This window comes from Pinus tabuliformis, chromosome 4_1 (genome assembly GCF_031772625.1).
Source record: "Pinus tabuliformis cultivar Carrire ecotype Pingquan chromosome 4_1, CPIR1, whole genome shotgun sequence".
In the NCBI taxonomy this organism is placed as follows: domain Eukaryota; kingdom Viridiplantae; phylum Streptophyta; class Pinopsida; order Pinales; family Pinaceae; genus Pinus; species Pinus tabuliformis.
The window spans coordinates 534105148-534681863 of NC_142303.1; the positions used below are offsets into that span (position 1 = coordinate 534105148).

Consider the following 576716-nt stretch of genomic DNA (forward strand, 5'->3'; position numbering starts at 1 on the left):
TAGCTCATTGGAAAGGACTTAATGTGATCTTTGAGTCTATGGAATTATTATCTTCATCAATTCATTGTTTGACATCTAACAAATTATTCTTCCAACAATATCCCCCTTTGTTATTGATGGAAAAAATATCCTCATATGCTACTCCCCTTGTCATCATGTTACTCTCCCTATCATGGTGTTTCTCCCCCTATCATCATGCTACTCCCCCTATCGTCATGCTACTCCCCCTATCATGATGTTTCTCCCCCTGTCATGGTGCTTCTCACCCTATCATCATGTTACTCCCCTTGTCATGATGTTGCTCCACCTATCTTCATGTTCTCCCCCTTTGAAATCAATATCAAAGGGGTGCTATATTGGGATGAAAGAGAAAATAGTCCCATCTTTTGACGAAGATATTCAAATTATTCTTGAGCTAGGGATTTTATGAAGATATATGAAATTTTTTCCTCAGTGTTGACATACTCCAATTTGATTTTTTTCTTCGCAACTTATTCTCGAATAAAGTGATTTTTTATTGGAATATGATTTGTCTTGAATGCATGAATATATTTTTTGAGAGACTGATAACACTGGTATGTCACAATAGATGGAAATAAGTTGTTTTGTTTCTATTTTGACATCACTCAATTCTTCCTTCATCCATATTATTTGTGTACAAAAATATGTTGCTACTATATACTCGAATTTCATTGTGGAGAGAGATATAAAGGATTGTTTCTTTCTTAGCTAAGATACAAGAAAATTTCCTAAGAAGAATGCATTCCCACTAGTGCTATTTATATCATCAATTCTTTCTTCCCAATATACATTAGTATATGTTGTGAAGGTAATATTTTTACTCTTAGGGTACCATATGTCAATATTAGGAGTCCCCTTTAGATATCTAAATATTCTTTTCACTGCTTGCATGTGTGATTCCATAGGGATTGAATGGAATCTTGCCACCATTCCTACTTCCTGCATGATTTTTGTCATGAAGTTGTCAGATATAAAACCCATCCAATCATTGATCTGTAGAGAGTTGCATCTATTGTAGGGGATTCATCATCCTCACTCAACTTGCAACCTGTAATCATGTGTGTGCTAACAAAAACACATTCTTCCATCCCAAATTGCTTAAGCATCTCCTTGAGGTACTTTATTTGTGTTATGAACATTCCAACATCAATTTGAATTAGTTGAAGTCTAGGAAAGAAATACAACTCTCCAATCATTGACGTTTCAAATTCTTTTGACATTTCTTGGGAAAATTTGTGACTCATCTCGTCATTGTAGTTGCCAAAAATAAGATCATCCACGTATGCTAGTGTGATCAACAAACTATATTTGTCCATATTCATGTAAATATTTCTTCCTGCAACTCTTCTTTTGAATTCTTGTTGTTGGAGATACTTATCCAGTCTAGCATATCGAACTCTTAGAGCTTATTTCAATCCATACAAGGCCTTCTTTACTTTGCAAACATAGTATTTATTTTCTGACAAGTCAAATCCTTTTGGTTGTTCCATGTATACTTCTTATTTTAGATCTACATTTATAAAGGTTGAATTCACATTCATCTAATAGAATTTGAATCCTTTAGAACAAGAAAATGCTAAAGACATTATTATAGCCTCTATTCTGGAAAAAGGAGCAAAATCTCTTCAAATTCAATTCCTTCAATTTGACTATATCCCTTGCACACCAATCTTGCCTTATTTATGATGACTTGTCCATCTTCATTCATTTTTTCCTTATATAACCACTTGGTTCGTAAGACAATTTTATCCTTTAGATGAGATATTAGTTCCCATGTTCCTTTCTTTTCAATTTGGTTCATCTCTTCGTCCATTGCCTTTATCCAAGTGGATCGTTACTTTCTTAGGTGAAATATTTTGGTTTAACTAGAGATAGTAAGTCAATATCACTTCTTTTTGGTGTGTTTTTCATATTTCTTCAAGTTTGTATTCCTCCATGAAAATATGCAATGATTTGGTCTTCTAGATGATGTTTTTGTACAAATTTTAATTTTGATGGTGTTTGAGATGGTTCCTCCTTTTGATTTCCCGACTCCTTCTCTTATTTTGAAACACCTTCCTTTGGATTTACAAGAATAGGGTCTTCATCATTGATTTGAACAACTTCTTTTTCAAGAAGAGCCCCATCAATATTTACATCAACGCTTTTGACTATATTCCACAAATGATTGTTGTAGAATTTGTGGGCCTTGCTTCTTAAAGTATCCAAGGAAAAATCCTTCATTAACACGAGAATCAAATTTTCCTAGTGAATCATCATTAATCTTCATAAATACTTTTCTTCCAAATATTCTGAAGTGTTTCATAGAGGCATGCATTCCTTTCCATAGATCATATGAAGTTCTATCATTCTTTACTCAGAGTTGCACTCTATTCATGATATAGACAGATGCCCAAAATACCTCCCTCCAAATTTAGCCTTGAAGTAAGCTTCCAAAAATATTATTCTTACAGTCTCTTGTACAAATTTATTATTTCTTCTTACTACTCCATTTTGTTGTGAACACCTAGCAATAAAAAATTCCCTCTTGATCCCATATTTTTCATAGAAATCATTGAATTCTCCTAATGAAAATTCTCCACCTCTATTTGTTCTTAGGCATTTGATATTCTTATATATTATATATATTATATATTATATACATCCTTATATATTATTTGACTTATATATTATGAAAAATTCCCACCTCATTCTAGTATAATCATCTAGAAATAAAATAAAGTACCTTCCTCCTTATATAACTGAAGTTCTAGTTGGACCACACAGATTTGCATGAATGATTTTCAAAGGCTTTGATGTTGAACATTCCTTTGATTTGACATTTGTCCTGTTTTTCTTTCCATGTTGACATTGTTCACAAATATCATTTGCTAGCTTTAAGATTCTAGGGATATCTCTTACTGCTTGAGTTTTTTTTTATATTCACCAAGTTATCAAAGCTTAGGTGTCCCAAATGGTTATTCCATAGCCAAATTTCATTTTCTTGACTCATGTAACATCTCTCATCTTGAATTTCATTGAGAATGTATACATTATCCAATTTTTTTACAAAAGAAATAGTGACCAAGGAAAATAGTTTGATACCCATTAGGATAAGTTTTCCTTGATGAGATATTCCTTTTAGGAGGTCGATGATTCTCATTCCATGGATGAACTTTGTTACCTATAAGGTTATAATAATACAATCCTTTAAGGACATTAACAAAACTTCTAGGCTTTTATTCATGATGAACATTGGTTTCTTCCTTGGAGTTGGAGGATTTTCCTGTATAACCAAGTATAGATTTTTCATGTAGTGGCATTTGCAATCTAAGAATGACATCCAAGGTATGGGAACTCTTCAAATTATTATTTGATTTATGCAACTCTCCTTTTATAGATGCAACTTATGCTGCCAATTTTCACAGATTTCTTCCTTTTCCTTTAGTTTATTTCTCAACACTTCTTCTATTCCTTTAGCTTCTTCCTTCTTGGTTTTGAGAGAGTTGATTTCTTGAGATAAATTTTCATTCTTCTTTATAAGACTCTCATTCTATGCCACAAATAAATAGTCCCTCCACATTTCCTTCTACTTCTTCCAAACTCTCTTCTTCTTTTGGATTATTTGTTTCATTTGTGAAGGCCATGAACAATACTTCACTATTTCCACCATATTATTTTTCTTCTTCAGAGTCATCACTGTCTTGTTTGGAGAAGAAATTATTTTTGTTTGAGCCTTTCCTCTTGAATGTTCTTCTCTTAGTTTCATCTTCATCATTACTGTCATATTTAAAAGGGAATTTTTCTGCATAATGTCTTATTTTACCACATCTAAAGCATATTGGAAGTAACTTACCCTTGGGTTTGGATCATTTCTCCATATTATTAACAAATTGCACCATTTTAGTATCAGAATCATTGTTGTTGTAATCATAATTCTTTCCCTTTCTTGATGTCTTGGATGCCTTAAATGCAACTTCTTTATGAGTTGAATTTCTTGACCTCATTTTGTATGGTGTGAGAATTCCATGAAGTTCATGCAATGATAGAGAGTCTAAATCTTTTAGTTCTTATATGGAACAAAACTTGGTATTAAAATGATCTAGAAGAGATCTTAGGACCTTTTGGAAAACATATTTTCTTCGACATCTTCACCTAGGCCTTTGAGACAATTGAATATATCATCTACTAGGAGAAAATAAGCAACAATATCTTCTTCATCATTCATCTTGAGACTTTCAAATTGCCTTCTATAGGTTTGAAGCTTTGTCTTTTTGACCTTTTCATCTCCTTCATGAATATGAATGAGCTTTTCCCACATATCTTTAGCTATTTTAATACCCATAAATTTATTGAATTTTGAATCAGACAAACCACTTGCTATAGAATTCAAAGCCTTTGCATTTTCCACGTATGCTTTCTTTATGTCTGGATCTTTTACAAGAGGAGATGGGACCTTGTATCCATTTGTGACAAGTTTCCAAACTTCAAATCCAAGAGACATTAAGTAGTAATCCATTATGACCTTCCAGAAGGCTAAATTTGTTCCATCAAATTGGGGGACCTTACCATCTTTACTGACCATTGTGATTCAAAATTCCTTCTTCTAAATGTTAGGTTGAACTTGAAGAAGTTGGCTCTGATACCAATTGTTAGAAATATTGAGAGGGTTGGGAATCAATATTTATTTCAATGGCTATATTATACTATTTAATATTTTTATCACAAATTAAACTAGAGCAAAAGAAATAAAACAAAAAATAATTTTATTGACGAATATAGTGAGGAATCCAATCCTATTTTGCAAAAAATTAGGCTCAACCTATACAAAAAAATCTCTAACTTCTTCAAGGATCCAACCTTGAATGAGGATGCAAATCCTCAAACACAAATCCAAGAATCATCTTGGTCAAAATTAGGACTTCAATCCTCCTAGGCTCCACCCTTCAACTAGTTCTATGACTTCAAACACTACTTCAAAACACCATCAAATAACTCCAACTCTACTACAATAAAATTCTTCACAAACTACTCTAAAGATGCTACTACAAAAATATTAAAAAAACTACTCCAAGGATTCTTAAAAAATCACTTCAAATGATACTTGAAAGGTTTCTCAAAAAATTCTCCAAGGTCTACTCCAAGATTACCCTACAAGTATGCTCAAAGAAGGTATCTAAGGACCATTCCAAAATATACAAAAGAATTGTTTCATAGGTATATTAAAAATTTTCAAGTATTTTCTCAAACTTTGCTTCAAACTTTCTCATGGATTGATTCATAAGGTTGTCTCTAAACAAGTTTAAAGTGTGCAACTATCACAGGACCAAAATCCATAGAGAGGGTCAAGTCTGGTCTTTTCACAAGGTCGAGATCTACGTATACTTCAGGGTTGAGGTATGCTTTTCCATAGGGAAAAAAATCATTGGTTGAGTCATAGGTCTAAGGTATATAATAGGGATAAAATACAGGACGAATCTCAGACTAGAAGGAGGCCAAATTTGGTATTTGTCATAGGCATGAAGTAGGATGAGTGTTGGGCCGAATTTAGTTCCACAAGGAGGCTGGAAGTAATACTCCAAAAATAGTTCCTATTTTTCCAAGAAGATGCCACAAAGGAGAACGAATTGCAACAGAAAAACCAACAAGAATCCTTAACCAAAAATAGAGATAAAATCCACGCCTTGTTCTTGCATCCAGCTCCGAGGTTCATGAGATATCAAAACCTTATACTTCTTCTCTACATATATGATTTATTATTGATCTCAAGGTAGGCTCATCTAAAGAGGGGGGCGGGGGGAATTGTTTTCTCCACTTTAAAAATTCATTTCTCCTCAATGGAGAGGAATGAGGAGGCATGATATAGCTCATTGAAAGGGTTTAATTTTCTCTTTGAGTCTATGGAATTATTATCTTCATTAATTCATCCTTTGACATCAATAACAAATTATTCTTCCAACACACTCAAATGGGCTGGTTGAGGCCGTCAACAAAATTCTCAAAAGTATGCCCCAATGTTATTTTGATAAATACTCGTCCAATTGGCATCATATGATTTTATTCATTCTATGGAACTATTGAACCACCATTAAAATAGCTATGGGTTTCACCTTTTTCATTCGGTTCATAGCAATGAAGCCACCTTCCCTATAAAATGTGGAATACATCCACTACACCTCACATTTGAGTTCCTTTTGGACATGTGCCCCACTAAGAAATGATTACTTACCTTGGAACATTTGGATGAAAATCAACACACTTTTGTACAAAAAAACGAAGCCATGAAGTGTCATTTCAAGGCTTAGTATGACTAAGAGGTTTGTCCCCACATTTTTTATGAAGGAAACCTTGTTCTTTCCTATCATAAACCAAATTCAAAGGTTAGGATTGATAAGTTTGAACATAAATGGCATGGCCCCTACATCATCCAAATGTGTCTCCCCAAGGGGTCATGTGTCCAATCCAACCATGATGGTATGTTTGATCCCCACCCATTGAACGTGTTGTATTTGAAATGTTTTTTCCCATGAAAATCACTAGATTTGACCCCCATATGTATATAGTTTCTTTCATTGCACTTTTATTTTTCAATGTTTTTTACCAGTCTTTTATCTTCTCTTATCTTTTTTCTCTTGCTTCCTGCAGATGTCATCCTACTACTTTGGATTTGCTAAAAAATTTTGTTGTGGGCTCTTTGATATAGCTTCGGCTACCTGGGCCATCTACACGTTGGAAATTTATCTTATGCATCAAGGTGGTATATGTCTAAAACCAGCTACAAATAATTATATTGAGTACAATGTTGTCATCAATTTGTTAGCCGATGCTATTCAATTCTGTATTTTTCATTTGATCATCCAATTGGATTCCCAAATACTTTTCCCTATCTCAATGGCATCTATTGTGTCTGCGATCATCATCTCTTCAGTCGATACCTTCATGTTTGATTCCTATTTCATCAATTTGATACCATTACCTTCATCCACATCTATCAAATGATTAATCAATATGTCAACTATCTGGCCAGTATAGTTATAGAGTTGCATCTCTAATTTATTGCATGGGTAATGCCATAAATCACCCTGTATTAAAAAACATATAGTACATCCTTCACTTTGATGGAGAAGGAGGGGGAGTCTCTAACCTAAATTAAAGGTAGTGCTCTGCCCCTATATCATGTCATCCTACCAATGACCTCTCATGCCTCAACTCCTCCCTATCTTGCTCGAGTGTCCACCATGCCTCAACCACCACTGCAACCTGACGAAGAATGTCTTGCCACACCGGTGGAACCCCTGTTGCCATAAAAGCACAATATTCCAACTATCTATCACCCAACAGATTCCATGCCCTAGGGGTCACATCCTCTACTAAAATCCTCCACAGAATCTCAACGAACCAATGATCTGGGTGTTAGGTCCCTATAATACTAGTATATTCCCCTTATTTTTATTATTAGTGTAGCCCCCTACTGTTATTTTTGTTCCCATGTATCCCCCATGTTGTTATTGTTGTGCCCCATAGATTTCCACTATTGTTACTGTTATGTCTTTACATTATTATTGATATGCAGGCTCTGGTTACATTGTGACCCCTTAAACCCCTATATATACCAAGGATGTCTTAACATTTGTATCATCCAAGAATTGTTCATTTATGTAGTGTAAAGGAGGTTCCCCCTAGAAGAGGATAATTTTCAAGTCGTTGATCTATCTTTTCTTCTATTTTGTGAGTTGGTTGCATAACATTTGGTATCAAAGCTTTGGATTCTAGGGTTTCGCTGCTTCAAACAAGTCATCGTGGAATTTTCTCTATACCTTTTTTCCTATGAAGCTTCAAAAGCTAAAATTGAAGCCACATGGAGACAAAATCTTGGTGAAATTTTTTCCAGAATTTCAAATATTTGTTCGCTATATTTTATGAGATATGGCCTGAAGAAGTTAGGGTTTATTCATGCTCTAGAATTTAGTCCTAAACACGTGACAGAGGGAAAATCATCATAACTTTCCCTTCAAGCATCAGATTGGATTTTGGTAAAAAGTGACCAAAAGAGAACGAAATTTAGTTTCTTTTGTATCAATTTCAGTGTTGAAGCATAAAACAATGACACGTGACATTACGTACAATTTAGCTCTACTGAACCAGTCCATAATGAGGTCATTGTGGGAGATTTGACATAAAATTATCTTGAAGAATCCAATTTTGGTCTGACTTGTGGCATTGGAAATAATACTTCAGAGGGATAACACATGAAGGAATTTCATACCTTGGAGATCCGAAATTACAGAGTTACATCCATTTAAATATCGAGCTCCTAAAAGTAAGAAAAAAGTGTGCATTTTTTTTTTAAATTGCATAACTTTTGTTTGAAAAATTAGTTTGAAGTGATTCCAAGGGAATATTGAAGCATATATATCAGTATTAGGTTCTGAAATTCCTCCCAAACAAAATAACTATACACCCATTAAGCCCTCAGAAAGCTCTACTATGATGCATGAAGAGGAATACTTGCAACATTATATATCAAAATTACGGGACCAAATGCAACAAATTTTTCTCTCACAAAGAGAAACAAAAGAGGAACTAAAAAGGGAAATGGATGGCTTAAAAGGGGACATGGATGGTTTAAAAGATGAAATAAAATATGACATGGATGGTTTAAAATGGTACATGGATGGTGTAAAAGGAAACATGGAGGTTTTCAAAGTAGACATGGATGTGATGAATGTCAAGTTGGAAGGGTTGACAAAGTTGTTGCAAGAAATGCTTCCCGGTGGGGACAAGGTAATCCATGAAAATGATGATAAGGAAAAAACGAATATGAATTATGATTTTAGAGACTCCAATGGGGGTTTAATAACCACCACATTCCAAATATATATATGAGGAACTTTGATGGCAAGGATCCGATAACATGGATACTATAGATGGAGAAATGTTTTGATCTACATGATATGCAACCCTCACAAAAGGTACGTATTGCATCTTTATATTTAGAACCCAATTAGTTTGTATGATATATATGTCTTTTTTCTCATAAAACACTTGTCACCTATTCAATTTTTATGGAGGAAATGATAGCACATTATGAAGATACAAAGAACAACACCTTCTTTAGCCAATTGGTAAATCTCTAACAAAAGGGTTCAATGGCAGAGCAAATTGAAGACTTCCAAAAATTGAATATTAGGGTAGCCAGTATTCCATAGGAGCATAGGGTTGATGTATTCATAAGGACTTTAAAATATAACATCCAACATGAGGTTCTCCTTTTGGAACCTGATTCATTGGACAAGGCATTCATGGTCGCAAGAAAATTTGAAAGAAAAATTATGGCAACAAGGAAGTCTACCACTCACAACTATAAAGGTGGAAGTGTTTTTTCTCCTAACCTTCCACAACCTACAAATTTGACACCACAATAATTGGAGGAAAAAAGAGAAAAATGGATTTTTTATAGTTGTGATAGCAAACACACTAAAGGTCATAAGTGTGTTGAGAAGAAATTATTTTACATAAATTTTGAAGAGGAGGAAGAAAAGGAACAAGAAACATCAAAAGAGGAGGATATACAGTAGAATCCAACCCTAGAGAAAGAAGAAATGAATCTGACCATATATTGTAATGAATTGGAAAGAATTACCAATCCCCAAACTCTCAATATAGAAGGATATATCAAGAAGAAAAAGGTAATAGTTCTGATTGATTCAGGTAGTACCCATAATTTTATTCATTGTAAGATAGCCAAGAAATTTAATTGCTTCCTATATCCAGCACCAGAGTGTCAAGTGATGGTTGCAAATGGAAGAACTATAAATTGCTCTAGAAAGTGCCATAATATCAATCTAACCATGGGGGAATATTTATTTAATATTCCAATGCTTTCCATTCCAATGGGTGGTGCTAATGTTGTACTAGGAGTCCAATTGTTACAATATTTGGGGATGACAGCTTTTAATTTTCAAGAACTTTTCTTGAATTTTTTTTGGGAAGGAAAGGACGTTGAATTAAGGGTATTACAGAGAAACCATTAAAGATAATTAGCTCTAATGGCATGACAAATATTCTAAATAAATAACAACAAGTTGTCATTGCATAATTATTCTCACTAGAGGTTCAACAATCAAAATCATATATTTATCCACATCTTCAAAAATTATTGGATAATCATTCTAAGGTATTTTAGACTCCCAAATGCCTCCCACCTATTCGTGATCATGATCATGCTATTCAGTTGATTCCAGGAAGTGTTCCTCCAAACATCGAAACTTACCTAATGGGAAGACACTTCAAGGTAAAAATAGATCATGATAGTCTTAAATACTTTTTGGAACAAATATTCTCTTTAGAAGAGAAACAAAAATGGGTCACAAAGATATTGGATTATGACTTTGAAATCATCTACAAAAAAGGGAAGCAAAATGTTGTTGCAGATGCACTCTAAAAAAATGATGAGGATATGGAAGCATTGCTTTGTTCCATTTGTATTATCCAACCTGATTGGATAACCAAAGAAAGGGGTGAATGGAAGAATAAAAAAGAGGTGTGGACACTCATTCAAAAGTTGCAACAAGATCCCAGTACATCAAATAGATTTAGCTGGAAAAATGATTCATTATTGTACAAAGATCACTTATATATTTATAATAACTCACAACTCAAGCAAAAGGTTCTTTTGGAATTTCACACCTCCCCCTTAGGAGGGCACTCGAGATTTTTAAAAACCTACCATAGGGTCAAGGAGGATTTTTTTTGGGATGGCGTTAAATTTGATATTCAGTAGTTTGTGGAAGAATGTTTGGTTTTCCAACAAAATAAAGTTGAGACAATTAAGACCCGGGTATGTTAGAACCTTTAGCCATTCCAAGTCAGCATTGGGAGGAGGTATCAATGGATTTTATCATAGATTTACCCAAGTATGAAGGAAAGAGTGTCATCATGGCGGTAGTTGATATAATTACCAAGTATGCATACTTTTGTGCATTATCTCATCCTTTTAGAGCTAATACAATTGCTACTGCATTTATGGAAATAGTTGAAAAGCTACACGGAAACCCAAAGATTATTGTAAGTGACAGAGATCCCATTTTCATTGGAAATTTTTGGACTAAATTATTTTCTTGTCTTGGTACTCATCTAACTCTTAGCTCATCTTATAATCCTCAATCTGACAGGAAAACTGAGATAGTGAACAAATGTTTCGAAGGATATCATTGTTTATTTGTATCTGATAAACAAACACAATGGGTCAAGTGGTTACCTCTAGCTGAATGGTGGTATACTACTTCCTTCCATACTGCAGCCAAAATGAACCCATTTATGGCACTTTAAGGATATCATCCACCATCCATCACATCAGCTTTAAGAGAAAATTCTAAGGTTCAAGCAATGGAAGATCACATCGAGCATCAAAAAGAAGTTCTACAACTCTTAAAGGATAACCTCTCTCTAGAACATAATTGAATGAAACAACAGGCATATCAACATCACAGTGAAAGAATTTTTGATGTAGATGACTTGGTATTTTTAAGGCTATAATCATACAAACAAATGTCCCTCAAGCAAGCTAAGAAGGATAATAAATTATCACCGAAGTACTACGGTCCTTACAAGGTGCTGCAAAATATTGGTACTATGGCATACAAATTAGAGTGGCCTGCATCTTCCTGAGTACAACTAGTCTTCCATGTTTCATGCTTAAATAAGGTTATCAGTGACAAGATCCCAGTTCAAATAGTGTTGCCAGAACTTGATGAAGAAGGAAAAATCATATTTGAACTTGAAGTCATCACGTAAACAAGAACCCAACATCTATGGAATCGATTAATTTCAGAGTATCTCATTAAGTGAAAGAACTTACCCATTGAAGATTCCACATGGGAGGATGATAATTTTATATAGAAGCATTCGGAAATATGCAAGGGTTGAGGACAACACTTTTTTGAAGGATAGGGGAATGTTAGGTCCCTATAATACTAGTATATTCCACTTATTGTTATTGTTAGTGTATCCCCCTATTTTTATTGTTGTGCCATTACATTATTATTGATATAGTAGGCTCTAATTATATTGTGACCCCTTAGACCTCGATATATACCAAGGAGGTCTTATCATTTGTATCATCTAAGATTTTTTCATTTATGTAATGTAAAGGAGGTTTTCCCCTTGAAGAGCATAATTTTTAAGTTGTTTTTCTATCTTTTCTTTCATTTTGTGAGTTGGTTGCATAATAGTGGGCATCCCTACCAATGAGTGTTATGATGGTCCAGCCTCATGGTCATGACATGCCTTCTTTTGTCCCTCTGCACATTCTTTATTGATCTCATTGGCTACATCTTGTGGTACTTATAGCCTTGTTGACACTAGATCTAGTGGTTTGGGACCTATATCTACACATGCACACATGGAGGAATCAGTCAACAATAATATACATAAATATGTGTGACAAAAATGAAACGCATAAAACTAACTGAGACTAAATATAGATAAACATACCTTTATCTCCTCACAACATACTTGGGATAAGCAAGAGCTCTGGATCAAAATGGAAATTCATGTGGACATACACATAGAATTCAATCAAACAAATATTTGTACATTATACCTCTATGAATCGTGCATCATAGATCCTCCCTACTATTCCAACTCCTACTTTTCACATTAGTCCTACCTATTGTTGTATCCTAAGAATCGATTACCCCAAAATCGATAGTAACAAATTCAACTAAAACAATGGAATTTTCTCCATGAAAAATGATTATAATATTGATACGAAACAAATCTTGGATCGACACCCTGCTGTGAGATTCCTAAGCTCGCTCCTGATACTCCAAAGCATGATGTCCACCAAGTTGTGGTTGACATCACCATACACCAATGGAACCATGGCCAAGTATCCCCCATTAATACAACGACGAGACATTGAACCATATATCCTCGCAACCTTCATTATTGTAACTTGTAACATCAAGAGTATGATGACCTTTATATGGATCACCCCATCATGAATTGGATCAGGTTGATCCCCACATAACTCGGTAGTTATATCCACCAAAGGTCCCTATATACCAAACCTCAAGTTTGTGACAATCCCTTAAATCGGAAGCCCTATAAAGATGTAAATATTTTTCCTAGTGAGGTCTAGGACCTCTCATCTGACCTGGAATACACGAGCATGAAGGTGCCATCTACTCACTATCTTCTTTGATAGTATAAGCACTACTCAGATAATTTCACAATAAAAAACATTCAGTAGCCCCATATGCATTAGACTATGTTGGATGTGTCCCTGATGTTTTGAACTCTTGGCTTGGACGCAATTTTTCTCATCATCCTAGGATCACTCTCACCCCCTGATCACCATAGTCAATATTTGTAAAACAACATGATATCATTAGTTTAGAATCAAAATAATATAGCCTACTATTAAAACTAAGTCCCACCCCACTGCGCAAGTTTTCTCAAAATCTTACATGTCACACATTTGTTTGCGCTTTTCCTATGTGTCACCCACGTGGGGTTCACTTGGGGAGAATACCATACCACATACATTCATATTGCGGGATATATATTGAGGAAAAAATGACATAATATATTGATCACATAATAGGGGGTAAATGATTTTTAGATGTTGTGTATAGAAAATGGATCTCAAAGTTAATGAAAAAATATAAAGGGGTATAAAAATTGTTAATGAAAAAATGGATATCTATAATATCTAGTGAAGGTAGGGTTTTCTAAATTGGGAAGGTGTATTGGGTTTATAGTGGTAGGGGGTTAAGTAAAGTTTTTTTTTAAAGGTATTTTCCAATATGTATTCAAATTAGGGATATCTTTTAGTATGCCATGAATGCACGTGCTATGTCATAGCTTCATTGAGTGAAGCCCTTATGGCATCACCACACAGAAAGTACTTGAAAAGTTGCATGGTTTGTCTTTGATCAACCATGCAACTATTCAATCTATAGTTGTGCACCATTATTCACCTATTTGACTCATAGTTTCATGCTCACCGTGCTCTTGTTTGAATCACAAGTGCACAGTTACCATGCATTTGATTGAATTTTAAGTGTGGCCTAACCACATAGCTTTCGTTCACTCACACACGCACGACACAGTTTTCTGTGGTTTTTTTCATGTGGTGTTGCATAGGTAATTGTGCCTTTCCTACATGGTTTATTAAAAATAAGGGTTATGGGATTTTTAGGGTTCGAATTCCCCTAATCCTAAAAGCTACCTGGATGAAAAAACATAGTTCAAGTCCAAGGCTTACCTAGAAAAAATGCAATTCGAATCCAGTTGTCCAAACTCTCATAATCACTCAAGGGGATCATAAAATCACTAAACTAAAATGGTAAAATTAAATAGTAAAAAAGAAGCCAACTATCTTTTATATTAATTTGACTTGAATTTTGACTAACCCATTTGAGCAATTCATTGGTCCAAATCTAGAACCGTTTGCACCATTGGATTCTTTGCAATGAACCATTCATCATGATATCTTCCTTTCCATATTTTAATGGATTCCAGTTATGAGATATTTCAGCATGTGCCTATATAGGTGCACACATCTTTGTGTACCACTTTCATATCTTCCTTTTCATGTTTATTATGATTGAGCACTCTCACTTGTAGTACTCTCATGTAATTGTACCTAGATTTTGCACATAGACACTGCATGACCTCTCACGGCATCAATGAGGATTCAATAGTATCATCAGGAATAATGAATCAAAATTGGCATAAATGTTCTTAGTGTCCCTCTTAAGATGCATTGCATTGTTTCCTTTTATCCTCTTGGAACTAAATACTTATATTTACTTTGTTTCACTGTAACTGCTCCTCTACAATGTTATCTGATTGCAAGAAATTGATCCACATTTACCTACCCAAGATGGATCTCCCATTAGAACCCCTTGATTATTTGGAATCCATGCAAAAAAAATTTGTAGGCTTGGGAATTTGTATAGTCCTTATGTGTTCCTTCCAACAACATATTCCCTCTCAGTTGTTCCTTTTCTTATCTACCTTAGACTCCCTTCCTATTAGTTTTATCAGGATTCGAATATGAAGTTTCACACAACTTTTTGTCCCCATGCGATTAGGAGCCCTTCATTTTGCTTTGATTCCTCTACCTTCCCTAGAAGACACCTCTAAGGGTCTATTACAACACCTATATATTTTGGTTGTATTACTTGTTCCTTTCTTTTCAGAAACCTTCAAGCCCCTAAAAATAACACCTTCTTCACCTTGGAACACCTTGATAACTTGATACCACCATTCTATACCAGAAAACTCTTGTGTTGCCTTTGTTTGGAGCATCTGCGTTAGGTCACCTCAGCAGGTTAGACTATAGCTTGTTGTTAAGACTATTCCATGTTGTTTTACTTTTACTATCCTCAACCTCCCTAGTACCCCTGTCACTTTTCCACTTGCGTCATCTGTCATACGATCAACTATCAATCATCGTTAATAATGGCCTCCCTTTGTATGACTATTATTATCCTTGGCACACCAATACCCCATGACACCCTTTTTCCATTTCATTGCGTCAGTTTCCTTAGTTTAAATTATGGCACCATTCCTCTCTCATCACCCAAATGGTCCTTGTGATTGCTATCAACGTTAACCATCATTGTATATATGCCGTTCAAGGGAAGTCACCCTTCTCATTAATATTACCTCATCCAAAATTTCTCAAAGTCAGCATGTCAGTACAAGTCCTTGTTACTCTTGTATTTATGGACACCCCTCATGTGATGTTAAATTTCATCATCGTCAACCTTCATTATCTGAAAGTTATAATGTGTCGAAGATCGTTTATGTCTTGGTTAGTCATTCCCTTATCATGGTTCTCCTTCGGGTGGACTAGGAGATACATTAGTGCCCCTGGATCCATCTTGATTACCCAATGTTTGACCTCAACTCAATTTATTGACATGGAAATACGTCACACCTGCCATTGGTATTTTTGTCTGGCTCCTTGCACCTTCAATGTTCAAGAAGCTTTGGGTTGTCCTAGGAGAGAAATCAATGCTCCTTAATTCGATCAACTCCACCCATGCTCAAATATAACTACACTTGTTCACATGGCCATGAGTTGGATTGATCCCATGAATATTTAAAGACCTCAGTACAACCACTACATTCATATCCCTCATCAATGAGGATGCCCCTTGTGGTTACTAATCTTTTTCACCATTAGCATGATTTTTTCAGTAATCCCAGTCCTCCACCCCTTGGGATTACTCAAATCAATAATTACAACATCATCCATTTCATCAGATTGAAATATTCATCATTGTACATGGCCTTGCATGACCATTATTGTAATTTTTACTTTACGTTAAAATGTACCATGAGCATGTGACATGCCCACCTCATTTGTATCAAGAAATTAAATATCGATATATGCCAATTGTCTGTATTGGTTCGCATAGGTGGTAGCTCACTCAAACTCTTGGATTTGAATGAGCTCTCTCACTCTCTATCTCATTGAAAACTTTAGAGGTACAAAGTCAATGATAAAAAAAAAAATTGATGCACTTTGGATGTATGTTTCCATGCACCCCCCTTTACACATAAGGGGGGAACTATTATAAAAAAATATCATACACCTTTTGTATAGACATTAGCAGAATAGTAACATGTCAAAAACATATTCAAACATAAGTAAAATAGTACTTGGTGAAATAAATTCCTGAGATATTAAAATATACATAAATAAATTGGAATTTCACTCACTACACAACTTTTTGATTAATCACACGGGGCCACACATATGCTCTTCAATAAAGTCACATGGCTGCACAAATGTCATAGAAAAAACCATGTGATAGTTGTTTCCAAATTTTTAGCTATCTAGTCGATGTATTTACTGATGCTTAGTCTCACATACTGAGATTCCCTCCCTTTGGTCAAGGGAAAATCGACCCTGGCTTTGCTTTTTCCATTAGAATGATATATAGTGGTTATGGAAGGTTTTCCAGAAAAGCTTTTCCACTAAATTCTATAAAAGAATAGCTAGGAAAAGGAATTTAGGGAGACATCCAGACTAAGGTTATGTTGACATTCTTGTGTAGAAGAAAGGAGTGAGAGAGAGAGAAAGAGACAAAGGCATACCCCTTGTGTTATCACCAAAAAATTGATCATCTAGCCTAATTTACTAGATGGATTGAAGTACACCATGTAAAGCCAATTTTACAATAGTAAAATTGCTTTTGTTGTGAGAAATTACTTAATAAACCATCTTTGTTAAGTAATTTATAGTTAAACCCATGAAGAATAATTAAATAAATCATTGTTTATTTGATTTTCTTCTAGGAATAATTAATTAAACCATTGTTCAATTATTATTCCTTTTCATATTTGACCCAATCATGAAAAATAAATAGTTAAATCATTAATTATCTTATTTTTCTCTAAGAATAATTAATTAATCACTAATTAATTATTATCCTTTGTCAAATTTGACTAAATCCCTTAAGAATAATTAAATAAATCCTTATTTGTTTATTATTCCTTAACTAATTCCTTGAGATGATAAATAATTCATTTACTTATTTATTATTTCTAAATAAAAGTTTAAATACATTTTCCCTCCTAACCAAATATAATAAAATATTCCAAGTGGTTATTCCAAGAATGGAATCAATAATATTTTATTATTGCTCATTATTTGAGGATAACTCAATATTTTGTTATAAATAGAAGGGTTTTCCATTCATTATTCACTTTTGATTATTTTCATTGTTGCACTCACTATTGTAACTCTGATTATTTTCATTGCCGCACACCATACTTTTGTTGGGTTTACACATTGTAGAGGAGAGAGACTGTACACAAGCTTAAGACGTTTGAGGATAGCCAAGAACCCATCCCATAGAGGGGGACTGATAACATTTATTTGTTCCCTTCACAAGTGTTATAATAAAAATATTCTTCGTATATCCAGTTTCCATTGGATGATTGGAGTTATTACTCTTTCTTTTTTCTATTTAACTATGATTGTGGCATAAATCATAATTTTGGCAGGTTTTGCTTCTATCAGTTGCTGCAGATCTACAACGTTTAGAAGCCATTTATATTGTTGAGATTGTTTGTCATCCACAATATTAAGTGGGTTCTTTTTGTACATGTTTGAGAAGAAAACATTACAACAAAATTGGCGACTCTGTTGGGGATTTTCTGATTGTTTCCAATCACAAAATTGGCGACTCCACTGGGTTTTATACTTCAAATCCATCTTAGGGTTTCTTCTTTTTTCAATTCTCTAAATGTTTCCTAGTTTTTTAACCCTACATCTGTTAAATTTCTAACTTCCGCAAGCTTTCTAGTCTCTTCCGCAAGTCACAGGAACTAGCCACGACAAAGACGACAGTTTTTTCCAAAATTTTCCGACCGAGATCCTCGGAGCAGAAATCACACTTTTTGGCCCAAAAAGTGCAATCCCCCTTGAAAAACAGGCCAGTACTTGCGATTTATGGGTTTTAGGGTTTTTTCTAAGATTTGTTTATGGGTTTTGCAGAGAGTTGTCCGCTGGGTTGTATAACCTCTGTATCATCCCACTTAGTCCTTGATCTACGTTGATTTACTTGTCGAAGTCGAATTTATCCCTCCTAGGGCTTCTAGTACACTTCCACCTTTATAGGAGGAGTTTAGCTGAGTAAGTAGTCTAAGTTTCTGCAGCAATTTCAGCCACATTTTCCAACTCTGTACCGTTTTGTTTTAGATCTATAAAGATAGGTTGTCACCATCCATAGTTTCATATTAAACTTGTTTGGTCATTGGCCTTAGGGTCCCATTGGTTGCCCTAGGTATTACACCCATCTCCCTATATTTTTATAGCAATCTTCCTCTTTGGTTTTTTGTTGTTACTACACCACTTTCTAGCAGCCTAGTGTCACTTGATCCCAGTCACACTGAAATTTTGATCTCTTGACTATTTTAGTGTATTTTCTGTCGATTTAGCCAACAACCAGCACAGTGTTTGCAAACCCAATTTGTGTGGGTTTAGTTAATTATTTTGCTATTCATTTTCTATTGTTAATTTCAGTTTATTTTTTCAGCAAGCATTTTTCTTTTTTACAAAGACGATCTGGGCTTAATCAATAAATACACTTGCACACAAAAGCACACCTTAAGTGAAGGCACTTGGTTTACACTGCCAAGACAAGACTTAACATAATAAATCTATCTCCCCTCATTGAGACAAAGGAATATTGTTGATCTCCCTTCACCATTTCCATGTCATGTGTGTCTTACCACCATTGCACCACCAAGGCGTTTGTCGCGAAGACTATTAGGCCTTCACCCCTAGTTCCCGCTTGGGCATATTACCCCTCCTCGTCAGGTTCGAGTTCATAGCCCTCCAAGTACCCATACCAAATCTTGTCCTGGTTCTTCTGATTCCTCATCTGATTCCAGGCCTCCTTCACCACATATCATCACTATGTCTGGACCCACAGCTAGTGTAGGAACCCAACCTGGTGTTGGATCTAGTTCTATACTGGTGGTCACATCAAGCAGAACAGTCTTAGGAAATGTTTTGACAACCCCCATGCTCCCTTTTATGGCTGGGTTAAGTCTACCGGATTTTACCAGTTGATAAATGACCCCATACACCACGATTCTGGTTGGCCTTCTATGCTGACTAATCTTCCTTCAGACATCCCAAAGTTTGAGGGTAATGCTGGAGAGGATCCCACCAACCATGTCCACTCCTTCCACATGTGGTGTTTGTCCAACTCCATTACCAATGACTCCATTCGTCTTCAACTATTCCAACACATGCTCACTGGAGATGCTGCAACATAGTATGTAGACCAGCCCGCCGCATCTCATTCCATTTTCATGACACTTTCTAAAGCGTTCCTCTCATATTTCCAGTTACCTCTCTGTTACGACACTAGTACGGAGCTATTGACCTCATTCCTTCAGTCCTCCTCCACTCGCCTATTCGACCATGTTCAAGATCGTGTCTACCTAGATTGGTTTCTTAGGAGCCTTTTATCACCCATTGCGAAAGATTTCGTGTCCCATTTTCCTCAGATTGAGGAAGAAGCTCTCTAAATCGCTCTAATATATGACCTGATTTATGCGCAATCCGGTTATGTCTATATCGTCATTCCAGACCTCCCTCATCCTAGAAGTGCCAATGCACTGGGGGCATCTCACGCTACCGAAGATATCGTTGGAACCCTTTCACACCCTTCATCATATACTCAACAAAGTTATGGTTATCCATATGGGGGAGCAAGTTCCTCCAACACTTATGCCCCTCTTGCTAGCAACATGTTTTCAGGGCCCGAGCCTATCTACCAAACTATTGCTCCTCCTTATGCACAGCCAAGCATTCTAGCCCCTCAAGCATTAGCGTCGTAGCCTCCCATGCATCCTCAGCCCCAACAACCACCGCTCCTTCAGGGTCAAGTGTTTTCATAGCAGAGTGCGACCAATCCCAAAAATTCTAAGAAAAAGAATAAGGGGAAGGGTAAAAAGCGTAACCATGGTAATCAACCTAGTGAACCCCATAGGAACCAGCCTAACACCAACAATCAACAATAGAGAACCCAGCCCAAGAAGAACAAGGATATTCATATGAATAAGCCTTGTGCATGTTGTGGTGTACATGGCCATTATACACATGAGTGTCCTCTCTTACCTCAGATGTGCCAAATGTGGGAAGATCAAGCAACTTCTAGAGGTCAACAATCGCCTTAGAATCCTGCGCCATCTCAACCGACAGTGCTTACAAATCCTTTCCTCAGTAAGGATTTGTTGCTGCTCAACCTCAACCAGGTCATGTAGCCATCCCCACCAACCTTCTGGTCCTAGTGACTACCATATCCTTATGATGAATTATGATGAGGTTAATCCCTTTGAAATCAACCTGCAAACTCGGTCGCATCAATATGACAAGCCATCAACTTTTTCCGCCACTGAGTCCAAAACCAAAGCATCTGCTCAGCCTCTTACAACACCAAATGGTCCTTTACAGATCCCTCAACCTAAAATTGAGGCCATTCCCAAGATCACAAAAGGACCATTACATTGTAATGTTGTTTCTAATCAAGCTGCACATACATACAGTGTAGTAGACGACTTGGCGCAATCACATGCTGCCATGTCGACATTGGAAGTTCTCCAGTCATGCCCATCTCAAAAGAAAGATCTACTAACTACCTTGGGTGCAGTATATCCTTCTGATTGTCATCCCAGTTGATACATCAGAACATTCCCCATTGCCTTCGTCTGTTGCTTTCCAGATACCAGTTAGAGTCTGTAATGCCATTATCTCTCGATGCGTTATTGACAAAGGTGCATCCACCTATGTAATTTCCACTGCTATTTGGAAAAAACATAAGTCACCTTAGTTGTCCCCGTCCACCATCACTTTGTGTGCTTGGGATGGACACTCCTCCGAGCCCCTTAGCATGTACAACAACTATCCAGTGACCCTTATGGGCAAGACTGTCCATGTCAACATTGAAGTCATTGATGCCCTTTTAGATTACGACATTCTCTTAGGTCGTAGTTACACATATGCCATGTCATTCGTCACGTTTGTGGTGTTCTTCAAGATGTGATTCCCCCATGAAAGAAAGATCGTTACCGTCGATCAATTGACTTACTATGAGCCGGCATTCGTGACCTCCCCTGAGTCCATTATCTCATCAATGTCCGATAAGTAGTCTTCACCTCCCCTCACCAGTGTTTCACTGAGAGTCTATAAAGACTCCTCATTTTTGGGTGCTTTCCCTGGTCCTCCCCCTCCCATATTAGAGCCTAACTCTATGATTGTTTTCATGTTACAAGCGTCACAAGTTGCTCTTAAGTAGTCTGGCACATCCAATCAACAACCAGCTCCTCAGCAGCCTGCTATTGCAATCCCATCTGAGCTCTCTGGTTCCACCCCCCCATGACCTCCTCATTTTGTGGGTGCCTCTTCTATGTTTCCACCAGGAAGTGTTCCTCAGGGTCTCAACCATCTAGGAGCTATCCCGCTAGGACATTACCCTGCAGGCTAGATACCTTTCTTATCACCCCCTTTGGGAGTGTTTTTTGTCCCTGTCATGGATTCATTGGTCCTTCCTAACATGACTCTGGCGATCCCAGTATGGTACATCGACCCCCCTACAAGCATTCCGCCTGGTCAGCTAAGACCTTATCATGCTTTGACCCCATTTCAACCGGTCCCTATGGCCTCTGCCATTGGTTCAGTTCCATCACAATCTCAATAGGAACCCACTCCTGTTGTGAAAGAATCTGGATAGGGGGGAAAAGCTAAGAGGAAATAACCTAAGGACAAGGCTCCCTAAGCTACTCTAGCCCCTAAGGCCCCAAAGTCATCACCTTTACGCACTTTGTGTAAAGGTCTTCGGCACACCACCAATAATTGTCTCGAGCTTCCTCAACTTAAACCTTTCGTTCATGAAATGTTCCCTGAGTCAAATATCCCTGAAGTCTATTTTAACTTACTGGGACCACCTAAGAAACTCAAAATGTGGCACAAAAATCACCCTTGTGCCCCTTGTGATCATCATGGTCATGATTCCCATTGTCTCGCTCATCTCGATGAATTTTGTGATTTCCTTGAAGCACTTCACAAATATGAGTCCACTCGTAGTGGAACCCCTACTCCTCTACCCATGGATTCTGGTACCCCTAGTCAACTAGAATAGGGGGACTCTAGTCCTTCCATCATGATCCCTCCCCCCGATGTCGAGATGATGGACACCACAGGCCATATCCTTTACCTGTCATCATCCTTGAGTTCCTCACAGGCAAAACTTTCTGAGGTTTCTGCGTGAGCTTCTATTGAACCTCTTTCGACTGAATCCTAGGGCTCAATATCCGTAGATCCTCCATCTACCAACTCATCCTCTACCATTCAAGATGATGCATATGTGAAACTTATTTCTCATGTTGATGCACCAGGTAATACCGTCGCATCATGTAGTTAGTCTTCCTCCCATCCACCAATCTTCCATTCTAATGAGCACACCATGGAAGGTATGTCTACCCTTGATTACCCTTGCACCTAGGCAAATGGGCATATTTTTGGAGGATTCTGAAGGCAATTTCCTTCCTAATCCTTGTAGTGCACTCTACCTTAAGAAATTTCACTCATAACATATCCCTTTCATTTGCGTGTATTTATTTCTGCCATAAGTTAGGTAGATTACATCATCTCATCCATTGTCTTTTGCACCTTTTAGATGGATCCATCATCCACACTGTATACCAATCAAACCGACAGTGCAAGTCACTTCTCCCAAAATCTAGCCTCAAGAGCTTGGGCCATTTTTACCCCCTTTCGTACGTTAGTCCTTTCGAATGACATGTGCATTGGATCTGCCACCAATAAACAGGTCGAATATGATGCAATGATAGGTTTTTTAGTCGATGCCCTTGCTCATCGCATCCTTCACCTTCATGTTTGTTTAGATACCTTGCTACTTGTCATGCAATTGAATGGTGTGTATCATGTGCATAACCAAGTCTTATTTAAAAAATATCTACGAGTTAAGCTGTTGGTACATGAATTTGAAACCATTATGTTCAGTCATGTTCCTAGAACCCAAAATACCTTTGTAGATACCATTGAAAAAAACATTCTATATTGGCATTTATCACATGTATACCACAGAAGACAACCATAAAAAAAACAAATGGCGAACCATCATCATCATATAAAAATGCATAATCATATTATGTATCACATAACACATATAAGTGTTTGGATCCCATAACTCTAAATACATCCAGTATGCCTATAGCATACTGGGGGGCACATAGGCCCCTACATCTCCTTTGGAGGATCTTGTGCCAAGTTGGGCCGAGATACTTGAATCCCTTTTTTGAGCACTTGGAACACAATGACACTCCATAAACTCCTCCTGCTAGGGGGGCATCATTCCCACCTTTGCATACCAAATCAATATCCCATGCTTGGGGGCATGATGATTTTACCCTGGCCATTTTCTCAATTGATTAACATAAGTCTCAGCCTACATCACATCGGATCTAGGTATGGTCAATTATCCTCCCATTCCTTGGATAGTTTGTCCTACCAACCTCTCCAGCGAGCCATATGCATATGACATATCGTAGATATTTGATACCATATATTCAAATACTCTTCTCTATGTCAACATAGTCCCCATGTTTGACTTAGTGGGTGAGAACAATTCTAGACCTCCTCTAATAGTTCATTCTCGTTTTCGTCTTCCCTTAATTCTTCACCAGGGACCATTGCTCCAAGAAGTATTAAGGCCATGTTTAGACAAGTCAGGCCACTTTCCTGAAATTCGTAGATCCTAATTCCAATGGTCGGTTTGTCTACTACGATCTCCATGAGATTTAGGGCCTTCACCTCCTCTCAAATTGGAGGGAAAACGCATTGTATAGGAAAACCCACAGTTTTTATATCATACATTGTGACCCAACCATAGCTTAATTTGACAAACTGTTAGCACCATTGAATATCTCTCATCGAGGTCTATAATGGGTCTTCCTTAGTTTTTGATGATTTGACACTTCACCATGAAGTCATTTTTTCAAGAAAGGTCACTTTGTCGCCTTCCAAAATCGAATTTTGTCATAAAGCGACACTTGTACTTTGAGGTCCACTTCCTCTTAATACTTGTCACATCGTATGTCTATTTTCGTCATGAGTAACCATAATTTACTCATGTTTTGATGGTCACCATTGGGCCTAGTCTGTGTGGTAGCTTCATCGAGTCACGCTTGTTCACAGCATCCATGATGAGTCACCCTTGCAGTATTGGAGTATATTTCATGTCCCATTATATCATGTCATAGTATTCCATCCATATTTGCATACTGTTTATCCCGTGTTGTCCATTTTGGCCTCCATCCATACTGTCCCCATCCCTGCCGGAGTTGAGTCAGTCGCTGCCAGGTCAACAATGCACTTTATGCTCTGACAAGGGAATTCGTCTGTTTGTCCCTCAGTCCCACATTTCCCATTATCCCTGGTGTCAGTCCATTAGTCACATTACTATTTTACCTCGTGCCTTAGTTGAGGATCCACATTGCCTCATCTATCGTAGGCCCTATTCTGTCAACATCAACTCATTTATTTCAGAAGAACGACCTAGACGGCGGTGTATCTTAGTTCCAGATTCCATTCCTGTTCGATGCCTTAGATCAAGCAGAGGGGCTCATTATTTCCCTTTGACTTGGTCATTTTATGTTCGTGATTCATACACTTGATGGTCCAGTGATGCAGCAGATTGTACTAGTGATTCCAAGGTGTGTGTGAGATGTTTCAGACCTCATGAGGGGGTGGCCCTTTAGGTATCCCCCCACATGCACAGATGCATTCCTATTATGCTACAACCTCAAATTCATTTCCACAGATTTGATGGTTTCGGTTCCTATCGATCGCAGTGTTCATAGCATGCATGTCTCCTTTAGATGATCCATTCAGTTTTGCAGAGCCCTTCCCTGTTCTACAAGGCTTCTCTGGTTGTTCTACCCTCCCTCCCACCCATTTTTTGAGGGAAGGGTCATTGTATCTCATGTACTCATATATTATTGTATTCAGTCCTGGTTCATGTTTTCCAGGTGTATTATGTATATGGGACACATTGTATTATATTTTGACTCTATTATGCCAGCATGTCATGTACCATTCAATATGTACTTCATTACTCAGTTTTATATTTCTTGGTGAACCATTATTTTTGTACTAAGTTATCTCAGTGGGTATGGGTATGCCTCCCCTGCCTCATTGAGGTCTGGTACCACAAAATAAAAGGAGACTTGCATTAGTATCACCCCCTTTGTACCTATCCTCTTTTAATTCAGCTTTATTGGTCTCTCTCTCTATCTCTCTCTAACTACCCTATGTTGTCTAGTGATTGTGTCTTTACAACGTACTTCGGTCATACATTTTTCTCCTAACACTTGTATGTTGGTGGGCAATATGTTATCACCAAAAAATTGATCATCTAGCCTAATTTACTAGATGGATTGAAGTACACCATGTAAAGCCAATTTTACAATGGTAAAATTTCTTTCACAATGATAAATTACTTAATAAACCACTTTTGTTAAGTAATTTATAGTTAAACCCATGAAGAATAATTAAATAAATCACCATTTATTTGATTTTCTTCTAGGAATAATTAATTAAACCATTGTTCAATTATTATTCCTTGTCATATTTGACCCAATCATGAAAAATAAACAGATAAATCATTAATTATCTTATTTTTCTCTAAGAATAATTAATTAATCAAGAATTAATTATTATTCTTTGTTAAATTTGATTAAATCCCTTAGGAATAATTAAATAAATCCTTATTTGTTTATTATTCCTTAACTAATTCTTTGAGATGATAAATAAATCATTGATTTATTTATTATTTCTAAATAAAAGTTTAAATACTTTTTCCCTCCTAACCAGATATAATAAAATATTACAAGTGGTTATTCCAAGAATGTGATCAATAATATTTTATTATTGTTCATTATTCGAGGATAAGTCAATATTTTGTTATAAATAGAAGGGTTTTCCATTAATTATTCATTTTTTATTATTTTCATTGTTGCACTCACTGTGTAACGCTGATTATTTTCATTGTTGCACACCATAATTTTTTTGGGTTTACACATTATAGAGGAGAGAGACTTCACACAAGATCAAGATGTTTGAGGATATCCAAGAACCCATCCCATAGAGAGGGATTGGTAACATTTATTTGTTCCCTTCGCAGGTGTTATAATAAAACTAATTTCCGTATATCTGGTTTCCATTGGATGATTGGAGTTATTACGCTTTATTTTTGTTGTTTAACTATGATTGTGGCATAGATGAGAATTTTGGCAATTTTTTTTTCTATCAGTCGCTGCAGATCTACAATGTTTAGCAACCATTTATATTGTTGAGATTGTTTGTCATCCACAATTTTAAGCGGGTTCTTTTCGTACATCTTTGAGAAGAAAACACTACAACACCTTGGGAGAGGTCAAGATGCTCCCCTTTCTTCCTTTTACATAATGAGGTAAAGTTATAGTAAATTTGATGAGTACTGAATGCACTTGCCTTTTCAATTGGGTTGCATTTATAAGATAATATCTTTGTCTATTTTCTTTACATAAAATAACTGTGTGCTTTTGTTGTCTTATGGATTATGGATCTAACCTAGTTTTTATACTAGCAATCATCCCATCGCATGTTACCATCTAACAAAGTGATTATTTCACCTTTTCATACATGCTTAGGGGAAAGAATAACCAACACACCCCATCATAAAATCCTCATGCTCAATTCTTATTAATAATCATTTCCCTCGGCACCCAAGCCCTTTTTCTTTTCAAGTGGTTTAATATTTTTTTGAGATATTATTTGAGCAGAGAAAGAGTATCCTTGAAAATATATGTGTTCCTTACTAGCTAGATGCCCCATGCCACCAAAATAATAAGATTATAAACCATTTAGCTTTCTTATGTCAAAATAAAGCTAGAAACAATTTTCCAAGCTTAGTTGTGGCCATGAAGATCCTTTAGGGATTTTGTTTTCTATTTAATTCAGACTTTATTTATGAATAGGAACTCTAAAAACAAGTGAGAATTTGTTTCTTCATATACACAAGACAAAATAATATCATTGGTCCTAATTTCCCCAATAGTTGAAGCTCGTCCCATGTGAAAACGTTTTTCTAAGAACTACCCAAAATAAAACAAATTCCTAGGTGGAACCTTAATCTTCCAAATATTATAGAACCACCACCTAACATCATCTCCCTACTCCTAAATTACTTGGTAGCCCAATTTGGCCATGTATTTTCCAACATAGTTTTGATAGATCTAAACCACCTCATTCTTGGCCTCCCTCATATCGATATGTGACTTTGTTAGCTCAATAATAAAAAGGTTCCATGCCTGAAATCATTTAACATTTAACCCTAGATGAAGAGATTAGAACCATCCTTGGAAAAATAAATTAATAATACAAGGATTTCCTATCTTACTAAAGAGTGCATCTCCCTATATCTCAAAGGTGCTAGAAAAAACCAGAGGAGAGAAATAATTACCTCCAAATCCGATGCATCCACTTTAGAATTTGTTGTCATTCTGTATTTTTGAGGTTGAGGTACTAAACACATAGGATAACATCAAAACCACTTTGGAAGCTAGGATCTAGCCCTGCCAGCTTTAGAGAGGGATCTCTCTGTAAAGTTTAGCTATGTTTTATGTGAATTTTAGGCTAGTTGTGATTATAGTGATTGTTTTGTTTGAAAAGTTTGGTTGATTTAAGTGTTATAATTCCATTGGGCCATGGAGTCTATAAATTAAACTAGATTTTGCATCAATTTTTAGAGGAGTTATCACAGGGCAAGCTAGGTTGCACTATTTGGATCTTTTCAGAAATTAAATGAATTGTGAAATAACAGAAGTGTAAGGTTCAGTAGAAATTAAGGAGAAATTAAGATTTCCTTAACTTGACTTCAGTGAAAAACATGAAAATTACCAACAACCAAAACAGGGTGTTCTAAGTAACAAATACTATTTATGACAATTTCTGTTAGGTAATTCAAATATTTAGAATAACAGGGAAAGAAAAACAATGCTTAAACAAATAAACAGAAGGAACACATCACCATTTGGTACACCACATGAATCCTGTGAAAGGTCCTTATATTATTGATGCTCCAGCACTTTGAAAAATTACAATATGCAGAGGAAATTGCATTCATAAATCAACCCTCAGTACTTCAAACAGTGAAGTATTTATACTGATTATTACAAAATCATTTACAAAATCTCTATCAAACTGACAGTATATTATTAGCCTAATTAAAAACAATACGATTCATTCCTGGAAGAAAAATAGGCCACATAGACATCTGGAAAGGAAGATGACTCTCTTTTGATGGATTCGGTTGCTTTGTCAACTTGAAATTGTGTTGCATTGATGATTTGACTGTCGTGCTAGTTGATGCATTACTACTCCCAAATTACCTTTTTAATCTAGTAAATCGATCAGTTCTTCGCATATCTTTTCATCTGGTACAGTCAATTTTATTACCCTCTGGTAAATTTCATCTACCTCTGTGTATTTGGGAAAAGTTGACTTCACTGTAAAAACTTGTTTTACCTAATTCTGTATGTAGAAATAATTTGACAAGGTTTGTAAAAATGCCCTGGCTATCATACTACCGTTATCCCACAGAATTTGATACTACTCTTGGCCATTTCCTTCATCTTTAGGACACAGTCTTCCTAAGTGATTAATTTATCATTTATCACATAAATATCGTGCAGTCCTTTCTAGATCAATGCTTCAATTCTGTTAGTAAACATGTTTACTTGCAACTCCAATGTTTCACATATTTCTTCCAACTGATCAATAAGGTTCCTCTTAGTCAAAACTTTCTTCACTTCTAAAATAGTAGCAGTTCTATCACTGATTCCTAATTCTTCAAGCTCATATTTTGACTTAGAATTCAGGAATTTGATAATGTTGGAGGCTTTTGTGGGCATCTCTCCAAGCTTCTCCCTTCCTTGCACAATGCTTTCTATTGATTTTTCTATCAGCTCCTTCTGCTCAAAGATGATTTGTATATAAGGCCAAATCTCATTCATAGAATCTAGAATATTCATCCAAATGGTTTCCTTGGCTTGGGCCAAGGTCTAACAAATTGAGGTGTCCCTTTCTACCTTCTGCAACCTCTCCAATAGTCTCTGTGATTTTTGCATTTCAGTAACATGAGAGGCTTCAAATTTGTCCCTTTGTACTTCTAAAGATTTGAGCTATTCCTGCAAAGTATTGATCTCTTTTGACTGGAGTGACATGTTCTCCAGTGTCTTAGTCACCTGTTTAGTGCTTGAAGTATGAGTGGAAGAAGTTGTTTCAGTGGTTGTTCCTGTTGCTGGAAGCTGAGAAATGGGAATGGCATCCACGGGGACAATGGCCATATTCTGACTTTTTTCTTTCTCATTTATCTTCTTCTCCATCTCTACCTCCATTTTTCTAATTTGTATGTTCTAATCTATAATCATCTTCATCATGTCAGCCTTTTGTGCTTCATTTTCTTCAATGTCCTTAGTTAAGGGGTCCTTTGTGGCTGGCACCTTAAGCTGTTTTCTCAACGCTGCAATGTCCAGATTCTTCTTTTTGATAATCTCCTATACAAAATTGACATCTTTCGGATCATATCCTATCTTTAGCACCAAGTCTTCCAAAGACTTGATCCTACTATCCTTGGCTAAGGAGGACACCTTCTCCATTTTCAACCGCGGCTGAACATTGGCAAATGAAACCTGCAACTTGGACAATGACATAGTAGTGTTAGTTAAAGTAGAAGATATCATTTCACCAGTTTGCTTGTGAATCTCCATTTGATCAATGGGATGAATGTCTTTGGTGCTGAACTAAAATGTAGTGCTCTTGTAGTCTATTGTTGGTTTTGGTTGTGGAATTTGGGCCTAAAGGAAGGCCATTTGCATCTTTCCATGCTTAGTGTCAAAAACTGACAGTGATCTACTTTGTGAGTTGGAGGTTTTCTTCCAAAACTGGTTATAGGTACTATTTTTAAGAATCTCATTTTTAAGCTTAATCTCCCTGTACCTATCAAAAACTGTCTTCTCTTTCTCTCCTTGGACATTCTGGGATTCTAGCTCTGTTTCCTTGTGACCATGTGATGATGAAGGTCCAATAGGAGATGTTGTAAACTTGCTGGTTGTAGGTGGTGAATCTATGATTATGATGGTAGGTTGTTCTTCTGTCTCTTTGTCCACATCTTTTCTGGGAGTCAATTTTGTCCTCTTCCTGTAACTGATCCTGAACTCTTTGGATTCACTTCCTGTTGTTGATGACAATCCTTCCTCCCTCTGTCTTTTTCTTGATTTCTATTAAGGAGTTGGAGTCTACAAACTAGAAGTAGAAAAGAGTTATTATTTAGCTTCCTGCAAGGTGCTTACTGTCCATTCCAACTGATTTGCATACTTCTCAATTTCATGCCTTGAAGTATGGATGTAAGGAGTACTTTTATTCTCTACTCTGAGCTTTGAAATAATTCCACAACGGGCATAAGACCATGTAAAACTAAGACCAAACTTCATTTCTTTAAGCATCTTGTCTTCTTCTTCACCTGTTGTCCTAGTATTACATACAATTGGGCCCATGCGTGTCTTTATTCAGAACTGTGATTTATTCTTGGTCACTACAAACTAGATGTCATCAAAATTTAACATCTTTCTAATATACTCCAAGGCAAAAGTCCTCATAGGGAAGTATTTAGGGAGTTTGTAGAGTACCAATTCACAACCATAAACCCTGATCTCGGTGTAGTTTTGTTATAAATACCAATCCCTAGTCTTGGCCTGATCTGTTAGATGCATAATTCTCTTGATTTCTTCATTGATTCTGGGTTGTATTGCACTATTAAGAATGTTCATGGCTGGGTGAACAAAATCCTCAATGAATTGCTTATAAGAGAACTTTTGTTGTTCTTTCATGACCAATGAGGTCCAAAAGATCACTGGCTACTGATTTTCTACATCATCAAGATTCTGCATTGCAAAATTGAACCTATATGCCTGATAGTAAAGGAACATATAGATTAAAATGGAGGTGTAATTAAACACCTGTTCTGTGGGAAACTTTATAAATTTCTCATGAATGCTCTCAACCAAGAATTGCCTGAAATTGAACACAATGGATGGTTTATTGTCTGTGGAAAATATGGAGAGGAACCCTAAAATGGGCTCATCTACCCACTGATCAGAATAATAACCCAAAATATAGGAAATAATGGATATAATTTGTTTGGCATGATCAGGGAAGATGGATATGGAGGATTCTTCTTGGGTAACTGGGCATTCTCAGGCAAGAAGATATCAAATATTTTGGCTCTAGTAGAGAAATCCAACTTCTGATAAAGATGGGTGAGGGATTCTAAGGAGAAAGGAGTACTATTTTCCACAAAGGGAGCCAACATTATTTGGTTAATGGATTGGGAAGTTATGGTAAAGAGGATGTCACCTGATTGGGGTCATGATTGCTCTTTGAGCAAGGACATAACATGTTTGATATTTTCTGGTAAACTTAGGGGCTTGGAATGTTAAGGGGAAGATGTAATGGGAAATATTGGACTCCCAGAGCCCAACTTCATCAGTTTTATCTAAATGTTTGTCTTCCAACCAATAATATAGTTCGATAAAGTCACAGTCACATTGGGCTTCACTAATCCGATAATCCCTATTGGCTAAAGGGATGTGATCTAGATCTATGGAGGGGGGAATGAAAGGATTAACAGGTCTATCCTGAGATTTGGTATTCAGAGGCATGAGTGTATCAACCAAAAGTAATAGTAAGAGGAAGGATGGCTTAATGGGAATTAGCTAAGGTTGATGGAATCGTCAGGAGAATAGAACAAAATTCTGACAATTCAGATCAGGTTTAGGTCAAGAGAATAGTGTGAAAGTGATCGTTATGTCAAGCTGTGAATATCAGAGAATTAGAAGTGAAAAGGATAATGGATATTCTTTAAATGATTTTTAAATATCGAGAAATGAAAATCGTTGTATGTGGCGTGGGATCGTTAAACTTGAATGGTTACCCGGGAAGTGAATTTAATGTGAAACGGTCATTTCGCTGGGAGAGCATCCAATTGGTTAACGGCTAGGCGACGTGGAGGAAGGTGAGAGGTGAAGATGTCGTGGTGGGGACATGGTAAAGATGGCGAGGGGACGGTTGTTTCGGAGGGGGTAGAGAGTGATATGTGCTTTTGTCTAGGGGGGTGTTAAATGCAGAGAGGGAAACACGTAGGGGATGGGGCTTGGTGGGGAAACAACCTTTTCGAACCCCCCCACATAGCGGTAAAGGTAGGATGGAGAGGGGGGCCGAAGAATAACATGGGTCGTGGATGATGAGCGGGAACAGATCTCGATGCCTTGATAGTGATGTCGATTAACCATAAACGACAAAGAAGATTTTTCCACATGCACTTTATTCTTTGCTTTTCAGACTTAGGATAAAATTTTAGGAATAAGACATGGAAAGCATTTTATCCCATCACGCATATTTTCCCTTTAGCATATGATTAAAAAATTGGATAAAAAATGACATAGGCAGATATTTATCAAACCATCTAATCTACCAACCCATAACTAACCTACCATTTTATTTTTTCTAAAGGGTGCACTTAGACTAGCAAACTCACATTATTTTATTTTATACAAAAATAAAAAACTATCTAAATTTTATCCCTTATTTCTCCTATTGATTCAGATTAAACAATTGAATCAATGTCATTTTCTACCTAACTACTGATTTACCCAGATTAAACTGTTGGGCAAATATGTATTCTCTAACCTAACTTACAGAAATTTAAAGAAGTTTAACCATGATTACACTATATGATTAAACAAGTAGCTAGACATTGCGGCATTTTGAACAAACTCCACACAATCTTTATTTAACAATGATGCAGAAAACTAACTATCAATAGTGGCATTAGACTTGCAACACTTTCAATATTATTCCTTTTTAAATTTTTCTTTCTTTTGGTGGGGTTCAATCTTTTCATTTTTTTTTCAATATTCTTGTTTTTACTCTTTTTTCTTATTTATACCATCTTTTCATTTTTTATTCTATTTTTTCTTTCATTTGGAAATCTTTGGCAGATTGACAAGTATTTACAATATAAGATTCCAGAGATACAATACTCAATTACCTTGAGATCCTATAAATTATAGGACCCTAACAGTGGCTCCAACTGGGGATGGCACTCTCCCTGTGAGGTGCCAAGAACATTTGATCAGTAGCCTTGAGTGTTCTAGTTCAGCAATATCCACGTTTGATTCCTTTTGTTGTAGTACTTATGGTAACATATCAATCAAAGCTTAGGGCCTTCTCTACGAGCTTCAACTTTTGTTAATAGGTCACCCAATCCAAATAATAAAGACAATGATAAATGCTAGAAAAATTTCTATTGCTCAAAGAAATAGTGCTTGATCATTCTACCATTGACAGTTCCACCAGGCATTTTTGTCCCATCTAAATTTCTGAGAAAGAATGCATTATGCTCTCTGAAAGCATAAATGACATAAGGCCCCATCCATAGATTGTCAAATTTTCCATGCTTTCCTTTGTCCTCTCTTCTGGAATCCCACTTTAAAACTCTATCACCCAAAGTGAAATCATCTGCTTTTGTTCTTTTATACAAAACCTTCTTCATATTATCCTAAATGACCTAAGCCTTATTATAGGCTTCTTCCCTAGATTATTGCAATTATATTGTCTGATCAATTCTCCTTTGAGTGTCATTGGGCTCAACCTCCAATTCCTGAATTATCTTCATGACTGGAACTCCCAAAGAAGATGGAAAAACAACATCCATTCCATAAACCAATTGGTATGGTGACATGCCAATTGATTTCTTAGTTGTGATTTTGTTAGCCCAAAGTGCATTTATCAGCTTGTTGTGCCATGACTTTTTGTTGTCTGCTAACAACTTCTTGATAATTTTTACTAGACTTTTATTTGAAGATTCAGCCAACCCATTAAACTGTGGGTAATAAGCATTTGAATGTCCCAAAGTAATATGGTATTTTATCTAGAAATCTATCATTTTCTTAGATCTAAAAGCTGCAGCGTTGTCTATAATAATCTTGTTTAGACAACCAAATCTAGACATGATATTGGTTTCTAAGAACTTGATGATAACAACATTCATGGCTAGTCTGGAAGGTATGGCCTCAATCGATTTGGTGAAGTAGTCAGGAGCGGTGAGGATCCATTTATGTTGGGTAGATGATGGTGGATGGATTTCTCCAATGAAATCCAATCCCCATTGTTTGAAAGGACTTTCAACAGATATGGGCTTCAAAGGTAGAGGCAATAATTTTTTTTTTCCCTTAAATATTTGACATTTATAGCAAGAGGTTACCTTCTTATGAACATCGGGGAAAAGGGTAGGCCAGTAAAAACCATCTCTAAGGATCTTATTAGCAATGGTTTTCCAGTATAGATGTCCACCACAGTCACCTTCATGGAATTCCTGCATTTTTCTTTCTGCATCATCTTTTAACAAACACTTTAGTAGAATACCACCAACATCATTCTAATATAAAACATTATCTATGATGCAAAATTTTACTGCTTTTAACTTGAGAAATCTAGCCTTTGTCTTGGTTAGACCAGGAGGAGAATTTAAATTGAATAAAACATAAATAAGGTCTGCATACTAGGGTGAGGTCATGAAAGCCTCATCTAATTGTGGAGTCGCCTGTTCCTCTTGATCATTCAATGTAGCTAAAATGTTAATATCCAAAGCATTAAAGTTAGATTCAACCATCAATTTGGCTAATCCTTGTCCTTTGATAAGCTTGGTTGGCTTGATTTCCATTTCATACTCAAGAATGATGGCAATCCATTTGCCTCTTTTTCCATTTGGTCCATTTTGTGTTAAAATATCCTTAACTACAACATTTGGGACATAATCAATTATGTGAGAATGAAGGATATATACTCTGAAATCTTTAATTTCTTTTATCAATGCAAAGGCCTATTCTTCCATTATATTATATTTGAGTGCAACATCCCTTAAAGCCTTGCTAAAGAAAGAAATGTGTTGTTCAAATCCATCATTTTTTTTTTGTAAAAGGACAGCTGCAATAGTATGTTCAGAAGAAAATGAAAAAATTATAAAATCCTTAGTAAAATTTGGACTGATTAGGACTGGTGCTTTTTTCAACACTTGTTTAACTTGATCAAATGATTGCCTAGCTTCAATGTTCATTCTGCTTTCTTAATCTATTTTTAGCATGTTTGTTATGTTTCTGAGAAGTTCTGCAAGGTTAGGGATAAATCTTCTTAGGGAATTTATTCTACCAATAAATGATTGAATTTCCTTAATGTTTCTTGGATGATTGATTTTTTGAATGACTTCAATCCTTTTAGGATCAATTTTAATACCTTCCTTAGATATTATATGACCAAGAAGATTTCCCTCTTTAAGGCCAAACATTTTTTTCTTAGGATTTAGTGAAATCCCAAACCTTCTACATTTCTCACATACTCTTCTTAGATGTAACAAATGTTCTTCACCAGTTTTATAATAAACAATGATGTCATCTAGATAGATCACAATAAACCTGCCAATTTCATTAGCAAAAGAAATACTCATTGTCTTTGAAATGTGGCTTCAATGTTCATTAACCCAAAGGGAACCTTTACATACATGAAGGTACCCCATGGAGTAGTAAAGACTATTTTATCTTGATCCTGAGGGTGAACCAAAACCTAATTATAACTTGAGAAACCATCTAATAAAGAAATTTGAGAAGCCCAACTACCTTCTATAGAATATGATCCATTTTCGGTAAAGGGTAGTTGTCCATTAGGGAGAATTTATTAAGGTTCCTAAAATATATGCACAATCTAATTTCACCCCGTTTTCTTCCTAGTTGGCACAATATTGGAAACCCATTTAGAGTACCTAAGAGGAACTATGATTTTAAAGTCATACATTCTTTTAATTTCCTTCTCCATTAAAGGCATCATAACTGGATTTATTCTTAAAAGTTTTTGTTTAAATGGTTTCTGATCCTCTTTAATTGGAATTTTGTGTTATATAATCTCTATATCATATGTTTTAAGATCTTCATAGCTCTAGGCAAAAACATCACTAAATTCCTTGAATAAAGCAATGTATTTTTGTTTTTCAGCAACTGGGAGTGATTTAGAGAGTTTTATGATTTTCAAATCTTTTTGAGTACGTAAATTACATTCTTCAACTATTGTTCCTGTGGGCTCAATCTTAGTTCTTTTTGCCACATCATTGAAATCAAATAATTCTTCTAGTGGAACTAGACCTCTAGGTAGAATGCTATCTTTTAACTGAAGTGTTTCAAACTCTTCTTTTTCTGGATCTATTTCAAGCAATTCTAATTTATTTACAACTTTATCTATGGGTGTATTTACATTTGATTTTTCTATTTTCCTTTCTATATTAGAATGTACAACTATTTGATTTTCTAATTCATATTCCAAATCAATACTATCATCTTGAAATTCATCTTTAGATTGCAGAAAACTTTCAATTTGTTTATCATTTCCAAACACCTTCTGTCGGCCGGATAAGTCGTTCTTGCGGACAAGACCGACCTCCCTAGTATCTAATGATATCTAGCGACAAGCAAACCAAACAAATTCTATCTTTCTCTAAATATGAAATTTATAAATAAAGGCAAACAAGTGTTTTAGGCCTACCTCGGGTCCAGTGCAAGTTTGTGGAAGCCACGCTCCGTTGATCCAAATGAGCTCCCTTGTAAAGAATCTGCAAACACAAACAAGCACATACATTAAATAGCACCTGAAAAGACAATATAATAAAGCATATTTATCATGATGATCAAGGAATTCATGAAACAAACCATATAAGACAATTTATTGAGAAAAATGAATCTGATTGTATTAACTTTAATCAAAGAAGAACTTTACAACCTTAGTGCCTTGATGTTGTACAAGCTCCTCCCAAGGTCCAGCAAGAATCTCCTCTACTTTTACAAGTTTCACTCTCTTCCAAATGAAGCCAAAGGTATGTGATCTCTCCTCTCAAGCTTAACTAGGAAGTCTCAATTCCAATAGCATTTACCCTAAAAAATGTTCAGCTTCTAACCTCCCTAGCAACCAGCCCAATGCCTTAATTTATAGTGCGATGGAGGGAAGTTACTAGATCCACCTTCAAAAGGATAAAGCCCTCCTTCAAAGGAATAAGCTCCTCTCATCAAGGGATTAGCTCCTTTAGTTATGGGATGCATGAACCACCTAGGAGCGAATCATCCACGTCAAGATTCCTTGTAGAAGCATCCAGAATTAACCACAAGTGAGTTTTTAAGAATAAACTTGCGCCTTTTTTACTTTCACAGGGGTCCGCACCCACTCCTTTAGAGACAGAGCCGGCAGGTCCACAGGTAACATGAAAAACGGGTGCGGGACAGCAAGTAACAGTAAGAGAAAGTGCGGAACCAAAGCTTTATTGATTTTCAAGGACTTTCTCTCATTTTTAAAGCTTGACATGAAGAGCTGAGCTTTGAGACTTGCTAAGGAGGACAGTATGAATGATGATAGACCCATACTGACTGCAAATAGTCATGGTGACAATATTTTGTGTAACAGCTTGCCCCGTAAAGTGCGAAGTCTGTAGTAGATGAGGATTTCATTTATCATCTAAGAAGAGTGAAGTACTTTATCATTTCAAGGATCATCTTGTGGAGAGCCCGGTTGGAACCTGTAAAAACATTCAATCCAAAATATATATATGAGATCTTATCATTGCTGAGGTAGGAATTCCCATACTCAGATCAAAACTGACTAGAAAAATAACTACTACTCTGATATAGGAATGATCTTGTAATACATCACAAGTATAGACACATATAGACACAGTATGGACGCAACCATCTGTTTATGAATAGTCTACTGTATAATGAATACAAAATTCCTTGCAGCCTGGATGGTGGAAACTAGATCCAGGGTCTTGATTTCTACTTCCCGAAATAGTACGATTCTATCCATGCGAATGAATATGTCGAAGTCGAACATGGTAGAAACCACTTGATTACTAGTCAATGATGTAAACTGTTAACAAGTGTGAGAGAAGCCACCAGTAATGTCAATGGCTCTCAAAGTACTCAGTACAATCCATGAGATGTGAATAGATGTGTTGATGTCGAACATGTCACGGAATCCTTTGATCGAAGGTCAATGATGCAACCTATCGTCGAAAGCGAGAAACCTGCCATTGAGGCATGTAGATCCCAAGGTACTAACGATTTCTAGATCATCTTTCTAGATAATTAGCTGAAGTTAATAGAAAGTGATCCGTTGTAGGCAAGCCCACAGCATGAAATCATAGATCAAGTTTGAAGAAATATAGTTGCAAGGACTGACTCAGGGATGGCCAAGATGGATGACATATATTTTGTAGATGAATGGTTTATTTGCATTGACCTCTTGAACACATAATGACACAGCAGATGGTTTGGTGACAATTGACCCAAAGTTAATGCCCAGAAACCGGCTGAACACTTTCAATATGGTCTAATCAACTATTAGGCAAAGGATTTCCCAACCCAGGTGAATAAAAAGTGTCGTGTTCAAGAGTGGTTAAATGTTTTTCTGAGACACAAAGTATGACAAACAGGCTCATTTTTCTCTCTTTCCCCCCACCATTTCTGGAAAGTACCTCTTTATTTTTAACAAGCTTGAGGAGGATAACATTTGCTTGATTATAAGATCATCCTTCGGATGAGTCCAACTTAGTTTAAATTCAAACCCTAAGAAGGAGTGGTCCGTTCCTGTTTTTAATTGAATAGGTCCTTTACTGTTAAATTTTAACAAGTCCATTATAGGAGAAACTCGGTGTTTTTCAATTTTAGGGATCTGAAAACACTTAAGAAAACTCCATGGTTGTCCTTTTTCATAAATTTGTGTCTCCCAAGCCCGAAAAATTATAAAATAATACTTGAGAGAACCGCTTGATCATTACAACCAAGGATTACTTTTCATAATTAGTGCCTCTGATCCGAAAAAGCAAAAAAGTGATCAATGACACGTCGTTTTATAACCAATATCGAATTTGAAACGACAAAAATCCGGCAATCTTTTCATATTTTAGGAGTCAGAAAAGAGCTTAAAGGTGACTCTAATGTTTTTTGTCGAAAATGACTAATTTTGCTTGAAAAATCCGTTATCCTGCACAAAAACTCAAACATTACTCATACCTGTTTAAAATAGATAAAAATGCTTCAAAAGTTACCTCTTTAAAGTAAAAAAATGAACAAATTAAAAACTCATTTATTCAAAAAAGCTTATAAAAAGGGCTTTTGTAAATTCATTTTTACCGTTTGACTTCAGAGTGAGAAAAGAGAGCTTTTGGTCAGAAACTTCCCGTGATGAATGCGGAAAATCCGTCCATTGCTCCAGGTAATCCACATCATCTTACTCTTTCATTTCATCCATTTGAAAGTTGTTTTTATGGCTTTATTTTGTTTTTTAGGAAATTTCTAGCTTAAAAACCCGCGCGCGGGGGTCCGCAGGCATAGCATAGGAAACCTGCGAACCCCGATTTTTCGTAAAAGGAAAAAGTCAGGGGTCCGCACCTGCCGTGAAGGCAGAGTGCAGACCTACGCACTGTCTCTAACATAGAGGGTGTGGTCCCCACAGAATAGGTTTTCAAACTTAAAATTTTCAAATTTCACCCAAAAATTTTGATTTTAAATATTCTAATCCACCTTTTTATTGAATGTAGGGTATACATCATGCTTGATTGGCAGGAACGGGAGCACGAGGATGTGGATCTCACCGTGATTAATCATCAACCTTCGATTGATGCATTGAAGGCATGCGGTTTATACAAATTATGGGCCATACTTGGCATGAGGGCCCAGGTGGACAGGTGGAATATACAGGACCAGTGTTTCTTTATTGGTGGCCACTAGCTCAAAATGGAGCCGGAATAAATTTACTTTTTGACTGGTTTGCTTAAGAGAGGTGAAGATTTGACTCTATTTGGGACTAGGCCAGGTGGCCAGTCTATCGATAGCCTCTGGCTAGAGTTTTTTAACGACCAAACTAGAAACAAAGGGATTGATATCAAAACCATCTCCCATCTTGAACTCAAAGTGATTGCGTTTACTGTTACCAGGCTTTGCAGAAGCGCAACACTACATGTGGCCACTGGATCCCAAATGCGGATGGCAGTAGACTGCTTTCGCGGTGCCATCTTCAACTGGTGCGAGGCTCTGTTGGCTAATATAAAAGGCCAACTGACTAGAGCAAAGAACGGACAACTGAAGACCTTTGGATATGGTGCTTTAGTTGTGAGCTTTGGTCTAGAGAGCGTCCCAATGTTGGTCCCACAACATCTTACCATTGGAGTTGGATTTCCCCAAGAGCCTAAACTGATGCGTTGGGTTGCAGTTACGGCCCATCATCCTGAGGAGGGAACAAAAGTCGTTCGATTTACTCTTGAGTATTTTCATTGGTTGGAGAACCAAGTATTTGCTATTCAGGATTTTCCTTATGCTGGGATAGATTATCGTGGTGACCCAGACATGGCTCTTCCACCAGGAGAGAAATGGGATGACTCAGGTAAAATCATTTTCAACATTTTCTAATTTAATTTTTTTGTTTTGTTTTTATTTCGTCCCAAAATTGACAGTAAAATTTTCAAATGCAGATGTAGGTCCACGACGACCAGCCACTCTTCGGCCTTATGAGAGGAAATAGCCAGCTGCAGTAGCACCAGCCCCACAGGATGAATCTATAGAGAACTTGGCCGAATTGGAAAGCCATCTAGAGCGTTTGACAGCAAACATCCCAGAGACCAGCATAGATGACATTCCTCTTAGGCTACAATGCTATGTGATTGGGGTCCCAAGACCTTTCAGGAGGTTACTTTGTAGGGTGGCCCGTACAGTGGTTTCTTATTGTGATCATCACCAGTGATAGGATGATCGCCTGTTGTAGACTCATATGACTTTTTTTATTTTGTATTATCATTTTTGCTGATCATAAGGTGTTTTTCAACCTATGATCGAAGACGATGTATATTTGACACACTTCTATGCTATACTATTTCACTATTACCGGCTTATCTTGTAAAACATCTTATGGAATGTTTTTAAATTTACTTGTATGATTATTGCAAATGTCTACTTAATATTCGAGAAGCAATTGCATCTACTAATGTATTTAAATATCTTGGAATATGCTGATATTCAATATAGTCAAATTCATGTTCCAAGAGAGGAACTCTCAAAAATAATCTCAATAACACTGAATTTCTAATGGCATATACTCTATTAAGCTATAACACAACGAGTTCAGAATCTAACCTCACAATCAAACTCTGAATCCCAAATGAGATGGATTCAGATAATAACTCAATCACTGCACTATACTCTGGAATGTTATTCGTTGTTTGACTGAGGCTTACCCCATGCATAGATACCAACTCGTTAGAGGGTGAATAGATGACCCAAGCTGCAGAAGAAATGTTTCGTGAATTACGACAAGTACCATCAGCAAAACCAATGTATGTTTGGAGAGGCGTCGAAATTTGCAATATCAAGAGTAAAATCAAGATATGCAAGAATAATGACAAAAAACACTCTCTAAGCTAAGCACACTTTTCAATCTAAAACACACCAGCTAGAAAGAAAAATAACCTAACTAAAAATCTCCACACCCAGATTTAAGCATAATATCTCTTCAGGTAAAGACCATTTCTGGGTTTACCTAAAGAGACCCCGTCAAAGTCTACCAATTCATAGGCCCCTTTTGCCAGCTTTCGCTTAACAACATAAGGACCATGCCACATGGGTACAAATTTTCTAGTGCCTAATTTATCATTTGCTTGATCGTACAGTAAGACTAGGTCTCCTGAAAAATTACGAGGTGTAACATTTCGATCATACTGAGCTTTAATACGTTTGGCATGAGTTTCAATTGCTAATGCAGCATCACGTCGATTCTCATCTAGCTAAGCCAAGTACAACAAATCGTTTTCCTCTTCGGAAGCGGCTGGAAGTAATTCTATGGCCATTTGTAATGACGAGATTTCGCATTCAATGGGTAACACAACTTCCAAACCATAAACTAGTTGGAAAGGAGTGAAACCGGTTGACGTTTTTACTGAGGTTCGATATGCCCAAAGCGCTGAAAATAGCATGTTATGCCAATTGGACCTACGAATCCCAATGATTCCTCGGATCATGATGACTAGAACTTTGTTGATGGCTTCAACCAGACCATTAGCCTATGGATAATATGGAGTTGAACTATCGTGATGCAAGTCAAGTTGGTCTGTAAGTTCAGTCATCATAATATTTCGAAAATGACACCCATGATCAGTGATAATCACTTGTGGAACACCAAAACTAGCAATTATATGATTGAACACAAAAATCGCAGTAGTTTTGCCGTCTGCCTCAAATGTAGGCATCGCCTCGGCCCACTTGGTAAAATAATCTACCGCAAGGATGATATATGCATGCCCCCCGGCCGAGTGAGGGTTACATGGAATAAAATCGATACTCCATTTTGCAAAAGGACCGATAGCAATTATATGGTGGACAGGAGCAGGTGAAGCACACATATTTCGATCAAAAATTTGGCAGTTGTGGCATTTTCAGACCGCGTTAATATAGTCTTTAAACAAAGACAACTAGAAATAGCCAGCGCGCAATATCTTTTGGGCTGTGGAAAACCTAGACGTATGACCGCCACACGCTCCAGAGTGATAGTCATTTAGAACCCTTTTAGCTTCCTCATGAGTTAAACAACGTTGGAAGACAGAGTCTGCCCCACGACGATAGAGTGTATCTCCAATAATTTTGAATTGTTGGGACTGGAATCGTATTTTACGACGCTCTGATATTGAAATTTCTGGCCGAAAGGATTGGGTTTGGAGATAAACTATGATATCCCCATACCATCGATCTAAAGTGCTGATTAGAAACAAGGATTCGTCCACAATGGGCTCCTCCTCCACAGTTTCCGTGTCAGCACGTGGGAAGTCACACATCAACTCCGCAAAAACTAAAGATTTCTTAGACTTTTCAAATTCCAAGTCGAACTGCTACAGGATCACAATCCATTTGGAGTACTTGCCTTCTAGAAATTGTTTGGTCAAAATATAGAGCATAGGGTTGCAATAGGAAATTACTACAGTTTTGCGTAGTAAAATGTAATGACGAAAACATTGGACAGCTTGAACAGCTGCCAATGCCAATTTCTCCACATGTGAATATTTTAGCTCAGTTGGATTTAAAGTTTGACTAAGGTAATATATCACATGTTCACTACCGAATTCATCTTCCTGAACTAACACCATTCCAATGGTGGAATGCGAGGCATCGAGATATAAGAAGTAGTCCTGGTTATAGTTGGGAGGATGCAATAACGGTGCATGGGTCAACACGTGTTTTAGTGCATCAAAAGATTTGTCAGCTATCTCATCCAAAAAGAATGGAGTATTCTGTTTCAACAACCGGGTAAAACCGTTTGTGATATCGGCGTAGTTAAGAATGAATCAATGTAAAAAGTTTGCTTTCCCTTGCAAACTTTGGAGTTGGCGAAGACTCGAAGGAGGAGGCAATTTGACAATAGATTCAACCTTCGAGGGATCGATGCGAATGCCGTCTTTCGAAAAAACAAACCCCAGTAATCGACTCATTTCTATACAGAAAACACACTTGTGTGGGTTCAACCTAATTCGATAATGCCTACACCTCATAAAGATTGTTCGTAAATGGATGAGATGATCAGCTCGATGTAATGAATGAGCAAGTAAATCATCGAGATATGGTTGCACAATGTGCTTGATATCATGAAATGCGTAAGACATGGCTCTTTGAAAAGTTGCCTCGGTGTTCTTGAGTCCAAAAGGTAATTTGCAATAAGAAAATGTCCCCCATGGACAAATGAAAGCCGTTTTTGGTTGATCGGCAGGTAGAATATTTATTTGATTGTATCCAGAAAAACCATCCATGAAGGAGAATATTTCACTGCCAGCACAATCATCAATGATTTGATCGATATAGGGAGTTGGGTAATTGTCTTTTGGACAAGCTCGATTAATATCCCTATAATCGATACATATTCTTATTGTTCTTTGCTTTTTGTTAACAGGAACAATATTCGATACCCAATCCGTTAATAGAATTGGATAAATGAAACCCGTTTTAAGAAATTTTTCAACTTCTGCCTTAATAGCAGCAGCTTTTCGCGGGTGGATCTGACGCAAACGTTGCCGGACGAGTTTAGCATCCGGGTAAGTTTTGATTTCATGAACAACAATTGTTGGGTCAATTCCTGGCATTTCCTCATATGACCAGGCAAACACGTCACAGAATTCTTGAAATAGGGCCTTATATGTTTGAATTTCATCTTCTGTACAAGAGGCACCTATATGAATGTTTTCAACAATTCTGGGCTTAACCGAAATGTCAATAGGAATAGTTCGAGAAATGTATCCCAAATTTAACTCAGAATCAGGATTTTTCATTGGATTCTGAGGTTCCTTGACATAATCAGTCGTAAAAATAGATGAAAAATCATTTTCAAAGCGATCAATATCAGGTAAAAACGAATATCTATGATGAAGATCTTCCAATGGTAAATCATCAACACATAGGATTTCACGAATTTGCTCATCAGTGTGAACAAGTTCAGAAAATGTTGTTGAATCTGAGTTTGATGTTGAAAGTGATTCTTCATGGACCACATTCCTTAAGTCAATTTCAGTTGAAGAAGGGTCAGAAAACGACTGCACGGCCTGATACGCAATTTCATATGGACTCAAAGGCATAGCATCACCAAATGAATCTATCTCAGATTCAGAAGGTATGATCCAAGGATCATCATAAACAATAGCGTCTGATGAAATCATATCAATGGTTGCAGTAGAAGACGATGTGTTTGGAGGAGGAAAGGAAAAAGTTCCTAGTAAACCAGAATCTTTAACTAATCCTACTCCAACATCCTTATAAGGGATAGTTGTTTTGCCGACATGCTGTATACTTTCAGAAGAGGCCGGGTCGAATGAAAAGTAAGTTAGTTGGTCTGTAGTTACGATCTTTCCATTATGAGGGAACTTTATAAGCCGAAACACCGATGAAACAACAACTGTCATAGCGTAAGACCAACTACGACCCAAGAGAAGGTTGTAATCTAGAGGGGCATCAACCACCTCCACATCTAGATTAACAGTTTTTCCTTCAACCCCTATAGGTAAATCCTGTAGAATGCCAAAAGGATGGAACCCACGGCCATCAAAGGCCTTTAGAATCATCGGGGATTGATTAAGTGTAGGAGAACCAAGCGATCTCCAACGTTGGATCGGCATAATACACGTTGAGGCTCCCTCATCAATCACAGTCCTATAACAAGGTCTGTTTTTGACTAACACTGGAATCTGGAAAGCCATTTGATGAGGTAAGTGAGGTGTACTATTTTCTAGATCGAAAATTATAAGGTTCGAGTCCTGAATGTCAACAGCTCCTATAGCCGACAATAGCAATTTACTCTGTGTTGGACATGATTGCAACACCTCCAAAGCCGACATTGCTAAAGGTGAAATAGCCAAATCTTCAACAATTTTATAGTTCTGAGCTGCTCTCGTATGTGGATTGAAAGCTGACTTTCGAAGTATACCCTTGGCGAGCAGTTTGATTACTAAGTCTGGGTTAGGTTTCTCGATCTGTAGTGGATCGTAACCGGGAGTTTAAGTTGATGGGTTTGAATTAGAAGATTCTGCTTCCTTACCACCAACAGGGCTTTTACTTCCATAATCTTGCAATCGTGTCGCAATCCTAACATGGGACATCATCATTATGGATTCTTCTGAGACATTTGAGGAAGAACCTATCATCTTACTGTCTTGACTAGGAAAAGGATCCTTCAAAACAACAGGTGTTTGGGAACCTTTGATGATTTTCGCAACCTTAGCACGATGAGGGCAGTCTCTTGTAAAATGTTCTTTGTCACAAATGAGACAAAGAGAACGAGGTTTGCGTTTCTCATCAGTAGATTCCGTTTTTTCTATTTTCTCTTTCGAATTTTCATCTGTTTTATTTTTCTTCTTCCCTTTCCTTTTACCGCCGGATTTTGATTTGGCTATAGATGACTCTACAACATGAATATCGGTGGAAATTTCTGCAGAAGAATCTCCTGTCGGGGAATCTGGTAAAGTTATGATAGGAGAATAATTCTTGGAAGATTTCTTCTTACTTTTGGTATTAACCGTACCAATCATACCATGAGCGGCATGAGACCCTAAAGGAGCTGCAGTTATTCGATTTTGTTTAGGAAGGTTGGGGATTTTCTCGTGTAATGTACATGACTGTGTATAAAATAAGTCAAGGTACTGAGCTTGAGCAATTACTTGCTCTTCAATAACGACTCCTGCCTTAGCTACATCCTCGATGATTTTCGGTAATAAAGATTTGACAAACCATTCTGATAAGATCTAATCCAGAATAAAAACTTTCACTAAATGTCATCAACATCTCCATTCATGAATGTGATCTGAAATGTAAGTGGACGTTGACTATTTTAATTAATTTAATAATTCCGTGCCATTGTCATATCCGACTGACAACTGAAAATGAGTTAAAAATGAAGTAGCTAACTGACTAAAGTTATAAAAAGTGGCTTGTGGTAACTCAATGTACCACTTGGCCGCAAGACCAATTAGAGTGCATTGAAAAATCCTTAAACGGATTGAATCATCTGAAATGGAGTTAGACGCACACCAGAGGTGATAAGTCATCACATGGTTTGACGGGTCCTCTCCTAATTTGCCTTCAAACTTAGGAATATCACTAGGAAAATTATTCGGCATTGGCGGCCAAAACGGAAGATAGTTAATTGGATCGTTCGTAAGGCGTGACAAGTCAGGCAAGTCCAAAGTTGCAGTGAACGGTAACTGACGATTAGGGTCCCTGAAACCCTGGTTCATGAGACCAACCCCAGGAGGAGGATATCCAGGATAACTAGGAATTGGAATTGCATTTTGGATATTATATCCTCTCGGAAAACCAAGATTAACCGGACCATACTGGGGTTGTTGAGGTTGTTGATATGTATATCCAGGGTACGGTTGATACTGATAGACTGGTTACTGCACAACAGGACCGAATTGGTACTGTCCCTGGTACGGTTGATAAGTAAATTGAGGTTGACTTTTGACAACCGTACTTGGACCAGGTTATCCTACAGGCATTTGAACCGAAGTTTGAATTGTGGGTCCATACTGAGGTAAATATGCTTGAGGAGTTGATACAGGAACAGTAGAAACCGAAGTTGTCGATACTCCAGAAGTAGGTGGGGTAGATTGAACAAATGTTGTAGCAGTTGCAGCAGTCGTTTAAGGTGAAGTTCGAGCTGAACTAGGCCCAGGCTGAGAAACTACAAAAGGTGCAGAAGTTTGAATAGTAGACTAGATCGGTTGCTGGGTTGAACCAGAAACTAAGGGTTGTCCAGATTGAGATGACAACTGCACATTTGGTTGCAAGATCTGTTATGATTGAGATGGATCCCACACTAAGTTCATTCTGGGGTATGGACCCATAGAAGGTTGAGCATATTGAGGACCATAACCGGGTTGAGGGTAGGATTGATAATTCAAAGGTACATTTCCAGCTCCTTGGATAAATGACTGACCGGAAGGTGGTTGGAAACCTTGGGTTGGGTACTGACCTTGAGGCTGATAACCTTGAGGCACGTACTGATACTGGGGTTGACCTTGAGGTACATATTGATACCAGGGTTGACCTTGAGGTACATACTGAGTCTGGGGTTGACCTTGAGGAATGTACTCTCTCGTAGGTATGTACTGTCCTTGAGGTTCCCCCCCAGGCGGTAATTGGGTACCTTGAGGTTGCCCCCAAGCGATAATTGTGGACCTTGAGTCTGACCCCCAGGTGGTAACTGGCCACCTTGAGGTTGCAGATTTGGAATGGTACCTAACATCATAAGAATATCTTCTACACTCAACAGCTTAGTTCCGTTATTACCAGTTAATAACCCTTGTTCAATAGGTTGAGGAGATGCTCCCAAAAAAGTACCAGTAAGTGACTGATACCCAGAGGGAATAGAAGGACCGCCATATAAAAAGGTTTCTGGAGATTGAGAAAACATGGACGATTGTCTCGACATATTTAACAGAGGATAATAACCCCTAAGTGTTGGATGAAAAGGAATGCGAGGTGGTGAAAAACTTAGTCCCGGGTTTTCCAAAATGTTGGTCAATGAAAGATACCAAGCATCCCTCCTAGGTGGATTATAAAAGATCGATTGATGCTCCCTAAGTTCTATAGCTGGTTGATTTTCAGGGATGGGTATACCTTCTTCCAGAGTAACAAGTTCTTCAATAACAATAAATCCAGAAGGAAGATTTTGGGTAATGACTCTTTCTACCCTGGGTGAACCAGGACCACTGGAAGTTGGAGAGGCAAATCCTGATGTTGGAGTAGCAGCAGGTTCAGTTTTAGGTTTAGATATTTCAGGTTCCTCAGCTAAATCACTAGTAGAAGAAAAACTACAAGTAACTTCGGAAAAAGAAACAGGTTCTAAAATATACTCTGGTGCTTGAACTTGGTAATCAGGATGTACAACCAAAGAAGACTCTCCTTCTTCAGGTGACCCAACTCTACTGCCACTAGGAGTTACAAGGGCTCGAAGCCCTTCAAGCTAGCTTGGTGAAAACTCAGGAGGTTGGCCCCGAAGTCTATGGGACTTCCTCGATAATTTAGCCACGATTAAATATTTTAACTACTTCACACACAAACAAAGAAAAAACTCAATGAAAACCACCTAAAGTCTCTAAAGAACCAAACAATTTTGAATCACACGCCTAAAGAATCTAGGAGATCAAGCCACACACAAACAGTAACTTTTCGTACTGAAAACACTAGTTGGTGATGAAATCCAACATCGCAGAATTCAATACAGAAATGGCAGTTGGAATAGTTACCCCGGCAACCTGCTTAATGAATAGATTGGCACAAGATTCTCCACTAAACTGTCTCGAGTGAAGAGAACCCCCCAGAAAATCCAAGTGAGTCTAGCCAACGTCTGCTCCAGGGATAGTGGGATCTTCCCTCCACCATCATCTCAGGAAAGAATCCTATAGAATATGGTCACTATGGTTACCAACGGAAACAAATATACCTGGGGGAACAGTCTATGATCCGATACACACGCAAGGGCAGAGTAGCAAGCTTAATCCCATTGAAGGCTCCTTGACATAATCCAAGGTTTACCAACAAGTGACCCCAGGCTCCTCGACAATGGTTAATCCGAGGTTTACCATTTTTAATACATGTATATCTAGTATCGTTCCCAATGAGGAAGGATTGATTACCCCACTGGTTCGGACACGATCTCGTGCTTGACTCCTATAAGAGGAGCTTCCCAGAGCATAGATGTAACAATTGGAATTTATCTCCTACCGCAAGATACAACTATTTGTTTGTTTTACTATCTTGGAGAGTTAATTACTCCCTACTCCAAGATACTAGCCTAAGCTATGTTGGTGATAAAGAGCCCTAGAAATAAAAAGATTACTAGATAGATTTTACTTTAAGCGTTATTTTTATTGGTTATTTCTTAAGTCAAAAGGTGCAGATATGAAACTTATGGTGTGAAGACTCGACTCCAAATCACCAAAAATGCACTTAAGATGAAAAGCAATCCTTTTTCTTCAATGAATTTCTAGCTAGAGAAATAGTTGAGAATGCAAATGCTTGTAAAAGCAAATCTTTCCTTAACAAACAAATAAAAAGAATAACTTTTTGTCTTTTCCAATACACTAAAAAACGAGACACTAGTTATGCTCATGAATATTTCCATTTTCTTTTCAAACACTCAAATACTACAAAAACAAACTTTTTCAAAAGAGATTTTTTTTAAATTTTATAAAACACTCAAAACTATAGAAAAATCTAATCTTGAGATCTATAAATTCTAAAAAACTATTTGAAGTAAAAGCTTACAAGATTTGTTTTCAAGGATGTTTTACTTAGTTATGAGCAAACTAAGGACTAATTTGTCCAGAATCACAAATTAGTTAAAAAACAACTAGCTTTTGTTTTCTTTTCTAAAAATGAAATCCAAAACTTTCAACACAAGTCCTTTCGAAGTTTCGCAAAGATAAAAACAAGGTGGATTCCTCAACAAAGGTAGATTTTGCAAAATGGTCAAACTCATAAGAAGGCCAGAAAAAACCAAGGTGATCTGAGGTTTCTAAGGCTTCTACACTCTGAGTTACTACAAGACCAAATGAAAATCAAGCCCGGCACACAAAACTCCTAGGAATTTCACCTAAAACCCTAATGCTAATGGAATTAACCTAAGAAAAGTTCCTGACAAGTCACGTGCAGATCTGGGCAGAGGCTAAAAACAAATAAACAAATCCTAAGCTGACTAAAAGAGAAAATTTCAAGTTTTTCAAAATTTTGACAGGGTCCGCAGGCCCTCAGTATACCTGGGTGCGGTACCGGTCTGTGTGTAAAACAAAAGTGCGGGGATGTCCGCATTGTGTTACAAGAAGAGGGTGTGGTCCTCTCCCAAAAGTACGAAAAACAAAAAATAATTCAAGATCTACTAAACCTACCCAATCCAACACACATCAAGCCAAAACCCAGAAACAAAGACAGTTTCTCAATTCAAAGTAAAAGCAAAGGAAAAAATAAAAAATTCAAGTCCCTAGTGGAGTCGCCATTTTGTCGGCCGGATAAGTCATTCTTGCGGACAAGACCAACCTCCCTAGTATCTAATGATATCTAACGACAAGCAAACCAAAAAAATTCTATCTTTCTCTAAATATGCAATTTATAAATAAAGGCAAACAAGTGTTTTAGGCCTACCTCGGGTCCAGTGCAAGTTTGTGGAAGCCACGCTCCGTTGATCCAAATGAGCTCCCTTGTAAAGAATCTGCAAACACAAACAAGCACACACTTAAATAGCACCTTAAAAGCCAATATAATAAAGCATATTTATCATGATGATCAAGGGATTCATGAAACAAACCATATAAGACAATTTATTGAGAAAAATGAATCTGATTGTATTAACTTTAGTCAAAGAAGAACTTTACGACCTTAGTGCCTTGATGCTTTACAAGCTCCTCCCAGGGTCCAACAAGAATCTCCTCTACTTTGACAAGTTTCACTCTCTTCCCAATGAAGCCAAAAGGTATGTGATCTCTCCTCTCAAGCTTAACTAGGAAGTCTCAATTCCAACAACATTTACCCTCAAAAATGTTCAGCTTCTAACCTCCCTAGCAACCAACCCAATGCCTTAATTTATAGTGTGATGGAGGGAAGTTACTAGGTCCACCTTAAAAGGGATAAAGCCCTCCTTCAAAGGGATAAGCTCCTCTCATCAAGGGATTAGCTCCTTTAGTTATGGGATGCATGAACCACCTAGGAGCGAACCATCCACATCAAGATTCCTTCTAGAAGCATCCAGAATTAACCACAAGTGAGGTTTTAAGAATAAACTTGTGCCTTTTTGACTTTCACAGGGGTCCGCACCCACTCCTTTAGAGACAGAGTGGGCAGGTCCGCAGGTAACAGCAAGAGAAAGTGCGGAACCAGAGCTTTATTGATTTTCAAAGACTTTCTCTCATTTTTAAAGCTTGACATGAAGAGCTGAGGTTTGAGACTTGCTAAGGAGGACAGTATGAATGATGATAGACCCATATTGACTGCAAATAGTCATGGTGACAATATTTTGTGTAACACCTTCCAATACCTCATATTATCTGGTACAGTTGGTTGATGTTTTACTTCCACTGTATATTCTCAATAAGGGTAAGGCATTTTATAGGAGTTGGCTGAAAAAGCTAGATTATTTGGAATGATATTTTATTTTCTAAGAATTGCAGAAAGGTCATATTTAAGAAAACTCTCTAGAAAATCAAGCACATCATTTCTATATGCTCTCATTCTAGGGTGTTTAGCTAAATATTCTCCTTTAATTTGTTTTATAATTAATTCAGCACCCTGTTGAATGGATATTCTTTTGGCACCTAATTTTTTCAACAACTGCAATCCTAATATAAGGGCTTAATACTCTGTTATGTTATTGGTACATTGAAAATTTAGCCTCTATGAGTGACCCTCAACATGATTGTTTCTTATGCTTACCACCCATATTCCTACTCCAAAACCATATTTGCTACAAAAGCCATCAAAACTCATGTTCCAAAGAGGTTTAGGAAGAGTATTGGATTCAATCGTTTGTATTTGGGTTGGGTCTGTTTTAGAAATTTAGTTTCAGTATTGATCACCTAAGTGTTGATGTCTCCATGATTATAAAGGATGAAAGAGTCTGAATCTGAGTGGACAGAATAAAGATGATAGTTGTGAGGTTTCTCTTCACTACTCATCATGAATTTCATCAAGGTTTCCCTAAATAATCTTCTTTGCTGCCCAAAAACTGATATGGTGGAAAAGGTCATATCCATCTGTAGGGTTCCTTGTAATTTTTCTCCCCATGAGCGTGACAACATTGTTCCATACTTAGGGGGAATATCTACAACCACTGTATCCATTACCACGATTTTGGCCAGAATTTTACCTAAAGTAACACACAAGTGTTTGATGAGACCTAGACATCTTACTTTACTGGAATCAAAGGAATATAGGCCTTTATAGGGTCTTGTAACGTCAAGTCCTAATTTCTCCATAATAACTTTAGGCATAGCATTATGGAGGATCTTATCAAGAATATTTAGGCTAACATAGAATGGAGGAACACCCCCTTCCTATGGTTTTCCTTCAACTTCCAGTCCAAATAAGAGTTCAGGCTAGTCATCATTCAAATTTATAGAGTCTGTGTTTTCCCTTATGTTTAGATATTTTTATTACTTGGGGTCTGTACATGTTTTTGTTCATGAACTCTGTTAGAGGAATAGGAATTTTTAGTTTTGCTAATTCATTCTCAATGTTGAACGATGGAAGTTCAGATTGATATATGATTTGTCTTGTTATAGGCTCTTTTTGTTGACTGGTGGTTGGGATATCTGTTTGAGTAGTTTTAGAAACACTATCAACTATCTTCTTGACAAGAATTTTTACTTTCTTTTTACTAGAATTATCCACAGTTTTCTTAGGAAGATTGTCTGTGGTTTTCCTAGGATCAATTTCAAAGGATTTTTTAGCAAGATTATTAGATTTTTTGGTGTTGAGAGTGTCTGAAATATTTTTGTTCCTAAGTTTATACTGCCTATGTACATCCATGATGGCATTTCCAAAACCTTGTTTATATTCATCTGATTCTTCAGAGTCTAGTTTAGTTTGAGCTAGGAGAAAAAGTTCTTACTCCTCTTGAGTGAGAAAAATTGTTTCATCATCATTGATTCCCATCAGATTTATTTGAATATCATCTAAATCATCAATAATATTACCCTCATCATCAGTGTAGTTTTCATGGAAGGGAGGTTGAACCTACCGGTCTGGACCCTTTTATTCTCGTTGTTTGATTTTGGGAACATTCCTTCTAAAATTTTGGTTTCTATTTTGAGGAGAATTTTGGTTCTCTCATATTTGAGCTTGATCATTTATATTTACTCTTAGCATCATCTTTTCCATTACCCTCACTAGGTTATAATTTTTTGATCGGAGGCAGAAGTGGAAGGCTCTTCTTTAATGGTAACCCTACGTTCATATTTTAGTTTGGCCTTCTCGGCTAAGATGTTAGCTTCAACTTTGATAGAATTAGCTTGCATTTCTTCCAAAGTTGTTGGGTCTCTCTATCTAATTTTATATTCCATGTCTACATCAAAACCATCAGGAAAATCAATCAAAGATAGACCAAGGGAGGGTTTGATGTCTTGCGGAATTTCATTGTAAATAGTGTTAAACGTTCACAATATTCTTCCACACTTTCATTTGGCTTTATTTTCAGTCTTTTATATTCATTTAGGAGTTGAAGTGGATTTTTCTTGATTTCCCATCTAGCTAAGAAAGTTTGATGGAAAGCATCAAGGTTAGCTATACTTCCTAAACCATTTCTTCACATTGCCTCCTAAACTTTGAGCAAACAATCTCATTTTTACATCAGCTTCATCTACTTCTTGAAGGTCAAACACATCATTCATTCTATCCACATGATGCTGAGAGGTATGAGAACCAGTGTTATCAAAGGTTACAATTTTAGATTGGTAATCTCTGGGCATAACATTTAGCTAGAATGGTAATACCAAAGGTGCATACCTACCTTCCATAACTGGTCTGGAAGATTGACTATAAAATGGACCTGTGGTAGGTGTAGTTGTGATAACTACAGGGATAGTAGGAATAACAGTTTGAGATATCATAGGTGAAAATGTAGAGACTATAGAATGAGTATTACTGGGAGGTTGTAGATGAACAAACTGGGAAGATTGGGTGGACAAAGAAGTTGTTGCAACTGTTAAAGAAAAAATTCAACAGATTGTTGAATATAGGCTTCTCCAATAGCTTGGTCCAAAACTAAAACTAGACCTTGTAATTTATCAAATTGATGTAGGGATTGAAGATCAAGATCTATTTCAAGAAGCTTGGTTTGGGGTATGTATGGTTGCAGTACAGCTTTATCAATGATAGTCTGATCTACAAATGTCTTAGATTTTGATCTAAACAAACTATGATGGAAAGGAAAGTCAAACTCTATATCCTGAATAGTTTCAAATTTCTCTAGAAGAGAGTTAGACCTAGACAAAGTGCTATTCTGAGGAAGTGAATTAAAACTAGACAAAGGACTATTACTACTCTGAATTTCTGTAATAATTTTCTTTCTCAACAATTTCTCTGGATTATCTACAAATTCAGCAGGGTTGGGATCAGGGTGAGCTCTAGTGAAAATTATTTTGGGAGCCAAGTCTATCAAAATTCATCACACAACTTCATAAAATAAAAATCAAGAAAAAACTAAAATATATACAAAATAACAACCTCAGATCATGTATTTCATTATGATATATAAGCTTCAATTTATAGAAATATCAGTTGAATACCAGGGAATAATGATTTTTCAATATAAAGAGTTTTCCTTCCCTAGTATGGTCACCATTATGTTGTTGTTCTGTTTTTTTGAGGTTGAGGGTGTCAACGCATAGGACAACATCAAAACCACTTTGGAAGCTGGGATCTAGCCCTGCCAGCTTCAGAGAGGGATCTCTCTGTAAAATTTAGCTATGTTTTATGTGAATTTTAGGCTAGTTATGATTGTAGTGATTGTTTTGTTTGAAAGGTTTGGTTGCTTTAAGTGTTATAATTCCATTGGGCCATGGAATCTATAAATTAAATTGGATTTTGCATTAATTTTTAGAGGATTTATAGGGCAAGTCAGGTTGCACTATTTGGGTCTTTTCAAAAATTTAATGAATTGTGAAATAACAGAAGTGTAAGGTTCAGTAGAAATTAAGGTGAAATTAAGAATTCCTTAACTTGACTTCAGTGGAAAACATGAAAATTACCAACAAAAAAAATAGGGTGCTCTAAGTAACAAATCCTATTTATCACAGTTTCTGTTAGGTAATTCAGATATTTAGAATAACATAGAAAGAAAAACAATTCCTAAACAAATAAACAGAAGGAACACATCACCATTTGGTACACCACATGAATCCTATGAAAGGTCCTTGTATTATTGATGCTCCAGCACTTAGGAAAAATTACAATATGCAGAGGAAATTACATTCATAGATCAACCCTTAATACTTAAAACAGTGAAGTATTTATACTGATTATTACAAAATCATTTACAAACTCGCTGTCAAACCGACAGTATATTATTAGCCTAATTACAAACAATACGATTTATTCTTGGCAGAAAAATAGGCCACGTAGACATTTGGAAAGAAAGGTGGCTCTATTTTGATGGATTTGGTTGCTGAGTCAACTTGAAATTGTGCTGCGTTGATGAATTGACTGTCGTGATGGACGATGTATTACTACTCCCGAATTACCTTTTTAATCTAGTAAATCGATCAGTTCTTCCCATCTCTTTTCATCTGATACAGTCAATTTTATTACCCTCTAGTAAATTTCATCTACCTCTATGTATTTGGCAAAAGTTGGCTTCACTGTAAAAACGTGTTTTACCTCATTCTGTATGTAGAAATAATTTGACATGGTTTGTAAAATGCCATGGCTGTCACACTACCCTTTATCCCATTGAATTTGATACTGCTCTTGGCCATTTCCTTCATCTTCAGGACACAATCTTCCTGAGTGATCAATTTATCATTTATCACATAAATACTGGGAAGTCCTTTCTAGATCAATGCTTCAATTCTATTAGTAAACCTGTTTACTTGCAGCTCTAATGTTTCACATCTTTCTTCCAACTGATCAATAAGGTTCCTCTTAGTCAAAACTTTCTTCACTTCTAAAATAGTAGCAGTTCTGTGACTGATTCCTAATTCTTCAAGCTCATATTTTGACTTAGAATTCAAGAATCTGATAATGTTGGAGGTTTCTGTGGGCATCTCTCCAAGATTCTCCCTTCCCTGCACAATGGTTTTTGTATATTTTTCTATCATCTCCTTCTGCTCAAGATGAGTTCGATATAAGGCCAAATATCATTCATAGAATCTAGAATATTCATCCAAATGGTTTCCTTGGATTGGGCCAAGGTCTGACCAATTGAGGTATGCCTTTCTACCTTCTACAACTTCTTCAAGAATCTCTATGATTTCTGAATTTTAGTAACACGCGAGGCTTCATCTTTATCCTTTTGTACTTCTAAAGCTTTGAGCTGATCCTACAAAGTCTTGATCTCTTTTTACTAGAGTGACATGTTATCCAGTGCCTTGGTCACCTATTCAGCACTTGCAATATGAGTGGAAGAAGTGGTTGCAGTGGTTGTTCCTATTACTAGAAGCTGAGAAATGGGAATGGCATCCAAGGGGACAGTGATCATCTTCTGACTTTGTACTTCCTCCTTTATCATCTTCTCCATTTCTACCTCAATTTGTCTAATCTCTATGTTCTACTCTATAATCATCTTCATCATGTCAGCCTTCTGTGCTTTATTTTCTTCAATGTCATTGGTTAAGGGGTCCTTTGTGGCTGGCAACTTAAGATGTTTTCTCAACACTGCAATGTCCAGATTCTTCTTTTTGATAATCTCCTCTACAACATTGACATCTTTCGGATCATATCCTATCTTTAGCACCAAGTCTTCCAAAGACTTGATCCTATTATCCTTGGCTAAGGAGGACACCTTCTCCATTTTCAACTATGACTGAACTTTGGCAAATGAAACCTGCAACTTGGAAAATGAAATAGCAATGTTAGTTAAAGTAGAAGATATCATTTCACCAGTTTTCTTGTGCATCTCCATTTGATCAATGGGATGAATGTCTTTGGTGCTGAACTCAAATGTAGTGCTCTTGTAGTCTGTTGTTGTTTTTGGCTATGGAATTTGGGCCTCAAGGAAGGCCATCTGCATCTTTCCATGCTCTGTGTCAAAAATTGACAATAATCTACTTTGTGAGCTGGAGGTTTGCTTGCAAAACTGGTTATAAGTACTATTTTTAAGAATCTCATTTTTAAGCTTAATCTCCCTATACCTATTAAAAATTGTCTTCTCTTTCTCTCCTTGGACATTCTGGGATTCTAGTTCTGTTTCCTTGTGACCTTGTGATGATGAAGGTCCATTATGAGATGTTGTAAATTTGCTGGTTGCAGGTGGTGAATCTATGATTATGATGGCAACCTGCTCTTCTATCTCTTTGTCCACATCTTTCCTGGGAGTCAATTTTGTCCTCTTCCTGTAACTGATCCTAAACTCTTTGAATTTACTTCTTGTTGTCGATGACAATTCTTCCTCCCTCTGTCTTTTGCTTGATTGCTATTGAGGAGTTGGAGTATGCAAACTGGAAGTAGAAAAGAGTTGTTCTTCAGCTTCCTGCAAGGTGTTTTCTGTCCTTTCCAACTGATTTGCATACTTCTCAATTTCAGGCCTTGAAGTATGGATGTAAGGAGTATTTTTATTCTCTACTCTAAGCTTTGAAATAATGCCACAATGATCATAAGACCATGTAAAACTAAGACTAAACTTGATCCAGGTGGATGTTGGTGGCCACCCACCTATCCCATTTGGGCCTCCACAACTGTCTCTTTCAGTTTTTCGGTTTCCTTAATTATAGCACAATTTACTATTTTTAGTAGTTTTTCGGGTCCTAAACTTCCGGAGCCATTTTGAGGCCCTAAACGACGTTTTTTGGGAAATCCACTGCCAACAATTTTTCTGATAAAAATCATCTTTTCCGTCGTAGTCCTCGGAGAGATCTTTCCAACGAGCTATCATGCGCGTCAAACGGAGATAATATGGCCAATTCGCGACCCTGGGAAGTTGGCTGTCCAACTCACCCCAAAACAGGGCCCACAATTTGGCGTTTCATCTTCTAGGGTTAGGTTTTGGAATGTGAAGGGTTTTCCATTGTTTCTCAATAATAAATAGGCCTTTGAGCCTCATTGTAAACATAGTTTGAAACGGTTCAGAGGCATGTAGATGACACATCTCTTCTCAGAGATAAGCTACCATCGCCCTAGCCGGGTTATTTCTATTTGTAAGCATATTTCAGTATTCTCAATTAATGAAATGAAATATTATTTCCACTGCATCTCTATTTTTATGGTTATCACATCTCGGTATTTATGGTTACCTCTGTAATCTATTGCGTTCCTGTTTAAATCCAGATCAGTGGTATCAGAGCGGTCTGCTTTTTCTCTGTTTTTCTTTGCATGTCCCCAACGAGGTCGGGATATAAGGATTTAGGGCTTGAATTGGTCGAACCTTTGCAAGACCAGCCTCACAAATCTCGACGACCTCCCATGGCGGATGAGAAGAAAGATGAGGGGGCAGGAGATCCTATAAGAATCTTGCTCGAAGAAGCCCTCGAGCGGCAAAGGAACGCGATGATGGATAGCTTTGTGCAGATCCTTCAGCGGCTACCCAGAGGTGACGCATCAGCTTCCGACAGCTACTCTAGAAACGTCACACCATTTAAGGTACAAGTTAATTTTGAAATCCCCATCTTCGAGGGTCAAATAGACGCAGATGCCGTAGATAAATGGTTAAATCTGCTAGATGGGTATTTTTCTGTTCATGAATTTTCAAGTCGGGAAAAGATTGTTTTCGCTCTTCTCAAAGCAACCCCCCACGTCAAGGACTGGTGGGAAACATACTGCAAGCAGAAGGATGAAAGTACAGGCTCACTGTTTTCAGCCGCACCCACTTGGAATGACTTCCGGGATGCCATCAAGGAGCAGTACTACCCTGTCGGAAGCTATGAGGACAAATACATCAAATGGACCACACTGCGGCAGGGACGAGACCAAGATGTGCCAGAGTTCACAAATATTTTCCATACCCTTCGCACACAGTTGGGTATCAAAGATTCTGAGCTGCATCTGGTACTCAAATACCGTGGCTGCCTACACAGATACATCCAGGAAGAGATGGAGTTCTTGAACATCTCGTCACTCGGCACAACATACCGATACGGTGTTAAAATCGAGCAAAAGTTCAAACAGAAGAAGCGAGATTTTGGATCTGCAAATCCGAAGCCCAAAGGACAAAGCCAATGTGAGGTGACCCAAGACAACTCGTCGAAGCCGCAAGAAAAGAACACCACCACGAAGCCGAGGAAGGACATGGGAAAGTGGTGTGAGTTCCACAAGAGTCCCACTCATAACACAAGTGAGTGTCGGACCAAGCAGTCGCTAGTGGCCGAGTTGAAGGCTTCTGAATCAGATGCATGTTCCGACTCTGAGTCAGAACCCGACAAGGGGAATGACAAAGGGAAGCAGATCATTGATGCGGATCCCAACGCCACTGTTGCTACTGCCAAGATCCAGAAAAATGAGCCCGAAGATCCAGAGGAGGGGGAACTTCTTTTCCACTCACAGATGTGGGTGAAGGGTTCACCGCTGCAATTCATTGTCAACAGTGGCAGCCAAAAGAACCTCATTTCAGCAGAGGTCGTGAAGCGGTTGGGCCTATCAACTACACCACACCCACAGTCGTACAGTATCGGTTGGCTTCACGAAGGACGAGATCTCAAAGTTCACCAGCAGTGCCGCCTTCCCTACAGCATCAAGCCCTTCACAGACGAGGTATTGTGTGATGTTACACCTTTGGATGTTTGCGATGTACTATTAGGCCAACCATACTTGTGGAGGCGACATGCTGTGTATGAGTCAAGGCCTCACGCTGTCATTATTTCTTTGGATAATTCATTATACAGGATACCGGAGGTAGCCCCACCTACCGCCACCTCTTTAATCACTGCCAAGAAAGGAAGCAAGCTCATCTCCCAGACTAGGAAATTCATTTTCTGTCTGGTTCGCTCCCAAAGTAAGGGGAAGATCGTTGCCACATCCATGACCCCCGCAAAGGGTTCCTCCACACAGCAGCAGCAGAAAAGGGATACGGTCATGACAGAACACAGGAACAACTTCTCCTCACCCACAGGGGTACCACACAAGTTTCAGGTGGGCAACAAAGTTTGGTTACATTTGCAGAAAGAACGCCTTACCAGAACCCATCAGAAACTCAGACCACTCCGACATGGTTCTTACACCAGTAACAAGGCTACGGGCAATAATGCTTTGAAGCACAACATTCCTCCATTCCTTCGCTTGCACCGAGTGTTCAATGTGGATCGTCACCGACCATGCTCCCCACCATTTCTAGACACTTCAGAGATTGTAGAACAGCTCACCAGAGACCCAGCTCAGCAGAAGCTTCCTCGTCTCAGGGAGGAACTCAACGCAATGGGGACCATTGCTTCCTAAGGGGGGAGGAATGATCCAGGTGGATGTTGGTGGCCACCCACCTATCCCATTTGGGCCCCCACAACTGTCTCTTTCAGTTTTTCAGTTTCCTTAATTATAGCACAGTTTACTATTTTTAGCAGTTTTTCGGGTCCTAAACTCCCGGAGCCGTTTTGAGGCCCTAAACGATGTTTTTTGGGAAATCCACCGCTAAGCAATTTTTTTGATAAAAATTGTCTTTTTCGTCATATTCCTCAGAGAGATCTTTCCAACGGGCTATCATGCGCGTCAAACGGAGATAATATGACCAATTCGCGACCCTGGGAAGTTGGCTGTCCAACTCACCCCAAAACGGGGCCCACAATTTGGCGTTTCATCTTCTAGGGTTAGGTTTTGGAATGTGAAGGGTTTTCCATTGTTTCTCAATAATAAATAGGCCTTCGAGCCTCATTGTAAACATAGTTCGAAACGGTTCAGAGGCATGTAGCCGACACATCTCTTCTCAGAGATAAGCTACCATCGCCCTAGCTGGGTTATTTCTATTTGTAAGCATATTTCAGTATTCTCCATTAATGAAATGAAATATTATTTCCGCTGCATCTCTGTTTTTATGGTTATCGCATCTCGGTATTTATGGTTACCTCTGTAGTCTATTGCGTTCCTGTTTAAATCCGGATCAAAACTTCATTTCTTTAAGAATCTTGTCTTCTTATTCACCTACTGTCCTGGTATTACATACAAATGGGCCCACCTGTGTCTTTATTCGGAACTGTGATTTCTTCTTGGCCACTACAAAATGGATGTCGTCAGAATTTAACATCTGTCTAATATACTCCAGGGAAAAAATCCTCATAGGTAGGTATTTAGGGAGTTTGTAGGGTGTTAATTCATAACCATAAACCCTAATCTCGGTGTTGTTTTGGTATAAATACCAATCCCCAGTCTTGGCTAGAACTGTTAGATGCATAATTCTCTTGATTTATTCACTGATTTTGAGTTGTATTGCACTGTTAAGAATGTTCATTGTTGGGTGAACAAAATCCTCAATGAACTGCTTGTAAGAGAACTCCTATTGTTCTTTCATGACAATTAGGTCCAAAAGATCTGTGGCTGCTGATTTCCTACATCATCAAGCTTCTGCATTGCAAAATTGAACTTGTCTTCTAACCAATAGTATAGTTCGAGAAATTCACAGTCACATTGGTTTTCACTAATCTGATAATCCCTATTAGCTAAAGGGATGTGATATAGATCTATGGAGGGGGAATGAAAGAGTTAACATGTTTATCCTAAGATTTGGTCTTTGGAGGCATGAGTGTATCAACCGAAAGTAACAGTGAGAGGAAGGATGTCTTACCCAGAATTAGCTGAGGTTGAATGAATTGTCAAGAGAATAGAATAAAATACTAACAATTCGGATCAGGTTGAGGTCAAGAGAATAGTGTGAAAGCGATCGTGGTGTCAAGTTGTGAATATCAGAGAATTAGCAGTGAAAAGGATACTGGAGATGCTTCAAACGTTTTTAAAGACCTAGAAGTGAAAATCGTTGATGGTGGCACAGGACCGTTAAATTTGAACGGTTACCCGGGAAGCGAATTTAATGTGAAACGATCATTTCTCTGGGAGAGCATTCAATTGGTTCACAATTACGTGACGTGACAGAAGGTGAGAGGCGAAGGTGTCATGGTGGGGACGCAATAAAGAGGGTGAGGGGATGGTGGTTTCGAAGGGGGTAGAGAGTGGTATGTGGTTTCGGTAGAGGGGTTTTAAATGCAGAGAGGATGACATGTAGGGGATAGGGCCTAGTGGGGAAACGACCTTTTCAGACCACCCCCCCCCCCCCCACACCCCCTGCGGCGGTAAAGGTAGGATGGAAAGGGGGGGCCGAAGAACAACACAGGTCATGGATGATGAGCAGGAACTGATCCCAATGCCTTGACAGTGTTGTCAATTAACCATAAATGACAAAGAAGATTTGTCCACATGCGATTTATTATTTGCTTTTCGAACTTAGGATAAAAGTTTAGGAATAAGACATGCAAATAATTTTATCCCATCACGCATATTTTCCCTTTAGCATATGATTAAAACTTTGGATAAAAGATGACATAGGAAAATATTTATCAAACCATCTAATCTACGTACCCATAACTAAACTAACATTTTATTTTTTCTAGAGGGTGCACTTAGACTAGCAAACCCACATTATTTTATTTTATACAAAAGTAAAAAACTATCTAAATTAGATTCAAATTAAACAATTGAATCAATGTCATTTTCTACCTAACCACTGATTTACCCAAATTAAATTGTTGGGAAAATCTTTATTCTCTAACGTAACTTACAGAAATTTAAAGAAGTTTAACCATGATTATACTATATGATTAAACAAGTAGCGAGACATTGTGGCATTTTGAACAAGCTGCACACAATCTTTATTTAACAATGATGAAGAAAACTAACTATTAGTAGTGGCATTTAGACTTGAAACACTTTCATTATTATTCCTTTTTTTATTTTTCTTTCTTTTTGCGGGGTTCAATCTTTTCATTCTTTTTTCAATATTCTTGTTTTTTCTCTTTCTCTTATTTATACCCTCTTTTCATTTTTAATTCTATTTTTTCTTTTATTTGGAAATCATTGGCAGATTGACAAGTATTTACAATATAAGATTCCTGAGAAACAATGCTCAATTACCTTGAAATCTTATAAATTATAGGACCCTAACAGAAATCAATGTGTAGATTCAAAACTTTTCACAAAATTTACTAAACACAATACTTGAAACTACTCTACTCATCTACGGAATTTAATTCACCATCTAAAACAAGAATCATAGACATGTAAAAGGAAACATCAAACATGCACAGAGATTTTCTAAGGGAAAGAAACTGCTCAAAATCATTACTATCTATATTACATTAATTAGAAAATAAAGAAGAAATACAGTGCTTGCTCAAGCTTGAGCACACCCTACAAGTGTATACTTTATCGCTCTGGCTGACTGGCTGACTCTGTCCAACACTTAGCTAATTTTCAATCCCTCCAAGCTCCTAATTCATTGTGTTGTTCCTCTCAAAAATTGGCCCCTATTATTTATGAATTTCCCCTTATTTTCTTGCACAATTCCTCTGGGTTGATCACCTAACCAATACAATAGTTATACACTCAATCTAGTATATAATTAATTGTATAGTTCCTTGGAAACTCCATCTCAACTGGGTAACTCGAATTCTCTGCATGCATGAGATAATTTATGTTGATTGATTAGTTATCTGGATGATCACTGAGTGTGGTTGAAGTTCCACTTCCAATAACTTGACCTTCCATTGGTTCCTCCATCATTTACAACTATTTTAAGTTACCATAACTCAATTTAACTGAATTAAATTGCTACAACTGAAATTAACTCAACCTAGGCTTTTAAAATTAGGAACCCACTACGCAAAACTTAACTTCATGTCCCTAACTCGAATTAACTGATATAGAATACTATTTTTTTAGGAATCAACTCAAGTAAATTGAACTTCAACTCATTAACTCGAATTGAGTGTTCTTAACTGAGTAACACTGAGCCATTTCACCTCAGATAACTCCTCCAAGTTGTATGCTAATGTGGAATTTCGAATTTCCTCAATTTGATTAAGGAAAAATCAAAATTGAGACTTTCTTCTTTCATTTTCAACACTCACTCTAAGCAAGAAAGGGATTCTCAACTACCTTGATCCAAAACTTTTGGAATGTATTGCATGCAAAACTTCTCTCTGTGGTTGTTTCTACTACAACATATACAACTGAGAAGAATCCAAAACATACTGAATCGACTGTGTCTGAAATTGTCTACTGGGAAAATTGTGTTTCTGATGAATTTTCTACTGAGCATCTTGTTCTACTTTCAACACTCATCTGCACTCCTCAGTATCTAATTTACATTAATTCTTCTGGTACTGAATATTACAGGCCCCTGTAGTAAGGTAATGATCGATGAGGAGAATTCCTCAATGGACCCTACCCAAATTTTTCCAAATCTTGGACTAAGGATCTACATCACACCACCCGACTCTTGGAGGTATGGTTGCATGCATGGAAAAAACTAATCTAATCATATTGTTGCTACTACTACTATGTTGTTGCTTCTGCACTGATGCTACAACTACTACAATAATGAGTCTGATCTCCCCAGATCCTAAAGTATTAGCTTCCATAGGGTTTCTCCCACTGAAACTAGACTCCCTCTGAGTCTCGATCTCCTTGTGGGAAATATCTTTGTCCCTCAATCTGTTAATATCAATGATCCTAACTCCTTTTTGTGACACTAAACATTGTCTCACTGATCTTCCCAATAGTAGCCTCCTTGCTCCATTAAGAAGTCTCCACATAGGGTCTTCTGAATCTACCCTAAACTAGGGCTCCATTAACTCTACCTCCTAACGACTCATTATTTCTTCAACGATCACTATACATGAGGACTTCAATGATTGGTTACTAATGTGAATCAAGCTCTGATACCATGTATAACTTAATGTGTAGATTCAAAACTGCTCATGAAATTTACTAAATCATAAGACTTGAAGCTACTCTACTCATCTGCGGAAGTTAATTCAACCTCTAATATAAGCATCATAGACATGCAAAAGGAAACATCACACATGCACAAATATTTATCTATGGGAAAGAAACTGATAAAAACCCCTTACTATCTACATTGCATTAACCAGAGAATAGAGAAGAAATCCAACGCTTGCTCAAGCTTGATCACACCCTACAAGTGTATAGTTTATCCCTCTGGCTAGCTGACTGACTCTGTCCAACACCTAGCCAATTTTCAAGCCATCCAAGATTCTAATTCCTTGCATTGTTCCTCTGGGAAATTGGACCCTATTCTTTAGAAATTTCCCCCTATTTTCTTACGCAATTCGTCTAGGTTGATTACCTAACTAGTACAATAGCTATACACTCAATCTATTATATAATTAATTGTACAGTTCCTTGGAAACTCCATCTCAACTAGGTAACTCAAATTATCTGCATGCATGAGCTAATTTAGGTTGATTGATTAGTTATTTAGATGATCACTGAGTGTGGTTGAAGTTCCATTTCCACAACTTGACCTTCCACTAGTTCCTCCATCAGTTAGAACTAGTTTAACTAACCATAACTCAATTTAACTGAATTAAATTGCTACAACTGAAATTAACTCAACCTAGGATCCTAAAATTTAGGAACCACTACACACAACTGAACTTCATGTCCCTAAATCGAAATAAGCGATATAGACTCCTATCTTTTACGAATTAACTCAAGTAAACTGAAATTCAACTCAAAACTCGAATTGAGTGTTCTTAACTGAGTGACAAGAGCCATGTCACCTCAGTTAACTCCTCCAAGTTGTATGTTGATGTGGAATTTAGAATTTCCTCAATTTGATTGAGGCAAAATAAAAATTGAGACTTTCTTGCCGCATTTTCAACATCCACACCCATTCTTACTTGGCTTCTTAAGCCCACCTTCCAATCCAACCAATTACCTATTGTAGGAAATGTGAGGGTTTTCCACGATTTTGAGGAATTTTGGAAACTCTTTTGACCTTGATGAATACATTCTATGATAAGTTGGGAGCTATATATTTTGTGATGGGAACTCAATTCCAAATGTTGTTTCAAGTCTGGAAAATCCATAAAGTCTTCACTGCCAGGGATTTATTGATTAAGAATGTTGGAAATAATACTGAGGGGTGAGTGAATTAGTATTATCAGATCAATTAATTTATTTCCCAAACAGATTGATATACGCTACTTCAGTGAAGTGAACTAGCATGTACACGCAACTGTGATTAAAGAAACCAGTGTATATCCAGAGAACTTGTGATTTAGACAATTTATCATGTGTGATCTTAAATCAATACATCATAAACTTATTAGACAGTGCAGTAAAAGCAGAATAAAGCATCACACATAAGCAACACACATGAACACCAAGATTTAAGGTGGAAACCCAATGTGGGTGAAAACCACCTGCTGCTGTCGTCTCTGCCTTCTTTTAATAATAAGAAAATCTATTTACAATCTTTTACTGGTGCAGACTCATACCAGTACATAGGCACCCACCTGCAGAAGGCTACAACCTTCTCTCATTTTCTAGCTTCTACTGGAAGGGAGCTGCAACTCCCTAGCTCTTGTACTAGCTAATATGTTTACTAGTACGTAGGCACCAACCTCCAGAAGGCTACGACCTTCTTTCTTCTTCCAGGGACCACATTTCATGAATTTTCAGACTGGATACTCCTAGATCACAACATCAAACTCTGAAGGCCACGTTTCATCCAATTTTCATACTGGACCCATCAAAAACTTTTTAAACATAAACTGCATCAACCAACATTCAATTAATTTGAATAATCAGATCAATGACACCAGAACACTGTGCTGAACCTAGAACCCTGCATCATCATTCAGAACCAGCTGTAACCTCAAAAACCATGCATTAGAGTGTATACACTACTTGGCTGAACCCAAACTGCGTGTATACTTTACTTCCATTAATCAAACCTACGTATACCTTCAAAACTACTGCAAACATAAACTTTTGAATCAAGTCTGTACCAACCAGCAATATACTGAATATCTACTATCAACTTACAGAGCTTTACACAAGCAGGGACAGAGATCACTTCTTCTCACTTATACAATCAATCAATCAAATGCCAGCCTCCTTATGCATTCAGTTTTACATTCAGACCTAAGAAGAATTCATTGATAGACAGCAGTAAAACAACAGAATTTGATCAGATAGATCAGTCAGATCTGAAAAAGAAGATTTTCTTTTGTATATGCTACTTGAAATAACAAAACCTACATGGATACATTCTTTGGCTGAGACGAACCTGTGTACAGATCAATAAATATTTACTCAGAACTTTGCTGCAAATCTAGACTTCAGACAAACCTAGACCATGATAGATTACGAATAAAACAGGCGCAAAACATTAGATCTAGTCTCCACCAATATCAGATCATTCAAGAATAAGTCATTTCAGGTCTCATGATCCTGATCCAATATTGAACTCAAGGTGCACATGAATATTTCAGATCTAGTCCCAAACATAACCCTGCAACATAAAATATACTTCAGATAGAAGTATTCCTTAGAATCTTATTGCTTGCACACTTGGCCTTATGATCTTATCCTCTTTATATAGATTTAGGCCCTTTGTCAATACCTTAGACCAAAACCACTTAGGACCAATACCTTGGACCAAAACCACTTAGGGCCAATACCTTGGACCAAATACCTAGGGTCAATACCATGGACCAAATACCTTGGACCAATACCTTGGACCAAAACCTTGATTTTCCATCCCATACATGCTTTTCCTTCTGTGAAAGTGCGTGTATAAGTATACACTCTTTTTTATCTGTGTTCCTGCGTGTATACGCTACTTTGACAAAGTGAACCAGTGTATACCTCTCTTTCTTCAATCTCTGGAGTCTGATCTATAATCCTTTGTTGTTAACATGCTTCACTATGAATTGTCATCTGTGTGAGTTTCCATCAAGGATAACACCTGTATCATAATGCCAACAATCTCCCCCTTTGGACTTGATGACAACAAAAACACCAAGACGCAACAACAACACCAAGACACTCTCCCCCTTTGACATCAAGGGCAAATGGTGGACCAAGATATTCTCCCCTTTTGATATACATTATGCTCTCCATGCTCCCCCTGAGTACATGTTGAATTCTCTAATTAAGCTCCCCCTTTGTACATGCTAAGACACACTAAACCGTCCATGTGAGGTCCATGCTCCCCCTGAGCATATGAAGAGTCTATAAAAAAAATATTTTTCAAAAGAATAACATGACTCTATAACTTGACTAACTGAGTATGACCTTCCTATCACCAATGACTCATACATACATCAACCTCCCAACCAAGTGGGGATACACCAAATTTGACTCATCCACCCAACAAAGTGGGGATATACCAATTGTTTGTACATGACAGAAATACAATAAATATTACATCATCCATCCCATGCAAAGTAGGGATACAAATTACATCATTTGTCGAATAAGACTCATTCAAATGTATGAGAAGTCATATCACACCCTAGACTTTTACATGACTTAAGCAACAAATGGTATAAATATCTGAATCCATAGCTGGACTCAACAACCATAATGCCAACAATACAGAATACGAGTGAAGGCTAATGCTCCCCCTAAACCTGTGCTACTATTTTTCTTGTCAGAAAAACATATATGCTTCTTCAGCCACCGAAACCTGTGTGTATACGCGACTATACTTCATGAAACACGCGTATAATAACCTTCTTCTGAAAAACTAGATTTAACAGCAGGATGATGCAGCAACTACTCCTAGCTTTTGTCTGAGATATTCAAATGTTTCTCTGGGCAGTGGTTTAGTGAATATATCAACAACCTATTCTTTGGAGGGAACATACTCCAATTTGACCTTTTGTTCAAGCACTTGTTCTCGTAGAAAATGGTACTTGATGGGTATGTGCTTGGTCTTAGAGTGCATGACTGGATTCTTTGAAATACCAATGGCACTTGTATTATCACACAGAATGGATATGGGTGGAGGACATGTGATCTGAATGTCTTGAAAAGTTTGCGTCATCCAAAGTAGTTGTGTGCAACAAGATGCGGCAGCCACATATTTTGCTTCAGCTGTAGATAAAGCAATTGAACTTTGTTTCTTTCTGAACCAAGACACTAACTTGGAACCCATATAGAATGCACCACCACTAGTGCTTTTTCTATCATCAACACTTCCTTCTCAATCTGCATCTGTATATGCATGCAGAGTAAGATTTGCATATCTAGGATACCATAGTCCAAATTCCTAAGTTCCTTGAAGATATTTGAAAATTCTTTTCACTGCATGAAGGTGTGATTCCTTTGGATTTTCTCGGAATCTTCCAACTATTCCTACTGCATGCATGATGTCAGGTCGGGTACCTGTTAGATAAAGCAGACTGCCAATCATGGATCTATAAGTTGGTTGATGTACTACTGTTGATTCATCATTTGAGCTGAGACTGCATCCTCTTACCATTGGGATACATATAGGTTTAGAATCTTCCATTCCATACATTTTCAAGATCTATTTGAGATATTTGGTTTGTTGAACTTGTAGACCAAGAAAATAGGTAAGTTCACCAAGCAAGGACATTTCAAATTCTTGCTGCATTACTGAAGCAAAATTCTGACTCATGGATTCTTCATTGCTACCAAAAATGATATCATCAACATAAACAATAATAATTAGCAATTTATCAGTTTCAATCTTTGTATATAGATTGCTATCTGTAGAACCTTTTGTAAAACCTTGTTGGTGAAGATATTTGTCAAGGTGGTAATACTAGGACCTTGGATCTTATTTCAAACCATAGAGAGCCTTTTTGAGTCTCCATACAAGTTTTTCATCATTTCCAAGAATGAATCCTTCTCGCTGTTCAATATAAACTTTCTTCTAAATCTCCATTAAGGAAGGATGATTTTACATCCTTTTGGTACAGTTTGAATTTCTGAAAGCTAGAAAGAGCAAGAAACATCCTTATGGATTCAAGTCTGGCAACAGGTGCAAACGTTACTTCAAAATCTATACCTTATTGTTGAGAATACCCTTTACAAACAAGTCTGGCCTTGTTTCTAATGAATTCTCCATTTTCATTCAGCTTGTTCTTGAATATCCATTTAGTTCCTATAATATTTTTATCATGAGGTCTAGGAACTAATTCCCAAGTATCATTCTTTTCAATTTGCTCAAGTTCTTCATCCATGGCCTTGATCCAACATTCATCTTTGCATGCTTCATTTACATTTTGAGGTTCAGTGGAGGATAGTAGAGCTAGATAGCTTGAGGTCCCTGTAATAGTTCTTCTTGTCTATACACCTGCCTCCTTTTCCCCTAAAATTTGAGTTTCTAGATGATTTTTCTAAACATACCTGGACAGAGTCTTTTCTTCCACCATTATATCTTCTTTTGGTGCTTCATTGGTTTCTTCTTCAATATAATTTTGATTTGTTGTGGGAAAGTAATCCCCATCTTCCTCATTGTCATAATATTTTGTTGATTTTATCTATTTTGGATTTCTTCATGCTTCATCCACTACAACATCAATGCTTTCAACAATTTTCCCAAGTCTTTTATTATAACATTTATATCCTTTACTTCTGGAAGAATAACCAAGAAGAATACCTTCATCTGCTCTGGGTTCAAACTTACCAAGTTTTTCATCAGTCCTTTTGATAAAACAATTGCTTCCATAAACTTTAAAGTATTTTAAAATAGGAGTCTTACCATACCAAAGTTCATGTGAAGTTTGAGTGATATTTACCCGAACATTTGCTTTGTTGAGAATAGTCACGGCAGTGAATGCAACTTCACCCCAGAAGGTTGCAAGAGTTCCAGATTCATCTAGCATAGCTCGAGCCATTTGTTGAACTGTTCTATTCATCCTTTCTACCACACCATTTTGCTGAGGAGTTCTTGCGGTGGAGAATTTCCTTTTTATTCCATGTTGTTCACAAAAGTCAAAGAATTCATCCGATATAAATTCCCCTCCTCGATCAGATCTGAGGCATTTGATTTTTCGATCTGATTCATTTTCAACCAAAGCTTTGAAGGCTTGGAACTTTTCAAATGCTTCATCTTTATGCTTTAGAAGACCTATCCAACACATTGTGGAAAAATCATCAATGAACAAAATAAAGTATTCTTCTCCACGAGGTGACTTTTTCCTTGTTGGTCCACATAAATCAGTATGGACAAGTTTAAGAGGCTTACTAGCTGACCCTTCTTTTTCCATGAATTGAACTCTGGTTTTCTTACTGATTTGACATGGTTTGCATATTGTATTTTCTGGGATGCTGATATCTGGAAGATCACAAACAACCTTGAGTCTGCATGCTTTTCTTATTTGAGAAAATCTTAGATGTCCCAATATTCTATGCCACAGCCAGTTTTCATCATTTTTGCTTAGATAGCACTATTTTTGTCCTCCTTTGAGTATGTATAAGTTGTTTGGATTTCTTGTACCTTTGATCACGGTCTCTCTTGTATCAAGCTCACGAACAACACATCCGTTTGATCAAAACATGACTTCATTTCCTTGATCACACATTTGACTGACACTCAACAGGTTATGCTTTAAACCATCTATATACATAACATTTCCAGCTTTAACCTTTTCTTTCAAGAAAATAGAACCTTTACCTTTTATGACAACTAGAGTGTCATTTCCAAATGAGACATTCTTTTCCTTTTCTATGGCATTATATCAGTGAAGTTTCTCTTTGTCATCTGTCATGTGTTTGGAGCATCCACTGTTGATGTACCACTGATTTTCTTGTCCTTCTGCATACAAGGCTATACCTCATATTTCTATTTGAGATTTTTTCCTTCTCCATATCTTGGGATTTAATGGCGTTTTCTCCTTTTGAGGTGTTTTCCGAAATTTTCTCCTGCATTCAGATTCTTCATGACCAAAGTTGTTATAGATTAAGCATTCTATTTCATTTTCAATAGGAGAAAAGTTATTATAGGAACTTCTCTTGATCCCTATTATATTCCTTTGATTTTGTGCCTCTCTAGTCATGATGGTTTTGTAAGCAACACATTGAGCAGCTTTGTGCCCAAAATTGCGACATGAAAAACATTGCCCATTAAAGAAGTTTCTACGACTATCGAATCTATTTACCTGTTGATTGTAGTTTCTATTGATATTCATCTTTGGAGAAAATTGAGTATGATTTTCCTAAGGTTGGTTGTGGCTTCTATTGATATTCATCCATGGAGCAAATTGAGTATGATTTACCTGGTGATCGGCCTTATGCCTTTGCTGACGATTGTCATACTGATCACTGGTCTTTGCTACATCAAGATAGCTTTTGGTGGAGGTTGACGACTTCTGTGATTGAGATGCTTCTTCAATATATCCAAGACCCATCTTTATCAGAGGAGAACGTTGAAATTTGATAATTTCATTTAAAGTTTCTGATCCTTTAGCAAATCTAAGATTGAGAGATTTTGTTTTCTCAAGATCTTTTCTTAGACGCACAATTTCACATTCTAGTTTTTCATTGTATTTTTATTTTTCAGCAAGTTGGTATGTCAAGGTATCTATGATCATATTCTTTTCTTCTAAACAGATTTTGAGTTTAGAGATTTCTTCATGAATTTTTTCCTCTTCTAAAGCATCCCAAAAATCATCATCATTATCATAAGCCATGAGAAGTACGTAATCTTGTCCAATTTCATCTTCATCACTATTAGATAAACCATCACTATTTTCATGAGTATAGTAACTCCTTCTATTCACAACTTGCTTCTTATTCCCTTTTTCATATTTATATTTATGAGGACATCTGGCAGCATAATGACCGACTCTTCCACAAGCAAAGCATTTGAAAGGTAGCTTACCTCTGAACCTTCCAGAACCCCGTTGAAGCTTCTTGACAAAATTTACCTCATCTTCTTCTTCTGAAATGTGTCCTAATTCATTGTGTTCTTCCTTTTCTTTTACTTTTTCTAAAGCTTTAAATGTGGCTTCTCTCATATCTGATGGACCTCCTTCTCTCATCTCAAAAGCGGTTAGGGTTTCGTGAACCTGTGCTATAGTGATATTCTGTAGATCCTATTTTTCTTCTATGGCAGACATTTTTGATTCAAATTTAGCAGACAAGGATCTCAAAATTTTCTCAACTAAGTTAACTTCATTTATTTCTTCACCCAGATTCTTCATACAATTAACAACCTCATCTATTTGTAAGAAGTCATTAGCTATACTCTCATCACTATTCATCTTAAGAGTTTCATACTGAATTATGAGAGTTTGAAGCTTGGCACATTTTACCTAAGAGTCTCCTTCGTAGCTCTGAACGATTTTGTCCCATATCTCTTTGGCTGATTTTAACTGCATGACTTTGACAAACTCTGATTGTGACAAACTTCCCAATAAAGTATTGACATCTTTGGCATTGGTTTCATATTGATTTTTACCTGCCATGTCTGTAGGAATTGTTGTTGGAAATGTATATTCTCCTTCCACAATTTCCCAGACATCTATTCCAAGAGATTGTAGATAGGCTATGATTCTTATTTTCTAATAAACAAAGTTTCTCCCATCGAATATTGGCGGTTTGATGGATCCCATGCTTTCGTGATTATTCATCTTGATGGATCTCCCTTCAAGCGATCAAGCTTCTTCTGAAGGACCTGCTCTAATACCAATTTTTGGAAATAATACTGAGAGGGGGTGAATCAGTATTATCAATCAATAAATTTATTTCCCAAACATATTGATATACACTACTTCAGTGAAGTGAACTAGCATGTACACACAACTGTGATTAAAGAAACCAACGTATATCCAGAGAACTTGTGATTTAGATAATTTATCACGTGTTGATCTTAAATCAGTACATCAATAACTTATTAGATAGTGTAGTAGAAGAAGAATAAAGCATCACCCATAAGCAACACACATGAACACCAAGATTTAAGGTCGAAACCCAATGTGGGTGAAAACCACCTGTTGTTGTCGTCTATGTCTTCTTTTAATAATAAGAAAATCAATTTACAATCTTGTACTGGTGCAGACTCATACCAGTACGTAGGCACCCGCCTACAAAAGGCTACAACCTTCTCTCATTTTCCAGCTTCTACTGGAAGGGAGCTACAACCCCCTAGCTCTTGTAATATCTAATATGTTTACTAGTACATAGGCACTAACCTACAAAATTCCTACGACCTTCTTTCTTCTTCTAGGGACCACGTTTCATCAATTTCCAGACTAGATACTCCTAGATCACAACACCAAAATCTGAAGGCCACGTTTCATCTAATTTTCATACTAGACCCATCAAAAACTTTTTAAACATAAACTGCATCAACCAACATTCAGTTAATCTGAACAATCAGATCACTGACTCCATAACACTGTGCTGAACCTAGAACCCTACATCATCATTCAGAACCCGCTGTAACCTCAAAAACCATGCATTAGAGTGTATATGCTACTTGGCTGAACCCAAACTATGTGTATACATTACTTCTGTTAATCAAAACTACGTATACCTTCAAAACTACTGCAAACATAAACTTTTGAATCAAGTCTGTACCAACCAACAATATATTGAATATATATTTTCAACTTACAGAGATTTACACAGGTAGGGATAGAGATCACTTCTTCTCACTTATACAATCAATCAATCAAATGCCAACCTCCTTATGCATTCAGTTTTACATTCAGATCTAAGAAGACTTCATTGACAGATAACAATAAAACAACAGAATTTGATCAGATAGATTAGTCAGATCTAAAAAAGAAGCTTTTATTTTTTATACTCTACTTGAAAGAACAAAACCTGCATGTATACACTCTTTGGCTGAGACAAACTTGCGTACAAATATGCAAATATTTACTCAGAACTTTGCTGCAAATCTAGACTTCAAGCAAACCCAGATCATGATAGATAACAAATAAAATAGGCACAAAACATCAGATCTACTCTCCACCAATATCAGATCATTCAAGAATAATTCATTTCAGGTCTCATGATCCTGATCCAATATTGAACTCAAGGTGCACATGAATATTTCAGATCTAGTCCCAAACATAACCCTGCAACATAAAATATACTTCAGATATAAGTATTCCTTAGAATATTATTACTTGCACACTTGGCCTTATGATCTTCTCCTCTTTGTATAGCTTTAGGCCCTGTGTCAATACCTTGGACCAAAACCACTTAGGACCAATAACTTGGACCAAATACCTAGGGTCAATACCACAAACCAAATACATTAGACCAATACCTTGGACCAAAACCTTGATTTTCCATCCCATGCGTGCTTTTCCGTCTGTGAAAGTGCATGTATACGTGTACGCTCTTTTTGATTTGTGTTCCCGCGTGTATACGCTACTTTGACAAAGTGAACCAGTGTATACCTCTCTTTCTTCAATCTCTGGAGTCTGATCTGTAATCCTTTGTTGTTAACATGTTGCATTGTGAACTGTCATCTGTGTGAGTTTCCATCAGGGACAACACTTGTATCATAATTCCAACAAAGGATACACCTTTAAGGCCATGCTCTCATTTATTATCTGGTTTCACAATCTCCTTCCAACTGAGGAGATGTGAGCCTAGCTATTCATGAGAAACTTTACAAATATAATTGAAATAAATATTTTTTATTTTATCTTGCACACCTTTAGATATATGACCCAACATGTTCCAAACATTACAATAACCTCTACGATTGATTTTATGAGAACTGAATAACCTCTTCTTGAAATCCAATGGCTCCACTAGAAATTATTTTCTTTTCAATTTTAGTCACCATCCACCTCCAATTCCCAACCCCATAATGTCTAGTTTCAAATTATACCCAAAAAAATTGAACCCTTCATTCAAACGAAATGTAGGAAATGAAAAGGTGTTAGTTATGTTAGCACAAAGCTACTCATCAACCATGGGGAAATAATATCATATTTATTTAAAGTCTTCTATATTCCTATTGCATACAAAACAAACCTAAGACCTGTTTATATTGAACACACTCATACTCATAGTAGAAACAAAGAATAATGATGTCATCAATGAAATCACTCTTGTGGAAAAGATTGATCTCCCTAGACTCAATGATCAAATCTAGAACAAACAGGACAATGCATACTATCTTTCTCTAGTAAAGTTTGAACAATACTTACTTGTTTAATGAAATAGGTCTTCACTTTATTTCCTACTCCACTTCGATCTCTAAAGACTGGAGCCTACAATGACATAAAAAAAAAAAAAAAGGATCAAAGCATACTGTGGATGAATAAGTTCAAACAAATACTAATTAGAAGATCAAGGATCTCTAATCTAATGATTGCAAGAAATAGGAAAATCATGTGAGAAAAGCAATATATTGTATTAACAAATAAGAGGGAGAGACTACAACCCATGTCTTGATGTTATAAGCCTCCACTTAAATATATCCAATACTTCATTTTCATACAAGAATTCAACCTCAATTGGACAGCATAAGCGTACTTCAAAATCCAACCTCTTCTCCTTTGATTTGCACTATATTTAAAGGAGAGGACAATAGGTTGCAAATCCATTTCCAATTGGATGAGACACACAAAAATGGAGAATGGATTCCACAATGAGTGGGATTGAATTCATTAATCTTGGGATGAGGCCCAAACATTTAGGGGCTCGAGTCCATGTTTTTGAGATGAGCTCCTCAATAATGCTTCTAGAGTTTAATTTTTATTTTTACCCATGTAAAAAGAGTGTTGCACTTTTTAGTGGAGAATAATGCAGTAGGGTTTGTAGTTTATAATGAAGAAACATGTGGTCTCACACTTTATGAACGTGACAAGTGCGACACTAACTAAAATTATGTTTTTTTTTCTGTTGAGAAATATAAGTCATGAATAGTTAAAATATTTCTCTGCTTGATAATTGCTTGTGATATAATTTTACTTCTTAGCTTATAGTATTTTCTTCGTTATGTTATTATTGTGTTATTTTCATCAAGACAATTACCAATACAAACCATAAAAGACAAGTGACATAGTATGTAGGCTTGTCAGCTAGGGCCAAAACCTCTCACCTCTTGAGAGGAAAACTTGATCAAAATTATTCTTCTATATCTTTAATTGATGAGTACCAAGACCATGAAAAAGACCCTTGACTCTAGTATCCTCCAAATAACCTTGTCACTAACCTTGATGATCTGCCTCTTCCATTTCTAGACTTTCTTCTTGATCTCGAACTGCTCTCCTCAGATCCTTCTAGAGAAACTTGGTCTCTATACTTCACACTGCTTCTTCTCGACTTCTCCTATAGAAACTCGATCTCTATAATCTCACTAGCTTCCTCTAGAGAATCTCGGTCCCTAGATCTCTATCTTGGTTAACCAAAATAAATATCCTAAAGAATCCTTCCTTTTATGCTTGAGAAGAAACTTCCTTCACTTCCCCAGAAGAAACCTCCTCTTCGCTTCCCTAGAAGAAACTTCCTTCACTGCCCTAGAGGATGCCTTCTCTTCGCTATCCTAGAAGAAACCTCCTCTTTTCTCCCCTAGAAGAAACCTTCTTTGGTATACCTAGAAGAATCCTCCTTCTCTTGCCCAGAAGAAACTTCCTTTGCTTGCCTAGAAGAGACTTTCCTTATCACTTCTTTACACTTATTCACCAAATGTATGTTGATTTTCTTGCCTCTATGCGAGGCCGAGTGTGGCTATATATACGCTTCTTCTCATGTCCATTAGGCTGACATGATATCAGGATTTAGGTCGACTTCCTCTAGCATGTTCTTCCATTGTTGTAGGCCGACTTGAAGAGGATAAGTGACAAGGTCTTGGAGTATATTTTACATAGACAAGTTAGACTCTATACAAAGTGTAACATGACTTAATTACATGAAAATGACTCTATCATTTTATGACTAGATGAAAAATAATTCCTAAAGACTCTCAATGGGAGTCTTGATTCAAAAACAAAATATCTTGCTCATGAAACCCATGAAGTAAGTCAATACAATAATTTTATTTTTATTCTTTACATATCATTACATAAAATCATAATTACATGTCATTAGGAAGACTGAACCTACTTACACTTTTCAACACTCCCTCTTAGCTAGGGAGGTATTCATAATGCTATGTGGACTTTCTCAATCTGGATAATTTCTCATAAGAAGAATTCATACTGGTAACTCATTTGTATAACATCATATCAACCAACATTGTTACATAGAAAGGTCTTGACTAACAACTCCTTATCTCCACAAGATATGAGCTCAATGTTGGCAAGACAAATGATTTATAGACACTCTCATCATTGTCTCTCTCGAAACATCCCCTACCCAGGTACTTAGGGTGTGTTCCATGATGAATATTCTTATATTGGACTCCCCAACCCTCAAAGAATATCGGTCCTCCATGACTACTCTTCTTTTGGATGCCCTATCTCATCCTCAAAGAGTATGAGATTCCAAATGATTACCTGTTGAGGGCCCCGAAATCGGGTCAACAACAAAGGGGATACCCACCCGGTCGGGAACCTGGTTGGCGGCTCCTTGCCCGTTTGGTGTAGCGGGTCCGACTGGGGATGATGGGACCCGCTTCCCAATCTAAAAGATGTGTGTGTGTGTGTAGATTTTGAAGATACTAATCAAAAGGTAATTTTAAACTAATTTAATTCTAGACTCTAAACTGACTCTATGCTACTGTAATCTAACAAAAATAGCACATCTAATATATACTAACCCGGGGTAAAATTCTTTCATTATGCGATCTAAAAAGATTTCATACAACAGCTGGTAATAAAGATCATTCAACTATCATAAGAATATAAATCAATTAAGATGAACCATTCTGCATAAGAAGTTAGGCAAAACAGTTGTGAATAGCATATCGCATAATCAGTTGTTCATATGTCAAGCACAAACAAATGATTCCATCGTACAAAAGTGCCAAATGGTAATCCAGACATTCATACATTAACATATAAACAAATCAGCTGTATATCACTCTAAGAATATGAGCAGAAATTAATCAAGAGATAAAAGTACCATTTATGACTGATTTCACTCACAAACTTCAAGCAATAACAATTTATCTCTACTTACTTCTAACATCTACTAAGAGTACAGAAGTGCAACATCAGTAGCAGACATTAAAATTCAAACATAAATAAATCTCGATCCATCCATTCATCAAAAACCCCCTCCGAGGGTGCAAAAGTGCACGTTCTAAGGACAAGTTTTTTGACAAATTTCCGGACCCTTCTCCAAATGCCATGAGAAGGGTTAAATACTACTAACTAACTAATCTTAATTACACAAATTTAGGGAACGGCTTCAAATGACCGCCCTTTCACTAAAGCAAATTTATTTCTAAAAATTGAATCTAATTTCTAATCGTTTCTGTATCTGCTCCTTAGTGTTGTAAGCAATGTGAGGTTCGCCTGGAAAGAGTCGGCTGGTTGTCTTTTCCCTTTGCTCGGGCGATGGAAGTAGAAATAACAAAAGTTGGAATCTCTTTCTGACAACTTAGAAGATATTTTTGAAAATCTCCCTCTGACTAGGTGTTTTTTGCTGTGTGTATACTTAGTATAACCCAGATTTCTTTCAAACTGATTATGTTGTTGCTATTTCGGTTTCCGGCCGTGTGAATGACTCAATGAGTTAGGGATTTCGTTGCCTGAACAATCTTACGTATTGAAAATTGCTTCCATTCTTTGTTCCAGGATTTTCTGAAGCATCATCCCTTTTCAGCGTTTTTCTTTTTGCTTTAGCCAATCTGAGCTTCAGGATCTTTTGCAAACATTCTGCTTTTGTGCGCCTTTGACTCTGAGTCTTGGATAGTCTATTTTCATCAGTGTCTGTGGAGTGATACTCTAGACTCCGAGGCTCTGCTGCGTGCGGCATTCATTTGCGAAGGCATCTCCTCTCTGTTCTTCAAGTATTGGCGCCTTCCCCTTTTCCTTGGATGTTTCCTGCATATGGATTTATATTAGTTGCTGCCTTACAGTTTACGCAAAGGAAAAGAGACATGATGAAAAGATTGACATGAAAGCTTTAAACTCTAATGAATGCATAATCATGACATTCATAATGACTTGACTCTTTGAAAAACGCAACATGATCATCTTTGGATACTCAGGCGTGCAATCATTAATTTCCCTTAGGGTGAGCGCTCGATTTTGGGTTTACAGATCATGCCGAAGGAACTTTGCGATGAGTGGTTTCTGCGATTCGTATCGCAGCAATTAATAGTTTCATTCGTCGCAGGTCGCAAATCGCAAAATCGCAGTTTGTAGGATCGCAGATCGCAAATCGCAATATCGCAACATTCATTTGCTCGTTGTGTGCTGCTTTTGCGACATTTGCGATATGAGACGTCGCATATCGGCCGTCGGCGATTCCTTTTTATTTTCCTTTAAGGGCGCTTTCAAAGTATGCGATGCAATGAATTTCGCATCGCTTCTTTACAGCTTATTTACGCGCATAGGAAAACTCTTCACTCTCTCTCTGCGATGCGATGAATTTCGCATCGCTTCTTTACAGCTTATTTACGCGCATAGGAAAACTCTTCACTCTCTCTCTGCGATGCGATATAGATTTTAGGGAGTTAAATACAAAAATTTGGATAAAAATATTTTTGGGATTTTTTGTTAAGGGTCCCCCTTTGCTTGATATTATTGCTAATACTAAACAAAGACGAGGTTGTTGGTGACCACAACAATGGCGATTCACTGTGAAGAACCAGTTATCTCTGCTTTTCTATTGACATTTCCACTTCCGAAACAGAAAAATTTTCATATGTCTAATTTTGTTATGGACAGATAGAGTAGATTACCCCTCATCCTGTCAATGATACTTTGCTTCAACCCTTCTTTTATTCCAATTGTCTGCTTCCCTAGGCTTAGTTCTTGCCTTCATACCAGACATTACTCGGCCCTTTTTAAAAGATAAAATAAGGTCTTCTCTGCGTGCTGGCTTTAAAATATACTCATTTGTCGTAGGTAGAGCCTCTGCTGCCCGAAAGCGTCCATAGCCCCGACAGGGTTACCATGTTATCCAGCAATGATCCTTTTTCCTGCTTGAGGTTATTTACAATATTCCAGAGAAAAATCCTTATTGGCACTTTTTCCTTTTTTACTCTCTAAAGAACAATGTCTTGGTTTGGTGGCCAAATTATGACACAGTCATTCACTTGATTTACACTTTTGCTGAACAAGCTGGCTCGTGATGAGACCCCTCGTCTTTTGATTGCAACAATCTTGAGTCGTTGCCCTGTTTTGATAGACAGTATTGGCAAAGTCAGCAAGTTATAATATCTGTGATCATGATAAGCCGGCTCGTGATGAGACCTCTTATTCTTTGAGATATAGTGCTTTCTCGGATTGTTTCTCTGAATGTTGCAGTTTCCTTTGGCAGGAAGGAAGTCATTGTTTTTCCTTAAGAAAGCTCTGGACGACAATAATAAAGCTTGAAAACAATAGCTTTCCAGAGAATATTTATTTTATTATTGATGATACCTTTCATTGTGCTGACACAAAACAATTTTTTACCAAAGGTTGCTTTCATCAAAGTCTTTTGAAAGGTTGAAACTAATATCATTATTCAAGATAAAGTTAACTCTATTTGTCAATAATAAAAATCAGATTTTTCGAAAAGCTTTGCTATTTGTACAAGTGAAATCAAAATCTGATAGAGAGTTAGTGTGCTCTTTCATGAATCCTTTTAAATGATCATTTACAACCGGTTTTATTTATAAGAAAAACAAAAATAAAAGAAACTAAAACTATCCTACAAAAAATAGAAGAGTGATCTTCTATGGAAAATACATTTTAAGAATCTGTCCATTCACAGGAAAAGAATCTCTTCTACCTGCCAAGTCCTACAACACAAACGTCGATGGGCCTATGACTTCTACAATCTGAAAAGGACCAAGCCACAGCTTCTGAAATTTCGTATGTTTGCCCTTTTCTTCATGAGCCTTATCCCATTTCAAAACTAAATCTCCCATCTGAAAGTTCTTTCTGGTTATGATGGCTGAGTCAAAAGAGGATTTTATTAGAGCTTGGTGGTGAGCATGGGTTTTCTTAGCTTTCTCTCGGCATTCTTCTAGTTTGATTATTTCCATTTGTCTTAATTGTAAAGAGGAAGTAGATACCTCATCGATGTGTTGTACAAGAGACAAAGAGGGAATGACTAAGTGAGTTGGAAGAACCACTTCTTTCCCATAAACTAAATTAAAGGGAGAAGTGCCGATTGAAGCTTTCTTTGTGATTCTATCTGCCCATAAAGCATTTACCAGCGCTTTGTGCCAATTCTTTTGGTTTTGGTCGACTGCTCTTTTGATAATCCTGATTAGGTTTTTGTTTGTTGATTCAGCCAACCCATTACCTTGCGGATAGTAATTAGCAGAATATTTCAATTTGAACCCTCTTTTTAATGCAAACTCAGTGATTGCATTTCCAGAAAAGTATGATGCATTATCAAACATTAAGGCCATTGGCAATCCAAACCTAGTGATGATAAATTGATCTATGAATTCAATAATGTTTTCAGAATTAACTGTCTTGAGAGGAACTGCTTCTACCCATTTAGTAAAATAATCTGTTGCCATGAGGATATACCTATGCTGCTTAGAAGAGTGAGGAACGATCTCACCTATTATGTCCAAGCCCCATTGGTTGAATGGTTGCTCGATGTTGACCGGCTTTAGTGGCATGGACGATTTCCTTTGTTTCCCTGCAGCAGTCTGGCAGATTTGGCATTTCCTTATGTAATCGTATGAGTCTTTGAATAGTGTGGGCCAATAATATCCTGCACGTAAGATCTTATGCGTAGTAGTCTCTCCAGCATAGTGTCCACCTGCTGGTCCATCGTGGAGTTCCTGCAAAACCTTTTCGGCTTCAGTTTTCTCAAGACACCTAAGAAGTACAGAATCGTAATTCTTTTTAAACAGAACATCATTTATGAGCTGGTATTGTTTAGCTTTCAATCTTAGAGCTCTTTTCTTGGTGTGATCCAAATGCGATGGAGCATACCCGTTCTTAAGATAATAAATGGTGTCCACATATAATTATTCTGCGTCGTTTAGGCTTACCTCATACGTGTGTACCTCTTCAGATGAGTTCTCAGGAATTTTCGATGCTCCAGCTAACATCTTGCAAAAGCCTTGACCTCTTACGATGTTTGTTGGTTTGATCTCAAGATCGTATTCTTGTAGAGCGGTAATCCAATTTGCTCTCTTTTCGCCCACATCCTTCTGTACCAAAAGGTTTCTTACCGCTGGAAACGGTACTACGACTTTGGTATGGGCTTTAAGTAAGAAAGGTCTGAAATATTTGATCGCTTTGAAAACAGCATAAGACTGTTTCTCCACGTCTGAGTAATTGATTTCAGCACCTTGTAAGTTCGAGCTAAAGAATGCGATTGGAGCTTCCGCCTTTTCTTGATTTACTTGAGTCAAAATCGCGGCATAAGATTTCTCTGAGGCAAAAGTGTATAAGATGAAAGATTCTGAAAAATTTGGGGTAGCTAAAGATGGAGCGTTGATGATAGCTTGTTTGATCAAGTTGAATGCTTCGTGCTCATCTATGCCCCATTTCAAATTTGAATTCTTTTTTATCATATTTTGTAAAGGAGAAATAATACATGAAAAATCGGGGACAAACCTTTTTACAAAATTGATTTTTCCAAGGAAAGATTGCATGGCCTTTTTGTTATGGGGTATGGATATTTCGGAAATTTCTTTGATTCTGTCAGGTTCAATGTGAATACCAGATTTCGACACTATGAATCCGAGCAATTTCCCTTCACTTAATGCGAAAAAAGATTTCTTTGGGTTAAGTGAAATTCCATACCTTAAGCATCTTTGAAAGATCTGTTTCAAATCTTTGAGATGGTCGCTTCGCTTCTTGGAGTACACTGTTATATCATCTAGGTAAATCACTACCGATTTATTGACCAAACCTTTAAACGCGATGTCCATGGCTCTCTGAAAGATAGCGCCGGCATTGATCAGACCAAATGGCATCTTCCGATATGCGTATGTGCCCCACTTGGTTCGGAATGTGGTTTTCAACTGATCATCGGGATGTACCAGCACTTGATTGTATCCTGAAAATCCATCCAGGAAAGACATTAATTTTGAGCCCGCTACTGCCTGTAGTATTTGCTCCATAGGTGGGAGGGGAAAATTGTCTTTCTGACAGGCTTTGTTGAGATTCCGGAAATCAATACAGATTCTAATATCTCCGTTTTTCTTCCTAACAGGCACCATATTGGATACCCATTTGGAGTGTCTGACGGGGAAAATTATTCTGGCTCTCAACAATTTATTTAGCTCAGTCTTTATCTGATTTTCTAAGTTGGGGTGGATTTTTCTGAGCTTCTGCTGGACAGGTTTTTCATTGTCAATCATAGGGATAGTGTGTTGAATGATAGAAGTGTTGTATGTTTTCAGCTCATCGTAATTCCACGCAAAAACGTTTTTGAATTGTCTCAGAAGACGGATATATGCTGATTTTTCTTCAGGGGCCAGGCCGTGGCCTAGATTAACGTTTTGCGGCTTCTGATCGGTTCCTAGGTTCACTAATTCATAGTTCAGAGTTGAACTGTAGAGTTTAGAATTGGCAGACCTTTTAAACCGACTTTTCAAATCATATAAATCTTCTAACTTAACCACCGATTTAGGTATAGCGTTATCAGTGCTATTTTTCTGAATTTGGTGATCATGATGGTCTTCGTCAATTATTTGATTTCAATAGGATCCTTCAGAAGTGAGGAAATTTACGATTTCTGGATCGTCATTGAATACTCTCCAGTTGGTGATGTTGTCAGGGATGGATGGTTTAAAGATTAATTCTATTGAAAACCTATCGGGACTAAAATCTTTGGAGGGAATCAGTCTAGAGGCTGCGTTAGCTAACAGGTCTGCGCTCGCATTTTGGAGTCTTGGGATTGACGAAATATTGAATGCTATGAAATGTGAAGTCAGATCTTGTACTAAAGATTGATAGTGCTTTAAATGACTTGACAGGCAATGTATGGTGTTACGTACCTGTTTGATAACAATTTCAGAATCTCCAAAGACTTGAAGATACTTAACATTCAAGCTGATTGCTTTGTATAGGCCTTGCACCAAGGCTTCGTATTCCACTGTATTGTTTGTGCAATTGAACTCAAGTCTGCATATAAGCATGGTCTTGTTCCCATTTGGGTTAATCAGAACGCATCCTGCTCCTGCTCCCTCGTTAGATTTAGAGCCATCAAAATATAATTTCCAAAATAAAGATGTATTTACAGAACTATCTAAAAAATTAAAACACCTTGAATCATCAGTTTGGGAAAAGTTTTCAACTTGGGACACAACTGAATTTTCTAAGTAAGGTGAAGTGTGAGCATTGAAATTGCCGAGGAAAGAATCTACCGAGTAGTTGCCTATGATACTGCTGTTGTATGCTATTGCTTCGTTCTCTCCTTCCAATTCTGTCACTATGTACTTTTGGTGCAATTCTCGTTCAACCTTTATTTGATTGGGTTTGTCGTTGTAGGGTAACCACATGTGTGACCAGTCGGTTGAGAAATATCCGTGGAGTTTCTCAGACCAATCCCTGCTAAGAATTAAACCATAGAATTCAGGGATATCAGCCACTAGAATGTCGATAACCTGACATACTTTCGGGTTAGACGACAATCTTATGGTCACCTGGTTAAGTTCACCAATCACTTCGACTTGAGATCGATCAAGTTGAACTATGCGCACTGCAGATTTCTGAGGCTGAACATTCAATTTGGCACATATTGATCTGGGTAGAATATTCGTTGAAGCACTAGAATCAATCAGGCAATTGTGCACGTTTTTATTGAAAATTTCATAAGTGAGGAGAAAAGGAGGAGTATGGGGTCTTGACCTTCCTCCAATCAAGGCAATTCCATTCGGATCAATCTTATTGATCATGTTGGTCAGAGGTCTTCCCATGTTGTGGGAAGCTACAGCTGTAGGTAAAGATGTAGTAGGCACGGCATGTAATTCTTTCATCATTATTTTCTGTTGATGTTTCAATTTGCTCAATTCGTAAAGAGTGATATTAGCCCTAGTCTTTTTCATGTCATCGATAATGTTATACTCCATTTCATCCGACACTATCAGTGTTCTTGATGGAGGTGTTTGATCTGATTGGATTGGGCTAAATTGGGTCGCTCTAGCGATTGTTTTCTTTGTTGCGACCTTATCTTTTGTTGCAGGGCTTGCGCCCTTCTGTTTAGGGGTAGTTTGGGGAGGATCAAGTTGATTTTTGCTTCGTGTGCTAACCGTCAATGCTTCTTGATCCTCTTCTTGTGGGAGGATGAAATCCCACATTCCTTGTAGTTCCACAACTTCTTCATCATCGGTCTGCCCTTCAGTGGTATTCTCTTCTTCTTCTTCCTCTTCAGATTCGACGTTTGAGACAGCATTGGGTGGTTTCACCTCCATGGGAAGGTTTCTTTTAAAAGATCTGTAGGGCTTTTTTGAAGAAGTTTCTGCTACTTGTTTTCTTATGTCAATCATCTCGTTGGACATGGCCTTTAACACCTTTTGTAATCCTTCCATATCGAAAGGATCTTTCGTTTGCTTCTTCTTGGTGTCTTCTTTGAAAGAGATCTTCTTAGATTTGCGTTCTTCTATTGCAGATCTCTTTTCTAGGGTGACTACGCGTTTTTCTACTGCTAACACCTCAGTTAAGTTTTCAACTAAAGTCGTCTTGTTTTCCCTATCTACGAAGATAGCCAAGTTAGACAGTAAGGCCGTGATGTACCATTCAAATCTTACTTCCTCGCTGGGTTGAGAAGCAGCGGGAATCTTGTTGAGGATCTTGTTGAACCGTAAATTGAAATCTTTAATGGGTTCTCTAGCCTCAGCTTTAAGATTAGATAGGTCATTGATTAATGTCGTTGTTGATCTGTCATTGCCAAACTTGGTGAGGAATTGACTTTGAAAAATGTCCCAACTTGTGATGGACCCGGAAGGTAACGAAAAGTACCATGACCCGGCTGTTCCTTGCATTGTGTAAGGAAAAAGTCGGATGACAACATCTTCGTTGGTAACTCCGTTGAGATTAACAAAAAGAATGAAATTATTGATATGCTCTTCAGCTAGCATGCCTGTTTCTGGATTGAATTTAGGTAGCCACTTCTCAGGATGGGCCGGTATTGGGCTCAGGGGTGGAGGCATTAAAACCGCCCCAGGATTATTCCATGGAGACTGGGCCATCGTTGAGCCGCTAGTTAATGAGAGTGCAGAAGACGGTCCCTGATGCTGAGAAGATGAAGGTATTATGATCGTTGATGATTGAAAAGGAAGTGTGGAAGATGGATGAGTGATTTGGGATGAGAATGTGGGTGGTTGACTTCGTGGTGAGGGTGTTGAAATGGACGAAGTGGATGAAAGAGTCTCATGGTCAGACTCTGGTGGTGCTTTCCTTGCTCTTTTCCTAGTAGGAAGAGGGAGTTCACTTGGTTGAATACCAAATTTTTCACTCTTCAATCTGGTCAGAGGGTGAGCAGGATCGTACTGCGAAGTCACGCTGCTGTTAGATTTATCAGACCTATGAGAAAAAATAGAGAATCCCTGGAGTTTACGAATCAAAGTTTGAATTTCAGGGGGTTCAATAATGAGTTGGTCTGATATATTGGGGTAGGTAGCAGCGGTGGATACTCGATCGACTTGTAACTCCGGGTTTAACCGTAGTGGAGAAGTCGGGGGAGTTGATGAGGGTGATTTACTCTCAGAATGGCATTTAGATTTTGACTTAGTTGCCATTCATAGTTCGTGCCCTCCTTCTAGCGCCAAATATGTTGAGGGCCCCGAAATCGGGTCAACAACAAGGGGGATACCCACCCGGTCGGGAACCTGGTTGGCGGCTCCTTGCCCGTTTGGTGTAGCGGGTCTGACTGGGGATGATGGGACCAGCTTCCCAATCTAAAAGATGTGTGTGTGCGTGTGTAGATTTTGAAGATACTAATCAAAAGGTAATTTTAAACTAATTTAATTCTAGACTCTAAACTGACTCTATGCTACTGTAATCTAACAAAAACAACACATCTAATCTATACTAACCCGGGGTAAAATTCTTTCATTATGCGATCTAAAAAGATTTCATACAACAACTGGTAATAAAGATCATTCAGCTATCATAAGAATATAAATCAATTAAGATGAACCATTCTGCATAAGAAGTTAGGCAAAACAGTTGTGAACAGCATATCGCATAATCAGTTTTTCATATGTCAAGCACAAACAAATGATTCCACTGTACAAAAGTGCCAAATGGTAATCCAGACATTCATACATTAACATATAAACAAATCAGTTGTATATCACTCTAAGAATATGAGCAGAAATTAATCAAGAGATAAAAGTACCATTTATGACTGATTTCACTCACAAACTTCAAGCAATAACGATTTATCTCTACTTACTTCTAACATCTACTAAGAGTACAGAAGTGCAACATCAGTAGCAGACATTAAAATGCAAACATAAATAAATCTCGATCCATCCATTCATCAAAAACCCCCTCCGAGGGTGCAAAAGTGCATGTTCTGAGGACAAGTTTTTTGACAAATTTCCGGACCCTTCTCCAAATGCCATGAGAAGGGTTAAATACTACTAACTAACTAATCTTAATTACACAAATTTAGGGAACGGCTTCAAATGACCGCCCTTTCACTAAAGCAAATTTATTTCTAAAAATTGAATCTAATTTCTAACCATTTCTGTATCTGCTCCTTAGTGCTATAAGCAATGTGAGGTTCACCTGGAAAGAGTCGGCTGGTTGTCTTTTCCTTTTGCTCGGGCGATGAAAGTAGAAATAAAAAAATCTGGCACCTCTTTCTGACAACTTAGAAGATATTTTTGAAAATCTCCCTCTGACTGGGTGTTTTTTGCTGTGTGTATACTTAATATAACCTAGATTTCTTTCAAACTGATTGTGTTGTTGCTATTTCGGTTTCCGGCCGTGTGAATGACTCAATGAGTTAGGGATTTCGTTGCCTGAACAATCTTACGTATTGAAAATTGCTTCCATTCTTTGTTCCAGGCTTTTCTGAAGCATCATCCCTTTTCAGCGTTTTTCTTTTTGCTTTAGCCAATTTGAGCTTCAGGATCTTTTGCAAACATGCTGCTTTTGTGCGCCTTTGACTCTGAGTCTTGGATAGTCTATTTTCATCAGTGTCTGTGGAGTGATACTCTGGACTCCGCGGCTCTGTTGCATGCGGCATTCATTTGCGAAGGCATCTCCTCTCTGTTCTTCAAGTATTGGCGCTTTCCCCTTTTCCTTGGATTTTTCCTGCATATGGATTTATATTAGTTGTTGCCTTACAGTTTACACAAAGGAAAAGAGACATGACAAAAAGATTGACATGAAAGCTTTAAACTCTAATGAATGCATAATCATGACATTCATAATGACTTGACTCTTCGAAAAACGTAACATGATCATCTTTGGATACTCAGGCGTGCAATCATTAATTTCCCTTAGGGTGAGTGCTCGATTTTGGGTTTACAGATCATGCCGAAGGAACTTTGCGATGAGTGGTTTCTGCGATTCGTATCGCAGCAATTAATAGTTTCATTCGTCGCAGGTCGCAAATCGCAAAATCACAGTTTGTAGGATCACAGATCGCAAATCGCAATATCGCAACATTCATTTGCTCGTTGTGTGCTGCTTTTGCGACGTTTGCGATATGCGACGTCGCATATCGGCCGTCGGCGATTCCTTTTTATTTTCCTTTAAGGGTGCTTTCAAAGTATGCGATGCGATGAATTTCACATCGCTTCTTTGCAGCTTATTTACGCGCATAGGAAAACTCTTCACTCTCTCTCTGCGATGCGATATAGCTTTTAGGGAGTTAAATACAAAAATTTGGATAAAAATATTTTTGGGATTTTTTGTTCAAGGTCCCCCTTTGCTTGATATTATTGCTAATACTAAACAAAGAGGGGGGTTGTTGGTGACCACAACATTACCCAGTCCTTCATTTTGTCTTCCCAAGTGAAGACCAGAATGAGATGTCTATCTCTCCCTCTCAAATAGGGAGGAGATATTCCAATAAAGAAATTTACTCATTCATACATAAGGAATGTACTTAAGCTCCCCATTGGCTTAAGAATTTTCAAGTTTCTTCCAAGTAAGAATTTTTTTTTCAGGCTCCCTCTTAACTAGGGACCCACAACATTTCCTCATGTGGAACAACCAGCTGGGTGAAGAACTCCTCTCTTCTTCAATGTCATAAATTTATTTGATCATGGAGTCTTCATCTTTCGGGGACTTCTTCATAGGTCACAAATGATCCATCATTTTCATCCATGTGTTAGTCATGTTCTCATATAATCATAAAGTGCTCCATTAGTTCTCCATATGACATTTCTTCACGTCATTCTACTTTCATGCTGTATTTTCCGAAAGGATATTACATCCTTCAATATGGTCCTTTTGGAAGTCATCCATAGATCTTCCCTTTGGCAGTCCTACATAAGCCCATCTAGATATTAGTTCAAAAATAATAGATGAACACTTAAATAAAATTACCTTTATGATGGTTTTTCATCATGACATATTTTTGTAGGTATCAGCATCTTGCACGCAGATTGACACATCTCCTAAAGATATCCATTGTCAAGGGTCTCCATCTTTTTCTAACTTGCATCAGAGTCTTCATATCTTTCCTAGAGATATTCTAGTCAAATATTCTTGGACTTCGGATGTTGAATGCCTTCTACCTTTGTTTTATATTTTCATTCTCTTCCTTTCTTTTGACACTCCATTCCTAGGAGCTTCTAATTAGAGTTTACTCAATTGTAGTCAGCTTCCTCATGATTCATATGAGAACATGTTATGCTGATTTCATCTAGTGCGACTTATCCGTTTCTGCAATATTTTAGAGGAGGAGATCCTTTTTTCTTTTGATCATGTTTTCCCAAGGTGGATAGTGATCCATATTATCTGCAACCATATGACATGACTTTCATAATAATCTATGTAAGCATACATACCTCATCTTTCCTTTCGGTCATCCAAACTTCATGTAGAAGCTTCATTTGAATGAAAGAACTTTATCCTTTAGATGTACTTTCCTATTAAGTCATCATACCATGATCCCTTGAATCCCATGAGTTGGAGTTATTGATGAAACTTTTGATTCCTTTTAGATCGGTGAATCCTTCGATGATGATTCTATCAGGGAAACTTGAGGATCTTTCATATACTCATAGAATATACGTTTCCTTATTGACTTTTGTATGATGATCCCAGTTGATGATGAACTATACTCATTTCTATAAGTATTACTTGAGGTTTTAATGAGGTTGCCATGAGCTCCAATTATTTGTAATTAATAGAACTTGTTCCAGACATCCTTTCTACTTCCCATGTCAAGATCTCTTACTTCTAATGCTTCTATCACGATGTTATTTTCTAATCTGATGCATCCTATTTTATTTACATTTCTTCCTATCCATAAATTACAAGTGAAAAATACCTTCTAGTGAATAATGTCATCTCATTCATAGTATAGATCCTTTACTTCTTCATTCTTAAGCTTCTTTATCTCATGCTCTTTCATTTCTTCAGTAACGTGGGCCTCTTCGCTATCCCTCTTGTCCTTATTATGTTTATGAAAATCTCTTCTATAGTGACCAAGTTCTTGACATCCATAGCATCTTACCTTAGCCATGTTCTTCCTTTTCTTTTGAGGACCAAACTTTCCAAATTTCTGTTTTCTTCCTGCCATAGAAGCATATGCTTAATTATGCTCATTTGGTCCAACATCAAACTTTGCCTTCCTTCTGGTTTCTTTGATATTATAGAGTGACCATAGATGTTTAAATGCAGTAGTCTCTTTCTTACCATATAAAATTTAAGTGAAGTTACCCCATTCTTCTGGTAGTGCATTCAATACCACTATGGTCATCTCTCTATCAGACATGACTCCTCCCAACTCTAGTAGTTGATCTCAAACTTTTGATATCCTCGTAAAGTATGAGGCTATTCCATCTTCTTTGGATATCTTCAGTTTGTAGATTTCCTGCCTTAATGAGATTACTTATGGAAAATAACTCTACCAATTTGTCATATATAGCTTTTGCTGTCTCCAATTTTGATACATATGGGATTAGAGAGTCTTTATAGATTCTATAAGAATCCTATGGGCTATCACTTCTCCCTTCATGAATCTAGCATGTGCTTTAGTATCTTCCTTTGGATGTTGGGTTATCGATGCCTTGATGTGATCCATGACCTCATTCTCAATAAGGTTTAGGTCTGTCCTTTTCTTCCATGCAAGGAAATTTGCAGACCCAACCAATTTATTGTTTTCCTTGCAACAAAATATTTTGTTATTATCAAATATATTCATAGACTTATTTGAGAGATTGATGCTTTCTTCCTCCTTAATCTTGAAGTTAATAGAGGATTTCCTTCTTGAGAGATTGATAAGAGAGAGCATGATTTACAATCCTTCTTGAATGATTTAGTCTTCCTTCTTTCTTGAAGATGGTTTCAAGACTCTTGCTAGTGTTCTTTGACTTGCTTTGATCCTCCTTTGAAGCTTGATTCTTGTGTCTACTTGCTCGCATGCCCCTTCTTGACTTCAACACCTAAGCTTTGATACCATGTTGAGAAATCTAGGGCATGAATAGTTAAAAGATTTCTCTGCTTGATAATTTCTTGTGATATACTTTTACTTCTTAGCTTATAGTATTTTCTTCATTATGGTATTATTGTGTTCTTTTCATCAAGACAATTACCAATATGCACAATAAAATACAAGTGACACAGTATGTAGGCTTATCATCTAGGGCCAAAACCTCTCACCTCTTTAGAGGAAAACCCGATCAAAATTATTCTTCTAGATCTTCAATTGATGAGTACCAAGACCATGACAAATACCCTTGACTCTAGTATCCTCCCAAGAACCTTGTCACTAACCTTGATGCTTTGCCTCTTCCATTTCTTGAATTTCTTCTTCATCTCAAACTGCTCTCCTCGGCTCCTTCTAGAGAAACTGAAACACACAAGTTTAATAATTGAAAGCCATGATAAATATTTTATTAATAATTAATAGATGATGTTTACATTTTGGTGAGAGGCCCTGGCTTATACTGCCTTGGGTGCCTCTTGGTGAATGGGCATGATCTTTGATCATGCCCTTTGCCTAATAAACTATAAACTAAATGATTTTTTATATAACATTTCCTTCCTATGAAAAGAATGATTTTTCCATAAATCATACGTAACAACAGATGTTTTTGACAAAACGCTTCAGTCTCCCAAGAATCTTCTTCTTCTGGTAAGTCCTTCCACTTGATCAAGTATTCCTTGATTGCGCGAGATCGAAGCTTCCTTTCTCTGGTAGATAAGATACCTTCTGGTTCTAAAATGATCGTTCCTTCATCATCTAGTGATGGAAGCATTGTTTGCACTGATTGATGGTTGCTCAGTGCCCTTTTAAGGCAGGATACATGGAAGACGTTGTGAACACAACTTTTCTTTGGAAGGCTTAAACTATATGCAACTTGGCTGCTCTTTTTATTGATCTGATATGGTCCATAGAACTTCAGCGCCAATTTATTTTTTCCTTTTTGTTTCAAGGACAACTATTTGTATGGATGGAGCTTCAAAAATACCTAATCTCGGACTTCAAATTCTCTTTCGGTTCCTTTTCAGTCTGCTTGTTGCTTCATACGGTTCCTTGCATTATTCAAGTTTTCTTTTAGGGTTTTGACAATTTTTTGGGGTTTCTTCTAGTTGGTTTTTAATAGCAGGTATATTTGTCTGGACAGTAGCTAGATCCTTCCATTTTGGGGATTCATGTCCATACAAAGCTTGGAATGGCATCATTTTTTTTGACGTATGATAAGTCAAATTATACCACCACTCAGCGAGATGCAACCATTGAGCCCACTTATTTTGTTTTTTTGTAGCGTAACAATGTAGGTAGGCTTCCAAACATTTATTGACAACCTCTTTTTGTCCATCTATTTGAGGATGATAAGTAGAACTCATATTTAGGTAGGTTCCTATGTGGTTGAACAATTCCTTCCAGAAATTACCCTTGAATTTGGCATCTCTATCACTCACAATGACTTTCGAAAACTGTGTAATTTATATATATTTTTGCAAAATATTTCAGTGATTTGTTTAGCTGAGCCTGATTTCTTTATTGCCATAAAGTGAGCATATTTTGTGAGTCTGTCGACCACTACGAAAATCTTGTCCTTTCCTTCAGATACGAGTAATCCCTCAATAAAGTCCATTGATATTTCTTCCCATTTCTGATTCAGAATGTTTAAGGGGTGAAGTAATCCAGGTGTCATAATATTTTCACTTTTATTTCTTTGACATGTGTCACATTCCGCTACATACTTTTGAATATCGCGACTCATCCCCTTCCAAAAGAATGATTGATGTGCATTGTAGTAAGTTTTAAAGAATCCTACATGTCCAGCTGACAGTGAATCATGTGACTCCTTGAGTATCTTGGATTTAAACTTGGAGTTTGCATTCAGATAGATTCTTCCTTTTTACCATAGAATATCATTCTTCCATTCAAATTTCGAGTTGTCTGGAAGGTTATTGATTATTGCAGTTATTTCTGGATCCTTGGCATACTCACTTCGAATCTCATTAAGCCATTAAGGAACAACAACCGAGACTGCAAGTAGTGTTGGTTCTTCTTCTTTCCTAGATAGGGCATCTGCTACTACATTGTCTTTTCCCCTTTTATGTAGTATTTCCATGTCAAAGATGGAAATTTTTTCAATCCATTTTTTTTGTTCTTCAGAAATTGTTTTTTGTTGAAGGAGGTGCTGGAGAGTGTTATGGTCTGTTTGTATGGAGAACTTACTTCCCAAAAGATATTGTCTCCACTTAGCCAGTGTGTGCATAATTGTTGGGTCCCTATAATACTAGTGATTATCCCATTACTATTGTAGTTATACCCCTTATTAATATTGTTGTGCCCCTATTGCCCCCATATTTTTATTACTGTGCCCCATAGAATCCCTCTATTATTATTTTTGTGGCTTTATATTATTATTGTTAGGTCGACTGGGTTATATTGGGACTCCTTAGACTCCTATATATAGAAAGGAGGTTTTGTCGTTTGTATCATCCGAGAATTGTTCATTTATGTAAGGTAAAGGAGGTTGCCCCCTCGAAGAGGCTGAATTCTAAGGCGTTGATCTATATTTTCTATCTTTTCTTGAGCTAGTTTCATAACATTTGGTATCAGAGCTTTGGATTCTAGGGTTTCGCTGCTCCAAACAGGTTATCGTGGAATTTTCACTATAAATTTTTTTCTACGATGTTTTAGAAGCTAAAAAAAAAACCCATTTGAGAAGACATCGCTTTGAATCTCTGGTCCGAATTTCAAAGCTTTTTGTGCTATATTTGTGGAGATATGATCTGAGGAAGTTGGTCTTCTTGCAAACTCCTGAATTACATGCCAAACAGGTGACCTAGGGAAAATCATCATAACGTTTTCCCTGAGCATTAGATTGAAATTTCGTAAGAAGGTCCAGAAAGAGGACGGACTGTAGTTTCTTGTATACATATTTTAGAGCCAAAGAATGAAACAGTGACTCGTGGCACATCGTACAAGTTCGCTCTACTGAACTAGTCTATAATCAGGTCACTGCGGGAGATTTCACATACCTCTTCCTTGGAGAATCCAAGTTGGATCAGACTGGTGGCATTCGAAACAGGACACAGAGGGATACCACAGGTTGCAATTTCAAAATGGGATGTTCTGAAAGTACAGAGATACATCAGAGGCAATATCAAGCTCCTACAAAATGAAAAAAAAAGGTGTGTAGATTCTTTTAAATTTTTGCTTAAGAGTGGTTTGAAAATTTATTTTTCAAAGGGCTAGTAGAGAATTATTATTGGTAACTAATGACCCATGGAAAGAAAATGCAAACACCTAGTAAGGAACCTGAAATCTCTAGCATGACTCATGAAGAAGAAGAAGAAATGTTATATGATATATCAAAATTACAAGAACAAGTGCAACAAGTGTCACTTGCACAAAAAGCAACAGAATCTAAGATGGATGGTTTAAGTAAAGATGTAGAAGCTAAGATGGATGGTTTAAAGAAAGGTGTAGAAGCTAAGATGGATTGTTTAAAGAAAGGTGTAGAAGCTAAGATGGATGGCTTGGAAGCTAAGGTGAATGGCATGGACGCTAAAATTAATGGCTTGGATGATAAGATGGAAGAATTGAAGATAAATATGAATAAGTTTCTACAAGAAATGGTAACTAATGGTGAAAGGGTACTAAAGGAAACTCATGATGAGAACAAAAGAAATGTTAATCATGATTCCATAGACTCTAATGTTGGATCGAAAACTCACCATATTCCAAAAATCGATATGAGGAAGTTTGATGGCAAGGATCCTGCCACATGGATATTACAGATGGAGCAATTCTTCGATCTCAATAATGTGCAAAACACACAAAAGGTACGTATGGAAACTTTATATTTGGAACCAAATCAGTTTGTATGGTATCAATGGCTTTGCTCTCGTAAAAAATTTATCACTTGGGCAATTTTTACGGAAGAATTGATAGCACATTATGAGGATACAAAAAGCAACACTTTTTTTAGCCAATTGATAAGTCTCAAACAAAAGGGTTCAATAATGGAGCACATTGAGGAGTTCCAAAAATTGAACATAAGGGTAAAAGATATTCCAGAGGAGCATAGGATTGATGTGTTCATAGGGTCTTTAAAGGATAATATCCAACATGATGTTCACCTTTGGGAACCTGATTCATTAGAGAAGGCATTCAGGTTAGCAAGAAAAATGGAAAGCAAAATTATGGCAACCAGGAAGCATACCACTCACAACTATAAAGACGGAAGTGTTGTTGCCCTTAGTCTTCCACAACCTATAAGGTTGACACCACAACAATTGGAAGAAAAAAGAGAAAAAGGGCTTTGTTACAGTTGTGATAGCAAATACACTAAAGGTCATAAGTGTGCTGAGAAGAAATTATTCTACATAGATTGTGAAGAGGAAGAAGAAAAGGAGCAAGAAAGGTCAAAAGAAGAGGATATACTCCAGGAACAAAGCCTAGATGAAGAACAAATAAATCCAACCATATCTTGTAATGCATTGGCGGGAATTACCACTCCTCAAACCATCAAGATAGAAGGACAAATCAAGAAGAAAAAGGTAATAGTGTTGATTGATTCAGGAAGCACCCACAATTTTATTCATTGTAAGGTAGCAAAAGAATTGAATTGCTTCTTATATCCAGCACCAGAGTGTCAAGTGATGATTGCAAATGGAGGAACAATAAATTGCTCTGGAAAGTGCCATAATATCAAGCTATCCATGGGAGAATATGTATTGACTAGCCCAATGCTTTCCATTCCAATGGGAGGTGCTGATGTTGTACTAGGAGTCCAATGGCTACAATCCTTGGGTACAATAGCTTTTAATTTTCAAGAACTTTTCATCAAATTTTCTACGGAAGGAAAGGAAGTTGAATTAAGGGGTATTGCAGGGAATTCAAGAAATATAATCAGCTCTAATGGTATGACAAAGCTTCTAAAAAAGGAACAAAGAGGTGTAATTGCACAATTATGTTCGCTAGATGTTTCCACATCGGAATCATCTATTTCTCCAGATCTCCAAAAAGTCCTGGACAATCATTCCAAGGTATTTGAGACTCCTAAAGGTCTCCCACCTATGTGTGATCATGATCATGCTATTCATCTGATTCCAGGAAGTGTTCCTCCAAACATCAAGCTGTACAGATATCCCTATGTCCAAAAGAGTGAAATTGAACGTATGGTTGCAGAAATGCTAGAGGCTGGTATAATTCAACTGAGTCAAAGTTCTTTCTCTGCTCCAGTAGTATTGGTGCACAAGAAGGATGGATCATGGCGCATGTGTCCGGATTATAGGGAGCTCAACAAGCTCACTATTAAAGATAAGTTCCCCATTCCTGTCATTGATGAATTACTGGATGAATTGCATTGATCAATTTACTTCACCAAGTTGGATCTTCGTTCAGGATATCATCAAATTAGAATGAAGACTGAAGACATTCTGAAAACAACATTTAGAACTCATGAGGGTCATTATGAATTTTTGGTCATGCCTTTTGGCCTTACCAATGCACCTTCAACATTTCAAGGTTTGATGAATTCAATTTTCAAACCATTTCTTAGAAAATTGTGTTAGTATTTTTTGATGATATACTAATCTACAACAAGTCTTGGAAGGATCATGTTGAACATGTTGACAGGGTGCTACAACTATTGGAGGAGAAACAATTATATACAAAAAGATCCAAATGTTTCTTTGGAGTCCAGGAGGTGGAATATCTGGGTCATATTGTATCTCATGAAGGAGTTAAGGTAGACCCTAGCAAAATTAAGCCATTAAGGAATGGAAAATCCCCACATCCATAAAGCATCTGCGAGGATTTCTTGGGTTGACAGGGTATTATCGCAAGTTTGTTAAGAATTATGGGAGAATAGTAGCACCTCTAACAACATTATTGAAGAAAGATGCATTTTCATGGACTTCGGAAGCAACAAAGGCCTTTGAACATCTTAAAGAGGCAATGTGCCAAGCACCGGTCTTAGCTACACCAGACTTCACAAAAACCTTTATTGTGGAATGTGATGCTTCAGGAAATGGAATTGGTGTTGTTCTAATGCAAGATGAAAGACCCATTTCTTTTGAAAGTCGTCCAATCAAGGGAAAGTTTTTAAGCAAAGCTATTTATGAGAAGGAAATGTTGGCAATACTCCATGCACTTAAGAAATGGCGACCCTACCTAATGGGAAGACACTTCAAGGTAAAAACAGATCATGATAGCCTTAAATACTTTTTAGAACAAAGATTATCCTTTGAAGAGAAACAAAAGTGGGTCACAAAGATGTTGGGTTATGACTTTGAAATCATCTACAAAAAAGGGAAGCAAAATGTGGTGGCAGATGCACTCTCAAGAAAGGATGAGGATGTGGAAGCATTGTTGTGCGCCATTTCTATTATCCAACCAGATTGGATAAACGAAGCAAGGGAGGAATCGGAGAATGATGAAGAAGTGTGGGCACTTATTCGAAAGTTACAACAAGATTCCAGTACGTCTGATACATTTAGCTGGCAAAATGATTGGTTATGGTACAAAGATTGCTTATACCTCTGTAAGAATTCCCAGCTAAAACAAAATATTCTTATGGAATTGCACACTTCTCCCTTAGGAGGGCACTCAGGATTTTTAAAAACTTACCACAGGGTTAAGAAGGAATTTTTTTGGGATGGCCTTAAATCAGACATTCAAAATTTTGTGGCGGAATGTTTGGTTTGCCAAAAACATAAAGTTGAAAAAATTAAGACACCGGGTCTATTACAACCTTTATCCATTCCAAGCCAATGTTGGGAGGAGGTTTCAATGGATTTATCCACAGGTTTACCCATGTCTGAGGGAAAGAGTGTCATCATGGTGTTAGTTGACAGATTTACCAAGTATGCACACTTTTGTGCATTATCACATCCATTTAAGGCCAGTACAGTTTCTACTGCATTTATGGAAATAATTGAAAAGCTACATGGAAACCCAAAGATTATTGTAAGTGACAGAGATCCCATTTTCACTGGAAATTTTTGGATAGAATTATTTTCTTGTCTTGGTACTCAGTTAGCTCATAGCTCATCTTATCATCCTCAATCTGATGGGAAAACTGAGATAGTAAACAAATGTTTGGAAGGATATCTTCGTTGCTTTGTATCTGATAAACAAACACAATGGGTCAAATGGTTTCCTCTGGCTGAATGGTGGTATAACACTTCCTTCTATACAGCAACAAAAATGACCCCATTTATGGCACTTTATGGGTATCAATCACCATCCATCACATCATATTTAAGAGAAAATTCTAAGGTTCAGGTAGTGGAACATCACATTGAACATCAACAACAAGTCCTCCAACTCTTAAAGGATAACCTCATGTTGGCACATAATAGAATGAAACAACAGGCAGATCAACATCGCAGTGAAAGAAGTTTTGATGTAGGTGATTGGGTATTCCTACGGCTACAACCATATAAGCAAATGTCCCTCAAGCAAGCTAAGAAGGATAATAAATTATCACCAAAGTATTATGGTCCGTACAAGGTGTTGCAAAAGATTGGTAATGTGGCATACAAATTGGAGCTTCCTGTAGCTTCTCGATTACACCCAGTTTTCCATGTATCATGTTTGAAGAAGGTTATTGGCGACAAGCTCCCAGTTCAAACAATATTGCTAGAACTTGATGAGGAAGGAAAAATTATATAGGAACCGGAAGCAGTCATAGAAACAAGAACTCGACAGCTACGAAATCGATCAATTTCGGAGTATTTTATCAAGTGGAAGAACTTATCTATTGAAGATTCCACATGGGAGGATGAGAATTTTATACAGAAGTATCCAAAATTACTCAAGCATTGAGGACAACACTTTTTTGAAGGAGAGGGGCATGTTGGGTCCCTATAATACTAGTGATTACCCCATTACTATTGTAGTTATACCCCTTATTAATATTGTTGTGCCCCTATTTCCCCCATATTGTTATTACCGTGCCCCATAGAATCCATCTATTGTTATTTTTGTGGCTTTATATTATTATTGTTAGGTCGGCTGGGTTATATTGTGACTCCTTAGACTCCTCTATATAGAAAGGAGGTTTTTTCATTTGTATCATCCAAGAATTGTTCATTTATGTAATGTAAAGGAGGTTTCCCCCTTGAAGAGGCTGAATTCTAAGGTGTTGATCTATCTTTTCTATCTTTTCTTGAGCTGGTTTCATAACAATAATAGCGAGTGTTTCCTTGTTGTATGTGGACTTAAGACGTTCTCTTTTATTGAGCTTCCTACTTTCAAAAGCTATTGGATGCTCTTCTTGCATTAACACTGCACCTATACCGAATCCAGAAGCATCACACTCGATGGTAAATGGTTTAGAAAAATATGCAGTGCCAATACCGGGGCTTTAGACATAACTTCCTTTAGTTATTCAAAACACCTTCCTTCTTCCTCATCCCATTGAAATGAATTCTTCTTTAAAAGGTTTGTCAGAGGTGCAATTATATGTGCATAGTTTTTAATAAATCTTTGGTAATATCCAGTTAATCCTAAGAACCCTCTTAGCTTGGATATATTAACTAGTTTGGTCCATTCCTTTATAGCTTTGATTTTATTAGGGTCCACTTTTACGCCTTCATGGGATATAATGTGTTCGAGGTATTCTACTTCTTCCTTTCCAAAGGTGCATTTGGATTTTTTTGCAGAGAACTGATGCTCTTTCAGTAGTGTATGAACTTTATCCAAATGTCGTAAGTGCTCCTTCCAAGTTTTACTGTAAATTAAAATATTGTTAAATAATACTAATATAAACTTCCTAAGATATGGATGAAATAATTCGTTCATAGTGGCTTGGAACATTGTTGGCACATTGGTTAACCCAAATGGCATTACTTTAAATTCATAATGACCTTCGTGTGTTTGGAAATGTCATTTTTTGTATGTCTTCCAACCTGATTCTAATTTGGTAATGGCCTGACCTTAAGTCTAATTTTGAGAAGTATTTTGTGCCATGTAGCTCATTCAACATTTCATTGATAAAGGGGATTGGGAATTTGTTTTTAATCGTTATTTTGTTTAATCCTCTATAGTTAATGCATAGCCTGAATGAACCATCCTTCTTCTTTACCAATACCACTAGAGCAGCATACGAACTTTTACTTTTCGAGATGATCTCACACTTTAAAAGGTCTTGGATTAATCTCTCAATTTTCGTATCTTGGTGATGTGGATATTGATGTAGCTTGATGTGGACAGTGTCTGACCCTTCTTTAACTTATCTTGTATGCTCAATTTCCCTGTTTGGAGGCATTTTCATAGGCAGGTCTTGAAATACCTTTTCATGCTTCTGAATTAGATCTTGTACCTTTGGTGACTCTTCCCTGATCATATTTGCAAATAACATTTCTAATTGGTGACGTTGTACTACATAAGCTGATGCTCCTTTTCAAATCATCTTCATCATCTGAGATGACGATACGATTTGATTCTCTGGTGCTTGGAATCCATATAATTTGTACCTCTGCCCTCCCCAATTAAATTTTATGAACTATACTTGATGGTTGGTAGCATAAGTGCCTAGACTCTATAGTCATTGGATACCTAAGACCACATCTACTCCACCTAATGGTACAGTGAAGAACGAGGCTTCTAAATTAAAGTCTTGAATTTGCAATTTGAACATATGGCATTTCCCTACCTTTTCAATCTTCTTACCGTCAGCTACCATCACCTTCATGTTCAATAAGGGAAATGAGAAAATGTTGAGTCTCTTTGCCATGGTTGCATATAAAAAATTGTGGGTGCTACCAGAGTCGATGAGAACCACTACGTTGTTCTTCTTTATATGTCCTTTCAATTTTAGAGTCTGAGGTTGTGATATACCTATCATAGCTGATAGTGACACTTGTGGAATAGTTCCGTCATCTAATTCTGGAGAGAATTCTAGGGAATCTTCTGTTTCTTCTATGTCGGAATCATCACTGTTTGAATCATTAGTTGCTTCATAGTTATATAGGTTCTTTGATTCATTTCCTTTAGCGCACCTATGTTTAGGGTCCTGCTTCTCGCCACAACATTTGCATTTTCCTTCCTTTATCCTTTGTATTTCCATGTTAGATTTTTTGCTTTCACAACGATGTGGTGGAACATATCTTGTATTATTCATATCCACAAACAGGGGCATTCTTCATCTCAAATATACTTTTTCTGGTTTTGACCACAGTATATGTTCAAATTTCTTTTCCACAGTTTTTGCTTTTCGTCTTGCTACTTCTAATGATGTAATGTCATGAAGCTCAAATTATACCTGTGGATGAGTTTTAAGTCTGGAGATGTATGATTGAATTAGACGAGATTCTGATAACCCAGGTACTCATGTTGCTAAGGTATCCCATTCTCGAGTGTACTCATCCACACTTCCTTTTTGTCGCAATCTGATGAGTGTTGAAAAGAACTATTCTTCCTTTACACCTTGGAATCTTTTAAAGAATGCATCCTTAAATTTTCTCCAACTGATGGTGATTGTCATCTTCTTCCACCACATATACCAATTATATGCCTTTCCTTCCATTTTCATGGAAGTGTGCCTAATATTTTCATCACCATTGTCGATGTCGTAAATCTCGAAGTATTCTTCTGCTTTATTCAACCATGCAACGCTGCATTTTTCGTTCCCATTGAATTTAGGCCTTTCGATTTTTTCCTTTCGTTGATATGTTGCTAATGGTGGAGTGAAAAGAGGGTGTTGATTGGTGAATGTATCCCAGAGTTGCTTATTTGAAAAAGTTTCATTATTATTTCCTTGATGGGGTGTGGCTAATTTTTTTGGAGATTCAGCTTTTTCATGAGAATCTGCTGACTTTTTTGAATCTAATGAATTATGCTCTTGATTACCTCCATCATCTTGGAATAGTTGTTCGGGTGTACCCTTCAGCCTTCCACACAAGGTGTTCAATAATGCTAATGTCTGATTATGATTCATTTGAGATTGGATCTGGTTCTGCCTAAGCTGTTGTTCTAACCAATTTGTCGTATCGTGAAGCTTCTTGATATCATTGGAATGGCCGATAAATTTACTCTCGAGATCGGCTAATTTTTTTTAAATCATCGGAGTGGCTAGTAATCCTATTCTCCAAGTCAATCAATTTTTTACTGAAATCGACCATTAACATCAACGACATTGAACGAGTTTGTGGGGGTGTATATTTGTCCACCAGCTTTAATTTTTTTAATTTTTTTTTAAATAATTAAATTAAGTTAATTAATTTAATTATATAACATATAGTTTTTTTTCTTCAAATAATATATATAATTATTAAATAAGTTATATATATATATATATATATATATATATATATATATATATATATATATATATATATATATATATATATATATATATATATCTATATATATATATATATATATATATATATATATATATATATATATATATATATAGATATATATATATCTATATATATATATATATATATATATATAGATATATATATATCTATATATATATATATAGATATATATATATATATATATATATATATATATCTATATATATATATATATATATATATATATATATATATATATATATATATATATATATAGATATATATCTATATATATATACGACGAAGCAACAAAGTCCACGGCTGGGTGTGTGAGGGTCATCGAGAGGCGGCATAGCAACCGTAGGCAGACAAGGGACCAAGCATGGAAGATGGCAGGGTTGAGGAGCGGCACAGGGTACACAACAGATGTCGGAAGATAGAGGTCAAGAAGCAGATGCAATGATGTGGTTGTGGTAGGGTGGTGGTAATCGTCGGCAAGAATGGCGAATAGTGAGACAGCAGCGGCACAATGGTGGAACAACGAGCGCACAGGAACGATGGTAATGTGGTCGAGTAGAAGGTTTGATGGCAGAGAGGGGTGAGGAACTGGTGTGGTTCGATAGCGAAAAAAAAAAAAAAGTGGGGAAACAAGAGACTATGTGTGCACTAGGTAAAACAGTAACCGAATCAAAGGAGCGTCTAGCTCTAATACCAAATGAAACACATGAGTTTAATAATTGAAAGCCATCATAAATATTTTATTAATAATTGATAGATGATGTTTACATTTTTGTGAGAGGCCCTGGCTATATACTGCCTTAGGTGCCTCTTGGTGAACGGGCATGATCTTTGATCATGCCCTTTGCCTAATAAACTATAAACTAACTAATTTTTTGTATAACAGAAACTTGGTCTCTATACCTCACACTACTTCTTCTCGAATTCTCCTAGAAAAACTCGGTCTCTATAATCTCACTGGCTTCCTCTAGAGAATATCAATCTCTAGATATCTATCTTGGTTACCTAGAAAAACTATCCAGAAGGATCCTTCCTTTGCTGCATTAGAAGAAACATCCTTCGTTGTCCCAAAAGAGACCTCATCTTTGTTTCCCCAGAAGAAACTTCCTTCACCGCCATACAAGAAACCTCCTCTTCACTGCCCCAGAAGAAACTTCCTCTTCGCTCCCCTAGAAGAAACCTTCTTCACTATACCCAGAAGAATCCTCCTTCGCTTGCCCAAAAGAAACTTCCTTTGCTTTCCTGGAAGAGACTCTCTTTATCACTTCATCACCCTTCTCTTTGTATCCCTTCTTCTTCGCACTTCTTCACCGAATGTATGTTGAGTTGCTTACCTCTAAGTGAGGCTGAGTGTGGCTATATATATGCTTCTTCTCATGTCCTTTAGTCTGACATGATCTCAAGAGTTAGATCGACTTCTTCTAGCATGTTCTTCCATCATTGTAGGCCAACTTGAAGAGGATAAGTGACAAGGTCTTGGAGGATACTTTACATAGACAAGTTGGACTCTGTACAAAGTGTAATATGACTTCATTACATGACAATGACTCTATCATTATATGACTAGATCTAAAGACTCTCAATAGGAGTCTTGACTCAAAAGCAAAATATCTTGCTCATGAAAGCCGTGAAGCAAGTCTATACAATAAGTTTATTTTTCTCTTTACATCTCATTACATAAAATCACAATTACATGTCATTATGAAGACTGAACCTAGTTACAGTTTTAAACATTTTGATAATGTAATCCAGGATTCTTGTACTTATAAGAATGGTTTTTCTTTTGGTCTTTTAGGGGATTACTGAAAAGGGTTCATCATATAGTGAGTGATCCGTATTTGTGGTAATTTTCCTAATGGTGAGAAAATAACATGTAACAAATTGCCCCCCTAAAGTGCAAAGTCAGAAATTTATCATGTGAATGTCCAGATCAGAGATAATGGGTTGGAGACATGAAAATAAACAATCAAGGGTTATAGTACAATATAATCATGAAATCATCTCTGAGGTGGGAATTCCCATACTCAGTATAGGATATCAATAAATTTAGACCTATGTATTAAAATATGCAAAAATTCATTTGAAGAAATCAAGTCATGTCCACTAGACATACATTGCGTATCCATGCTCAGATAGACTCTATATGAATATAGGTGTTATCTCAATGTGGATCAATATATTAGTGACGAAAACTCCTTACATCTTGGATGGATGAAACTAGATATGGGGTCTTCGTCACTACCACTCGATAGTATGAGTCTAACCATGTGAATGAATGTGTTGAAGTTGAACATGGAAGACACCATCTAATTATCGTTCAATGATGAGGACCATTAATAGATGCAAGAGGATCCACCGATAATCTAAATGATCCTGAAAATAATCTAGTACAATATATAAGGTGTGAATACATGTCTTGAATTCGAACACACATAGAGTCATTTGATTGAGGGCCAATGATGAGAACATATCATCGAAAGAGAGAAACTTTCCATTGAGGCATGCAAGCTTAAAGGTATTAAAAGAGGTTTCTAAATCAAATTCCTAGATAATGAACTGAATTCGATAGGAAGTGACCCTTTGTAGGAGGGCCTATGACGTGAAACACATGCCAAGTTTTGAGAAATAAATTTGGAGTCATTCAAGACTGACTTAGGGATGACCAATGAGATTGAATGCTTTGAAGTTTGCAAAGTAACTTTAACTGAGGTTAAACTTCTCTTGAAAATATTGGTGACACTATATGAAGGTGGTAGCATTGACTCAATATGGGATCAAAAACTAGTATGAAGAATTTCAGGGAGGTGTGATCAACAAATAGGTAAGTGGATTTCCCAACCCAATCAGACATGAAAGTGAAGGAGTGTCATGTTCAAGAGTGACTTACTTCTAAGCACTAACTTTATACATTGTTTTCCCAATTTTCTCCCACCATTTCTGTCAAGTACCTCTTTATACGCAATCTTGAGGAGGATAACATATGCTTGTAATATAAGCTTATCCTTCACATAATTCCTTCAAAGTATTTTAACGAAACCTAGGAAGGTGTGGTTCAGTCTCATCATAATTGATGATTCCTACACTATTTACATTTTACGAGTCCAATGAAGGGGTAACTTGACTTCTTTTTCACATTTAGAGTTTGAAAAATATATAAAAAGAAAACTCCATAGTGTTAGGTGAAAAGTTTGTTAGGCACACAAATGGCTTCTGTGGAAAAGAGAGATACCCCTAAAGTCAATGATCAAATCTAGAACAAATAGGACAATGCATACTATCTTTCTCTAGTAAGTTTGAACATGACTTACTTGCTTAATAAAATAGGTCTCCATTTCAATCCTTTTCCTACTTTATTTCTTGCTCCACTTTGATGTCTGAAGACTGGAACCTACAACGAAAGAGACAAAAAAAAGGATCAAAACATACCATGGATGAATAATTTCAAAAAAACACTAATTAGAATATCAACAAGCTCTAATACATTGAATGCAAGCAATAGGACAATCATATGGGAAAAAAATATATATTGTATTAACAAATAAGAGGGAGATGTTACAACCCATGCCTTGATGTCATAAGCCTCCACTCAAAGATATCCAATCCCTCCTTTATAGACAAGCCTTAAACTTCAATTGGATAGCATAAGGGTAATTCAAAAGCCAACTTCTTCTCCTTTGATCTGCATTGAGAGGATAAGAGGTTGGAGATCAATTTTTCATGGGATGAGATCCACAAAAATGGGGAATGGGTTCCATAATGAGTGGGATTGAATCCATTAATATTGGGATGAGGCCCAGATAGTTAAGGGCTGAAGTCCATGTTGTTGAGATGAGATTCCTCAATAATGCTTCTAGAATTTACTTTTTATTTTTACCCATGTAGAAAGAGCGTCAGACTTTTTAGTGGAGAACAATGCAACAGGGTTCACAATTATTAATGAAGAAACATGTGGTGTCACATTTTATGAACTTGAAAAGTGTGACACTGACTAAACTTAGGGTTTTTTCATAATGTAATCTATGTTTCTTGTACTTCTCAGAATGGTTTTTCTTCCATCTTTGTAGGGGATTACTGAAAAGGGTTCATTGGATAGCGAGTGATATTTATTTGTGGTCATTTGTGTAATGGTGAAGAAATGAGATGTAAAAATTATCCTTTTTGAAAGTGACAATAAAAAACATAAGCTCGTCTCTAAATATGAGACTATAAAGAGAAACATTTTCCTATTCTTTAACTGGATTTTAAAAAAGGCCCACCATTTTCAATAACTTCTCCATGTCAACAAGGTATATTTCTTTTATATTTTCTCTAAGGTGATTTACTCATAGGATTTATATATTATTAAATCCATACACCTTATAACCACCTTTGTCACATAGTAACTAGATAGTTTTCTATTTCTTCCTATGATTTAAAAAATATTGAAGTTGGTGTTTTGGTGTAGCCACCCCTCAACATTTCCCAAATTCATAAGCTTGCAAGGGTAACCATGAGACGAGTTTTACTATGATATGACCCAACCTCTAAGCCCTAGTTATGGAAGTGGGGCCAACATACCAACAACTTACAGACATCCCTCGGGGACTACAAACCACTCATGAACCTACAAACCACCCCAGGTGATCAATCCCTGGGCTGGAATTCTTTTCACAAGAGAAACTCCCCAGCCGCACACACAACACAACATCAGTGCAATTATTAAGTCCCAACCACACACATAAGCCTACTTCCATGTGGTTATGACCCAAAAACTATTGTTTTGTGCCAACAGTTTTGAGATTTGAACCACTTTTTTAGACTAGCCTCTAGACCACTACTCATAACTTCCTGTAAATTTCCAGAAACATAAACAAGCTAATGACAAGACCAGCCAATTAAAATTCAAGCAAGAAATTTACCTACACATGCCTAATCCATGATAGGCGTTTCGTCAAACATATAGTAAACATGAAAGACACAGGTCATGAATGCTTATATAATCATAGACTTCCAAATTTCATCTGAGAATCACCTAGAAGGCTCCAAGCCCTCTCTATCTAGCTAAAATAACACTTGTTAGACCATGCATTCATCAACCATTCAGTGACTTATCAAAACATGTCAAGATCCATAGATAGAATACATCATATAACGAACATACAAACACAATGTAACCCATGGAAAATCAACCATAAAATCACCAGCATAATCACTACAAATGATCATAGATCACAATAGGACAATATCTCATATTAACATATGAAAATTCCAACCAAGTCAGGGACTTCCACGAACCACTCCACCATTTATTGGGCTGAACCAAATATTTCTTTCAACTAATCACTCTTGTGCGATATTCCAAGCATGAATGTGGGATCATAAGGGTTAAACCAAAACAAAAACAACCAGGGATTCTAGAGGCCAAACCACCTTAGCCCTCAAGCACAATGATCTCACCTATATGGTCCATAAATTACTAACATCAACCAGACTGATATATACCCAATATTTCCAAGGCTCCAGGAACTAGTAACTCAACCCACAACTAATCAAGGCTCCAGAGCATTTGTTCCAATCTATGGCACCAAGGACTAGTAACTCAACCCAAAAGGCTCCAAAGAATTTGTCCCAACCTGTGGGCTCTAGGAACTAGTAACTTAATGCAAGATATTCTAGGGCTCTAGAGTGTTTGTCCTAACCCATAACCACAGGGAATCTAAGAACCAATAAAAAAAAGTGGAAAACCCACAATAGCATGGCTATACAGGAAATGGAAAGGCAAGGCTGAAACCACTATCAATTCAGGAAAATATCCATGCCAATGACAACACATAACGAAGGAACCACATGCATATTCCTTGCATCCAAAAATTAGTAAGGAAAGTATCCCTATTGTAGCTACTGATCCAACTTTTCCCTTGCGCTCCCTTGCTTTCCTGTACTTTATTTCTCCAATCCAAGTGAATGCTAGAGTGCTCCAAGCATGCTACAAGAATGATCTAAGTGTGGAAGAGTGTATGAGAGAGAGAATGAAAAGAGAGTTCAACTCAAAATTGTTAAAAGACTAGCAATTGATACTCTAATGCCCCTTTATTACTAATGTCTCCTTTTTCCTTCATTTTCCTTCATTTTTCCTCTATATTCCCTTGAATGCAAATTTGTGTCTCTTTACCTTCTTTTTCTCCTATTTTCCTTTATTTCCATAATTAAAATCCAATTATTGCCAATTTTCTTTTTCTAATGCCTTTTCCAATTTCCATATCCATCCACAAGTGATTCCCACTTAAGTGTTTTCCCAACATTCAAATTGGAATATGTGTCCCATGACCTTGGTTTTATTTTTATTTACATGGGAAATCAATCTAAGGTTGTTACAAACCCCTCCCTCATGGGGGAACACTATCCTTGGTGTTCAATGGAGCTTATAACCAACAAAAAATGCCGCCCATGGAGCTCTATAACACAATGTAATGCAACATTTACATCATACCAAATTGCTAGAAACATAAACACCATTATGCTTATTTGAGCTTTATAACATAGCTCAGTATAGTATTTACAACATGCCTCTTATTGGAGATTTATAGCACAACTCATTGCAGTATATAAAATACACATATGCGTATATAAATATAAACCAAAACACATAAACTAACACATCCACTAAACCAACAAATAAAGAAGGATACAAAGCTTGCATTTGATCAACCATCTCTCGTGTAGCTTCATCAAGACCAAAGTGCTTCCACTACACTTTAACTTGCTCGATTGCTTGGTTACATAGCATGAGTTATTTATTATGCAAAATGCATTGGGGTTATGGCTAGAATTATCCCTTTGGTTGCACATGCTATACAAACCAATCAATCACATGAACAACATACTAGACATATCTCTTAAGCAATGAAACATGGAAAACATCATGGACTTTCACTTTTGGTGGTAGTGAAAGTAAGTAGGCCATTGGTCCAAGCCTCTCAAGGATCTCAAAGGGATCACAATATCGAGGTTCCAACTTAGTCCATGATCTAATCCTCAATAAGCTCCTCTTGGGCTTGATGCATAAGTATACATGCTCCCCAACCTGAAACTCATTGAATGCTCTATGCTGATATGCATAACTCTTCTGCATGTCCTGCGCTACCTTCAAATTCATTTTAATAACCTACATTTCCTATTCCATCTTAGCCAACATATTTGGTCCAATCAATATCATTCTCAGTAGATCACTCCAGCTGATAAGAACATTACAACTCCGCCCATAGAGAGCCTTAAATGGAATCATCGTCAAGGACTCCTGATACCCATTGTTATATGCAAACTCTGCTAATGGAATATACTCCTCCCACTTCCTATGTCGATGCATGACATACATCCTCAACATATCCTCAAGAATCCTATTAACCCTCTCTATATCTCCATTTGTTTGTGGATGATAATTTATATTAAAATATAACTCTATCCCCAAGACTACAAACAACTCCTTCCGAAAATTGGAATTGAACTTGGCATCTATGTCTGATATCATATTCTTGGGAACACCATGCAACTTCATTATCTCCCCAATGAAGATCTAAGCCACCTCACTAGCTGAATTAGTAGACTTCACTATAATGAAGTGAGCTACCTTAACCACTTAACCACAACCATGATGGAATCATACTGCCCTGACGTCCTCGACAAACCTATAATGAAGTCCATGGAAATTACCTCCCATTTCCATTCTGGAATCGGAATAGGCTACAACAACTCAAATGGATGCTTACACTCTACTTTCACCTTCTGACAATCCAAACACCTCACAAAAAACACAACCACATCTTTCTTCAAGTATGTCTAATGATAGAAATTATTAACTATTGTCAAAGTCTTTTGATATCATGGGTGACTTGAATATGGCTTGACATGAAACTCCCTCATGATAATATTCTTGAGCTCACTGCTATCTAGTACATAAATTTTGTTCCTAAATCTCACCAAAGCCATCTACCATGAGTTGATACTTCTCATTCCTATCACCTTTACCCTACTATTGCAATCTCTACTTCAACTGCTGGTACCTATCTTCATCCTACCCTGCATGTAAGATATTCTCTTGTAAATATGTCCCATAAGAGCTCACATCTGAAATGTGATTCACTTGCACTCTACTACTAAGAGCATCTACAACCTTGCTCTCCTTGCCCTTGATGTATCCAATCTCAAAGTCAAACTCACTAAGGGTAGCCAACCATCTATCTTTCCCAGTATTAGGATTGGGTTGGTCAAACAAGTATCTCATCTCACTGTGATCACTCATCAAGACGAACGTCCTACCAAGAAGATAATGTCTCCACATATTCAATGCATGAATGATAGCATCCAAATCAAGATCATGAGTCACATAGTTCTTCTCATGCTCATTCAACTTCCTTGACTCATAGCATACCATGTTTCCTTCCTGCATAAGGACTCCACCAAGTCCTTCCTTGCAAGCATCTGTAAAAACCATAAACTCCTTATCAGGATCACAAACTTCAAGATTGGAGCATTTGTAAGAACATTCTTCAACTACTCAAAGCTAGATGCACACTCCTCAGTCAATTCAAATTTCTTCTGTTTTCTCTGTAAGGATGTAATAGGACAACCAATATGTGAGAAGTTCTTGATGAACCACCTATAATAACCTACTAGTCCCATGAATGATATGACCTCATCCAGATTCCTAGGAGTTGGCCGCTCCATGATAACCTTGATGTTTTCTAATTCCACTGCAATCCATTCTTTAGAGAAAACATGTCCCAAGTAATGAATCTGAGTTTGAAAGAAACTGCACTTGTTGAGATTGGCATACAATTGATGCTCTCTCAAAAAACTCACATTTCTTCCAAGTGCTTTGCATGATCCTCCTCATTCTTAGAATATATGAATATATCATCAATAAAAACTATCACAAACTTGTCCAGGTAAGGACACAACACATTGTTCATCAAACACATGAAGGTAGCTAGAGCATTAGTAATACCAAAAGGAACCACCACAAACTCATAATGTCCATACCTCGTATGAAATGCGGTCTTGTAAATGTATTCTTATTTGATGCACACTTGATGATATCTTAATCTCAAATAAATCTTTGAAAACATTGTTTCTCCCTTCATCTGATCAAAAAAATCATCAACCCTCAAAAAAGGATACTTGTTCTTGATTGTCACCATGTTGAGTTTCATGTAGTCAATGCACAATATGAGAGTACCATCCTTATTGTTCACAAACAATACTAGTGCACCCCAAGATGACACACTTGGACTTATGTATCCCTTATCAAGCATTTCCTTAAGTTACAAATTCAATTCCACCAACTCCGAAGTACTCATATTGTAAGGTACTTTAGATGTTGGTGTTGCTCCCAGCATCAACTCAATAGAAAATTCCACCTCTATATGAGGAGGAAACCTTGAAATATTTGCAGGAAACACATCCTGAAACTAGTGCAAAACATGATACTCCTTCAATACTTCATCATCCTCAACATCCTTCCCTTTGTCACTCGAAATATGCACTCAAACAATACACATCCCTTCTAGAAACTATGTTTTGTGTGCATAGTTGTAACCATTCTCACTGATGTAGGCTTCTTCTTTCCCTAAAATATTATCCTTTCTCCATTATCATCAAGACATTCAATAGCATTGTCATAGAAATGTACCTTATTCTTGTGAATGAATAGATATTCCATTCCAAAAATAACACTATATGATATCAAAGGAACCAAATTTAATTGTGCTGATGTAGGAATACCATTCAAATCAATTGATGAACTCTTCTCTTAGTACCTATAGCCAATTAAACCAACCATTATTCTACATGCACTTATTTATTCAAGCAACACTAATCCACCAGGCCAAGACTTATATAACTATAGTTAGATCCAGGATCAATCAAAATGGAAACAACTTAATCAAAAAGCTTATCTTCCATCTCGGTAATGGATGCCTGATGATCAGCCTACCTATTATCCAATACTGCATAAATATGAGGAATACTATTTCTAACATCTCCAACTATTTGTGCCTCCTGAGCACTATAAATCTGAGGTCGGTTTCCCTAGTGTGATGGATGATCTCTCTTCTGATTCTCTCCACCACAAATTAAACATTGCAAAAGCTTATTGCCATCACCCTTATTCTACTCCTCAAACTCGAATTCATGTCCTATGTTAACTGCATTGAACTTCTTATATGGCCCTACATTCTCCTTGTCACCTACATCCTAATGCCTTCCTCGCTTCTTAGCCCACTTTCCTTTATTCTTATAATTACCTTTCCAAAACCGCTTAGGCTCAGACTTACGCTTAGACTTCTCATAAAAATGCTTCAACTTCTGGATGACTTCCTCCAATGACTGAGGCTCATCATAATCAATCTGATATTTAAATTCTAAAGGAAACCCACTGATGAACCTTTGGACCTTTGTCTTCTCAACATTAAGATATGGCACATACCTCAATAGCTTCATAAACTTGGTCCTATACTCTTCATTTGTCATAGAAACCACCTTAAGCTCATAGAATTCCTTAGCCTTTCCATCATAATACCTCCCAAAAAATTACTTCTTCCTAAAGAGTCTTTTAAACTCATTCCAATTCAATGCTTCTACCTTGATTCCTATGACACGCTTCACATCTTCCCACCAAATATCTTATTTTCCCTCAAGACTAAATATCACTATCCTAGCTTTCATATTCTTTGAATAATCATGTAATTTGAAGAACTTCTTCATCCCATCTAGCTATGATTCTACATATTCTTGTTTCTTCACATCCCCATCGAAAGTAGGAGGCTTGGCTTCTTGAAATTCTTCGGGAAGTATTGCTTCTCACTCCTCTAATAAGGATGTTGGCAATAATGATGATGATGTCTCTAGGAACTAGAGCTAGAATAAAATCCATGAACACTACCTCTCCTATTAGGTGTATCTAAGTATCTTCCAACTCTGAGTATATCTTCCTTGTCCAACGTATATCATGATCGAGACCTACTACCATATGCCTAATTAGTCATTTCTTCATATCCATGACTAATCCTTAGCTGTCCTTGCTTCTGCAAATGTGAAAGACTCTGAAGGATGGTTGCATTGACTTCTTCTTTCATTTCCTGATCATTGGAAAGTATTTCTTGTGACTAAATCAACTTGTTATTGTCTGCCTTGCAACTTCTGATTGCTTCCTTAAAACTTCTCAATGTATCTTCTATATCAAGAGAACACTCATCTCCTTACTGCTCAATTTATAAGGAGAGTCACGTGAGCTATAATCCACCATTATACTCATCATCTCTGATATTCTATCTTATGGAAACATGTCATGTTAGATAAACCAAATATAGACATAATCAAATCATACCTCGGTGTTTTTCAAGGGAGGTTATCTCTTCTACACACAATAAATTCCAGATTAGCACAATATATATACATAATGACACCAACATATCAACATCTCAACCTCATAACAAACCAACACCATCATGATGACACAAACTACAATAATGACCACCATGATGCATGTTTGAACTATTATGAATGATAACCATAACAATCATAGTGCATGCACAACAAACACATTTAAAACTGACATGGATGCATAACAATTCACATCTAGCCCATCCAGTCCAAGTGTTTGAACCTAGAACATCTTATACAACCCTGTAGCCACCCCTCCCACATTTACCCAAATTCAAAAGCTTGCTCCACACCATCAAAATTTTAAGTCACTATTACCATTCTATGTATAGAAGATTCTTTAATTCTTTCTACTCTAGGATGCACAACCTTTCCAATAACTCATGGAAAGAAAACATAATCCTTACTAAGAATAAATCTCCATGTATTATTTATTATTCCAAAGACTAAAACATTTGTTTTTATGTTGTTCCCTTTCCCAATGGGAAACATTTTCCTTTAAAATACCTTAGTGATGTCACAAATTCTACAAAAATGGAGTCATCAAAGCATTCTCAACTTGTTTACAATTTTATTTGTTTAAAGCATAAAAATATTCCTCCCTCTACCAATGATGTTTATATTTTAATGGATCCCATGGCTTCATGATGCTCCTAGCTAATTCCAAGAAATTGACTTATGCATGGTGACGAATCTAGAATACAACTTCCACATGACTGTCTCGAGAGATGATACTTCATCCAGTATCGCTCTCCTCAACTCTGCTCTGGCGGATGTTGTAACCTATTCTCCTCCTTGCTTGGTCTCCTGTAATTCCTTAGCCATGTGCTCGTTCTCTGCTATCAAGAATATAACGCTCGAGCTTGTGGCTTCGACATATGCTTTGGTAGCATCAGCCAATGCAGCTGGATGCTTGCGCACATCGGACACGATCACTCATTCTTCAAATTGTGTAGGAGATACATGGACATCCGAAGTAGGCACTCTGCGCGACTGCACAACTCTGTGTTGTGACTCATCAAAATATATGTTGTGCATCTACACTTCTGGATTGTCTTCAAGGATTTATGTGTATCCTTGATCACTTGGGACTTGCTCTTGTTCCATATCTATTGAAGCCAGTGGGGTGACCTCTTATTGGTATGGATTCCCCTGGGTTAGTTTTGGGGCAAAAGCCCAAGTTTTGATGTAAAAAGATGTAAAGTCTCCATGAATTTTGGACACGAAGCGTGTAGTTAGTTAAGAGTCGAAAAGGGTTTTTACCCTCATATATGTAAACTTGAGTCGATTTTGGAAGATCTACCCATGGTCCGCAAACCATGGAATTGTATAAATAGGTGTGTCTTAGAGAGTCTAAGGCAGATCTATGTCTTTGTCTATTGGTACGACGGAAGGAGTCTAGAGAGTTAGCGCAGGGAAGTGAGTCTTAGATGGGGAAAAGGTTCTATAGTTGAGTGCACAAAGGCCTAGAGTAGTGCCCACAACTGAGTGCGCGAACCCTTATAGCTGAGTGCGCAAGGAAGTTTTGAGTCTGTAAAATTATAATGAAGATCAATAAAGAAGGTTGTTTCATAAATTCCTGTGTTTCATCTCCGTACTTCTATTATTTATGATTGTGATATATGTTGTAATGAATAATGTCTTTATGAAATAATGATGTATTGATGCACGAATTTACTAGATCCGTCTTATTAACTGAATGCAATTAATGTTAAGTGATTACGCAAAGATCATAACACTTTCGGTTAGGTTTATTGAACATTTGGGTAGATATGAGTACATACTAGTCTAAGAGTAATATAAGGTGCACACAAGTAGCTAATTCATCTGTTCAGGGTCCAAAAAATCCAGTCGTAGACCTTCGCAAAGGTTTAAAGTCCATTTGAAGGGAATTGCAGTACCAAGCCCTAAGGGCTTATAGATCTGTACAGAGGCAGATCTAGGGCATAAAAAGACATCACACTAATCTCTTGATGCGGAAACTTGGTTCCAACATCCCCCCATACTGGTTCGGGTGAGACTTCAGTCCGCGCTATGTGGATTGATGCCGAAAGGGCCAGTAGTGTAGGTTTTTTTTGGCACAACTAACTTTGAACCTGGGTCAGTACCCATTAAGCGAACACCTCTTGGTTTTGAGGCATGAGGTCAATATCTTGATCTAACTTTGGCTGAACCATATCTATGTCCATATGCTCTAGCATTTATTCAATCTCTTGAGCCAAGTCCCGCTCCTGCAACTTCTCACCCTGTCTGCTCTGTGCCAGCTGCTCGGATGAGTCTATAACCTGTATCGACACAATTTCATCAATCTATGCATGATGTGCCTCCTGTTGTATCTGTTCCTATTGTGCTTCCTTCTCTCTTCTATGCAGCGCCTATTCTTCCATGAGTTGTTGCTTCAACGCCTACAAATCCTTTTCTATTTCCTCCATCCTCTATTTCTCTCTTTTCCTTTCTGTGATTCTTTATCGCGTTGTCACCTCTTAGCCTCAATCTCCAAAGCTTCTTTCAACACAAGTGGATCTAATTTGTACTTGCATCTTTACTCTGCCTCTGCATTATCAACAACCTTTCTCTTTCCTTTCTCACGCACAGGTCTGCTACCCTCTGCTGTTGCTGATGATGCTTCTCTCTGAGATGTTTCTTCCTTCTACTTTGCTAACCACCCTACAACTATGTTGACTAGTTCATTGAGCATTGAGAAGTAATAACAATATCTCCATGGGTCTTCCTCAGGCCAATGACATGACCCATGGATCCAAGGATGTTGCACTCTCGCATAGTGGTCCTTTACTAACTAATGCGGGTCATACATATTGAAACTTCTAGTGTTGAAGGAGAATATTTTGAATTCCTCCATATCGGCCTCAACATGCTTGAGATTCTGAATCTCATACAACCCAATCCGCAAAGGAAGAGTGGGCCAAGGTGCCTTCTTCTTCCTGTGCAGTCTCACTGAAAACCCTGTTGAGATGTGATATGACACTTCTTGCATGATGAGCTTGTCCATGGAAAACGTCGGTAAAAAATGCAGAGCCTTCTCCACATTGTACATCCCTATGGAGGTGCCAAGGGGTGAGGCATACCAATTTTCTATGTCGATCAATGCCTCCATCACTACCTGCGACATGCAAGGTGGATCCTGCTCGGAGATCATCTTGTACACCAAGGTGACAAAGTGGTTTGACAACTATATGATAACTCCACAGAAGCTGCATGCGGAGACCAATTTGCAATAAGTGTGCACAGAGGTTTTTGAAGGTGTCTATGCCCAACCCAAGCTTGGGAACTGCTCATGGGCACAAACTGCATCCAGCATGAAGAGGGAATGTATATCTTCGCGTGTTAACCCTTGGGTAGATGTCGAGCTTCTGTTACCTGTTCCTTCAACTTGAGATCCAACATGTCAAACCAAGGTCTTCCTTCGCTGGCTAGTTGATCCAACATGATCACCCGACTCTGTGGAAAGGTTTTTGTTCTCTCTTGGCCATATAAGCAGCATGAAAAGATGACCAAGAGCTGATATGCCTTCCAAAGTATATTCCTCTTGTAGACCTGGTTGGGTGTTGTCCTGAACTTGGTTGGCTCTTTCACCCAACTCTTCAAGATATCTATTTCGTTTTCACTACTGTTGGGTCTATTGAAGGGTTTATCCATCGTGATCACCGGCGGTTGAAAGTGGTACATCTCCTGAAATTCCTTTGCCCTGAAGGTAGAAAGTTGTGTTCCACTGATACTGCTCAATACCATTGTCTCTGGATCAGTATGCGAGACAATCCAATGGATCACATTCGTGCATAGAAACACAGGACACTTGCATGAAATCCGGTAAAGGCCAGACTTGTGAATGTTGACATAGACCTTATGGTCTTCCAGATGTTCCTCAAATGTGCCTGAGAAGGTTTCATTGATGTCCTGCCATTTCATCTTGATATCATTGTCTATGAACAACTTGGTGTCTTCATAGATAGGCAAGCTCATAGACACTTGCTCAACTGCATCTCCAGTTGCACTCTCAACGGTGTCCTTTGACCCTACTCTCTTGGAGGCCATTGTACTTGTATTGCTAAGAGACAGACGAACACCTGTGATACCTAGAGAAAAATCAACACTCATGGAAAGAAATATGTCAGTTGAAAACCAAAACAACTAGAGGACTGACATGCAACATACTTGAGTGACTAACTAGGAAGATTGCGCAATTTTCACTGGGAGGTTGGGAGACTGACTGCCAAAACTGTGCAAAGCATAGTCTGGGTTGTCATGAGGCTGAATGGCTGCTGGAACTACGCAATGCAAATTCCATCTTGGCCTGTTGAGGATTGAAACATCATAATGTGCAGTTTTAGTCAGCAAGTACTACAAACCAGCAACTGCATTTGCGCAATTTATGGGGCCAGTAAGGCACTACCTCCCAGAATTGCACTGAGCAAGCTTGGCAATCAGTGATGGGCTAGCTTTGTACAATTTATGGGAGGAAGGCAGAGCCTTCACTCTCAAAAATGTGCATTTCCAGACAAGAAAAGCAAGGTCTGGAACAAGGCATCCTAGAGTCATTGACGGGTGACTGAAAACATGAAAAGTCTGAATGCATGGCGAAGCTAAGTGAAACAAGAGTGATTGATCATGCATGCAAACAGTGAGTGCAGGATTCAGAAAATGGGAAAATAAGCATGTGTGTGATGTGAGTCGCCACAACGGTGACCATTAGTGCAGAAACAATTTCATGCATGCGACAATAGTGAGATGTAATGAAAAAATTGAAACATTGCTTCTACAAGATAACATGAATTAAAATAACAACAAGTGTTCAACAAAACCAAGTTATCTAGGAGGATCTTGTCAGATTAGTTGCATAGGTCCAGTTTCGTCGTCATCATTCAATGTTCGTTGTCTTCAGCTTCAACAGTGATGTTTATGGTTCTGGTTGTCTGGTGATGTCAATAGTTGATATGGTTTTGTACCTAGTTTTCGACATGTGGTTGTCATCAATTCTGCCAGGATTTGGTTGTCGACATGGGTTTGTCGTCCTTCTCATTGAATTTTGTTGTACATGGGTTTTAGAATTAAAATCAAAGTGATGTGAGTCTAACTCTAAATCATTACTAAAACCTATGCTACAAAACCTAATGTAAAACCCTAACACATTAAACCTAGAACCTAAATCTATGCATTAAAAACCAAATACATTAACCAAACACTAAATTCTAATTCTAAAGACCTCTCGGGCCATATAAATACATTACCAATGAAAACAATATAAAACACAGTCCCTAACCGCAGGGTTAACCTCAATGGGACCATGAAAATGGGGCATGTGATCAGTTGGGGAATAAGTCATTGGGGTTTACAAACAATAGAGCCTAACCGTGTGGATAATCCACATAACCTCAACATGTGAATGGTGCAAAATCAACTGTCGTCGTCTAACCACGTCTGAACTGCGCAGTGGGGAGGAAGTTAGACTAACCTCGGAAAAACTGTCACATGTAGGGATGGAAAATCACGCTAGTAGCCGGAACCGCCAGGCCTAAACTGCAATCATGTACCTTTGTGGATTGACCGTGGAATATTCACATGGGTAGCTAACAACTCCACACAGTCAACCTAACCGCCAATAGATTGTTGTTATTATAAAGTCATTTTTGGGTTTTTAAATAAATTATGATGCTAGTTTAATGCAAGACCTTGTAACTAATGCCTAAGGTGAGTTTATGTCATAAGTTCGAACCCTACTTTCAGTGTTCATGCCAATCTTGTCTTGGGAGGCTTCGAATGTACCTATAGCCTTATAAGAACATTATTTTTCTCATGTAAAAGGGAGGAGAGTGGTTTTGAGTTTTGTGTGCAGATTCTGGAGGTTATAGGCAGTTTTTGTTTTCAGCGTAATAGGAGCATCGGGAGTCAGAATTGGGAATCATGATAGGTGTTGGAAAGCTATTTCAGAGAGATTTCTTGTGACAATGACCAGAAGTGCCTGCGTGCACAATCAGTCTGGTTAATTTTATGTGTAATCAACCTCCTCAGATTTCAATCCTTATAAAGCAGACACCCATCTTGAAAGCGGACCCGGAGACATATTCCATCAGGGACAAACTTTGTAATCAATATTATTGTCTGGTATCACTATGTTTTTTATGCTTTTCACTTATGTTTGCATCTTTCTTATGTTTCAATTATGTCGTCAATTCATTCCTTGTCAAGTAGTTCTCACGGTTAAAGCACTTTAGGTTAACATTCAGTTCACCAATGGCAATAATCAATTCTACTTCAGTTTAACATATGATCATTTCAGATCATATAATTTGGTAACAGAACTGGTTGCGTTTGTAGAATTTTTCTAGTGAATGTTAACTAGGTCAAAGTAGCAACATGGAGAAGGAATCCTCAAGGATATTGATCTAGAGATTGTAAAGAAAAGAGTCGTTCATAAGTCGACCATGACAGGATCTGATGTAGGTGAAAATCCTGAAACTAAGATGAGTGAGGAATACTTTCAACAAGAATTCTTGAGTATGCAACACATGTTGGGAGAACTATACAAAGATAAGAAGGCAAGAGATGCAAATTCTTCTTCAAAGACATCAAAGAAGGAAAAAGGTAAAGGCAAGGCTGATAAAACTCCTTCACCTCCATCATATCCATCATCATCTTCTTATTATTATTCTTATTCCAGTGCAGAGTATGAAACAGAAAAGAAACCTAAGAAAACATCTCTTTCGAAACTTGATGTAAAATTTGAGTTACCTATTTATGATGGTGAAATGAATCCTGAAAAGCTAGATAACTAGTTTAAGCAATTAGAAGTGTATTTTCGTATTCAGAGCATTTCTGACGACAAAATGAAAAATCAGTTAGCTACTCTTAGAATGGGGGGAAAAATTTTAATCCGGTGGGAAAGTAAAACTCAGATAGATGTAAATCGAAAAGGCAAAGTCATCTCTTCATGGTCTAAGTTTTTAAAATCTCTTAGAAAACAATTCTATCCTTTAAGATACATGCATTAAGCTGTTATTTATTGGTAGCACTTGAGGCAACATAAAGGGCAGAGTGTTCAGGAGTTTACTCAGGAGTTCAAAAAGAAAGCATTGGCACTTGGAATTTCATTGGATGCACGTGAAACTTTATTAAAATACATCGGCAGTTTACATTCATATTTGGAGCATACATTATTGATGTTTAATCCTGATGATTTTGATGAAGTGTGTGTTCAAGACATACATATTGAATAAGGTGGCAGACCATTCAAGTTTTCACCACAATCATCCAAAGAGTTAATAAAGGATTCCAATGACAGTAAGGGGAAGAACAATTCAAAGAGAAAGAAATCAGTGACAACTCAGAAGGAAATAACTACTTGTTCTCATTACCAGAGAATCAGTCACAATGAATCTGTGTGTTGGAAACTTCATCCCGAACTTAAGCCCAAAAAGTTCCTTAAAGAGAAGGATGAAAAGAAAGCAATTGCAGCAGTCCAACAAGATCTAGGTTTCGATTCAGGTGATGAAAGGAGGATAGCTGCCATAGTTTCGACAAGTAAAACTTCTGACACTGGTTCAAGTTCAAATACTATTGCATCTTCATCAAACATAAATCCTTCAATTGAGGATAAAAGAGTTGAATTATTTAACATAATGATAACTTCTAAGCACACAAAGATAGATACAATGTTTGACAAGGGATCACAGGAAAATTTAATATCTGAATATTTAGTTAAGAAATTGGGTTTGGAGACATGAAATCATCCAAGACCTTACCCATTAGGATGGCTAAATAAATCAACTCAGATAAAAGTCACAAAACAGTGTCGGTTAAGATTGTCCATTACATCTAATTACATTGATGAAGTGGAATTAGCTGTGGTTCTAGTAGACATATGTGGAGTTGTATTAGGAAGTCCTAATCTTTATGAACGTGATGCAGTATTTTATAGGAGAGAGCATAAATATCACCTTAAGAAAGATGGGGTTGAATTTATTATCAAGGCACATAAAAGTAAAACTCACTTGTATTTAGTTGTTGCTAATCAGATGAAGCAATTAATAAGTTCCAATAAGAGATTTGTACTCATGTGTGTAAAAGAACAACATAAGAGTCGACATGATGTTTGTTCAAGTTATGAGTCTTAGTTTAAAGATATTTTGATCAAGAAGGTAGAAACTTTTCGAGTTCTATTTAAAAAAACCAAACATCTTACTCATAAGCAGGGAATACAACATGAATTACAGTTGATGCCTAAAGTTCCTCTTCCTAATGTCATAGTGAATCAATTCAATCCAAGTTTGGAAGTTATCAGTTACAGGGATGCAATTCAGTATTGGGGAAGTCAATGTTAAATTTCTCTTGTATTGTATCACCATTTCATGTTTCAAACAGTTTAGAAGCCTCTTTTCAAATGGAGAGGAAGCCCTTTCTTTTCATATCAAAGCCTTTTCTAAAGAAGTGTCAAAGTATCCAATACATCCAAGGGAAAATTATGCATCAGGGGAAAGTGCTAATCAATGGAAACATCATTTAATGAATGAAGAGACAATGATTCAAATAAATCATCCGAAATTTCAATACTTTCAAAATCAAACTAAGTTGCACCAGTTTTCACCTTACAGTTTGATGAGTTTATTGCAACAAACTCACGTAGTACTCAGGAATCAAGCAAGTATAGCAAATCAAGTAGCTGGTTTGATGTCAAAAATGTCTTTGATTGTCTTTGTCATTCCGCAATATAGATTGTTAATACATGTCAATAGTATTGAACAATATTCTACAGAGACTGTTTGCAAAGATGTTTATGAATCACTAATTCATGGTACTGCATGGAAAGAAGTCAATTGCCATGTTCATAACAGATTGTTTAAGCATCTTCGCAAGTTTTGCATACTGCAGATGGATGGAACAGTTCACAGATTCAAAATGTGCCATGATCAACATCATCAGGGTCATCACTTTCAGGTGGTTGGTCAAATGCATTGGTACATCATCAGGGAAAGATGGAGAGTGAGGGAGCTCTACCCTCATTTACTATCTGTCTAGTCAAACTTTTGTGGTCCAAAAGCTTTCAAGTGGAGAGGATTGATCTAGGAGGATCTTGTCAGATCAGTTGCATAGGTTCAGTTTCATCGTTAGCATTCAGTGTCCAATGCCTTCAGGTTTGACAGTGATGCTTATGGTTCTGGTTGTCCGTTAGTGTCAATAGTTGATATGGTTTTCATGGTGATAGGGTTTTGTACCTGGTTTTCGACATGTTTTTGTCATCAGTTCCGCCAGGATTTGGTCGTTGACATGGGTTTGTCATCCTTCTCACAGGATTTTGTTGTACATGGGTTTTAGAATTAAAATCAAAGTGATGTGAGTCTAACTCTAAATCATTACTAAAACCTATGCTGCAAAACCTAATGTAAAACCTTAACACATTAAACCTAGAACCTAAATCTATGCATTAAAAATCAAATGCATTAACCAAACACTAAATCCTAAGTCTAAAGACCTCTTGGGCCATATAAATACATTACAAATGAAAACAATATAAAACACAGTCCCTAACTGTAGGGTTAACTGTAGTAGTACCATGATAATGGGGCATGTGATCAGTTGGGTAATAAGTCATCGGGGTGTATAAACAATAGAGCCTAACTGCACAGAGAATCCACATAACCTTGGCATGTGAATAGTGCAAACTCAACCGCCATCGGCTAACCATGTCGGAACCATGCAGTGGGGAGGCAGTTAGACTAACTGCGGAACAATTGTCACATGTAGGGATGGAAAAGCACGTCGATAGTCGGAACCGTCGGGCCTAAACTGCAATCGTGTACCTTTGTGGCTTGACCATGGACTATTCACGTGGGTGGCTAACAACTCCATGCAGTCCACCTGATCGCCAATGGATTGTTGCTATTATAAAGTCATTTTTTGGTTTTGAAATAAATTATGTTGCTAGTTTAATGCAAGACCTTGTAAGTAATGCCTAAGGTGGCTTTATTTCATAAGACCGAACCCTACTTTCAGTGTTCATGCCGATCTTGGCCTGGGAGGCTTTGAATGTACTTACAGCCTTATAAGAACATTATTTTTCTTATGTAAAAGGGAGGAGAGTGGCTTTGAGTTTTGTGTGCAGATTCTGGAGGTTATAGGCAGTTTTTGTTTTCTGTGTAACAGGAGAATCGGGAGTTAGAATTGGGAACCGTGATAGGAATTGGAAAGCTATTTCAGAGTGTTTTCTTGTGATAGTGACCAAAAGTTCCTGTGTGCATAATCATTCTAGTTAATTTGTTGTGTAATCAACCTCCTCGGATTTCAATCCTAATAAAGCAGACACCCATCTTGAAAGCAGACCTGGAGACATAGTCCATCAGGGACAAACTCCGTAATCAATCTTGTTGTCTGGTATCGCTGTGTTTTTTCTACTTTTCACTTTTGTTTGCATATTGATTATGTTTCAATTCTATCGTCAATTCATTCCTCTTCAAGCAGTTCCCACAGTTAAAGCACTTTAAGTTAACATTCAGTTCACCAATGGCAGTAATTAATTCTACTTTAGTTTAACATATGATCATTTCAAATCACCAAGCAAACGACACTCACACAAAGAGAAATACAAAAAGTGACAGAAAAGAAGCTAAAGACATGAAAATCGGACTTACCCAGAAAATGCTGAGCTGAATGTGCCGAATGCTCCTAGATGTGAGGTGGTATGTCATAGCTCCAAGATCGATGTGAGGAATGTGCTCTGCAGCTTCGAATACATAAGTTTTGATAAATGAGGCTTATGATGTGCATGCCACAAATCTAGGAAAAGGCAACACTAGGTGGGAGCTTTCTAAAACGGCTTTTGCATGTAACCTCCAGCTGCTAAAAATGGATCCCTAAAATCTTGGGATTTTTTTTTGCTTTTTGCTTTTTACTTTTTCAGGAAAAATTAGCCTATGCATGCAAATCAAGATTGCTCAGTCTTGGTGGGGGTCGCTCAACCTCGGAGCATATGCAACAGTCTGCAAGCCTGGAATTAACAACTGTGTAGTTTCTAGGCTAAGCAATTTTGGTTGTCCCTCTTGCATTACACAATTTCTGGACGGAAGCCCTGGTTGTCAGTCAGAATTGCACAATTTTTTAGATGAAGCCCAATGTTGGGCTACATTGCGTAGTTTCTAGAAGGAAGGTTGCCTGGATGGATTACACATTTCTCAAGCCTAGGAGGCAGCCCAGATGGATTGCGCAATTTCTAGAGGGAAGGTTGACTCCCCTGCAGAATGGCACAATTTCCTATGTGAGCATCACAACTAGAAAATTACTAAGTCCTGTACTATCAGCCTGCGGGTGGGAGGCAAAGAAGTTGAAAACCACAGGCTGGTAAGCCACTTAAACTCAACCAAAGCATTTGTATTTGGATATTGCAAGACATGCTGCTAAGGATGGTTGGTAGGGAGGCTCCAAAACTGTTGGGTTGTGTTATATTCTTTCCACGACTAGCCCTCACAATTAATCAGGGGGTTAGAGGGGGGGTGGAGCCCCCCCTTTGGTGCACTGATTACGTAGCGGGGGGGTCATAGGGTGTTTGAGGGGTGCAGGTAACCCCCCTCTATGCGCTGCCTCGGAAAATTTTGGTTTTGGACCCTATATTAGGTTGGGTAGACCTACCTATGGTTTTTTGCATGATTTTCACACATGGTTTTGGATGCGATGGTTTTTGGTCCATGGTATTTGATGCTTCGGCATGTATAAATATGTATTGTCACATTGAAAGGAACATAATGAAAAATCAAGCTGGTAGTCCCAGTTTTGGGATCCAGGGGAAAATCTCTGTGTATATGTGTTTTATGTGTTATGCTCTCACATTGTTTATTTTCTGTGTTTTAGAATTCATATGTAGGTAATTTCTGTACAAGGTTAAAACCTACAAAAACGAAGGTAAGAAAAATTTTGGAGGGTAGTTATAGCCGCTACAACACCTACATTATCACACACAAGGATTTGTGCATTACATTGGTTTCCATTTGAAACCAATGGTGGATTTCTCACCTATGTTATTAATTTTCATTATTGGTTGGTTCAAAGGGTGTTGGATGTGTGGGGCTTGACCCAAGTTCAGTGTTAGTTAGGCAAACAAGTCCATACACTACTGGCCCTTTTGGCATCAGCTCACAGAGCACGGACCGAAGTCTCACCTGAAGCAGTATGGGGGGATTCTAGAACCACGTTTCCTCACCCTGATATGGTCATGATGTCGGTTTATACCCTCTGTTCCTACTTTCGCATAGGTCACTAGCTTTAGGGCTCTATCAGTCTAGCCCTTTATTCTATCCTTCAGTACCTCCACGAAGGAGTACAATCGACCTTCGCGCAACCTCAACCTGTGATCCAGCTACTTTCACGTTGCTATGGCAGCATATTGTATAGGTTCCCAAGTTATCTTAAGTGTTTTACTTATCTTATTAAACAATCACAATTAGCGCCGCGTAAACTAATATTCTTACTTGCGTTCAATTAACCAATATAATCACACATATTCGCGCATCATATAAACATTGTAGATTAAACCCAAAACGCAATATAACCAGATGCATTAACATGAAATAAATACAAAGAATTTGTAGAATACTTCTCTTTATTGATATCTTCAATTTGATACAGACTCTATCCACCCTGCGCACACAGCTACAGGGGTCCGCGCACTCAGCTACGGACCTCTACCTATGCTAAGACCCGAAACACTTAGACTTTGCTACCAAGACTCTTCACTCCATACTTCGCTTAAGACTTCTGACTACCTAGAGCTTACTTACTTAGCTCCTTTTTATACAATCCCATGCTCCACGGACCATGGGTGGATCTTTACAACCGACTTTACACTTTACATAATTAGGGCGGAAAACCCTTTATGACTCATGACACCTTCATGCTCTGTGACCACAAAATGCAGAGACTTTACAATTTTATTACAAAACTGACCCAAAACATGGGTTTTTAGCCCCAAAACTATCCTTGGGGGATCCCGTTCGCAACAAGCCCCCAACACAAACATGGTGAATCGTCCTCGAGTCACTCTGCAGGTGGAGATATCTTGGCGTGAAGACCTCCCAACTCTACATGTATGACCGCAACCTTGGCAGTGCACTGTGCGGTCGCCTACTTTGCTTCTTCAACCAGCTGCTCGATCACTGGTCTTGAATTGTCGGCCTAAAGCTTCTACTGAGTTACTTATAGGTTTGCGATCTTTCCTTCAATAGATTCCATGACCACATAAGCCTCATCCAACCAGGGCTTCAAGCACGCCTTTAGCACTACTCCTTGCGTTGCGCTGCATCTACCTGTTCTTTCAACTGCTTGGCCTCCTGCAGCTTCGCCAGTCTTTGCGTGAGAGCAATGGTTCGCATTGTACCTTTTACTTCATCATAGTGCTACTGCAGCTCTCACGCTTCTGTCTCCAGCCGATGTACATTAGGGTCCTCCTGTAGGCTCATCAGGACCTCGAACGACTATTCAAAATGTTGCTTGTAGTCTTCTACTGCACTATATACCACCATTATCGCCTCTGTGACAGTGGTTGCATGTTGCTCCTTTACTTCTTGCAGAGTTGAAGGCTGGGCCTTCAACTATAATTCTGTAATCTATAGGTTCAGCTCCAGTTGAATCCTGGCCATCTCTGTGCGAGTGTCGCACACCTCGACCAGTTCTTCCTCAGGAATGGCCAACTCCTGGACCATTCGGCATGCCTCCTCCATGACCTAAATTATACGCTTGTTTTGGTTGGTTACCTCAGTCATGGCAGCAATGGAAGAGTCTCGCTATAGGGCCATCTATTTATTATTAATCCTCTGCTCATTGATCACCTGTAGAGCGTAGTGTTCGCAGGCCCTCAGCTCTGCGATCACTCCATCGTCCAATAGGTGGAGTGCCTCGCCAGGGAGCGCTGCCAAGTTCAACCCCACTCCCTTGAGGGCGCTGGCAGTGGGCTTCTTATCTTCATTCTTTGTGGTCAGTGCTCCATCTAGCACCACTATCGCGCTGGAGACCTTCGCATGTAGCATTTCGGCAGCTTCTAAAGTGCCAATAGTGAGGCTAGTGGACACTGTGCCAGCCTGTGATGCACATGTCTACAGCTCCTATAGGCCTTTCTGGATCGCTCCCAATAGTAGTTGTTGTTGCTGTTAAAACTATTGTAGTGCCTCTGGGGTGACATCCCGCACCGTGTCTCCAATGTCATGTAAATCACCCTCTGTGAGGGTGATTGGGTCCAGTGATGCCTTAGTGGCCTTGACTTCTTCCTCGCCCCTCCTTTCTCTTATTCCCTTGGAAACTTGATGCAGGTGGACGTCACCTATGGGTTTGTGCTGTGATGATCTATTTTCTCATCTGTTTCCTCCTCTGTGTCGGGCGAAGGTGACCTCGTACCTTTGTCAGAACCCTACTCTGTTCTGCCTATCTACTTTTCTGTCTGCTGGGCGACATCACACTCTGCCTGGGCCTTGTTAGTAGCCTCCTTCTTCCTCTTCTCGGACAACTATGCCATATTGAGCATGGCCTCCTCCTTTTTGCACTGCATAGTGGACTTGCTCACCCTGACCACCAAGTCTGAGGTAGTGCACCACTTTTCCGGTCAGTAATCAAGTACTACATCAATTGCGTCATCCATTGCCAAGTAAGGCAAGTCATACCATGTTTGCGCAGGGTCCTTCCATGCCCTGATAGACACATGGTGAAAGTCTTCCTTGAACTCCTCGTATCCCTTCAGGTTGGCAAAAAAAGTAGGTGACAATCGCGGTTTGTGATTGATAGCCATGCGAATATTCATCTCCATCAAGATCCAGAAGATCTTGTTGTCCTTGATGCATTGTGCCTCCTTTATCTCCAACAATGAACCATACTTTGCTGCTTCTGGTAGGTCTGACATGACCGAGGGGAATTGACTATCTTTCGGCAACTCCCATGCTACCAACCCAATAAATAGCAAGAGCCATGCATAGTGGAAAGAATTTCTGAGCTCCTCTGCCTCGTGACAGTTCACAAGGAACTCACCACAGAGATAGTGTACCCAATTGAACTGGACTCCTTCAGCGCATAGAGCTGCTAGAGCAATGACTAGTGTCGACACTTCATCTACGTGCCACTTCCTAATAACTTTTCTTACCAAAATCTGTGTGGCCACCTTGACTCAAGGGTCGCTGATACTTGAGATGGCATAGCCGCGCGACTTCTTGACGAGCTTGAATTTCTCCTTCATGGCCTCCGTGAGGGCCTGCTCACCACCTTTTCCACCAAACATCATGGCCTTATTTTCCCCTATGTAGGGTAGCCACATGATCCTATGGATCAATCTATCAGTGATGGGTATTGGCTCCTCCAGCCACAGAAACCCATTGTGCACAAAGCATAACAGTTTCTTGATGACCAATACTATTATGGGGGTGCGATTATAGTGCGGAACCCATAACAGGTTGAGTAGACCCACCTTGTCTACTCCTCTAAGCCACTTTCATGGTTCCAATGCAGTCATCTTGGTGGTTGTATCAATAATGCAGAGAATTAGCTGCTCTATCGCTAAGTGCAGGAACTTTTCATGGTTAGCTAAGTCCCAATCTTCTAGTTTTAATAGAGGAACCCACCCCAAGCGCGATCCTTCAAAGACAATCTCGCTTGGTAGCAGAGGGGTTTGCAAGGGGACCTTTCTCTCGTCAATGTCCTTTGGCACCTTGGTCTTGCCCTTGTGCAGAGGGATGTACTCAGGCAACCGAGTGATAGGGTCAGCACCCTCGACTTCCACCTCCTCCACTTCTACCCCCAAGTCCTCATCATCCATCGAAATGTCCTCAATTTCTTCCTCCTCCAGCTCTAGGATGATGGCTTTGCCCTTTTCCTATGTGGCAGGCTTTTCCTTTGGTGGGTTTCTTCTTGGCGATGCATGCACCGGTGTTGCAAGTTGCTCGCCCTTTTTATCCTTCACACTCTCCATGGTTGGGGTCAGCTTCGGTCAAGGTGTTCGTTGTGATTTGGGAACTTCAGCTAATACTTCTACAACCTCCGAGGCAGCTTCCTCTACCTCCCTAAAAACCTCCGACACAACCTCCTCGACTGTCACTGCTTCTGTGTCCATAGCTTTTGTGGGTGTCAACATGACGCTATGCAACAACTCATGTGTCTCCTTGGGCTATGTCTCAAATACTGAACTGGCTAGCAATGCTTTGAAGTTCTTGTGGTTCATGTGTGCTTGAGAGCTCAACAACTCAATTCTTAAAATGCCAAGTGTTTTTCGTTGGGTAGCCACCTGTAATTTATAGGTCATTTTGAATTCAAATCCGACCATTCCCCCCACATTTGATTCATTAATGCTGGATTTGCGGTAGATTTCTAAGGATCTTATCCATAAATTTCGTCTTAAATGCCGGCTTCCCACTCCATTTGGCCATATTTCTACCATCAAATCATGAACAATGAGTTTAACAATCACTTTCCAGCTGACCTGCACGATATCTCCGTAGGTAGCGCAACTCCTTTCGCGTTGTCGTGAACCCTGTGACATTTCCTCGCTTCGCACAATCCTCCAATTGCGTAGCTCCCCAACCCGGGCAGTGTAGTTTATAGTCCCCGCCTCCTTTCAGCTACCTGGAGTGCTAAGACTGTGCTACCCTCACATAGTCACATGGTCGGACCACCGGTGTATGGATTCAATCGGCTATCATTCACCTTTCCTGGGAAGGGATCTCCATTCAATTTAACCAACTGAAATGCTCGACCGTTGGTAATATCCTTAATGACATAGGGCCCTAACCAGTGCATTCTAAACTTCCCTGGAAATTTATCAAACTTACTGTCATATAACAAAACCATATCATTTACCTTAAAGGTGTGTAACATATTGTGCTGATCATGCCATTCTTTTTTGCATTGCTTTTGGACCTGTTGGTGAAATCCAGCTAGAAAACTCTCTTCCTCAAGCTCAGCCAGTTGTGCAAGCCTCTCTTCCAGTGTTTCGTGATCCGTCATACCCGTAAGTGCCACTATGTGCAGACTAGGCACAATGTATTCCATGGGCATCACTGCTTCAATACCATATACAAGCCTAAAGGGTGTTTGTCCCGTCAACTTTTTGCATGCCGTTTGATAGGCCCATAGTACTACGGGTATGCGTAGGTACCAATCACTTTGTTGAGCATTAAAAACCTTGGTCAGCGCGTTCTCTAGCACCTTATTGAATGCTTCCACCATCCCATTAGCTTGTGGGTGATAAGGCATGCTTTTCTGGTGATATAGCTGAAATTCCTCCCTCAACGCACTGATCATCTCATTCAGAAAGTGTGTACCGCAATCACTCATCAAAATCTTTGGAAACCCAAATTGCATTAGTACATACTTAAAGAGAAACTTTGCAGCAGCCGCGTCTGTGCAGCCCTTCATAGGATGTGCCTTCGCCCATCGAGTCAAATACTCAATCACGGTGATAATGTACGGTGCTCTCATTTTCTTCCCTTAGGGCTGAATGGGTCCCACAAAATCTATCGCCCATTTCTCAAAGGGTTGTAACGTCATATGTGGATTCAGAGGAAGCTCATCCCTTCGTGATGGCCTACCAGTCCTTTGACACACATCACACGCCTTGCAGTAAGCTTTCGAATCCTGATGGAGGGTTGGCCACCATAATCCTGTGTGTAGAATCTTTTTCATGGTCACTCTTCCTGCATAATGGCCTCTCTCAGCGCCCTCATGAGCATCCATGAGGATAATTATCCTTTCAAACTTTTGTACATATCGTACCCCATTTTGTACAGATGTCCAGCAATGACAGAAAAGTCTGTCACGCTTACCACTAACTCCTTCTTCTGTTTGACGATGTAACCTTCCAGGGCAATTCCTGTCATTAGGAAGTGTATGATGTCTTCAAAGTGACCATCCATGATGCACACTATAAATAGCTGCATGTCAGGAAATCCCTCCTCCAAATTAGTGGGCTCTTCCCCTGTTTCGATGCACGACAGATGGTCTGGTCCCGCATTCAGTCATCCAGGCTTCACAATAACCTCAAAATCAGACTCCTGGAACAATAAAAACCACCTACAGATTCTCCCCCCCCAACACAGGCTTATTGACCAGGTATTTCAACGTGGAATGATATGTATACATCTTAAAATGTCCACCCAGCAAATAGTGTCTAAACTTCTGGAGCACGTATACCATGGCTAACCCTTCACGCTCGGTGGTGGAATAGTTCTTCTCAGCCTTGGATAACCTCCTGCTTGCGAAAGCTATAGGATGGTCCAATTCTCCTCCGTCAGCCTGTGTCAGTACTGTTCCTAGTGCTATACATGATGCGTTGACATGTACATGAAACTCCTTCTTTCAATCCGGGAAGACTAAAATTAGCGCGGTAACCATTTTTTCTTTCAATACATCCAAGATTTTCTTACAGTCCTCATTCCAACAGAACATGACATCCTTTTCCAACAAATTCTCCATAGGCGTGATGATCTGGGCATAGCCCTTGATAAAATTCATGTAATACCCAGTATGTCCTAAGGTTGGGTGCAGCTGTTTCACACTCCTCACCGCCTCCAAGTTAAGTATCATTGCGATCTTCGCAAGATCTACCATTAGTCCCTGTCTACAAACCACATGACCCAGCGGGGTCCCAAAAGGAACACAAAACAGGCATTTCTTCAAATTGAGCGCAATATGGTACCTTCAACAAGTATCTAGCATCAGGCACAAACTTGTTACATGGTGTTTTACCAGCTCAAACACAGTCCAGTCATCAAAGTACACTTCCAAAAACTTATGAATGAATTCTTTGAATGCAGCAATCACTACACGTGAAAAAATCGCAGGCGCATTCTTCAACGCGAAAGGCATTACAGTGTACTAAAAACATCCCCATTCAGTTGCGAAGGTCGTCTTGCTTCTATTCTCTAGTGCAATTTTGATATGATGGTACCCAGAGAACCCATCAGTGAAGGAGTATGCTTCCTGGCCACCTACATTATCCAATACCTCGTCGTGAACGGAGTCGAGAAAGGATCATGTATGCAAGTGTCATTCAACGTCTTGAGATCTACACATATCCTTATTTCATCCTTCTGCTTCTTTTCATGTACCACCATTGGGCTTACCCAATCAGATTCTTCTACGGGCTCAATGATGCCTGCCATAAGCATCTTGTCTAGCTCTAAGTGGACTTTCTCCTTATACTTTGGATTGAGACGGTAAGTTCATTGTTTAACTGGCTTCGCATCGGGTTTTAACGTGATCTTCATAACACTCAGGTCTCTTATTATCCCCTTTAGCTCTGTAAACTTAGTAGGGAAAAAATCTTGGTATTCACGGAGCAATTCGGTGACCTTATCTACCATCGCATCATCCCAGTAATCTCTAATATTCAAGAATTTGGGCTCCGCCTCTGTACCAATATTTACCTATTTCGTTTTCAATGGCGCGGTTATATCAGGGTTCTCGATCTGTGGTCCCTCAACCTTGCGATGACCCTCTGTTTTAGGGATATTAATCTTTTGTGGATCCTCGTCTTCTTCTTCAGCAGTCACATTATAGCATTCTAGCATGTGGCTCAGCTGAGTAGTCCAATCGGGTTGGATTAGATCCAAAGGATCCTACGGTATCCTAAAGATTGTTGCTTTAACTTCTTGTAGCACTTTTTCAATACAATGAAACCCATCTTTGAAGCTAAACGTCATCATGAATCCTTCGCGCAGAATATCCCATTCTCCTATACCATGGCGTAGATCTATCTCCAAGTACTAGTTCATCAAGATGACATCCAAGGTGTGACAGAACAAGTGCACCCATTCAGGTTGGGGCTGTGCTTCATAAGCCTTAGCCCACTTGGCCAAGTGTGCACACGGGTCATCCTTCCCGTCATTCGTACCTTCAACTTCCCAAAGTGTGTCCTCATCATCCTCCTACACTCGCGTCAATCATCAAATCTACCCTTGTGCGTACCCCACCATCTTGCGAGTATAGCATGCAGTGCCCAGTCCAAAGCCTGGAAGTGTTGCTTTTCTGGTACCTCCCTTTCAAATGCATCTAGAAATACATCTACATCATTCAGGCCATCATAAGTGGGTAGATTTCTTACCTATGATGATACACAACGTAGTGACCGGGTCATCATGTTACAGCTCAGCGTGGTTACTTCATGTAGTCAATTTTTCCAGCGCTCTAATTCTTCATCAGAGTCCGAGGTGAAGGAACTCTCACGATCCCATGTAATTCATCCATCCGCTGTCGGATTCACCCAACCTTGGTCTCGCACGATTATCTTATATATGCAGTCCAAATCATCATTGCTCTCGTAATCCCAGACTGGTTCAATATAGCCCGATCCTTCAGTGGGATCTAGGGGTACTATTACGTGGAGCGATTTCTTCTAAAATATCATCTTTCGCTCCTTTAGGTTTATTACCATTTTCATGTCAGTAGCCCAATCAATGCCAAGGAGTGCAGGGTAGGGGTTGTTGTCATCCACAATTTCTATCACTTCAAAGTCAGCCAACGTGCTCGTGCCTTCAATATCTACAGTTACTCCTTGTAGTCATCCCATGGGGATGATCTTCTGCTGATTTTCCATCCTTAACTAAATTGGAGACCACTGCAGTGCGGGTCTTCCCATCCACTCCCAAGTCTGCTTTGGTAAAACGTTCACGTCTGACCCCAGATCCAAAATAACCTGATCCATTTCATATTCTCCTATCTGCGCGGTCAGTCTCATCTCTCGTCCTATCCTTGCTTTATGCTTACCAATCTTCCGTACCATGCACGGTTCACCTGGAGTGTTTCTGGCGCATCTATTTATAAGCTCCTGTAACCCCTTCACAACCTTGCTATTGCGCACGAACTTCATGTAGGTCTCTAGAAAGGTTGTAAGCATAGAAGGGTCCATTTCCTGATCAGGCTTATCCTTGCTCCCCGAGGTAGAGGCCTCTACGAATCTCTTCTTTTCTTCCATGAACATTTCATGTGTGCGCTCCAAATCAACTTCAGCCTCCTTCGCCGAAGATTTACGAACCCATGCATTGTCTTCAGGTTATTTCCCCTTATCATCACCCGTTGCAATTCCACTTTGGAGCATTATATTCACATTCGAATCCTCCTCACCAGGCTCATCCCTCATCATCTGCAGGTTTTGAGTCAGCTGAGGTGGTAGTGCCCCTTTGTCATGTATCCTTGCTATTAGTGTAGGACAGTTTTCTGTCTCATGATCAAACTGAGTACAATATTTTTACGATGGTCACGTTGGGTTAATGCATTCATGGGCATAGTGTCCTGGTCCTCCACAGTTGTAGCAGATTAGTTGTTCCCGACCTCTGTCAGGTCCTCCTTCACCTAGGCCTCGTCCACACCCATGAAAGCCTGTTAGCACCATCCCAGTGCTCTGGTTAGGAGGTCGTGTTTCCTCCTAAAACCTATAGGAGGGAGTTCTATCTATCATCAATTTATAACTTGTGCAATTGTGCTCATCATGCCCTACCAACCTACAGAAGTTGCAGAACAGTTGCTGCGGTGTTTGTACAAACTTTTGCAGCAAATGAAAGTTATACGTCGTATGTTTTCCTGCTACCTGACATATAACACACCACAACACAGGCCCCACTCTTGGTCCCGCCTAGGCCTCTGGCCTTAAAGGCATCGATCCTCCTCCTATAATATAGTTTGCAAAGACCGGTTAATGGTTTTTGTCGTGCCCCTGACCCTTACATTTCAGGCACCATATTTCTTCGCACACCTCCAATCGAACTGTTCTTTCTTGCTTCAAACTTTGCATTTCAAGGAAAAGATTTTGCAACTGTGCATGGATCTGTGAACCCACAGATTCAGATCTTGCATCGATGTTTCATGCAGTCTCATTGAAATCTCCAAGGCCTCTGCCTGAGTTGTAATCTTCTGTTGTGATAGTGAAACCCTTAGGTGTGGCAAGAGCGAAGCCATGAACCACTCTCATTGCTCTCCATCTTTTAAGTTCATATTAGCTTCACAGATTTTACACTTCAACCTCTGACCCAATTCCCAAGGTGTCTCGCCTAGTTTCATTGTGATTTCCTTGAACCCCACAATCATTTGTGCCTCGAATTTAGGCCCACTGAACTCTTTGTTCAGTGCAATTTGGATGTCTGCCATTCCAGCATTTGGGTAATCATTATAGTACTTGATGTCCCAGGTTAGCGCGTGATCTTGCAAAGCACTAACCAATGTCGCCTTCTTCATGTGGTCATCTGTGACGCCCTGAGCTTCCCACTCAGCTTTCACAACGAACCAAAACTGGTCTGGGTCCTCATTTCCCAAACCTTTAAACAAAGGCAGATTCACTAAATTTTCCATGTTGAACTGCAGTGGAGGTGGTGGTGGTATGGGTGAAGTCGCAGGTGACGGTGGTGAAGTTGGAGGTGGTGTAGGTAGAGGTGGTAGTCGCAGGAATCCCTGTTTTATTAATTGGATTGCACTTCGCGGAGAAGCCTGCGCTACTCCCTCTTAGTCACCTAGTGGAGGTGAAATCAGTGGACTATATTCAGGACCCTTTCTTCCTTTATTTCTGTAAGTCTTTCCACTTCGTGTAGCTCCGAACATCAAGGTAGCTGCATAACCCGTTTTTCGCACAATATCATCTTAATCCAGGTATTCAAGGACTTCAAGTACTTATCTTGCGGACCTTTGAAAAAGCGTCACTCCACCTCGTTGTAACTAACTGAGGAATCGACCGCAAATTCAATCACAAATCCTCCTATGATACGATCAAGCCAATGATTGATAGAACGAGCGATCTTATCCTCATAGGCCAGACAATAGGACCATCAAGTCTCCACCTTCCTTGGCTGTCCTCTAGCTTCGTAATCCACTCATATAGCTCAACCAGAAAGGAACAGAAAAATATCTCATGGATTTCTGTATATAGGTACCTGTCTAGCCACTGTTCCTTTGTCAGTCGTGGATTTTTGTTCTCTCGCCCTGCGAATTTGTGGATCTTCCTATCCAACCAGTCTTTGACCTCTTTCTTAGTTGGATTCCAGTGATATGACATCACACATCTCTTATGCAGATTCTAATCCTGGCAACAGAACCATTTGTTGGTTGTGTGGAGCTTGACCCAGGTTTAGCGTTAGTTAGCCAAACAAATCCATACACTACTGGCCTTTTCGGCATAAACCCGCGGAGTGCAGACAGAAGTCTCACCCGAGGCAGTATGGGGGGATGCTGGAACCACATTTCTGCACCCTGAGATGGTTGTGATGTCGATTTATACCCTTTGTTCCTACTTTCGTGTAGGTCACTAGCTTTAGGGCTCTATCTGTCTAGCCCTTTATTCCATCCTTCAGTACCTCTGCAAAAGAGTACGATTGACCTTCGCGTAGCCTCAACCTATGATCTGGGTACTTTCGTGCTGCTATGGCAACGTATTGTATAAGTTCCCAAGTTAGCTTAAGTGTTTTACTTATCTTATTAAACAATCAAAATTAGCGCTGTGTAAACTGATATTCTTAGTTGCATTCAATTAACCAATGTAATCACACATATTCGTGCATCACATAAACATTGTAGATTAAACCCAAAATGCAATATAACCAGATGCATTAATAGGAAATAAATACACAGAATTTGTAGAATACTTCTCTTTATTGATATCTTTGGTTTTATATAGACTCTATCCACCCTGCACACACAGCTGAAGGGGTCCGCGCACTCAGCTGCAGAATTCTACCCTAGGCTTCTGCACACTCAGATACATTGTCTCTACCTACGCTAAGACCCGAAACACTTAGACTTTGCTACCAAGACTCTTCACTCCATACTTTTCTTAAGACTTCTGACTACCTAGAGCTTACTTAATTAGCTCCTTTTTATACAATCCGACTTTACACTTTACAAAATAAGGGTGGACAACCCTTTATGACTCATGACACCTTTGCACTTCGCGACCACAAAATGCGGAGACTTTACAATTTTATTACAAAAATGACCCAAAACATGGGTTTTTAGCCCCAAAACTGTCCTTGTGGGATCCCATTCCCAACAAAGGGTTTCTTCCATGCGTTATTCCATTTGACGCATGAAAGAGACATACTTGGTGATGGTTTCTTCATTCTTATTCATTTGAGTTCTTCCAAATTATTGGCTTGTTGGTTACACTTGTGCTGGTTGATATGGGATGCCCTAATTTCTTCTTTCTAGTGGATCTTTTCCCATTGACTTCAACTCAAGGTCTAGAGTTATTTTCTAGTACCTTGTATTTTGAGGTCATTAGTGGTAGATTCTCTTGGTATTGATAGTGGGAATACATCAATGTCCCCTACTTGATACATTCTTTCAAGTGTTCGACTTCAATTCATTTATTCACACTTATTATACTGTACTAAATACCTTGATTACCATTATCATTATCGGTGGGTTGACTCACATTTGTTAATGGTATGCATCAATGACCAGTAATCAAATAATTTCTCACATGGTGGACTTCAATTTGTCTATTTCCATAGTGTAGAAATGTACCATCGATAATTAATGAAGACCTCAGGATGTGTTAGCATTCATTATCACTTGACAATTCCTCTAGCTTTCTGCTAGTGAAATCTAGTCCTATACATTGCACTCATTATTAGAAACATCTTATATGCTGGCACCCAAGTTTTTCACATTAGCACTACTTTATATATTTCTCTAGTACTTCAGAGGGGGATTAGTTCTACATCATAATTTGTACATATATCCTGCTATATGTTATTGAGACATAGCTCCCGTGTGTCTTGTTCATGGCTATGATACACTAATCCACTATGTATTTTCATGACCAATAGCATACTTCTATATAATTAATCATGGATCCACATTTTACGTAACTTGTGGCCATTCTTTTCTTCCATTGAATATGGATATGGCTGCCTCAAATATGAGTTTTCTTTCTAACTCCTTCTATAGGTATTGATGGCACTTGAATCTACTGATATCCTCTTGGGTTATTTTGACGACCCCTCCTTTATATATTATGTATTTCAGCCATCATACCCCTTCTTGACCTCATATGTTAGGGGGCATATATTATGGCATCTTTTCCCACTCCTTTCCACCATATGCTCATGATTGGCATGGGAAGATCCCTTTTCCCTTGTAGACTTGTCTTTATCTCAAAAAATATTTTTTCATAAAATACTCTTGACTCTGCCCATGTAAAAATGCATATGTATGCGGTTCCTCTGTAAGATTCCTTTGTACATATTTTTAAACTTGAAAAATATATATAATTTAGCTATAATTTAGGCAGGATTTATGGGTTAGACCAGAAACCCACCTACAGGAGCTCATGGAATAAGCTATTCAACTATTTTTTTGTTGGTATACATACACCTTATGGGTTTGGCCTCATAAGGATCCTAATGGTTGACATATTTCCTTTTCCAAATTCCCCCTAGACCAGGAATGCATTATCTTATGCTCTCTACACTCCCTTATCTCAAGGAAACCCTAGTTTTCTTGCAATGGCTTTCAACTCCTTTATCTCACATCTCATTGCCACTATTGGAGAAGAGGTTCTCGTTGGCTCATGTAGGAGAGAGGAACATTCTATCAGTTCTAATAGTTTAGATTAAGTTGTATCTTAACTACCTCTTGTTGCTTCTATTTCAATAAAGAGATTCATATTTTGTTCCTATTTGCATTGTTTATTTCCTATGAATATGAATGTATAGTGGATTTTTTTATAGAATAATTTGATTATATGCATATATGCTTTGAATATTATGACTTGTGTCTATTTTCTCATTCATCTTGCAGGTCTGCAACTTCAGTAGGAGAAGTTATGGTTTGGACCCCGTGGGAACATCATCAAACATAGGACCTATGGGTACATCGTAGCTACTTTGTCAATTCAAGTTGTATGCATTCTTGTTTAAGTTTGTTTTTTGAATTTTATGTTTTTCTCTGTTGAGAATGTCAACCCTAGCCTTAGGGAATGTTCCCACAAACAGATATGTGGGGCGGGGCTTAAAATAGAAAAGGTTTATATGCAAGAATAAGAAAGATTCAAACACATATAAAAATTTAAAAAATGAGTGAAGATAAATGATAGGATACAAAGAAAACCCATTGATGAATTTGGTGGATTATGGGTGTCCAATATTGGCTAGTTCATAACTATCTTCTTGATTAAAGTTATTAGGGTTTTTATTAATTGTTAGGGCTTCTCTAATGGTGAAATTTGAGTAATGGGTGGTAGATGCTAAAATTTTAGTTTGGTCGAAGAAAATCAAGTGCTTATATTTATGAGGGTGCTTGACAATGATAGACTTGTATATGTGGTTATGAAAGGTGTTAGTGATATGTTATTTGAGACAAGTGTAAATGCAATGAATAATTTGACTAACGTAAGGTTTACCATAGGATTGGAGAATTTGATACACTCCTTGCAATAGAAAAATGGTTATACTAATCATTGAAACTTCACAATATTTGTTTGTGAGGGTCTTATGAGGTTGAAAGAAGGTTTTAAAGTTGTTTCCAAATATGATTTCGAATAACTCGACAAAGACTACATGAATGGAAGTGATCAAAATTTCACCTAGGGTAGGAAACATGGATTGGGTGTTCTTGGTTTTAGGATGAAGGATATATTAGAAGGATTGGATAATTTGGGAAAGAGAGTAGCCCTTTGATTGAAGGGATTTAGTGAAGTAGATACATTCTTTCGTGATGGGGGTTAGAAATTTGACTAGCTTTAGTTATCAAAGTCTTGATGATAATGATTTTTTTAGAATGGTAAGGAGGATTCATCATAGATGTATTTATCAATGTTAGTATTTTTTCAGAAAAGTTGATGGGATATGGAATCGTTATGTGGATGTGATACTAGAACATCTAAACGGGCCAAATAATTCTCTTATTCAATTTCCATCATATATTGGATATGAGGCAATATGTTGTGGACAGAGACTTGAAGTAAGTTTAGAGTGGAATGGACACGGGGTAGATGATGAAGGTGTCATCCAAAACCTAAAACAATACTTAGGCTTTAGAGGATATCTATTAAAGTCTAAAGCTTAAAAGTGTTCCATGAAGATGTTGGCCACTACAAAGGATAATGGGGATTCCATTACAATGCCCTCTATCTGTTCAAATATTTTTTTTTCAAATATAAATAAGGTATAGGTAAGGTAAATAATAATAAGTTTTATGGTATTAGATTCAACAGGTTTCAAAATGATGTCAAGAGGTCTAGGGATAGGGATACTGGTGAAAAGGAGAAAATATCAAAATTTATCAAGAGGTATTGGTGGTCAAGGTTAAAGTCTTTGAATTTTTGATATTCATAACAATATTTTATAGATTAGGGGTTTGGCCTATCAATGGTTGAATTCTTTCTATATAAATACTTCATAATGGCATGGGTAGGGGCATTAATGGCATTACCAATGGGTCAAAGAGGGATATCTATTTTATGGATTTCTAGTTGTCCATAAATCCTATGAATTTGAGGGTTGTGAGGGAGGAGATGATTTTTTATGATAGGATCTATGGAGGAGAAATTAGTGGATTTAGTCATTGGGTTATAAATTTGGTTAAGAGGATTCCTTCAAATATTTGTATATGTGAAGAAATGGATAAAATGTCAAGGAGTTTAGTTTCATATTTAGAATTCTTGATTATAAATATAATCCATTTATTGTATTTATGGATGACAATGTCAAGGTTACCATTCAAGAATTGAGTGGATTGAAATCCATTATTAGTGAGGTATGGAGAAGGAATTTTAACATCATGAAGAATTTGGATGCAATCTTTTTTTATTTCTTCAACTTTGTGAACGAGAATTTTAGAGGTGTTCAATTCAATCAAGAAAAAAATTTCTTCAGTAGGAGGAATATGATGAGGGGAAATAACATAAATAAAGCTTTCCTTGATAAAATGAATCATTTGGATGTCTAATCCTAAGGTAGATAAATTAATAACTTTTTTTTTTAGAAAATGAATCATTTGGGTATCTAACTCAAAGGTAGATAAATTAGTAATGATTGAAGAAATAAAGGACAAAAGGGTCGATTTGAAAGAGATAAGTTTAGGAGGGTACAAAAGGTAGCATTTCAATTGGTATAATATTTAAAACATCACTTGAGTTGGAAAACACTAAATTTAAATGGTGTTGAGATTATAACTTTGGTGTGAATGAGTTACTTAGATCATAAGAATAAATATTTTGGACATGATGCATCAAATCCAAAATAAAATAAATACAAATCCATGAAACAAGGGGCATTCAAAGCATATGCTCATAATCCCTAGTAGGGAACTTTTTAATTAATTATTTTATCCCGTGTGTTGCACTATTGTATAAACAATCACATTATATAATCATAGATAAAAATAACAAATATATCATAGTTGGAAAATTTGTTCAAACATCACCATAACTATCTCCTAAAATACTTCCATGAATCTCTCAACTAATCTTCATCCCTAATATCTTCCTTGTCCTCATCTACCACTCATACATATTTTTCTATAATGAGTCTACCTCATTATAAACCATATGATTTATTCATTAAACATTAAAAGTATGAGTATTCATTAATAATTACAAATAGAATTATTTCTCATACTCCCCCTTTCTTTCTTATTGGTCCTTGGAACATGTTCCTTCATCTTCGTATTTTCTCACATCTTTTGCCTTTTGTAATATTTGGTCTTCTTCCTTCTTTGTCCTCAATCTTCTTCATCTTGTAATTTCAAATACAAATATTGTTGAAGTACATATAAAAATATTACCATCCACTGGAATATATGGGTTTCCCACCATGATATCCACTAACTCTCTAGAAAACCTTTTCTTATACATAGTTCATCAATTTTTCCTCCATCACAAGTTTTTAAAGAACTATATATTTTATTCCAATTACATCATCAGTCATCATCTTGGGTTCTATTTGTTTTTATGTATATTTTAATTTTTTAATAAGATAACGAATATACCTTTTTTTTTCTCGAAAATAAAGTAAAATAAAAATAAAAATATTTACACCGACGAAATTAAAATCTTTCGAAGTGGACATAAAATCTTAGATATTGCATTTCATAGCGTCAGACTTTACTTTCACAAAAATCGATATATGTCACGCTGATTATGGCGTTTGCTCAGTCCAGTTCAAATTGGAAAAAATGGGACTAATTTCCCTTTATAAAAGTCGATATATGTCACGCTGATTATGGCGTTTGCTCAGTCCAGTCCAAATTGGAAAAAATGGGACTAATTTCCCTTTATAAAAGTCGATATATGTCACGCTGATTATGGCGTTTGCTCAGTCCAGTCCAAATTGGAAAAAATGGGACTAATTTCCCTTTATAAAAGTCCCTTCACCATGTTAACTTTAAAGTAGGGAATATAATATTAAAAGAAAAAAAGTGGGGTCAATTAAATTGAATATAAAATGTACGAGCCATTCCTAGAGTCTTTGATAAGTTCAAGCCAACTACCGAGTGTCCTAAAATTTCTCGCTTCGAGATTAATAAAGTCTAATTACAATAGAATATATTACATTATTTCATACTCTTTTTTTTTTTAATAAAGTGAAAAGCAAAGTATGAGAGAGGACGTTAGTCATGATAAAATTATTGTTTTCATAGGGAATGTTACTTGTGCATTACTAGGAGTAAACTCATGGTTTAGCATCCTTTCTTGAAAATGGCAAGATGCCTTAGTTGTACTTTTTGATTATTTTTCATAAAGTTTTATACCCATCCATATGCTTATGGTCATGTGGGCCATCCATTATTCCAAGTATAATCAAGAAGGGTTATTGACCAATAATAGTTTATTGATAATTGTCATGGTTGATCCATTCATTAACTTTTCCTTCCATTTGAATTTGAATTATTGAGAATTCATAATATTCTTTATTTGTTTCTTTGTTCAAAATAAATTTCAATAATGGTACGTACCATGTGCCAATGATGCATTTAATGAATACTATCTGAAGTCTTTAAAGTAATCCAACGACTACAAAGGTCTAAGATGTGGTAGAAAAGTGATGCTCATTGGTTTTTGGTTTCATAATTTGCCTAGATGCTACTAGAATGTTGTTGGGATAGAATAAGAACATGCACATTAAAGTTGCCATCATGAGTAAATTCACATTGATAAAGTTTACAAGAAAGGAATAATTTTTGGTAAAGTGATTGCAATAAAAATCTTTTAATTGGTTTATAATAGATGTTTACAGAGTTTTGTGAAGGAACAAAAGATTTTGGGTAGTTTCAACATTATAACCTAGTGAAATTTGGTCATTCTTTGATTCCAAAACAAAAATTCTATTGCTCTATTTTATGCTCAATGGAAGACTTGAAAACCATTTTTGTTATTTTGACCAAGTTTGTTAATTTACATAGGAAGCAAAGTACAAATTGCTACTAGCATAGCTCAAGTATTTCCTACTTGCATAATGACATAATCGTGGGGTAGATTGTTCGTAGTGGTCTCCCACCAATGTTCTCATTAATAAATACATGGATACCATGTGTGCGATATTGTAATTGCAAGGCTATTGATTCACAAATAACTAGAATAGCTACACCATCCACCACCTTGAGCACTTCCAATGGTTATATCTCTCCATATTAATCTAAAATTGATAACTATAAATGATTATATGTTTTTCCAAGTGCATCTAAACAACTTAACCTAGTATTTATTTATTTGATTATTAGTGAATGTAGGCATAGTTTTTCATAATTGGAGAAATAATATATGCAAAAGTAGATGTGTACAACCATGGCATGACACTTTTGGAAATCGTGATTAAAACATTTCTGATATGTCAATTTCCAAAGGTATTTAATTCACTCGCAAAATGGGTGAGATGGAGTTGAAAAACGTAACCTTCTATAGTGAATATACTGGAATTTATTATCCTTGAATTTTACACATCATCCATGTAGGTGAGGTTTCTTTTTCTACATATCCATATTCAATAGGTAAAAAAGTTATAGCAATGATGAGAGTAAGAGTTGCGTGCTTCTAGAACAAGCCAAAATGAACAAAGGAGAGGTGTCATAGACCTCTAGTCATGCCCAATTTTTTTCACTTTAGGAACCTTAGGTTATGTGGTACTACAATTCCTTAGCCACGGGGCCATCACCAATCTATGCATATTACATCAAAACTCTATGTCATAGTCCTATAGATTGTGTATTTTTTTCTTTGCAAACACGAATTGCTCCCAAGTCTATTTTGGCACATGAGGTCATGTAGCACACCCTTGCATTCACTTTAGGGGCTCGACTAACCAATACCTACTAGAACTAGACTATGCCTCCTCATTTTAGCTCAACTCATAGCTTCATCTTAAGTTACTCTCTACAAAATTACAACTAATTCTCAACCAAGTTCATTCAAAAATAGGCACATGGCCATTGTGGCCTTTAAAACTTTCCAAAAATACTTTAACCCTTACCTAAATTACAATACTTAACCAATGTAAACAAAGTAATAAATAGTAAGATCTAACATTGGGCCTTAGTTTTGGTCTTATTTTTGCTCAAAGAAACTTACTTATCCATCTATTTTCCGTCCATTTTCCCTTCATTTATCCCATTTTGATGTATATTTGATATCCATTCAGGTATTTAATTTTAATTTTTCAATTTCTAAAGTTTTTATGAAAATTTGGTTTTTTAGTGCAAAATTGGCAGATTCAGAAATTCCCGTAATAGCTCTATGGTTGATATGGTTGCAGGACACTTGGGCACGAATGGAATGCATGGATGAACAGCCTGGGAACTAGGACTAAGCCAGCAATGCTTAGTTTGAATAGAACAAGCTTTATTAGGCCCATTTGGTGCTAGTCAATCATGACTAGTCATTCAAAAATCCCATAGAAATAAGGCAGTTTTGAGATTCTATAGGATTGGTGATCTTTCTTGGGATGGGAGTAATTAATTTGATTTAGATAGGTGGATGAGAGTAGATGGGTTTGTTTGAGTGAATATAGATCAGTTTGTTTCATGAGACTTCTTATTTAAAGCCAAAACTTTGATGGCTTATGTATTGACTTATTACATACTTTTATGCTGTGACATCTTTGGATTGAGGAGTTAATTTGAAGACTTGTGTTATTATTATTTTGTTGTTCAATGCTATGGATGTGTGACTGAATTTAAGCTTCTGATATCACCTCTCAAGTGTGCAAGGCAAGGGTGGAGGGCCCCCATTCCAAGCTAAGTACACTTCCTTGTTAACTAGTTTTATTTTCTTGTAATTTGGTTATTGTAGAACTGGTTTTTCAAAGCTTTATTTCAGATTGATTTATGGTTCATGCATAGTGATTGATTTCATTAGTTAATAGCTTATTCATCACTTTATTGAGTTGGAAAAACAGGTGTTCAAGTTGAGCATCCCTTCTACTAAAATGATGAATTAAAACTAGTTTCCTTTGTTTGCATGCAAGTAGTTTCTTATTGAGATTTTGATATTGAGATGAATGAATTATGATGGAATACCTTATGTGTCTCTTAAGTTAAGAGCTTCTTTCATTTATAATTTATCCATCTTAAGTTCTTGGTTTTAATCTCTGATTCATTAAGTGGTAATTGAGGTGAAAGTGGACTTCTTGAGTCAAGAACCATTTCAATGTTTTTCCTCTGTTTAAAATGATTGAATTAGAGTTATAGAATGTATTACATTTAGCTTTTGAATAACTTATATTTCAAGGTTTGATTACATCTGATCTTCACATATAGTGAACTTGCCTCAAAGCATAAACAACTCAGATTGATAAGAAATAATTGTGTTAATTTAGGTACACAAATTAGCTCAACATTTTGGCGTCGTTGTCGGGGAGGCAAATATCGGCATAGTCAATAGAAAGATAAATTTCAAAACAACAAAAATATTAGTTACATTCCTTTTTAGTTATGTTTCTTTATGCCTAGATATAGAGATCCTCAAGGTAGATTTATCAAAAACCCCCCACAAATAGAGATAGGATCATCAAACACCCCAGTTACTGGTAATCCAATAATTGAGGAATTGGCAGAAAAACAAAGAATTAGACAAAGATTAACTTTGATTGAGAGGCAAACTTTGTTAGCTTGGGAAGCAAAGCAAAAAAAATCTTCAACTTCCGGAAAACAAAAAGAAATTATCAAAGGAAAACAACCTGTCTTTCCATCCATAAATCCTCCTATCTTCCAACAACCTGAAACTCCACTCAAAATTGAAACAAATCAACCAATGGCAGAAGAGGGACATGGATCTGTTATTTTCACTCCTGAACAAAGAGCTGAATATGAAAGAAAACAAAGAGAATGGAGAAGAAAGAGAGAGGAGGAGGCAAAACAAGAAAATGATAGAAAGATAGAAAACGATCGAAAAAGACAAGAATATGGTAATGATCAAGAGACTACCTTTGGCTTTCCAATAGTAGACACAAGTGCAATATTAGGAGAAGAAGTGAAAATGAAAAATATTCCACCTTCTGTATTGCCAAACTTTTATGGAATGTCCACAGAAGATCCTGATGCATTTATGTTTGAATTTGATATTCTATGTAGAACATATGGATATACTGATGACATTCATAAACTCCGTCTTTTCCCTGCAACATTAAAAGCAACAGCTTTGAAATGGTTTATGGGTTTAGGAGAACAAACAATAGCTTCTTGGGATGATATGAGATCCATCTTCCTTAAGAAATATCAAGCTTATTGTAGATCTAGAGATTCAAAGGAAGATGTTTTCAGAATGACACAACAAGAAGATGAAAGTTTAGAAGAATATTTGGAAATATTTGCATATAATCTACAGAAATCTAAACAACACTCTCTAAATCAAGAAACCATTCGAACAATCTTTCTCAAGGGTGTAAGGGATGAATACCTTGACATCTTGAATGTGATGGGTAAAGGAGACATTTCAAACCTACCATTCGATGAAATTGTTGAGTTATGTCGAAACTATTCTAGAGGAAGATCAAAAACAGGAAGAAGAGAAGCAAGTTCAAAAGCAGCAAAGTCGGCTGCAGGAGGGATAACAAGAGCTGAAATAGGAAGTTTATTGGAAAACTTCAAAACAGATCTCTTGAGTACATTAGGGACACAAGTAGATGTGCTAAAGGCAAACAAGAAGAAAGAAGAGCAAGAACAAGCTCTAGCAATCTTTTGTTCCAAATGTAGAAAGAAACATCCATTGAGAGAATGTCCTTTGGATAGTGTTCAGGTTTGTGGTCTTTGTACAGAAAATCATTCCACAGAAAATTGTCTAAGATTGAAAGAATTACAAATGAACTCAATGGAAGAAGTGCCAGGAATAGAAGGTTTCTATTATGTAGCACCACGAAGACCATGGCAACCTAGGATGCCTCAACAAAATCAGCAACAATTCCCTCAACAAAATCATCCCTATCCACCTCAAAATCCTTGGACCCCTCCAATGCCATGGCAAGCTTGGCCTCCAAAACAATATTCACAACAACCTGTACAAGGTTGGAGAGGATATGGTTATGGAAACCAGCCACCTCAACAGTATCAACAACAATACCAGCAACAATACCAACAACCATTTGCATATCCACAATATCCACAATCCATACCATTTCAACAACAACATTCTGCATATCCGCAATCCATCCCATTTCCACAGCAAAATCCACCATCGTTGTTGACCCAACCACAACAGTTACAGCTACCCACAAATCAACCCAGACCAACTCAATTACCAGCCCAACCAATGGCAAATCCAAATAATAAAGTGGACAAATCTACATACACTGTAGAGGAAGTAGCATGTTTTCCCACATATTTGATTCTTCCTCTTAATGATGTCCATCTAAGGTCTGGAAAAGTGCTTAAAAAGGATTCTCCTCCAATCATAGAAGAACCAACTGAACAAGGAGAATCACCTGAAACATCACAAACTGTTATACAAATTCAGAAAGGAACAAACATTACAACACTGTTAAACACACATGGGCAACCAGAAAATATGAAAGATAAAACATGCAGTACAATTTTTATTAACAACTGATATACATTTATAGTACATTGTTGTGACCGTTGGGTTTCACTTCCCAAGGTCTCTTGGACTGCTTTGGTCTATTCGGCTTCCACACTAACCCATTAAGGATTAGGTGTCCAACATTCCCCCCCTTAATCAGAAGGGTTATGTATGAGTCCAAGAAGAGAGTTGTAATACAAAATGTGCAAAAAATGCATCGTAGCACTAGGCTGAATGTGCTCTATGAAATGTTGGTATAAAGGGCGGTGGTTTAAGGATGACCACCAACACTGGAACGCTTAGTGCAGTTCCCGGAACTCTTCCAAAACTGGCAAGAAACTGAAGTTTTCTGCTAGAGGAAGTGATCTTATTGTTTTAAAGAGGGAAACCTTCAACCATGAAAGGGAGGTCTCACCCCGCATAAAAGGGAGAACTTCAACCTGAAAAGGGAAGTCTCAACTTGTGATGGTTTAAGGATGACCAACAACTCTGGAATGCTTAATGCAATTCCTGGAACTCTTCCAAAACTGGCAAGAAGTTGGTGTCTTCTGCTAGAGGAAGTGTCCTCAATTTTGTTACTGGAATTATTCCAAAGCTAGCAAGAAGCTGAAGTGTTCTGCTAGAGGAAGTGTCCCAGATTGCGAACTGAAGGCATGTTCATGGGCATCTTTGTCTCTGACTACAACTCTGAAACTGGTGTGGCAGGTTGTGGCTCAGTTTCGCTTGATGTGACTTTGATGCTTGTAGATGACCATCATTTCCCCCCCTGTCAGATACAAGGTGAGATAATGGAGGAAACTCAACTGTAAGACTGTTCAATATTCTGGAACAAGTTCTAACATGTGTTTGGAATATCTTCTTGGTTGTTGATGCCCATTGCCAAGAAGCGATCCATCCAAGATGAATCTTTGTTCTTGCAGGACGTTTGTTTCTGAAGCATCTGTGTGAAGAATGACTGGTTTTATGATAGTGCTTACATGGATGAAGATCAAAATAGTGATCTTTCAAATGGCCAACTCGGTCACAGTGTTGGCATTTTACAATCTGCTGTTGTTGTTGATGTTGTCGTTGTGGAAGAAGGGCAGAGTCTGGAATAGCTGAAGTTGAACTGTCATGAGGAGCAGGTGAACTCTCATGAATGAATCCAACACTTTGAAATTGAATGGGCTTGGCGTAGTCTGGACTATGAAAGGACAAGTCCTTGTCATATCCAAGACCAGTTCTGTGCGTGTTGTGGGCAAGCTGTTCCCAAGGTCTGATGATGGGCTTGGGAAGCGCAGAATGAGTTTCTGCATCTTCATGTACAATTGCTGCTTTATTGGGCACTGGATCTGAATGGACTTCAACAATATTGTCTTGCTATTTATGGGAGTCTGTTTCATTGTTCTGAATAGAAACAAGTTCAGAATGATGACTCCTCTGTTTTAATTCTTCTTGTTGTAGCTTTGTCTCAAGCTGCAAAAACTCAATATTCTCCTGTGCATTTTGTAGACATACTTTAATATTGAATAGAGAGGTTTTGTTGATCTTAACCATCTCATCAACAGTGGAATGTATCAGAGTATTTAACAACTCTAATGCATTATCAAGTCTGGTCATTTTCTTCATGTTAAAGAAACTGATCACAACTATCAACCAGTGAGGAAGAAGCAACAATCGCTCACAATTCAATGTCACTGGAATATCCTTTATAAATGTCAGCAAATGATCAGTGTGCAACAAAAAATATTACAATCAGCTCACCAGACTCTTTATGCAGCAGTGGAATCAAGGAATCAATGCACTATAATGAGTTTTAAATACAATGCTACACTGGAGCAGCAGCAACTGTAAACTTGCTTGGATCCTTTAAATACTCGTTCACTCTTCAACGTATATCAACACTTCAGTATCAGCTAGTGAGAAGAATATACAACCACACAAACAGCCTCTAAATGGCATCCAAATTGTGACAAACTCATTCTGGTATGGTAGAAACTGACCCAAAATACCAACAGACCAACCAGCACAGAATCTTTTGAACAATTGTAAGTACACAACAACAATCATACAAAAAATTATACATCTATTAAACGTCATAAAAAGCCTCTTGTTCTGTCGAGAGGATAGCAAATATCCTTGCTGGCTAAAACTGTAGTACAAGAACTAGTGATTAAAGGAAGAGCTAAGCTGAAAGCAAGCTTCAAGTAGAGCAGTGTAGCAAAAGGCCCATGCTTCAACAATCAAAAGCTGGCAGGCTTTGTCTCGGCTACATTCACTCTTATTTGCCTCTTTTCCATAACGCCTTTTCCTCTATGTCTCAACGAAAGCAATTTGCATGCACCATGTCACGATGCACCCACTTGATCAAACCTACTATGGACAAGATCTATTATCAAACTGATTGGATCTATACCCCGCTGATAGAATCACTCATGTAGCTTCACATTTCATATTATCTCTCTTTGTAAGATTGAATTCGAATGCAATGCTATTTTTCATGCCTAAAACCCATAAAGGCATCTTTCTGGGACAAGAGTTTTGGATCCAAATATAACCAGATCCATTAAAAGATGTTACTTATCTTCAGGCACAATAGCATATATTATACGATCATAATGAGCTTAAAAGAGAACCGCACTTCCTTCTGATTTGTTTAGCCAGCTTGCCATATTCATGCAATGACTGTCAATCTAGATAAACCGACATTCTCTGAGCGAGTACCAGGAACAACTTCTGGACTTTTGAGCTCAGCTTCTGGACTGTATATATGTTAATAGAGACCTGGGCTCATCACGCTTCCGCTGCGTTCACACACCATTCATTTATGAACATAAACAGTAACCGAGCTTACAAAATGGCAAACCCCTTCATCTTCGGCTTCTTTACACTAGCAATCATTGGATCGTATACCATTCAGGCATGTCAAACCTCATTCAAAATTTAAGAACAACAGCTTCAAAACTTATTCAGGGCGCACACACCATTTCGCTGAGACCACTGAGCGCAACACGAATACGCCTTTTAAATCCAACAGCTTCAAAATGTAATGGCAGCATTTAAAACGGTTGTGACACCATTCACCATCTGAATTCCATTCGAACTTGGGAAACACACCATATGATGTTGTCGAGAGAATACAATTTTTAAAAATTACGGACAGACAAAATTGAAATGACCAGCACCGACTTGAGTCTATCAATTCGAAAATTTAAGGTGCCTGTCGTAGCTGGATTTTCACTGTGGAAGTCCGTGGCAAACAGTGGCCATTAACGAAGAGATCAATCATACTTCAAAGGAGCACACGTGCTATCCAACATATAGCATCGCACTTCAGAATTAACTCACGAACTTCAACATAAATCGCGTCCAATCTTAGTTTTTCACATCAAAATTTCCGCTGCGGCCACGTTCGTTGTTCGATTCTAGCGCAAAATTCGAATTCTTCTGCAGATTAACCCCGGAACAAGACTTTATTTGTCAGAATAGCCAAATATAACTGTGATTCGTCCCAATTTGGACAATTTTAGTGTTTTTTTTATCACTCTGGCTCGGGAATCGATTATCCGTCCGAAATAATACCGAATTTCTGGAAAGAAGCGGTCGCATATGGTCTTTGGAAAAGAGAAAGCGTTTGGATATCATGCAGTAAGGCCTCGTATTTCTGTGTTCTATGATCAACGGTACTTGAAAATTGCTCTTCACCTCCACAGAAGCAATGGAAAGCCTGGTCTTAGATCAACCCCCGCAGACATATATATCGAATAGCGATTACAGGAGCGTAATGTCATCTTATGCTGAAACGCATTCATTGCCTCCTTCAGAAGACCCCTTGCAGTCGTCCTTTAAAGATTCACACCATAAGAGCTTCAAAGATGACTTCCCAGATGATTCTTTTGTGGAGCCTCCTTCATATGCAGATGTTGTGTTTACTCCCTTTGGGGAAGAATCCATTGTTGGAAATGGTAACGGCACGGCAAGGGAGACGGGGAACTCATTTTCGTCGCAATCGGCCTCATCAAGTTCAGAATATTTGAATATTGCAGTAGTCCAACCTCAGAAGGAGCAAGAAATTGCAAACTCTCTTGTTCCAGGGGGAAACTCATATGTGACATATCTTATTGTTACTCATACAAACATGCCTGAGTTTGGCGGTTCAGAGTTCGGTGTGAGGCGAAGATTTCGAGATGTGGTAACTTTGGCTGATAGGCTTGCAGAATCTTATCGGGGATTCTTTATTCCTCCCCGCCCGGACAAAAGTGTTGTTGAAAGCCAGGTTATGCATAAACAGGAGTTCATTGAGCAGCGAAGAATAGCACTGGAGAAATATCTTTGCAGATTGGCTGGTCATCCAGTGATTAGGAAGAGCCTTGAATTGAGATTATTTCTTTAGGCTCAAGGAAAGCTACCCTTACCAAGCACGACAGACATGGCTTCACGAATGCTTGATGGTGCTGTGAAACTACCTAAGCAACTATTTGGAGAGGGCAGTCCATAGAGTTACAAATGAAAGGAATTCGAGAATGAATCATTGAGTTATGGGGTAGAGCAAGAGTTTCCATGCACGAGTATGCTACAAAACAGAAAATATGGCGAGTGTTAAACAGACAAGCTCAAGCGTTTCAATGTTAGGCGAATGTCAGAGGAAACAGAGAGCACAGGTATAAAACATCTATGACACTGATGCAGTGAGACAACATTTGCAACTGGTCTCTTGACAGAGGGTGCAAGCTTGACAGAAGGTGCAGACAATATAAAAAACGTATATGACAGACAGACATGTCAGAACAACTTGGACAACACTGGCAGTGTCAGGCAGAGGAATCGTTTAAGTGAATACGTCAGACAGGGCGCAGGTCTGTATAAAGGAATATGGCAGAAATAAACTGCACAGATAGGCCATAAAACAAATGGCTCACATTAATTATGCAGGGCAGGAATACGCCTGCTCTGATACCATGTTAAACACACATGGGCAACCAAAAAATATGAAAGATAAAACATGCAGTACAATTTTTATCAACAACTGATATACATTTATAGTACACCGTTGTGACCGTTGGGTTTCACTTCCCAAGGTCTCTTGGAATGCTTTGGTCTATTCGGCTTCCACACTAACCCATTAAGGATTAGGTGTCCAACAAACACAAACACCACCTTATCCTGAAAGGTTAGTGGAACAACAAAACAAAATAACCCTTCCTGAATTTGATATTTTAGATGAGTTAAAAAATGCTTATGTAAAAATTCCTTTGTTAAAGGCAATTAAAGAAATACCAATATATGCTAAAACAATAAAGGAATTGTGCATTAGGAAATCAGAGAAAAAGAAGAAGGATCCTACTACAATCCAAGTCATTGGTAAACTAGCAAGCCTCATGTCTACACAAACCATAGTAGAGAAATATATTGATCCTAGTATCCCTATGGTTACTATATCAATAAATAATTTCTCAGTACCAAACACATTAATAGACTTGGGAGTAGCTATAAATGTAATGACAATGGAGACAATGAAAACTTTGCATTTAAACAACATTAGATCAACTTCTACAATCTTAGAACTAGCAGATAGATCTAAAGTTGTTCCTGAAGGAATATTAGAAGATATCATAGTCTCTTTGGATTCATGGGAGTATCATGTTGACTTCCTTATCTTGCAACCAAAAACAAATTTGGGAAGACATCCTCTAATCTTAGGCAGACCATGGTTAGCTACCACTGATGCCTTCATAGGATGCATATCAGGAAGCATGATTATTTCACATGGAGATGAAAGGAAACACATTGCTCTTTATTCACCTGCACAATCAACTTCTTTAGAATCAATACTTGAAACTCAAGAAAAACAGCAAACTAAATCAGTTTTAAGTATAAATCAATTCTTTGATTTTAGAGAAGAAGAAGAGAATGAAGACTTAATGGATCTTTTCATTTCAGAACCAAGTATTTCAGAGCAGCTTAGAGAAGTTCAATATGAAGCTGCAAGTAACCTTTTGAATCAATGCTTTCAGGAAACTTGTACTATTCAAACTCTGCGAAATCTTTTATAGACATCTTTCCTGTAAACACAATCTCCAATCCAACAATAAAAACAATTGAGGTATATCCTAGAAAACATCTAAACATTGCAAACGAATTGCAATCAGCACAAGAGCAAGAGGTAATTGCATTATTACAGAAATATTCAAAAGCTTTTGCTTGGGATTATACTGACTTGCAAGGAATCCATCCTAGCACATGTATCCACCACATCTATATAGATGATCAAATTAAACCTGTAAGACAACCTCAAAGACGAATGAATCCCATGATGAAAGAAATAGTGAAAGAGGAACTGCAAAAATTGTTAAATGTTGGATTCATCTATCCTAAGATAGTCAATGGGTTTCTCCACTGGTTATTGTACCAAAGAAAAATGGAAAGTGGAGGGTATGTGTGGACTATCGGGAACTAAACAAGGCTACACTAAAAGATCATTTTCCTCTACCATTCATTGATCAAGTGTTAGACTCATTAGCTGGAAAGAAATTTTTCTCCTTCTTGGATGGGTTTAGCGGAAACAACCAGATAAGAATAGCAACAGAAGACCAAGACAAGACAACATTCACTTGCCCATGGGGAACCTATGCATATAATGTTTTGCCATTTGGGTTATGTAATGCACCTGCAACTTTCCAACGAGCAGTGCTTGCAATATTTGCTGATCTAATTCATGAATGTGTAGAGGTTTATATGGATGACTTCACAGTTTATGGAAACACATATAATGATTTCCTAAACAACCTTGAGAAAGTTGTGAAACGATGCATTGAAACAAATCTGTCATTAAGCAATGAAAAATGTTATATGATGTTGACAGAATGAATAGTTCTGGGACACCATATTTCTGCTTCAGGAATTAAGGTGGATCCAACAAAAATCCAAGTCCTAGTAAACTTAATGCCTCCTACAACATAGAAAGAGGCAAGAAGCTTCTTAGGCTATGCAGGCTATTATAGACAATTCATTGAAAAATTCAGTAAAATAGCCCAACCTCTGTTCAAACTATTAGCGAAAGATATTGAATTTCACTAGACAAATGATTGTCAAAATGCATTTCAAATTCTGAAAGAGAAATTATCAGTTGCACCCATTCTTCGTGGGCCAAACTGGTCTTTTCCATTTCATATATCAACTGATGCATCTGATACCGCGATAGGTGCCTCTCTTGGACAAAAAGAGAACTTATTCACTTATGCAATATACTTTATAAGCAAGAATCTAACACCTGCAGAATTGAACTACACAGTCACAGAGAAAGAGATGTTAGCCGTTATACATGAAGTAAACAAATTCAGGAATTATATAACAGGATATCAAGTTTTCATTCATATAGATCATTCAACAATCAAATACTTGATGAATAAACCCATCACCAATGGAAGAATAACAAGATGGTTACTGTTATTGCAAGAATTTAATATCACAATACAAGACCGGCCAGACAAGGAAAATCAAGTGGCTGACTTTATATCCCACATACATTCACCCAACGATCCAAATACGGTTGCAGATAACTTTCCAGATGAACACCTGTTTGCCATCACAGTAAAAACACCATGGTTTGCGGACATTGCAAACTATTTATCTTCTGGAAAGTTTCCAACTCAATTCACTAAAAAGCAAAAACACAAAATTGTTAGAGAAAGCTCTAGGTATAGTTGGGTAAATAGTGATTTATTTTATACTGGTTCAGACTTGATAATTAGAAAATGTGTGTGAGAAGATGAAATATTAGACATTCTAAGAGCATGTCACGATGAACCATGTGGTGGCCATTTTGTAGATAAACGAACAACATATAAGGTGCTGCAACTGGGCTATTACTGGCCATCCATCTTCAGAGACTCTAAGAAATATGTCAAGAAATGTGACAGCTGCCAGAGAACAGGGAGACCAATCACAACAGATGAGATGCCGCTGAAGCCACAGGTCCTCATAGAACCATTTGAGCAATGGGCACTTGACTTTGTTGGACCTATCAATCCACCATCAAATGGGAAAAGGTATATCTTAGTATGTACAGATTATGTAACCAAATGGGCAGAGGCTAAAGCAGTCAACAGAGCAACAGAAGATACAGTGGTCACCTTTCTTTTTGAAGAAATCATTGTCAAATATGGAGTACCTAGACAAATTGTAACAGATCAAGGAACACAGTTCACATCAAAGCTGGTACGAGATCTAACGGAGAAATACAAGATCAAACACAGGAAATCTACACTATATCATCCTCAAGCAAATGGGCAGGTTGAATCAACAAATAAAGTCCTAGAGAATATCATGAAAAAAATAGTATAGATGAACATAAAAGATTGATCTAAAAAAAGATGCACTATGGGCCTACAGAATCACATGGAAAACTACAACTGGTTTTATTCCATACCAGTTAGTATATGGGAAAGAGGCCTTATTGCCTATAGAGTTTCAGATACATACATACAGACTAGCAGCTGAACTAGGACTATACTTGATAGAAGCACAACAGCAACGGATCATGGAACTGAATCAGTTGGATGAGCATCGTCAACAAGCCATGGAACATACTACACTGGTGCAACAACAAAGAATGAAGTGGCACGACAGATATATCAAAACAAAGACATTTCGCAAGGGAGACTGGGCATTGCTTTTTGACTCCAAATTCAAAGACTTCAAAGAAAAGTTCACAACACACTGGCTAGGCCCATATGAAATTGACGAAATCTTTGACAATGGAGCAGTCAAGATCAGGACAATCGACCAGGACTCCACCTCATTTATAGTGAATGGACATAGGCTCAAAGTTTACAATAGGCCTATCAGTAAAGAAGCATTTATGAAACAACTGATCGAAGATACAGAACTGGAACTCATGGCACACCAGGATCAGCCATCTTCCAGTCTTGTAGTTGAATAATAAAAAAAAAAACATAATTAAAAAAAAAACATAAAAAAAACATAATAAAAAAAAACATATAAAAAAAACAAATAATTTGTTTGCAAGTGAAAACCAGGCAACTGGCACTTAGCAAACACGAATTCATAGGGGAAAACCAGGGCAACTTGGACTCTATGAATTCCTTATTCTTGTTCTATTGTTCTCAAATCATTTCAATGCAGGCACTCTCAACCAACAACTGACTTGAGGACAAGTCACATCTTCAACAAGGGGGAGACTTGCATAAGATCTTTAGCTGGAAAGCTGAAGTATAGAAGGAACTTGTATTGTCAACAGAGGGACCTGAAATAAGGAATCATTGCCGAGGGACCTGAAAGACCTGCCAATGTCAAAACAACATGTGCATATTTTGTAAGCAGTGCAGAGGGACCTGAAACAAAGAATCATTACAGAGGGACCTGACTAACAATTCAAGAACCAGAGCATGAAGAACAAGGAGCAGCAATAAAGTTTACTTTTTGATCCATCTACAACATCTGATCAATTGATTTCATCCCACTTGTACAGCCATCATCCAGGGGAGTATATGTATAGTCATTTTGTGCTTGAAAATTCAAATTTTTCTTAGAAATTTTTAGTTTTTGTTAAGTTGAAATTAGTACCTGAGGATATTCATTATCATTCATATCCTATATTCCCTATACATATCCTATAACCCTTATACATCATAACCCTATTCCCTTTCATTTCCATACATATTCCCTATTTTCATTAACCCTATTACCCCTAAGTATTTTTCTTTAAGAGCTTAGAAAGACCAAACTGGGACAACTTTCAACCTGCACATACAACTCAAGCATTAGTGATGGTGATAATTTTAAATATGACCCAAGATGGTCATTTTAAAATTATAAAGATATGCTATACAATTCAAACAAAACTCATGCGCTATATGGAAATCAAAGTTATTATATATCATATCAAACTATATACCATAGTTCAAATAATGTGAATGCGCTATAGTCATATATATAACCCAAAGCGCATATGATATAAGGTTAATACATATGGTATATGAAACAATGGTGCATAACATATGGTATATAATATAAGTTATAAGTGAAGGCATATAAAAAAGCGCATATGATATGATATATGGTGGATGGCCGCGCGCAAACCATATGGCACGACTGTGCATATAAACATTGCGGCGGGGTGTTGAAATGTAATTGCATACATATCATTGCAATACAAGCAATGCTTGAATATCATTGCAAGCACACGACGGTGGCAATAATGGTAAACACAGCAGCAATGAATAAAATGTTATACCCAAAACGACAAACGGCCAGCACACAGGTACGAGCTCAACACGGTGGCATGGCAACCGGTTGTCATTGGGCAATACACTGTGCAAGGGTTATGCGCATGCCATTCAAATGAAACGATGATTTGGCCATCCTCATGACACAGTCGGGCGACTGGTCAAACAGGACGGCCATACCAACCACGCATTGTAAACACCAATGAATAAGAAGCGCAGTACACCCATGAAACGGTCATGAACCGACTGAGCTCTTGCGCTGTTTAAACCATATTCCTCATTGCCGAATAGCTCAGAGAGATGGTGTTTGGAGCTGCAGACTAGTGAAAAGGAGGGTGAAGTGAGTTTAGGCGAATTTAAAGAAGGAAATCATCCCGGTTCTAACGTTCAGAGATCACCGATTTTCGGGATTCAATCAGGTAATGGAATAGTTGTTTAAGCTCGGCACACAGTGGAGTAGAAATTATGAATTATCTGTTATTAATGGTTACGTTACTCTGCCCTTGCCACCAGTCAATTGAACGGTTGAACAGGGATTTGGAGCGCCGGATATTCCTCAAGCGCTCATTGATAACAGGTAACGCCGAAACCACAGCATCAAATCAGTTGATTCACTGCGTAAATCTTGGCATAAACTACTAGTGAATCGCGCTGCACTTAAATGAGAATGCATTGCATGGTTAACACGTTAGGGTCTGGCATTTTATGTGGAGTTTTAACGGCGTGCCGTGTTCACAACAAAATCTATGAACAGAGGAGGCACAAAATTTGACTGTTATGGCGTGTTTATGTTGCATGGCGGTGATTGTTGATTGAATTGTGTGCGCTGTTGAATGCGCACTGCGCCTTGTTTTGCTTCCACACCTTGTTTTGTTGCGCGCCGTTCCATTAAACCTCAAACAACAGTCAATCCAATATATCATATGCATGAAACAACATGAGTTTTTGTTATGAACCCTTGCTGTCTACGCGTTGTTGTTTTCATTTGAACCGAAACAGGGGATTGAAATGTCTAAGGACTGAACGAACCATGCCATGTGAAATTTTTGGTTGCCAAAGGGAGTTTGATTGCCGAGCCATTTAGAACTAAATGCGCTGTGTTTTTGTTTTATCATCTGTGTTTTGAGGCCGAGAGTATGTGTATAATCCTCAACCTTTCATGCTGAGGCCGAGAGCCTTTTTGCAAATTTTTATGATATAGCCAAGCGCATTTTTGTAATTTTTTTTTTATGATGAGGCCGCAAGCATGTTTACAATTTCCAAAATTTTGTGATACAGTCGAGAGCATTTTTGCAAATGTTTTTGATTAGGCCGAGAGCATTTTGGAAATTTTAAAAACTTTGATGATGAGGCCGAGAGCCATATGCATGCGAAACACTCCTTAGTTTTCTTGGTTGTACATACACAGTAAAACGATGGTTTGATTTTGGCAACAATATAAGGCGATGAGCATACATGGACATTGTTTGCATATGTATTTTGTTTTCAAGAACAGAGATTAGCATATTGACAGGGGTATACAGGTGTTTGCTTGCATTGAACAGGGAACTAAAACAGTGTTGTTGCAGAGAGAAGAGTAAACAGAGGTTAAGGAAATCAGAATTAAGTTGATTGAGAGGAGGAAGGTAAGCTTCTTTGCTTTCAAAATTTCATTTTGAAAACAAACAATAGTTATATTTTTATTGTCAAGATGAAATTAGTAACAACAGAGGAATTCATTCACTGGTTTTCAGAAACAATGTCAGTCAGAGTAGAGCCAAAATTTCAGATAGAGAGTTGGGGGAAGGAAACTATAGAAAAACTTTACCAAGCGGGGATGATAAGCTTTTTACAAAAATTTGATGGCCACTTTGAATAGATAACCAGGGACTTTATAAATAACTTCAGTCAAGACCAGACACGGGTAGGAGATGTCATTATTCCTGTAACCCAGGAATATCTTTCCCAAGCTTTAGATCTACCCATGATAGGTGAGAAGTATTACAAAGGCCTGCACTTCAAGGAGAAAGCTTGGAATTTCTTTCTTGAGAAGAACTAGAAAGGGACATTTGATAGAACAAAAGGGATACCCAGGGAATGGTTCAATGAACCATGGAGTGAGTTGGTTTTGGTCATTCAGAAGTTTTTGACTTGTGATAGAGGATATAGTGTTGCCCACTTGTATCATGTCAGACTTCTGCAGCATATTAAGGGAGAGGATAGGATTAACTTGCCTTATTTCCTATATAGGAGCCTCTTGAGAATGATTGAAACAGTAAAACATGAACACAGGCCTAAAGCAGGACAGATTTACCACCAAGGATTGATCAAAATCCTAGTTGAGTATCAGGTGAGGTCACAGGGCATAGTGTGGCGAGAGTTCATGTCTAAAAATCAATTCATTGAACAGGTTAATGAAGTACATGATAAAATAGAGCAGGAAAACAGAGGATTGATGAACTCACCCTTGTATCCCAGAACAAGAGCTAAACAACAGAATAACATGGCCATGCAGGAAAATGAAACATCTGTTATGTCTATTCCTAGAAGATTTAGGAATAAAAGTCCCATTGATTTAGACAAGGAAGTAGAAACATATTCCCCAAGACAACAAGAAGAAAATGATATTGCACAAGAAGTATTTGAGAAGGATTCTTCATATGATGATGCAGCAGCAGCATCACTAATGAAAACAACACAAGATTTTGAGAGAGAAATCAATTTGGGAAGAATCAGGGACTTAACTGACCAATTGGAAATTAGCAAAATCTTGGAGAAACAATTAAAAGAGGAAAACAAGGCAAATAAGAAAGATAATGCTAGATTGGTTAAGGAAAATGAAAAATTAAATGGAGAATTGGGGAGACTGAAAAGGAATAATGATCTACTTTCTAAGCAAGCATTTAAATGGCTAAAGGAAAAGAACATGTGGCAGGCAAAGTATGAAAAACAGAAGGTCAAAGAAGCTTTGTTCAGGGAGAGACATGACACAGGTTTGGATTGTTTGGTCAGGGAAGCAAAACAGGAAGCATCTACAGGTACAACATCTACTACAGAGAGAAGAAGGTCAAAGAGGAGTAAGCAAGCATGGGGACATGCTTGATGATAAGCAAGGGAGAGATGTTGGGCCTTAGTTTTGGTCTTATTTTTGCTCAAAGAAACTTACTTATCCATCTATTTTCCATCCATTTTCCCTTCATTTATCCCATTTTGATGTATATTTGATATCCATTCAGGTATTTAATTTTAATTTTTCAATTTCTAAAGTTTTTATGAAAATTTGGTTTTTTAGTGCAAAATTGGCAGATTCAGAAATTCCCGTAATAGCTCTATGGTTGATATGGTTGCAGGACAGTTGGGCACGAATGGAATGCATGGATGAACATCCTGGGAACTAGGACTAAGCCATCAATTCTTAGTTCGAACAAAACAAGCTTTATTAGGCCCATTTGGTGCTAGTCAATCATGACTAGTCATTCAGAAATCCCATAGAAATAGGGCAGTTTGAGATTCTATAGCATTGGTGATCTCTCTTGGGATGGGAGTAATTAATTCGACTTAGGTAGGTGGATGAGAGTAGATGGGTTTGTTTGAGTGAATATAGATCAGTTTGTTTCATGAGACTTCTTATTTAAAGCCAAAACCTTGATGGCTTATGTATTGACTTATTACATACTTTTATGCTGTGACATCTTTGGATTGAGGAGTTAATTTGAAGACTTGTGTTATTATTATTTTGCTGTTCAATGCTATGGATGTGTGACTGAATTTAAGCTTCTGATATCACCTCTCAAGTGTGCAAGGCAAGGGCGGAGGGCCCCCATTCCAAGCTAAGTACACTTCCTTGTTAACTAGTTTTATTTTCTTGTAATTTGGTTATTGTAGCACTGGTTTTTCAAAGCTTTATTTCAGATTTCTTTATGGTTCATGCATAGTGATTGATTTCATTAGTTAATAGCTTATTCATCACTTTATTGAGTTGGAAAAACAGATGTTCAAGTTGAGCATCCCTTCTACTAAAATGATGAATTAAAACTAGTTTCCTTTGTTTGCATGCAAGTAGTTTCTTATTGAGATTTTGATATTGAGATGAATGAATTATGATGGAATACCTTATGTGTCTCTTAAGTTAAGAGCTTCTTTCATTAATAATTTATCCATCTTAAGTTCTTGGTTTTAATCTCTGACTCATTAAGTGGTAATTGAGGTGAAAGTGGACTTCTTGAGTCAAGAACCATTTCAATGTTTGTCCTCTGTTTAAATTGATTGAATTAGAGTTATAGAATGTATTACTTTTAGCTTTTGAATAACTTATCTTTCAAGGTTTGATTACATCTGATCTTCACATATAGTGAACTTTCCTCAAAGCATAAACAACCCGGATTGATAAGAAATAATTGTGTTAATTTAGGTACACAAATTAGCTCAACAATACCATGTGTGCGATATTGTAATTGCAAGGCTATTGATTCACAAACAACTAGAATAGCTACACCATCCACCACCTTGAGCAGTTCCAATGGTTATATCTCTCCATATTAATCTAAAATTGATAACTATAAATGATTATATGTTTTTCCAAGTGCATCTGAACAACTTAACCTAGTATTTATTTATTTGATTATTAGTGAATGTAGGTATAGTTTTTCATAATTGGAGAAATAATATATGCAAAAGTAGATGTGTACAACCATGGCATGACACTTTTGGAAATCGTGATTAAAACATTTCTGATATGTCAATTTCCAAAGGTATTTAATTCACTCGCAAAATGGGTGAGATGGAGTTGAAAAACGTAACCTTCTATAGTGAATATACTGGAATTTATTATCCTTGAATTTTACACATCATCCATGTAGGTGAGGTTGCTCTTTCTACATATCCATATTCAATAGGTAAAAGAGTTATAGCAATGATGAGAGTAAGAGTTGCGTGCTTCTAGAACAAGCCAAAATGAACAAAGGAGAGGTGTCATAGACCTCTAGTCATGCCCAATTTTTTTCACTTTAGGAACCTTAGGTTATATGGTACTACAATTCCTTAGCCACGGGGCCATCACCAATCTATGCATATTACATCAAAACTCTATGTCATAGTCCTATAGATTGTGTATTTTTTTCTTTGCAAACAAAAATTGCTCCCAAGTCTATTTTGGCACATGAGGTCATGTAGCACACCCTTGCGTTCACTTTAGGGGCTCGACTAACCAATACCTACTAGAACTAGACTATGCCTCCTCATTTTAGGTCAACTCATAGCTTCATCTTAAGTTACTCTCTACAAAAATACAACTAATTCTCAACCAAGTTCATTCAAAAATAGGCACATGGCCATTTGTGGCCTTTAAAACTTTCTAAAAATACTTTAACCCTTACCTAAATTACAATACTTAACCAATGTAAACAAAGTAATAAATAGTAATATCTAACATATGAAAGGTCAACACACATGTATAGGTGGCATAGAAGGTGAATTTCATAGATTTATTATATGAATAATGTTACAAATATATAACAAGCGAGTTGTAGCCTCCTACCTACAACTCTATTACAGATGTGCAATGAGTCTAAGGTAATATTATCTTTTACCTAATACCTAATAGACTTTCATATCCAACCCTTGAAGCAACCATAGAGCTAGCTCCTACAAGTCCTATCTTCTTCTTCCTCTCACTTAGTAAGTGCAATTAACCCTATTGTGCTAACCCTAAACTTAAGATAAACCATAAATCTCCTTTACATACTTGGTGAATAGCAATGAATGATTTATTGATGCCTTGGTAGATTTGATATGTACAATATTTATTCAAGGCTAGTCTTGTGTTAGCAAGCCCCTCCAAGCCTATGTGAATCCATTTGCCCACATTTCCAACTTCCACTATTCCCTATGAATCCTTGCCCCCTTTATGACTCGTTTATTGACCACCCAACATCTAATGGTGTTGTGCCCAAATTGGAATGTACCCAAAGTAAATGCATCAAAGTTTGTGAGGAAAGAGTGTGCCCATCAAGTGCATTTGAAGGATGTGTCCCTAATGAGTGAATCCCACAATTGTAATTTGCAAAATTCTTGTGCTCTAAGGCACTTACCCCTACGTATGGACTACCCGACTCCTTAGGTTTTCATGTGGCATAAGCACCTAATTCCATAAAATACAATCAAGTTCACTATTCCAATCTCTCCTATCATGCATCCCACTTTAAAATCTAATGGGGTCATATGTTATAACCCTACTTTACATTTCCTTTCCAAGTTATATTCTAAGCTTCTCTTGGTGCATACAACTAGTTCAAGTTTCTAAGAAAGTTTGTGGTGTGTTCAATTTGAATAAGGGTGCTTGACATGTCCATCGTATGTCTTACCATCATGTAATGACACAAAAAATGACTCTTTTAGCCATTAACCTTCCATCATGTCCATCAATTCTATTTAGTGACCATGAAAGTGATCATGTATCATAGAATCCATTCAAGGTTAGGACCTTACATCCTCCCCCATTGATACTCATTTCCATCCTTGGCAACATCATCAAGAAATTGCAATCCTCCAAGTCTACTAAGTTTACTACTAAGACCCATGCATTCATCTACAATTGAGTTCTTCATTTTCTCCAAAATATCTTTTTTTTTGTAAGCTTTGGTAGGACTCTCCGATTTTCATGTCCATTACACACCCCACTACAAGGGAAGAGTATCCCAAGATTTGAACCCAAGACTTCCGGTTCGGTGAGACTTCATTTCCATGGCCACTGCCACTTGAGCTACCCCATGCGGACCATTTTCTCCAAAATACCAATGTTAGAACTGTTATGCAATTCCCATCCAATTCTTCCCTTGAATAAAGTTCATTTTCCCAAATTCTACCAACAATGCCTCTTGGATGTATGTGTTTCTACTACTATCTTCTATTGCTACTAAAATCTAAATCCAACATTATTGCAACCTTCAATTGCTGCTATAATCCAACCTTCATCAAAATATAAAAACAAATGTCCATGTGTTTCACCATTTATACCCACTATGCATTAGTACTCTTGAACCATTCTGTCGTGTATACCCAAGCCATAGGAATGGACATATTCATGCCTAGGATGATTGCATAATTTTTTACTTCAATTTGTCTATACAACTCTACTAGACCACAACAAAATTGACATCTTTACCTATAAATTGTCAAGTCATCTCCTACGACCCAACACTCCAACTTCTTCATTCAACTTGGACCCTTTTCTTTTTGAAAATAGGCTCAAATTAAAAATCCTAGGAAACAGATCATGTTAAATTCTATAGCCAAGAAGAGGGTGGTAGGCGAACACCATAGTGACTACCCTCAACAGCTCGAAGAATTGTTCCAAAGTCTTGTAAGTCACATGTGTTAACAAAAATATTCCATACCTATTGCTTAAATAAGGCGCATATACACTAATTCTTTCATCACCTTCAACCAATGATCTCATAATCATTGGATCATCCTAACAATCATCCTCAAATTTCCCAAGGATTTCTCTATCTTAGACTAAGCTCCCATAGGTGGGTGGGTGAGCATCTTCCTTGCTAACATGGTTTTCATTCTTATCTAAACAATCTAGGTTGAATGTGTTGGGTATCTGTTATATTCCTTCCATGACTAGCCCCACATGTAATATATTACACCATACATAGTGGGGGGATAGAGCCACCCTTTCCAATGGGAAATATCCCCTATATAGAGGCCCAAAGGGCCTTGTGTAGGGCCCTAAAGGTGCTTGTAAAGTGGAAATCATCGATATCTTTTTATCGATAAGATTTCATCGAGAGGTTTTTCTTGGTATGATTTTGGACTTTGCAAAATTTATGGTTTATTTATAAGATTTCAATGAGATGTTTTTACTAAGTGGTTTCTCTAGGTATGGTTTTTTCCTTTGGTAGTTTTATGGCACACAATTTTATAGTCTATGGAAATGTAATTCTAGTTAAGAAACTATGATAGTAGTTTGATCCAAGGTTAATGGATTGGGGGCTTAAATATGATTTGATATATATATATATATATATATATATATATATATATATATATATATATATCATATTGTAATATAGTAAATATATAATATACTATTTTTTTTGTTTTCTTGATTTGGTTTTCTAGTGAAAAATATCTATTTTAAATGTAAGTGTGTGTAAGATACCATGAATACTATGTGTGTGTGGTATGTAAGATACAAATACCAAAAATCTATTGTTTTAGAGGGGAATCTTGTTTCTTGTCATGAAAAGCCAACAACAACCAAGTTAATGTTTGAGGTCAGTTGCACTAAAATCAACCAACTTCATTGATAGGTTGTAATGAGATGGGATTGGGCATTGTGGGCATAAGGTCATGCCCATCCTAGTCCCCCTTGAGGATTGAGTATAGGGAACATAGCCTCAGAAAAAATATAGAGTGAAAATCCAAGAGGCAGAAGTGGATGAAGGGGGGAAGATGAGATGAGGAGAGAAATAGTTAATGCAGATGAGAAAGCAACAAAGAAAAAGAATGTTGCTAAAGGAAAGAGTGCACAATGAGAGGGATCATGTGCTCTCTATTTTACTTTCTCATTGTTTCATTTACCTCTCTTGGGAACATGGAGAGGTTACTAGTTACTGGAAATAGAGTGCAAGGAGCTACTCGAGCTAAAAAAATAATAATGAGCAATGTTGGAGTTTGTTTTTGAGTCTTGTGCTTTATGATTTTGGGTGTTATTCCCTATGATGTTTTGTTTGAGGCCAATGGAATGTGTTTATATGTCTACGTAGTTGGTGGGAGGTTTAGTAGATGATCAAATCACGGTGGTGCTTGTCATATAGTTAATAAACCACTAGGACAAGGCAGTCCGAGTGTTTGTGGTTCTTGTTGGAGAGATGATAAACCACCTAGATAGTGGAATACGAACCCCTATGGTGCTTGCTATAAAAAGATAGATAATAAACCACTAAGAAAGTGGATTCAACCTCTTCAACTCATGGGGATTCATTGGGGGAGAAATACCATACCACATGCATTCATATTGGGGGATATATATTGAGGAAAAAATGACATAATTGTTATAGACATTTTTGTGCCTTACAACTCCAAGCATGAAATGTCCATAAACCAAGGGCTCCTAAGTCCCTAAAAGTGTTGTTATAACCCCTAAAGGAACAAGGTCAACAGATTACAGCTTCTCCCAGAAGTTCTCCACCTGAAACTGCTCAGAATAAGTCAAAACGGGATCATTTCAGCTGCTCCACTGGCTAGGTGCGTTGCATTGCACCTAAATACACTGGCTAGGTGCGTTGCAATGCACCTAAATACATTGTGAGGGTGTGTTGGGCGAGAAATGACAAATGGCAGTGTCATTCCACGAGGTGGAGAGACAATGGAAGCTTCCAGAATCTTCTCCTGTGACACTTGCCTCACTAAATTCGACCAAGGATGAGTAAGAGGCCTTCAGTCTCCAAGTGGAAGCAAGAACTGACAGAGAGAGGACACTAATCAAATGACAAGCTGACTCATCCTCCTTACACATATCTATATATGGATCCCTCATCCCAGAGATCCAGAGGCAGGAATTTTGCATATGGTAAGGAATTGTTGTTGGTTTTGAGACAAACATCAGAGTATTGGGTGATCTATGCTTTGTTGGAGGTGAAGAGGGGCTTCTTTGCTGGGAGGTTGATGCTGGGTCAGGAACCATCGGTTGTAAATCCTCCTGGATCTTTTCTTGTTTATCAATAAAAACTATTTGAGTTTTTCCTCCATGCTTTTGTATCATTGATGCTTGTTACATTTGTATGGTTAACTGAAATCTGATCCTAAGTTGTTTATGAATATAGATCCATATCTTTTTATAGTGTTCTTCTTCTGTGATCTTACAGGTACTTGGTGAAGCTGGGCAAGTAAGGGAGCAGGTAGCTGGAGACTGTCAAAGAAGAGAGGGATTGGATCAAAGGATTAATGCAAGACACAGGTTGGTTCTTTATTTTCCTCTCTATCTATATTTCATAAAGGAAATACAAAAGTAGTTTTTCTCTGTTTGTTTCTAAGGCAGCTGTCACACCTTAGTGGGATAGAGCAGTTCTAAATAGACACTTTTCCTGGTAACAAAATGGCGACTCCACTGGGGAAGTCTAATTAGTTTCTTTGTGTATCATTCTTTGTTGTTTGTTTCATAAACTTATAAGTGGCGTTCGAATTGCATTTGCCATAACAAATGCAAAGTAGACATCTGCTGCTTCAATCCATTCACTGGATCTGTTTATGATTTGAACAGCTGATTCACAAACTATCTGATTGCCCTTGTGATAGCTCTTAGACCCTCCTTAGATCTACCCCTGATTGTGCATTACTGGTTACTTTTACTCGGCCAAAAACCAAAGTTTGAACTGCAAACTGTCACCCAAAACCCGGACAGATTCTCGTTTCTGGCCCAGCGCAGGTACTGTTAAGAGATCCTGAATTTCAGCGCACTTCTCGAAAGGGCAACCTGCGCTGCAATGCAGTTTCTCTGTGTTACAGGTGCATTGATCAGACTAGCCCTGTGCAGCTGAGGTTCTTGTGCTTCATTCTCTCCAGTTCTATCTCTGAATTTTGCTGCGTGTGATCAGTATATGTCTGTTTAAAGCCCCTTTTCCTTGCTGTTATTCCGCCTCCTTTGTACAAAAGAACTGTAGATGTCTTTGTGTGTTTGTTGAGTCGTTTACAGTTTTCCATTGAAAAAGTAGAATAGTCGTACTGTCATCCTTTGATTTGGATCTGTCGCAAGTGTCGATTTTGATCATAGGAGAAAGTTTGATTGCTGTTGATGGTCGATTATACTGTTACTATTGCCTTTGGTCTGAATTTGTGATTTTCTAGTGTCAAAACGAGTATTCATTTCAAAATAGTAAAGTGTCGTAATTGTCTCTATCTTTTGATTTCGAAAAGAAGCTTGTTTGTGTTTGTCGCTTGAAAGCAAATTCAGATTTGTACATCAACTTTTTTTTTAGCATCAATACTAAGAAAGTCGAAAACAAATACATGCATGTGCATTTGCATATAAACAGTCTGTTTGGCTTGATTTAGGAAAGTGCATTTACAGTGTGCTCTTTGCTCTTTGTGAAAAGATTGTGTCTTTCTTTTCCTCTAGTAGCTAGGATTTTCATTGCACAAAAGAGATAAAAGTTTGTTTATCATCTTTAGATTGCATTTTAGGAATTACATCTACATCTCGTGGTGAACCCAAAAGGCAAACTTCATAAGAAAGATCAACTTAAAATAAATTCAATGAATCTAACAACGCTTTGGAACTTAACGCACAACATTTAGAGGTCTAGGCTAGAGACATATTCTGGCGTCGTAAAGCCTGGTAACTGTTGTCCTCACTGATGGTTGGGTGATTCCTCCACTTTGAGACGATAAGTGCCAGTACAGACTTGTGCTCCCACGTACCGTCGAGTATATTTTGGGAGACCCCTATAGGCTTAAATCCTTTATCCATAGGAAGTCGTGTCTGCCACCCTATCGATCGCAATGCACTGAACACAGCATTCGGGAAGGTTGCCTGCCATACTGTAAAAAGTATTCTGCAGTTTTGCGATTGGTTTGGTACTCCCTCTACCTAGATCTCCAGAGCAGTCCCTTTCGTTCCTTTTTAGACTCCTTAACGGAAAAGGTCCATCTGAGCACTTGTCACTTCAGGCTCATTAAAAATCGAAGGAGACTAGAGTCATCTTTTGTTTTTTCTCGACTCTTAAAAACTGAAAAAACAAGTTGTGTCAAAGCGTATAAAAATTTATTTTAAATGGAATATTCATTACCCTTTCCTACGTTGATATTGGGTTGAGAAAATGGAGTCTACCAACCAAGGAATTCCCCTTGGAGGAAATCCTAGTCCCTTCTCCTCTTGGGGAGATGTTGGTGCGCCCCATATGGCCACATTGTCGCTTCTAGGGCTGACAATTGGTTTGCCTGTATGGCTCTTCTCAACCTCTGTCGTTCAGAACACCACTATTCCTGAACAATCGAATCAGCAATTAGACGAGTCCAGAGTTGCCCACCAACCTTCTACTTCCTCTAATTCTTCCTCTCCTCCTTCCTCTTCGCTTGATGGGGCTGGTAAAGCCAAAATTCAAGTTCCTAAGGAGAAGAAGGAAAAGAAGAAGAAAGAGAAGAAGAAGAAGGAGCCAAAGGCGAATGGGGGAAAACGAGTGTCATCTAACGAAAATCCACATACTGCACTGACCAGGCCTAAATCGCCATGTGTCATTTGCAAAGGAGGCCACTTTCACAGAGATTGTCCTTGCATCCCTCGGATCTTAAGGGACTGGTCTCCTTGTTTGCACAACCCGGTGTCGTCAACCTCTGATGATCATGTTGAAAGCACACCATCAACTAGTGAAAGTGAAGCCCCAGGACAAAAAGGGAAATGTAGATTTCCTTGTAAACTGTGCGAAGGTGATCATGCCATCCACCATTGTCCCTTCTTAGACGAAGCTAAAAGAGTTTTGGATGATTGTCCGGTTTCACTGTTACGACTTCCTCCTGGATATTAAAAACTCTTGCCGAGTCCGTCAATAGTTGAAAATCCGGCTGGCCCGCTCAGGTGGTTGGTTGAAGCACCTATCATTGAAGATAAACCATCTGGATCCATACCAGACGAAAGTCAAAAGGTCGAGGCGGCAGTTGACCCGGTCTTGCCTTCAGAGGTTTTATCTTCAGATGATACAGTCACTAAAGAGAACAAGGATGACACCATCCAAATTCTCTTCATAAACACGGACTCCGACGAACAAGGGGGAAATTTACCCATTCCTTTACTGCAGGAAGGAAGTTCGTCAGAGCCATACCCGACCGTCTATTCGGTCCCACCTCCAAGCAACCTAGTTGTCTCCTTCGACTGGAATCAACTAGGTAGACCCCATTTACCAGCAAGCGTACCATTCCGAATTATCGTTCAAATATATAGAATGGTTATGGCTGGTACCATCATAGATGAGGGGGCTTCTGTGAGTATCCTTTCCTCAACTGCTTGGAAAGCACTTGGTTCACCATCGCTTTTGCCTGAGATGAGAAATCTGACAGGCTTTGATAAAGGAACCAGTCGACCTTTAGGGATCCTTCCCGATGTGCCCATAACATTGAGAAGGAAAACAGTTCGCATGGAAGTAATGGTAGTTCAAGGACCCCTGGATTACAATCTACTCCTTGGACGAGACTATATTTATTGCATGGGAGCAATTGTCTCCTCACTCTTTAAAGTAATGTGTTTTCCGCATGAAGGAAGAGTGGTCAAGCTCGTGGACCAGCTTTCATTTCCCGGATCATACAGAGCAAATAGTCATATACCATCCCTGAATGGTCTTTTCACACAAGAAATGTCTCAATCTCCAGTCTGTCCTCCCGATGAGTGCGAGTAATTTGGAGGGATATGACTGAAACCCAGGGGGCATGCACCCTGGTCTGCTTCGACAGAAAAACTCCGGGTATAGGGTAGGTTTCCGCGAGGGAATATGACTAGTCTGTACTCCCGTCTATAATTGGAAGAGGGGGTTATTCTAGAACAAGATTCTCTTGTCAAAGTTATGTGAGTGGATTGTCTCACCTTTGTCTATTTCGGTAGACATCGCCAGAGAAATGTTTTGTTTGGGCTGTGAATAGAACAATCTTTGGTAACCTGTAAGAGGTAGGCCTCTCTCGGTAAAACAAATGTTTTGGCAGAGAGAAGTAGAGGTAACCTTGAAACTCTGTTTTATACTTGGGGGCATGCAAACCTTTTGGAGTGCGAGCAAAGAGCGATTACTTATCTGTTTTTTTGGATTAGTCGTTTCCTAACTTGCATAAAGAAAGGATGTGGGGAAAAACTCTAAAAGTTGCCGTTTTTATATGAGACATTCTTATCATACGAATGGATTAATCGAGCAGTGTTACCGCAAGGTTCAAGCTCATTAAAATTTAAACCCGCATCAAGTAAATGTTTCCACCCGCGTTTAAGCTTGTTAAAAAATGAACTATTCCCCGGTAAATAACCACTGTGAATGTAGTACTTCAGCCATTAAAGCCTTGGTCGTGTTTGCACCATCACCTCCACTTTTTCATTGGCCGATCATTCACCTCCATTTGATTGTTTACCCATTTTGAGGAACAGCTGCGAAGAGTGATTTCACTAGCCACCCTTGTGACCTTACCTGGAATCAGCTGCTACCCGTTTTATCACTCGTTCCTCAAAAGATGAGTCTTCTTTAAGCTCTTTTCAACTGACTCGTAAAATATGAAAAGATTTCCGAGTCCTTGGCCTTCCAGCTCGTTAAAGGGACAGGAAGTGCTATCCCTCATCTAGATTTTAATCTTTTTGGACCTGAGGGATTATTGCACAAAAAGATCGAGCGCTTGTTTTGTTCGGCTCGTTAAAACTATCGAAAATTCATCCCTTCTGTATTGTTTTATACTTTTTCAGACTTAAGGGATTAGATGACAAAAAAGGAATTTTGGAGTTACCTTTACGTACCTTTTCAGACTCTCTAAAATTGAAAAGGACCGAGTTATCTTTGTCATTAAACTCATTAAAAAGATTAATAGCGACAAACTTGTCTTTAGACGAGAATGAGTTTCACTATCGCTAGGCTCGTTAAAACATAGCGATGGGTTTGCCTGAAGGGAAAATTATAGAACAAGCATATGTTATCTTCCTCAAGCTTGACAAAAATAAAGAGGTACTGGTCAACAATGACTGGGGGAAAAATTGGGAAGAAAACTCAAAGAATCTTTATTGGTAGCAAGTCGCTCTTGAACATGACACTTCCACTCCGTGTCCGAGTCGGGTTGGGTTGTTTCATTCACTGGTCACATCACCATGGTCACACCATACCATCCACATTTGGGGTTAATGCTACCAATCCATCACATCAGTGTCGCCGACATTTTCAAGAGAAGTAATCCAGAGAAGCCACCTGTGTCTCACCCACTACCATACATTATACTCCATTCTTTCATGACTGCCACCCTGAACCATATATCATCAGATCGTTTTCACCTCCATCAAAATCATTTGCTCCGTTCCGTGTCATTGATGTGGGATTCATTAAGGCCCTCCTTTGACAGATCACTTCTTGTCGACATCAGCTCATTATCCAAGAAGTTGGTCTAGGAACACCCCATTCAGTACTTTGAAGCTTGCATGCCTCAATGGCAAGTTTCTCACTTCCGACGACAGGTTTACATCAATGACCTTTGACCGAAAGATTTTGCGTGGTGTTCGACGCTAAGTCCTTTATTCACACAACGTGAATTGTACTGCAGTACCTTGAGGATCATTATCATTATCGGTGATTCCTCTCGCGCTTGTTAACAGTTCACATCATTGACTGGTAATCAAGCGATGTCTTTCCATGTTCGACTTCAGAACATTTCTCACATGGATCGACTTGTACTTCGAGTGAAGATCGGACGAGATTGAAGACCCCGGATCTAGTTTCATCCATCCGGGCTGCGATATATATCCAGGGAAATAAAGACATTAAATGTACAGCATTGCAGCACAGATAATCATCCTACCAAAAGGATGATGGCTCTATCAGAATCATCAGTCTACACTCAGACGATTGTCTGTCCTATGTACATGAAAATGAATTTATAAAGCTGAGCATGGGAATGCCCGCCTCAGCTAGATCATGAAAACAGTATGAAGATAATGTATTGTATTGTATCTTATTACAGGTCTCCTCCCAGCATTGAAAGAACTTCGGATCCTCATAATAAAGCATTTCACCCGACACCAAAAGGTTAACGGCCTCATACTTTAGGGGGCAACTGTTATAGACATTTTTGTGCCTTACAACTCCAAGCATGAAATGTCCATAAACCAAGGGCTCCTAAGTCCCTAAAAGTGTTGTTCTAACCCCTAAAGGAACAAGGTCAACAGATTACAGCTTCTCCCAGAAGTTCTCCACCTGAAACTGCTCAGAATAAGTCAAAACGGGATCATTTCAGCTGCTCCACTGCTAGGTGCGTTGCATTGCACCTAAATACACTGGCTAGGTGCGTTGCAATGCACCTAAATACACTGTGAGGGTGCGTTGGGCAAGAAATGACAAATGGCAGTGTCATTCCGCGAGGTGGAGAGACAATGGAAGCTTCCAGAATCTTCTCCTGTGACACTTGCCTCACTGAATTCGACCAAGGATGAGTAAGAGGCCTTCAGTCTCCAAGTGGAAGCAAGAACTGACAGAGAGAGGACACTAATCAAATCACAAGCTGACTCATCCTCCTTACACATATCTATATATGGATCCCTCATCCCAGAGATCCAGAGGCTGGAATTTTGCATATGGTAAGGAATTGTTGTTGGTTTTGAGACAAACATCAGAGTATTGGGTGATCTATGCTTTGTTGGAGGTGAAGAGGGGCTTCTTTGCTGGGAGGTTGATGCTGGGTCAGGAACCATCGGTTGTAACTCCTCCTGGATCTTTTCTTATTTATCAATAAAAACTATTTGAGTTTTTCCTCCATGCTTTTGTATCATTGATGCTTGTTACATTTGTATGGTTAACTTAAATCTGATCCTAAGTTGTTTATGAATATAGATCCATATCTTTGTATAGTGTTCTTCTTCTGTGATCTTACAGGTACTTGGTGAAGCTGGGCAAGTAAGCGAGCAGGTAGCTGGAGACTGTCAAAGAAGAGAGGGATTGGATCAAAGGATTAACGCAAGACACAAGTTGGTTCTTTCTTTTCCTCTCTATCTATAGTTCATAAAGGAAATACAAAAGTAGTTTTTCTCTGTTTGTTTCTAAGGCAGCTGTCACACCTTAGTGGGGTAGAGCAGTTCTAAATAGACACTTTTCCCGGTAACAAAAATATATTGAGCATATAATAGGGGGTAAATGGTATTTATATGTTGTGTATAAAACATGGAGCTCAAATTTATTGAACAAATATAAATGGGTATAAAAAATGTTAATGAAAAAATGGATACCTACAATATCTAGTGAATGTAGAGGTTTTTTAAATTGGGAATGTGTATTGGTTTCGTATTGGTAGGGGGTTAAATAAAGTTATTTTTAGAGGTATTTTTCAATATCTAGTCAAATTAAGGGTATTGTTTGGTAGGTCATGAATGCACGTGCTATGTTAGAGGTTCATTGAGTGAAGCCCCGCTGCTTGAAGATCGGGTCATGTGCCAAGTTGACACCACATTTTTGTGGGCCTTTTGAGATACTTGAAAGAATAGGGTTGGTGGCCTATAGATTGGCCTTACCTCCATCAATAAAATTCCATGATGTTTTCCTTGTTTCATTGCTTAAAATATATGCATAAGACACTAATCATGTTATTTATTGGACTTTGTTACAGGTGGAACCAGAGGGAGAGTTCCAACCAGAACCTCTATGCATCCTAGAGTGGAGGAAGCTCATGCTCTGGAATCAAGCAATTGAGTTAGTCAAAGTGTAGTGGAAACACTTTGGGCCAGAAGAAGCCATGTGGTAAATGGATAAACAAATGACAATAACATATCCTTATTTTTTGAGTAAAGAAAATTGTAAACTCCATATAAGCTATATTTGATTATGGTTATAGAAAATAAAGGACAATGTTCCACCAAGAGGGGGGGGATTTAATAACCCATGTTTGAACTTCTCATTACTGTAAATAATTGTAATTTTCCAAAGACTAAGAGAAGGGACATAGATTCCAGTTGCTTGGGGAGGGAGATTGCTAGAGGAATTAGAAAAATTAAATACATCAGCCATGGGTTGGCTAAGAATATTAAATGAGTTGATTGTGAATTAAATTTAACTGATGAGACAAGGATGGACCCATGTTTCCTTTAGATCCAACCATAAACAAGAAAAGGACAACAAATTTAAAGACAATAATGGATTGCATTGTCCAACAATTGAGTCTGTGGAGACTTGGAAAAGTAAAAATGGTTTATATGTTAGGGGGAACAAAAAATAGTTGACAAGGAGAGGAACACACTCTGATTATTCAATGGATTCCTTATCAAATATATGTGCAGTGGAAGAGAAAAAAAATGGATCACTTTGAAATTTTTTCCAGGGGTAGGAGGTGTCATAAAACAACATAAGAATCAAATTCTGGAAAAAGAACATTAGCTGAGGAATCCTTTGAGAGAGGCTTGTTGGGTGAAATATTGTAGAGAGTGAAGGCTTGTCTGAGGTTTGAAGAACCCACCAGAAGTTTGGGATTGAAGAACCTATTATATTAGGAAGAATCACTTAGGTGCTTGTGAGGTTGATGAACCACCAAGAGTAGCCTTGGGGGGTGAAGCTCTGGTGTTTGCCTCACTAATGAACCAATTTGAGGGGTGATTTCTTCCACCTATAAGTAGCTTATCCACTAAAAAGCTTCATTTAGTGTGGATTCTCTTCTCTTGAAAGTGAGCTGAGAATTCTTTGTTGTATGGTATCCTGGAATGGATGTTAGTCCTATTTGTAAATCTAGAAGACTGGGTGGAACTTGTGTAGCTGGTGGATGAAGCTATTGCGACCTTGTGAAATCATGTTTCAACTAAAGACACTATTTATTTTCCATTCCAAAAGCACTCCACCTCAAGTACTGGAATCTGTCTCAGGGGTGATAGCTGCGAGTAAGACTTGGTTGCAGTTATCTATGGTTAGGTGGAGAGTGATATTCATGATATCAGTTGCCAAACCCTTTAGACTATAAGATAACTGATACTTCCATTCCTTGTATTAAATGTTTAAAGCGGATTCACTGTGTTGGCTACAGGCCTATAATGATATTGATTTAATGCTTCAATGTGTTGGTTTATACCTGTGAATCATATATAGGATGAGATTTCTTGCCTACTTTTGGAACATAGATTTTAGGTAAGAATTTTGGGCTTTTTCAAGGTATCTTGTTTACTTCCACGAGATTATTATATATTTATATTTATTCCAAGGGACCGATCGATATTTGAGCTAAAATGCCAAGTATTATTAATCTAAGAGGCCTATAGACCTTTGAGCTATTATGAGCTTGGGAAAAAAAATGTCCAATTGGCCTTAGTGAAAATGAATGGGAAAATCTTTGTCCTATTGTTGTGTCATATGATGAATTGGAACTTAAAGTATCATTCATTATTTATAAGTCCAGGAAGGAAAATACGATGTATAATTATAGTTTCCCTTGAAATCACTATCTAGGTAGTGGTATACCCACAATGTTAAATTACAAGATTTTATGCGAGTTACCCTTTGGGCTAGGCCAATGAAAAATATAACTAGAGATTATAACTAAGGGTGGAAGTTGGTCTCACAATGGATGGTGGGGATCTATTGCACGATAAATGGTCATGATGATAGCGGGAACTCCCCCCTGTGATGTAGGCAAAGGGGGGTGAGAGCCCTGATTAAATATTTGTGATTGATTGAGGCAGAAAAGATCAATAGTCGACAAGACGATGGGGCCTTCACCCTATGATGTCAATGAGGGAACCCCCGCTTTAATCCTAGCCATCGAATGAATCATGGGAAATTGACAATCGACAATGTAGTAGGGCCTTTCCCTTGTGACGTTAGTGAAGGGAGGAGGAGGTATCGCTAATTGTTGGATCAGTTGAACCAGAATGAACCATTAAATGGTAGAGGTCCATCAATATATATATATATATATATATATATATATATATATATATATATATATATATATATATATATATATATATATATATATATATATATATATGGTGGATGGGTAATGCCTTTGCAGGGAATCAAGGTACTCCACATGGCTAAGTGTCACTAGACCCATAAAACCTAGCCATCACGTGGTAGAGTAGATGTCATGTGGGAACCACATGGGTGCCACATGGCTAAAAAAGAGAGGGAACACTTTTAAATTCATTAAAATTTAAAAGATAATAATTTGGAATATTAAAGCCCAAGTTGGGAAAAATTTATATCACTCGAAAGGTCTCATCAAGATGAGTACGATGATGTCATCAAAATTGAGTTCTAGAAACTCCGAAGAAAGTAAAAAAAATAGAAAATAAAAAAAACACCACTTCTCTGGTTAGAACGTCATGTCAAGAAATTCGAGTTACCTGGTATCCACTCGACGTCAAAATCAAATTGCTGAAACCACATTTGCCAAGCTAGAATCCTGCCCTTTGCAAGTTGTCTTGAAATTTTTGATGTCAAAAAATATTTAAAATTTTTGGAGTCTGTTCTGATTAAAAACCTGACCGGGGTTAGATACACCTCAAACTGCTGAATCCCGTTGAAGATAGCCAATGTTTCCTTTTCAGCTATGAAGTAGTTTTTCTGACTTGGTGTGAATTCCCCGGAAGCATATCCACACAGATTTTCTTCAATCTCTCCTTTACTATTTCTTCTTTGTTCTAACAATACAACTGACCAAAAATTAAGAGAAGCATCAGTTTGCAAAATTAATAAACAATCACCAGGTGGTTGAAGGTTTGGTAAACGCTGACATTCTTCTTTAAGCTTCTTTACTGCTTCAGTCGCTTCTTCTGACCATCCTCCGTCGCTGTGTCTTCTTATAGCAGCTGTCTTTTCTGAGAGTTTTGGAATGTATTTGTGCAAGTAATTCAGAACTCCAATAAACCTTTGGATTGCCTTTTTGTCCTTCAGTTCATCAGGAAACTGTGTCAATTTTGTTAACACATGGGGCTGCATTTGAATAGAACCATTTGCAACATTTATCCCCAAAAAATCAATACTATCCTGAAATAAGGACATCTTAGTATTTGACAACACTATGCCATGATTTTTAACTTCTTCAAGAAAAATCTCTAAGTGTTTCAAATGAGTATGTACATCTGGACTATGGATCAAAATATCATCTATATATGTAACTATAAAATCATATTTAGCAAAAATATAATCCATCCTTCTTTGGAAGAAGGCTGGAGCGTTCTTCAATCCAAATGGAACAACTTTCCACTGATAAAATCCTGCTGGGCATATGAAAGTTGTTTTGTGTCTGTCTTCTGGCTGAATCTGTATCTGGTAGTAACCTGACTTCATGTCAAATTTACTGAACACCTTACTGTGTTGAATCTTCTGCATAATTACTTCTGGTCTTGGCAATGGGTAATTAAAATTCTGAGTAATTGCATTAAGAGGTTTGTAATTGATAACCATCCATGGTTTACCTCTTACTATCTCAGAATGGTTTCTTACTAGAAATGCAGAACATGCATAATGAGATTCACTGATTTCTATTAACTGCATCTTTAGTAGTTCTTGAATTTGATTCTTCATTTCTTGTTCATCAGATGGTGTGCAAGGAATTACTTTACCTTTTACTCCATTGTCATGTAAGGTGACTATCTCCTGCATCGGACTTTTAGTTTCCCAAAACTGTTGTGGGTTGTCTGAACAGCTTTTCAGAAGTCTCTGGTAAATATCTCTCTGTTCTATAGACAAATTTTCTTCAATGCATGCTGATTGTTTATTTATCTTTTCTACCCTGGCTTCGTAAATTTGTAGGACCTCTTGCCAGTCATTTGAATCTTTATTAGGCCTTCTAGTTTCTACTTTCTTTTGACTATTTTCGCGCCTAGCTTCAGAGTTTGCAATACTTAGCCTAGGCACAGATATAGCTTTTTTCTTCAGATTTATTATCAACTTATCTTGGCTGATAGTTACTGGAAGCACAGAATTTATAAATGGCATGCCTAACATCAAACTTGCTGAAGGGTCATAGTGTTGAATTGCTGAGATTTTTATAATACTCCCTCCAACTTTTAAAGAAATATTGTCCACATAATGTGTGAGCTGTACAGATCCTCCAATTGTTTCTGAAACTAGTATATTCTTTAATGGTTTCCAGAGAGTTTTTAACAAAGATGGTCGAGCTAGATTATTTGATCCTCTAGTATCTACAAATGCATCTACTGAAATCCATTCATTTCTGACTTGAACTTCTACTGGAATATAAATCAAGCTCTCTGTTTTCACAATCTTTTTTAACAAAGTATTTTGTTCATTTCTTGTAATCTCTGGCATAGGTATACTAGTTGATGGTGCAATTTTCTTTTCAAATGGACATAAAGAATTGAATTGAGGTAAAGATGATGCAATTTGTTTACCTCTATTTGTCTTCTCTGATACTTCTGTTTCTTCTGATCCTTCTTCTTCACTGGATTCTGGGTCTGAATCATCTTCTGTCTCACTTGATGACTCAATAGTTGAAGAAATTTCTATATCACTATAGTGCTGTTCACTATAAAAATCATCATCATAACAATTTGTACAAATATTCATTTTCTGTACAGGTTCTTCATCTTCATTATCTGAAACTTCTGTAAGAATATATACATCAGAAATTTGTTCATCTGATTCTACTACAGACCAATCATCTTGAAATTCTTCAATATCTATACAAGCTTTAAGTTTACTAGATGATTTCTGAGGACACTTTCTGGCAAAATGTCCTTCCTTTTTACAAATGAAACAACAGTTGTTGTTTCTTGGAGCTGTTCTCTTTTTCAAATATCTGAATTTTCTGAAAGGTCTCTTCGGGTTCGATACTCTTTTGGGTTTGTATCTACCATACCTTTTGTATTTCTTCTTTTTTGATTTAAAAGGTGTCCATGGTAATACAGTTTTGCAGACATCTGAACTCGGGGTGATGTCATGCGCCTTCTTCTACCAACACAAATATTTAACTTTTTCTGATACTCTAAACAGAAGATCAACCCAATAGACTTGTTCTAAACTTTTCGTTTGAACCTCAAGATCTTTCATAATCAGATCTCTTAAGTTTCCTCGCAACTTTGACAAAAAAGAAACTTTTTGAGCAATATCATTAAACATATTAGCTTTAAAGACTTTAGCCATAAATTCTTTACTGAATTGATCTAAATATTTTAGATCTTTTAATTCCGTGCGGCTAAGGTCAGTCAATAGTTGTTTCTTTTCATCTTTTGGTTCTGGCATAAACTGGGTTTTTAACAGCATTTCAAATGTAGCTAAACCTGCTTCCATGACTGCTATTCTCTCTGCTTCTGTTCCTCCCATCCACCAATCAAATACTATTCCTGCCATCCTCTTTTCTGCTAAAATCATGATAGACACGTTGTCTAATCTTGTTGTGACCTGCATTTGATATAAGGCTCCTATCCAGATTCTAATAGACTCACCGGGATTGGATGAGTTATCTAAATCTAGAATGTAACCACTAGAATTTGTAGCAAACAGATCTTCTTCAACTCTAGGATACTTAGCTTCTCTCAGGATGTGAGCTTTGTTTTGATTCTTTATTGATGGCATAATAAAGGATGGAAACTTTATTGCAGCTTGTTCTAAAGACATGACTTCCTTCTTAGATTCAAAAGGTTTTTCTGCTTTAAACGTTCTAGAAGATCCACTGGTTAATTTTCCAGTGTCTCTGGAAGTCCCTTCTCCATCACTTGTTTCTGGTACTTCTTCTTCTAAATCCCAGTAATTTGGGGCTGTCATGTCTACATGAAATTTTGGGATTTTCTTACCCTTCTTCTTCATTTTTCTTTTTCTTCTCTCCTCTCTTTCTCTCTTTTCTTCCTGTTGCTCTTCATACAACAATTTTAAATTTTCATTTATCAAATCTGCTTGTTGTCCTAAATTGTCTAGAACATTTTCAGCATGAGAACACCAAGTAGTCAAATAATTTCCTACTTGATATACTTGTTCCAGATCATTGGGCTCTTGTGATTCATGTTCTAGGAGAGGTGCACAATCTGCTCTTGTAGTGGGCTGTTTAGACATTGATGAGGAGACACAAAATTTTGTTTTTGGTGGCCATTTTCCTCCTCTGACAAATCTTTTATTTGCATATCTATATTCTTCCACAGGTGGATAATTCTGTACATGAGTTCTAAACATTTTATTTACAGCTAGAAAGGGTTTTTCTTCAGGTATATACAATTGTTTTTCAGACCGGGGGGTACTTGTGGAAGTAGACGGCTGTTCTTCTGGTATAGATAACTGTCTGTAAAAGGACCTTCTTCCACTTTGGACTGGACTTTCTACTGGTAATAAATGTTTCTCTGGCAAGAATATTGGCCTGGGAATTCTAGGGTAAATAGATTGATTTGGAATGATTTCTACCCTTCCATCTTCAAGAGCCAATCTTTTAATTTTGTTGCTTGTATTATCTGAAGCCAAAGACTTATATTGTATGTACCAGTGATCGGGTAATGTTTCTTTGTCATAATGCACACCTTCAATCTGTGCATTTCCGATCCCTACAGTCACACAGTCTTTCAACACTCGCTGTTTTAGTTTAGGATGTACTGTATTTGTTAATTGAAAGGAAGTTTGCACGATTACAGACAAGAATTCACTCTCATCTGCCATAGACAGTCCTTGCACTCCTATCAAGGCTTTCCAACATTCTTTAAGATGCATGTCTGTCAGACTGATAGCATAATCAGGATAAATTGTTCCATATTGACAACCAGACATCAAATTTCCCAGTATTGTTCCTATTCTGGCATGATCATATTCATTGTGCCTTGAATCAAACAATTTTGCTATGCAGGGAGTATTTAAACCATGTCTAAATAGAGGAGCCAAACCAATCCTTATAGCTCCGAAATGTAAATAATAAAATCTTCCTTCCTTATCATACTTCCTAAACTTTTTTATTTCATCTTCTGAGAATATGTTAAGTCCTATTATCTGCACATGTGGACCTTTAATTCTGATCTTAACTTCAACTTCTTTGAAGTAATATTTCTTAGAAAGCTTAAACATCATTGGAACCGGATAGACTTCTTTAGTATCTAATGCAGGGGGGTTCCAGCTTTCTGGATCTTCTACTTGTTCATGTTCATTTACTTCTGATTCAACAGATCTATTTTCTACTTCAGATATGGATCTTTTATCAATGGTAGAGAAAGATCTTAAAAATTTGGCCATCTTGGAAAGGTATAATTCTATTCCAGAAATTGACTGATAAAGCTTTTATTTACTCAGCACAATGTAAAACAAAGATGCCTTTCAAATGCTCCTGGCTCTTCTCAGGTTCTGTCTATAGAATTATATAGGGTCGTTTTCAGGGCTTTGATACCAAATTGTGGGGGACCGTTCAAACAGAGCAATTCAAACAAAATATAAACTAGATGAAGCTATTGGTATCCTGGGGGACCGTTCAAACAGAGCAATTCAAACAGAATATAAACCAGATGAAGCTATTGGTATCCGGGACTTACTTTTATCTTTCGCAACTTTCTGGAAATAAGAGTCTGACTCTCTAGTTCTTCTCCTCAGGGAACACGCATGAGTCTTTCGCGACCTCTCTCCTCGGGTCTTCACTCCAGCGCCTTACAGTTCAACCTCTTTCGGAAAATAGAAACTATCCTCAGACGTGCAGAACTATCCTCAGACAGACGGCCCAGAAGGCTTCGATATTAATCAAAAGCAAGAACAAAATACAAAACTTATTACAACAGAAGTGTCTCAGAGTTCATTACAACACGCATGCTCTCAATCGAACGATGCCTGAACTCATGAAGACCCTTTCTTAAATAGACCTAAAACAAATCTAAACTTAGCTAAGACATGACATAAGATAGAAATAATTGAGGGTCCTGTCGGTATCTTTTTCCACCGACGGTGTCTACTCAATCTTTCTTTTGTACAAAAGATTCCTGTCACAACATGTAACCAACATTATTACATTGCTGACAAGAGATTCTTACGCTACGATCTTCTTTTACCAAGGTCCTGTGGGACTCCTTGTCTCCCACAAATCTTCTTCGGACGATCCGGCAGATGGCTCGTACTCATCGATGAGTTGTCGATGGTATCTATTCATAAGTCAGTTATACTGTTATTCGATTCCTTCGTTTGGATCTTGTGCATCTATCATTTCTCCTTTTTCTTTTGGCGATCTTGTCATACGGTGAGATGCTGAAGATGACGATTCTCCCTTTATGATCTTTGTCTTTATTTTGTGAAGTCCTGGTTGTAGTGGTGTATGCATCAATTCTTGTTTTTCCCACTTGTTCAGAAAAGGAAGAGCACTTATTTCAATATCCAGAAAAGAGTCTTTAAATGCATTTCATACTGCTGGTGATCTTTGTACTGCCAATTCTATACCATCTAATGATTCCCATTTAAATATCTGAAACATATTGGTGGAGCTTTCAATGGAGTGCTATACCCATAACCTGCAGTTTTCACTCAAACAGTCTCTATGCTGCCATCCTAACTCAAAAATTACTGACGTGCATATTCTTTTAGAGATCATCAAGCTAATGATGTGGATGACATTATTGTTCCAATTTGGAGATATAATTGAGATGGTAATCAATTCCTTTTGATTAATTGCAAATTTTAAAGCTTTTGGTTGTCCTTGCAGGCTATCCATTTTATTAATGATTTGAATTTTTTCGTCCAATCTCAAATTTCCAAACTTATGAAACCATTCAGCATGCTGTTTTATTAACTCTTGATTGTTACCAGTATCAGAATTACCAATCCTTTCATGACTGAAAATCTGAGAAAAAGGATTTGGTTCTATGCTGTCTCTCATTCTCAAACTATGAAAATCCCACTGATAAGCATATGTCTTCAAATACTGGAGGGATCTTTGTATGCATTGAGATACTCTGGTAACTTGAATTTTTCTGCATTTTCCTTCTTGGATTCTCCAGTCTGCAAATTTCTCAAAAATTTCATACTGAGGGAAAGTATCAGTATTTGCATAATTGTCATCAATCCTTTGAAGGAAAGAGGATTCTAGTTCCTCAAATATATCTGGAATTCTTAGAGAAAGCAGATATTTTACCATCTCTTCTTTTATGGGAATTTCTTCTAGATCCAAAATTTTGGCACCTGTGAAAATACTAAGGGCAAAGTCAACACTGCCTATGATCTGATAGTAATTTAAGATTTTGAGTGTCCAGATGATTTCGTCTGTGTAGATGCTAGACCATAAATCAGATAAGCTTCTGAAGAAAAGATTAACCTTCATATTTGGTAAAGAAAATACTCTTACCAAGTTTTCATCAAGGCCTAGAGATATACCCAGACTTTTTGACTGCCATGCTTGGCATTTTCTGATCCACCAATTCCTTCTTAATCTAAAACCAACCAATTTTTTGATTTCATTTGTCACAAAACTAGCATAATTTTCTAAGATTCGAAATCTATCTACAAAGGTGGCAAAACTAGCATCTGAAGGGCCTTTACCTAGAATCTCAAAAACTGAATATTTACAAGTTATGAACATCTTGCTCATGTCTCTGGTCAGAACATCTGTCAAGAAATTCGAGTTACCTGGTATCCACTCGACGTCAAAATCAAATTGCTGAAACCAGATTCGCCAGGCTAAAATCCTGCCCTTTGCAAGTTGTCTTGAAATTTTTGCTGTCAAAAAATATTTAAAATTTTTGGAGTCTGTTCTGATTAAAAACCTGACCGGGGTTAGATACACCTCAAACCGCTGAATCCCATTGAAGATAGCCAATGTTTCCTTTTCAGCTATGAAGTAGTTTTTCTGACTTGCTGTGAATTCCCCGGAAGCATATCCACACAGATTTTCTTCAATCTCTCCTTTACTATTTCTTCTTTGTTCTAACAATACAGCTGACCAAAAATTAAGAGAAGCATCAGTTTGCAAAATTAATAAACCATCACCTGGTGGTTGAAGCTTTGGTAAACGCTGACATTCTTCTTTAAGTTTCTTCACTGCTTCAGTCGCTTCTTCTGACCATCCTCCGTCGCTGTGTCTTCTTATAGCAGCTGTCTTTTCTGAGAGTTTTGGAATGTATTTGTGCAAGTAATTCAGAACTCCAATAAACCTTTGGATTGCCTTTTTGTCCTTTAGTTCATCAGGAAACTGTGTCAATTTTTTTAACAGATGGGGCTACATTTGAATAGAACCGTTTGCAACATTTATCCCCAAAAAATCAATACTATCCTGAAATAAGGACATCTTAGTATTTGACAACACTATGCCATGATTTTTAACTTCTTCAAGAAAAATCTCTAAGTGTTTCAAATGAGTATGTACATCTGGACTATGGATCAAAATATCATCTATATATGTAACTATAAAATCATATTTAGCAAAAATATAATCCATCCTTCTTTGGAAGAAGGCTGGAGCGTTCTTCAATCCAAATGGAACAACTTTCCACTGATAAAATCCTGCTGGGCATATGAAAGCTGTTTTGTGTCTGTCTTCTGGCTGAATCTGTATCTGGTAGTAACCTGACTTCATGTCAAATTTACTGAACAACTTACTGTGTTGAATCTTCTACATAATTACTTCTGGTCTTGGCAATGGGTAATTAAAATTCTGAGTAATTGCATTAAGAGGTTTGTAATTGATAACCATTCGTGGTTTACCTCTTACTATCTCAGAATGGTTTCTTACTAGAAATGCAGAACAGGCATAATGAGATTCACTGATTTCTATTAACTGCATCTTTAGTAGTTCTTGAATTTGATTCTTCATTTCTTGTTCATCAGATGGTGTGCAAGGAATTACTTTACCTTTTACTCCATTGTCATGTAAGGTGACTATCTCCTGCATCGGACTTTTAGTTTCCCAAAACTATTGTGGGTTGTCCAAACAGCTTTTCAGAAGTCTCTGGTAAATATCTCTCTGTTCTATAGACCAATTTTCTTCAATGCATGCTGATTGTTTATTTATCTTTTCTACTCTGGCTTCATAAATTTGTAGGACCTCTTGCCAGTCATTTGAATCTTTATTAGGCCTTCTAGTTTCTACTTTCTTTTGACTATTTTCGCGCCTAGCTTCAGAGTTTGCAATACTTAGCCTAGGCACAGATATAGCTTTTTTCTTCAGATTTATTATCAGCTTATCTTGGCTGATAGTTACTGGAAGCACAGAATTTATAAATGGCATGCCTAACATCAAACTTGCTGAAGGGTCATAGTGCTGAATTGCTGAGATTTTTACAATACTCCCTCCAACTTTTAAAGAAATATTGTCCACATAATGTGTGAGCTGGACAGATCCTCCAATTGTTTCTGAAACTAGTATATTCTTTAATGGTTTCCAGAGAGTTTTGAACAAAGATGGTCGAGCTAGATTATTTGATCCTCCAGTATCTACAAATGCATCTACTGAAATCCATTCATTTCTGACTTGAACTTCTACTGGAATATAAATCAAGCTCTCTATTTTCACAGTCTTTTTTAACAAAGTATTTTGTTCATTTCTTGTAATCTCTGGCATAGGTATACTAGTTGATGGTGCAATTTTCTTTTCAAATGGACATAAAGAATTGAATTGAGGTAAAGATGATGCAATTTGTTTACCTCTATTTGTCCTCTCTGATACTTCTGTTTCTTCTGATCCTTCTTCTTCACTGGATTCTGGGTCTGAATCATCTTCTGTCTCACTTGATGACTCAATAGTTGAAGAACTTTCTATATCACTATAGTGCTATTCACTATAAAAATCATCATAATAACAATTTGTACAAATATTCATTTTCTGTACAGGTTCTTCATCTTCATTATCTGAAACTTCTGTAAGAATATATACATCAGAAATTTCTTCATCTGATTCTACTACAGACCAATCATCTTGAAATTCTTCAATATCTATACAAGCTTTAAGTTTACTAGATGATTTCTGAGGACACTTTCTGGCAAAATGTCCTTCCTTTTTACAAATGAAACAACAATTGTTGTTTCTTGGAGCTGTTCTCTTTTTCAAATATCTGAATTTTCTGAAAGGTCTCTTCGGGTTCGATACTCTTTTGGGTTTGTATCTACCATACCTTTTGTATTTCTTCTTTGATTTAAAAGGTGTCCATGGTAATACAGTTTTGCAGACATCTGAACTCGGGGTGATGTCATGCGCCTTCTTCTGCCAACACAAATATTTGACTTTTTCTGACACTCTAAACAGAAGATCAACCCAATAGACTTGTTCTAAACTTTTCATTTGAACCTCAAGATCTTTCATAATCAGATCTCCTAAGTTTCCTGGCAACTTTGACAAAAAAGAAACTTTTTGAGCAATATCATTAAACAGATTAGCTTTAAAGACTTTAGCCATAAATTCTTTACCGAATTGATCTAAATATTTTAGATCTTTTAATTCCATGCGGCTAAGGTCAGTCAATAGCTGTTTCTTTTCATCTTTTGGTTCTGGCATAAACTGGGTTTTTAACAGCATTTCAAATGTAGCTAAACCTGCTTCCATGACTGCTATTCTCTCTGCTTCTGTTCCTCCCATCCACCAATCAAATACTATTCCTGCCATCCTCTTTTCTGCTAAAATCATGATAGACACGTTGTCTAATCTTGTTGTGACCTTCATTTGATATAAGGCTCCTATCCAGATTCTAATAGACTCACTGGGATTGGATGAGTTATCTAAATCTAGAATGTAACCACTAGAATTTGTAGCAAACAGATCTTCTTCAACTCTAGGATACTTAGCTTCTCTCAGGATGTGAGCTTTATTTTGATTCTTTATTGATGGCATAATAAAGGATGGAAACTTTATTGCAGCTTGTTCTAAAGACATGACTTCCTTCTTAGATTCAAAAGGCTTTTCTGCTTTAAACGTTCTAGAAGATCCACTGGTTAATTTTCCAGTGTCTTTGGAAGTCCCTTCTCCATCACTTGTTTCTGGTACTTCTTCTTATAAATCCCAGTAATTTGGGGCTGTCATGTCTACATGAAATTTTGGGATTTTCTTACCCTTCTTCTTCATTTTTCTTTTTCTTCTCTCCTCTCTTTCTCTCTTTTCTTCCTGTTGCTCTTCATACAACAATTTTAAATTTTCATTTATCAAATCTGCTTGTTGTCCTAAATTGTCTAGAACATTTTCAGCATGAGAACACCAAGTAGTCAAATAATTTCCTACTTGATATACTTGTTCCAGATCATTGGGCTCTTGTGATTCATGTTCTAGGAGAGGTGCACAATCTGCTCTTGTAGTGGGCTATTTAGACATTGATGAGGAGACACAAAATTTTGTTTTTGGTGGCCATTTTCCTCCTCTGACAAATCTTTTATTTGCATATCTATATTCTTCCATAGGTGGATAATTCTGTACATGAGTTCTAAACATTTTATTTACAGCTAGAAAAGGTTTTTCTTCAGGTATATACAATTGTTTTTCAGACCGGGGGGTACTTGTGGAAGTAGACGGCTGTTCTTCTGGTATAGATAACTGTCTGTAAAAGGACCTTCTTCCACTTTGGACTGGACTTTCTACTGGTAATACATGTTTCTCTGGCAAGACTATTGGCCTGGGAATTCTAGGGTAAATAGATTGATTTGGAATGATTTCTACCCTTCCATCTTCAAGAGCCAATCTTTTAATTTTGTTGCTTGCATTATCTGAAGCCAAAGACTTATATTGTATGTACCAGTGATCGGGTAATGTTTCTTTGTCATAATGCACACCTTCAATCTGTGCATTTCCGATCCCTACAGTCACACAGTCTTTCAACACCGGCTGTTTTAGTTTAGGATGTACTGTATTTGTTAATTGAAAGGAAGTTTGAACAATTACAGACAAGAATTCACTCTCATCTGCCATAGACAGTCCTTGCACTCCTATCAAGGCTTTCCAGCATTCTTTAAGATGCATGTCTGTCAGACTGATAGCATAATCAGGATAAATTGTTCCATACTGACAACCAGACATCAAATTTCCCAGTATTGTTCCTATTCTGGCATGATCATATTCATTGTGCCTTGAATCAAACAATTCTGCTATGCAGGGAGTATTTAAACCATGTCTAAATAGAGGAGCCAAACCAATCCTTATAGCTCCGAAATGTAAATAATAAAATCTTCCTTCCTTAGCATACTTCCTAAACTTTTTTATTTCATCTTCTAAGAATATGTTAAGTCCTATTATCTGCACATGTGGACCTTTAATTCTGATCTTAACTTCAACTTCTTTGAAGTAATATTTCTTAGAAAGCTTAAACATCATTGGAACCGGATAGACTTCTTTAGTATCTAATGCAGGGGGGTTCCAGCTTTCTGGATCTTCTACTTGTTCATGTTCATTTACTTCTGATTCAACAGATCTATTTTCTACTTCAGATATGGATCTTTTATCAATGGTAGAGAAAGATCTTAAAAATTTGGCCATCTTGGAAAGGTATAATTCTATTCCAGAAATTGACTGATAAAGCTTTTATTTACTCAGCACAATGTAAACCAAAGATGCCTTTCAAATGCTCCTGGCTCTTCTCAGGTTCTGTCTATAGAATTATACAGGGTCGTTTTCAGGGCTCTGATACCAAATTGTGGGGGACCGTTCAAACAGAGCAATTCAACAGAATATAAACCAGATGAAGCTATTGGTATCCGGGACTTACTTTTATCTTTCGCTCTTGTGGGGGACCGTTCAAACAGAGCAATTCAAACAGAATATAAACTAGATGAAGCTATTGTAGAACAAGCTGCAATAAAGTTTCCATCCTTTATTATGCCATCAATAAAGAATCAAAATAAAGCTCACATCCTGAGAGAAGCTAAGTATCCTAGAGTTGAAGAAGATCTGTTTGCTACAAATTCTAGTGGTTACATTCTAGATTTAGATAACTCATCCAATCCCGGTGGGTCTATTAGAATCTGGATAGGAGCCTTATATCAAATGCAGGTCACAACAAGATTAGACAACGTGTCTATCATGATTTTAGCAGAAAAGAGGATGGCAGGAATAGTATTTGATTGGTGGATGGGAGGAACAGAAGCAGAGAGAATAGCAGTCATGGAAGCAGGTTTAGCTACATTTGAAATGCTGTTAAAAACCCAGTTTATGCCAGAACCAAAAGATGAAAAGAAACAGCTATTGACTGACCTTAGCCGCATGGAATTAAAAGATCTAAAATATTTAGATCAATTACAGTTCAACCTCTTTCGGAAAATAGAAACTATCCTCAGACATGCAGAACTGTCCTCAGACAAACGACCCAGAAGGCTTCGATATTAATCAAAAGCAAGAACAGAATACAAAACTTATTACAACAGAAGTGTCTCAGAGTTCATTACAACACGCATGCTCTCAATCGAACGATGCCTGAACTCATGAAGACCCTTTCTTAAATAGACCTAAAACGAATCTAAACTTAGCTAAGACATGACATAAGATAGAAATAATTGAGGGTCCTGTCGGTATCTTTTTCCACCGACGGTGTCTATTCAATCTTTCTTTTGTACAAAAGATTCCTGTCACAACATGTAACCAACATTATTACATTGTTGACAAGAGATTCTTACGCTACGATCCTCTTTTACCAAGGTCCTATGGGACTCCTTGTCTCCCACAAATCTTCTTCGGACGATCCGGCAGATGGCTCGTACTCATCGATGAGTTGTCGATGGTATCTATTCATAAGTCGGTTATACTGTTCTTCGATTCCTTCGTTTGGATCTTGTGCATCTGTCATTTCTCCTTTTTCTTTTGGCGATCTTGTCATACGGTGAGATACTGAAGATGACGATTCTCCCTTTATGATCTTTGTCTTTATTTTGTGAAGTCCTGGTTGTAGTGGTGTATGCATCAGTTCTTGTTTTTCCCACTTGTTCAGAAAAGGAAGAGCACTTATTTCAATATCCAGAAAAGAGTCTTTAAACACATTTCGTACTGCTGGTGATCTTTGTACTGCCAATTCTATACCATATAATGATTCCCATTTAAATCTCTGAAACATATTGGTGGAGCTTTCAATGGAGTGCTGTACCCATAACCTGCAGTTTTCGCTCAAACAGTCTCTATGCTGCCATCCTAACTCAAAAATTACTGACGTGCATATTATTTTAGAGATCATCAAGCTAATGATGTGGATGACATTATTGTTCCAATTTGGAGATATAATTGAGATGGTAATCAATGCCTTTTGATTAATTGCAAATTTTAAAGCTTTTGGTTGTCCTTGCAGGCTATCCATTTTATTAATGATTTGAATTTTTTCATCCAATCTCAAATTTCCAAACTCATGAAACCATTCAGCATGCTGTTTTATTAACTCTTGATTGTTACCAGTATCAGAATTACCAACCCTTTCATGACTGAAAATCTGAGAAAAAGGATTTGGTTCTATGCTGTCTCTCATTCTCAAGCTATGAAAATCCCACTGATAGGCATATGTCTTCAAATACTGGAGGGATCTTTGTATGCATTGAGATACTCTAGTAACTTGAATTTTTCTACATTTTCCTTCTTGGATTCTCCAGTCTGCAAATTTCTCAAAAATTTCATACTGAGGGAATGTATCAGTATTTGCATAATTTTCATCAATCCTTTGAAGGAAAGAAGATTCTAGTTCCTCAAATATATCTGGAATTCTTAGAGAAAGCAGATATTTTACCATCTCTTCTTTTATGGGAATTTCTTCTAGGCACCTGTGAAAATACTAAGGGAAAAGTCAACGCTGCCTATGATCTGATAGTAATTTAAGATTTTGAGTGTCCAGATCATTTCGTCTGTGTAGATGCTAGACCATAAATCAAATAAGCTTCTGAAGAAAAGCTTAACCTTCATATTTGGTAAAGAAAATACTTTTACCAAGTTTTCATCAAGGCCTAGAGATATACCCAGATTTTTTGACTGCCATGCTTGGCATTTTCTGATCCACCAATTCCTTCTTAATCTAAAACCAACCAATTTTTTGATTTCATCTATCACAAAACTTGCATAATTTTCTAAGATTCGAAATCTATCTACAAAGGTGGCAAAACTATCATCTGAAGGGCCTTTACCTGGAATCTCAAAAACTGAATATTTACAAGTTATGAACATCTTGCTCATGTCTCTGGTCAGAACGTCTGTCAAGAAATTCGAGTTACCTGGTATCCACTCGACGTCAAAATCAAATTGCTGAAACCAGATTTGCCAGGCTAAAATCCTGCCCTTTGCAAGTTGTCTTGAAATTTTTGCTGTCAAAAAATATTTAAAATTTTTGGAGTCTGTTCTGATTAAAAACCTGACCGGGGTTAGATATACCTCAAACCGCTGAATCCCGTTGAAGATAGCCAATGTTTCTTTTTCAGCTATGAAGTAGTTTTTCTGACTTGCTGTGAATTCCCCGGAAGCATATCCACACAGATTTTCTTCAATCTCTCCTTTACTATTTCTTCTTTGTTCTAACAATACAGCTGACCAAAAATTAAGAGAAGCATCAGTTTGCAAAATTAATAAACCATCACCTGGTGGTTGAAGCTTTGGTAAACGCTGACATTCGTCTTTAAGCTTCTTTACTGCTTCAGTCGCTTCTTCTGACCATCCTCCGTCACTATGTCTTCTTATAGCAGCTGTCTTTTCTGAGAGTTTTGGAATGTATTTGTGCAAGTAATTTAGAACTCCAATAAACCTTTGGATTGCCTTTTTGTCCTTTAGTTCATCAGGAAACTGTGTCAATTTTGTTAACAGATGGGGCTGCATTTGAATAGAACCGTTTGCAACATTTATCCCCAAAAAATCAATACTATCCTGAAATAAGGACATCTTAGTATTTGACAACACTATGCCATGATTTTTAACTTCTTCAAGAAAAATCTCTAAGTGTTTCAAATGAGTATGTACATCTGGACTATGGATTAAAATATCATCAATATATGTGACTATAAAATCATATTTAGCAAAAATATAATCCATCCTTCTTTGGAAGAAGGCTGGAGCGTTCTTGAATCCAAATGGAACAACTTTCCACTGATAAAATCCTGCTGGGCATATGAAAGCTGTTTTGTGTCTGTCTTCTGGCTGAATCTGTATCTGGTAGTAACCTGACTTCATGTCAAATTTACTAAACACCTTACTGTGTTGAATCTTCTGCATAATTACTTCTGGTCTTGGAAATGGGTAATTAAAATTCTGAGTAATTGCATTAAGAGGTTTGTAATTGATAACCATCCGTGGTTTACCTCTTACTATCTCAGAATGGTTTCTTACTAGAAATGCAGAACAGGCATAATGAGATTCACTGATTTCTATTAACTGCATCTTTAGTAGTTCTTGAATTTGATTCTTCATTTCTTGTTCATCAGATGGTGTGCAAGGAATTACTTTACCTTTTACTCCATTGTCATGTAAGGTGACTATCTCCTGCATCGAACTTTTAGTTTCCCAAAACTGTTGTGGGTTGTCCGAACAGCTTTTCAGAAGTCTCTGGTAAATATCTCTCTGTTCTATAGACCAATTTTCTTCAATGCATGCTGATTGTTTATTTATCTTTTCTACTCTGGCTTTGTAAATTTGTAGGACCTCTTGCCAGTCATTTGAATCTTTATTAGGCCTTCTAGTTTCTACTTTATTTTGACTATTTTCGCGCCTAGCTTCAGAGTTTGCAATACTTAGCCTAGGCACAGATATAGCTTTTTTCTTCAGATTTATTATCAACTTATCTTGGCTGATAGTTACTGGAAGCACAGAATTTATAAATGGCATGCCTAACATCAAACTTGCTGAAGGGTCATAGTGCTGAGTTGCTGAGATTTTTACAATACTCCCTCCAACTTTTAAAGAAATATTGTCCACATAATGTGTGAGCTGTACAGATCCTCCAATTGTTTCTGAAACTAGTATATTCTTTAATGGTTTCCAGAGAGTTTTGAACAAAGATGTTCGAGCTAGATTATTTGATCCTCTAGTATCTACAAATGCATCTACTGAAATCCATTCATTTCTGACTTGAACTTCTACTGGAATATAAATCAAGCTCTCTGTTTTCGCAATCTTTTTTAACAAAGTATTTTGTTCATTTCTTGTAATCTCTCGCATAGGTATACTAGTTGATGGTGCAATTTTCTTTTCAAATGGACATAAAGAATTGAATTGAGGTAAAGATGATGCAATTTTTTTACCTCTATTTGTCCTCTCTGATACTTCTGTTTTTTCTGATCCTTCTTCTTCACTGGATTCTGGGTCTGAATCATCCTCTGTCTCACTTGATGACTCAATAGTTGAAGAACTTTCTATATCACTATAGTGCTGTTCACTATAAAAATCATCATCAGAACAATTTGTACAAATATTCATTTTCTGTACAGGTTCTTCATCTTCATTATCTGAAACTTCTGTAAGAATATATACATCAGAAATTTCTTCATCTGATTCTACTATAGACCAATCATCTTGAAATTCTTCAATATCGATACAATTGTTGTTTCTTGGAGCTGTTCTCTTTTTCAAATATCTGAATTTTCTGAAAGGTCTCTTTGGGTTCGATACTCTTTTGGGTTTGTATCTACCATACCTTTTGTATTTCTTCTTTTTTGATTTAAAAGGTGTCCATGGTAATACAGTTTTGCAGACATCTGAACTCGGGGTGATGTCATGCGCCTTCTTCTACCAACACAAATATTTAACTTTTTCTGATACTCTAAACAGAAGATCAACCCAATAGACTTGTTCTAAACTTTTCATTTGAACCTCAAGATGTTTCATAATCAGATCTCCTAAGTTTCCTGGCAACTTTGACAAAAAAGAAACCTTTTGAGCAATATCATTAAACAGATTAGCTTTAAAGACTTTACCCATAAATTCTTTACCGAATTGATCTAAATATTTTAGATCTTTTAATTCCATGCGGCTAAGGTCAGTCAATAGCTGTTTCTTTTCATCTTTTGGTTCTGGTTCTAAAGACATGACTTCCTTCTTAGATTCAAAAGGCTTTTCTGCTTTAAACGTTCTAGAAGATCCACTGGTTATTTTTCCAGTGTCTCTGGAAGTCCCTTCTCCATCACTTGTTTCTGGTACTTCTTCTTCTAAATCCCAGTAATTTGGGGCTGTCATGTCTACATGAAATTTTGGGATTTTCTTACCCTTCTTCTTCATTTTTCTTTTTCTTCTCTCCTCTCTTTCTCTCTTTTCTTCCTGTTGCTCTTCATACAACAATTTTAAATTTTCATTTATCAAATCTGCTTGTTGTCCTAAATTGTCTAGAACATTTTCAGCATGAGAACACCAAGTAGTCAAATAATTTCCTACTTGATATACTTGTTCCAGATCATTGGGCTCTTGTGATTCATGTTCTAGGAGAGGTGCACAATCTGCTCTTGTAGCGGGCTGTTTAGACATTGATGAGGAGACACAAAATTTTGTTTTTTGTGGCCATTTTCCTCCTCTGACAAATCTTTTATTTGCATATCTATATTCTTCCATAGGTGGATAATTTTGTACATGAGTTCTAAACATTTTATTTACAGCTAGAAAAGGTTTTTCTTCAGGTATATACAATTGTTTTTCAGACCGGGGGGTAGTTGTGGAAGTAGACGGCTGTTCTTCTGGTATAGATAACTATCTGTAAAAGGACCTTCTTCCACTTTGGACTGGACTTTCTACTGGTAATACATGTTTCTTTGGAAAGACTATTGGCCTGTGAATTCTAGGGTAAATAGATTGATTTGGAATGATTTCTACCCTTCCATCTTCAAGAGCCAATCTTTTAATTTTGTTGCTTGTATTATCTGAAGCCAAAGACTTATATTGTATGTACCAGTGATCGGGTAATGTTTCTTTGTCATAATGCACACCTTCAATCTGTGCATTTCCGATCCCTACAGTCACACAGTCTTTCAACACCGGCTGTTTTAGTTTAGGATGTACTGTATTTGTTAATTGAAAGGAAGTTTGCACGATTACAGACAAGAATTCACTCTCATCTGCCATAGACAGTCCTTGCACTCCTATCAAGGCTTTCCAGCGTTCTTTAAGATGCATGTCTGTCAGACTGATAGCATAATCAGGATAAATTGTTCCATACTGACAACCAGACATCAAATTTCCCAGTATTGTTCCTATTCTGGCATGATCATATTCATTGTGCCTTGAATCAAACAATTCTGCTATGCAGGGAGTATTTAAACCATGTCTAAATAAAGGAGCCAAACCAATCCTTATAGCTCCGAAATGTAAATAATAAAATCTTCCTTCCTTAGCATACTTCCTAAACTTTTTTATTTCATCTTCTGAGAATATGTTAAGTCCTATTATCTGCACATGTGGACCTTTAATTCTGATCTTAACTTCAACTTCTTTGAAGTAATATTTCTTAGAAAGCTTAAACATCATTGGAACCGGATAGACTTCTTTAGTATCTAATGCAGGGGGGTTCCAGCTTTCTGGATCTTCTACTTGTTCATGTTCATTTACTTCTGATTCAACAGATCTATTTTCTACTTCAGATATGGATCTTTTATCAATGGTAGAGAAATATCTTAAAAATTTGGCCATCTTGGAAAGGTATAATTCTATTCCAGAAATTGACTGATAAAGCTTTTATTTACTCAGCACAATGTAAAACAAAGATGCCTTTCAAATGCTCCTGGCTCTTCTCAGGTTCTGTCTATAGAATTATACAGGGTCGTTTTCAGGGCTCTGATACCAAATTGTGGGGGACCGTTCAAACAGAGCAATTCAAACAGAATATAAACCAGATGAAGCTATTGAACTCTTTCTCTAATGGGAAAGGCTCTAAAATAACACAAGTCATCTTTCACACAAATGATGGTATTTATAGAAAATAACCTGTGCCCCTCCACATTACTCACCTTGGTAGGGCGGTTTTCCCAACTCAGTTCTCATGCAAGGAAACAAAATATAGAAAGCAAACATGCGCTCTTCATGCATTTTTCCTTCCAAAAATCTCAGCCTTACATGATTTTTTTTTTTAAATGCCACAAGTAAGGAAGGCACACACTTAAAATATTTTATCAGTCATAATTATAGTTTGCACGGTAAAGAAATTTGAAAAATCTAGGTGTAGTGTTGCTACTTCTAATCATATTAAATGATATGTTCAATATGCACAAAGTATCTCTTTACAGGTGCTTATGCAATAACATATGATCATATGTTTATACAATTTCAAAATCGAAACTAGATGCAAAACAATTCTCACCTCATTTGGGCAAAGGCACTCCATATTCTTAGATTTTATAGTTGAATGAAGCCATTGATAGCATCCACATTAACAGGACAAATTGTGGGGACATAATATCTCATCACTAGTGAACACAAGTGGAATCTGCTAATCGACCCCAAACCTTGTGGCACCTCGCTAGTAATCCAATCGATATACCAATGCTCATTTTTGTAAAGATCAAGATGAATTGAAAATCCCTTATTGTGAATTATTCTGAGAAGCCTTCATCCACATGAATACAGAATGCGACACACCCTTCGATTTGTGCCAATAAAATTCACACAAAGCGCTAATGAATATATTTGGATCCCTTTTCTATAACATGTGAACAAAAACTTGTCTTCATGTTTGAAATTAGGATCATAACTGTAGGTTTTAACCCTGTACAAAAATTACCTGTAGACAAATTCTAGAAAAAGAAATAAACATTGACGAGAATATAAAAAAATACACAAAGATTTTTCCCTGGATCCAAAAACTGGGACTACCAGATTTATTTTTCATTATGTTTCTTTCAATGTTACAATACATATATATACATGTCGAAGCATTTGTAGACCCCAATCCATTAACCCTGGATTAGAACATAACCTATCTCCCTTAACCATATCTACAAAATACCATGGGTAGAAAACCATCATGCCCAAAACCATGTGAAAAACCCATGCACAAAACCATAGGTAGGTCTGCCCACCTAATATAGGGTCTAAAAAGAAATTCCTGGGGCACTGCCCTGGACCACGTGTAGGGGGGCTACCGCCTCCCTAAAACCCCCCGACATGGGGGTTGTTCCCCCCGTATTGCGCCTGACGCAACGAACATGGGGGGCTATCGCCCCCCCTGTGACCCTCTCACGCATGCGACTAGTTGTGGAAAGAATATAACACACACCAAACAATAACATCTCCATTTTATTACTTATAATCATTTACAAAATAACAATGTAGCATGTAAACAATTTTCCAAATGTGCAAGCCTCATGGGAGAAACAAAATCCTCTATCGCCAATAGTAAATGTATTCAACACTAGTGGTTTCAGGAAATTTTATGCACAATACTCATATCAGATGCATAGAAAATATTTCATTGCAGGCACCCTTAATATGTCAAATCAACAAAAAGTTAATTCAGACCTTTAGTAGTCTCTCTTTCAATTTTACAAAAAAAAGAGAGAAACTATAAATAAAATGTTTTACTTATGCTCATATGCACTACTTTTGATTAGTGCCATCATTCCAAAACCTTCTTGTTAGAAAAACAAAGGAGGTCGAAGAAAGGTCACCGAATTCTCCTTAATCCATAAAATTGACCTTCCATGCTCATTGCTTATGCTCAAATTCAACAAGGCTTGGAGGTGTAGTTCCACTATGTCAATTGCAAAATGTTTCTTTCAATACAGGATTCAACCATGACCATATATTTCTTAACAGAATAGATGATGTAACATGAGGGATTATTCTTAGTACAAAAACTTGGACTACTGTCATCCAAAAAAGGTTTATACATTTTTTCTTATATTTCTTCAACAATGGTGAGGTTTGTAGCCCTTTTGAGGATTGATGTCGAAAGAGATCCATTTGTAGGGAGCATTATCAATGCAAAAATTCCATTGAAATAAAGAACACTATACCGATAAGGTGTTGTAAGTATGAACCTAGTGATTACAAATATTGGAAAAAAAAATATGATCTATCACAGTCATAGAAACTTTGGATGTGTTGTAGCTTTGAACTTCTTCTCATGTCAAACTATTGCCCCAAATACAATCCATGAAAGTGCTTGAACTAGTATATACATTAACTCATGTATTGTCCTTTTTTCTCAAGGTCTAGTCTTCCAGATCCAAAAAGTTTCAATTCTAGAAACCGATGTTGATAAGGATGACAACTTTGTATTGAAGACATGGAGCCACCAACACATATCTCAGCTACCCCATAATCCTAAAGAATAATAATAATTGTTGGCTAATTGATAACAAGATTCTGAGTTGCCATTAAATATGATGAAATAAGCTTTCTGATATGCTTGTTTCCCTATACCATCATCTTCATATGATAAATGTAACAACCCCTGGTTGAATTTTCATGTAAAAAAAATAAGACCAAGGTCATGGGACACGTATTCCAAGATGAATGTTGGGAAAAAAACATCCTAGTGGGTGTTAATTTCGGTTTATTATGGATAAGGAAATTGGAAAAGTCATTGGCAAAGGCGAAGAGGAATTAATTGGCATTTATCTATGAAAATAAAGGAAAATATGAGAAAAGGAAGGTGAAAGGTCACAAATTTGCATGAGAAGGAAATTGAAGGAAAATGAAGAAAATAGAGGCCTCAATAATAAAAGTCTTATGAGGACCAGTTCATGGATTTTTTCATCTCTATGGTGGAGCTCTCTCTTTTTATTCTCTCTCTCATACTCTTGCACACTTAGAGTATTCTTGGAGCACTCTAGTATTCACTTGGATTGAAGAAGGAAAGCAAAGGAAAGGAGGAAAGTGCAAGAGAAAAGGTGGATCAATGGCTACAATTGGATTGATTTGCAGATATTGAGTTGCATGTATGGTTTCCTTGCTAGTTTTGGCATGCATGGTACATGCATTGGGTTTCTTGGTTATGAGTTGTCATTGGCATGGAGGATTGCCTAGATTGAAAGTGGTTTTTCCTAGCCTTGCAATTTCCTAGATAGCCATGGTGTTGTGAGTTTTCCCATTTGTTTTCTAATTGGGGATCATGTTCCTTATGGATGTGGATTGAGTTATTAGTTCCTGGAGCCTTGGTTGGACAAATGCTCTGGAAGCCTTAGAACAGCTTGGGTTGAGTTACTAGTCCTGGAAGCCTTGGTTGCACAAATGCTCTAGATCCCTTGGTGGGTTTAGTTACTAGTCCTAGAGCCTTGGTTTGAAAAACTCTCTGGAGCCCTTTGAAATTTATGGGTTGAGTTACTAGTCCTCGAGCTGGGTTGGAACAAATGCTCCAGATCCTTGGAAAACTTGGGTAGATACCAATCTAGTGATGGTTAGTGATGTTCGACTGTGAGGTGGAGTCACTAGTTGAGGTTTGAGGTGGTTTGGCCTATGGAACCCCTGGTTTGGTTTTGTTTTGGTTACTCCATGAGATCCCACATTCATGCTTCCAATATGGCATGGGGGTGACTAGTTAAAAGAAAGATTTGGTTCCGCCCAATCTATGGTCAGGTGGTACATGGAAGTCCCTGACTTGGTTGGCATTTTCATATGTTAATAATAGGAATTTTCTATTGTGATCTATGAACATATGTATTGATTATGATGGTGATATTATGGCTGAGTTTCCATGGTTTATATGTTGGTTATTGATGATTTATATGTTGGTTATATATTGATTATATGGTGTATATTGTCTATGGATCTTGACATTTTTTATGAATATATGAATGGTTGATGAATGCATGGACTGAAAAATGTTATTTCGGCTATTATGAGAGAGCATTAGACCTTCTTATTGAATCTCAGATAAGTTTCAGACCCCTATGTTCAGATGTGCATTCATGACCTGTAGATTACATGTTTGACATATGTTTGAAGAAATTTTTGTCATGGTTAGACTTGGTGAGGTCAAGTCCTTGATCGAGTTTTGTGTTAGAATATTTGTATTTATGTCATTTATTGTTTTGGAAAGTTTCATCAAGTTCTAAGCAGTGATCTAGAGACTAGCCCTGAAAAGATGGCTCAGATTCTGCGATCGCAGGAACATAACTGGGAAAATAATTCTACAATCACTCCCTTGTAGGCTTATGCATGATACAGGAGGCATAAATTCGCATGGATGTAGGCTTGTGCATGCAACTGGGAGTTCAGGTAAGTGAAAAAGAAAGTTAAGTGAGATTTTGGGCACCTAGAGGGGTGGTTTAGCTCCTGTGGATCCTGTATCTCCCGAGGAAGGTCAGTAAGGTTTCGGTTTGTCGATTCCACTTCCTTAATTGTACTTAGGAGTTTGATTCATATCATAGTATCTCCTCCTCTCATGTTTACCTCGGCAAGCCGGTGAAAGTGGGTATATTTGGGAGGTGGGTGTTACAGAGTGGTATCAGAGCTCCCAGGTTCAACACTTGGACTGGATGGGCTGAATGTGTTTTTCATGCATGCATGTTAGTTATCTATGTGATTGTTATACATGCATTGTGATAGTAAATGTTGCAGTTTGTGTATTCATGATGCTGATATGTTGGCTGAGATAGAGCAGGAGGAGCATATTATTAGAGTGAGGTTGCATCACTAGACCTCGAGGTAAGAGCAGATCGTCAAATACATATTGTATGTTTAGCATGCAAGTATGTTGGTTAATGTTTGTTATATGCATTATGGTGATGTACATTCCTGTCATTCTATTATTGTTGTGGTTACATACATGATAAAGTCTAGTTAATCAACAAGGTCATATGCATGTGTGTCAGATAATCATGAATGATAGTAACTTGTTTTTATATGCATTGCGGTCATACGCATGATGATTATGGTCATTGAAGCTAAGGTCTTGATGTTATAAGTATCATTCTAATATGCATTGGCCTGTGTAGATGGTTATGGTTATGATATTCAGGTATGAGTTGATATATTTGTGATATTGTGCCGTAATAATTTGGACTGACTTGTGCATATGTGATAGCCTCCCCTGAGAGACATTGAGGTATGAGTTTGATTATGTCATCTATTTGGTTTATCTAATATGGTATGCTTACATATTGTTTGAATGTTTGAATAATTTCATTATATGAGTACGTGTCTATAATATTGCGTAAAGAATGGTCTTGTTTTAAGATGGTTGTACTAACATGAAATGTGCAAAGATAACTGATATGTAATTGAGTGAAAGTAGGTGCTAGTTCTAGTATTATGATTGACGGATGTGAGTTGATTGTTGATTATGTCATGATTGTTAGTCTTAGTAAAGGTTGATTCAAAATTAATAGACATGATGTCTTGATCTTTGGAACATGTGATTAACATGTGTGAACAGTTGTAGGGAAACATGCTTGTTATTAACATGACAAGGTAATAGTTGATTTGTTTATATAACTAACATTTAGGTGATGTGATAACACATAATAAGACTCAATTGAAGCTATGTAAAAGTTAAAATAAAGGATTTTGGTAAGAATTCATTTGGCTATGTTTGGAAACCGCAATTCCAAACGAATGAGTGTTTTACATGAATAGAGGAAGTCTTCTTAACCTTGATTTTGTTTGACATTATGTAGATATATTCTATATTCCTGAATAGGTATTTGATAGGTATATTAGCTAGCTTCTAGTTATAGTTGGATTTGTCAAGGGAATTGGATTCCGTTGAGAGATGATATATGTACATGTTCAGTTACAAGGAAACATGCTTGGCACAACAAGGTAAGATAATTGGTATATTGTTATGCTTATTTATGCACTGATAGTTATGTGTTTATGGTAATAAGTGCAGGGGATTGCATGGATAAAGGGATTTCCATGAAATCTTGAAGGAGGGTAGGGTTGAGCTTTCCCTTGGAAGAATTGGGAACCAATGGGGTTGAGTCATGGTGTTTATTGCTATTTTTGTGCTTCTGGTATTTTGTGACTTGTTTACGCTTGATTTTCAGTTTTTTTTTTTTTTTTTTTTTTATGTTTGGTGCATGGTCATGCCACTTTGGTTGTGGTGTCATATTGTTATTTGTTTTCATGGAGTTTTCTTCTTGTTTTCTTTTGTTATTACCTTTTTGTGATTTTTGGGTCTTGACAATTGGTTGGAGAAAGAGGAGCGTTAATGGAGCTTAGGAGGAGATGAATGAAACCCATTAAGTAATATGAGACTCAGATGAAGGTTGGTGTGTGAGTAAAGCGAAGATGAAGGTAAAAATATGACAACCAGTTGGGCTGGTTGGGTCCATTGGTATGAATGGACGATGGCAGGATAGTCATGAGAAAGGCAATATGAAAGGTAAAATAAATGGATTTGAGGCATTAGATGCCTTGGCCATGTTGTGAATTGCTTTTATAGATGTTGTGCATGGATAAAGGGAGTTCTCTTAACCTTGATCTTATGATATCTAGTAATTATGTTGTGATCATGATTATATTGATGCATATATATGTATATATGTATGTATGTATGTCGTTGTCTAACAGGGTCGTCAGGGATCATGATTGCTTTATGCTAATGTATATATATGTCTATATGTATGTATGTATGTCATGTTCTAACAGGGTCATCAAGGATCAATAATGTTTTATGATAATGTTTATGTGTATATATGTATGTATGTATGTCATTTTTTGACATGGTCATCAAGGATCATGGTTGTTAAGGAATGATTTCTTATGCAGGTGAATGACATGAAGAGGTTCATGGTTTATGATGAATCAAGTGGAGGAGTAGCCCTAACAGATCTATGAGTTCAATATCATGTGGATATGAATTGATATTATGTGATTATGCTATGTCTATGTTTATGCTATGGTAGGTAATGCTGAGGGATACATCAACGGAATAGAAGTAGTGTGATCTACGACATGATGGGACAAGCATGGATAGTGGAAAGACACTAGAAGCATGGTTTCTTGGTAAAGACATTATGGTCTCTGGATGTGCAAAACTGGTGTTGTGTACATGTTGCATATGCGATGCTGTGAACATAAGGTGCTATGAATATGTTGGATATTCAATGTTGTGTACATATGGTGTTGTACGCATGTTGGATATGTGGTGCTTTGTACATATGGTGTTTTGGGCATGTTGGATATGCAGTGTTGTGTAAAGATGGTGGTGTGTACAGATGGTGCTATGTACATGTATATGTGGTGCTATTTACATATGGTGTTGTGTGCATGTTGTACAGGTGGTGTTATGTAGATATGGTGTTGTGTGCATGATTGTACATGTGTTTTTGTGTGCATGTGGTGTTGTGTACATGTGGTGCTATGTACAGGTGGTGTTGTGTATGTATCGTGCATGTTGTGTTGTGTACATGTTGTGCATGTGGTGTTGTGTACACCTTGTACAGGTGGTGTTGTGTACATGTGGTGTTGTTTACATTTTGTGTAGGTGGTGTTGTGTACACATTGTGTAGGTGATGCTATGTACATGTGGTATTGTGTACACATTGTGCAGGTGGTGAGGTGTACATGTGGTGTTGTGTACACAACATACACATTGTGTTGTGCACATGTGGTACTTTGTTATGTGTATTATGTAGTCATTGTATCATGACATGAGTATTCGTTGTGTTGTACTCTTTATACGTATATGTGTGGTGTTGTACATCGGGTATAGGTTAGGAAGATTTGTGTTTGTGATATTGTTTTGTACAAATCTGGACTGACTTGTGCATATGTGATAGCCTCCCCTGAGTTACATTGAGGTATGAGTTTGATTACATCATTTATTTGGTTTATGTAACATGGTATGATTACATATTATTTGAATGTTTGATTAATTACATGATATGATTATGTGTCTATAAGATTGCGTAAAGAATGGTATTGTTTTAAGATGGTTGTACTAACATGATATGTGTTGAGAAAACTGATATGTACTTGAGTGCAAGTAGGTAGTAGTTGTAGTATTATGATTGATCATTGTGAGTTGATTGTTGATTATGTCATGATTGTTAGTCTTAGTAAAGGTTGATTTCAAATTAATATACATTATGTCTTGATCTTTGGAACATGTGACTGAATTTTGTGAACAATTGCAGGGCAATATGCTTGTTATTAGCATGACAAGGTAATAGTTGATTTGTTTATATAACCAATAGTTGGGTGATGTGATTGAACATAACAAGACTCGATTGTAACTAGGTAAAAATTAAAAGAAAGGAATTGGATGAGAATTCCTTTGGCTGTTTGGAAACTACAATTCCAAATGAATGAGTGCTTTACATGAATACAGGAAGTCTTATTAACCTTGATTTTGTCTGACATTATGTGGATATATTCTATATTCCTGAAAATGTATTTGACAGGTATATTAGCTAGTTTCTAGTTATAACTGGATTCGTCAAGGGAATTGGAGTCCCTTGAGAGATGATATGTGTAATTGTTCAGTTACAAGGAAATGCACTTGGAAAAAAAAGGAAAGGTAACTGGTATATTGTTATGTTTATTTATTCACTCACAATTGTTTGTTTATGGAAGTATGATGCAGGGGATTGCATGGAAAAAGAGATTGCCATGAAATCTTGAAGAAGGATTGAGTTGAGCTTTCCCTTGGAAGAATTGGGAACCCATTGGGTTGAGTCATGGTGTTTGTTGCTATTTTTGTGCTTTCAGTCATTTGTGATTTGTTTGTGCTTGATTTGTAGTTTTTTTCTTTATGTCTAGTGCATAGCCATGCCACTTTGGTTGTGGTGTCATATAGTTATTGGTGTTCATGGTTTTTATTCTTGCTTGCTTTTTTTCTTGCCTTTTTGTACTTTGGGTGTGGAAATTAATGCGTATATCTAAAATTGTTCATGAAATTTACTAAAACACAAGACTCAAATCTACTCTACTATTCCGCGAAATTCAATTCACAATCAAGAACACAAATCATAAACATGCAAGAAGAATTTTCACACATGCACAGAGATGTATCTAGGTGAAAGCAACTACTCAAAACCCCTTCCTATCTATATTGCATTAATCAGAGAATAGAGATGAAATACATATGTTGCTTAAGCTGGAGCACAACCTACAAGTGTATAGTCTATCCCTCTGCCTGACTGACTGACTCTGGAAAACACTTATCCAATTTTCAAGCCTTCCCAACTCTTATTTCCTTGCACCATTCCTTAAGGAATTAGGACCCTGTTAATTAAGAAATTCCCTCAATTGGATTGCACAATTCCTTTAGGGTTTTCCTCTCACTGCATGCACCACTTGTACAGATTGGAATAGTCTACAACTGATAGTACATTGCCTTGGAATCTCCATCTCAACTGGGTAACTCGAATTCTCTACACGCATGAGCTAATTTAGGCTGATTGATGAGTTATCTAGATGATCACTAAGTTTGGTTGAAGTCACACTTCAATAACTTGACCTTTCACTAGTTCCTCCAATAGTTAGAACTAGTTTAATTGACCATAACTCAATTTAACTGAATTAAATTACTACAACTGAAATTAACTCAACCTAGGGTCCTAAAATTTAGGAATCACTGCACACACCTCAAATTCGTTCTGCTAACTCAAATTAACTGAGCTAATCGAGTGAAAAGAGCCATGTCACCTCAGTTAACTCCTCCAAGTTGTTTGTTGATGTGGAATTTCTTACTACATTTTTCAACACTCCCTCTCAGCAAGAAAGGGATTATCAACTACCCCAATCCTTCATCTATGGAATGTACTGTATGAAACACCTCTCATTTTTTTGTTGCTACTGCAACATCTGCAACTGATAAGCATAAAAAAAAACTGAATTAGATGTGTCTGCAACTATGTACTAGGAAAACTGTGATGTTGCTGACTCTGATACTGAGCCTCATGCTCTACTATCAACACTCCTATGTACTCCTCATTATCTGACTAAAAATGATCCTCCTGCTACTGTATATTGTGGGCCCCCGTAGAAAGGTAATGATCCATGAGGAGAATGCCTCAATAGACCCTGCCCAAATTTCTACAAATCTGGGACTAAGGATCTACATCGCCCCACCTCACTCTTGGAGGTATAGTTGCATGCATGGAGAAATATTATCTACTCATATTGTTGTTGCTACTTCTCTTCTCCTACTTTCACACTACTTCTACAACCACTGAAATAATGAGTTTGATCTCCCCAAATCCTCAAGTACTAGCTTCCATAGGGCTTCTCCCTCTGAAACTAGATTCCCTCTAAGTTTTGATCTCCCTGTGAGAAATGTCGCGTCTCCTCAATCTACCAATATCAATGATCACAAATCCTTTTTGGGTCACTAAAATTTGGCCCACTGATCTTCCCACTAGCAGCCTTCTAACTCCATTAAGAAGTCTCCATATAGGTTCTTCTGGATCTGCCCTTAATTAGAGCTCCATAATGCTGCGTCCTAACAACTCATTAGTTCTTGAATGATCAATGTACATGAGGACTTCAATGACTAGTTTCTATTGCGAATCTAGCTCTGATACCATGTAGAAATTAGGTTGTAGATCTGAAACTTCTCAAAATTTACTAAAACACAAGACTCAAATCTACTCTACTATTATGAAAAATTCAATTCACGATCAAGAACACAAATCATAAACATGCAAGAAGAATTTTCACACATGCACAAAGATTTATCTAGGGGAAAGCAACTGCTCAAAACCCCTTCCTATCTATATCACATTAATAAAAGAATAGAGATGAAATACATAGGCTTCTCAAGCTTGGGCACAACCTACAAGTGTATAGTCTCTCCCTCTACCCGACTGACTGACTTTGGCAAAAAATTAGCCAATTTTTAAGCGCTCCAAGATCCTATTTCCTTGTGTTTTTCATTGAGGAATTAGGTCCCTATTAATTAGGAAATTCCCTCAATTGGATTGTGTAATTCCTTTAGGTTCTTCCTTTGACTTCATGCACCAACTATACACATTGGAATAGTAAAAAACTAATAGTACACTACCTTGGAATCTCCATCTCAAATGGGTAACTCAAATTCTCTGCATGCATGAGCTAATTTAGGTTGATTGATCAGTTACCTGGATGATTACTGAATGTGGCTGAAGTCACACTTCCACAACTTGACCTTCCACTAGTTCCTCCAATAGATAGAACTAGTTTAATTGACCATAACTCAATTTAACTGAATTAAATTGCTACAACTAAAATTAACTCAACCTAGTCTCCTAAAATTTAAGAGTCACTACACACAACTGAACTTCATTCTACTAACTCGAATTAACTGAGATAACTAAGTGACAAGAGCCATGCCACCTCAGTTAACTCCAATTTGTTTGTTGATGTGGAAATTTATTTTTTCTCAATTTAATCAAGGAAAAATCAAATTGAAATTTTTTGCTACATTTTTCAACATTGAGGGTCTTGGTAATTGGTTGGGGAAAGAGGAAATTTAATGGAGCTCTGAAGGAGATGAATAAAACCCATCAGGTAATATGAGACTTGAATGAGGATCGATGCATGAGTAAAGGGTAACTGAAGGTAAGAATATGACAACCAGTTGGACTAGTTGGGTCTGTTGGGATGAATGGACAGTGGCAGGATAGTCATGAGAAAGGTAATAAGAAAGGTAAAGTAAATGTATTTGAGGCATCATATGCTTTGACCGTGATGGGAGTTTTTGTTCTCTATTGGGGCTTGGTTTTTCCTGATTTTGACACCTTTTTCCATACTTTACCTCTCCCATTTTGAACTATCTTTAACCCCTACTATGTGTTGGCATTATGATGCATGTGTTGTACCTGATGGCAACCCACTCATAGAAGAACATCTCACTTATATACAATCAAGTGAATCCAGAGAAGAAATATTAGATGTGACATAATACATGGGATGCAGGATAGCTCAAAGGAATCAAATGACAAGTCCTTAGTATGAAAAGTAAGCTTTGCCATCAAGTCCAAAGGGGGGGATTGTTGGCATTATGGCTAAAGTATTGTCCTTGATGGCAACTCATACAGGTGATAGATCACAGTACAACAGGTCAGTAGCAGAGATTGATGATCAGCCCACAAAGAATGAAGAAAATAAGAAGTTCGCAGGTGTGCCGTGCAATAGGTGCGGTCATAGGCTGGGTCCGCAGGTACTCCGTTCAGAAGGTGCGGACATATTCGCAGGTTAATAGAACGAAAGGTTAATTAGAAAGGAAGTTTCTAATTAAAAGAAGATTGAGACGAATTACAGCAGGTGGTTTTCTCCCACATTGGGTTTCCACCTTATATCATGGTGTTCATGTGTGTGGCTTATGTGTGATGATCTGTTCTATTTTACTGCACCTGTTTACTAAAAATATGATTGATAATGTTGTAATGCACTCATTAAGGATCAACTAACTGAATCATAAGAAGTTGTGGAAGTAGCATATATGAATCTGAATATGGAAATGAAAAAGTTTTATTGATGTGATAATACTGATTCACCCCCCCCTCTCAGTATTATTTCCAACAATTGGTATCAGAGCAGGTCCTTTGGTAGAAGCTTGATCGCTTGAAGGAGATCCGTGGAACAATGGGAAAGAAGCTTAAGAAGAAAGCACCTAAGAAGAAGAAGACATCTCAGAAGAACTATGACAGTGGGAGAATCGATTGGGGATTAGGTGTAAGAAGCTCTTCAGATTCAGAATCATTTCAGAATGAAGATGAACTATCAGGTATGAATTTGCTATCCTCTGATGTTCCAGCTATCTATCCATTTGGAAAAGATGAAAGTGATAGCGAAACAACTGAATTTGCTCTTATGGGTGAACAAGAAAGATATCAAATAGAGGCAGAATTTAAAAGGCTTTCAGATAAAATCAAGGATCAACAAGATCTATTGAACAAAAGGGAATGTGACTTCAAAGAAGAAGCTACCAAACTAAAGGCCCAACTAGAAGAAGGAAATAAGGTAAGGAAGTTACTCAAGGACAAATATCAAAAGTTGCAGGATGAAGTAACATCACTAAGAGATGAAGTCAATGAAATAAGCACAACCATCAAGAAACTCAGAGATAGATCGAGTTACTATGGAAGTCTTGAAGCCACGATCCGCTCACTAAAGGAAGATCTTGAAGAATCAAAGAAGCGGAATAAAGATCTACTCCAAGCTATTGAAAAACAGGTAAATGAAGTTATCAACTTAAAATCTCAGCTGGAATATGCCTTCAGAATTCGTCAAATGTAGCAGGATCTGAATGAAGAACAAGAAAAGGAGATTCTCAAACTAAGGCATCAGTTGGAAGAAGGAAGGAAAGCTGAAGAAGACATGAAGAAGAAATGTCTAGAAAAGGAAGAACAACTTCAAGTTGAGATAAATATCTTGAAAGGCAAATTAGAAGAAAAGGATAAACTGTTATGATTTCAAGATAGTACTAAAGCCTTGGATGATATTCTTAGTAGTCAAAGGTCTCCTGCTATCAAGACTGGTCTTGGTTTTCATGAATCTATTGAAGGTGAATCTAGTTCACAAGGTGAGGCAAGGAACTCTAAAGATAAATCTAAAATGATCAACAAGGAGATAAGAGAGATGAGAGGTCATCCCCATCAACAATCAAGGAAAGAGATTCTTCAAAGAAAATCTTTTACTCCTATCTATGGAAGTAATAGTCGGCCATTTACTCAGATGAATAATATTGAATGTTATGAATGTCATAATCTTGGACATGTTGCAGCTAGATGTAGAAGAAGAATGGTTCAAGATCATCACATAGAAAGATCATCACATTCCAAGTACTTTAATGGATATTGTTTTTCTTGCAATATGTTTGGTCACAAAGCTGCTGATTTCTACAGGAGGAATATGAAACATGTAAGATGTTATGCATGTAACAAGCTTGGACATATAGCAAAGGAATGCAGGAACAAAGGACGGACATCACACCAAAAGGAGAAAACATCATCACACTTGAAGATATCGTAGAAGAAGGAAGTACAGTCAGAAAGATGTGGCACAGCACAATGTACTGAGGCACAGCACATCACGGACATAACAGACTCAGGGGGAGCTGTAAGTGTAAAACTTCAGTGTCCTGAATCTCATACGCAAGTTTCTTAAAGGGAAGTTGCGTATATATGCGAGTTAGACACTGCAAATTCACGTATATCTCAGTCTGAGGAAAAGCAGTGGGGACAGGCTTAGAAAAAGGATCTAATTGGTTAATAGTTACAGTTTGCTGAGGACATGTAGAAATGTTTTGATACTTGTAAGATGTTTAGAAGTGTTTTGATCCTAACTTGATGATGATGATGTCTTGATTCTTATTGCTGATATATGCATGATCAGATCTAACATATGGCACAGGTTTAGGGGGAGCATATGCTTTTAATGCATTGTTGGCATTATGGTTAATAGTCCTTGGTGATGATGCTGATATGGATAAATGATTCATCTTGCTATGATATGGTTATGAGTTGTTTAGATGATTCTTGGGGTTACATAGTTGATATTTAGATTAGATTTGTGGATGATTCCCTAATGGTGCTTACATGGTGATCTTCATAAGGATAAGGAGAAGTACATAGCTTGAATTCACATCTTCTTTACTTGATGATGAGTCACTCATATGCTGTTATCATCATATGCATAAAGATCATATATTACAGTTATGATGCATGATTCCTATTGCTTTTGGCACATATATGGATGAGGATTGTTGGCTGGATACATGGATGATTATTCAAAGTTGCATTGTTGGAGACATGATGATGATGAGTTCTTACCTATATGATGTTAGGTTGTTTCGTACATGTGTTGATTGATGCAGATATTCCCAATTGATGATACTTGGTCCATGCAGATCTGTATGGCTATGGTGTTTCTCACATATGATAGAATGTGAATGATTCGATGTTATGGAGCTGATCATATAGTGTCATTGCTAATGTTTATCATGATCTTATTTAGGTGATTGGTCTCTGTAAAGGTCATATCAAGACTCATGATGTAATAGTGTGTCTCTATCTATTGTAGTCATTTGATGAGATCTCTTCAGGTCATGTAACGGCCTATGTTGGTTTCCCCACTATGCCTGGGATGAATGATGTTATTCTCTTATGTTATCATATGTAAACTCTTGGTATATCACCATTGTGATGGGAGATAGATGTATGTATGAATCTTTGGTGATAGGAAGGTCATTTATGATGTATAGAGTCATGTTCTTCTTGTAGAACATCTTTTTGCAGACCTTGCTTACAGTCAGGGGGAGCATGAACAACACACGTCAGCAAAGCAAAGATTTCAGCATGTAGCATGGACAGATTGGTACACCTTGGCATATACAAAGGGGAAGCTCATTCAGAGATTTCAGTAGGTACTCAAGGGGAGTATGGACAGCAAAGGAAGAGAATATCTTGGTCCGCCCTTTGCCCTTTATGTCAAAGGGGGAGAGTGATTTGGTGTTGTTGCCATCAAGTCCAAAGGGGGAGATTTTTGGCATTATGATGCATGTGTTGTACTTGATGGCAACCCACTCATAGAAGAACATCTGACTTATATACAACCAAGTGAATCCATAGAAGAAATATCAGATGTGACATAATACATGGGATGCAGGATAGCTCAAAGGAATCAAATGACAAGTCCTTAGTATGACAAGTAAGCTTTGCCATCAAGTCCAAAGGGGGAGATTGTTGGCATTATGGCTAAAGTGTTGTCCTTGATGGAAACTCATACAGGTGATAGATCACAGTACAACAGGTTAGTAGCAGAGATTGATGATCAGCCCACAAAGAATGAAGAAAATAAGAAGTTCGCAGGTGCGCCGTGCAATAGGTGCGGTCATAGGCTGGGTCTGTAGGTACTCTGTTCAGAAGGTGTGGACATATTCGCAGGTTAACAGAACAAAAGGTGCGGTCCTAAAAGTTCACACACTTTCATGCAGAGAAAAGCGCACGTGTGGGAATCTTATGGTTGTCGGGTCCGTGGTATTGTGTTATTATGGTTTTGGACCGTGGTATTGTGAAAGGCCTAAGGCTATAAAAGAGGAAGGAGATCATTTGGCTAGAGCATGCTTATGGGTTGAATATCTTAAGGAGAGCAAGATCTGAAATTCTGGTTGGTGAGTGATATCTAGATCTACATCAAGGAGAAACCTGAGCTTTATAGGGCAAATCTACTGATGGGTCGAGATCTCCTTTGCGCATGATCAGATCTGTAGATCTGATAGTCTGTGGCATATTTGAAGACTGGATCGTAGGTAGATCGAGGAAAAAGCGCGAAGATCCACAGGTATATCGAGGAAAAGGTGCGGAGGTTCGCAGGCCAGAGATCGGTGTAGGTGCGGAGGATTGCAGGAGGATCGCAGGCCAGAGACGGGTACAGTGTGGAGGTGCGCAGGCAACCCGCAGCCGTAGGTGTAGATGCCCACAGAGAAGAAGACTGTAAGTTGTGGATACTCACAGGTTAGAATCCTATTCAGGTGCAGATACCCACGGATCAGTAGATGGTGCAGGAGCGGATACCCGCAGGTTTCCATTGAAGAAGCTACGTACTTTTCTTAAAATATGTTTTAGCTGCTTCTGTTGTTTACTGAAGTGTTTTGGGTTTTGAAGTGATGTCTGGTTACTGGTATTATGTTCTGATAACAACATTCTGAGAAGTGATTAATTGAATGATTATGATTAGCTTCAGTATTGATGGATGAATGGATCAGGTTCATAATGACTTATCCTTATATGATCTGATGGACTAGATCTGATTGCTAACATGCATACTATCCTTGTATATGTGTTGATCTAGTGATTGGGTGATTCAAAAGATTGATTGATTATGTGCTTCAATGATATTTATGGGTCCAATATGAAAATTGGATGAAACGTGGCCTTTCAGATTATGTGTTGTGCTTCAGGTGTATCCAGTCTGAAAATGTATGACATGTGGTACCCGGAGGAGAGAATATTGTAGGCTGGTGCCTACGTACTAGTATCTTAGCTAGTACAAGAGCTAAGGGGGTGGTAGCTCCCTTCTAGTAGCAGTTGAAAACTTTGGAGCATTGTAGCAAGTAGAAGCCTACATACTAGTTAATGGATCGGCTAGTACAAGATCTATGGGAGTTGTAGCTCTCTGCAGGTAGAAGCCTGCGTACTGGAATAAGACTGCACTAGTACAGAAATATTGTAAAAGGATTTTCTTATTAAGAAGAATATTGAGATGACTTGCAGCAGGTGGTTTTCTCCCACATTAGGTTTCCACCTTATATCATGGTGTTCATGTGTGTGGCTTATGTGTGATGATCTGTTCTATTTTACTACACCTGTTTAATATTAATATGATTGATAATGTTGTAATGCACTCATTAAGGATCAACAAACTGAATCATAAGAAGTTGTGGATGTAGCATATATGAATCTGAATATGGAAATGAAAAAGTTTTATTGATGTGATAATACTGATTCACCCCCCCCCTCTCAGTATTATTTCCAACACTATGCCTATTTCGTTTTGATACTTATGTTTTTGCCAAAAGGGTGTCGTAGGCTAAAGGTATGTAAATTAACACTAAAAAGCATCTTTTACGTTAACTTTGAGTATTCCTTAGCTAGTTGTTCTTTATTCAATTAACATGCCAACTAATCTCGAGTTCTTGTGCATATTTGTTTTGATTCAGAAACAGGCCCATAATTCCTGCAGACAACTGTACAATTCTATTTCCTGCAAACACTCTAGATTTCCTGTAGTCATGGATTTCCTGTAATCGCCTGGATTTACTAAAGTAACATCAGCGGTTAGCCATGTTCCACAAATATCTAAGTCAAACGGGAACATGGGTTTTGTGGGGAATATATCACATATGGTTTCTATCCTATTGGCCATTTCAGATCTGCCAACAACACCGCTCAGATTCAAAAGCCTTCTCTCATTGGCCATTTAGGGGAAAGCTACATCCATGTAACGAATTTCATCTTATCCATGCTTTTAGTCATGGATTAGACCTAGTATGGCTAAAATCGATATTTTGTAATAGTTTTGTTAGCTGATGGCTTAGATTAGTAGTCTCCTTTATTTCGAGCTATATGTGGGCTTTGTAAATGTATAAATTTTGTCCTAGTTTTTATGATAGGGGGTTGTTAGATTGCTGGGTTGGTTTTCAGCACAGACTGCATATCAGATTGTACTCGAATGTATCTTTTTTAGATTAATACAAATATATATGTTCTGTCCATTTCAGTGAGAAAGCTCTTCTAATTCGAAGGGGTTGTGAGTAAGGGAGGGCCCCCTTTGCTCACAACTTCCATAGTTTAGTATTTATGCAATTTATTTATGTTATGTAAAAATAGTTTATTTTTATAGCTAATGCACTCTTTCTGATATATCAGTAGCACTGGGTTAAATGAACTAGTTTTCTATTGATGTGTGGAATTCAGTTAATGAAGATTTGATTTCTGATGTTGATTGAATTTCTGAATTTGCTGTAAGTTTATTTCTATATCTTTTCCTAATCATCATCGACAATCTTAAGAGTTGTAGAGGGAAGTTTGATCCACTTTATAGCCTTTGCTGCTAAGTGATTGATGTAGGAAATAGTCATTGGTTATGTGTGATTGGCTAGTTAGATTAATCAGCACTTACAGTGTTAAGCCTGCATATACTTTGCATGCATCTCACAAGCTTACCTGCCTGGGTTGATGATTTATGTTAATCAAATTATAAGGCTATAATTTGACTCAACATTTTGGCGCCATTGCCGGGGAGGTGCTAAAGGGATAATACTGAAGTGTTTTTGTATTACATGCATTGTTTGGAATTTTTCAAGGCTGGGGGAGTCGAAGTGCTAAGACAAAGGGAAAATCCCACTCACCGGAGGAGGTCAGAAATTCGCCAAGGTCGTGTCTTGATTTTGTGGTAAGTAGTTTTTTTTCAATTTGTTTTCATAGTAGATGATTGGGTCCAACATCTACAAATTTATTTTGTGGTGGTGTGAGCACCACTTCATTTACTAATACAATGGCAAGGAAAAATAAGTCTGCAAGATATAAGGCAGTAAGAGAAGAAGAGTCTGATCAGGAGATCTGTGGTCTTGAAAAGAGCCCAGAACATATTCCCGCTTCTACAGTAGCAGCTTCTGCAGGAAAATCTTATGTTGCTGCCCACTTTGAATTTCCTATCACAAGGAAAACAACATCTTTTCTTAGTGGTCATCCTGAAAAGGAATTCCTTGGAAATCATGTTCAAGAACCAGAATTCCAAACCATTGATTCTGTAGAATTTGTAGTTTATAAAGGCCCCGCTTCCTTTTGGTCCATAATGGATCATGAAGAGGGGACTAGTCACACAGATGGATACGATGAGAAGGAAGAAGAACTAGTCACATTTGAATTCCCTATCAGGGAGGCTGGTGGAGCTACTCAGATGAAGAATATTCCTCCTTCACCCTTGCCTAACTTTCGTGGGGTTCCCAGTGAAGATCCTAATGCCTTTCTATTCAAGTTCGATGTGTTATGCAGGAGCTATGACTATTCTTCCAATACTCAGAAGCTAAATTTGTTTCCTGCAACATTAAAGGATGCAACTCTTAGGTGGTTTATGGTGTTGGCTTCAAACTCCATTACAACTTGGGAGGAAATGAAAAAGGTTTTCTTAAGAAAGTATCATGATTATTGCAAGACTAGGGACCTCAGAGAATAAATTTTTGGCATGACTCAGAAGGAACAGTAGAGTCTTGAGGACTTGGTGGAGAGATTTCAGTATAATCTGCAGAGATCCAAAATGAATCAATTAAGCAAGGATACTAAAAGAACAATTTTTCTCATAGAAATCATATAAGAATCTCTAGATATTTTGAATATGATGGGAGGAGGTGTCATATCGAAGTTGGGCTATGATGAAGTATGTGAGATATGTCATTGATATTCAAGAGGAAATTCTAAAGTTGGAGGAAGAGCAAGAGATACTACTTCCAAGCTTGTCAAGTCAGTTGCTGGAGCTGGAGTAACCAGATATGAAATGGGTAATTTATTTGAAAATTTTAAGATTGATATTCTTAGCACATTATCTTCTCAATTGGATGTTTTGCAGGTTAAGAAGAAACAAGAAAAATAGGAGGAACTGGAAAAAGCCCTGGCCGTGTTCTGTTTGAAATGCAGGAAGAAGCATGCCTTGAGGGAATGCCCTGTAGATAACATAGAGATATGCTGAATCTGTGAAGCAGAGCACTCCACTGATCAATGCCCTTCACTTCCTGAAATCAAAGCAGCATATCTAGCAGATCAAGGAGTTGTCAATGCACTTTATGCAATGGCACCTCAAAGACCATGGCAACCACGTGCTGCAAGGATGGCTCAGTCGCATTTTCAAGTTCATTATAATCAAAATCAGATGTGGAATATTCCAATGCCCTGGAAGACTTGGCCTCCACAAGAGCCTTGGCAGGGGAACTTTTCTTACCCTACCACTCAAAAGTTTCCTTCTCAAAACTTTTATCCTTCGCAGCCCACACAAAAAAAAATGATTCAACCTCCACAGCAGCAACTTCAGTTGCCTGCCCCACCAAATCAACCTCGTCCTACGCAACTTCCTGCTTAGCCAATGTCTAACCCCAATAATAAAACCACCCAATTCGCTCACAACATTGGATTGGTCATCTATCCTGCTTTTCCTACCTATTGTATTGAACCACAATCGCTACAAGAAATTTCTGTTCCTGTGTCACTGCAGGAAATCTAGCCGAGGTTAGGAAAAGTGGTTAATCAACCCAAAAGAATTGAAGAGATTATAGAGGAAGATACTCTAGAAATTCCTGAAGTTGAAACCACACCTGAACTAGTAGAACAACCTACTTCAAGCCCACAAGAACCTTCCTCATCCCATACAATCCAGTCTCCTTTTCCAAATAGGTTGGAAATGAGACTAAAATAGCCTGAGTTTGATTTTGTGTCTGAATTGAGAAATGTATGCATTAAGATCCCATTGCTGCAAGAAATTAAAGATATCCCAATCTATGCTAAAATAGTAAGGGAGCTATGTACCAAGAGACCTGGAAGACAAAATAGAGAACTCTCTACAATTTAAGTAGGTGGAAAGCTTGCAAGTTTAATGTCTACTAGATTTGTTACTGAAAAATATGTAGACCCTCGAATCCCTATGGTTACCACCTTTATCAATGGATAGCCTATAAAAATACTTTAATTGATTTGGGTGCAGCCATTAATGTGATGACTATGGAGGCCTTATCAAGAATAAGAACCTTTGGCTTATTGCCTACTCCTACCATGTTAGAATTAGCAGAAAAGTCTAAGGTAAAGCCAGAGGGGGTATTAGAAGACATTGTCATCTCATTAGATTCCTGGAAGTACCCTACATATTTTTATGTTCTTCAACCCAAAACTAACTTAGGAGGCCATCCTTTGATCTTGGGGAGACTGTGGTTAGCCACAGAAGATGCTTATATAGGGTGTAGGTCCAAAAATATGACCATCACTCATGGGACTTAAATAAAGCACATTAATTTGTATCCCCCTGCTCAACCTCTCTTAAGATCAGAAAATACACATTGGGTTGAAGAAGAAGAGCATGATTCAGAATGTGCTCGACTAGTTTTGACAATCGCCCAAGCCATGAGCCTTAAAGAAAATTCAGAAGAAAATTTGATAAATTGTTGTATTTCTAATCCTGATTTTTTGCAGCAAGAAGAAGGGCAGTCTAGTGATAATTTAGATTTCATTACTAATATGCAGGATTTTCATGAGTATAGTATAGCAACCGAACTACATTCAGCCTTATTATCTGCATTTCCTACATATTCCATGACTGAATGGGGGAGTAAGGTGGTTGAAATTTTTCTTGAAAAACCTTTGAATATTAATTTTGGCTTAACCCATGAATAAGAAAAGTAGTTAATTCAAGCATTGAAAAAATTTTCAGATACTTTGCTTGGGAATATACAGATATGAGAGGCATTCAAATAGACACATGTATTCATCATATTTATATAGAAGAGAAAGTTAGGCCCATGAGACAACCACAAAGGAGGATGAACCCTGCTTTAAGGGAAATTATGAAAGATGAATTGCAAAAATTGTTAAATGTAGGGTTCATCTATCCTATCTCAGATAGCCAGTGGGTATCTTCGTTGGTTATCATCACCAAAAATAATGGTAAATGGCGATTATGTGTGGATTACAGGGAACTAAACAAGGCTACATTGAAAGATCACTTTCCCTTGCCTTTTATAGACCAAGTGTTGGACACTTTAGTAGGAAAAAAGTATTTTTCCTTCCTAGATGGGTTTAGCGGGTATAATCAGATTAGGATAGCTTTAGAAGACTAGGAAAAGACTACATTCACATGTCCCTAGGGCACCTATGCATATAGGGTTACCATTTGGTCTATGCAATGCACCAGCCACATTCCAGCGGGCGGTCCTTGTATTTTCTCTAATATTTTGCATGATTGCATAGATGTTTATATGGATGACTTTATAGTCATGGGTGATACTTTTGAAGAAGATTTACATAATCTTGAGAAATTTTTGCAGATATGTAGAGAAACTAACCTCTCATTAAGTAATGAAAAATGTTTTATGATTATGAATGAAGGTATTGTTTTGGGTCATCATGTTTCTGTTGCAGGAATTAAAGTTGATCCCGCGAAGATTGAAGTCATTGCAAAGTGACCCCCACCAACCAATCAGAAAGGAGTTTGAAGTTTCCTTGGACATGCAAGCTACTATAGAAGGTTTGTTGAAAATTTTACAAAGGTAGCCTCTCCATTATTTAAATTATTGGCTAAAGAAGCTGAATTTCATTGGGATGGTGAGTGTCAAGCTGCATTTGATACACTCAAGGAAAAAATTTCTTCAGCACTGGTCTTGAGAGGCCCAAATTGGAAATTTCCTTTTCATATTTCCACTGATGCCTCTGATTCATCCATAGGAGCAGTATTGGGATAAAAGGAGGATCCTGTAACCCATGCTATTTATTATGTTAGTAAAAACTTAACTCCTGCAGAACTGAATTACACAGTAACTGAAAAAGAATTCCTTGTTGTGATTTATTCTATTAATAAGTTTAGACATTACATCACAGGCTATGAAGTTTTTGTACACACCGATCACTCTGCCATTCGATATCTCATGAATAAACCAATTACTAATGGTAGGATTACTGGGTGGCTTTTGTTGCTGCAAGAATTTGACATCACGGTATTGGATAGGCTTGGAAAGGAAAATCAGGAAGTTGATTTCTTATCTAGACTTAACCATGTAGGTGAGGATGTTCTTGTTAATGATAGCTTTCCTGATGAAAAATTGTTTGCTATTTCTGTTAAAACATTGTGGTTTGTAGACATGGCCAATTACTTTGCTACAGGAAAGTTGCCTCCTTATCTTTCATCTAATAAAAAAAAGAGAATTATTAGAAAAGGTGTTGATTACTATTGGATTAGGGGAGATTTTTTTTTCACTAGACTTGATTTGATTATCCGTAGGTGTGTCCAGGAATACAAGATCTATGACATTTTGAGACCCTGTCACCATGAATCGTGTGGAGGACATTTTGCAGACAAGCAGACAACTTATAAGATCCTTTGCTCAGGTTACTATTGGCCAAGTCTTTTCAAATATGCAAGGGAATATGTCCGGAAGTGTGACAACTGCTAGAGAATGGGGTGGCTTGTACAATAAGACAAGATGCCTTTTCAGCCACAAGTGCTCATATAACCTTTTGAGAGGTGGGATCTTGATTTTGTAGGTCCCATCAACCCTATGTCCAAAGGTAAGAAGTATATTTTAGTTTGTACTGATTATGTTACGAAGTGGGTGGAGGTAAGAGCACTACCTAGAGAAACAGAGAAAACAGTGGTAGATTTATTTATTTATTTTATTTTATTTATTTATTTTTTCTGATATTTTTGTAAGATTTGGGGTACCCAGGAAAATAGTCACTGATCAAGGTACTCAGTTTGTACCAAATCTTATGCAGGGAATTGTGCAGAAATATCAGATTACTCGCTGGAAGTCCACCCCTTATCATCCACAGGCCAATGGGTAGGTGGAATCAACAAATAAGGTTTTGGAGACAATCCTTACCAAGACAATGCAATTACATAAGAAGGATTGGTCTGACAACCTTCTTGAATCATTGTGGGCCTACAAGATTACATGGAGAAATACCACTGGCTTTTGTCTGTATGAATTGGTGTATGGAAAGAAATTTTTATTGCCCATTGAATTTCAGATCAAAACTTTCAAAATGGCAACAGATTTGGGTATAGGTCTTGATGAAGTTCAACAACAAAGAATCCTATAGCTCAATGAGTTGTATGAAATTAGGCAGCATGCTTTTCATCATACTAACTTGATTCAACAACAATGTGCTAAATGGAACGACAGATACATTAAAAATAATAAGTTCAAAGAGGGAGACTGGGCATTGTTTTATGATTCGAAATTCAAAAACTTTAAAGGAAAATTTAACACACATTGCCTGGGCCCCTATGAAATTGAGAAAGTGTTTGATAATGGATCTGTTCGTGTTAAAACCATTGATGATGGGAATGTTACCTTCTTGGTGAATGGGAACAGACTCAAGTTATATAAAAAACCCCAATCTAAGGAGGAATTTGTGGAAGAAATTGTGAAGAAAAGAGAGTTGGAGATGGTGAGGGAAGGGATCATTCCTTCCACTATCTCTTCCTGATTTCCTATTGACACAATGAGCTCACTCTGTTCCTCCTCATGCTTGGTAAAACATGAGAGGAATGTCTATTGGGTATAGGTTTATTCCTTTTTCCGGGCCCAATGGACTAATTACAGAAAAAGACCCCCCTTGGAGTCTTCTTTTCCAAATATTTTAGACTCTCTAATAATGAAATCTAGTGAGCATGGACTACCCTCGGCTCACTAAAATTATAGGTCAGTAGGTTCTCTCAATAAATTTTATTTTCAGTTAAATCTGGATTGCTTGTGTTGGACTGGTGTGGGATTTCTTAAGGCCCTCCTTCCAACAATCTTGGTCCATCGACATCAACAAGTTATCTGGGTGCAAGATCAAAGTCTTATGATTCCTTGAAGCTTATATGCCCTAATGATTGATTATCTCGCCAGAAACAATGGGGAATCAATATGACACCTTGGCTGCTATATCCTACAGGGGGGTTCGACATTAGCACATTAATTCACACCCGATAGGATGCATAAGGGTACCTTGGTCCTTGCTCTCATTAAAGGTGATGGGCTTCGCATTGGTTAAAAACTGACCTCAATGGCTGGTAATTCAATGAGCTCATTGCACATTCGACATTAACACCTTTATTCATGTGCAGTGAGCTATACACAAATGAGGGAGAAGTGTTGATTGATGGTTTGATTTCCTACAGAAGCTCCACAAGTCATGGTCTGATTTCCTACAGAAGTTTCAAAAGTCACGGTTCGATTTTCTAGAAGACTCAGTAGTCGCAGTTCCATTTCCTATAGAAAGCTCAATAGTTCCGTTTCCATTTCTTGCCGTGACACCCTGGTTTTCTGAAAAACAAAAAGCATAGACAGAGCATTAATTTAAAATTATTTAAAAAGTACTGACATATTTTAATTACTAGTCGAGGCCATGAATTATGAAATCATATATCTAATTTAACTATTAGGAGGGTTATCATCTCAAGGACTTGCACACATCATCCCAAGTACTAGACTGTTGGAAGGTAGAAAGGTAAAGTACAACCGGTGATGGGACACTTGAGGTAAAGGGTAATTAATGCTTTAATTTTTAATATATTTGTATGACTTTTCAGGTATGGTCACCCTTGCAGAAAAACACGGCCGTAATCCAGTGCATTATGACTCCACCTCCTCGCCCAATCGCCATGATTCTAACAGGACAAGTAAACATACTCCCCATATCTTCCTACAATTCAGATCATGATGACAATCATGATTAGGACCTGTCTTTCAAAAATCTCGTGCTTTGTGATAACTTTCTATAATAATCCCTACCTTGTCGTGTGAGTCCATTACAAAGCTTAAGCCAATATTTCCAAAGAAGTGCATACACCCTATCTTCCAGTATTTGAGCCCCTATCTGCTTTGAGCCACAAGGGCCTAAGTTGTTGGAGGCCAACCCTCGCAGTAAGGAAGGATTGGAAAAAGCAGGGTGGCTTCCATTTTTCCAGTGATTCAGTGGCCACAACTCGAAAGTGACAAAATCTTTCACCTTGAACCTGAATGATGATAAGATCAAGTTGGGGATGTTCAATTCAGGTTAACCAAGGGTTTGGTAGCGCGACCATACGTGATTTCACAGTTGGGAGAATGTTGGTTCAAGAACCAACGTTTCAACAAGGGCTTGTGCGCATCCTTCCTCCGTAAAGAGCATTTGGACCCTGATTGGAGTAAGGGAATTTCACAAGATTTATTGAAGAGTAACTACCTGAACTTATTGTTTTTCCTGCAGAAATACGTAACGTATGAAGGTCACTTTGGGCTTGCATTCCTATTTCATATTCGACTGCTTGCCCATTTTCATGAAAAGTCGTTAAATTTTCCCTATTACTTGAGGATGTCGCTGATGAAGATGTCTATTGAGGAAAATTAATTACCTATCATTTAATTGTCAACCTAGGGGTTTCGTAAAACTTGCGAAGCATGCGTGCACTATATATGCTATAAATTAACTTCCAATTTAGATCAATCTAACAACGAAATCTTAATCTATCACACTTGCAGGAATTGAAATCTTGATCTATCACACTTGCAGGAATTGAAATCTTAATCTACCACACTTGCAGGAATTGAAGTGTTAATCTACCACACTTGCAAGAATTGAAATTTTAATCTACCACACTTGCAGGAATTGAAATTTTAATCTACCACACTTTTAGAAATGAAATTGCATGAAATGAAATCTACTCTAAGGGATCATGTGTGCATTATCAAATCAGGATCCTATGAAATGAATAATCAAAACCACATGATATGAAATGAAAGCAAAAGCAATCACTCTTAATTTCTAGATATGAAAGCAAATAAAAACAATCACTCTTAACCTCTCACACAAGAAAAGATATGAAATAAATAAATTTTAATCTATGAAAGCAATAAACCTTAATCTATGAAAAACAATAAATTTCACACATTATAGGTGGAAAATCCAAAAGAATGAGGGATGGAAAGTAGAGAAGCTCCAAATGCAAGCATAACCAAATCAAAGTGAACATCACTCATGAGCATGGTGCCAAATCCAAATTCTATATTCAAAACAAGAGCATTTCCCCAACTTTTCACATCCAAAATGATAGGAGAAAACTTCCCCTATTTATACAAAAAGATGAGAAGATATCTCATTAATGAGAGTCCATGAATCTCTCCCTATATCTATAGAGTTACAATCAAAATAGGAAATGATAAGTGTTATAGACATTTTTGGACACTTTAACCCCAATCATACATGTCCATAAAACAAGGGCTCCTAAGTCCCTAAAAGTGTTGTTTAATACCCTAAAGGAACAAGGTCAGCTGATTACATCATCTCCCAGAAGTTCTCCACAGAAAATTGCTCAGGACTGGTCAAAACTAGACCATACAGACTGCTTAGTGCAGAAGGTGCGATGCATCCCACCTGCCCAGAGTAAAAGGAGCGATGCATACTGGGTAGCCCTTGTGTAGGGCGCGATGAGCGAGAGTGGACAAATGGCAGAGACAGTTTGCAAAGTGGATCGACATGGAATATTCTAGAAACTTCTCCTATGACACTTGCCTCTCTGAATTCACCCAGGGATGAGTAAGAGATCATCAATCTCCAAGTGGAATCAAGAACTATCAGAGAGAGGACACTAATCACAAACCCAGCAGCTGACTCACCCCCCTACAAACATCTATCTATGGATCCCTCATCCCAGAGATCCAGAGGCTGGAATTTTGTATCTTGTAAGGAGGTGCTGTTGGTTTCTTGTTGGAGCATCATAGTGTTGGGTGATCTAAGCTTTTCATGAGGTGAAATAAGGGCTTTCATGCTGGAGGATGACGCTGGGTCAGAACAATTGGTTGTAATCCTCTTTGCTACTCTTGATATTAATAAAGCTATTCCAGTTTTCCTCCACATTCTTGTATGTTTGATGATATATGCATTTGTGTGGTCAATATATATCTGGTCCTATATTGTTTATGATTGTAGATCTCTGTTCTTTGACAGTATTATGCTGCTTTGATTCCACAGGTGATATTTGAAGCTGTGTTGATGAGAGAGGAGCAGCAAGGATCTGTCAGAAGAAGGGAGAGGAACCGAGCTAGGAACCAAGCGCAAGACTGATGTTGGTGTCCTTCATTCCGCTCTTATCTATTTATCATAAAGGAAAACGAAAGTAGTTTTAGTTTGTTTTTTTCTAAGACAGCTACCAGTCTTAGTGGGACTAGCAGTTCTGAGTAGACACTAGATTTCCTGATAACAAAATGGCGACTTCACTGGGGATCGAATAGTTTGTTTGCTTGTCTATATTTTTTTGCTTTATAAACTTACAGATGAAGCCTGAAGTAAAGCCAGCTAGCCTTCGAACTGCATTTGCTATGCAAGTGCAAAGTAGATCAATGTTGCTTCAGTCTATCTCTGGGTTTTGTTTATAAACTGAACGATCGATTTGCAAACTTTCTAATTGCTGTAGTGGTGGCTCTAGTAACTTCTTTAGATCAGCCCCTATGATTTGTATTTACTAATTATCACTTGCTCGGCCTAAATCCCTGAAATGTGCTACAAACTGTGATCAATAACTGGATCAAAAGTCTCGCACTGTACCAGCGCACCCTCTCTTCAAGGATATCAGTATGCATCGTACTTCCCGTGTGTAGTAGGTGGGATGCATACTGAATTCCCTGTGTTACAGGTGCGCTGATCAGAAAAGGCTAATTATGCCTCCAGACTTTGGTTTTTCTTCTCTATTTTTAGCTCTATTCAAGAGTTTTGCTGTCTGTAGTCAGCATACCTCTATGTAAACCCCCTTCCTGTCCATTATTCCGCCTCTATTGTGCAAAGAACTATGAATTTTTTTGTGTATTTTCCGCCATTTTCAGTTCTCTTTTACAAAGTAGTAGCATAACTGAACTGTCGTTTCTTGATTTGTAAGTGTCGCAAGTGTCATTTTCAGTCAAAGAAAAGAATTCTATTGTTCTTGATGGTCGATTATATAGTTACTCTTGTATTTGATTTGAATTAGTAGTTTTTCAAGTGTTGAAAGCATTTTTCGATTCAAAATAGCAAAGTTTCGTCATTACCATCCTTACGTTTTTGAAGAGAGATTCGTTAGTACTGTTGCTTTGAAAAGATAATTCAGATTTGTACTTGGCATTCTTCTTGTCATTCACACATTAAGAAGGCTGAAAACAAATACATGCATGTGCATTTGCATTTAGACTGCTTGTTGGTTTGATTTAGGATAGTGCATCTAGTGTGTGCTATGTGCTCTATGTTGAGAGAACGTCGTCTCTCTTTCTTTAGTAGCTAGGATTTTCATTGCAAAAAGAAGATTAAACAATTGTTTATCATCTTAGACTGCATTTTAGGAATTGTATATCTACATCACGCTGTGAACCTGAAAGGAAAATTTCTTAAGAAAGATCAACTGTAAAATAAATTTAATGAACCTAAAAATTCTTTGGAACCTAATGCACAACATCTAGAAGTCTAGGCTAGAGACGTATTCTGGCGTCGTAAAGCCTGGTAACTGTCGCTTTCACTGTTGGTTGGGTGATTCCTCCTCTTTGAGACGACAAGTGTCAGTATGGACTTGTGCTCCCACGTACCGTCGATTATATATTGGGAGACCACAATAGGCTATATCCTTTATCCATAGGAAGCCATGTATGTTGTCCTATCGATCGTAATGCACTGAACACAACATTCAGGAAGATTGACTGCCATACTGTAAAAATTATTCTGCAATTTTGCGATTGGTTTGGCAATCCCTCTGTCTAGATTTTTGGAGTAGTCTCTTTCGTTCCTTTTCAGACTCCTTAAAGGAAAAGGTCCATCTGAGCACTTGTCACTTCAGGCTCATTAAAAATAGAAGGCGACTAGAGTCATGTTCTGTTTTTCTCGACTCTTAAAAATTGAAAAAACAAGTTGTGTCAAAGCGTCTAAAATTCATTTAATTCGGAAACATTGTCCCCTTTATTTTTAGTTCATCGATTAATCCGCAATCGTGGAAGAAAGTCAATTGAAACCCCATCATTCAGGGAGGCTTACGAGTCAACCGTCTTTGTCTCCAGAATCGAAACTATTTCGGACAAAGCGAACTCATTTAACCAGTTCAAAGTCCCCTGGTAAAGTTAGAACAAGTGTTCCGATGCCTCAGAGACTTCGGTTACTCCAAACATTTCTGGTACCCCTGCCTTTACAAAAGAAGTTCCGCAGCCACCAGAGGACAGTAGAACTGATCCTAGTGTGAAGGTCAACACTTCTATTCCTGAACCGGCTCCATCTATAGCTAATTCAGAAGGTGTTATCCCCCAAGCATCAGGCGCTGTAGAATCTATACCTTCTTCGGCACCGGAAATATTTTATGGACCTGACAGTCTACCTCTTCCACCTGGATTGATTGCTACCTGACAGTCTACCTCTTCCCCTGTCTAGTACTCCATCGCATTCTGGAGTTGGGGTCACCCTATATCCCTCTTCAACATAAATTAGCCTACCACTATCGGAAGCTCCTATAGAATCGCCAGGAAATCTTTTGGATAGACTAGATATGTCTGGACAACCGTCAACATCTAGGACTGTGTCATCTGACACAACGGTGGCAGAACTTCCTGCCGTCACTCCAGCGATGTTCGTCGGCATACCATCTATCCCAACTAGATCTCAATCGCTGGATGGGTCCCATCCAGGGGCTGTTTCGACAGTATGGTCTGTTCCCGTTTGTTCAGTCGGAATGATATCTGGAATCTCTTATGTTGAGTCTCATCAAATTGATCATCTGTGGTGTCAATTTGGGCAATCCGGTCCTCAAGGGCAAGTCATTCCTTTAAGTACCGGATTACCGTCGTATGGGGGCCAATATACCCTTTCATTGTCTCCTCCGGGGGAACAAACATACGAGAGTTCACAACAGAATTCAGGTTACGTGGTTGGATGCCAATACTACCTCAACAACCAAGAGTTGTATACTCAATGCAACAAAATCTTCCTATGTCGAATATCCCCACTACACCGGCTATTGTGACAATATCGCAAGTACAAGCATTGCCTTTTGTATGCCAACCTTCTCAGGTCACAATCCAATAACCCCTTGTCCCTGCGACGCCACCACAATCATCGATTAGTGGCTCCTTAACTAGAGTGACCCAGGCTCAAACAGGTATCATTACCCCTCATCTTGGTCAAACAACCAGTATTGGACAACAACAAATGGTTTCACAATCATGGCTAGTGCAATATCAACAACCACAATTCCAACAAGTTTACCAAGGATCTGAGCACCAAATCTTTGCAAGTAATGGGCAGTCGTATATTCAAAATGGTAAACAACCTTACCATAATGGTTATGCCCATCAACCTTACCAAAGTTATCAGCATCAAATGCATTCTGCTGGTATGCAAAGACCCACTCCTCAGGAAATACCATCTTATCCAGGGTATGCTTTGCCGAACCTGAATCAACAGTTGCCCTTCGTGGCAACTTTAGAGTTACCAAATCTAAATAGGCTATCAAATGATCCAATCACTTATGCCCCATGGTGGCCAGCAATTCCTCATAAACTTCCGTCAGATATCCCTAAATTTAATGGAAATCTGGGCGAAGACCCGTCGAATCATGTGATGACTTTTCATCTGTGGTGTTCATCCAACACCCTAAATGATGATTCGATTAGGCTTCGCCTTTTTCAGTGAACGTTAATTGGTCCAATAGCAAACTGGTATATCGAATTGCCTAGAGCTTCATTTGATAACTTCAACACCCTAGCCACAACGTTTTTAACCCATTTTCAGTTACCCATAAGGTACGAAATGGGAACAGAACTTCTTACCAATTTCAAGCAAACGACCGCCACTCACATATCCGATCATATTCATGAGTTGCAACGATGGCGTAGAATGGTAAAAACATATGTTCCTGATCAGCTGTTAGCTGAATGGTTTATTAACTCATTATTACCTTCCATTACAGAAGATGTGGCAAAGGGAGGAGTCGTCACTGAAGAGCAAGTCATTGCTTGTGTGCAATATCTATACTTGATTTATACTCAGTCTGTCACGCTCTACGATAAAATCCTAGACGCTCCCAGACTGGAATTTTCCATTCCTTCCCCTCCTAAATCAAACAAAGACTCTCATTCTGGTGATGGCGTGATTGGTGCAACAAGCACGAAATCGACAAAGGCCACATCTAAAAAAGCCCCTAAGATTTCTGGTCAAAATACAAGTGAAGAAATTCTTGCCTCGGAAGTAAATGCCGTATCGACTAACAAAGGCAAAGAAACCAAGCAACCAGGAGGCAAGAAGAAAAACAAACGGAAGAAGAAGAAACAGGAAGACTTATCCCCTAAAAAATCTTCTGCAAAACCTTATGGAGATAAGAAACCAAATCGTCCATGTCTTATATGTGATGAGGATCATTGGACAAGAGAGTGTCCATATAAAGATGAGCTTAAAAAATTCTTCAAGAATTCGAAAACCTCAGCGGTATTGATCGATCCATTTCCAAATCCAGGAACAAATCTGGTTGCTAGTGACAATGCTTCCCCGTCCCAAGTGCTAATGCTGTCAGTGTCAAAGCAACAAAATGATGCTTTGATATCGACAAGGAATAAAGATTACAGAATCCACAGATGTCGAACAACAAGAATGATCAACCTAGTAGTTCGACAACAACTTCGACCGAAGTTGTGCCACCTGTCATTCCTGAACCAACGATAAAGCCGCCAAAGGGAGTAGTACACAAATTGACATTTAATCCTCATGCCAGAGCAACACAACATTATAATATAGTGGAGGATCTGGCCCAATTTCCATCCGCCATGTCGACTCTTGAGGTACTGCAAAATTGCCCCTCCCAAAAGCAAGCTTTATTATCAGAAATAGGTGGGATTGACCCAACGGATTCCAATCTTGTGTCCTTTAATCACAAAGGATATGACCCTTAGTTACCAACTCAACTAGCTTTCCTCATTCAAGTGAAAGCCCTCAAAAAAACTGTTCATCGAACAATTATTGATGAGGGGGCATCTACATGTATTATGTTGATGAGTTACTGGAAAAATTTAGGATCTCCACCCTTGTCACAATCTTCGATGACATTAAAAGCATTTGATGGACGAACATACACCCCATATGGGATTTTAAGTAACTTGCAAGTCGAACTAGGGGGAAAAATAGTAGAAATAGATGTCGAAGTAATCGACGGAAACGTCGATTATAATATCCTACTGGGAAGGCCCTAGATATATGCTATGGCTGCTGTTGTGTCGACCTACTTCAGGAAGATTGCATTTCCCTTTCAAGGAGGAATTACAATCTTTGACCAACAAACATTTCTCCCCAACAGTTCCCAAGTTACGGGAAGCATTCCGATGATCCATGGAAGCACTCATTTGCTTCAAAATATGGGAGTAGGCCTACTAAAAGATCCTATATTAATGGGGACTTTTGCCCTCCCACCGCCAATCAATCTGGCGGAAGTGGAAACGGTGGGAACCTACAATATGATATCTTTTATTCCAAAGATCTCTGAAAACAATATTAACATGGATCATCTGCAGGTATTGCCTCCAAGCCCAATAGAAATATTGTAGCAATCAATGTTTTCAGCATGGGAGGAAAACCCAATTCAATGCTCATCAAGCGTTTGGATAGATAGGTCTAAGGAATATGGTACCCCTTCATATCCTTGGTCGCAAGTACATTCTACCGATGAAGGAATTGTTTAGTCAATGATGATCGACGGGGCACCATGGGAACACTACCACCATCGTTCCCATCTTTCAGATTGCCAAGAAGATACTCCTAGTGACCTTCATCATCCCTCAGTTTTTGATTTCCTATCAAATACTGTAAACACGGTGGATTCTGAGCGAAACTTGTCCAATATTGAAGAGACTATCGCCATAAATATCTTGACCAAAACAAATGTTGTAGAGAATATTCATGTCGGCAAATGTTGTTCTCCTTCAGAAATGGAAATATACAACACTCCTTTTCGCAAGTTCAGAGATGTCTTTGCTTGGCCATATGATGAAATGTCAGGCATTGGCTCAAGCATAGTTGAACATGAAATTAAGATGTATCCAAATGTAAAACCGGTAAGACAACGGCTACAATAGGTGCACCCCAAGAAAGCCACTGCCATCAAGGCAAAAGTTGGAAAACTTCTCCATGCTGGTTTTATTTACCCAGTTCCTCTAATCGATTGGGTATCGAATATTGTTCCTGTAATGAAAAAACAAGGAACGATTAGAGTGTGCGTTGATTATAGGGATGTAAATCAAGCTTGTCTGAAAGACAACTACCCTACACCCTTCATCAAACAGATAATTGATGAATGTGCCGGATGTGAAATATTTTCATTTATGGATGGATTTTTCGGGTATAATCAAATGAATATTTGCCCACAGGACCAGTCAAATACTGCATTTATTTGTCCGTGGGGCACATTTGCATATCGCAAGCTACCCTTTGGTTTAAAGAACGCAGGGGAAACATTTCAGAGGGCAACAAATTATGCCTTCCATGACATCAAAAAACATCATTCAACCATATCTCGACGATCTTCTGGCTCATTCGCGAAAGCGGACCGATCATCCTTAGCATTTGAGAGCAATATTTCTACATTGCCGACACTACAAGATACGACTCAATCCACACAAATGTGTGTTCTGTGTCAGTTCTGGTCATTTACTTGGCTTTGTGGTCTCAAAGGACAGGATTCATCTCGACCCATGTAAGGTTCAGGCAATCATTAATTTTCCTCCACCTTCAAATTTGCTTCAGATTCAGAAACTCCAAGGGAAAGCAAACTTTCTGAGGAGGTTCATTCCAAATTACGCAGAACTTGCTAAAGGTTATACTCGTCTATTGAAAAAAGAAGTACCCTTCATCTGGGATCAGGTCGCACAAGCTTCCTTTGATGCTTTAAAGGAATCCCTAATAAAAGCATCATTAATGTATGCTCTTGATTATCAAAAAGACTTTAACCTATATCTGGATGCAGCGGATACAACCATCGCAATGGTTTTACTTCAAGAAGATAATGGAATTGAACATCCTATATATTATTTGAGTAGAAACTTAAATGATATAGAAAGCAAGTAATCCTACGTTGAAAAGCTGGCACTCGCAGCTGTTCAAGCGATACAAATATTTCGACACTATGTCCTCTTTTGAAAAACTACCATTTTGTCTAATTGTAACCCCATGAATTATATATTGTCGCGATAGTTTCTGGGGGGGGAAATATTCAAAATGGATAGCAATTCTACAAGAGTTTGATCTAGAATTTGTAAAATCCAAATCAAAGAAATCCCTGGTTTTCGCGGAATTATTATGCGATCTTCCATCGTCGTCCAATGATGCAACATCCGAAGAAGCAATCGTGGACGAATCTTTGTTTCTGATATCCTCAAGCAATCCATGGTACAGAGACATAATCATTTATCTCCAAACCCAAACATATAGGTCTAATACCTCTCGCTCAGAACAACGACACATTTGATACCAAGCAAAATATTACGTGATCATTGGTGATACACTTTACCGTCGCAGTGTCGATACAGTTCTGAGGAGGTGCCTCACCCACGAGGAGGGCGAAAAAGTCCTGAATGATTGCCATTCAGGCGCACATGGGGGGCATGAATCGGGTTACGCTATGGCACAAAAGATTTTACGAGTAGGATACTTCTGGCCAACAATGTTCAAATATTGCATAACCACAGTCAGAAGTTGCCATGCATGTCAAATCTTTGATCAAAAAGCCAGAATACCACCCGCACCTCTGCCGCCAGTAGTTGCTATTGGGCCATTTTCCAAATGGGTCATATATTTCATGACATGTAACTCCACCTCAGTCGGGGGGAATGGGTATATAATAGTTGCAGTATATTATTTTACCAAATGGGCCGAGGCAATGCCTACATTAAACAACAATAGCGAAACAGTTGCCCTTTTCTTTTTCAATCATGTAGTCTCCAGATTCGACGTCCCACAGGCCATAGTCACAGATCATGGATCACATTTTCGCAATCACATGATGGTTGAATTGGCTGCCAAATTAGGACTGTCCCATGACAGCTCTACTCCATATTATCTGCAGGCCAACGGACAAGTTGAGGTAATCAACAAGGTCTTGAAGCGGATGCTGCAAAGGATGATTGGAGCCCACAAAAGAAGTTGGAACCTAATCCTGTACTCATCCTTGTGGGCATACCGGATATCGGTGAGGAATGCAACCAGGTTTACACCCTTTCAATTGGTGTATGGCCTGGAAGCAATCTTATCGGTTCAGTGTGAAATCTCATCCCTCAAACTCACGGTCGACCTTCTCCCCGGAACTTCGGAAGAGGAGGCTCGTTTCTTGGAACTAATCCAATTGGATGAACCCATTGTGATGCCACTTTGGCTAACAAAGCTGATAAGAAACGAGTCAAGGCGCAATTCGACAAGAATGTCAAACCCCATTTCTTCTCAGAAGGTGACCTGGTCTTACTTAAAGACCAAGAATCCGATAAATTGGGAGAAGGTAAATTCAAGTCCTTATGGATGGGCCCGTATATTTTTAAACATGTATTAGCAAAAGGAGCCTACGAGCTAGTAGATTATGATGGGATTCCACTGGCACAACCTCGCAATGGGTTGTACCTTAAGTGTTACTATGCTTAACTCAAGATAGTAACCCCTATGCTTTTTCTACATTTTTGTTTTCGCTGAGGGTAATTGTTTTGGTTAAGTGATCCACTTTTACATTTGTTGTAGATGTCAGACCTATTGGAATCATTTGTTGGATATGCCGACGAAGCAAGTCGTAGTTCGCAAAACCTATCTTCTGCGGCCTGGGCCATCTTCAACCCAAGCAGTAAATTAGTGAGTTTCAGAGGGGTATGTATTGGGCGGTCAACGAACAATATCGCTGAATAAAACACGTTAATAGAGCTCCTCTCTGATGCCATTACGCGTGGCATACGTCGACTCGTCGTCAGGCTAGACTCACAACTCATCATACTGCAGCTCACCGGTATCTACTCTGTATGGAATCCAACTATCTACTGCAAGTTCCTAAGGGTCAAAATTTAGGAAAGACAGTTTGATTCTATTCGATATCAGCATATTTCCATAAACTTAAACACATTAACACATTCATTGGCAAATTATGTGTTAGATAGACATTTGCAACATTTATAAAAGAAGCATTTCATCAATATTTTCATCAAGATCACGTAACTCAACCAAAATAAAACTCTGAAAATCAAAAATATATATATATATATCTGTTTATGGTTCATACATAATGTTCTATAACCAGGAGAAAATCGGTCAAATGACCCAAAACTCAAAATTCTAGGGGGCACCCTAGTCTAATGATGTTGGCGACAACAAGTCACCACTTGTGCAATCATGCGCAAAAGCCTAGTCCATCGACTCGGCACACCAGTAGTATGTTGCTGCAACCTCAGAGGCAGCTCGTTGGTCCTCATGTTCGTAATACCAAGAGTGAGACCCTCGACCTGATCCTATAGTGCTGAAAGAGTCTCGGCCACATCAAGGTCGTGAAGGATAGCCCTTCCCACAGCCTCTCCTACTGGGGCGGCCACTGGTACTCTCAAACATACTACTGGCTGAACTGGTCCAACATCTGCATGAGCACATGAGTTTTGATTAGTCCTAATAGAAGAAATCACAAGAACATTATAAAAAATAAATGATAAACGGAGATATGGTCAGAAAACTTACCAATAACACCCCACTGCTCTCCAGCTGGTAGCACCAAATCCAGGTCACCCCGGAAATGCATACTAGCATATGGATACTCGGAAAAAACCATCTCCTGACGGTTGAACCGCTCGAAGAAGGTATTAGAAAAGGAAACCTAGGACTGACTAGCATGTCGGGCCATAAGGTCAACCCATCTCTGCATTCGTGGCTCAGTCGGTGAGGTAACCCAAGTGAGATGTACTGCGGCTGCATCAGTGGGATCTTTTCCAAGGCGAAAGCGGTCAAAATAGAACCATAGCCGAAGTTCTTCAATTTCCCGTTTTTCACCTTGGTCAGTTGTTCTTTCATCACAGGAAGTATTGCGTCACACCAGTTGAACACCTTTGGTTCAAGGCATTCCAAGGCATATTGCATATAAGACCTGTTAGCCACGTGAAGATCCGCACTACTAGCCAGTCTAGAAAAAGTAAATAGAATGGTCCTCAAGGACCGGTTAGTGACATCTCAGATGTTGATCTTTCTGTCCCTACTCAACTGAGATCCCTCTCTGTAATACCGGCGAATATAATCTCTCACAGATTCACCCCCACAGACAGAACCTGATAATTAAAGAGGGGCGCCACACCTCGACAAGCCGGTCAAAAAATAGATGTCCACGATAGTCAAGGGGATATATTTGCCTCTGATTTGAAACACCTGGTTGGTAGGATCCCATGCATCGAGAAGATATTGCAACAAGTTGATTTGTTGCCTCATGCTAGAGATGCAGAAAAACTTGAACAGGCCACAGTTCTACAATGCAGTTACCGTAACCGGATCATGTAAAGCAAGCATGTCCTCTTCTTCATGTTCTTGTTCTCGCCATGTAACAGGCATTTTGCTCCGATGAATCTTTGAAAATAAACAAGAGAAGAGTCAGGATCTTGATTTGGCAAAAAATAGGCAAAAATTCGATGAGAAAACAGTGCATGAATTTCCCTTTTTGCGCCCTTCGCACCCCCAACAGTGTACTGGGTGGGATGCATACTGCCTGGCCAATGGCCAAGCCAGTATGCATCACACTTTTCGATGTAAGAAAGGTGCGATGGGGCCAGGGCGAATTTTTCAAACCCCAGAGGCTCAGAAAAATAGAGAAACATGCACAGAATTCAAAAAGGAAAGAATGTAACTGAAGAGCTCGGGTTTAGCTCCTACCTGGTCCAGACGGCGCCAAGAATTGTCCACAGAATCTCCCATAATCAGCTAGTGAAAATCAAGGGGGAAAAGCACCTCCAGAGCTCCAACAAACCAAAGTTCAAATGAAATGGTAAAATGAGGGGTAAAAAACGACTTTTAAATTACTTTTCATAATTCAAGTAAAATATTAGTGTTTTAACTCATTTTTGAAACATATATTGTTCGTTTCTAATCGGTTTGATGAAGTAATTGAACAAGCAGTACAACCTTTGAAGGAACAAAGTGATTATCGATAAGATTAAATCAATGACCATTATCACGAGCAGTTTTTATGTGGAGTTCAAGCTTGTTAAAAATTAAACATAAGCAATGAGCAAATGTTTCCCCCAGAGTTTAAGCTCATTAAAAAATGAACCGATTTCCGGTAAATAACCATTGTGAATGCATTATCATCAGCTTTTAAGACTTGGTTGCGTTCTCATCATCACCTCCACTCTGTTTTGGCTGATCATTCACCTGCAATTGATTGTTTACCCCTTTTGAGGAACAACGGCGAAAAGTGATACAGTTAGCCATCCTTGTGACACTGCCGTGATTGGAAAATTCCAAACCTTACCTGGAATTAGCTGCTACCCGAAATTATCACTCGTTCCTCAAAAAACAAGTCTCCTTTAAGCTCTTTTCACCTGACTCGTAAAATATGAAAATATTGCCGAGTGATTGGCCTCTCCAGCTTGTTAAAGTGACCAGAAGTGCTATCCCTCCTCTAGATTTTAATCTTTTTGGACCTGAGGGATTATTACACAAAAAGATCGAGTGCTTGTTTTGTTCGGCTCGTTAAAATTACCGAAAATTCATCCCTTTCATATTATTTTATACTTTTTCGGACTTAAGGGATTATATGACAAAAAAGGATTATTGGATTTTCCTTTACGTCCCTTTCAGACTCTCTAAAATTGAAAAGGACCGAGTTATCTTTGTCATTAAACTTGTTAAAACCGAATAGTGACAAACTTGTCCATACAGACAAGAACGAGTTTCACTGTTGCTAGGCTCGTTAAAATATAGCGATGGGTTTGCCCGAAGGGAAAATTATAGAACAAGCATATGTTATCCTCCTCAAGCTTAACAAAAATAAAGAGGTACTAGTCAGCAATGACTGCAAAAAAATTGGGAAGAAAACTTGAAGAAACTTTGTTGGTAGCAAGGTCGCTCTTGAACATGACAATTTCACTCCGCATCCGAGTCGGGTTGGGTTGTTTCGTTCACCGGTCATATCACCATTGGTCCATCACACCATCCATATTTGGGGTTAACGCTACCAATCCATGTCAGTGTCGCCGGTATGTTCAAGAGAAGTCGCTCAGAGAATTCACTTGTGTCTCATCCACTACAGTACATTCACGCTCCATTTTTAATGACCGCCACCTTGAACTTTGTATCACCAGATTGTTTTCACCTCCACCAAATCATTTTCTCCGTTCAGTGTCGTAGATGTGGGATTCATTAAGGCCCTCCTACGACATGTCACTTCTTGTCGACATCAGCTCATTATCCAAGAAGTTGACCTAGGGACAACCCTTTCAGTACTTTGAAGCTTGCATGCCTCAATGGCAAGTTTCTCACTTCCAGCGACAAGTTTACATCAATGGCCTTCGACCGAGAGATTTTACGTGGTGTTTGACGCCAATTCCCTTTTCACACCACGTGAATTGTACTGTTGTACCTTGAGGGTCATCATCATTATCGGTGATTTCTCTCGCGCCTGTTAACAGCTTGCATCATTGGCTGGTAATCAGGGGATGTCTTTCCATGTTCAACTCCAGAACATTTTTCACATGGATCGACTTGTACTTCGAGTAAGGATTGGATGAGTTTGAAGACCTCGGATCTAGTTTCATCTATCCAGGCTGCGATATACATTCAGGAAAATAAAGACATAAAATGTACATCATTACCAAACAGATGATCATCCAAATCAAGGGATGATGGCTCTACCAGATCATCAGTCTGCACACAGACGATCGTCTGTCTTATGTACATGAAAATGAATTTATAAAGTTGAGCATGGGAATGCCCGCCTCAACTAGATCATGAAAATATTATGAAGATAATGTATTGTATTGTATCTTGTTACAGGTCGCCTTCTAGCTCGAAAAAACTTTGGATCCTCATGATAAAGCATTTCACCCGACATCAAAATATTAACAACCTCATGCTTTAGGGGGCAACTGTTATAGACATTTTTGGGCACTGCAACCCCAATCATACATGTCCATAAAACAAGGGATCCTAAGTCCCTAAAAGTGTTGTTTAATACCCTAAAGGAACAAGGTCAGCTGATTACATCATCTCCCAGAAGTTCTCCACAGAAAATTGCTCAGAACTGGTCAAAACTGGACCATACAGACTGCCCAGTGTAGAAGGTGTGATGCATCCCACCTGCCCAGTGTAAAAGGTGCGATGCATACTGGGTAGCCCTTCTGTAGGGTGTGATGAGTAAGAGTGGACAAATGGCAGAAACAGTTTGCAAAGTGGATCGACATGGAATCTTCTAGAAACTTCTCTTATGACACTTGCCTCTCTTAATTCACCCAGGGATGAGTAAGAGATCATCAATCTCCAAGTGGAATCAAGAACTATCAGAGATAGGACACTAATCACAAACCTAGCAGCTGACTCACCCCCTACAAACATCTATCTATGGATCCCTCATCCCAAAGATCCAGAGGCTGGAATTTTGTATCTTGTAAGGAAGTGTTGTTGGTTTCTTATTGGAGCATCATAGTGTTGGGTGATCTAAGCTTTTCATGAGGTGAAAGAAGGGCTTTCATGCTGGAGGATGATGCTGGGTCAGAACAATTGGTTGTAATCCTCTTTGCTACTCTTGATATTAATAAAGCTATTCAAGTTTTCCTCCACATTCTTGTATGTTTGATGATATATGCATTTGTGTGGTCAATATATATCTTGTCCTATATTGTTTATGATTGTAGATCTTTGTTCTTCGATAGTATTATGTTGCTTTGATTCCACAGGTGATATTTGAAGCTGTGTTGACGAGAGAGGAGCGTCAAGGATCTGTCAGAAGAAGGGAGAGGAACCAAGCTAGGAACCAAGCGCAAGACTAAGGTTGGTGTCCTTCATTCCACTCTTATCTATTTATCATAAAGGAAAACGAAAGTAGTTTTAGTTTGTTTGTTTCTAAGACAGCTACCAGTCTTAGTGGGAATAGCAGTTCTGAGTAGACACTAGATTTCCTAATAACAATAAGGCACATGTCTTCTTAGAGTTTCAATACAAATAGGAAATGATAAGACACATATCCTCATGATCCCATGATCTTCTCCACTCAAATTCGAATTTTGTTTTGGGAGGCCACATAAGGGTCTTTTAGAAGCATCCTTTTGACCTATACATGTCAACAATCTTATCCCACTTGTTAGGTATAAACATATGCACATTATTTTCTAATTTTTGACCATAAATTCACTTAAAAATGCTAAGAATTAATAAAGTTCATAAAAACATAAATGTGACCCAATAAAGATAATGGTAAGGTAAATGTAATGAAATGGAGGTAAATGTAATGAAATAGAGGTGGAGTGAAGGTGACAATATGGAAATATAAGTGAAATTGTAATGGAAGTGAATGACAATTTCAAGGCCCAACATACCCCCCAACTGAAGCTATTGCATGTCCTCATGCAATCTATTACATTAATTCTTTTTTATCCTTGAGCTTTGGCTTAACATTACATGATATCATTTGATAACTTCATACTTCTGTAAAAAAATTTAGTTGAATTGCAACATGGTTAGTTCTTGTGTTACAACCATATTTTGTTGATGCATTCATTTTTTATCTTTGAACTTTTCATAATGATAATTTGATTATTGTTGCAAACCATATCTTTATTGGATTGCATCATAGTTGGTTCTTGTGTGACAACCATGATTGTGTTTGTATCCAATTATCTTTTTAGTACTTTTGACAAGCCTTTGTATGCTCATAACAATAATGTAATAGTTAATATCTTTTGAAAGTATGTGGGCTTTTGAATGTGATATGAATATGGAAAAATATGAATATGAATGTATCCCCCCCCAACTGATGATATTGGCAATTTTATGAGATGAGGAAGAGAATTTTTTTTTTCCAAAAATTATCATTCTAGCTTTTCAAGGAATTTTATGGTAAAAAGTTAGAAAATGACATACCTTAACTTACCCTTTAGAAATGGATGAGCTGCATGTGTGGTGGCTACAAAATTCTGATCATAATCTTCTTCAAGTGGCTGGACAAGTCATGGAGAAAAGAGTCAAGATGACTTTTTATTTGCTTTTATTAAAACTTGCTGAATCTGCTGCAGAATAGTGTTGATTCTACTACTGCCATTTGATTCTGCAGCTATTATTTGATTCTGTAGCTGTCATCTGATTCTGTAGCTGCTGTCTGATTCTGTAGCTGCTGTCTGATTCTGTAGCTGCTGTCTGATTCTGTAGCTGCTATCTGGTTCTACAACTATTGTCTGATTCTGCAGCTGCCATCTAGTTTTGTAGCTGCATATCTTCTACATTTGCTCCAAAATGTTGAAAATGATAGTCTTCATGTCTTCAAAACTCATTGGCACAATTCCTGCTATGTGAATAGATGTTTTGATGTCAAACATAGCAGGAAATTGTTGACTTAGTGGCCATTAATGGATGCCACTATTCAACACGAGAACTCTCACCATTGATACAATGAGAGTCAAGATGCCCAAACACATCTTGCTAAGTACAAATAATTTTGTTGTTGTCAAGTACCTAGAAGATCCAATGAACAAGGGACATTGATGTATTCCCATTGTTCGTCGGCATGAGGACTTTCCATTAATGCATGCAAGCCTCAAGGTGTTTTCGCAAGGATTTTAGACTCAAAGGACTATGGACTCAATAATTTTCATTGAAGCAGGGTTTATTTGTGAAATGAAAAATGATAGGAAAGGAAAAGTGAAAATGGAAGATGACAATGGAAAATAATAATGACAATAGGCAATAAGAATGTCAGTGAGATTCTTTCTTTTATTTGTGGGTCAGGCGGAAAGTGTATGTGAATAAAGGAAAATGAACAACTGACTCTTGTTGGGAAAAATGACTGTGGATTGCTTTGAATTGCTTGGTTGGATTTATAATTCAAAAGGGAGGAAAGGTAATTGTTTTGATGGATATGGAGATGGAATTTTTCTTATGTTTCTCATGGAATCGGTTCTTTGAAGACCAATTGTGCACACAATTAGTTTTTTTCAATGATCACTCAATCATCCCAAACCTGCAAAAAACTTGACATAAAGAACATAAGTGTGTTCAAAAAGAAATGATCAGTTCCTTTTTGATTCTTACACCAAATGTCAAATGACACAAACTAAGGAAAATCAAAAGTGTTATATTAAGTTCAATTCATGATATCGATAACAATCCATTTTTAAGAAATAACCATGAAAAATAAATTAACTCCCTGTTGTCGGATGACTTCGTGCACTGTGCTTAGTAAAACGATTGGCATCACAAAGATTCACTGTGTCTTGCAAGTTAAAACTTCATTAAAAAAAATACACAGCAACAATATTAATGCCAAATGTTCAGAAATCATTTAAATAATTTTCCAATTGTTCTGCAAGCCATTATTGAATCGTCATCTGTGCTGCAAAAATAACATGTTGAACAACAAATTTAACTTTCTTTAACTTGTCTCCACTCGCACCTTTTAGAAAAATCTCGTAACTATGTGGCACCATAACTATCTGATCTGAATGGGAGCTGATCAAGAGGTATCTGAGGCAGCATGGATCAAATGCCGTGCAGAAATGTAGAGATCATATGTGCATCTGCTGGTTGTTTATATGTGAAAAGAAATGGTCCAATGATGTTTATATACGAGGTAAAGTAGCTCTTCTTTCTAGGAATAGTAGAAGAAAAATATATAATCGGATTTTGCAGTGATAAAGTCAGATTTAGGGTGACATATGATGAACCAAACACAAAATTTTAGAAACCAAGTGCGTAAAAGTAGCTATGATTAGCACAATACAAAATAAATAAACAAATTGCTCATTCAAATTGTATATTCAACCTGCAACCCAGAATTACAGCAATGATTTTTGTGCACGTGATGACCTGTGAGTCTATGGTGTCCGCCTGTCTGAGTTGAGTGATCAAAAAGCTTTTGAAAAGGAAGACGCTTTGTTCTTGTCAGGTCTGTGGAAGACATGATAGTTGATGCAGCCTCTGCTTTATCAAACATAATTTACAGATACCAACGTCGTTATTCAGGCCGTTTTGCTGTCGTACCAAACTCAAAGTGTTTTCTCCAAATGTCTCAAGCTAGAATTTAGCCAGGGAAATCGGATTTGGGCGGATATTTCTCCTGAAGATCAGAGAAATCGGATCATGGCCGCAACTGTGCATTAAATCCGAAAATCCATTTTTCTCATGTAATATGGAAATTAAGGCTCTGAAGAACCATAAAATTCGCTCAAACGGTTGTGAAATTCGGAAAACCATTTTTGGGTTACCTAATTCAACTTGTTCTTGAAAAACCCCATGTCTTCGATTTTTCTAATTCGCCTATATTTTCTCAGAAAATTCATTTCAGAATCGTGTATCAAAACAGTTACGTTTTTTGTGATGCTCCGACAACAAAAATCGATTGCTGTGGTTTGATTTTTTTTTTTATTTGTAGGTTTTGAAGGTTGGGCTTGTGGCTGCATGGATGTCTTCTAGCAAAGGAAAATGGAAGATCTAACTATATCAATCGTCCTATGGACAGTTCTGGGGGACTTGAAATCTAGAATGAGATAAAAGATGGGACAACGCTTCTGAAGAAATCAAACCAGTGAGTCTTAATCACGAAGTTACTCATCCAAAGATATGCCCAAGGAATCTAACCACACCATTTTTGTGTCCCCGCAGAAAAATCATGCATTACAAAGGTAAGGATCATCATTTTTGCACATGGATTTGTAAGTCTTGCAACATTCTTCAGAGGTTTTGACTTTCAAATCATAACCCCCAATTGACCGCCTTTCCCAGAACTCTTGGTGTTTAACGCTGCTACAACATTTTTTAGGCACAAATTAAATTGGAGTCTATCAGCAGATTTGCAGTCACCATACATGCAGATGGTATTGAAGGATTTGAAGAGCTGCGTGGTTGTTGTTTACGTTTGGTTGTTTTTGTTTTTAATAAAGAAAATAAAGAAAATGCATTTGGATTTTTTTTAATATATCTATATATCTATATATATATATATATATATATATATATATATATATATATATATATATATATATATAACTTTAAAGTTGATTGAAAAATCAAATTGAATTAAATCAAATCATGAAAACAGAAATTAGTTGCAGAATTGCATTTTGTAGCTAAATAATTTTTATGATATACTAACAAAACAATTTCTTTTTTTGATCCTCCAGGTCACACGAAGTGTAGAAGGAGAGCATACTTGAGATTTTTTTTATTTTTATTTTGTTAGCATAGTCAAGATTTTATCAATCATTTTCTTTTTATTTTTCCTATCTATCTAAAACATATGTATATATATATATATATATATATATTAAAGTATATTCATGCTTCTAATGAAGCCATTTATGGATTAGAATTTTTGAAATGCTCATATCCAAACTTGAAAAATGTACCTGATTGTTTGTAAGGATATGCAAAATCGATTTGACTTTTCAATTTTCCGCAAGGATCTCTTGAAGAATTGATGAATATTGTGGTGTAATCACTTTTTGATACCATTCCTCAATGTAGTCTTTGGGCTGCATTCTAGACCCTTTGTCCATAAATGGTTAGTAAAAACAAAAACAAATAAAATACACTCTAAACTGAAAGCTAGTTCCTATGCACACTTCCCCGACAACGGCGCCAAAATGTTGAGGCAAATTAATTACCTATCATTTAATTGTCAACTCGGGGGTTTCGTAAAACTTGCGAAGCATGCGTGCACTATATATGCTAGAAATTAACTTCCAATTTAGATCAATCTAACTACGAAATCTTAATCTATCACACTTGCAGGAATTGAAATCTTGATCTACCACACTTGTAGAAATTGAAATCTCGATCTATCACACTTGCAGGAATTGAAATCTTAATCTACCACACTTGCAGGAATTGAAGTGTTAATCTACCACACTTTCAGAAATGAAATTGCATGAAATGAAATCTACTCTAAGGGATCATGTGTGCATTATCAAATCAGGATCCTATGAAATGAATAATCAAAACCACATGATATGAAATGAAAGCAAAAAAAATCACTCTTAATTTATAGATATGAAAGAAAATAAAAAGAATCACTCTTAACCTATCACACATAAAAAGATATGAAAGAAATAATTCTTAATCTATGAAAACAATAAATCTTAATCTATGAAAAACAATAAATCTCACACATTATAGGTGGCCAATCCAAAAGCATGAGGGATGGAAAGTTGAGAAGCTCCAAATGCAAGCATAACCAAATCAGAGTGAACATCACTCATAAGCATGGTGTCAAATCCAAATTCTATATTCAAAACAAGAGCATTTCCCCAACTTTTCACATTCAAAATGATAGGAGAAAACTTCCCCTATTCATACAGAAAAATGAGAAGCTATCTCATTAATGAAAGTCCATGAATCTCTCTGTATATCTATAGAGTTACAATCAAAATAGGAAATGATAAGACATATGTCTTCTTAGAGTTTCAATACAAATAGGAAATGATAAGACACATCCTCATGATCCCATGATCTTCTCCACTCAAATTCGAATTTGGTTTTGGGAGGCCACATAAGGGTCTTTTATAAGCTTCCTTTTGACCTAGACATGTCAATAGTCTCATCCCACTTGTTAGGTATAAGCATATGCACATTATTTTCTAAATTTTAACCATAAATTCACTTAAAAATGCTAAGAATTAATAAAGTTTGGAAAAACATAAATGTGACCCAATAAAGATAATGGTAAGGTAAATGTAATGAAATGGAGGCAAATGTAATGAAATAGAGGTGGAGTGAAGGTGACAATATGGAAATATAAGTGAAAATGTAATGGAAGCGAATGACAATTTCAAGGTCCAACATACCCCCCAACTGAGGCTATTGCATTTCCTCATGCAATCTATTACATTAATTCTTTTTTATCCTTGAGCTTTGGCTTAGATTTGCATGATATAATTTGATAACTTTATACTTCTGCAAAATATTTTAGTTGAATTTCAACATGGTTGGTTCTTGTGTTACAACCATATTTTGTTGTTGCATTCATTTTTTATCTTTGAGCTTTGCATAATGATAATTTGATTATTGTTGCAAAGTATATCTTTATTGGATTGCATCATAGTTGGTTCTTGTGTGACAACCATGATTGTGTTTGTATCCAATTATATTTTTAGTACTTTTGACAAGCCTATGTATGCTCATAACAATAATGTAATAGTTAATATCTTTTGAAATTATGTGGGATTTTGAATGTGATATGAATATGGAAAAATATGAATATGAATGTATCCCCCCCCCCCTTCAACTGATGATATTGACAATTTTATGAGATGAGGAAGAGAAATGTTTTTTTCCAAAAATTATCATTCTAGCTTTTCAAGGAATTTTATGATAAAAGGTCAGAAAATGGCATACCTTAACTTACCCTTTAGAAATGGATGAGCTACATGTGTGGTGGCTGCAAAATTCTGATCCTAATCTTCTTCAAGTGGTTGGACAAGTCATGGAGAAAAGAGTCAAGATGACTTTTTATTTGCTTTTATTAAAACTTGCTGAATCTGCTGCAGAATAGTGCTGATTATGTTGCTGCCATTTGATTCCGCATCTGTTATTTGATTATGCAGCTGTCATCTGATTCTGCAGCTACTGTCTGATTCCGCAGCTACTATCTGGTTCTACAACTACTGTCTAATTCTGTAGCTACCATCTGGTTTTGTAGCTGTATATCTTCTACATTTGCTCCAAAATGCTGAAAATGATAGTCTTCATGTCTTCAAAACTCATTGGCACAATTCTTGATATCTGAATAGATGTTCTAATGTCGATAATAGCAGGAAATAGTTGACTTAGTGGCCATTGATGGATGCCACTAGTCAACATGAGAACTCTCACCATTGATGACAATGAGATTCAAGATGCCCAAACACATCTTACAAAGTACGAATAATTTTGTTGTTGTCGAGTACCTAGAAGATCCGATGAACAAGGGACATTGATGTATTCCCATTATTCATCGGCATGAAGACTTGCCATTAAGGCATGCAAGCCTCAATGTGTTTTTGCAAGGATTTTAGATTCAAAGGACTATGGACTCAATAGTTTTCATTGAAGCAGAGTTTATTTGCGAAATGAAAAAGGATAGGAAAGGAAAAATGAAAATGGAAGATGACAATGGAAAATAATAATGACAATGTGCAATAAGCATGTCAGTGAGCTTCTTGCTTTTATTTGTGGGCCAGGCGGAAAGTGTATGTGAATAAAGGAAAATTAACAACTGACTCTTGCTGGGAAAAATGACAAGGGAGACTGTGGGTAAACAACCTAAGTAGAAGAATGGCACTTCCACCTCTGCAAAAAGATTTACTAGAAGCCAGGCTATTCAGTTGGCTATAAAAAATACTGCGGATGAAGAAGTATTGCCCGAGACACCAGATTAGAAGAAGAATAAACACCACGACCCACCCAAAGGTAAAGAGAAGATTGAGTCAGCTGAGTTTATCGGTGAAGAAGCGATGCCCTTTTAGGACTCCCCGCTGCATGGATGCGAGAATAACATAGAAGGGGAACAACAACCAGAGGAAGACCTTGGGTCCCCTCAATCTCTCCAAGGACATCAAGAAGGGGAAGTAACCCCTCAGAAGAGACGGTCTCTGCAGGAATTGGAAGAAATAATCACCGAGCTCACCATTTCTGAGAGAGCCTTGAAAAAGGAAAGCGAGACACTGAAGGAGAACAACCTGCGTATACAAAAAGAGCATGAAGATTGGGTCTAGAAAGCAGCCCGAATTATGAAAAATAAGCAGGCTAGGATTGACCATCTGAAAAAGAAGAATGAACTATACAAGGGTCAAATTCCTGCAGAATCCAGTGGTAACCAGTTGGACCAGTTGGCAGAGGTAGTAGATCAGTTGGCTGCAGCTCAGGATAAGGAATGATTTCCTTTTTCTTTTTGGGGAAGACGCAACAGTTTTTCTTGCATAAGGGGCATGCAAGGAGCTAGGTGTGGGGGAGATGTTGGGGCTTGGTTTTTCCCGATTTTTACACCTTTTTCCATACTTTACCTCTCCCATTTTGAACTATGTTTAACCCCTACTATGCCTATTTCAATTATAATACTTATGTTTTTTTCGAAAGGGTGTCACAGGCTGAAGGTATGCAAATTAACATTAAAAAGTGTCTTTTACCTTAACTTTGAGTATTCCTTAGCTAGCTATTCTTTATTTTATTACCATGCCAACTAATCTTGAGTTCTTGTGCATATTTGTTTTTATTCAGAAATAGGCCCATAATTCCTGCAAACAGCTGTGCGATTCTATTTCCTGCAAACACTCCGAATTTCCTGCAGTCGTGGATTTCCTATAACCACCCGATTTCCTGCAGCAACATCGGCGGTTAGCCATGTTCCACGAATATCTAACTCAAACAGGAAGATGGGTTTTGTGGGGAATATATCACATATGGTTTCTATCCTATTGGCCATTTCAGATTTGCCAACAACACCGCCCATATTCAGAAGCCTTCTCTCGTTGGCTATTTGGGGGAAAGCTACAACCATGTAACAAATTTCGTCTAATCCATGCTTTCAGTCATGGATTAGACCCACTATGGCTAAAATCGATATTTTGTAACAGTTATGTTAGCCAATAGCTTAGATTAGTAGTCTCCTTTATTTCGAGCCATATGTGGGCTTTGTAAATGTATAAATTATGTCCTAGTTTTTATGATAGGGGGTTGTTATATTGTTGGGTTGGTTTTCAGCATAGACTGTGTATCAGATTGTACTCAACTGTATCTTTTTCAGGTTAATACAAAGATATATGTTCTTTCCATTTCAGTGAGCAAGCTCTTCTAATTTGAAGGGGTTGTGAGTAAGGGAGGGCTCCCTTTGCTCACAACTCCCGTAGTTTAGTATTTATGCATTTTATTTCTGTTAGGTAACAATAGTTTATTTTTACATCTAATGCACTCTTTCTAATATATCAGCATCACTGGATTAAATGAATTAGTTTTCTGTTCATGTGTGGAATTCAGTTAATGAAGATTTGATTTCTAATGTTGATTGAATTTCTGAATTTGGTGTAAGTTGATTTCTATATCTTTTCCTAATCATCATTAACAATCTTAAGAGTTGTAGAGGGAAGTTTGATGCACTCTATATCCTTTGCTACTAAGTGATTGATGCAAGAAAGAGTCATTGGTTTTGTGTGATTGGCTAGTTAGATTAATCAACACTTACAGTGTTAAGCCTATATATACTTTGCATGCATCTCACAAGCTTACCTACCTAGGTTGATGATTTATGTTAATCAAATTATAAGGATATAATTTGATTCAACATTCCCGATGTTGTGCATGCATTACATTTATAAAGGGAGTTCTCTTAACCCTGATCTTACGATATCTAGTAATTATGTTGTGACATGCTTATGTTGATGACTATATGTATATATGTATGTACATATGTCGTTAGGGATCATCATTTCTTTATGTTGATGTCTATATATGTATGTATGTATGTTGTTGTCTAACAAGGTCGTTAGGGATCAAGATTGTTTTATGATAATTATGTGTATATATGTATGTATGTATGTCATTGTTTGACAGGGTCGTCAAGGATCATGCTTGTGGAGGAATGATTTCTTATGTAGGTGAATGCCATGAAGAGGTTCATGTTTTATGAGGAGTCAAGTGGAGGAGTAGCCCTAATAGATCTATGAGGTAAGTATCATGTGGATATGAATTTATATTATGTGATTATACTCTGTCTATGTTTATGCCATGGTAGGTAATGCTGAGGGATACATCAGGGGAATAAAAGCGGTGTGATCTGCAACATGCTGGGACAAGTATGGATAGTGGAAAGACACTAGAAGAAGGATTTCTTGGTAAAGATAGTGTGGTATCTAGATGTGCAACGTTGATGTTGTATACATGTTGCATATGTGATACTGTGAATATAAGGTGCTATGTATATGTTGGACAGGCGATGTTGTATACATATGTTGTTGTGCACATGTTGGATATGCAGTGTTGTGTACATATGGTGTTGTGCACATATTGGATATGTGGTGTTGTGTACATATGGTTTTATGCGCACATTGGATATGCGGTTTTGTGTACATATTGTGCTATGTACATGTTGTATATGCTGTTCTATGTATATATGGTGTTGTATGCATGTTGTAATTGTGGTGCTATGTACATATGGCTTTGTGTGCATGATTGTACATGTCGTGTTGTGTTCATGTGGTGTTGTGTACATGTTGTACATGTAGTGATATGTGTAGGTCGTGCTATGTGCATGTCCTGTATGTATCGTGCATGTGGTGTTGTGTACACATTTTACATGTTGTACATGTGGTGTTGTGTGTAGGTCATGCTATGTACATGTCCTTCATGTTGTGTTGCACACATGTGGTGCTATGTACATGTAGTACATGTGGTGTTGTGCACACATTGTACAGGTGGTGTTGTGTACATGTGGTGTTGTGTAGACATTGTGCAGGTGATGTCTGTCACATGTGGTGTTGTGTACATGTTGTGCATGTGGTGTTATGTACATGTGACATTGTGTACCCATCATACATGTTGTGTTGAGCACATGTGGTATTGTGTTATGTGTATTATGCAGTTGTTTTATCATGACATGTGTATTCATTGTGTTGTACTTTGTATACGTATATGCGTAGTGTTGTACACCAGGTATAGGTGTATGTATTGTGTAGTGTTTTACGCCATGTTTAGGTGTATGTGTTGTGTTGTACACTGGGTATAGGTGTATGTGTTGTTTTTTCCACTGGGTTTAGGTGTATTATTTTTGTTTTACACTGGGTGTAGGTGGATGTATTGTGTGGTGCTGTAAGTCGTGTGTGGGTGTATGTGTGTGATGTACATTGTATGTATGTGTGCATGATTGAAGAAAAGATAAGGTATTGGGTGCTTTCCAAGTTTGGAAACTGATTTAGTGTGTGTACAAAAAGGACAAGCATACAGGAAGAAGAAATGGACCGATTGAAGGATAAATATCAATATTTTATTTTAGTTTTATTATGTATATGATCTATGGATCTGAATTATGATGGTTGCATGTGATCTATGACTATGGTTTATGATGGTGACATGTGATCTATAATTTTGATTATGATGGTTGCATTTTGAGCTAACCAGTTGTGATATGTTTATACATGATGCTTTGATCAAACTACAAGTTTGACTTGTTGTGACAGGAAGTAAAAAAAATTGCAAGTGTACCTTATTGATGGGCCACCAATGAGGTATGATTTGAATTTAATGGAAATTATGTGCTTGGTATAGGAAATCATGGAAAATGCTCGGGTTGGTTGGTTGAAACTGACTACAAGCATTATCAGCAGTAGCGAAAGGAATTGGAATAGGTAGCAGTATGATGGTAAAAAACTTAGGGATCCAGGCAATTGTGGGACACTGGTACCCAATAGTGTTCATTGATTTCCATGAGCATGATATGACTGGTATGATGGTTGTAAGACTGGGATATGCCTTGGTTTTTGGACCTTCCGTTGCGTGGAAACCTTTCCAAGGGAGGGGTCACCTGAGGGACTGTGTATTAGAGAAGGGGATGCCCGTGAAACTTGGAAGGTATGTGTCTGTATAGAAGGGGGTGACCAGATTTCCCGAGGGGATGTATAGCAAAGAAGGGAAGGTTGGGGGATGAATTTGTTTTGGTTATTAGCATTACTAGATGGAATTAGAAGCACATTGGAAGTGTTCCCTGGAACAATGAGCCGGTAATAGTTCGTTGAGAGGGAAAGTGGCACAAGATTGTGGTGCTAGATATTGCATGTAGGTTTGACTTTGGTAGTGGATTCTGGACTTCTTAAGAAGGAGGTGAATCTTGGTACTAATTTTGAGGTTGTAGGCGTTAGCCTCTGGATTCCCTTATTTCTTGTTGGCATTATGATGCATGTGTTGTACTTGATGGCAAACCACTTTCAGTAGAACAACTCACTTGTATATGGTAACTAGATGAATCTACATAACTAGATGAATCTATATGAGAGATATCAGATGTGATAGAATGCATGGAAGTTGTGTTTACAGATGTGACAAAATGCAAGCCAGTTCAAAGGAATCATTTTAGAAGTAATATGGAAAATTACAGTGTAACAAGTCTATTCAAAGGTAACAGGGCACTGGTACAGAAGAACATGAAGATGGAACTAAGGTCTACTGATCGGAATAAAGAAGGTAAAGGAAAAGGTTGATGTAAAGTAGTTTAAGAAGTATACACAAATCCACTAATTCAAAACAACGTATACACATTGGTCCACAAAACAAAAAGAACGTATACATATACACGCACTCCCACAGGAGGAAAAGCACGTACATGTTGGAAAACCTAGGTTTTGGTCCAAGGTATTTTGGTCTAAGGTATTGGTCCAAGGTATTTGGTCCGAGGTATTGACCCTAGGTATTTGGTCCAAGGTATTGGTCCTAAGTGGTTTTGGTCCGAGGTATTGACAAAGGATCTAAGTATATAAGGAGGAGAAGATCAAAGGGCTAAGTGCACAAGTAATGAATATCTTATGAAGTGTTAGATCAAAGGAAACTATGCATGTTATGGGTTTTTGATGCTTTGTTTGATCTAGACTAAATATGCACTTGAGAATTTGATGATGGATGATATCTAGTGATGGATCAGGATCATAATGACTTATCATTATGTGATATGATAATGGATGGGCTAGATCTGATTGCTAACACATGTTTTATCCTTTATATGTGATGATCTGGGTATGTCTGAAGTTGGGAATTGTAGCGAAGTTATAAGTAAGTATTTGCAGATCTATACGCTGATTCTCTTTGGTAAAGGTGCGTATACATGCTGGTTCGGCTCTTCCAAGTAGCGTATGCAAAAGAAAAGCTTGATGTTCAAGGATGACTAATCTATCAGATTAGTGCTGCTATTTTACTATTGTCTATCAATGAAGTCTTCTTAGATCTGTACGTAAAACTGAATGCATAAAGAGTTTGTGTCTCATTGAAGAATTGATTGAGAAAGAAGGGTGATCCTCGTTGCTATCTATTTATAACTCTGTAATATGATAGTAGATCTTCAGAATGTCACTAGTTGGTACAGTTTGTGGTTCAGAGCTTTTATGATTCAGTATTTTTAGAAGTATACGTAGGTTGGGAAAAAGGAAGTAGCTTATACATGCAGGTTTTCCTCATTAAAGGAGTGTATACATTATGACACATGCCTTTTGAGGTTACAGTTAGTTCTGGTTGTTGATGCAGTGTTTTGGGTTCAAACCAATGTACTGGTTACAGTGATTTGTCTGTTCCAGTTGATTGGTTGAATTTGAATAAGTTTGAATGAATGGTTGATTCAGTTGTGTCAAAGTTTCAGTGATTGTTTGATTCATTTGTGTTAGAGGTTCATAGGTTTCATCGATTGATTGTTTCAGTTATATCAGAGATTGATTGGGTTTCAATGATTGGTTGATGCAGATGTATTTGATGGTTGTATTGATTGTGAGCTTCAATGTTACTAATGGTCCAATATGAAAATTTGATGAAATGGGACCTTCATGTGTATTGTTGTGTACTAGGAGCATCCAGTCTAAAAATTTATGAAACGTGGTCCTTGGAGGATATTGAGGGTTGGAGCATTCAGTGAGTAAGTCAAAGCTTCCTACCAGTAGTGGTGGTGATTTGATCAGGGGGTTGGAGCTCCCTTCCAGTAGCAGCTGGAGAACGAGTGAAGGTTGTAGCCTTCTATAGGTCGGAGCCTACGTACTAGTAAATATATCGGCTATTACAAGAATTAGGGGGTTGTAGCTCTCTTCCAGAAGAAGCTGGAGAAAGAGAGAAGGTTGTAGCCTTCTGTAGGTGGGTGCCTACGTACTGGTATGAGTATGCACCAGTACAATATTGTAAACATATTTTCTTATTATTTAAAGAAGACAGAGATGACAGCAACAGGTGGTTTTCACCCACATTGGGTTTCCACCTTAAATCTTGGTGTTCATGTGTGTTGCTTATGTGTGATGGTTTATTCTGTTATTACTGCACATGGTTACTGTTTAATGTTTAATGAAGTACTGATGCACTGATTAAAGATCAACATATGATGAATTAACTGAATCATAAGTTCACTAGATATACGATGGTTTCCTTAAGAACAGTTGCGTGCACACATAAGTTCCCTTCTCTGAAATAGCGTATATAAATCTGATTATGGAAATGAAAAAGATATTGATTTGTAAATACTAATTCACCCCCCCTCTCAGTGTTATTTACAACATTTCTAATGTAGGCATCATATCCTTTTATTTGCTGGTTGAGCAATTGTGCATATATGTATTGTTGGACAGTTGGCATTGTCTAGATGGCTAGTGACTTAATGAAGATGTGTTGCAAGTATTGGAATTGATGTCAAAAATCATGCTGGGAGATGTGTTTGGAAGTTGGAATTATCTAACTATTTGCAGGAGTGTTGGCATTGATGTCAACCAGACTAGCACGGATGCTTTTCACAGCAAATGTTGGCAGTGATAACCTAAGAGGAATCCCATGGTTGCTGCAGTTCTCTATAGGAAAACATCACAGTAGAAGGATTATTAGAAAAGCCATAAGATAATGAGTAAAGTGATGGCCCAGGAGGAATCCCCCACTGTTGCAATGCTCTATAGAGAATCATCATAGTAGCAGTATTACTGGAGAAGCCATAAAATGATGATTATGGTGGTTGGGAGTTGAGGATTCCAGGCACAAGAAGAAGAGTCAAGGAGAAAATAGTGGTAGAGATTTTACATCCATTTTAGAGGTAGTATATGGGATCAAAGTCTACGTTAGACCCTCTTGGTTGGAAAGTTCTCTGAAAGATGTTTCCAACGGTGTGTGGAAGTATAAAAATGGCATCTCAAATATAAAGTTATGGTCTTTCGAAGTTCAGGGACTTGAAGTCCTAAGAAGATTGAAATATCGAAGGTCAGCACATCGGAGAAGGCTGTATCGGAGCTCAACACATCAAAGTAGGCTATATTGGATGTCAGCATATCGGAGCATGCTATATCATAGGTCGGATCACCTCGAGACCCAATATTGGAACCCTAGAGACTAGAATATCGGAGCATTAGAGCATGACATATTGGGATATCAAAGGATGGAGGACATCAGAATTGGAGGTCTGGGATATCAGAATATCTTAACTTCTTAACAATGGTATTTTAAGAAGTTACGTCATCTAGCAGGGCCGATATTTCTAAAAGCGTTGAGGAATGATGAGCAAGTTAACAAAGGAATTGATGCAAAACCAAGACTAATCAGGACTATTTCTCTCTCCTCCTGTAGGACACATGGTAGCATGTAAGTGGGACCAAGAAACTAAAGTGGCTAGTGGCGTCAGCATGATGTGACAGTATGGTGGACACATGGCATCCTGTTTTAGCATTTTCAGTGGCCCAATGGGACAAATCAGCGTGACATGTGTCACCTCCCAAGAGTTTCCAAGTGTGGAAGTGACGTCAACATATCAAAGGTTAGAATATCGGAGGATAAGAACATCATGACACTTGTGCAAATGATGGTTTAGAATTTACGATAAAGGGGCCTCTGATATTACCCAACACATGGTCATATGGAGCTTAAAGGGACTAAGGGCTGAACAAAGGGAGCTAAGGATATTGGGACTGAGTAATATTGTAACATATTTCTTGTTGAAGTTATGATATAGAGGGGCTCAAATATAGGTCTAATCTGATAGTCACTGGTCTCGGTCCTATGAGAAAGCAAATGCCAAAGGAGCTAAGTGCCAAGGGGCTAAGGGTATGAGAACTCAGTGATATCATAACATCCATCTTGTATGAGTTATGATATGTTATGGCTCTGATATGAAAGTACAAAGGTGTATGGCAGATGGATGAGTCAACACAAGGAACAAAGTCATGCAGAGGAGTCGGTAGAAGGAGTAATAGCAACTGTCAAATATCATTGGGTCAAGGTAGCAAGGAACATGATCTACAGAAAAGAGTGTTGGGTCTGCTTTGAGGTGAGACAAGCCATATTTGTGCTATGATGCACGCCATAGTGAGTTAAATGGATGAATGGGTTGGAAACTGAAGAACAAATGTAGATCAATGAATTTGGTTTATGGAGTCAGATGGATCTGCAGAAAGCACTAAGACAAGGTAAGAAGGATAACAGTTCACAAAGAATCCATACCAAAGTTCAACCACGTTGTGTGAAACCATGAATAAGAATGGGGAGCCTTAGTGATGGGAGATTTTTCCACATAAAAGACAGTGCTTGGTTGAAGAGTGCAGTCGGACTGAGAATTGATTCTCAGTATGGAGAAATAGTCAGGTGGCCATTCTCATGTTTAATGTCGTGGCAGATGATGGGCATCCAAATTAGACATAAATTAAGGCCCATCTCACCATCCTTAAGCACATTAAACCTCTATTTTTGCATTAGATAATGTATTTTTAACTTTAATATGTTCATTATGAAGGTTTATGAATAATTTCATATTTGTGCCTAATATTATTTATTTTTGTAGAATAATGTGAGAATATTGGGCAGATTATGAAGATTTGGAGGAGGAGATAATTTAGGGACTTGCTCCCTACTACAGGAGGATCAATTTAAAATAATAAATCAAGAATATATTATGAAATTATTGCATAGATTATGGCGCTCCAATGATTGAGAAAATCTAGGAATGTGTTCCCTGTCATTTAATGCAGATTCCTAGTATTGGGAACCAGATCCACTATTTGAGGGATTTTAGTGGGTAAATCTTCTTCTTTTAATGGGGAATGCTTCCTAATCATTTTGTATAAGTACCAAGTCGAATTTACAACTAGGGGTTTATTTTTCTTAGTCTTCTTGTGGAGAGAACTCATATTTTTGCAGCTCCACTGTCATTTCTTGCGGGATGTAATTGTATTGATGGAAATAATGAAGATTGGTGCCATGTTCAGCTTCTAAATCTTGGTCTCCTTCATAGGACTCTGATTTTTCTTGGGCTTGGCCATCCCAGAAGCCTCAGAGCCCTTTTGTATCCTTTATTTTTCTTCTTTTCACTTCTTATTCACATGCATCTCTTGTTCTTGTCTTTTTCCTATTTCTGCATTTAGTATTAATGATTTCTCTTTGTAGGATTGGGTAAAATGGTTTAAGTAAGTTATTTTTCAGGATCACAAGCATCACTTCATCATTGGAACAACTTTGGAAGGTGATAATAATCATTGATATACTTGGATTAGTTTTCTTATTCCCAAATCTAAATTTCTGGAAGTCCCTTGTGGCAAATAACAATAAATTTCTGCTATTTTTTAGAGCATGCTAACGAGCTCCAATCAAGTTCATCCCACTTTCATTAGATCAAAAAATAATTCTAGTTAATAACAAAATTTACCTCATTTCATTTGCACTTAATTAGGTTAGGCATTTGATAGATTTACTAGCTCAATAGTTCTCGAATTTATATATTTTAGACTAGTAATTTTCTGCTATTTTTTATCATGGATTAACAGAGGCCTTTTTGAGTTATTCCACTTGGAATGGAGATGTAACACATCCTAGTCAATAAAAAATTTGTCCCATCCAATTTGGATTTGATTTTCTTGGTCATTCGGTGAATTATAACTTCCTGTAGAAAATCTGTAACATCCTGTAGTAGCTATAGGATCTCCTATAACAACCTTCCAACATGTATATATTTTCCCAGATTCCCTGAAGAAGCTTGGTTTTGGTCCCTTAGGGTTGAATCATGACCTATAGGCTCTAAATAAATGGTTGAGGAATAATAAACACCACTTAGGACTTGCCTTTTTACCCATGCAAAACATCTCAGCGATTTGGGTTAATGGACAAATTTATGAATTGGATAATACAATGATGATTTTCTTGATTGCCACATCCAATGAACTCTGTTAATGGATCTAAAATATTTGAAATGTAATGGTTGACATTTAGTTCATGGTCTTTACTTGATGAAATTAGAATATGTTTCTTTCCTTGTATTTTCTTTATTGCAATAGGTTAAGGTTTCCATTTCGATGATTTCATTTTCTACAATTAGTTTAGGATTTGATTTCATTACATGCACTCCATTACATCATGACAACAAAGGAAGGATGCATTTTATGCTGCACAGATAGTGCTGATACCTCTTAAGTTTGTACAATCCCCAGGTTGGTAATTAAAGTTGGTAGTCTTGGGAGTTGCAACATTATTGTTGCAATAGTGAGGCTCATCACTTTTTGGTGTCGTTGCTATGGAGGTGTCAAAGTATGCATTGTTTTCTTCCCTAGTTGATTAATTTCTTTTACTATCTACATAAACAAAAAATTTGCATTAGGCATATTTCATTTCAAAAACAGAAAATTGCATTGCATTAGCATTCTTATTCCAAAAAAAAGTACTTCTCCAACACCAAACCCCCCCATTTGATCACGTGGTGCAGTAAGAGCCACATCACCAAAAGAAGAAGAGGTGGTAGAGAAGGAAGAATAAATGAATGGAGATGATGACAATGAGGAAGATCCTCTGGGATTTCCTATTCAAGATACTGATGTTAGTGCGCACATGATAAACATCCTACGTATTTTATTCCAAAATTTCATGGTCTAAGGTCAGATGATTTGGAAACCTTTCTCTTTGAATTTGAAATTGTTTGTAGATCTTATGGTTACTTACTAAACACTCAAAATTTGAGATTATTTTCGGCAACATTGAAGGATAGAGCTCTTAAATGGTTCATGAGTTTACAGACTAATTCAATAAGATTAAAAAATCATATGAAGAAAATATATTTATAGAAAAATATAAAGATCATGATATTAAAGAAGAAATATTCAGAATGAATAAAAAGAATATGAGAGCCTTGAGGATCTAATAGAGAGGTTCATGTAAAATGTTAAGAGGGAAAAAATACATCATTTAGGATCTAGCACACTAAAAACCCTGTTACATGGAACAACTAGGGATGAGTGGATTGATCTCCTTGATCTCATGAGTAGAGGTGATGTATACAAATTATCATTTGAAAAAATTTGTGAAACATTCAAACACATATCAAGAGGAAATGCAAGAGTAAGTAAATCAGCATCAAGACCAGTAAGTCAAGTTAAACTTGGAAATTTGTTTGATGACTTTAAAACATAAATGCTTAGCAATCTAACCAAACAAGTAGAAATGTTAAGAATGCAAGATGAGGAAAAAGAAGATGTTGATTTGTTTTGTCCATGTAGAATCACATGCTATTAAATATTTCCCCTCATTACCAAGGTTGAAGGAATTTTACCAAGAGGACAATGGAGCAAGTAAATTTCCAATGCAACTATGTTATGTAGCTCCAAGAGGACCATGGAAGCCTATTCAACCTTATATGATGCAAGAGCCTAATTCAAAATTTCAAGCTTATGCACATCCATCTCAAAGTAATTGGAACATACCCTTTCCTTAGAAACCTTGGCCATCTCAACCCCAAAACCAATCTTGGCAACAAGTTTGGCAAGGAACTTATCGGAGCCATCCAAAATATGCTCAATATTTTCCTCAATATCTTCCATACACAACTCCATGTTATCCCTACCATTCACCTCCACCACAACCACAACCCCAACCACATCCATCTCAAATATCCACTCCCACTCAACTACCTGTACCACCATTTCTGAACCCACACAAAGAAGTAGCTCAGTCCACTTACAATGCTGAGGTACAACACTTCCAAACATCTCCCCTTGATCTAAATGGTATTCATATTATCTCATGAAGAGTATCACAAAAAATAGATTCTCTTGATATCATTGAAGGACAACATGCAGAAAAATAATATTCAAATGAGAAGACCAAAGAATCATGGGTTGTGCTTGACGAAGAGAAGACATCAGAATCATAGATTGGGAAAGTGCCCTCATGTTTACCATCATATCCTCTATGTGTTCAAGAGAATAATAAGCAAAAAGAAGAAGATCTGAATTTCATGGAAGAATAAGACATCAAAGATGATCGAAATTAGCAAGTGGACTAGGGGCATCAAAACTATATTGAAATATGATTCCAGGCAATAACTAAGTTGCAGCAATACTCTCTTCTTCAACTGTGCTTGATATCATCAAAGTCAAAGCATTTGATCTCTTACATTCAGGTACATATCAAAGAATATGTTTTGAGCCTACACATGATTTTATTTGTCATCCAGTTATGCAAGTGGCTCCATTGGAAGTATTCCTACAATTGAAAATGATTTTGTTTTTTCAAGTAGAGTAGGATAGGAAAAGAAATAAAAATGAAAAATAAGAAAAAAAATAAAATCTCAAGTGAAAACCTCCTTTGAGGCACCTAAGGTTGGCTCATTGATTGAAAAAACTCCATGAGGGAGTCAATGGGTTGGAAAAAAAAAAGAGAAAAAGAAAATATCCTAGGTGAAAACCTCCTTTGAGGCACCTAGGCAGACCTACTAGTTGAAAACCTCATTGAGGCAGCTAGTAGGCCTAGAAGGAAAAAAAGAAGAAAAAAATAAAAATCTTTGCTCCATGTATCTCTCTCTCATGAATGAAGATGTTTTCCAACCTCTGCAAGCAAAAAAATCAAGCTAGCCACCAAAATAAAAGTTGATCAAAAGCCTAGTCAAACTTGGAATTTCTCCTCCTTTGCTTCGATGCTCCAGAAAGACCAAGGCCGTGACAATCCATCACCCTCATCTATTTCCACCATCCACTCATCATTCCCAAGCCTTTACCACTAATGTTTTATGTTGTCCTAAAATGCTACAAGAATATCCTGTAGTTACTACAAGAAACAAAAATACATAAAGCAAAAAATTATTTCTGTCATATCTTGAAAACCATGCATTCGTTTTCCAAGTTGTTTCAGGGGGAGATGCATATGGATGATAGTAACATGGCCAAGCAATTTCAGTGAATTCTGGTGCACACTTTTCGAGAAATTGACCTCCATCACCTACAACCATTTTTAAATTTTCTCGATATTCGTGCATCCATTGGAAAATCTATTTCATAGGGAGATACATATGGATGATGGTAACATGCCCAAGCAATGTTAGCAAATTCCAGTGCACAGTTTTCAACAAATCAACCTCCATCACCTACAACCATTTTTTTTCTCAAGATTCGTGCAACCATTGGCCAAGGTTGTTTATGGGGAGGTGCATAAGAATGATGGAAACATGCTTAGAAAAATTCAGGTTAATCCATTCTATTGTTTGGGAGATATGGAAAAAACAAGTCTACTACAGGAGGTTGTCCTGAATTACTATAGGAAGATCCTATAGTACTACAAGATGGCTGAGAAGAAGCTACATAAGGAAATCTGATTGGAGAAAGGGGTCAAAAGGTAATGTATTATTTAGGTAAGGTTGATATAGGTCCCCCAACACCACTTTCATCACTCATCCACTCCATATAACCAAAATCCATCTTCACTTACATGAAGAAAATCAGAAAAAAAATTGTCATCAACTTTTCCACCACCTACACCACCTCTTGATGATTTTAACCCTGTCCTTATACCTATTATGACTTTCCATCAATACCACATGCATCAATGAGGTCTCGAAGAGGAATTAAATGACTACTACAGGAAGAGGATTCCTCCTGTAAGCAGCCTGCACAGTTACAACAGAACTCAACATCAATTCTTTTTTCACTCACACAACAGAAGATCTAGCCACCTTGAGCAGCATGAAGCCATTTCTGAATATTAAAAAGGGGGCACACCCTCCTTAGGAAGTAATCCATCCAATCCATGAGTAAAAAATTTAACATTGAAAAGAAAATTGCACACAACAACCTTATCAGTAAAATAATCAGCAAGCTATGAAGACCTGTGCAGAAGCAAGCAAAGAAAATTAGAACCTCTAGGGAAGCATGGATCGATCATCAACTCAACAGCATCATGCATGCCTCTCCAACAACCATCAGGTAGGTACATGTATGCAATATTCTTGACCTCTTCTTTTGAGCATATTATAGTTAGAAATTTTTTGTTAATACATGAGAGGTGAGGTTTTATAAAGCTAAGGATGGGTCAACAGTCTCAACCACCCTCAACTAGTTAATTACAATTAACTCTCCCACTCATGCAATGTGGAAAATCGAAATTAGGAAGGGTGATGATTTTGAGGATTGGGGACAACAATTAAAAGAGGAAATTTGTGCAAAGTCCAAGTCACCAAAGTACTCCAAGTCCTCCATCCACTTCATACCCACTATCTATCCATCATTCATCCATCCCATTTCATAAGAAAAAATTAACATTTTTCAAGAACAAACCCTACACTCTATCTCACCCTAAAAATTTCTTGAAAAAAACACACAGAGCACATCCTCTCGATTTTCACAAACCTACATTACTCCCTTTGAGCCCTAGCATCATCCTCCAAACCCTCTACATCATTTCTCATCACTCCCATATAGTTAGAAGACCCCGAAAGAGAAGGAATGACTACTACAAGAAGGCACAATGTTGCTACAAGAGGGAAGAAATGAACATATTGTGCTAAAAACCAAAATGGAAGTTCTTAAGAGAGACCTAATCAAAATAAGGAAATCCAAAGGCCATTAGGTAATCATCTAGGCCACAAAAGAGAAGAAAAAGACAACAAAAGGCAAGAAGGCATTCACCATCAAAAAAGAACTCAACTTGCAGTGATGAAAAGAGGCTTTCCAAGGGGTCTCTAATCTTTTTCTAGCTTTTGTCCAAGGCCTAAAAGATGTTATATAAAGGGGAGAAAGGCATAGAAAATCTGATCCAAAATGGCATTGAGGGGCATAGAAGTCAAGTTGAGGTTCTACTATTGGGACAAGGTCCCCTAGGGTCAATTTGGGGGCAAGAGCCCCAGTTTTGGGGGCAGAAAGCCCAAGTTTTTGTATGTAAAGTGTAAATTCTCCACAAGTTTTGGTTGTGGAGCACGTAGAAGGTAAAGTTTCATAAAGGGTTTTACCCTTCGTTTATGTAAATTGTGTTAGCTTTATTAGATCTACCCATGGTCTATGGACAATGGGATTGTATAACAAGGAGAGTCTTAGAGAGTCTAAGGAAACTAAGTAGTTTTGGATGAGGACAAATGTAATGGGTTAGTAGAAGTAAAGAACGAAGAGTCTTAAAGTAGAAGGGAGGCTTTGCAGCTGAGTGCATAGAGGCCTAGAGTAGAGTCTGCAGCTGAGTGCACAGGGAAGTACCGTTTCTGTAAGAAGAACTAAAGCATCAATAAAGAGATTATTTTGGAAATATTTGTTTTTTATCTATTCTACTTCTGTTATGAATGAATGCAATTATGTTATGACGAATAATGGGTGTATGATTTAATATTGTATTGATGCACGATTCTACATGATTTACATTGTTATACGAACACAAGTAATAATATCTGTTTACGCGAAGAATATCTTAATGCATGTTGAATTTATCATAGACTTAAGCCAATATGGGTAAACACTGAAGTAGGAACAATCGCAGAGGCACGTAGGGGACGATCCACCTGTTTAGGGTCCGCGAAAGATAGTTTTAGACCTTCGCGAAGGTTTAGAGGTCGATTAAGAGAAGTATATTGATAAGCCCTGTAGGGCTTATCGATCTACACGAAGGTAGAATTAGAGCATAAAACGACATTACACTAATCTCTGGGTGCGGAAACTTGGTTCCAGCATGATCTAAAATGGGGAACTAAAGGCTTCTTCTCATGCTTACAAGAACCTCTCCCACTCCAAAGCTTATATATTCCCAGATCTATGCTTATAATTGACAATTGCGGAATTAAAAGTGCTTGAAAGAGGTGTATGCTTATGTTTGTTTTTAGACTATTTATGTGCTTTGTGTTCTTTTCTTATGTTGATATTTAAATACATGCAATAGTAAATAATGCAATAAATAAGCAAACACAAAAGACAACAATGTGATATGGAGTTCACCCTGATATCTTGGGCTACGTCTCCTTGAGCACTAATCAACTCGACTAGGCTCTTTGGGATTATGGTAATGCTTCTTTTACAAGTTTCACACTTAACTCCATAGGTTTAGAACTGTACCTATGGGCTTAGAATACCATCTTACCCCTGGTTGTCCTTGCTCTACAGACAGATCTAGGCTTCTCTGGACTAGACTCCTTCAACCAACGCTCTGAGCTATCTTGAGCTCTAGCTTGCACCAACTCCCTCAGAATTCTTTTACTGTCTCTAGAATTCCTTCTTCTGTCTTTAGCACACTTTGGACATCAGCGATAGCTTGATCATTTGATATCTTTCCTGTTCTGAAACTTCATTACCGCTCCATGGCTCTTAAAAGTCTTTAGGATTTTCTGAACTCCATCTCAATGAATTCAACAGTCCCCTACAGTCACCTTGACTATTGGAACCTTGAGAATGAATGCTAGCTCTATTCTTTGCAACTGCCTCCAACCTCTAGCAGCCTCTGCTTCTGCTCTCGGATCTGGCTCTTAGCTCTGGCTCTTAGCTTTGGCTCTCATGAGCTTCTGGGTTTGATTGACCTCCAAGTGACTCTCCATCAATTGAGCTCTCTGGTTTCGCTCGAACTCCAAGCGACTCCAAAACTCCCCTTGTCAATTGTGCTCTTTGGGTTTTGTGAGGCATCCTTCCAGCTCTGTAACTTCCTATTCGTTTCTCTGTGTGTAATCATTCCTCTGCCTTTGTGTTTCTTCGACTAGCCCTCTGGCTCTGTGGCTCTCTGGCTCTGTGACTGGCCATATGGTTCACTGTCTCTATGGCTCTACATACTGCATAACGCATCATTATCACAAAAACACCCCATTACAACGTGGAACCAAATGTTGTGGGAATAGGGACCATTTCACAATGAAAAGAAACAGGCGACCTTTCTTTGGACAAATTCCCAAAAATGGAACAAAATTCCAATACACAGAGATAACGCGAAAATACATTGAAAATCCGAAAATCCAGATTTCAAAATTTATAAAATCACATTTATAAACCCGTTGGGTCCGTCCTGTCATCGTAAATCGCAATCGCACAGGCGGGAGGTCGAAAAACCCAAATACATTGAAATACAAAGAAATCCGCATAACCCGGATTTCAAATTATATGAAATCACATTCATAAACTCATCAAGTCCATGCCTTGATTGCTAATCGCAATTGCACATTGCATATGTCAATGGCCCTTTGCATTGTTGCGATCCGATCGCCGATCGCGCTATCGGCGCATCGCATATCGCATATTGCAATGTCCTCTCGCCAAGCCTTCATCCATTCAATGCTTCGATCTAATACATCTTACAGATCTAATAAGGGTTTAGGCTACGGAATATAATATTTTGGGTCCACTTCCATATCGCTCCATCGCCGATCACTTTATCACGCATTGCAATATCAAGACATCAAAATTCAGCTTACCCAGGGTTCCGATGTCGCACGAAGGCCTTCCTCTGATGCGATATATCGGAGATCGCTATCGGGGAGTCCTTCCGCCTTCATTTAAGTCCTCCCTTTGATCCTTTCTGATGCAATTTTCTCTAAGGAACATGTATTTCCCTTAAGTCCCATTTAATGAGAAATTGCCTCCTTTTCTAAGGACATTGGGCAAATTTCTTTTTACAATAAATTCTTCATCCGAAGTCCATTTTCACCCATTCAAATTGCATTAGATTTAGAATGAAGAGATCTATCCAATGAGACTATTTCCAAGAGCATCCTTTGACTTTCATTTTCCTCTGTGAGGAAAATTCATAGACTTAGAAGTGTATGTTAGATCCATTTTGGATCATGCCTTACCACTAAAAAGCTTTTGGACTCCAAAAGACTGATATGATGATCTGAACACTAAATGAGAGTACCTCACCCTCTTATTTCAGCCTCCGTACGCTTTCCTTGCATAGTACCTCTAAACCAAAGCCTTTGAACACTCCCTTCCTAGATGTGCTTGTCCTCCTGGGAAGAATTGTCTTCTTCCTTGACTTCCTAAGGCTTCTTTGGCAAAAAGAAGTTGTGTCTCCAACTCATTCATCCTTTTCAGGTTCATATTTGCAATATGAAGTTTCCTCTCCATTTCCTGCAATTTGTCAGAAAGCAACTGCTTCTCTTCCTTCATGGAATCCAACTGCTCTCTAAGTATGATTCTCTTCCTTCCATCCTCATACATTTCTCTCACCATATCCATCATGGTGAACAAGTCTTGCTTCTTGTCTTCATGAAAGACTCTTGTGAAGAAGAAGAATTTGAGGACTCACTTGTAGAAGTTGTCATTATCAGAATGAACAAAAGAACTTCAAACAAGATTAACAAACAGCTTATTCAAGCAACCTTTTGCAACAAACCTGTTGTGCTTCAAGAATTGCCTTGAGGTCCTTTGGGATAAGAAGAATGCCTTCAACGCTTCTTCCTTCTTGTCCTCTCTTGGACTTAGCTAACAGCATCTTTCCCTTCACCTCTGTAAACTCGATCAATAGTCAGTTTACAAACAATAAAACAGTCTGAATTCTTTCTACTGTTTGAACACCTTTCAAGTCAAACAAGCATATAGATTGCTCTGTCAATCAAGCATTCTTCTCCGATAACACCTGCATCATGATATAACCTGCTCTGGTATAACTTAATGTAATATAACCTTCTTTGAAGGCAGGGTTAATCAACTTGATGCTCTCATACCACCTGATCTGAAATGGGGCACTAAAGGTTTCTTGTCATGCTTACAAGAACCTCTCCCACTCCAAAGCTTATATATTCCCATATCTATGCTTATAATTGACAATTGAGGAATTAAAAGTGCTTGAAAGAGGTGTATGGTTATGTTTGTCTTTAGACTGTTTATGTTCTTTGTGTTCTCTGCTTATGTTGATATTTAAATACATGCAATAGTAAATAATGCAGCAAATAAGAAAACACAAAAGACAACAATGTAATATGGAGTCCACCCTGATATCTTAGGCTACGTCTCCTTGAGAACTAATCAACTTGACTAGGCTCTTTGGGATTATGGTAATGATTCTTTTACGAGTTCCACACTTAACTCCATAGGTTTACAACTGTACCTATGGGCTTACAATACCATCTTACCCCTGGCTGTCCTTACTCTACAGACAGATCTAGGCTTCTTTGGACTAGACCCCTTCAATCAGTGCTCTGAGCTATCTTGAGCTCTAACTTGCACCAACTCCCTCAGAATTCTTTTACTGTCTCTGGAATTCCATCTTCTATCTTCAGCACACTTTAGACATCAGCAATAGCTTGATCATTTGATCTCTTTGTTGTTCTGTAACTTCATTACTGCTCCATGGCTCTTAGAAGTCTTCAGGATTTTCTGAACTCCATCTCAATGGATTCAGCGGTCCCCTACAGTCACCTCGACTATTGGAACCTTTAGAATGAATGCTAGCTCTATTCTCTGCAACTGCCTCCAACCTCTGGTGGCCTTTGCTTCTCCTCTCGGCTGTGGCGCTTGGCTCTGGCTCTTGGCTCTAGCTCTCATGAGCTTCTGGGTTCGATCGACCCCCAAGCGACTCTCCGTCAATTGAACTCTTTGGTTTTGCTCGACCTACAAGCGACTCCAAAACTCCCCCTATCAATTGTGCTCTCTGGCTTTTGTGAGGCATCCTTCTAGCTCTGCCACTTCCTCCATTTCTCTATGTGTAAGCATTCCTCTACCTTTGCATTCTTCGACTGGCCCTCTAGCTCTCTAGCTCTGTGGCTCTGCGACTGGCCATCTGGCTCGCTGTCTCTGTGGCTCTGCGACTGGCCATCTGGCTCGTTGTCTCTGTGGCTCTGTGACTGGCCATTTGGCTCGCTGTCTCTATGGCTCTACATATTACATAACACATCATTGTTACAGAAACGCCCCATTACAATGTGGAACCAAATGCTGTGGGAATAGGGACCGTTTCACAATGAAAAGAAACAGGCGGCCTTTCTTCGGATAAATTCCCGAAAACGAAACAAAATTCCAATACACAAAGATAACGTGAAAATACATTGAAAATCTGAAAATACGGATTTCAAAATTTATAAAATCACATTTATAAATGGTCAGGTCCGTCCTCTCATCGCAAATCGCAATCGCATAGGCGGGAGATCGAAAAACCCAAATACACCGAAATACAAAGAAATCTGCATAACCTGGATTTCAAATGATATGAAATCACATTCATAAACTCATTTGGTCCGTGCCTTGATCGCTAATCACAATCGCACATCACATATGTCAACAGCCCTTTGCATTGTTGCGATCCGATTGCCGATCACGCTATCAGCACATCGCATATCCCAATGTCCTCCCGCTAGGTCTTCATCCTTTCAAAGCTCCGATCTGATACATCTTATGGATCTGATAAGGGTTTAGGCTACAAAATATAATATTTTGGGTTCGCTTCCATATCGCTGCAGTCCGCGCTCTGCAGATTGATGCCGAAAGGGCCAGTAGTGTAGGGATTTGTTTGGCTAAAATTAACTCTGAACCTAGGTTAGGACCCACTAAGCCAACAAATGCTTCCATTTCTGGGACCAGGATCTACATAAAGAGATGTGTGATGTCGCATCATTGGAATCCAACTAAGAAGGAAATTGAAGATTGGTTGGACAGAAAGATCCATGAATTCATAGCACAAGAAAATAGAAATCCATGATTGATGAAAGAACAGTGGTTGGACAGATATATGTACACAGAGATACACAAAATATTCTTATGTTCCTTACCAATCGAATTATACGAGTGGATCGCTAAATTGGCAGACGACCAAGGAAGGTAGAGGCTTGACAGTCCAATAGTGTGGACCCCGGAGTTAGTGCGGATATTGGAAGCCTCTGAAGACAATATCACATGCGTTGTCGATCACTAGATTGATCACAACATAGGAGGGTTTGTGAAAAAATTCGTGGTCGATAGCTTGGTCAACTACAACAAAGAAGAGAGACACGTCTTGAAGGGACCGCAAGGTAAGTATTTAAGATCTTTGAATACCTGGATTAAGATTCTCTTGAGTAAAAAGTGGGTTATACAATTACCTTGATGTTTGGAGCTACATGAAGCAGAAAGATCTTCAGGGATAGAGGGAGAACATGCACTAAATATAGCCTACTGATTGAACCAACTCTGAGTGACGACGAAGGAGAAACACAAGCTTCATCGTAAAGCACTGTCCAGTTAATAACGCGAGGGTTACCATGAATACCCCATCCACCCACATCACCTCCATCTTTACATCCACAATATACACCTTCACCCACACTGCCACCACCTTCGCCATCGTTCAATATGGAGAATACAGTGAAGTTTCCCATTTTCAAGGGCTTGGGAAATGAGGACCCAAACTGGTTCTGGTTCATTGCAAAGGTTATGTGGCAAGCCCAGAATATTATAGATGATCAGATGAAGAAAGAAACGTTTGTTACTTCATTACAGGATCACACGCTAACATGGTACATTAAGTACTATAACGATAACCCAACGGCTGTGTTGGCAAACATTCAGACAGTGCTGAATAAGCAATTTAGTAGGCCCAAGTCTAAAGCACAATCGGTGGTTGGATTCAAGGAAATCATGATGAGGCCTGGTGAAATGCACTAGGAGCTAGATCAGAGATTGACATGATAGATCCGCAAAGCTAACATGAATCTTACAGATGGGAAACACCACGAATGGTTTGTAGCTTCTCTCTTGCCTCACCTAAGGGTTGCGTTATCACAACAGAAGATTGGGACCCTGACGGAAGCCCTGGAGATTGCGATGAGATTGCATCAGATGCTAATTCAAGATGCTACTTTGGGAGTTCAGCAAATTCATGCAAAGTTGCAGAACCTTTGCCTAGAGTTTCAATGTTTGAAAAGGATAGAGTGGCTCAGCTAGAGGTGCACAAAGAAGTTTGGTGCCTGAAATGCAAGAGTTAGGGGCATGACAAAGATCACTACCCAGTCTTCACGAATTATGTTACAGGAGGAGGATTGAGTATAGGGCCTGCGCTGTGGTGCGTTATCTATCAGGTAGCTAGAAATCATGTGACAAACAATTGTCACCTGCTGTAGAAATTTGTACAGACTTCGCAACAACTCTTCTACAACTTTTGTAAGTCGATGGGTCATGAAGAGCATAGCTAATGTAGCTATGAGATAATGATGGACAGAACGCCCACATACCAAGTGCAGGTAGAAACTCGACCTCTGGATCAAGGTGCTGGGGGAGCATGAGGAGGATATCAGGGAGGCGGACGAGGCCGAGGTGGAGGAGGACCTGGTAGAGGTTGGGGACAAGTTATTTGTTACAATTGGGGAGTGCCAAGACACTACGTGTGAGAGTGTATGAACTCGACGTGACTATCATGCAAATACTATACTCATTTTGATCACGCGATTGAAGACTGTCCTGTATTAATAGATAAGATGCGGGAAAAGGGGACACAGCCTCAACATCTGACTCAAAACTTGCAGATGATGAGGGTTGAACCCTGTGAAGAAGATCCTAATGTGAATATTGTGCTGCGAAATGGAATGATGACTGGTGAAGATAAAGGAAAGCAGCCTGAAGAAAGTGAGTGGGTCTGCAAAGCTCCAGAAAAAGAGGTGGGGTTTGATCTGGAGTGCGTGAAGGAAATGTTCATGGAAACGAAGAAAAGCTTCACTGAGGCTTCTACCTCAGGAAGTCAGGATAAGCTATTCGATGAAATGGACCCCTCTATGCTTACTACCTTCTTAGAGACCTGTATGAAGATGTTGCCTGATAGCAAGGCCGTAAAAGGATTACAAGAGCTGATAGATAAGTGTGCCGAAAAATAAAACGCTCATGAGGGACCATGCATATTCAGAAAAATTAACAAGCATAAGGCAAGAACAGGGCGTGAGATGAGGCTCTCTACATAGATAGGAAGTATGAGATGGATCAAGTTATTCTAGATCTGGCGTCAGATGTGAATGTTTTTCCTAAACAGACGTGGGAGAGAATGGGGAGTCCTACGTTGCAGTGGTCTCCAATTCAATTAAGGATGACAAATCAACAAAATATTATCCCCATGGGAAGACTGCAGGGGGTAACAGTGGATATTGAAGGCGCGAGCGTGTTGGATGATTTTGAAGTGATAAAGATTGTGAATGACAACAATCCCTACCCTACGCTCTTTGGGATCGATTAGGCCATTGACATGAATGGGGTAATCAATTTGAAGAAGCAGACGATGTCATTTGAAAGGAAATCACTCCACGTAGTAGTACCTTTGGATGCTGCAGAAGGACCACGCTATACTCAACCGATCCACGAGTATGAAAGTGACAATGATTTGGACCAGATTTATAAAATAATGGCACAAGATCAAGATTGGGTGAATCTGATAGTTGATGGACGTATTGCATGGGACCGTGAAAGTTCTTGCACATCAGATTCAGACGAGGAGTTGGAACACTGGCAGAATCAGTTGCACGAAGTGTCTATGTTGTGCTGTGTATCCTTGGAGGTACAAAGTTTTCCTTGTTATGATGGTCTAACTGATGTTGATAAGTTTTTGGATGCATATGAAAGGGAAGTTCCAGAAACACATCGCTTCCAGGCCTTGGATTTGGCACTATGTGCTACGCCCACAAGATGGTGGGGTATGCACAAAGATAGTTTTTATGAATGGCACATGTATAGAAAAATGATGAGATTATGGTTTGGTCGCCCAAAAGTCCGGTTAACAGAGACATATGATGGGAGGAATGATCCACGTGATCATTTGGCAAAATGGACTGAAGTCTATGGAGCGGAGCCACAACTTGAGTGAGTGCATTTGTTCTATCATACTCTGGATGTAATACCAATGAATTGGTACTTGAAAACAAAGCTCTAGCATGGCACTAAAGAGTGGGACATTTTGCGATAGGGATTCTTGATGACATTCAACTTTGAGGATGGATTTCAATGTATTGATGAGGACTTGTAGGAAGTCAAGGCAATGATATTTAGGATACCACATGATCCCTTGGATTTGATTCAACTCGATTGGACCACCCAACTGCACCATGCACTGGAGTGCTACCACAGCTGCAGTGCGCTTGTTTTGCTCCTGAACCTTTTTCCATGCTGTTATCGCCGATGTTTTTTCCACGAACATCTGTTCGTTGTTGATTTTCTTCTTGTTGATCAAGCTCAGCGCATGCTATTCTTGGGCCCTAGTCTCTGCAATCACACCTGCTTGAAGTGTGTGAAGGAATTGGCTAGGGAGCACGGCCAAGTTCAGAGCAATGTTCCTCAAAGCGTTGATAGTTTGCTTATTCCCAAATCTAGATTTTTGGAAGTCCCTTGTGGAAAATAACAATGAATTTCTGCTATTTTTTAGAGCATGCTACTGAGATTCAATTGATTTGATTCCACTTACATTATATCACAAAAACATTCTATTTAAAAAAAATCTACCCCATTTAATTTTCACTTTATTAGGTTAGGCATTTGATAGATTTAATAGTTCACTAGTTCTCGAATTTCTAGATTTTAGACTAGTAATTTTCTGCTATTTTTACCATGGGTTAACAAAGGTCGTTTTGAGTGATTCCACTTGGAATGGAGACCTAAGACATCCTAGTCAATAAAAAAAAATTCCCATCCAATTTGGATTTTATTTTCTTGGTCATTCGGTGAATTATAACTTCCAGTAGCAAATCTGTAACATCCTGTAGTAGCTACAAGATCTCCTATAACATCATTCCAACATGTATATACTTGCCTAGATTCTCTCAAGAAGCTTGGTTTTGGTCCCTTAGGGGTGAATCATGACCCCTAGGCTCTAAATAAATGGTTGAGGGAGAATAAACACCACTTAAGGCATGCCTTTTTATCCATGCAAAACATCTCAACGATTTGGGTTAATGGACAAATTTATGAATTAGATAATACAATGATGATTTTCTTGATTGCCACATCCAATCAACTCTCTTAATGGATCTAAAATATTTGAAATGTAATGGTTGAAATTTATTTCATGATATTTACTTTATGTAGTTAGAATAGGTTTATTTCCTTGCATTATCTTTCTTACAATAGGTTAAGGTTTCCATTTTGAGCATTTCATTGTTATGAAACCAACCCACAAAAAGATAGAAAAGAAAGATCAACACCTTATAAATCAACCTCTTCGAGGAGGAAACCTCCATTACATTACAAAAATGAACAATTCTTGGATGATACAAATGACCAAAACCTCCTTTCTATATATAGGAGTCTAAGGGGTCACAATATAATCAAATCTGACATAACAATAATAATATAAGGGCACAACAATAACAATAGGCTATAATGACAATAGTAATGGGGGAATCACTAGTATTATAGGGACCTAACATGCCCCTCCCCTTCAAAGAAGTGTTGTCCTCAACTCTTGAGTAGTTTTGGATGATTCTGTATAAAATTCTCATCCTCCCGTGTGGAATCTTCAGTGGGTAAGTTCTTCCACTTGACAAGATACTGCAGAATTGATCGATTTTGCAACTGTTGAGTTCTTGTTTCTGTGACTACTTCAGGTTCCAATATGATTTTCCTTCCTCTTCAAGTTCTGGAAATATTGTTTGAACTGGGAGATTTTCACCAATAACCTTCTTTAAGCATGAAATCTGGAAAACTTGGTGCAATCGGGAAGCTACAGGAAGCTCCAATTTGTATGCCATAGTACCAATCTTTTGCAACACCTTGTACAGACCATAATACTTTGGTGATAATTTATTATCCTTCTTAGCTTTCTTGAGGGACATTTGTTTATATGGTTATATCCGTATAAATACCCAGTCACCTATATCAAAACTTCTTTCGCTATGATGTTGATTTGCCTATTGTTTCATTCCATTATGTGCCAAAGTTAGGTTATCCTTTAAGACTTGGAGAACTTGTTGTTGATGCTCGATGTGATCTTCCACTACTTGAACCTAAGGGTTTTCTCTTAAATATGATGTGATGGACGGTGGGTGATATCCATAAAGTGCCATAAATGGGTTCATTTTTTCTGTAGTATGGAAGGAAGTGTTATACCACCATTCAGCTAAAGGCAACCAATTGACCCATTGTGTCTGTTTATCAGATATAAAGCAATGAAGATATCCTTCCAAACATTTGTTTACTATATCAGTTTGCCCATCAAATTGAGGATGATAAGATGAGCTATGAGCTAACTGAGTACCGAGACAAGAAAATAATTATGTCCAAAAATTTCTAGTGAAAATAGGATCTTTTTCGCATACAATAATCTTTGGGTTTCCATGTAGCTTTTGAATTGTTTCCATAAATGCAGTAGAAACTATATTGGCTTTAAATGGATGAGATAATGCACAAAAGTGTGCATACTTGGTAATTCTATCAACTACCACCATGATGACACTCTTTCCTTCGGACTTGGGTAAGCTTATGATAAAATCCATTGAAACCTCCTCCCAACGTTGACTTGGAATGGATAAAGGTTGCAATAGAATCAGGGTCTTAATTGTTTCAACTTTATTTTGTTGCAAAACCAAACATTGCACCACAAACTTTTGAATATGATATTTAAGGCCATCCTAAAATAATTCCTTCTTAACCCTGTGGTAAGTTTTTAAAAATACTGAGTGCCCTCCTAAGGGAGAGGCATGCAATTCCATAAGAATCTTTTGTTTGAGTTGGGAATTCTGACATAGGTATAAGAAATATTTGTACCATAACGAATCATTTTTCCAGTAAATGTACCAGATGTACTGGGATCTCGTTGTAACTTTTGAATGAGTTCCCACACTTCTTCATCATTTTTCCATTCATCCCTTACTTCATTTATCCAATCTGCTTGGATAATAGAAATGACACAAAGAAATGCATCCACATCCTCATCCTTTCTTGAGAGTGCATCTGCCACAACATTTTTCTTCCCTTTTTTGTATATAATTTCAAAGTCATAAACCAGCATCTATGTGATCCATTTTTGCTGCTCTTCTGAAGATAATCTTTGTTCTAAAAAGTATTTAAGACTATCATGATCCATTTTTACCTTGAAGTGTGTTCCCATAAGGTAGGGTTGCCATTTCTTAAGTGCATGTAGTATTGCCAACATTTCCTTCTCATAAATAGCTTTGTGTAAATACTTTCCTTTTATTGGACAACTTTCGAAAGCAATGGGTCTTTCTTATTGCATTAAAACAACACCAATTCCATTTCCTGAGGCATCACAATCCACAATAAAGGCTTTTGTGAAGTCTGTTGTAGCTAAGACCGATGCCTGGCACATTTCCTCTTTAAGATGTTCAAAGGCCTTCGTTGCTTCTGCAGTACATAAAAATGCATCTTTCTTCAATAATGTTGTTAGAGGTGTTGTTATTCTCCCATAATTCTTAAAAAACTTGAGATAATACCATGTCAACCCAAGAAATCCTCACAGATTCTTTATGGATGTGGGGATTTTCCATTCCTTAATGGATTTAATTTTGCTAGGGTCTACCTTAACACCTTCATGAGATACAATTTGCCCTAGATATTCCACCTCTTGTACTCCAAAGAAACCTTTGGAGATTTTTTCATATAATTTTTTCTCCTCCAATAGTTTGAGCATCTTGTCAACATGTTGAACATGATCCTTCCAAGACTTGCTATAGAATAGTATATCATCAAAAAATATTAACACAAATTTTCTAAGGAAGGGTTTGAAAATGGAATTCATCAAACCTTGAAATGTAGAAGGTGCATTGGTAAGGCCAAAAGGCATGACCAAAAATTCATAATGACCCTCATGAGTTCTAAATGCAGTTTTTGGAATGTATTCAGTCTTCGTTATGATTTGGTGATATCCTGAACAAAGATCCAACTTAGTGAAGTAAATTGATGCATGCAATTCATCCAATAGTTCATCAATGACATCAATGGGAAATTTATCTTTAATAGTGAGCTTGTTGAGCTCCCTATAATCCGGACACATGCACCATGACCCATCCTTATTGTGAACCAATACTACTGGAGTAGAGAAAGAACTTTGACTAGGTTGAATTATACCAGCCTATAGCATTTCTACCACCATACGTTCAATTTCACTCTTTTGGGCATAGGGATATCTGTAAGGATTGATGTTTGGAGGAATGCTTCCTGGAATCAAATGAATAGAATTATCATGATCACAAATAGGTGGGAGACATTTGGGAGTCTGAAATACCTTGGAATGATTTTCCAAGACTTTTTGGAGATCTGGAGAAATAGATGATTTCGATGCAGGAACCTTTAGCGAACATACTTGTGCAATTACACCTCATTGTTCTTTCTTTAGAAGCTTTGTCATTCCATTAGAGCTGATTATCTTTCTTGGTTTCCCCACGATACCTCTTAATTCAACTTCCTTTCCTTCCAAATAAAATTTCATGAAAATTTCATGAAAATTAAAAGCTATTGTACCCAAGGATTGTAGCCATTGGACTCCTAGTACAACATCAGCACAACCCATTGGAAATGAAAGCATTGGGCTATTCAATACATATTCTCCCATCGATAGCTTGATATTATGGCACTTTCCAGAGCAATTTATGGTTCCTCCACTTGCAACCATCGCTTGACACTCTGGTGCTGGATATAGGAAGCAATTCAATTCCTTGGCTATCTTACAATGACTACAATTATGGGTACTACCCGAATCAATCAACACTATTACCTTTTTATTCTTGATATCTCCTTCTATCTTGATTGTTTGAGGAGTGGTAATTCCTTCCAATGAATTACAAGATATGGTCGGATTCATTTCTTATTTCTATTGGGTTTGTTCATGGTGTTTATCCTCTTCTTTTAACATTTCTTGTTCCTTTTCTTCATCCTCTTCACAATCTATGTAAAATAATTTCTTCTCAACACACTTATGGCCTTTAGTGTATTTTCTATCACAACTATAACAAATCTCTTTTGCTATTTTTTCTTCCAATTCTTGAGGTGTCAACCTCGTAGGTTGTGGAAGCTTAGGGGAAACAACACTTCCATCCTTATAGTTATGAGTGGTAGGCTTCCTTGTTGCCATAATTTTTCTTTCCAACCTGAATTCCTTCTCCAATGAGTCAGGTTCCCAAAGGTGAACCTCATGTTGGATGTTATCCTTTAAAGTCCCTATGAACACATCAATCCTATGCTCCTCTGGAATATATTTTACCCTTATATTCAATTTTTGGAAGTCCTCAATGTGCTCCATCATTGAACCCTTTTGTTTGAGGTTTATCAATTGGCTAAAAAAGGTGTTTCTTTTTGTATCCTCATAATGTGCTATCATTTCTTCCATAAAAATTGCCCAAGTGACAATTTGTTTGTGAGAGAAAATCCATTGATACCATACAAACTAATTTGGTTCCAAATATAAAGTTGCAATGCGTACCTTTTGTGTGTTTTTCACATTATGTAGATCAAAAAATTGCTCCATATGTAGTATCCATGTTGCGGGATCCTTGCCATCCGCATATCGATCTTTAGAACATTGTGGGTCTTCAACCCAACGTTAGAGTCTATGAAATCATGATTAAAATTTCTTTTGTTCTCCTCATGAGTTTCCTTTACTACTCTTTCACCATTAGTAAGCATTTCTTGTAGAAACTTATTCAAATCTATCTTCAAATCTTCCATGCTGCCTTTGATTTTTTCTTCTATACCATCCATCTTACGTCCACGCCATTCATCTTAGCTTCCATGCCATCCATCTTATCTTCCATGCCATCCATATTAACTTGCACGCCATTCATATTAGCTTCCACCCCATTCATCTTAGCTTCCACGCCTTTCTTTAGACCATCAATATTAGCTTCTGTTACCTTTTGTTAGCATGAAATTTGTTGCACTTGGTATCGTAATTTAGATATATCATGTTGCATTTCTTCCTCTTCTTCATGAGTCATGCTAGAGCTTTCTGGTTGCTTACTAGGTGTTTCCATTTTCTTTCTTTGGGGCATCAATTAATTATAATTATGATTCACTATGCCCTTTTGTTATAGACATTTTTGTGCCTTACAGCTCTAAGCATGAAATGTCCATAAACCAAGGGCTCCTAAGTCCCTAAAAGTGTTGTTCTAACTCCTAAAGAAACAAGGTCAACAAAATACAGCTTCTCCCAGAAGTTCTCCACCAGAAACTGCTCAGAATAAGTCAAATCAGGATCATTTCAGCTGCTCCACTAGCCAAGTGTGTTGCATAGCACCTAAGTCCACTAGCTAGGTGCGTTGCAATGCACCTAAATGCACTACCAGGGTGAGTTGAGCAGGAAATGACAAGTGGCAGAGTCATTCCACGAGGTGGAGAGACAATGGAAGCTTCCAGAATCTTCTCCAATGACACTTGCCTCACTGAATTCGACCAAGGATGAGTAAGAGGCTCTCAGTCTCCAAGTGGAAGCAAGAACTGACAGAGAGAAGCCACTAATCAATTCATGAGCTGACTCATCCTCCTTGCATACATCTATATATGGATCCCTCATCCCAGAGATCCAGAGGCTGGAATTTTGCACATTGTAAGGAATTGTTGTTGGTTTTGAGATACATATCAGAGAATTGGGTGATCTATGCTTTGTTGGGGTTGAAGAAGGGACTTCTTTGCTGGGAGGTTGATGCTGGGTCAGGAATCATCGATTGTAACTCCTCCTGGATCTTCTTGTATATCAATAAAACTATTTTAGTTTCTTCTCCATGCTTATGTTTCATTGATGCTTGTTACATTTGTATGGTTAACTTAAATCTGATCCTAAGTTATTTGTGAATATAAACCCATGTATTTGTATAGTTTCCTTCTTTTGTGATCTTACAGGTACTTGGTGAAGTTGGGCAAGTGAGAAAGCAGGTAGCTGGAAGCTGTCAAAGAGGATAGAGATCAGATCAAAGGACTAGCGCAAGACACAGGTTGGTTCATCCTATTCCTCTTTGTTTATAGTTCATAAAGAAGAATATAAAAGTAGTTTTCTCTGTTTGTTTCTAAGGTAGCTGTCACACCTTAGTGGGATAGAGTAGATCTAAATGGACACTTTTCCCGATAACAAAATGGCGACTCCGCTGGGGAACGTGTCTAGTTAGTTTGTTTGTGTTTCTCTTGTTGTTTGTTTCATAAACTTAGAAGTAGCAATCGAACTACATTTGCCATTAACAAATGCAAAGTAGACATCTGCTGCTTCAATCCACTCACTGGATCTGTTTATGATTTGAACAGCTGATTCATAGACCAGCTGATTTCCCTTGTGATAGCTCTTAGAACCCCTCTTAGATCTACCTTTGATTGTGTATTACTGATTGCTTTTACTCAGCCAAAAACCAAAGATTAAACTGCAAACCGTGACCCAGAACCTGGATAGAATTCTCGTTTCTGCCCCAGCGCAGGCTCTGTGAAGAGGTTCTGCATTTCAACGCACTTCCCGAGAGGGCTACCTACGCTGCAATGCAGTTTCTCTGTGTAACAGGTGCGCTGATCAGCCTAGCCTTGTGCAGCTGAGGTTCTTTGCTTCATTTTTTCCAGTTTTGTCTCTGATTTTTGCAGCCTATGATCAGTATTTCACTGTTTCAAACCCCTTTTTCTTACTGATATTCCGCCTCAGTTGTACAAAAGAAACTGTAGATTTTTTTATGTGTGTGTTGCGTCGTTTACAGTTTTCCATTGCGAAAGTAGAATAGTCGTATTGTCGTCCTTTGATTTAGATCTGTCGCAAGTGTCGATTTTGATCATAGGAGTAAGTTTATTTGCTGTTGATAGTTGATTATGCTTTTACTTTTGCCTTTGGCTTGAATTTGTGACTTTCTAGTGTCGAAACGAGTATTTATTTCAAAATCATAAAGTGTCGTAATCATTTCTACCTTTTGATTTCGAAAAGAAGCTTGTTTGTGTTCGTCACTTGAAAGCAAATTCAGATTTGTACAACAACTTTCTTTTTAGGCATCAATATTAAGAAAGTGAAAAACAAAACACATGCATGTGCATTTGCATATTGGCAGTCTGTTTGGCTTGATTTAGGAAAGTGCATTTACAGTGTGCTCTTTGCGAAAAGATTGTGTCATTCTTTTCCCTTAGTAGCTAGGATTTTCATTGCTGAAAAGAGATAAAAGTTTGTTTATCATCTTTAGATTGCATTTTAGGAATTACATATACATCTCGTGGTGATCCCAAAAGGAAAACTTCATAAGAAATATCAACTTAAAATAAATTCGATGAACTTAACAACGCTTTGGAACTTAACGCACAACATTTAGAGGTCTAGGCTAGAGACGTATTCCGGCATCGTAAAGCCTGGTAACTGTTGTTCTCACTGATGGTTGGGTGATTCCTCCACTTTGAGACGATAAGTGCCAGTACAGACTTGTGCTCCCACGTACCGTCGAGTATATTTTGGGAGACCCCTATAGGCTTAAATCCTTTATCCATAGGAAGCCGTGTCGGCCGCCCTACTGATCGCAATGCACCGAACACAGCATTCGGGAAGATTGACTGCCGTACCGTAAAAAGTATTCTTCAATTTTGCGATTGGTTTGGTACTCCCTCTATCTAGACCTCCAGAGCAGTCCCTTTCGTTCCTTTTCAGACTCCTTAACGGAAAAGGTCCATCTGAGCACTTGTCACTTCAGGCTCATTAAAAATCGAAGGAGACTAGAGTCATCTTTTGTTTTTTTGTCGACTCTTAAAAACTGAAAAAACAAGTTGTGTCAAAGCGTGTTAAAATTTATTTTAAACGGAATATTCGTACCCTTTTCCTACGTTGATCTTGGGTTGAGAAAATGGAGCCTACCAACCAAGGAATTCCCCTTGGTGGAAATCCTAGTCCCTTCTCCTCTTAGGGAGATGTTGGTGCGCCCCATATGGCCACATTGTTGCTTCCAGGACTGACAATTGGCTTGCCAGTATGGCTATTCTCAACCAATGTCGTTCAGAACACCACCATTCCTGAACAATCGAATCAGCAATTAGACGAGTCCAGAGTTGCCCACCAGCCTTCTACTTCCTCTAATTCTTCCTCTCCTCCTTCCTCTTCGCTTGATGGAACTGGTAAAGCTAAAAGCCAAGTTCCTAAGGAGAAGAAGGAAAAGAAGAAGAAAGAGAAAAAGAAGAAGGAGCCAAAGGCGAATGGGGGAAAATGAGTGTCGTCTAACGAAAATCTACACACTGCACCGACCGGGCCTAAATCGCCATGTGTCATTTGCAAAGGAGACCACTTTCACAGATATTGTCCTTACATCCCCCGGATACTAAGGGACTGGTCTCCTCATTTGCACAACCCGGTGTCATCAACCTCTGGTGATCATGTTGAAAGCACACCGTCAACTAGTGAAAGTGAAGCCCCAAGACAAAAAGGGAAAGATAGATTTCCTTGTAAACTGTGCGAAGGCAACCATGCCCTTCACCGTTGTCCCTTCTTAGACGAAGCTAAAAGAGTTTTGGATGATCGTCCGGTTTCATCGTTATGACTCCCTCCTAGATATAAAAAACTCTTGCCGAGCCCGTCACTAGTTGAGAATCCAGCTGGCCCGCTCAGGTGGTCGGCTAAAGCGCCTATCATTGAAGATAAACCAACTGAATCCATACCAGACGAAAGTCAAAAGGTCGAGGCGGCAGTTGACCCGGTCTTGCCTTCAGAGGTTTTATCTTCAGATGATACAGTCACTGAAGAGAACAAGGATGACACCGTCCAAATTCTCTTCATCAACACAGACTCCGACGAACATGGGGGAAATCTACCCATTCCTTTACCGCAGGAAGGAAGTTCGTCAGAGCCATACCCGGCCGTCTACTCGGTCCCACCTCCAAGCAACCTAGTTGTCTCCTTCGACTAGAATCAACTAGGCAGATCCCGTTTACCAGCAAGCATACCATTTTGAATTATCGTTCAAATATATAGAATGGTCATGGCTGGTACCATCATAGATGAGGGGGCTTCTATGAGTATCCTTTCCTCTACTGCTTGGAAAGTGCTTGGTTCACCATCGCTTTTGCCTGAGATGAGAAATCTAACAGGCTTTGATAAAGGAACCAGTCGATCTTTAGGGATCCTTCCCGATGTGCCCATAACATTGAGAGGGAAGACAGTTCGTATGAATGTAATGGTAGTTCAAGGACCCTTGGATTATAACCTACTCCTTGGACGAGACTATATTTATTGCATGGGAGCCATCGTCTCCTCACTCTTTAGAGTAATGTGTTTTCCGCACGAAGGAAGAGTGGTCAAGCTCGTGGACCAGCTTTCATTTCCCGGATCACACATAGAAAATAGTCATATACCGTCCCTAAATGGTCTCTTCTCGCAAGAAATGTCTCAATCCCCAGTCCGTCCTCCCGATGAGCACGAGTAATTCGGAGGGATATGACTGAAACCCAGGGGGCATGCATCCTGGTCTGCTTCGGCAGGAAAACTTCGGGTATAGGGTAGGTTTCTGCGGGAGAATATGACTAGTCTATACCCCGTCCGTCAGTGGAAGAGGGGTTATTCTAGAATAAGATTCTCTTGTCAAATTTATGTGAGTTGGCGGGCATCATCGCTCACCTTTGTTTATATCGGTAGACATCGCCGAAGAAGTGTTTTGTTTACGCCATAAATAGAACAATCTTTGGGTAACCTGTAAGAGGTAGGCCTCTCTCGGTAAAACAAATGTTTTAACGAACTAAAGTAGAGGTAACTTTGAAACTCTGTTTTATACCTAGGGGCATGCAAACCTTTTGGAGTGCAAGCGATGGGCGGCTATTTATTTTTTAAATTTTTAGGACCTCTAACCCTTTAAACTCGTAGGATTAGTCGTCACCTAACTTGCATTAAAAAAGGATGTGGGGCAAAAATCTAAAAGTTGCCGTTTTTATATGAGACATTCTTATCATATGACTGGATTAATCGAGCAGTTTTAGCACATAGTTCAAGCTCGTTAAAAAATAAACATAAGACATGAGCAAATGTTTCCACCCGCGTTTAAGCTCGTTAAAAAATGAACTATTCCCCAGTAAATAACCACCGTGAATGTAGCATTTTAGCCATTAAAGCCTTGGTCGTGTTTGCACCATCACCTCCACTTTTCCATTGGCCGATCATTCACCTCCATTTGATTGTTTACCCATTTTGAGGAATAGCTGCGAAGAGTGATTTCACTAGCCATCCTTGTGACACTGCCGTGATTGGAAAATTCCAAACCTTACCTGGAATTAGCTGCTACCCATTTTATCACTCGTTCCTCAAAAGACGAGTCTTCTTTAAGCTCTTTTCAACTGACTCGTAAAATATGAAAAGATTGCCGAGTTTTGGCCTTCCAGCTCGTTAAAGCGACAGGAAGTTCTATCCCTCCTCTAGATTTTAATCTTTTTGGACCTGAGGGATTATTGCACAAAAAGATCGAGCGCTTGTTTTGTTCGGCTCGTTAAAGCGATCGAAAATTCATCCCTTATGTATTGTTTTATACTTTTTCAGACTTAATGGATTAGATGACGAAAAAGGAATTTTGGAGTTACCTTTACGTACCTTTTCAGACTCTCTAAAAATGAAAAGGACCGAGTCGTCTTTGTTGTTAGACTCGTTAAAAAGATTAATAGCGACAAACTTGTCTTTAGACGAGAACGAGTTTCACTATCGCTAGGCTCGTTAAAACATAGCGATGGGTTTGCCCGAAGGGCAAATTATAGAACAAGCATATGTTATCCTCCTCAAGCTTGACAAAAATAAAGAGGTACTGGTCAGCAATGACTGGGGAAAAATTGGGAAGAAAACTCAAAGGATCTTTATTGGTAGCAAGTCGCTCTTGAACATGACACTTCCACTCCGTGCCCGAGTCGGGTTGGGTTGTTTCATTCACTGGTCACATCGCCATGGTCTCACCATACCATCCACATTTGGGGTTAATGCTACCAATCCATCACATTAAGTGTCACCGACATGTTCAAGAGAAGTCATCCAGAAAGGCCACCTGTGTCCCGCCCACTACCATACATTATACTCCATTCTTTCATGACCGACACCCTGAACCATATATCATCAGATCATTTTCACCTCCATCAAAATCATTTGCTCTGTTCCATGTCATTTATGTGGGATTCATTAAGGCCCTCCTATGACGGATCACTTCTTGTCGACATCAGCTCATTATCCAAGAAGTTGATCTAGGAACACCCCATTCAGTACTTTGAAGCTTGCATGCCTCAATGGCAAGTTTCTCACTTTCGGCAACAGGTATACATCAATGACCTTCGACTGAAAGATTTTACGTGGTGTTCGATGCCAAGTCCTTTATTCACACCACGTGAATTGTACTGCAGTACCTTGAGGGTCATTATCATTATCGGTGATTCCTCTCGCGCTTGTTAATAGTTTACGTCATTGACTGGTAATCAAGCGATGTCTTTCCATGTTCGACTTCAAAACATTTCTCACGTGGATCGACTTGTACTTCGAGTGAATATCGGACGCGATTGAAGACCCAGGATCTAGTTTCATCCATCCGGGCTGCGATATATATTTAGGAAAATAAAGACATTGAAATGTACAACATTGCAGCACAGATAATCATCCTACCAAAAGGATGATGGCTCTATCAGAATCATCAGTCTACCATCAGACGATTGTCTGTCCTATGTACATGAAAATGAATTTATAAAGCTAAGCATGGGAATGCCCGCCTCAGCTAGATCATGAAATTAGTATGAAGATAATGTATTGTATTGTATCTTATTATAGGTCTCCTCCCAGCATTGAAAGAACTTCGGATCCTCCTAATAAAGCATTTCACCCGATAAACGGCCTCATACTTTAGGGGGCAACTGTTATAGACATTTTTGTGCCTTACAGCTCTAAGCATGAAATTTCCATAAACCAAGGGCTCCTAAGTCCCTAAAAGTGTTGTTCTAACTCCTAAAGGAACAAGGTCAACAAAATACAGCTTCTCCCAGAAGTTCTCCACCAGAAATTGCTTAGAATAAGTCAAATCAGGATCATTTCAGCTGCTCCACTAGACAAGTGCATTGCATAGCACCTAATTCCACTAGCTAGGTGCGTTGCATGCACTACCAGGGTGCATTGAGCGGGAAATGACAAGTGGCAGAGTCATTCCACGAGGTGGAGAGACAATGGAAGCTTCCAGAATCTTCTCCAATGACACTTGCCTCACTGAATTCGACCAAGGATGAGTAAGAGGCTCTCAGTCTCCAAGTGGAAGCAAGAAATGACAGAGAGAAGCCACTAATCAATTCATGAGCTGACTCTTCCTCCTTGCATACATCTATATATGGATCCCTCATCCCAGAGATCCAGAGGTTGGAATTTTGCACATTGTAAGGAATTGTTGTTGGTTTTGAGATACATATCAGAGAATTGGGTGATCTATGCTTTGTTGGGGTTGAAGAAGGGACTTCTTTGCTGGGAGGTTGATGTTGGGTCAGGAATCATCGGTTGTAACTCCTCCTGGATCTTCTTGTATATCAATAAAACTATTTGAGTTTCTTCTCCATGCTTGTGTTTCATTGATGCTTGTTACATTTGTATGGTTAACTTAAATCTGATCCTAAGTTATTTGTGAATATAAACCCATGTCTTTGTATAGTTTCCTTCTTCTGTGATCTTACAGGTACTTGGTGAAGTTGGGCAAGTGAGAAAGCAGGTAGCTGGAAGCTGTCAAAGAGGAGAGAGATCGGATCAAAGGACTAGCACAAGACATAGGTTGGTTCATCCTATTCCTCTTTGTTTATAGTTCATAAAGAAGAATACAAAAGTATTTTTCTCTGTTTGTTTCTAAGGTAGCTGTCACACCTTAGTGGGATAGAGTAGATCTAAATGGACACTTTTCCCGATAACACCTTTGGACTTCAAACTAATTTTTCAACCCAAACTTATGCAAAATTTTAAAAAGACTACACACCTTTTTTCACTTTGTAGAAGCTTGATATTCAATCTTTTTTATCTCTGTAATTGTGGATCTCCAAGATCTGAAATTTCTTCCTACAGTATCCCTCTAAATCCTCTTTCCAATGCCACCGGTCTGATCAAAATCAGATTTTCCAAGAAAGAGTTATGCCCAATCTCCTAAGATGACCTGATTATACAATATTTTAGTAGAGATAACGTGTACGATGTTCCACATGTCACTGTTTCGACCTTCGGACCTGAAAAATATACACAGAAAACTAAAGTACGTCCTCTTTCTGTAACTTCTTACAAAATTTCAATCTGATCTTCAGAGAGAAAGTTATGACGATTTTCCCAAGGTCACCTGTTTTGAATGTAATTCGGGAGTCTGCAAAAACCCTAATTTCCTCAAATCATATCTCTGAAAATATAGCGAGACAATATCTGAAATTTGGACCCGATGTTCAGAACGATTTCAGCGCAAATGGGTTTTTGGTTTTAGTTTCTGAAACGTCGTAGGAAAATGTTATAGCGAAAATTCCACAATGACTAGTTTGGAGTAGTGAAACCCTAGAATCCAAAGCTCTAATACCAAATGTTATGAAACCAGCTCACAAAAAGATAGAAAATAAAGATCAATGCCTTAGAAATCAACCTCTTTGAGGGGGAAACCTCCTTTACATTACACAAATGAAGAATTCTTGGATGATACGAATGACCAAAACCTCCTTTCTATATATAGGAGTCTAAGGGGTCACAATATAATCAAAGCCGACATAACAATAATAATATAAGGGAACAATAATAACAATAGGGCTATAATGACAATAGTAATGGGGGAATCGCTAGTATTAGGGACCTAACATTCATTTTCTGCAATTAGTTTATGATTTGATTTAATTACATGCACTCCATTACATCATGACAACAAAGGAAGGACACAATGTATGATGCATAGATAGTGCCTGAACCTCATAGAAATCTCATCATAGTCATCCAACCCATCAGGGGTAGATTTTTTAATAATATTAACAATGCCTATACCTCTTAAGTTTGTACAAACCTCGGGTTGATAATTAAAGTTGGTAGCCTTGGGAGTTGCAACATCCTCGTAGCAATACTGAGGCTCATCAGTAGAGACCAAGTCAGACGCAAAAATAGAATGGAAAATCCATGTCAAGGTACACTCGACCAGTGTGAATACAGGACAAGAGTGGCAACATTGATCAACGTGTAGCAGAGGAATAACATAGAGAAGCCCAATTGAGAAAAAAGGGGGAATACAACATTGTAGAGGGATTCATGTTGAGAGCTCGTTGTTGTGAGTGCACTACTGTGCATGAGGCAAAGTGAGCCTTTTCTTCTATGGTTCTACTGTGAAAGGCTAAGAGTGTCGAAGCAGAAGTAAGAGACCCTGAAAGAATTATTATTGTAGTGAGAAAAGCCGAAAGTGCTTGTGTTGTGTGAAGAATTCCGAGAAAGTTAGTGCTACGGTGTGTAAGGCTGAGAGGGCCTGATGAATAAAAGAGGTCGAGAGATAATTGTATGCAGTAGAAGAGTAGAGTGTAAAGAGGACTACATGGTTTGTGTGTGTAGGTGAATGTGTGAGTGGAACAGTGAGTTGTTGCAAATCGTGCAGAGGGATGGGAACAATAGAGTGTTGCGAGGAGTTATGATGAGTGGCTGTTGTTGAGAAGATCAGTGGGTTGTTGTAGAATGATCTGAGTGAGTAGGGTTGTGAAGAGAACAGAGCTGATATCAGGCAGAGTGGCTACCAATTACAGAGAAGATTGAGTTCCCCATTGAGTGTGGGTTGGAGCCTACATACAGGAATTTGGTGCTTCCGTCTCTAGTGGGTGCTTGGGAAGACTTGGGGTTTGTGCCTCCTACAAGTTGGTGCTTCACATGGTTCTTCTGGTAAGCTAGATAGGAGTCTACAAAAGGAGGGAGTTAGTGCTTCCTGCTAGTGGGTGCTAGCAAACACTCAAAGGGAGTTGGTGCTTCCTATGAGTAGTAGCTCACAAAATAGATTGATGTAATAGAGTAGGTGCTCTTATTTTACATCAATAACAACAACAAGATTTGGTGGTTTTTTCCCAAAAATATTTCTGCGTAAAACCTTGTGTCTCATATATATGATGCTCATGGTGTGTGCTTGTATGTTGTTTTCATATTGCTGCCATATGATATGTTGTTGTTGATTATATGGATGGTTGCCAAGTTTGAATAAGAAAATAAATTGGCATAAAGAGTTAAAAGTTAGCCTTAATACTAATTCACCCCCCTCTCAGTATTAACATTGTTTCCAACAATTGGTATCAGAATGAGGTTCCTTCAGGGATAACTTAACCGCTAGAAGGTAGATCAAAGGGAAACTATGGCTAACCAATCTCAGCTTACATATGAAGGAGTACCATTCTTAAGTGAATCAAAGTATGTATTCCGGAAAGTCATAATGGAAGCCTATTTAATGGCCTTGGATGTTGACATATGGCACTCTTACTTGAATGGACAAAAGAGTGAGTAGAATGAAGAAGCCAAGGAGGTTATCATGAAAGGGTTGTCTAAGCCAATATGTTGATAAAGTAAGGAATTGTGAGATAGCAAAGGAAATGATGGATAGAATTCAATGTTTGTATGGAAGAGTTATCCATGTGGCTCAAGAAGAGGTAGAGGAGCCCTGCTACTCTAGCAATGAATCAGAACATGCAGAAGTCTCTTCTCATCACACTCATGTTGAGGACCAAGAAGACTCAGAAGAGATATCATGCTACTCAGAAGGTAAGGTATTGCTTTGTGATGAATGTAAAGAGATAATTCGTTCATTATCTAGATGTTCATTTGAATCACTTGAATATAGAGATAGCCATGCATCTAGTAGTTGTAATGAAGGAAAACCTATTTTAGTATCAATAGAAAATGAGGGATCCTCTAAAGGAGAAGAGAGTATATCCCGTGAAGAGAATAGGGGTATCACTGAAAGTGATGAAGATGGAACATCCCTTAGGCCTTTGGAAGACTCCATTGACACATTGATGATTCTAGATCTCTGTGGTGACTCATCTAAGCATCTCTGATAGTGAAGATAAGGATCTATATGAAATGATGTTTTTTAGAAAGAAGTTGATCTTTGCTCTAAAGGAGAGAAAGGACCTATCAGATGAAAATATCAAGCAAGAGGAGAAAGTAAAAATTTATGAGCTTGAGAATGAAAGGTTGAGAAAAACATTAGTTGATCTAAATTCTCAACAAGAAGAGGCTAGCAGACTGAATGGAAAGTTAACCAATCAACTGAGTGAGAAAGAAGCTTATTGTGTGAGACTACAAAATGAAGTAGTCTCATTGAGACATGGCTTAGAAAAATGAAATAAAGGGTTGTTTAGTATAATAAGCTTGAGGAGAGAAAGTAATTATTGGATGAGATTATTGGAAAGAAAATATCCCCTCTCATCAAGGTTTGTTTGGGTTTCAAGGAAAAATCTAGCTCCAATAAGGAAAATGTTGAAGGGTCAACTTCCCAAGGAAAGGGAGTTTGAGGTTCCAACAACAACAAAGGAAAAGGGGTTTTTGAACAATAGAATTGACAAGGAAAGCATAAGAAACACGAGAATAAAATAGCAACAACAAAAGCATAAGGAGCAACAACAAGTAGTGCAGTAGAATAAATCTAGGAAATTGTAAGAAAGAGTACAAGGCAGTAATGCAAGCTATTTTGGAAGGCACATGAAGAACTAACAGAGGTCCCTTAGATAGAGCCTTCAAAGAAAAGGTAATCTATGTCATCACAAGCCTTTTTATGGTATTGTTTTTCTTGCAATAACTTTGGACATAAAGCCATAGACTGTAGATGGAATGCAAGAAAACAAGATGTGTTGTGTAGTAGCAACCCAAGGATGAATAAAAAGGCTAGGAGAAGGCATGTTAGCCACAATAGGAGTTTTGAAAAAAGAATTGTCAAGAGGAAGATGTGATGCATCGGAACTGTGGAATGATAGCAAGCAACAGTCATGTGAGGTCCACAACATCAGTCCCCATGCATATGCAAGAAAGTAGTTGTAGGATATTAGAGATCATTGGCTCAGGGGGAGATGATTTGATAAGTAGTAGCAGGAAACAATTGTCAGCCTCAAAAAGGAATATTGTTGAGCAAATGAAATGTTTTCATCTTGGTTGAAATACCTTTATTTTATTTAAGTTGTGAGTTTGATTATGCCTAACAATATTATGTTTATGAAACAAATTTGGTGTAATCTTTCAATGTCCTTTAGTATTTCAATTGGTATCACTATGGGAATTGATAGTTTGGGCTCATGTGGAGTAACCTTGTGTGCAAAAGGACATTTATTTCTGAGAGGAAGAATTAGAGTTTTCCTAGTACATTGTTCCATTTCTATCCTTTTTTTTTAACAAATGGTATTTTTTAAGCAGTGGCCCATATTTTTGAGGCTTGAACTTAGGGGCAGTAGTGTTGACTTTAAAGATTCTCAGGAGAAGTGAGCATAGATATGAAGTAGTAGATCGAAGAAGAGCAAGATGAAATGCATCATCATTGATTAGTATTTGTAACAATAGAAATATCATGAGCAGTTTAATTGGTATCATTTTTTGTTTTTAACCGATACAAGAGGTGCATTAGTATGAGACATATTCAACCAGCAACCATAAGGTTTCCGAGACTAGAAGCACAAAGAAGAGGTAGTATATGTTCAAGGGAAGCATATCACATATGACTAGTGTATGGAGTAGAAATAGCAGTAGTCCTTGAAGAGATGTCTACAAAGCAGAATGGACATCTCAACAACTAGACCTTCATCTTCATGGCTAGTGATTGCATGGGGAGAAAAAGGAATTGTGTAGCCCCTTTCCATTGATGTCAAAGGGGGAGATAAATTATGGAGAAGATATGATGGCCTGTGCAGAAGAGAGAAGGTCCTTGGTGGCTCATGCTAGGAGAAGTTTGGAAGCAACATGTGGAGTGGCCATCCAAGTGAATATAAGGATGAGGTGTTTCCATTAATGCCAAAGGGGGAAATTGTTGGACAATTGGCATTGTCAGGATGGCTAGTTTCTTAGTAAAGATGTGTTGAAATTATTGGAATTGATGTCAACAGTCATGCTCGGAGATGTGTTGGGAATATGGCATTCTCTAACTATTGGCAAGAGTGTTGGAATTGATGTCAACTAGACTAAAATGGATGCTTGTTGCAGCAGATGTTGCCAGTGATGGCCCATGAGGAATCCCATGGTTGTTGCAGTGATCTGTAGAAAATCATCATAGTAGCAATCTTATTGGAAAATCCATAAGATGATTACTACAGTGATCACCCAGGAGGAATCCCTGGTTGATGTAGTGCTCTGTAGAGAATCATCATAGTAGCAGGCGTACAAGAGAATCCATAAAATGATGAATATGGTGGTTGGGAGTTAAGGATTCCAGGCACAAGAAGAAGAGTCAAGGAAAAAAGAGTGGCAGAGAGTTTGCAACCATTTTAGAGTTAGAATATGGGATCAAAGTCTACATTGGACCCTCTTCGTTGGAAAGTTCTCTGAAAGGGCTTTCCAACGATGTGTGGAAGTCTAAAAATGGCCTCTCAGATATAAAGTTATGGTCTGCCGAAGTTTAGGGACTTGAAGTCCTAAGAATATTGAAGTATCGGAGGTCATCACATAGGTGAAGGTTATATCGGAGGTTAGCACATCAGAGCAGGCTATATCAAATGTCATCACATCGGAGAAGGCTATATCAGAGGTTGGAGCACCTCGAAACCCGATATTAGAACCCTACAGACTAGAATATTGGAGCATCGGAGCATGACATATTGGGATATCAGAGGATGGAGGACATCGGAATATCGGAGGTCTAGGATATCAGAATATCTTAACTTCTTAACAGTGGTATTTTAAGAAGTTACAATATCCAACAGGGCCGATATTGCTAAAAGCATCGAGGAATGCCAAGAAAGTTAACAAAGTAATTGATGCAAAACCAAGACTAATCGGGACTCTTTCTCTCTCCTCCTGTAAGACACATGGTGACATGTCAGTGGGCCCAAGAAACTGAAGTGGCTAGTGAGGTTAACATGACATGACAGTATGGTGGACACGTAGCATCCTGTTTTAGCATTTTCAGTGGCCCAATGGGACAAATCAGCGTGACATGTGTTGCCTCCTAGGAGTCGCCAAGTGTGGAAGCGACGTCAACATGTCGGAGGTTGGAATGTCAGAGGATAAGAACATTGTGACTACTGTGAAAATGAAGGTTGAGAATTTACGATAAAGGGGGCTCCGATATTACATGACACATGGTCGTATGGAGCTTAAAGGGAAGAAGGGTTGAACAAAAAGAGCTAAGGATATCGGGACTGCGTAATATCGTAACATCTTGCTTGTTGAAGTTACGATATAGAGGGGATCTGATATAGCTCTAAGATGATGGGCACTGGTCTCAGTCCTATGAGAAAGAAAATACCAAAGGAGCTAAGTGCCAAGGGGCTAAGGGTATTGAACTCAGTGATATAGTAACATTCTCTTGTATGAGTTAAGATATGTTGTGGTTCCGATATGATTTTAAAAAGATGTATGGAAAATGGATTAGTCAGCAGCAAGGACCATGGTCATGCAGAGGAGTTGGTAGTAGGAGTAATAACGATTGTCAAAGATCGATGGGTTAAGGCTGCAAGGACCATGATAAAAAAAAATATTGTTGGATCTGCTTTGAAGTGAGACAAGCCATCTCTGTGCTCTGATGCATGCCTTAGTGAGTTAAATGGATGAATGGGTCAGAAGCTAAAGAACAAATACAAATAGGTGAAGTTGGTTTATGGAGTAAGATGTATCTACAAAAAGCATTGGGACAAGGTAACAAGGACAAAGGTCCATAGAGAATCCATGCCGAATTTCAGCCAAGCTGTGTGAAACCATGAATAAGAATGGAGGGCCTCAGTGATAGGAGATTTGTCCACAAAAAAGACAATTACTGGTTGAAGTGTGCAAGTGGACTGATAATTAAATCTCAGTATGGAGAAATAGTCAGGTGGCCATTCTCATGTTTAATATCATGGCAGAGACCAAGTCAGATGCAACAGTAGAATGGAAAAGCCATGCCGAGGTACACTCGGGAAATGTGAATACAAGACAAGAGTGGCAACATCGATCAATGAATAATAGAGGAATAAAATAGAGAAGCCCAATTGAGAAAAAAGGGGGAATAGAAAATTGTAGAGAGATCCATGTTGAGACCTCGTTGCTCTGAGTGCGCTGTTGTGCATGAGGTGAAGTGAGACTGTTTTGCTGTGAAAGGTTGAGAGTGCAAAAGCAGAAGTAAGAGACCTCGAGAGAATCAGTCTATAGTAAGAAAGGCCAAAAGTGTCTGTGCTATGTGAATAAGGTCGATCAAGTCAGTGCTACAGTGTGTAAGGCTGAGAGGTCCTGATGAATAAAAGAGGTTGAGAGCTAACTCTATGCAATCGAAGAGTAGAGTGTAGAGAGGAATGTGTGGACTGTGTGTGTTGCTGAGTGTAGTGAGTGGAACAATGAGTTGTTGTAGATCATGCAAAGGATTGAGAACAATAGAGTGTTGCGAGGAGATGTGATGAGTGATTGTTGTTGAGTAGATCAATGGGTTGTTACAGAATGAGTAGAGTGAGCAGGGTTGTGAAGAGAACAAAGCTGATATCAGGAAGAGTGGTTGCCAATTACAGAGAACATTGAGTTTCCTATTGACTGTGCATTGGAGCCTGCATACTAGAAGTTGGTGCTTCCATCTCTAGTGGATGCTTGGGAAGGCTTGGGGGTTGGTGCCTCCTGAAATTTTGTGCTTGCATACATCCAAGGAGAAGAAAGTTGGTGCTTGCAACAAATCCATGAAGCTGGTGCTTCACATGGTTCTTTTGGTATGTCTACAAAAGGAGGGAGTTGGTGCTTCTTGCTAGTAGGTGTTAGCAAACAATCAAAGGGATTTGGTGCTTCTTGTAAGTGGTGGCTCACAAAACAGATTGATGTAATAGAGTAGGCACTCTTATTTTACATCAATAACAACAACAAGCTTTGGTGGTTTTTTCACGAAAGGGTTTCCATGGAAAACCTTATGTCTCATATGTATGATGCTCATGGTGTGTGCTTGTATCTTTTTTTTCATATTGCTGCCATATGATATGTTTTTGTTGATTATATGGATGGTTTCCAAGTTTGAATAAGAAAAGAAATTGGCATAAAGAGTTAAAAATTAGCCTTAATATTGATTCAGCCCCCTCTCAGTATTAACATTTTTCCAACATGTATATGATTGGAAATATTGTATCAAGCTAAGTTTATAAAGCTCCATAGACAATATGATTATTTGTTGGTTGAAGAAAATGTGCACGAGTATATGTGGATGTTATTGTAAATACCGTAATGATTTGGGTTATATATCTCCAGTAAACAGTATGTTTGTCATGTTTTCATTAGTAGTCATTAGAAATACTACAACGAGCTATGTTATAAAGCTCCATACGAAGTATGTTTTTACTGGTATATAAGTGTCATTGAACACTGAGGGCGGTGTTTCCCCAAGGGGGAGGGTTCTATAGCAACCCCCGGTTGAATTTCCATGTAAAAACAAATAATACGAAGGTCATGGGACATGTATTCCAAGTTGAATGTTGGTAAAAATATCCTAGTGTGTGTTCATTTTAGTTTATTATGGCAAAGGCATTGGCAAATGCAAATAGGCATTAATTAGCATTTATTTATGAAAATAAAGGAAAATATAAGAAAAGGAAGGTGAAAGGTCACAAATTTGCATGAGAAGGAAATTGAAGGAAAAATGAAGGAAAATGAAGAAAGCAGAGGCTCTCTCTTTCTATTCTTTCTCTATCATACACTTGCACACTTAGACTATTCTTGGAGCATGCTTGGAGAACTCTAGTATCCACTTGGATTGGAGAAGGAAGGAAATGGAAAGCAAGAAAGTGCAAGGGAATAGGCCCGGATCAACGGCTACAACTAGATTGCTTTGCAAGTATTGAGTTGCATGTATGGTTTCCTTGCTAGTACATGCTTTTGGTTTCTTGGTTATGAGTTTTCATTGGCATGGAGGATTGCTTGGATTGAAAGTGGTTTTTCCTAACCTTTCCATTTCCTATATATCCATGGTGTTGTGAGTTTTCCCATCTGTTTTCTGATTGGCGCTCATGTTCCTTATGGATGTGGGTTGAGTTATTAGTTCCTAGAGCCTTGGTTGGACAAATGCTATGGAAGCCTTGGAAAAACTTGGGTTGAATTACTAGTCCTGGAAGCCTTGTCTAGACAAATGCTCTGGAGCCCTTTGTGGGTTTAGTTACTAGTCTTAGATCCTTGGTTGGACACATGCTTTGGAACCCTGCGGGAGATGTGGGTTGGGTTACTAATCTTGGAGCTGGGTTGGAATAAATGCTTTGGAGCCCTAGACAACTTAGGTAGAGACCAATCTAGTGATAGTTAGTGATGCCTAACCATGAGGTGGAATCACCGGTTGAGGGCTGACGTGGTTTCACCTCTGGAAGCCCTAGTTTGGTTTTTTTTTGGTTACTCCATGAGACACACATTCATGCTTGGAATATGGCACCGGGGTGACTAGCTAAAATAAATATTTGGTTCAGCCCAATCTTTGATCGGGTGGAACGTGAAATTCCCTAACTTGTTTGAAATTTCATGTTAATAAGAGATATTTTATATTGTGATATATGAGCATATATATTGATTATGATGGTGATATTATGGATGAGTTGCCATGGTTTATATGCTGGTTATTGTTGGTTTATATGTTGGTTATATGTTGATTATATGATGTATATTGTCTTTGTCTCTTGGCATATTTGATGAATATATGAATGCTTGATGAATGCATGGACTAAAAAATGTTATTGCAGCTATTATGAGAGGCCATTCGACCTTCTTAGTGAATCTAAGATAATTTTTCACATTCCTATTTTCAGATGTGCATTCATGACCTTTAGATTACATGTCTGCCATATGTTTAACAAATTTTTTGTGATGGTTAGGGTTGGTTTTGTCAAGTCCTTGATCACATTTTGTGTTATAATCTTTATCTTTATGTAATTTATTGTTTTGGAAAGTTTCATCAAGTTCTGGGAAGTGGTCTAGAGACTAGCCCTGAAAAGGTGGCTCAGATTCTAAGGTCATGGGCACAAAATAGGGAAAATACGACTACAATTTCTTCCTTGTAGGCTTATGCATGTGACTAGAGGTCTATAGTCACATTGATGTAGGATTGTGTATCCAATTGGGAGTTTAGGTCAGTGAAAAAGAAAGTTAACTCGGGATTTCAGAATCTAGAGGGGTGATTTAGCTCCTGTGGGTCTTGTAGCTTTCAAGGAAGGTCAATAAGGTTTCAGTTTGTTGATTCCACTTCCTTAATTGTACTTATGAGGTTGAGTCATATTATAGTACCTCCTCCTCTCATGTTTACCTTGGAAGGCCAATGAAGATGAGAGGTTTTGAAGGACAATAATGGTGAGATGAAGTGTTGGAAGGGTGCATGACAGTTGTGGAAGGTGTAGGGAAGGTGAACATCACCCAAGGCCAAGCCCATCAGTCCTAGAAGGAAATATTTTCCTAAGACAACTTTCTCAAGTTGGCTAGAAAAAAGAGGTTTGGAATATGGTTGGTGTGCATCAACAGAAGGCGGAGGAGACCTAGGTGGAGTTGGTTAGAGGTGTCCCTTCCTGCAGATCAACAATCCCTACAATAAAACCTGTCTCTCTTTAATTTACAAATTATTACATGTCAACATGGAAAAAATGATTTGAATTTAGAAAGTCTGATCTAACTGTTGTTAAGGACTAGATCTTTGGAATAGACTACCTTCTAAGCTACAACAAACTTAAGAAGCAAACTAACAACTGCAATTATTTCCAAGGAATCATAAACAATTATCTAGCTAAGAATGAAACTTAACCTAGGAAATGAATAAAGGAAAACTCTATTTTTGGGCTGTGAGAGTGGGGTCCCCTAATCATGATCCGATAAGGGAGATGGAATAGGGGTCACTGTCACAAGCTTTTCTGGTATATTTTCCTTCATTAGATTGCAACACTAATATACTCTTTAAGCTAATGAAAGCATGGATAAGAAACAACTTTGATCAACTTTCTAAGCTAAACAGAAAACATAAATAAAATTCAGCAATAAATCAACATTCTAAGCTAAGAATACAAATACAAAAGAGAGGAACTTCTACTGCTAGGGTTGGGCCCTAACCCAAGAGCTTCAACCCTCTGAGTCAACTCAGTGTTGGATCAAAACGGAATTTCTCATTATCATAAAAATGTCAAATACATCATAACAATAATAGTCAAATGTGCTTCAGTTTAATGGCCTCTTGGCTACAAATTTTTTTCAAATCCTAATGAGTCCCTTAGCTATCTTATTTATACAAAACGGGAGCTACCAAAATCCCCCTAGAAAATAGGGATACTAGGCTCCCTAACTCAAGAATAACTCTTCCTTGACTAGCACGGGCTTGGCTGCCAATGAACTTGGCTTGCTTGGCTACCAATGACACCGAGCTGATGAGATAGAGTGGGAGAATCTTTGAATGATTTGAGGAGTTAAGGAGGGAGACCAGTTCCTATAATCTATCTTTCTTGTCTACTCTGAGTCCATGCACTCAAGTCAACTCAAAACTGCTGCAATTTCTTTCATTTAACACACATTAGGCCATAGGACATAGTAAATCACTTTTACTCTTCTCACTAAGAAAAATATAATAAAATCTGTAAACAAATGTGAGAAAAGACAATTTAATAAGTTGGAGAGTGGCATTGTGACCCATGTAGTTTACCTATTGATGAGCCTCATCATAACCACCTTACTGAAATTTTTTCTCATCCTTTGGGAAACCTAATCATCTATATCCATATCCTTCATAGCTCTCGTGGCCTCCCTGATATCCAAAGCTTCTGTGGATGGCATCTCTTCCTAAGGATAGAACACTACATTTTTATATATCTATTAACATTGTTTTATTTCCTCTTCTTCCTTCCTACCTTCTAGTAAACTCAAAATCAAAGGTGGACTGAGCTTAAGTCTAATCTAATTGATCTTCAGTCTTTGCATGGCCTTTTTATACAGGGGTGTTCTCTCTAATGCATTCCTCAATCTCTCAAGAGAGTGATACTCCGTGATCATGAGATTGTGTGGCATGTTATTCCATCTCCTTTGGCATGCTTGTTGGCTCTCAGTCCCCAATCATCTTAGAGTGTCCTCAAAATGGGATATGGCCTGTTCTTAGGTAGCCAGGTATCTTGGTTCAAGTTGAGAATAATTGGAAATGATGTCTTGGTTATTGATTACAACACTTGAATTTATTTGCTTTGCCCTAATGTAGAGGGGTTCCTTTTCTTCTTTTTCTACTATTCTCTTCACCTCCTCATCCCTGACTTCCTCATGACTCATCCATGATGCAAGGGCCATCAGAGGCAAGTCTCCCAATTTTGCATTAGGGTCACAAATATTCAGGTCTGCTAAGGCAAGGTTGTACAGGTAGAATTCAGATACCTTGGCCTTGTCCTCAAGGGTACTCTTGTCACACCAATCAATGAATTTCCTGTAATCCTGGAATGGCATGGTCCCCTGTTGTGCCAATGTCTTAATTTGGAATTGCATCCATTGGTCCTTGAGGTAAAGTGCATAGGATTTGGATGGCACTTTGCATTGAAGTGCCTCCATGGAAAGGCTTTCCATGATGGCCAATTGGGTCACCTTTTCTTGCAATTTCCTCGTCATCCATGTGTTTTTTGCGTGAAGCTGTGTTTTGATGGTGTGTTCTCTATCTCTAAATTCACTCAACTCCTTGCCCATCTCTAGGATTTTTTCTTCCATAAGGCCCACATCTTTTACTTTCTTTGATTTAGCAATCTGCATCCATTGATGCATCCTTTGTTGGGAATGAGTTCCCCCAAGAGTAGTTTTGGGGCTAAAAGCCCATATTTTGGGAAAATTTTGTAATAAAGTTGTCAAGTCTCTACATTTTGTGGTCGCAGAGCGTGAAGGTGTGAAGAGTCATAAATGGTTGTCCGCCCTTATTTTGTAAAGTATCAAGTCGGCTGTAAAGATCTACTTATGGTCCGCAGACCATGGGATTGTATAAAAAAGAGCTAAGTAAGTAAGCTCTAGGCAGTAAGAAAAGGAGAAGAAAGAAGCATTGGAGTTTTGGTAGAGAAGTCTAAGTGTTTTAGGTCTTAGCATAGGTAGAGGCTCTGCAGCTGAGTGCGCAGAGGCCTAGGGTGGAAGTCCGCAGCTGAGTGCGCGGACCCCTGCAGTTGTGTGCGTAGGGTGGATAGAGTCTGTATTAAACTGGAAGATATTAATAAAGAGAAGTATTATGCAATTACTATGTATTTAAGTCTCTGTTAAAGCATCTGATTATATTGCATTACGATCTGGGTTTATATTACAATGCTTATTTGATGTGCAAATTTATGTGGTTATATTTGTTAATTGAACGCAAGTAAGAATATCAGTTTACACGACGATAACTGTAATTGATTGGTAGAATAAGTAAAAAACTTTAGATAACTTGGGAACCTATACAATACATTGTCATAGTTGCACGAAGTACCTGGACCACAAGTTAGGGCTGTGCGAAGGTCAATCGTACACCTTCGTGGAGGTACTCAAGGGTGGAATAAAGGGTAGACTGATAGAGCCCTAAGGCTTAGTGACTTGCACGAAAGTAGGGGTAGAGGGTATAAACCAACATCACGACCATCTTAGGGTGCAGAAACTTGGTTCCAGCATCCCCCCATACTGCTTCGGGTGAGACTTCAGTCCACACTCCGCGGGCTGATGCCGAAAGGGCCAATAGTGTAGGGATTTGTTTGGCTAACTAACGTTGAACCTGGGTCAGGGCCCACAAAGCCAACAAATGGCTCCGTTATTGGGACCAGAATTTTCATGAGAGATGTGTGATGTCATATCACTGGAATCCAACTAAGAAAGAGATCGAAGACTGGTTGGATAGAAAGATCCACAAATTCGTGACACAGGAGAACATAAATCTGCAACTGACAAAGGAATAGTGGCTAGACATGTACCTGTATACAGAAAGCCATGAGATCTTTTTATGTTCCTTTCCAATTGAGCTATACGAGTGGATCATGAAGCTAGCGGATAGCCAAGGAAGGTGGAGGATTGACGGTCATATTGTCTAGACCCTGGAGTTAGTACAAAGACTAGAAGATTTTGAGGATAAGATTGCCCGCGCTGTCAATCATTGGATCAATCATATCATAGGAGGATTTGTGACTGAATTTGTGGTCGATATGTCAGTCAGTCACATTGAGGCGGAGCAACGCTTTTTTAAAGTTCCACGAGGTAAGTACTTGAAGTCTTTAAATACTTGGATTAAGATGTTATTGTGCGAAAAACGGGTTATGCAGCTACCTTGATGTTCAGAGCTACGCAAAGTGGAATGACTTAAAGGAACGAAGGAAGAAAGGGTCCTGAATATAACCCACTAATTTCACCTCCTTTGAGTGACAAAGAGGGAGTAGCACAGGCTTCTCTGCGAAGTGCAGTTCAGTTGATAAAACAAGGGTTCCCGCAACTACCACCTCTGCCCACACCACCTCCACCTTCACCACCATCGCCACCTACGGCTTCGCCCACACCACCCCCACCTCCACCCCAATTCAACATGGTGAATTCAGTGAAGCTGCCTTTGTTTAAGGGCTTGGGAAATGAGGACCCAGACCAGTTTTGGTTCATTGTAAATGTTGTATGGGAAGCTCAGGGCGTCACATACGATCACATGAAGAAGGCAACATTGGTTAGTGATTTACAGGATCGAGCACTAACTTGGTACATCAAGTACTCTATTGATAACCCAAACATTGGGTTGGTAGAGATCCAGAACGCGCTGAATAAAGAGTTCAATAGGCCTAAATCCGAGGTGCAGTCGATTGTGGGGTTCAAGGAAATCGCGATGAAACCAGGTGAGACACCTTGGGAATTGGATCAGAGATTGAAGTGTAAAATCCACGAAGCTAATATGAACTTAACAGATGGACAACATCACGAGTGGTTTGTGGCTTTGCTCCTGCCTCACCTAAGGGTTGCATTGTCACAACATAAGATTATGACTCAGGCAGAGGCCTTGGAGATTGCAATAAGACTGCATGAAACACCGATGCAATATCCGAGTTTGGGAGTTCAGCAGATCCATGTGCAATTACAAAATCTTTGCCTCAAAATGAAAATTTTGAAGCAGGATAGAACAGTTTGACCGGAGGCGCGCGAAGAGATATGGTGCCTGAAATGTAAAGGTCAGGGGCATGACAAAGACCACTGCCCTGTCTTTGCAAACTATATTCCAAGAGGAGGACCAATGCCTTTGAGACTAGAAGCCCAAGCAGGACCGAGCGTAGGGCCTACGTTGTGGTACGCTATATGTCAGGTAGCAGGGAAACATGCGACTGATAATTGTCATTTGCTGCAAAAGTTTGTACAAACATCGCAACAACTGTTTTGCAACTTCTGCAGGTCAGTAGGGCATGATGACCGCAACTGCCGAAGTTATGAATTGATGATGGACAAAACACCCGCCTATATAGTTCAAGTAGAAATGCGGCCTCTTGACTAGAGCACTGGGATGGCGTGAACAGGCTTTCAGGGGCACGGATGAGGCGAAGGTAGAGAAAGACCTGGCAAAGGTTGGGGACAGTTGATCTGTTACAATTGTGGAGGACTAGGACACTATGCCCGTGAATGCACTAACCCAACACGCCCGTCGTGCAAATATTATACTCAGTTTGATCATGAGACGGAGGACTGTCCTACACTAATAGAGAGGGTACACGACAAAGGAGTGCTACCACTGTAGCTAACTCAGAACCTGCATATGATGAGGGTTGAGCTTTGCGAAGAGGATCCGAATGTGAATATAGTTCTCTGAAGTGGAATTGAAACGGGCGATGATAAGGGGAAACAACCCGAAGACATCGCATGGGTTCACAAAGCTCCGGCGAAGGAGGCTGAATTTGATTTGGAGCGCGCACATGAAACATTCATGGAAGCAAACAAGAGCTTCGATGAGGCCTCTACATCAGGGAGCCAGGATAAACCTATTAAGGAAATGGACCCTTCTATGCTTACGACCTTTCTAGAGACCTGCACAAACCTGTTGCGCGATAGCAAGGCTGTTGGCTTGTTGGGGCCTGACCCAGGTTCGGTGATCCGAATTGGATCCTAAAGCACTCTCTAAGTTTTCATAACTCTGAAAAGTTCATGCCAAAGTTTCAAAGACTTACAAAGGTCAAGCTTATCAGAAATATCTTCGGAACAATTGTAATTTGTGAGTAGCGCAGAGCAACGAGGACCCTCGGTCAAGCGCGCAGACCGTTGGCCCATGGTAACACGCGCTGTCACGAATTGGCAACACAAGAGGTCTTTTTGAGAAACAGGGGTGGTTTCTAATATGCGATTAGCGACATATCGTCGGGAAAACCCCTCAGTGAAGGAAAAGCCCTGAGCGTCCTGGACCTGAAAAGTCATAAAACCATACAGATATCATGCTGATTCCGTCAGAGGCGGGTCCCACACAAAAACTGGCAGGATATCGAAAGGGCTTCAAGCAGTAAGCGGTTTCAACTGAGTCTCACCCGATGCCACACACTAGGTGCCATGCGTCCGGTAAAAGAGAGAGAAAACCGCTCACATTGGATGGGTAAAGGTCATGCTACTTACCCACCTGATATGGATGGAGATCATAGAATCTTGGGGCTCCAGATCGACGGTGGAAATGCGATGCGATGGATGACCGGATTCAACGGGGTAAACATGCCGAATTGTATAAGGTTTGAAGTCTGGCATGAATGATGAGTTGGCAAAGATTTGTGTTTCGTGGGAAAATCTTGGAGCAAACGGAAATAACGACCATTCAAACATTTCCAAGAGAACTGGCACTCAGTTTGTTATGATGATGATGACGCAGAACAAAGGAATTCAAACAAACGTAGGCAGGAGAACCAGAAAGTCGGGAAGCAAAATGAACAATCAGAAAGTAGATTGTCTTTAAAGCCACGAACTAACAGAGAGAGAAAAAAGCAGTAAAATAGGAAGCAAGTTAAGAAAGCTAAGAGCAGAGAACAGAGAAGAAGTCGAGCTAGCTTGTAAGAGAAAAGGCAGCATCAAGACAGAGACAAAGAGAGAGACAGAGAGTCTGTGTACTCCAGAAAGGGCTTGAGAGGTTCAAGCGAGCTCCTCTGTATATGCCTGTCATGTATTGAGTCTCAGATTGGACTCATACCATTGTGACCAATAGAGGTCAAAATTCAGTAAGGAGAGTCTGTGTACTCCAGAGACTTGGGGGATCCAAGTTTAGTCTTGCTGATTTATATATGTTGAGTGAGACTCAAATTGAGCTCACTGTTGTAAAAACTCTGCTTTGAAAACATAATAGAGAGGCCACCACTGAAGGCTGGACCAGGAGACGTAGCCCAGGAGTATTGGGTGAACTCCTTATTAAACTTGTTGCATTTATATGTTTTCCTATTGTGTTTTCTTTAATTGCTTCAGTGTCTGTGTATTTCACAATCTTATTGATCTGTTGCATAAAATAACATAGACACATCCATGCACATGAGTCTGTAATACCTTATTGTTTGTCTTCGATCAATTTCAGATCATTCGGAGTTAATTAGCCAAACAAATCCCTGTACTACTGGCCCTTTCGGCAATAGTCCGTGGAGCGCAGACTGAGGTCTCACCCAAAGTAGTATGGGAGGGTGCTAGAACTAGGTTTCCGCACCCTTGAGATGTCTGAGAGGTTCGACTGGTCCACTATTTGTTCCTGCGTGGAAGTTGTTTTGCGCACTTTCCCATTCCTCACAGCCTGATACATTGCCTTCACCCAACCCTAACCAGGGGTTCTGGAGCTCCTGAGCCACACTCTGCGTTATTACCTGAGATCTTACTTATCTTCCAGTATTAGTTAATTACCTTCGCCTACTTGAATGTCTTAAGTTATAATTAGTTATACAAAACATTCATACAGGTTCGCACAGTAAATAAATAGTGTACTTGCAAATTATATCCAATCATGCATTAAACTAGGAAAAGATACATAGAAATATAGTAAAACTTCTCTTTATTGATTCTCCCAATGGTTAAAATTAGAGGAAAAATGTAGGGAAGTTCTGGTTAAAGGCCTAAGGAGAAGGAAAGAGATTCTACCACAAGTAGAGGTGAAACCCAACAGATGTTCAACATAGCTTATGAAGGTCGACGTGCTTAGGATGAATAAGAGGATGGGTCCTAAAAGAAGCCCATAGTATGGTGGAAATGCAAGGAGAACCACCTACGTAGAGACTACCCCTAGATACAGAGAAATCAATCAAGATTTCATATTTTGCAAGAAGCACAGACGGTGGAGGGCGTAGCTCGAAACGTGCCTGGGACCTACTCAGTTGTAGAATATAGGCACGCTATCCAACTAGAATCAAGGGTCAAGATGGATGATTAGATACGTATTATGTATCCATTTCATTGTTATTGAAGCAATATAATTAATTGTAAATAAATTGTGCAGTTGTTGAGTTAATTATTGTGGTTGGTTGTAGTAGAAGATACTTCATGAAATCATGCAAAGGGCATGAGTTGGGCCTTACTATTGAAGTATTGAGGGACACTAGAACTCATGATAATTGAGTTGTTATGTTGTTAAATATTTTATGTTTGTGCTCTCGATTGATTTATGTTTCAATTTCCCTTTTTACTATTGGATTGCACATGACCATGCTATTTTTGTTGTGTTATTTTATGATTGTTATCATGGGTTCCTTTCTTTTGTAGTTACCCACTTTTCCTTTGAATTTTTCCTTTTGTACTTCATGATTTTTGGCCCTTTGGAACATTGGTAGGGTGGAAGGAAATCCATGGAGATCTGGTAAGAAGGCTAAGTAGGACCAACAGAAACATGACCTAAAAGAGGTCGTGCGAATAATTAAAGAAAATGGACCAAAAATAATGATGAGAAAGGTTTGGTTTGGGCGAGGGATTAGGAAATACCATCACCAGTGTATGTTGGGGAATTTCTCCTAAATATGAAAACAGGCAGAAAGGAAGTTAAGTGCAGGCTGAAAATTGTTGTGTGAATAACAACATCAATATAGGGAGTTATCTAAAACTATGGTTTTATCTTATATGTGTTAATGTATGATATGTCCTTAACTGAGTGGACACCAATATTATAGCCAATAAGGTTGGTTTAGTCCATGGGGATAATGGAAAACACAATGACAACCATGAGAATGGCTCAAAGGAGGTTCTCTCAACCCCAACTATAAGTACATATACAATTGTGTGTTCATAGTCATGCTAATATATACATATATATGTGTAAACACAATTATGTATAACAAGGTCTTGTCAGGAGTCATTCTTGTCAAAGAATGATTGTATAAATTTAATTCATACAAATATAGATGGATATATGGGATGACATGATATGTTTTCCAACGAGATTCTTGGTTGAAAGAGGAATTGATGGGGAAGGGAAGCCCAAGCTTACCAATGATTTTAAACAAGAATATGATTGTATATGCTCATGTTGTGTCATGTGGATGAAAAGGAAATGATGATGGTTATGAAAACATTTATATTAACTAATAAGAAAAATTCTTGATTGCAGGATTGGATATGTACTCCACTAAGCATTGTGTTGATGCCAAAAGAGAGTTTGTTGGAGTAGAGTAAATTTTATGATAACATAGTTGATAAACCCATGAGGCTTATTGGTTGATAATCATGGAGCATAACTATGATGATAACATAGATGAGAAACCTAAAAGGCTTGTTGGCTGATAATAATAGAGGAGCTTTGATGATAACACAACTAAGAAACCAATTAGGCTTATTACCTGACAATCATAGAGCAAGCTTAGATGATAGATCAACTAAGAAACCAAAAGGGTTTGTTGGCTGATAAAAACTAAGTAGTGGTTGTTCTATACAAGCTGAAAAACCCACTAGAGACTATGCTAGTTAATAAATCCTAGGAGGATGATGCACCTAGGACTAGTGGGTTGATAACACCTTATGGTAGTTTGAGGAGGTTCGGTTGATAACAGAGGTGGTAGTTCCACTGAAAAGTGTAGACAGGTGCACTTTCATTACTTCGAGAGTAATGATGCTAATAAAACCTCCTTTTTATTAACTATATCTCTCACTCCAAGGTTGAATTGATACTCTATATGCTCGGCATGAACCTTTGTGTTGAATTGTGGCCATTGTGGTGTAACGACAAGGAGTTGTTGAAAACACCTAAGAAGTGGGCTTTGTTAAAGATATGGGTGTAAATAGTTGAGAAACCATTCAAATTACAAGTCAAGAGGTATAATTTAATTTTTTGAATTTTTTTTATGATAAATATCATGAGATATTATATGTTGTGTTGCAATAAAGCATGGGAATTTTCCAGAAGGGGTGAATGAAGATGACTAAAAACAGGGCTACAATAGCTTGAAGATATCCCAATGCGTAGTAAAGGCACCAAGAAGACTGCAAAGAGCCATTGAAGGATGGCCGATTTGGTGGATATATATATATATATATATATATATATATATATATATATCTATATATATATCTATATATATATATATATATATATATATATATATATATATATATATATATATATATATATATATGTATATATATATATATATATATATATATGTATATATATATATATATATATATATATGTATATATATATATATATATATATATATGTATATATATATATATATATATATATATATATATATATATCTATGGAATTTTCTACTGAGGCAACAAATTTTCCTGGAAAGTTATTTTTCGCCAGAATCCAATGATTTTTTTTTTAAATATAATCATAGGAGTGTTTGAACTATTTTTTTTATTATGGAAATGGATTTAGCACCATGAAAAACCCTTCAGGAACCCAAAATCCTGAAGTTTAATAGCTATAACCCATATTTCCCAAAATTTCTACTGAATTTTGGCAAAAATCATGCCGGAATTTCCACAATTTTCCGGGTGAATTTGTGGCCTCAGTAGACTACTCTTTATATATGTGTGTGTGTGTGTGTGCGTGTTGGGCAAGCAATTGTATATGTGAATTGTAATTATATAAAGTTGCATATGTAAAGATCCATAATTAGTTATGCTTGATTTAAAGCATGTTTTGTTGTATATGGTTATTGAACATCGAGGATGGTGTTCCCCCTTGAGAGGGAGGGTATTTTGACATCCCTTGGTTAATATTTCTCTCTTGTAAATAATTGTAATTGTTTTAAAAAATGGTTGAGAGAGGACACATATTCCATTTCTTGAGGTGGGAGAACACTTGAGGGAATTGTTGTTTTAATTATCGGTCCTAGTTCGTTGAGTGGGTTGACCAACCCATAAATTGACTAAAATAAGAAGGGACAAGGGAAGGAGAACTTTGGCTCTAATATCAAGTAAATAATAGGAAAAAACATTAAGGCAACATGGGTTGTGCTTTCCACGTGGTTGATTGTTGCAAAATGATGGAGAAAGAGGAAACTCAGTTTGTTGTAAAAGGGGGAGGAGGACCTTGATATTATACACCCATGAATACATGTGCATCTCAATCTCTCTCTCAATGACACATACACACATGAATATGCAGAGGGAATGAACTCCTAGGCACACAAAAGGTGTGGAAGAGCATAGGAAGGGAGCATATAGAAATGCCTGTGAAAGAATGCAAAGAAGGGAGCATATAGAATTGATGGTGTTAAGATGTTGGGGATACATTCTGATGATAGCCAACTTAAAAACCCATGGGATTGCTAATTGATAATCACTGAGAATAAATCTAATGATAACCAACTGAGAAACCCAAAAATTTTATTGACTGATACTCACAAAGTAATGGTTGTGTCTTATAGGGATGATAAATCCATTGGAGACTTTGCTGGTTGACAACCTATGAGAGGTGGATACACACAAGGCTACTGGGGTTGATAACACTTGATGGTAGTTCCATAAGGTTTGGGCTGAGAACACAGGTGAAAGATACCATTGAATTGATGGAAAGTGCACTCTTATTTCTTCAGAGGTAACATAGCCGATAAAACCTCCATGTCATTAACTATGTATCTCTCTCCACATCTGAAATGAGACTCTCTGTGTCCAAATCCTTGGAGATGTTGGGATGTTGTTTTATAAGTCCATATGACTAAAGGGAAGTGTTCCCTTCCTGATGTGAAATATTTAAATAGCTAGTGGGCGAAGGTAGTGTGCCCTTGAGATACCATGTTTTAGTTGATGATACTTATTTAATCCCTTGAGTAGAAGATGTATATGTGTCAATGACATGGTTCATTATATTTACTTTAATTTGATAGCTAGTGGGTGGATATGAGGTAGTATTGAGACTCCATATTTCAACTAATAATATTGGTTAACTCTACTGAAAGGACTCTAACTCAAGCATTGGAATCTGGCTTGTGGGTAACAGATACAGGAAATAATTGGTTGCAGCTTACCTATGGTTGGGTGGAGAGTTGAAGTCCATCTCTCAGTTGGAAAATAAGATAAGTGTTTCTCTAGCCCTTGTTTTTAAATTTATAAAATGTGTTCACTGTGTTGGATCTAGGGCTATGATGATGTCAATTTGATGCTCAAATGTGTGGTTATGTCCTAAGCCAAATCTAGAATGAGTTTTACTATTTACCTATGCAATGTGGATGGAATGTCGATTTCCTGTAGGACTTTGGGTACTGTATGGATTCCCGTGTGCTTGCATGGGTTTATTACATGTTATTTATTTTCATAAGAGATCAGGAGATCTTTGAGATAATATGTGTTTGGTATTTGTCAATTATTATCAACCTAAGAGGCAGGTATACCTCTAAGTGTTTATGGGTTGATAATTGTTTAATGGTCTCATTGAAATTGAATGCACAAGTCCCTATCCTATTTATTATGTCGTCAAAAGGAATTGGCAATTATTCTTGTTTGATTGTTTCAAAGCTCACCAAGGATAGCTTAACAATATATATAAGGTCAAACGGGTCAGTCAGAGCACTGTTGCAAGCTTAGGAGAGATAGCTCTATTGTGGGCCATATAACAACTTTAAGAGCAACAAGTCAAGCCTTGAAGTAGGCTCAAACATTCATAGAACCACCACAGTCAAGGCGTAGGCCAATTCACTGTAAATGTAGTGTATAACTGAGTATAGTCACACCCCTATTCTTAACAACCCTCAACGCTTTTTAAAAATTCCAAATCATACAATCTTATGCTTGTAGCTGAGATCTCAGAATCTTGGATCTTGCAAGTTAATGCAATGTAGCTCCTACCAATCTTCTGAGATTATTTTCTCTGAGGTTTTACTCTAAGATGGGTAATGGTTCCTACCATCTGTTTCACTTCATATTGATTCATCGCACTTGACTTGTCGAATCTCTGGGACAAAAAGTACTTCCCATTATCCAATAGATGAAACTTCCACACTTCTAGTGAAGTCTCAATGAACTGGAGCATGATCTCTCAAAGAAATGTTCGAGATGAGGTTTCTCCAAGAAATGATTATTGTCGAGATGAGTTTTCTCTAAGAAAGGGTTCTTGCCAAGATGATTTTTCTTCAAGAAAAGGTTTTAACAAAGAAAGATTTTCACCAAGAATGGAGTTTCCTTTGAGGTTTAGTTTCCTTTGAGCTTAAGTTTCCTCTAAGGTTTAGTTTTCTTCGAGGTTAATTTTTCCTCCGAGATGGAGTTCTTCCTGAGAAAAGTTTCCTCTAAGGTTGGAGTTTTTCCCAAGGAGAAGATTGTTATAATATGCATATCTTCAAATGACATGGCTTCAAGGGGCCCACACTTGTTTACCCATTAGATTGTGCATAGGCTTGAATGGATGTCTAAGATCTAATTGTGAGATCGGAATCCAATACATAGAAGGGCTTCCTCTTGGTGTTTCTAGAAATGTAGGGGGAACTCGTGCTTTAATCTCATTCGTTGATAGGGTCGTGAAGAACAAATGGATACGATGCTACCGGGGACTTTTCCCTGTGATTTCAGCGCGGAAGGGATGAGGTCTTGTTAACTGTTAATTTCATGGATTAGTCTCAGTTATCGATGTTGAAAATGTAATTAGTTTCGGTTTTCATAATTGTTGTACTCATTTCAATATGTATCCTATGTAACAAACAAAAGAAGAAAATAAAAAGTTATTATTTTAAAAGCATGGGTTTCATGCTCATTTTTTATGGTATTCTAGGTAAAATAATGTTCTTCATGCTTTCAGGGTTTGTTAGGTCTTAGGATTTATTGTCATGAGTAAAAGGAGTCAACATCATGTTTATAACACCCTTCTGGGCAAAAATGTAATTTGGAAAAGAATTATTTTTTAGTCTAGAAAGTTTTGGAAACTCCAAAAGTACAAGTCATCCTTGACATCTTCAAGTCAACCTAAGGAGGTAATTCGACCCCTTGGAAAGGCTATATAAAGGAGTAGTTCAACCTCATTTGTCACTCACTCATAAAGAAGTTTGATCCCAAGAAGGAAGTTTGATCTATAGCTAGGAAGCAGAAGAATAAGAGAGTGAAGGAATAGAAGAAGAAATGAAGGTTGAAAATATTTTTTGGGCTCAATATTTCTCACACATGTGAATAATTAGGGTTTCTACAGCTTCCAAGAAGGGTCGAAGTTGCAGGACGAAAATTGTAGATTGAGTTGCAATATTAAAGTTGGCAAGTCAAAATTGCAGGTTGAAGATGGTTGGTGTAGAATTAGAGAAGAACTTGTTGGAGGGTTGACTTAGTACTTGGAGGAGGGCTTGATCTAGGGTTTGGGTCTTTGTGTCTCATTTGAAGCATATTGTATAAGAAGAGAATAATTTTTCGGGTTTTCCCCATGGAGGGATTTTTCCCTTGATGAGAGCCTATTTTTTATGTCCTCTATTATTACTATTTCATTCTTGATATTTGTTTGATGAAAATTTCTAACTAAAGAACATAAGAAGATTAAAAAAGTTCATGAGAAAGTATTAAGGTAAAGGAAAATTGATATAATAAGTTTCCACTTTGAATTTTCCAACATGGTATCAGAGCTAAGGTGAATAAGTGGGTAGTTGGAAGGATTTTCTCATGGACACAAATAAGGGTTTTCTTGTCAAGGGGAATCATTTGTGGAAGGAAATAAGTAGAATACCTATTGATCTGGAAGGAGGGTTTCTACATTGAAGAAGATCAAGACTACATCAAGCTCTCATTAAAGGAAGGCTTGAGAGGAAGACTACAAGGAAGGTTATCTCTTGAGAGAGAGATCTATTTAAAGGCTCATTGAAAGGCATATTTGAAGGAAGAAACATAAATATATTGGCATCATTCATCACTATTGAAAGTTGTTGTTGAAAGTATCCTAGGAAACATCTTTCAAGGACATTGTTGAAGTTTCTTCAAAGGTCTTGAGTGCATCAAGAAAGGTTGAAGAATTCATCAAGGAAGAGGAGAATATTAGTTATCAAGTAAGTAATATAATATTACTCAATTTTTTAATCTATAGGTCATATGGGTTCTTTCTGCAAGGAGAACAATAAGTTAGTCGAGGAATCAAATTAACTTGAATGAAGAAAAGGATTGACTTGGCACTAATAGAACATGAGGTAATGGAATATGTAACTGGGGAAATTACTGAACCTATGAAAGACAAGACTCAAGAACTAGTAAAGTACATGAAAGGGGAATTAAAGGCACAAAGGATCATATTTGAATAAATCATGGATCCTCTTGTTCCATTTGCTGCAAATTTGAAAAATTAGAAGGCTATGTATGGAAAGCTAGTGAAATGTACTCTCTAAGTACATCAAGACAAAATATGTCATTGATGAATTAACTATACAAGATGAAGAAATAAAAGGACGAGTACATGGCATCCATTCTAATGAATATCTCTCATTTGAGAGATCACTTATAGGGTCTTGGAGAGAGAATTTCTTATTCAAAAATGACCATCTTTGTATTAAATGCACTTCCACCTAAATGGAGCAACTTTGCAACAAGAATCTATTCTAAGAAAGTTTCAACTCCCTTTGATGAGTTATGGGAAAAAATTATTTTGGAAGAATCAAGGATCAAGGTAAAAGATGACATTGGATCGAATGAGAAGTCTCAAGCCTTTCTAGCTTGAGTTAAGAAGTTGAACAAAGGAAAGTTTGGGAAGTCCAAGAAGAAAGATATGTCCAAGGTTCAATTCTTTAAGTGAAATTAACATGGACATTATAAAAGGGATTGTACAAGTGAACAAAACAACAAAATAAAGGAAAAAAGTGAGGCTCACATAGTTAAGGAAGTAGGAGAACCCTAGAAGAAGCCAAAGAAAGAAGAAGTGAAAGATATTTACTATTAAAGAGGGCATCTTGTTTTTCAAGTTCTTGGTAAAATTGGCCTTTCCTTTAAAATAACATGAATTTTTCTTTACTTTAGAAGAGTCTTGATTTTACATAAAATCATAGAGAGAAGCATGTAATAGTAGAATATGTAGAGTCTACTTGGTTAAGTTGTTTTTCAAGAATCATCTAGTCTTTAAGAAGATGGATAGACCATTTTGAATATTGTTTATCCAGACATTATCTAAGATTATGTTAGAAGGCAATCATCTTGCTTAGATGGATCATCATGATCCTAGAAGGACCATTATTTTGGCTGGTTCTTGGGAGAAGCATTATGACAAGGTTAGTATACATTCCATGTAACTTGGGAACAATATTGTTAAAGGGATGAAGGAATGCAATGGTGTTATAGACATATTTGGGCACTGCAATCCCAATCACATATGTCCATAAACCAAGGGCTTCTAAACCCCTAAAAGTGTTGTTTCATACCCTAAAGGAACAAGGTCAGTTGATTACATCATTTCCCAGAAGTTCTCCCTGAAAAACTACTCAGAACTGGTCAAAACTAGACCATACAGACTGCTCCATGCATAGGGTGCGATGCATCTCACCTATTACACACAGGGGGGTGATGCATACTGGAAAACCATTCTGTAGGATGCAATGAATGAGAGCAGACAAATGGCAGAAGCAGTTGCTAGGTAGAAACTCAATGAATCTTCCAGAAACTGCTCATATAACACTTGCCTCTCTGAATTCGCCCAGGGATGAGTAAGAGATCATGAAATCTCCAAGTGGAACCAAGAACTATCAGTGAAATGACACTAATCAAAATCCCAGAAGCTGGCTCACTCTCCTGCAAACATCTATATATGGATCCCTCATCCTAGAGATCCAGAGGCTGGAATTTTGTAATTTTGCAAGGAAGTGCTGTTGGTTTCTATTTAAAGACGTTGTTGGGTGATCTTGATTCGTATGAGGTGAAGAGGGCTTTCATGCTGGGAGGATGATGCTGGATCAGACAACTTGGTTGTAATCCTCTCTTCTACTACTTCTATCAATAAATCTATTTGATTTTTCCTCCATATGCTTGTATATCTTTGAATCTTGTATTTGTATATGCATTTATATGGTTCATGTACATCTTATCCTACATTGTTTATGGTTATAGATCCCTATGCTTTGATGTTATTTTTTTTCTTTGACTCTACAGGTGTTCTTTGAAGTGGGACAAGTGAGAAAGGAGTGGCGAAATCTCTATCAAAGGAGAGAGGAAACAAGCAAGGAGACTAGCAAAAGACTGAGCTTGGTACTCTCAGCTTCTCTCTCATCTATCTCTCATAAAGGAAAACACAAGTAACTTTAGTTTGTTTGTTTCTAAGATAGCTACCTGTCTTAGTGGGACTAGCAACTCTGAATGGACACTAGTTTTCCTAATAAAAAAATGGCGACTCTGCTGGGGAGCGAATAATTTGTTTTTTTTGTTACTGTTGTTTGCCTTATAAACCATAGAAGGAGCCTGAAGTTAAGCCAGCTAGCCTTCGAACTGCTTTTGCTATGAAAATGCAAAGTAGATCAACGCTGCTTCAATCAATCTCCCGGTTCGTTTATGAACTGAACATCTAGCTTGAAAAGATCCTAAGTGCCCTAGTGGTAGCTCAAATAACCTCATTAGATTAGCCCCTATACTTTGTGTTTACTAACTATCATTAGCTCAGCGTAAATCCCTGAACTTAGCTGCAAACTATGAGTGAAAACCAAGCTCAGTCTCATCCTTGGACCATTGCACTGTCTCTTCTTGGAAATCTAGATGTATCGCACCTCCCATGCGTTGCAGGTGAGATGCATCCCTGTTTCCCTGTGTTACAGGTGCGATGATTGAATGAGACTATTTCTGCCTCCAGATTTTGGTTTTTTCTTCATTGTCATTAGCTTTATTCAGTAGTTTTGCTGTCTATGATCAGCATATCTCTGTTGAAACCATCTTCCTTTGCATTATTCAGCCTCCATCAGAAGGAATTGTGAATTTTTTTAATGTATTTTTCATCATTTATAATTCTCCCTTGCAGATAGTAGCTTAATCGAACTATCGTCTTTTGATTTGAAAGTGTTGCAAGTGTCGTTTTTAGTCAAGAAAAAGAGTGTCACAAAGCATTCCTCTTTTAGATAGTCGATTACACTTTTTCCATTGTATTTGATTTGAATCATTAGTATTTCAAGTGTCGAAAGCAGTTTTAAATTCAAAATCGCAAAGTGTCGTCTTAGCCTTCCTTTTGTTTTTTGAAGAGAAAATTGTTAGTACTGTCACTTTGAAAGAAGATAGTTCAGATCTATACTTAGTTTTCCTTTGTCATTCTCACATTAAGGAAACTGAAAAACAATACATGCATGTGCATTTGCATTTAGACTGCATGCTGGAATTGATTTAGGAAAAGTGCATCTAGTGTGTGCTCTCTGCTCTATGTTGAAAGAATTTCATTTCTCTTTCCTTAGTAGCTAGGATTTTCATTGCAAAAAGAAAGTAAACGACTTTTTATCATCTTAGATTGCATATTTAGGAATTGTATATCTACATCACGCGGTGAACCTTAAAGGAAAACTTCTTAAGAAAGATCAACTGTAAAATAAACTTCAATGAACATAAAAATGCTTTGGAACCTAATGCACAACATTTAGAAGTCTAGGCTAGAGACGTATTCTGGCGTCGTAAAGCCTGGTAACTATCGCTTTCATCGTAGGTTGGGTGATTCCTCCTCTTTGAGATGACAAGTGCCAGTATGGACTTGTGCTCCCATGTACCGTCGAGTATATATTGGGAGACCACAATAGGCTACATCCTTTATCCTTAGGAAGCCGTGTCTGCCGCCCTATCAATCGCAATGCATTGAACACAACATTCAGGAAGATTGACTGCTATACCGTAAAAAGTATTCTGTAGTTTTTTGATTGGTTTGGTAATCCCTCTGTCTAGATTTCCAGAGTATTCACTTTCATTCCTTTTCAGACTCCTTAAAAGAAAAGGTCCATCTAAGAACTTATCACTTCAGGCTCATTAAAAATCGAAGGCGACTAGAGTCATCTTTAGCTTTTTCTCGACTCTTAAAAATTGAAAAATCAAGTTGTGCCAAAGCGTCATAAAATTTATTTTAATTGGAATAACATCACTGTTCCCTCGTTGGTCTTTGGGTTGAGAAAAATGGACTCTACCAATCAAGGATTTCCCCTTGGAGGAAATCCTAGTCCCTTCTCCTCTTGGGGGGATGTCAGTGCTCCACACATGGCCACATTGTCCTTCCAGGACTCACAATTGGCCTGCCAGTATGGCTTTTCTCAACCTCTATCGTTCAAAACACCACAATTCCTCAGCAATAAAATCAGCAACCAGATGATACTGAAGTTGCTCCCTGTTGTGCTCTACAACAACCCCCCATTTCATATCATTTTTATTCACAAAAATTATCATATGAAATGGGTCCCTTTTAGTTTTGATTGGTATCAACATTGTATTATTCAAAAAAGGTTCGAAAACAAAATGAAAACATTATAAAAAACCTTTTTGACAAACCAATTTTGGTCTTATAATATAAATAATCAATCTTTTATCATTGCGATAAAGCGATCGCAAGATTGCATATCGCAATGACATAGGAGGCATACTTTAAAGGCCCATTGGTCTTCTCCGGCACGACAACACGCAATAGGCTATCGGATATCGGCAATGATAAAAGATTGCATAACAAAAGCCCTTTTACTCCCGATGCAATGCGATAAAGTTCCTTTCGCTCCGATGTGATGCGGTATCGCTATCGGTGATCGGCGATACACTATGCATGCTTTTTAAAGTGTCTTTCAATCCGATGCGATGCGATATTGCTATCGGTGATCGGTAATATACCATGCATGCTTTTTAAAGAGCCCATACTCCCAATGCGATGCGATGCGATATCACTATTGGTGATTGGGGATTTCAAAAGGTGTCAATATAATGATTTAAGTTTTTCCCCGACGCCCGATTGCGATAAAGCCAAAAGTGCAAACTTCAAAAAACCGTTAAAGCAGAGGGATATTACAATTTATTCATATTAAAGGCCTTATCTTTCGAACAGTGATTTACCTGCGCTCAACCACCAAAACATCCAAGGCACACTTAAACAAATCATTCGGCCAATTAATGATATGATGGGCATTTAAAGGATTGGCAGGTTTTAACGGCCATTTAATGAAATAGTAAGTCTTAAAATCTTCTCATAGATTGTATCCACGGCCACTTTAAAGTTAATCCCTCATCACGCATTGATCAATATATTTCACTCGTATTTGGTTTTCGTTACCAATTCTCTGTGTTACGCTTATTTTCACTCCTGTGCAGAATTCTTCCGAAGTAATAGATTCAAGCAGAATGGGGAAGAAGTCTAAGAAAACCACAGTCGCTTCCACTGCACCAGCCACAGGACAAGCCGTCACTGATCCAACAAATAAAAAGAAAGGATTAATATGTGATACTACATGCTTAGGACTCGCCAAGACCACTTGGCAAAGTACCTATAATTTGATCGAAGCCGAAGAACCAAAGGTAACGGGAGTACAAGCTACAGCGGGTTCCAGTAGAAAATCTGATGGCACTTTGAAAGACTTGGTTGATTCTTTCCTTCATCGGATAGCGGCTCGGGAGCAAATTCTCCCATATACGGATGTAGTAAAGTGGGCAATTGAGGAAATACCAATTACAGATAGAACTTTCTGCACCAAAGACGGGAGAATCTTCGGTTCATTCAAGGCTGATGATTTAAGGCAAATGTATCATTTTCCTGAGCCAAAGAAGAAATACAACAAGGCATTTCTGGAGAAATTCCGAAATGAGAACGAAACTGAATCCGAACCCATTCAAGAATGGAGGCAAAATCCGGTGAAACACAAGCATGAAACTTCCGGTAAGTACTCTGTGGATTCTCTTTGTTCTCCGTATTGTTATGCTGGGATAATGATGTGTAGATTGTGGGGGTTGCATGATTCTGCTAATTTTACTATAGAAATGGTTCCGTTGATGGAAGCAACATGTAATAGCGAGATAATGGATTGGGCAACCATACTGTCAAATAAGCTAGCGAAATCAGTTCTTAGTTTTAGAACTAAAACTTCCATCTCAGAAAGGATTATTCCCCCATTCTACTACAGTGCCTATATTCTAGATACCCTGTGTTTTAATTCTGAGTTTCCTATACTCGGCTGGAGGTGGACTCCACAAGACCCCACGCCTATTCACATATACCACCAGAAATTGTGGAAGACTTCCTACAAGCACCATTTGTACCAAGTCTGTAACGGCTTCATGTTACCCATTCATTATTCTATTTTTAATAAACCTGCTCCCAAAATTTCTTATCAAGCAGGGATTGATTTAACATCAATAGGAAGATGGTTCGGAGAGGAGAAATTTACTTATGTAAGAATTTTCGGCAGCCAAGCTGAACCTCATGTCCTTCCTTTGTACATACCTGAAAAACTGTTGGCAAGGGAGATAGCCTATCAGATCATTACCGACGGAGTTACACAGACTCTCAAGAAAAATAAGAAGCAAGTTTAGCCCTCCTTTCCTCTGAGATGTGGTGTCTACACTTTGCATGATTTCAAACAAGCAGAAAAAGAAGCTGCAAAACTCAAATCATTAACTCTGGAAACTCTCCCAAGTAGGCGATTTGATCCCAACAAAGTCGCCTATAATGCACTTGAACAGGCCAAATTAACAAAGTTTGATCATGTAGAAGACCAGTTTGACGACCTGTTCTCTTCAGCTGAATCAATGTATAAAGTTAGATCGCTGGCCATAGTGCAATACAAAGATGAAGGGTTAACTGAATTCAACAGACGTAGAGAACAGAGGTTGCAAACTCTACCTCTAGATCTATTAGCAACAACCCCAGCAACAAAACCAAGCGAGCCTAAACAACAACATTCAAAGGAACCTACGGTTACAACAAAAGAACAAGAGAAAGCGCAGGAGGAAACCCAGACTAAAGCGCAGGAGGAAGTGCGGGAGGAGACCCAGACTAAAGAGCAGAAACAGAGCAACATAGAAGTAAATGTGGATACTCATATTGATCCAAAACTGCTTCAGGAATGGCAGCAATTTGATTCTATTATTAGTAGTCTGGAATGTTCAAAGGACACTGAGACTTCAAAAGCAGCAGACACACACGAAACCACTTCACAACAGGTTCCAAGTGGAACCAGCGGCCCACCTAGTTCAAAGGAAGTAGAAATAGTACCAAAGGACCCCTCCGATCAAATCATTTTGCAGATAGAAGAGATTCCTCCCTTGGATGTCTTCTATAGCCCAAGGCATAAAGCTGTAGTAAAACGACAGAGGAAGAGAAGAAGGATTGATCAACCTTCCCTTTTCCCATAACAGACGGTCACGGGCAATGTGGTTTGGAAGGAGGAGTTTGACCCCTCTGATGACCTAACAAAACTATCACAATATGCTGGAGCCTATTCGGCAGCAACAATAGACAAGGCATCAGAGGTGAGTCTTTTATTAAAAACAAAAGACCATGAAATATTTTTATTGCAGGCACAGCTAACAGAAGCACAACAGAAAGCGGAGCAAGCAGAACAGCAATTGTTAACACAACAGCAAATAAATAATCAATTAACTCAACAATTGCAGGCAGAGAAACAAAGGATTGATCACAGTGCAATCCAGAAGCAGAAAGAGTTGTCTGAAGCCTTGGCACAACTGAGGGCAACAAATGAACAAATGCTGAAAACAAAAGATGAGCAGATTGCTCAACTATCAGCACAACTTGAGAAGACAAAGGGCGTTCCATAGATAACTGAATTCAGAGTAGAGGCATTACAGATAAATAAGGCGTTAATAGCACAGATTAAGCTTTTATGTCGACAAATCGCCCAGGCGGAACCACTATGCGAATTGATGACATCAATAAGTGAAAAAACAGAAAAGGCTAGAACAAAATTAGATCAAGCTGAAGAAACGATAGCTCAATTTCTTGACTGGCAAGATACTGATCAGGGACAAGCGGCGAATTTACCAAGAATTTTAGAGTCGCATAAAGATATATTGTTTACAGAATGGCAGTCCCAGTTAATGAAAGCAAAGAGGGCAATTTGAAGGTGCAAATCAACTACAAGTAATTTGGTTGAATTGGTTAATAATACTCTCTACTTGTCAAAAATGATTTCCCAATGCACTCCAGGTAAATTGACAGCGATGAAAACATTGGAGCAGTGATGTTATCCAGATCTAGAGGAAAAGGGGAGATTAATTGCTGGAATTAACAGTTTAACATGGGACACCTATTAGTTTTTCTTGGTAAAACCACACAGTCAAAGATCTGCCCTCAAATGCCTTACAGATGCAATCGAGTATATTATCCCCGATATTCAGGATGCCACCTATGCCGCCCAGCTTAACTCTCGCCTCAACAGACTGCCCGAAGTGGAGCCGATGCTTGCGATAAGTCAGCTCAGGTTTAAAGGCAAACAACCTACTTGATGATTCATGCCGCCGACTGCCAGGTTGCTGAGAAGAATATGTTCAAAATCAATTGATACCAATTAAGTAGGATTTCAGTTTCATAGATAGTTAGCTTAATTAAGTATTTATAGACCCTTTCATTGTTTTGGAAAGGGTCGTAAAGTTTTGTACTTGACTTAAAACCTGAAGTTGCACTACTGTACTTCAGGCATATTCTTTTATAAAACTGGACCAATCATTCTGATTTTGGCAAAGAAGCTTTTATGCAAATGTGCACTACTGTCTTTGTTTGAAAGTATTTCTGCGTTAGAGGAAGAATTTCAAATAGCGATTGATGTTGGAGAGTGACTCGCAGCTCATATGGTACTATTATCTATGTCTAAATTCATTCTTTTCATATGAATTGTTATTTGATCGCCTTTGCTATTATCGAATATATGTATGTGTTTTAACAACATTTCTTTATTCCCTCCACTGTTGGATGTTTATGGGATGTTTTTATTTTGATCATATATGTATCGATCATATATAAGTGTAGAAATATTGCGCTAATCACTTTGTTTAACGATTTAAGCAAAGTAATCCTTGAATGAGTAAATTTCCATGTTTATTAGATGGAGTCATCTACATACCTGTTAATAAACATAGATCATCAAGCGCTACACTTCAAAGTACAATAGTTCCCGGGATTAGTAGTAGTTCTTTTTATTTCGCTAATAAATTAAGTAATTCACCTATCATTAGATTAGTCAATCAATTCATTCATTCCGTTTATTCATTGCTGGGAAACTGGTCCCATTATCCCCAGTCGAAGCCACCATTCCAAACGGAAAAGGAGATGTATTAAGGTCCGGACCGGGTGGTTATCCCCCAATGTTGATACAACGATTTTCGGGGCATCAACACTCCACTATCTTCTACTTCATTTGTTTCTCCCTCTCCTTCTTCCTCTTCGCTTGGTGAAGCTAGTAACGCTAAAAACCAAGTAACTGAGAAGAAGAAGAAAGGGAAGGAGAAGAAGAAGAAGAATCCAACGGCAAAAGGGGGCAATCATGCATTGTCTAGTGAAAATCCACACACTGCACCTTCTAAACCTAAATCTCCATGTGTCATTTGCAAGGGAGACCACTATCATCGAGATTTTCCCTGCATCTCATGGATCCTGAGGGACTGGTCTCCCCGCTTGCACAATCTGGTGTCTTCAGCCTTTGATGATCATGTTGAGAGCACAACATCAACTAGTGAAAACGAAGCCAATGGAAAGAAAGGAATATCTAAATTTTCTTATAGACTGTGTGAAGGCGATCATGTCCTCCACCGTTGTCCTTTCCTAGACGAAGCTAAAAGAGTCTTGGATAACCATCCTACGTCACTACAGCGATTTCCTCCTGGATACAAGAAACTCTTGCCTAGTCCATCGCTAGTTGAAAATCTGACTGACACACCGTTGTTGTCGATCGAAGTACCTATCATTGAAGATAAACCCTTTGAGTCCACACCGGACCAAAGTCAATAGGTCGAGACGACAATCGACCCAATCTTGTCTTCAGAGAGTCCACCTTCAGATGATACTGTCACTAAAGAGAATGAGAATGACATCATTCAAATTCTTTTCATAAACACAGAATCCGATGAACATGGGGGAAATCTACCTGTTCCTTTACCGCAGGAAGGAACTTCGTTAGAGATTTATCCGGTCTTTTATTCGGTCCCTCCTCCAAGCAATCTAGTCATTTCCTTCTATTGGAATCTACTAGGGGGACCCCGCCTACCATCTAATGTACCATTCTGAATCATAGTACAAGCTTACAGAATGATCATGGTTGGTACTATCATAGATGAAGGGGCTTCTACAAGTATCCTTTCCTCAACTACTTGGAAAGCGCTGGGTTCGCCATCGCTTCTGCCTAAGATTCGGAATTTGACAGGCTTCAATAAAGGAACCAGTTGACCATTGAGGATCCTTCCGAATTTGCCTATAACTTTGAGAAGGAAAACCATTCATCTAAACGTGATGGTAGCCCAGGGGCCTTTAGATTACAATCTACTCCTCGGACGTGACTACATTTATAGCATGGGAGCTATTGTTTCCTCACTCTTCCGAGTGATGTGCTTTCCACATGAAGGCAGAGTGGTCCAACTCGTAGACCATCTTTCATTCCTTGGTTCAAATAGAGCTATTAGTCAAATTCCATCCCTAACTGGTCTTTTTACGCAAGGAATGTCTCATCAATATCCAGTCTGCCCACCTGATGATCGCGAGTGATTCGGTGATTATGACTAAAACCCAGGAGGCATGCACCCTGGTCTGCTTCGGCAGAAAAAACCCTAGATATAAGGTAGGTTTCTGCGTAGGAATATGACTAGTCTGACTATCCTGTCCGTTTAGGAAAATGGATTAGATTAGAAAAGGATTCCCCCGTCAAAGGTTATCTGATTGGCACTGAAAACAGTCACCTTTGTCTGTTTCGCTGGACATCACCAAGGAAGTGTTTTTTCTGCTACGTGGATGGAACAATCTTGCTAATGCAAGAACTTTCGTATGGTAACCTAGAAGCTCTATTTCGTTATACCTGGGGGCATGCAAACCTTTTCGCATGCAAGTGAAAAGTGACCATTTATTTTCTTAGTTTGTAGGCTCTTAACCCTTTAAACTCGTAGGTTGGTAGTTCCTAGCTTGCATAACAAAAGGCTTCGAAGAAAAATTGCGCATGGGGAAATCTCCCTAAAAAATGAACCTACTGATGAGAGATATCCTTATTATACGACTGACATGAGAAATTTTACACGAAGTTCAAGCTCGTTAAAAAATAAACCTAGCAATGAGCAAATGTTCCCCTAGAGTTCAAGCTCATTAAAAAATGAACCCACCTTTGGTAAATAACCATTGTGATCACTTAATTATTAGCTTTTGAACCTTGGTCATGTTCTTACCATCACCTCCACTCTTTTTTAGCCGATCATACGCCTCCATTTGATTGTTTACCCTTTTGAGGAACAACTGCGATGAGTGATTCTATTAGCCACCTTCTTTACACTGTTGTGATTGAAAAGTTCCAAACATTACCTGGAACCTGTTGCTATCCAAAAACATCACTTGTTCCTCAAAAAACGAGTCTCCTTTAAGCTATTTTCATCTGACTCGTAAGATATGAAAAGATTTCCAAGAAATTGGCCTCTCCAGCTCGTTAAAACGATCAAAAGGGCCATCCCTCCTCTAGATTTTAATCTTTTTGGACCTAAGGGATCATTACACAAAAAGATCGAGTGCTTGTCTTGTTCGGCTCATTAAAACTATCGAAAATTCATCCCTTTTGTATTATTTTATGCTTTTTCGAACTTAAGGGATTATATTACAAAAAAGAACTACTGGAGTTGCCTTTCTGTCCCTTTTTATACTCTCTAAAATTGAAAAGGGTCGAGTTATCTTTGTCGTTAAACTCATTAAAACAATAGCGACAAACTTGTCCATATAGACAAGAGCGAGTTTCACTCTCACTAGGCTCGTTAAAAAATAACGACAGGTTTGCCCGAAGGGAAAATTATAGAACAAGCATATGTTATCCTCCTCAAGCTTGACAAAAATAAAGAGGTACTGGTCAGCAATGACTGGGGAAAAAGGGAAGAAAACTTGAATAACTTCATTGGTAGCAGGTCGCTCTTCAACATGACATTTTCACTCCGTCACCATGATTAAGTCAGGTTGGGTTATTTCGTTCACCGGTCATATCACCATTGGTCCGCCATACCATCCATTTTGGGTTTAACACTACCAATCCATTTCAGTGTCACTGATATGTTCAAGAGAAGTCGCTTAGAGAATTCACCAACCTAGCTAACGCCTCATCCGCTACAGTACCTTCACTCTCCTTTTTTCATGACCGCCACCTTGAACCTTATATCATTAGATAATTTTCACCTCCACAAAATCATTTGCTCCATTCCGTGTTGTAGATGTGGGATTCATTAAGGCCCTCCTACGACGGGTCACTTCTTGTCGACATCAGCTCATTATCCAAGAAGTTGAATTAGGAACAACCCTTTTAGTACTTTGAAGCTTGCATGCCTCAATGGCAAGTTTCTCACTTTCGGTGACAGGTTTACATCAATGTCCTTCGACCGAAAGATTTTACGTGGTGTTCGACATCAACTCATGTATTCACACCACGTGAATTGTACTGTAGTACCTTAAGGGTCATTATCATTATTGGTGATTCCTCTCATGCCCGTTAATAGCTTACATCATTGGCTGGTAATCAGACGATGTCTTTCCATGTTCGACATTAGAACATCTTCTCACATGGATCGACTTGTACTTCGGGCGAAGATTGAACGAGTTTGAAGACCCTGGATCTAGTCTCATCCATTCGGGCTACGATATATTCAAGAAAATAAAGACTTCAAATGTACATCATTGCTGCGCAGATAATCATCCAAGCTAAGGGATGATGGCTCTACTAGAATCATCATTCTGCCACACAGACGATTGTCTATCTTATGTACATGAAAATGAATTTATAAAGCTAAGCATGGGAATGCCCACCTCAGCTAGATCATGAAAATATTATGAAGACAATGTATTGTATTGTATCTTATTACAGGTCACATTCCAGTTCGAGAAACCTCGGATCCTCATTATAAAGTATTTCACCCGACATCAAAAGATTTACGACCTCATGCTTTAGGGGGCAACTGTTATAGACATATTTTGGCACTACAACCCCAATCACATATGTCCATAAACCAAGGGCTTCTAAACCCCTAAAAGTGTTGTTTCATACCCTAAAGGAACAAGGTCAGTTGATTACATCATTTCCCAGAAGTTCTCCCTGAAAAACTACTCAGAACTGGTCAAAACTGGACCATACAGATTGCTCCATGCATAGGGTGCGATGCATCTCACCTATTACACATGGGGGGTGTGATGCATACTGGAAAGCCCTTCTGTAGGGTGCGATGAGTGACAGTAGACAAATGGCAGAAGCAGTTGCTAGGTGGAAACTCAAAGAATCTTTTAGAAACTGCTCATATGGCACTTGCCTCTTTGAATTCACCCAGGGATGAGTAAGAGATCATGAAATCTCCAAGTGGAACCAAGAACTATCAATGAAATGACACTAATCAAAATCCCAGAAGCTGACTCACTCTCCTGCAAACATCTATATATGGATCCCTCATCCTAGAGATCCAGAGGCTGGAATTTTGTAATTTGCAAGGAAGTGTTGTTGGTTTCTCTTTAAAGACATTGTTGGGTGATCTTGCTTTGTATGAGGTGAAGAGGGCTTTCATGCTGGGAGGATGATGCTGGATCAGACAACTTGGTTATAATCCTCTCTTCTACTACTTCTATCAATAAAGCTATTTGAGTTTTCCTCCATATGCTTGTATATCTTTGAATCTTGTATTTGTATATGCATTTATATGGTTAATGTACATCTGATCCTACATTGTTTATGGTTATATATCCCTATGCTTTGATATTATTTTGTTGCTTTGACTCTACAGGTGTTCTTTGAAGCAGGACAAGTGAGAAAGGAGTGGCGAAAGCTCTATCAAAGGAGAGAGGAAACAAGCAAGGAGACTAGCGAAAGACTGAGTTTGGTACTCTCTGCTTCTCCCTCATCTATCTCTCATAAAGGAAAACACAAGTAACTTTAGTTTGTTTGTTTCTAAGATAGCTTCCCATCTTAGTGGGACTAGCAGCTCTGAATGGACACTAGTTTTCCTGATAACAAATGGGTCAGGATGCAAGCTCATTATGAGACATATAGCTAGATGATGGACTAAGAGGCATGAGGATATTCATTGGAAGTGACTCTTGAATAAGATTCATATAGATAGAATCTTGTAACATGCTTATTTTAATTATATGATGTTTAAAAAGAAGAATTTGACTTACTCAAGGATGTATAAAAGATTAAGACTTTCTCTAGAATATGTAAAATAATGATTAAACATCCAATATAATCTCGAGAAGAAAAACTTGGTAATCAAGTTCAATCCTTAGGAACTCTGATGCATGAAGGAAGATTCATATGGAGATGGATCATGAGGATGTTGACAGAACGAGAAGGTCATCATGATGAAGTAGTTTTGATCTTAATTATTGTTGGTTATCTAGTCAACATATTATTTTTCTACTTGGAAGAATGTTGGAGGAATACATGATGATAGTTGAGGCAAGTTCAATTGTATGAATGTAATGTATGAAGAATGATTAGGGAAGCTCAATATATGGTACCTAACAACTGTGAAGTCAAGATTTATCCACCTTGGGATTGAAAGGTAGAAGTGCAAGAAGATAACCTGAAGGTCAAAGGAGATCACTTTCATAAGGAAGCTTTGATAAGCTTGAAGTTTTCAAAGTCTCAATACAATTCCTTCATCGATGATGTTGAAGATGAAAGTGATGATTAAGAAAAATGACCTAGATCATGTCACAATATTGAAGAGTGAAGATGGCTCCATGATACATAGAAAGGAAGAAAGCTCTATACAATGAGATGTGGAGAAAAGATGGAGCTAGGAAACTATGGGGAAATGGTAGCTGATACTCTTATGAAGGAAAAATGTAAGGCTTATGGTGTTGACTTCCCAAATAGAAAGGAAGTATGGAATCTCCTCTACATTTGAGAGGGAGTATAGGAGTCTCCTTGAATAGGAGCAAGGATCTATTCAATGGACAGGAGGGAGTAGGGTTATCCTCTCTAGTTGAGAGGGAGTGATGTTGGACATCACATGTGCATTCCAATATTTAGGTAATGAAGAGAGAATGGTGGAGGATTGGATAAGCATCTATGGTTTCCTTGAGGATATATAATCCAAGAAAGGAAAGGTATTTATACTCTTTGAGGATAGGACATATATCCAAGAGAAGAGTGGTCGAAGAGGATCGATATTCTTTGAGGGCTGAGATTGGAGATCCAAGATAAGAATATTCCTATAAGGAAATAACTTGTAGACATCCTGATGGGGTATGTGCCTTGTAGAGGTAGTGTGGTGTCATAGTAAAGCCTCCCAGCATAATTCTCTCGAATGAAGTTGATCTTGTCAAGTTAGGCCTCAATGACAATGTTGGTAATAATGATGATGCTTACAGTTTAAATTACCAATTTGACTCTTCTTATGAGAACCCTTCCATTTGAGAATGACGTTGTACTGGTTGTACACTTATGAATACCTCCCTTGTTAAGAGGGTGTGTTGAAAATGTAACTAGTTTCATTCTTCATAATTGTTGTACTCATTTCAATATGTATCATATGTAACAAACAAAAGAAAAAAAGAAAATGTTATTATTTTAAAAGTATGGGTTTCATGACCATTTTTATGGTCTTCTAGTTAAAATCACGTTCTTCGTGCTTCTAGGGTTTGTTAGATATTAGGATCCATTGTCATGAGTTAAAGGAGTCAACATCATGTTTATATGACCCTTCCGGGGAAAAATGTAATTGGAAAAAGAATATTTTTTTAGTCTAGAAAGTCTTCGAAACTCCAAAAGTACAAGTCAGCCCTAGCAGCTTCTAGTCGGCCTAAAGGAGGGAATTCAACCCCTTGGAAAGGCTATATAAAGAAGTAGTTCAACCTCATAGAAGTTCGATCTCAAGAAGTAAGTTTGATCTATAGCTAGGAAACAAAAGAATAAGAGAGCGAAGGTATAGAAGAAGAAAGGAAGGATGAAAATCTTGTTTTTGGGCTCTATCTATCTCACATGTGCAAAGGATTAGGGTTTCTGCAACTTCCAAGAAGGGTCAAAGTTGCAGGATGAAAATTGTAGATCGAGTTGCAGTATTGAAGCTGGCAGGTCAAAATCGTAGGTTGAAGCTAGTTGGTTCAGAATCAAAGAAGAACTTGTTGTATGACTGACTTGGTACTTGGAGGAGGACTTGATCTAGGGTTTGGGTCTTTGTGTCTCATTTGAAGTAGATTCTACAAGAAGAGAAGATTTTTCTAGGTTTTTCCCTGGATGAGAGCCTATTTTCTGTGTCCTCTATTATTACTATTTCTTTCTTGATATTTGTTTGATGAAAATATCTAACTAAAGAGCATAAGAAGATTAACAAAGTTCACAAGCAAGTATTAAGGTAAAGGAAAATTGATATAATAGGCTTCCACTTAGAATTTTCTAAGAGTCAAATGGCGGCGGACCATACATACACACACATAAAGATATATATATATATATATATATATATATATATATATATAGAGAGAGAGAGAGAGAGAGAGAGAGAGAGAGAGAGAGTTGTATGTGTAACCATTTATATAAATAATTGTTGATGGACTATACCACATGTAATAGTAGCATGTGGCACATGGTACACCACGTGTGTAGGTTTTAACCCCGTACATAAATTACCTGCATATGAATTCTAAAAATAGAAAATAAACAATGGCGAGAGCATAAAACATAAAACAAATATACACAAAAATTTTCCTCTAGATCCCAAAACCGGGACTACCAGATTTATTTTTCATTATGTTCCTTTCAATGTTACAATACATATATATACATGCCGAAGCATCCATAAACCCCAATCCATTAACCCTGGATTAGAACATAACTGTAGTTCCCTTGACCGGATCTACAAAATACCATGGACCAAAAACCATTGTGCCCAAAACCATGTGCAAAATCCATGCACAAAACCATAGTCAGGTCCATCCACCTAATATAGGGTCCAAGAAAAATTTCCCGGGCCGCTGCCCCAGACCCCGTGTAGGGGGGATACCACCCCCCTGCATACCCCCTGGCAGTGCCCCTCACATGGACTAGTCATGGAAAGAATAAAACACAACCCAACAACATGGCTAGGAGACATGGAAGGGTAGAGATATGTCACATGGGGACCACGTGAGCGTCGTGTGGCAGAAAAAGAAAGGTGACTCATTTAAATTAATGAGGCTTTAATGGATCACAACTTGTAATTCTAAAGTCCAAATTGAACAAAAATTATATTGCCAGAATCGTCTTGATGATATGAGCACAACAATTTCATCCAATAGAAGTTTTGAGGAAGTTGAAAAAGATCAATTTTTTTAGACCCCATTTCCATAACGCTACCTTGGATCTCGGGCCATCAAAGTAACCACCTCCTTCTAACCTATGTTGTGGGCTGGAATTAGGAGGGGGTGATGTTACAATTCCTAAGACAACAAGCTTTCAAATTGGTAGGAATCCTACTAGCTAAGGTGAAGATCTTAATTAATTTTTACCTTTTTATTTACTAGACAGAACCAACTACAAGCATTTAAGTCATGAGAATTAATAACCAGTTCTACATATTTACGTAGAGCTACTAATAGATAAATCATTTCAAGTATTGTATCAATGTCTTTATGTAAGTAATAAGACAATGGGAAGGTAAAATAATTCTAAAGCTAAATGTGATTTATTTAGGTACTTATGCCTCTGTAGGATATATTTATGGATCAATGTTTGGTTCAAATAAGCACTAGAATCTACTAAATAAATCATAGCTACCTTTGCTTCTTCTACTTGTGCGTAATAATTTGGAGATTGTGTATCATTCCAAGCTATGTATGTTGCTGACCATGGCTTTAATCTATGATTGATGCTTGATATTTATCTAGACTTGGTCCAGAAGTTGGATTTTCTCTTCTTTTGCAACCATATTTCACTCCTACAACTTAATCTTGAAAGAGATGGACACTACGGTGGATCCATAAGTTGTTATGGGTATTGATCTCCAGTAGTTGCTAGTGTAGGTGTTAATGGTATTGGATCAATTGAATAATTAGGTGTTGTTGGTGGATCTACCAATGGTACATAAGCCATATCCACTAGTTCAAATAAGTAAATGCATGGTTAGATACAAAGAATAATAGGTTATATTGATTCAACCATTGATAATGAATAGAAGATTGATTTCCTTGGCCTTTACTGACACATGAAATGTATCTATATATTCCAACTTTTTCAAACATTTCTTTTTGAAATAGATAAACAATTTCACTCAATTAGATGCATTAATGGATCTATAAATGTACCTAAACTCGAACATTGGTATAGGTCTCATGGTTTTCCATTTAGAGTAAATTCTTTTGAACTATTCGTGGAAACTCTTGTTATTATTTCTCAGTTCAAGACATAGACAATATTGCTATTCCACCAACCTCTTGTGAATGCAGACAAGGTCAAAATTTTCAATAAAATTAGGTTCATTAGCCGACTTTATGTGGAATTGACACACTCCATTCTTGGAAGCAAATACAAATACAAGTATAAAAACATTTTCACTTACATAAAGCTATAATTACATAGTTGAGAAGATATTAATCATAGTGGTGTTGGTAGGTGGTGTTGACAGACATTCTAGAGTAGGGGATGCAAGGAAATGAAAATGAAAGCACATTAAAACACCCTAGAAAATCAAACAAAGACAATGCAAGGTGGTGTAGTGTCAACTAAAGTGGAAATGTGCATTCATAATAGTGCAATGTTAATTAGGACATCTACATGCAATGATACACATGTATTAAAATTATGGACTGAAAATCCTACTAATGTTGTATATAATACTTGATTTGTATACTATCTAATTAATGCTTTAGTATTACTTGACTTCATATTTATATTGTTAAATATTTCAATACTTTTGAACATGCCTTGCTTTGGGATGAGGTCAAATAAAATCTAAAATTCTTTATATGATGATAATGATGATGATTAACATCCACTAAAACTTAAAATAAAAAATTCATCAAAATTATTTATATTTTTATGTTAAAAATTAAAATAAAAAAGTTAATAAAAGTTCCTTATATTTTTTATTTTTTTATTTAAATAATTAACACACAGATCGATTTACATGTAATTGAATGATAAAAAGAGAAAAGCAAGTTAATGGAGTCCCTACAACCTAATTGACAAGGACTAATAACTTAAATATATGCAATGACCCAAACTATGGTTACAATGAAATAATGATGTCTTTGTATATTATATGCAAAATTCTAACAAAAAATTTTGGGCATCCCTAATTACAATCAATCAACTAGAATCACAAATTTAAATTATACCCTAATATCAATTCAACAATGTTTATAATTTAATACATTTAAACAATTGTTCTAATATTTAAATAAACAATCGTGAAATAAAGATCTCATCGTACACCCACACTCTAACGAGGGTCTCCGCTTTCCATCACATTATTACGTAACATGGCCTATACTCACTCCCATGGTTTATAACAATACATATAATAAGTCAAATTTATAATAGTATGTGTTTTGGGTTATGTTTTACCAGCTTAGATCCATCTAACACCGGATCTATCATGCAGCTCGAGGGATTTGATCCCTCTCGATGCATGATAGATCCGGTGTTAGATGGATCTAAGTTGGTTCCAATTGAGGGCAACAATGCCACATTTTTAGATTATCATTATTATGTATATGTTTGAGATAAAATTCAAAATTCACATTAGGTTTTCTTTGCTTGGCATGACCATATCATTCTCTTCTTTAATTTAATTTGTGTTGCTTGCCTTGAATGGTTTATACGTCTGTACTTAGATGCATTGAGTGGTTTGTGTGTTTATGTGTTTGGATTTGGATGGTATGTTTGTGAATGTTACAGTTGTTGTGTTATATTTTTATTTGTATGTAATTGTTTATTAGTAATTAGTTGGTGACTAAGAAGGGAGACAATCTTGTCAATAGTTTGCAGGAGGATTGATACTACACATCTATTTCATTTAATTTTAGGCATCACAACTTTTGACAACCAATTAATTCTAAATAGTGTTGCTCCAAGTATTACAAAATATATCTTGAAGAGCAGTTTTAATAATTTACTACATCAAGATTACTCTTCAAATAATTTATTTCTTTGCTAATGTTTGAAATAATTTATTTCCTTCAAGAATATTTTGATGTTTTTTTTTATCTACAATTTATTTTGCAAAGTCAAGAAATAATGTATTTTTTAATTTTTTTAGTGAGCGGCCAGATTTATAAAATATTTAGATTATTTGTTTCTCCAAACAATTATCACATCTCCTTCAAGAATACTTTGATTTGTTTTCATGTCTATAAATATATATTTCCCTCTTATAAATATTTTTAATACATTGTTGTATGCAATTATTTATTAGTAATTTTGAATATATGTAATTGTCTATTAGTAATTAGTTGGTGATGAAAAAGGGAGACAATCTTGTCAAGGATTAATTTACACTTTGTAGGAGGATTGATTCTACACATCTTTTTCATTTTAATTCTAAGAATCACAACTTTTGACAACTAATTAATTATTAATAGTGTCCCTCTACGTATTACTAAATATATCTTGAAAAACATTTTTTTCAATAATCTACAACCTCGGGTTTAACAACATCTAATGCATCTAATGCAAACAATCAAATAAGATTAGAAACATCTACACTGAAATCAATGCATCTAGTGAAAGCCATCAAATAGGATTAGAAATCCACATCACTAAAATCCATGCATCTAGTGCAAGCAATCAAATAGGATTAGAAATCCAAATCTACACTGAAATCAATGCATCTAGTGCATGCAATAAAATATAATTAGAAATCAACACCTACACTGAAATCAATGCATCTAGTGCAAACAATCAAATAGGATTAGAAATCATCGGCTACACTAAAATCAATGCATCTCGTGCAAGAAATATTTTTCCCTCTCTCCCCCCTCCATCCAATCTTGAAAAATATTTTTATAATTTACAGTCTCAAGATTAACAACATCTAATCCATATAATGCAAGCAATCAAATAGTATTAGAAAAGAACATCTACATAAAATAAATGCTTATAATGCAAGCAATAAAATAAGATTAGAAACCAACATCTACACTTAAATCAATGCATCTAGTGCAAGCAATCAAATATAATTAGAAATCAACATCTACATTAAAACCAATGCATCTAGTGCAAGCAATCAAATAGATTTAGAAATCACCATCGACGTTGAAATAAATGCAACTAGAGCAAGCATTGAAATAAGATTAGAAATCAACATCTAAACTGAAATCAATGCATCTAGTGCAAACAGTCAAATATAATTAGAAATCAACATCTACAATGAAATAAATGCATCTAGTGCAAGCAATCAAATAGGATTAGAAATATGTGCAAGAAATCTTCTTCCCTCTCTCCCCCCTCCATCTATATCTATATCTCACTCCATCTATCCTTTGTCTCTCTATCTCACCCCCCCGCCTCCGCAAATACACATACACAATCTCTCTCCATATCTATCTATCTCTCCCTCCCTCTCTCTATCTCTCTCTCCACCTCCCATCTATATCCATATCTCCCTTTTCCTCTCCCTTATCTCTCTATATCACCCCTAAAACATACAACCTCTTTCTCCATATCTATATATCTCTCCCTCTCTCTTCCCTGTTGCTCTCCTCTTTCCCTCTCTCTCTATCTCCCTTATCACTCCCTCTCTCTCACCACCTTTCTCTCTCAATGTCTTTCTTCTTACCTCCCTCTCTCTTTCCCTCCAACTCCATCTATCTCTCCATCCCTCTCTCCTTCTGTCTCACACATTCTCTCTCTCTTCCTTCCTCTCTCACCTCCCTCTGTCTCTCCCACCCCTCTCTCTCTCCACCTTCCAACTATGTCACTATCTCCCTCCCTCTCTCCTTCTCTTCCCCATTCATTCCATCTCTCTTTCTTTGTCTCTCTATCTCACCCAAAAACATTCACACTCTCTCTCCATCACTCCCTTGTCACTCCCTCTCTCTCTCTCTCTCTCTCCACTTTTCTCTTTCTATGTCTTTCTTCTTCACTCCCTCTCTCCCCCTCCAACTCCATCTCTGTCCTTACCTCTCTCCCTCTCTCTCTCAAGTCCTCTCTCTAGTCCTTCCCCTATCTCCTTTTCTCTCCTACCTCCCTCTCCCCCCCCCATCTCTCTCTCACTCTCTCTACGCTCCAACCTTGTCCCTCTCTCCCCCCTCCATCTCTCTCTCTCTCTCTCTCTCTCTCTCTCTTCATTCCTCCTCTCCCCTCTCCTTCATTTCATCTCCATCTCTCTCTTGTCACTCCCTCTATCTGTCCACCTCTATCACTTTATGTCTTTGTTCTTCCCTCCATATATATCTAGAGTTAATATATATCATGATATATTAATATATATTATAATGTAACAAATTGAATGTCATATTAAATATAATATCACATTAATCCAAATTTATTAAATTTAATAATATTAATATTAGTTTTAATGATGTTTTCTACATGGCTTGATAGCAAAATTTATAATAAAACTACATCAAATTAATATTTTCAAATATTAAAACTTTGATGTGGAAATATTTATGTCTTTAAAGATTTTAATATCTTCATAGGATATGATTTTTCCCTTTAAAGATTCATTTTACAATATTTAATTAAAAGAAATATTAAAAGATTTTGGACTGGGATTTTGGATCCTTTGTGTTGAATTAACCTTTTTCTATTGATTTAAGAAATGGTATTGGCTTTAGTAAAGAGTAAAGATGTTTAAATATTTTTCTAATTTGGAATTTTAATTTGGTAAATCTTTTTGTTTAAGGTGAATTTATGATCTATTCAAATTGACGTATATGAGATAATTTATTCTCTATTCAAATTATATATAATCATACATAATTATATATAATCTAAAGATTCAAGTTATATATAAATTAAGATTCAAATTATTGTTTTAACTAACATTAATAAAAATTTATTTTATTATTTTTTTGAAAATTTATTTTATTATTTTTTGAAAAAACGTACTTACAGATTAAAATCATACTAAACTATAAAATACACCTCTAGGCGCAATAAATCTTATATATTTATTCTAATTTTGGAAAAAAAAATTATTTTCCACGCGTGGAAGAATGCGAAAGGGAAAATGAATTATTTATTTTCATCACCCGAAAGTAACATATCATTTTTTTATCTTCCTATATTACTTTTAAAAGGAAGATTTTACATGTCAATCTTTCTTTTCATTTTACTTTAAAAAAGAAAGGTTGTAATTTCGGCGTCATGGGCGATTATTTAAAATCAAACGAAAGGAAAAATTTTAAAAATGAATGGTCACGCTAAAGTAACACACATTTAATTCCCCCATTTAATTTTTCCCTTAATAGTGTTTTCGACTAAAAGTCCAACCTAGTTATTTTAACCCCTTCTTTAATTTCTGGATTATTATAAATTTTATATTTTATATTTTAATATTTTTGATATTTAAATAAATTAAAATGACATGTATATTTTAATAATAAAACATTTTATATTTTTAATAATAATAGAGATGGCTGTCCTCACTGTTGGTTTGAAACCTGAGTTTGATAGGTTTTGCCACCTTCGGAAAAAAAATAATGACGACGTTGATTTAAAATATTAAATATTCTCAATATTTTATATTTTTCATTTTAAAAAAATAATATCGTATTTAAATATAGTAGTTCAGTTATAGAAATTATTATTAAAAAAATTGTTATTAATAAATTTATTTCTTATTTATATATAATTAATTTTAATTATTTAATATTTTATTTAACATTTAAAATTATATTTTCAAATTTTTAAATTAAATATTTTTGTATGATAAGGATTTTTAGAGAACTGCGTGTCATAAGTGTATGTTTGCTCAATGTTTTGGGTGAACTTTTCATCTATTTTCAGGGGTTTGAAGCTTACTGATGTGAAGAGTGCTAGTCTCCTATATATACAGGATTAAAATATAACCGTCAAGATAAAGAGGGGATTAAATAAACAAGACAAGAAGGAAAAATCTATAGTAAAATTAAATAATTTTATTAAAATTATGTAATCTAAATACCATAAATGCAAAATAAATTATTAAATCAACAAAATATGAATAAAATATATATATATAAAAACTAACAAAATATGAATCAAAAGTATACTCACAAAAATGAAATTTGATTAATTTTGATAATAAGTATATTCATATATGATCTAAAATTTTGACTAATGTTGATAATCTATTTATTAAGAAATATAATTTAAAGGTTTATGTTCTCAAATTTTAATTTTTTATTAGGTATTTTTTCTTTTCCTATTTTCATGTTTTATTTATTATTTTATTATAAAAGAGTGGGTACTAAAATCTAGGGTAAATTATATATATAATTTATCTAATATCTTTTCCCACCTCCATTTCATATGAGCAATATTTTGGGGTACCCTAGGGGCTGGTATATTGGGTAAATTAGGTAGGAATGAGAGGGGAATATTGGGTTCCCTATATATAATCCAGTAATATTTCTCTCATCTCTACGGGTATAATTTAATATATAGTCATCCATAGCCTATTTGAAGGGGGAAAGACTAGCCTAGATCTATCTTGACTCTGGATCTATGAGGCCATAAGAAGGATCAAATCTCTTTTCACTCTAGAAAGGATTTACACTTTAAAAGATTTGATCTCTTGATAAATCATAATTATATCTCATACCAAATAAACCATATAACAAAATGTTGTTTAAATGAATTACAAAGAAAGAAAAAGTCATAAATAAATACATTTATATCCCTTAAGAAAGGAAAATTTCATTAAAGACGAGGAAAAACAAAAAAGCAAAAACATAAAAAGGACTCAAGGTTGAAGGATGAGGATTTAGAGTAGAAATAAGAAAAAGGGCACATGGGTATATTGATAAGTGTACGGGTAACAAAGATAAGAAAAATGAATATTTTCCCATTCAATAATATGAAAGTGAGAATGAAGGAGAATATTGTTTAAATTATATATTACATATAACTTCTTTCTTTTTTAACCATGTTGAAATGATAAAAATGGGGATGGAGGAGAATATTGCTTAAATTATATATTATATATAACCCTTTTTTTCACCATTTTTTTTTTTCCTTTTTTTTAATCATAGTGAATTAATAACTTGTTGGACTAATCTAGGCAATGCCCAGATCAAATCTACCCAATATTCAATATGAGAGTGAAGGGATATTAGATCCCTAACCCCATAATTTACCCCATATTTCCTCCCACTTAATTATAATTACATAATTAGAATATTTTGTATAGAGTGGGGGAATATTAGGTCCTCCAACCTTATAATTTACCCTATATTCCCCCCCACTCCACCTCATAAGTTTGTGTTTTCAACTTATAGCGCACCTTAGTTATTTTTAAGTGTTATTTTATTTTTTCTTTAATTTATTAAACACTTTAGTGTTAAAAAAATATTAGAAATTCTGGTGTTAAAAAAAATAATTATATACTCCACTCATCATCAAGGACTAGAAATCAAAGTGATTACAAATTTATTACACAAAATATTCCGAAAACTAATTCAAAATGTTACTAGTATTTATTATCAAATTTCCATTTTTTTTTTTTAATTCCTCATTTCAAAAATTTAACTAATTCAAAATTTTTATTTTGAGATTTTTAGCTTGAAATTTATAATATTTAACCACTTAAATTAATCCATTTAGGCATTGACTAAAAAGTACATAAATCACTCCATTTCTAGTGACCCCTTATGTTTAGGTGATTCCAAGTTCCATATGTTTTGATAAATTTCCCAAAAAAATGATGATCTAGGTTATTTTAAAATTAGTGAAAACTTTTTTGAGAACAGTTCCATAAACAAATTTCCCATCATATAAATGGAATTCTAACTTCTAACTTAGTTGCAACTAAATTTACGGTCAAATTTAACCAAAAATAAGACAATTTTGGTGCTTTCCTTCACAATTCTATCATCACTATATTTATTTTAACCCATAACCTATGCATACAAGCATGCACACATAGACATTAACAATATTATAGACATTAATATTTTATCGTGTTGAGAAAACTTACGTGCATTTTACACTCTAGCGTTAAAATATATTGTAACGTTTTATCCAATTATAATGTTTGTTAACCCAATATAATAATTTATTTTCCAAGGAGAAAAACATAGATCCTATATTAGTAAAAAATAAAATTACATTATTTAGGTGCCAAGTGCACACATATGAAATATTCAACTAGCAAGATATTGACATCCTATTATAACTACTTAAACAACCCTAAAGAAAGGTCAATAAAAACTAGTCTAATAATATGCCTCGAATTAAACATTGCTAAAGCTAGTTTCACCAACACTCAAAGACACAAAAACATTGTTTGCAATCTTAGAGATTGACTCACCTTAAAAAAAAATTAGACACAAATACAATAGTTTCAAATCGGAACACTTTTTTGGAGAGAGAATGTGCCAAAACCATATGATTCTTGAAATACATGTGAAAAAAGGTGATTTAATGGAATAGATGTGGAGTATCATTTCGTTGCTAAGTTATGTACAATAAATCTATATTGATCACGACCTTAGGCTTATCATTCACCCAATCAATTGGTAATGTTAATTCATTGAACACTTTCAATTGAGCCACATTTCTTTCCAAAGAATTCTTCAAACGAAAAAAAATAAATTAAATTCACTTTAGATGTTCCAACCATGCCCCAAGTTTGTTTCACGAGTAACAAAATGAGTCTGTGAGAAGTAGTGAATGAATCTCTTGCTACAAATAGTATCATCTTCTTAACACACTAGTATCCAAATTTGGTACACCTTTTGTACAAATGATTGCAGAACAATAGCATGTCAAAAATATGTTCAAACATCATAAAAGTAGTCCTTAGTGAAAGAACTTCCAGAGATATGAAAATAGACAGGAATGGAATTTCACTCATCATGCAACTTTCTGACTAATCGCGTAGGACAAAGTATGTGAGTACCATCCATATGACACGCTTGAGACCCCCATAGGTGGTGTCTTGCTAAAAAGTTCCAGTGACCAATATTGAGTGAATAGGAACTGTAGGTTTCTAGGAACACTTTATTTTCTTGTTGCGTAGAAGTTTGAATTTGAAGTACCTCACACTTCTTTATAACATCTTTATTGAATTTGTTGCTTTATTTTCATTTAAATAGACACATGTATTAATTTGGAAACTGAACTACATCTTCTTGAAATATCCATGCATTTAATTTAATTGTCACCATTCTGGACCTTGGCCCAAAACGCTGGTCTCGAAGACTTCAAATTTTTCCTCGTATTAAAGGGGGATTTTCTCCCCTTCCAACCCATAAAAAAATAATAAAAGAGATTCCATATAGAGCATTAGTAGTCAAATCCTCTTTATAGCAGCTTCACTACTTTGATCCAAGGGACTCCCCCTTAGTCACCTTCTGTTAGGATATTCCGACACATAGGAAATAGTTAAGTATAACTTGGTCTAGTATAGAGTTAGGTAAAGTGTGTTTCTTTACTATGTACATTTTGTAACTTACAATCCGACGATCACGATATGTAGTGATCCGACAGTTCAATCTCTCCTCGGTATTACCGACACTTGATCCATGGCTTAACACCCAATTGGTCCATGATCTCTATTTAAAGAGCATGGAGGGTCATTTGTAGGTTAACCGTGCATGAGAGAAGCTTATGTAAATTTTCATTATTTTATTAATAAATTGCCTGAAGTGGTCGCGTTGGCTCAGGCTGTGGATTGTTTCCCTCTTTGAGGTTTTTAACCACGTCAAAAGTACTGGTGTATTGATCTGCGATCTGTTTGTGAGTGGTGTCCTTTGGTGTTTTGTCTGAGGAACTTACCCTGTAAATTCCTACATGGTATCAGAGCTATTTGAGGGCCGCGTCCGTTGGTGATCCAAATCTGAAGCCGGTAGAACTGCATCCGACTACCGTTTCCTAGATCTATTGTTTCTGACTGCTTTCAGGCCAAGAGGAATGCTTTGTTGTGTTGGGAGCATCTGTTCCAGTGAGGAACCCCTTTCGTTTCACACGAAAAGGTTTCTGGCAGCCCTAGCTACGTCATTTTTAAGATCTGGAGGTATAGAGTGTTTATTTGCAGTTTACAGTTATCTTCTCTCTGTTTATTTCGGTTTCGGTTTATTTAGCTTTTTTTATTACCGGATTCAGTTTCGGTTTATTTATCTTTTTTTATTATCGGATCTATACCTTTCATTTCTGCGTATGCTCTTTGCCTCACGACTTTGTGCTATCTGGGCAAATCAGAAACAGAAAGGAAGGATTTTTCTCATGCGTATGCTCTTTTCTGCTGCGCCTTAGTGTGATCTCAGAAAATCAGAAACATTGAGGAAAATATTTAGTTTCTAGCTAAAACTAACTTCGAGCCGCAAGGTTCGCTTTTTTTTTGTATGTCCGTGTTGGGTTTTGTGTTTTCTGTTTTGTAGGGAAAAAGAGCTTTCTCAAAGCAAGCACGCAACCCAAAGCTTCAACCTCTCTCTCTCTCTCTCTCTCTCTCTAGAGGTCTTGAGTTCAAGTCTCCTTTTTGTGGGGGCAAATTTTTCATTTCCGCACATTCCCGCACTTCGTTGGTGACTTCATCAATGTTTCTTCAAAAAGCCATAACTTCTTCATCCGGAAGCCATTTTCAGAACCGTTTTTTTTAAACAGCCTAATTTTTCGAGATCTTTCCATTGGAACACTTAGTTTCAGCATCTATAGCTTCAGTTTCTATTAAAATGGAAATTCCATGCCAAGTTATTCTTGATAGCACCAACTACTTCCAATGGTGGTCCTAAATTGTCGATTTACTTAGAAGTAAAGGTCTCTACAGAATAACCATAGGTCAAGAAACCAAACCGAAAGATGAAGATAAGGTAGCTAAATGGGAAAACAGGCAAGATCAAGCACGTGGGTTGATAGGGATGTCTATTTCTCCAGATCTTAGATTCCATATTGCAAAACTTGATGCTCCTGATGAAGCAATGAAACAGATTACTAAAGTCTTTGGAATTAAAAATGAACTTAGAGCCCATCAACTTGAAAATGAGTTACTTACATTGGACCCCAATAACTTTTCTTGCATTGAAGATTTTTTGTCCAAATTCAAGACCCTTAGACTTCTCTTGGAAGGTGTTAAGGTTAAGAAAGAAGATAGTAACCTTATCTATTCCATTCTTACTAAGTTGGGACCAGCCTACTCTGTGTTTGTTTCCACCTTCCATTCTACAAGAGAAGCCTTTATTTCTCAAGGACCAGACTACAAGTCCCCTTCCTTTGATTCTTTTTTTGATTCTTTAATAAGAGAACAAGAAAAACTCTTACACCTTGGTCTTCTTAATCTTGAAAACTCTTCTAAGAAAGCGTTAGCCGCCCAGCAGCAACCAAATCCAAAGAATCCTAAGAAGTTGTATCCTAAAAGGAATCGTCCTAAACCAAACAAGGGTCCTAAGCAATTTCAGCCTCGAAATGAAAAATCATTTCATCAAAATGATAAGACAAATAAAAACAAAGGGAAGAAGACTGATAGACATTGCAACTTTTGTAATCGAGATGGCCACTTAGAATCCAAATGCTTTAAGAAGATCGAAGCCTTGGAAGCAGCAATGAAGAAGCATAACATCCATTTGGAGCACTCTTCAACTTCAACTTCATCTTCAGGAATGGCACTTTCTACATGTGGTTGTCAAGCATCTCGATCTAGCTATGCACTAAATGTATCTTCTTCTTCTCATTCTCATGAGTGGCTCATTGATTCTGGAGCTTCTTATCACATGGCCAAAAACAAAGCCATGTTTTCTTCTTTAAATGATTGTAACACCAAAAATATATATGTTGGTGATGATAGATCTCTTAGTGTTGTAGGGACTGGAACTGTTCATATAGACAATGACCAGTTTAATGATGTATTATGTGTTCCAACCTTATCCTGCAACCTTCTATCTGTATATTAGATAACTCATTCAGGTGAAGGTAAAATCGTTGAATTTTCAACTCACGATGTTGTAATTAATGACCTAAGAGATCCTAGACAGATTTTAGCTACTGGCATTGCTGATGATTCTACAAGGTTGTATAAGTTTCACAACTTTGGGTCATCAAATCTTCCCTCAGTATTTGTTACTCATAATGATGAAGTGAGCAAACTTTGGCATGAGCGATTTGGTCACTTAAACTATCGCTCTCTTCAGAATCTATGTAAAGAAAATATGGTGACAGGTCTTCCAATGGTATCTTGTAGAGATGGTATTTGTTCTGGATGTGTACTCGGAAAACATCATCAGGATAGTTTTGAAAAACGTGCCTCTTGGCACGCCTTAGCCCCTTTACAGCTTGTGCATAGTGATTTATGTGGTCCACTTCCAGTTGTTTCCTTCTCTGGCTACAAGTATTTCTTAACCTTCATTGATGATTTCTCCAGACGCACTTGGGTATACTTCTTAAAACTCAAGAGTGAAGTATTTAACATGTTCTTGGCCTTTAAGGCCTTTGTTGAAAAACAATCTGGACATCAAATTCTTAAGCTAAGATCTGATAATGGCAGAGAATATGTTAAAAACAACTTCATCAAATTTTGCACTGAGCATGGAATTCAAATGCAACATACTGTTCCATATACTCCACAACAAAATGGTGTAGCTGAAAGGAAGAATCGCACCTTAAAGGAAATGGCTAATTTTATGCTTCAATCTAAAGGACTTAGTCTTAATTATTGGGAAAAAGCAATTAACTGTGAAATTACATAATAAATCGCACTCCTACTAAGGCTTTAAAGAATATCACTCCAGAAGAAGCATGGAGCTCAATTAAACCAGATGTGAGTCACTTTCGTGTTTTTGGAAGTGAAGCATGGGCCCATATTCCCGATGAGAAACATAAAGCTTTAGAACCTAAGAGTGAAAAATGTATTTTTGTTGGATATTCTGGAGATGTCAAAGGATATAGACTTATTCCACTTAAGTCCAAAAATGTTATCATTAGAAGAGATGTAAAGTTTGCTGAAAATATATCGGCCTACGAGCCTAGTTCGGCGGATGTGCCACCTCTCCCTATCTCTTCTACTTTTGAAAATATTTCTTCTTCAGATGATGAAAGCGAGGATGAAAATCCTCCCCCACCTTCTCAGGATCCTCCTTCAGCTCCTCAGCTTCCAAAATGGGTCCGTGCTACTCGGGATGCAGCAGGTGATCTTACCGGTGATCCTACAGATCAACGACGTTCACGTTCTCAGTTTGATAGAGCCTCTTCTTTACTGGCTCAAGCTTCAGTGAATTATGATCCTGACACCTTTGCAGAAGCTTCAGGCCATCCAGATTGGGAAGCAGCTATGAATGAAGAATATCATTCATTATTGGCAAATGATACATGGGATCTTGTTCCTCTACCAAAGGGATGAAAACTTGTTAAATGCAAATGGGTTTACAGAACCAAGTATGGACCAGATGGGAAAGTTGATAAACATAAAGCTCGTCTTGTTGCTAAGGGTTTTTCACAAGTTGAAGGCATTGACTATACTAAAACCTTCTCCCCTGTTGCCAAAATGAACTCTATCCCCCTTGTTCTTTCCCTTGCTGCCTCTTTCAAATGGGAAGTCCATCAGATGGATGTTAAATCCACCTTCTTGCATGGGGACTTGCATGAAGAAATCTATATGGAACAACCCATTGGCTTTCTACAAACAGACTCCAGCCTTGTATGTCGACTTAAGAAATCCCTTTATGGTCTCAAGCAAGCTCCTCGAGCTTGGTATGCCAAAATGGATAACTTTCTTTTAGAATTTGGCTTTTCTAGGTGTCATTCTGACAATACTGTCTACACCAAGAAAGTGGGTAAGTCTCTTATCATCCTTTTTCTTTATGTTGATGATCTTATCTTGACTGGTAGTGATCCCAACCTTATAAACCATGTGAAGTCTAGCCTTAAAAGGAAGTTTGAAATGACAGACTTAGGACACTTACATTATTTTCTTGGTCTTCAAGTCTTGCAATCCAAGGAAGGTATTTCCCTTTCCCAGTCCAAGTATGCCTGTGATATTCTACGCCATTTTCACATGGAAGACTGTAAGCCAGCCCCTTCTCCCTTTCAGTCTGGAGTCAAACTTTCAGTCACTTTTACTTCTCCTGAAGTTGATGCTACCTTATACCGTCAACTTGTAGGAAAACTTTTGTATCTAACCCATACTCGTCCTGACCTTTCCTTTGCTGTTGGCCTTGTTGATCGGTTTATCCAAAACCCACGTGAAAGTCATTGGAAAGCAACGAAAATAATACTTTGTTATGTTCGAGGTACATTTTAGTTTGGGATTCATTACAGTGCCGAAGCATCTCCTCTATTGGTTGGTTTCACTGATTCCGATTGGGCTGGTGACCCTAATGATCGGAAGTCTAGTGTAGGTTATGTGTTCACTCTTGTTTCAGGACCTATTACATGGGCTTGCAAGAAACAAGGTGCCATTTCTCTTTCTTTAGCAGAAGCAGAATATCGTGGTGTTGTAGAAGCTAGTAAGGAATCCTTGTGGCTTCGTCAGATCCTGTTAGAGTTTGGCTTTCAGCAGCAACATCCGACTACACTTTGGTGTGATAATCAGAGTGCCATTCAACTATGCAAAGATCCAGTCAAACATCAGCGCAGCAAACACATTGAACTGCACATGCACTTCATCAGAAAGCTCATCCACGACCATGTTCTTGAAGTGCAATATTGTTCAACAGATGATCAAGTTGCAGACATATTTATAAAGGCTCTCACAGAGGCGAAGTTCACTAAACTTCGATTTATGGTTGGAGTTCAAGAAGTTGTCACTAAGGGGGGATAGGCTCTAGTGCCTCCTTCCTTCTCCTATTGTGTCATATTTGTAAATCCTTCAATCCTATCCCAAGTTGTTCTTAAGGGGGGATGTTAGGATATTCCGACACATAGAAAATAGTTAAGTATAACTTGGTCTAGTATAGAGTTAGGTAAAGTGTGTTTCTTTACTATGTACATTTTGTAACTTACAATTTGGCGGTCACGATATGTAGTGATCTGACGATTCAATCTCTCCTCGGTATTACCAACACTTGATCCGTGGCTTAACACCCGATTGGTCCATGATCTCTATTTAAAGAGCATGGAGGGTCATTTTTAGGTTAACCGTGCATGAGAGAAGCTTATGTAAATTTTCATTCTTTTGTTAATAAATTTCCTGAAGTGGCCGCGTTGGCTCAGGCCGTGGATTGTTTCCCTCTTTGAGGGTTTTAACCACGTCAAAAGTACTAGTGTATTGATCTGCGATCTGTTTGTGAGCGGTTTCCTTTGGTGTTCTGTTTGAGGAACTTACCCTGTAAATTCCTACACCTTCTACCTTAGCGTCGACTCCTTTAGGAGCACCCCCACTCACCAACATTGTTGGACAACAACAAAACCCTCTTGTTCCCACCATTTTACATTTTATGGCACTTCTGAACCTTTCATACTTGACCAAACTCATCAATGATCCTACACATCATGATGCAACTTGTCCCTCCATGTCGGCTAAGATTCCCATGGAAATCCCAAAATTTGAGGCTAAACACCAGGAAGACCCAACAAATCATGTGATGTCCTTTCATCTGTGGTGTTCATCCAACACCTACATAGAATATTATATTCAACTTCGTTTATTTCAACGAACCTTAATTGATGATTCAACCAAATGGTATGTTGATCAACCTAATGTGACACACTCCACTTTCCATTTATTGGCATTAGAGTTTCTGAACTGCTACCAATCACCTATTCACCATAATATTGGGATAAAAAATCTTTTGAATTTCCATTGGAATACGACTATCCACATTTTGGACCACATTCACAAATTTAAGAGACGTTGTAACCTCTGTAAAATAAAACTCAATGACTCATTTTTCCTCGATTGGTTTTTGAAATCCCTCCTCCCTCTGATTGCCAAATATGTCACTTCGACCATGCCTGCTACTAAAGACGATTCCATCATCAAAGCCCAATAGTATGACCTGATTTACTCTTAGTTAGGGTATTTATATATTGTTATTCTTGATGCACCTTGACATCATATCCTTGAATCAACCAAACTCAAAACATCTCATGCATTTTATGGCCTCATTGGCCTAGTCACCAACCCCGTAGCTCAGGTTGTTCCACAGAGACAGAATTTCGTAGCACTCCAATCTTGTGCTCCACCCCAACAACCTCCTTTTCCTTCCACCACAACTTCTCTGCATACTCATGGAGTGACATGCACTGGCCAAACTTTCCCTAGCATTTTGAACCCATATTATCCTTTGTTAGGACTTCCTCAACCTCTTGAAAAACCCCATATAGGGGTTAATTTTGTTCAATGAAATCCCCAAGCATGTTCAATCCTTCGAGCAACTTAATTTTGTGAACCCATCTAACCCTTAGAATGAAGGGTGCAATCACAATAGAAACTGAGGAGGCAATCAGACTCCATCCCTAGAAGGAAGTCTTCAGCGCCAATCGAACGCAGATAACCAACAACCCACAAAAGACCCTGATCCTCTCGTGATTAACAATCGTTGCGGACAAGAACGACGACATTGTCAGTCATGATGTAGGACCAATTTTCCTTGTGCCATTTGTGGGTCAACGGAACATTATACTCACCATTTCGCTCAACTATTAGAAATATGTCAACAACAAGAAGCCAAGTAGCATCAAGTTGCTCCCACTCAGGGTCAACCACAACCCTCAATTGTTGTCTTACATAGTCCATTTACTTCTTAGGGTGTGGTTCAACAACAATATGCACCATTTGTATATCAATATATGGATCCATCCTACCAAAATATTTTTATGCGGTTGGATTAGGTTTTTTTACAAACCTAAAATTGGAATTACCTGCCCTCACCTCCTCTTCCTAAGAAAGAGGATTTTTTTCCTGAAATGAATGTCCCACTGCAAATCTTGTGCCTAGAAACTACACCTCAAATTCCTATAATTCTTATTCAATGAAATTTGCATTACCCTCATGCCAGGTCTGCTTAGCTATATAACATCATCAATGACTTGGCACAGTCACCTTTGGCCATGTCTTTCCTCGAAGTTCTCCAATCTTGCCCCACCTAGTGCAAGGCATTGTTGAACACTTTGGGCGTGATTGAACCCTATGATTCACGCCTTATGACATTCGATATGGATAATTCCAAACCATGAATACCATCCAAAATTACTCTTCAGTTTCCAGTTACTATTCACAATCTTATCATCCACTGTTTCATCATAGATGAAGATGCATCTGTATGCATCATGTCCACACATTTTTGGAAGAAATTAGGTTCTCCTAAACTCAATTCTTCCAAAATTCCATTATGAGCATACAATGGAAGACCATATAAACCCTACGAGGTATACCAAAATGTGTTAGTTGAACTAGCAGGGAAGAAATTCCTAGTAGACATTGAGGTAATCGATGCCCCTTTAGATTACAATATATTACTAGGATGAAGTTTCATGTAGGCAATGAAAGCAGGGACTTCTTTTATATTTTGTGTCGTGATGCTTCCCCCTAATGGACATGTTATCACTATTTATCAACTCACTTATTATTAGCCTCATTCCTCCATCAATGCTGACAATACATTATCCACAGTTGGGAAACACTCGACTACTTTTCTGATGTAGGATGTTGGACCTCAATTTTTTAAAGAGTCTGCTTTACTTGGAGTCCATCCTAATGCTCCTGCCTGTATACCAACAAATGCTCAAAGTCTATGCGCAGGGTCTGGGTATCTAATCATCCTGAAAACATTGAATATATTCCCTCTGTTTCAGAACCTTCTATGAGAATTCGTACTCCTATAGCAAGTCCTTCATATGATACCACAGACAATCCTTCAAACATTGAAGTGACTCCCTTGGTTCTGGAATATCCTATGATGGTTCCCACTTCCATGAATGTTCCTTCATGCACCAAATGGGATCCATTTGTTTTGAAGCCTTCTACAACCCCCCCATAGTGAGTACTTATTTCGGCACTCGTGATCCTCCCGTCTATCAACTTCCTTTTCTATGTCCTATTCTAGGTCAATATGAGCACCCTGTAATGGCTAGTCTTCCACTCCTTGGTATCACTCTTGGAATTCCCAATTGGTACATGTCACTATCGAAAAATCCTCTTAAACCATATGTGCATATGGTTCTTAATTATACCAAGATACCACCATCCACTTAACAACCTTCGAGTCCTTCCCCACTTGAATCTCCTTCCCCAACTCCTGTAGTGACTTGATGAAGGGATTGAGGAAAGGCTCCCCAAAACCCAAAACCACTTATAAATAATGGTAGTACCCAAGAATCATCATGCCCATCTATAAATAGTCCTCATTCATGCACCATTTGTGGTGTTATTGAACACAACACAAATCTCTGCCCTGAGCTACTAGTAATATGGGAGACCCTTAATTTACCTCCCACGCCATCTGGTCCTCTCCCAAAAGGTTGCTCACGACTTTTTGGGTTGCATACTAGCCATCCATGTAGCATATGTGGTGTGTATGGTCACCACACTCATCATTGTCTAGATTTACCTCATTATTAAGCCACTTTCCTCACTCTCACTTGACCTACAATGTCCATTCCTCAAGGATACACTTGTCTATAGGAAAAAAAACCATGTTAATCAAATCCTTTAGCTTTCTTCTAGCTTGGAAGATGAACTAGTTCCTAAGAATGATGGATTATACTCCTCCATCTTCCATCCTTTGAGTACTCCACTTCTTCCATCGTCAGAACTACCTAAATAACCAATTTCAACCTAGATTCCCTCCCATACTACTGGAACCATGATCACACCCTCTAGTAGTGAAAAATCATGATCCAAGAAGAATCAGAAGAAACCAACCATAGGGATTCCCTGCATACATGCACCCTTCCTCCTTAGTGTATTATCTCGCTTTGTTCTAGATGCCATCAAGATGAACATACACTAAAGCAGTGCCCTTTACAACACACCATAAGCATCAGTCCCTGCTCACCTTATCTAGAGATACCACAAGGATTCCATCCTCTTTCATGCCCCCCATGAGGGTGAGGACATACATCATGTCCCCCACAAGGTCATGCACCCATACCATGTAATTGAGGAAACTACCACAACCTACCTTTGCCACCTGTAAGCCCTCGTAGACAAACCTACCTTATCTACAACTACCTACACCATCCCATGTTCATGTGTGAACCTCTAACTCAACAAGATCATGAATTCCAATATTTTAACTCGTTTTGACATGGAAGAATGCAACACCTTTAATTCTTTGACGATGAGCCTGACAAAGATGAAGTTCCCCCCCATGATGATCTCTTTTATGTCTCTTCCAATTGATCTAAATAAATATACCACTTTGAGTAGCTTAATATCTCGCCCGAGGATGACTCTCCCCCTCATTCTCTGCAACATATTGGACCATGTTGGGGGGCATGCAATTACTTCATCTTCATCTTTACTTATTGAAAATTCTACACCATCAAAACTCGATCATGGGAAAGCTCCCATGGAACATTGTTCCCCATTATATTCAAGTGACAATGATGATCGCTCTATCTTTTTCTTATCAACAGTTGATTTTCCATAATTATTATTAGAAAAGGTCATCATCCCAAATATCCCTCTTGAAATACCTCCATAAACAACGATCTTTACATCTAATAAAGTTATTTTGGAGGCCCTTACTGGACCTGATTATCCTTGAGATGATGTGCATCATCGTTCCATGTTTTTACCAAACCTAATCACCCCTATAGACCCTTCCATGGAAACTAAGGATTTTCTTCCACACAGTCATGTTGATTGCTTCAAAAATCCAATACGAACTCCTGATGCTTCTAAAGAGGGGAATTCTACTAACATATCCCCTACTATTCAAGTGGATATTTCATAAAATATGGGTGTCATGGAAAACATTCTCCTCAGAGGATATTTCTCCCTCAAAGAGGTGAGTTATTACAAAGCACTCTTTTAGGAATTACGTGACATCCTCACCTAGAAGTATTTAGAGATTCTAGGACTTAATCCATCCATAATGGAGAATCACATTGATATTTCAGCAAACGTCGAACTCATATTATGAAAGAAACAAGACATTCACCTCACAAAATATTCATCCATTAAAGGCGAATTCAAGAAGTTGTATTTAGCCAGTTTTATTTACCCCAATGAGTACATTTTGCGAGATTGTAATCCTCTCCTCGTTAATAAAATACAAGGCACTATACATGTCTATGTTGATTTTTGGGATCTCAATGTAGCATGTCCCAAAGACAATTACCCCACACCATTCACCAACCAAGTCGTTGATACATGTGTATGTAATGAAGTCCTCTCCCTCATGGACGAATACTCTAGATACAACCAAATTCATATGCCTTCTAGAGACTAATATAAAATGGCCTTTACCACATCTTTGGACACCTTTGCCTATCACATTATGCCCTTTGGGCTCAAAACCATTGGCACTACTTTTCAACACTCTATGTCTTATGTATTTCGTGATATATCCATTATTAGGTTGGATTCCTTGATGACCTTACTACTCAATAAAAGCATCATTATGCTCATCTAGAATATCTTCCAATTATGTTCCTCCAGTGCCACTAATACAATATCCATTTAAATCCCATTAAATGCATATTTTGTGTTCCTACCAGTCATTTACTGGGATTTACTATTTCCCAACATGGTATTAAGGTTGAAATTTTAGGTTTACCCATTAAAATTTCAAGCCATTCTTGAACGATCCCCACATCAAACTCACCAGCAGTTACAGGGCCTCCAGGGAAAGGCCAATTTCCTTCATCGATTTATTCCAGTTTATGTAACCAAAGCACATGGATTTATTTGTTTGTTTCACCAAAACATCCCCTTCCATTGGGATGATATTTCCCAATGATATTTTGACACTCTTAAATAAGCCCTTGTGTTTTCCCCCTTAATCTCTCCTCCTAATTTAAATCACAATTTCATTTTGTATGTGCTTGCCTCAGATTTGGCCATTGTGAGCATTTTTAGTTCAATATGATGATGAAAAGAAGGAACATGTCATTTACTATATCATTAGAACATTATCCATACTTTAATTATGATATAGCCAAGTTGATAAACTTGTCATGGTTTTTGTATTATCTATTCAAAAGCTACACCACTATATGCTTCTACACACCATAAAAGTCGTCGCTAATTCCAATCATATGTAGTACATCTTAAGATGATGAATCCTTAGTGGCAAGTCCACTCTATGGGTTGTTATCCTCCATGAGTATGATTTAGATTTTACAACCCCCAAGAGTAAGAAATCTCTTACTATTGCTAAGCTCATCACCACACTACCAAGTAGCAGTATGTCCCCCTCATTGAATGACCAATTTACTGATGAAAATATTTTTCAAATATCATCAGATGATCTGCGACATGGGGATATCTTGACATATTTTCACTCCTAGAAGTTTGCACCCCATCTTACATGCAATGATCATCATAGAACTCATTGCCACACCGCCTAAATTTCACGTTATTGGAGATACCTTATACCATCGAGGAGGGGATAACATATTACGGTGTTGACCTCCCATAAAGAGGTTGAACGGGTTATTACCAATTTTCATAGCGACACTTGTGGTGGCCATGTATCTGGCATGGACACCACCTAGAAAATTATTCATGCAAGTTACTTATGGCCCACCTTATTCAAATATTGCATTGAAGTAGTCAAACATTACGCAAGCAGTCAAACCCTTACATGCAAAATGTGTTCACCACTCCACCCTGTTATTACCACTAGACCATTTGTAAATGGGGGATTGATTTTATGGAGTTCAATCCCACATCCATTGGCGGCCATGAGTATATCATTGTGTTTGTTGATTACTTTACTAGATGGGTTGAAGCCATGCCCACATTGAATTGTTCCAGTAACACAAAAACCTAATATTTCTTCAACCATGTCATTGCATGTTTCGATGTTCCTAAAGTACTTGTTTCCAAAAATAGTAAACACTTTGAGAATGAATTCTTTGAGAAAATTTCAGTAGTACTCAACTTCAAGCATAAGTTCACTCCCTTTTACCCACAGTCTGTTGGAAATACTAAGAGGGGGGTGAATCAATATTTATTTAAATTATTATATCTCATACTTTTGTGATCCATATTGTGAATAATAGTGTCTTTCGGATTAATCACAACATTAGGATTTGGTAGACGTTTCGAACCAACTAATGTGGTTCATCCTCGGGACAAAGGTGAAAAAATCAATCGATCTTAAGGAATAAATAACAACGATGCATCAGGGTCCAGAGATAGTCGTTAGGAATTAGTTGTTAGTAAATTAGTTAATTAGTTATAAAATTAATTAAAATAATATTTATTTATAAATTAGTTGTTAGGGATTAATTATTAAAATAATTAAAAACTAGCTATTCTTTATTTATTTTAATATATATTAAAAATAATTGAAATAAAATTGCAAGGGTACACAATTCAGAATTAGTCGTTGGTAAATAAATTACTAGATTAATTAAAATGATATTTATTTATAATTATATAAATCTTAATTGATTAAAAGATATTAAAATAAATCAATAAAATAATTAAATAAAATAATAAAATGGCAAGGGCAAGAATTAGAATATTTAAAAGAAAAAGTTTAATAATTATATTAAAAATAATCATAATATTTTAATTAAAGATAATTCCAATATATGAAAACATTAAAATAAGCCATAATTCTTAAAAAAGAAGAAGGAAAAAGTAGGGGATTAGAATTAAGAAGAGAGGGTCAGAATCCAACTCTTACTTAATTTCCAACCATCATCCTTGTTGATATCGTTTGCATGCTTCTTAATATTGATAGCCTATTTGAGCTTCCTATGGTGGAAGTGATCAACCCTACCAATGACTTTGGAATCCTAGATGCAGACATGTTGCTTTGATTTCTCCACATGTTCAGCTAGATCTTATGAGAGGGAATGATTGTGCCTAATATCTATTTCAAGGTCTTCGATTTTATGGTTAACGGAGCAATGCGTTTCTCCAATGTAGGGAACCCCACAGGAACAAGGGATCGAGTAGACCCCTTTCATGTCTTTAGGGTCTACAGTGTCCTTAACAAATATAAGAGAAATTTAAATTATTATATTATGCCACTTAATATTTTTATCACAAGTTAAACTAGAACACAAGAAATATAACAAAAACTAAATTTCTTGATGAAGATAGTGAGGAATCCAATCCTCTTTTACAAAAGTTCAAGCACAAACCCATACAACAGATTCTTTGACTTCTTCAAGGCTCCAACCATGAATGAGGACTCCAATACTAGAACACAAATCCAAGCACCAACTTGGTCAAAATGAGGACTCCAATACTCTTAACAAATCCTAGCACCAACTTAGTCAAAATGAAGACTCCAATCCTCTTAGGATCCACTTCAAGTACTTCTAATACTTCAAACATTGCTTCAGAATATCATCAAATAACTTTAACTCTACTACAACAAAATTCTTCACAGAGTGCTCCAAACATGTTTCTATAAAAGTATTCAAAAAACTACTCTAAGGATTCTTAAAAAATCACTTCAAATGATACTTCAAAGGTTTCACCAAAAAATCTCTAAGGTATGCTCAAAAATTGCTCCACAAGTCTACCCAAAGAAGGTATTTAAGGACTGCTCCAAAAGATACAAAAAAACTACTTCATTTTTCTCTCAAAACTTGTCAAGTATTCGCTCAAAGTTTGCTTCAAAATGGCTCCTGGATTACTTCATAAGGTTGCCTCTAAACAAGTTTCAAGTATGCAACTATCACAAGGTTGAAATCCATAGAGAGGAGCCAAGTCTGATATTTGCATAGGTCAAAGATATACTTCTCCTTTAGGGTCGAGGTATGCTACTCCATATGGCCAAAATTCATTGGTTGAGTCACAGGTTTTAGGTTTGCAATAGGGCTAAACTATAGGATGAATCCCATACTATTAAGCGACTGAATTTGGTCTTTGTCATAGGTTTGAAGTAGGATGAGTTTTAGGCCGAATTTAGTGCCACAATGAGGCCAAATTGATACTCCAAAAATTGTTCCTATATTTCTCACAAAATTCCACAAAGGAGAATGAATTCCAATAGAAAAACCACCAATAATCCTTAACAAAAAATGGAGATAGAATCCACATATTATTCCTGCAACTAACTCCTAGGCTCATGAGATATGAACATATATTTCTTCTCCACATATATGAATTCTTCTTGTCTCCTTGGCTGAGTTGGATGAGAAAATGAGGGGTATTGGCTCTTATTTATACACATTTGATCCCACACTAAATCATCATGTTTATAGGGGGTCCAACTTGATCTCAAGGTAGGCCGACGTAAAGAGGGGAACAAAAACTAGTTTCTCTGCTAAAAAAAATCATTTCTCCTCATTGGAGAGGATTGAGGAGGCATGCTATAGCTCATTGGAAAGGACTTAATGTGATCTTTGAGTCTATGGAATTCTTATCTTCATCAATTCATTGTTTGACATCAATAACAAATTATTCTTCCAACAATATCCCCCTTTGTTATTGATGGAAAAAATATCCTCATATGCTACTCCCCTTGTCATCATGTTGCTCCCCCTATCATGGTGTTGCTGCCCCTATCATCATGCTACTCCCCCTATCGTCATGCTACTCCCCCTATCATGATGTTTCTCCCCGTGTCATGGTGCTTCTCACCCTATCATCATGTTACTCCCCTTGTCATGATGTTGCTCCACCTATCTTCATGTTCTCCCCCTTTGAAATCAATAGCAAAGGGGTGCTATATTGGGATGAAAGAGAAAATAGTCCCATATTTTGACGAAGATATTAAAATTATTCTTGAGCTAGGGATTTTATGAAGATATATGAAATTTTTTCCTCAGTGTTGACATACTCCAATTTGATTTTTTTCTTCGCAACTTATTCTCAAATAAAGTGATTTTTGTTGGAATATGATTTGTCTTGAATGCATGAATATATTTTTTGAGCGACTGATAACAGTGGTATGTCACAATAGATGGAAATAAGTTGTTTTGTTTCTATTTTGACATCGCTCAATTCTTCCTTCATCCATATTATTTGTGTACAACAATATGTTGCTACTATATACTCGAATTTCATTGTGGAGAGAGATATAAATGATTGTTTCTTTCTTAGCTAAGATACAAGACAATCTCCTAAGAAGAATGCATTCCCACTAGTGCTATTTCTATCATCAATGCTTTCTTCCCAATCTACATTAGTATATGTTGTGAAGGAAATATTTTTACTCTTAGGCACCATATGTCAATATTAGGAGTCCCTTTAGATATCTAAATATTCTTTTCACTGCTTGCATGTGTGATTCCATAGGGATTGAATGGAATCTTGCCACCATTCCTACTTCCTGCATGATGTTTTGTCATGAAGTTGTCAGATATAAAAGCCATCCAATCATTGATCTGTAGAGAGTTGCATCTATTGTAGGGGATTCATCATCCTCACTCAACTTGCAACCTGTAATCATGTGTGTGCTAACAAAAACACATTCTTCCATCCCAAATTTCTTAAGCATCTCCTTGAGGTACTTTATTTGTGTTATGAACATTCCAACATCAATTTGAATTAGTTGAAGTCTAGGAAAGAAACACAACTCTCCAATCATTGACGTTTCAAATTCTTTTGACATTTCTTGGGAAAATATGTGACTCATCTCGTCATTGTAGTTGCCAAAAATAATATCATCCACGTATGCTAGTGTGATCAACAAACTATATTTGTCCATATTCATGTAAATATTTTTTCCTGCAACTCTTCTTTTGAATTCTTGTTGTTGGAGATACTTATCCAGTCTAACATATCGAACTCTTGGAGCTTCTTTCAATCCATACAAGGCCTTCTTTACTTTGCAAACATAATATTTATTTTCTGACGAGTTAAATCATTTTGGTTGTTCCATGTATACTTCTTATTTTAGATATAAATTTAGAAAGGTTGAATTCACATTCATCTGATAGAATTTGAATCCTTTAGAACAAGAAAATGCTAAAGACATTATTATAGCCTCTATTTTGGAAAAAGGAGCAAAATCTCTTCAAATTCAATTCCTTCAATTTGACTATATCCCTTGCACGCCAATCTTACCTTATTTATGATGACTTGTCCATCTTCATTCATTTTTTCCTTATACAACCACTTGGTTCGTAAGACATTTTTATCCTTTAGATGAGATATTAGTTCCCATGTTCCTTTATTTTCAATTTGGTTCATCTCTTCGTCCATTGCCTTTATCCAAGTGGACCGTTACTTTCTTAGGTGAAATATTTTGGTTCAACTAGAGATAGTAAGTCAATATCACTTCTTTTTGGTGTGTTTTTCATATTTCTTCAAGTTTGTATTCCTCCATGAAAATATGCAATGATTTGGTCTTCTAGATGATGTTTTTGTACAAATTTTAATTTTGATGGTGTTTGAGATGGTTCCTCCTTTTGATTTCCCGACTCCTTCTCTTATTTTGCAACACCTTCCTTTGGATTTACAAGAATAGGGTCTTCATCATTGATTTGAACAACTTCTTTTTCAAGAAGAGCCCCATCAATATTTACATCAACGCTTTTGACTATATTCCACAAATGATTGTTGTAACATTTGTAGGCCTTGCTTCTTAAAGAATATCCAAGGAAAAATCCTTCATTAACACAAGAATCAAATTTTCCTAGTGAATCATCATTAATCTTCATAAATACTTTTCTTCCAAATATTCTGAAGTGTTTCATAGAGGCATGCATTCCTTTCCATAGATCATATGAAGTTCTATCATTCTTTACTCAGAGTTGTGCTCTATTGATGATATAGAAAGATGCCCAAAATACCTCCCTCCAAATTTAGCCTTGAAGTAAGCTTCCAAAAATATTATTCTTACAGTCTCTTGTACAGATTTATTATTTCTTCTTACTACTCCATTTTGTTGTGAACACCTAGCAATAAAAAATTCCCTCTTGATCCCATATTTTTCATAGAAATCATTGAATTCTCCTAATGAAAATTCTCCACCTCTATTTGTTCTTAGGCATTTGATATTCTTATATATTATATATTTTATATATTATATACATCCTTATATATTATTTGAATTATATACTATGAAAAATTCCCACATCATTCTAGTATAATCATCTAGAAATAAAATAAAGTACCTTCCTCCTTATATAACTGAAGTTCTAGCTGGACCACACAGATTTGCATGAATGATTTTCAAAGGCTTTGATGTTGAACATTCCTTTGATTTGACATTTGTCCTATTTTTCTTTCCATGTTGACATTGTTCACAAATATCATTTGCTAGCTTTAAGATTCTAGGGATATCTCTTACTACTTGAGTTTTTTTTATATTCACCAAGTTATCAAAGCTTAGGTGTCCCAGATGGTTATTCCATAGCCAACTTTCATTTTCTTGACTCATGTAACGTCTCTCATCTTGAATTTCATTGAGAATGTATACATTATCCAAATTTTTTACAAAAGAAATAGTGACCAAGGAAAATAGTTGGATACCTATTAGGATAAGTTTTCCTTGATGAGATATTCCTTTTAGGAGGTCGATGATTCTCATTCCATGGATGAACTTTTTTTCCTATAAGGTTATAATAATACAATCCTTTAAGGACATTAACAAAACTTCTAGGCTTTTATTCATGATGAACATTGGTTTCTTCCTTGGAGTTGGAGGATTTTTCTGTATAACCAAGTATAGATTTTTCATGTAGTGGCATTTGCAATCTAAGAATGACATCCAAGGTATGGGAACTCTTCAAATTATTATTTGATTTATGCAACTCTCCTTTTATAGATGTAACTTATGCTGCCAATTTTCAAAGATTTCTTCCTTTTCCTTTAGTTTATTTCTCAACACTTCTTCTATTCCTTTAGCTTCTTCCTTCTTGGTTTTGAGAGAGTTGATTTCTTGAGATAAATTTTCATTCTTCTTTATAAGACTCTCATTCTATGCCACTAATAAATAGTCCCTCCACATTTCCTTCTAGTTCTTCCAAACTCTTTTCTTCTCTTGGATTATTTGTTTCATTTGTGAAGGCCCTGAACAATACTTCACTATTTCCACCATATTATTTTTCTTCTTCAGAGTCATCACTGTCTTGTTTCCACCATATTATTTTTCTTCTTCAGAGTCATCACTGTCTTGTTTGGACAAGAAATTATTTTTGTTTGAGCCTTTCCTCTTGAAGGTTCTTTTCTTAGTTTCATCTTCATCATTACTGTCATATTTAAAAGGAAAGTTTTCTGCATAATGTCTTATTTTACCACATTTAAAGCATATTGGAAGTAACTTACCCTTGAGTTTGGATCATTTCTCCATATTATTAAAAAATTGCACCATTTTAGTGTCAGAATCATTGTTGTTGTAATCATAATTCTTTCCCTTTCTTGATGTCTTGGATGCCTTGAATGCAACTTCTTTATGAGTTGAATTTCTTGACCTCATTTTGTATGATGTGAGAATTCCATGAAGTTCATGCAATGATAGAGAGTCTAAATATTTTAGTTCTTCTATGGAACAAAACTTGGTATTAAAATGATCTAGAAGAGATCTTAGGACCTTTTGGAAAATCATATTTTCTTTGACATCTTCACCTAGGCCTTTGAGACAATTGAATATATCATCTACTAGGAGAAAATAAGCAACAATATCTTCTTCATCATTCATCCTGAGACTTTCAAACTTCCTTCTATAGGTTTGAAGCTTTGTCTTTTTGACCTTGTCATCTCCTTCATAAATATGAATGAGCTTGTCCCACATATCTTTAGCGATTTTAATAACCATAAATTTATTGAATTTTGAATCAGACAAACCACTTGCTATAGAATTCAAAGCCTTTGCATTTTCCACGTATGCTTTCTTTATGTCTGGATCTTTTGCAAGAGGAGATGGGACCTTGTATCCATTTGTGACAAGTTTCCAAACTTCGAATCCAAGAGACATTAAGTAGTAATCCATTATGACCTTCCAGAAGGCTAAATTTGTTCCATCAAATTGGGGGACCTTACCATCTTTACTGAACATTGTGATTCAAAATTCCTTCTTCTAGATGTTAGGTTGAACTTGAAGAAGTTGGCTCTGATACCAATTTTTGGAAATATTGAGAGGGTTGGGGAATCAATATTTATTTCAATTGTTATATTATACTAGTTAATATTTTTATCACAAATTAAACTAGAATAGAAGAAATAAAACAAAAAATAATTTTATTGACGAATATAGTGAGGAATCCAATCCTATTTTGCAAAAAATTAGGCTCAACCTATACAACAAAATCTCTAACTTCTTCAAGGATCCAACCTTGAATGAGGACGCAAATCCTCAAACACAAATCCAAGAATCATCTTGGTCAAATTTAGGACTTCAATCCTCCTAGGCTCCACCCTTCAACTAGTTCTATGACTTCAAACACTACTTCAAAACACCATCAAATAACTCCAACTCTACTACAATAAAATTCTTCACAAACTACTCTAAAGATGGTACTACAAAAATATTAAAAAAACTACTCCAAGGATTAATCACTTCAAATGATACTTGAAAGGTTTCTCAAAAAATTGGCCAAGGTCTACTCCAAGATTACCCTACAAGTATGCTTAAAGAAGGTCTTTAAGGACCATTCCAAAATATACAAAAAAATTGTTTCATAGGTATATTAAAAATTTTCAAGTATTTTCTCAAACTTTGCTTCAAACTTTCTCATGGATTGATTCATAAGGTTGTCTCTAAACAAGTTTAAAGTCTGCAACTATCACAGGGCCAAAATCCATAGAGAGGGTCAAGTCTGGTCTTTGCACAAGGTCGAGATCTACTTATACTTCAGGGTTGAGGTATGCTTTTCCATAGGGAAAAAAATCATTGGTTGAGCCATAGGTCTAGGGTATGTAATAGGGATAAAATACAGGACGAATCTTAGACTAGAAGGAGACCAAATTTAGTATTTATCATAGGCATGAAGTAGGATGAGTGTTGGGCCGAATTTAGTTCCACACGGAGGCTAGAAGTAATACTCCAAAAATAGTTCCTATTTTTCCAAGAAGATGCCACTAAGGAGAACAAATTGCAACAGAAAAACCAACCAGAATCCTTAAACCAAAAATAGAGATAAAATCGACGCCTTGTTCTTGCATCCAGCACCTAGGTTCATGAGATATCAAAACCTTATACTTCTTCTCTACATATATGATTTATTATTGATCTCAAGGTAGGCTCATCTAAAAGGGGGGGGGGGGGGGGGGGGGGGAATTGTTTTCTCCACTTTAAAAATTCATTTCTCCTCAATGGAGAGGATTGAGGAGGCATGATATAGCTCATTGAAAGGGTTTAATTTTCTCTTTGAGTCTATGGAATTATTATCTTCATTAATTCATCCTTTGACATCAATAAAAATTATTTTTCCAACACAATCAAATGGGCTGGTTGAGGCCGTCAAAAAAATTCTCAAAAGTATGCCCCAATGTTATTTTGATAAATACTAGTCCAATTGGCATCATATGATTTTATTCATTCTATGGAACTATTGAACCACCATTAAAATAGCTATGGGTTTCACCTTTTTCATTCGGTTCATAGCAATGAAGCCACCTTGCCTATAAAATGCGGAATACATCCACTACACCTCACATTTGAGTTCCTTTTGGACATGTGCCCCACTAAGAAATGATTACTTACCTTGGAACATTTGGATGAAAATCGACACACTTTTCTACAACAAAACGAAGCCATGAAGTGTCATTTCAAGGCTTAGTATGACCAAGAGGTTTGTCCCCACATTTTTTATGAAGGAAACCTTGTTCTTTCCTATCATAAACCAAATTCAAAGGTTGGGATTGATAAGTTTGAACATAAATGGCATGGCCCCTACATCGTCCAAATGTGTCTCCCCAAGGGGTCATGTGTCCAATCCAACCATGATGGTACGTTTGATCCCCACCCATTAAACGTGTTGTATTTGAAATGTTTCTTCCCATGAAACTCACTAGATTTGACCCCCATATGTATATAGTTTCTTTCATTGCACTTTTATTTTTCAATGTTTTTTACTAGTCTTTTATCTTCTCTTATCTTTTTTCTCTTGTTTCCTGCAGATGTCATCCTACTATTTTGGATTTGCTAAATTTTTTTGTTGTGGGCTCTTTGATATAGCTTCGGCTGCCTGGGCCATCTACACGTCAGAAATTTATCTTATGCATCAAGGTGGTATATGTCTAAAACCAGCTACAAATAATTATATCGAGTACAATGTTGTCATCAATTTGTTAGCCGATGCTATTCAATTCTGTATTTGTCATTTGATCATCCAATTGGATTCCCAAATACTTTTCCCTATCTCAATGGCATCTATTGTGTCTGCGATCATCATCTCTTCAGTCGATACCTTCATGTTTGATTCCTATTTCATCAATTTGATACCATTACCTTCATCCACATCTATCAAATGATTAATCAATATGTCAACTATCTGGCTAGTATAGTTATAGATTTGCATCTCTAATTTATTGCATGGGTAATGCCATAAATCTACAAGTTTTCCAAGTCTCTCTCTCTATATATATTTCTCTCTCTCTCTCTCTCTCTATATATAATCCTAGGATGGAGACTCCACACAAATGAAGCTCCATTACTGGTACAAAAAATACAAGGAACTATCACCCTATATTAAAACAAATATAGTACATCCTTCACTCTAATGGAGAAGGAGGGGGAGTCTATAACCTAAATTAAAGGTAGTGCTCTGCCCCTATATCATGTCATCCTACCAATGATCTCTCATGCCTCAACTCCTCCCTATCTTGCTCGAGTGTCCAACACTGCAACCTGACGAAGAATGTCCTGCCACACCGGTGGAACCCCTGTTGCCATAAAAGAACAATATTCCAACTATCTATTACCCAATAGATTCCATGCCCTAGGGGTCACATCCTCTACTAAAATCCATAGTCTCCACAAAATCTCAACGAACCAATCATCTGGGTGTTAGGTCCCTATAATACTAGTATATTCCCCTTATTTTTATTATTAGTGTAGCCCCCTACTGTTATTTTTGTTCCCATGTATCCCCCATGTTGTTATTGTTGTGCCCCATAGATGTCCACTATTGTTACGGTTATGTCCTTACATTATTATTGATATGCAGGCTCTGGTTATATTTTGACCCCTTAAACCCCTATATATACCAAGGATGTCTTAACATTTGTATCATCCAAGAATTGTTCATTTATGTAGTGTAAAGGAGGTTCCCACTAGAAGAGGATAATTTTCAAGTCGTTGATCTATCTTTTCTTCTATTTTGTGAGTTGGTTGCATAACATTTGGTATCAAAGCTTTGGATTCTAGGGTTTCGCTACTTCAAACAAGTCATCATGGAATTTTCTCTATACCTTTTTTTCTATGAAGCTTCAAAAGCTGGAATTGAAGCCACATGGAGCCAAAATCTTGGTGAACATTTTTCCAGAATTTCAAATATTTGTTCGCTATATTTTATGAGATATGGCCTGAAGAAGTTAGGGTTTATTCATGCTCTAGAATTTAGTCCTAAACACGTGATAGAGGGAAAATCATCATAACTTTCCCTTAAAGCATCAGATTGGATTTTGGTAAAAAGTGACCAAAAGAGAACGAAAATTAGTTTCTTTTGTATCAATTTTAGTGTTGAAGCATAAAACAGTGACATATGACATTACATACAATTTAGCTCTACTGAACCAGTCCATAATGAGGTCATTGTGGGAGATTTGACATAAGATTATCTTGAAGAATCCAATTTTGGTCTGACTTGTGGCATTGGAAACAATACTTCAGAGGGCTAACACATGAAGAATTTCATACCTTGGAGATCCGAAATTACAGAGTTACATCCATTTAAATATCGAGCTCCTAAAAGAAAGAAAAAAGTGTGTATTTTTTTTTTAAATTGCATAACTTTTGTTTGAAAAATTAGTTTGAAGTGATTCCAAGGGAATATTGAAGCATATATATCAGTATTAGGTTTTGAAATTCCTCCCAAAAAAAATAACTATACACCCATTAAGCCCTCAGAAAGCTCTACTATGATGCATGAAGAGGAATACTTGCAACATTATATATCAAAATTACGGGACCAAATGCAACAAATTTCGCTCTCACAAAGAGCAACAAAAGAGGAACTAAAAAGGGAAATGGATGGCTTAAAAGGGGACATGGATGGTTTAAAAGCTGAAATAAAATATGACATGGATGGTTTAAAATGGTACATGGATGGTGTAAAAGGGAACATGGAGGTTTTCAAAGTAGACATGGATGCGATGAATGTCAAGTTGGAAGGGTTGACAAATTTATTGCAAGAAATGCTTCCCGGTGGGGACAAGGTAATCCATGAAAATGATGATAAGGAAAAAACAAATATGAATTATGATTTTAGAGACTCCAATGGGGGGTTTAATAACCACCACATTCCAAATATATATATGAGGAATTTTGATGGCAAGGATCCGGTAACATGGATACTATAGATGGAGAAATGTTTTGATCTACATGATATGCAACCCTCACAAAAGGTACGTATTGCATCTCTATATTTAGAACCCAATTAGTTTGTATGATATATATGTATTTTTTCTCATAAAACACTTGTCACCTATTCAATTTTTACGGAGGAAATGATAGCACATTATGAAGATACAAAGAACAACACCTTCTTTAGCCAATTGGTAAATCTCTAACAAAAGGGTTCAATGGCAGAGCAAATTGAAGACTTCCGAAAATTGAATATTAGGGTAGCCAGTATTCCATAGGAGCATAGGGTTGATGTATTCATAGGGACTTTAAAATATAACATCCAACATGAGGTTCTCCTTTGGGAACCTAATTCATTGGACAAGGCATTCATGGTCGCAAGAAAATTTGAAAGAAAAATTATGGCAACAAGGAAGTCTACCACTCACAACTACAAAGATGGAAGTGTTTTTTCTCCTAACCTTCCACAACCTACAAATTTGACACCACAATAATTGGAGGAAAAAAGAGAAAAATGGATTTTTTATAGTTGTGATAGCAAACACACTAAAGTTCATAAGTGTGTTGAGAAGAAATTATTTTACATAAATTTTGAAGAGGAGGAAGAAAAGGAACAAGAAACATAAAAAGAGGAGGATATACACCAGAATCCAACCCTAGAGAAAGAAGAAATGAATCTGACCATATATTGTAATGCATTGGAAGGAATTACCAATCACCAAACTCTCAATATAGAAGGATATATCAAGAAGAAAAAGGTAATAGTTCTGATTGATTTAGGTAGTACCCATAATTTTACTCATTGTAAGATAGCCAAGGAATTTAATTGCTTCCTATATCCAACACCAAAGTGTCAAGTGATGGTTGCAAATGGAGGAACTATAAATTTCTCTAGAAAGTGCCATAATATCAATCTAACCATGGGGGATATTTATTTAATATTCCAATGCTTTCCATTCCAATGGGTGGTGCTAATGTTCTACTAGGATTCCAATTGTTACAATATTTGGGGATGATAGCTTTTAATTTTCAAGAACTTTTCTTGAATTTTTTTTGGGAAGGAAAGGAAGTTGAATTAAGGGTATTACAGAGAAACCATTAAATATAATTAGCTCTAATGGCATGACAAATATTTTGAATAAAGAACAACAAGTTGTCATTGCATAATTATTCTCAATAGAGGTTCAACAATCAAAATCATATATTTATCCACATCTTCAAAAATTATTGGATAATCATTCTAAGGTATTTTAGACTCCCAAAGGCCTCCCACCTATTCGTGATCATGATCATGCTATTCAGTTGATTCCAGGAAGTGTTCCTCCAAACATCATAACTTACCTAATGGGAAGACACTTCAAGGTAAAAATAGATCATGATAGTCTTAAATACTTTTTGGAACAAATATTCTCATTAGAAGAGAAACAAAAATGGGTCACAAAGATATTGGATTATGACTTTGAAATCATCTACAAAAAAGGGAAGCAAAATGTTGTTGCAAATGCACTCTAAGAAAATGATGAGGATATGGAAGCATTGCTTTGTTCCATTTATATTATCCAACCTGATTGGATAACCAAAGAAAGGGGTGAATGGAAGAATAAAAAAGAGGTGTGGACACTCATTCAAAAGTTGCAACAAGATCCCAGTACATCAAATACATTTAGCTGGCAAAATGATTCATTATTGTACAAAGATCGCTTAGATATTTATAATAACTCACAACTCAAGCAAAAGGTTCATGGAATTTCACACCTCCCCCTCAGGAGGGCACTCGAGATTTTTAAAAGCCTACCATAGGGTCAAGGAGGAATTTTTTTGGGATGGCCTTAAATTTGATATTCAGTAGTTTGTGGAAGAATGTTTGGTTTTCCAACAAAATAAAGTTGAGACAATTAAGACCCCGGGTATGTTAGAACCTTTAGCCATTCCAAGTCAGCATTGGGAGGAGGTATCAATGGATTTTATCATAGATTTACCCAAGTATGAAGGAAAGAGTGTCATCATGGCAGTAGTTGATATAATTACCAAGTATGCATACTTTTGTGCATTATCTCATCCTTTTAGAGCTAATACAATTGCTACTGCATTTATGGAAATAGTTCAAAAGCTACATGGAAACCCAAAGATTATTGTAAGTGACAGAGATCCCATTTTCACTGGAAATTTTTGGACTAAATTATTTTCTTGTCTTGGTACTCAATTAACTCTTAGCTCATCTTATAATCCTCAATCTGACAGGAAAACTGAGATAGTCAACAAATGTTTCGAAGGATATCATTGTTTCTTTGTATCTGATAAACAAACACAATGGGTCAAGTGGTTACCTCTAGCTGAATGGTGGTATACTACTTCCTTCCATACTCAGCCAAAATGACCCCATTTATGGCACTTTAAGGATATCATCCACCATCCATCACAGCAGCTTTAAGGATATCATCCACCATCCATCACATTAGCTTTAAGGATATCATCCACCATCCATCACATCAGCTTTAAGAGAAAATTCTAAGGTTCAAGCAATGGAAGATCACATCGAGCATCAAAAACAAGTTCTACAACTCTTAAAGGATAACCTCTCTCTAGAAAATAATCGAATGAAACAATAGGCATATCAACATCACAGTGAAAGAATTTTTGATGTAGATGACTTGGTATTTTTAAGGCTATAACCATACAAACAAATGTCCCTCAAGCAAGCTAAGAAGGATAATAAATTATCACCAAAGTACTATGGTCCTTACAAGGTGCTGCAAAATATTGGTACTATGGCATACAAATTAGAGTGGCCTGCATCTTCCTGAGTACAAATAGTCTTCCATGTTTCATGCTTAAATAAGGTTATCAATGACAAGATCCTAGTTCAAATAATGTTGCCAGAACTTGATGAAGAAGGAAAAATCATATTTGAACTTGAAGTCATCACGTAAACAAGAACCCAACATCTATGGAATCGATTAATTTCAGAGTATCTCATTAAGTGAAAGAACTTACCCATTGAAGATTCCACATGGGAGGATGATAATTTTATATAGAAGCATCCAGAAATATGCAAGGGTTGAGGATAACACTTTTTTGAAGGATAGGGGCATGTTAGGTCCCTATAATACTAGTATATTCCACTTATTGTTATTGTTAGTGTATCCCCCTATTTTTATTGTTGTGCCCATGTATCCCCCGTGTTGTTATTGTTGTGCCCCATAGAAGCCCACTATTGTTATTGTTGTGGCATTACATTATTATTGATATGTAGGCTCTGATTATATTGTGACCCCTTAGACCCCGATATATACCAAGGAGGTCTTATCATTTGTATCTTCTAAGATTTTTTCATTTATGTAATGTAAAGGAGGTTTCCCCCTTGAAGAGCATAATTTTTAAGTTGTTTTTCTATCTTTTCTTTCATTTTGTGATTTGGTTGCATAATAGTGGGCATCCCTACCAACGAGTGTTATGATGGTCCAGCCTCATGGTCATGACATGCCTTCTTTTGTCCCTCTTCACATGCTTTATTGATCTCATTGGCTACATCTTGTGGTACTTATAGCCTTGTTGACACTAGATCTAGTGGTTTGGGACCTATATCTACACATGCACACATGGAGGAATCAGTCCACAATAATATACATAAATATGTGTGACAAAAATAAAACACATAAAACTAACTGAGACTAAATATAGATAAACATACCTTTATCTCTTCACAACATACTTGGGATAAGCGAGAGCTCCGGATCAAAATGGAAATTCATGTCGACATACACATAGAATTCAATCAAACCAATATTTGTACATTATACCTCTATGAATCGTGCATCATAGATCCTCCCTACTATTCCAACTCCTACTTTTCACATTAGTCCTACCTATTGTTGTATCCTAAGAATTGATTACCCCAAAATCGATAGTAACAAATTCAACTAAAACAATGGAATTTTCTCCATGAAAAATGATTATAATATTGATACGAAACAAATCTTGGATCGACACCCTACTGTGAGATTCCTAAGCTCGCTCCTGATACTCCAAAGCATGATGTCCACCAAGTTGTGGTGGACATCACCATACACCAATGGAACCATGGCCAATTATCCCCCATTAATACAATGACGAGACATTGAACCATATATCCTCGCAACCTTCATTATTGTAACTTGTAACATCAAGAGTATGATGACCTTTATATGGATCACCCCATCATGAATTGGATCAGGTTGATCCCCACATAACTCGGTAGTTATATCCACCAAAGGTCCCTATATACCAAACCTCAAATTTGTGACAATCCCTTAAATCAGAAGCCCTATAAAGATGTAAATATTTGTCCTAGTGAGGTCTAGGACCTCTCATCTGACCTGGAATACATGAGCATGAAGGTGCCATCTACTCACTATCTTCTTTGATAGTATAGGCACCGCTCAGAGAATTCCACAATAAAAAACATTCAGTAGCCCCATATGCACTAGACTATGTTGGATGTGTCCCTGATGTTTTGAACTCTTGGCCTAGACGAAATTTTTCTCATCATCCTAGGATCACTCTCACCCCCTGATCACCATAGTCAATATTTGTAAAACAACATGATATCATTAGTTTAGAATCAAAATAATATAGCCTACTATTAAAACTAAGTCCCACCCCACTGCGCAAGTTTTCTCAAAATCTTACACGTCACACATTTGTTTGCGCTTTTCCTATGTGTCACCCACGTGGGGTTCACTTGGGGAGAATACCATACCACATACATTCATATTGGGGGATATATATTGAGGAAAAAATGACATAATATATTGATCATATAATAGGGGGTAAATGGTTTTTAGATGTTGTGTATAGAAAATGGATCTCAAAGTTAATGAAAAAATATAAAGGGGTATAAAAATTGTTAATGAAAAAATGGATATCTATAATATCTAGTGAAGGTAGGGTTTTTTAAATTGGGAAGGTGTATTGGGTTTATAGTGGTAGGGGGTTAAGTAAAGTGTTTTTTTAAAGGTATTTTCCAATATGTATTCAAATTAGGGATATCTTTTAGTATGCCATGAATGCACGTGCTATGTCATAGCTTCATTGAGTGAAGCCCTTGTGGCGTCACCACACAGAAAATACTTGAAAAGTTGCATGGTTTGTCTTTGATCAACCATGCAACTATTAACTCTATAGCTGTGCACCATTATTCACCTATTTGACTCATAGTTTCATGCTCACCGTGCCCTTGTTTGACTCACAAGTGCACAATTACCATGCATTTGATTGAATTTTAAGTGTGGCCTAACCACATAGCTTTCGTTCACACACACACGCATGACACAATTTTCCGCGGTTTTTTTCATGTGGTGTTGCGTAGGTAATTGTGCCTTTCCTACATGGTTTATTAAAAGTAAGTGTTATGGGATTTTTAAGGTTTGAATTCCCCTAATCCTAAAAGCTACCCGGATGAAAAACCATAGTTCAAGTCCAAGGCTTACCTAGAAAAAATGCAATTCGAATCCAGTTGTCCAAACTCTCAGAATCACTCAAGGGGATCATAAAATCACTAAACTAAAATGGTAAAATTAAATAGTAAAAAACAAGCCAACTATCTTTTATATTAATTTGACCTGAATTTTGACTAACCCATTTGAGAAATTCATTGGTCCAAATCTAGAACCGTTTACACCATTGGATTCTTTGCAATGAACCGTTCATCACAATATCTTACTTTCCATATTTTAATGGATTCCATTCATGAGATATTTCAGCATGTGCCTATACAGGTGCACACATCTTTGTGTACCACTTTCATATCTTCCTTTTCAAGTTTATTATGATTGAGCACTCTCACTTGTGGTACTCTCACGTAATTGTACCTAGATTTTGCACATAGACACTGCATGACCTCTCACGCCATCAATGAGGATTCAATAGTATCATCAGGAATAATGAATCAAAATTGGCATAAATGTTCTTAGTGTCCCTCTTAAGATGCATTGCATTGTTTCCTTTTATCCTCTTGGAACTAAATACTCATATTTACTTTGGTTCACTGCAACTGCTCCTCTACAATGTTATCTGATTGCAAGAAATTGCTCCACATTTACCTACCCAACATGGATCTCCCATTAGAACCCCTTGATTATTTGGAATCCATGCCAAAATTTTTTGTAGGCTTGGGAATTTGTATAGTCCTTATGTGTTCCTTCCAACAACATATTCCCTCTCAGTTGTTCCTTTTCTTATCTACCTTAGACTCCCTTCCTATTAGTTTTATCAGGATTTGAATATGAAGTTTCACACAACTTTCTATCCCCATGTGATTATGAGCCCTTCATTTTCCTTTGATTCCTCTACCTTCCCTAGAAGACACCTCCAAGGGTCTATTCCCGCACCTATATATTTTGGTTGTATTACTTGTTCATTTCTTTTCAGAAACCTTCAAGCCCCTAAAAATAACACCTTCTTCACCTTGTAACACCTTGATAACTTGATACCACCATTCTATACCAGAAAACTCTTGTGTTGCCTTTGTTTGGAGCATCTATGTTAGGTCACCTCAACAGGTTAGACTATAGCTTGTTGTTAAGACTATTCCATGTTGTTTTACTTTTACTATCCTCAACCTCCCTAGTACCCCTTGTCACTTTTCCACTTGCATCATCTGTCATACGATCAACTATCAACCATCGTTAATAATGGCCTCCCTTTGTATGACTATTATTATCCTTGGCACACCAATACCCCCATGACACCCTTTTTCCATTTCATTGCGTCAGTTTCCTTAGTTTAAATTATGGCACCATTCCTCTCTCATCACCCAAATGGTCCTTGTCATTGCTATCAACGTTAGCCATCATTGTATATTTGTCGTTCAAGGGAAGTCACCCTTCTCATTAATATGGCCTCATCCAAAATTTCTCAAAGTCAGCATGTCAGTACAAGTCCTTGTTACTCTTGTATTTATGGACATCCCTCATGTGATGTTAAATTTCATCGTCGTCAACCTTCATTATCTGAAAGTTATAATATGTCGAAGATCATTTATGTCTTGGTTAGTCATTCCCTTATCATGGTTCTCCTTGGGGTGGACTAGGAGATACATTAGTGCCCCTGGATCCATCTTGATTACCCAATGTTTGACCTCAACTCAATTTATTGACATGGAAATACGTCACACCTGCCATTGGTCTTTTTTATCTGGCTCCTTTCACCTTCAATGTTCAAGAAGCTTTAGGTCGTCCTAGGAGAGAAATCAATGCTCCTTAATTCGATCAACTCCACCCATGCTCAACTGTAACTACACTTGTTCACATGGCCATGAGTTGGATTGATCCCATGAATATTTAAAGACCTCAGTACAACCACTACATTCATATCCCCCATCAATGGGGATGCCCCTTGTGGTTACTGATCTTTTTCACCATTAGCATGATTTTTTCAGTAATCCCAGTCCTCCACCCCTTGGGATTACTCAAATCAATAATTACAACATCATCCATTTCATCAGATTCAAATATTCATCATTGTACATGGCCTTGCATGACCATTATTGTAATTTGTACTTTACGTTAAAATTTACCATGAGCATGTGACATGCCCACCTCGTTTGTATCAAGAAATTAAATATCGATATATGTCAATTGTCTGTATTGGTTCACATAGGTGGTAGCTCACTCAAACTCTTGGATTTGAATGAGCTCTCTCATTCTCTATCTCATTGACAACTTTAGAGGTACAAAGTCAATGATAAAAAAAATTTGATGCACTTTGGATGTATGTTTCCATGCACCCCCCTTTACACATAAGGGGAAAACTATTATACAAAAATATCATACACCTTTTGTATAGACATTAGCAGAATAGTAACATGTCAAAAACATATTCAAACATAAGTAAAATAGTCCATGGTGAAACAAATTCCTGAGATATTAAAATAGACATAAATAAATTGGAATTTCACTCACTGCACAACTTTTTGATTAATCGCATGGGGCCACACGTATGCTCTTCAATAAAGTCACATGGCTGCACAAATATCGTAGAAAAAACCATGTGATAGTTGTTTCCAAATTTTTAGCTATCTAGTCGATGTATTTACTGATGCTCAGTCTCACATACTGAGATTCCCTCCTTTTGGTCAAGGAAAAATCGACCCCAGCTTTGCTTTTTCCATTAGAATGATCTATAGTGGTTATGGAAGGTTTTCCAGAAAAGCTTATCCACTCAATTCTATAAAAGAATAGCTAGGAAAAGGAATTTAGGGAGACATCCAGACTAAGGTTATGTTGACATTCTTGTGTAGAAGAAAGGAGGAGTGAGAGAGAGAGAAAGAGACAAAGGCGTACCCCTTGTGTTATCACCAAAAAATTGATCATCTAGCCTAATTTACTAGATGGATTGAAGTACACCATGTAAAGCCAATTTTACAATAGTAAAATTTCTTTTGTTGTGAGAAATTACTTAATAAACCACCTTTGTTAAGTAATTTATAGTTAAACCCATGAAGAATAATTAAATAAATCATTGTTTATTTGATTTTCTTCTAGGAATAAATAATTAAACCATTGTTCAATTATTATTCCTTTTCATATTTGACCCAATCATGAAAAATAAACAGTTAAATCATTAATTATCTTATTTTTTTCTAACAATAATTAATTAATCACTAATTAATTATTATTCTTTGTCAAATTTGACTAAATCCCTTAAGAATAATTAAATAAATCCTTATTTGTTTATTATTCCTTAACTAATTCCTTGAGATGATAAATAAATCATTTATTTATTTATTATTTCTAAATAAAAGTTTAAATACTTTTTCCCTCCTAACCAAATATAATAAAATATTCCAAGTGGTTATTCCAAGAATGGGATCAATAATATTTTATTATTGCTCATTATTTGAGGATAACTCAATATTTTGTTATAAATAGAAGGGTTTTCCATTCATTATTCACTTTTGATTATTTTCATTGTTGCACTCACTATTGTAACTCTGATTATTTTCATTGTCGCACACCATATTTTTGTTGGGTTTACACATTATAGAGGAGAGAGACTCTACACAAGCTGAAGACGTTTGAGGATAGCCAAGAACCCATCCCATAGAGGGGGACTGATAACATTTATTTGTTCCCTTCACAAGTGTTATAATAAAAATATTCTTCGTATATCTAGTTTCCATTGGATGATTGGAGTTATTACTCTTTCTTTTTTCTATTTAACTATGATTGTGGCATAGATCATAATTTTGGCAGGTTTTGCTTCTATCAGTTGCTACAGATCTACAATGTTTAGAAGCCATTTATATTGTTGAGATTGTTTGTCATCCACAATCTTAAGTGGGTTCTTTTCATACATCTTTGAGAAGAAAACATTACAACAAAATTAGTGACTTCGCTGGGTTTTATACTTCAAATCCATCTTAGGGTTTCTTCTTTTTTCAATTCTCTAAATGTTTCCTAGTTTTTTAACCCTACATCTGTTAAATTTCTAACTTCAGCAAGCTTTCTAGTCTCTTCCGCAAGTCACAGGAACCAGCCACGACAAAGATGACAGTTTTTTCCAAAATTTGCCGACCGAGATCCTCAGAGCAGAAATCACACTTTTTGGCCCAAAAAGTGCAATCCCCCCTAAAAAACAGGTCAGTACTTGCGATTTCTGGGTTTTAGGGTTTTTCTCAGATTTGTTTATGGGTTTTGCAGAGAGTTGTCTGTTGGGTTGTCTGACCTCTGTATCATCCCACTTAGTCCTTGATCTACGCTGATTTACTTGTCGAAGTCGAATTTATCCCCCTTAGGGCTTCTAGTACACTTCCACCTTTATAGGAGGAGTTTAGCTGAGTAAGTAGTCTAAGTTTCTGCAGCACTTTCAGCCACATTTTCCAGATCTGTACCCTTTTGTTTTAGATCTATAAAGATAGGTTGTCACCATCCATAGTTTCATATTAAAACTTGTTTGGTCATTGGCCTTAGGGTCCCATTGGTTGCCCTAGGTATTACACCCATCTCCCTATATTTTTATAGCGATCTTCCTCTTTGGTTTTTTGTTGTTGCTACACCACTTTCTAGCAGCCTAGTGTCACTTGATCCCAGTCACACTGAAATTTTGATCTCTTGACTATTTTAGTGTATTTTTTGTCGATTTAGCCAACAACCAGCACAGTGTTTGCAAACCCAATTTGGGTGGGTTTAGTTAATTGTTTTGCTATTCATTTTCTATTGTTAATTTCAGTTTATTTTTTCAGCAAGCATTTTTCTTTTTTACAAACACGATCTGGGCTTAATCAATAAATACACTTGCACACAAAAGAACACCTTAAGCGAAGGCACTTGGTTTACACTCCTAAGACAAGACTTAACATAATAAATCTATCTCCCCTCATTGAGACAAAGGAATATTGTTGATCTCCCTTCACCATTTCCATGTCATGTGTGTCTTACCACCATTGCACCACCAAGGCGTTTTTCACGAAGACTATTAGGCCTTCACCCCTAGTTTCCGCTTGGGCATATTACCCCTCCCCGTCAAGTTCGAGTTCATAGCCCTCCAAGTCCCCATACCAAATCTTGTCCTGGTTCTTTTGATTCCTCATCTGATTCTGAACCTCCTTCACCACATATCATCACCATGTCTGGACCCACAGTTGGTGTAGGAACCCAACCTGGTGTTGGATCCAGTTCTATCCCGGTGGTCACATCAAGCAGAACAGTCTCAGGAAATGTTTTGACAACCCCCATGCTGCCCTTTATGGTTGGGTTAAGTCTACCGGATTTTAACCAGTTGATAAATGACCCCATACACCACGATTCTGGTTGGCCTTCTATGCCAACTAATCTTCCTTCAGACATCCCAAAGTTTGAGGGTAATGCTGGAGAGGATCCCACCAACCATGTCCACTCCTTCCACATGTGGTGTTTGTCCAACTCCAACGCACACTCACTGGAGATGCTGCAAAATAGTATGTAGACCAGCCCGCCGCATCTCATTCCGTTTTCGTGACACTTGCTAAAGCGTTCCTCTCATATTTCCAGTTACCTCTCTGTTACGACACTAGTACGGAGCTATTGACCTCATTTCGTCAGTCCTCCGCCACTCGCCTATTCGACCATGTTCAAGAGTGGCGTCGAAGGAGGAGCACATACCGTGCTCCACCCTTCGAAGATCGTGTCTACCTAGATTGGTTTCTTAGGAGCCTTTTATCACCCATTGGGAAAGATGTCGTGTCCCATTTTCCTCAGACCGAGGAAGAAGCTCTCTAAACCACTCTAATATATGACCTGATTTATGCGCAATCCAGTTATGTCTATACCGTCATTCCAGACCTCCCTCATCCTAGAAGTGCCAATGCACTGGGGGCATCTCACGCCGCCGAAGATATCGTTGGAACCCTTTCACACCCTTCATCATATACTCAACAAAGTTATGGCTATCCATAGGGGGGAACAAGTTCCTCCAACACTTATGCCCCTCTTGCTAGCAACATGTTTTCAGGGCCCGAGCCTGTCTACCAAACTATTGCTCCTCCTTATGCACAGCCAAGAATTCCAGCCCCTCAAGCATTAGCGTCGTAGCCTCCCATGCATCCTCAGCCCCAATAGCCACCGCCCCTTCAGGGTCAAGTGTTTTCATAGCAGAGTGCAACCAATCCCAAAAATTCTAAGAAAAAGAATAAGGGGAAGGGTAAAAAGGGTAACCATGGTAATCAACCTAGTGAACCCCACAGGAACCAGCCTAACACCAACAATCAACAATAGAGCACCAGCCCAAGTAGAAAAAGGATATTCGTATGAAAAAGCCTTGTGCATGTTGTGGTGTACATGGCCATTATACACATGAGTGTCCTCTCTTACCTCAGATGTGCCAAATGTGGGAAGCTCAAGCAGCTTCTAGAGGTCAACAATCGCCTCAGAATCCTGTGCCATCTCAATCGACAATGCTTACAAATCCTTTCCTCAGTAAGGATTTGTTGTTGCTCAACCTTAGCTAGGTCAAGTAGCCATCCCCACCAACCTTCTGGTCCTGGTGACTACCAGATCCTTATGATGAATTTTGATGAGGTTAATCCCTCCGAAATCAACCTGCAAACTCGGTCGCATCAATATGACAAGCCATCAACTTTTTCTGCCACTGAGTCCAAAACCAAAGCATCTGCTAAGCCTCTTACGACACCAAATGGTCCGTTACAAATCCCTCAACCTAAATTGAGGCCATTCCCAAGATCCCAAAAGGACCATTACACTGTAATGTTGTTTCTAATCGCGCTGCACATACATACAGTGTAGTAGATGACTTGGCGCAATCACCTGCTGCCATGTCGACATTGGAAGTCCTCTAGTCATGCCCATCTCAAAAGAAAGATCTACTAACTACCTTGGGTGCAGTATATCCTTCTGATTGTCTTCCCAGTTGATACATCAGAACATCCCCCATTGCCTTTGTCTGTTGCTTTCCAGATACTAGTTAGAGTCCGTAATGCCATAATCTCCTGATGCGTTATTGACAAAGGTGCATCCACCTGTGTAATGTCCACTGCTATTTGGAAAAACCATAAGTCACCTTAGTTGTTCCCATCCACCATCACTTTGTGTGCTTGGGACGGACACTCCTCCCAGCCCCTTAGCATGTACCACAACTATCCAGTGACCCTTACAGGCAAGATTGTCCATGTCGACATTGAAGTCATTGATGCCCCTTTAGATTACGACATTCTCTTAGGTCGTAGTTACACATATGCCATGTCATTCATCACGTTTGTGGTGTTCTGCAAGATGTGCTTCCCCCATGAAAGGAAGATCGTTACCATCGATCAGTTGACTTACTATGAGCCGGCATTCGTGACCTCCCCGAGTCCATTATCTCATCAATGTCCGATAAGTAGTCTTCACCTCCCCTCACCAGCGTTTCACCCAGAGTCTATAAAGACTCCTCATTTTTGGGTGCTTTCCCTGGTCCTCCCCCTCCCATATTAGAGCCTAACTCTATGATTGTTTTCATGTTACAAGCGTCACAGGTTGCTCTTAAGTAGTCTGGCACATCCAATCAACAACTAGCTCCTCAGCACCCTACTATTGCAATCCCAGTTGAGCCCTCTGGATCCACCCCCCATGACCTCCTCAGTTTGTGGGTGCCTCTCCTATGTTTCCACCAGGAAGTGTTCCTCGAGGTCTCAACCATCTAGGAGCTATTCCGCTATGACATTACCCTGCAGGCTAGATACCTTTCTTATTCCCCCCTTTGGGAGTGTTTTTTGTCCCTGTCATGGATTCACTGGTCCTTCCTAACATGACTCTGGCGATCCCAGTATGGTACATCGACCCCCCTACAAGCATTCCGCCTGGTCAGCTAAGACCTTATCATGCTTTGACCCCATTTCAACCGGTTCCTACGACCTCTGCCATTGGTTCAGTTCCATCACAATCTCAATAGGAACCCACTCCTGCTATTAAAGAATATGGATAGGGGGAAAAAGCTAAGAGGAAATAACCTAAGGACAAGGCTCCCTAAGCTACTCTAGCCCCTAAGGCCCCAAAGTCGTCACCTTTGCGCACTTTGTGTAAAGGTCTTGGGCACACCACCAATAATTATCTCGAGCTTCCTCAACTTAAACCTTTGGTTCATGAAATGTTCCCTGAGTCAAATATCCCTGAAGTCTATTTTAACTTACTGGGACCACCTAAGAAACTCAAAACGTGGCACACAAATCACCCTTGTGCCCTTTGTGATCATCATGGTCATGATTCCCATTGTTTCACTCATCTCGATGAATTTTGTGATTTCCTTGAAGCACTTCACAAATACGAGTCCACTCGTAGTGGAACCCCTACTCCTCTACCGGTGGATTCTAGTACCCCTAGTCAACTAGAATAGGGGGACTTTGGTCCCACCATCATGATCCCTCCCCCCGATGTCGAGATGACAGACACCACAGGCCATATCCTTTACCTGTCATCATCCTTGAGTTCCTCACAGGCAAACCTTTCTAAGGTTTCTGCGCGAGCTTCTATTGAACCTCTTTCGACTGAATCCTAGGTCTCAACATCTGTAGATCCTCCATCTACCAACTCGTCCTCTACCATTCAAGATGATGCATATGTGAAACTTCTTTCTCATGTTGATGCACCACGTAATACCGTCGCATCATGTAGTTAGTCTTCCTCCCATCCACCAATCTTCCATTCTAATGAGCACACCATGGAAGCTATGTCTACCCTTGATTACCCTTGCACCTAGGCAAGGGGGCATATTTTTGGAGGATTCTGAAGGCAATTTCCTTCCTAATCCTCGTAGTGCACTCTACCTTAAGAAATTTCACTCATAACATATCCCTTTAATTTGCGTGTCTTTATTTCTGCCATAAGTTAGGTAGATTGCATCATCTCATCCATTGTCTTTTGCACCTTTTAGATGGATCCATCATCCACACCGTATACCAGTCAAGCCGACAGTGCAAGTCACTTCTCCCAAAATCTAGCCTCATGAGCTTGGGCCATTTTTACCCCCTTTCATACGTTAGTCCTTTCGAACGACATGTGCATTGGATCTACCACCAATAACCAGGCCGAATATGATGCAATGATAGGTTTGTTAGTCGATGCCCTTGCTCATCGCATCCTTCATCTTCATGTTTGTTTAGATTCCTTGCTACTTGTCATGCAATTGAATGGTGTGTATCATGTGCATAACCAAGTCTTATTTAAAAAATATCTACGAGTTAAGCTGTTGGTACGTGAATTTGAAACCATTATGTTCAGTAATGTTCCTAGAACCCAAAATACCTTTGTAGATACCATTGCAAACAACATTCTATATTGGCATTTATCACATGTATACCACAAAAGACAACCATAAAAAAAACAAATGGCGAACCATCATCATCATATAAAAATGCATAATCATATTATGTATCACATAAAACATATAAGTGTTTGGAGCCCATAACTCTAAATACATCCAATACGCCTATAGCATACTGGGGGTCACATAGGCCCCTACATCTCCTTTGGAGGATCTCGTGCCAAGTTGGGCTAAGATACTTGAATCCCTTTTTCGAGCACTTGGAACACAATGGCACTCCATAAACTCCTCCTGCTAGGGGGGCATCATTCCCACCTTTGCATACCAAATCAACATCCCATGCTTGGGGGCATAATGATTTTACCCTAGCCATTTTCTCAATTGATTAACATAAGTCTCAGACTACATCACACCGGATCTAGAAATGGTCAATTATCCTCCCATTCCTTGGATAGTTTGTCCTACTAGCCTCTCCGGTGAGCCATATGCACATGACATATCGTAGATGTTTGATACCATATATTCAAATATTCTTCTCTATGTCCACATAGTCCCCATGTTTGACTTAGTGGGTGAGAACGATTCTAGACCTCCTCTAGTAGTTCATTCTCGTTTTCATCTTCCCTTAATTCTTCACCAGGGACCATCACTCCAAGAAGTATTAAGGCCATCTTTAGACAAGTTAGGCCACTTTCATGAAATTCGTAGATCCTAATTCCAATGGTTGGTTTGTCTGCTACGATCTCCATGAGATTTAGGGCCTTCCCCTCCTCTCAAATTGGAGGGAAAACGCCCTTGTATAAGAAAACCCACAGTTTTTATATCATACATTGCGACCCAACCATAGCTTAATTTGACGAAGTGTCAGCACCATTGAAAATCTCTCATCGAGATCTATAATGGGTCTTCCTTAGTTTTTGATCATTTGACACTTCACCATGAAGTCATTTTTCAAGAAATGTCACTTCGTCGCCTTTCAAAATCAAATTTCATCATAAAGCGACACTTGTACTTTGAGGTCCACTTCCTCTCAATACTTGTCACACTGTATGTCTATTTTCGTCATGAGTAACCATAATTTACTCATGTTTTGATGGTCACCATTAGGCCTAGTCTGTGTGGTGGCTTCATCGAGTCATGCTTGTTCAGAGCATCCGCGATGAGTCACCCTTGTAGTATCGTAGTATATTTCATGTCCCATTATATCATGTCATAGTATTCCATCCATATTTTCATACCGTTTATCCCGTGTTGCCCATTTTGGCCTTCATCCATAATGTCCCCATCCCCTCTGGAGTTGAGTCAGTCGCTGCCAGGTCAACCATGCACTTTATACTCTGACAAGGGAAGTTGTCTGTTTGTCCCTCAGTCCCACATTTCCCATTATCCCTGGTGTCAGTCCATCAGTCACATTACTATTTTACCTCGTGCCTTAGTTGAGGATCCTCATTGCCTCATCTATCACAGGCCCTATTCTGTCAACATCAACTCATTTATTTCAGAAGAACGACCTAGAGGGCGGTGTATCTTGGTTCCAGATTCCATTCCTGTTCGATGCCTTAGATCAAGCAGAGGGACTCATTATTTCCCTTTGACTTGGTCGTTTTATGTTCGTGATTCATACACTTGATGGTCCAGTGATGTAGTAGATTGTACTAGTGATTCCAAGGTGCGTGTGAGATGTTTCAGACCTCATGAGGGGGTGGCCCTTTAGGTAGCCCCCCACATGCCCAGATGTATTCCTATTATGCTATAGCCTCAAATGAATTTCCACAGATTTGATGGTTTCGGTTCCTATTGATTGCAGTGTTCATAGCATGCATGTCTCCTTTAGATGATCCATTCAGTTTTGCAGAGCCTTTCCCTGTTCTTCAAGGCTTCTCTGGTTGTTCTACCCTCCCTCCCACCCATTTTTGGAGGGAAGGGTCATTGTATCTCATGTACTCATATATTATTGTATTTAGTCTTGGCTCATGTTTTCCAGGTGTATTATGTATATGGGACACATTGTATTATTTTTTGGCTCTATTATTCTAGCATGTCATGTACCATTCAACATGTACTTCATTACTCAGTCTTATATTTCTGGGTGAACCATTATTTTTGTACTAAGTTATCTCAGTGGGTCTGGGTATGCCTCCCCTGCCTCATTCAGGTCCGTACCACAAAATAAAAGGAGACTTGCATTAGTCTCACCCCCTTGTCCCTATCCTCTTTTAATTCAGCTTTATTGGTCTCTCTCTCTATCTCTCTCTAACTACCCTATGTTGTCTAGTGATTGTGTCTTTACAACGTACTTCGGTCATACATTTTGCTCCTAACACTTGTACATTGGCGGGAAATCTGTTATCACCAAAAAATTGATCATCTAGCCTAATTTACTAGATGGATTGAAGTACACCATGTAAAGCCAAGTTTACAATGGTAAAATTGCTTTCACAGTGAGAAATTACTTAATAAACCACCTTTGTTAAGTAATATATAGTTAAACCCATGAAGAATAATTAAATAAATCACTATTTATTTGATTTTCTTCTAGTAATAATTAATTAAACCATTGTTCAATTATTATTCCTTGTCATATTTGACCCAATCATGAAAAATAAACTGATAAATCATTAATTATCTTATTTTTCTCTAAGAATAATTAATTATTATTCTTTGTTAAATTTGATTAAATCCCTTAGGAATAATTAAATAAATCTTTATTTGTTTATTATTCCTTAACTAATTCTTTGAGATGATAAATAAATCATTGATTTATTTATTATTTCTAAATAAAAGTTTAAATACTTTTTCCCTCCTAACCAGATATAATAAAATATTCCAAGTGGTTATTCCAAGAATGTGATCAATAATATTTTATTATTGTTCATTATTCGAGGATAAGTCAATATTTTGTTATAAATAGAAGGGTTTTCCATTCATTATTCATTTTTTATTATTTTCATTGTTGCACTCACTGTTGTAACTCTGATTATTTTCATTGTCGCACACCATAATTTTTTTGGGTTTACACATTATAGAGGAGAGAGACTTCACACAAGATCAAGATGTTTTAGGATATCCAAGAACCCATCCCGTAGAGAGGGATTGGTAACATTTATTTGTTCCCTTCACAGGTGTTATAATAAAACTATTTTTCGTATATCTGGTTTCCATTGGATGATTGGAGTTATTACTCTTTCTTTTTGCTGTTTAACTATGATTGTGGCATAGATGAGAATTTTGGCAATTTTTGTTTCTATCAGTTGCTGCAGATCTACAATGTTTAGTAGCCATTTATATTGTTGAGATTGTTTGTCATCCACAATTTTAAGCGGGTTCTTTTCGTACATCTTTGAGAAGAAAACACTACAACACCTTGGGAGAGATCAAGATGCTCCCCTTTCTTCCTTTTACATAATGAGGTGAAGTTATAGTAAATTTGATGAGTATTGAATGCACTTGCCTTTTCAATTGGGTTGCATTTATAAGATAATATCTTTGTCTATTTTCTTTACATAAAATAACTGTGTGCTTTTGTTGTCTTATGGATTATGGATCTAACCTACTTTTTATACTAACAATCATCCCATCGCATGTTACCATCTAACAAAGTGATTATTTCACCTTTTCATACATGCTTAAGGGAAAGAATAACCAACACACCCCATCATAAAATCCCCATGCTCAATTCTTATTAATAATCATTTCCCTTGGCACCCAAGCCTTTTTTCTTTTCAAGTGGTTTAAGATTTTTTTGAGATATTATTTGAGCAGAAAAAGAGTATCCTTGAAAATATATTTGTTCCTTACTAGCTAGATGCCCCATGCCACCAAGATAATAAGATTCTAAACCATTTATCTTTCTTATGTCAAAATAAAGCTAGAAACAATTTTCCAAGCTTGGTTGTGGCCATGGAGATCCTTTAGGGATTTTGTTTTCTATTTAATTCAGACTTTATTTATGAATAGGAACTCTAAAAACAAGTGAGAATTTGTTTCTTCATATACACAAGACAAAATAATATCATTGGTCCTAATTTCCCCAATAGTTGAAGCTCGTCCCATGTGAAAATGTTTTTTCTAAGAACTACCCAAAATAAAACAAATTCCTAGGTGGAACCTTAATCTTCCAAATATTATAGAACCACCACCTAACATCATCTCCCTACTCCTAAATTACTTGGTAGCCCAATTTGGCCATGTATTTTCCAACATAGTTTTGATAGATCTAAACCACCTCATTCTTGGCCTCCCTGATATTGATATGTGCCTTTGTTAGCTGAATAATAAAAAGGTTCCACGCCTGAAATCATTTAACATTTAACCCTAGATGAGGAGATTAGAACCATCCTTGGAAAAATAAATTAATAATACAAGGATTTCCTATCTTACTAAAGAGTGCATCTCCCTATATCCCAAAGGTGCTAGAAAAAAACCAGAGGAGAGAAATAATTACCTCCAAATCCCATGCATCCACTGTAGAATTTTTTGTCATTCTGTATTTTTGAGGTTGAGGTACTAAACACATAGGATAACATCAAAACCACTTTGGAAGCTAGGATCTAGCCTTGCCAGCTTCAGAGAGGGATCTCTCTGTAAAGTTTAGCTATGTTTTATGTGAATTTTAGGCTAGTTATGATTGTAGTGATTGTTTTGTTTGAAAGGTTTGGTTGATTTAAGTGTTATAATTCCATTGGGCCATGGAGTCTATAAATTAAACTAGATTTTGCATCAATTTTTAGAGGAGTTATCACAGGGCAAGCTAGGTTGCACTATTTGGATCTTTTCAGAAATTAAATGAATTGTGAAATAGCAGAAGTGTAAGGTTCAGTAGAAATTAAGGAGAAATTAAGATTTCCTTAACTTGACTTCAATGAAAAACATGAAAATTACCAACAACCAAAACAGGGTGTTCTAAGTAACAAATCCTATTTATCACAATATCTGTTAGGTAATTCAAATATTTAGAATAACAGAGAAATAAAAAAAATGCTTAAACAAATAAACAGAAGGAACACATCACCATTTGGTACACCACATGAATCCTGTGAAAGGTCCTTATATTATTGATGCTCCAAAACTTTGAAAAATTACAATATGCAGAGGAAATTGCATTCATAAATCAACCCTTAATACTTCAAATAGTGATGTATTTATACTGATTATTACAAAATCACTATCAAACTGACAGTATATTATTAGCCTAATTACAAACAATATGATTCATTCTTGGCAGAAAAATAGGCCACGTAGACATCTGGAAAGGAAGGTGGCTCTCTTTTGATGGATTCGGTTGCTTTTTCAACTTGAAATTGTGTTGCATTGATGATTTGACTGTCGTGCTGGCCGATGCATTACTACTCCCGAATTACCTTTTTAATCTAGTAAATCGATCAGTTCTTCGCATCTCTTTTCATTTGGTACGGTCAATTTTATTACCCTCTGGTAAATTTCATCTACCTCTGTGTATTTGGAAAAAGTTGACCTCACTGTAAAAACTTGTTTTACCTAATTCTGTATGTAGAAATAATTTGACAAGGTTTGTAAAAATTCCCTGGCTATCATACTACCCTTTATCCCACAGAATTTGATACTACTCTTGGAAATTTCCTTCATCTTCAGGACATAGTCTTCCTAAGTGATCAATTTATCATTTATCACATAAATATCGTGCAGTCCTTTCTGGATCAATGCTTGAATTCTGTTAGTAAACATGTTTACTTGAAACTCCAATGTTTCACATATTTCTTCCAACTGATCAATAAGGTTCCTCTTAGTCAAAACTTTCTTCACTTCTAAAATAGTAGCAGTTCTATCACTGATTCCTAATTCTTCAAGCTCATATTTTGACTTAGAATTGAGGAATCTGATAATGTTGGAGGCTTTTGTGGGCATCTCTCCAAGCTTCTCCCTTCCTTGCACAATGCTTTCTGTCGATTTTTCTATCAGCTCCTTCTACTCAAAGATGATTTGGATATAAGGCCAAATCTCATTCATAGAATCTAGAATATTCATTGAAATGGTTTCCTTGGCTTGGGCCAAGGTCTAACAAATTGAGGTGTCCCTTTCTACCTTCTACAACCTCTCCAATAGTCTCTGTGATTTTTGCATTTCAGTAACATGAGAGGCTTCAACTTTGTCGCTTTGTACTTCTAAAGATTTGAGCTGATCCTGCAAAGTCTTGATCTCTTTTGACTGGAGTGACATGTTCTCCAGTGTCTTGGTCTTCTGTTTAGCGCTTGAAGTATGAGTGGAAGAAGTTGTTGCAGTGGTTGTTCCTGTTGCTGGAAGCTGAGAAACGGGAATGGCATCCATGGGGACAATGGCCATCTTCTGACTTTGTTCTTTCTCCTTTATCATCTTCTCCATCTCTGCCTCCATTTTTCTAATTTGTATGTTCTACTCTATAATCATCTTCATCATGTCAGCCTTTTGTGCTTCATTTTCTTCAATGTCCTTGGTTAAGGGGTCCTTTGTGGCTGGCATCTTAAGCTGTTTTCTCAACGCTGCAATGTCCAGATTCTTCTTTTTGATAATCTCCTCTAAAACATTGACATCTTTGGGATCATATCGTATCTTTAGCACCAAGTCTTCCAAAGACTTGATCCTACTATCCTTGGCTAAGGAGGACACCTTCTCCATTTTCAACCACGACTGAACATTAGCAAATGAAACCTGCAACTTGGAAAATGACATAGTAGTGTTAGTTAAAGTAGAAGATATCATTTCACCAGTTTGCTTGTGAATCTCCATTTGATCAATGGGATGAATGTATTTGGTGCTGAACTCAAATGTAGTGCTCTTGTAGTCTGTTGTTGGTTTTGGTTGTGGAATTTGGGCCTCAAGGAAGGCCATTTGCATCTTTCCATGCTCAGTGTCAAAAACTGACAATGATCTACTTTGTGAGTTGGAGGTTTGCTTCCAAAACTGGTTATAGGTACTATTTTTAAGAATCTCATTTTTAAGCTTAATCTCCCTGTACCTATCAAAAACTGTCTTCTCTTTCTCTCCTTGGACATTCTGGGATTCTAGTTCTGTTTCCTTGTGACCATGTGATGATGAAGGTCCAGTAGGAGATGTTTTAACTTGCTGGTTGTAGGTGGTGAATCTATGATTATGATGGTAGGTTGTTCTTCTATATCTTTGCCCACATCTTTCCTGGGATTCAATTTTTTCCTCTTCCTGTAACTGATCCTGAACTCTTTGGATTCACTTCCTGTTGTCGATGACAATCCTTTTTCCCTCTGTCTTTTTCTTGATTTCTATTGAGGAGTTGGAGTCTACAAACTGGAAGTAGAAAAGAGTTATTATTCAGCTTCCTGCAAGGTGCTTACTGTCCATTCCAACTGATTTGCATACTTCTCAATTTCAGGCCTTGAAGTATGGATGTAAGGAGTACTTTTATTCTCTACTCTGAGCTTTGAAATAATTCCACAACGGGCATAAGACCATGTAAAACTAAGACTGAACTTCATTTCTTTAAGCATCTTGTCTTCTTCTTCACCTGTTGTCCTAGTATTACATACAATTGGGCCCATGTGTGTCTTTATTCGGAACTGTGATTTATTCTTGGCCACTACAAACTGGATGTCATCAAAATTTAACATCTTTCTAATATACTCCAAGGCAAAAATCCTCATAGGGAGGTATTTAGGGAGTTTGTAGGGTGCCAATTCACAACCATAAACCCTGATCTCGGTGTAGTTTTGTTATAAATACCAATCCCCAGTCTTGGCCTGATCTGTTAGATGCATAATTCTCTTGATTTCTTCATTGATTCTGGGTTGTATTGCACTATTAATAATGTTCATGGCTGGGTGAACAAAATCCTCAATGAACTACTTATAAGAGAACTCTTGTTTTTCTTTCATAACCAATAAGGTCCAAAAGATCACTGGCTACTGATTTTCCGCATCATCAAGCTTCTGCATTGCAAAATTGAACTTATCTCCCTAATAGTAAAGGAACATATAGATTAAAATGGAGGTGTAATTAAACACCTATTCTGTGGGAAACTTTATAAATTTCTCATGAATGATGTCAACCAAGAATTGCCTGAAATTGAACACAATGGATGGTTTACTGTCTGTGGAAAATATGGAGAGGAATCCTAAAATGGGCTCATCTACCCACTGATCAGAATAATAACCCAAAATATAGGAAATCATGGATATAATTTGTTTTTCTTGATCAGGGAAGATGGATATGGAGGATTCTTCTTGGGTAACTGGGCATTCTCAGGCAAGAAGATCTCAAATATTTTGGCTCTAGTAGCGAAATCCAACTTCTGATAAAGCTGGGTGAGGGCTTCTAAGGAGAAAGGAGTACTATTTTCCATAAAGGGAGCCAACATTATTTGGTCAATGGATTGGGAAGTTATGGTAAAGAGGATGTCACCTGATTGGGGCCATGATTGCTCTTTGAGCAAGGACATAACATGCTTGATATTTTCTGGTAAACTCAGGGGCTTGGAAGGTTAAGGGGAAGATGTAATCGGAAATATTGGACTCCCAGAGCCCAACTTCATCAGTTTTATCTACATGTTTGTCTTCTAACCAATAGTATAGTTCAAGAAAGTCACAGTCACATTGGGCTTCACTAATCCGATAATCCCTATTGGCTAAAGGGATGTGATCTAGATCTATGGAGGGGGGAATCAAAGGATTAACAGGTCTATCCTGAGATTTGGTATTCAGAGGCATGAGTGTATCAACCAAAAGTAATAGTAAGAGGAAGGATGGCTTAATGGGAATTAGCTGAGGTTGACGGAATCGTCAGGAGAATAGAACAAAATTATGACAATTCAGATCAGGTTCAGGTCAAGAGAATAGTGTGAAAGCGATCGTTATGTCAAGCTATGAATATCAGAGAATTAGAAGTGAAAAGGATAATGGAGATTCTTTAAATGATTTTTAAATACTAAGAAATGAAAATCATTATAGGTGGCATGGGATCATTAAACTTGAATGGTTACCCGGGAAGTGAATTTAATGTGAAACGGTCATTTCGCTGGGAGAGCATCCAATTGGTTAACGGCTAGGCGACGTGGTGGAAGGTGAGAGGTGAAGATGTCGTGGTGGGGACATGGTAAAGAGGGCGAGGGGACGGTTGTTTTGGAGGGCGTAGAGAGTGGTATGTGATTTTGTCTAGGGGGGGTGTTAAATGCAGAGAGGGTGACATGTAGGGGATGGGGCTCGGCAGGGAAACAACCTTTTTGGAACCCCCCCCCCCCCCCCCCAACAGCGGTAAAGGCAGGATGGAGAGGGGGGCCGAAGAATAACATGGGTCGTGGATGATGAGCGGGAACAGATCTCGATGCCTTGATAGTGATGTCGATTAACCATAAACGCCTGAGAAGATTTTTCCACATGCACTTTATTCTTTGCTTTTCAGACTTAGGATAAAATTTTAGGAATAAGACATGGAAAGCATTTTATCCCATCACGCATATTTTCCCTTTAGCATATGATTAAAAATTTGGATAAAAAATGACATAGGAAAATATTTATCAAACCATCTAATCTACCAACCCATAACTAAATTACCATTTTATTTTTTCTAAAGGGTTCACTTAGACTAGCAAACCCACATTATTTTCTTTTATACAAAAACAAAAACTATCTAAATTTTATCCCTTATTTCTCCTATTGATTCAGATTAAACAATTGAATCAATGTCATTTTCTACCTAACTACTGATTTACCCAGATTAAATTGTTGGTCAAATATGTATTCTCTAACCTAACTTACAGAAATTTAAAGAAGTTTAACCATGATTATACTATATGATTAAACACGTAGCTAGACATTGCAGCACTTTGAACAAACTCCACACAATCTTTATTTAACAATGATGCAAAAAAAGTAACTATCAGTAGTGGCATTAGACTTGCAACACTTTCAATATTATTCCTTTTTTAATTTTTCTTTCTTTTGGTGGGGTTCAATCTTTTCATTTTTTTTCAATATTCTTGTTTTTTCTCTTTTTTCTTATTATACCCTCTTTTCATTTTTTATTATATTTTTTCTTTCATTTGGAAATCTTTGGCAAATTGACAAGTATTTACAATATAAGATTCTAGAGATACAATACTCAATTACCTTGAGATCCTATAAATTATAGGACCCTAATAGTGGCTCCAACTGGGGATGGCACTCTCCCTGTGAGGTGCCAAGAACATTTGATCAGTAGCCTTGAGTGTTCTATTTCAGCAATATCCATGTTTGATTCCTTTTGTTGTAGTACTTATGGTAACATATCAATGGAAGCTTAGGGCCTTCTCTGCGGGCTTCAACTTCTGTTAATAGGTCACCCAATCCAAATAATAAAGACAATGATAAATGCTAGAAAAATTTCTATTGCTAAGAGAAATAGTGCTTGATCGTTATACCATTGACAGGTCCACCAGGAATTTCTGTCCCATCTAAATTTTTGAGAAAGAATGCATTATGCTCTCTGAAAGCATAAATGACATAAGGCCCCATCCATAGATTGTCAAATTTTCCATGCTTTCCTTTGTCCTCTCTTCTGGAATCCCACTTTAGAACTCTATCACCCAAAGTGAAATCATATGCTTTTGTTCTTTTATCCAAAAACTTCTTCATATTATCCTAAATGACCTAAGCCTTATTATAGGCTTCTTCCCTGGATTGTTGCAATTAGATTCTCTGATCAATTCTCCTTTGAGTGTCATTGGGCTCAACCTACAATTCCTGAATTATCTTCATGACTGAAACTCCCAAAGAAGATGGAAAAAAACATCCATTCCATAAACCAATTGGTATGGTGACATGCCAATTGATTTCTTAGTTGTGATTTTGTCAGCCCAAAGTGCATTTATTAGCTTGTTGTGCCATGACTTTTTGTTGTCTGCTAACAGCTTCTTAATAATTTTTACTAGACTTTTATTTGAAGATTCAGCCAACCCATTACACTGTGGGTAATAAGCATTTGAATGTCCCAAAGTAATATGGTATTTTTTGTAGAAATCTATCATTTTCTTAGATCTAAAAGCTGCAGCATTGTCTGTAATAATCTTGTTTAGACAACCAAATCTAGACAAGATATTGGTTTCTAAGAACTTGATGATAACAACATTCGTGGCTAGTCTGGAAGGTGTGGCCTCAATCCATTTGGTGAAGTAGTCAGGAGCGGTGAGGATCCATTTATGTTGGGAAGATGATGGTGGATGGATTTCTCCAATGAAATCCAATCCCCATTGTTTGAAAGGACTTTCAACAGATATGGGCTTCAAAGGCAGAGGCAATAATTTTTTTTTTCCCTCAAATATTTGACATTTATGGCAAGAGGTTACCTTCTTATGAACATCGGGGAAAAGGGTAGGCCAGTAAAAACCATCTCTAAGGATCTTATTAGCAGTGGTTTTCCAGTATAGATGTCCACCACAATCACATTCCTGCATTTTTCTTTCTGCATCATATTTTAACAAACACTTTAATAGAATACCACCAACATCATTCTAATATAAAACATTATCTATGATGCAAAATTTTACTGCTTTTAACTTGAGAAATATAGCCTTTGTCTTGGCTAGGCAAGGAGGAGAATTTAAGTTGAATAAAACATAAATAAGGTCTGCATACCAGGGTGAGGTCATGAAAGCCTCATCTAATTGTGGAGTCGCCTGTTCCTCTTGATCATCCAATGCAGCTACAATGTTAATATCCAAAGCATTAAAGTTAGATTCAACCATCAATTTGGCTAATCCTTGTCCTTTGATAAGCTTGGTTGGCTGGATTTCCATTTCATACTCAAGAATGATGGCAATCCATTTGCATCTTTTTCCATTTGGTTCATTTTGTGTTAAAATATCCTTAACTACAACATTTGGGACATAATCAATTATGTGATAATGAAGGATATATACTCTGAAATCTTTAATTTCTTTTATCAATGCAAAGGCCTATTTTTCCATTATATTATATTTGAGTGCAACATCCCTTAAAGCCTTGCTAAAGAAAGAAATGGGTTGTTCAAATCCATCATCATTTTTTTGTAAAAGGACAGCTGCAATAATATGTTCAGAAGAAAATGAAAAAATTATAAAATCCTTAGTAAAATCTGGACTGATTAGGACTGGTGCTTTTTTCAACGCTTGTTTAACTTGATCAAATGATTGCCTAGCTTCAATGTTCCTTCTGATTTATTAATCTATTTTTAGCATGTTTGTTATGTTTATGAGAAGTTCTGCAAGGTTAGGGATAAATCTTCTTAGGAATTTTATTCTACCAATAAATGATTGAATTTCCTTAATGTTTCTTGGATGATTGATTTTTGGAATGACTTCAATCCTTTTAGGATCAATTTTAATACCTTCCTTAGATATTATATGACCAAGAAGCTTTCCCTCTTCAAGGCCAAACATTGTTTTCTTAGGATTTAGTGAAATCCCAAACCTTCTACATTTCTCAAATACTCTTCTCAGATGTAACAAATGTTCTTCATTAGTTTTAGAATAAACAATGATGTCATCTAGATAGATCACAATAAACCTGCGAATTTCATCAACAAAAGCAATACCCATTTCTCTTTGAAATGTGGCTTCAGTGTTCATTAACCCAAAGGGAACCTTTACATACATGAAGGTACCCTATGGAGTAGTAAAGACTGTTTTATCTTGATCCTGAGGGTGAACTAAAACCTAATTATAACCTGAGAAACCATCTAATAAAGAAATTTGAGAAGCCCAACTACCTTCTACAAAATATGATCCATTTTCGGTAAAGGGTAGTTTTCCATTAGGGAGAGTTTATTAAGGTTCCTAAAATATATGCACAATCTAATTTCACCTGTTTTCTTCCTAGTTGCACAATATTGGAAACCCATTTAGAGTACCTAAGAGGAACTATGATTTTAGAGTCATACATTCTTTTAATTTCCTTCTCAATTAAAGGCATCATAACTAGATTTATTCTTAAAAGTTTTTGTTTAAATGGTTTTTGATCCTCTTTAATTGGAATTTTGTGTTATATAATCTGTATATCATATGTTTTAATATCTTCATAGCTCTAGGCAAAAACATCACTAAATTCCTTGAATAAAGCAATGTATTTTTGTTTTTCAGCAACTGGGAGTGATTTAGAGAGTTTTATGATTTTCGGATCTTTTTGAGTACCTAAATTACATTCTTCAACTATTGTTCCTGTGGGTTCAATCTTAGTTTTTTTTGCCACATCATTGAAATCAAATAATTCTTCTAGTGGAACTAGACCGCTAGGTAGAATTCTATCTTTTAACTAAAGTGCTTCAAACTCTTCTTTTTTTGGATCTATTTCAAGCAATTCTAATTTATTTACAACTTTATCTATGGGTGTATTTACATCTGATTTTTCTATTTTCCTTTCTATATTAGAATGTACAACTATTTTATTTTCTACTTCATATTCCAAATCAATACTATCATCTTGAAATTCATCTTTAGATTGCAGAAAACTTTCAATTTGTTTATCATTTCCAAACACCTTCCAATACCTCATATTATCTGGTACAATTGGTTGATGTTTTACTTCCACTGTATATTCTCGATAAGCGTAAGGCATTTTATAGGAGTTGGTTGAAAAAGCTAGATTATTTGGAATGATATTTTATTTTCTAGGAATTGCAGAAAGGTCATATTTAAGAAAACTATCTAGAAAATCAAGCACATCATTTATGTATGCTCTCATTCTAGGGTGTTTAGCTGAATATTCTCCTTTAATTTGTTTTATAATTAATTCAGCACCCCCTTGAATGGATATTCTTTTGGCACCTAATTTTTTCAACAACTACAATCCTAATATAAGGGCTTCATACTCTGTTATGTTATTGGTACATTGAAAATTTAGCCTCTATGAGTGACCGTCAACATGATTGCTTCCTTTTTTTACCACCCATATTCCTACTCCAAAACCATATTTTCTACAAAAGCCATCAAAAATCATGTTCCAAAGAGGTTTAGGAAGAGTATTGGATTCAATTGTTTGTATTTGGGTTGGGTCTGTTTTAGAAATTTAGTTTCAGTATTGATCACCTGAGTGTTGATGTCTCCATCATTATAAAGGATGAAAGAGTCTAAATCTGAGTGGACAGAATAAAGACGATAGTTGTGAGGTTTCTCTTCACTACTCATCATGAATTTCATCAAGGTTTCCCTAAATAATCTTCTTTGCTACCCAAAAACTGATATGGTGGAAAAGGTCATATCCATCTGTAGGGTTCCTTGTAATTTTTCTCCCCATGAGCGTGACAACATCGTTCCATACTTAGGGGGAATATTTGCAACCACTGTATCCATTACCAGGCTTTTGGCAAGGATTTGACCTAAAGTAACACACAAGTCTTTGATGAGACCTAGACATCTTACTTTACTGGAATCAAAGGAATATAGGTCTTTATAGGGTCTCGTAATGTCAAGTCCTAATTTCTCCATAACAACTTTAGGCATAGCATTATGGAGGATCTTATCAAGAATATTTAGGCTAACATAGAATGGAGGAACACCCCCTTCCTGTGGTTTTCCTTCAACTTCCAGTCCAAATAAGAGTTTAGGCTGGTCATCATTCAAATTTATAGATTCTGTGTTTTCCCTTATGTTTAGATATTTTTATTACTTGGGGCTTGTACATGTTTTTGTTCATTAACTCTGTTAGAGGAATATGAATTTTTCGTTTTGCTAATTCATTCTCAATGTTGAACGATGGAAGTTTAGATTGATCTATGATTTGTCTTGTTATAGAATCTTTTGTTGACTGGTGGTTGGGATATATGTTTGAGTAGTTTTAGAAACACTATCAACTATCTTGTTGACAAGAATTTTTACTTTCTTTTTACTAGAATTATCCACAGTTTTCTTACGAAGATTGTCTGTGGTTTTCCAAGGATCAATTTCAAAGGATTTTTTAGAATGATTATTAGATTTTTTGGTGTTGAGAGTGTCTGAAATATTTTTGTTCCTAAGGTTATACTGCCTATGTACATCCATGATGGCATTTCCAAAACCTTGTTTATATTCATCTGATTCTTCAGAGTCTAGTTTAGTTTGAGCTAGGAGAAAAAGTTCTTACTCCTCTTGAGTGAGAAAAATTGTTTCATCATCATTGATTCCCATCAGATTTATTTGACTATCATCTAAATCATCAATAATATTACCCTCATCATCAGTGTAGTTTTCATGAAAGGGATGTTGAACCTACTGGTCTGGACCCTTTTATTCTCGTTGTTTGATTTTGGGAACATTCCTTCTAAAGTTTGGTTTCTATTTGAGGAGAATTTTGGTTCTCCCTTATTTGAGCTTGATCATTTATGTTTACTCTATGCATCATCTTTTCCATTACCCTCACTAGGTTATAAATTTTTTGATCGGAGGCAGAAGTGGAAGGCTCTTCTTTAATGGTAACCCTGCGTTCATATCTTAGTTTGGCCTTCTTGGCTAAGATGTTAGCTTCAAATTTGATAGAATTAGCTTGAATTTCATCCAAAGTTGTCGGGTCTCTCTATCTAAGTTTATATTCCATGTCTACATCAAAACCATCAGGAAAATCAATCAAAGATAGACCAGGGGAGGGTTTGATGTCTTGTGGAATTTCATTGTAAATAGTGTTAAACCGTTCATAGTATTCTTCCACACTTTCATTTGGATTTCTTTTCAGTCTTTTATATTCATTTAGGAGTTGAAGTGGATTTTTCTTGATTTCCCATCTAGCTAAGAAAGTTTGATGGAAAGCATCAAGGTTAGCTATACTTCCTAAACCATTTCTTCACATTGTCTCCTAAAATTTGAGAAAACAATCTCATTTTTACATCGGCTTCGTCTACTTCTTGAAGGTCAAACACATCATTCATTTTATCCACATGATGCTGAGAGGTATGAGAACCAGTGTTATCAAAGGTCACAATTTTAGATTGGTAATCTCTAGGCATAACATTAGATAGACTGGTAATACCAAAGGTGCATACCTACCTTCCATAACTGGTTTGGAAGATTGACTATAAAATGGACTTGTGGTAGGTGTAGTTGTTATAACTACAGGGACAGTAGTTTTCATGAAATGGAGGCTGAACCTACTGGTTTGGACCCTTTTATTCTCGTTGTTTTATTTTGGGAACATTCCTTCTAAAGTTTTGGTTTCTATTTTGAGGAGAATTTTGGTTCTCTCTTATTTGAGCTTGATCATTTATGTTTACTCTTTGCATCATCTTTTCCATTACCCTCACTAGGTTATAAATTTTCTGATCGGAACAGTAGTTATCACAACTACACCTACCATAGGTCCATTTTATAGTCAATCTTCCAGACCAGTTATGGAAGGTAGGTATGCACCTTTGGTATTACCAGTCTAGCTAAATGTTATGCCTAGAGATTACCAATCTAAAATTGTGACCTTTGATAACACTGGTTCTCATACCTCTCAGCATCATGTGGATAAAATGAATGATGTGTTTGACCTTGAAGAAGTAGATGAAGCCGATGTAAAAATGATATTGTTTTCTCAAAGTTTAGGAGACAATGTGAAGAAATGGTTTAGGAAGTATAGCTAACCTTGATGCTTTCCATCAAACTTTCTTAGCTAGATGGGAAATGAAGAAAAATCCACTTCAACTCCTAAATGAATATAAAGGACTGAAAAGAAATCCAAATGAAAGTGTGGAAGAATACTATGAACGGTTTAACACTATTTACAATGAAATTCCACAAGACATCAAACCCTCCCCTGGTTTATCTTTGATTGATTTTCCTGATGGTTTTGATGTAGACATGGAATATAAACTTAGATAGAGAGACCCGACAACTTTGGATGAAATTCAAGCTAATTCTATCGAAGTTGAAGCTAACATCTTAGCCAAGAAGGCCAAACTAAAATATGAACGCAGGGTTACCATTAAAGAAGAGCCTTCCACTTCTGCCTCCGATCAAAAAATTTATAACCTAGTGAGGGTAATGGAAAAGATGATGCAAAGAGTAAACATAAATGATCAAGCTCAAATAAGAGAGAACCAAAATTCTCCTCAAAATAGAAACCAAAACTTTAGAAGGAATGTTCCCAAAATCAAACAACGAGAATAAAAGGGTCTAGACCAGTAGGTTCAGCCTCCCTTTCATGAAAACTACACTGATGATGAGGGTAATATTATTGATGATTTGGATGATAGTCAAATAAATATGATGGGAATCAATGATGATGAAACAATTTTTCTCACTCAAGAGGAGTAATAACCTTTTCTCCTAGCTCAAACTAAACTAGACTCTGAAGAATCAGATGAATATAAACAAGGTTTTGGAAATGCCATCATGGATGTACATAGGCAGTATAACCTTAGGAACAAAAATATTTCAGACACTCTCAACACCAAAAAATCTAATAATCCTTCTAAAAAATCCTTTGAAATTGATCCTTGGAAAACCACAGACAATCTTCGTAAGAAAACTATGGATAATTCTAGTAAAAAGAAAGTAAAAATTCTTGTCAAGAAGATAGTTGATAGTGTTTCTAAAACTACTCAAACATATATCCCAACCACAAGTCAACAAAAAGAGCCTATAACAAGACAAATCATAGATCAATCTAAACTTCCATCGTTCAACATTGAGAATGAATTAGCAAAACTAAAAATTCATATTCCTCTAACAGAGTTAATGAACAAAAACATGTACAAGCCCCAAGTAATAAAAATATATAAACATAAGGGAAAATGGACCTGTGTTATGAAAATAGCTCAGGAAAAGATAGAAAAGATAGATCAACGCCTTATAATTGAGCCTCTTCGAGGGGGCAACCTCCTTTACATTACATAAATGAACAATTCTTCCATGATTCAAATGACAAAACCTCCTTTCTATATATAGGAGTCTAAGGAGTCACAATATAATCCAGCCGACCTAACAATAATAATATAAAGCCACAAAAATAACAATAGAGGGATTCTATGGGGCACAGAAATAACAATATGGGGGTAATAGGGGCACAACAATATAAATAAGGGGTATAACTACAATAGTAATGGGGTAATCACTAGTATTATAGGGACCCAACATGCCCCTCTCCTTCAAAAAAGTGTTGTCCTCAACGCTTGAGTAGTTCTGGATACTTCTGCATAAAATTCTCATCCTCCCATGTGGAATCTTCAGCGGATAAGTTCTTCCACTTGATAAGATACTCTGAAATTGATCGATTTCGTAGCTGTCGAGTTCTTGTTTCTGTGACTGCTTCCGGTTCCAATATAATTTTTCCTTCCTCGTCAAGTTCTGGCAATATTGTTTGAACTGGGAGCTTGTCACCTATAACCTTCTTTAAACATGAAACATGGAAAACTGGGTGCAATCGAGAAGCTGCAGGAAGCTCCAATTTGTATGCCATAGTACCAATCTTTTGCAACACCTTGTACGGACCATAATACTTTGGTGATAATTTATTATCCTTCTTAGCTTGCTTTAGGGACATTTGCTTATATGGTTGTAGCCGTAGGAATACCCAATCACCTACATCAAAACTTCTTTCACTGCGATGTTGATCTGCCTGTTGTTTCATTCTATTTTGTGCCAACACGAGGTTATCCTTTAAGAGTTGGAGGACTTGTTGTTGATGTTCGATGTGATGTTCCACTGCCTGAACCTTAGAATTTTCTCTTAAATATGATGTGATGGATGGTGGTTGATACCCATAAAGTGCCATAAATGGGGTCATTTTTGTTGTTGTATGGAAGGAAGTGTTATACCACCATTCAGCCAGAGGCAACCATTTGACCCATTGTGTCTGTTTATCAGATACAAAGCAACGAAGATATCCTTCCAAACATTTGTTTACTATCTCAGTTTTCCCATCAGATTGAGGATGATAAGATGAGCTATGAGCTAACTGAGTACCAAGACAAGAAAATAATTCTGTCCAAAAATTTCCAGTGAAAATGGGATCTCTGTCACTTACAATAATCTTTGGGTTTCCATGTAGCTTTTGAATTGTTTCCATAAATGCAGTAGAAACTGTACTGGCTTTAAATGGATGTGATAATGCACAAAAGTGTGCATACTTGGTAAGTCTGTCAACTACCACCATGATGACACTCTTTCCCTCAGACTTGGGTAAACCTGTGATAAAATCCATTGAAACCTCCTCCCAACGTTGGCTTGGAATGGATAAAGGTTGTAATAGACCCGGTGTCTTAATTGTTTCAACTTTATTTTGTTGGCAAACCAAACATTCCGCCACAAACTTTTGAATATCTGATTTAAGGCCATCCCAAAAAAATTCCTTCTTAACCCTGTGGTAAGTTTTTAAAAATCCTGAGTGCCCTCCTAAGGGAGAAGTGTGCAATTCCATAAGAATCTTTTGTTTTAGCTGGGAATTCTTACAGAGGTATAAGCGATCTTTGTACCATAACGAATCATTTTCCAGCTAAATGTATCAGACGTACTGGAATCTTGTTGTAGCTTTCGAATAAGTGCCCACACTTCTTCGTCATTCTTCCATTCCTCCCTTGCTTCGTTTATCCAATCTGGTTGGATAATAGAAATGGCGCACAACAATGCTTCCACATCCTCATCCTTTCTTGAGAGTGCATCTGCCACCACATTTTGCTTCCCTTTTTTGTAGATGATTTCAAAGTCATAACCCAACATCTTTGTGACCCACTTTTGTTGCTCTTCAGAGGATAATCTTTGTTCTAAAAAGTATTTAAGGCTATCATGATCCGTTTTTACCTTGAAGTGTCTTCCCATTAGGTAGGGTCGCCATTTCTTAAGTGCATGGAGTATTGCCAACATTTCCTTCTCATAAATAGCTTTGCTTAAAAACTTTCCCTTGATTGGACGACTTTCAAAAGCAATGGGTCTTTCATCTTGCATTAGAACAGCACCAATTCCATTTCCTGAAGCATCACATTCCACAATAAAGGTTTTTGTGAAGTCCGGTGTAGCTAAGACCGGTGCTTGGCACATTGCCTCTTTAAGATGTTCAAAGGCCTTTGTTGCTTCTGGAGTCCATGAAAATGCATCTTTCTTCAATAATGTTGTTAGAGGTGCTGCTATTCTCCCATAATTCTTAACAAACTTGCGATAATACCCTGTCAACCCAAGAAATCCTCGCAGATGCTTTATGGATGTGGGGATTTTCCATTCCTTAATGGCTTTAATTTTGCTAGGGTCTACCTTAACTCCTTCATGAGATACAATATGACCCAAATATTCCACCTCCTGGACTCCAAAGAAACATTTGGATCTTTTTGCATATAATTGTTTCTCCTCCAATAGTTGTAGCACCCTCTCAACATGTTCAACATGATCCTTCCAATACTTGCTGTAGATTAGTATATGATAAAAAAATACTAACACAAATTTTCTAAGGAATGGTTTGAAAATTGAATTCATCAAACCTTGAAATGTTGAAGGTGCATTGGTAAGGCTAAAAGGAATGACCAAAAATTCATAATGACCCTCATGAGTTCTAAATGCCGTTTTCTGAATGTCTATCTTCATTATGATTTGATGATATCTGAACGAAGATCCAACTTGGTGAAGTAAATTGATCCATGCAATTCATCCAGTAATTCATCAATGACAGGAATGGGGAACTTATCTTTAATAGTGAGCTTGTTGAGCTCCCTATAATCCGGACACATGCGCCATGATCCATCCTTCTTGTGCACCAATACTACTGGAGCAGAGAAAGAACTTTGACTTGGTTGAATTATACCAGCCTCTAGCATTTCTGCAACCATACGTTCAATTTCACTTTTTTGGACATAGGGATATCTGTACGGCCTGATGTTTGGAGGAACACTTCCTGGAATCAGATGAATAGCATGATCATGATCACGCATAGGTGGGAGACCTTTGGGAGTCTCAAATACCTTGGAATGATTGTCCAAGACTTTTTGGAGATCTGGAGAAATAGATGATTCCAATGTGGAAACATCTAGCGAACATAATTGTGCAATTACACCTCTTTGCTCCTTTTTTAGAAGCTTTGTCATACCATTAGAGCTGATTATCTTTCCTGGTTTCCCTGCAATACCCCTTAATTCAACTTCCTTTCCTTCCATAGAAAATTTGATGAAAAGTTCTTGAAAATTAAAAGCTATTGTACCCAAGGATTGTAGCCATTGGACTCCTAGTACAACATCAGCACCTCCCATTGGAATGGAAAGCATTGGGCTAGTCAATACATATTCTCCCATGGATAGCTTGATATTATGGCACTTTCCAGAGAAATTTATTGTTCCTCCATTTGCAATCATCACTTGACACTCTGGTGCTGGATATAGGAAGCAATTCAATTCTTTTGCTACCCTACAATGAATAAAATTGTGGGTGCTTCCTGAATCAATCAACACTATTACCTTTTTCTTCTTGATTTGTCCTTCTATCTTGATGGTTTGAGGAGTGGTAATTCCCGCCAATGCATTACAAGATATGGTCGGATTTATTTTTTCTTCATCTAGGCTTTGTTCCTGGAGTATATCCTCTTCTTTTGACCTTTCTTGCTCCTTTTCTTCTTCCTCTTCACAATCTATGTAGAATAATTTCTTCTCAGCACACTTATGACCTTTAGTGTATTTGCTATCACAATTGTAACAAAGCCCTTTTGCTCTTTTTTCTTCCAATTGTTGTGGTGTCAACCTTATAGGTTGTGGAAGACTAGGGGCAACAACACTTCCATCTTTATAGTTGTGAGTGGTATGCTTCCTGGTTGCCATAATTTTGCTTTCCATTTTTCTTGCTAACCTGAATGCCTTCTCTAATGAATCAGGTTCCCAAAGGCGAACATCATGTTGGATATTATCCTTTAAAGACCCTATGAACACATCAATCCTATGCTCCTCTGGAATATCTTTTACCCTTATGTTCAATTTTTGGAACTCCTCAATGTGCTCCATTATTGAACCCTTTTGTTTGAGACTTATCAATTGGCTAAAAAAAGTGTTGCTTTTTGTATCCTCATAATGTGCTATCAATTCTTCCGTAAAAATTGCCCAAGTGATAAATTTTTACGAGAGCAAAGCCATTGATACCATACAAACTGATTTGGTTCCAAATATAAAGTTGCCATACGTACCTTTTGTGTGTTTTGCACATTATTGAGATCGAAGAATTGCTCCATCTGTAATATCCATGTGGCGGGATCCTTGCCATCAAACTTCCTCATATCGATTTTTGGAATATGGTGAGTCTTCGATCCAACATTAGCATCTATGGAATCATGATTAACATTTCTTTTGTTCTCATCATGAGTTTCCTTTAGTACCCTTTCACCCTTAGGGACCATTTCTTGTAGCAACTTATTCATATTTATCTTCAATTCGTCCATGTCTATCTTCAAATCTATCTTCAAATCATCCATCTTAGCTTCCACGTCAATCATCTTAGCTTCTATGCCTTTCTTTAAACAGTCCATATTAGCTTCTACACCTTTCTTTAAACCATCCATCTTAGCTTCTACATCTTTCTTTAAACCATCCATCTTAGATTCTGTTCCTTTTTGTGCAAGGGACAGTTGTTGCACTTGGTCTTGTAATTTTGATATATCATGTTGCATTTCTTCCTCTTCTTCATGAGTCATGCTAGAGCTTTCAGGTTCCTTACTAGGTGTTTGCATTTTCTTTCCTCGGGGCATCAGTTACCGATAATAATGCTCTACTATGCCCTTTGAATTCATTCAAAATAAATTTTCAAACCAAGCTTAAAAAATTTAAGAAAATCTACACACCTTTTTTCACTTTGTAGGAGCTCGATATTGCCTCTGATGTATCTCTGTACTTTCCAATCATCTACTTCTGAATTTGTGAGTTGTAGTAGCCCTTTGTGTCCTCTTTCCAATGCCACAAGTCTGACCCAAATTGGATTCTCCAAGGAAGAGTTATGTGAAATCTCCCACAGTGACTTGCTTATAGACTAGTTCAGTAGAGCGAACTTGTACGACGTGCCACAAGTCACTGTTTCAACCTATGGATCTAAAACATGCATACAAGAAACTACAGTCCATCCTCTTTCTATACCTTCTTACAAAATTTCAATCCAATCCCCAGAGAGAAAGTTATGATGATTTTCCCTAGGTCACCTGTTTTGAATGTAATTCAGGAGTCTGCAAAAATACCAACTTCCTCGGATCATATCTCCGCAAATATCGCACGAAAAGATCGGAAATTTGCACCCAAGTTTCAGCATGATTTCTTCTCAAATGGATTTTTTTTGCAACTTCTGAAACGTCACTGAAAAAACGTTATAACGAAAATTCGATGATGACCTGTTTGGAGCAGCGAAACCCTATAATCCAAAGCTCTGATACCAAATGTTATGAAACCAGCTCAGTAAAAGATAGAAAAGATAGATCAACACCTTAGAATTCAGCCTCTTCGAGGGGGAAACCTCCTTTACATTACATAAATGAACAATTCTTCCATGATTCAAATGAAAAAACCTCCTTTCTATATATAGGAGTCTAAGGAGTCACAATATAATCCAGCCGACCTAACAATAATAATATAAAGCCACAAAAATAACAATAGAGGGATTCCATGGGGCATAGAAATAACAACATGGGGGTAATAGGGGCACAACAGTATAAATAAGGGGTATAACTACAATAGTAATGGGGTAATCACTAGTATTATAGGGACCCAACATTTTTTTTCATTAACTCTGTTAGAGGAATATGAATTTTTAGTTTTGCTAATTCATTCTCAATGTTGAACGATGGAAGTTTAGATTGATCTATGATTTGTCTTGTTATAGGCTCTTTTTGTTGACTGGTGGTTGGGATATATGTTTGAGTAGTTTTAGAAACACTATCAACTATCTTCTTGACAAGAATTTTTACTTTCTTTTTACTAGAATTATCCACAGTTTTCTTACGAAGATTGTCTATGGTTTTCCAAGGATCAATTTCAAAGGATTTTTTAGAAGGATTATTAGATTTTTTTGGTGCTGAGAGTATCTGAAATATTTTTGTTCCTAAGGTTATACTGCCTATGTACATCCATGATGGCATTTCCAAAACCTTGTTTATATTCATCTTATTCTTCAGAGTCTAGTTTAGTTTGAGCTAGGAGAAAAAGTTCTTACTCCTCTTGAGTGAGAAAAATTATTTCATCATCATTGATTCCCATCAGATTTATTTGACTATCATCCAAATCATCAATAATATTACCCTCATCATCAGTGTAGTTTTCATGAAAGGGAGGCTGAACCTACTGGTCTGGACCCTTTTATTCTCGTTGTTTGATTTTGGGAACATTCCTTCTAAATTTTTGGTTTCTATTTTGAGGAGAATTTTGGTTCTCTCTTATTTGAGCTTCATCATTTATGTTTACTCTTTGCATCATCTTTTCCATTACCCTCACTAGGTTATAAATTTTTTGATCGGAGGCAGAAGTGGAAGGCTCTTCTTTAATGGTAACCTTGCTTTCATATTTTAGTTTGGCCTTCTTGGCTAAGATGTTAGCTTCAACTTTGATAGAATTAGCTTGAATTTCATCCAAAGTTTTCGGGTCTCTCTATCTAAGTTTATATTCCATTTCTACATCAAAACCATCAGGAAAATCAATCAAAGATAGACCAGGGGAGGGTTTGATGTCTTGTGGAACTTCATTGTAAATAGTGTTAAACCGTTCATAGTATTCTTCCACACTTTCATTTGGATTTCTTTTCAGTCCTTTATATTCATTTAGGAGTTGAAGTGGATTTTTCTTGATTTCCCATCTAGCTAAGAAAGTTTGATGGAAAGCATCAAGGTTAGCTATACTTCCTAAACCATTTCTTCACATTGTCTCCTAAACTTTGAGAAAACAATCTCATTTTTACATCGGCTTCATCTACTTCTTGAAGGCCAAACACATCATTCATTTTATCCACATGATGCTGAGAGGTATGAGAACGAGTGTTATCAAAGGTCACAATTTTAGATTGGTAATCTATAGGCATAACATTTAGCTAGACTGGTAATACCAAAGGAGTATACCTACCTTCCATAACTGGTCTGGAAGATTGACTATAAAATGGACCTGTGGTAGGTGTAGTTGTGATAACTACAGGGACAGTAGGAATAACAGTTTGAGATATCATAGGTGAAAAGGTAGAGACTATAGAATGAGTAGGACTGGGAGGTTGTAGATGAACAGACTGGGAAGATTGGGTCGACAAAGAAGTTGCTGCAACTGTTAAAGAAAAAAATTCAACAGATTGTTGAATATAGGCTTCTTCAATAGCTTGGTCCAAAACTGAAACTAGACCTTGTAATTTATCAAATTGCTGTAGGGATTGAAGATCAGGATCTATTTCAAGAAGCTTGGTTTGGGGTATGTATGGTTGCAGTACGGCTTTATCAATGATAGTCTGATCTACAAAAGTCTCAGATTTTGATCTAAACAAACTATGCTGGAAAGGCAAATCAAACTCTATATCCTGAATAGTTTCAAATTTCTCTAGAAGAGAGTTAGACCTAGACAAAGGGCTATTCTCAGAAAGTGAATTAAAACTAGACAAAGGACTATTACTACTCTGAAGTTCTGTAAGACTTTTCTTTCTCAACAATTTCTCTGGATTATCTACAAATTCAACAGGGTTGGGATCAAGGTGAGCTCTAGTGAAAATTATTTTGGGAGCCAAGTCTATTAAAATTCATCACACAACTTCATAAAATCAAAATCAAGAACAAACTAAAATATATACAAAATAACAACCTCAGATCATGTATTTCATTATGATATATAAGCTTCAATTTATAGAAATATCGGTTGAATACCAGGGAATAATGATTTTTCAATATAAAGAGTTTTCCTTCCCTAGTATGGTCGCCACTATGTTTTTGTTCTGGTTTTTTGAGGTTGAGGGTGTAAACACATAGGACAACATCAAAACCACTTTGGAAGCTGGGATCTAGCCCTGCCAGCTTCAGAGAGGGATCTCTCTGTAAAATTTAGCTATGTTTTATGTGAATTTTAGGCTAGTTATGATTGTAGTGATTGTTTTGTTTGAAAGGTTTGGTTGCTTTAAGTGTTATAATTCCATTGGGCCATGGAGTCTATAAATTAAACTTGATTTTGCATCAATTTTTAGAGGATTTATAGGGCAAGTCAGGTTGCACTATTTGGGTATTTTCAGAAATTTAATGAATTGTGAAATAGCAGAAGTGTAAGGTTCAGTAGAAATTAAGGAGCAATTAAGAATTCCTTAACTTGACTTCAGTGGAAAACATGAAAATTACCAACAAAAAAATAGGGTGCTCTAAGTAACAAATCCTATTTATCACAGTTTCTGTTAGGTAATTCAGATATTCAGAATAACATAGAAAGAAAAACAATTCTTAAACAAATAAATAGAAGGAACACATCACCATTTGGTACACCACATGAATCCTGTGAAAGGTCCTTGTATTATTGATGCTCCAGCACTTTGAAAAATTACAATATGCAGAGGAAATTACATTCATAGATCAACCCTTAATACTTCAAACAGTGAAGTATTTATACTGATTATTACAAAATCATTTACAAACTCGCAGTCAAACTGACAGTATATTATTAGCCTAATTATAAACAATACGATTTATTCCTGGCAGAAAAATAGACCACGTAGACATTTGGAAAGAAAGGTCTCTCTATTTTGATGGATTTGGTTGCTGAGTCAACTTGAAACTATGCTGTGTTGATGAATTGACTGTCGTAATGGCCGATGTATTACTACTCTCAAATTACCTTTTTAATCTAGTAAATCGATCAGTTCTTCCCATATCTTTTCATCTGATACAGTCAATTTTATTACCCTCTAGTAAATTTTATCTACCTCTATGTATTTGGCAAAAGTTGGCTTCACTGTAAAATCGTGTTTTACCTCATTCTGTATGTAGAAATCATTTGACATGGTTTGTAAAATGCCATGGTTGTCACACTACCCTTTATCCCATTGCATTTGATACTGCACTTGGCCATTTCTTTCATCTTCAGGACACAGTCTTCCTGAGCGATCAATTTATCATTTATCACATAAATACTGGGAAGTCCTTTCTAGATCAATGCTTCAATTCTATTAGTAAACCTGTTTACTTGCAACTCCAATGTTTCACATCTTTCTTCCAATTGATCAATAAGGTTCCTCTTAGTCAAAACTTTCTTCACTTCTAAAATAGTAGCAGTTCTATCACTGATTCCTAATTCTTCAAGCTCATATTTTGACTTAGAATTCAAGAATCTGATAATGTTGGAGGCTTCTATGGGCATCTCTCCAAGCTTCTCCCTTCCTTGCACAATGGTTTCTGTAGATTTTTCTATCATCTCCTTCTGCTCAAAGATGATTTGGATAGAAGGCCAAATATCATTCATAGAATCTAGAATATTCATCCAAATGGTTTCCTTGGATTGGACCAAGGTCTGACCAATTGAGGTATGCCTTTCTACCTTCTACAACTTCTTGAAGAATCTCTATGATTTCTGCATTTTAGTAACACGCGAGGCTTCATCTTTATCCTTTTGTACTTCTAAAGCTTTGAGATGATCCTACAATGTCTTGATATCTTTTGACTAGAGTGACATGTTATCTAGTGCCTTGGTCACCTGTTCAGCACTTGCAATATGAGTGGAAGAAGTGGTTGCAGTGGTTGTTCCTATTCCTGGAAGCTGAGAAATGGGAATGGCATCCAAGGGGACAATGATCATCTTCTGACTTTGTACTTACTCCTTTATCATCTTCTCCATTTCTGCCTCAATTTGTCTAATCTGTATGTTCTACTCTATAATCATCTTCATCATGTCAGCCCTCTGTGCTTTATTTTCTTCAATGTCATTGGTTAAGGGGTCCTTTGTGGCTGGCAACTTAAGATGTTTTCTCAACACTGCAATGTCTAGATTCTTCTTTTTTATAATCTCCTCTACAACATTGACATCTTTCGGATCATATCCTATCTTTAGCACCAGGTCTTCCAAAGACTTGATCCTATTATCCTTGGCTAAGGAGGGCACCTTCTCCATTTTCAACTACAGCTGAACTTTGGAAAATGAAACATGCAACTTGGAAAATGAAATAGAAATGTTAGTTAAAGTAGAAGATATCATTTCACTAGTTTTCTTGTGCATCTCCATTTGATCAATGGGATGGATGTCTTTGGTGCTGAACTCAAATGTACTGCTCTTGTAGACTGTTGTTGTTTTTGGCTGTGGAATTTGGGCCTCAAGGAAGGCCATCTGCATCTTTCTATGCTCTATGTCAAAAATTGACAATAATCTACTTTGTGAGCTGGAGGTTTGCTTGCCAAACTGATTATAGGTACTATTTTTAAGAATCACATTTTTAAGCTTAATCTCCCTGTACCTATTAAACATTGTCTTCTCTTTCTCTCCTTGGACATTCTAGGATTCTAGTTCTGTTTCCTTGTCACCTTGTGATGATGAAGGTCCATTATGAGATGTTGTAAATTTGCTGGTTGCAGGTGGTGAATCTATGATTATGATGGCAACCTGCTCTTCTGTCTCTTTGTCCACATCTTTCCTGGGAGTCAATTTTGTCCTCTTCCTGTAACTGATCCCAAACTCTTTGAATTTACTTCTTGTTGTTGATGATAATTATTCCTCCCTCTATATTTTGCTTGATTTCTATTGAGGAGTTGGAGTATGCAAACTGGAAGTAGAAAATAGTTGTTCTTCAGCTTCCTGCAAGGTGTTTTCTATCCATTCCAACTGATTTGCATACTTCTCAATTTCAGGCCTTGAAGTATGGATGTAAGGAGTACTTTTATTCTCTACTCTAAGATTTGAAATAATGCCACAACGATCATAAGACCATGTAAAACTAAGACTAAACTTCATTTCTTTAAGCATCTTGTCTTCTTATTCACCTGCTGTCCTGGTATTACATACAAATGGGCCCACCTGTGTCTTTATTCGGAACTGTGATTTCTTCTTGGCCACTACAAAATGGATGTCATCAGAATTTAACATCTGTCTAATATACTCCAGGGAAAAAATCCTCATAGGGAGGTATTTAGGGAGTTTGTAGGGTGCCAATTCACAACCATAAACCCTGATCTCGGTGTAGTTTTGGTATAAATACCAATCCCCAGTCTTGGCCTGATCTGTTAGATGCATAATTCTCTTGATTTATTCACTAATTCTGAGCTGTATTGCACTGTTAAGAATGTTCATGGTTGGGTGAACAAAATCCTCAATGAACTGCTTGTAAGAGAACTCCTGCTGTTCTTTCATGACCAATTAGGTCCAAAAGATCTGTGGCTACTGATTTCCTGCATGATCAAGCTTCTGCATTGCAAAATTGAACTTGTCTTCTAACCAATAGTATAGTTTGAGAAAGTCACAGTCACATTGGTTTTCACTAATCTGATAATCCCTATTAGCTAAAGGGATGTGATATAGATCTATGGAGGGGGGAATCAAAGGGTTAACATGTTTATCCTAAGCTTTGGTCTTTGGAGGCATGAGTGTATCAACCGAAAGTAACAGTAAGTGGAAGGATGTCTTACCCGAAATTAGCTAAGGTTGAATGAATTGTCAAGAGAATATAACAAAACACTAAAAATTCGGATTAGGTTGAGGTAAAGAGAATAGTGTGAAAGTGATCATGGTGTCAAGCTGTGAATATCAGAGAATTAGCATTGAAAATGATAGTGGAGATGCTTCAAATGATTTTTAAATACCTAGAAGTGAAAATCATTGAAGGTGGCACAGGACCGTTAAATTTGAACGGTTACCCGGGAAGCGAATTTAATGTGAAACGATCATTTCTCCGGGAGAGCATTAAATTGGTTCACAATTAGGTGACGTGACGGAAGGTGAGAGGCGAAGGTGTCGTGGTGGGGACACGATAAAGAGGGTGAAGGGACGATGGTTTTGAAGGGGGTAGAGAGTGGTATGTGGTTTCGGCAGGGGGGTTTTAAATGTAGAGAGGGTGACATGTAGGGGATGGGGCCCAGTGGGGAAACAACCTTTTCAGACCACCCCTCCCCACCCCCCGTGTGGCAGTAAAGGCAATATGGAGAGGGGGGGCCGAAGAACGACACGGGTCGTGGATGATGAGCAGGAACTGATCCCAATGCCTTGATAGTGTTGTCGATTAACCATAAAAGACAAAGAAGATTTGTCCACATGCACTTTATTCTTTGCTTTTTGGACTTAGGATAAAAGTTTAGGAATAAGACATGCAAAGAATTTTATCCCATCACACATATTTTCCCTTTAGCATATGATTAAAACTTTGGATAAAAAATGACATAGGAAAATATTTATCAAACCATCTAATCTACCTACCCATAACTAAACTAACATTTTATTTTTTCTAAAGGGTGCACTTAGACTAGCAAACCCACATTATTTTATTTTATACAAAAATAAAAAACTATCTAAATTAGATTCAGATTAAACAATTGAATCAATGTCATTTTCTACCTAACTACTGATTTACCCAAATTAAATTGTTGGGAAAATATTTATTCTCTAACATAACTTACAGAAATTTAAAGAAGTTTAACCATGATTACACTGTATGATTAAACAAGTAGCGAGACATTGTGGCATTTTGAACAAGATGCACACAATCTTTATTTAACAATGATGAAGAAAACTAACTATTAGTAGTGCCATTTAGACTTGCAACACTTTCATTATTATTCCTTTTTTTATTTTTCTTTCTTTTTGTGGGGTTCAATCTTTTCATTCTTTTTTCAATATTCTTGTTTTTTCTCTTTCTCTTATTTATACCCTCTTTTCATTTTTTATTCTATTTTTTCTTTTATTTGGAAATCATTGGTAGATTGACAAGTATTTACAATATAAGATTCTTGAGATACAATACTCAATTACCTTGAAATCCTATAAATTATAGGACCCTAACAGAAATCAATGTGTAGATTCAAAACTTTTCACAAAATTTACTAAATCACAATACTTGAAGCTACTCTACTCATCTACAGAAGTTAATTCACCATCTAAAACAAGAATCATAGACGTGTAAAAGAAAACATCAAACATGCACAAAGATTTATCTAAGGGAAAGAAACTGCTCATTATAGGACCCTAACAGAAATCAATGTGTAGATTCAAAACTTTTCACAAAATTTACTAAATCACAATACTTGAAGCTACTCTACTCATCTACAGAAGTTAATTCACCATCTAAAACAAGAATCATAGACGTGTAAAAGGAAACATCAAACATGCACAGAGATTTATCTAAGGGAAAGAAACTGCTCAAAATCATTACTATCTATATTACATTAATTAGAAAATAAAGAAGAAATACAGTGCTTGCTCAAGCTTGAGCATGCCCTACAAGTGTATAGTTTATCACTCTAGCTGACTGGCTGACTCTGGCCAACACTTAGCCAATTTTCAATCCCTCCAAGCTCCTAATTCATTGTGTTGTTCCTCTCAGAAATTGGCCCCTATTATTTATGAATTTCCCCTTATTTTCTTGCACAATTCCTCTGGGTTGATCACCTAACCAATACAATAGTTATAAACTCAATCTAGTATATAATTAATTGTATAGTTCCTTGGGAACTCCATCTCAATTGGGTAACTCAAATTCTCTGCATGCATGAGATAATTTATGTTGATTGATTAGTTATCTGGATGATCACTGAGTGTGGTTGAAGTTCCACTTCCACAACTTGACCTTCCACTAGTTCCTCCATCAATTAGAACTATTTTAAGTTACCATAACTCAATTTAACTGAATTAAATTGCTACAACTGAAATTAACTCAACCTAGGATTTTAAAATTAGGAACCCACTACACACAACTTAACTTCATGTCCCTAACTCGAATTAACTGATATAGACTCCTATTTTTTTAGGAATCAACTCAAGTAAATTGAACTTCAACTCATTAACTTGAATTGAGTGTTCTTAACTGAGTAACACTGAGCCATGTCACCTCAGATAACTACTCCAAGTTGTATGCTAATGTGGAATTTCGAATTTCCTCAATTTGATTAAGGAAAAATCAAAATTGAGACTTTCTTCTTGCATTTTCAACACTCACTCTAAGCAAGAAAGGGATTCTCAACTACCTTGATCCAAAACCTTTAGAATGTATTGCATGAAAAACTTCTCTCTGTGGTTGTTTCTACTGCAACATCTACAACTGAGAAGAATCCAAAACATACTGAATCGACTGTGTCTGCAATTGTCTACTAGGAAAATTGTGTTGCTGTTGAATTTTCTACTGAGCATCTTGCTCTGCTTTCAACACTCATCTGCACTCCTCAGTATCTAATTGACATTGATTCTTCTGCTACTGAATATTACAGGCCCCTGTAGTAAGGTAATGATCGATGAGGAGAATTCCTCAATGGACCCTACCCAAATTTTTCCATCTCTTGGACTAAGGATCTACATCACACCACTTGACTCTTGGAGGTATGGTTGCATGCATGGAAAAAAATAAACTACTCATATTGTTGCTACTACTACTATGTTGTTGCTTCCACACTGATGCTACAACTACTGCAATAATGAGTCTGATCTCCCCAGATCCTAAAGTAATAACTTCCATAGGGTTTCTCCCATTGAAAATAGACTCCCTCTGAGTCTCGATCTCCTTGTGGGAAATATCTTTGTCCCTCACTCTGTTAATATCAATTATCCCAACTCCTTTTTGTGACACTAAAAATTGTCTCACTGATCTTCCCAATAGTAGCCTCCTTGCTCCATTAAGAAGTCTCCACATAGGGTCTTCTGAATCTACCCTAAACTAGGGCTCCATTAACTCTACCTCCTAACGACTCATTATTTCTTCAATGATCACTATACATGAGGACTTCAATGATTAGTTACTAATGTGAATTGAGCTCTAATACCATGTATAAATTAATGTGTAAATTCAAAACTGTTCATGAAATTTACTAAATCATAAGACTTGAAGCTACTCTACTCATCTGCGGAAGTTAATTCACCATCTAATATAAGCATCATAGACATGCAAAAGGAAACATCACACATGCACAAATATTTATCTAGGGGAAAGAAACTAATAAAAACCCCTTACTATCTACATTGCATTAACCAGAGAATAAGGAAGAAATCCAGTGCTTGCTCAAGCTTGAGCACACCCTACAAGTGTATAGTTTATCACAATAGCTAGCTGACTGACTCTGTCCAACACCTAGTCAATTTTCAAGCCATCCAAGCTTCTAATTCCTTGCATTGTTCCTCTAGGAAATTGGACCCTATTCTTTAGAAATTTCCCCCTATTTTCTTATGCAATTCGTCTAGGTTGATTACCTAACTAGTACAATAGCTATACACTCAATCTATTATATAATTAATTGTACAGTGCCTTGGAAACTCCATCTCAACTAGGTAACTCGAATTATCTGCATGCATGAGCTAATTTAGTCTGATTGATTAGTTATTTAGATGATCACTAAGTGTGGTTGACGTTCCATTTCCACCACTTGACCTTCCACTAGTTCCTCCATCAGTTAGAACTAGTTTAACTAACCATAACTCAATTTAACTGAATTAAATTGCTACAACTGAAATTAACTCAACCTAGGATCCTAAAATTTAGGAACCACTACACACAACTGAACTTCATGTCCCTAAATCGAAATAAGTGATCTAGACTCCTATTTTTTAGGAATCAACTCAGGTAAACTGAACTTCAACTCATTAACTCGAATTGAGTGTTCTTAACTTAGTGACAAGAGCCATGTCACCTCAGTTAACTCCTCCAAGTTGTATGTTGATGTGGAATTTAGAATTTCCTCAATTTGATTGAGGCAAAATCAAAATTGAGACTTTCTTGCCACATTTTCAACATCCACACCCACTCTTACTTGGCTTCTTGAGCCCACCTTCCAATCCAACCAATTACCTATTGTAGGAAATGTGAGCGTTTTCCACGATTTTGAGGAATTTTGGAAACTCTTTTGACCTTGCTGAATACATTCTATGATAAGTTGGGAGCTATATATTTTGTGATGGGAACTCAATTCCAAATGTTGTTTCAAGTCTGGAAAATCCATAAAGTCTTCACTGCCAGGGATTTATTGATTAAGAATGTTGGAAATAATACTGAGAGGGGAGTGAATCAGTATTATCAGATCAATAAATTTATTTCCCAAACAAATTGATATACGCTACTTCAGTGAAGTGAACTAGCATGTACACGCAACTGTGATTAAAGAATCAACGTATATCCAAAGAACTTGTGATTTAGACAATTTGTCATGTGTTGATCTTAAATCAATACATCATTAACTTATTAGATAGTGCAATAAAAGCAGAATAAAGCATCACACATAAGCAACACACATGAACACCAAGATTTAAGGTGGAAACCTAATGTGGGTGAAAACCACCTGCTGCTGTTGTCTCTGTCTTCTTTTAATAATAAGAAAATCTGTTTACAATCTTGTACTGGTGCAGACTCATACCAGTACGCAGGCACCCACCTGCAGAAGGCTACAACCTTCTCTCGTTTTCTAGCTTCTACTAGAAGGGAGCTGCAACTCCCTAGCTCTTGTACTAGCTAATATGTTTACTAGTACGTAGGCACCAACCTATATAAGGCTACGACCTTCTTTCTTCTTCCAAGGACTACATTTCATGAATTTTCAGATTGGATACTCCTGGATCACAACACCAAAATCTGAAGGCCACGTTTCATCCAATTTTCATACTGGACCCATAAAAAACTTTTTAAACTTAAACTGCATCAACCAACATTCAATTAATCTGAATAATAGGATCACTGACACCAGAACACTGTGTTGAACCTAGAACCCTGCATCATTATTCAGAACTAGCTGTAACCTCAAAAACCATGCATTAGAGTGTATACACTACTTGGCTGAACCCAAACTGCGTGTATACTTTACTTCTGTTAATCAAACCTACATATACCTTCAAAACTACTGCAAACATAAACTTTTGAATCAAGTTTATACCAACCAAAAATATACTGAATATCTACTATCAACTTATAGAGCTTTACACAAGCAGGGACAGAGATCACTTCTTCTCACTTATACAATCAATCAATCAAATTCCAACCTCCTTATGCATTCAGTTTTACATTCAGACCTAAGAAGAATTCATTGATAGACAGCAGTAAAACAATAGAATTTGATCAGATAGATCAGTCAGATATGAAAAAGAAGATTTTCTTTTGTATACGCTACTTGAAAGAAGAGAACCTACATGGATATATTCTTTGGCTGAGACGAACCTGTGTATAGATCTGCAAATATTTACTCAGAACTTTGCTGCAAATCTAGACTTCAGACAAACCTAGACCATGATAGATTACGAATAAAACAGGCGCAAAACATTAGATCTAGTTTCCACCAATATCAGATCATTCAAGAATAAGTCATTTCAGGTCTCATGATCCTGATCCAATACTGAACTCAAGGTGCACATGAATATTTCAGATCTAGTCCCAAACATAACCCTGCAACATAAGATATACTTCAGATAGAAGTATTCCTTATAATCTTATTGCTTGCACACTTGGCCTTGTGATCTTATCCTCTTTATATAGATTTAGGCCCTTTGTCAAGACCTTGGACCAAATACCTAGGGTCAATACCATGGACCAAATACCTTGGATCAATACCTTGGACCAAAACCTTGATTTTCAATCCCATACATGCTTTTCCTTCTGTGAAAGTTTGTGTATAAGTATACGCTACTTTGACAAAGTGAACCAGTGTATGCCTCTCTTTCTTCAATCTCTGGAGTCTGATCTATAATCCTTTGTTGTTCACATGTTTCACTATGAATTGTAATCTATGTGAATTTCCATCAAGGATAACACCTGTATCATAATGCCAATAATCTCCCCCTTTGGACTTGATGACAACAAAAACACCAAGATGAAACAACAACACCAAGACACTCTCCCCCTTTGACATCAAAGGCAAATGGTGGACCAAGATATTCTCCCCTTTTGATATACATTATGCTGTCCATGCTCCCCCTGAGTACATGCTGAATTCTCTAATTAAGCTCCCCATTTGTACATGCTGAGACGCACTAAACCGTCCATGTGAGGTCCATGCTCCCCCTGAGCATATGAAGAGTCTACAAAAAAAATATTTTTCAAAAGAATAACATGACTCTATAACTCGACTAAGTGAGTATGACCTTCCTATCACCAATGACTCATACATACATCAACCTCCCAACCAAGTGGGGATACACCAAATTTGACTCATCCACCCAACCAAGTGGGGATATACCAATTGTTTGTACATGACAGAAATACAATAAATATTACATCATCCATCCCATGCAAATTAGGGATACAAATTACATCATTTGTCGAATAGGACTCATTCAAATGTATGAGAAGTCATATCACACCGTAGACTTTTACATGACTTAAGCAACAAATGGTATAAATATTTGAAGCCATAGCTGGACTCAAGGACCATAATGCCAACAATACAGAATACGAGTGAAGGCTAATGCTCCCCCTAAACCTGTGCTACTATTTTTCTTGTCAGAAAAACATATACGCTTCTTCAGCCACCGAAACCTGTGTGTATACGCTACTATACTTCATGAAACACACATATAATAACCTTCTTCTGAAAAACTAGATTTAACAGCAAGATGATGCAGCAACTACTCCCAGCTTTTGTTTGAGATATTCAAATGTTTCTTTCGGCAGTGGTTTAGTGAATATATCAGCAACCTGTTCTTTGGAGGGAACATACTCCAATTTGACCTTTTGTTCAAGCACTCGTTCTCATAGAAAATGGTACTTGATGGGTATGTGCTTGGTCTTGGAGTGCATGAATGGATTCTTTGAAATACTGATGGCACTTGTATTATCACATAGAATGGATATGGATGGAGCACATGTGATCTAAATGTCTTGAAAAGTTTGCATCATCCAAAGTAGTTGTGTGCAGCAAGATGCAGCAACCACATATTCTGCTTCAGCTATAGATAAAGAAATTGAACTTTGTTTCTTGCTGAACCAAGACACTAACTTGGAACCCATATAGAATGTGCCACCACTAGTGCTTTTTCTATCATCAACACTTCCTGCTCAATTTTCATCTGTATATGCATGAAGAGTAAGATCTGCATATCTAGGATACCATAGTCCAAAGTCCTGAGTTCCTTGAAGATATTTGAAAATTCTTTTGACTGCCTGAAGGTGTGATTCCTTTGGATTTTCTTAGAATCTTCCAACTATTCCTACTGCATGCATGATGTCAGGTCGGGTACCTGTTAGATAAAGCAGACTGCCAATCATGGATCTGTAAGTTGGTTGATGTACTGCTGCTGATTCATCATTTGAACTGAGACTGCATCCTCTTACCATTGGGGTACATACAGGTTTAGAATCTTCCATTCCATACCTTTTCATGATCTATTTTAGATATTTGGTTTGTTGAACTTGTAGACCAAGAAAATAGGTAAGTTCACCAAGCAAGGACATTTCAAATTCTTGCTGCATTACTGAAGCAAAATTCTGACTCATGGATTCTTCATTGCTACCAAAAATGATATCATCAACATAAACAATAATAATTAGAAATTTATCAGTTTCAATATTTGTATATAGATTGCTATCTGCAGAACCTTTTGTAAAACCTTGTTGGTGAAGATATTTGTCAAGGCGGTAATACCAGGACCTGTTGTGCCCTACAACAACCCCCCATTTCATATCATTTATATTTACAAAATTATTATATGAAATGGGTCCCTTTAGAAATTAATTGCTATCAATAGCGCATTATTTTTAAGAGGTCCGCAAACTAAATGAAGACATTATTTAAAACCTTTTGAAAAACCCATTTTTGATCAAATAAAACAATCTTTTATCATTGCGATAAAGCGATCGCAAGATCGCATATTGCAATGACATAAAAAAACACAAATAGGTGGCACATTGGTCTTCGCCGATGTGATTTCGCTATCGGCTATCGGCAATACTCTATGCACGTTTTAAACGCCTCCATGCCATTAGCCCCGATGCGATGCGCAATCTGCGATTGGCTGTTGGCGACACTTTATATGCAATCTAAGCGCCTTAAGTCATTCATCCCGACGCGATGCGATTTCGCAATCGGCAATATCCTATGCATAATAATAAGGCGCCCAGGTCATACCCCCGATGCGATGTGATTTCGGCAATCGGGCAATCGGCGATACACTATCTATGCACATTGCTATGCCCATTCATTCCGATGTGATGCAATTTCGCTATCGGCGGTCGGGGGTATGCTATCGATATGTTTATATAACACCTACTCTCCCGATGCGATGTGATATTGCTATCGGCGATCGGCGTTTCAAAATTGTCAACATAAGGATTTAAAGTGTTCCCGATGCCCGATTATGATATAGCGCGGATTTCAAAAAAGCCGTTAAATGGAGGGATATTATGATCCATTCTTATTTAAAGTTTGATCTCTTAAATAATCGATCACCTGCACTCAACTGCCAAAATATCCATAGCACACTTAAGCGAGCCATTCGGCCGAATAATGGTGTAATGAGCATTTAAGGGGTGGCAGGCCTTAAATGGCCATTTAATGTATCTGTAAGATCTTCCCATGGATTGGATCCGCAGCCATTTTTAAGAGTTAATCTCTCAGCACGCTTTGATCAATATATCTTTCCCGTATTGGATTTTCATTAACATATCTCTGTGTTATGTTTATTTTCGCCGCTGTGCAGAATTCATCCATAGAAGGAAGCTCAAACAAGATGGGGAAGAAATCCAAGAAGACCGCGGGCGCTTCCGCTACACCACTTGCAGGACAAGCTGTCGTGGACAGAAAGAAGGGCTTGATATCTGATACTACATGTACAGGTCTCACCAGAGTTACTTGGCAAGGAACTTACAACCTGATTGAAGCTGAAGAACCAGTAAAGACAGTAGTAGAAGCTAGTGTGGATTTACTTCAGAAGTCTGAGAGTACTCTCAAGGATTTAGCCGACTCTTTCCTTCACAGGATAGCGGCCAGGGAGCAAATTCTCCCATACACAGACGTCGTGCGATGGGCGATTGAAGAAATCCCAATCTTGGATAGAACTTTCAGCACCAGAGATGGGAGAATTTTCGGATCATTCAGGGCGGATGATTTAAGGCAAATGTATCATTTGCCCGAGCCGGAGAAGATATATAATAAAGCGTTCCTAGAGAAGTTTTCAAATGAAAATGAAGTTGAATCCGAACCCATCCGGGATTGGAGAAAAAATCCAGCCAAACACAAACACGAATCTTCCGGTAAGTACTCGGTTGATTCTCTAGCTTCTCCTTATTGCTATGCGGGAATAATGATGTGTAGATTATGGGGATTGCATGACTCTGCTAATTTTACCATAGAAATGGTTCCTCTAATGGAAGCAACAGTGAATAGTATAATTATGGATTGGGCCACTATCCTTTCTGACAAATTAGCACAAGTTGTGCTCGAGTTTAGAAACAAGACCCAGATTTCTGAAAGAGTAATTCCCCCATTTTACTACAGTGCCTATATTCTAGATACCCTCTGTTTTAACTCTGAATTCTCCTTACTCGGCTGGAGGTGGACTGCACAAGACCCCTCGCCCATTCATATATATCACCAGAAATTGTGGAAATCTTCTTATAAACATCATCTATACCAAGTCTGTAATGGCTTTATGTTTCCTATTCATTATTCCATTTTTGATAGACCTGCTCCCAAGATTTCTTATCAAGCCGAAATTGATTTAACCAGAATAGGTAGATGGTTTGGAGAGGAAAGGTTTACCTACATAAGAGTTTTCGGCAGCCAATCCAGACCCCATATCCTCCCTCTGTACATACCAGATAAACTTCTATCGAGGGAAATTTCTTACCAAATCATTTCCGAGAGTGTTACACAAACGCTCAAGAAGAATAAGAAGCAAGGCTGGCCCTCTTTTCCTTTGAGGTGTGGTGTATATACCCTGCATGACCTCAAACATGCAGAAAATGAAGCCACAAAAATTCAATCCTTGACTCTAGCGACTCTCCCAAATAGGCATTTCGATCCAAATAAAGTGCCTAGAATGCATTAGAACAGGCCAAACTGACAAGATTTGATCATAAGGAAGATATCTTTGATGACCTGTTCTCCTCAGCTGAGTCAATAAGTCAGGTTAGACAATTCGCCCTAGCAAAGTATAATGATGAAGGGTTGACTGAATTTAATAAACTTGGAGAATAGAGGTTGCAAACTCTGCCTCTAGATTTACTAGCAACAACCCCAGCGACATCATCAAGCGAGCCTGGTCGGCAACAGTCAAGGGAACCTCTTGTTATAACAAAAGATCATAAGAAGGAACAGGAGGAAAGGTAGAGGAAAGAACAAGAAGAAAAGCAGAAGAGAGCACAAGAGGAAAGATAGAGGAAAGAGATAGAGGAACAACAAATGAAAGAGCAAGAGCAAAGAAAAAGGAAAGAACAAGAAGAGCAATAGAAGAAACAGTAGGAAGAAGTGCAGAAGGAGTCTGAAGCCGAAAAGCAGAAACAAACCACCATTGATGTCAATATAGATACTCATATTGACCCCAAATTGCTCCAGGAATGGAAGCAATTTGACTCTATCATCAGTGGGTTGGAATGTTCCAAAGATACAGACACTTCCAAGACAAACGATACACAGGACATCACTTCACCTTAGGTTCTAAGTGGAACCAGCGGCCCACCCATTTCTAAGGATGTTGAAGTAATACCAAAAGACCCCTCCAACCAAATCATTCTACAGGTAGAAGATATTCCTCCCCTGGATGTTTTCTACAGCCTGAGGCATAGAGTAGTGGTAAAACGACAAAGGAAAAGAAGGAAGATTGATCAACCTTCCCTTTTCCCAGAACAAACTGTTACGGGAAGCGTGGTTTGGAAGGAGGAATTCGACCCCTCCGATGACCTAACAAAACTGTCGTAGTATGTGGGAGCCTATTCGACAGCGACAATCGATAAGGCATCGGAGGTAAGTCTTCTACTGAAAACTAAGGACCAAGAAATTTTTGCATTACAGGCAGAGTTGGCTGAATCAAAGCAGAAGACAGAGCAGGCGGAGCAGCAATTGTTGACACAACAACAAGTGAACAGTCAATTAACTCAGCAATTGCAGGCAGACAAGCAAAGGATCGACCAAAGCGCGATCCAGACACAGAAGGAATTATCGGAGGCATTGGCACAATTGAGGGCAGCAAACGAGCAAATGATGAAAACAAAAGATGAGAAAATCGCTCAATTGTCATCGCATCTCGAAATAATAAAGGGCGCTCCACAAGTGGATGAATTCAGAGCAGAAGAATTGCAAATAAACACTGCATTAATATCCCAAATTAGGCTCCTGTGTCAACAAATCGCTCAGGTAGAGCCATTGTGTGAGCTAACGACGTCCATAAATCAGCAGGTAGAGAAGGCCAGGAATGAGTTAGACCAAGCCGAAGAGATCATAACCACATATCTTGACTGGCAAGATTCTGATCAAGGGAGAGCAGCAAATTTGCCCAGGATCCTAGAAACACATAAAGATATACTCTTCACAGAATGGCAGACTGAGGTGATGAAAGCAGAGAGGGCGGCTTCAAGATGTAAATCAACTTCCAGCAATCTAGTTGATCTAGTTAACAACACTCTCTACTTAGCAAATATGATTTCCCAATGTACACCAGGAAAGATGACAACAACAAACATATTGGAGCAATCATGTTATCCTGATTTAGAGGAAAAGGGGAGATTAATCGTTGGGATTAACAATTTAACCTTCGATGCATATTGGCTCTTTCTGATTAAGCCGCACACACAGAGAACCGCCCTTAAGTGTCTAACAGATGCAATCGGGTATATAATTCCCGATATTCAGGATGCCACCTATGCCGCCCAGCTCAGTTCGCGCCTCAACAAACCGCCTGAAGTAGAGCCAATGCTTGCGATAAGTCAGCTTAGATTTAAAGGCAAGCAACCTACTTGATGAATCATGCCGCCGATTGCCAGATCGCTGAGGGAAATAGGATCAAGATTTATTGATACCAATTTAGTAGGATTTCAGTTTAATAGATATTTAGATTAATTTAGTATTTATAGACCCTTTCATGTTTTTGGAAAGGGTCGTAAAGTTTTGTACCAGACTTAAAAGACTGAAGTTTGCACTTTTGTGCTTCAGTCAATATTCTTTTATAAAACTGGACCAGTTGTTCTTAATTCAACAAGGAAGCTTTTTTATGCAATTGTGCACTATTGTCTTTGTTGAGAATGTTTTTGCGTTGAAGGAAGAACTACAAGTAGCGATTGATATTAGGAGTGTCAAGCAGCTCATATGGTATTTCTATCTATGTCTGAATTCATTCCTTTCATATGAATTTCTATGTGATTATTCTTGCTATTATTGATTATATGCATGCGTTGTAACAGCAGATTTATATTCATTCCACTATTGGATGTTTTATGATGTGTTTCTTTTTAATCATGTATATGTCAATGATATAAATGATAAGTGTGGTAATATCGCTTTAATCGCTTTGCTTAACTACTTAAGCATAGTAGTCATGAATGAAAGAATGTCTATGTCTGTTAAATAGAGTCATCTATATGCCTGTTTATAGACACAGATCATCAAGCACTGCACTTTAAAGCTCAAATAAGTTCTCGGGATAGATTATAGTTTATGTATTCTTGTTGATAATTTAGTTATTCGCTCCCCGTTAGCTTAGATTATAAATCAATCATTCATCCCGTTTATTCACTTTTGGGAAACTGGTCCCATTATCCCCAGTCGGAGCCACTATTCCAAACGGAAAAGGAGCTGTACTAAGGTCTGGACCGGGTGGTTATCCCCGATGTTGTTGCAGCGATTTTCGAGGCCTCAACATTTTTGGCGCTAGAAGGAGGGCCTGACTGTGAATGGCAAACAAACCCAAATCTGCAAGCCATTCTAAGAGTAATTCTCCCTCCAAATCCCCTCGAACTTCTCATTCGAATGATGGTTCGCCAATATCCAAACAAGAAGAAGAGGAATCAACTACCACTGCTCAAACCCATCATACTCCAGAACAATTAAGTCTTGAATCACCTGAAGTTCAGTCTCTTATCCACAAACTTCAGAGCTTCTCGATTTCGCCACAGAAATCTGAGGTATCACAAAGCAGTGCAACTTCGCAGTTCAATTTACCTCATCCTCTCACCAGACTTCAGAGCGAAAAGCTTGGTATTGAACCCACTGAGTTCCCTTTACCTAAAAGGAAAAAGGCGAAGAAAAATACTGAAGGATCTGACAGTGAAGAGCTTTCATCCACATCCTCCATTTCAACTTCTTATCTGCAAAGTCAACCACCCACTCCCCCATTACATATTGTCATTCACCAGGGATTAGAAGCTTCAGCATCCCAACCTGCTCATTCCTCAACATTATTTCCTTCCCAGACATCCAGAGTTCCAGCGGTAGTATCAAACACTACTGCTATTATAATGGCAGATCCATGGACCAGACCTGGTGTAGTCAATATGCCTGCACCATTGCATCCATTACCAGATCTTCCTGAAAAATGGTTACCTAAGTTTAATCCAGATAATGGGACCCAGGCTGAGGAACACATCAATAATTTCATGTTGGCAGTCAACTTGAAAGGAGTAACAGAAGAACATGTTGTTGTTAGGCTTTTCCCTTATACTTTGCAAGGATCAGCAGGATCCTGGTATTTTTCCCTACCACCTGGTTCCATTACCAGTTGGAACACTTGCCAAGAGCAGTGTCTTACCAAATATGGAGATGATAGGTCTTTGGCTACCCTAATAAATGACCTCTCCAATTTGAGAATAGAGCATAGGGAACCAATTAAGGAATTTAATGCCCGTTTCAATAAACTCCTAAATAAAATCCCCACAGCCTCCAATCCAAGTGAACAAATTCGGAGCGAATGGTATATAACAGCTCTGCCTACCAATATAGCCATCTTTGTAGACAGGGCTGGGAAACCTACCTTAGCCGAAAACATGAAAGAAGCACTTGCTGTGGAGAAACACATTAATGCCCTGGAAAAGAAAGCTGCCCTGGAAGACAGAAAAGCCAAAAAGGTCTCTTTTAAAGATGACTCAAGAAAGAAAACCTCAAAAGACCCCTATGACATGGAAGGTTTGCAAAAAGTTCTAAAAACTTTATCAAATGAAATGGTTGAAATAAAGAAACAGGTAGCTGAGACATCAACCAAAAGGCCCTTTAGAACTTTTAAGAAAAATGAATCAAAGCCACCAAATGTCATATCTAATGCTGATTCAAAACAAGAAGAAGAGGAAAAGGAATCGATTTCACAAACTAGCGATGAAGAAGAAGTAGTAGAATGTCATGGAATGTGGGATTTTATACTCCCCAACTCTGATACCGAAAACGAAGAAGAAGCATTCCCGGTCACTACTAGAAGCAAAAGTACTTCCGAACCTGTTCAGGTAACGTCAAAGAAAAGGAGTGCTGGTGCTGCTACAACCAAAGAAAAAACACCTGCAAAGAAATCACCTGTGGCAGTTCCCCAAAACCAGCCTTCAACTTCTAATACTCCTTCAACATCTAAAACAATGGAGTATAATATTGTTGATGACATGAAGAAAACTAAAGCAAATATTACTATGTTTGAACTTAGTAAATTAAAGCATCAACAGAAATTACTTCTTAAAGAATTGAATGATGCTCCTTCTACACCTCTTCCCAGTGTAAAAGCCGCTAATGATTCAAGCCAACCTCCTCCAGGAATGGTTGAAGCTACCGATTCAGTTCTGATTGGAGATAGATCAAATTCTCATACTCCACCCTTTCTTTTAACCTATGAGATTTACAACAGAAACTTGCACAACTGTTTAATTGACTCAGGGGCATCATCTAACATAATGCCAGCTTCAGTTTGTTCTAAACTGAACATAGAACCCCAAAAGTCTGCTATTCATATTGTACAGTTGGACAAGACCAAAGTACAGGTGTTAGGAGAAATTAACTCTGTAACCATTAGGTTATCTGCTGATCCAAGAATAGTACAGAGGATTGATATCCTAATAGCTGATATACCTGAGTTTTACGGTTTAATTTTGAGTAGGGATTGGTCTGAGAAATTGCATGGGTATATTTCCACTGATTGGTCACATATGTGGCTTCCCTACAAGGGCAAGCCAAATCAAATAAGGATCGATTGAGAGAAACATATGACCCATATGGTTACTGAATTCGAACAAGAAAACCAGCCGGTAGCATTCAACAACAACATTTTGGGGAATTATTCATCAGAGTCATTTTTTGGTAACTTTGTTGCCCAACCATCCCCTTTCTCTGTTAATCATTTTACATCTCAGATTGAGAATTTTTCACAAACAGATAGGTCTAGATGTTTCAATGATGCTGAGAAAACTGTAAATACATTTGTTAATACCTCTTTATTTTGGTCTTTATATTTCGATGGGTCCAAGTCTAGCGAGGGCTCAGGAGCAGGATGTATTTTGGTTAGCCCACAAGGAGAAAAGACAATGCTTTCCTGCAGGTTAGAATTTGAATGCACTAATAATACAGCTGAATATGAAGCTCTAGTCCAGGGATTATATAAAGCAATCGGCCTTAAAGTGCAATATCTAAAAGTATTTGGCGATTCTGAAATTATTGTGAAACAGGTGAGGAATGCAATTCATTGTCTTTCGAATCACCTCAAGCATTATCAATCGCTAGTACAGGAACTTACCTCGCACTTTTCTACATTCAACATTTCTTCCATTCCCAGGTCTCAAAACTCGGCAGCCGATCTCCTAGCTAATGTAGCTTCCAAGCTCTTACCTTCTGAAGACTACAACCCAGATAGATTTTCTGTAGAATTGCTTTTTAGGCCTTCAATGCCTAACAATGTCACTAATTGGAGAGTATTCAACCATAATGAGGATGTTTTACAATTCTTAATTTTCGAAAAGTCCTATGATAATCAAATCGTTGAGGAAGATGAACATGACTCCCAAATGAGAGAAACACCTCAGGAAAATGCAATTCCTAAGCCTGTGGTAAAGCTGGAAGATATTTATGATATTAAAGACAGGTTTAAACCTGTAACTAATGCAAAGCTCCAAAGCTCTACCCTTAGGTTTGAATTGATAAATCTAGGTACTGAACAAGCTCCTCAAAATATTAATTTAGGATTAGGACTTTCCTTTGAAGAGAAAGAGGCATTCATTAGACTGTTAAGAAAAAACAAACAGGTCTTTGCTTGGAAGTATGATGATTTGAAGACTTATGACACATCCATTATCCAGCACACCATTCCAATGCTGCCCGACCAGAAACCGATTCAGCAGAAGTTAAGAAAAATACATCCAAATTTGGAAAGCCAGATAAAATCAGAACTTAACAAACTCCTGAAAGCCAAGATTATTTTTCCTGTCTGACACTCAAACTGGGTCTCTAATATGGTGCCAGTCAGAAAGAAAAATGGCGACATTCGAATTTGTATTGATTTCAGAAATTTGAACAAAGCGAGCTTGAAAATATATTTCCCATTACCTACTATGGAGCAAATACTTCAATCGGTAGCTGGCTCCGAATTAATGTCCTTTCTAGATGGTTTCTGAGGATATAACCAAGTACTGGTTCATCCTGATGACCAGCTTAAAACTACATTCAGAACAAAATGGGGAACATATGCATATCAGAAAATGCCTTTCGGACTTATAAATGCAGGAGCGACATTCCAAAGAGCTATGGATATAGCTTTTAGAGGGTTGATTAATAGAACAGTAGTCATCTATTTAGATGATATTATTGTATTCTCTAAAGAAAGATATAATCATTTGCATGATCTAAATCAAATTTTTCAGCGTTGCAAAAGATATGGTATTTCTCTTAACCCTAAAAAGTCTTTCTTTGCTCTTGATCAAGGAAAGCTCTTGGGATTTATTGTGTCCAAAGATGCCATTTATATTGATCCTGATCGGATCAAAGAAATCTCTGAAATCCCTTTCCCACACAATAAAAAATCGATGCAGTCATTTTTAGGCCAGATCAATTTTGTTAAAAGATTTGTTCCAGATTTTTCTCAAATTATTTTTCCACTTCAAACAATCATTAAGAAAAATTCGGTCTTTAAGTGGGGATCAGCAGAAAAGGAAGCTTTTGATCTAATCAAGCAATCAATAATCAATGCCCCAGCCTTGAATACTCCAAATTTTTCTAATCATTTTACATTGTATACCATTGCATCCGACTTGTCTTATGCCGCAGTACTCACGCAACTAAATGATCACAATTTGGAAGCACCCATTTCGTTTTTTAGCTCAAATCTTCAAGGTGCTGAATTGAATTACTCCGATGTAGAAAAACAAGCCTTTGCTGTATTTAAAGCAGTCAAGCATTATAGACCCTTCCTTTTGAAAACCCACACAAAAGTTTCAGTTCCTTTCCCGGCAGTTAGGCAACTATTAATCCAAAAAGAACTGGGTGAAAAAAGGGCAAATTGGGTCACAGCACTTCAAGAATATGACTTAGAAATTAAACCAGCAAAGATTGTTAGGGGTCAAGGTTTTTGCAGGATATTGGTAGGAGCATCCAACATTCCAGAATCAGGCGATACAAATCAAACTGAAGAAATCAACCAGATAAGTGTCACTGATTCTCAATCTCAATATGAAGATTTAATCTTTTATTTAGAGAATGGTTACGTGCCTCCAAACCTGTCTTATAAGAACAAAAGGGCCATTAGGTTAAAAGCAAAGAATTTCACAATTATTGATGATGTGCTTTTTAAGCAGAATTATGATTCTATTTTGTTAAGATGCCTTGAGAAACCTGAAGCCCAAAAGGTTTTGCAGGAGTTACATGATGGACCAGCAGGAGGACATTTTGGAGCTGACACAACAGCTCACAAAATTATTCATGCTGGATACTATTGGCCTACTCTGTTTAGAGATGCCCACGAATATGTAAGGAAATGCTTCAATTGCCAGACTTCTAGTGGAAGACAACGTAAATCAGCTTTCCCTCTGCAACCAGTCAACATTGAACAACCATTTGAGCAATGGGGATTGGATATCATTGGGGAGATTACTCCACCATCTTCCAAACAACATAAGTATATCCTTACTGCTACCGATTATTTTACTAAGTGGGTGGAGGCCATTCCTTTGAAGACAGCAAATTCTGAAGCAATCATTGAGTTTATAGACCAATTCATCATTACCAAGTTTGGTGTCCCGAATGCTCTTGTTTTTGATAATGCATCTTATTTCTCAGGCAATGCTATGTTTGATTTCACTATTAAAAGAGGGTTTAAATTGAAGTATTCTGCTAATTACTATCCCCAGGGTAATGGCTTAGCAGAATCTACTAACAAGAATATGATCAAAATCATTAAGTGAACTATAGAGCAAAATCATAAAAACTGGCACAAATCTTTAATGTTTGCATTATGGGCTGATAGGATAACATAAAAAGCTTCTATAGGATCTTCCCCATTCAATCTTGTGTATGGAAAAGAAGCAGTATTGCCCACAAATCTTGTTCTTCCTTCTTTATCCCTAGTACAGTACATTGAGGAAACTCCTTCCTCTTCTATTCAGCTTAGACATGATCAAATTCTAAAATTAGAAGAGGAAACAGAAAAATCTAGGGTTACTCATGCCAAACATCAACAAATCATCAAAGCAGCTTTTGATTCAGTCTCATCCAGTTCAAAACAATTTCAAGTCGGTGACTTAGTTCTGAAATGGGACAAAGCCCATGAGGATAAGGGAAAACACACCAAGTTCCAGAAGATGTGGCTTGGACCATTTCAGATCTGTGAAAAGGTGGGCCATTCGACCTTTATATTGCAAGACTTATCAGGGTTGAGAGATTCTCTCCCTGTTAATGGTCTTATCTTGAAGAAATTCTTTAATTGAGGAGGTAACCCCTTCTCCTTTTAGTTTGATAAATTTTTGTAGTTTGTAGGATTTGTAGAAAATAATGTTGTAAGGTATCTACTATTGACCTTTTCTGTGTTTGAAAATTTGATCTACAGAAGTACTATGATATTGACTTTTAAAATAATAGAAATCTTAACCAAAAGGGATAATTTCTAGGAAATAAGGTATCATTGTATTCTGAAACCACATTTCAAGTTTTGTGAACTCCTCTCAGAAGTTTAAAAGTATTGTAAATCATTTTATGTTTTCAAATTGGTCTCAAAAGGTTATCAATATTAAGATAGAAGCTAATCCAATTTCAGCATCTTCAACTCTTAACCTGTCATCCATTTACTCTTAAGGAGAAGATTGTTCATCCCATTCACTAAAGTTTATGATTACTCAGAGTGTAATTCTAAAATATCTGATATTAAAGATAAGAGGTCTTATTACAAGCCTGCTTACCATGTTCATAGGGAAGTAGTTTAACCGACATTACCAATACTGCATACCAAAACAGGGCAATGGCTTGAAATTATAAGACAAGGGGTCTCATCACGAGCCAGCTTGTTCGGTTAGATTACTACCAGTGAATGGCATTGTCAATAGCTGGCCACCAAACCAGGACAATGGCTTTTTATCTTATCAATAACAGAAAAAGGAAATGAAATACAAAATATGAAAACATGTTTTGAATTCATTCTGTTAATCACACTCTTAATTGAATGGAACAATGGACAATAGCATGGTTAAAAGGTATCCCTGTCGAAACTACAAATGTTTGCTGGCAGCAGAGGCTCTACCTATGACAGAGGAGTTCATTTTAAAAGATGATTTGGAAAAGTATTCTATTTTATCATTATAAACCCATAGAGGCCTATTTAAAACTTAGAATGTATCTATTTTCTTAAAAAAGAGAGGAAATTAGCAAAAATAGATTCATTTTGGAATACATATATACCTAGTTATATTAGAATTTTCCCCTTTGGTTAGAATTCTATTTTGTGAAAGTTTAAGTATTTCTGTACTTTTCAGAGATAACTGGTTCTTCCAGCGAATCGCCAATTGTTGTGCCCTACAACAACCCCCCATTTCATATCATTTATATTTACAAAATTATTATATGAAATAGGTCCCTTTAGAAATTAATTGGTATCAATAGCGCATTATTTTTAAGAGGTCCGCAAACTAAATGAAGACATTATTTAAAACCTTTTGAAAAACCCATTTTTGATCAAATAAAACAATCTTTTATCATTGCGATAAAGCGATCGCAAGATCGCATATCGCAATGACATAAAAAAAAACAAATAGGTGGCACATTGGTCTCCGCCGATGCGATTTCGCTATCGGCTATCGGCAATACTCTATGCACGTTTTAAAACGCCTCCATGCCATTAGCCCCGATGCGATGCGCAATCTGCGATCGGCTGTTGGCGACACTTTATATGCAATCTAAGCGCCTTAAGTCATTCATCCCGACGCGATGCGATTTCGCAATCGGCTATCGGTAATATCCTATGCATAATAATAAGGCGCCCAGGTTTTACCCCCGATGCGATGCGATTTCGGCAATCAGGCAATCGGCGATACACTATCTATGCACATTGCTATGCCCATTCATTCCGATGCGATGCGATTTCGCTATCGGCAGTCGGGGGTATGCTATCCATATGTTTATATAACACCTATTCTCCCGATGCGATGCGATATCGCTATCGGCGATCAGCGTTTCAAAATTGTCAACATAAAGATTTAAAGTGTTCCCGATGCCCGATTATGATATAGCGCGGATTTCGAAAAAGCCGTTAAATGGAGGGATATTATGATCCATTCGTATTTAAAGTTTGATCTCTTAAATAATCGATCACCTGCACTCAACCGCCAAAATATCCATAGCACGCTTAAGCGAGCCATTCGGCCGAATAATGGTGTAATGAGCATTTAAGGGGTGGCAGGCCTTAAATGGCCATTTAATGTATCTGTAAGATCTTCCCATGGATTGGATCCGCAGCCATTTTTAAGAGTTAATCTCTCAGCACGCTTTGATCAATATATCTTTCCCGTATTGGATTTTCATTAGCATATCTCTGTGTTACGTTTATTTTCGCCGCTGTGCAGAATTCATCCATAGAAGGAAGCTCAAACAAGATGGGGAAGAAATCCAAGAAGACCGCGGGCGCTTCTGCTACACCAGTTGCAGGACAAGCTGTCGTGGACAAAAAGAAGGGCTTGATATCTGATACTACATGTACAGGTCTCACCAGAATTACTTGGCAAGGCACTTACAACCTGATTGAAGTCGAAGAACCAGTAAAGACAGTAGTAGAAGCTAGTGTGGATTTACTTCGGAAGTCTGAGAGTACTCTCAAGGATTTAGCCGACTCTTTCCATCATAGGATAGCAGCCAGGGAGCAAATTCTCCCATACACAGACGTCGTGCAATGGGTGATTGAAGAAATCCCAATCTTGGATAGAACTTTCAGCACCAGAGATGGGAGAATTTTCGGATCATTAAGGGCGGATGATTTAAGGCAAATGTATCATTTTCCTGAGCCGGAGAAGATATATAATAAAGCATTCCTGGAGAAGTTTTCAAATGAAAATGAAGTTGAATCCGAACCCATCCGAGATTGGAGACAAAATCCAGCCAAACACAAACACAAATCTTCCGGTAAGTACTCGGTTGATTCTCTAGCTTCTCCTTATTGCCATGCGGGAATAATGATGTGTAGATTATGGGGATTGCATGACTCTGCTAATTTTACCATAGAAATGGTTCCTCTAATGGAAGCAACAGTGAACAGTATAATTATGGATTGGGCCACTATCCTTTTTGACAAATTAGCACAAGCTGTGCTCGAGTTTAGAAACAAGACCCAGATTTCTGAAAGAGTAATTCCCCCATTTTACTATAGTGCCTATATTCTAGATACCCTCTGTTTTAACTCTGAATTCCCCGTACTCGGCTGGAGGTGGACTGCACAAGACCCCTCGCCCATTCATATATATCACCAGAAATTGTGGAAATCTTCTTATAAACATCATCTATACCAAGTCTGTAATGGCTTTATGTTGCCTATTCATTATTCCATTTTTGATAGACCTGCTCCCAAGATTTCTTATCAAGCCTGAATTGATTTAACCGGAATAGGTAGATGGTTTGGAGAGGAAAGGTTTACCTACATAAGAGTTTTCGGCAGCCAAGCCAGACCCCATGTCCTCCCTCTGTACATACCAGATAAACTTCTAGCGAGGGAAATTTCTTACCAAATCATTTCCAAGAGTGTTACACAAACGCTCAAGAAGAATAAGAAGCAAGGCTGGCCCTCTTTTCCTTGGAGGTATGGTGTATATACCCTGCATGACCTCAAACATGCAGAAAAGGAAGCCACAAAAATTCAATCCTTGACTCTAGTGACTCTCCCAAATAGGCATTTCGATCCAAATAAAGTGCCTATAATGCATTAGAACAGGCCAAACTGACAAGATTTGATCATAAGGAAGATATCTTTGATGACCTGTTCTCCTCAGCTGAGTCAATAAGTCAGGTTAGACAATTCGCCCTAGCAAAGTATAATGATGAAGGGTTGACTGAATTTAATAAACTTAGAGAACAGAGGTTGCAAACTCTGCCTCTAGATTTACTAGCAACAATGCCAGCGACATCATCAAGCGAGCCTGGTCGGCAACAGTCAAGGGAACCTCCTGTTATAACAAAAGATCATAAGAAGGAACAGGAGGAAAGGCAGAGGAAAGAACAGGAAGAAAAGCAGAAGAGAGCACAAGAGGAAAGACAGAGGAAAGAGATAGAGGAACAACAAATGAAAGAGCAAGAGGAAAGACAAAGGAAAGAACAAGAAGAGCAACAGAAGAAACAGCAGGAAGAAGTGCAGAAGGAGTCTGAAGCCGAAAAGCAGAAACAAACCACCATTGATGTCAATATAGATACTTGTATTGACCCCAAATTGCTCCAGGAATGGAAGCAATTTGACTCTATCATCAGTGGGTTGGAATGTTCCAAAGATACAGACACTTCCAAGACAAACGATACACAAGACATCACTTCACCTCAGGTTCTAAGTGGAACCAGTGGCCCACCCATTTCTAAGGATGTTGAAGTAATACCAAAAGACCCCTCCGACCAAATCATTCTACAAGTAGAAGATATTCCTCCCCTGGATGTTTTCTACAGCCCAAGGCATAGAGCAGTGGTAAAACGACAAAGGAAAAGAAGGAAGATTGATCAACCTTCCCTTTTCCCAGAACAAACTGTTACGGGCAGCGTGGTTTGGAAGGAGGAATTTGACCCCTCCGATGACCTAACAAAACTGTCGCAGTATGCGGGAGCCTATTCGGCAGCAACAATCGATAAGGCATCAGAGGTAAGTCTTCTACTGAAAACTAAGGACCAAGAAATTTTCGCATTACAGGCAGAGTTGGCTGAATCAAAGCAGAAGGTAGAGCAGGCGGAGCAGCAATTGTTGACACAACAACAAGTGAACAGTCAATTAACTCAGCAATTGCAGGTAGAAAAGCAAAGGATCGACCAAAGCACGATCCAGAAACAAAAGGAATTATCGGAGGCATTGGCACAATTGAGGGCAGCAAACGAGCAAATGATGAAAACAAAAGATGAGCAAATCGCTCAATTGTCATCGCAGCTCGAAATAATAAAGGGCGCTCCACAAGTGGATGAATTCAGAGCAGAAGCATTGCAAATAAACACTGCATTAATATCCCAAATTAGGCTCCTGTGTCAACAAATCGCTTAGGCAGAGCCATTGTGTGAGCTAACGACATCCAAAAATCAGCAGGTAGAGAAGGCCAGGAATGAGTTAGACCAAGCCGAAGAGATCATAACCACATATCTTGACTGGCAAGATTCTGATCAAGGGAGAGCAGCAAATTTTCCCAGGATCCTAGAAACACATAAAGATATACTCTTCACAGAATGGCAGACTCAGGTGATGAAAGTAGAGAGGGCGGCTTCAAGATGTAAATCAACTTCCAGCAATCTAGTTGATCTAGTTAACAACACTCTCTACTTAGCAAATATGATTTCCCAATGTACACCAGGAAAGATGACAACAACAAACATATTGGAGCAATCATGTTATCCTAATTTAGAGGAAAAGGGGAGATTAATCGCCGGGATTAACAGTTTAACCTTCGATGCATATTGGCTCTTCCTGATTAAGCCGCACACACAGAGAGCCGCCCTTAAGTGTCTAACAGATGCAATCGGGTATATAATTCCTGATATTCAGGATGCCACCTATGCCGCCCAACTCAGTTCGCGCCTCAACAAACCGCCTGAAGTAGAGCCAATGCTTGCGATAAGTCAGCTCAAATTTAAAGGCAAGCAGCCTACTTGATGAATCATGCCGCCGATTGCCAGATCGCTGAGGGAAATAGGATCAAGATTTATTGATACGAATTTAGTAGGATTTCAGTTTAATAGATATTTAGATTAATTTAGTATTTATAGACCCTTTCATGTTTTTGGAAAGGATCGTAAAGTTATGTACCAGACTTAAAAGACTGAAGTTTGCACTTTTGTGCTTCAGTCAATATTCTTTTATAAAACTAGACCAGTTGTTCTTAATTCGACAAGGAAGATTTTTTATGCAATTGTGCACTATTGTCTTTGTTGAGAATGTTTTTGCGTTGAAGGAAGAACTACAAGTAGCGATTGATATTGGGAGTGTCAAGCAGCTCATATGGTATTTCTATCTATGTCTGAATTCATTCCTTTCATATGAATTGCTATGTGATTATTATTGCTATTATTGATTATATGCATGCGTTGTAACAGCAAATCTATATTCATTCCACTATTGGATGTTTTATGATGTGTTTCTTTTTAATCATGTATATGTCAATGATATAAATGATAAGTGTGGTAATATCGCTTTAATCGCTTTGCTTAACTACTTAAGCATAGTAGTCATGAATGAAAGAATGTCTATGTCTGTTAAATAGAGTCATCTATATGCCTGTTTATAGACACAGATCATCAAGCGTTGCACTTTAAAGCTCAAATAAGTTCCCGGGATAGATTATAGTTTATGTATTCTTGTTGATAATTTAGTTATTCGATCCCCGTTAGCTTAGATTATAAATCATCCATTCATCCCATTTATTCACTTTTGGGAAACTGGTCCCATTATCCCTAGTCGGAGCCACTATTCCAAACGGAAAAGGAGCTGTACTAAGGTCCGGACTGGGTGGTTATCCCCGATGTTGTTGCAGCGATTTTCGAGGCCTCAACAGGACCTTGGATCCTATTTCAGACCATAGAGAGCCTTTTTGAGTCTGCATACAAGTTTTTCATCATTTCCAAGAATGAATTCTTCTGGCTGTTCAATATAAACTTCTTCTTCTAAATCTCCATTAAGGAAGGATGATTTTACATCCTTTTGGTATACTTTGAATTTCTGAAAGCTGGAAAGAGAAAGAAACATCCTTATGGCTTCAAGTCTGGCAACAAGTGCAAAAGTTTCTTCAAAATCTATACCTTATTGTTGAGCATACCCTTTACAAACAAGTCTGGCCTTGTTTCTAATGAATTCTCCATTTTCATTCAGCTTGTTCTTGAATATCCATTTAGTTCCTATAATATTTTTATCATGAGGTCTAGGAACTAATTCCAATGTATCATTCTTTTCAATTTGCTCAAGTTCTTCATCCATGGCCTTGATCCAACATTCATCTTTGCATGCTTCATTTACATTTTGAGGTTCAGTGGAGGATAGTAGAGCTAGATAGCTTGAGGTCCATGTAATAGTTCTTCTTGTCTATACACCTGCCTCCTTTTCCCCTAAAATTTGATTTTCTAGATGATTTTTCTGAACATACCTGGACAGAGTCTTTTCTTCCACCATTATATCTTCATTTGGTGCTTCATTGGTTTCTTCTCCATTATAATTTTGATTTGATGTGGGAAAGTAATCCCCATCTTCCTCATTGTCATAATCTTCTGTTGATTTTATCTATTTTGGATTTCTGCATGCTTCATCCACTACAACATCAATGCTTTCAACAATTTCCCAAGTATTTTATTATAGCATTCATATCCTTTAATTCTGGAAGAATAACCAAGAAGAATACCTTCATCTGCTCTGGGTTCAAACTTACTAAGTTTTTCATCAGTCCTTTTGATAAAACAATTGCTTCCAAAAACTTTAAACTATTTTACAATAGGAGTCTTACCATACCAAAGTTCATGTGGAGTTTGAGTGCTATTTACCCGAACATTTGCTTTGTTGAGAATAGTCACGGCAGAGAATGTAGCTTCACCCTAGAAGGTTGCAAGAGTTCCAGATTCATCTAGCATAGCTCGAGCCATTTTTTGAATTGTTCTATTCATCCTTTCTACCACACCATTTTGCTGAGGAGTTCTTGCGGTGGAGAATTGCCTTTTTATTCCATGTTGTTCACAAAAGTCAAATAATTCATCCAATATAAATTCCCCTCCTCAATCAGATCTGAGGCATTTGATTTTTCGATCTGATTCATTTTCAACCAAAGCTTTGAAGGCTTGGAACTTTTCAAATGCTTCATCTTTATGCTTTCGAAGACCCATCCAACACATTGTGGAAAAATCATCAATGAACAAAATAAAGTATTCTTCTCCACGAGGTGACTTTTCCTTGTTGGTCCACATAAATCAGTATGGACAAGTTCAAGAGGCTTACTAGATGACCCTTCTTTTTCCATGAATTGAACTTTGGTTTTCTTACTAATTTGACATGGTTTACATATTGTATTTCCTGGGATGCTGATATCTGGAAGATCACAAACAACCTTGAGTCTGCATGCTTTTCTTATTTGAGAAAAGCTTAGATGTCCCAATATTCTATGCCATAGCTAGTTTTCATCATTTTTGCTTAGATAGCACTATTGTTGTCCTCCTTTGAGTATGTATAAGTTGTTTGGATTTCTTGTACCTTTGATCACGGTCTCTCCTGTATCAAGCTCACGAACAACACATCCGTTTGATCGAAACACCACTTCATTTCCTTGATCACACATTTGACTGACACTCAACAGGTTATGCTTTAAACCATCTACATACATAACATTTCCAGCTTTAACCTTTTCTTTCAAGAAAACAGAACCTTTACCTTTTATGACAACTGGAGTGTCATTTCCAAATGAGACATTCTTTTCCTTTTCTATGGCATTATATGAGTGAAGTTTCTCTTTGTCATCTGTCATGTGTTTGGAGCATCCACTGTCGATGTACCACTGATTTTCTTTCCCTTCTGCATACAAGGCTATACCTCATATTTCTGTTTGAGATTCTTTCCTTCTCCATATCTTGGGATTTAATGGCGTTTTCTCCTTTTGAGGTGTTTTCCGAAATTTTCTCCTGCATTCAGATTCTTCATGACCAAATTTGTTACAGATTGAGCATTCTATTTCATTTTCAAGAGGAGAAAAGTTATTACAGGAAATTCTCTTGATCCCTATTATATTCCTTTGATTTCGTGCTTCTCTAGTCATGATGGTTTTGTAAGCAACGCATTGAGTAGCTTTGCGCCCAAAATTGTGACATGAAAAACATTGCCCATTAAAGAAGTTTCTACGACTATCGAATCTATTTACCTGTTGATTGTAGTTTCTATTGATATTCATCTTTGGAGCAAATTGAGTATGATTTTCCTGAGGTTGGTTTTGGCTTCTATTGATATTCATCCTTGGAGCAAATTGAGTATGATTTACCTGGTGATCAGCCTTATGCCTTTGTTGACGATTGTCATACTGATCACTGGTCTTTGCTGCATCAAGATAGCTTTTGGTGGAGGTTGACGACTTCTATGATTGAGATGCTTCTTCAGTATATCCAAGACCCATGTTTATCAGAGGAGAACATTGAACTTTGATAATTTCATTTAAAGTTTCTGATCCTTTAGCAAATCTAAGATTGAGAGATTTTGTTTTCTCAAGATCTTTTCTTAGACACACAATTTCACATTCTAGTTTTTCATTGTGTTTTTCTTTTTCAGCAAGTTGGTATGTCAAGGTATCTATGATCATATTCTTTTCTTCTAAACAGATTTTGAGTTTAGAGATTTCTTCATGAAAGTTTTCCTCTTCTAAAGCATTGCAAAAATAATCATCGTTATCATAAGCCATGAGAAGTCTGTAATCTTGTCCAATTTCATCTTCATCACTATTAGATAAACCATCGCTATCTTCAGGAGTATAGTAACTCCTTCTATTCACAACTTGCTTCTTATTCCCTTTTTCATATTCCTTTCCTTTTTCATATTTATATTTATGAGGACATCTGGCAGCATAATGATCAACTCTTCCACAAGCAAAGCATTTGAAAGGTAGCTTACCTCTGAACCTTCCAGAACCCATTGAAGCTTCTTGACAAAATTTACCTCATCTTCTTCTTCTGAAATGTGTCCTAATTCATTGTGTTCTTCCTTTTCTTTTACTTTTTCTAAAGCTTTAAATGCGGCTTCTCTCATATCTGATGGACCTCCTTTTCTCATCTCAAAAGCGGTTAGGGTTCCGTGAAGCTGTGCCATAGTGATATTCTGCAGATCCTATTTTTCTTCTATGGCAGACACTTTTGATTCAAATTTAGCAGACAAGGATCTCAAAATTTTCTCAACTAAGGTAACTTCATTTATTTCTTCACCCAGATTCTTCATACAATTAACAACCTCATATATTCATAAGAAGTCACTAGCTATACTCTCATCACTATGCATCTTAAGAGTTTCATACTGAATTATGAGAGTTTGAAGCTTGGCACGTTTTACCTGAGAGTATCCTTCATAGCTCTGAACGATTTTGTCCCATATCTCTTTGGCTGATTTGAGCTGCATGACTTTGACAAAATCTGATTGTGACAAACTTCCCAATAAAGTATTGACAGCTTTGGCATTGGTTTCATATTGATTTTTACCTACCGTGTCTGTAGGAATTGTTGTTGGAAATGTATATTCTCCTTCCACAATTTCCTAGACATTTGTTCCAAGAGATTGTAGATAGGCTATGGTTCTTATTTTCCAATAAACAAAGTTTCTCCCATCGAATATTGGCCATCTAATGGATCCCATGCTTTCGTGATTATTCATCTTGATGGATCTCCCTTCAAGCGATCAAGCTTCTTCTGAAGGACCTGCTCTGATACCAATTGTTGGAAATAATACTGAGAGGGGGTGAATCAATATTATCAGATCAATAAATTTATTTCCCAAACAGATTGATATACACTACTTCAGTGAAGTGAACTAGCGTGTACACGCAACTGTGATTAAAGAAACCAACGTATATCTAGAGAACTTGTGATTTAGATAATTTATCATGTGTTGATCTTAAATCAATACATCAATAACTTATTAGAAAGTGCAATAAAAGAAGAATAAAGCATCACACATAAGCAACACATATGAACACCAAGATTTAAGGTGGAAACCCAATGTGGGTGAAAACCACCTGCTGTTGTCATCTATGTCTTCTTTTAATAATAAGAAAATCTATTTACAATCTTGTACTAGTGCAGACTCATACTAGTACGCAGGCACCCGCCTGCAGAAGGCTACAACATTCTCTCATTTTCCAGCTTCTAATGGAAGGGAGCTACAAGCCCCTAGCTCTTGTACTATCTAATATTTTTACTAGTACATAGGCACTGACCTACAGAAGGCTACGACCTTATTTCTTCTTCCAGGGACCATGTTTCATCAATTTTCAGACTATATACTCTTGGATCACAACACCAAAATTTGAAGGCCACGTTTAATCCAATTTTCATACTGGACCCATCAAAAACTTTTTAAACATAAACTGCATCAACCAACATTCAGTTAATCTGAACAATCAGATCACTGACTCCAGAACACTGTGCTGAACCTAGAACCCTGCATCATCATTCAAAACCAACTGTAACCTAAAAAACCATGCATTAGGGCGTATATGCTACTTGGTTGAACCCAAACTGCGTGTATACATTACTTCCGTTAATCAAACCTACGTATACCTTCAAAACTACTGCGAACATAAACTTTTGAATCAAGTCTGTACCAACCAGCAATATATTGAATATATATTGTCAACTTACAGAGATTTACACAGGCAGGGACAGAGATCACTTCTTCTCACTTATACAATCAATCAATCAAATGCCAGCCTCCTTATGCATTCAGTTTTACATTCAGATCTAAGAAGACTTCACTGACAGATAGCAGTAAAACAACATAATTTGATCAGATAGACTAGTCATATCTAAAAAAGAAGCTTTTCTTTTGTATACTCTACTTGAAAGAACAAAACCTGTGTGTATACACTCTTTGGCTGAGACAAACCTACGTACAGATCTGAAAATATTTACTCAGAACTTTGGTGCAAATCCAGACTTCAGACAAACCTAGATCATGATAGATAATGAATAAAACAGGCGCAAAACATCAGATCTAGTCTCCACCAATATCAGATCATTCAAGAATAAGTCATTTCAGGTCTCATGATCGTGATCTAATATTGAACTCAAGGTGCACATGAATATTTCAGATCTAGTCCCAAACATAACCCTGCAACATAAAATATACTTCAGATAGAAGTATTCCTTAGAATCTTATTACTTGCACACTTGGCCTTATGATCTTCTCCTCTTATATAGCTTTAGGCCCTGTGTCAATACCTTGGACCAAAACCACTTAGGACCAATAACTTGGACCAAATACCTAGGGTCAATACCACTGACCAAATACATTGGACCAATACCTTGGACCAAAACCTTGATTTTCCATCCCATACGTGCTTTTCCTTCTGTGAAAGTGCGTGTATACATATACGCTCTTTTTTATCTGTGTTCCTGCATGTATACGCTACTTTGACAAAATGAACCAGCGTATACCTCTCTTTCTTCAATCTCTGGAGTTTGATCTGTAATCCTTTGTTGTTAACATGTTGCACTGTGAACTGTCATCTGTGTGAGTTTCCATCAAGGACAACACTTGTATCATAATGCCAACAAAGAATACATTTTTAAGGCCATGCTCTTATTTATTATCTGGTTTCACAATCTCCTTCCAACTGAGGAGATGTGAGCCTAGCTATTCATGAGAAACTTTACAAATATAATTGAAATAAATATTTTTTATTTTATCTTGCACACCTTTAGATATATGAGCCAACATGTTCCAAACATTACAATAACCTCTATGATTGATTTTATGAGAACTGAATAACCTCTTCTTGAAATCCAATGGCTCCACTAGAAATTATTTTCTTTTCAATTTTAGTCACCATCCACCTGCAATTCCCGACCCCATAATTGTCTAGTTTCAAATTATACCCAAAAAAATTGAACCCTTCATTCAAACCAAATGTAGGAAATGAAAAGGTGTTAGTTATGTTGGCACAAAGCTACTCATCAACCATGGGGAAATAATAGCATATTTATTTAAAGTCTCCTATATTCCTATTGCATACAAAACAAACCTAAGACCTGTTTATATTGAACACACTCATACTCATAGTAGAAACAAAGAATAATGATGTCATCAATGAAATCACTCTTGTGGAAAATATTGATCTCCCTAGACTCAATGATCAAATCTAGAACAAACAGGACAATGCATACTATCTTTCTCTAGTAAAGTTTGAACAATACTTGTTTAATGAAATAGGTCTTCACTTCAATCCTTTTCCTACTTTATTTCCTACTCCACTTCGATCTCTGAAGACTGGAGCCTACAACAACAGATAAAAAAAAAAAAAGGGATCAAAGCATATTGTGGATGAATAAGTTCAAACAAATACTAATTATAAGATCAAGGATCTCTAATCTAATGATTGCAAGAAATAGGAAAATCATGTGAGAAAAGCAATATATTGTATTAACAAATAAAAGTGAGAGACTACAACCCATGCCTGGATGTTATAAGCCTCCACTTAAATATATCCAATACTTCATTTGCATACAAGAATTCAACCTCAATTGGACAGCATAAGCGTACTTCAAAATCCAACCTCTTCTCCTTTGATTTGCACTATATTTAAAGGAGAGGACAATAGGTTGCAAATCCATTTTCAATTGGATGAGATGCACAAAAATGGGGAATGGGTTCCATAATTAGTGAGATTGAATTCATTGATCTTGTGATGAGGCCCAAACATTTAGGGGCTCGAGTCCATGTTTTTGAGATGAGATTCCTCAATAATGCTTCTAGAGTTTAATTTTTATTTTTACCCATGTAAAAAGAGTGTTGCACTTTTTAGTGGAGAATAATATGGTAGGGTTCGTAGTTTATAATGAAGAAACATGTGGTCTCGCACTTTATGAACGTGACAAGTGAGACACTAACTAAAATTATGTTTTGTTATTTTTTATTTATTTTATTTATTTTTTATTTATTTATTTATTTATTTTTTTATTTTTTTATTTTTTTTATTTTTTTTTCTGTTGAGAAATATAAGTCATGAATAGTTAAAATATTTCTCTACTTGATAATTGCTTGTGATATAATTTTACTTCTTAGCTTATAGTATTTTCTTTGTTATGTTATTATTGTGCTATTTTCATCAAGACAATTACCAATACGAACAATAAAAGAGAAGTGACACAGTATGTAGGCTTGTCAGCTAGGGCCAAAACCTCTCACCTCTTGAGAGGAAAACTTGATCAAAATTATTCTTCTATATCTTTAATTGATGAGTACCAAGACCATGAAAAAGACCCTTGAGTCTAGTATCCTCCAAATAACCTTGTCACTAACCTTGATGATCTGCCTCTTCCATTTCTAGACTTTCTTCTTGATCTCGAACTGCTCTCCTCGGATCCTTCTAGAGAAACTTGGTCTCTATACTTCGCACCGCTTCTTCTCGACTTCTCCTATAAAAACTCGATCTCTATAATCTCACTAGCTTCCTCTAGAGAATCTCGGTCCCTAGATCTCTATCTTGGTTAACAAAAATAAATATCCAGAAGAATCCTTCCTTTTTTGCTTGAGAAGAAACTTCCTTCACTTCCCCAGAAGAAACCTCCTCTTCACTGCCCTAGAATAAACTTCCTTCACTACCCTAGAGGATGCCTTCTCTTCACTGCCCTAGAAGAAACCTCCTCTTCACTCCCCTAGAAGAAACCTTCTTCGGTATACCCAGAAGAATCCTCCTTCTCTTGCCCAGAAGAAACTTCCTCTGCTTGCCTAGAAGAGACTTTCCTTATCACTTCTTCACACTTATTCACCAAATGTATGTTGATTTTCTTGCCTCTAAGCGAGGCCGAGTGTGGCTATATATATGCTTCTTCTCATGTCCATTAGGCTGACATGATATCAGGATTTAGGCCGACTTCCTCTAGCATGTTCTTCCATCGTTGTAGGCCGACTTGAAGAGGATAAGTGACAAGGTCTTGGAGTATATTTTACATAGACAAGTTAGACCTTATACAAAGTGTAACATGACTTAATTACATGAAAATGACACTATAATTTTATGACTAGATGAAAAATAATTCCTAAAGACTCTCAATGGGAGTCTTGATTTAAAAACAAAATATCTTGCTCATGAAACCCATGAAGAAATTCAATACAATAATTTTATTTTTATTCTTTACATATCATTACATAAAATCATAATTACATGTCATTAGGAAGACCGAACCTACTTACGCTTTTCAACACTCCCTCTTAGCTAGGGAGGTATTCATAATGCTACATGGACTTTCTCAATCTGGATAATTTCTCATAAGAAGAATTCTTACTGGTAACTCATTTGTATAGCATCATATCAACCAACATTGTTACACAGAAAGGCCTTGACTAACAACTCCTTATCTCCACAAGATATGAGCTCAATGTTGGCAAGACCAATGATTTATATACACTCTCATCATTGTCTCTCTCGGAACATCCCCTACCCAGGTACTTAGGGTGTGTTCCATGATGAATATTCTTATATTGGACTCCCCAACCCTCAAATAATATCGGTCCTCCATGACTACTCTTCTTTTGGATGCCCTATCTCATCCTCAAAGAGTATGAGATTCCAAATGATTACCCAGTCCTCCATTCTGTCTTCCCAAGTGAAGACCAGAATGAGATGTCTATCTCTCCCTCTCAAATAGGGAGGAGATATTCCAATAAAGGAATTTACTCATTCATACATAAGGCATATACTTAAGCTCCCCCTTGGCTTAGGAATTTTCAAGTTTCTTCCAAGTAAGAAACTTCTTTTCAGGCTCCCTCTTAACTAGGGACCTACAACATTTCCTCATGTGGAACAATCAACTGGTTGAAGAACTCCTCTCTTCTTCGATGTCATAAATTTATTTTGTCATGGAGTCTTCATCTTTCGGGGACTTCTTCATAGGTCACAAATGATCCATCATTTTCATCCATGTGTTAGTCATGTTCTCATATAATCAGAAAGTGCTCCATCAGTTCTCCATCCGACATTGCTTCATGTCATTCTACTTTCATGTCGTATTTTCCGGAAGGATATTACATCCTTCAATATGGTCCTTTTGGAAGTCATCCATAGATCTTCCCTTTGGCAGTCCTACATAAGCCCATCTAGATATTAGTTCAAAAATAATAGATGAACACTTAAATCAAAATTACCTTTATGATGGTCTTTCATCATGACATCTTTTTGTAGGTATCAACATCTTGCACGCAGATTGACACATCTCCTAAAGATATCCATTTTCAAGGGTCTCCATCTTTTTCTGACTTCCATCAGAGTCTTCATATCTTTCCTGGAGATATTCTAGTCAAATATTCTTGGACTTCGGATGTTGAATGCCTTCTACCTTTGTTTCATATTTTCATGATCTCTTCCTTTCTTTCGACACTCCATTCCTAGGAGCTTCTAATTAGAGTTACTCAATTGTAGTCAGCTTCCTCATGATTCATATGAGAACATGTTATGCTAATTTCATCTAGTTCGACTTATCCTTTTCTGCAATATTTTAGAGGAGGAGATTCTTTCTTCTTTTGATCATGTTTTCCCAGGGTGGATAGTGATCCATATTATCTGCAACCATATGACATGACTTTCATAATAATGTATGTAAGCATACATACCTCATCTTTCCTTTCGGTCATCCAAACTTCATGTAGAAGCTTCATTTGAATGAAAGAACTTTATCCTTTAGACCTACTTTCCTATTAAGTCATCATACCATGATCCCTTGAATCCCACGAGTTGGAGTTATTGATGAAACTTTTGATTTCCTTTTAGATCGGTGAATCCTTCGATGATGATTCTATCAGGGAAACTTGAGGATCTTTCATATCCTCACACAATATATGTTTCCTTATTGAATTTTGTATGATGATCCCAGTTGATGATGACCTCTACTCATTTCTATAAGTATTACTTGAGGTTTTAATGAGGTTGCCATGAGCTCCAATTATTTGTAATTAATAGAACTTATTCCACACATCCTTTCTACTTCCCATGTCAAGATATCCTACTTCTAATGCTTCTATCACGATGTTATTTTCTAATCTGATGCATCCTATTTTATTTACATTTCTTCCTATCCATAAATTACAAGTGAAAAATACCTTCTAGTGAAGAATATCATCTCATTCATAGTATAGATCCTTTACTTCTTCATTCTTAAACTTCTTTATCTCAGGCTCTTTCATTTCTTCAGTAATGTGGGCCTCTTCGCTATCCCTCTTGTCCTTATTATGTTTATGAAAATATCTTCTATAGTGACCAAGTTCTTGACATCCATAGCATCTTACCTTAGCCATGTTCTTCCTTTTCTTTTGAGGACCAAAGTTTCCAAATTTCTGTTTTCTTCCTGCCATAGAAGCATATGCTTCATTATGCTCATTTGGTCCAACATCAACCTTTTCCTTCCTTCTGGTTTCTTCGATATTATAGAGTGACCATAGATATTGAAATGCAGTAGTCTCTTTCTTACCATATAAAATTTAAGTGAAGTTACCCCATTCTTCTGGTAGTGCATTCAGTACCACTATGGTCATCTCTCTATCAGACATGACTTCTCCCAACTCTAGTAGTTGATCTCGAATTTTTGATATCCTCGTAAAGTATGAGGCTATTCCATCTTCTTTGGATATCTTCAGTTTGTAGATTTCCTACCTTAATGAGATTACTTATGGAAAATAACTCTACCAATTTGTCATATATAGCTTTTTCTGTCTCCAATTTTGATACATATGGGATTAGAGTCTTTATAGATTCTATAAGAATCCTATGGGCTATCACTTCTCCCTTCATGAATCTAGCATGTGCTTTAGTATCTTCCTTTGGACGTTGGGTTATCAATGCCTTGATGTGATCCATGACCTCATTCTCAATAAGGTTTAGGTCTGTCCTTTTTTTCCATGCAAGGAAATTTGCATACCCAACCAATTTATTGTTTTCCTTGCAACAAAACATTTTGTTATTATTAGATATATTCATAGAATTATTTGAGATATTGATGCTTTCTTCCTCCTTAATCTTGAAGTTGATAGAGGATTTCCTTCTTGAGAGATTGATAAGAGATAGCATGAATTACAATCCTTCTTGAATGATTTAGTCTTCCTTCTTTCTTGAAGATGGTTTCAAGACTCTTGTTGGTGATCTTTGACTTGCTTTGATCCTCCTTTCAAGCTCGATTCTTGTGTGCACTTTCTTGCATGCCCCTTCTTGACTTCAACACCTAAGCTTTGATACCATGTTGAGAAATCTAGGGCATGAATAGTTAAAAGATTTCTCTGCTTGATAATTTCTTGTGATATACTTTTACTTCTTAGCTTATACTATTTTCTTTGTTATGGTATTATTGTGTTATTTTCATCAAGACAATTACCAATATGCACAATAAAATACAAGTGACACAGTATGTAGGCTTATCATCCAGGGCCAAAACCTCTCGCCTCTTCAGAGGAAAACCCGATCAAAATTATTCTTCTAGATCTTCAACTGATGAGTACCAAGACCATGAAAAATACCCTTGACTCTAGTATCCTCCCAAGAACCTTGTCACTAACCTTGATGCTCTGCCTCTTCCCTTTCTTGAATTTCTTCTTCATCTCGAACTGCTCTCCTCGGCTCCTTCTAGAGAAACTAAAACACACGAGTTTAATAATTGAAAGCCATGATAAATATTTTATTAATAATTAATAGATGATGTTTACATTTTGGTGAGAGGCCCTGGCTATATACTGCCTTGGGTGCCTCTTGGTGAATGGGCATGATCTTTGATCATGCCCTTTGCCTAATAAACTATAAACTAACTAATTTTTTATATAACATTTCCTTCCTCTCAAAAGAATGATTTTTCCACAAATCATACGTAACGACAGATGTTTCTGACGAAACGCTTCAGTCTCCCAAGAAGCTTCTTCTTCTGGTAAGTCCTTCCACTTGATCAAGTATTCCTTGATTGCACAAGATCAAAGCTTCCTTTCTCTGGTAGATAAGATACCTTCTGGTCCTAAAATGACCATTCCTTCATCATCTAGTGATGGAAGCATTGTTTGTGCTGATTGATGGTCGCCCATTGCCCTTTTAAGGCAGGATACATGGAAGACGTTGTGAACACAACTTTTCTTTAGAAGGCTTAAACTATATGCAACTTGGCTGATCTTTTTATTGATCTAATATGGCCCATAGAACTTCAGTGCCAATTTATTTTTTCCTTTTTGTTTCAAGGACAACTGTTTGTATGGCTAGATCTTGACAAATACCTATTCTCGGACTTCAAATTCTCTTTCGGTTCTTTTTCGATATGCTTTTTGGTTCATATGGTTCCTTGCATTATTCAAGTTTTCTTTTAGGGGTTGGACAATTTTTTGGGGTTTCTTCTAGCTGGTTTTTAACAAAAGGTATATTTGTCTGGACGGTAGCTAGATCCTTCCATTTTTGGGGTTCATATCCATACAAAGCTTGGAATGGCATCATTTTTTTTTACGTATGATAAGTCGAATTATACCACCACTCAGCGAGATGCAACCATTGAGCCCACTTATTTTGTTTTTCTGTAGCGTAACAACTTAGGTAGGCTTCCAAACATTTATTGACAACCTATTTTTGTCCATCTATTTGAGGATGATAAGCAGAACTCATATTTAAGTAGGTTCCTATGTGGTTGAACAATTCCTTCCAGAAATTACCCTTGAATTTGGCATCTCTATCACTCACAATGACTTTCGAAAAACCGTGTAATTTATATATATTTTTGCAAAATATTTCAGCGATTTGTTTAGCTGAGTCTGATTTCTTTATTGCCATAAAGTTAGCATATTTTGTGAGTCTGTCGACCACTACGAAAATATTGTCCTTGCCTTCAGATACGAGTAATCCCTCAATAAAGTCCATTGATATTTCTTCCCATTTATGATTCAGAATGTCTAAGGGGTGAAGTAATCTAGGTGTCATAATATTTTCACTTTTATTTCTTTGACACGTGTCACATTCCGCTACATACTTTTGAATATCGCAACTCATCCCCTTCCAAAAGAATTATTGATGTACATTGTAGTAAGTTTTAAAGAATCCTACATGTCCAGCTGACAGTGATTCAAATGACTCCTTGAGTATCTTGGATTTAAAGTTGGAGTTTGCATTCAGATAGATTCTTCCTTTGTACCATAGAATATCATTCTTCCATTCAAATTTTGAGTTGTCTGGAAGGTTATTGATTATTGCAGTTATTTCTAGATCCTTGGCATACTCACTTCGAATCTCATTAAGCCGTTAAGGAACAACAACCAAGACTGCAAGTAGTGTTGGTTCTTCTTCTTTCCTAGATAGGGCATCTGCTACTACATTGTCTTTTCCCCTTTTATGTAGTATTTCCATGTCAAAGGCGGAAATTTTTTCAATCCATTTTTGTTGTTCTTCAGAAATTGTTTTTTGTTGAAGGAGGTGTTAGAGAGTGTTATGGTCTATTCGTATGGAGAACTTACTTCCCAAAAGATATTGTCTCCACTTAGCCAGTGCGTGCATAATAGTGAGCATTTCCTTGTTGTATGTGGACTTAAGACGTTCTCTTTTATTGAGCTTCCTACTTTCAAAAGCTATTGGATGCCCTTCTTGCATTAACACTGCACCTATACCGAATCCAGAAGCATCACACTCGATGGTAAATGGTTTAGAAAAATATGGAGTTGCCAATACCGGGGCTTTAGACATAACTTCCTTCAGTTCTTCAAAACACCTTCCTTCTTCCTCATCCCATTGAAATGAATTCTTCTTTAAAAGGTTTGTCAGAGGTACAATTATATGTGCATAGTTTTTAATAAATCTTCGGTAATATCCAATTAATCCTAAGAACCCTCTTAGCTTGGATATATTAACTGGTTTGGTCCATTCCTTTATAGCTTTGATTTTATTAGGGTCCACTTTTATGCCTTCATGGGATATAATGTGTTCGAGGTATTCTACTTCTTCCTTTCCAAAGGTGCATTTGGATTTTTTTGCATAGAACTGATGCTCTTTCAATAGTGTATGAACTTTATCCAAATTTCGTAAGTGCTCCTTCCAAGTTTTACTGTAAATTAAAATATCGTCAAAGAATACTAATACAAACTTCCTAAGATATGGACGAAATAATTCGTTCATAGTGGCTTGGAACGTTGCTGGCACATTGGTTAACCCAAACGGCATTACTTTAAATTCATAGTGACCTTCGTGTGTTCGGAATGTCATTTTTGGTATGTCTTCCAACTTGATTCTGATTTGGTAATAGCTCTACCTTAAGTCTAATTTTGAGAAGTATTTTGCGCCATGTAGCTCATCCAACATTTCATTGATAAAGGGGATTGGGAATTTGTTTTTAATCGTTATTTTGTTTAATCCACTATAGTCAATGCATAGCTTGAATGAACCATCCTTCTTCCTTACCAATACCACTAGAGCAACATACGAACTTTTACTTTTCGAGATGATCCCACACTTTAAAAGGTCTTGGATTAATCTCTCAATTTCTGTATTTTGGTGATGTGGATATCGATGCGGCTTGATGTGGACGGGGTCTGACCCTTCTTTGACTTCTCTTGTATGCTCAATTTCCCTGTTTGGAGGCATTTTCATAGGTAGGTCTTGAAATACCTTTTCATGCTTCTGAATTAGATCTTGTACCTTTGGTGACTCTTCGCTGATCATATTTGTAGATAACATTTCTAATTGGTGACATTGTACTACATAAGATGGTGCTCCTTTTTGAATCATCTTCATCATCTGAGATGACGATATGATTTGATTCTTTGGTGCTTGGAATCCATATAGTTTGTACCTCTGCCCTCCCCAGTTAAATTTTATGAACTATACTTGATGGTTGGCAGCATAAGTGCCTAGAGTTTGTAGCCATTGGATACCCAAGACCACATCTACTCCAGCTAATGGTACAATGAAGAACGGGGCTTCTAAATTAAAGTCTTGAATCTGCAATTTGAACTTATGGCATTTCCCTACCTTTTCAATCTTCTTACCATCAGCTACCATCACCTTCATGTTCGGTAAGGGAAATGAGAAAATGTTGAGTCTCTTTGCCATGGTTGCATATAAAAAATTGTGGGTGCTACCAAAGTCAATGAGAACCACTATGTTGTTCTTCTTTATATGTCCTTTCAATTTTAGAGTCTGAGGTTTTGATATACTTATCATAGCTGATAGTGACACTTGTCGAATAGTTTCGTCATCTAATTCTAGAGAGAATTCTGGGGCATCTTCTATTTCTTCTATGTTGGAATCATCGCTGTTTGAATCATTAGTTTCTTCATAGTTATATAGGTTTTTTGATTCGTTTCCTTTAGCGCACCTATGTTTAGGGTCCTGCTTCTCGCCACAACGTTTGTATTTGACTTCCTTTATCCTTTGTATTTCCACGTTAGATTTTTTGCCTTCACGATGATGTGGTGGAATATATCTTGTATTATTCATATCCACAGACTGGGGCATTCTTCATTTCGAATATACTTTTTCTGGTTTTGACCACAGTATATGTTCAAATTTCTTTTCCACAGTTTTTGCTTTTCGTCTTGCTACTTCTACTGACGTAATGTCATGAAGCTCAAATTATACCTGTAGATGAGTTTTAAGTCTGGAGATGTATGATTGAATTAGATGACATTCTGATAACCCAGGTACTCATGTTGCTAAGGTATCCCATTCTCAAGTGTAATCATCCACACTTCCTTTTTGTCGCAATCTGATGAGTGTTGAAAAGAACTCTTCTTCCTTTACACCTTGGAATCTTTTAAAGAATGCATCCTTAAATTTTCTCCAACTAATGGCGATTGTCATCTTCTTCCACCACATATACCAATTATATGCTTCTCCTTCCATTTTCATGGAAGCGTGCCTAATATTTTCATCATCATTGTCGATGTCGTAAATCTCAAAGTATTCTTCTGCTTTATTCAACCATGCAACGCTGCATTTTTTGTTCCCATCGAATTTAGGCCTCTCGATTTTTGCCTTTTGCTGATATGTTGCTAATGGTGGAGTGAAAAGAGGGTGTTGATTGGTGAATGTATCCAAGAGTTGCTTATTTGAAAAAGTTGCATTACTATTTCCTTGATGGGGTGTGGCTAATTTTTTTGGAGATTCAACTTTTTCATGAGAATCTGCTGACTTTTTTGAATCTGATGAATTGTGCTCTTGATTACCTCCATCATCTTGGAATATTTGTTCGGGTGTACCCTTCGGCCTTCCACACAAGGTGTTTAGCAATGCTAATGTCTGATTATGATTCATTTCGGATTGGATCTGGTTCTGCCCAAGCTGTAGTTCTATGCGATTTGTCGTATCGTGAAGCTTCTTGATATCATTGGAATGCCCAATAAATTTACTCTCAAGATCGACTAATTTTTTTTTGAATTCATGAGATTGGCTAGTAATCCTATTCTCCAAGTCAATCAATTTTTTACTGAAATCGACCATTAACATTGATGACATTAAACGAGTTTGTGGAGGTGTATATTTGTCTGCCAGCTTCAATTTTTTTAATTTTTTTTTGAAATAATTAAATTAAATTAATTAATTTAATTATATAACATATAGTTTTTTTTTTCAAATAATATATATAATTATTAAATAAGTTTAATATATATATATATATATATATATATATATATATATATATATATATATATATATATATATATATATATATATATATATATATATATATAGATATATATATATATCGTTATACTATATACGGCGGAACAACAAAGTCCACGGCTGGGTGTGTGAGGGTTATCGAGAGGCAGCATAGCAACCGCAGGCGGACAAGGGACAGAGCATGGCAAATGGCAGGGTCGAGGAGCGGCACAGGGTACACAATAGACGTCAGAAGACAGAGGTCAAGAAGCGGATGCAATGATGTGGTTGTGGCAAGGAGGTGGCGATCGTCGGCAAGAATGGCGAATAGTGAGACAGCAACGACACGATGGTGGAACAACGAGCGCACAGGAACGATGGCAATGGGGTTGAGTAGAAGGTTTGACGGTAGAGAGGGGCGAGGAACCGGTGTGGTTCAATAGTGAAAAAAAAAAGCGGGGAAACAAGCGACTGTGTGTGCACTAGGTAAAACAGTAACCGAATCAGAGGAGCGTCTAGCTCTAATACCAAATGAAACACACGAGTTTAATAATTGAAAGCCATCATAAATATTTTATCAATAATTGATAGATGATGTTTACATTTTTGTGAGAGGCCCTGGCTATATACTGCCTTAGGTGCCTCTTGGTGAACGGGCATGATCTTTGATCATGCCCTTTGCCTAATAAACTATAAACTAACTAATTTTTTATATAACAGAAACTTGGTCTCTATACCTCACACTACTTCTTCTCGAATTCTCCTAGAGAAACTCGGTCTCTATAATCTCACTGGCTTCCTCTAGAGAATATCAATCTCTAGATATCTATCTTGGTTACCTGGAAAAAATATCCAGAAGGATCCTTCCTTTGCTGCCTCAGAAGAAACATCCTTCGTTGTCCCAAAAGAGACCCCGTCTTTGTTGCCCCAGAAGAAAATTCCTTCACTGCCATAGAAGAAACCTCCTATTCACTACCCCAGAATGTTATGAAACCAGCTCAAGAAGAGATAGAAAAGATAGATCAATGCCTTAGAATTCAGCCTCTTCGAGGGGGCAACCTCCTTTACATTACATAAATGAACAATTCTTGGATGATACAAATGAAAAGACCTCCTTTCTATATATAGGAGTCTAAGGGGTCATAACATAATCAGAGCCGACATAACAATAATAATGTAAGGGCACAATAATAACAATAGTGGGATTCTATGTGGCACAATAGTAACAATATGGGCACTACATGGGTACATCAATATAATAAGTGGGTTGTACTAATAACAATAAGAGGTTACACTAGTAGTATAGGGGCCTAACATGCCCCTCTCCTTCAAAAAGCGTTGTCCTTAACACTTGAGTAGTTCTTGATGCTTCTGTATAAAATTCTTGTCCTCCCATGTGGAATCTTCAGTGGGTAAGTTCTTCCACTTAATGAGATACTCTGAAATTGATCGATTTCGTAGCTGTCAGGTTCTTGTTTCTGTGACTGCTCCCAGGTTCCAATATGATTTTTCCTTCCTCCTCAATTTCTGGCAATATTGTTTGAATTGGGATCTTTTGCAACTTTTGAATAAGTGGCCATAATTCTTCATCCTTCTTCCATTCATCCCTTGCTTCATTTATCCAATCTGGTTGGATAATAGAAATAGCAAAAAACAATGCTTCCACATCCTCATCCTTGAAGAGTCTTCCCATTCGATAAGGTCGCCATTTTTTAAGTGCATGTAGTATTGCCAACATTTCCTCCTCATAAATAGCTTGCTTGAGATGTAGCAGTAAAAATACCCAATCACCTACATCAAAACATTTTTCACTACGATGTTGATCTACCTGTTGTTTCGTTTGATTTTGCACTAAAGTGGCGTTATCCTTTAAAAGTTGGAGAACTTGTTGTTGATGCTCAATGTGATCTTTCTCTGCTTGAACCTTTTTCTTCTTGATATGTCCTTCTATCTCTAGAGTTTGAGGAGTGGTAATTTCTTCCAATCCTTTACAAGATATGGTCGGATTCATTTCTTGATGCTCGATGTGATCTTTCACTTCTTGAACATTTTTCTTCTTGATATGTCCTTCTATCTTGATAATTTGAGGAGTGGTAATTCCGGCCAATGCATTACAAGATATGGTTGGATTCATTTCTTCTTTCTCGATGTGATCTTTCACTTCTTGAACTTTTTTCTTCTTGCTATGTCCTTCTATCTTGAGAGTTTGAGGAGTGGTAATTCTTGCCAATGCTTCACAAGATATGGTCAGATTCATTTCTTCTTTCTCTGGGGTTGGTTCCTGGTGTATATACTCTTCTTTTGATGTTTCTTGATCCTTTTCTTCCTCCTCTTCATAATCTATGTAAAATAATTTCTTCTCATCACAATTATGACCTTTAGCGCATTTGCTATCACAATTGTAACAAAGCCCTTTTTCTCTTTTCTCTTCCAATTGTTGTGGTGTAACCCTTGTAGGTTGTGGAAGGCTAGGAGAAACAACACTTCCATTATTATAGTTGTGAGGGGTAGCCATAATTTTACTTTCCAGTATGTAACAAAGCTCTTTTACTCTTTCCAATTGTTGTGGTGTTGCTCTAAAGAAGGTGTTGCTCTTTGTATCCTCATAATGTGCTATCATTTCCTCCGTGAAAATTGACCATGTAACAAGTTGTTTACGAGAACAAAGCCCTTTATACCATAAAAATTGATCCGGTTCTAAATATGAAGATGCAATACATACCTTTTGTAACAATGGTACACCATGTAGATCAAAATATTGCTCCATTTGATGTATCCAATTTACCGGATCCTTGCCATCAAACTTCCTCATATCGCCTTTTCTTGATTTTAGGAGCTCAATCTTGAAACGACTATAACTCTGTAACTTCAGTTCTTACAGTTCTGAAATTGTGACCTGTAGTAGCCCTTTGTGTCTTCTTTCCAATGCCACCAGTCTGATCCAAATTGGATTCTCCAAGGAAGAGTTATGCCAAATCTCCCACAGTGACCTGATTATAGACTAGTTCAGTAGTGCGAACTTGTACGATGTGCCACAAGTCACTGTTTCGACCTTTGGATCTAAAAAAGATATACAAGAAACTACAGTCCGTCCTCTTTCTTTAGCTTCTTACGCGATTTCAATCCGATGCTCAGAGAGAAAGTTATTATGATTTTCCCCAGGTCACCTGTTTGGAATGTAATTCAGGAGTCTGTAAAAAGACCAACTTCCTCAGATCATAACTCCTAAAATATTGCACGAAAAGCTCTGAAATTCGGACCCAAGGTTCAGCGCGATTTCTTCTCAAATGGGTTTTTTTGGAAACTTCTGAAACGTCACATAAAACAAGTTATAGTGAAAATTCCACGATGACCTGTTTGGAGCAACGAAACCCTAGAATCCAAAGCTCCGATACCAAATGTTATGAAACCAGCTCAAGAAAATATAGAAAAGATAGATCAACGCCTTAGAATTCAGCCTCTTCGAGGGGGAAACCTCCTTTACATTACATAAATGAACAATTCTTGGATGATACAAATGAAAAGACCTCCTTTCTATATATAGGAGTCTAAGGGGTCATAACATAATCAGAGCCGACATAACAATAATAATGTAAGGGCACAATAATAACAATAGTGGGCTTCTATGTGGCACAATAGTAACAATATGGGCACTACATGGGTACATCAATATAATAAGTGGGTTGTACTAATAACAATAAGGGGTTGCACTAGTAGTATAGGGGCCTAACACAGAAGAAACCTCCTCTTCGCTCCCCCAGAAGAAACCTTCTTCACTATACCCAGAAGAATCCTCCTTCGCTTGCGCAAAAGAAACTTCCTTTGCTTTCCTGGAAGAGACTCTCTTTATCACTTCATCACACTTCTATTTGTACCCTTCTTCTTCACACTTCTTCACCGAATGTATGTTGAGTTGCTTACCTCTAAGTGAGGCTGAGTGTGGCTATATATATGCTTCTTCTCATGTCCTTTAGTCTGACATGATCTCAAGAGTTAGACCAACTTCTTCTAGCATGTTCTTCCATCATTGTAGGCCAACTTGAAGAGGATAAGTGACAATGTCTTGGAGGATACTTTACATAGACAAGTTGGACTCTGTACAAAGTGTAATATGACTACATTACATGACAATGACTCTATCATTATATGACTAGATCTAAAGACTCTCAATAGGAGTCTTGACTCAAAAACAAAATATCTTGCTCATGAAAGCCGTGAAGCAAGTCTATACAATAAGTTTATTTTTCTCTTTACATCTCATTACATAAAATCATAATTACATGTCATTATGAAGACTGAACCTAGTTACACTTTTAAACATTTTGATAATGTAATCCAGGATTCTTGTACTTATAAGAATGGATTTTATTTTGGTTTTTTAGGGGATTACTGAAAAGGGTTCATCATATAGTGAGTGATTAGTATTTGTGGTAATTTTCCTAATGGTGAGAAAATAACATGTAACAAATTGCCCCCCTAAAGTGCAAAGTCAGAAACTGTGTATGAGGACTAAAGAAATTTATCATGTGAATGTCCAGATTAGAGATAATGGGTTGGAGACATGAAAATAAACAATCAAGGGTTATAGTACAATATAATCATGAAATCATCTCTGAGGTGGGAATTCCCATACTCAATATAGCATATCAATAAATTTAGACCTAAGTATTGAAATATGCAAAAATTCATTTGAAGAAATCAAGTCATGTCCACTAGACATACATTGCGTATCCATGCTCAGATAGACTCAATATGAATATAGGTGTTATCTCAATGTGGATCAATATATCCGTGATGAAAACTCCTTACATCTTGGATGGATGAAACTAGATCCGGGGTCTTCGTCACTACCACTTGATAGTATGAGTATAACCATGTGAATGAATGTGTTGAAGTTGAACATGGAAGACACCATCTAATTATCGGTCAATGATGAGGACCATTAATAGATGCAAGAGGATCCACCGATAATGTCAATGACCCTGAAAATAATCTAGTACAATATATAAGGTGTGAATACATGTCTTGAATTCGAACACCCATAGAGTCATTTGATTGAGGGCCAATGATGAGAACATATCATCGAAAGAGAGAAACTTTCCATTGAGGCATGCAAGCTTAAAGGTATTAAAAGAGGTTTCTAAATCAAATTCCTAGATAATGAATTGAATTCGATAGGAAGTGACCCTTTGTAGGAGGGCCTACGACATGAAACACATGTCAAGTTTTGAGAAACAAATTTGGAGTCATTCAAGACTGACTTAGGGATTACCAATGAGATTGAATGCTTTGAAGTTTTCAAAGTAACTTTAACCGAGGTTAAACTTCTCTTGAAAATATTGGTGACACTATATGAAGCTGGTAGCATTGACTCAATATGGGATCAAAAACTAGTATGAAGAATTTCAGGGAGGTGTGATCAACAAATAGGTAAGTGGATTTCCCAACCTAATCAGACACGAAAGTGGAGTGTCATGTTCAAGAGTGACTTACTTCTAAGCACTGACTTTATACATTGTTTTCCCAATTTTCTCCCACCATTTATGTCAAGTACCTCTTTATTTTTATGCAAGCTTGAGGAGGATAACATATGCTTGTAATATAAGCTTATCCTTCAGATAAGTCCTTCAAAGTATTTTTAACGAAACCTGGGAAGGTGTGGTTCAGTCTCATCATAATTGATGATTCCTACACTGTTTACATTTTACGAGTCCAATGAAGGGGTAACTTGACTTCTTTTTCACATTTAGAGTTTGAAAAATATATAAAAAGAAAACTCCATAGCGTTAGGTGAAAAGTTTTTTAGGCACACAAATGGCTTCTGTGGAAAAGAGAGATACCCCTAAAGTCAATGATCAAATCTAGAACAAATAGGACAATGCATACTATCTTTCTCTAGTAAGTTTGAACATGACTTACTTGTTTAATAAAATAGGTCTCCATTTCAATCCTTTTCCTACTTTATTTCTTGCTACACTTTGATGTCTGAAGATTGGAACCTACAACGAAAGAGACAAAAAAAAGGATCAAAACATACTATGGATGAATAATTTCAAAAAAACACTAATTATAATATCAACAAGCTCTAATACATTGAATGCAAGCAATAGGACAATCATATGGGAAAAACAATATATATTGTATTAACAAATAAGAGGGACATGTTACAACCCATGCCTTGATGTCATAAGCCTCCACTCAAAGATATCCAATCCCTCCTTTATAGGCAAGCCTTCAACTTCAATTGGATAGCATAAGGGTAATTCAAAAGCCAACTTCTTCTCCTTTGATCTGCATTGAGAGGATAAGAGGTTGGAGATCAATTTTTCATGGGATGAGATCCACAAAAATGGGGAATGGGTTCCATAATGAGTGGGATTGAATCCATTAATCTTTGGATGAGGCCCATATAGTTAAGGGCTGAAGTCCATATTGTTGAGATGAGATTCCTCAATAATGCTTCTAGAATTTACTTTTTATTTTTACCCATGTAGAAAGAGTGTCAGACTTTTTAGTGGAGAACAATGCAACAGGGTTCACAATTATTAATGAAGAAACATGTGGTGTCACATTTTATGAACTTGAAAAGTGTGACATTGACTAAAATTAGGGTTTTTTCATAATGTAATCTATGTTTCTTGTACTTCTCAGAATGGTTTTTCTTCCATCTTTGTAGGGGATTACTGAAAAGGGTTCATTGGATAGCGAGTGATATTTATTTGTGGTCATTTGTGTAATGGTGAAGAGATGAGATATAAAAAATATACTTTTTGAAAGTGACAATAAAAAACATAAGCTCGTCTCTAAATATGAGACTATAAAGAGAAACATTTTCCTATTCTTTAACTGGATTTTAAAAAAGGCCCACCATTTTCAATAACTTCTCCATGTCAACAAGGTATATTTCTTTTATATTTTCTCTAAAGTGATTTACTCATAGGATTTATATATTATTAAATCCACACACCTTATAACCACCTTTGTCACATAGTAACTAGATAGTTTTTTGTTTCTTCCTATGATTTAAAAAATATTGAATTTGGTGTTTTGGTGTAGCCACCCCTCAACATTTACCCAAATTCATAAGCTTGCAAGGGTAACCATGAGACGAGTTTTACTATGATATGACCCAACCTCTAAGCCCTAGTTATGGAAGTGGGGCCAACATACCAACAACTTACAGACATCCCTCGGGGACTACAAACCACTCATGAACCTACAAACCACCCTAGGTGATCAATCCCTGGGCTGGAATTCTTTTCACAAGAGAAACTCCCCAACCGCACACACAACACAACATCAGTGCAATTATTAAGTCCCAACCACACACATAAGCCTACTTCCATGTGGTTATGACCCAAAAACTCTTGTTTTGTGCCAACAGTTTTGAGATTTGAGCCACCTTTTTAGGCTAGCCTCTAGACCACTACTCATAACTTCCTGTAAATTTCTAGAAACATAAACAAGCTAATGACAAGACCAACCAATTAAAATTCAAGCAAGAAATTGACCTACACATGCCTAATCCATGATAGGCGTTTCATCAAACATATAGTAAACGTGAAAGATACAGGTCATGAATGCATATATAATCATAGACTTCCAAATTTCATCTGAGAATCACCTAGAAGGCTCCAAGCCCTCTCTATCTAGCTAAAATAACACTTGTTAGACCATGCATTCATCAACCATTCAATGACTTATCAAAACATGTCAAGATCCATAGATAGAATACATCATATAACGAACATACAAAGACAATGTAACCCATGGAAAATCACCAGCATAATCACTACAAATGATCATAGATCACAATAGGAAAATATCTCATATTAACATATGAAAATTCCAGCCAAGTCAGGGACTTCCACGAACCACTCCACCATATATTGGGCTGAACCAAATATTTCTTTCAACCAATCACTCCTGTGCCATATTCCAAGCATGAATGTGGGATCATAAGGGTTAAACCAAAACAAAAACAACCAGGGATTCTAGAGGCAAAACCACCTTAACCCTCAAGCACAATGATCTCACCTATATGGTCCATAAATTACTAACATCAACCAGACTGATATATACCCAATATTTCCAAGGCTCCAGGAACTAGTAACTCAACCCACAACTAATCAAGGCTCCAGAGCATTTGTTCCAATCTGTGGCTCCAAGGACTAGTAACTCAACCCACAAGGCTCCAAAGAATTTGTCCCAACCTGTGGGCTCCAGGAACTAGTAACTTAATGCAAGATATTCTAGGGCTCTAGAGTGTTTTTCCTAACCCATAACCACAGGGAACCTAAGAACCAATAAAAAAACAAGTGGAAAACCCACAATAGCATGGCTATACAGGAAATGGAAAGGCAAGGCTGAAACCACTATCAATTCAGGAAAATATCCATGCCAATGACAACACATAACCAAGGAACCACATGCATATTCCTTCCATCCAAAAATTAGTAAGGAAAGTATCCCTATTGTAGCTACTGATCCAACTTTTCCCTTGTGCTCCCTTGCTTTCCTTTACTTTATTTCTCCAATCCAAGTGAATGCTAGAGTGCTCCAAGCATGCTACAAGAATGATCTAAGTGTGGAAGAGTGTATGAGAGACATAATGAAAAGAGATTCCAACTCAAAATTGTTAAAAGACTAGCAATTGATACTCTAATGCCCCTTTATTACTGATGTCTCCTTTTTCCTTCATTTTCCTTCATTTTTCCTGTATATTCCCTTGCATGCAGATTTGTGTCTCTTTACCTTCCTTTTCTCCTATTTTCCTTTATTTCCATAATTAAAATCCAATTATTGCCAATTTTCCTTTTCTAATGCCTTTTCCAATTTCCATATCCATCCACAAGTGATTCCCACTTAAGTGTTTTCCCAACATTCAAATTGGAATATGTGTCCCATGACCTTGGTTTTATTTTTATTTACATGGGAAATCAATCAGAGGTTGTTACAAACCCCTCCCCCATGGGGGAACACTATCCTTGGTGTTCAATGGAGCTTATAACCAACAAAAAAGGCTACCCATGGAGCTCTATAACACAACGTAATGCAACATTTACATCATACAAAATTGCTAGAAACATAAACACCATTATGCTTATTTGAGCTTTATAACATAGCTCGGTATAGTATCTACAACATGCCTCTCATTGGAGATTTATAGCACAACTCATTGCAGTATATAAAATACACATATGTGTATATAAATATAAACCAAAACACATAAACTAACACATCCACTAAACCAACAAATAAAGAAGGATACAAAGCCTGCATCTGATCAACCATCTCTCGTGTAGCTTCATTGAGACCAAAGTGCTTCCACTACACTTTAACTTGATTGATTGCTTGGTTCCATAGCATGAGTTATTTCTTATGCAAAATGCATTGGGGTTCCGGCTAGAATTATCCCTCTGGTTGCACATGCTATACAAACCAATCAATCACATGAACAACATACTAGACATATCTCTTAAGCAATGAAACATGGAAAACATCATGGAATTTCACTTTTGGTGGCAGTGAAAGTAAGTAGGCCATTGGTCCAAGCCTCTCAAGGATCTCAAAGGGATCACAATATCGAGGTTCCAACTTAGCACATGATCTAATCCTCAATAAGCTCCTCTTGGGCTTGATGCGTAAGTATACATGCTCCCCAACCTGAAACTCATTGAATGCTCTATGCTGATATGCATAACTCTTCTACATGTCCTATGCTACCTTCAAATTCATTTTAATAACATACATTTCCTATTCCATCTTAGCCAACATATTTGGTCCAATCAGTACCATTCTCAGTAGATCACTCCAGCTGATAGGAACATTACAACTCTGCCCATAGAGAGCCTTAAATGGAATCATCCTCAAGGACTCCTGATACCCATTGTTATATGCAAACTTTGCTAATGGAAGATACTCCTCCCACTTCCTATGTCGATGCATGACATACATCCTCAACATATCCTCAAGAATCCTATTAACCCTCTCTATATCTCCATTTGTTTGTGGATGATAAGTTATATTAAAATATAACTCTATCCCAAAGCCTACAAACAACTCCTTCCGAAAATTGGAATTGAACTTGGCATCTATGTCTGATATCATATTCTTGGGAACACCATGCAACTTCATTATCTCCCCGATGAAGATCTAAGCTACCTCACTAGCTGAATTAGTAGACTTCACTGTAATGAAGTGAGCTACCTTAACCACTCAACCACAACCATGATGGAATCATACTGCCTTGACGTCCTCGACAAACCTATAATGAAGTCCATGGAAATTACCTCCCATTTCCATTCTGGAATCGGAATAGGCTGCAACAACTCAACTGGATGCTTACACTCTACTTTCACCTTCTGACAATCCAAACACCTCACAAAAAACACAACCACATCTTTCTTCAAGTATGTCTAATGATAGAACTTCTTAACTATTGTCAAAGTCTTTTGATATCATGGGTGACTTGAATATGGCTTGACATGAAACTCCCTCACGATAATATTCTTGAGCTCACTGCTATCTAGTACATAAACTTTGTTCCTAAATCTCACCAAGCCATCTACCATGAGTTGATACTTCTCATTCCTATCACCTTTACCCTACTATTGCAATCTCTACTTCAACTGCTGGTACCTATCTTCATCCTACCCTGCATGTAAGATATTCTCTTGTAAATATGTCCCATAAGAGCTCACATCTGAAATGTGATTCACTTGCACTCTACTACTAAGAGCATCTACAACCCTGTTCTCCTTGCCCTTGATGTATCCGATCTCAAAGTCAAACTCACTAAGGGTAGCCAACCATCTATCTTTCCCAGTATTAGGATTGGGTTGGCCAAACAAGTATCTCATCTCACTGTGATCACTCATCAAGACGAATGTCCTACCAAGAAGATAATGTCTCCACATATTCAATGCATGAATGATAGCATCCAAATCAAGATCATGAGTCACATAGTTCTTTTCATGCTCATTCAATTTCCTTGACTCATAGCATACCATGTTTCCTTCCTGCATCAGGACTCCACCAAGTCCTTCCTTGCAAGCATCTGTAAAAACCACAAACTCCTTATCAGGATCACAAACTTCAATACTGGAGCATTTGTAAGAAAATGCTTCAACTACTCAAAGCTAGATGCACACTCCTCAGTCAATTCAAATTTCTTCCGTTTTCTCTGTAAGGATGTAATAGGACAACCAATATGTGAGAAGTTCTTGATGAACCACCTATAATAACCTACTAGTCCCATGAATGATATGACCTCATCCAGATTCCTAGGAGTTGGCCACTCCATGATAACCTTGATGTTTTCTAAGTCCACTACAATCCATTCTTTAGAGAAAACATGTCCCAAGTAATGAATCTGAGTTTGAAAGAAACTGCACTTGTTGAGCTTGGCATACAACTGATGCTCTCTCAAAAATCTCACACTGCTTCCAAGTGCTTTGCATGATCCTCCTCATTCTTAGAATATATGAATATATCATCAATAAAAACTATCACAAACTTGTCCAGGTAAGGACACAACACATTGTTCATCAAACACATGAAAGTAGCTAGAGCATTAGTAATACCAAAAGGAACCACCACAAACTCATAATGTCCATACCTCGTATGAAATGTGGTCTTGTAAATGTATTCTTATTTGATGCACACTTGATGACATCTTAATCTCAGATAAATCTTTGAAAACATTGTTCCTCCCTTCATCTGATCAAAAAAATCATCAATCCTCAGCAAAGGATACTTGTTCTTGATAGTACCATGTTGAGTTTCATGTAGTCAATGCACAATATGAGAGTACCATCCTTATTGTTTACAAACAATACTGGTGCACCCCAAGATGACACACTTGGACTTATGTATCCCTTATCAAGCATTTCCTTAAGTTACAAATTCAATTCCACCAACTCCGAAGTACTCATCTTGTAAGGTGCCTTAGATGTTGGTGTTGCTCCCAGCATCAACTCAATAGAAAATTCCACCTCTATATGAGGAGGAAACTTTGAAATATTTGCAGGAAACACATCCTGAAACGGTGCAAAACATGATACTTCTTCAATACTTCATCATCCTCAACATCCTTCCCTTTGTCACTCGAAATATGCACTCAAACAATACACATCCCTTCTAGAAACTGTGTTTTGTGTGCATAGTTGTAACCATTCTCACTGATGTAGGCTTCTTCTTTCCCTAAAATATTATCCTTTCTCCATTATCATCAAGACATTCAATAGCCTTGTCATAGTAATGTACCTTAGTCTTGTGAATGAATAGCTATTCCATTCCCAAAATAATACTATATGATATCAAAGGAAGAAAATTTAATTGTGTTGATGTAGGAATACCATTCAAATCAATTGATGAACTCTTCTCTTAGTAACTATAGCCAATCAAACCAACCAATATTCTACATGCACTTATTTATTCAAGCAACACTAATCCACCAGGCCAAGACTGATATAACTATAGCTAGATCCAGGATCAATCAAAATGGAAACAACTTGATCAAAAAGCTTATCTTCCATCTCGGTAATGGATGCCTGATGATCAGCCTACCTATTATCCAATACTGCATAAATATGAGGAATACTCTTTCTAACATCTCCAACTATTTGTGCCTCCTGAGCACTATAAATCTGAGGTCTGCTGCCCTAGTGTGATGGATGATCTCTCTTCTGATTCTCTCCACCACAAATTAAACATTGCAAAAGCTTCCTGTCATCACCCTTATTCTACTCCTCAAACTCGAATTCATGTCCTATGTTAACTGCATTGAACTTCTTATATGGCCCTACATTCTCCTTGTCACCTACATCCTAATGCCTTCCTCGCTTCTTAGCCCACTTTCCTTTATTCTTATAATTACCTTTCCAATCCCGCTTAGGCTCAGACTTACGCTTAGACTTCTCATAAAAATTCTTCACCTTCCCGATGACTTCCTCCAATGACTGAGGCTCATCATAATCAATCTGATATTTAAATTCTAAAGGAAACCCACTGATGAACCTTTGGACCTTTGTCTTCTCAACATTAAGATATGGCACATACCTCAATAGCTTCATAAACTTGGTCCTATACTCTTCATTTGTCATAGAACCCATCTTAAGCTCATAGAATTCCTTAGCCTTTCCATCATAATACCTCCCAGACAAGTACTTCTTCCTAAAGAGTCTTTTAAACTCATTCCAATTCAACGCTTCTACCTTGATTCCTATGACACGCTTCACATCTTCCCACCAAATATCTTATTTTCCCTCAAGAATAAATATCACTATCCTAGCTTTCATATTCTCTAAATAATCATGTAATTTGAAGAACTTCTTCATCCCATCTAGCTATGATTCTACATATTCTTGTTTCTTCACATCCCCATCGAAAGTAGGAGGCTTGGCTTCTTGAAATTCTCCGGGAAGTATTGCTTCTCACTCCTCTAATAAGGATGTTGGCAATAATGATGATGATATCTCTAGGAACTAGAGCTAGAATAAAATCCATGAACACTACCTCTCATGTTAGGTGTATCTAAGTATCTTCCAACTCTGAGTATATCGTCCTTGTCCAACGTATATCATGATCGAGACCTGCTACCATATGCCTAATTAGTCATTTCTTCATATCCATGACTAATCCTTAGGTGTCCCTGCTTCTGCAAATGTGAAAGACTCTGAAGGATGGTTGCATTGACTTCTTCTTTCTTTTCCTGATCGTTGGAAAGTATTTCCTGTGACTAAATCAACTTGTTATTGTCTGCCTTGCAACTTCTGATTGCTTCCTTAAAACTTCTCAATGTATCTTCTATATCAAGAGAACACTCATCTCCTTACTGCTCAACTGATCTATAAGGAGAGTCACATGAGCTATAATCCACCATTATACTCATCATCTCTGATCTTCTATCTCATGAAAACATGTCATGTTAGATAAACCAAATATAGACATAATCAAATCATACCTCGGTGTTTTTCAAGGGAGGCTATCTCTTCTACACACAATAAATTCCAGATTAGCACAATATATATACATAATGACACCAACATATCAACATCTCAACCTCATAACACACCAACACCATCATGATGACACAAATTGCAATAATGACCACCATGATGCATGTTTGAACTATTATGAATGATAACCATAACAATCATAATGCATGCACAACAAACACATTGAAAACTAACATGCATGCATAACAATTCACATCTAGCCCATCCAGTCCAAGTGTTTGAACCTAGAACCTCTTATACCACCCTGTAGCCACCCCTCCCACATTTACCCAAATTCAAAAGCTCACTCCACACCATCGAAATTTTAAGTCACTATTACCATTCTATGTATAGAAGATTCTTTAATTCTTTCTACTCTAGGATGCACAACCTTTCCAATAACTCATGGAAAAGAAAACATAATCCTTACTAAGAATAAATCTCCATGTATTATTTATTATTCCTAAGAATAAAAAATTTGTTTTTATGTTGTTCCCTTTCCCAATGGGAAACATTTTCCTTTAAAAGACCTTAGTGATGTCACAAATTCTACAAAAAATGGAGTCATCAAAGCATTCTCAACTTGTTCCCAATTTTATTTGTTTAAAGCATAAAAATATTCCTCCCTCTACCAATGATGTTTATATTTTAATGGATCCCATGGCTTCATGATGCTCCTACCCAATTCCAAGAAATTGACTTATGCATGGTGACGAATCTAGAATACAACTTCCACATGACTATCTCGAGAGACGCTACTACATCCAATATCGCTCTCCTCAACTCTGCTCTGGCGGATGTTGTAACCTATTCTCCTCTCTGCTTGGTCTCCTGTAATTCCTTAGCCATGTGCTCGTTCTCCGCTATCAAGAATATAACACTCGAGCTGGTGGCTTCGACATATTATTTTTTAGCATCAACCAATGCAGCTGGATGCTTGCGCACATCGGACACGATCACTCATTATTCAAATTGTGTAGGAGATACATGGACATCCAGAGTAGGCACTCTGCGCAACTACACAACTTTGTGTTGTGACTCATCAAAAGATATGTTGTGCATCTCCACTTCTGGATTGTCTTCAAGGATTTATGTGTATCCTTGATCGCTTGGGACTTGCTCTTGTTCCATATCTAGTGAAGCCGGTGGGGTGACCTCTTATTGGTATGGATTCCCCTGGGTCAGTTTTTGGGCAAAAGCCCAAGTTTTGATGTAAAAAGATGTAAAGTCTCCATGAATTTTGGACACAGAGCGCGTAGGTAGTTAAGAGTCGAAAAGGGTTTTTACCCTCATATATGTAAACTTGAGTCGATTTTGGAAGATCTACCCATGGTCCGCAAACCATGGAATTGTATAAATAGGTGTGTCTTAGAGAGTCTAAGGTAGATCTATGTCTTTGTCTATCGGTACGACGGAAGGAGTCTAGAGAGTTAGCGCAGGGAAGTAAGTCTTAGAGGGGGAAAAGGCTCTGTAGCTGAGTGCACAGAGGCCTAGAGTAGTGTCCGCAGCTGAGTGCGCGGACCCCTACAGTTGAGTGCGCAAGGAAGTTTTGAGTCTGTAAAATTATAATGAAGATCAATAAAGAAGGTTGTTTCATAAATTCCTGTGTTTCATCTCCATACTTCTATTATTTATGATTGTGATATATGCTGTAATGAATAATGTCTTTATGAAATAATGATGTATTGATGCACGAATTTACTGGATCCGTCTTATTAACTGAATGCAATTAATGTTAAGTGATTACGCAAAGATCATAACACTTTTGGTTAGGTTTATTGAACACTTTTCTAGATATGAGTACCTAATGATCTAAGAGTAATCTAAGGTGCACGTAAGTAGCTAATTCATCTGTTCAGGGTTCGAAAAATCCAGTCGTCGACCTTCGCAAAGGTTTAAAGTCTGTTTGAAGGAAATTGCAGTACCAAGCCCTAAGGGCTTATAGATCTGTACAGAGGCAGATCTAGGGCATAAAAAGACATCACACTGATCTCTTGATGTGGAAACTTGGTTCCAACATCCCCCCATACTGCTTCGGGTGAGACTTCAGTCCGCGCTATGTGGATTGATGCCGAAAGGGCTAGTAGTGTAGGTTTTTTTTGGCGCAACTAACTTTGAACCTGGGTCAGTACCCATTAAGCCAACACCTCTTGGTTTTGAGGCATGAGGTCAATATCTTGATCTAACTTTGGCTGAACCATATCTATGTCCATATGCTCTAGCATATATTCAATCTCTTGAGCCAAGTCTTGCTCCTGCAACTGCTCACCCTATCTACTCTGTGCCAGCTGCTTGGATGAGTCTATAACCTATATGGGCACAATTTCATCAATCTGTGCATGATGTGCCTCCTGTTGTATCTGTTCCTATTGTGCTTCCTTCTCTCTTCTATGCAGCTCCTATTCTTCCATGAGTTGTCGCTTCAACGCCTGCAAATCCTTTTCTATTTCCTCCATCCTCTATTTCTCTCTTTTCCTTTGTGTGATTCTTTGTCGCGCTGTCGCCTCTTAGCCTCAATCTCCAAAGCTTCTTTCAACACAAGTGGATCTAATTTGTACTTGCAGCTTTACTCTGCCTTTGCGTTGTCAACAACCTTTCTCTTTCCTTTCTCACGCGCGAGTCTGCTACCCTTTGCTATTGCTGATGATGCTTCTCTCTGAGATGTTTCTTCCTTCTACTTTGCTAACCATCCTACAACTATGCTGACTAGTTCATTGAGCCTTGAGAAGTGATAACAATATCTCCATGGGTCTTCCTCAGACCAATGACATGACCCATGGATCCAAGGATGTTGCACTCTCGCATAGTGGTTCTTTGCTAACCAATGCGGTTCATACATATTGAAACTTCTAGTGTTGAAGGAGAATATCTTGAATTCCTCCATATCGGCCTCAGCATGCTTGAGATTCTGAATCTCATACAACCCAATCCGAAAAAGAAGAGTGGGCCAAGGTGCCTTCTTCTTCCTGTGCAGTCTCGCTGAAAACCCTGTTGAGATGTGATATGACACTTCTTGCATGACGAGCTTGTCCATGGAAAATGTCGGTAAAAAATGCAGAGCCTTCTCCACATTGTACATCCCTCTGGAGGTGCCAAGGGGTGAGGCATACCAATTTGCTATGTTGATCAATGCCTCCATCACTACCTGCGACATGCAAGGTGGATCCTGCTCGAAGATCATCTTGTACACCAAGGTGACAAAGTGGTTTGACAACTATATGATAACTCCACGGAAGCTGCATGCGGAGACCAATTTGCAATAAGTGTGCATAGAGGTTTTTGAAGGTGTCTATGCCCAACCCAAGCTTGGGAACTGCTCATGGGCACATACTGCATCCAGTATGTAAGAGGACATGTATATCTTCGCTTGTTAACCCTTGGGTAGATGCCGAGCTTCTGTTACTTGTTCCTTCAACTTGAGATCCAACATGTCAGACCAAGGTCTTCCTTCGCTGGCTAGTTGATCCAACATGATCACTCGACTCTGTGGGAAGGTTTTTGTTCTCTCTTGGCCATATAAGCGGCATGAAAAGATGACCAAGAGTTGATATGCCTTCCAAAGTATATTCCTCTTGTAGACCTGGTTGGGTGTTGTCCTGAACTTGGCTGGCTCTTTCAACCAACTCTTCAAGATATCTATTGAGTTTTCACTACTGTTGGGTCTATTGAAGGGTTTATCCATCGTCATCACTGGCGATTGAAAGTGGTACATCTCCTGAAATTCCTTTGCCCTAAAGGTAGAAAGTTTTGTTCCACTGATACTACTCAATACCATTGTCTCTAGATCAGTATGCGAGACAATCCAATGGATCATATTCGTGCACAGAAACATAGGATACTTGCATGAAATCTAGTAAAGGCCAGACTTGTGAATGTTGACATAGACCTTATGGTCTTCCAGATGTTCCTCAAATGTGCCTAAGAAGGTTTCATTGATGTCCTGCCATTTCATCTTGATATCATTGTCTATGAACAACTTGGTGTCTTCATAGATAGGCAAGCTCATAGACACTTGCTCAACTGCATCTCCAATTGCACTCTCAACGGTGTCCTTTGACCCTACTCTCTTGGAGGCCATTGTACTTGTATTGCTAAGAGATAGACAAACACCTGTGATACTTAGAGAAAAATCAACACTTATGGAAAGCAATCTGTCATTTGAAAACCAAAACAACTTGAGGACTGACATGCAACATACTTGAGTGACTAACTGGGAAGATTACGCAATTTTCACTGGGAGGCTGGGAGACTGATTGCCAAAACTATGCAAAGCATAGTCTGGGTTGTCAGGAGGCTGAATGGCTGTTGGAACTGTGCAATGCAAAGTCCATCTTGGCCTGTTGAGGATTGAAACATCATAATGTGCAGTTTTAGTCAGCAAGGACTACAAACCAGCAACTGCATTTGCGCAATTTATGGGGCCAGTAAGGCACTACCTCCCAGAATTGCACTGAGCAAGCCTGGCGGTCAGTGATGGGCTAGCTTTGTACAATTTCTGGGAGGAAGGCAGAGCCTTCACTCTCAGAAATGCGCATTGCCAGACAAGAAAGGAAAGGTCTGGAACAAGGCATCCCAGAGTCGTCGACGGGCGACTGAAAACATGAAAAGTCTGAATGCATAGCGAAGCTAAGTGCAACAAGAGTGATTGATCATGCATGCAAACAGTGAGTGCAGGATTCAGAAAATGGGAAAATAAGCATGTGTGTGATGCGAGTCGCCGCAACAGTGACCGTTAGTGCAGAAACAATGTCATGCATGCGACAACAGTGAGATGTAATGAAAAAATTGAAACATTGCTTCTACAAGATAACATGAATTAAAACAACAACAAGTGTTCAACAAAACCAAGTTATCTAGGAGGATCTTGTCAAATCAGTTGCATAGGTTCAATTTCATCGTCAGCATTCAATGTCCATTGTCTTCAACTTCGACAGTGATGTTTATGGTTCTGGTTGTCCGGTAATGTCAATAGTTGATATGGTTTTGTACCTAGTTTTCGACATGTGGTTGTCATCAATTCCGCCAGGATTTGGTCGTCGACATGGGTTTGTCGTCCTTCTCGCAGAATTTTGTTGTACATGGGTTTTAGAATTAAAATCAAAGTGATGTGAGTCTAACTCTAAATCATTACTAAAACCTATGCTACAAAACCTAATGTAAAACCCTAACACATTAAACCTAGAACCTAAATCTATGCATTAAAAACCAAATACATTAACCAAACACTAAATTCTAAGTACTAAATTCTAAGTCTAAAGACCTCTCGGGCCATATAAATACATTACCAATGAAAACAATATAAAACACAGTCCCTAACCGCAGGGTTAACCGCAATGGGACCATGAAAATGGGGCATGTGATCAGTTGGGGAATAAGTCATCGGGGTTTACAAACAACAGAGCCTAACCGCGCGGAGAATCCACATAACCTCGGCATGTGAATGGTGCAAAATCAACCGTCGTCAGCTAACCACGTCTGAACCGTGCAGTGGGGAGGCAGTTAGACTAACCGCGGAACAATTGTCACATGTAGGGATGGAAAATCACGCTGGTAGCCGGAACCGCCAGGCCTAAACTGCAATCATGTACCTTTGTGGATTGACCGCGGACTATTCACATGGGTAGCTAACAACTCCACGCAGTCAACCTAACCGCCAATGGATTATTGTTATTATAAAGTCATTTTTGGGTTTTTAAATAAATTATGATGCTAGTTTAATGCAAGACCTTGTAACTAATGCCTAAGGTGACTTTATGTCATAAGACCGAACCCTACTTTCAGTGTTCATGCCAATATTGTCTTGGGAGGCTTTGAATGTACCTACAGCCTTATAAGAACATTATTTTTCTCATGTAAAAGGGAGGAGAGTGGTTTTGAGTTTTGTGTGCAGATTCTGGAGTTTATAGGCAGTTTTTGTTTTCATTGTAACAAGAGCATCGGAAGTCAGAATCGGGAATCATGACAGGTGTTGGAAAGCTATTTCAAAGAGATTTCTTGTGACAATGACCCGAAGTGCATGTGTGCACAATCAGTCTGGTTAATTTTACGTTTAATCGGCCTCCTCATATTTCAATCCTTATAAAGTGGACACCCATCTTGAAAGCAAACCTGGAGACATAGTCCATCAGGGACAAACTTAGTAATCAATATTGTTGTCTGGTATCACTATGTTTTTTATGATTTTCACTTATGTTTGCATCTTTCTTATGTTTCAATTATGTCGTCAATTCATTCCTTGTCAAGTAGTTCTCACGGTTAAAGCACTTTAGGTTAACATTCAGTTTACCAATGGAAATAATCAATTCTACTTCAGTTTAACATATGATCATTTCAGATCATATAATTTGGTAACAGAACTGGTTGCGTTTGTAGAATTTTTCTAGTGAATGTTAACTAGGTCAAAGTCGCAACATGGAGAAGGAATCCTCAAGGAGATTGATCTAAAGATTGTAAAGAAAAGAGTCATTCATAAGTCGACCATGACAGGATCTGATGCAGGTGAAAATCCTGAAACTAAGATGAGTGAGGAATAGTTTCAACAAGCATTCTTGAGTATGTAGCAGATGTTGGGAGAACTATACAAAGATAAGAAGGCGAGAGATGCAGCTTCTTCTTCAAAGACATCAAAGAAGGAAAAAGGTAAAGGCAAGGCTGATAAACCTCCTTCACCTCCATCATATCCATCATCATCTTCTTCTTCTTCTTATTCCAGTGTAGAATCTGAAACAGAAAAGAAACCTAAGAAAACATCTCTTTTGAAACTTGATGTAAAATTTGAGTTACCTATTTATGATGGTGAAATGAATCCTGAAAAGCTAGATAACTGGTTTAAGCAATTAGAAGTGTATTTTCATATTTAGAACATTTCTGATGACAAAACGAAAATTCAGTTAGCTACACTTAGAATGGGGGGAACAACTTTAATCCGGTGGGAAAGTAAAACTCAGATAGATGTAAATCGAAAAGGTAAAGTCATCTCTTCATGGTCTAAGTTTTTAAAATCTCTTAGAAAACAATTCTATCCTTTAAGATACATGCATTAAGCTATTATTGATTGGTAGCACTTGAGGCAATGTAAAGGGCAGAGTGTTCAGGAGTTTACTCAGGAGTTCAGAAAGAAAGCATTGACACTTGGTATTTCATTGGATGCACGTGAAACTTTATTAAAATACATCGACAGTTTACATTCATATTTGGAACATACATTATTGATGTTTAATCCTGATGATTTTGATGAAGTGTGTGTTCAAGCCATACATATTGAATAAGGTGGCAGACCATTCAAGTTTTCACCACAATCATCCAAAGAGTTGGAAATAAAGGATTCTAATGACAATAAGGGGAAGAACAATTTGAAGAGAAAGAAATCAGTGACAACTCAGAAGGAAAGACCTACTTGTTCTCATTGCCAGAGAATCGGTCATGATGAATCTAGGTGTTGGAAACTTCATCCCGAACTTAAGCCCAAAAAGTTCCTTAAAGAGAAGGATGAAAAGAAAGCAATTGCAGCAGTCCAGCAAGATCTAGGTTCTGATTCAGGTGATGAAAGGAGGATAACTGCCATAGTTTCGACAGGTAAAACTTCTGACACTGGTTCAAGTTCAAATACTATTGCATCTTCATCAAACATAAATCCTTCAAATGAGGATAAAAGAGTTGAATTATTTAACATAAGGATAACTTCTAAGCACACAAAGATAGATACAATGTTTGACAGTGGATCACAGGAAAATTTAATATCTAAATATTTAGTTAAGAACTTGGGTTTGGAGACACGAAATCATCCAAGACCTTACCCATTAGGATGGCTAAATAAATCAACTCAGATAAAAGTCACAAAACAGTGTCGGTTAAGATTGTCCATTACATCTAATTACATTGATGAAGTGGAATTAGCTGTGGTTCCAGTAGACATATGTGGAGTTGTATTAGGAAGTCCTTATCTTTATGATCGTGATGCAGTATTTTATAGGAGAGAGCATAAATATCACCTTAAGAAAGATGGGGTTGAATTTATTATCAAGGCACATAAAAGTAAAACTCACTTGAATTTAGTTGTTGCTAATTAGATGAAGTGATTGATAAGTTCAAATAAGAGATTTGTACTCATGTGTGTAAAAGAACAACATAAGATTCGACATGATGTTTGTTCAAGTTATGAGTCTCAGTTTAAAGATAGTTTGATCAAGAAGGTAGAAATTTTTCCAGTTCTATTTAAAGAAACCAAACATCTTACTCATAAGCAGGGAATACAACATGAATTATAGTTGATGCCTAAAGTTCCTCTTCCTAATGTCATAATGAATCAATTCAATCCAAGTTTGGAAGTTATCAGTTACAGGGATGCAGGTCAGTATTGGGGAAGTCAATGTTAAATTTCTCTTGTATTGTATCACCATTTCATGTTTCAAATAGTTTGGAAGCCTCTTTTCAAGTGGAGAGGAAGCCCTTTTTTTTCATATCAAAGCCTTTTCTAAAGCAGTGTCAAAGTATCCAATACATCTAAGGGAAACTTATGCATCAGGGGAAAGTGCTAATCAATGGAAACATCATTTAATGAATGAAGAGACAATGATTCAAATAAATCATCCGACATTCCAATACTTTCAAAATCAAACTAAGTTGCACCAATTTTCACCTTACAGTTTGATGAGTTTATTGCAACAAGCTTACGTAGTACTCAGGAATCAAGCAAGTATAGAAAATCAAGTAGCTGGTTTGATGTCAAAAATGTCTTTGATTGTCTTTGTCATTCTGCAATATAGATTGTTAATACATGTCAATAGTATTGAAAAATATTCTGCAGAGACTGTTTGCAAAGATGTTTATGAATCACTAATTCATGGTACTGCATGGAAAGAAGTCAATTGCCATGTTCATAACAGATTGTTTGACCATCTTCGCAAGTTGTGCATACTGCAGATGGATGGAACAGTTCACAGATTCAAAATGTGCCATGATCAACATCATCAGGGTCATCACTTTCAAGTTGTTGGTCGAATGTATTGGTACATCATCAGGGAAAGATGGAGAGTGAGGGAGCTCTACCCTCATTTACTATCTGTCTAGTCAAACTTTTGTGGTCCAAAAGATTTCAAGTGGAGAGGATTGATCTAGGAGGATCTTGTCAGATCAGTTGCATAGGTTTAGTTTCATCATCAGCATCCAGTGTCCAATGCCTTTAGGTTTGACAGTGATGCTTATGGTTCTGGCTGTCCGCTAGTGTCAATAGTTGATATGGTTTTCATGATGATAGGGTTTTGTACCTGGTTTTTGACATGTTGTTGTCGTCAGTTCCGCCAGGATTTGGTCGTCGACATGGGTTTGTCATCCTTCTCACAAGATTTTTTTGTACATGGGTTTTAGAATTAAAATCAAAGTGATGTGAGTCTAACTCTAAATCATTACTAAAGCCTATGCTACAAAACCTAATGTAAAACCATAACACATTAAACCTAGAACCTAAATCTATGCATTAAAAATCAAATGCATTAACCAAACACTAAATCCTAAGTCTAAAGACCTCTCGGGCCATATAAATATATTAAAAATGAAAACAATATAAAACACAGTCCCTAACCGCAGGGTTAACCGTAGTAGGACCATGATAATGGGGCATGTGATCAGTTGGGTAATAAGTCATCGGGGTTTACAAACAACAGAGCCTAACTACACAAAGAATCCACATAATCTCGGCATGTGAATAGTGCAAACTCAACCGCCATCAGCTAACCATGTCGGAACCACGCAGTGGGGAGGTAGTTAGACTAACCGCGGAACAACTGTCACATGTAGGGATGGAAAAGCACGCCGATAGCCGGAACCATCGGGCCTAAACTGCAATTGTGTACCTTTGTGGCTTGAACATGGACTATTTGGTGGGCTCCAGTATTGCAGCAATAATGCTGCAACTCCTGGGACTCCCTTCTTTACTTATATCAACCCGGTAGTTCGTAACAAACTTGGAAGCGACGGTGCTATATGCACAAGTACTAGCTCTTGTTGTAGCTGTCACTTGGTCAGTTGGCACAAGTCCTGCTAGGGGCTTAAGCCAACTTCTATGAGCTCTTAGAAGAAGCTTTTTAACTGATGGACGAAAGCTAACTCAAAGGAAGCTAATCTACTTGCGAAAAGAACTTAAAGCCAAAAAGTAACGAAAACCCTAGCAAACCCTAATTCTACCAGCTAGTCCTACTGATGCAAAGGAGAGAATGAAAACTACTGGAAGACATGCCATTACTTCTATGAAGGTAAAATACATATGTCTAGACTACCTCTATTTGAAGAAAACATATTTTTGTATTTTTGATTAAGTCGTCAGTTTCATCATGCATATGCTTTCACTGTTCTTTGACTGTGCAGGGGTGGATCAAGGAGGAGAAATGCTTGAAAGAGGTCGGGAAGGTTCAGAGAGGGTCTAAGGAGTCCCTAACACCCCTCTAGAGAGTTTCACAAAGTTTGGCTATCAAGAAACCTCATTTGTGAGCTTCTACAGAAAGTCTGCAGGGGTTCTACAAGATGTTCAGGAATTTCTACAGGATGTTTAAAAATTGGATTTTGGAGGATGGGTGAGTGAGGGAAGATGCATGAATGGATATGGAGGTAGGATAGGGGTCTGGTAGTGGCCCAGGGACTGGTGGATGGAGTGGTGAGAAGGTGTAGATGGATAAATTGGCTCAAAGAAGGCTGAAACAATGATTGAACAAGAAGGTAGGGTTACGTGGGCAAGAGGACAGATGTGAGAGGAGGAACCTAGCCAAGAGATGGAACAGTTGGCTCTGATGAAGCTTAGGCGGATGAGAGAGTGTTAGAGATTCCCTACACAATGTACATTTAACCGAATCAACGACGTCTTACAAATAATCACAGTCCTAGCTAATCTAATCTAACTGTCAATAAAACGAATGAACAGCAGCTTTATTGGGAAATAAAACCATGTACATCAATCATGAAAAGAAAAATTTCAGAGATCTAAACCCATAACTAACTTCTACAAATTAAAATAGTACACTAAGGATTGCATGGTCAAGCAAACTAGTGCTTTTGTTGGGGCAGCACTGTTTCTTCAGTTCTAGCCCCTGATCCAATAAGGATGAGGCGAAACATAGAGTGTTGTTGACCCTTCTTTGGAGCTTCTTCCTGTTATTATCCTACCAATCCATTTTAAACATCTAAAGCAATTCTATTCATAAACTGTGACCTATTTAACCAACACAACTAAATCTGCCCGACAGAAATACGTTTCAAATGCATAAAAGGAGAACAATGATGCATAAAGGAAAGGTAACAGTACAAAAAGGAAGCCCTAGGCTCTCAGGTTGGGCCCAACCCTAAGAGCTATGGCTCCTATAGAAAACTCAGAGTTGATATAAAATCGGAATGCTTCTCATTATCAAAAAATATTCATAAGTCAAGAGTTATGCCCAAAATGGCTACAAGAGAACAAAATAGAGCTAACAGCACTGTAGTGCAAAATATGCAATGGTTTCCAAAAGTCCCTCACGAAGGCTGAGGCCTTAACATTTATACACCACGAGGGCCCTAGCTGGCCTCCTAAATCTATGGGACTTGGCTGCCCAAATTGTGAGTAGACATCTCCTTCCAAAATTTGCTTGGTTGCCTTCTAGATCCGGTTTTGGTGGCCTTTGGAGCTCGGAGTTGGGGGTGAAGATCCCGAGGAAGGCTATCTAATGCCATAGACAACCCCCCTACGAATCCTCACCCCAAGCTTGGCTGTCTTCTAGCCCATTATTTCTCGGTTTTGCTCCAACACGTGTCAAAAAAACTTGAAATGAGCACGTGTTAGCCACCTAGGAAGAGTGACTACCCTTATTCGTACAAATGACATAAACATACTTAAAAATAATGCATAAGCTATGAAAAATGAAGGATTGAACAAGGATAATTAGGCCAAATGAGCCCAACAAGTTACCAAATTTGGGGCTCACCATCACCCCCCTGCTAAAAGGGTTGCTCATCCTCTGAGCAACTAGTCCAGCTCCTCGTATTTCATTGCTTTAATCGCCACCCTCACATCCCAGGCTTCTGAAGTAGTATCCTCCTCACTGTCATGGAATATGGCTTTCCTTTCCACCTCTTCCCACTGCTTATGCTCTTCTTCTTCTGTGCTTCCTTCTAACAATCCCAAAAGCAAAGGTGGACTTAGCTTGAGGCCGATCCAGCTGGCCTGGAGGTTCTGCATAGACTTCTTGCAGGGAGGCACTCATGCCAAGGCCTCACTCATTCTAGTTGGATTGTGATATTCCCTGATTTTGAGGCTGTGGGACAATGTGTTCCACCTACAGGTGCAAGCATGAACACAATTGGCCCCTAATAATCGCTCCATATCCTCGAAGTGTGCTATGGCCTGAGCGTGCCGATCCATGTACTCTAATAAAGCCTGAGAGTTGGTTGCTAGGTGCTGGTGGGCTGATATCAATGCTGTGGGGTCCCCTGGCTCTGCTCTAATCAGTAGTGGTTCATGTAGTTCTCAGTTCATGACATTTCTAACCTCTGCCACTCTCTTTTCTTCGTGGTTTAACCATGAGGTCATTGCCATCAGCTGCATATCCCCTACTACTGTGTTGGGGTCCCATGAGGTTACATTTGGAAGGGCCAAATTATGAAGGTAGAACTCTGATAGCTTGGCCTTGTCTTCTAATGAACTTCTGTTACATGAATCCATGAACTGTTGGGGGTTTTGGATTTGGGAGATACCCCTCTGTGCCAATGTGTTAATTTGTAATTGCAGCCACTGATCCCTTAAGTATAGGACATAGGATTTGGCTGGCTGCCTACATTGTAGAGCGTCCATTGCCCAACTGGCCATGTAGGCCAGTTGTGCCTCCTTTTCTTGCATCTGTTGTTTCAGAGATTGCATCTCTATGCCTGCGTCCAATTCCCTTTCCTGTAGTTGCCAATTTAGTTCCTCAAGATCATCTTGCATTCCTTCTTTTTCTTGAGGTTCTGCTGTGGTTTCCTTGGCTGTTGTGTCCTCTTCTTTCCTCTGCCCCTGTAGCTGTAGCTACTGTCTAAGCAGCTCATTCTTCTCTCTTAACTTGGCCTATTGGGAGCTTTCCACATGCCGTACTCTTGCCAACTCCCTTTTTGTTTCCTTGAACCTTTCCTCTAGAGGCCCTATATCTGCTACCCCCTTGGATTTAGTGATCCTCATCCAAGTGTGGGTTCGTACTCTTTCTTCCTCTAGTGCTAGAAACAGTGGCACTATGAATTTCTGAGGAATAATTTTTCCGGCCTCCAAAAAGTTATAATAAGAGCCCAGGTTGGGCTGGGGGCTTGGTTCCACGATGACCTCGGTCTTCTCCTCCTCCTGTGGTGACTTAGCTATTGTTTCCTCCATCTGCTCAGTTTCCTTCAGCCTAGCCAAAGTTTCCTGTAGAACCGCCTCAGCATCCTGTAGAGAGGCTTCAGGTTTCAATTTCTCCATCCTTTCCCTCCATGAGGATGTTTTCGGGCTCCCCCACTCATAAGTAATGGATGCCTTGGAGCGGGACCTATCCCTTGGTGTGGTAGGGGTATCCACAATTGTGATTGGCTCTTTTGATGGAGGCTGGGGTCTGCCAGTCTTAATTCTCACACTCCTTCTTGCTTTAAAATACAGAGGAGTCTCCCTCTTTCATTTTTCTTTTGGCTTGGGAGAGGTACCTAGGGTGGCCAGCACAGCTGCTGCCTCCCTAGCTAAAATTTTGGCCAATTTCTCCTTCTTCTGTCTTTTTTCTGGACTTCCTGTAGAAAGTCCTGTAGTGGCTGGTTTCTCGCTTCCTATAGAAGCTGTTTTTAAACTTCCTGTAGAAATAGCCTTCTGATTTCCTGTAGAAGCGGATGGCACCATTTTAGCCTGCTTGGCTGAGGGTGCTTTTTCTTTTAGCTTGGTTGAGGCTGCCTTAAGGATGCCCTCACTGGCTTGGACTTTCTCAGTCCTTTCTACCCTGCTCTGTAGTCTATTCTCCTTGGGTGTTGGTGTAATTTTACCACCCCCTGTCTTGGCAGTTTGGCATTTTTCTTGTGTTCCTCTCTGTTCTTTCTTTGGTGTTTTGCCCGGGGTTTCTTGTCCTTTAGCTTTATTCTTTGCCTGAGTGTGCTCCTTCTCCTCGCTGCTGGAGGAAGTGAGCTCCTCGGCCAAAATTCGGATGTCATCATCTTTAAACATATTCCGAAAAATTTCCCAAGAGAGAGGGATAGTGTAAGTGTGGATTGCATCTTCCATGAGGAGCTTGATAAGCCCATGATGGGCTAGCTAGTCTGGTGTCCCCTCTCTCAGTTTGGTGGCACACTCAATCATGGATTGGAGGAGGAAGTAAGGAATGCTCAATTTTTGTTCGGAGGGTAGGTCCATTTGGTGCCTGAGTTCTGTGAGCAGCCGGAAATGATAGCCATACACGATGCTAAATCGCCCCTCACGCGTAATATACTTCATAATTTGGAGGCTGACCTCACTCCAGAACGGTTGTAGGCTAGTTCTTCGAACTCCATTCTTGTCCTCTGAAAATTATTCCTCTGGCAAGAAGAACTCTTTTTTAGCTTTCTGACCCAATTTTCTCTCCTCCTTATCCCAGGGTACCCCCATCGGTAGATCAGTTACTCTGCTAATGAGCTGTGGGGTGAGTCTGAGGGTCAATCCTCTGAAGTTGACAACGACCAATGTCTTTAACTTCGGCTTCAAGGACCTTAGGAATTCTTCTGTAATTTCATCATCGTGACCTTGAAGCTTGTCACAGAATGACATCCAGTGTGCACGGGAAAACAAGTCCACCACCTCAGGGGTTTCCCGTAATTTCTTGGAGTCTGAAGGCTCTTTTCTAATGAACCCTCCCGGCATGATAAAAAACCTGTTTTTGTTGTTATGAACTTGCCTACTTGTGTACAGAAGGAGAGCTTCGAGATTTTTCTACACAAAGCATAGAGCTATGTCTCTGTTATGCACACAGTCATATAAAATTCACAATTTCCCACCGGTGAACCTTGACAGTGGCTCAATTTGGATTCAAAACCCTGGAGAAAATCTCGCATGCAGACTACGACGACAATTTCATGCAGCGATAAGAAAACGGCTTTTGAATTCATAAACAGACTTTATTCACATTTTCCCTACCCTCTCAACACGTCAAATTCACCACCTTTTGAATTATTTGCATGGGAAAGTTATGTTCAGGCCTACCTCACTAAGAATTTCCACCCTCGACGTGAACAGTCCAAGCTTCTCCGTAATGCCGGGCTCCCTGTAGCACAGCTTCTTGTAGAAATCGTGCACGGCTTCTGGAGAACGTTACAATGGTTCTGGACTTTCCGAGCAGCAACAGGATGTTGGAACAGGCCAAGAACTTGGGCTAACAACCTTCAAAGTATTGAGGACGCGTACTCGGCTGCAAAACGGTTGTGAGTAAATGACTGCAGTGCATCATAAGTGATTCAGCTGGCCGATTTTGAAATGCTGCGGAATTCATGGTGCGGGGGTGAGTTGTCCCAGTCGATCCATTGGCCGAAGTCACAGCCATCATTCCGCGGCATGTCCTTGACCGCCGAATCGCCATTCCTATTATACTGCCGCTTCTCTCTGACATGACGCTTCCCACGTGTCAACTTCCCGTCTTTTCGACATAACCAAGCCCATTCGAATCCTACGAGGCCGTCAGACTGGTTGTGGTGGCCAGTTGAATGGCTACCCGACTTGTTCAATCCATTTATTCTCACAGTCATGCACATTTAGAGTATAGCTTATGTAATTTGACAAAATAAGGTTAGGCACTTACCTATGCACCCGTGGACATGGGTTTTTTCAGGCTTCAGGACGAGGAATGATGGATCTGCTTGCTGCTGCTTCGTGTACGGGTGCTGGAGCTCCTCTTCAATGACTACTGCTAGCTACAAGACCTTGAGACCCAATTTCCTAGTGGTTTATGCTGCATGCACCGGCTTCGTGAGCTGCTGGTGTCTCCATGGTATGTGCTCCAGCCGGATCAACTGCTACAGGATTCCTGTAGGACATCCTGTAGTCGTTTCTCCTCCTGGGGTGCATGCCAAAATAATTGAGTCGCGTTCATAGGTGCAGCGTCCTAAGATCACCTTGACAGGTAAAGTGTGCGAGCTTCTGCATGCTTTATTTCCTTCTTAAAAACAACATTTTTTTTATCTGAGAAAACAAAGTTCTGGTATGACTGTGCAGGTATATTCGGCCATATGGCAGCAATGGACGTGAAAGGAGGTGAAGCAAGTGGAGGATGGAAGAAAAGAGTGGTTGCATGCCTCCTCAATGGACTTCAAGCTTCAAATTCTTTTTCATAATCGGTCCTGGCCCGCCCAAACGCTCTATAGGATGTTTCCTGTAGAAATACAGAACTTCCTGTAAAAAGTCCTATAGCTTCCTATAGAAGGCTAAACCATGACTAGATTGTGTCCAAACCTTGGAAAAAATGAGTGTTCATGGAGGGAGTGTATGTGAGGTTGCTTGGTAGCTTGGTAGGGACCCTTTTCCTTGAGTTGAGAGGCCTCTTTTTTGCATTGTGTTCCTGCAACCTGTAACAATTTCTAGAGATTAAACTTGTTTTTTTTTGTGTTTCTTCCTTCTTTTTTCTTTTCCTTTCTTTTTGCTTTTTTTTTAAGAGATAGCAGGGGTGCCTCAATGGGGTTTTCACCCCTACTATCTGCCTTGGGCGCCTTAAAGAGGTCTTCACCCAAGGATCTTTTTATTCCAATTCTTTTTTAGAGAGACAGCAGGGGCACCTCAATGAGGTTTTCACCCCTACCATCTGCCTTGGGCGCCTCAGAAAGGTTTTCGCCCAAGGATCTTTTTTATTGCATTTTTTCTTTTCCTTTTTTTTTTATGTGTATAATGATGCTCAGGGTGTGCCCAAAATAGAGGTAGAACCCTTCTCTGTGACTAGCACTGATTTTTCCACAGTTTTGATGAACTCTTGCCTCAAAAGAGGTTTCCTGTAGATCTTTAGTCGATGCCCATTGACGAGCATGGGAAGGGCTTCTTCATCAATGGTCCGGATGAGGACAGAACCATTATCATTACACTTCTCCACTACATATGGTCCTAACCATCTTGTCCTCAGCTTCCCCTTGAAATCCTTATGTCTGGAATCATACAGCAATGCCCAATCTCCCAGCTGGAATTGTTTGTCATTGAGGTGCCGGTCATGCCATATCTTCCTCTGAAGCTGAACCACTTCTGAGTGGAGGAGGGCTTGCATTCGGTGCTCATCTAACCCATTCAGCTGCAATAACCTTTCTTATTGAGCATGGCTGAGATCTAGGTCCAGCTGAGCTGCCATCCTCAATGTGTTTTACTCAAACTCGATTGACAGCAAAGCTCTCTTCCCATAGACCAGCTCATAATGTGTGAAACTGGTTGTGGTCTTCCAAGTGGTGTTGTAGGCCCAAGTGGCCTCAACCAGGTGGTATGCCCAATCCTTTCTGCTGCTGCTCACCACCTTAGTCAAAATCCCTTCTAATGCTCTATTGGTGACTTCCACTTGCCCATTTGCTTGAGGATGATATGGGGTGGAAGTCCGATGCTTGATCTTGTGATGAGCGAGCAAGTCTTCAATTAAGTTGGAGGTGAACTGGCTTCCTTGATCAGTGACTAACTCTCTTGGGTAGCCAAATTTGTAGAAGATGTTTTCTCTTAAAAATTCTGCCACCTTTTCTTCTGTTGCTGTTTTGATTGCCTTGGTTTCCGCCCACTTTGTTAGATAGTCTGTGCACACAATGACGTAAGACCTTTGCCTTGAAGGAGGGTTGATAGGACCCACAAAATCCATACCCAACTTCTCAAATGGCTCAAGAGTCACTTGAGGCTGGAGAGGCATTTCGTCCCTTGGAGTCAGTTTCCCCATCCTTTGGCATTGGTCACATTGGCTGATATATCTTTTGACATCTTGATGAAGAGTGGGCTAGTAGTAGCCTGCCTGTAGAATTTTTAAGGCAGTCCTCTTGGTTGCAAAATGTCCACCACACGGCCCATCGTGACAGGTTAGGAGGATGTCAAAGAATTCCTCCTCCCTTACACAATGCCTTAAGATCTGATTGGGGCCAAGTTTAAACAAGTTGCCCCCGATCCAAGTGAATGAGGCACTCTTCCTCACGATTCTGCTCTTCCCCTTTGAGGATAGATGCGGAGGGAATTGTACTGAGACCAGGTAGTTTGCTATATCAGCAAACTAGGGAGAGAGTACTGAGATAGCAAATAGATGTTCATCTGGCATCTATTCATCCACTATTCCTTCTTCACCTGCAATTAAACCCAATATAGACAAGAAGTCAGCAACAAAATTTTCTTTACCTGCTTTGTCAACGATAGTCAAATCAAACTGCTGCAACAAAGTAACCATCTAATAATACGAGCATTCACATCAGGTTTATTCATTAAATATCTAATTTCAGCATGATCAGTATGTACAAATGTTTGATAGCCAGTGATGTAGTGTCAGAACTTGTTCAGGGAATGGACCACGGCCAGGAACTCCTTCTCAGTTACAGTATAATTCGATTCTGCCTTGGATAAGTTTTTGCTGACAAAGTATATGGCATATGGAAGTTTTTCCTCAACTTGTCCTAAGGCTACCCTTATGGCTTTGTTCGAGGCATCAATATGGATGTGGAAAGGTAGGGCCCAATTTGGACCTCTTAAGATCGAGGCGGACACCAACTTATCCTTTAATTCATTCAAAGCCCTCTGACAGTCGTCAGTCCATTTAAACTCAACATCTTTTGCTAAGAGGCCAAACAATGGCAAGGCTAGCTTACTGAAGTCTTTAATGAATCTTCTATAATATCCTGCTAAGCCTAAGAAACTCCGAACATCTCTTACCTTCTGAGGAGGTGGAACCATTTTGATGAGAGCAATTTTGTTAGGATCCACCTGTAATCCTTGGCGAGAAATGGTATGACCTAACACAGTCCCTTCAGTCATCAGGAATTCACATTTTTCAGGACTGAGGGACAGGTTCATCTCAATGCATTTGCTTAAAACTTTTCCCAGATTAGTCAATGCTTCTTGGAAGTTGGACCCATAAGGAGTAAAGTCGTCCATATAGATTTCCACCGAATCATGAACCAACTCGGCAAAGATGCTCAATACAGCTCTCTGGAAAGTGGCAGGGGCATTGCATAACCCAAAGGGAAGGGCTCGGTAGGTAAAGGTACCCCATGGACAAGTGAAGGTGGTATTACCCTGGTCCTCTGGGCTGATTTGGATCTGACTATACCTGCTGAACCCATCTAGGAAAGAGAAAAACTTCTTTCCTACCAGTCCATCCAACACTTGATCTATGAAAGGCAAAGGGAAATGGTCTTTCTTGGTGGCTTTGTTAAGCTCTCGGTAATCTACATAGCTTCTCCACTTCCCATTCCTCTTGGGCACAAGCACTAGAGGTTGAAACCCACTCACTATCGGAGATAGGGTAGATGAATCCTGCATCCAATAAGTTTTGCAACTCTTCTTTGACAATGTCTTTAAGGGCTGGATTCATTCTCCTCTGGGGCTGCCTGACTGGTTTACAATCATCTTTGATGTAGATGTGATGGGTACAGACTGAAGGATGGACTCCCTTCATCTCCTTATAGATCCAAGTGAAAGCATCTAAGTGATTGTTTAGCAAGCTACATAGCTCCTTCTCCTGGGAAGGAGATAGGGAGGAGCCGATCTTTAGAGTTCTATCGGGACCAAACTCCACATTCTTAACTCTGGGAGAGGTTGGATCAGTCACACAGAGGTCCACTAAGGTGCTGGCTTGGGTATCTTCCACCAATTCTTCTAAGGAGAGAGCACTGGGAGGTGGATTTTGAATTAATGTCGCAATCAAATCATCCTTGGTTTGAGGACCTCCCCTAGTGGTTTCTATCGTGCACAAGGGTGCATAGTAGACCTCATCCTCATCTCCTTCTTCCAACCAAAGCGGTAAGTCATGCTCTAATAGAGGTTGGGCAGGAGGGTATAGGACTAGCTGCTTGGACATAGGACCATTTTTGATGGTCATGTTTCCCACTTGGCAGCTTATGTAAGCATCCGCAGTGGCTAACCAAGGCCTTCCCAAAATGAGGGGGTATCCTGTAAGCTTTTCCTTGGGCTGAAGGACCAAGAAGTCCGCAGGATACTCCCAAGAGTCAACAGAGACCAATACATCCTCCACAATCCCTTCGGGAGTCGCGGTGGAGCGATCTGCCAACTGTAGGACTGTCGACGTCTTTCTTAAGGAACTCTGAAGGTTGAGTTTAAGCATGGTGTCCCTGGTCATCACATTAATGGCAGCCCCTAGATCAATCAAGGTATGGGGGATAATGTTTCCATTGATGTGGACATCAACTACAGGACTCCCAGGATCCAAATACTTTGGATAGATCACTTGCCCCAACATAAGATCGGACAATTGTCCTATGACATTGATAGTTGAGGCATCTCTCTTTCGCCTGCCTGGGTGCCTGAAAAACTTTTCCTTAACCAATTTGTTGTATATCGGTACATCTTTGATGGCTTGGAGAAGTGGTATTTTCACACACAACTGTTTCAGTTCCCCTAGAAGTTCAGCCTCCTCCGGGTTTGGTTGTGTGGTTACTATTAGTCTCTCAGGAAAGGGTGGAATGGCTTTGGGTTCACTTTCCTGTTTGTCTTCCTCGTCCTCTAGGGGAGGAGGTTGGCGATCTGGAAGAGTCTTCCCGGATCGCAGGTTGATCTCCTGGATCTCCACAGCATAGGTAGGACATGTTGTCTCCCCAATATATACATGTTGGGCCTGTCTCTTGTTGGGGTTCGGGTTCGGTTGAGCAGGCATTTGGGGTTGTCTTGGAGGAGCAGGAGGTAATGGTTGTGGTTGATCCGGTGGTGGAGGAAAAATGGCGGCAGGAGTGTTGTACTAGGGCCTCCACCCCGGTTGAGGTGCATTCCACTGAGGCTGTGGCTGGACATGTGAGTGAAACGAATGAGCACTGGGTTGAGCATGGTATTGAGGGGGATAAGACCACGGAGGAGGTGCAGACTAGGCAGGATGAGCAGGGGGACCCCATGAAGGCATGTGAGCAGACTGGCTGGGGTTATAATAAGCTTGGGATGTCCCTTGCATCCCTTGCTGGTAAGGTCTAGGTCCATGCGGCCTCCTTTGGTTGAGGAAGTAGAGAGGTTCAGTGGGTGCCTCAGTCCCTTGGTATATGGCTTTAAATCCTAGTAAGGTCGGGCATTGGTTTGTGGGGTGGTCCTTCTCACAAACGAAACATACCTCTACTGAGTGCAATGGACACTCGTTCATCGGGTGCTTCCTCATACACCTGGGACAGAAGATGGCCAAAGCCCTCTCAGCTTCCTCTTTCTTTTGCTGAATTCAGAAGGTATCAAGTTGCATGGCAATAGTCTGTCTCATCTCACTCTTGAGGTCTTCCATCTGGTTAGCAAACTCATGCTTGGAGAAGGTGGTACTAGCTGAAAGTGGGTTTCTCCTACCTCTTTTCTGGGCTGCCCTAGAGTGGTTTCTAGACACAATCTTTATGTCCTCATAAGGCAGTTGGTAGATGTCTCCCACAGCTAGCATGTGAAGGGTATCTAGAAGGACGTCAGGGACTCCTCGGAGCAGAACTAGCTTTAGGGATTGAGGGTCAAGTGTGCACCTAGCCCGTTTATAGCTAAGTTGGAACCTTTCCTCGTAATCTTCTAAAGATTCATCGATTCCCATGGTCATCTGAAAGATTTCTCCCTTGGTTTCCTTGGACCTACATTAGTCCCGGTATTTGGTATTGAAAGCTTGTTGCATCTGAGCCCAAGTGGTGATACTGTTTCCAGGTAACCCCATGAACCAGCGTAATGCTGCATCCTTGAGAGTAGAGGGAAAGAGTTTCAATTTTTGCTCATCTTCTGTATAATCGTAGGTTCGACAAAGGACAACAAACTCAAACAGGAAGGTATCAGGGTCTTCAGTGGTCAATCCATGGAAATGAGGTAAGGCCGAGGGACTTATGTTCTTCATTTTCATGTCCCCGTTAGTCTCTCGGATGGGGAAGGTACCTTCTATTCTCTAGTCATCGTTTCCACCATTTCTATTGTTAGCCATGGTTTCAATAGGAATGTTTTCTTGCTCTTCTTCTATTATAGGATCTTTGTATATCTCAGGAGGTTCACCTATAGGTTCTTCTGGATCACTGCCACCAAAGAAGAGAGAAGGGTGACTCAGTGAAGTGGTGGGGGTGTTGGGTAGGAGCTTTCCGGTATTATCTCTGTTCCTACGAGGCATGAAAGGATTTTTGGCTGTTTTTGCTTTTTCTCTGCTTGTACCTGCAAAATTGAAACAGATGGAATTGCAACTAACTAGAATCTATCTTGCAGGAATGAAAATGCGGAATTGAAATGAAAGCAGGAAAGGACTAATCTACTCTGCTGAAATCAAATTGCGAGAAAGAGATACTAGACTACGCTTGAAAAATTGAAATTCTATTTTATGCTTGCAAAATCGAAATTCTATGTTACGCTTGCAGGATTGAAAGTCTAATCTATGAAAGCAGGAAGTGTCTACTTTACTTTTGCAGAAATGAAATTGCAGAATGGAAATGAAATAAACTATTTAGCAGAAGGCGAGAACAGGAAAATAGAAGAAAAGCAGCAATCACAAATACTCTGACGCTTCCCCGGCAACGGTGCCAAAAATATGGTGGGCTCTAGTATTGCAGCAATAATGCTACAACTCCTGGGACTCCCTCCTTTACTTATATCAACCCGGTAGTTCGTAACAAACTTGGAAGCGACGGTGCTATATGCACAAGTACTAGCTCTTGCCACAGCTGTCACTTGGTCAGCTGGCACAAGTCATGCTAGGGGCTTAAGCCAACTTCTATGAGCTCTTAGAAGAAGCTTTTTAACTGATGGATCAAAGCTAACTCAAAGGAAGCTAATCTACTTGCGGAAGAACTGAAAGCCAAAAAGTAACGCAAACCCTAGCAAACCCTAATTCTACCAGCTAGTCCTACTGATGCAAAGGAGAGAATGCAAACTACTGGAAGAGATGCCATTACTTCTATGAAGGTAAAATACATGTGTCTAGACTACCTCTATTTGAAGAAAACATCTTTTTGTATTTTTGATTAAGTCGTCAGTTTCATCATGCATATGCTTTCACTGTACTTCGACTATGCAGGGGTGGATCAAGGAGGAGAAATGCTTGGAAGAGGTCGGGAAGGTTTAGATAAGGTCTAAGGAGTCCCTAACACCCTTCTAGAGAGCTTCACAAAGTTTGGCTATCAAGAAACCTCATTTGTGAGCTTCTACAGGAAGTCTGCAGGGGTTCTACAAGATGTTCAGGAATTTCTATAGGATGTTCAGAAATTTCTACAGGATGTTTAAAAATTGGATTTTGGAGGATGGGTGAGTGAGGGAAGATGCATGAATGGATATGGAGGTAGGATAGGGGTCTGGTAGTGGCCTAGGGACTGGTGGATGGAGTGGTGAGAAGGTGTAGATGGCTAAATTGGCTCAAAGAAGGCTGAAACAATGATTGCACAAGAAGGTAGGGTTACGTGGGCAAGAGGATAGATGTGAGATGAGGAACCTAGCTAGGAGATGGAACAGCTGGCTCTGATGAAGCATAGGTGGATGAGAGAGTGGTAGAGATGCCCTGCACAATGTACATTTAACCGAATCAACAACGTCTTACAAATAATCATAGTCCTAGATAATCTAATCTAATTGTCAATAAAACGAATGAACAACAGCTTTATTCGGAAAGAAAACCATGTACATCAATCATGCAAAGAAACATTTCAGAGATCTGAACCCATAACTAACTTTTGCAAATGAAAACAGTACACTAAGGATTTCATGGTCAAGCAAACTAGTGTTTTTTTTGGGGCAGCATTGTTTCTTCAGTTCCAACCCCTGATCCAATAAGGATGAGGCGAAATAGAGAGTGTTGTTGACCCTTCTTTGGAGCTTCTTCCTGTTATTATCCTACCAATCCATTTTAAACATCTGAAGCAATTCTATTCATAAACAGTGACCTATTTAACCAACACAACTAAATCTGCCCAACAGAAATACATTTCAAATGCATAAAAGGAGAACAATGATGCATAAAGGAAAGGTAACAGTACAAAAAGGAAGCCCTAGGCTCTCAGGTTGGGCCCAACCCTGAGAACTATGGCTCCTATAGAAAACTCAGAGTTGATATGAAATCAGACTGCTTCTCATTATCAAAAAATAGTCATAATTCAAGAGTTATGCCCAAAATGGCTACAAGAGAACAAAATAGAGCTAACAGAACTGTAGTGAAAAATATGCAATGGTTTCCAAAATTCCCTCATGAAGGCTGAGGCCTTAACATTTATACACCACAAGGGCCCTAGCTGGCCTCCTAAATCTATGGGACTTGGTTGCCCAAACTGTGAGTAGACAGCTCCTTCCAAAATCTGCTTGGCTGCCTTCTAGATCCGGTTTTGGTGGCCTTTGGAGCTCGGAGTTGGGGGTGAAGATCCCGAGGAAGGCTATTTAATGCCATAGAAAACCCCCGTACGAATCCTCACCCCAAGCTTGGCTGTCTTCTAGCCCATGATTGCTCGGTTTTGCTCCAACATGTGTCAAAAAGAACCTGAAATGAGCACGTGTTAGCCACCTAGGAAGAGTGACTACCCTTATTCGTACAAATGACATAAACATAATGAAAAATAATGCATAAGCTATGAAAAATGAAGGATTGAACAAGGATAATTAGGCCAAATGAGCCCAACAAGTTACCAAATTTGGGGCTCATCACTATTCACATGGGCGGCTAACAACTCCACGTAGTCAACCTGATCGCCAATGGATTGTTGTTGTTATAAAGTCATTTTTGGGTTTTGAAATAAATTATGTTGCTAGTTTAATGCAAGACCTTGTAACTAATGCCTAAGGTGGCTTTATGTCATAAGACCGAACCCTACTTTCAGTGTTCATGCCAATCTTGGCCTGGGAGGCTTTGAATGTACTTGCAGCCTTATAAGAACATTATTTTTCTTATGTAAAAGGGAGGAGAGTGGCTTTGAGTTTTGTGTGTAGATTCTGGAGGTTATAGGCAGTTTTTGTTTTTTGTGTAACAGGAGAACCGGGAGTTAGAATTGGGAACTGTGATAGGAATTGGAAAGTTATTTCAGAGTGTTTTCTTGTTACAATGACCAGAAGTTCCTGTGTGCATAATCAGTCTAGTTAATTTGTTGTGTAATCGACCTCCTCGAATTTCAATCCTAATAAAGCAGATGCCCATCTTGAAAGCAGACCTGGAGACATAGTCCATTAGAGACAAACTCCGTAATCAATATTTTTGTCTGGTATCGTTGTGTTTTTTCTACTTTTCACTTTTGTTTGCATATTGATTATGTTTCAATTCTATTGTCAATTCATTCCTTTTCAAGCAGTTCTCATAGTTAAAGCACTTTAAGTTAACATTCAGTTCACCAATGGCAATAATCAATTCTACTTTAGTTTAACATATGATCATTTCAAATCACCAAGAAAATGACACTCACACAAAGAGAAATACAAAAAGTGACAGAAAATAAGCTAAAGACATGAAAATCGGACTTACCCAGAAAATGCTGAGCTGAATGTGCCGAATGCTCCTGGATGTGATGTGGTATGTCATAGCTCAAAGATCTATGTGAGGAATGTGCTCTGCAGCTTCGAATACATAATTTTTTATAAATGAGGCTTATGACATGCATGCCACAAATCTAGGAAAAGGTGACACTTGGCGGGAGGTTTCTAAAACAACTTTTGCATGTAACCTCCAGCTGCTAAAAGTGGATCCCTAAAATCTAGGGATTTTTTTTGCTTTTTGCTTTTTACATTTTTTAGGAAAAATTAGCCTATGCATGCAAATCAAGATTGTTTAGTCTTGGTGGGGGTCGCTCAACCTCGGAGCATATGCAACAGTCTGCAAGCCTGGAATTAACAATTGTGCAGTTTCTGGGCTAAGAAATTTTGGTTGTCCCTCTTGCATTACACAATTTCTGGACTGAAGCCCTGGTTGTCAGTCAGAATTGCACAATTTTTGAGATGAAGCCCAATGTTGGGCTACATTGCGTAGTTTTTAGAAGGAAGGTTGCCTAGCTGGATGCACATTTCTCGAGCCTAGGAGGTAGCCCAAATGGATTGCGCAATTTCTAGAGGGAAGGTTGGCTCCCCTCCAGAATTGCACAATTTCCTATGTGAGCATCACAACTAGAAAATTACTAAGTCCTGTAGTGTCAGCCTGCAGTTGGGAGGCAAAGAAGTTGACAAGCACAGGCTGGTAATCCACTAAAACTCAACTAAAGCATTTGTACTTGGATAGTGCAAGACATGATGCTAAGGATGGTTGGTAGGGAGGCTCCAAAATTGTTGGTTTGTGTTATATTCTTTCCACGACTAGCCATCGTAGTTAATCAGGGGGTTAGAGGGCGGGCAGAGCCCCCCCTTCGGTGCACCGATTACGTAGCGGGGGGGTCACAGGGTGTTTGAGGGGTGCAGGTAACCCCCCTCTATGTGCTGCCTCAGAAAATTTTGGTTTTGGACCCTATATTAGGTTGGGCGGACCTACCTATGGTTTTGTGCATGATTTTCGCACATGGTTTTGGATCCGATGGTTTTCGGTCCATGGTTTTGGATGCGATGGTTTTTGGTCCATGGTATTTGATGCTTTGGCATGTATAAACATGTATTGTCACATTGAAGGGAACATAATGAAAAATCAAGCTGGTAGTCCCAGTTTTGGGATCCAGGGGAAAATCTCTGTGTATATGTGTTTTATGTGTTATGCTCTCACATTGCTTATTTTCTGTGTTTTAGAATTCATATGTAGGTAATTTCTGTACAGGGTTAAAACCTACAAAAATGAAGGTAAGAAAAATTTTGGAGGGTGGTTATAGCCGCTACAACACCTACATTATCACACACAGGGATTTGTGCATTAAATTGGTTTCCATTTGAAACCAATGGTGGATTTCTCACCTATGTTATTAATTTTCATTATTGGTTGGTTCAAAGGCTGTTGGACGTGTGGGGATTGACCCAAGTTCAGCGTTAGTTAGGCAAACAAGTCCCTACACGACTGGCCCTTTTTGCATCAACCCATGGAGCACAGACCGAAGTCTCACCTAAAGCAGTATGGGGGGATTCTAGAACCACGTTTCCTCACCCTGATATGGTCGTGATGTCGGTTTATACCCTCTGTTCCTACTTTCGCGTAGGTCACTAGATTTAGGGCTTTATCAGTATAGACCTTTATTCTGTCCTTCAGTACCTTCGCGAAGGAGTACAATTGACCTTCGTGCAACCTCAACCCATGATCCAGGTACTTTTGCGTTGCTGTGGAAGCGTATTGTATAGGTTCCCAAGTTATCTTAAGTGTTTTACTTATCTTATTAAACAATCACAATTAGCACCACGTAAACTAATATTCTTACTTGCGTTCAATTAACCAATATAATCACACATATTCACGCATCACATAAACATTGTAGATTAAACCCAAAATGCAATATAACCAGATGCATTAACATGAAATAAATACAGAGAATTTGTAGAATACTTCTCTTTATTGATATCTTTGGTTTGATAAAGAATCTATCCACCCTGCGCACACAGCTGCAGGGGTCCGCACACTCAGTTGCGGACCTCTACCTACGCCAAGACCCGAAACACTTAGACTTTGCTACCAAGACTCTTCACTCCATACTTCGCTTAAGACTTCTGACTACCTAGAGCTTACGTACTTAGCTCCTTTTTATACAATCCCATGCTCCGCGACCATGGGTGGATCTTTACAGCTGAATTTACACTTTACATAATTAGGGTGGACAACCCTTTATGACTCATGACACCTTCATGCTCCGCAACCACAAAATGTGGAGACTTTACAATTTTATTACAAAACTGACCCAAAACATGGGTTTTTAGCCCCAAAACTGTCCTTGGGGGATCCCGTTCGCAACAGGCCCCCAACACAAACATGGTGAATTGTCCTCAAGTCACTCTGCAGGTGCGGATATCTTGGCGCGAAGACCTCCCAACTCGACATGTATGACTGCAACCTTGGCAGTGCACTGTGCGGTCGCCTACTTTACTTCTTCAACCAACTGCTCGATCGCTGGTCTTGAACTGTCGGCCTAAAGCTTCTACTGAGTTACTTACAGGTTTGTGATCTTTCCTTCAATAGAGTCCATCACCGCATAAGCCTCATCCAACCAGGGCTTCAAGCACACCTTTAGCACTACTCCTCGTGTTGCGCTGCATCTACCTGTTCTTTCAACTGCTTGGCCTCCTACAACTTCGCCAGTCTCTGCGTGAGAGCGACGGTTCGCATTGTAACTTTTACTTCATCATATCACTACTACAACTCTCACGCTTCTGTCTCCATCCGTTGTACATTAGGGTCCTCCTGCAGGCTCATCAGGACCTCGAACGACTGTTCAAAACGTTGCATGTAGTCTTCTACCGCACTATATACCACCATTATCGGCTCTGTGACAGTGGTTGCATGTTTCTCCTTTACTTCTGGCAGAGTTGAAGGCTGGGCCTTCAACTGTAATTCTGTAATCTATAGGTTCAGCTCCAGCTGAATCCTGGCAATCTCTGTGCGAGTGTCGCACACCCCGACCTCCTCAAGAATGGCCAACTCCGGGACCATTCAGCATGCCTCCTCCATGACCTAAATTATACGCTTGTTTTGGTTGGTTACCTTAGTCATGGAGGCGATGGAAGAGTCTCGCTATAGGGCCATCTGTTCATTATTAATCCTCTGCTCACTGATCACCTGTAGAGCATGGTGTTCGCAGGCCCTCAGCTCCGCGATCACTCCATCCTCCAATAGGTGGAGCGCCTCGCCAGGGAGCGCTGCCAAGTTCAACCCCACTCCCTTGAGGGCGCTGACAGTGGGCTTGTTATCTTCATTCTCTGTGGTCAGTGCTCCATCTGGTAGCACTATCGCACTGGAGACCTTCACATGCAACATTTCAGCAGCTTCTAAAGTGCCAATAGTGAGGCTAGTGGACACTGTGCCAGCCTGTGATGTGTGGGTCTGCAGCTCCTACAGACCTGTCTGGATGGCTCCCAATAGTAGTTGTTGCTACTGTTCAAACTATTGTAGTGCCTCTGCGGTGACATCCCGCACCGTGTCTCCAATGTCATGTAAATCGCCCTCTGTGAGGGTGATTGGGTCCAGCGATGCCTTAGTGGCCTTGACTTCTTCCTTGCCCCTCCTTTCTCTTATTCCCTTGGACACTTGATGTAGGTGGACGTCACCTATGGGTCCACGCTGTGATGTTCTATTTTCTCATCTGTTTCCTCCTATGTGTCGGGCGAAGGCGACCTCGTACCTTTGTCAGAACCCTACTCTGTTCCGCTTGTCTACTTTTTTGCCTGCTGGGCGGCTTCACGCTCTGCCTGGGCCTTGTCAGCAGCCTCCTTCTTCCTCTTCTCGGACAACTATGCCATATTGAGCTTGGCCTCCTCCTTTTTGCGCTGCATAGTGGACTTGCTCACCCCCACCACCAAGTCTGAGGTAGTGCACCACTTTGCCGGTCAACAATCAAGTACTGCATCAATTGTGCCATTCGTTTCCAAGTAAGGCAAGTCATACCATGTTTGCGTAGGGTCCTTCCATGCCCTGATAGACACATGGTGAAAGTCTTCGTTGAACTCCTCATATCCCTTCAGGTTGGCAAACAAAGTAGGCGAAAATTGCAGTTTGTGATTGATAGCCATGCGAATATTCATCTCAATCAAGATCCAGAAGATCTTGTTATCCTTGATGCTTTTTGCATCCTTTGTCTCCCACAACGAACCATACTTCGCTGCTTCTGGTAGGTCCGGCGCAACCGATGGAAATTGACTATCTTTCGGCAACTCCCATGCTACCAACCCAATAGATAGCAAGAGCCATGCATAGTGGAAAGTAATGCTGAGCTCCTCTGCCTCGCGACAGTTCACAAGGAACTCACCACAGAGATAGTGTGCCCAATTGAACTGGACTCCTTCAGCACATTGAGCTGCTAGAGCAACGACTAGTGTCGGCACTTCATCTGCGTGCCACTTCCTAATAACCTTTCCTGCCAAAATCTGTGTGGCCACCTTGACTCAAGGGTCACTAATACTTGAGATGGCATAGCCGCACAACTTCTTAACGAGCTTGAATTTCTCCTTCATGGCCTCCGTGAGGGCTTGCTCGCCACCATTTCCGCCAAACATCATGGCCGGATTTTCCCCTGTGTAGGGCAGCCACATGATCCTATGGATCAATCTGTCAGTGATGGGTATTGGCTCCTCCAGCCACAAACATCCATCGTGCACAAAGCATAACAGTTGCTTGATGACCAATATTGTTATGGGGATGCGATTATAGTGCGGAACCCATAGCAGGTTGAGTAGACCTACCTTGTCTACTCCTCTAAACCACTTTCATGGTTCCAATGCAGTCAACCCGGTGGTTGCATCAATAATGCGAAGAATTAGCTGCTCTATCGGTAAGTGCAGGAACTTTTCATGGTCAGCTAAGTCTCAATCTTCTAGTTTTAACAGAGGAGCCCACCCCAAGCGCCATCCTTCAAAGACAATATCGCTCGATAGTAGAGGGGTTTGCAAGGGGACCTTTCTCTCGTCAATGTCCTTTGGTACCTTGGTCTTGCCCTTGTGCGGAGGGATTTACTCAAGCAACTGAGTGATAGGGTTAGCACCCTCGACTTCCACTTCCTCCACTTCTACCCCCAAGTCCTCATCATCCATCAGAATGTCCTCAATTTCTTCCTCCTCCAGCTCCAGGATGATGTCTTTGCCCTTTTCCTGTGTGGCGGGCTTTTCCTTTGGTGGGTTTCTTCTCGGCGATGCATGCACTGGTATTGCAGGTTGCTCGCCCTTTTTATCCTTCACACTCTCCATGGTTGGGGTCAGCTTCGGTCTAGGTGTCTGTGGTCATTTGGGAACTTCAGCTAATACTTTTACAACCTCCGAGGCAGCTTCCTCTACCTCCCTAACAACCTCCGACACAACCTCCTTGACTGTCACTGCTTCTGTGTCCATAGCTTTTGTGGGTGTCAACATGACGCTATGCAACAACTCATGTGTCTCCTTGGGCTGTGTCTCAAATACTGAACTGGCTAGCAAAGCTTCAAAGTTCTCACAATTCATGTGCTCCTGAGAGACCAACAACTGAATTCTTAAAATGCCAAGTGTTTTTCGTTGGGTAGCCACCTGTAATTTATAGGTCATTTTGAATTCAAATCCGACCATTACCCCCACATTCAATTCATTAATGCTGGATTGGCGGTAGATTTCTAAGGATCTTATCCATAAATTTCATCTTAAATGCCGGCTGCCCGCTCCATTTGGCCATATTTCTACCGTCAAATCATGAACAATGACTTTAACAGTCACTTTCCAGCTGACCTGCACGATTTCTCCCTAGGTAGCGCAACTCCCTTCGCGTTGTCGTGAACCCTGTGACATTTCCTCGCTTCGCACAATCCTCCAATCGCGCAGCTCCCCAACCCGGGCAGTGTAGTTTATAGTCCCGTGCCTCCTTTCAGCTGCCTGGAGCACTAAGACTGTGCTACCCTCATATAGTCACATGGCCGGACCACCGGTGTATGGCTTCAATTGGCTATCATTCACCTTTCCTGGGAAGGGATCTCCATTCAATTTAACCAACTGAACTGCTCCACCGTTGGTAATATCCTTAATGACATAGGGCCCTAACCAGTGCATTCTGAACTTCCCTGGAAATTTATCAAACTTACTGTCATATAACAAAACCATATCATTTACCTTAAAGGTGTGTAGCATAATTTGCTGATCATGCCATTCTTTTTTGCGCTACTTTTGGACCTGTTGGTGAAATCCAGCTAGAAATCTCTCTTCCTCAAGCTCAGCCAGTTGTGCAAGCCTCTCTTCCAGGGTTTCGTGATCCATCATACCCATGAGTACCACTATGCGTAGACTAGGCACAATGTATTCCATGGGCATCACTGCTCCAATACCATATACAAGCTTAAAGGGTGTTTGTCCCATCAAATTTTTGCATGTCGTTTGATAGGCCCATAGTACTACGGTTATGCGTAGGTCCCAATCACTTTGTTGAGCATTAAAAACCTTGGTCAGCGCATTCTCCAACACCTTATTGAATGCTTCCACCATCCCATTAGCTTGTGGGTGATAAGGCGTGCTCTTTTGGTGATATACCTGAAATTCCTCCGTTAGAGCACTAATTGTCTCAATCAGAAAGTGTGTACCGCACTCACTCATCAAAATATTTGGAAACCAGAATCGCATTAGTACATACTTAAAGAGAAACTTTGCAGCAGCCATGCCTGTGCAGTCCTTCATAGGATGTGCCTCCACCCATCGAGTCAAATACTCAGTCACGGTGATAATGTACGGTGCTCCCGTTTTCTTCCCTTAGCACTGAATGGGTCCCACAAAATCTATCACCCATTTCTCAAAGGGTTGTAATGTCATATGTGGATTCAGAGGAAGCTCATCCCTTCGTGATGGCTTGCCAGTCCTTTGACACACATCACATGCCTTGCAGTAAGTTTTCGAATCCTGAGGGAGGGTTGGCCACCATAACCCTGCATGTAGAATCTTTTGCACAGTCACTCTTCCTGCATAATGGCCTCCTGTGGCGCCCCCATTAGCGTCCATGAGGATAATTCTCCTTTCAAACTTTGGTACATATCGTCGCAATATTTCATCAGACCCCATTTTGTACAAATGTCCAGCAATGACAGAAAAGTCTGTCACGCTTACCACTAACTCCTTCTTCTGTTTGACGATGTAACCTTCCGGGGCAGTTCCTGTCATTAGGAAGTGTATGATGTCTTCAAAGTGACCATCCGCGACGCGCACTGCAAATAGCTACATGTCAGGAAATCCCTCCTCCAAATTAGTGGGCTCTTCCCCTGTTTCGATGCACGACAGATGGTCTAGTCCTGCATTTAGTCATCCAGGCTTCACAATAACCTCAAAATCAGACTCCTGGAACAATAACAACCACCTACAGATTCTCCCCCCCAACACAGGCTTATTGACCAGGTATTTCAACATGGAATGATATGTATACATCTTAAAATGTCCACCCAGCAAATAGTGTCTAAACTTCTAGAGCATGTATACCATGGCTAACCCTTCACGCTCAGTGGTGGAATAGTTCTTCTCAGCCTTGGATAACCTCCTGCTTGCGAAAGCTATAGGATGGTCCAATTCTCCTTCGTCAGCTTGTGTCAGTACTATTCCCAGTGCTATACATGACGCATTGACATGTACATGAAACTCCTTCTTTCAATCCGGGAAGACTAAAATCGGCGCAATAACCATTTTTTCTTTCAATACATCCAAGATTTTCTTACAATCCTCATTCCAACAGAACATGACATCCTTTTCCAACAACTTCTCCATAGGCGCGATGATTTGGGAATAGCCCTTGATAAAATTCTTGTAATACCCAGTACGTCTTAAGGTTGCGCGCAGCTGTTTCACACTCCTCGCTGCCTCCAAGTTAGGTATCACTGCGATCTTCACGGGATCTACCATTAGTCCCTGTCTACAAACCACATGACCCAGCGGGGTCCCAAAAGGAACACGAAACATGCATTTCTTAAAATTGAGTGCAATATGGTGCCTTTGACAAGTATCTAGCATCAAGCACAAAATTGTTACATGGCGTTTTACCAGCTCAAACACAGTCCAGTCATCAAAGTACACTTCCAAAAACTTATGAATGAATTCTTTGAATGCAGCAATCACTACACGTGAAAAAATCACAGGCGCATTGTTCAATGTGAAAGGCACAACAGTGTACTAAAAACATCCCCATTCGGTTGTGAAGGTCGTCTTGCTTCTATCCTCCGGCGCAATTTTGATCTGATGGTATCTAGAGAACCCATCAGTGAAGGAGTATGCTTCCTGGCCACCTACATTATCCAATACCTCGTCGTGAAAGGAGTCGGGAAAGGATCATGTACGCAAGCGTCATTCAACTTCCTGAGATCTACGCATATCCTTATTTCATCCTTCTACTGCTTTTCATGTACCACCATTGGGCGTACCCAATCAGATTCTTCTATGGGCTCAATGATGCCTACCACAAGCATCTTGTCTAGCTCTAAGTGGACTTTCTCCTTATACTTTGGATTGAGACGGTAAGTTCGTTTTTTAACTGGCTTCGCGTTGGGTTTTAACGTGATCTTCATAAAACTCAGGTCTCTTACTATCCCCTTTAGCTTTGTAAAATTAGTAGGGAACAAATCCTGGTATTCACGGAGCAATTCAGCGACCTTATCTACCACCACAACATCCCAGTAATCTCTAATCTTCAAGAATTTGGGCTCCGCCTCTGTACCAATATTTACCTGTTTTGTTTTCAATGGCACGGTTATATCAGGGTTCTCGATCTACGGTCCCTCAACCTCGCAATGACCCTGTGTTTTAGGGATATTAATCTTTCGTGGATCCTTGTCTTCTTCTTCAGCAGTCACGTTATAACATTCTAGCACGTGGCTCAGATGAGTAGTCCAATCAGGTTGGATTAGATCCAAAGGATCCTGCAGTATCCTAAATATTGTTGCTTTAACTTCTTGTAGCAATTTGTCAATACAATCAAACCCATATTTGAAGCTAAACGTCATCCTGAATCCTTCGCGCAGAATATCCCATTCACCTATACCATGGCGGAGATCTGTCTCCAAGTACCAGTTCATCAAGATGACATCCAAGGTGTGACAGAACAAGTGGACCCATTCAGGTTGGGGCCGCGCTTCATAAGCCTTAGCCCACTTGGCCAAGTGTGCACATGGGTCATCCTTCCTGTCATTCATACCTTTAGCTTCCCAAAGTGTGTCCTCATCATCCTCCTACACTCATGCCAATCATCAAATCTACCCTTGTGCGTACCCCACCATCTTGCGGGCGTAGCATGCAGTGCCCAGTCCAAAGCCTAGAAGTGCTGCTTTTCTGGTACCTCCCTTCCAAATGCATGTCGAAATACATCTACATCATTCAGGCCATCGTAAGTGGGTAGATTTCTTACCTCTGATGATACACAGCGCAGTGACTGGGTCATCATGTTACAGCTCAACGTGGTTACTTCATGTAGTCAATTCTGCCAGCGCTCTAATTCTTCATCAGAGTCCGAGGTGTAGGAACTCTCGCGATCCCATGTAATTCGTCCATCCGCTGTCGGATTCACCCAACCTTGGTCTCGCGCGGTTATCTTATATATGCAGTCCAAATCGTCATTGCTCTCGTAATCCCAGACTGGTTCAGTATAGCCCGATCCTTCAGCGAGATCTAGGGGTACTATTACGCGGAGCGATTTCTTCTCAAATATCGTCTTTCGCTCCTTTAGGTTGATTACCATTTTCATGTCAGTAGCCCAATCAATGCCAAGGAGCGTAGGGTAGGGGTTTTTGTCATCCACAATTTCTATCACTTCAAAGTCAGCCAATGTGCTCATGCCTTCAATATCTACAGTTACTCCTTACAGTCGTCCCATGGGGATGATCTTCTGCTGATTTTCCATCCTTAACTAAATTGGAGACCACTGCAGTGCGGGTCTTCCCATCCACTCCCAAGTCTGCTTTGGTAAAACGTTCGTGTCTGACCCCAAATCCAAAATAACCTGATCCATTTCATATTCTCCTATCTGCGTGGTCAGTCTCATCTCTCGTCCTATCCTTGCTTTATGCTTACCAATCTTCCGTACCATGCACGGTTCACCTGGAGTGTTTCTGGCGCATCTATTTATAAGCTCCTGTAACCCCTTCACAACCTTGCTATTGCGTACCAACTTCATGCAAGTCTCTAGAAAGGTCATAAGCATAGAAGGGTCCATTTCTTGATCAGGCTTATCCTTGCTCCCCGAGGTAGAGGCCTCAACGAAGCTCTTCTTTGCTTCCATGAACATTTCATGTGCGTGCTCCAAATCAAATTCAGCCTCCTTCGTCGAAGCTTTACAAACCCATGCACTGTCTTCAGGTTGTTTCCCCTTATCATCACCCATTGCAATTCCACTTCGGAGCACTATATTCACATTCGAATCCTCCTCACGAGGCTCATCCCTCATCATCTACAGGTTTTGAGTCGGCTAAGGTGGTAGCGCCCCTTTGTTGCGTATCCTTGCTATTAGTGTAGGAAAGTCTTCTGTCTCATGATCAAACTGAGTACAATATTTTCACGATGGTCACGTTGGGTTAGTGCATTCATGGGCATAGTGTCCTGGTCCTCCACAGTTGTAGCAGATTAGCTGTCCCCGACCTCTGTCAGGTCCTCCTTCACCTCAGCCTCGTCCACACCCATGAAAGCCTGTTAGCACCATCCCAGTGCTCTGGTCAGGGGGCCGTGTTTCTTCCTGAAACCTATAGGAGGGAGTTCTATCCATCATCAATTCATAACTTCTGCAGTTGTGCTCATCATGCCCTACCAACCTGCAGAAGTTGCAGAACAGTTGCTGCGGTGTTTGTACAAACTTCTGCAGCAAATGACAGTTATTCGTCGTATGTTTTCCTGCTACCTGACATATAGCACACCACAACACAGGCCCCGCGCTCGGTCCTGCTTGGGCCTCCGGCCTTAAAGGCATCAATCCTCCTCCTGTAATATAGTTTGCAAAGCTAGTTAATGGTTTTTGTCGTGCCCCTGACCCTTACATTTTAGGCACCATATCTCTTCACACACCTCCGGTCGAACTGTTCTTTCTTGCTTCAAACTTTGCATTTCAAGGCAAAGATTTTGCAACTGCGCATGGATCTACTGAACCCCTAGATTCAGATCTTGCATCGATGTTTCATGTGGTCTCATTGAAATCTCCAAGGCCTCTGCCTGAGTTGTAATCTTCTGTTGTGACAGTGAAACCCTTAGGTGTGGCAAGAGCGAAGCCATGAACCACTCGCATTGCTTTCCATCTGTTAAGTTCATATTAGCTTCACAGATTTTACACTTCAACCTTTGATCCAATTCCCAAGGTGTCTCGCCTAGTTTCATCGTGATTTCCTTGAACCCCACAATTGTTTGTGCCTCAGATTTAGGCCCACTGAACTCTTTGTTCAGCGTGGTTTGGATGTCTGCCATTCTAGCATTTGGGTTATCATTAGAGTACTTGATGTACCAGGTTAGCGCGTGATCTTGCAAAGCACTAACCAATGTTGCCTTCTTCATGTGGTCATCTGTGACGCCCTGAGCTTCCCACACAACTTTCACAATGAACCAAAACTGGTCTGGGTCCTCATTTCCCAAGCCTTTAAACAAAGGCAGCTTCACTGAATTTTCCATGTTGAACTGCAGTGGAGGTGGTGGTGGTATGGGTGAAGTTGCAGGTGATGGTGGTGAAGTTGGAGGTGGTGTAGGCAGAGGTGATAGTCACGGGAATCCCTGTTTTATTAACTGGACTGTACTTCGCGGAGAAGCCTGCACTACTCCCTCTTAGTCACCCAGTGGAGGTGAAATTAGTGGACTATATTCAGGACCCTTTCTTCCTTTATTTTTGTAAGTCTTTCCACTTCGTGTAGCTCCGAACATCAAGGTAGCTGCATAACCCGTTTTTCGCACAATAACATCTTAATCCAGGTATTCAAGTAATTCAAGTACTTACCTCGTGGACCTTTGAAAAAGCGTCACTCCACCTCATTGTAACTAACTGAGGTATCGACCGCGAATTCAGTCACAAATCCTCCTATGATGCGATCGAGCCAATGATCGACAGAACGAGCGATCTTATCCTCATAGGCCAGACAATAGGACCATCAAGTCTCCACCTTCCTTGGCTGTCCTCTAGCTTCGTAATCCACTCATATAGCTCAATCGGAAAGGAACAGAAAAATATCTCATCGATTTCTGTATATAGGTACCTGTCCATCCACTGTTCCTTTGTCAGTCATGGATTTTTGTTCTCCTGCTCTGCGAATTCGTGGATTTTCCTATCCAACCAGTCTTCGACCTCTTTCTTAGTTGGATTCCAGTGATATGACATCACACATCTGTTATGCAGATTCTAATCCTGGCAACAGAACCATTTGTTGGCTGTGTGGAGCTTGACCCAGGTTTAGCGTTAGTTAGCCAAACAAATCCCTACACTACTGGCCTTTTCGGCATCAGCCCGCAGAGTGCAGACAGAAGTCTCACCCGAGGCAGTATGGGGGGATGCTGGAACCACATTTCTGCACCATGAGATGGTCATGATGTCGGTTTATACCCTTTGTTCCTACTTTCGCGTAGGTCACTAGCTTTAGGGCTCTATCAGTCTAGCCCTTTATTCCATCCTTCAGTACCTCTGTGAAAGAGTACGATTAACCTTCGTGCAGCCTCAACCTGTGATCTAGGTACTTTCGTGCTACTATGGAAATGTATTGTACAGGTTCCCAAGTTATCTTAAGTGTTTTACTTATCTTATTAAACAATCAAAATTAGCGCTGCGTAAACTGATATTCTTACTTGCGTTCAATTAACCAATGTAATCACACATATTCGCGAATCACATAAACATTGTAGATTAAACCCAAAACGCAATATAACCAGATGCATTAATAGGAAATAAATACACAGAATTTGTAGAATACTTCTCTTTATTGATATCTTCGGTTTGATATAGACTCTATCCACCCTGTGCACACAGCTGAAGGGGTCCGCACACTCAGCTGCAGACTTCTACCCTAGGCTTCTGCGCACTCAGCTACATTGCCTCTACCTACGCTAAGACCCGAAACACTTAGACTTCGCTACCAAGACTCTTCACTCCATACTTCGCTTAAGACTTCTGACTACCTAGAGCTTACTTAATTAGCTCCTTTTTATACAATCCCATGGTCCGTGGACCATGGGTGGATCTTTACAGCCGACTTTACACTTTACAAAATAAGGGCGGACAACCCTTTATGACTCATGACACCTTTGCGCTTTGCGACCACAAAATGCAGAGACTTTACAATTTTATTACAAAAATGACCCAAAACATGGGTTTTTAGCCCCAAAACTATCCTTGGGGGATCCCATTCCCAATAGAGGGTTTCTTCCATGCGTTATTCCATTTGGCGCATGAAAGAGACATACTTGGTGATGGTTTCTTCATTATTATTCATTTGAGTTCTTCCAAATTATTGGCTTGTGGGTTACACTTGTGCTGGTTGATATGGGATGCCCTAATTTCTTCCTTCTAGTGGATCTTTTCCCATTGACTCCAACTCAAGGTCTAGAGTTATTTTCTAGTACCTTGGATTTTGAGGTCATTAGTGGTATATTCTCTTGGTATTGATAGTGAGAATACATCAATGTCCCCTACTTGATACATTCTTTCAAGTGTTTGACTTCAATTCATTTATTCACACTTATTAGACTATACCAAATACCTTGATTCCCATTATCATTATCGGTGGGTTGTCTCACATTTTTAATGGTATGCATCAATGACCAGTAATCAAATAATTTCTCACATGGTGGACTTCAATTTGTCTATTTCCATAGTGTAGAAATGTACCATCGATAATTAATGAAGACCTTAGGATGTGTTAGCATTCATTATCACTTAACAATTCCTCTAGCTTTTTGCTAGTGAAATCCAGTCCTATACATTGCACTCATTATTAGAAACATCTTATATGTTGGCACCCAAGTTTTTCACATTAGCACTACTTTATATATTTCTCTGGTACTTCAGAGGGGGATCAGTTCTACATCATAATTTGTACATATATCCTACTATATGTTATTGAGACATAGCTCCCGTGTGTCTTGTTCAAAGCTATGATATACTAATCCACTATGTATTTTCATGATCAATATCATACTTCTATATAATTAATCATGGATCCACATTTTACGTAACTTGTGGCCATTCTTTTCTTCCATTGAATATGGATATGGCTGCCTCAAATATGAGTTTTCTTTCTGACTCCTTCTATAGGTATTGATGGCGCTTGAATCTACTGATATCCTCTTGGGTTATTTTGACGACCCCTCCTTTATATATTATGTATTTCAGCCATCATACCCCTTCTTGACCTCATATATTAGGGGGCATATATTATGGCATCTTTTTCCACTCCTTTCCATCATATGCTCATGATTGGCATGGGAAGATCCCTTTTCCCTTGTAAACTTGTCTTTATCTCAAAAAATATTTTTTCATAAAATACTCTTGACTCTGCCCATGTCAAAATGCATATGTATGCGGTTCCTCTGAAAGATTCCTTTGTACATATTTTTAAACTTGAAAAATATATATAATTTAGCTATATTTTAGGCAGGATTTATGGGTTAGACCAGAAACCCACCTACAGGAGCTCATGGAATAAGCTATTCAACTATTTTTTTGTTGGTATACATACACCTTATGGGTTTGGCCTCATAAGGATCCTAATGGTTGACATCTTTCCTTTGCCAAATTCCCCCTAGACCAGGAATGCATTATCTTATGCTCTCTACACTCCCTTATCTCAAGGAAACCCTAGTTTCCTTGAAATGGCTTTCAACTCCTTTATCTCACATCTCATTGCCACTATTGGAGAAGAGGTTCTCGTTGGCCCATGTAGGAGAGATCTAGAGGAACATTCTATCAGTTCTAATAGTTTAGATTAAGTTGTATCTTAACTACCTCTTGTTGCTTCTATTTCAATAAAGAGATTCACATTTTCTTCCTATTTGCATTGTTTATTTCCTATGAATATGAATGTATAGTGGATGTTTTTATAGAATAATTTGATTATATGCATATATGCTTTGAATATTATGACTTGTGTCTATTTTCTCATTCATCTTGCAGGTCTGCAACTTCAGTAGGAGAAGTTATGGTTTGGACCCTGTGGGAACATCATCAAACATAGGACCTATGGGTACATCGTAGCTACTTTGTCAATTCAAGTTGTATGCATTCTTGTTTAAGTTTGTTTTTTGAATTTTATGTTTTTCTCTATTGAGAATGTCAACCCTAGCCTTAGGGAATGTTCCCACAAACAGATATGTGGGGCAGGGCTTAAAATAGAAAAGGTTTATATGCAAGAATAAGAAAGATTCAAACACATATAAAAATTTAAAAAATGAGTGAAGATAAATGACAGGATACAAAGAAAATCCATTGATGAATTTGGTGGATTATGGGTGTCCAATATTGGCTAGTTCATAGCTATCTTCTTGATTAAAGTTATTAGGGTTTTTATTAATTGTTAGGGCTTCTCTAATGGTGAAATTTGAGTAATGGGTGATAGATGCTAAAATTTTAGTTTGGTCGAAGAAAATCAAGTGCTTATATTTATGAGGGTGCTTGACAATGATAGACTTGTATATGTGGTTATGAAAGGTGTTAGTGATATGTTATTTGAGACAAGTGTAAATGCAATGAATAATTTGACTAATGTAAGGTTTACCATAGGATTGGAGAATTTGATACACTCCTTGCAATAGAAAAATGGTTATACTAATCATTGAAACTTCACAATAGTTGTTTGTGAAGGTCTTATGAGGTCGAAAGAAGGTTTTAAAGTTGTTTCCAACTATGATTTCAAATAACTTGACAAAGACTCCATGAATGGAAGTGATAAAAATTTCGCCTAGGGTAGGAAACATGGATTGGGTGTTCTTGGTTTTAGGATGAAGGATATATTAGAAGGATTGGATAATTTGGGAAAGAGAGTAGTCCTTTGATTGAAGAGATTTAGTGATTAGATACATTCTTTCGTGATTGGGGTTAGAAATTTGACTAGCTTTAGTTATCAAAGTCTTGATGATAATGATTTTTTTAGAATGGTAAGGAGGATTCATCATAGATGTATTTATCAATGTTAGTATTTTTTCAGAAAAGTTGATGAGATATGGAATCGTTATGTGGATGTGATACTAGAACATCTAAATGGGCCAAATAATTGTCTTATTCAATTTTCATCATATATTGGATATGAGGCAATATGTTGTTGACAGGGACTTGAAGTAAGTTTAGAGTGGAATGGACACGGGGTAGATGATGAAGGTGTCATCCAAAACCTGAAACAATACTTAGGCTTGAGAGGATATCTATTAGAGTCTAAAGCTTCAAAGTGTTCCATGAAGATGTTGGCCACTACAAAGGATAATGGGGATTCCATTACAATGCCTTCTATCTGTTCAAATATTTTTTCTTCAAATATAAATAAGGTATAGGTAAGGTAAATAGTAATACGTTTTATGGTATTAGATTCAACAGGTTTCAAAATGATGTCAAGAGGTCTAGGGATAGGAATATTGGTGAAAAGGAGAGAATATCAAAATTTATCAAGAGGTCTTGGTGGTCAAGGTTAAAGTCTTTGAATTTTTTGATAGTCATAACAATATTTTATAGATTAAGGGGTTTGGCCTATCAATGGTTGAATTCTTTTTATATAAATACTTCATAATGGCATGGGTAGGGGCATTAATGGCATTACCAATGGGTCAAAGAGCGATATCTATTTTATGGATTTCTAGTTGTCCATAAATCCTATGAATTTGAGGGTTGTGAGGGAGGAGATGATTTTTTATGATAGGATCTATGGAGGAGAAATTAGTGGATTTAGTCATTGAGTTATAAATTTGGTTAAGAGGATTCCTTCAAATATTTGTATATGTGAAGAAATGGATAAAATGTCAAGGAGTTTAGTTTCATATTTAGAATTCTTGATTATAAATATAATCCATTTATTGTATTTATGGATGACAATGTCAAGGTTATCATTCAAGAATTGAGTGGATTGAAATCCATTATTAGTGAGGTTTGGAGAAGGAATTTTAACATCATGAAGAATTTGGATGCAATATTTTTTTATTTCTTCAACTTTGTGAACGAGAATTTTAGAGGTGTTCAATTCAATCAAGAAAAAAATTTCTTCAGTAGGAGGAATATGATGAGGGGAAATAACATAAATAAAGCTTTCCTTGACAAAATGAATCATTTGGATGTCTAATCCTAAGGTAGATAAATTAATAATTTTTTTTTAGAAAATGAATCATTTGGGTATCTAACTCAAAGTTAGATAAATTAGTAATGATTGAAGAAATAAAGGACAAAAGGGTCGATTTGAAAGAGAGAAGTTTAGGAGGGTACAAAAGGTAGCATTTCAATTGGTATAATATTTAAAACATCACAAGAGTTGGAAAACACTAAATTTAAATGGTGTTGAGATTATAACTTTTGTGTGAATGAGTTACTTAGATCATAAGAATAAATATTTTGGACATGATGCATCAAATCCAAAATAAAATAAATACAAATCCATGAAACAAGGGGCATTCAAAGCATATGCTCATAATCCCTAGTAGGGGACTTTTTAATTAATTATTTTATCCCGTGTGTTGCACTATTGTATAAATAATCACATTATATAATCATAGATGAAAATAACAAATATATCATAGTTGGAAAATTTGTTCAAACATCACCATAACTATCTCCTAAAATACTTCCATGAATCTCTCAACTAATCTTCATCCCTAATATCTTCCTTGTCCTCATCTTCCACTCATACATATTTTTCTATAATGAGTCTACCTCATTATAAACCATATGATTTATTCATTAAACATTAAAAGTATGAGTATTCATTAATAATTACAAATAGGAATTATTTCTCACACTCCCCCTTTCTTTCTTATTGGTCCTTGGAACGTGTTCCTTCATCTTCGTATTTTCTCACATCTTTTGCCTTTTGTAATATTTGGTCTTCTTCCTTCTTTGTCCTCAATCTTCTTCATCTTGTAGTTTCAAATACAAATATTGTTGAAGTACATATAAAAATATTACCATCCACTGGAATATATGGGTTTCCCACCATGATATCCACTGGTTCTCTAGGAAACCTTTTCTCACACATAGTTCATCAATTTTTCCTCCATCACAAGTTTTTAAAGAACTATATATTTTATTCCTCCTACATCATCATTAGTCATCATCTTGGGTTCTATTTGTCTTACCTATAACCACACTCGTGATTCTTCTATATTAGACAAGCACTAAGGTTGAAAGGGTTAGACTCTAAGGGAGAAAATTTTAAAAGTAGGTGAGGGAGTTTGCATGTGAGGGGGGCTTGGTATATGATTCATATTATAGGAGGTTGTTGATTCATTAAATTGGACAACTACTTGTTTTAAACATAAGGCCTAAGAATGGTTATGTGCAAAGTCAATGGGATTGAAGGAGGCCACAAGTGTTGGTGAGGTGTTGTGGTCTCTAGCATGAGGCAACACGGCTTTAAGAACCTTGAGACTAAACAAACATCTATAGGAGCAACATTGAGGGTTCTATTATAAATAACCAAGATAGGTGAAGAGAGGTTTAATCACATGGTTTCTAGGAAATTTGATGTGGTAGTTTTGGGATCCAACAATAAGGGAATAATGAGTTGGGTTTTACTTGGATCATAACTAATGTTAGAGTTGATTTGGATTCATGAATCATAAATATCAAGAGAAGTCTTTTAGAGAAGAATGAAATTTAGATTAGTAAATTGATACAAGGATAAAAATATAATATAATATGAAGAAATGTAATTATATATATATATATATATATATATATATATATATATATATATATACATATATACATTGCATTAATTGGTATGGTCATGGAACAAAGCTATCATTTCTCTCATAGCAAAGTTAGTTTACAGAGCTCTTTCTCTTGGGATTTTGATAAGTGAGAACAATTAGTGGTGGTCATTGGTTTGGAAATGGAAATGCCCTTTGAAGATATAGATATTCATGTGGTTAATGTTGGCAAACAAAATTTTGATCTATAACCATGGATAAAAGCATGATTGGCAACGTCCTAACAACTACATCCTTTGTCAAATTAATAACGACTATGGATAAAGTGTTATTAAGTTAATCTTAAAAATTAAAATATACATAAAATACACTTGATAAAATGCAAGTTTCTTTTTTTTCTCGAAAATAAAGTAAAATAAAAATAAAAATATGTACACCAACGAAATTAAAATCTTTCGAAGTGGACATAAGATCTTAGATATTGCATTTCATAGCGTCAGACTTTACTTTCACAAAAATCGATATATGTCACGCTGATTATGGCGTTTGCTCAGTCCAGTCCAAATTGGAAAAAATGGGACTAATTTCCCTTTATAAAAGTCGATATATGTCATGCTGATTATGGCGTTTGCTCAGTCCAGGCCAAATTGGAAAAAATGCGACTAATTTCCCTTCATAAAAGTCCCTTCACCATGTTAACTTTAAAGTAGGGAATATAATATTAAAAGAAAAAAAGTGGGGTCAATTAAATTGAATATAAAATGTACGAGCCATTCCTAGAGTCTTTGATAAGTTCAAGCCAACTACCGAGTGTCCTAAAATTTCTCGCTTCGAGATTAATAAAGTCTAATTACAATAGAATATATTGCATTATTTCATACTCTTTTTTTTTTTTTTTTTTTTAATAAAGTGAAAAGCAAAGTATGTGAGAGGACGTTAGTCATGATAAAATTATTGTTTTCATAGGGAATGTTACTTGTGCTTTACTAGGAGTAAACTCATGGTTTAGCATCCTAAAATGGCAAGATGCCTTAGTTGTACTTTTTGATTATTTTTCATAAAGTTTTATACCCATCCATATGCTTATGGTTATCTGGGCCATCCATTATTCCAAGTATAATCAAGAAGGGTTATTGACCAATAATAGTTTATTGATAATTGTCATGGTTGATCCATTCATTAACTTTTCCTTCCATTTGAATTTGAATTATTGAGAATTCATAATATTCTTTATTTGTTTCTTTGTTTAAAATAAATTTCAATAATGGTACTTACCATGCGGCAATGATGCATTTAATGAATACTATCTTAAGTCTTTAAAGTAATCCAACTACTACCTACCATGTGGCAATGATGCATTTAATGAATACTATCTGAAGTCTTTAAAGGAATCTAACTACTACAAAGGTCTAAGATGTCTAGTAGAAAAGTGATGCTCATTGCTTTTGGTTTCATAATTTGCCTAGATGCTACTAGAATGTTGTTGGGATAGAATAAGAACATGCACATTAAAGTTGCCATCATGAGTAAATTCACATTGATAAAGTTTACAAGAAATGAATAATTTTGGTAAAGTGATTGCAATAAAAATCTTTTAATTGGTTTATAATAGATGTTTGCATAGTTTTGTGAAGGAACAAAAGATTTTGGGTAGTTTCAACATTATAACCTAGTGAAATTTGGTCATTCTTTGATTCCAAAACAAAAATTCTATTGCTCTATTTTATGCCCAATGGAAGACTTGAAAACCATTTTCGTTATTTTGACCAAGTTTGTTAATTTACATAGGAAGCAAAGTACAAATTGCTACTAGCATAGCTCAAGTATTTCCTACTTGCACAATGACTTAATGGTGGGGTAGATTGTTCATAGTGGTCTCCCACCAATGTTCTCATTAATAAATACATGGATACCATGTGTGCGATATTGTAATTGCAATGTTATTGATTCACAAATAACTAGAATAGCTACACCATCCACCACCTTGAGCAGTTCCAATGGTTATATCTCTCCATATTAATCTAAAATTGATAACTATAAATGATTATATGTTTTTCCAAGTGCATCTAAACAACTTAACCTAGTAATTATTTATTCGATTATTAGTGAATGTAGGTATAGTTTTTCATAATTGGAGAAATAATATACGCAAAAGTAGATGTGTACAACCATGGCATGACACTTTTGGAAATCGTGATTAAAACATTTCTGATATGTCAATTTCCAAAGGTATTTAATTCACTCGCAAAATGGGTGAGATGGAGTTGAAAAACGTAGTCTTCTATAGTGAATATAGTGGAATTTATTATCCTTGAATTTTACACACCATCCATGTAGGTGAGGTTGCTTTTTCTACATATCAATATTCAATAGGTAAAAAAATTATAGCAATGATGAGAGTAAGAGTTGCGTGCTTCTAGAACAAGCCAAAATGAACAAAGGAGAGGTGTCATAGACCTCTAGTCATGCCCGAATTTTTTCACTTTAGGAACCTTAGGTTATGTGGTACTACAATTCCTTAGCCACGGGGCCATCACCAATCTATGCATATTACATCAAAACTCTATGTCATAGACCTATAGATTGTGTATTTTTTTCTTTGCAAACACGAATTGCTCCCAAGTCTATTTTGGCACATGAGGTCATGTAGCACACCCTTGCCTTCACTTCAGGGGCTCGACTAACCAATACCTACTAGAACTAGACTATGCCTCCTCATTTAGCTCAACTCATAGCTTCATCTTAAGTTACTCTCTACAAAATACAACTAATTCTCAACCAAGTTCATTCAAAAATAGGCACATGGCCATTTGTGGCCTTTAAAACTTTCCAAAAATACTTTAACCCTTACCTAAATTACAATACTTAACCAATGTAAACAAAGTAATAAATAGTAAGATCTAACATCAGAAAGGTCAACACACATGTATAGGTGACATAGAAGGTGAATTTCATAGATTTATTGTATGAATAATGTTAGAAATATATAACAAGCGAGTTGTAGCCTCCTACCTACAACTCTATTACAGATGTGCAATGAGTCTAAGGTAATATTATCTTTTACCTAATACCTAATAGACTTTCATATCCAACCCTTGAAACAACCATAGAGCTAGCTCCTACAAGTCCTATATTCTTCTTCCTCTCACTTAGTAAGTGCAATTAACCCTATTGTGCTAACCCTAAACTTAACATAAACCATAAATCTCCTTTACATACTTGGTGAATAGCAATGAATGATTGATTGATGCCTTGGTAGATTTGATATTTACAATATTTATACAAGACTAGTCTTGTGCTAGCAAGCCCCTCCAAGCCTATGTGAATCCATTTGCCCACATTTCCAACTTCCACTATTCCCTATGAATCCTTGCCCCCTTTATGACTTGTTTATTGACCACCCAACATCTAATGGTGTTGTGCCCAAAGTGGAATGTACCCAAAGTAAATGCATCAAAGTTTGTGAGGAAAGAGTGTGCCCATCAAGTGCATTTGAAGGATGTGTCCCTAATGAGTGAATCCCACAATTGTAATTTGAAAAATGCTTGTGCTCTAAGGCACTTCTATAATCCATTAGGACCCCTAAGTATGGACTACCTAACTCCTTAGGTTTGCATGTGGCATAAGCACCTAATTCCATAAAATACAATCAAGTTCACTATTCCAATCTCTCCTATCATGCATCCCACTTTAAAATCTAATGGGGTCATATGTTATAACCCTACTTTACATTTCCTTTCCAAGTTATATTCTAAGCTTCTCTTGGTGCATACAACTAGTGCAAGTTTCTAAGAAAGTTTGTGGTGTGCTCAATTTGAATAAGGGTGCTTGACATGTCCATTGTATGCCTTACCATCATGTCATGACACAAAAAATGACTCTTTTAGCCATTAACCTTCCATCATGTCCATCAATTCTATTTAGTGACCATGAAAGTGATCATGTATCATAGAATCCATTCAAGGTTATGACCTTACATCCTCCCACACTGATACTCATTTCCATCCTTGGCAACATCATCAAGAAATTTCAATCCTCCAAGTCTACTAATTCTACTACCAAGACCCATGCATTCATCTACAATTGAGTTCTTCATTTTCTCCAAAATATCAATGTTAGAACTGTTATGCAATTTGCATCCAATTCTTCCCGTGAATAAAGTTCATTTTCCCAAATTCTACCAACAATGCCTCTTGGATGTATGTGTTTCTACTACTATCTTCTATTGCTGCTAAAATCTAAATCCAACATTATTGCAACCTTCAATTGATGCTATAATCCAACCTTCATCAAAATATAAAAACAAATGTCCATGTGTTTCACCATTTATACCTACTATGCATTAGTACTCTTGAACCATTCTATCGTGTATACCCAAGCCATAGGAATGGAATTATTCATGCCTAGGATGATTGCATAATTTTTTACTTCAATTTGTCTATACAACTCTACTATACCACAGCAAAGTTGACATCTTTACCTATAAATTTTCAAGTCATCTCCTGCGACCCAACACTCCAACTTCTTCATTCAACTTGGAACCTTTTCTTTTTGCAAATAGGCTCAAATTAAAAATCCTAGGAAATAGATCATGTTAAATTCTATAGCCAAGAAGAGGGTGGTAGGCGGACACCATAGTGACTACCCTCAATAGCTCGAATAATTGTTCCAAAGTCTTGTAAGTCACATGTGTTAACAAAAATATTCCATACCTATTGCTTAAATAAGGCGCATATACACCAGTTCTTTCATCACCTTCAACCAATGATCTCATAATCATTGGATCATCCTAACAATCATCCTCAAATTTCCCAAGGATTTCTCTATCTTAGACTAAGCTCCCATAGGTGGGTGGGTGAGCATCTTCCTTGCTAACATGGTTTTCATTCTTATCTAAACAATCTAGGTTGAATGTGTTGGGTATGTGTTATGTTCCTTCCATGACTAACCCCACGTGCAATATATTACACCATACATAGTGGGGGGATAGAGCCCCCCTTTCCAACGGGAAATATCCCCTATATAGAGGCCCAAAGGGCCTTGTGTAGGTCCCTAAAGGTGCCTGTAAAGTGGAAATCATCGATATCTTTTTATCGATAAGATTTCATCGAGAGGTTTTTATCAAGTGGTTTTTCTTGGTATGATTTTGGACTTTGGAAAATTTATGGTTTATTTATAGGATTTCAATGAGATGTTTTTACTAAGTGGTTTCTCTAGGTATGGCTTTTTCCTTTGGTAGTTTTATGGCACACAATTTTATAGTCTATGGAAATGTAATTCTAGTTAAGAAACTATGATAGTAGTTTGATCCAAGGTTAATGGATTGGGGGTTTAAATATGCTATGATATATATATATATATATATATAGTAAATATATAATATACTATTTTTTTTTGTTTTCTTGATTTGGTTTTCTAGTGAAAAATATCTATTTTAAATGTAAGTGTGTGTAAGATACCATGAATACTATGTGTGTGTGTGGTATGTAAGATACAAATACCACAAATCTATTGTTTTAGGGGGGAATCTTGTTTCTTGTCATGAAAAGCCAACAACAACCAAGTTAATGTTTGAGGTCAGTTGCACACTAAAATCAACCAACTTCATTGATAGGTTGTAATGAGATGGGATTGGGCAGTGTGGGCATAAGGTCGTGCCCATCCTAGTCCCCCTTGAGGATTAATAACAGGGAACATAGCCTCAGGAAAAATATAGAGTGAAAATCCAAGAGGCAGAAGTGGATGAAGGGGGGAAGATGAGATGAGGAAAGAAACAATTAATGCAGATGAGAAAGCAACAAAGAAAAAGAATGTTGCTAAAGGAAAGAGTGCACAATGAGAGGGATCGTGTGCTCTCTATTTTACTTTCTCATTGTTTCATTTATCTCTCCTGGGAACATGGAGAGATTACTAGTTACTGGAAATAGAGTGCAAGGAGCTACTCGAGCTAAAAAAAATAATAATGAGCAATGTTGGAGTTTGTTTTTGAGTCTTGTGCTTTATGATTTTGGGTGTTATTCCCTATGATTTTTTTTTTGAGGCCAATGGAATATGTTTATATGTCTACGTAGTTGGTGGGAGGCTTAGTAGATGATCGAATCACGATGGTGCTTGTTATATAGTTAATAAACCGCTATGACAAGGCAGTCCGAGTCTTTGTGGTTCTTGTTGGAGAGATGATAAACCACCTGGATAGTGGAATACAAACCCCTATGGTGCTTGCTATAAAAAGGTAGATAATAAACCACTAAGAAAGTGGATTCAACCTCTTCAACTCATGGGGGATTCACTAGGGGAGAAATACCATACCACATGCATTCATATTGGGGGATATATATTGAGGAAAAAATGACATAATATATTGAGCATATAATAGGGGGTAAAGGGTATTTATATGTTGTGTATAAAACATGGAGCTCAAAGTTATTGAACAAATATAAAGGGGTATAAAAAATGGATACCTACAATATCTAGTGAATGTAGAGGTGTATTGGGTTCATATTGGTAGGGGGTTAAATAAAGTTATTTTTAGAGGTATTTTTCAATATGTAGTCAAATTAAGGGTATTGTTTGGTAGGTCATGAATACACGTGCTATGTCAAAGGTTCATTGAGTGAAGCCCTACTGCTTGAATATTGGGTCATGTGCCAAGTTGACACCACATTTTTGTGGGCCTTTTGAGATACCTGAAAGAATAGGGTTGGTGGCCTATAGATTGGCCTTACCTCCATCAATAAAATTCCATGATGTTTTCCTTGTTTCATTGCTTAAAATATATGCATAAGACACTAATCATGTTATTTATTTATTTACAGGTGGAACCAGAGGGAGAGCTCCAACCAAAACCTCTATGCATCCTAGAGTGGAGGAAGCTCATGCTCTGGAATCAAGCAATTGAGTTAGTCAAAGTGTAGTGGAAACACTTTGGGCCAGAATAAGCCACGTGGTAAATGGATAAACAAATGACAATAATATATCCTTATTTTTTGAGTAAAGAAAATTGTAAATACCTTGTAAATGGTGTACAAATCTAGGTGTATAAAGCTCCATATAAGCTATATTTGATTATGGTTATAGAAAATAAAGGGCGATGTTCCACCAAGGGGGGGGGGGGGGGATTTAATAACCTATGTTTGAACTTCTCATTACTGTAAATAATTGTAATTTTCCAAAGACTAAGAGAAGGGACATAGATTCCAGTTGCTTGGGGAGGGAGATTGCTAGAGGAATTAGAAAAATTAAATACATCAGCTATGGGTTGGCTAAGAATATTAAATGAGTTGATTGTGAATTAAATTTAGCTGATGAGACAAGGACGGACCCATGTTTCCTTCAAATCCAACCATAAACAAGAAAAGGAAAACAAATTTAAATAAAATAATGGGTTGCGTTGTCCAACAATTGAGTCTGTGGAGACTTGGAAAAATACAAATGGTTGGTATATTAGGGGGAACAAAAAATAGTTGACAAGGAGAGGAACACACTCTGATTATTCAATGGATTCCTTATCAAATATATGTGTAGTGGAAGAGAATAAAAAAAAATGGATCATTGTGAAATTTTCTCCAGGGGTAGGAGGCGTCATAAAACAACATAAGAATCGAATTCTAGAAAAAGAACACTAGCTGAGGAATCCTCCGAGAGAGGCTTGTTGGGTGAAATATTGTAGAGAGTGAAGGCTTGTCTGAGGTTTGAAGAAACCACCAGAAGTTTGGGATTGGAGAACCTATTTTATTAGGAAGAATCACTTAGGTGCTTGTGAGGTTAATGAACCACCAAGAGTAGCCTTGGGGGGTGAAGCTCTGGTGTTTGCCTCACTAATGAACCAATTTGAGGGGTGATTTATTCCACCTATAAGTAGCTTATCCACTATAAAAAATTCATTTAGTGTGGATTCTCTTCTCTTGAAAGTGAGCTGAGAATTCTTTGTTGTATGGTATCCTGGAATGGATGTTAGTCCTATTTGTAAGTCTAGAAGACTGAGTGGAATTTTTGTAGCTGGTGGATGAAGCTATTGCGACCTTGTGAAATCATGTTTCAACTAAAGACCCTATTTATTTTCCATTCCAAAATCACTCCACCTCAGGTACTGGAATCTATCTCGGGGGTGACAACTGCGAGTAAGACTTGGTTGCAGTTGTCTATTGTTAGGTGGAGAGTGATAGTCATGATATTAGTTACCAAACCCTTTAGACTATAGATAACTAATACTTCCATTCCTTGTATTAACTTTTTGAAGCAGATTCACTATGTTGGCTACAGGCCTGTAATGATATTGATTTAATGCTTCAATGTGTTGGTTTATACCTGTGAATCATATATAGGATGAGATTTCTTGCCTACTTTTGGAACATAGATTTTATGTAGGAATTTTGGGCTTTTGCAAGGTATCTTGTTTACTTTCATGATATTATTATATATTTATATTTATTCCAAGGGACCGATCAATATCTAAGCTAAAATGGGCTTGATTGTTGCCAAGTATTATTAATCTAAGAGGCCTATAGACCTTTGAGCTATTGTGAGCTTGGAAAAAAAAATGTCCAATTGGCCTTAGTGAAAATGAATGGGAAAATCTTTGTCCTATTGTTGTGTCATATAAGGAATTGGAACTTAAAGTCTCATTCATTATTTATAAGTCCAGGAAGGAAAATATGATGTATAATTATAGTTTCCCTTGAAATCATTGTCTAGGTAGTGGTATACCCACAATGTTAAATTACAAGATTTTATGCGAGTTACCCTTTGGGCTAGGCCGATGAAAAATATAACTAGAGATTATAACTAAGGGTGGAAGTTGGTCTCAAAATGGATGGTGGGGATCTATTGCATGATAAATGGTCATGATGATAGTGGGAACTCCCCCCGTGATGTAGGCAAAGGGGGAGAGAGCCCTGATTAAATATTTGTCATTGATTGAAACAGGAAAGATCAATATTCGACAATACGATGGGGCCTTCACCCTATGATGTCAATGAGGGAACCCCCGCTTTAATCCTAGCCATCGAATGAATCATGGGAAACTGACAATCGACAATGTAGTGGGGCCTTTCCCTTGTGACATCAGTGAAGGGAGGAGGAGGTCTTGCTAATTGTTGGATCAGTTGAACGAGAACGAACCATCAGATGGTAGAGGTCTATATATATATATATATATATATGGTGGATGGGTAATTCCTTTGTAGGGAATCAAGGTACTCCACATGGCTAAGTGCCACTAGACCCATAAAATCTAGCCATCATGTGGTAGAGTAGATGTCATGTGGGCACCACATGGGTGCCACATGCCTAAAAAAGAGAGTGGACACTTTTAAATTAATTAAAATTTAAAAGATCATAATTTGGAATATTAAAATCCAAGTTGGGAAAATTTTATATCACTCGAAAGGTCTCATCAAGATGAGTACGACAATGTCATCAAAATTGAGTTTTACAAACTCTAAAGAAAGTAAAAAAAATAGAAAATAAAAAAACACCACTTCTCTAATTGTACCTGGGAAGTTGGGTTAGCATACTGAACACATCCCCAAGGGTAAGGTGGTGTGTTTACAGATCCCTACATCACCCTCACACCGAGACATATGCATTTCCTCATGCAAAAAGAAATCTTCCTTCAAACCTTGCAACATTTGGAAACCAATGCTAACAGACCAATAAAAAATTTCCTAAACAGAAACAACACTTGTGCCAGCCCTAGTCACATTTTCATGCTTCATCCTATAGTCTTGCAACATTGTTGTTTATTAAATTTGTGCATAGGTAAATATGTGCTATTGACATTTCTCAAATAGCTGGAAATGTTTTTCACAATTTACTTTCCTACAATGAACATAAGATTTTTTTTTCTTTCTGTGGAATAGAAAAGCATGAATTTCCTTGGATTTACACATCTTGGGGAGCAAAGAGCCTCATTTGAATTTTACTGATACACAACAATATTGCACTCATTGGAACTCCAAAACTATCAAATGAAACAATTATTGATATTGTTGGATTCAAATTAGTATAATTTTGTAACCTACAAAATTTTAGTACTTGTACAAGTACCAAAATGTTGAAAGTGAAGTTTTCAATTGTGGTCAAACAAGGTTCATCCAATTCCACTTTTTATCAGGAAATAAGACCTAAACATTGTTACAGTTGGTTCTTCTTCCATATGCAATCATTCCTGGAACAATATTATTAGAATTGTTGATGTAGCGTTGATGCTTCATCTCTACAATTATCTTCAACGAAATGATGTATGGAACCATGTGTGATTCATTCACTATAATTATAGTGGAAATGTAAAATAATGAATATATATACCATCAATTTGTATCTATATTATAGCAACTCTTTCTCTAGTGGGAAAGGCTCTAAAATAACACAAGTCATCTTTCACACAAATGATGGTCTTTCATAGCAAATAACCTATGCCCCTCCACATTACTCACCTTGGTAGGGTGCTTTTCCTAACTCAGCTCTCATGCAAGGAAACAAAATACAGAAAGTAGACATGCCCTCTTCATGCATTTGTCCTTCCAAAAATCTCAACCTTATATGAATTTTCTTTTTAAATTGCCACAAGTAAGGAAGGCACACACTTAAAATCTTTTATCAGTCATAATTATAGTTTGCACGCTAAAGAAATTTGAAAAATATAGGTGTAGTGTTGCTACTTCTAATCATATTAAATGATATGTTCAGTATGCACAAAGTATCTCTTTACAGGCGCTTATGCAACAACATATGATCATATCTTTATACAATTTCAAAATCAAAACCAAGCACAAAACAATTCTCACCTCATTTGGGCAAAGGAACTCCATATTCTTAGATTTTATAGTCGAATGAAGCCATTGATAGCATCCACATTAACAGGAAAAATTGTGGGGACATAATATCTCATCATTGGTGAACACAAGTGGAATCCGCTAATCAACCCCACACCTTGTGGCACCTCGCTAGTAATCCAATCGATATACCAATGCTCATTGTTGTAAAGATCAAGATGAATTGAAAATCCCCTATTGTGAATTATTCTGAGAAGCCTTCATCCACATGAATACAGAATGCGACACACCCTTCGATTTGTGCCAATAAAAGTCACACATAGTGCCAATGAATATATCTGGATCCCTTTTCTATAACATGTGAACAAAAACTTGTCTTCAATCTATACATTCATGTTGGAAATTAGGATCATAACTGTAGGTTTTAACCCTATACAAAAATTACCTGCAGACGAATTCTAGAAAAAGAAAATAAACAATGACGAGAATATAGAAAAAATGCACAAAGGTTTTTCCCTGGATCCAAAAACCGAGACTACCAAATTGATTTTTCGTTATGTTCCTTTCAATGTTATAATACATATATATACATGCCGAAGCATTCATAAACCCCAATCCATTAACCCTAGATTAGAACATAACCATAGCTCCCTTGACCATATCTACAAAATACCATGGGAAAAAACCATCATGCCCAAAACCATGTGCAAAACCCATGCACAAAACCATAGGTAGGTCCGCCCACCTAATATAGGGTATAAAAAGAAATTCCTGGGGTGCTGCCCCAGACCACGTGTAGGGGGGCTACTACCTCCCTGAAACCCCTTGACATTGGGGTTGTGCCCCCCCTACTGCACCTGACGCAACAAACATGGGGGCTATTGCCCCCCCATGACCCTCTCACGCATGCGACTAGTAGTGGAAAGAATATAACACACACCAAACAATAACATCTCCATTTTATTACTTATAATCATTTACAAAATAACAATGTAGCATGTAAACAATTTTCCAAATGTGTAAGCCTCATGGGAGAAACAAACTCCTCTATCGCCAACAGTAAATGTATTCATCACTAGTGGTTTCAGGAAATTTTATGTACAATACTCATATCAGATGCATAGAAAATATTTCATTGCAGGCACCCTTAATATGTCAAATCAACAAAAAGCTAATTCAGACCTTTAGTAGTCTCTCTTTCAATTTTACAAAAAAAGGGAGAAACTATAAATAAAATGTTTTACTTATTCTTATATGCACTACTTCTGATTAGTGCCATCATTCCAAAACCTTCTTGTTATAAAAACAAAGGAGGTCGAAGAAAGATCACCCAATTCTCCTTAATCCGTAAAATTAACCTTCCATGCTCATTGCTTATGCTCAAATTCAACAAGGCTTGGAGGTGTAGTTCCACTATGTCAATTGCAAAATGTTTCTGGAACCTCTATTCAATACAAGATTCAACCATGACCATATATTTCTTAAAAAAATAGATGATGTAACATGAGGGATTATTCTTAGTACCAAAACTCAGACTACTGTCATCCAAAAAAGGTTTATACATTTTTTCTTATATTTCTTCAACAATGGTGATGTTTGTAGCCCCTTTGAGGATTGATGTTGAAAGAGATCCATTGGTAGGGAGCATTATCAATGCAAAAATTCCATCGAAATAGAGAACACTATACCGATAAGGTGTTGTAAGTATGAACCTAATGATTACAAAGATTGGAAAAAAAAAATATGATCTATTAGAGTCATAGAAACTTTGGATGTGTTTTAGCTTTGGACTTCTTCTCATGTCGGACTATTGCCCCAAATACAATCCATGAAATTGCTTGAACTAGTATATACATTAACTCATGTATTATCCTTTTTTCTCAAGATCTAGTCTTCCGGATCCAAAAAGTTGCAATTCTAGAAACCGATGTTGATAAGGATGACAACTTTGTGTTGAAGACATGGAGCCACCAACACATATCTCAGCCACCCCATAATCCTAAAGAATAATAATAATTGTTGGTTGATTGATAACAAGATTCTGAGTTGCCATTAAATATGATGAAAATAAGCTTTCTGATATGCTTGTTTCCCTATTCCATCATCTTCATATGATAACTGTAACAACCCCTGGTTGAATTTCATGTAAAAATAATAAGACCAAGGTCATGGGACACGTATTCCAGGTTGAATGTTGGGAAAAAACATCCTAGTGGGTGTTAATTTTGGTTTATTATGGCTAAGGAAATTGGCAAAGTCATTGGCAAAGGTAAAGATGAATTAACTCGCATTTATTTATGAAAATAAAGGAAAATAGGAGAAAAGGAAGGTGAAAGGTCACAAATTTGCATGAGAAGGAAATTGAAGGAAATTGAAGAAAATAGAGGCCTCAATAATAAAAGTCTTATGAGGATCAGTTCGTGGATTTTTTCATCTCTATGGTGGAGCTCTCTCTTTTTATTCTCTCTGTCATACTCTTACACACTTAGAATATTCTTGGAGCATGCTTGGAGCACGTTAGTATTCACTTGGATTGGAGAAGGAAAGCAAAGGAAAGCAAGAAAGTGCAAGAGAAAAGGTCTTTTAGCGGCTACAGTTGAATTTATTTGCAGGTATTGAGTTGCATGTATGGTTTCCTTACTAGTTTTGGCATGCATGGTACATGCATTGGGTTTCTTGGTTATGAGTTGTCATTGGCATGGAGGATTGCCTAGATTGAAAGTGGTTTTTCCTAGCCTTGCCATTTCCTAGATAGCCATGGTGTTGTGAGTTTTCCCATTTTTTTTCTAATTGGGGATCATGTTCCTTATGGATGTGGATTGAGTTATTAGTTCCTGGAGCCTTAGTTGGACAAATGCTCTGGAAGCCTTATAACACCTTGGGTTGAGTTACTAGTCCTGGAAGCCTTGGTTGCACAAATGCTCTAGATCCCTTGGTGGGTTTAGTTACTAGTCCTAGAGCCTTGGTTTGAAAAACGCTCTTGAGCCCTTTGAAATCTATGGGTTGAGTTACTAGTCCTCGAGCTGGGTTGGAAAAAAACACTCTAGATCCTTGGGCAACTTGGGTAGATACCAATCTAGTGATGGTTAGTGATGTCCGACTGTGAGGTGGAGTCACTAGTTAAGGGTTGAGGTGGTTTGGCCTATGGAACTATTGGCTTATTGGGGCCTGACCCAGGTTCGGAACAGTTATTAGCCAAACAAATCCCGCAGCTACTGGCCCTTTCGGCAATAGTCCACGGAGCGTGGACTGAGGTCTCACCCGAGGTAGCAAGGGAGGGTGCTGGAACCAGGTTTCCGCACCCTTTGGATGTTTTGATGTGGTCTGGAGGGGTCTCGCACCGTTTTGTGGCCTCGCGCTACTCTGGATTATTATCAGGCTTTCGCAAAGATCCGCACGGGGGTACTTTCTTCTTAATGAAATTATTATAGATCTGATCTTCTGATTATTGTCTTTAAGCAAATATTTAACAATAAAACCCAGTGCGTGCAATTATAAAAAGATATAAACTCATATAACAGATGCATAAATCAAAACACAATAGATCTATGATACTTTAGAAACCACTTTATCTTTATTGAAATCTTTCACCAATACAACCAAATCTGCCTTGCGCACTCAACTGCAGGGGTCCGCGCACACAGTTGTAGACTCTACTAGGCCTCTGCGCACACAGCTGCAGAGCCTCTATCTCTCTACCAACACCCTTGACTCGAGCTTACAAATGCAGAAAATACAGTCTTCACACAACCATAATACCCAAATCCAAGACAAAGACCTCTCAAAAACTGACTCCTATCCATAGAGCCTTGCTCTATTTATACATTCCCATGGTCCACGGACCATGGGCAGGCCGACTCCCTTCTTATTATTTTACATTATTTCTAGGCGGACAACCCTTTGACTTGACTCATTACAATTCGTGCTCCGTGCACTTCGCAAAGTCTTTACCATACTTTTTCCCAAAATTGTGGACTTTGGGTCCCAAAACCGTTACACGGGGCCTTCGCTACCCAACAGGCCCCCAACACAATCATCGTGACTTGTCCCGAGTCACTCGGCTGGTGCGGTAATCTTTGCCTAGAGGTCGTTCAACAACTTCTGTGCTTCACTTGTACTTGCAACAAACTCTTCCACCATCCTCTGTACCTGTTCGACGCGGGCCGCCGACACATCAGTCTCTGTTCTAGCTGCTTCGCTAGGTGGATATTCTGCCTATATGTGTGCCACCTTGTGCTCAGTGGCGGTGGAAACTGCGAATGCCTCATCAAGCCATGGCTGGAGACGTTCTTTAATCACTGCTTCCTTCTATCGGGCAGCATCAGCTTGTATCTTCAGGGCCTGGGCCTCCCTCATCTTGTCCAAGGGTTGCGTAATGGCAACCGTCTGCGCAGTCCCTCTAACATTATCATGGCCTTGTTGGCGCTCCCTTGCCTCTGTTTCCAGTCGCTGTAAGGTTGAATCTTCCTGGAGTGAAGTGAGCGTAATAAGTGACTGATCCAACAAGTCAGTGCACTCCTTCATGGCACGTGTGATCATTTCCCACCCGGATTGAATGATGCCTCTACACTGCTCGGTGACCTCTAGTGGTGTCGAAGGTTGTACTTGCAGTTTCAGCTTTGTAATCTGCAAGTTGAGAGACAATTGAATTCGTGCGGCCTCCTCCTTTACTTCACGGAACCCACTAGCCAGCTTGTGGATTCGTATGCCAACAGGCAACTTGGCCGCAATCTCCAGCTTAGGGGCACGCGAACATGCTTCCCGTACAAGTTGTTCCAACTGCTGACTGTGTGCAACCGCTTCATCCCATTGGAGGCTCAACTGTTCTATATTAATTCTTTATTCATTGGGTACCTGTTCCGCGCGTCCTTCCCTGGCGCGGAGCTCCATCGTTGCACTATCCTGGAGCTGGTACAAGCTTTCACATGGGAGGGTAGCCAAATTTAATCCAAGCCCTATAAGCTGGCCCACCACAGCTCTGTCCGCCGCATTTTCGGTTATCAACACTCCTACTGGGATCGCAATAGTATTAGCCATTTGGGCCTTTAGCAGTTGCTCAGTGGTTGACATACCCTTAACTTCACAAGTAGCGATGGTTCTTGGCTGCGAGGCCCATGTCCCAAGTTCTTGTATCTGCGTGCAGAGTGTCCCCAACACAATCTGTTGCTCTAACATGGCATTTTCGATTGCTTCCGGGTGGTTTCGTGAACTGTGTCCCCTATGTCACCTAGGTCACCCTCTGTCAATGTGGTCAGTGCTCCGTCCCATTTGGACGCCTTGGCCTTCTTCCATGGCTTCGTTGGTTCTGTCGGCTGTAGCCGTTTCAAGGGCGCACCCGTTGTGGTTGGCGGTGTTCCTTCCATATCTGTATCCGTGGCCGTCTCCATGGCCACCTTTGGACCACTTACGTCTTTTGTCGTCGCAGACCCTTCTGCGGGTGTTTTACCTGTAGTAGCCTGCGCTGCCTCCCGGGCTACTCGTACTTCTATAGCGTGTTGTTCGTTCCTCTTTTGCTTGTGCAACGCACTTGGCTTCAGCCTTCTGTTTTCGGATAGTGGTCTCATCGCACCCCACCGCATCGGGTCCACGCCACTATGGTGGCCAGGTCTCCAATACCACAAAGACAGCCTCTTCAATGGCAATGAAGGGGAGTGTGGACCACATCTAGTTTGGGTCCTTGTGTGCCCAGATGTATACATAGTGCATGTCTGCCTTAAACTCGGTGATTCTCTTTACATTGGCATATGTCTCATCAGATAGGTGGGGTTGCTGGTTGATCCATTGCTGGACATTTTATTCCATTAGTATCCAGAAAATCTTGATGCCCCAGATTCTTGCAGCATCCCTCGTCGCCCATAGTGACGCATATTTGGCAGCTCTTGGCCAATCCTAGTCCAAGGAAGGGAACTGGCTGTCTTCAGGTAGTTCACTTGTAAACAACATGATGGATAACAACAACCATGCATAGTGGAAGGTCTTACCCTCCTCTTGGACCTCCCTGCAATTGGTCAGGAATTTGTCGCAGCGAAACTGCGCCCAATTTAACCGTTCCCCTTCCTGGCACCGCTCCACTAGCGCAATGACTATTGCTGGGACTTCGTTGGCACGACATTTCCACATCACTTTTCCTGCCAAAACTAGGTAGCAATGCGAACCCCTTTCTTTGGAATACTGTCAATAGCATACCCTCGTTGCTTCTTCTCCAAATTGTATTTCTTTTTCAAGGTTTCCGTCATCGTTACATCGCCACTCATAGCAACTATTTCCATGGGGTCCCTGCCTTCACAAGGAAGCTACGTGATCTTGTGAATAAGTTTGGTGATGATGGGCAAAGGTTTGTCTATCCATAAGTATCCATCATGTACTAAACAAAGCAATTGTTGAATGACCAATATTGTGATGGGGGGCCGTTGAAAATGTGGGATGGATAGGAGACAGAGTAACCCAACTTCCTCCACCTTTCGCAGCCACTTCCTCGGTTGAAGTGTTGTAACAGTTCCCTCCAGCCTTTGTTTCATTAGTTCGCTGGTCACCAAATGGGGAAACTTATTGGTATCTGCAAGGTCCCATTCTTCAAGTTTCATAGTCGTGACGTGGCTGGCCACCTATCCTTTGAGCGGAACCTCTTTAGGAAGGGATGGGGTGATGAGTATGTTGTCAATGTCATCCAGATTTATAGGGACCTTAGCTTTCCCTTTCCTTGGAGGAACATACTTGGGTCGTCTTACTGGCTGGATATCTTTTTTGCCTTCTTCGTCTGGTGCTATTTCTTCAACATAGGTCAGAGATCCCTCTTCCTCCTCGTCGCTTTCAATAGTAACCACTTTGCCCTTTTCTTCCATTGTGAGCTTGCTAAATCACGAATTTCGTGGTGACATCCTTACCAGTCCTGGTATGTGGGTATCCTTCTTGGTCCGCGACGTCCTAGGTGATTTAGGGATTTCGGCTGCTTGTGGTCTATGATTTTATGGAACCTCCTTGGTTAACGACCTGAGTACTATATCTCGTATTTCCTTTGGCAATTCCTAAAACAACGGGCTTTCTTTCATCTGTTTTTCATTCATCTTGCTCCTCTCGGTTTGAACCCAGGGCATCCTATTCTTCAAATGACCAAGCTTTGTTGTGTGCTCCTTCACTTGCTTGTTATATAAGATTTCAATTTCAAATTCGGCCTTTCGCCCTATTCGTGGCTCATTAATGCGATCTTGGCAGTTACCCTTATTCCTTAATTTCCCATTGCCCGCTCGTCGCTGTCTTAAATGGGACATCTTATCATGAACAGTAACTGCAACGGTCGCCTTCCCTCTGTCCCATGTGGTAGCGCAGTCCCTAGTATGCGGACGGGTTATTTGCTTCCTACTGTCCCTACGCGCCACCTCCAAATCGCACAACCTGTCTACAGACTTCTTTATAGTCCTGTGCCCTCTTCCAACTGCGTGGAGCACTGAGACTGGGCTTCCTATGGATAGTCAGGTGGTCGGACACCGCGTGCGAGCCTTCCGTCTCCCTGCTAGCCTGGGCTACAGGCACCCTTCGCGTACCTTTGAAGCAAGTCGCGCCACATGTTCCATGCTCCCCTGTTGAGTAGGGTGCGGTGGCAACCATGATAGCAAGGTTATAGCATGTTCTAGTATCATAGGAGGGTTGGCCAAGTTTGGGTTCCTATTCACACATTCGCGCTACCTGTTTGTGTGACTGCCATTTGTATTTTGCGGATCTCCTCATCCAACATTGCACTTTTCCTCTCCAACTATGCCCATTCTTCATTAATTTCATGAAGCCTACTACTGTCGCGCCGAATTACTTCAAGCAACCCTCGAATTGCTTCGTTTTTGGCCTCCGTGAAGGTTACGATCAAGGAATTTGCTTTAGTTCACTCGGTTTCATCCCGTCTCATCACCTTCGCCCTTCTTCGTTTGCTGCTGGTCCGATAATTCCATCGAACCCTTGTCATGTGCAGGTTCTCATGGGCTTGTCTTCTTGTGCAAATGCTGCACATGCTTCCCCCTGTTGTCCTGATCGCGTTGGCGCGAATAGCTGGAATGCATCGCTTCTCCTGTTGTCGCGGCATACTCAGAGTTTTAGTTCTTGTTCGAGTGGGCGTTTGCACAACATGTATCTGCACCCCTACGGCTGGTGGATGTTTCGTCCTTTAACACGTACATGTGTTTGTCTTCTATATCCGCGCCTAGCCCTCCAAGTCTCTTGATGTGTATTCCACCCTAGTGCAGTTGTCGTGTGCAGTGCCCCTAGTTGCGCACCGTGCCGTGTCTGTTCCAGTCACATCTCTTCATAGTGATCTATAGCTTCCTCTGTGTGTGCGGTGCCCTCCTCAGTTGGCAGTTCCCTTGCTTGGGATGTTACGTGTTGCAGCGATCTAACCATCATATTACAATTTAATGTCGTGACCTCCTGCAATCGGTTCTGCCACCGCTCGGTTTCTTCATCAGAATTCGATGTGTAGGAACTGTTGCGTTCCCATGATATTCTCTTAACCGTTGTTGAATTCACCAGGTCCTGGTCTTGCGTTGTTATCTGGTAGATGCAGTCTATCTCATCATCGTTGTCCTCCTCGCGCACAGGGTCAGTGTAGTGCGCACCTTCAGCAGGGTCCAACGAAACTACTACACGTAGAGATTGTTTCTCGAATGTCATCTTTCGTCTCTTTAAGTTAATGACCCCATTCATGTCCGTGGCCCAATCTATCCCTAGCAATGTAGGGTAGGGATTGCTTTCATCAACAATTTCTATCACTTCAAAGTCTATTTGCGTACTGATGCCTTCGATGTCCACTGCCACCCCTTACAATCTTCCCATCGGTAAGATCTTTTGCTGGTTGGCCATCTATAGTTGAATCGGAGACCACTGTAGTGTAGGCCTACCCATGTGTTCCCATGTTTGCTTAGGCAACACATTCGCATCCGACCCTAAATCCAGAATGACCTGATCCATCTCGTATTCGTCGCTTTACGCCATCATTCACATCTCCCATCCGGTGCATAGAGCGTGTTTTCTCAGTTTCCAGACTACGCGCGGCTCCCCTGATCTCACGCACCTAGTGATCAGCTCTTGCAGTCCTTTAACTACTCTATTGTCACATAGCAACTTCATACATGTCTCTAGAAAGGTGGTAAGCATAGAGGGATCCATTCCCGGCTCAATTGGATCCTATTACTTGGAGTAGAGATTTCCGTGAAGCTCTTCTAAGCTTCTTTAGACGTCCTTTTCACCTGTTTTATCTCCAAGTCAGGTTCCCTTGTAGGCTCATCGCGACCCTTACCATTGTCTCCAGGCTGTTTCCTCGCATCTCCTCCTGTGGTTGCACCACTCCTTAGTACCATGTTTACACTAGGGTCCTCTTCGCGCAGTTCTGACTTCATCATCTAGAAATTTTGAGTTGGAGTGGTCTGTAATACCCCCTTTTCGGGCATCTAGGTAATTGGCGTTGGACAGTCTACGATTTCATGGTCAAACTGCTCATAGTACGGACATGAGATTCTCATAGGGTTTGTACAATCGCGAGCGTAATGCCCCGGCCCACCACAATTATAATAGATCAGTTGTCTGTGGCCCCATCCCAGGCCCATTCCTCTTCCTCGTCGACATCCTTGGAATCCCCTGCGGGGCCTCGTGGCTGGGTCGAAACCTCGCGCCTCACTCTGCATTTGATAGGATGGGGTCCTCTACATCATTAGCTCGTAGATTCGACAACTTCGCTCATCGTGACCTACTGACCTACAGAAGTTGCAATACAGCTGTTGCAGAGTCTGGGTATACTTTTGCAACAACTGGCAGTTGTCTGTTGCATGCTTTCCTCCTACTTGACAAATCACGCACCATAGGGCAGGTGCCACACTTGGTCCTGCTTGTACCTCCAGCCTTAATGGCATCGCCCCCCTCCCACCAAATAATTTGCGAATACGGGGCAATGGTCTTTATCGTGACCTTGACCTTTGCATTTGATGCATCCTACTTCTGTACGTGCCTCCGGTTGGGGTGCCCTTTCTTATTTCAAGCTTTGCATTTCTAAGCATAGGTTTTGTAGTTGCACGTGGATTTGCTAAACTCCCAACCACAGATCTTGTATTGGAGTCTCATGCAACCTCATCGCTGTCTCCAGTGCTTCAGCTTGGGTTGAGATCTTTTGCTGTGATAGAGCCATCCTCAGATGTGGTGTCAATGACACCATGAACCATGCGTAGTGTTGCGCATCTCTCAGCGTCATGTTCGCCTCACGGATTGTACTTTTCAATCTTTGGTCCAGATCCCATGGGGTTTCACTAGGCATCATCGCGATCTCCTTGAACCCGATGATCGTCTGCATTTCCAATTTTGGTTGGCTAAATTCTTTGTTTAGCGCATCCTGAATCGCCGCTACTCCCGCATTCTGGTGATCGCTAGAGTATTTTATATACCACCTTAGTGCGCGATCCTGTAGTGCGCTCACCAAAGTGGCCTTTTTAAGGTTATCATCCATAATGCCTTGGGCTTCCCATACTACCTTTGCCATGAACCATAACTGATCGGGTGCCTTGTTTCCTATGCCCCTAAATATAGGCAACTTGATTGCATTCGCCATTCCAACCCTTGGAGGTGGTGGGGGTGGCATAAGTGGAGATGGGGTTAATGAAGGCGGGGTTAACATAGGTGAAGTGGCTGATGGCATGGGTGGATGCGGTAACAGTGGAATGCACTGGTTTATCAACTAGACCACACTTCTTGGAGAGAACCCAATGAGCTCCTCTTTGCTTTCTCACGATCATGAAATTAGGGGACTATTTTCTAAACCTTCGATCCCTTGGTAGCCTCTTCCGCTCTGCATTACCCCAAACATCAATGGATTCTCATAACCTGTTTCTCACATAACAACATTTTAATCCAAGTATTCAATGATTTGATGTACTTACCTCGTGGTCCTTATAGGAAACGTCTTTCTGCTTTGCTGTAACTCACAGTGGTGTCTATCGCGAACTCAGTGATGAACCCTCCTATTACCTGATCCAGCCAATGATCTACCACCCTTGTGATCTTATCCTCAGATGCTTCTAGCCTGTGCACCAGCTATGGAGTCCACACTATTAGGTGATCAAGTCTACACCTTCCTACACTATCAGCTAGCCTTGTGATCCACTCATACAGATCTGTCGAGAAGGACGCGGAAAATATCTCATGGCTTTCCATGTATATGTAGCGATCCAACCACCTTTCCTTAGATATCCACGGATTTTTGTTTTCTTGCACCACGAACTCGTGACGATTCTAGTCCAACCAATCTTCAAGCTCTTTCTTTGTAGGGTTCCAGTGTTCTGACATCAAACATCCCTTAGGCAGATCCCGGTCCTAGCAACAGAACCATTTGTTGGCTTATTGGGGCCTGACCTAGGTTCAGAAGAGTTATTAGCCAAACAAATCCTGCAGCTACCAACCCTTTCGGCAACAGTTCGTGGAGCATGCACTGAGGTCTCACTCGAGGTAGCAGGGGAGGGTGCTGGAACCAAGTTTACGCACCGTTGGGATGTCTTGATGTGGTCTAGAGGGGTCGTGCACTGTTATGTGGCCTCGTGCTACTCTGGATTATTATAGGGCTTTCGCAAAGATCCGCGCGGGGGTACTTTCTTCTTAATGAAATTATTATAGATCTGATCTTCTGATTACTGTCTTTAAGTAAATATTTAACAATAAAACCCAGTGTGTGCAATTATAAAAAGATATAAACTCATATAACAGATGCATATATCAGAACATAATAGATCTGCGATACTTCAGAAACCACTTTATCTTTATTGAAATCTTTCACCAATACAAACAGATCTGCCCTGCGCACTTAGCTGCAGGGGTCTGTGCACATAGCTGTGGACTCTACAAGGCCTCTATGCACACAGCTGTAGAGCTTCTATCTCTCTACCAACACTGTCACACGGAATGATTCGTTCTTATGGACAAGATCGACCTCCCTAGTATCTAATGATATCTAGAAAAAAACAAGCCAATCAAATACTATCTTTCTCTAAATATGCAATTTATTAATAAAGGCAAACAAGTGTTTTAGGCCTACCTTGGGTCCAATGCAAGTTTGTGGAAGCCTCGCTCCTTTGATCCAAATGAGCTCCCTTGTAGCAAATCTACAAACACAAACAAGCACACAAATTAAATAGCACCTGAAAAGCCAATATCATAAAGCATACTTATCATGATGATCAAGGAATTCATGAAACAAATGACATAAGACAATTTGTTGAGAAAAATGAATCTGATTGTATTAATTCAAATCAAAGAAGAACTTTACAACATGTGCCTTGATGCTGTACAAGCTCCTCCCAGGGTCCAACAAGAAGTCTCCTCTACTTTGACAAGTTTCACTCTCTTCCTAATGAAGCCAAAAGGTATGTGATCTCTCCTCTCAAGCTTAACTAGGAAGTCTCAATTCCACCAGCATTTACCCTTAAAAATGTTCAGCTTCTAACCTCCCCAGCAACCAGCCCAATGCCTTAATTTATAGTGCAATGGAGGGAAGTTAATAGGTCCTCCTTCAAAGGGATAAAGCCCTCCTTCAAAGGTATAGCTCCTCTCATCAAGGGATTAGCTCCTTCACTTTTGGGATGCATGAACCACCTAGGAGCGCTCCATCCACGTCAAGATTCCTTCTAGAATCATCTAGAATGAACCCAAAGTGAGTTTTTAAGAATAAACTTGCGCCTTTTTTACTTTCACAGGGATCCACACCCACTCCTTTAGAGACAGAGCAGGCAGGTCCGCAGGTAACACGAACAGGGGGTGCGGGACCGCAGGCAACAGTGAGAGAAAGTGCGGAACCAGAACTTTATTGATTTGTAAGGTCTTTCTCTCATTTTCAAAGCTTGACATGAAGAGCTGAGGTTTGAGACTTGCTTAGGAGGACAGTATGAATGATGATAGACCCATACTGACTGCAAATAGTCATGGTGACAATATTTTGTGTAACATATTGCCCCCTAAAGTGCAAAGTCTGTAGTAGATGAGGATTTCATTTATCATCTAAGAAGAGTGAAGTATTTTATCATTTCGAGGATCACCTTGTGGAGAGCCCGGTTGGAACCCGTAAAAACATTCAATGCAAAATATATATATGAGATCATATCATCGCTGAGGTAGGCATTCCCATACTCAGATCAAAACTGACTAGAAAACTAACTACTGCTCTGATATAGGAATGATATTGTAATACATCACAAGTATAGACACATGTAGACACAGTATGGATGTAGCCATCTGTTTATGAATAGTCCACTGTATAATGAATACAAAATTCCTCGCAGCCTGGATGGTGGAAACTAGATCCAGGGTCTTGATTTCTACTTCCCGAAATAGTACGATTCTAACCATGCGAATGAATGTGTCGAAGTCGAACATGGTAAAAAAAACTTGATTACTAGTCAATAATGTAAACTGTTAACAAGTGTGAGAGAAACCACCATTAATGTCAATGGCTCTCAAAGTACTCAGTACAATCCATGAGATGTGAATAGATGTGTTGATGTCGAACATGTCACGGAATCCTTTGATCGAAGGTCAATGATGCAACATATCATCCAAGGCGAGAAGCCTGCCATTGAGGCATGCAGATCCCAAGGTACTGATGATTTCTAGATCATCTTTCTAGATAATGAGTTGAGGTCGATAGAAAGCGATCCGTTGCAGGCAAGCCCACAACATGAAATCATAGATCAAGTTTGAAGAAATTTAGTTGTAAGGACTGACTCAGGGATGGTCAAGATGGATGACATATATTTCGCAGATGAGTGGTTTATTTGCACTGACCTCTTGAACACATAATGACACGGAAGATGGTTTGGTGAAAATTGACCCAAAGTTAATACCCAGAAACCGGCTGAAGACTTTCAATGTGGTTTGATCAACTGTTAGGCAAAGGATTTCCCAACCCAGGTGAATGAAAGTGTCGTTTTCAAGAGTGGTTACAAAGTATGACAAACAAGCTCATTTTTCTCTCTTTCCCCCCACCATTTCTGGCAAGTACCTCTTTATTTTTGACAAGCTTGAGGAGGATAACATTTGCTTGATTATAAGCTCATCCTTCGGATGAGTCCAACTTAGCTTAAATTAAAACCCTAAGAAGGAGTGGTCCGTTCCTGTTTGTAATTGAACAGGTCCTTTACTGTTAAATTTTAACGAGTCCAGTATAGGAGAAACTCGGACTTTTTCAATTTTAGAGAGTCTGAAAAAAATTAAGAAGACTCCATGGTTGACCTTTTTCATAAATTTGTGTCTCCCAAGCCCGAAAAAGTATAAAATAATACTTGAGAGAACTGCTTGATCATTACGACCAAGGAGTACTTTTTGTAATTAGTGCCTCTGATTTGAGAAAGTAAAAAAGCGATCGATGACACATCATTTTATAACCAATATCGAATTTGAAACAACAAAAATCCGACAATCTTTTCATGTTTTTACAGTCAGAAAAAGAGCTATAAGTGGACCGTCTTTTTAGTTCCGTTTTAACGAGTTTAAAAAGAAAAACTCGGCGATCTTTTCATATTTTAGGAGTCAGAAAAGAGCTTAAAGGTGACTCTAATGTTTTTTCGTCGAAAATGACCGATTTCGCCTGAAAAATCCGTTATCCTGAATAAAAACTCAAACATTACTCATACATGTTTAAAATGGATAAAAATGTTGCAAAAGTTACCTTTCTAAAGTGAAACATAAACAAATTAACAACTCATTTATTCAAAAAACTTATAAAAAAGGGCTTTTGTAAATTCATTTTTACCGTTTGAGTTTTGGGTGAGAAAATAGAGCTTTTGGTTAGAAACTTCCCGTGAAGATTCCGGAAAATACGTCCGTTGGAATCGAGCGACGTCTCCTCTTAAATTTCATCCGTTTCAAATTGATTTTTAGGGTTTCATTTCATTTTTTAGGAGCTTTTAGGTCAAAAAACCCGCGCGCAGGGGGTCTGCAGGTATAACACAGGGGACCCGCGGACCCTGACTTTTTCGCACAAGGAAAAAAGTCGGGGGTCCGCACCTGCCCTTAAGGCAACATGTGGACCCATGCACTGTCTTTAACAGAGAGGGTGCATACCCCGCGCAAAGGTTTTTTAAGCATAACAAACTCAAATTTCACCCAAAAATTTCAATTTTACATATTCTAATTCGCCTTTTTGTTGAATGTAGAGTGTACATCATGCTTGATTGGCGATAACGGGAGCATGAGGACGTAGATCTTGCCGCGATAAATCATCAACCTTCGATTGATGCATTGAAGGCATGCGTCTTATACAAATTTTGGGCCATACCTGGCATGAGGGCCCACGTGGACTTCTTACAGTGGTTGGTAGGCAGGTGGAGCATACAGGACCAGTGCTTCTTCATTGGTGGTCACCAGCTCGAAATGGAACCGACAGACATATACTTTTTGACTGGTTTTCCTAAGAGAGGTGAACACTTGACTCTATTCGGGACTAGGCCAGGTGGCCAGTCTATCGATAGCCTCCGGCTAGAGTTCTGTAACAACCAAACTAGAGACAAAGGGATAGATATCAAAACCATATCCCTTCCTGAAATCAAGGTAATAGCATTTACTGTTACCAGGCTCTGTGAGAGCGCAACACTACAAGTAGCCACTGGATCTCAAATGCGGATGGCAGTTGACTGCTTTCGAGGCACCATCTTCAACTGGTGCAATGCTGTGTTGGCTTATATAAAAGGCCAACTGACTAAAGCCAAGAACGGACAAGTGAAGACCTTTGGATATGGTGCTTTAGTCATGAGCTTTGGTCTGGAGAGGGTTCTAATGTTGGTCCCACAACACCTCACTGTTGGAGCTGGACTTCCTCGAGAGCCCAAACTGATGCGATGGGTTGCAGTTATGGTTCGTCATCCTAAGGAGGGGACAGAGGTCGTTCAATTCACTCCTAAGTATTTCCATTGGTTGGAAAACCAGGTTTTTCTATTCAGGGCTTTCCTTACTCTGGGGTAGATTTTCGTGGTGACCCAGACATGGCTCTTCCACCAAGAAAGCAATGGGATGACTTAGGTAAAACCATTTTCAACATTTTCTAATTTTTTTTTTATCTCGTCCCAAAATTGATAGTAAAAGTTTCAAATGCAGATGTAGGTCCACGTCGACCAGTCGTTCTTTGGCCCAATGAAAGGAAACAACCAGGTGTAGCAGCACCAGCCCCACAGGACAAATCAGCAGAGACCTTGGCCGAATTGGAGAGTCATGTAGAGTGATTGACAGCAGACATTCCGGAGACCAGCATAGATGACATTCCGCTTAGGCTTCAGCGCTATGTGATTGGGGTCCCAGGACCTTTCAGGAGGTTCCTTTACAGGGTGGCCCGTACAGTGGTTTCTTATCGAGATCATCACCAGTGATAGGATGATCACCTATTGTAGACACATATGACATTTTTTGCTTTTTGTACTATCATTTTTGCCGATCATAAGGTGTTTTTCAACCTATGATCGAAGACGATGTATATTTGACACACTCCTATATTATACTATATCACTATTACCGGCTTATCTTGTAAAACATGTTATGGAATGTTTTTAAATTTACATGCATGATTATTGCAAATGTCTACTTAACATTCGAGAAGCAATTGCATCTGCTAATGTATTTAAATATCTTGGAATATGCTGATATTCAATATAGTCAAATTCACATTCCAAGAGACGCACTCTCAAAAATAATCTTAATAACACTGGATTTATAATGGCATATACTCTATTAAGCTGTAATACAACGAGTTCAAAATCTAACCTCACTATCAAACTCTGAATCCCAAATGAAATAGATTCAGATAATAATTCAATCACTACACTATACTCGGCAATGTTGTTCATTGTTTGACCGAGGCTCACCCCATGCATAGATACCAACTCGTAAGAGGGCGAATAGATAACCCAAGCTGTAGAAGAAATGTTCCATGTATTACAACAAGCACCATCAGCAAAAGCAATGTATGTTTGGAGAGGCGTCGACATCTGCAATATCAAGAGTAAAACCAAGATAAGCAGGAATAATGACGAAAAACACTCTCTAAGCTAAGAACACTTTTTAAACTAAAACACACAAGCTAGAAAGAGAACTAACCTAACTAAAAATCTCCACACCCAGATTTTAAGCATAATACCTCTTCAGGTAAAGACCATTTCTGGGTTTACCTGAAGAGACCCCGTCAAAGTCTACCAATTCATAGGCTCCTTTTGCCAGCTTTTACTTGACAACATAAGGACCATGCCACATAGGAATGAATTTTCCAGCGCCTAATTTATCATTTGCTTGATTGTACAATAAGACTAGGTCTCCTTCCAAAAAATTTCGAGGGGTAACATTTCGATCATACTGAGCTTTCATACGTTTGGCATGAGTTTCGATCTCTAATGCAGCATCACGTCGATTCTCATATAGCTGAGCCAAGTATATCAAACGTTTTTCCTCTTCGGAAGTGGATGGAAGTAATTTGATGGCCATTTTCAATGACAGGATTTCGCATTCAATGGGTAACACAACTTCCAGACCATAAACTAGTTGGAAAGGAGTGAACCCGGTTGACGTTTTTACTGAGGTTCAATACGCCCAAAGCGCTGAAAATAGCATGTTATGCCAATTCGACCTATGAATCTCAATGATTCGTCGGATCATGATGACTAAAACTTTGTTTATGGCTTCAACCAGACCATTAGCTTGTGGATAATATGGAGTTGAACTGTCATGATGCAAGCCAAGTTGGTCTGTAAGTTCAGTCATCATAATGTTTCGAAAATGATGCCCATGATCAGTGATAATCTCTTGTGGAACACCAAACCTAGCAATTATATGATTGAACATGAAAATCGCAGTTGTCCTGCCATTTGCCTCAAATGTAGGCATCGCCTCGGCCCACTTGGTAAAATAATCTACCGTAAGGATGATATACGCATGCCCCCCGGCCGAGTGAGGGTTACATGTAATAAAATCGATACCCCATTTCACAAAAGGACCAATGACAATTATAGGGTGGAGAGGAGCAGGTGGAGCGTGCATCTTTCGATCAAAAATTTGGTAGTTGTGGCATTTTCGGACCGCGTTAATACAGTCTTTAAACAAAGACGGCCAGAAATAGCCAGTGCGCAATATCTTTTGGGCTGTGGCAAACCCAGACATATGGCCAAAACACGGTCCAGAGTGACAGTCATTTAGAACCCTTTCAGCTTCCTCATGAGTTAAACAACGTCGGAAAACCGAGTCTGCCCCACGACGATAAAGTGTATCTCCAATAATCTTGAATTGTTGGGACTGGAATCGTATTTTTTGATGTTCCGACCTTGAAATTTCTGGCCGAAAGGATTGGGTCTGGAGATAAACGATGATATCCCCATACCATGGATCTAAAGTGCTGATTAGAAACAAGGATTCATCCGCAATGGGCTCCTCCGCCATAGTTTCCGTGTCAGCACGCGGGAAGTCACACATTAACTCCGCAAAAACTAAAGATTTCTTCAACTTAGACTTTTCAAACTCCAAGTTGAACTCCTGTAGGATCACAATCCATTTGGAGTACTTTCCCCCTAGCAATTGCTTAGTAAAAATATAAATCATAGGGTTGCAATCGGAAATTACTGTAGTTTTGCGTAGTAAAATGTAATGGCGAAAACGTTAGACAACTTGAACAGCTGCCAATGCCAATTTCTCCACATGTGAGTATTTTAGCTCAGTTAGATTTAAAGTGCGACTAAAGTAATATATCACATGTTCAGTACTAAATTCATCTTCCTGAACTAACACCATTCCGATGGTGGAATGCGAAGCTGCGAGATATAAGAAGTAGTCCTAGTTGTAGCTGGGAGGATGCAATAATGGTGCATGGGTCAACGCGTGTTTTAGTGCATCAAAAGATTTGTCAGCTATCTCATCCCAAAAGAATGGAGTATTCTGTTTCAACGACCGGGTAAAACCCTTAGTGATCTCGGCGTAGTTAGGAATGAATCGACGTAAAAAGTTTGCTTTCCCTTGCAAACTTTGGAGTTGGCGAAGACTCGAAGGGGGAGGCAATTTGACAATGGCTTCATCCTTCGAGGGATCGACACGAATGCTGGCTTTCGAAACAACAAACCCTAGTAACCGACCTGTTTCTATACAAAAAACACATTTGTGTGGATTTAACCTAATCCGATAATGCCTACACCTCACAAAGATTGCTCATAAATGGATGAGATGATCAGCTCGATGTAATGAATGAGCAGGTAAATCATCGAGATAGGGTTGCACAATGTGCTTGATGTCATGAAACGCGTAAGACATGGCCCTTTGAAAAGTTGCCCCCGCGTTCTTGAGCCCAAAAGATAATTTGCAATAAGCAAATGTCCCCCATGGACAAATGAAAGTCATTTTTGGTTGATTAGCTGGTAGAATATTGATTTGATTGTAACCAGAAAAACCATACATGAAGGAGAATATTTCACTGCTGGCACAATCATCAATGATTTGATCGATATAGGGAGTTGGGTAATTGTCTTTTGGACAGGCTCGATTAATGTCCCTATAATCGATACATATTCTTATTGTTCCTTGCTTTTTGTTAACAGGAACGATATTCGATACCCAATCTGTTAACGGAATTAGATAAATGAAACTTGCTTTCAGTAATTTTTCAACTTCTGCATTAATAGCAGCAGCTTTTCGCGGGTGAATCTGACGCAAACGTTTCTGGACGGGTTTAGCATCTGGGTAAGTTTTGATTTCATGAACAACAATTGCTGGGTCAATTCCTGGCATTTCCTCATATGACCAGGCAAACACGTCGCGGAATTCTTGAAATAGGGCCTTATATGTTTGAAATTCATCTTCTGTACAAGAGGCACCTATATGAATGTTTTCAACAATTCCAGGGTTAACCGAAATGTCAATAGGAATAGTTCAAGAAATGTTTCCCAAATTTTACTTTGAATCAGGATTTTTCATTGGACTCTGAGGTTCCTTGACATATTCAGCCGTAAAAAATAGATGAAAAATCATTTTCAAAACGATCAATCTCAGGTAAAAATGAAGATCTATGATGAAGATCTTCCCATGGTAAATCATCGACACATAGGATTTCACGAATTTGCTCATCAGTGTGAACAAGTTCGGAAAATGTTGTTGAATCTGAGTTTGATGTTGAAAGTGATTCCTCATGGACCAAATTCATTAAGTCAATTTTGGTTGAAGATGGGTTGGAAAATGACTGCACGGCTTGATACGCAATTCCATATGGACTCAAAGGCATAACATCACCAAATGAGTCTATCTCAGATCCGGAAGGTACGATCCAAGGATCATCATAAACAGTAGTGTCTGACGAAATCATATGAATGGTTGCAGTAGAAGACGATGCGTTGATAGGAGGAAAAGGAAAATTTCCTAATAAACCAGAATCTTTAACTAGTCCTACTTTAACATCCTTATACGGGATAGTTGTTTTTCTGACATGCTGAATACTTTCAGAAGAGGCTGGGTCGGATGAAAAGTAAGTTAGCTAGTCTATAGTTATGATCTTTCCATTATGAGGGAACTTTATAATCCGAAAGACCGATGAGATAACAACAGTCATAGCGTAAGACCAACTACGACCCAAGAGAAGGTTGTAATCTAGAGGGGCATCAACCACCTCCACATCTAGATTAACAGTTTTTTTTTCAACCCCTATAGGTAAATCCTGTAGAATGCCAAATGGATGGAACCCACGGCCATCAAAGGCCTTTAGAATCGTTGGGGATTGATTTAGTGTAGGAGAACCAAGTGATCTCCAACACTGTATCGACATAATACATGTTGAGGCTCCCTCATCAATCACAGTCCTATAACAAGGTCTGTTTTTTACTAACACTGGAATCTGGAAAGCCATTTGATGAGGTAAGCGCGATGTACTATTTTCTAGATCGAAAATTATAAGGTTCAAGTCCTGAACGTCAACAGCTCCTATAGCTGACAATATCAATTTACGCTGTGCTGGACATGATTGCAACACTTGCAAAGCCAACATTGCTGAAGGTGAAACAGCCAAATCTTCAACAATGTTATAGTTCTAAGCCGCTCTCGCATGTGGATTGAAAGCTGACTTTCGAAGTATACCCTTGGCGGGCGGTTTGATTACTAAATCTAGGTTAGGTTTCTCGATCTGTAGTGGATCGGAACCAGGAGTTGAAGTTGATGGGTTCGAATGAGAAGATTCTGCTTCCTTACCACCAACAGGACTTTTACTTCCATAATCTTGCGATCGAGTCGCAATCCTAACATGGGACATCATCATTGTGGGTTCTTCAGAGGCATTTGAGGAAGAACCTATCATCTTACTTTCTTGACTAGGAAAAGGATCCTTCAAAACAGCAGGTGTTTGGGAACCTTTGACGATTTTCACAACCTCAGTGCGATGAGGGTAGTCTCTTGTAAAATGCTCTTCGTCACAAATGAGACAAGGATAACGAGGTTTGCGTTTCTCATCAGTTGATTCCACTTTTTCTGGTTTCTCTTTCGAATTTTTATCTGTTTTATTTTTCTTCTTTCCTTTCTTTTTACCACTGAATTTTGATTTTGCCGTAGATGACTCTACAACATGAATATCGGCAGAAATTTCCGCGGAAGAATCTCCTGTTGGGGAATCTGGTAAAGTTATGATAGGAGAAGAATTTGGAAGATTTCTTCTTACTTTTGGTATTAACCGTACCAACCATACCATTAGCGACATGAGACCTTGAAGGAGCTGCAGTTATTTGATTTTGTTTAGGAAGGTCGGGGATTTTCTCGTGTAACGTACCTGACTGTGTATAAAATAAATCAAGGTACTGAGCTTGAGCAATTACTTCCTCCTCATTAACAACTCCTGCCTTAGCTACATCCTCAGTGATCTTTGGTAATAAAGATTTTACAAACCATTCAGCTAAGATCTGATTCGGAATAAAAACTTTCACTAAACGCCGACGACGTCTCCATTCATGAATGTGATCTGAAATGTAAGTGGATGTTGACTGCTTTAATGAAGTTAATAATTCCGTGCCATTGTCATATCTGACTGGAAACTGAAAATGAGTTAAAAACGAAGTAGCTAACTGACTAAAATTATAAAAAGTGGCTCGTGGTAAGTCAATGTACCACTTGGCCGCAAGACCAATTAGAGTGTGCTAGAAAAGCCTTAAATGGATTGAATCATCTGAAATGGAATTAGACGCACACCAGAGGTGATAAGTCATCACATGGTTTGACGGGTCCTCTCCTGATTTGCCTTCAAACTTAGGAATATCACTAGGCAACTTATTCGGCATTGGTGGCCAAAACGGAAGATAGTTAATTGGATCGTTCGTAAGGCATGACAAATCAAGCAAGTCCAAAGTTGCAATGAATGGTAACTGACGATTAGGGTCCCTGAAGCCCTGGGTCATGAGACCAGCCCCAGGAGGAGGATATCCAGGATAACTAGGAATTGGAATTGCATTTGGGATATTATATCCTCCCATAAAACCAGGATTAACCGGACCGTACTGGGGTTGTTGAGGTTGTTGATATGTATACCCAGGGTACGGTTGATACTGATAGACTGGCTGCTGCACAGCAGGACCGAATTGGTATTGTCCCTGGTATAGTTGATAAGTAAATTGAGGTTGACTTGTGACAATCGTACTTGGACCAGGTTGTCCTACAGGAATTTGAACCGAAGTCTGAATTGTGGATCCAGACTAAGGTAAAGATGTCTGAGGAGTTGATACAGGAATAGTAGAAATCAGAGCTATCGATACTCCAGAAGTAGCTGGGGTAGATAGAACAGATGTTGCAGCAGTTTCAATAGCCGTTTGAGGCAGAGTACGAGGCATACTAGGCCCAAGATGAGAAACTACAGAAGGTGCAGAAGTTTGAATAGTAGACTGGACAGGTTGCTGGGTTGAAATAGAAACCAAGGGTTGTCCAGGTTGAGATAACAATTTCACATTCGGTTGCAAGATCTGTTGAGATTGAGATGGATCCCACACTAAGTTCATTCCGGGGTACGGACCCATAGCAGGTTGAGGATATGGAGGACCATAACTGGGTTGAGGGTAGGGTTGATAATTCAAAGGTACATTTCCAGCTCCTTGAACAAATGATTGACTGGAAGGTGGTTGGAAACCTTGGGTTGGGTACTGACCTTGAGGTTGATAACCTTGAGGCACGAACTGATACTGGGGTTGACCTTGAGGTACATATTTATACTGGGGTTGACCTTGAGGTACATACTGAGTCTGGGGTTGACCTTGAGGAATTTACTGTCTCGTAGGTAGGTACTGTCCTTGAGGTTGCCCCCCAAGCAGTAATTGGGTACCTTGAGGTTGCCCCCCAGTTGTTAATTGAGGACCTTGAGGCTGCCCCCCAGGCGGTAACTGGCCACCTTGAGGTTGCAGATTAGGAATAGCACCTGACATCATAAGAATATCTTCTACACTCAACGACTTAGTTCCATTATTACCAGTTAATAACCCTTGTTCAATAGGTTGAGGAGATGCTCCCGAAAAAGTACCAGTAAGTGACTGATACCCAGAGGGAACAGAAGGACCGCCATATAAAAAGGTTTTTGGAGATTGAGAAAACATGGACGACTGTCTTGACATATTTAACAGAGGATAGTAACCCCTAGGTGTTGGGTGAAAAGGAATGCGAGGTGGTGAAAAACTTAGTCCCGAGTTTTCCAAAAAATTGGTCAACTAAAGATACCAAGCGTTTCTCCTAGGTGGACTGTAAAAGATTGATTCATGCTCCCTAAGCTCTATAGCTGATTGATTTTTAGGGATAGGGATACTTTCTTCCAAAGTAGCAAGTTCTTCAATATCTATAAGTCCAGAAGGAAGATTTTGGGTAATTACTCTTTCTACCTTGGGTGAACCAGGACCACTAGAAGTTGGAGAGGCAAATCCTGATGTTGGAGTAGCAACAAATTCAGTTTCAGGTTTAGATATCTTAGGTTCCTCACCTAAATCACTAGTAGATGAAAAACTACCAGTAACTTCGGAAAATGAAATAGATTGCGGATTATAATCTGTTACTAGAGCTTGATAATTAGGATGTACAACCAATGAGGACTCTCCTTCTTCAGGTGACCCAAATCTACTGTCTCTAGGAGTTACAAGGGCTCGTAGCCCTTCAGGTTGGCTCGGTGAAAACTCAGGACATTCGCCCCGAAGTCTACGGGACTTCCTCGGTAATTCAGCCACGATGAAAAATTTTAACTACTTCACACGCAAACAAAGAAAAATCTCAATGAAAACCACCTAAAGCCTCTAAAGAACAAAACAATTTTGAATCACATGCCTAAAGAATCTAGGAGATCAAACCACACACAAACAACAAATTTTCGTACCGAAAAAACTAGTTGGTGATGAAATCCAACGTCGCAGAATTCAATACAGAAATGGCGGTTGGAACAGTTACCCCGACAACCTTCTTAATGAATAGACTGGCACAAGTTTCTCCACTAAACCGTCTCGAGTGAAGAGAACCCCCCAGAAAATCCAAGTGAGTCTAGCCGACGTCTGCTCCAGGTATAGTGGGATCTTCCCTCCACCATCACCTTAGGAAGAATCCTATATAATATGGTCACTATGGTTACCAACAGAAACAAATATACCTGGGGGAACAGTCTACAATCTGATATGCATGCAAGGGCAGAGTAACAAGCTCAATCCCCTTGAAGGCTCCTTGACATAATCCAAGGTTTACCAACAAGTGACCCCAGGCTCCTCGACAATGGTTAATCCGAGGTTTACCGTTTTTATTACGTGAATATCTGGCATCGTTCCCAATGAGGAAGGATTGATTCCCACACTAGTTCGGACACGATCTCGTGCTTCTCCTTTAAGAGGAGCTTTCAAAGAGCATAGATGTAATAATTGGATTTTTCTCCTACCGCAAGATAGCTACTTGTTTGTTTTTACTATCCTGGAGAGTTAATTACTCCCTACTCCAAGATACTAGCCTAAGCTATGTTGGTGATATAGAGCCCTAGAAATAAAAAGATTACTAGATAGATTTTACTTTAAGCGTTATTTTTATTGGTTTTTTCTTAAGTCAAAAGGTGCGGAGATGAAACTTATGGTGTGAAGACTCGGCTCCAATTCACTAAAAAATGCACTTAAGATGATAAGCAATCTTTTCCCTTCAATGAATTTCTAGCTAGGAAAGAGTTGAGAATGCAAATGCTTGTAAAAACAAATCGTTTCCTTAACAAACAAATCAAAAGAAGAGCTTTTTGTCTTTTCCAATACACTAAAAAACAAGACAACTAGTTATGTTCACAAAAATTTCTCTTTTCTTCCAAACACTCAAATACTACAAAACAAACTTTTTCCAAAAGAGATTTTTTTTTTTTCATAAAACACTCAAAACTATGGAAAAATCTAATCTTGAGATCTATAAATTCTAAGAACTATTTGAAATAAAAGCTTACAAGATTTCTTTTCAAGGATGTTTTACTTAACTATATGCAAACTAAGGACTAATTTGACCAGAATCACAAATTAGTCAAAAAACAACCAATTTTTGTTTTCTTTTCTAAAAATGAAATCCAAACTTTTAACACAAGTCTTTTTGAAGTTTCGCAAAGAGAAACATAAGACAGATTCCTCAACCAAGGAAAATTTTGCAAATGGTCAGACTCATAAGAAGGCCAGTAAAAACCAAGGTAATCTACGGCTTCTACAGCTTCTAAGCTCTGAGCTACTACAAGACCAAAATGAAAATCAAGCCCGGTAACCAAAACTTCTAGGAATTTCACCTAAAACCCTAACACCAATGGAATTAACCTAAAAAAAGTTCCTGACAAGTAACATGCAGGTCTGGGCAGGGGATAACAACACCTAAACAAATCCTAAGCTGACTGAAAGAGAAAATCTCAAGTTTTCCAAAATTTTGATAGGGTCCGCAGGCCCACAGTTCACACAGGTGCGGTACCGCTCTGTGTGAAAAGCAAAAGTGCGGATAGGTCTGCAATGTGTTACAAACCGAGGGTGCGGTCCTCTCCCACAGTTATGAAAAACAAAAAATAATCCAATATCTACTAAATCTACCGAATTCCACACACAACAAGACAAAAACAGAAACAAAAACATAATTTCTCAGGTCAAAGTAAAGCAAATCAAGAAATCAAGTCCCCAGTGGAGTCGCCATTTTGTCACATGGAATGAGTTGTTCTTGAGGACAAGATCGACCTCCCTAGTATCTAATGATATCTAGCGACAGGTAAGCCAATCAAATACTATCTTTCTCTAAATATGCAATTTATTAATAAAGGAAAACAAGTGTTTTAGGCCTACCTTGGGTCCAATGCAAGTTTGTGGAAACCTCGCTCCTTTGATCCAAATGAGCTCCCTTGTAGTGAATCTACAAACACAAACAAGCACACAAATTAAATAGCACCTGAAAAGCCAATATCATAAAGCATACTTATCATGATGATCAAGGAATTCATGAAACAAATGACATAAGAAAATTTGTTGAGAAAAATGAATCTGATTGTATTAATTCAAATCTGAGAAGAACTTTACAACCTGTGCCTTGATGCTGTACAGGCTCCTCCCAGGGTCCAACAAGAAGTCTCCTCTACTTTGAAAAGTTTCACTCTCTTCCCAATGAAGCCAAAATATATGTGATCTCTCCTCTCAAGCTTAACTAGGAAGTCTCAATTCCACCAGCATTTACCCTTAAAAATGTTCAGCTTCTAACCTCCCCAGCAACCAGCCCAATGCCTTAATTTATAATGAAATGGAGGGAAGTTACTAGGTCCTCCTTCAAAGGGATAAAGCCCTCCTTCAAAGGGATAGCTCCTCTCATCAAGGGATTAGCTCCTTCACTTTTGGGATGCATGAACCACCTAGGAGCGCTCCATCCACGTCAAGATTCCTTCTAGAATCATCTAGAATTAACCCAAAGTGAGTTTTTAAGAATAAACTTGCGCCTTTTTTACTTTCACAAGGGTCCACGCCCACTCCTTTAAAGACAGAGCTGGCAGGTCCACAGGTAACATGAAAAGGGGGTGCGGGACCGCAGGCAACAGCGAGAGAAAGTGCGAAACCAGAACTTTATTGATTTTTAAGGTCTTTCTCTCATTTTCAAAGCTTGACATGAAGAGCTGAGGTTTGAGACTTGCTTAGGACGACAGTATGAATGATGATAGACCCATACTGACTACAAATAGTCATGGTGACAATATTTTGTGTAACAAACACCCTTGACTCGGACTTACAGATGCAGAAAATACGGTCTTCACGCAACCATAATACCTAGATCCAAGACAAAGACCTCTCAAAAACTGACTCTTATCCATAGAGCCTTGCTCTATTTATACATTCCCATGGTCCGCGGATCATGGGCAGGCTGACTCCCTTCTTATTATTTTACATTATTTCTAGGCGGACAACCCTTTGACTTGACTCATTACAATTCGCGCTCCGCACACTTCGCGGAGTCTTTACCATACTTTTTCCCAAAATTGTGGACTTTGGGTCCCAAAAATGTTACACGGGGCCTTCGCTACCCAACAGGAACCCCTGGCTTGGTTTTGTTTTGGTTACTCCATCAGATCCCACACTCATGCTTTGAATATGGCATGGGGGTGACTGGCTAAAAGAAAGTTTTGGTTCTGTCCAATCTATGGTCAGGTGGTACATGGAAGTCCCTGACTTGTTTGGCATTTTCATATGTTAATAATAGGAATTTTCAATTGTGATATATGAACATATGTATTGATTATGATGGTGATATTATGGCTGAGTTTCCATGGTTTATATATTTGTTATATATTGATTATATGATGTATATTGTCTATGGATCTTGACATTTTTTATGAATATATGAATGGTTGATAAATGCATGGACTAAAAATTTTTATTTCAGCTATTATGAGAGAGCATTAGACCTTCTTAGTGAATCTCAGATAAGTTTCAGACCCCTATGTTCAGATGTGCATTCCTGACCTGTAGATTACATGTCTGACATATGTTTGAGAAATTTTTGTCATGGTTAGGCGAGGTGAAGTCCTTGATCAAGTTTTGTGTTAGAATGTTTGTATTTATGTCATTTATTGTTTTGGAAAGTTTCATCAAGTTCTAAGCAGTGATCTAGAGACTAGCCCTGAAAAGGTGGCTCAGATTCTGCGATCACAGGAACATAACTAGGAAAATAAGTATGCAATCACTCCTTTGTAGGCTTATTCATGATACGGGAGGCATAAGTTCACATGGATGTAGGATTGTGCATGCAACTGGGAGTTTAGGTCAGTGAAAAAGAAAGTTAAGTGAGATTTTGGGCACCTAGAGGGGTGGTTTAGCTCCTGTGGATCCTGTAACTCCCGAGGAAGGTCAGTAAGGTTTTGGTTTGTTGATTCCACTTCCTTAATTGTACTTAGGATTTTGATTCATATCATAGTATCTCCTCCTCTCATGTTTACCCTGGCAGACCAGTGAAAGTGGGTATATTTGGGAGGCGGGTGCTACAGAGTGGTATCAGAGCTCCCAGGTTCAACACTTGGACTGGATGGGCTGAATGTGATTTTCATGCATGCATGTTAGTTATCTATGTGATTTTTATACATGAATTGTGATAGTAATGTCGTAGTTTGTGTCTTCATGATGTTGATATGTTGGTTGAGATAGAGCAGGAGGAGTAGATTATTAGAGCGAGGTTGCAACACTAGACCTCGAGGTAAGAGCTGATCGTCATATACATATTGTATGTTTGGCATGCAGGTATGTTGGTTAATGTTTGTTATATGCATTATGGTGATGTACATTCCTGTCATTCTATTATTGTTGTGGTTACATACATGATAAATTCTAGTTAATCAACAAGGTCATATGCATGTGCGTCAGATAGTCATGAATGATAGTAACTTGTTTTTATATGCATTGTGGTCGTATGCATGATGATTATGGTCATTGAAGCTAAGGTCTCGATGTTATATGTATCTTTCTAATATGCATTGGCCTGTGCAAATGGTTATGGTTATGATATTCAGGTATGAGTCAATATATTTGTGATATTGTGTCGTAATAATCTGGACTGACTTATGCATATGTGATAGCCTCCCTTGAGAGACATTGAGGTATGAGTTTGATTATGCCATCTATTTGGTTTATATGATATGGTATGCTTACATATTGTTTTAATGTTTGAATAATTTCATGATATGAGTATGTGTCTATAATATTGCGTAAAGAATGGTCTTGTTTTAAGATGGTTGTACTAACATGATATGTGTAGAGATAATTGATATGTACTTGAGTGAAAGTAGGTGCTAGTTCTAGTATTATGATTGATGGACGTGAGTTGATTGTTGATTATGCCATGATTGTTAGCCCTAGTAAAGGCTGATTCAAAATTAATAGACATGGTGTCTTGATCTTTGGAACATGTGATTAACATGTGTGAACAGTTGCAGGGAAACATGCTTGTTATTAACATGACAAGGTAATAGTTGATTTATTTATATAACTAATAGTTAGGTGATGTGATAGCACGTAATAAGACTCAATTGAAGCTATGTAAAAGTTAAAATAAAGGATTTTGGTACGAATTCATTTGGATATGTTTGGAAACCGCAATTCCAAACGAATGAGTGTTTTACATGAATAGAGGAAGTCTTCTTAACCTTGATTTTGTTTGACATTTTGCAGATATATTCTATATTCCTGAACAAGCATTTGATAGGTATATTAGCTAGCTTCTAGTTATAGTTAGATTCATCAAGGGAATTGGATTCTGTTGAGAGATGATATATGTACATGTTCAGTTATAAGGAAACATGCTTGGCACAACAAGGTAACGTAATTGGTATGTTGTTATGCTTATTTATGCACTGATAGTTATGTGTTTATAGTAGTAAGTGCAGGGGATTGCATGGAAAAAGAGATTTCCATGAAATCATGAAGGAGGGTAGGGTTGAGCTTTCCCTTGGAAGAATTGGGAACCAATGGGGTTGAGTCATGGTATTTATTGCTAGTTTTGTGCTTTTGGTATTTTATGACTTGTTTACGCTTGATTTTCAGATTTTTTGTTTTTTTTTGTTTTTTTTTGTTTGTTTGTTTTTTTTTTTTTTTGTTTTTTTTTTTTTTTATGTTTGGTGCATGCCATGCCACTTTGGTTGTGGTGTCATATTGTTATTTGTTTTCATGGATTTTTCTTCTTGTTTTCTTTTGTTATTACGTTTTTGTGCTTTCTGGGTCTTGAGAATTGGTTGGGGAAAGAGGAACGTTAATGGAGCTCGGGAGGAGATGAATGAAACCCATCAAGTAATATGATACTCAGATGAAGGTTGGTGCATGAGTAAAGGGAAGATGAAGGTAAAAATATGACAACCAGTTAGACTGGTTGGGTCCATTGGTATGAATGGATGGTGGCAAGATAGTCATGAGAAAGGCAATATGAAAGGTAAAGTAAATGGATTTGAGGCATTAGATGCCTTGGCCATGTTGGGAATTTCTTTTCTATATGTTGTGCATGGATAAAGGGAGTTATCTTAACCTTGATCTTATGATATCTGGTAATCATGATTATACTGATGCATATATATGTATATATGTATATATGTATGTCATTGTCTAACAGGGTCGTAAGGGATCATGATTGCTTTATGCTAATGTCTATATATGTATATATGTATGTATGTATGTCATTGTCTGACAGGGTCATCAAGGATCATGCTTGTTGAGGAATGATTTATTATGTAGGTGAATGACATGAAGAGCTTCATGGTTTATGATGAATCAAGTGGAGGAGTAGCCCTGACAGATCTATGAGTTCAATATCATGTGGATATGAATTGATATTATGTGATTATACCATGTCTATGTTTATGCTATGGCAGGTAATGTTAAGGGATACATCAGCAGAATAGAAGTAGTGTGATCTGTGGCATGATGGGACAAGCATGGATAGTGGAAAGACACTAGAAGCATGGTTTATTGGTTAAGACAATGTGGTCTTCGGATGTGAAATATTGGTGTTGTGTACATGTTGCATATGTGATACATATGGTGTTGTACGCATGTTGGATATGTGGTGCTTTGTACATATGGTGTTGTGGGCATGTTGGATATGTAGTGTTGTGTGCACATGTTGGATATTTGGTGTTGTTTACAGATTGTGCTATGTACATGTATATGTGGTGTTATGTACATATGGTGTTGTGTGCATGTTGTACATGTGGTGTTATCTAGATATGGTGTTGTGTGCATGATTTTACATGTGTTTTTGTGTTCATGTGGTGTTTTGTACATGTTGTACATGTGGTTCTATGTACATGTGGTGTTGTGTACATATCGTGCATGTTGTGTTGTGTACATGTCGTGCATGTGGTGTTGTGTACACGTCGTACAGGTGGTTTTGTGTACATGTGGTGTTGTTTACATGTTGTGTAGGTGGTGTTGTGTACACATTGTGGAGGTGATGCTATGTACATGTGGTATTGTGTACACATTGTGCAGGTCGTGAGGTGTACATGTGGTATTGTGTACTCAACATACACATTATGTTGTGCACATGTGGTACTATGTTATGTGTATTATGTAGTCATTGTATCATGACATGAATATTTGTTGTCTTGTACTCTTTGTACGTATATGCGTGGTGTTGTACATTGGGTATAGGTAAAGAAGATTTGTGTTTGTGATATTGTTTTGTACAAATCTGGAACGACTTGTGCAGAGGTGATAGCCTCCCCTGAGTTACATTGAGGTATGAGTTTGATTACATCATCTATTTGGTTTATGTAACATGGTATGCTTAAATATTATTTGAATGTTTGATTAATTACATGATATGATTATGTGTCTATAAGATTGCGTAAAGAATGTTATTGTTTTAAGATGGTTGTACTAACATGATATGTGTTGAGAAAACTGATATGTACTTGAGTGCAAGTAGGTACTAGTTGTAGTATTATGATTGATCACCATGAGTTGATTGTTGATTATGTCATGATTGTTAGTCTTAGTAAAGGTTGATTTCAAATTAATATATATTATGTCTTGATCTTTGGAACATGTGACTGACTTTTGTGAACAATTGCAGGGCAATATGCTTGGTATTAGCATGACAAGGTAGTAGTTGATTTGTTTATATAACCAATAGTTGGGTGATGTGATTGAACATAACAAGACTCAATTGTAACTATGTAAAAATTAAAAGAAAGGAATTGGATGAGAATTCCATTGGCTATGTTTGGAAACTACAATTCCAAATGAATGAGTGCTTTACATGAATACATGAAGTCTTATTAACCTTGATTTTTTCTGACATTATGTGGATATATTCTATATTCCTGAAAATGTATTTGACAGGTATATTAGCTAGTTTCTAGTTATAACTGGATTCGTCAAGTGAATTGGAGTCCCTTGAGAGATGATATGTGTATTTGTTCAGTTACAAGGAAAAAAACATGGAAAAAAAAGGAAAGGTAACTAGTATATTGTTATGTTTATTTATTCACTCACAATTGTTTGGTTATGGAAGTATGATGTAGGGGATTGCATGGAAAAAGAGATTTGCATGAAAAATTGAAGAAGGAACGAGTTGAGCTTTCCCTTGGAAGAATTGGGAACCCATTGGGTTGAGTCATGGTGTTTGTTGCTAGTTTTGTTATTTCAGTCATTTGTGATTTGTTTGCGCTTGATTTGCAGTTTTTTTTTATGTCCGGTGCATGGCCATGCCACTTTGGTTGTGGTGTCGTATAGTTATTGGTTTTCATATTTTTATTCTTGCTTGCTTTTGTTCTTGCCTTTTTGTACTTTGAGTGTGGAAATTAATGTGTATATCTAAAACTGTTCATGAAATTTACTAAAACACAAGACTCAAATCTACTCTACTATTCTGCGGAATTCAATTCACGATCAAGAACACAAATCATAAACATGCAAGAAGAATTTTCACACATGCACAGAGATGTATCTAGGCGAAAGAAACTAATCAAAACCCCTTCCTATCTATATTGCATTAATCAAAGAATAGAGATGAAATACATATGTTTCTTAAGCTGGAGCACAACCTACAAGTGTATAGTCTATCCCTTTGCTTGACTGACTGACTTTGGAAAACACTTATCCAATTTTCAAGCCTTCCTAGCTCTTATTTCCTTGCACCATTCCTTAAGGATCTAGGCCCCTGTTAATTAAAAAATTACCTCAATTGGATTTCACAATTCCTTTAGGTTTGTCCTCTCGCTGCATGCACCACTTGTATAGATTGGAATAGTCTACAACTGATAGTACATTGCCTTGGAATCTCCATCTCAACTAGGTAACTCGAATTCTCTACACGCATGAGCTTATTTATGCTGATTGATGAGTTATCTAGATGATCACTAAGTGTGGTTGAAGTCACACTTCAATAACTTGACCTTTCACTAGTTCCTCCAACAGTTAGAACTAGTTTAATTGACCATAACTCAATTTAACTGAATTAAATTACTACAACTGAAATTAACTCAACCTAGGCTCTTAAAATTTAGGAATCACTGCACACACCTCAAATTCATTCTGCTAACTCAAATTAACTGAGCTAACTGAGTGACAAGATCCATGTCACCTCATTTAACTCCTCCAAGTTGTCTATTGATGTGGAATTTCTTGCTACATTTTTCAACACTCCCTCTCAGTAAGAAAGGGATTATCAACTACCCCAATCTTTAATCTATGGAATGTACTATATGAAACACCTCTAATTATTTTTGTTGCTACTGCAACATCTGCAACTGAGAAGCATAAAAAAAACTGAATCAGATATGTCTGCAACTATGTATTGGGAAAACTATGATGTTGCTGACTCTCATACTGAGCCTCATGCTCTACTATCAACACTCCTATGTACTCCTCATTATTTGACTGAAACTGATCCTCCTGCTACTGAATATTTTGGGCCCTCGTAGAAAGGTAATGATCCATGAGGAGAATGCCTCAATGGACCCTGCCCAAATTTCTACAAATCTGGGACTAAGGATCTACATCGCCCCACCTCACTCTTGGAGGTATAGCTGCATGCATGGAGAAATATTATCTACTCATACTATTGTTGCTACTTCTCTTCTACTACATTCGCACTAATTCTACAACCACTGCAATAATGAGTCTGATCTCCCCAAATTCTCAAGTACTAGCTTCCATAGGGCTTCTCCCTTTGAAACTAGACTCCCTCTAAGTTTTGATCTCCCCGTGAGAAATGTTATGTCTCCTCAATCTACCAATATCAATGATCACAAATCCTTTTTGGGTAACTAATATTTGGCTCACTAATCTTCCCACTAGCTGCCTTCTAACTCCATTAAGAAGTCTCCATATAGGTTCTTCTGGATCTGCCCTGAATTAGAGCTCCATATCGTTGCGTCCTAATAACGCATTAGTTCTTGAATGATCAATGTACATGAGGACTTCAATGACTAGTTTCTATTGTTAATCTAGCTCTGATACCATGTAGAAATTAGGTTGTAGATCTGAAATAGCTCAAAATTTACTAAAACACAAGACTCAAATCTACTCTACTATTATGAAAAATTCAATTCACAATCAAGAACACAAATCATAAACATGCAAGAAGAATTTTCACACATGCACAAAGATTTATCTAGGGGAAAGCAACTTCTCAAAACCCCTTCCTATCTGTATCACATTAATAAAAGGATAGATATGAAATACATAGGATTTTCAAGCCTGAGCACAACCTACAAGTGTATAGTCTCTCCCTCTACCTGACTGACTGACTCTAGAAAAAACTTAGCCAATTTTTAAGCCCTCCAAGCTCCTATTTCCTTGTGTTGTTCCTTGAGGAATTAGGCCCCTTTTAATTAGGAAATCCCCTCAATTGGATTGTGTAATTCCTTTAGGTTCCTCTTTTGACTTCATGCACCAACTGTACACATTGGAATAGTAAAAAACTAATAGTAGACTACCTTGGAATCTCCATCTCAAATGGGTAACTCAAATTCTCCGTATGCATGAGCTAATTTAGGCTGATTGATCAGTTATCTGGATGATTAATGAATGTGCTTGAAGTCAGACTTCCAAAACTTGACCTTCCACTATTTCCTCCAACAAATAGAACTAGTTTAACTGACCATAAATCAATTTAACTGGATTAAATTGCTACAACTGAAATTAACTCAACCTAGTCTCCTAAAATTTAGGAATCACTGCACACAACTGAACTTCATTCTACTAACTTGAATTAACTGAGATAACTAAGTGAAAAGAGCCATGTCACCTCAGTTAACTCCTCCAAGTTGTTTGTTGATGTGGAAATTTATTTTTTCTCAATTTAATGAAGGAAAATTCAAATTGAAATTTTTTTGCTGCATTTTTCAACATTGAGGGTCTGGGTAATTGGTTGGGGAAAGAGGAAATTTAATGGAGCTCAGGAGGAGATGAATAAAACCCATCAGGTAATACAAGACTCGAATGAGGATCGATGCATGAGTAAAGGGTAACTGAAGGTAAGAATATGACAACCAGTTGGACTACTTGGGTCTGTTGGGATGAATGGACGGTGGCAGGATAGTCATGAGAAAGGTAATAAGAAAGGTAAAGTAAACGATTTGAGGCATCAGATGCCTTAGCCATGATGGGAGTTGTTGTTTTCTATTGGGGCTTGGTTTTTCCCGATTTTGACACCTTTTTCCATACTTTACCTCTCCCATTTTGAACTATCTTTAACCTCTACTATGCATATTTCAGTTTGATACTTGTGTTTTTTCCAAAAGGGTGTCATAGGTTGAAGGTATGCAAATTAACACTAAAAAGCATCTTTTACGTTAACTTTGAGTATTCCTTAGCTATTTGTTCTTTATTTAATTAACATGCCAACTAATCTCAAGTTCTTGTGCATATTTGTTTTGATTTGGAAATAGGCCCATAATTCCTGCAGACAATTGTGCGATTCTATTTCCTGCAAACACTCTGGATTTCCTACAGTCACGGATTTCCTGTAACCGCCCGAATTTACTACAGCAACATCGGTGGTTAGCCATGTTCCAAAAATATCTAAGTCAAACGGGAACATGGGTTTTGTGGGGAATATATCACATATGGTTTCTATCCTATTGGTCGTTTCAGATCTGCCAACAACACCGCCCAGATTCAGAAGCCTTCTCTCGTTGGCCGTTTGGGGGAAAGCTACATCCATGTAACGAATTTTGTCTTATCCATGCTTTTAGTCATGGATTAGACCCAGTATGGATAAAATCGATATTTTGTAATAGTTTTGTTAGCTGACAACTTAGATTAGTAGTCTCCTTTATTTCGATCTATATGTGGGCTTTGTAAATGTATAAGTTCTGCCCTAGTTTTTATCATAGGGGGCTGTTAGATTGTTGGGTTGGTTTTTAGCACAGACATTGTATCAGATTGTACTCGAATGTATTTTTTTTAGATTAATACAAAGATATATGTTCTATCCATTTCAGTGAGCAAGCTCTTCTAATTCGAAGGGGTTGTGAGTAAGGGAGGGACCCCTTTGCTCACAACTCCCATTGTTTAGTATTTATGAAATTTATTTCTATTATGTAACAATAGTTTATTTTTACATCTAATGCACTATTTCTAATATATCAGTAGCACTTGATTAAATGAACTAGTTTTTTGTTCATGTGTGGAATTCAGTTAATGAAGATTTGATTTCTAATGTTGATTGAATTTCTGAATTTGTTGTAAGTTGATTTCTATATCTTTTCCTAATCATCATCAGCAATCTTAAGAGTTGTAGAGGGAAGTTTGATCCACTCTATTATATTTGGTGCTAAGTGATTGATGCAGGAAAGAGTCATTGGTTATGTGTGATTGGCTAGTTAGATTAATCAGCACTTGCAATGTTAATCCTGCATATACTTTGCATGCATCTCACAATCTTACCTGCCTGGGTTGATAATTTATGTTAATGAAATTATAAGGCTATATTTTGACTCAACATTTTGGCGTCATTGATGGGGAGGTGCTAAAGGGATAATACTGAAGTGTTTTTGTATTACATGCATTGGTTGGAATTTTTCAAAGCTGGGGGAGTCGAAGTGCTAAGACGAAGGGAAAATCCTAGTCACCAGAGGAGGTTAGAAATTCTCCAAGGTCGTGTCCTTATTTTGTGGTAAGTAGTTTTTTTTCAATTTGTTTTCATAGTAGATGATTAGGTCCAACATCTACAAATTTCTTTTGTGGTGGTGTGAGCACCACTTCATTTACTACTACACTGGAAAGGAAAAAGAAGTCTACAAGATATAAGGCAGCAAGAGAAGAAGACTCTGATTAGGAGGTCTGTGGTCCTGAAAGAGCCCAGAACATATTCCTGCTTCTACAGTAGCAGCTTCTGCATGAAAATCTTTTGTTGCTGCCCACTTTGAATCTCTGTCACAAGGAAAACAACATCTTTTCTTAGTGGTCAGCCTGAAAAGGAATTCCTTGGCAATCATGTTCAAGAATTAGAATTCCAAACCAATGATTCTGCCTAATCTGTATTTTATAAAGGCCCCACTTCCTTTTGGTCCAGAATGGCTCATGAAGAGGGGACTAGTCACATAGATGGATACAATGCGAAGGAAGAAGAAGTGGTCACATTTGAATTCCTTATCAGGGAGGCTGGTGGAGCTACTTAGATGAAGAATATTCCTCCTTCAGCCTTGCCTAACTTTCGTGGAGTTCCCAGTGAAGATCCTAATGCCTTTCTATTCAAGTTCGATGTTTTATGCAGGAGCTATGACTATTCTTCCAATACTCAGAAGCTGAAGTTGTTTCCTGCAACATTGAAGGATGTAGCCCTTAGGTGGTTTATGGTGTTGGCTTCAAACTCCATTACAACTTGGGAGGAAATTAAAAAGGTATTCTTAAGAAAGTATCAAGATTATTTCAAGATTAGGGATCTCAGAGAAGAAATTTTTGGCATGACTGAGAAGGAAGGGGAGAGTCTTGAGGACTTGGTGGAGAGATTTCAGTATAATCTATAGAGATCCAAAATGAATCAACTAAGAAAAGATACTAAAAGAACAATTTTTCTCAGAGAAATCAGACCAGAATCTTTGGAGATTTTGAATCCGATGGGAGGTGGTGACATATCAAAGTTGGGCTATGATAAATTATGTGAGATATGTCATCGATATTCAAGAGGAAATTCTAAAATTGAAGGAGGAGCAAGAGATACTACTTCCAAGCTTGTCAAGTCAGTTGCTAGAGCTGGAGTAACCTGAGCTGAAATGGGTAATTTATTTGAAAATTTTAAGACTAATATTCTTAGCACATTATCTTCTCAATTGGATGTTTTGCAGGTTAAGAAGAAACAGGAAAAACAGGAGGAACTGGAAGAAGCCCTGGCCTTGTTCTATTTGAAATGCAGGAAGAAGTATGCCTTGAGGGAATTTCCTACAGATAGCATAGAGATATGCTGAATCTGTGAAGTAGAGAACTCCACTGAACAATTCCCTTCACTCCATGAAATCAAAGCAACATTTCTAGCAGATCAAGGAGTTGTCAATTCACTTTATGCAATGGCACCTCAAAGACTGTGGCAACCATGTGCTACAGGGATGTCTCAGTCACATTTTCAAGTTACTTATAATCAAAATCAGATGTGGAATATTCCAATGCCCTGGAAGACTTGGCCTCCACAATAGCCTTGGCAGGGGAACTTTTCTTACCCTACCACTCAAAATTTTCCTTCTCAAAACTTTTATCCTCCGCAGCCCACACAACAACAAATGATTCAACCTCAACAACAGCAACTTCAGTTGCCTGCCCCACCAAATCAACCTCGTCCTATGCAACTTCCTGCCCAACCAGTGTCTAACCCCAATAATAAAACCATCCAATCCACTCACAACATTGGATTGGTCACCTATCCCACTTTTCCTACCTACTATATTGCACCACAGTCGCTACAGGAAATTTTTGTTCCTGTGTTATAGGAATTTCTTGTGTTGCTGCAGGAAATCTAGCTGAGGTCAGGAAAAGTGGTGAATCAACCCAGAAGAATTGAAGAGATTGTAGAGGAAGATACTCTAGAAATTCCTGAAGTTGAAACTGCATCTGAACCAGCAGAACAACCTACTTCAAGGCCACAAGAACCTTCCTCATCCCATACAATCCAGTCTCCTTTTCCAGATAGGTTGGAAATGAGACTAAAACAACTCGACTTTGATCTGGTGTCTTAATTCAGAAATGTACGCATTAAGATCGCATTGCTGCAAGAAATTAAATATATCCCAATCTATGCTAAAATAGTAAGGGAGCTATGTACCAAGAGACCTGGAAGACAAAAGAGAGAACCCTCTATAATTAAAGTAGGTGGAAAGCTTGCAAGTTTAATGTCTACTAGATTTGTTACTGAAAAATATGCAGACCCTCAAATCCAAATGGTTACCACCTTTATCAATGGAAAACCTATAAAAAATACTTTAATTGATTTGGGTGAAGCCATTAATGTGATGACTATGGAGGCCTTATCAAGAATAGGAACCTTTGACTTATTGCCTACTCCTACCATGTTAGAATTCGCAAACATGTCTAAGGTAAAGCCAGAGGGGTATTAGAAGACACTGTCATCTCATTAGATTCTTCGAAATACCCTACAGATTTTTATGTTCTTCAACCCAAAACTAACTTAGGAGGGCATCCTTTGATCTTGGGGAGACCGTGGTTAGGCACAGAAGATGCTTATATAGGGTGTAGGTCTAGAAATATGATCCTCACTAATGGGACTAAAATAAAGCACATTAATTTGTATCCCACCGCTCAACCTCTCTTAAGATCAGAAAATACACATTGGGTTGAGGAAGAAGAGAATGATTCAGAATGTGCCCAACCAGCTTTGACAATTGCCCAAGCCATGAGCCTTAAAGAAAATTCAGAAGAAAATTTGATAAATTGTTGTATTTCTAATCCCGATTTTTTGTAGCAAGAAGAAGGGTACTCTAGTGATAATTTAGATTTCATTACTAATATGTAGGATTTTCATGAGTATAGTACAACAACCGAACTACATTCAACCTTATTATCTTCATTTCCTGCATATTCCATGATTGAATGGGGGAGTAAGGTGGTTGAAATTTTTCCTGAAAAACCTTTGAATATTAATTATGCCTCAACCCCTGAACAAGAAAAGCAGTTAATTCAAGCATTGAAAAAATTTTCAGATACTTTTACTTAGGAATATACAGATATGAGAGGCATTCAATCATACACATGTATTCATCATATTTATATAGAAGAGAAAGCCAGGTCCATGAAACAACCACAAAGGAGGATGAACCCTGCTTTAAGGGAAATTGTGAAAGACGAATTGCAGAAATTGTTAAATGTAGGGTTCATCTATCCTATCTTAGATAGCCAATGGGTATATTAATTGGTTATCGTCCCCAAAAAGAATGGTAAATGGCGAGTGTGTGTGGATTACAGGGAACTAAACAAGGCTACATTGAAAGATCACTTTCCCTTTCCTTTTATAGACCAAGTGCTGGACACTTTAGCAGGAAAAAAGTATTTTTCCTTCCTAGATGGGTTCAGCGGGTACAATCAGATTAGGATAGCTTCGGAAGACTAGGAAAAGGCTACATTCACATGTCCCTGTGGCACCTATGCATATACGGTTACCATTTGGTCTATGCAATTCACTAGCCACATTCCAGCGGGCGGTCCTTGTATTTTCTCTGATATTTGCATGATTGCGTAGAGGTTTATATGGATTATTTTATAGTCATGGTTGATACTTTTGAGGAAGATTTACATAATCTTGAGAAACTTTTACAGATATGTAGATAAACTGACCTCTCATTAAGTAATGAAAAATGTTTTATGATTATGAATGAAGGTATTGTTTTGGGTCATCATGTTTCTGCTGCAGGAATTAAAGTTGATCTGGTGAATATTGAAGTCATTGCAAAGCTACCCCCACCAACCAATCAGAAGGGAGTCTGAAGTTTCCTTGGACATGCAGGCTACTATAGAAGGTTTGTTGAAAATTTTACAAAGGTAGCCTCTCCATTATTTAAATTATTGACTAAAGAAGTTGAATTTCATTGGGATGATGAGTGTCAAGCTGCATTTGATACACTCAAGGAAAAAATTTCTTCAGCACCAGTCTTGAGAGGCCCAGATTGGAAATTTCCTTTTCATATTTCCACTGATGCCTCTGATTCAGCCATAGGAGCAGTATTGGGACAAAAGGAGGATCATGTAACCCATGCTATTTATTATGTTAGTAAAAACTTAACTCCTGCAGAACTGAATTACACGGTAACTGAAAAAGAATTCCTTGTTGTGATTTATTAGTAATTTTAGACATTACATCATGGGCTATGAAGTTTTTGTACACACCGATCACTCTGCCATTTGATATCTCATGAATAAACTAGTTACTAATGGCAGGATTACTAGGTGGCTTTTGTTGCTACAGGAATTTGACATCATGGTATTGGATAGGCTTGGAAAGGAAAATCAGGTAGTTGATTCTTATCTAGACTCAACCATGCAGGTGAGGATGTTCCTGTTAATGATAGATTTTCTGATGAAAAATTGTTTTCTATTTCTGTTAAAACACCATTGTTTGCAGACATGTCCAATTACCTTGCTACAGGAAAGTTGCCTCCTTATTTTTCATCTAATCAGAAAAAGAGAATTATTAGAAAAAGTGTTGATTACTCTTGGATTAGGGGAGATCTTTTTTTCACTAGACCTAATTTGATTATCCGCAGGTGTGTCCAGGAAGACAAGATCTATGACATTTTGAGATCCTGTCACCATGAATCATGTGGAGGACATTTTGCAGACAAGCAGATAGCTTACAAGATCCTTTTCTTAGGTTACTATTGGCTAAGTCTTTTCAAAGATGCAAGGGAATATGTCTGGAAGTGTGACAACTGCCAGAGAATGGGGTGGCTTGTACAATTAGATGAGATGCCTTTGCAGCCACAGGTACCCATATAACCTTTTGAGAGGCGGGCTCTTGATTTTGTAGGTTCCATCAACCTTATTTCCAAAGATAAGAAGTATATTTTAGTTTGTATTGATTATGTTACAAAGTGGGTGGAGGCAAGAGCACTACCTAGAGAAACATAGAAAATAGTGGTATATTTTTTTATTTTTTATTTTATTTATTTATTTATTTATTTTTTATTTTTTTTTATTTTTTCTGATATTTTTGTAAGATTTGGGGTACCTAGGAAAATAATCACTAATCAAGGTACTTAGTTTGTATAAAATATTATGCAGGGAATTTTGCAGAAATATCAGATTACTCGCCAGAAGTCCACCCCTTATCATCCACAGGCCAATGGGCAGGTGGAATCAAAAAATAAGGTGTTGGAGACAATCCTTACCATGACAGTGCAATTACATAAGAAGGATTGGTCTGACCAACTTCCTGAAGCATGGTGGGCCTGCAAGATTACATGGAGAAATACCACTGGATTTTGTCCGCATGAATTGGTGTATGGAAAGAAATTTTTATTGCCCATTGAATTTTAGATCAAAACTTTCAAAATGGCAGCAGATTTGGGTATAGGTCTTGATGAAGCTCAGCAACAAAGAATCCTGCAGCTCAATGAGTTGTATGAAATTAGGCAGGATGATTTTTAGCGTACTGACTTGATTCAGCAACAACGGGCTAAATGGCACGAAAGATACATTACAAATAATAAGTTGAAAGAGGGAGACTGGGCATTGTTGTATGATTCAAAATTCAAAAACTTTAAAGGAAAAATTAACACACATTGCCTGGGCCCCTATGAAATTGAGAAAGTCTTTGATAATGGATCTGCTTGGATTAAAACCATTGATGATGGGAATGTTACCTTCTTGGTGAATGGGAATAGACCCAAGTTATATCAAAAACCCCAATCTAAGGAGGAATTTGTGGAAGAAATTGTGAAGAAAAGAGAGCTGGAGATGGTGAGAGAAGGGATCATTCCTTCCACTATCTCTTCCTGATTTCCTGCTGACACAATGAGCTCACTCTGTTCCTCCTCGTGCTCGGTAAAACATGAGAGGAATGTTTATTCGGTATAGGTTTATTCCTTTTTCCGGGCCCAATGGACTAATTACGGAAAAGGAGCCCCCTTGGAGTCTTCTTTTCCAAGTATTTTAGACTATCTAAAAATGAAATATGGCGAGCATGGACTACCCTGGGCTCACTAAAATTACAGGTCAGTAGGTTCTCTCAATAAATTTTGTTTTCAGTTAAATTTGGATTGATCGTGTTAGACTGATGTGTGATTTATTAAGGCCCTCCTTCCAACAATCTTGGTCCATCGACATCAACAAGTTATCTAGGTGCAAGATCAGAGTCTTATGATTCCTTGAAGCTTGTATGCCCTAATGATCGACTATCTCACTAGAAACAATGGGGAATCACTATGGCTCCTTAACTGTTAGATCCTACAGGGGGTTCAACATCAACACATTAATTCACACCCGATAGGATGCATCAGGGTACCTTGGTATTCGCTCTCATTAAAGGTGATGGGCCTCGCATTGGTTAACAACTGACCTCAATGGCTGGTAATCCAATGAGCTCATTGCACATTCGACATCAGCACCTTTATTCATGTGCAATGAACTGTACACAAATGAGGGAGAAGTGTTGATTGATGGTTTGATTTCCTGCAGAAGCTCCACAAGTCATGGTTCGATTTCCTGCAGAAGCTCCGCAAGTCATGGTCCAATTTCCTGCAGAAGTTCTGAAAGTCGCGGTTCGATTTTCTAGAAGACTCAGTAGTCGTAGTTCCATTTCATGCAGAAAGCTCAACAATCCCGGTTCCATTTCCTGCAGCGACACCATGGTTTTCTGAAAAACAAAAAGCATAGATAGAGCATTAATTTAAAATTATTTAAAAAGTACTGACATATTTTAATTACTAGTCGAGGTCATGAATTATGAAATCATATATCTAATTTAACTATTAGGTGGGTTATCATCTCAAGGAAATGCACGCATCATCCCAGGTACTAGACCATTGGAAGGTAGAAAGGTAAAGTACAACTGGTGATGGGACACTTGAGGTAAAGGGTAATTAATGCTTTAATTTTTAATATATTTGTATGATTTTTCAGCTATGGTCACCCTTGCAAAAAAATGCGGCCTTAATCCAGTGCATTATGACTCCAGCTCCTCACTCGATCGCCATGATTCTGACAGGACCAGTAGACATACTCCCTATATCTTCCTATAGTTCGGATCATGATGACAATCATGATCACGACCTGTCTCTCGAAAATCTCGTGCTTTGTGATAAATTTCTATAATAATCCCTCCCTTGTCGCGTGAGTCCGTTACAAAGCTTAAGCAGATATTTCTAAAGAAGTGCATACGCCCTGCCTTCCAGTATTTCACCATGTCAAAATTACGTGCCCCCGTCCGCTTTGAGCCGCAAGGGCCTGAGTTGCTAGAGGCTGACCCTCGCAGTAAGGCAAGATTGGAAAAATCAGAATGGCTGCCATTTTTCCAGGGATTCAGTGGCCACAACTCAGAAGTGAAAAAATATTTCACCCTAAACCTGAACGACGATAAGCTCAAGTTGGGGATGTTAAATTCAGGTTGACCGAGGGTTTGGCAGTGCGAGCATGCGGGATTTCACAGTTGGGAGAGAGCTGGCTCAAGAACTAGCGTTTCAACAAGGGCTTGTGCGCATCCTTCCTCCGTAAAGAGCATTTGGACCCTGACTGGAGTAAGGGAATTTCACAGGATTTATTGAAGAGTAAGTACCGGAGCTTATTTTTTTTCCTACAGAAATACCTAACGTGTGAAGGTCGCTTTGTGCTTGCATTCCTGTTTCATATTCAGCTGCTCGCCCATTTTCATGACAAGCCATTAAATTTTCCCTATTACTTGAGGATGTTGCTGATGAAGATGTCAATTGCTACCAAGGAGAGGGGGGCAAATTTAAAGGAAAAAGTCTACCACCATGGGCTATTGAAAATCATTCTAGTGGAGGTTTTGAAAGATAAAAAATAGACATGGGAGGAGTTCCTGGTCGAAAACTATTTTGCAGAAAATGAAGATTCATAATCCTCAGGTTCCATGGAGGAAGCGCAGATAGATAAACCAAGGAAAAATCCATGATCATGTGGGCTATAGATAAAAGGGAAAGAAGAGAAAAGCCCTAACCCTTCAGTGTCTACAGAGGAAAAACTAGTGGAAAAATCGAAAAAGAAGTCACAAACTCAGAGGCCACTAGTAAAGAAGGAAAGAAGGGACAATCTTGACTCTCTAAAGCCCACTGAGAAGAAGCCTATAGAAAAACCAAAGAAGAAGAAGAAGCCTCAGACCCTTGGGTTACAGACGAAGGAAGCATACATAGATGAGGAAGTGGTGGTGGCAGGGGAGACTGTGGGTGAACAACCTAAGTAGAAGAATGGCACTTCCACCTCTGCAAAAAGATTTACCAGAAGGTAGGTTGTTCAGCTAGCTATAAAAAATACTATGGATGAAGAAGTATTACCCAGGACACTGGATTAGAAGAAGGATAGACACCACGGCCCACCCAAAGGTAAAGAGAAGATCGAGTCCGCTGAGTTTATCAGTGAAGAAGCGATGTCCTTTCAGGACTCCCCACTGCATGGAAGCGGAATAACACAAAAGGGGAACAACAACCAGAGGAGGACCTTAGGTCCCCTCAATCTCTCCAAGGACACTAGGAAGGGGAAGTAACCCCTTAGAAGAGACGGTCTCTGCAGGAATTGGAAGAAATAATCACTGAGCTCACCATTTCAGAGAGAGCCTTGAGAAAGGAAAGAGAGACACTAAAGGAGAACAACCTACGTATACAAAAAGAGCATGAAGATTGGGTCTAGAAAGTGGCCCGAATTATGAAAAATAAGTAGGCTAGGATCGACCATCTGAAAAAAAAAAAAGAACGAACTATACAAGGGTCAAATTCCTGGAGAATCCAGTGGTAACCAGTTGGACCAGTTGGTAGAGGTAGCAGATTAGTTGGCTGCAGTAGCTGTAGCTCAGGATAAGGAATGATTTCCTTTTTCATTTTGGGGAAGACGCAACAGTTTTTCTTGCATAAGGGGCATGCAAGGAGCTAGGCATGGGGGAGATGTTGGGGCTTGTTTTTTCCCGATTTTGACACCTTTTTCCATACTTTACCTCTCCCATTTTGAACTATATTTAACCCCTACTATGCCTATTTCGATTATAATACTTATGTTTTTGCCAAAAGGGTGTCACAGGCTGAAGGTATGCAAATTAACACTAAAAAGTGTCTTTTGCGTTAACTTTGAGTATTCCTTAGCTAGTTGTTCTTTATTTAATTACCATGCCAACTAATCTCGAGTTCTTGTGCAGATTTGTTTTGATTCAGAAACAGACCCATAATTCCTGCAGACAGCTGTGCGATTCTATTTCCTACAAACACTACGGATTTCTTGCAGTCGCGTATTTCCTGTAACCGCTCGATTTCCTATAGCAACATCAGCAGTTAGCCATGTTCCACAAATATCTAAGTCAAATGGGAACATGGGTTTTGTGGGGAATATATCACATATGGTTTCTATCCTATTGGCCATTTTAGATCTGCCAACAACACCGCCCATATTCAGAAGCCTTCTCTCGTTGGTTGTTTGGGGAAAGCTATAGCCATGTAACAAATTTCATCTAATCCATGCTTTCGGTCATGAATTAGACCCAGTATGGCTAAAATCGATATTTTGTAATAGTTATGTTAGCTGATGGCTTAGATTAGTAGTCTCCTTTATTTCGAGCCATATGTGGGCATTGTAAATGTATAAATTATGTCCTAGTTTTTATGATAGGGGGTTGTTATATTGTTGGGTTGGTTTTCAGCACAAACTGTGTATCAGATTGTACTCAACTGTATCTTTTTCAGATTGATACAAAGATATATGTTCTTTCCATTTCAGTGAGCAAGCTCTTCTAATTCGAAGGGGTTGTGAGTAAGGGAGGGCTCCCTTTGCTCACAACTCCCGTAGTTTAGTATTTATGCATTTTATTTATGTTAGGTAACAATAGTTTATTTTTACAGTTAATTCACTCTTTCTAATATATCAGTAGCACTAGATTAAATGAACTAGTTTTCTGTTCATGTGTGGAATTCAGTTAATGAAGATTTGATTTCTAATGTTGATTGAATTTTTGAATTTACTGTAAGTTGATTTCTATATCTTTTCCTAATCATCATCAACAATCTTAAGAGCTGTAGAGGGAAGTTTGCTGCACTTTATAGCCTTTGATGCTAAGTGATTGATGCAAGAAAGAGTCATTGGTTTTGTGTGATTGGCTAGTTAGATTAATCATCACTTACAGTGTTAAGCCTGCATATACTTTGCATGCATCTCACAAGATTACCTGCCTGGGTTGATGATTTATGTTAATCAAATTATAAGGCTATATTTTGACTCAACATTCTCGATGTTGTGCATGCATTACATTTATAAAGGGAGTTCTCTTAAACTTGATGACTATATGTATATATGTATGTACATATGTCATTATCTAACAGGGTCATTAGGGATCATGATTTATTTATGTTGATGTCTATATATGTATATATGTATGTATGTATGTTGTTTCCTGACAAGGTTGTTAGGGATCAAGATTGTTTTATGCTAATGTTTATGTGTATATATGTATGTATGTATGTCATTGTTTGACAGGGTCGTCAATGATCATGCTTGTGGAGGAATGATTTCTTATGCAGGTGAATGAAATGAAGAGGTTCATGGTTTATGAGAAATCGAGTGGAGGAGTAGCCCTAATAGATCTATGAGGTATGTATCATGTGGATATGAATTTATATAATGTGATTATACTCTGTCTATGTTTATTCCATGGTAGGTAATGCTGAGGGATACATCAGCGGAATAAAAGCAGTGTGATCTGCAACATGCTGGGACAAGCATGGATAGTGGAAAGACACTAGAAGCATGATTTCTTCGTAAAGATAGTGTGGTATCTGGATGTGAAGTATTGATGTTGTGTACATGTTACATATGTGATACTGTGAATATAAGGTGCTATGTATATGTTGGACATGCGGTGTTGTATACATATGTTGTTGTGCACATGTGGGATATGCGGTGTTGTGTACATATGGTGTTGTGCACATATTGGATATGTGGTGTTGTGTATATATGGTTTTATGTGCACATTGGATATGCGGTGTTGTGTACATATTGTGCTATGTACATGTTGTATATGTTGTTCTATGTACATATGGTGTTGTATGCATGTTGTACATGTGGTGCTATGTACATATCGTTTTGTGTGCATGATTGTACATGTGGTGTTGTGTGCATGTGGTGTTGTGTACATGTTGTACATGTTGTGATGTGTGTAGGTCATGCTATGTGCATGTCCTACATGTACATGTCGTGATGTATGTAGGTCATGCTATATGCATGTCCTGCATGTACATGTGGTGCTATGTACATGTCATGCATGTGGTGTTGTGTGTAGGTCGTGTTATGTACATGTCCTGCATGTGGTGTTGCGCACATGTGGTGCTATGTACATGTAGTACATGTGGTGTTGTGTACACATTGTACAGGTGGTGTTGTGTACACATTTTCCAGGTGGTGTTGTGTACATGCAGTGTTGTGTACACGTTGTGTAGGTGATGTCGGTCACATGTGGTGTTGTGTACATGTTGTGCAGGTGGTGTTGTGTACATGTGACATTGTGTACCCATCATACACGTTGTGTTGTGCACATGTGGTATTATGTTATGTGTATTATGCAGTTGTTTTATCATGACATGTGTATTCGTTGTGTTGTACTTTGTGTACGTATATGCGTAGTGTTGTACACCAGGTATAGGTGTATGTATTGTGTAGTGTTTTATGCCATGTTTAGGTGTATATGTTGTGTTGTACACCGGGTATAGGTGTAGAATTTTCTCTACAAATCAGCTAGCTCACTGATATCATGTAGAAATTTCACCTGCAGATCAAACTGATATATGCAATGTACTAAAGCATAATACTAGATCTACATCTACCATAAACTTTGCAGAAGCTAATCAACCATGAGTAACATCAAGCATGAACACATATAACTGATAAGAAGGAATCAATCACACATAACACAGAAGAATTTATCTAGGAAAAGCACCAGCCTAAAACCCCATCTCTGTATTATCAATCAAGTGGAAATCCTCAACAACATACAAAAAGAATCAGCTCAAAAGCTATCCTGCTCTCTCTGTACTTTGATGATGAAGCTCATGGACTACCTAGCCCTGTATATAAAGGCTTCACCTCAAGTCCAAGCTCCTATTTCCTTGTGCGGTTTTGATTGGAGTCCAATTACAAAACACATGTAAATTGGCCTGATCATACCTGCTGTCACCTCAAGTCCAACTACACAGTCATAGAAGGAAGAAGCTTCCTTCCCCATGCAAGGAATACTTACTAGAAATATCCTAGCATTTGATAGTACACTGTCCCACATCTGATCTCAACTGGGTCTCTGACAGAACTGACATGCATCAGTTATCCATGAGTGAATACACAATTATCTGAAAATAATAGTTGTCACATGCATGCAAGCATCAACAAACTATATCTCATTAATTTAACAACTTGTTAAATTAATCTAATTGAACTTGACTAAGTTAAACTAAGTTAACTGATCCTCTCAATATAGAACTCATCCTTAATTCCTCAATCAGTGGAGTAAATCAAGGACACATTTCCCAATTAGTGGAGAAATAATTGCATGTTCTCACAAAGACTTCAAGTTTGCTTTTCCTTAACTAATTAACTCATGGAGAATTAATTAATTAATATTCTAAACTACTGGTAAGAACAAATTCGAATTTACTTCCTATAGATAGACCAGGGACTACTATAAATAGGAAGGGACCCAGAAATGCTATTTTTAGAAGATGCTATTTTTAGCAGTTTCACCTCTCACCCAAGGTGGCCAAAATGCTTATTGGCCAAACTGCTATTTTTAGCAGTTCCATTTTTAGCAATTTCTAAATTTAGCATTTCTTGTTGCACACTTTTCAACACTCCCTCTCAACAAGAAAGGCTTCCTCTCGAACCTGATCCTGTAACTCTGGAATGTTCTGCATGCAACACATCTACCAAGTGCAGTTGCTCCACCAACACTCGGAACAAAATAACTCCCAACTGAACACTCTGTTGGGCTAGAAACATACTCTGATGTTGACACTCTACCTGCTACTGACAAGTGCTCCCTCTCTGACCTCTGTGCTACAACAACATCTCCATGCATCTCGCACCGTTGCACCCTTCTCTGTGCTACCCTGCACTGTGCAACACACTTGTGCCTCTCGCATTGCTGCAGCTTGCATGCTCTGCGCTGTCCTGGGATTTCCTGCACTGTAGCTCTCTCTGCCGCTCCATCTGCATCTGTCTCTACCCAATCAGTCATTTCCTACTCCACATCGGGGCTCCCATAGCAAGGTCTCATCCAAGAGGTTGGGTACCTCAAGGATCATGCCCCTCCTCCTTGGGACGATCACTCTATATCACCCCATCTCCTACCTGGAGGTATGGCTGCATGTGATCCCTCTGCCCACCTGGATCGAAATTTCCCCCTACTGGAGGTCTCTGCATGAGTAGATTTCTCTACTTGATCTCCACTCAGCTTCCCCTGTTGTGGCTACTCCACAACCTCATGAAGCTGCTGCACTAATCGTGGCTCCTCCACAATCGTCTGAGACTTCTTTTGGAACTGCATGTAGAGAGGTAATATACCCTCCCTCTCAACCCCAAGTCTTCATCAGTTGCCTTGTTGTTCAAGGCTTTGCATGCATCTTGAACCTCAAGAGCATACAGGTTCTTGACCCATGAACCAATCTGCTTCACCTGTTTGGTGATGATGTGTCTAAGGAAAACCTTTCCCTTACTTAATACTACATCATAGCCTATGTCTTCCAGCATCGCGATTGACACCAAGTTTCTCTTCAGTCCTGGTACATACTTGACCTCGGTTAAGGTAAGGCGAGAGCCATGCTCCCTCTGAAAAATAACTACGCCTACTCCTGAGACAATATACTTCTCATCATTACCCATCGCTATGAGTATCTGGAGATCTTTCTCCTCCAAAGTACTGAACAAACTCTTGTCGCCGGTCATGTGGAAAGAAGCTCCACTGTCAAGAAACCAACCACTTCCCACCATGGATGAAACCATGCATACCAAGAGTGAGAAATCCAACTCGAACTGTGAAGCAAGTGCCTCACCTTGAGATCCTTCCCCGAATCCCTTCTTGGATTTCCTTTATGGACAATTTGCAGCATAATGGCCCACCTCATGACAATGAAAGCATCACACTTTCGATTTGTCAACCTTCTTCCCACCATTGGAAGAACTGGATTCGGAAAGAGAAACCTTCTCCTTCCCCTTCTTTGCCTTACTCACTAAGGCACAGTTCTCCTCATCCTCCATGGATGAAGAATCGTCTCTGGTGCTCCGTCTGATCTCCTCCTGCATCAAATCTGACCATAGTCGTTCCTAATCTGGCAGTTTCTCCCTTCCATTAACTAAGTCTTGGTAGCTATGCCAGCTCTTAAGAAGGCCAAGGAGTGCTAGACTCACCATGTCATCATCAGCTGTCACGACCCCTACACTTGCAAGCTCATCCCTGCATGAGGTGAGCTTGTTCAGATACATAGAGATCATCTCATCCTTTTCACACTTGATCTTTCGAAGTTTGTCCTTCAGTGCCAGCTTCCTCTGATCATTGCTATTCTGATATAATTCTTTCAATGTTTTCCACATTGCAAACAAAGTCTCCTTCCCATGGCGGCTCGAGACAATGTGATCTCGGACTCCCTCCAAGAGAATTCTCCTAGCTCTAGCCACACACTTCTTCCATTCCGCCAGTTGAGTAGCATCAGTAGGCTTCGGGACTTCTTGATCGATGAAGTCCTTAAGGTTGTTATCTTCCAATACTGCCTCCATGCAATCCTTCCAAGCTATATAGTTCGAGTTTCCATCAGGGGCATACTCAAGCCTCAAACCATAGAATGCCATCGGTGAAATAGATGTGATAAGAACTTGAGATCTATATCCCGAATAATAAACTTCGAATTTCTTCTTGTATACTATTCTTCCTTGACCACCTGTGCTCCGATACCATGTAGAATTTTCTCTAGAAATCATCTATCTCACTGATATCATGTAGAAATTTCACCTGCAGATCAAACTGATATATGCAATGTACTAAAGCATAATACTAGATCTACATCTACCATAAACTTTGCGAAAGCTAATCAACCATGAGCAACATCAAGCATGAACACATATAACTGATAAGAAGGAATCAATCACACATAACACAGAATAATTTATTCGGGAAAAGCACCAACCTAAAACCCCATCTCTGTATTATCAATCAAGTGGAAATCCTCAACAACATACAAAAAGAATCAGCTCAAAAGCTATCCTTCTCTCTCTGTACTCTGATGATGAAGCTCATGGACTACCTAGCCTTGTATATAAAGGCTGCACCTCAGGTCCAAGCTCCTATTTCCTTGTGCAGTTTTGAATGGGGTCCAATTACAAAACACATGTAAATTGGCCTGATCATACCTACTGTCACCTCAGGTCCAACTACGCAGTCATAGAAGGAAGAAGCTTCCTTCCCCATGCAAGGAATAATTACTAGAAATATCCTAGCATCTGGTAGTACACTGTCCCACATCTGATCTAAACTAGGTCTCTGATAGAACTGACATGCATCAGTTATCCATGAGTGAATACACAATTATCTGAAAATAATAGTTTTCACATGCATGCAAGCATCAACAAACTATATCTCATTAATTTAACAACTTGTTAAATTAATCTAACTAAACTTGACTAAGTTAAACTAAGTCAACTGATCCTCTCAATATAGAACTCATCCTTAATTCCTTAATCAGTGGAGTAAATCAAGGACACATTCCCCAATTAGTGGAGAAATAATTGCATGTTCTCACAAAGACTTCAAGTTTGATTTTCCTTAACTAATTAACTCATGGAGAATTAATTAATTAATATTCCAAACTGCTGGTAAGACCAAATTCGAATTTACTTCCTATAGATAGACCAGGGACTGCTATAAATAGGAAGGGACCCAGAAATGCTATTTTTAGAAGATGCTATTTTTAGCAGTTTCACCTCTCACCCAAGGTGGCCAAAATGCTCATTGGCCAAACTGCTATTTTTAGAAGTGCTATTTTTAGCAGTTCTATTTTTAGCAATTTCTAAATTTAGCATTTCTTGTTGCACACTTTTCAACAATAGGTGTATGTGTTGTGTTTTCCACTGGGTTGAGGTGTATTAGTTTTGTTGTACACTGGGTGTAGGTGGATGTATTGTGTGGTGTTGTACGTCGTGTGTGGGTGTATGTGTGTGATGTACATTGTATGTACATGTGCATGATTGAAGAGAAGATAAGGTATTGGGTGCTTTCCAGGTTTGTCAACTGATCATGTGTGTGTACAAAAAGGACAAGCATACAGGAAGAAGAAAAGGACCGATTAAAGGATAAATATCAATATTTTATTTTAGTTTATATGTATATGATCTATGGATCTGAATTATGATGGTTGCATGTGATCTATGATTATGGTTTATGATGGTGACATGTGATCTATAATTTTTATTATGATGGTTGCATTTTGAGCTAACCAGTTATGATATGTTTATACATGATGCTTTGATCAAACTACAAGTTTGACTTGTTGCAACAGGAAGTAAACAAAATTGCAAGTGTACCTTATTGATGGGCCACCAATGAGGTATGATTTGAATTTAATGGAAATTATGTGCTTGATATAGGAAAGCATGGGAAATTCTCGGGATGGGTGGTTGAAACTGACTACAAGCATTATTAGCAATAGCGAAAGGAATTAGAATAGGTAGCAGTATGCTGGTAAAAAACTTAGGGATCTAGGAAATTGTGGGACACTGGTACCCAATAGTGTTCATTGATTTCCATGAGCATGATATGACTGGTATGATGGTTTTAAGATTTGGATATGCCTTGGTTTTTGGACCTTCCATTGTGTGGAAACCTTTCCAAGGGAGGGGTCGCCTGAGGGACTGTGTATTAGAGAAGGGGATGCCCACGAAACTTGGAAGGTATGTGACTGCACAGAAGGGGATGACCAGATTTCCCGAGGGGATGTATAGTAGAGAAGGGAAGGTTGGGGGATGATTTTTTTTTGGTTATTAGCATTACTAGATGGAATCAGAAGCACACTGGAAGTGTGCCCTGGAACAATGAGCTGGTAATAGTTCGTTGAGAGGGCAAGTGGCACAAGATTGTGGTGCTAGATATTGCATGCAGGTTTGACTTTGGCAGTGGATTCTGGACTTCTTGAGAAGGAGGTGAATCTTGATACTACTTTTGAGGGTGTAGGTGTTAGCCTATGGATTCCCTTGTTTCTAATGCAGGCATAATATCCTTTTATTTGCTGGTTGAGAAAATGTGCATATATGTATTGTTGGAAAGTTGGCATTGTCTAGATGGCTAGTGACTTAATAAAGATGTGTTGCAAGTATTGGAATTGATGTCAAAAATCATGCTGGGAGATGTGTTTGGAAGTTGGAATTATCTAACTATTTATAGGAGTGTTGGCATTGATGTCAACCAGACTAGCATGGATGCTTGTCACAGCAAATGTTGGCAGTGATAACCTAAGAGGAATCCCATGGTTGCTGCAGTTCTCTGTAGAAAACATCACAGTAGAAGGATTATTGGAAAAGC

The 576716-nt window shown here is 38.0% G+C and overlaps 1 pseudogene; it reads left to right on the forward strand.

The window, feature by feature from the left end:
* Positions 1-154954: 154954 nt before the first annotated feature.
* LOC149176938 (sorting nexin 2A pseudogene) lies at positions 154955-155629 on the forward strand (annotated as a pseudogene).
* Positions 155630-576716: the final 421087 nt, after the last annotated feature.